The 522,277-nt window shown below is 44.2% G+C and overlaps 12 protein-coding genes and 1 long non-coding RNA gene across 37 annotated transcripts; 3 read left to right on the top strand and 10 right to left on the bottom strand.

Moving 5' to 3' along the window:
* Positions 1–1,657: 1,657 nt before the first annotated feature.
* On the bottom strand, positions 1,658–74,437 carry MAPK8IP3 (mitogen-activated protein kinase 8 interacting protein 3). The gene is made up of 32 exons (XM_058157867.1): positions 74,120–74,437; positions 65,371–65,491; positions 64,507–64,577; positions 64,291–64,382; positions 53,370–53,511; positions 48,981–49,227; positions 47,565–47,664; positions 47,005–47,123; positions 44,201–44,212; positions 37,632–37,649; positions 34,075–34,132; positions 32,931–33,083; positions 31,000–31,081; positions 28,845–28,975; positions 27,877–27,933; positions 26,461–26,631; positions 25,399–25,525; positions 22,870–22,965; positions 21,393–21,557; positions 20,538–20,703; positions 18,294–18,479; positions 15,778–15,964; positions 15,046–15,168; positions 13,836–13,916; positions 12,952–13,019; positions 11,955–12,103; positions 10,363–10,534; positions 9,527–9,640; positions 8,884–8,922; positions 7,862–8,044; positions 6,166–6,309; positions 1,658–4,351 (listed from the first exon to the last, which is right to left on the bottom strand). The coding sequence occupies exons 1-32, from the start codon at positions 74,435–74,437 to the stop codon at positions 4,230–4,232; spliced, it is 4,014 nt and encodes a 1,337-aa protein (XP_058013850.1). The 3' UTR covers positions 1,658–4,229.
* A 12,537-nt stretch (positions 74,438–86,974) lies between these two features.
* Positions 86,975–109,043, top strand: LOC131185080 (major facilitator superfamily domain-containing protein 1-like). Of its 2 annotated transcripts, XM_058157181.1 has the most exons (15): positions 86,975–87,055; positions 90,307–90,407; positions 91,020–91,144; positions 91,244–91,299; positions 92,882–93,025; positions 95,847–96,005; positions 97,023–97,138; positions 97,832–97,932; positions 100,427–100,538; positions 102,064–102,201; positions 104,721–104,860; positions 106,223–106,334; positions 106,445–106,717; positions 106,922–107,064; positions 107,140–109,043. In XM_058157181.1, exons 1-13 carry the CDS (start codon positions 87,031–87,033, stop codon positions 106,556–106,558), a joined length of 1,443 nt encoding a protein of 480 aa, XP_058013164.1. In that variant the 5' UTR covers positions 86,975–87,030; the 3' UTR covers positions 106,559–106,717; positions 106,922–107,064; positions 107,140–109,043. The 2 variants fall into 2 exon arrangements, with proteins under 2 accessions (XP_058013164.1, XP_058013162.1); XM_058157179.1 differs by having other exon boundaries at positions 106,922–109,043.
* Positions 109,026–125,979, bottom strand: JPT2 (Jupiter microtubule associated homolog 2). The gene is made up of 5 exons (XM_058157182.1): positions 125,825–125,979; positions 116,693–116,838; positions 114,671–114,813; positions 114,200–114,251; positions 109,026–113,588 (listed from the first exon to the last, which is right to left on the bottom strand). The coding sequence occupies exons 1-5, from the start codon at positions 125,866–125,868 to the stop codon at positions 113,407–113,409; spliced, it is 567 nt and encodes a 188-aa protein (XP_058013165.1). The 5' UTR covers positions 125,869–125,979; the 3' UTR covers positions 109,026–113,406.
* Positions 125,980–129,215: 3,236 nt separating this feature from the next.
* CRAMP1 (cramped chromatin regulator homolog 1) lies at positions 129,216–184,432 on the bottom strand. Of its 4 annotated transcripts, XR_009152134.1 has the most exons (22): positions 181,683–181,813; positions 180,636–181,054; positions 167,614–167,807; positions 165,256–165,409; positions 163,244–163,327; positions 161,565–161,613; positions 160,241–160,326; positions 157,361–157,484; positions 156,411–156,492; positions 152,188–153,480; positions 150,548–150,722; positions 148,647–148,828; positions 147,496–147,570; positions 145,513–145,594; positions 144,414–144,518; positions 141,990–142,168; positions 140,460–140,540; positions 137,268–137,502; positions 136,210–136,374; positions 135,496–135,641; positions 133,627–134,076; positions 129,216–131,645 (listed from the first exon to the last, which is right to left on the bottom strand). XR_009152134.1 is itself a non-coding variant. In XM_058157920.1 (21 exons), exons 2-21 carry the CDS (start codon positions 181,051–181,053, stop codon positions 133,912–133,914), a joined length of 4,074 nt encoding a protein of 1,357 aa, XP_058013903.1. In that variant the 5' UTR covers position 181,054; positions 184,274–184,432; the 3' UTR covers positions 129,216–133,911. The 4 variants fall into 4 exon arrangements, 3 of the variants coding, with proteins under 3 accessions (XP_058013903.1, XP_058013902.1, XP_058013901.1); XM_058157920.1 differs by lacking the exon at positions 181,683–181,813 and adding an exon at positions 184,274–184,432 and having other exon boundaries at positions 129,216–134,076; XM_058157919.1 differs by having other exon boundaries at positions 129,216–134,076; positions 181,730–181,827.
* A 1,745-nt stretch (positions 184,433–186,177) lies between these two features.
* On the top strand, positions 186,178–294,461 carry IFT140 (intraflagellar transport 140). 2 transcript variants are annotated; one of them, XM_058157922.1, is made up of 30 exons: positions 186,178–186,393; positions 188,397–188,553; positions 189,431–189,652; positions 195,799–195,920; positions 202,264–202,406; positions 204,490–204,662; positions 204,943–205,034; positions 206,769–206,875; positions 209,547–209,695; positions 212,649–212,852; positions 213,874–213,946; positions 215,311–215,402; positions 217,717–217,844; positions 218,611–218,728; positions 220,409–220,539; positions 223,199–223,349; positions 224,816–224,947; positions 227,526–227,722; positions 275,528–275,705; positions 279,984–280,174; positions 281,995–282,090; positions 283,034–283,166; positions 284,163–284,306; positions 285,254–285,382; positions 286,264–286,446; positions 288,362–288,568; positions 290,028–290,240; positions 291,104–291,270; positions 291,942–292,083; positions 294,046–294,461. In XM_058157922.1, exons 2-30 carry the CDS (start codon positions 188,407–188,409, stop codon positions 294,244–294,246), a joined length of 4,365 nt encoding a protein of 1,454 aa, XP_058013905.1. In that variant the 5' UTR covers positions 186,178–186,393; positions 188,397–188,406; the 3' UTR covers positions 294,247–294,461. The 2 variants fall into 2 exon arrangements, with proteins under 2 accessions (XP_058013905.1, XP_058013904.1); XM_058157921.1 differs by lacking the exons at positions 186,178–186,393; positions 188,397–188,553; positions 189,431–189,652; positions 195,799–195,920 and adding an exon at positions 200,280–200,396.
* Positions 230,784–328,598, bottom strand: LOC131185416 (transmembrane protein 204-like). 6 transcript variants are annotated; one of them, XM_058157923.1, is made up of 22 exons: positions 328,517–328,598; positions 326,199–326,545; positions 325,269–325,546; positions 324,263–324,331; positions 323,610–323,757; positions 322,536–322,638; positions 320,673–320,741; positions 320,252–320,393; positions 319,210–319,346; positions 316,843–316,931; positions 316,459–316,569; positions 315,902–315,990; positions 313,505–313,596; positions 310,029–310,145; positions 308,992–309,063; positions 308,448–308,612; positions 305,869–305,960; positions 304,616–304,715; positions 303,722–303,786; positions 301,860–301,975; positions 249,173–249,328; positions 230,784–233,560 (listed from the first exon to the last, which is right to left on the bottom strand). In XM_058157923.1, exons 2-22 carry the CDS (start codon positions 326,528–326,530, stop codon positions 233,316–233,318), a joined length of 2,787 nt encoding a protein of 928 aa, XP_058013906.1. In that variant the 5' UTR covers positions 326,531–326,545; positions 328,517–328,598; the 3' UTR covers positions 230,784–233,315. The 6 variants fall into 6 exon arrangements, with proteins under 6 accessions (XP_058013906.1, XP_058013907.1, XP_058013912.1 ...); XM_058157926.1 differs by lacking the exons at positions 230,784–233,560; positions 249,173–249,328 and adding an exon at positions 263,969–264,925; XM_058157928.1 differs by lacking the exons at positions 230,784–233,560; positions 249,173–249,328 and adding an exon at positions 295,223–295,865 and having other exon boundaries at positions 301,783–301,975.
* A 2,412-nt stretch (positions 328,599–331,010) lies between these two features.
* On the bottom strand, positions 331,011–343,170 carry RNPS1 (RNA binding protein with serine rich domain 1). 3 transcript variants are annotated; one of them, XM_058157256.1, is made up of 8 exons: positions 343,043–343,170; positions 340,412–340,586; positions 339,368–339,523; positions 338,010–338,201; positions 335,526–335,628; positions 334,843–334,996; positions 333,245–333,386; positions 331,011–331,844 (listed from the first exon to the last, which is right to left on the bottom strand). In XM_058157256.1, exons 2-8 carry the CDS (start codon positions 340,480–340,482, stop codon positions 331,739–331,741), a joined length of 924 nt encoding a protein of 307 aa, XP_058013239.1. In that variant the 5' UTR covers positions 340,483–340,586; positions 343,043–343,170; the 3' UTR covers positions 331,011–331,738. The 3 variants fall into 3 exon arrangements, with proteins under 3 accessions (XP_058013239.1, XP_058013240.1, XP_058013241.1); XM_058157257.1 differs by lacking the exon at positions 343,043–343,170 and adding an exon at positions 342,834–342,850; XM_058157258.1 differs by lacking the exon at positions 340,412–340,586 and having other exon boundaries at positions 343,043–343,120.
* Positions 343,171–343,478: 308 nt separating this feature from the next.
* LOC131185116 (uncharacterized) lies at positions 343,479–379,613 on the bottom strand. 4 transcript variants are annotated; one of them, XM_058157252.1, is made up of 14 exons: positions 378,533–379,613; positions 370,541–371,460; positions 369,194–369,434; positions 367,455–367,612; positions 362,333–362,434; positions 360,742–360,942; positions 359,090–359,649; positions 356,553–356,853; positions 355,453–355,642; positions 353,135–353,265; positions 351,774–351,884; positions 350,049–350,246; positions 349,098–349,191; positions 343,479–346,847 (listed from the first exon to the last, which is right to left on the bottom strand). In XM_058157252.1, exons 2-14 carry the CDS (start codon positions 371,409–371,411, stop codon positions 346,787–346,789), a joined length of 3,219 nt encoding a protein of 1,072 aa, XP_058013235.1. In that variant the 5' UTR covers positions 371,412–371,460; positions 378,533–379,613; the 3' UTR covers positions 343,479–346,786. The 4 variants fall into 4 exon arrangements, with proteins under 4 accessions (XP_058013235.1, XP_058013236.1, XP_058013238.1 ...); XM_058157253.1 differs by lacking the exon at positions 378,533–379,613 and adding an exon at positions 377,857–377,936; XM_058157255.1 differs by lacking the exon at positions 378,533–379,613 and adding an exon at positions 377,485–377,490.
* Positions 379,614–405,403: 25,790 nt separating this feature from the next.
* On the bottom strand, positions 405,404–425,022 carry C14H8orf33 (chromosome 14 C8orf33 homolog). 5 transcript variants are annotated; one of them, XM_058157643.1, is made up of 10 exons: positions 424,387–425,022; positions 423,149–423,175; positions 422,114–422,178; positions 421,745–421,835; positions 420,592–420,729; positions 416,845–417,360; positions 415,003–415,173; positions 411,829–411,912; positions 408,609–408,755; positions 405,404–406,946 (listed from the first exon to the last, which is right to left on the bottom strand). In XM_058157643.1, the coding sequence occupies exons 3-10, from the start codon at positions 422,120–422,122 to the stop codon at positions 406,738–406,740; spliced, it is 1,365 nt and encodes a 454-aa protein (XP_058013626.1). In that variant the 5' UTR covers positions 422,123–422,178; positions 423,149–423,175; positions 424,387–425,022; the 3' UTR covers positions 405,404–406,737. The 5 variants fall into 5 exon arrangements, with proteins under 5 accessions (XP_058013626.1, XP_058013627.1, XP_058013625.1 ...); XM_058157644.1 differs by having other exon boundaries at positions 424,403–425,022; XM_058157642.1 differs by lacking the exon at positions 424,387–425,022 and adding an exon at positions 424,087–424,380.
* Positions 425,023–426,324: 1,302 nt separating this feature from the next.
* AMDHD2 (amidohydrolase domain containing 2) lies at positions 426,325–446,923 on the bottom strand. Of its 2 annotated transcripts, none has more exons than XM_058157824.1 (12): positions 446,786–446,923; positions 443,174–443,280; positions 440,097–440,233; positions 438,445–438,584; positions 435,766–435,820; positions 434,614–434,826; positions 432,709–432,797; positions 431,941–432,085; positions 431,011–431,118; positions 430,751–430,819; positions 428,729–428,830; positions 426,325–427,446 (listed from the first exon to the last, which is right to left on the bottom strand). In XM_058157824.1, the coding sequence occupies exons 2-12, from the start codon at positions 443,254–443,256 to the stop codon at positions 427,358–427,360; spliced, it is 1,230 nt and encodes a 409-aa protein (XP_058013807.1). In that variant the 5' UTR covers positions 443,257–443,280; positions 446,786–446,923; the 3' UTR covers positions 426,325–427,357. The 2 variants fall into 2 exon arrangements, with proteins under 2 accessions (XP_058013807.1, XP_058013808.1); XM_058157825.1 differs by having other exon boundaries at positions 427,395–427,522.
* A 6,819-nt stretch (positions 446,924–453,742) lies between these two features.
* On the bottom strand, positions 453,743–469,997 carry ATP6V0C (ATPase H+ transporting V0 subunit c). Its single transcript, XM_058157097.1, has 3 exons — positions 469,573–469,997; positions 457,595–457,778; positions 453,743–454,700 (listed from the first exon to the last, which is right to left on the bottom strand). Exons 1-3 carry the CDS (start codon positions 469,649–469,651, stop codon positions 454,493–454,495), a joined length of 471 nt encoding a protein of 156 aa, XP_058013080.1. The 5' UTR covers positions 469,652–469,997; the 3' UTR covers positions 453,743–454,492.
* A 5,542-nt stretch (positions 469,998–475,539) lies between these two features.
* LOC131185037 (uncharacterized) lies at positions 475,540–480,956 on the top strand. Its single transcript, XR_009152081.1, has 3 exons — positions 475,540–475,859; positions 478,765–478,866; positions 479,003–480,956. It is a non-coding gene; the product is annotated as an uncharacterized LOC131185037 (long non-coding RNA).
* A 13,960-nt stretch (positions 480,957–494,916) lies between these two features.
* Positions 494,917–517,316, bottom strand: TBC1D24 (TBC1 domain family member 24). Of its 5 annotated transcripts, none has more exons than XM_058157092.1 (8): positions 517,187–517,316; positions 506,733–507,773; positions 505,743–505,760; positions 501,096–501,254; positions 499,422–499,485; positions 498,143–498,238; positions 497,803–498,037; positions 494,917–497,084 (listed from the first exon to the last, which is right to left on the bottom strand). In XM_058157092.1, the coding sequence occupies exons 2-8, from the start codon at positions 507,695–507,697 to the stop codon at positions 496,930–496,932; spliced, it is 1,692 nt and encodes a 563-aa protein (XP_058013075.1). In that variant the 5' UTR covers positions 507,698–507,773; positions 517,187–517,316; the 3' UTR covers positions 494,917–496,929. The 5 variants fall into 5 exon arrangements, with proteins under 5 accessions (XP_058013075.1, XP_058013078.1, XP_058013076.1 ...); XM_058157095.1 differs by having other exon boundaries at positions 505,743–505,757; XM_058157093.1 differs by having other exon boundaries at positions 517,100–517,207.
* Positions 517,317–522,277: the final 4,961 nt, after the last annotated feature.

Below are 522,277 nucleotides of genomic sequence, written 5' to 3'. Positions count from 1 at the left end.
TTTGTAGCTCAGCACTGAACGATGGTGCTCTCTGAGCTTGCTGGTTGACTTGCAGACGTTTCATTACCCAAGTAGGTCACATCATCAGTGCCAGAAGGGAGCAGGGTTTGCTCTCTCTTTATGTACAAGTGGCATGCCTTGTCAGTGTTGGTGAGAGGGGTTTCCCCCCCCTTGGTAGCTCTTTGATTAGGCCGTTTACTATTTAGATGTCTATGAAGATTCCCAGTCTTTCAGGTCATGGTTGTCCCAAAGGTGCTTTTTCAGGAGGCAACTGGACTTTCTTGGTTTTTCTTTGAAGATGTTTCGCTTCTCATCCAAGGAGCTTCTTCAGCGCTGACTGGATGGTGGGAAATGGAAGGATTTACATACATGGAAGCTGTCCGCAAGGAATATAAATTCTTCCGTTCTCCCACCATCCAGTCAGAGCTGAAGAAGCCTCTTGGATGAGAAGCAAAACTTCTTTGAAAGACAAAACGAGAAAGTCCAGTTGTCTCTTGAAAAAGCACCTTTGGGACTGTTTACTATTTACTTTGATTAATTTACCTACTTTACCAGAACACCTCCTTGCCAGCAATCAACACCCAGATAAACTGAGATTAAAACAAGGATTAAAGCCAAACCAAAGATCAATCTGTAATCAATACTGCAATGAAGAAACTTATCAACTCAGACAAACAAACAATAAACAGCAACCTAACCCAGGAACTTGCAAGGAAGAAAAACATCCCTACCGATAGGGCAAGCCATTAGTACAGTACATAAAAAAGAGAACAAACCCCACCCCCTTCTGGCACTGATGATGGTATCTAGTTGGGTCATGAGATGTCTGCAAGAAAACAACTCGTCTTAGAGAGCACTAAGGACTCTATGATGTGTACCCGAGCCAGGGGTGGGATTCAGCCGGTTTGGACCAGTTTAGGTGAACCGGATGTTAATTTTAATTTGGTTCACTGAACCGGTAGTTGCAAGGACTGGCTCGCCCCGTCCCTCCCCTCCTAGGAGTCTCCACATGGCCCGTTTTGGATGTCAGGTAAGTGCAGCACATGCGTGGAGGCTCTGGGAGGGCGAAAAACAGGCCACCTGAAAGTTCCAGAAGGCTGGAAATGGGCCCGGAGGGCTTCTGGAGCCCGGGGGAGGCTGTTTTCACCCTCCCAGAGGCTCAAGGAAAGCTTCTGGAGCCTGGGGAGGGTGAAAAATTGGCCCCCCGGAAGTTCTGGAAATCTGGAAACAGGCCCATTTCTGGCCTCCGGAGGGTCTCCGGAGCCCAGGAGAGGCCATTTTTGCCCCCCTGGAGGCTCGAGGGAAGCCTCCGGAGGGCGAATCCCCCCCCCTGCTGTGGTGCAGGAGACCGAGTAGGCCACGCCCCCATGGCCACGCCCACCCATCAGTTGGGCAGCGAACCGATTGCTAAAATTTTTCAATCCCACCCCTGCTTGGACCTCTCAATACACCCTTGATAACATCATTTTTCCCACTGTTGCGTATTCCAGTAAGAGCCGGAGGCCTCTCTCTCTCCTCGGCATGTGGGAGACTTCCCTCTTTCTCAGGGGTTCAGCAAGGCGCTCACACCCGTGACGATAATAACATTTTTATTACATACAGAACAGATATGATTTTCAGTTTGTTTGGTAGCACGGAAGGGAGAAAGCCACGGGAGAGGTTTGGTTTTCATTAACAGCCGTCTCTTTACATCTTCAAACAAAACAGCAGAGTTTACAGCCTTCAAGACACGTTGTTGTTTTAAAAAAATCCTTTTATAACGTACAAGTCAACTTTACATACATCACAGTGGAATTGCAGCAGGAAAGGTCGCTCTTTTTAGGTCCCTCCGTCAGCGTTTCTCCAGGCTGGCTGACAAGCCCCTAAAAAAAGGAGCACATTCTTTGGGCGCTGTTTTCCTTCAGTGTCTCCTCCACGCCATTCCCACGCGTGTGCTTCTTTTCAACACGCTCCCAACTGCAAAAAGGCTTTGGGAGCAGATGCAGCAGACAAGCAAGGTTAGGACTAGTAAATGGCCAGAAAAATGAGCGAGGCCGGAGGCTTCATCAAACTTTAAAAAGAAAAAAAGAAAAAAGAAACACAACCTCGGTTTCAAATGTCGGTCAGGTCAGGATATGCTCTCGTGCCTTTGCTATTTGTTTCTGCTTATTTATTTTTCTTTGCAGAGTTTCTTAACTTCGGCCACTTTTAAAGAAGTATCAGCCTCAACGCCCAGAATTCTCCATGATTTTTCCAAAATTTCTTTTAAAGTAGCCGAGAAACATTGTCGTAGGGTACCCAGCCTAAGTGCGCCCTCTCTCTTTCTTTCTTTATATATTCGTTTGTTTGTTTATTCTCCCCTTGGGGAAAAATGCAGTGCTCTGTAGCTTTACCCAGAAGCAAATCCCATCGAACTAAGGAACAGCTTACTTTCTGAGACATGAACAGCATTGCGGCTTCAATCAACAATTTTCATTTTTAATCGTGGAGCCAATTTTGTTGGCTTGGTGGGTTTGCCATGCCGTATCGACCTTCCTGAACTTGCTACCCTTCGTGTTCGAGGTACAACTTTTTCTGAATTCCCTTTCAGGCCAGGTGGGTTTAAGAGTTTTGGGGAAAGGTAGCCCTGATATGTCTCAGTAGCACCTGGCGAACCACAGCTGATCTCCAAAAGCCAAGCAAGTCAGATTGGCATAGGAGACCACCAACTAACTAACCCCAGGGTTGTAGGCCAGACTGGATGGTTGAAACAAGGAGAAGAAGCCAACACGGATGTGTCGATGAAGACCTTAGAAGCTGACCTTAACTCACTGGGGGAATTGCCTTTATAGACCCAGCTGGAAGGCAGCCAGTTGGGAAAGGCTAGAAAAGGATACTTAAGATGATCTGGGATGGTCCTGGGATCTGATCCAAGTTCATCAGCCTTTGAAACACTTCCAAACAATGTATCCTTACAGAAGATAAAAGTTCATCTCCTTAACAGCTTTTTCGGACCTCATCAGACTCGTAACCCTGTCTTCATCTGCCTCAGATTTCTTTTGCTACTTCTACAAGTCCTAGTCTAAGAAGGAAGGACTTCTAAGAACCTTCAGCTGTCCTTCACTTCCCCTCTTCCCTACTTCTTTCTCCTGGACAATTGGCCTCTCTCTCTGCACATTCTACCCTTACATTCTCTGACCCATTTGTCTCTCATGTTGGGTTGATTTCTCCTAGTTTCTACCCTGATTTTTTCTCTTTCCAAGATAGATAACCGGAAAGATTTTGTGATTTATATTCCTGCAGCTCCCAGCAGAGCACACACCCCACCCAATATATCAAAGGTGGTTTCGCCCTCCAAAATATCCATCCAATGCAGCTCTGGAATATTTCAAGGAGGAAGAAGTTCAGACTTTTCTGGCTTGCTGTAGGCAAGGTCCCAAACGCTCATCTGGTAAACCCTTATTATCTTTACTGCACCTCTATCCTTCTGCATCTTCAAAGAGCCCAGAACGGTTTCCAGACTGGTGCCTAGACCGCGGTGAACCCATCAGTGCCCAATTTAAAATAGATTTAGTGATAGGAACTCACCCTGTGCCCAGAGTCCATATTCTAAGATACAGCGCCAACCGCTGACATGTGGCTATCATTCCCAAACATACCTGTAAACCTTCCTGGGGTACAGATTTTAAGATACTTTAGCCAAGTTCAGATCGCTCCCAAATCCGTGCCTGGACCTCACAGAATTAAATGTGAAGGAAGAAAGGACGAGGGATGTTGGTTGCTCTCAAAAACATCTCGCTCCTACTGGCTTTGGAGACCAATCCCAGCTGTCGACACAAGTTTCCATGGTGGCAAAGGGAGTAAGCCAGTTAAGCAGTTCATAGGTACTTTTCTCCATGCAGGTAGGAAGGAAGAGAAGGAAGAGAAGGAGGGGGCTGTCTTGGAAAAGTTGTCCAATCCTTCTGAGCCAAGGGTGTGGTCTTCCTTTGCGTCTTGACTTCTGATGCAACAGACTCCATCCCAAAATTCCCTCCCACCGGAAAGCCAACGGTAACCCAGCCAATCTAGAAAGTCCCACCATCTCAAGACCATCACTGTAAACCTGGAGAGGGAGGGAGCCACTGCATGGCACAGGAATGGTTGTCGTTATCTGGGATCGGACAGGCCAGCGGTAGGAATTATGCAAAAGTTCTGTATGTACATATTGGCATTCGGGAAGTGGGTGTCAGTGGAAGGGAGAAAATTATACTGGCAGGAAGAGGAAAAGAGGCTCATTCCGGGATGTAGGACACCTGCCAGACGATGATGTGACTTCGTTCAGCCTTGGAGAGGATTGGCTTCACCTGGGCAACATCGCCTGCGTTTTCTTCGGTCTCGTCGTCTTCTCCGTCGCCTTTAGAAGGAAGAGGAACAAAAGAATAGCGATTTCATTGAGGACCGCATCAGGGTTGTGCTTGACCTCTGGGGGTGGTGAGGGCGTGGCCAGGGTGGGCGTGGGCAGCATGACACGTTGGGGGAGCGACTGTGTTGGCCCAAGTGCTCTGCCAGCGAAAACGGACTCCCAAGCTCCGTTTTCGGCTGCGGCGGCCTCCTGCAACTCTCTGCCCATGAAAACGGCGCTCAGAAGGGCTGCATGCAGCGCTCCCAAGCTCCGTTTTCGGGGCCTGTCTGTCGCTCTTTCCAGGGTGGCACTGTGGGCCAGATCTAAGCACCCCATGGGCCAGATTGGGGCTGCGGACCATGAGTTTGACACCCCCTGGAATAGAGCGTCAAGGAGTTCCGTTCTCAGAAAAATTTACCAGTCGATCAAATGCCAACTCTGTTGAGATCTTAGATTTACACAAGGGAGGTTTTTACTATCAAGGAATGTATGTTTGCATAGTAGAGGTAGTCCTCAACTTACGGTCATTTAGTGACCGTTCAAAGTCACAATGGGATTGAAAGAAGTGACTTATGACCATTTTTCACACTTGTGACCGTTGCAGCATCCCCAGGTCACCTAAATCAAAATTGAGACGCTTGGCAACTGACTCATATTTACAACGGTTGCTACGTCCCGGGGTCACGTGATCCCCTTTTGCAACCTTCTGACAAGCCAAGTCCATGGGAAAAGCCATATCCCCTTAACAACCGTGTGACTAACTTAACTGCAGCGATTCACTTAACAACGGTGACAAGAAAGGTCGTAAAGCAGGGCAAAATTCACTTTAACCAATGCTTCACTTAACAACATTAAAGCTTGGGCTCAATTGTGATCGTAGGTCGAGAACTACCTGTAAATGAATTCTTTAATTTCAACCCTAATAATACAAGGGTCATCAATAGATTCAAACTCAATGTAATTCGCTCTAATCTTAATTGTAGGAAATATGATTTTTGCAATAGAGCAGTAAATGTCTGGAACACTCTACCTGATCCTGTTGTTAGTCTCTCTAATCCCCAGAGCTTTTACCATAAACTGTCTATCGTGGACCTTTCATGTTTCTTAAGAGGTCCCTAAGGGGGCGTGCATAAGCGCACCAGCGTGCCTACCGTCCCTGTCCTACTGTTCCCAATTATATGTAATCGTTCTATGTGTTTATGGCTAGGTTTTGCCAATTTATAGCCTTTTATTTGTGCCAAAAAATTTTCATGTGTCCATGTCTGAATCTACTTCATTACTGGTTTTATTTGTTGACAAAATAAATAAATAAATATTATTGTTGTTGTTGTTATTTATAATTTATTATAATTTATTATTCTTATTGTACAATTTATTGACAGAGATGCCAGAGTCAAAGAAAAAGAACTAGAAAAAATAATGAAATATTGCGACCTGGCCATCAAAACTACACGGCTATGGATGAAACATGTAACAGTGATACCCACTGTCATCGGGGCACTTGGTACCATGTCCAAGAATTTTATAAGATACATCAACAAATTGTAGCTTCCCGCAATAACACCAGCGGAATTGCAAAAAACTGCACTACTTGGAACATCGTACATCTTAAGAAGGTACTTGGTTGATACCTAGGACGCTGGCAGCAACCCGTATCAACCATCAGCACCAGTCGATGGTATTTGTGATGTATTTTTGAATGTTTAATTGACTGAGTTTCATGTTTAATGAATAAAGATGATAATAATAACAACAATAACAACAACAATTCACTGGGCCATTATCCACAGCTGCAACAAGAGATACGGATGCACTGCGAAACTCACCAATCCGGAAGTCAATGTATCCTTCACCCCCGCTTAACACGAGGACATTTTTCAGCTTCTGTCCTTCCTCCTCGACGGTATCTGTGCTGGGGTTCTCTGAAGGACTATCCAGGACGCTCCCATTCAATGTGGCAAGGACATTTCCTAGAAGGTAAAAGGTAAAGGTAAAGAAGGTTCCCCTCACACATCTGTGCTAGTCGTTCCCGACTCTAGGGGGTGGTACTCATCTCCGTTACAAAGCCGAAGAGCCAGCGCTGTCCGAAGACGTCTCCGTGGTCATGTGGCCGGCATGACTGAACACCAAAGGCACACGGAACGCTGTTCCCTTCCCACCAAAGGTGGTCCCTATTTTTCAACTTGCATTTTTTTAACGTGCTTTCGAACTGTTAGGTTGGCAGAAGCTGGAACGAGTCACGGGAGCTCACCCCGTTAGGTGGTGCTAGGGATTCGAACTGCCGACCTTTCGATCGACAAGCTCAGCGTCTTAGCCACTGAGCCACCGCATCCCTTTTTCCTAGAAGGACGTAGAGCTAATTAGCAGCACCTTTTGAGAAGAAGACAAGGCTTTGGAAGAGCAGCTTGAAGCAAAACGAAACAGGATTGACATGGAAATGTTTTTTAAATCAGGTACTTATGTGGCAGCCTGTGAAATTGCAACTGTGCAAGGCTAAATTATGGTAATTATTTGTTCCTTCCCTGCCAGTTCTTCCTTATTAAGCTGAAATGCTTCTACAGTGTGGCAGTTTTGTGGAGATCCCTATCGTGCCATCTAATCACAAGTCTGTCTCTTCTCCACTGTTCTCACAATAGCGGGAGTAACACCATAATATGAAAATTGCGACTCTTAATCAAAAAGACCACTCATTGTCATAGATACAATGATTCAAACCTAGCGGTAAATACAGCATTTATCAACTGCTAAGTTCCTCTTTTTTTTTTCTTTTTTTTTTGCAATCAATATTTATTTAGTCAATGGTCAGGAAAGTTTAGAAGAACAAAACCAAGAGAGTGAAGCAAATAACTATAATAATATACTAACAGCCAGCAAAGTAAATCACACAATATAACCTTCTCTATTACTATGTCAATACCGTTGTTACCCAAGTGAAAAATCTAAAACATTAGTAAGTATAAAATAAAAATAAAAACTATTTGTTTCTCAGCATTTTGGCTAAGATCAAGTGCAGTATCTGGTCCCTCTTTTGCAGGACACGTATGTCAAGTTGACAGATATGTATTAGTGTAGAAATCTTTCAGATGAGGAGAATAGAATAGAATAGAATAGAATAGAATAGAATAGAATAGAATAGAATAGAATAGAATAGTTGGAAGAGACCTTGGAGGTCTTCTAGTCCAACCCCCTGCCCAGGCAGGAAACCCTACACCACTTCAGACAAATGGTTATCCAATATTTTCTTAAAAATTTCCAGTGTTGGAGCATTTAGAACTTCTGGAGGCAAGTTATTCCATTGATGAATTGTTCTAACTGTCAGGAAATTCCTCCTTAGTTCTAAGTTGCTTCTCTCCTTGATTAGTTTCCACCCATTGCTTCTTGTCCTGCCCTCAGGTGCTTTGGAGAATAGTGACTTTCCAGAAAGTGGCAAATATTTTGGACCTGTATAAATGGAACACAAACTGCTTGGGGAAAATTGGTGTTGCAGTTATACACGCAAAGACCGAGAGAGGCGCTACTGACCAGGCACGGAGACAAAGAACTTGACTGCATCGCGGTGTCCATGGAAACAAAGCTGGGCTTGCGCCATAGAACAATATGGGATAAAGCTACTAGTGGACTTGTCACTGCTGTCATCTCCACCGTAGACATGGATGACACCTCCAGGGCGGTTCCCCTCTCCAGATGTTGGTGAGGTCTTGTTGGCTGAGACCAAAGGAAGAGGAATGGAAGTCAACAAGCAAGGTGGAAGAAGATGGATGGTTGCTCCCCATTGCAGGTGTTAAAACTGATTTATTCATAACTTCCTTTCACAGGGCATCTGGGAAATGTTTTTTTTTTTATTCAAAAAGTTTTACAGAAAAAAAAAATTCCCCCTTTCCCCCCACCTCCCCTCCCCCCTCCCTTCACAACCCCCCCCCCCCGACTTCCCGGAACAAGCACAAGGTATAGTTAAAAATAAAACAAACATATGCTAAAAAAATTTCGGCCCAACTTAATTATACCCCTACAATCATCAATTCCTAACTTCCCCCGAAAACAATCAAAAATAATACATCATAATCATTCAAAAACAGTCTGATAACTCTTAGTCTGATATCTACTTTGAATATAGTCAATCCATTTTTCCCATTCCTTTAAGTATCTTTCTTGCGTATTGTCTTTCAAAAAGGCTGATATCTTCGCCATCTCAGCCAAATTGGCAACTTTCAATATCCATTCTTCTATTGTAGGTACTTCTTTTTTCTTCCAGTATTGTCCTATTAATAATCTTGCTGCTGGGCATCTGGGAAATGTTATGGACAATCTCCTAATCTTACACTTTCAGGCAGTGTGGACTATTATAATCATCCCCAATCATATCACCCACTGATTCACTCCCACTATTTCACCTGTTCCATTTCCCGGCAATTTCTGAGTGAAAGGAGAGTGGGATGAATAAATGGCCCAAAGGAGACAAGTTAGCATATGAATCAAGGGGCGGAAAAATGAGTGGAAAGCTTAAACATCCAAACTTAAGAATCCCTTGTTGGTTTAGTACTTACCCCTGAGCCCAAGAAGTTGACCTCGGTGAAGGACTACAGCTAAGGCAGAGGAGAAAGCGAGGAGAGAGATAAAGAATGGATTGGGGGTGGGGGAGAGAAAAAAGTGGTTATTGAGAGAATAGCTAAAGGAGAATCTTGGCAGAAACACTTATCATTTTAATGTACCGTATTTTTTGGACTATAAGACGCTCTGGACTATAAGACGCACCTAGCTTTTGGGGAGGAAAACAAGAAAAAAAAAATCTGGCTCTGCCATACAGCATCCATTCGGTATTCATCTGACCCGTTCGCTGATGCCCATTCGCTGCCAACACCCATTCACCACCACTGGCCATTTGCCGCAGCCTGTTCGCCGCCGCAACCTGTTCGCCAACCCAGCTTGTTCGCCACTACGGCCCATTTGCCACTGCTGCAGCCCGTTCTAGAACAGCTGATCGGCCCATACCAACCCCCTCCCCACCCGCCGCAATATTCACTGTATAAGACAGACAGACATTTCCACCTACTTTTTTTGGGGTGGGGGGGAAGATGTGGTAAATAATTTCTTTTTTCACAGGGGGAATGAAAAGCATTAGAGAAAATGCTGACGTTTCTTCATACAACAGAGGAAATAATTGAAAATATGCAAATGTCAACCACTTACTCTCGGTCAAAGGGATAGAAATGACCACGCCGTTGCCCGTGCCGACCCACAGGCGATTGCCAGCGATGAGTAAAGCTGTGATCCGTACAAAGGAGAAACCCAGTTTTCCAGTCCCTGAAAAAAAGAGCAACATGTCATTGGTTGGAATTGTGCAAGCAAGCCTGAAAGTTTAAGAAAGATCTGCAAACATTAGCTAGCTACTGGAAGACATGACCAGACTGAGCTGGAAAGCGGGGTTAAAAACGTCATTAGCCTGGAATCCTTACGTAGCCACACGAGAATGATGTTCGACTCCCGGTGAGTCCCACTGACTCTTATGACTGTAATCTGTATGACTGTAACTTTGTTGCTGGCAATCCTTATGATTTATATTGATATATTGACCATCATTTGTGTTGTAAATGTTGTACCTTGATGAAGATATCTTTTCTTTGATGTACACTGAGAGCATATGCACCAAGACAAATTCCTTGTGTGTCCAATCACACTTGGCCAATAAAAAATTCTATTCTATTCTATTCTATTCTATTCTATTCTATTCTATTCTATTCTATTCTATTCTATTCTATTCTATTCTATTCTTATCTACCGCTAATTTGTCCTAACCATTAGTAGGTCAGATTCTTGTGTAGAGATAGCATGGAATAAACTTTTAATGCTTTGAACTCAACTCTTGTTCCAGCTTAATTGGAAGCTATTTAACCAAGCTCGCTGGGGACTACAAGGGCCATAGAAGGACACTATTGTGGGAGGCAGTGCTAGGCGCACAGAGCAGCAAGGAAAAAGAACTAAAAGGGTTCGAAAGGAGGGATGCTCCCAATGCCATTTCACTTTACCTAACATTTTGCTGACATAGGGCTCAATATCCACATCCTGTAGGTGTTGATGAGTGTGGGCATGATAGAGCCGCAGAGTGGAGTCCAGACGGATGGAAACCCAAACTCCATCTCCAATCCAGGCCAGCTGCCGGATCTGACTCTCCCGGCGAGGGTGAGCATCAAAGGACTTCTGGAAAACCATCAAGGAAAGAAGCTTTGATTTTGTGACAGTTACAAACCTAACTTTCTTCAGTTTCCTATGTGTCCAATAGCACAGGGATCTCCAACCTTGGCAACTTTAAAGACTTGTGGACTTCAACTCCCAGAATTCCTCAGCCAGCTTTGGAGGCTCAGCAGCTTTGCTGGCTGAGGAACTCTGGGAATTGAAGTCCACAAGTCTTAAAGTTGCCAGGATTGGAGACCTCTGCACTAGCACATCACAACCTCAAATATCAGCCACGATATCCCAAAATTATAGCTTGTCCAATAAGAATCTCAATTGACTTGCTTAAAAGTAACTTGCATTAAGTTATCTACTAATCCATAAGCAAGTTTCCGCCCGTCCCCCACCAAGAAAGAGCTATTGTTGACTTCTGACTGGGACAAGGGTGGCACACTCCAAAGAAGTCAAAAATTCAGCCAGGTCAGGACAAAAATCTCACTTCAATTTATATTTAAATTTCATTAAAAGTGAAAGAAATGACATCAGTTTTTCTATTTGTTTGAGATGTTTGCTTTCCTGGCCCATGAAAAATTACAGTTTGATGACAACTCTAGGAAGAGTTCAGGAGGGGGGGGGGCAGAGACACCAAAATCTTATAGGATGCAGTTGAACCCCTGTAGGCTCCCGTTTTCAAGTGGTGTGGTCCATAAAAGCTTATGCGAAAGTAAAAGTCTCTTACTTTTATTCAGTCTCTACTTCTCTACAGTGATCACAACTTCTGGCTGATTCATGTGCCCTTATTTGTCAAAGTAAATTGAGCTTTTAATATCCCACGAAAAAGCAGAGAGCAGGAAGGGGCTTCCTAAGGATAACCGTAGAACCAGTGGTGAAATCCAATTTTTTTTTTACTACCGGTTTTGTGGGCGTGGCTTGGTGGGCATGGCTGGGGAAGGATACTGCAAAATCCCCATTCCCTCCCCACTCCAGGGGAAGGATACTGCAAAATCCCCATTCCGTCCCCACTTCTGTGGGAAGGATATTGCAAAATCCCCATTGCCTCCCCACTCTAAGGGAAGGATACTGCAAAATCCCCATTCCGTCTGCACTTCTGTGGGAAGGATATTGCAAAATCCCCATTCCCTCCCCACTCTAAGGGAAGGATACTGCAAAATCCCCATTCCGTCCCCACTTCTGTGGGAAGGATATTTCAAAATCCCCATTCCATCCCCGCTCCAGGGGAAGGATACTGCAAAATCCCCATTCCGTCCCCACTTCTGTGGGAAGGATATTGCAAAATCCCCATTCCCTCCCCACTCTGGGGCCAGCCAGAGGTAGTATTTGCCGGTTCTCCGAACTACTCAAAATTTCCGCTACCGGTTCTCCAGAACCTGTCAGAACCTGCTGGATTTCACCCCTGCGTAGAAACCTGATGAGATACTCCTGGTACCTCGATCTGCATTGTCTTTGGCTGGATGACATGAATTTTGTTCTTATAGCCACACCACACTCTGTCGTATACCACAGCCATGCAGCGAATGGAATGATGGGTGTGGCCTAGATCCATGAGATGGTAGTTGCTGAGATCCCACTGACCGTCTAGAGAAAAATGGAAAGAGGAAGGGAGAGGAGAAGAGACAAGCTGTCTTGAGATTGGAATCCTCTTGAGGAATCAGGCCCTTCTTTGTTAAGAATTACAGAACCACTGAATTGAACAGGTCCATCCATTTGGGTGACTGGATCCAAGCTTGATTAAAGCGCCTCTAATACATGCTTCTCCACCCAGGTTCAGCACAGGAAGTAATTGGTTCTACAATCAAGTCGCCCAGATCAGGCGTCTGAAACCTTAAACACTCGAAGAGCCATCTGGACCCGTTTCCCACAGAAAAGAAAACACCATAAAACTCTTCCCGTGCCTGACTATTTCTTGAGCGGCCACAAAACTAGCATATGTAGTTGAAATAAATGTTCTGTTTTCTTCTGAAACTTTTCTTTTCCTGGATTTATCCATGGTTGGCCTACTGGGCGTTGAAAAGCTCACATTGGCGGTTGTGATGCATATTTTGAGTGACGGAGCCACAGCAGAGGGGTGAAAGAGCCACATGTGGCTCCAGAGCTGCAGGTTGCTGACCTTTGGCCCAGACAGTATGAACATTTTTTAATAGAGCTGAATTGGAATTTGTTTTCTTAAGGCCATTATTCCAGGCCCTGAACTCTGGAAGTATAATCCGATCCAGACCTAATTTAATATTTGAAGGGAATATACATATCCCAAATTTCTATGGAACATACCAAAATGTTTCCTGTCTGCTAGATTCTGCCAGCTGCAGTGTTAAGTGGCCATGAGACAAGTTAATTTTTAGAAGTGCACCCCGAAACCACAGTAATTAATCCTAGTTAATTACTTTTTCAGCAACTGGATATCATTGATAGCAACCGACCCTTACCTTCTCCCCGATGGAATATGGCAAGGGTTCCATCTGCAAGAGCCACAAGAACTCGCCCTTTCACATGCCTAAAATAGACAGAGGAAAGAGGAACATAATTGTTGAAGTTACATGGAGGTTCTGTACAATGTTTTTAAAGCTGGACAGAATGATGTGCATTTGAGAATTCTGCAGTATGACAATCATAAAAATTTAGCATCCTAAATATCTTACTATAAAGGTAAAAGTTCCCCTCACACATATGTGCTAGCCATTCCTGACTCTAGGGGGCGGTGCTCATCTCTGTTTCAAAGCCGAAGAGCCAGCGCTGTCTGAAGACGTCTCCACGGTCATGTGGCTGGCATCACTAAATGCCAAAGGTGCCCGGAACGCTGTTCCCTTCCCACCAAAGGTGGTCCCTATTTTTCTATTTGCATTCTTTACGTGCTTTCAAACTGCTAGGTTGGCAAAAGCTGGGACAAGTCACGGGAGCTCACCCCATTACGCGGCACTAGGCATTCGAACCGCTGAACTGCCGACCTTTCGATTGACAAGCTCAGTGTCTTAGCCACTGAGCCACCGCGTCCCTTCTTACAGTGAAAAATAACAGCAAAGTTTGCAATATTAGTAATGTAGGGTTTCATTTAGCATTTTTGAGCTTGGAGGTGCTATGTAAGAAACCACCCAGAGTCAGTCATGTGAGCCAGAGAGTGTAGAAATTTGATAGACAGGAGAGAGGGAGTTGGAAAGGGAGTCAGGGGGAGAGAAAGAGAGGGAAAGACAGAGACTTTTAATGCAAACATGCAAGTTCTGATTCTTTTCATTTTTATTTTCACAAGAAATATCATACGTAATTCCATACATATTTATCCATAAAACCCCCCAAATTCATCTTGTCTACTTACACCAAACTTAGTACTGAATCCTTCAACTTGATGGAATGTAGGCACTTCTTCCAGTTTGACACTGCTGAGTGTACATACAACCTGGCAGGAGGGAATATTAGACAGGATTAGGTTGGCCATGCAGGGACACCATCTGGATCAGGAGTCTCCAACCTTGGCAACTCTAAGACCTGTGGACTTCAACTCCCAGAATTGAAGCTGGCTGAGGAATTCTGGGAGTTGAAGTCCACATATCTTAAAGTTGCTAAGGTTGGAGACCCCTGATCTGGATTATCTTCTTGGGGTTCAGAAGCTAAACAGGCTCAGGTCTGGTTAGTACACCGATGGGAACTCCTTGACAAAATCCTTAGCTATAGGCCAGATCTGACACTAAAAAAAAAATTCTTAAGAGTGAGCCAATTGCAAGCTGCCAAAAAACTACAAAGATGATGAAATCGTCACAAATTGAATCCACTAGAAGGAGAGCTTGCTTTTTACCTAGTTAAGACCGGTGTTTTTCAAATTCAGCAACTTGTCCAGATGTCTGGACGACTCTTAGAATTCCCCAGCCAACATGAATTGAAGTCCATGCATCTTAAAGTCACCCAGTTGCAAGTGGTGAAATCCAAATTCTTTTTTTACTCCCGGTTCTTTGGGCATGGCTTGGTGGGTGTGGCTTGGTGGGTGTGGTAGGGGAAAGATACTGCAAAATAGCCATTCCCACCCCACTCTGGGGCCAGCCAGAGGTGGTATTTGCCAATTGCTCAAAATTTCCACTACCGGTTCTCCAGAACCTGTCACAACCTGCTAGATTTCACCCCTGCCCAGTTGGCTTTCATGCCTAAGGCAGGAACTAGAACTCAACATCCCCTGATGATTGGCCTAAAGTCACCCAGCCGTCTTTCATGCCTAAGGCGGGACTAGAACTCACAATCTCCTGGTGATTGGCCCAGAGTCACCCAGCTGGCTTTCATGGCTAAGGCGGGAACTAGAACTCAACATCCCCTGATGATTGGCCTAAAGTCATCCAGCTGTCTTTCATGCCTAAGGTGGGACTAGAACTCACAATCTCCTGGTATTGGCCCACCCAGCTGGCTTTCATGGCTAAGGTGGGACTTGAATTCACAATCTTTCTTTCTAGCCTTAACCACTAGACCGAAGTGGCCCTCCAACTGAGGTCTGATGGTGTTAGTAATAGATGGGCTGCGAAAGCAAAGCCTGAGATTCTTACCAGCCGTTCTGTGCTCCAAGCCACATGGTGGGGGCGGCACTGGTGGTAGCACCCACTGTATTGCCATTTGCCTCTTGATCCGGCACTGCCGCGCTTGGCTCCATTTTTGGATGGCCATTCTCACTGTTGGCAGAAAAAACATCCTTTTTAAGTGTCTGATGGTACAGGGGGGGAAAATGCTTTATACAGTAATCCTTGGCTTACGAACACAATTGAGACCACTGTTGCTAAGCAAGGTGAGTCATGCCCGATTTTATGACCTTTTTGCCAGGGTTGTTAAGTGAGTCATTGCAGTGGTTATGTGAATCAAGTGGTTGTTTAATGAATCTGGCCTCTCCCATTGATTTTGCTTGTAGAAACCGGGTGCAAATGTCGCGGATGGCTATCAAGTGACTCTGGGATGCTTCAACTGTCATAAATGCATGAAACAAACAGTTGTAAGATGAGGACTAGTTATATCTGGCCAAGCTTTGATCTTCTTTAACATGGCATTCTCTACTCTGCAACTGACTGTCCCTTTTCCATTTATTCTAATTGGTTGCTGAGTTTTCTGGGGCTTTCCAAGACAAGAACAATCAATGTTTCTGGCTAGGTGGCTCAGTGGCTAAGACCACTGAGCTTGTTGATCAGAAAAGTTCGGCAGTTCGAACCCCTAGTACAGGTGTCCTGTGTGAGCAGGGGGTTGGACTAGATGATCTCCAAGGCCCCTTCCAACTCTGTTGCTGTAACTACCTGTTCTGCCTTGCAGGTGCCTGAGCTGGTGTTGGATCAGTAAACACATGTTCTGTAAGGGGGCCAGTCCGGACTTGGGCTGGCTCCATTTCGCTCACGCCGTTCTCTGGCACCTCCGTGGCTTCCGTGGCCTCTTCGGTGGACTGGGACTGATCAATCCTACCGTTGCTTGTTGCAGCCACTTCATCTGAAGGCAAAATGGTGGCATTAAAGACGAAGAAAAAGATGAACAAAAAGAGCGGTTACCTTTAACAGCTATTGGTCCAGCTATTCACAGAGAAAACAGGCCCCAGCACCAAAAAAAAAAAAAAAAAACATCCTAGATTTTAAAAGGCAAAACCATTCAGGACTCCCGTAGGCAGGACTAAAATGCTCCTGGTTTGGACCGGATCGTCTGATCCGGTAGCGATGGTGGCAGGTGGTTCGGAGAACCGGTAGCAAAAATTCCTGCTCCCCCCCGCCCCAGCTGAGCTGTACGATCATCAGAAGTTTTTTGTTTGTTTTTTTACTTTTAAAAGCATTTTTGCTTTGGCCGAAAAAATACTTTTAAAAGTAAAAAAAAAAGCCTCTGATGAGTGCACGGCTCAGCTGGGATCGTCAGAACCCTTTAAAAGCATGTTTTCTACAAGCTCTTTGGCTGAAGAGGTTGTAGAAAAAATGCTTTTAAAAGGTTCTGGCGATCAGGCAACTCAGCTGGGATCGTCAGAACCCTTTAAAAGCTTTTTTCCCTCTGGCGATCCCAGCTGAGTTGCCTGATCATCACAGGCTTTTAAAAGCATTTTTTTTATTTTTAAAATGCTTTTAAAAGTAAAAAAAAAAAAAGTTGGCCACGCCCACCTAGTCACATTACCTCCCGCAAGCCAAGTAGTAACAAATTTTACATTTCACTCCTGCCCATAGGACATAAATTTTTTTTAAAAATTATATGGTTGGTCATGTAGCCAGCCAGATGTCTAGACTGGGTTTGGCGTTTTTATCCAACAACCTGATCAGATAAGCCAATGTTATTATCTGTCCACAACACTTGTGAAGTGACAGCTGCCAGTTCTTTAGCTGGTGTTGGCCTTTCTATGTAAGCATCACATTCCTCCCAAGGGGATGCTGTCATGTATTAATAGAATAGAATAGAATAGAATAGAATAGAATAGAATAGAATAGAATAGAATTTTTTTTTATTGGCCAAGTGTGATTGGACACACAAGGAATTTGTCTTGGTGCATATGCTCTCAGTGTACATAAAAGAAAAGATACCTTCATCAAGGTACAACATTTACAACACAAATGATGGTCAATATATCAATATAAATCATAAGGACTGCCAGCAACAAAGTTACAGTCATAAAGTCATAAGTGGAAGGAAATGGGTGATGGGAACTATGAGAAGATTAATAGTAGTGCAGATTTAGTAAATAGTTTGACAGTATTGATGGAATTATTTGTTTAGCAGAGTGATGGCCTTCGGGAAAAAACTGTCCTTGTGTCTAGTTGTTCTACGTATGCAGATCCAAGCGGTGTAGTCTTTTGCACTTGACAGGCGGGGATTTTGTATTATTATTAAAGCAATTTGGTAACTTGAAAGGAAAATGGAAGGCAATTTTAACTATCATTTAATGGGGTTTTTCGACCAAGAAAAGGAGCGTCATAACTGAATTCCGCTTGCCAGTTAGAAAGATATAAATCATCTCTATCAGCATATCGATAAGCGAAAAGCACAATCTACTGCCACCCAATATTTATCCTGAAGATTTCAATGGCCTTTTTCCCCTTCACTAAGATTATCCTGGTTAAAGCCAGACTCAGGGGTGGTTAACTTAAACCAGTGATGGTGAATCTTTTTGGCACCGAGTGCTCAAACTGGAATGCGGGTGTTTGTGCACAAGCTGGAGCGCCGGAAACTCGAACACCAGTTGGCTGGTTCGCATGCGCGCGCTGGCCAACTGGTCTTCAGGTTTCCAGCATGTGCATCAGCCAGCTGGTCTTTGCGTGCACCAGAGCACCAGAAACCTGAAGACCAGCTGGCTAGTGCGTGCATATCTGGTTTTTTGGCTGTTTTTGGCCTGAAAATGTCCTGTTTTTTGGCCATTTTTCAGACCGTTTTCCAGCACCTGCGAAGACCAGCTGGCCGGCGCACTAGAAACCAGAAGAGCAGCTGGCAACATCGTGTGTGCACACGGAGAGAGTCTGCATGCCACCTCTGGCACACGTGCCAAAGGTTCGCCATCACACGCTTAAACCCTGTGGAAGTTCAATTAGGTCATTTGGATCAAGTAATGTGCATAGTTTTCTCTGTTTTCTTTTTTTCCTTTTCATAGGCAGGACCCATTCATAATTTTATATATATGATAGTTCTGGACAGCAAGATTTTATTATTTACTGAACTATTTGGGTGATCTATTTTAATTCTGCACAGTGAAATTCAAGGTCATTCTAGTAAAAGAACCATAAACAGGCTTAATTAAGTAAAAGCAAGCGGAGGGGGGAAAAAAAACCTCTCCTTAAAACATTTGGAAACATACTTTGTCCTTTATCCAACACGGGGGTGTCTCCACGGGAGGAGCAATTGCTACTAGGGACATTGCAACGAGTTGCGCAGCCAACTAAAGTGATGCCTGCTAAGACTCCATCTGTTCCCGAAGATTCCTCAGGGTTCAAGTCCCTTTCTAGAAAGATTTCTCCAGGAGGATAGTCAGTATCACAGGCCGCTGCAAAGAGAGCAATAGCAATAGCACTTAGACTTTTATACCATGTCAACTCACAAAGCATCCCTGGCTTGATCTCGAGTTGCCATAGGCAAGGGGGGTGGGAAACCGGCAGAGCAACACGGCAACCAAAGACAGGAGCACATTCCAGACATATCTTTCTCAAGGCTGTCTCCCAGGGTTACCCACAGCGGCCCCGAGGGGAGTGATCTCTACAAGCCGCGAAATTGCTCCGTTGGCGAATGTGATTGATGACACATCCTGGGGGGGAGCAGGGAAAAAGGGTCATGACTGGGGCTGTAAATTACATGGGGTCAGAGTTGGCTTCATTTGGGAACGTGCCGACATGAAGCTCCTAATTTATTTATTTATTTATTTATTTATTATTTTAATTAATATACCGCCCTTCTCCCGAAGGACTCAGGGCAGTTTACAGCCAAGTAAAAACAAAAATACAAACATTAAAAACATTTAAAAAACATTTTAAAAAACTAATCAATAACTGGATTTCTTTTGAAGCTTGGCTCGAGGCTCATGATTTAATTAAGGCATCTGTGGGAACCAATGCTTTACAGCCCTCTCTAAGCAGTTTACAGAGTCAGCCTATTGGCCCCAACAATCTGGGTCCTCATTTTACCGACATCAGAAAGATGGAAGGCTGAGTCAATCTTGGTCAGAATCGAACTCCTGGCAGTGGGCAGAGTTAGCCTGCAATACTGCATTCTAACAACCACTGCACCACCATGGCTGTTATGATGGGAAATAGAAGGCTTCAAGGTCAGTGGGTCACATCCACGTGAAACAACTTCATTGGTATCTTAGACTAAACTGTGTTAAAAGCAACCTCCTTGATATCTTAAGTAATCTGGGCCACTGTGGACTTCAACTCCCAGAATTCCCCAGCCAGCAGAGGCAAGGTCAACGTGTCACATCCATGGAAAGCAATCTCAAAGGTATTTTAAGGCAAATACTGTGAACTTAGCCTTGCGTATTGCCACTTTTCCAGGCAAAATACCCATTCAATTTCCAAAAGATTAGGATGTATATTTGGAAACAAGGGAGAATGAAAGTTACTTCACATTCAGGTTTTTAAAAAAACATACCATCTCACTATGTCTAGCCAAACCAAATTTCAGGCTTGGTTACGATGTTAGCTACCAAAGTTTCTTTTTAAATTAAGTAACAATACAAAGAGTTTCCATTGAGAAGCTTCTGAACATCGCAAGACCTAGGTCACTAGACGGTTTTTTTCCCCCCAAAAGAAAGCTAACAGATACCGGACACCAAGTCCCAGCCTCCATATTAATTTCAGACTTGCCCATACAGGTCTGTATTGTGCTTTATGGAAGGAGGAGACTGGTTTTTTTATGACTGTTATAAAGTATCTTTGATTCTAGACTGCTTATATTATTCTAAATCTATTTTCTTACAAATTACAAGCTTTGAAAGCAACAACCGAACATTTATGGACCAACGTAGCATTATCCACGATAGGGAATGGCAAGCCTTTGTAAGCCTCCCGGAGTCGCCTTGTGGCAAGAGGATAAGATGCTCCGGACTATAAGATGCACCTACCTTTTTTAGTGAGGAAAACAAGAAAAAGAAACCTGCCTCTGCCTCCCAGCAATTTTGCCTCGTTGCAGCAAACAGCCTGCTTTACTTTCATTTTCAGCACAGCCTGATTAGCACAAGAAAAAAAAACCTGCTCCCAGCAATTTACCTCCTTGCAGCAAGCAGCAGAGGCCTGCGCAGCAATAGGCCGTGGCAATCCCTGCAGCCTGAAACAGCTGAGAGTCGGGAGGCCGATCCAACGGACAATCAACGTGCTAATTAGGCTGTGGTGAAGCTGAAATGGGCTGTTTCTTCTTGCTGCAAGGAGGTAAATTGCTGGGAGGCAGAGGCCAAAGGGTGCGGGCCAGTGGGTGGGCGGGGCTACACTCGGTGTGTAAGGCGCATCTAAATTTTCACCCCCTTTTAGGGTGGAAAAAGGTGCTTCTTATACTCCGAAAAATACGGTAAATTTATTTCTTTTAAAATGTCCCAAGATCTGTCTTCACTTGCCTGGAATGCTGGAGATGCAAAGAACATGGGCGTTGCAAACTGTGAAATGATCCACCACCGTTCCTGGTTGGTTGGCATCGATGATAACCACTTTGCTAGTCGATAAGGTGCTGGTGAGGATCCAGACTCTACTGGATGTGGCATCCATCTCATGCAGTTCTTTGGTCTGTGAGAAAGCAGAAGGACAATGGGCACATGGACGGGCGGAGGGCAAAGAGTGGGAAGTTGCACATTGCATCAGAACAACCCTTCCAGGTTAAAATACTTGCTGGACCATCATATCACGACATGATTTTGGACAGACTTCTATCCACTGGTGAAATTCAATTTTTTTACTACCAGTTCTGTGGGTGTGGTTTGGTGGGCGTGGCAGGGGAAGGTTACTGCAAAATCCCCATTCCCTCCCCACTCCAGGGGAAGGATATTGCAAAATCCCCATTCCCTCCCCACTCCAGGGGAAGGATATTGCAAAATCCCCATTCCCACCCCACTCTAGGGGAAGGATACTGTAAAATCTCCATTTCCTCCCGATCAGCTGGGATTCGAGAGGCAGAGAATAAATGGGGGTGTGGCCAGTCAGAATTTTTACTACCAGTTCTCCGAACTACTCAAAATTTCCGCTACCAGTTCTCCAGAACTGGTCAGAACCTGCTGAATACCACCTCTGGCTTAGAAATGAAGTGAACAGTATTGGTATGACTTAAAATGCAAGGTGACTTTATCTTTCAGGAAGATATCATCTTATGCGGAATCATCCAGCCCAGAAAAAATCTGTTTTATATATTATTATCCAGCCCTGGGGGGACGGACCCCTGAATGCCTACACATATGAACAGAGTCAGCTATATGCCCAACCTTTTTCTTTTCTGGAGACGTGTGATTACTCTTCGTATTCTCTCCTTCCGTCTCTCGATCGCAGGTTAGTGGGTCACATCCCGGATCAGGCTTTTGACCATTTGCAACATCCGGTTCCACCCCGGGCTTCCAACCGGTCAGATTCACACCAGCTGCACACCATAACTGTAAAGGGAAAGGAGAAAACACGGGAGATCAAATTCAGGCTTTCTTTCTGCATGGGTGGGCCAATAGGTCCATAGGTTGTGGGTTCATAACAACGATAGGGATACTGTCACAATGAAATGCTTGAAGAGGGGACATGATGGGGGGACACATGATAGCGGTATTTGAGTATATGAGAAGTTGCCACAAAGAGGAGGGGCCCAGCTATTCTCCAAAGCACCTGAGGGCAGGACAAGAAGCAATGGGTGGAAACTAATCAAGGAGAGAAGCAACCCAGAACTAAGAAGAAAATTCCTGACTGAACAATTAACCAGTGGAACAACTTGCCTCCAGAAGTTGTGAATGTTCCAACACTGGAAATTTTTAAGAAGAGATTGGACAGCCATTTGTCTGAAATTATATAGGGTTTCTTTCCTGAGCATGGGATTGAACTAGAAGACCTCCAAGGTCCTTCCAACTCTTGTTATTCTATTCTATGTACTTAATATTACAAAGGTGGGAATGCAGCGTAGGGGTGTTTGTATTCAAAAATAGGTATGGCTGCTTAAGACAAGGAGCCCGGTCTTGTCGAAAGGGTGCAGGATACCACCTCTTTAATGAAATATCACAAATTCCTCTATTTGCTTTGTGACAAAAAGTTTTCAAGCATCGAAAAGCTCTTCAGAGAAGATGGCATGCATGGATCTGCAACCGCGTGCAGTTTCAGGACAAAAGGAAGACCAAGAGAAAAGGAGAATGGAGAAACTTCTTTAATTCTACATGTCCTCCAGAGTGGAATAACTTGCCTTCACAAGTTATGGGTGCTCCATCGCTGAAGGCTTTTAAGAAGAGACTGGACAGCCACTTGTCTGGAATAGTACAGGGTCTCCTGCTTGAGCAAGGGCTTGGACTAGAGGACCTCCAAGACCCCTTCTAACTCTGTTATTCTGTGATTCTATTATTCTGGGTCAACCTCTTTTCCAAAGCACCAGAGGGCAGGACAAGAAACAATGGATGGAAACTAATCAAGGAGAGAAGCAAACAAAGGAGAAATTTCCCGACAGTGAGGATAATTAACCGGTGGAACAGGCTTGCCTTCAGAAGTTGTAAATGGTCCAACACTGGAGGTTTTTAAGAAGAGATTGGACAGTCACTTGTCTGAAGTGGCATAGGGTCTCCTGCTTGAGCAGGGGGTTGGACTAGAAGACCTCCAAGGTCCCTTCTGGTTTTATTTTGATTGATAGATAAAAGTGTGATTCAGCATTCAGTGACCTGCAGGGTGGAAATCTTCCCACTGTAAGACAGGGAAAAATTTGCCCACAGTTGACATTACCTTCATGGTAGGATCCTTCTCCACTAGGGGGCGACAGTAAACAGGCACAGGGACATTTTTCATCCGATTATCTTCTTGGCCACCATTGGGACTCAACTGTTGAGGATGAAGAATAGAATAGAATAGAATTCTTTATTGGCCAAGTGTGATTGGACACACAAGGAATTTGTCTTCAGTGCATAAGCTCTCAGTGTACATGAAAAATACATTCATCAAGAATCATAAGATACAACACTTAATGATAGTCATAGGGTACAAATAAGCAATCAAATCGTAGTAGGAAACAAACAAAAACAAATAAAAAGGAATAGAATAGAATAGAATAAAGAATAGAATTGAATAGAAATAGAGTAGAATAGAAAAGAAATAAGAGTAGAATAGAATATAATAGAAATAAGAGAACAGAATGGAATATAGCATAGAATAGAATAGAATAGAATAGAATAGAATAGAATAGAATAGAATAGAATAGAATAGAATAGAATAGAATAGAATAGAATAGAATAGGACAATCACACTTGGCCAAGGAATTCCTTGGACATAAGGAATTTATCTTCGGTGCATATGCTCTCAGTGTACATAAAAAATACATTCATCAAGAATCATAAGATACAACACTTAAGCGATAGTCACGGGATACTAAATAAGCAATCAAAATCATACTAGGAAACTAAATAAAACAATATAAATCGTAAAGATACAAGCAACAAGGTTATAATTATAAGCAGAAAAGGAGACAGACAATAGAAAGGATGAAAAGAATAATAGTAATACAGTCTTAGCAAATAGTTTGACAGTGTTGTGGGAATTAGTTGTTTAGCAGAGTGATGGCATGGTGGGGGGGAACTGTCCTTGTGTCTCTTCATTCATGGCACAGAGCTGTGTGCTTGTATGAAAAGAAAGTTGCCGGAGGTTTTGGGAAATGTTGAGTCTTGTCATCTTCAGGTGACAAGCTTAACCATATGAATTGTACTCTTTACTAGAGGAATAAATTGGAGAAAATTGACCATAGAAGGGAAAGTTGCTATTTTAAATATGCTTTCTCGTAAGTAAGCTCCACTGAAGGCAGTGGGATCCTGAGCAACCATTGGTAAGTATGCACTGTATATTGCTTAAAATGAGGAAATAATGGAACAAAACATTAGATTTTCATTGAAGTCCAAAGTGCTGCTGTTGTTGTTTGGCAGTAAAAGCAAGCTCTTCAGTTTTACCGTGTTTGAATACAAAATTTTGCTTTTAGAGCCCAAAAATACACAAATGCACACACTTATAAAATCAACCTATTTCAAGATGAATATTTTTTTCTTTTCATTGAATTTTATGGACGGTATATACAGCCTGTTAACGCAGAGCTGTGGTGGCACAGCGGTTAGAATGCAGTATTGCAGGCTAACTCTACTCACAGTCAGAAGTTTGATCCTGACCGGCTTGAGGTTGACTCAGCCTTCTTCCATCCTTATGAGGTTGGTAAAAGGAGGACCCAGATTGTTGGAGGCAACTTGCTGGCATTGTAAACCAGTAAGAGAGTGCTGTAAAGCAGGAGTCACCAACCTTTCAGACCTCAGGGATCACTAAATTCATAATTTTAAATCCCACAGACCATTAATATGATTTGCCTAATGATCAGCTGGGTGGGCGTGGCTAGGTGGTCATGTGACTGGGTGGGCATGGTCAACTTGATTACTCACATCAAGGGGCAACTTGCTGGCCTCTACCCTCCCCTCCCCTCCCAGCCACTCCTTGCCTCTCCACCAGGGTCCTTAGGGCTCCAGCAAGTTGGGGAGCTACTCCAACAGTTGTTGAAGCTAAGCAGCCACCATGAGTTGGCAAAACAGCTCACTTCAAATTGGATCTGACTGAGAAGAAGGCTCAGGAGAAGCACCTCATTGAGGACTAGGAGCATAGGATTTCCAAGTAGAGGGAAGACCTGCAGGAGTGCAAGGCCAGGTACCGGCCCCTGGAGGCTCAGCGGGCTGAGATGGTCAGCCAGTTCCAGGCCATGAGGCAGTCCCACTGGAATGAGGCCCTCTGGCTCTTCGCTACCAGCAGTGCTTCCCTCCAGCCTTTGCCCAAAGCCCCATACCAGGAGGCTGAAGCTGGAATTTCTGCCCCCCTCCGACCCACACAGAAAGACCCCGAAGGGGGAAGACCCTCTGCAGCAATACAAACGTTCACTGCACGTATCTGTCCCAGGGGCCGTAGTTTGAGGACCCCAGACTTAGTGCAATATAAAAAATGCAAATAATTTTTCTGCGGACCACCAAAATTTTCTCGCAGACCAACAGTGCTCCACGGACCATCAGTTGGTGACCGCTGCTGTAAAGCATTGTGGGGTCGTATATTAGTCTTAAGCGCTATTGCTGTTACAGTCATTGATAATGTACTGTTTTGAAGGTAAAGGATTGGGAACTCAACAAAAAGGAATCCGTGTGGAATGGGAACAACGTACTTCCTGCCCAGAAGAGCTCTGCTGACACATCTACCTCATTGTCACATCTTCCTGTCTCTTAGCCAAAGAAATATTATTACCTGTTTGTATTTGGCTGGCAGGCTCCACCCACACGCCTGTAAACGGCCATCATCATTCCTGACGTGTTCGCGGACTTGACGGTATTGCTCTCGCTTCTGCTCACGCCGTGCCGTCGATGTGCAGTCACTGAGGAGGGAAGACAAGAAGAGACCACGAGGACAAGGAAAGGCCCCTGTGATGACCCAGGGTGTGACACAAAGGCAACACAGCCAGACAACCGATATGAGTCCCTTTATTATCACCAACTGTGCCCCCAATGACCCTTTCAACTCTCCGGCCTGGCTCTGCATGCCACCTCTGGCACATGTGCATAGGTTCACCGTCACAGATCTATATCTTTCATTCATATTATTTAGGACTAGAGAAAATTTCCTCTCTTCTTTGCAAACCTATTCCACACCATCTGAATACAAGATTAGTAAGAGAAAGAAACTTTGTTTTCCCCATTTAAATGTTCTGTTCTGCATTTAAATCTAATAGGGGGAAGGGTGATATTTATTTGTTTAATAGCATAAAATAACCAAAATGAAAATCTCCAGCTGTGGGGCTTCTAGCTAACTGTGGGAACAGCCAAGTTCTGCTGACATCCTATCAGCATGAATTCTCAAAATCAGCAGGAGATAGGAAGAACCTTTTTCCGATTAAACAAACATTATTAAAAAGCCTAAGCTTTTATGAATTACGTGAACGTTTTGTTTTTTTAATTGCGAGTCATAAACGGGGCTATCGTGTTTTTCCCAAAATAAGACCCAACCGATTTTTCAGGATGCTCGTAATAAAAGCCCTACCCCAAATATAAGCCCCAGTTAAGATCGTCAGCCAGGCGGACATGTTTAGTACTGTATTTCCCAGAAAATAAGACCTAATCGGAAAATATTTGCTAATGAGTTTTTTGGAGCAAAAATTAATATAAAACCTGGTCTTATTTTTGGGGAAATACGGTATCAGACTCCTCCTGATTTTTTTTATTTTTTATTTTTGCTACTATAGTTTAACTCAGTTCTTCTACAAAAGCACACGCACTTCTAGTTTCTGATAAAGAAAATCAGAGCCAAACTTACTCATCTGGGAAAAACTCAAGAGTTCGGTTCCCGGCAGAGATTTGACACAGAGTGTGACTGCGACGCTGGCTTAACCCAGCTGCTGTGGGAGATTTGTAGTGGATATTAACTGATGGGTAGCTCCTTTTTGCTGGTGGAGGGCTGGAGGAGGAACTGAACAATCGGCTGAAGCTGGGGAGGGAAAGAAAATACAGACAGAATAAAGGCAAGGTGTGATGAATTTCAAATTCCTGCTCAAAACAGGCCTTGGGCAGTGTAGGTCTTCTCTGAGGCTCCTTAAGGAGGCTTCCCTGCTTGCTTGCTGAGGCATTTGAAGATGCTGTCTTAAATTAGCATGATGTTCTGACCCAGGCTTCCCCAAAAAGCACAAAGCAGAATCCTGGCTCTGACAAAAACCCTTTTATTAAACAAACAGTGAATTCCTCTCATTCACCTTCAGCAAAGTCTTTCAAGGGAGAATTTGCAGTCACAGACCTTATTTGACTTGGAGAGCTACCAGGCCGAAATCTTCAAAACTTGGCAAGGACTCTCGGAGAGTCACGAACCAATTAGGCGAACTAATTGTCTCCTGCAAACTCCACTCCCCTTTCGCTCCTCTTTTATTCCCTCTGGGCCTTACTCCCAAGTCGATCTTTGTTCTTTAGCTGTTCCTTTCCTCTGGCAATTCTGCGCATGTGCACACTGGGAACAGGCTGCAGCTGTTCGTCTGCCTCACTGATATCTGACTCCGAAGGCAGCTGATAACTGGCATCCGGCCCTGGCCCTCTCTCTGCCTCCATCGCAGAGCCCTCATCAGAACCTTCCCCAGACTCCAAGACTAGCCCAGGTTTTTCCCCAACCTCCTCACTGTCTGAAATTGCTGCCAGTTCCACTGGTTGCTGGCGGGCCACAACACAACGTGTATTTTAAATGCAAGCTAGGAAATAACCAGCCATGAAAACTGACCTGTGCGAATCTTTGGTTCATTAACTGTGTATTCTCACAATAAGCAGAAAGCCTAGCCCATGGTATCAAACAGATAAGATGGATTGGCATTTGACATCATTCCTGATCAGTCTTTATTATATTCCTACACGAAGGTTGTTTGAATCCTCCTTACATGGGTAAAGCCTGAGGCCACTCCCCAGTGCTATTCAGGGAGCCATTTGCCCCCCCTTTTTAAGGCTCCCTTTAGACCAGGGGTCTCCAACCTTGGCAACTTTAATCCTGGAGGACTTTGACTCCCAGAATACCCCAGCCAGCTTTGCTGGCTGGGGAATTCTGGGAGTCAAAGTCCTCCAGGATTAAAGTTGCCAAGGTTGGAGACCCCTGCTTTAATGTCATAAATGCCCAATACTAGGCTATACTATCCTGCAAGAATATCCTATACACCCAAATCTCTTTGCTGACGTCTCGTAAATAAGCTCCACTACTTACAATTGCCAAATGGTGGATTTTTTCTTCTCCTGAACGGAAGGATGTTCTCGGGAGGCTCTGCAGACAAACAGACAAACTAAATTATTACTGTTTTTTCTTTCTTTTTTTTTAAATGGCCACCGATCCCTTGCAAAATGTCTTCCTACTGGCCCTGTCCAAGGTTCTGAAACAGGATCGATAGCCCCACAACAAGGGAGTCAAACTCGATTTCATTGACAGCCACATCAGGGTTGTGTTTGACCTCTGGGGGAGGTGTGTGTGGGGCCAGCTTGACGTCACTCGGGGGGTGCCTGTGGCGGCCCGAGCACTGTACCTTCCTTAGCCATGGAAGCTCCGGACCCAGTCGTGATTGTAAGTACACTTTTGGCTGTTGTGGAACTCACTGCTTGTTTCAGGTACAAATCAGCGCAATGTGTATAGCAATAGCACTTAGTCATATATACCGCTTCACGGTGTTTTACAGCTCTCTCTTAAGCATTTTATCGAGTCAGCCTCTGTCCCCCAACAATCTGGGTCCTCATTTTATCGACCTCAGAAGGATGGAAGGCTGAGTCAACCTTGGTCAGGAGCGAACTTCTGGCAGTGGGCAGATTTAAGTCTGCAATGCTGCATTCTAACCACTGCGCACCATGGGAGAGAGGGAGGAAGGAAGGAAGGAAGGAAGGAAGGAAGGAAGGAAGGAAGGAAGGAAGGAAGGAAGGGCAATAGCCCTTAGACTTATATACCGCTTCACAGTGCTTTACAGCCCTCTCTAAGCAGTTTATCGAGTCAGCCTCTGTCCCCCAACAATCTAGGTCCTCATTTTATCGACCTCAGAAGGATGGAAGGCTGAGTCAATCTTGAACCGGTCAGGATCGAACTCCTGGCAGTTGGCAGAGTTAGCCTGCAATACTGCCATTAACAGTAAAAAAAACAACAAACCCACCCACCCACCTCTAATACCAGCAACCAGAGAGGCTCATACTCACCTGATCATTTCCGTCCACCTGACAGCCTCCTGCAGTTCCATCAACCTTTCTTTGTACTGGTTGCGCTCCATCAGAACGCGAGCCATCTCCACACGGGTGAAGCGCCGTCTCTGAGCAATAGGGATGTTGTCCTGCAGGGGGGAGGAGGAGGACTTCAACCCACGGGAAATGGAAGGGGAAGGAGATTAGTACAACACCAAAGAAGGAAGTTTTAAAAACATTCGTTCCCTTTGGGTTTTCTGTTAATCCACCCTCCCCTCCCTCCCAATAATGGATTATTACTGTATCTTTAGGTTCTGGAGAATTAGCTCCAAACCCATTCAGAGGAGAACTACCATTTATCTGGAGAAGCAGCAAAAGTTTAACTACAAAGCAGAAATGTTTACCTATGGGCAGCCATGTTTTATTTTAGAGACAAAAATGTTTCAGGAGACTTTGGCAGATTCTATTTCCTCCTCTAGAACAGGGGTCTCCAACCTTGGCCACTTTAAGACTTGAGGACTTCAACTCCCAGAGTTCCCCAGCCAGCAAAGCAAAGAATTCTAGGAGTTGAAGTCCACAAGTCTTGAAGTTGCTAAGGTTGGAGACCCCTGCTCTAGACCGCATCAATCAGGCTGCTTAAAAGTGGTCCAGCAGTTTTCTGGAAGAAAATTTTCCCGATCCCCAACCAGGAATGGCCAGCTCAACAAAAACTTAAGAAGAAACAGAATGTTCTCAAAATCCATGGAATGGAACATTTCAACCCAACCAACCTACTTAACAGATTTTTCTGCAGGCTAATATTAACCTCCAGGCTTAATTTCCTGTCTTCAGATATTAGTAAGGGTTAGTAGGTTCAAATTAAGTTAATTATGAACACTGAACAGCTTTAACACAGAGGAGGGATGCTTTGGGGAAAATTGGGATGAAATGCTGAAGGGAAGATTGTTTAAAGCAGTAAACAGGAGGATCGTAACTGTGATAGAAATAAGGACCTTAATTTCTATACAACTATTGCTAAGATGCATCTCAAATCCCCTCCTGTATCATGTGCTCATCCTTATCCACGCATTATATTCAGTTTTTAAAATATCTAAAAACAATTTCACAGATATTTTGGTCCCAGGATCAGGATGTGTATAGCATGGCTCTTTTATAAGTGCTTGCCATTTAGCACTAATTACGTCTGCTTATTCCGTAACACATGAAACATTGGAGAGAATTTTGCATCAGAAAAAAGAAAAAGGCATACACGGGGGTAAAAAAAATCACCACGTTAGAAAGAAGAAACATGCTGTTAGTACACAACATTAAAACCAGCCTTCTTAAGAGTATTCATAGGTTGTGTGAATTGGATGATTACATTATTTTGGATTTCAAAGGCCAAACAAGATGATACATGCAGTCTACAACTATTTCATACGTGTGGTTTTTTTTTTTAAAAAAAAAAGCCACGGACTCTTGTGCGTGAGACAGTATGAGACCAGAAAATGAAAGGAGGAGGAAGGATTACCGTATTTTTGGGACTATAAAACGCACCAAGATTTCAAAGAGGTAAATAAGAAAAAAAAAAAGTTTTTGCCTCCCCAACCCCCAGGAGCACTCTGCAGGCCTCCCATAGCCTCTGTGCGTCCTGTTTTTGGCCTCCCAAACACTCCCATGCGTTGGGTTTTTGCCCTCCCCAGCCCCCAGGAGCACTCTGCAGACCTCCCAAAGCCTCGGCAGGCCCCGCTTTTGTGAAAAATGGGCCCGTTTTTGGCGAAAACGGGACGCGCAGGGCGGGGTTTCGGGAGGCCAAAAATGGCTGTATTCGGTGTATAAGATGCACCAACGTTTCCACCCACTTTTGGGGGGGTGGGGAAAGTGTGTCTTATACTCTGAAAAGTACGGTAACTCTTAAAGCACCTCCCTGTAACAACTATTCAGCTTTTCTGGAATGAGTCAATACACTCAACCTATACAGTGAACGTCATTCAGGAATGACTGGTTGACGAGTTATCTATTCCCATAATCATGAGAATTACACTCCGCCAGCGTGACCATGGACATGGCAATGCTCTGATGTAAACGTGCAGTGATGTCATAATTTCAGGGTCACGATTCAAGGAAATGGAAAAGAAAGACCCTCCCTCCCCAAATCCCCTCTTTCCCTAGGCATTTTAATAATGTAATATACCAATTCTGTACAGAGATAGCTGCTTACATCCTCCACCTCTTCTTTGGGTTCTCGGCGGGCAACTATCACCTCCGATTTCACTCTGGGGAGTGGGGGGGAGAAGAATGAAATTTATGAAACATGTCCATAGGTTACACAAAGGCAGAACAGAATCGAGGAGTGGGGGAGGGGAAGGGGAAGGAGAGAAGAGGAAGGAGAAGAGGAAAGAAGAAATCAGAAAAGGAAGAAAGGAGGGAAGGGAAAGAGAGAAGAAGGAAAAGGAGGACTGTTGTAAAACAAGTGAGAAAGATTGGTAGAAGAGCAGCCCCAAATATATATAGATATAGTTACAGATTATTAATATGACAAGGTAAAGAGCATATATATGATTAACAATGGATAAAAGACTGTACGTTTATAATATGTTTATGTGGAATAAAATAAAAAACTTTTTTCTTTAAAAAAAAAAAGGCAGAAAAGGAAAAAAAACTTTGACTTTTCAATCATCAGATAGATTGGTTGGTTGGTTTCTTTCCTGTCCCCCCCAAGTCTAAGAAAAGTTAGTAGACATCTTTGCATCATCTCAGGGGCTGCCACAAAGAAGAGGGAGTCAAACTATTCTCCAAAGCACCTGAGGGTAGAATAAGAAGCAATGGGTGGAAACGAATCAAGGAGAGAAGCAACTTAGAACTAAGGAGAAATTTCCTGACAGTGAGAACAATTAATCAGTGGAACAACTTGCCTTCAGAAGTTGTGAATGCTCCAACACTGGAAGTTTCTAAGAAGAGGTTCGATAACCATTTGTCTGAAATGGTGTAGGGTTTCCTGCCTGGGCAGGAGGCTGGACTAGAATACCTCCAAGGTCCCTTCCAACTCTGTTATTATGAAATCTTGAGAACAGTCAGAAGACAGGAAGTGTCTCTTAGGAAACTAGATTTAATCCACAGGCTTTCTGACAGATAAACTAGCCACTAGAGTGGCTGCATGGCCACAAGACTTTAAAAACATTATGTGATTTCTGAGTCCCAGTTCGGTGGACTTGTATTTCTTAATTGCAATCACAACAATAGTATGAAGGGGGAATCAGATCTGGAAAATTAAATTAAAAATTGAAATTTATATGCTGCCCATCTCACTATCCATTGACTCTGGGCAGCTTACAACATTGTAAATAAAGCTACAATAAGTTGAAACATGAAATGTTTTAATTTTAAAAATGGACACAGGTGAACATTACAGTTTTTTTCCTTTTTCCTCTACAATATTAGAGGTTCTCCTTGTCCATTTTTAAATCTTGGTGTTTACATGTAGCTGTTCTGACTCAACTCCTCAAACACAACAAACCCCACTGAAATGAACTCAAAAGATTCCTTTAATTTGCCGGCAATCCCAGCAAAATGTTTCTCTCTTAACGCAGGCTAACAAGTCTGTCCGGCCAGAAGATGAATAGTTTTGTCTGCCACATCTATTCATTTCCGCCCCCCGCCTTTCATCCCCAGAGCTAGGGTGGGGCTTCGCTAGCAGTAGTGGCTCTTCCGTCCCAAGGATTGGCCCATAGATTTCCACTGCTCTCCTCTCCTCTGCCTTCTGCGCAACCGCGCATCAGGCACGGGACCCAGCTGTTCCTCATCTTCCACTTCCAGACCTGGAGGTTGTTGACTCTCCATCTGAGGGCTGATGGACGGCCCAGGCTCCGCCTCTGTCTCACTCTCTGACAGCTCCATTCCCGCTTCCCCCTCAGAGCTCTCAAGTTGCCTTGATGCTGGCCCTGACTCCCACAGCCTCCTACACATCTGATTCGGCTGGTGGAGGGGCCGGCGGCCAACAGGCCAAAACACTAGGTTTATGTGGTTAGGTTAGGACTACTCTCAGTTGCCTAATGCTGTATCTATTTCAGCCCTAGAGAAATTATCCCACTTGAGAAATGAATCCAAAAGTAGACAGCTACTTACTTTTTAAGCTCTTCCTCTAGTTCCTTGATGCGGGCTTCCATCTTAGTTTTTGCCTGCTTTGCTGCTTCCAGCTCTCCTTTCAACACCTCTTGTTCTCCTGTAAGCTGGTCCACTTTTGCAATTAAGTCATTCTTCACAATATTCAGAGCATTTCTGCAGCACGGCACGTCATCGAAAGAAACAGAAATATATTCAGCCTCAGTATATGGCTAGCAGCATAGGACACACTTTTGGGGGGGGAAAACCATAGATCGGTAGCATAAGGAACCATGGGATATCGTGGAGAGTCATAGATAAAGCATAAGGTATTTAAACTAAATCCTGCATTTTAATTAGTTGGGACTCGCTTTGTGCCAAGTTATCAATGCAACGAAAATAAACAGACTCCAGTCTTTCCTAACCAGGTCACTAAATTGTCAGCTATAATCCTTCCCAACCTGGCTATGGGTGTTGGGAGAACAAAGGCTGTGGTCTGGGCAGTTCCCCACCTCTGCCTTTGCAAATTGATTGGGTAGGTTGCAGGGGTGGGCTTCAAAAATTTTAGCAAGGGGTTCTCTGCCCGGTTGCTGGGTGGGCGTGGCCATGGTGGGCATGACCTAGCCAGCCTCCTGCACCACGGTGGGGGCGGGAGGCGTTTTTGCCCTCCCTGGGCTCCAGAGGCTTTCCTTGAGTTAATGGGAGGGCGAAAACGGCCTCCCCAGGCTCCAGAGGCCCTCTTGAGGCCGGAAATGGGCCCGTTTCTGGCCTTCCCAAACTTCCGGTTGGCCCGTTTTTTGCCCTCCCTGAGCTCCGCACATGACCTGCACTTACCTGCATCTAAAATGGGCCACGTGGGGACTTCTGGGAGGGACAGGGTGGGCGGGACCAGCCAGGAGTGGGATTTGGGGAGTTCCCTGAACTACACAGAATCTTAGCTAGAGGTTCTCCCAAACCCCTGCAAACCCCCAGCAGCCCACCCCTGGTAGGTTGGGTGAAAAAAGCTGCAAAACTGCAACGGGCAAAGATCTCAGCAGAACGAAGAAATCAAGGACAAGATAAACTGAACAAAACTGACACACGCAGCACCTCGTCAACTAGGAACTCATGCTAAACTCACAAGGAAGGATGGAAATTTTGATCTGGAGAAAGGAGAAAGGAGTCTTACTTGGTCTCCAGCAGCTGCGAATTCTCCATCAAGAGATTCCCCACTTCTTTGCCCATTCCTGGGGGGGGGGGAGGTGGAGAAAAAAATAAATAAAAATAAAAGCCATACAAATTTTGACACATACATTTTGGCAAAAGGAAAGAAAAGCTCTCTCCTTTTTGAAGAGATAGAACTTCCTTGTTCAAAAGCTTCTCGTTAGTTACAAAGAATAGCAGGAATGGCACCAGAAGATGTGTTCCATTCATCCCAAAACTTCCTTCAGATGTTAAGGTGGAAGATTATTGGGGGGGGGGGCGTTTGAGATGCTGGACCACAGATTTGCTGCCTATACTCTAAATCAGGGTCTCAACCTTGGCCACTTTAAGACTTGTGGACTTCAACTCCCAGAGTTCTGGGGGTTGAAGTCCACAAGTCTTAAAGTGGCCAAGGTTGGAGACCCCTGCTCTAAATAGCTGTTATTTTTTTTAAAAAAAGTCTAGCTAAGGACCAGTTCAAACTATACTGGCTTGATTTCATTCTGGATTAAAAGTATCATGGCTCTGCAAACGCAGAACGGGGCAGAGGTCAACACACTAAATTGGATCCATTTTCCGCCCAGAAACAAACTGAGCATCATTCACAATCTAAAGTATTTAACAGAATTGGTGCAAATTTTTTTTTTTTTTAAAAAGGAGAAAATGACTGTATAAGCTACTCTTCAAGGGAGGTTGATACGAAACAAGGAATAATAATAATGAAATTTTTCTTTGGAGCTTAACAGACGATGGCAACCCTTCGTTAATCATGGGATGGGAAGCTAAACATCCTTGGCCTGGTCTTTCTTTGGACAGAAAACCACTAAGGAATCAAGGACTATGAGCTAGGCTGGGAAGTCCTCCAAAAAAGCTCGCCGGGGGAAAAAAAAACCAGTGGCAAATCACCTTCATACTGTTGGCAAGAACAAGTAGCAATTTGTCTGTGAAGTTATCAAGAGCTGACATCAAGGGAACCTCAATTTGCCTTCTGCACAGGCCGCGACACCTTGCCTGAATTAAAAAAAAATACTAAATAGGATTGGTCCTGGTTTGGCTCTGGATCGGAAATACATGGAAGGGAATTTTGGGAGGTAGGCTAGACTGAGAAAACAAGAAAAGTTCCTAATAGTACAATCTCTTGTTTCCATGCTGTTCCCAAGAAATGTACATGAAGGTGGCCATGAAGTCCACCAAACCTATTCTCAACCTGAAGGAGACCTCATATTTCTGCTTCAGCATGTAATTGCTAAATTGGTCCTCTTATTACAAGGCGTTCAGGTTCCTGTAACCCATCTTTCACTTGGCTCTTTTTTTAACCTAATACTTCGTTGACATAAAACATTCATTCAGTCAGAGGACAACTGCCCAATTTATCAAGGCCATTGAAAGATCTGTATTCTCATTTATATTGAATCGCTTTTTCTAGAAATCTAGAGGCATCTACAGTACTGACAGAAGGAATTCCACAAGTGCATTCCAAACATGACAGTCTTTTTAGTTTTTGAGAATCTTTAAGGGTTTTTCACAAATAATATAACTTTTCTCTCCCAAGGGATTGAATAAACTGAGATGCTACCTCTGATCTAGATGGACTTCAAACTATGGAAGAGTGATCTGGCGGCCTTGGAACCACCTAAGCTTTATCTAAGATAAGTTATACCCAGAAAGGCTTCCTGCGTATGGTCCTACCCTTGCAGTCAATTCAACTGCATTGAAGTTTGTTCTTTATAGGGCAGATTTCACTTCAAAGCACTGAGAATTCAACAGAGAAGAAACAGGTTTCTTCTATCATAGAATGGAAACGGTACTACTTTGAATCATTTCGTCCCGATTCCAGATGTTAAAAGAAGAGGATCAGTAACATAGCCAACCTCAACCAGCATCCAAAGTCTCTTTTACTTCACACTGCGTAGGAAAAATAAACTTTTTTTTTTTAAAAAAATATGTGGGGTCTGTTTAGGTTGCTTTCATGGGACAAATACACACTCAGGACAAATGAAAAGTTAACAAGAGAATCATGGGAGCATACATAAGAAGTGAGAACACATCACAACACACCGGGGCAGTGCACAGACCTTCTTCCCACAATCAGATGGAGATGAGTTAGAGATGGCAGAGGGATGCCCACTTCCCAGGGAGAATGGAAAAGCAGCTGCAGTTGTGTTTGAGAGGACATGAAGAGATTAGTCCCTTTTGATGTTTCAGGCAGCCTTTGATGTACATATCTGCACACACATATGTGCTAGCTGTTCCCAACTCTAGGGGGAGGTGCTCACCTCCGTTTCTAAGCCGAAGAGCCAGCGCGGTCTGAAAATGTCTCTGTGGTTATGTGCCCAGCATGATTCAACGCCAAAGGTTCATGGAACGATGTTACCTTCCCACCAAAGGTGGTCCCTATTTTTCTACTTGCATTTTTTACGTGCTTTCGAACTGTTAGGTTGGCAGAAGCTGGGACAAGTAACAGGAACTCACCCCGTTACGTGGCACTAGGGATTCGAACCGCCGAACTGCTGACCTTTTGATTGACAAGCTCAGCGTCTTAGCTACTGAGTCACTGTGTCCTTTTTCATCCTAGCACTCCTTGAACATTCAGAGAGAAAAGGTGAGCAATGGGGAGCCCTGTAAGAACAGGGAACTTGGTCCATGCCACCCAATCCTGATATTTAATGCAGACTTTGAATGCAAGTTTCTTTAGATATGAACCTTCTCCAATTTAGAATAGAAAGATGAGCTTTTAATCAATAATATCGTTTAAACAAATAGGAGTCGGAAATCTCAGCTGCCGCACCAAGAATCATCTGGTCATCTCTGAGTAGATCCCTTAGAATGACTTGCCTGTATTTTTAATATTGTTTTTTGAAGAAAAAAAATCTACAATGAAGATGACCTGATGCTGTTTCAACTGGTGGTCGAAAGAAGCTATGATAGAACATCTCTACGTGCAGAAAATTAGCAATTCAGGAACAGCCTTTTTTCTACCACCCCCCACATTATTTTCTGAAATGTGTCATTTTTGAAAAGTTTGCAGCATGGAGTCAGAAAAACCGCCCAAAGCATCAGCACAACATGTCAAGGTAAACGAATCAGAAGGAAGTGGACTGCTTAGACCAGACCCTTTAAGACTTGTGGACTTCAATTCCCAGCTCTGGGAGTTGAAGTCCACAAGTCTTAAAGTTGTCAAGATTGGAGACCCCTGGCTTCCCATCAGCTTGCCTCAAAAGAAAGAAATGGGAGGGGGGAAGGACCCATTGTATGTATGGCCCCTTCTTGGAAGCTGCTTGAAACATCAAAGCGGATAACCACCTAAGTCCCAAGAAAAGAGGAGAGGACAATAATACATCCTAGATGATGGCAACTGAAGAAGATCTGCTTCTCAAAAAAAAAAAAAGCACCTTCATTACCATCACAGGGATCAATACAAAAAACATAAACCAAGTCCCCAAGGAACCCCAGGAAGACGACAAAAAAAAAAAAAGGATGAAGAGATGCCAAGTGAAAGGAAAGGGGAACACCCATAGGTTTTAAAACTGGCTTTCGCCTTACCAAAGAAATCATCCCGTACTATGAAAGTCATTGCATATGAGAGAAGAGGAAGGGAAGGAGCAAAGGATCCAGAGGGGGAAGAGATACAGAAGAGGAAAAAAAAAAGGAGGGGGGGAGAGGAAGGGGAGGGGAGGGCAGGGAGAGAGAGAAAAAGCAGCCATTAAATACAACTCAGCAAATGGTGATACCGTCTTTAACACGTATGTGTATGGGGAAAAAAATCATTTACATGATAGCAAGGCAATTCTTCACCGGTCTGATCCAGCTTTAGCAGAAGGACCTGGTTTTATTGAGTGAAACCAATCAAGTGACAACTCCTGAGGCCACCATTGTTCTCTCCACCTGAGTAACAACCACCTTTCAGTGCGTCAGATGCGGTAGTAGAACATACAGCCTAGAGAAGTTCCAGAAGGATATAACTTCTGGGTCGAAAGCTTGAAGGAGCACCCTCCCTCTTCTGATTTTGAAAGAACATCTGTCCCAAAACCTTCTCCTCCTTTGGTAAATCAACTGTTGTCTGCGGAGTCCTTGGTGCTCTCTGAACTTGGTTGTTTTCTTGCGGATGTTTCATTATCCAACTAGGTAACATCTTCCGTGTGAATGAATGAGTTTACCTAATTGGGTTGCCTAGTTCAGCTTAAGATGTTACTTAGTTGGGTGTCAGGCCAAGTGTTGTGGTCCGTCAGCAGCCTATGGAGCTGGCAACTGAGTCTGACAGCGATGAGGCTGAGGTGAGCCCAGGGCCATCAGGAAGTGAGGTGCGGACTCCAGAGCCTCCAGAGACTGATAGTAGTGAGGCAGAGGAACAGGAGGAGCCTGTTCCTAATGCACACATGAGAAGAGCTGCCAGAAGGCAAGAGCAGCTCAAGCAAAGAGGACGACTCGGGAGTAGGGCCAAGAGATGATTGGCTCCTCCCATAAGGCTTAAAACAGACCAGTAACAGTGTTTAATAATATAATAATAATAATAATAATAATAATATTTTAATTTGTATAATTTGTGTTTGGGCTTTGCCGGAAAACAACGTTGGTAGCTTCGTCTTCTGCTTCGTTTACGTATTGCATTTATTTTTGTGACTTCTGAACGTTTGCCAAGAAAGGCCTTTGGCAGTTTGCCTACTTGGACCAAGGTTTGCGATAGGACGGAGGAATTTGTGTTGGGAGGAATTTGTTTTAATTTGAGTTGAACTATGCTGAGAATGAAGTCATTCTCAGCTGTTCGAATAAAGTTTGTTTGTTTTTTCACGGACTGAGTTTCCTACTACCTACTTGGGCCTGGGTCACAACACCAAGGCCAAGAACTATGTGGAACAATTCAGCCCGAGTCAGAGGTGATATTCAGCTGGTTCGGACCAGTTCTGATGAACCGGTAGTGGAAATTTGTACTGATTCGCTGAACTGGCAAATACCACCTCTGGGTGGCCCCACTCCCACCCGCCCACTTGTTGCTTGCCCCGCCCACCACTGTCCTATATATGTTGTCTTTGCCACGCGGCCCAGCTAATCGCCTCGCCTCCTCACCTGCTCCGCTCACCAAAGGTAAACATGCCGCCCGCTCGCCATTCGCCTTGGGTTGGGGCCCAGGAAGGCACCATTCCCTGGGGCCCCAGAGCCTCTGCCTGCTCACCGTTCGCCTTGGCCAGGTCGGGGAACGCACCATTCCCCGACTCCAGCCTTGCCCCAGAGCCTCCGCAGAGTCCAGTTCTTTATCTGCTTACACACAGCAGACAGAATCTCGCCAAACTAAACCCTTACTACTCCTAGCGCAATGGATATGATTTAGGAGATTGTCTAGAGAATGGCTATTCTCTTCCTCTGTCTCCTATCCGTCTTCAGGCTGTGCTGCCTCTGGTCTCATACCCTTTCTAGAATGTGCTCCCTCCCACTTCCTTGGAAACTGCTGTTTTGTTGTAGTCCATCAACCCAGTTTTCCCTCATATTGGGTAATGAAATGTCTACAAGAAAAAAGAAAAACAAGCTCAGAGGGCACCGACGTCTCCCTAGTTCAACCTTGAGCTACAAATATTCTCTTCTAAAGAATTCTAAAGAAACCCAAAATCAAAATCATATGCCCTGGTTTTTTTGTGGGTTAGATCCAAATGTTCTTTCCTTTTGAGAAAACGAGGGGGGAAGGTTTTGGGAAGAGCTCCCTGCATTCAAGGAACAAGGAATTTGGGGATCTGTCTCATCATAGAATAGAATAGAATAGAATTTTTACTGGCCAAGTGTGATTGGACACACAAGGAATTTGTCTTGGTGCATATGCTCTCAGTGTACATAAAAGAAAAGATACGTTCATCATGGTATCCTTAAGTCCACCTCTCAGAACTGGAACTTAGCAGATGAAGAATGCTGTTGCTCTAGGACCCTGTTTTTAACGTTATAACAGCAAGAATCTTTTCTTCTATCGAACAAGATTTCTGTGCCTGTCCTAGGCAAGATACACAAGTAAGAAAACAAACAAACCAAAAAATTTGGGGGAAGGAACCATCGAAATCAAACAGTGCCTTTTCATAGGCTGCAACCAAATTAAAGATCTTCTTCGTTACTTATTCAGTCATTCTCAGAGGCAATGAAAGAGGATTAAAGAGGGCATAAAATATATTGGATTAAACCTTGGGGATGCTGGCTCACTTCCGTAGTATTAAAAACATAGAAACACCCAAACTCTAAGGAAGAGCTCGTCTTCTCTTGCAGGAGGAGGATGACGCGAGGAAAGTCCTAGCATTTTTACTCTCTCTGGAGAAAGTAGATGCTAGTATTTATACTTTCTTTCGAGAAGCAGAGGGATGTAAAACTGGAAGCAACTAAGAGAGCAAACCGGGGTCAGTAAACCTTTTTCTATTAAAGGTTGTTGCATTTGGGGGGTGGGGGGTGATGTCTCAGGGACCATGTTTCCAGAAGCTAGAAGAACAGTAATGGAAAGCACAGCTTCTTTCTCTCTCTCTGTCATGTCTCTTTCTTTTGTTTTTGTGGTTTTGTTTTGTTTTTTTGTCTCTCTACCACTCTCATCTCATCTATCCATTTTGATTTCTGGGAATTCACTTTCTTTTCCTCCGTTTCCTTATCTTCTTCTCCTTATGAGTTTTGGCCCATTTGAACCAGTCGTGGGATTCACTAGTTGTAACAACCGGTTCGCTTTGCACGCCCTCCGGAGGCCTGAAATGGGCCCGTTTCTGGACTTCCGGTAGGCCCGTTTTTCGCCCTTCCAAGGCACCAGAGGCTTTCCTTGGGCCTCCAGGAAGGTGAAAACAGCCTCCCCCAGGCAACGGAGGCCCCTTGGAGGCTAGAAACAGGCCTGGACTTCCGGTAGGCCCGTTTTTCGCCCTTCCAAGGCACCAGAGGCTTTCCTTGGGCCTCCAGGAAGGTGAAAACAGCCTCCCCCAGGCAACGGAGGCCCCTTGGAGGCTAGAAACAGGCCTGGACTTCCGGTAGGCCTGTTTTTCGCCTTCCCAGAGCCTCCGTGTGTGCCTTGCACTTACCTGGCATCCAAAATGGGCCATGTGGAGACTCCCTGGAGGGGCGGGGTGGGCAAGGTTAGCCAGTCCTTGGAACAACCAGTTCAACGAACCAAATTAAAATTTACATCTGGTTCACCGAACCGGACCGAACCGGCTGAATCCCACCCCTGAACCACAGAACCTGATCTTGACTGAGGCTAAATAACTCGAGAGCTGCAGGTAGCCTCTACTTGACAACCACCTCCCCATTTCAGAGATATAGTGAAAACATTGGGTTTCTCGGTGCTGCTTCTACCGCTATCTTTAGAATAAGAAAATAAATAAAACAAGAACTTTAACAATCTCACTGGATTAATCGAAACAAGCTTTCTGCTCAATACAGTACTTGACCAGATGATGATTTTATTGGATTTTGTAGGCCTCTTAAACAATCTGAAACACTGGTTTGCCAAATCTTGTCACAAGTATCTGCTGTTGCTTTTAAGATATGCTAGGTAAGAATGGCTTCATCGTTTAAGTAAAGTGCAGGGAATATTAATGGCAGGGGAACCGGTTGGTGTAAGAAACAAAATTTCCTTAAAGCAAGCTTTCCTTTATAAAAGGGGTCTCCAACCTTGGTCCCTTTAAGACTTGTGGACTTCAACGCCCAGAGTTCCTCAGCCAGCAAAGGTTGGAGACCTCTGCTTTATAATACTGTGTCAACTTTTATCAAAAGCTGCTGGAGTTAGATTGAGCAACTACCAAATCGATGTCCTTCTGTCATATAAGCTTAACTAAGTGGGACGAACGACTAAAAGATTTTGGCTTCCTCTGGCCGCTCCTCTAGATCAGTGTTTATGAATCTTGGCCAAAAATGAGTGGACTTCAATTCCCAGATTTGCCCAGCTGACAGGATGGCTATGGAATCCTGGGAATTGAAGTCCATACATCTTCAAGTTGCCATGGTTGAGAACACTAGTAGAGATGGCGCTGCTAAGGCAACAGAGTTCCATATCCAAGGGTCATTTTGTTCAGCAATCATACAATCTTGCCAAGGACCAATGCAGCCCCAAGTTATGGGCAGTCAATTACATACAAAATACATACAAGCAGGGTATGATGGCAATCTCCTTTCTCTACCGTTGCCTCTCCAAGGAACTGCTTTTCCAAAAGCGCCTGGTTTTTGATTCCAAAAGGAATGCAGAGCCCTCAAGATGAGTAGCTATTTGTCTAAAGTCATTGGGCATTCAAATGGACTCTAGGGACATTATAAGTCATACCAGGTGGTACCACCTAGTTGGTCTCGGTAGATTTTCAAAAACTAACTAAAAATGAATTCAGTTAGGGGTTTAGTTGAGAGACTACAAGGAAATTCCAGTGTGGTAGATCAGACTGGGAATTTGGGTGGGGGGGGAATAGCCAAGAAAGAAGCACCAAATTACTCTGCTGAATCCACGGGGGTCATCAAGAGTTAAGCGCCATCCGAGGAAACAATTTTTTAAAGCTAGTAGACCGGTGGTGAAATCTGAACCAGTTTGCTGCCGGTTCGCTGGCCACACATGTGTGGTGTGCGCCAAGTGCGCGCTGTGTATGGGTGCATGCACACTGCACACCAAATGCCCGCTGTGTGCGTGCACATACACCATACATGCCAAAAGGAGGCTTGGGAAGATAAGTAGAACAGCGAGGGGGGATCAGCTGTGCTGCATGATTTAGCTTTGCTAAACCGTGCAGCACAGCTGATGATTGGAAATACCGGTTTGGAGGAACTGGTAGCTTTTTTAACTACTGGTTCGGCTGAACCGGAGCAAACTGGTAGCATTTCACCCCTGCAGTGGACGTCAAAATGAACTCTAGCAAAGAAGGGGAAAGTATAACTGTTCAAGTGAATTAGTTCTTGATTATATGAGATCAAAGAAAAACAATCTCTTGCACGCTCCTCTAAAAGTCCCAGGATTATTGTTAACAATTGGAAAAAGGAGAACATCACGAACCAACTCATTGTCTAGTAGTTGTTCCCCCCCCCCACTTGTTGTTAGTTTATCAGAAGTAGCGCCAGATCCATCCAGTTAACACTAATTAAGACAGTAATTTCATTCTGGCAACCCCTAAATATTGCAGGACTATAATTCTCATAATCCTTGACTGCAGGCTAACCTGATTGGGGGATGAGGCCCAACTACAACACAGGGCTATACTTTAGAAACTGGTGACTTAAACACCATTCTCCCAAATGAGGGTTTGTTTGTTTTTAAAATCACCTAAAAATGGATGGATATTTAATTTCAGGCTTTGAGTCCTGACACGTCTTAATTAATAAAGAAAGTACAGTCTTCATCCCATATATCAGGATATCCCACCTTAAATCCCAAAGTAGATGGGATCAAGTAGACAGAGAGGATGGAGACTGCAGGAAGGAAATGGAAGCAAAAAAACAGAAAGTGGTCTCTTGTGTTCAGATACCTAACTGTGAGGAGCAAGCAATCATCATCATCTTCTTTTAACCACCCCACAATCCCTTGTGGGGTGGTGTCTGGGAAACTGAATGGAGCTAGGAGAGTGTTTACTAGCCAGATGCCCTTCCTGTCGCCAATGCAGTGTTTTGTTCAGTAGATATATTCTTATAGTGCCCAGAGAGAGAACTATCTGCCTCTATCTAGGATCGAACTCACAGCCTCCTGATTGTGAGGTGAGAGCTCCACCTCTAGGTCATCGCGCCACTCCTCAGGAGCAAGCAACCACAGCCTCTCATAAATACCCAGTCAGTACCTTTATTGTTTGCCACATGTTACTAGAATCTTTTCACACTGCTTGCCTTTCCCTGGGAATGATCAGATAAGGCTTAATGGGTCTTGGGGGAGGTCACGTTTATGCTGTATGTGGTTGTACAATGATTCCAAGCTAGGTCCTTGCTTGACTCCTCCTTCCAGCCTAGCTGGCAGGTTCCCAACATCCACTGTCCAAACTAATAAAAGTAGGGAAAGGTAGAACCAAGTTAACAAAAGGAACTTTGACAGGATTTATTACACGTGAATATCCTCTTCATTTGTTTTAAAATTCTAGAAAATTTTAAAAAAAAAGGAAAAGGAGAAAATAAACCAGGAATCTAAGGAGAGGAGAAATACACACCTGAAAATTCCCCTATGGGCCATGTCCCACGAAGCACAGAGAGAGGAAGGAATGGAGTGGGGGGGGAGGGAAAAAAAGTCAATCAATGTCTAAAACCAACAACAACAAAAAATAATTCTTGGATTTATTTTTTTTTAAAAAACAACTCCCTCCTCCCTCCCCAAAACCCCAAGACAATGATTCTGCCGTTTCCGTATCAAAAGGCATGAAATCATAGAGAAAAAGGTCCACCGTGACAGCATGAATTTACATGAGGGAAAAAAGCATGAGGGGCGTGAGAGGGGAAGGGTCGATGTTTCTGATGGAAATGTGGCTGAGGAGCTTGCGAGCCCCTCATTTAACCTTGCTTTTTCTCACAGTAGTATCTGGTTTTCATTAAGGAAGAACTTTCTCTTGCTTTCTTTGCCTTGTTCTCCTTCAACACAGCGAGGGATAAAAGAAAAACACCATCTTTTGAAACCAAAATCTCACTAAAACGCTTGTTTTAGTGTCCCACCAGCAGCTCCACCAAAACCTCAAGCAAACCTTTAGATGTCTACAAAGGATATTTGTCTTGTCCCACGGCTGGATATTTGTGTGTGTGTGTCCTTGAATGGTTTGGGTTCAGGTGTCACATTATCACATCTGATGTATTTTATTTGTTTCTACTGCCTCTCTATGGTGTGTGGAGGAGGGAAGAGAAGGGAACAAGTTATGGTTTGTTTGAGGGCAAGCGGCCTGTAACCATGGCTTGCTTATGGATTGCAACTGTAGCTTAGCATGGCATGCGAATGGAGAGTATGGTTTGTTGGTAGTTTAATGGTTTGTTCGTGGTTTCCTTTGGGCTTCAAACATCCTTCTAACTATCTTATAAGATGCCAAGTGAACCCAACAATTAAAGGAACCAACCAGGAATTGAACAAACAAGCTGTGAGTGAAGTGATGTGATGTGAAGACCTGGCTCTTCTCCCAAGAATTGGGCTAAATTGGGGGGATTTTGCTGGGAGGCTCTTTGGTCTGGCAAATCTTTGCTTTACAGATGGTTGTGAGCAGACTAGAATCATTATATAGATGGCCGTATAAGTCAAATAAAGATCTAAAGGCAACAATCGGTAAACTACGGTTTGTTTAATCACAGTTTCTTAAATAAATCCTAACTGGCTGGGATTAATCCAGAGGTGAGTTTCAGCAGGTTCTGACAGGTTCTGGAGAACCGGTAGTGGAAATTTTGAGTAGTTTGAAGAACTGGCAAATACCACCTTTGGCTAGCCTCAGAGTGGGGAGGGAATGGAGATTTTGCAGTATCCTTCTCCTGGAGTGGGAAGGGAATGGGGATTTTGCAGTATCCTTCTCCTAGAGTGGGAAGGGAATGGGGATTTTGCAGTATCCTTCTCCTAGAGTGGGAAGGGAATGGGGATTTTGCCGTATCCTTCCCCTGGAGTGGGAAGGGAATGGGGATTTTGCAGTATTCTTCTCCTAGAGTGGGGAGGGAATGGAGATTTTGCAGTATCCTTCTCCTGGAGTGGGAAGGGAATGGGGATTTTGCAGTATCCTTCTCCTAGAGTGGGAAGGGAATGGGGATTTTGCAGTATCCTTCTCCTAGAGTGGGAAGGGAATGGGGATTTTGCAGTATCCTTCTCCTGGAGTGGGAAGAGAATGGAGATTTTGCAGTCACCTTCCCCTGGAGTGGGAAGGGAATGGGGATTTTGCAGTCACCTTCCCCTGGAGTGGGAAGGGAATGGGGATTTTGCAGTCACCTTCCCCTGGAGTGGGAAGGGAATGGGGATTTTGCAGTAGCCTTCCCCTGGAGTGGGAAGGGAATGGGGATTTTGCAGTATCCTTCCCCTGGAGCGGGGTGGGAATGGAGATTTGGAGATCCCCTGCCACACTCACCAAGCCATGCCGTGCCCACCAAGCCACACCCACAGAACCGGAAGTTAAAAAAATTTGAAACCCACCACTGGATTAATCCATAAAACATTGCTCACAAAGGATAATGGCTGGGTACACCCAACATACTACAGGTATCTTCATTTAGCGGCCACAATTGGAACCAGAAACTTGATTGTTTAAATGAAGTGGTTGCTAAGTGAACCTGTGACTGTGCAAACGAACCTGTGACTGTGCAAACTATTTGCTTTGTTTTAAGCTCATTGATTAGCTATCTGCTCTATAGTTTATTTGCTTTACTAAATGCTTTTTAAAACCTTTGCTACAAATCTCTAACGTGCATAACTGGATAGGTTGCTGTTCCTTGCAAGTGGAGAAAAAGTGAGAACAAAACATTCCGATCAGAGAATCCAGCTTTTCAAAGAATACAGTGACATCTTTTAAGGGTATAGTAAGTTCTATGGTTAGGAAGAATAACTGCCTCCAAGGTGAGAGAATTGGATGGGCAAGATTCTTAATAGCCTGAGAGTAACGAAGGCATCATTACACCACAAAACTCTTTCCCAATCTCGAAACTAATGGAATAAATTAAGCAAATTAATTAGAAAATGCAGAACAAAAAAAAAAATTCATACGTGCTTTAAGAGGCTGCGTTTATATATACTGCAGAATTCTGCAGAATGCATAACCCTGATTAGTAAATTTTTGCCTTTTTCATATCCAAACTCTCCGGCATACGTTAGATAAATCCTAGAACTTGAAATTCAAATGCCACTGATTGGTTTCCCCCTTTCCTTTTCTCTAGATATTTAAATTATCCAGTTAAATATCTACTGACATGCGACAAATTTGTGTCAAAAACCTACTTCGAAGTATTGTTGTGAGGATAATCAAGGTAAGGATTTTAAAAGCCATGCCTTTGAAATAAGCGTTACCTAGCAGATCTGCTCCTTCATCCACGTCTCCAATAGCCTCTGAGCCCACTTCAGTAAGCTCGGTATACAGTGAATCGGTATTGATGCCGAACGCTTTATTCACTATCCCTTGTGTGGGGCTATTTAATAATAAGAAAAATTAGAAACACATTGCAGCAAGGAATATTTTCGTTTTCCTCTCTTAATCACAGAAAGCAGCGTTTCCACCCAAAATACGTTTTGTTTTTTTTAAAACCCTCATCCAGCAAAAGCATGTTCTACACAGGAAAGAAACCAGAAATTTGAAACCGACTGTTCAGCACAATATGTCTCAACCTTGGTAATTTGAAGATGTACAGACTTCAGCTCCCAGGATTCCCTAGCCAGAGGAATTCTGGGAGTTGAAGTCCACACGTTTAAAGTTGCCAAGTTTGAGAAATGCTGGTCTAGCAGGACAGCTACTCTTACAAGGAGTTGATTTAAATGACAATGAATAGAAATCAGACTAGCTTCATTAACTAGGGGGTCTGTTTCAATGATTCCCCACTATTACGTTTGCCCCCCCCCCAAAGCATTCTGACCTGTTCCCTGTGCGCTCCAGTCTAGGATCTTGGCACATGTCCAACTCTGGAGTAGAGTCAATATCTTGAAAATCCGACCCCTCGTCACTGCTTCCCATTCCTGTAACAAAGGCATGGGGAACCATGTATGCTCTGGAGCCAACAAAGCATTTGGACTAAACATGCGTCATTACTCTTCTCCTTCTCTTGAAAAACGCTGAGTAACACATGTCCCAAAGGGGCCTTTTTAAGAGGCACTGGACTTTCTTGCTTTTTGAGGATGGTTTCTCATCCAAGAAGCTTCTTCAGAAAACATCAGCACCAACTTCTTGATGAAAATCAGAGGTGAAGAAGCTTCTTGGATGAGAAGCGAAACGTCTTCAAAGAAAAACAAAGAAGTCCAGTTGCCTCTTGAGAAAGCACCTTTGGGACAACGTGCTTTCCAAGGCACGTTGGGACAATCCAAGGATGACCTGGATTGATGGAGAATCTCCATAGACATTTAGATGATGTAGATCAGGGGTCTCCAACCTGTCAAGCTGGCTGGGGAATTCTGGGAGTTGAAGTCCTCCAGGCTTAAAGTTGCCAAGTATGGAGACCCCTGACGTAGATGATGTCAAGTCCCTCCCCCTCTGTTGAGAGAGGGCTTTTCAATGAGTGCTACAAGACAGAGTTGAAGAAGTTTCTTGGATGAGACGTGAAACATTTTCAAAGAAAAACCAGAAAGTCCAGTTGCCTCTTGAAAAAAAAGCACCTTTGGGACAACCATGACCTGGATTGATGGAGAATTAGTAACACAACCTGTGTGTTAGGGCATCAGAAATATCACGCAGCCACAATCCAGGATGCATGCCTACCTTGTCTCTCTCACATACAGGTGGTCCTTGACTTACAACCATTCCTTTAGTGACCATTCAAACTTACAGCAACCACTGAAGGAAGTGACTTACGACCACTCCTCACACTTACAACTGTTTCAGAATCCCCACAGTCACGTGATCAACATTTGGGCACTTGGAAACGTGTATTTATGATGGTTACAATGTCTGGGGGACATGTGACCACCATGCACAACCAATAAAGGCCAAATGAATGCTTAACGAATGAATGCACGGATGCTTAATGACCACATGATTGTTGTGGTCACAACTGTAGTGATTCGCTTAACAACCCTGGCTAAAAAGGTGGTAAAATGGAGCGTAACTCAACTAGCAACTGCCTTGCTTAGCAGAGGAAAATCTGGTCCTCCATTGTGGTCATAAGTCAAGGACTACCTTCCTCAACTAAACTACGCGGACGAAATCATTAGCTCAAGTGTTTTGGTCCCTAGCTATTTAGGGCCCTTCAGATTAATTTCAGGATCACAGAACTAGCCAGGTAGATGATGAGAAGCTAAGAAGTTCAGGAAACGAGTTAAGCAGATACAATCAACTCTACCTATGCTCACGTTCCTTGTCTCCTGGACCACTTGAACTTCCATATTTCGGCTGTTCCGTTTCTCCCGCGACCGTTTGTTGTTTTTGGAAGTGACATAGTCGTTCATCGACTGAAGGCTCTCATTCAGGGGCGTCACAGCAGCCGAGGGTACCGAGGACGTGGGGGTATTCGATTTTGTTCCCGTGGTGCTGGGCGTGGCGGCTGCAGAGGACTGTCCGGATTCCGACATTTCATCAGGTGGACATTGCTGCGCAACGGGGTTTGAAGAGAGGGGAGAGAAGGGGGGGAAAAAAGGCAAGATATCCACACCAATCTTTTTTTTTCCCCTCCTGGTTCAATTGCTGCCTTTGGAGCGTTAAGAAGTATGAGCGTAAGACGCCAAGCAGCAGTAATGGAAACCACGAAATGAACAACAGTGTGACACAAAGTTTCATGGTTGAGGAATATCTTTGCCGTCAGGACTACAAGGTCTTGAAATGAATCCATTGGGGCCTGAATGTTGGCATTGCCAAAGCCAGCTGAGCAAGTGCCCAAAACTCTTCCTCTCCATCTGCAATTGTCCTTCCGCCCCGCGGGCTGCTAGAAGCGAGCTAGATTATTCTGGCTCCATCTCTATCCACTTGCAACGGGCTTCCAAAATTAAGTCAGTAACAGTGGTACCCAGAAGTAACGCCTTACAACTTTCTATTTAGAGACTTAAACCTCTAAATATGCTATAAAATCCATATCATATCCCGTAAATGGTAGGGTGCATAATTAATTACTGCCTCCTTTTAGTCAACTCCAAAAGAACTCCAATATATTAAACTGGAGATAAGCAATTCATTGTCCTCTACTTATTCTGAACAAATCCAACTAACCCTTGCCGTTAAATCAAAAGTTCATAACATTTGGTGGGCAGCAGGTTGCTTATGCTTCGACTACACACTGTAATAGCAATCAAGAACTCTAGCAGCTGAGACAGGTATGAATTCTGAGTCCAACAACATCACCAAGACAATGGACTCTCCATCAATTGGCCTCAAGCAACAGCTATTAGACCTTACAGGCCTAGGGTGTTATCCAGATGACTTAGAAAAAAAAATTTATCTCTACCATCACCACTTACAACCTGAGGGGGGGGGAATTCATTGTTGTGGAGAGAGCAGTGCAACTGGTTAGGAGCTGATCCACTACTGTTTGTTCTCAGAACACTGTTCTGATAAAATTAGTTATTAACCAGTTAGTTTTTCTTTTTCCTTTATTTAAATTGTCAATTTGTCTGATTCTTATTGAAAACATCTAGCCGGGTAAATCAAAAGAACCCAATGCGTTTAGATGGAACCTAAAGCAAGACCATCTATTGTCTATTTAACTTTTTGACTATATGACTATTTATGAAAGCCAATCTCTCCCTGAAAATGAGAAAAGATTCTTTTCAAAGGGTCAGTAAGGAACATCTTCAGGCATCAGAGATTGGCTTCCTGTTGTGGCTCACCAGCAGCCAGCGGGTCTGGCAGCAGATTTGGACAGTAAGGAGGTTGGGGAGGAACATGGGCCAGTGCTGGAGTCTGGAGAAGGCTCTGATGAGGGCTCTGCGTCAGAGGCAGGGAGGGGGCCAGGGCCGGATGCTAGCTATAAGCTGCCTTTGGAGTCAGACATCAATGAGGCAGACGAACAGCTGGAACCTGTTCCCAGTGTGCGCATGTGCAGAGTTGCCAGACGAAGGGAACAGCTAAAGAACAAGGGTCGACTTGGGAGTAAGGCCACAGGTGGATGATGAATGGCCCCTCCCAGAAGGAATAAAACAGGAGCGAAAGGGGAGTGGGCTTTTGCAGGAAACAATTCGTTCGGTCGGTCGTTTCAGGAGTGTGAAGATCTGTCCGTGAATCTCAGAGACTTTGTGCCAAGTCTTCCCTTGCACAGCACTGCAGTTTGGAAAATATTTACATGGCAGCTTTCCAAGCTAGATAAGGTCTGTAGTCATAAATTCACCTTTGAAAGACTGTTTGCCAGGCCTTTGCTGAAGGTGAATGAGAGGAATTCACTATTTGTTTAATAAAAGGGGTTTTGGCAGGACCAGGAATCTGCTTGGTGCTTTTGGGGGAAGCTGAGGTCAGAACACTTCCAGGATTGTGTATCATTATATAAAAGGACTACTGAATCGTAAGAGTCAACTGGAGCATTGTGGCCTGTCAGCCCCTGACAGAGAGAGAGAGAGAGAGAGAGAGAGAGATGAGGACAGCTGGGTCCAGTGCCTGACGCGTGGATGCACAGAAGGCAGAGGAGAGGAGAGCAGTGAAAATCTATGGGCTGATCCTTGGGACAGAAGAGACACCGCTGATAGCGAAGCCCCACCTTAGCTCTGGAGATAAAAGGCAGGGGGTGAAGATGAACTATTCATCTCCCAGCTGGACGGATTTGTTAGCCTGCGGTGAGAGAGAAACATTTTGCCGGGGCTGCTGGCGCTCCTAATAAAGGAATCATTGATTTAACTTCAGAGCATTAGTTGTGTTTGGGGAGCTGGGTCAGAAAATGGAGTCAAAACTCTAATTAACAATTAAAAGCCACACACACAGCCAGGAACCATATAAATACAATGCGTAGGACAGCCCAGTGCACATATTCTGGAGAGAGAGAGAGAGAGAGAAGTTCCCTGATGACGGGTTCCAGCACAAGCCTGAAAATTTGGAAGACTAAACCCTTGGTCCTAGTGACCGACCCAGACTGGATTTTGTAGCTTGATCCTGGGACACTGTGTTTACCTTCATTCAGCTAAATGTCACGCAGGCAACACCGACAGCAGCCCCATTAATTGTGCAGCCATCCTCAGGAGTCCAGAAAATGGATGTCACCTTTGCAAAACTTGGGGGCCAATCTCGGCAGGATTCGACAGTTGGTAAGACTTCCTGGAGCAGGAAGTTCATGGCTAACCTGGTCCTTTCCCTGTTGAATGCACGCAAATGGAGAAGCCACCTGCTACGGAGGTCTTCAAACTTGGCAGCTTTAAGACTTGTGGACTTCAACTCCCAGAATTCTCCAGCCAGCAAAGCTGGCTGGAGTATTCTGGGAGCTGAAGTCCACAAGTCTTAAAGCTGCCAAGTTTGGGGACCCCTGACCTACTACCTTTCTTCCAACAGGACAATGGTCTAGTATAAAATTTTGAATGAAAGAAAAGACAGCAAAATGGAGTCTTCCCTCCCTGGAGTTCCAGCACTTCCCATTTAGTGTTGTTTCAGCAGCAACCGGTTCAACATCTGGTTTGGGGGTAGATGTTTAATCGGAAGTGAAATAGCTTGAGCTAAATAAATATATTAAAGATCACATTCATATCAATGACAATGAAGACCAGGAAAAGATGACCGTTTAACCCTTTGCAGCCATTTATATCTCCAGGGAGGTAGGCGTTGTTTTGAAGTCACCTACATTGTATGATGGTGGGATTCAAAACAGTCCATCTGTGATTTAACACGAGAAGATCATTTAACTTAACAATAGTGAGTTTCCTGTGCAGAAAGTATTAATTTTCTTCAGAGTTCTAGGCTCACTGTGGTGATGGTCTGTTGGCATAAAGGTTTGCTTGACTACCACAAATGATAGAGAACGAAAGTTCTCACTGCAGTCTGTTGGTCAGAAAGAGATGAAGCCTACTATCCTATGTTGCTTCCAGGACTAAGGCTAATAAACTACATGTCAACTCGCAAAACATTTCTAGTCTGCTCTTGAGTTGTCACAGGCCGAAAGTGGGGGGAGATCTGTCAGAGCAGTTCAGCAGCCATGTTCACAAGCACATTCCACGCAGCGCTGTCCGAAGACGTCTCCGTGGTCATGTGGCCGGCATGACTAAATGCCAAAGGCGCACAAAACACTGTTCCCTTCCCGCCAAAGGTGGTCCCTATTTTTCTACTTGCATTTTTTACGTGCTTTCGAACTGCTAGGTTGGCAGAAGCTGGGACAAGTAACGGGAGCTCACCCTGTTACGCGGCACTAGGGATTCGAACCACTGAACTGGCAACCTTTCGATCAACAAATTCAGCGTCTTAGCCACTGAACCACTGCATCCCACCATTCCAAAATATGAAGGGTAGCAAATGAGCATGAAAAGACTTTCTGCATCTGGTCATAAAATATTTTGAGCACAAAGGTCCTTCTAACATTGTTAAATTGAACTTCCCAATGGACCCAACCTATATAATCAAAAGGAAGGAATGCTGGAAGATGTAGAAGGGCCATAAGTTGCCTCTTCCTGAACAGGTAGAAAAAGTTAAGCAAGCAAACGGGCTGGAAGGGGGGGAAATGGTCTAGGCTGCAAAGGGTTACAGACACAAAGGGTCCTTCTCCCCTGAATGGAAAACATAATTTGACAAGTAGGCAGGGAGGCTCTCATTTCCATGATAGTTGTAAAAAAACCTTGTAGACGGAGTTGGACTGCAGCTGACTGAGGTCACTCAGGTGCCAGTGGTCCACTGCGGGGGCAATCTTGGCCCCCACCTGCCCACGTACCATATCATCTGTGAGGGGGATGTTCAGAGAATTAGGACGCCTCTTCATGCTAGAATGAAAGACCAAGAGAAAAGAGAGGGGAAAGAGTCAGTGAAACAGGACAGGCTTGAACGCATGAAAAGCAACAAAAACTTTTTTTTTAAAAAAAATTGCCATAATAAATAGCATTCAGAATAACAGAGTTGGAAGGGACCTAGGAGGTCTTCTAGTCCAGGGGTCTCCAACCTTGACAACTTTAAGACTTGTGGACTTCAACTCCGAGAATTTCTCAGCCAGCAAAGCTGGGAGTTGAAGTCCAAAAGTCTTAAAGTTGTCAAGGTTGGAGACCCCTGGACTAGTCCGACACCCTGCTCAAGCAGAAGACTATGCTGAATAATGGTAAAGGTAAAGGTTCCCCTTGCACATATGTGCTGGTCATTCCCGACTCTAGGGGATGGTGCTCATCTCCATTTCAAAGCCAAAGAGCCAGCACTGTCCGAAGACGTCTCCGTGGTCATGTGGCCGCCATGACTCAACGCCAAAGGCGCACAGAACGCTGTGACCATCCCACCAAAGGTGGTCCCTCTTTTTCTACTTGCATTTTTTTACGTGCTTTTGAACTGCTAGGTTGGCAGAAGCTGGGACAAGTAACGGGCGCTCACCCCCGTTACGCGGCGCTAGGTATTCGAACCACTGAACTGCCGACTTTTCGATCGACAAACTCAGCGTCTTAGCCACTGAGCCACCGCGGTCCCTTAATGCTGAACGCAGTCTCTTGATGCTGAATAAAAGAGAATATTTGTAGCTTCAGGTTGAACTGTGGGGCCCTTGGTCTGTCTGGTTGTTGTTTTCTTGCAGATCTTTCATTACCCAATAGGTAACGTGATTGATGATAAGCCTGTTTCCTTCTAGCACTGATGAAGTTACCTAGCTGGATAATGAAATGCCTGCAAGAGAAAACAACCAAGCTAAGAGAGCACCGAGGTCCCAAGAATTAGAATTCAAGTGCTCTTTAGGATCCATTGTATGTAAACCTGTCTCTTAAGATGAATTTGGGCTGAAATGAATCACCCATGTTATTCCAGCTCGTAACAACAGGCTCTAAGGAGATGCTTCCGTATAATTCCTTAGTGCAATCTCTCTCAAGATCAGCCCTGAAAGTCAGTTGAAGCCCACCTCTCTTCCAGCTGCCAAGCAACACTGCCTTAGAGGCCTCAAGTAAACGATTTAACTGTCTCACAATGGCAGCCATTTTCCACTGAAAGAACAACATCCAAGTTAGTTGGGGAAATTACGGTATCTAGGCACTGAAATCTTCAGCACCAGCGCTTGGGGAACAAATACATTTCACAATCTTCTTGCCTAGCCACATTCCTGGTCACTAAGATAAGAATATTCCTTATTCCAAGTTTTCATGATTAGCGACGTTTGGCGAAGCATTTACATTTGCTGTTAGATGTCGAATAATTCTGGTTTCTACCACATTCTAATAGGCGTCATACTAGAATTATTATCTCCCATTGAAGTATTAACTAAGTTTAATCATGTTTAGCTTCCGGGCAAGTTGCTCAAAGTGTGTTGAGGGCTTGTGTTAACCCGTCAGATAGCAATAGCAAGTGCACTTAGACTTAAATACCGCTTTACAATGCTTTACAACCGTCTCTAAGCGGTTGACAGAGTCAGCCTCTTGCCCCCAACCATCTGGGTCCTCATTTTACCCACCTCGGAAGGATGGAAGGCTGAGTCAACCTTGAGCCTGGTGAGATTCGAACTGCCAAATTGCAGGCAGCCGGCAGTCAGCAGAAGTAGCCTGCAGTACTGCACTCTAACCACTGCACCACTGTGGCTGATGGGCGAACAAGAGGAAAACAAACTGGTGGACGTTGGGTTCAGATTCTACCGAAACTAGATGAAAATATATTTACTCCATCAACCATTTGTTTTTCTCTGGCATTCTCTCTTCACCAGATAGCTGTGAAGAGGGGCACAGCCACAGGTGGATCTTGCCAGCGATGGGCTTCTGGCAAAATGGGTTTCAAATCTTGCACATACCCTTAGGACCTAAAGTTGCTTGTCTTGCTCTAAAGGGCATGTGGGTTTTGCTGGTATTTTAAACAAGCTCCTTTTTCAGATTGTCTTGGAAATGTTAGGAGGTAGACATACGAAGCATGTCTCTGCTCTGCCACCGAATTATAGATCTTGTCAAGATCAAAAGAATTTATGAAAAGTAGCCCAGAATTTGTATTAATTAAATCATGACAAAAAGCACAGAACATTATATTCTTTCTCTGTACAATCTCAAGTATAGATTGGCTGTGGCAGATTGGCTAAAAGCACTGCATAATAATTTGGGAGAGTTATCAAGTAAGAGTCCAGAGCTTTGCTTTAGCCTTGAAATTATCTTTTGAGTTCAGTTACTCAAATAACATTCTATCTAAACCAGCTGAGTTGCTATGAAAATAAAAGAAGTCTGAGAAGATTATGCCCATGACTCAGACACTTTGAAATAGAAATAACATTAAAAAAAATACGATCAAAAGAACAAGGGACACTTAAGGTATAGCTTGATCCTTCTTGACTAGGTTAGGACAGATTGACAGATAGGAATGAAAGTCCGATAGTACAAATCTATCCAAGATTGGGTTTAGAATAACAGAGTTGGAAGGGACCTTGGAGGTCTTCTAGTCCAACCCCCTGCTTAGGCAGGAAACCCTACACCACTTCAGATAAATGGTTATCCAATCCTTTCTTTTTCCCTTGTTTTTCCCAATGGGGATGTGTTTCATCTTCCAGTTCTTGACATTTTCAAAGTTGAAAGTAGAAGGCAAAAATATAAATTCTCCAGTTCCTAGTTTAGTAAAACACAACTGATGTGTTCAAACAACAAGGAATTAATTCAGTGGTGAAATCCAATTTTTTTTATCAGTTCTGTGGGCGTGGTGTGGTGTGGCTTGGTGGGCGTGGCAGGGGAAGAATATTGCAAAATCCCCATTCCCTCCCCACTCCTGGGGGAAGGATATTGCAAAATCTCCATTCCCACCCCACTCTGGGACCAGCCAGAGGTGATATTTACCAGTTCTCCAAACTACTCAAAATTTCTGCTACCGGTTCTCAGGAACCTGTCAGAACCTGCAGGATTTCACCCCTGAATTAATTCCCCACGAAATCATATTATGCCCCAACATAAGAATGTGGTTAATACACAGCCAAAGTAAGGTGAAATACTAAATATCGAACATCAATTTTGTCTAATCTCTTTTGCTAACTAAGCCCCCCAAAAATTGCGAGGAGCAGCTGTATATGTGGAGGGAGTGATTTCCCGCCACAAAAGTGCTCCTTTCCAGAACTATCTCACCAATGTTTTCAGTTTTCTGAGGGAGGAAGAGATTTAGATACAATAATGAACTCCAGTTTCAACCAGGTTTTGATAAATATGTTCCTTTTCTTATCCTAAAGATAAGACTGGAGATGGTTGAAATGAGAGTCAAACTTCTCCTTGAGTGACTCAACATCGGCTGACTGAATGGGGATTGAATCCAGCTGAGAAGCAACTCAGAACTTCAAACTGTAAAACTGAAGGTTCTGGAAGAAGCAATAAGGGAAAAGGCTGATGAGACTCCCTTAAATTCCCCTGAGGAGAAGAAGTCATATTAAGGGGATCAACAGGAACAAATGTAATTATCTTGTGGGTGGTTAACAAAATCTCCAACCTGCTCTCTTCTCCAAAATTTTGCCACACAAGGACATGGACTTCTACCCTAGCAGGAAGTTAAGAAGGGATCTTAGAACTTTCTTAGAAAAATAAAAAAAAAATATCTTTCCCCTATATTTTATGATAAGGTAAAGGTAAAGGTTCCCCTTACACATATGTGCTAGTCGTTCCAAACTCTAGGGGGCGGTGCTCATCTCTGTTTCAAAGCTGAAGAGCCAGTGCTGTTCGAAGACGTCTCCGTGGTCATGTGGCCGGCATGACTCAACGCCAAAGGCGCACGGAACGCTCTTACCTTTCCACTAAAGGTGGTCCCTATTTTTCTAATTGCATTTTTACATGCTTTTGAACGGCTAGGTTGGCAGAAGCTGGGACAAGGAACGGGAACTCCCCGTTATGCGGCAGCACTAGGGATTCGAACCGCTGAACTGCCGACTTTTCAATCGTCAAACTCAGCGTCTTAGCTACTGAGCCACCACGTCCCTTATATTTTATGGTAGCCCCAGTTAATTTTTGTCTCTGGGCATCAAAACAACAGCCGCACCCCACCTCACCCAATAATGCTGAAAAGCTAAAAAAAAAAATACAACCTTTAAATTATATTTTATCCAATCCCATTTTATATTGTTTTTATCAGATTTTAGTAATGATTTGTGTCTGGAACTCTGCACTTTGATATGGCCCAAGGGCTAATCAATAAAATAAACTAAGATAAACTAAACTAAAAAACTAAAAAAAAAACCTCCTGTAAATATTATAAGATCACCCAATACTGCAAGAGTTGCGATCTTGCCAATCTAAAATGGTACCAGTTTACATGGCGCCTATTGTCGCTACTTCAAACATGGTGGTCTGAGCAGATATTGGGGCAAGTAGACCTCCCAACACTCTACACACAATGTATGGAGATGATAGGGGTGGCTACCAGGCCTGATTCACACTCTGAACTTGTGCCCAACTTGTGTGTTTTCCTCTGATCTTCAGAAAAGAGATTGTCCCGCTTCCATTTAGCAGCAGTACAGAACAGCAGACTATGACTGGTGATCGAAAGTTCCATGACGATGGCGAACATGTTGATGATGATGGTGATGATGATAAGAGAAAACTCAACCCCTTCCCCCAGCTTAGAAAGAGTCCACCAAATTACCTTTTTCTCCATGATGGGTGGTGACTGAAGTGACAAACAGAGAACAGCCAACACAAGAGAGGTAATGGCACAAGAAGCAAGACAAGAGAACAACCATTAGAGTGCGGAAGTCATGCAAGCATGCATTGACATGCTCAGGCAACATGCTCATTTGAACAGAGATCAACCCCGCTGCGCCTAGAGCCTCACGAGCACATTGTAAAGCAAGGATGGTGTTTATCATCTGTACAGTTATTATTACACAGTGTTGCTGGTCTCCTATCTCAAGAAAAGCAATGTTTCTTTATTGTACATCGTAAGACATCCTGCAAAGATCGGGAAATAGTCCTTTCAACGGTGATTCCACGATTTTATCATTCGAACAAGGGTCTCTGCATTCAAGGCAGAAGACGGCAATTGTAGAACATTTGCAAAATATAGTAAGCCAACATTTTATAGAATTCTTGTTTCGGAGTAGAATTCTTTGCAACGACCCAGGGATTAGAAGTCAAGAATACATCGTAGCTTTCAGCTGTAGCTTCTTCTTAGGAGTGGGGCAAATAGGAATTTGGGGAAGGGGACGGATGGACTTGACAGTATTGATACAGATAATAGTTGCACGTGAAAGACCTATGATTAGATTTCATAATGTATTTAGTTTACTTTTAAGGACAGAGCAGTAGTGAAATCCAATTTTGTTTTACTATCGGTTCTGTGGGTGTGGCTTGGTGGGCGTGGCAGGGGAAGGATACTGCAAAATCTCCATTCCCTCCCCACTCCTGAAGGACGGATATTGCAAAATCTCCATTCCCTCTCCACTCCTGGAGGAAGGATATTGCAAAATCCCCATTCCCTCCCCACTCCTGGGGAAGGATACTGCAAAATCCCCATTCCCTCTTCACTCCTGGGGGAAGGATATTGCAAAATCTCCATTCTCACCCCACTCAGGGGCCAGCCAGAGGTGGGATTTGCCAGTTCTCCGAACTGTTCAAAATTTCCACTACCAGTTTTCCAGAACCTGTCAGAACCTGCTGGATTTCACTTCAATGGAAGACTCACACTGGACATAACCCTTAATGCTTAACTCTTTTCATAATCTCAGGAATATATAAATATGTATTTCTCTCTGTGTGATTCCTTTTTCTTTTTTTTAATCCAAGTCTTAGATCATGAAAGCAGAGAGAGAAAGGATTAAACATCCCAAAATAAATCAGTTCCTTTGATGTTGAACTAAATACTCCTGAAGTTCTAATCAATGGTTTTCCAATGTAATATTTCATCTGGCTTATTGACAATTTTATGTATGTCTCCTTAAACTGTACAAGGAAACACATGGATAGATATACTGCTATGTTCTAATAAGAACTGCTGATTTCCTTCTAACGGTGACAACTGAGAAGAAAGAAGCAAGTTAAGTTTATGGTTGGCTTTTGATTGCCTTCATCTAAAACTTAGGAATTGTTTATTGAGAGTCGGGGTATACATTTCATTAGTAAATTCCCAAGATGGCTTACAAAATAACCAACATTTCAGTGGAAAACTCAAAACTTTAAAAACAGCAGGATTCAAAAGAACAGCAGAAAAGAGGAGTGGACGACTCTCAAATCTGGCTTCATATTATTTCATATTTTAGTGATCAGCATTCCACACATATTTGTTCCAGTAGTAACTATCACCATCTTCATGGAGTTAGGATAAGTTTCTCCTAGATCTGTGATGGCGAACCTATGGCACGCGTGCCCAAAGTGGCACACAAAGCCATGTCGCCCGGCACATGTGGCCTTGTCTGTTTGTCTGGCCACCTGATTGTCAGGTGTGCATGCACGCCAGAACCTGGAAGTTCAGCTTTTCTGGAGCGCGATCCCTTTGTTCACTTGGCAGTACCGAAAACCAGCCTGCACATGCGCTCTGGCGAGCCGATCACAGGGCGCGTATGTGCGCTAGAACCCAAAAGTTTGGGTTTTCCGGAGCGTGGCTCTATGAGCGTGCGTCCACACGAAACATTCGCCATCACTGTCCTAGACCATTCATACCACTAGCAAAATGCTTGGAGCCTTGGGCTATTCTCTGTCTCTATCTAATGCATCCTATACCTAGCTTCTCCCATACTCAATAAAATAAACAGTTTTTTGAAATCTCAGAAGTTGACTCTGTGCCATCCACAAGATCTGTGGATGAGTTCGAATTTCATAACCAGACCGGAAAAATATACGTTCTTATATCTCATTACACTCCAACGATATTTTCCTAAGGTTGGGTTTCCCAGCTACTTGAAGCTGGCTCGGGAATTCTGGGAGTTGAAGTTCGCACATCTTCAAATGGCCGAGATTGGGAAACACTGTCTTAAAGGATCCGCAGTCACCTACAGGGTGAACACAGGGGTGTCAAATTCAATTTCATTGAGGGCCAATCAGGGTTGTGTTTGACCTTGGGGGGGTCAGGGGGTGGGCATGGCCAGAGTGAGGGTGACCAGCTAAATGTCACTCGTGTCAGGGGCGCCTGTGGAGGCCCAAGTGCTCTGCCAGCGAAAACTGGTTCCCAAGTTCTGCTTTCGGCTGCAACGGCCTCCTACAACCCTCTGCCAGCAAAAATGGAGCTCAAGAGAGCTGCACGCAGCCCTCCCAAGCTCCATTTTCATTGGCAGAGGCACCGCAGGCTGGTCCTTCGCTGTTTCCAGGGTGGCCCTGCGGGCCAGCTCTAGGCACCCCGCCAGCAGTGAAATCCACTTACCTTCGCTACTGGTTCGGGAACGTGCGCATGCGCAGATGGTAAAAAAGGGACGTAATGCGCCGGCGCTTCCCACCACCAGCGCTACAGGTTTGGCAAACCGGATAAAACCCGGGGAGGGGGGATTTCACTGCTGCAGCCCGCAGGGCAGATCCAGCCCCCAGGCCTTGAGTTTGACACCCCTGCTGTAGAAAATCTGCCTGTCCGAATCAGTTGTTGTCATATTATTTTTGAGTTGCAAAAAAAGAAGGCAAGTGTCAACTTGCAAAGCATCCCTGGTTGAATTAGGGCATCAGTCCGAACCCTGACAACAAGCTTATCGATCTCATAGAAAGAAACTCCAATGGAAGCAAGTCACAAGGAATGACTGTTTGCGTGCTCCCATTATCGGATGGAAAAATGTTCTTATCCTCAATAAATTCAGGAGTTACGGAACATGTTCTGTGCTCCTAGACACGCTTCCATTCTAAAGGATACAGGATGTCCCCGTTTTCAAAAAAAAAGGAAGAAAAAACCCTCAGCACAATCGCAGCGCAAACCACATGCAGAGGTGAGATAAGCAATGGGGACTGTGGAATACAAGTACACAGCCAGATACAAGCCGAAGACAAAAGAGAGAGCACTGACTGAGATGAAGGAAAAAAGACTCCTGATATTTGGTTAGTGGGTCACAGTGGATTTACACAGGACACCAATCCCCACACCTTAAAGGTAAAAGTAAAGGCTCCCTTTGCACATATGTGCTAGTCGTTCCTGACTCTAGGGGGCGGTGCTCATCTCAAAGCCGAAGAGCCAGCGCTGTCCGAAGACGTCTCCGTGGTCATGTGGCCGGCATGACTCAACACCAAAGGTGCATGGAATGCTGTTCCCTTCCCACCAAAGGTGGTCCCTATTTTTCCACTTGGATTTTTTACATGCTTTCAAACTGCTCGGTTGGCAGAAGCTGGGACAAGTCACAGGAGCTCACTCCATTACGCAGCACCAGGGATTCGAACAGCTGAACTGCCGATCTTTCGACCGACAAGCTCAGCATCTTAGCCACTGAGCCCCCGCGGTCCCCACACCTTATAGGGATTTAATTAAACAGCGTTCTTTTCTCTTCCCCAGAAGCAAGTCTATTCACTCTGAAGATGGACAACTTGTCCAATGTTGAAGAAATTAATCCTCCTGTACTGCCTCCATGATCTCAATCTCTGTTCTGTCCCCATCTTTGTAATTTATAACCCCATTTCATGGTGGGTCTGTCCCTGCCTACGGCATAAGGCATCTGAAAGCAAGAGACTGCAGATAATAATCCTTATTTGGGCTCCATTCCCCACCGCAAGCTGTAAACTGTTACGACTGAATCAGAAAAGCTTTTGACCTCATACAGGTATTCCTCGACTTACAACAATTCATTTAGTGACCATTTGAAGTTACAATGGCACTGAAAAAAGTGACTTATGACCATTCTTCACCCTTATGACCATGGTCACGTGATCCAAATTCTTGGCAACTGGCTCATATTTATGACGGTTGCACTGTCCCAGGGTCATGTGATCCCCTTTATGACCTTCCGATAAACGAAGTCAATGGGGAAGAAAGGCCGTAAAATGGGGCAAAATTCACTTGACCACACCCTGCTTAGCAACAGAAATTTTGGGCTCAGTTGCAGTCATAAGTCAAGGACTACATGTACAAGTATAGCTCTTCAGCGAAGGAGCCCAGTCTTTTAAAAAATTTCTTGCTGGTATAAATGTGATAAGGTTAAAAAGTTTTGGCAACAATTGGAGAAAATGATATTTGAAATGATGGGGAAAGTAATAATATTGCGAGTGGAAACTATATTATTGTTGGTAATTAAGGAAATAGAATTAACAAAATATGAAAAAGAATTGATTAGAATTATGATTATAATAGGTAGAATTATAATAGCTAGATATTGGAAATTAGATGTGATTTTTAGAATAGAAGAGTGGAATTCTGAAATGTGGAAATTAGCCTTAAATGATAAACTGACATGTGATATTAAAATTAGAAGTGGTGTGTATAAAGAAGATATTTTCTGGAAGACTTGGAAACCATTTGTGGACTATGCGCTTGGAAAATTGGACGCTTCAGTACCTGTACCTCGAGAACGTGGATTTTGGCAATCATGAGGATATATCCGAAGACCCAAATCTTCCTTTTATGTATAGCACAAGGGTGTAATAATGTATTTTCTTTTTTGTTTGTTGAAAAAAATTTAAAAATAAAAATAATTAAAAAAAAAATTTTTTTTCTTGCAAGCCTAAAAAAAAGTACAGCTGCTTTAAGAGTTGCATTAACTTCAAGGGGATTTATTTAATCTCACGCTCCAAATTATTTTCAAAGCATGCATACATAGCCTCAGTTTATAGCTCTTAAACTAGAACAGGAAGACACAAATATAATTTCCAGCATTTCGGCCTTTGGACTCTACTTTAAAGTGTTAGTTTTTAATCTCAAAGAAGCCAGACTTCTTAAGAAGGATATAGTGAATTGGGAAAAAATAGTGGGGAGGGGGGGGGGGAAGAAACCATCTTAAAGGAATTTACATTTAAACTTTTAAAATCATTTTTTAAAAACTCTGCTGTGATACAAAATGCATTCATGTTCGCTACCCTTTGGTTTGAAATCGTGCTTCACAACATCTGGACGAAGTACTACATCCCTGGAGACGAAGGTCTAAACCAGCTTTTCAAGGACCATGCCAAAATGGTGGGTTTCAAAAAAATTTTTACTACCGGTTCTGTGGGCGTGGCTTGGTGGGTGTGGTGTGGCTTGGTGGGTGTGGCTTGGTGGGTGCAGCAGGGGAAGGATACTGTAAAATCTCCATTCCCTCCCCACTCCAGGGGAAGGTTACTGCAAAATCCCCATTTCCTCCCAATCAGCTGGGACTCAAGAAGCAGAGAACAGACAGGGTGGGGCCAATCAGAATTTTTACTACCGGTTCTCTGAACTACTCAAAATTTCCATTACCGGTTCTCCAGAATTGGTCAGAACCTGCTGAAACCCACCTCTGCCATGCCAACGGGGACAGTGAAACAAGCTGCGTAACACAACTAGAGGCATTTCAAGCATTTTTCCTTCACTCTCCCCATGCAGATCCCACCATCACCCTGTTCCCAAATGGCTGAGGCTCAAAGATGCAGCCTAGTTCATCATCTATCATCCCAAGATGCTCATTTCGGTTACGTGGAGGGAAAAACTATCTACGCAAGATCAGAACAGTCTTTTTGCTTTGAAATGCTACTTCCTTAGGGGCAAAGCCCAGGGGCACACCCTACCTTCTCCCAGATAGACCACTCTCATTTTGACTATTTCCAGCAACTTGCTGCATCTTGGATCTCTCAATGTGTTCCACATAGGTTTGGATCATCTGCCAAAGAAGGGGAAGAAAAAGAAAGACAGTACTTAATCCAGATTCCGTCATTTACTTTTAGACCTGTGCATTGTAACTAATAATAATCAGCTTTCATCCACTCCCAGTAAAGAGGAGCTACCTCTGTGTGCCGCTGGTGTAGAGCATTGTATTCTTTCTTCATTTCAGATTCACGCTCCTCCAACCTGGAAACTGTCCATTGTTTTAAAAAAAAGGAAAGAAAAGAAAGCGGGTTGAGGAGAAACGGATCACTCTGAGAAAGACGAGACTAACACGTTGTCAATGGAATGAGGATACATTTTCAAGCTTGCTCTAGTTTACTCCCACTGCTGTGTTATAACAATACAAATCAACAAAAAGAGTAGGCTGTGCCTCGATTTCCTGGTGGCTTAATTGATACAGCAGGTACTTTTCTGGCAGAGATCTTAGATTCAGTCTCTGAACTTTTAAAACCAAGCTTGAAAAAGCCACACCTTGAGCCTAGTCAGACCACTGGTCTATCTAATGAAGGGGTCGGCAACCTTAAACACTCAAAGAGCCACAAAGGTCCTAACCGGAAGCCCCCTGTTTGATTCTGGAGCCAACCGGAAGTCCACCTTCCTCCCCCCCCCCCCAATAGAGTCTCCTCCTAGTGCAGCGTCCTTTTTCCTCTACCTATCCAAAAGCCCTATCAATTGTGCAGCTGACTGGCAACAGGGAGCCACATCAGAGAGATGAAAGAGCCACATGCGGCTCCAGAGCCACGGGTTGCCGACCCCTGAATTCTAACGCAATGGCGTCTTTATAAAAATTTGGATTTGGTTCCCTATGCAAACTTATTTGGAGGGCCAGGAATTGAAGCAGAAACCTTTTACATTCCAGTAAATGCTTTACCTCTGAAGCCAACTAGTGTTTTGTCTATTTGGCAGTTCATGATAATTCAACCAAATTCAATAAAATATGTGTACGGCATGCAGTAGAATATGGCCAAATTCTGTATACTCACTCTGGTCCGCATAGTTCTTGGCCTTCAGCTCCAGCTGCCGTGTTTGAAATTCCAGGTGCTCCACCTGAACCTGTAACTCTTTCTTTTCCTGTTCCAGTGCATCTTCAAATTCAATAAATTTCTATTGAAGACAGAAAGAACAGAAACGGGTGATGTGAGCAGAGAAATTCTGACTTTTTACTACAAGATGTAATCCAAGGCTGTTCCTTCTTACAAACAGTGCAATTTTCCTATGAAAATGCATATTTTTAAAAACCATACAACAACTGTGTCACCTGAACAAATTAGTATTTTGGGGCCTTTATTAAAAAAATTGTTTTGGCTTTGCACAATTTTTTTTTGGTCTGAACTGTAACATTTGTCCTTTGTCTGCAGTCCTGGATTCAAACCTGAAAGCAAACACAACGATTGTAAAAGGTATTTACAATCTTTACACCATGCATAACTTTGGCCAATTCCCCATTATCGATCTGAAGCACTATCCACCACTCGTGTTGCTACAAAAGTCTCCATTATAAAACCAACTCTCTGCATCACCAATTCCCAATCTACCTTGGTTTCATCTGTTGAAACCCCCTGCTGAACCATGCTAGTGTCACTGGCTGGTTAGAATAGAATAGAATAGAATAGAATAGAATAGAATAGAATAGAATAGAATAGAATAGAATAGAATAGAATAGAATAGAATAGAATAACAGAGTTGGAAGGGACCTTGGAGGTCTTCCAGTCCAACCCCCTGCTTAGGCAGAAAACCCTATACCACTTCAAACAAATGGTTACCCAACATCCTCTTAAAAACTTCCAGTGTTGGAGCATTCACAACTTCTGGAGGCAAGTTGTTCCATGGATTAATTGTTCCAACTGTCAGGAAATTTCTCCTTAGTTCTAAGTTGCTTCTCTCCTTGATTAGTTTCCATCCATTGCTTTTTGTCCTGCCAGGTACTTTGGGGAATAGCTTGACTCCCTCTTCTTTGGGGCAGCCCCTGAGATATTGGAAGACTGTTGTCATGTCTCCCCTAGTCCTTCTTTTCATTAAACTAGACATACCTAGTTCCTGGAACCAATTCCTGGTTCCTCTTTGGCTCTACTATTTTCCCCCCTTATTTATTAAACAAATGTACATAGCCGCCCAACAAAATTTATAATGTCTTTTCAAAAAAAAACCATCAAATAATAAAAAAACCATTAAAAAAACCATTCCAGTTTCCGTGACAGCAACAACATAATCAAATCACCCACTGGATTGGCTCCATCTCCATTCATGGTCCCCAGATTCGCTGACAAAACCATGCTTTTATGGCCCTTTGAAAGAGCAACAAGGTGGGAGCCAACTGTAACTTCAGGGGAATAATGTTTCATAAAGAAGGGGCCACCACTGAGAAGGTCTTTTTTTGTGGCCCCAGCAGATGTACATCCCTAATCAATGGGACTCGTCACATGCAACTGCCTTCCCATCTTGGTGGGCGGAGTAGATGTATTACGGGAGAGGCAGTCCTACAAATAGCCTGGCCCAGCCATGAAATCCACTTACCTTCGCTACTGGTTCAAAACGGGACGTAATGACGTCCCGGTGGGTGGGCGGAGCTTCCCACCACCAGCACTACCAGTTCGTGCGAGCCGGATAGATCCGGCCGGATTTCACCACTAGCATGACCCCAAGTCATGTAGGGCTTTAAAATTGATAATTACCAGCCCCTTGAATTGTCAACTTTCTTAACATGATTTTACCTAGTGGGAAAACATTTACCCATCAGGATACTTGTCCTGTAATCTGGCAGAGTGCCACTGTTTTTTCTTCATTGTGTTTTCACAAGACAAAGTGATCAAAACTGATACATTTTGGGAAATAGATAATCAACAAAAACTCTGTTTAATATCCATCGTTGGTTTGCAGAAAGCTCCAATGAAGCACAGAGATGATAAGGCATATAGTCTATTGCATACTTCTATTCTCTGTCAATAAAATACTGAATTTTATTCTATTGTCCTTTCTTGAGCAGGAAACTTAAGAGAGAAGCTAGTTTTCAAATTAATTACGAGTACAGTAAAAAAACAACAACAGTGTATTCATGAGTTGTCTATGAGGCTCCTTAATAAAAATAGACCAATCCAGAAGTCTTGACTACCTGAATAATTCTAATTTTATGCTAGCAAAGAAGTGGAAATGAACCAATGTCTACAAACGTGATTATCATTCAAAGCCAAACATACTAAAATCTTTTATTATAGAAACTCAGCACCCTGGAGTTTATTTCTCTTCTGCCAATTTAAGTCATAAGCTGCAAATGTCCAGCTGGGGAAGGACGACAGCTCAGTGGAAACGGTATACACTTTGAAGATAGAATGCTCCAATACGTATTTGATTTTTTAAAAAAAGATTCTAGTAGCAGATGATGTGAAAATCCTTTGGCTAGGTCCCAGAGAACCATATTCCTGTTTAAACAATATGCTGCTAAATAGGCAAAAGGCCTAGACTCGTGTAATTTGATCTGTCTTAAACAACTGTCGGTGGCAATCGGTTTCACAAATTAACAAGTATTAATAAGGTTCCCCCCCCCTCTTTTCTATCAGGGTGTAATTTCTAAATGGAATATCTGGCATCTCTAGCTAGAGGGACCAAGATCTTTTTTGCATTGGTCATCTCAGAGGATGTTACTACTCAAACTAATAATTAATGTTATTTTAAGTAGACACATTAGAATAGGATAAATAGAATAGAATAGAATGGAGTGGAGTGGAGTGGAGTGGAGTGGAGTAGAGTAGAATTAGAATTAGAATAGCATAGCATAGCATAGCATAGCATAGCATAGCACAGCACAGCACAGCATAGCACAGAATAGAATAGAATAGAATAGAATAGAATAACAGAGTTGGAAGGGACCTTGAAGGTCTTCTAGTCCAACCCACTGCTTAGACAGGAAACCCTGCACCACTTCAGACAAATGGTTATCCAACATCTTAAAAACTTCCAATGTTGGAGCATTCACAACTTCTGGAGGCAAGTTGTTCCACTGATTAATTGTTCTAACTGTCAGGAAGTTGATTGTATGTAATACTAAGACCGGGTTCCCAAATGTTCTGGTTTGTTTAATCATAGTTTACTGAAATGTGTTCATTAAAGCCAAGTCAAAATCAAACAAATTATATCAAGATTTAAAATCTACTCTGACTACTGTAGAGGTGTCAAGAGTGAAACATTGCCAGCTACACGCTTCATTCATTTCAACTTGTCATTACAGTAAGGTGGGGGGGGGGAGAGATGTTGATTACAAATGGGTTAGTTGGAGAAACAAAACTTTTGCAGTCCTATGGAGGCTTGTCTGGAAACTTTTCAAGACATATTAACAGGTGTGAAGAGGAAGGCAGATGGTTCCCATAACAAGATAACTGGTTTACATGGGATCCTGGGGGGCTGGGCTGGGAAATTCATAGTCTAATACCTTGAACTGGTGCTAGAGAATTTCAGAGTGAGTTTTACCTCAACAATACCATGCTATATATTCAATAAACCAGTAAGGTTTTCATAAATGAAAGTGATCCTGGACTTTTATTTGGATACTGAAGCTCAACGTTGACAATAGGTCATATATGCTGATCCAGTTCTACAGAGAAATTATTGAATCTGTCATCTGCACCTCTATAACTATCTGCTTTGGTTTTGCAACCCAACAAGACAGACACAGACTTCTGAGGATAATTAGAGCTGCAGGAAAAACAATGGCTACCAACCTGCCTTCCATTGAGGATCTTTATACTGCACGAGTCAAAAAGAGGGCTGTGAAAATATTTACAGACCCCTCACATCCTGGACATCAACTCTTTCAACTCCTATTCTCAAAACGACGCTATAGAGCACTGCACACCAGAACAACTAGACACAAGGACAGTTTTTTCCCCGAATGCCATCACTCTGCTAAACAAATAATTCCTTCAACACTGTCAAACTATTTACTAAGTCTGCATTACTATTACTATTAATCTTCTCATCGTTCCTATCACCCATTTCCTCCCACTTATGACTGCAACTTGTTGCTTGTATGCTTACGATTTACATAGTTTCCTAGTATGATTTGATTGCTTATTTGTAGCCTATGACTATCGTTAAGTGTTGTACCTTATGATTCTTGACAAATGTATCTTTTCTTTTTATGTACACTGAGAACATATGCACCAAATACAAATTCCTTGTGTGTCCAATCACACTTGGCCAATATAGAATTCTATTCTATTCTATTCTATTCTATTCTATTCTATTCTATTCTATTCTATTCTATTCTATTCTATTCTATTCTATTCTATTCTATTTGTAATAGGGTTTCCCAACCTAAACAAGTTCCAGGTTGAATTGTATGGATTTCAACTCCCAGAATTCCCCAAGAAGCATATTTGGAACTTGCTTAGATTGGAAGACTCTAGTATACAGGTAAATGTACATATCTATAATTTTTTTTAATTTGCATTTATATCCCGCCCTTCTCTGAAGACTCAGGGCGGCTTACACTGTTAAGCAATAGTCTTCATCCATTTGTATATTATATACAAAGTCAACTTATTGCCCCCAACAATCTGGGTCCTCATTTTACCTACCTTATAAAGGATGGAAGGCTGAGTCAACCTTGGGCCTGGTGGGATTTGAACCTGCAGTAACTGCAACCAGCTGTGTTAATAACAGACAGTCTGAGCCACCAGAGGCCCTATGCACGAATTAACAGATTCTCTTTCCCTGTCAATGATTTCAGGAGTTTAATGTTTGTGATAGGTGTACACATGTTTATGTAGAGGGCAAAGGAAATGGATTTGAAGGATAAGAAGACAACCAAGCCAGATAGAAGTTTCCTGACCTTGGGCCAAGAAAGTAATTTGAGAAAACATCTCAGAGAAGCTCCTTCCTAGTTCTCACGAAGGAAAAAGGAGGGGTAAAGCACACTGTGTTGGTTTCTTTTCTGGTCTATCTAAATACTGACGTGTAGTTTGGGGGAAGGGAAAAGGAAAAATTCAATTAAGAAAGCAACAAAAATTCAGGACAATTTAATGTTTTTTTCTTGGGATTTTAGGGCGATACACCCTCATGTCACTTTTTTTATCACACCTTCACGTATTTCTTCTATCATTCTCATAACCATCAATCAGAAAATTGCAAAAACTCGCAAATAAAAACCTGTCCGGCAAACCACAGGTTTATATGTCCCACTATGCTATAGTTCATGTTAGTCGTGGTTTATTGCGTCATAATGGTTGCACAGGAGCAAGACGTTAAGCCATACATGATAGGTTTACATATTTCTAGTTCAGCGGTGGGTTTCAAAACATTTTACTACCGGTTCTGTGGGTGTGGCTTGGTGGGCGTGGCAGGGGAAGGATACTGCAAAATCTCCATTCCCTCCTGATCAGCTGGGACTCGGGAGGCAGAGAATAGATGGGGGTGCGGGGCCAGTCAGAATTTTTACTGACAGTTCTCCGAACTACTCAAAATTTCCGCTACCGTTTCTCCAGAACCGGTCAGAACTTGCTGAAACCCACCTCTGTTCTAGTTCACAAGTATGCTAAATCAAAACCAAAATACCCAGGTTATTTGTGCTGAGCCTAATATACGTTCCCAGCTAACATATAAACACAATGCAGCTCATTCTCTTTCAGTACTTCTGCAGTACTCATAATTTTCTAACAACCAACCATTTCTTCCTTACCCTTAAGATCTAGAGACCTGGCCCAGCCAAAATGCAGCAAATTTCTCTTATTGTTTCATCCAGGCTGCTATCTTAATATAGTTATTTGAAATCAGCACATCTTCAATAGCATAAGCCTACACACATGCCCATACAGAAGGTAAATCTGCCTGGATTTGATTTTGCCTGGATCGTGATTATAATATTTTGTGAGCTCACCCTACATAAAGCCAGATCACAGTCGTAAAAAAAAATGTACTGAAAGTTGTCGAGAATGAGAAATTGGATTTGTTTCTAATTTAGGCAAGATTAAAGGAACTGTATTAATGCACTTGTGATGCTTGTCAGAGTGTGTTAGCCACTTGCTAACACACAAGTGCTTTTACAGAAATGGGGATGTAATTATGTGGGAGCTCTCGTTTCTGTTCCAATGGACAGCTGCCCATCTCAGTCCTAGCCACACCATTGGTAGAAATACAATGGGGGACCAGGCCTCCCTGCTGACTTAATAGAAAGACGCATCCAAGAAAGACGAAGCTGGAAAAAACGGAAAAAGATTCATCCTGACAGCACCATCTTCGATGTTAAAACTCCTAGCCTCCCATCTCAGCAAGATATCGCTCAATAAAGCAACATTTCAACAATAATGAAATCGAAACCACATTTCTCGTCTACAAAACTGCGGGACAAAATTGGAAGAGATTAGAAGATAACCGTGGTATAGAAAAGCAATTCTCAGAAGCCCATCACCCTCCATGGCCAGACATGTTTATTGCCTAACCATGGTTTGGTTTGTAGAAAAAGAAATAATCTGTTAAAGATCACATGACCCACGAAGATTGAAACCCTTGCTTGCAACTAACAGTGTCTGAACCCAGTTAACATACTCAGCAGAGCACGTTAAATGAATCAGGTCACTGGGTGAAATGATTTTAGTTTGCAGCTCTATTTTGCCTTTTTTTTTTCTCAACAAGATAGATCGAATTCACAGAGCTGGATTCACAGAGCAGTTCAACTTTAATTTAGAGGAGCCAAGAAATCCTTGCAGATCAAATGCATCTGCTAAGTTATTCAGATGTACTTTCTGGCTACCTGCCACCACTGAAGAAGGCCCCTTTTGTGTTTGGTCCTTCCTATGTTTACAAATATATCTTTTTATTCCAGGCAATGATAGAAAGTATATTTTTGCTGGCATTTTTATCAGCTCCAAACATTCCTTTCACTAGGCCAGTGATGACGAACCTGTTCGGCACAGGGTGCCCAAACCGGAATGTGGGTGCATGCACAAGTATGTGCGCGCGCCGGAGCACCAGAAACCTGAAGACCGGCTGATTGGCGTGTGCATGTCTGTTTTTTGGCCCATTTTCTGGCCCGTTTTAAGGCCATTTTTCGGGCCATTTTCAGGTGCTCCAGTGCCTGCAAAGATCAGCTGGCCGGCGCACCAGAAACCAGGGCAGCTGATGACAGTGCATGTGCCCACAGAGAGGGCTCTGCATGCCACCTTTGGCACGCATGCCATCACGGCAGTAGGCTAAGAAAGGCATGGATGGTTACATCCAAATTCTAAACGGAAGAAAGAACAATCGCTAGGAAGCTAAACTTCTGAAAAGGAAAATCTAGAAAAGAGAAAAAAAGAGAGCATATTTTCAAAAAATTGGAACAGATAAAACGTATTTTTCAAAAGACTAGCTGGGTGACTTTCTGACGTCCTCTAAAGATAAATTATCAAGTTTTGAGACAGGAATTAATACAGGGGCAAGCCAATCTATTTGGTGGACTGCCAAAAGGAATGGAAAAGGCATTTGGATGAATGCCTCCGTAATATACCAGCGTTTCCCACATCTAGCAACCTCTAGTTTTGGGGTTTTTTTATCCCACCTTTATTATTATTTTTTTATAACTAACTCAAGGCGGTGAATATACCTAATACCTCTTCTTCCTTCTATTTTTCCCACAACAATTCTGTGAGGTTGGTTGGGCTGAGAGAGATCTGCCAGCCCAAGGTCACTCAGCCAACTTCATGACTAAAGTGGGACTAGAACTCACGGTCTCCAGGTGATTGGTCCAAAATCACCCGGCCAGCTTTCATACCTAAGGCAGGACTAGAATTCACCAACTCCTGGTGATTGGCCCAAAGTCACCTAACTGGTTTTCAAGAATAAGGCAGGACTTAGACGCAGGGTCTCCCAGTGATTGGCTCAAAATCACCCAGCCAGCTTTCATGCCTAAGGCAGCACTGGAACTCACCATCTCCTGGTTTCTAACCTGGTGCCTTAATTATTAGACCAAACAAGCTCTCAGATTGTTGGATGACAATTCCTACCATCTTGAGCAAAACAGCTCATCAAGGTTGAGGATGTTAGAATGAGAAGCAAAAAAACTTCTGAAAGATGATTGACCCGCGGGAGGCTAGGAAAAAGGGATGGCTGGCCCAGAGCTGTAATTTGATTGGATTGGGAGGGAAAGTGATGGGGGAAACAGAATTATTTCCCGTTAGGCCATTTATTCATAGGAAGCCAACCTCATGTCCCTTCCCCTCTTTCCCCCATAAATCAAGGAAGATTTCCAAGCCACCTTTCCCCTCTTTGCCCTCCAAGAAAGCCAATTCACAACCAATTCAAGCTCTGAGATGCCTCTTCCAATGCTTTTCTACTCCTGCTTTCATATTTATTTATTTTAATCCCCTCCCCCCCCCAAGAGAAACAGCAGTCAGAGCCTTCTTTCAGACACAGCCCCAGCCTGAAAACAGTTGAATAGCTGGAGCTCAGCCCCTGGCAGGGAGCTTCTGCCCCTCAACGCCCGTCCCCAAGGAATGGGTCCAAAGCTCCCAGCATCATAAATCAGCGCAATGTTGTTCCTGCCACACAGAAGAAGCTGCTACTCCTCTGATCAGTAAGGATGGGGAGGGAGGAAGGGAGGGGAAGGAGGGATGGATGTTCAACTGCAACGGAGGAGAAGCCCTGCTGCGGCTCTACTCGCGAGTCAGAGGGCCGGAGAGGCCTGGTAGCCTTCCCACCCCGAGCTCCGCGGCCAAGTCCGGGCCTCCGGCTCGCCCTCCGGGGGGCTCTGCCCGCCTGGCTCACCTCCTCGGCCTGCTTGCGCAGCGCCTTCTCCCGCTCGTACTGGGTGAGCAGCTGCTCGTTGTCTTCCCGCAGGAGCTCCAGCTCCACCTCGTGCTCCTGGTTGTCGGTCAGCACCGAGTCGAGGTTCTCCAGCACCGTCACCACCAGCGGCATCAGCTCTTTGACCACCTCCTCGTCGTAGCAGCGGATCAGGCGCTCGAACTCGCGGTAGATGCTGTTGGCCAGGCCCGAGACGCGCTCCGACATCACCGAGCCCGAGCAGTAGTCGTCCCCCGGGTAGCCGCCGACGCCGCCATCGTCCAGCTGGATCTCCAACATCTTGGCGGAGGCGCCGCCGCCGATGCGCGCTTCCCCTCCGCCGCCGCACCTGCTCGGCCCGCCGGCTTGCAAGAAGATGGACGGAGGCAGCAGCGGCGGCGGCGGTGATGCTGATGCTCCCCCTGCCTCGGCTTCGGTCTCCCCCCCGCTTCTCCGGCGATCGTTTGCTCGGCTCTGCCCACCCCCTCTCGCCCCTGCCCTGCGCCACTGGCCACTCCCGTCGCCCGCCTCTCCCTGGCGCTCCTGCCTTGCGCGCACAGGCGCAGCAGAGAGGCAGAGGCGGGCGGACGGGCAGGCGCCGGCTCTTCCCGGAGGGGAGCCCGAGAAGGGGGTCTCTCGGGAGCCCCCCCCCGCCTCTTTCATTCATGAAATCTCTGGACTGGAGCACATAATAGCATAATAGGGTTGGAACTCGGAAGGGACCTTGGAGGACATCTAGACCAACCCGCTGCCCGGGGTCTATTTCGGATTTTCTTTGGGCTTGATGGGGATGGATAGACGGGATCATAGGAAGCATAATGAGAGGAGAGGATTTTATGAATGGGTACAGACAAGAGGTAGAAATTAGATGAAGAAAGACTACCAATGTTTGTACTAAAAATAGAGAAGATCTGTAACTATAATCATCATCATGCTAACCAAAATGTAAATACGTCTATCTAAAAAGAAACTTAGTTAAAATTGTTTTTGGTTATTTCTATTCTTCCTAGTACAGGTTTTATTATATGAAAATAATAATAATAATAATAATAATAATAATAATAATAATAATAATAATAATAATAATAATAATAATAATAATAATAATAATAATGAATAATAGAAACTGCCTGTTCTCCAGGTCAAGGAAGCTTCCCTAGAAACTCCCTTCATTGTGATTCTTCCAACATCCCTGCAAGGTCGGCCAGGCAAAGGGAAAGTACCTGGGTCAACCTCGCGCCTGGCTTAAGATGACCTTGCAGCTGAAGTTTCCTGGTCCTTCTTCAATGCTGGGATCACTGGCACCTTACCTGTTCAAAATAAAGAAAGGCTTTTGGGGGGGACTATTGATATTGATAGATAATTGGAGGGAGGAAATTCTATTAACATAGGATACAATTATTTAAAAAAAAGGAAAATGTCTCTAATATTTTGACCTGGACTTTCAGAGCCTTGAAGAAAATCTTTGGATGCTGCTTCCAAATTTGTCCATTATTTTTGGGCCATCCCAAAAGAATCATTCTTCGTTTTGTGTGGATGAAAATGGAATGAAAGATCTCTTCTAAGAAGATGTTGGCATTAATTACCGGAACAAGCTCTTTTTCTTAGGACAATTTTTCTCAAATGTATACAATTAGTAATATATAGAATTAGTAATGGCATTTTTAATACAGTATATAATCTTTTCCGAGGCAATTTACAGCTTCAAAATGTTAAAAGATAAAGTATTTCCCCAAAGATAAACAGAATGACGTTTGTTCAAATGGTTTAAATATCTGACTGAGCCAAGTCTGTTTCCAGTTATGAAAATATAAAATACAAATCTGTATGGAATACAGATAAAATTCTTTGACACACACACCCAGTTTGATAAAGCCCACTAAACACTCTGATTTACACCACGATGTAAGATTGTGTTACTACATATGCCACTTCTTTAAAGCCTCCATCACACTACTAGGAGTAAATCCATTCATCCCTTATTTCCCATTCAATTACCTGGCTGATGGATGGAATATGCTTTCTATCTGATAATGCAACACAGTTTCCCCATCATAATAGTTATTACTGAGCTAAATGAAATACACTTAGGATGCATCATATGAAATAAAACTAAGAAATATCAGTCTGAAAGATAGACTAAAACCCATCTGCATATCCTAGGAGTAGGAATAATATTAAGACCACTATTACATTGGTTGTTCAAAGTTTCTTTTTCTATTAAAATATAAAACATATAGAAGAAAAAACACTTGTGGCTAATGCCCATGTCCACACATTATCTTTAATAAAGAAATATTCCATATAATAGACTTGGGGTCTGATTAGCTCAGTAAACTATCCCTTTACCAGTCTATGAGTAAAATTAAATTGCAGCTAAATGAAGTTATACTGGTTATTACAAACAATAATCTCGCTATTAGCTCCTCTGCGGCTTTGCTGCCCTATTCTATGATGTGAATGAAAATTAATCTTCCTGCTACTATCCATTTATTTTTATTCACTGAGGTGTTAAATACTGTGCCTTATTGATATCCTAGTAGTTTACTACTGTATTCTTGAATACAGTAACAGTAAACCTAGGTTTATCTAGCATGGTTTGATCCCGCAAAGAACTGCTTGTAGGTACAGTTGATTTTAAACTGTTCTAGTAATTGAAATGGGGCTTGCACAAGATAATATTCCTAAATCTGGTAGCACCTTTTCCAATTAACAATTTTTACTAAAAAGCATAAGCTTTCATGAGTTGCAGCTCACTTTAACAGATGTCATGGATATCTCACAAAAGCTTTTAATAAAAAATATTAATTGGAAAAGGTGCTACCCAAAGGCCTATGATTTTTGCCACCATATGGATGAATATGTCTTGCTGCTACAAAGATACATTCCTGATGGATTATGCTTCCTTTAAGCAAAACAATTTCCTTCCTAATGGCAATTTTTTTTTGCCATTAAGCAGTTGTTCCCGGTGCATTAGATTCAACCAAACCCTTCGGAGTAACTTCATTAGCAAGCATAATATATTAAATCATGCTCTTAAACAGCTAGAATGGCCTTGACAAAATATAATAAGGCTGCTACTTCTATATTTACAATTACATTTGTATACACAGCCCAAGTCCCAGAGACTCTGTGTAGTTGTATTTACAACAACCCACAATAACCATTTTGCTGATTTTACAATACTCTATAATAGCCTTCTTAGAACAGTTCTTTCTGCATGCTTCTTCAGTCTCTAATTCCTCCATTAGAATGCAACCTGGTCTCAAACTGACTGCCATTATGGTATGGTGAATTGCATTTTTATCTGTTAGCAGTTTTAAAGCATTTGCTCTCTCTTTCAACGATTCTGGTTTTGCTTTCTTTTCTGATGGTTTATGTCATCTTTGGGGGAGATACAGTATGTACCATTTGGGCTTTTGTTAATAGGAAGTCCCTGTGCATGACTCAAGAGCAAACAGTAAAAGATTCATCTGAGAGACTCCTATTACCATCTCAGCAAAGAACCAGAGTTGAAATTAACTGCATATCTAGAGGCATGTAATATAATCCTTCTCCCAACACATACACACACACACACCACTTCCCAAATGACTAATCAAATGAGGCATTAGGAGGATCCGACACTGGTTGTAAAGCATCTGGGTTCTGAAGAGACAGAAGGCAAAGAAGAGGGAGCCAAAAACACTCAAGGGAAACCCATTTTTCCCTGTTTATGAAAGAACTGTAAAATATTGTTCAAGGCTGTGGATGGATTTGTCAGGATCTCTGTAGAATGGAGTTTGGGATAGCTGATATCAAAATGTTTGGGTCTTTTTTTTTTAGTTGGGTTTTAAGCAGTTGCTCTTCCCACATGCACAAAATATATAAGGTAAAAAGAAATAAAAATGTCCAGAAATGCACACAAGCTTTGAAGAAAGCAAATGGAAAAAAAATTCTCTAAGAGGTTTGGGGAAACTGCTGGATATTTCTACCAACACAAGAAATTATCAACAGTAAGTATTTTGCTAACATATAATTGGTTATATAATTAGGTGTTTTAAAAGTGGCTACTTCGACTTTTAAGAATGATTATGGCTGTGCTGGAAGTTGAAAAATTAATTACTATGCTGCAATTATTCTATGCTTTATGCCATCCAGATGCATTAGGACTGCGATTCCCAGAATTTTCAGCCAGCAGATCCAATTATCCAATCCAGACCACTTGATCAATTACAGTTTTACTTGGCTCAGGGTTTTTACTCTGATCTGGCTCAATTCTATGGTGTCTTCAGCTTAGTCCTATCGCAGGGTCAGCCTGATAATTGAAATAAGAATAACAATTTTTTCCTTTGCCCATGGTTCTATAAAGAGATTTTCTTGGCCTTTCTGTTATAGAATGGTACACAATATGTACCTGCGGAAACTCCTTGGGAGATTCTTCAATAACCTCAAGCATGCAATTTATAACTCTTACAAGACACATTTCTGTGCCAATATTGTATTGTGCTAATTGCTAACATATTGAGTACAACTTTGATGCAATCAAGCTCTTCAGAAATTGTTTTTTGCTTACTTATTCTTTTTTCCTTTTTGCGAGTTTTGGCCTCTACTGATTTTCAACAAAATAAACCAGCTGACCGAGTAGAAAACATACCCTGTCCACTGTTAAAAAAACATAATTGGCAGCCTGAATACTGTATAACAGAACTGACCATCTAAGTCATTTCTATATGCCATCCAAAATGAATGTTTTAGCAGATAATTATATTACAGAAAAAATTATTATCTAAAAAGCAGCATGCATAAAATTAGTAACAGTCTGTCCCTGCCTGGAGGCTTATAATGTGAAAAACATAAAAAGATAATGGCAGAAAGAAGGAAAAAGGAAGTTTGGTGAGCTATTACAGCTAAATGACTTGTAAAGCTGATATGAGAAGAAACTGTTCTCAGATACCAAAAGGAACTGAACTCTCAGCTGCACCATCAGATTGTCTGGCTTCCAATTTTTCTCTGTCCTGCAACCACTTAGAATAACTGCTACTAGGCTAGACTGTGGAAGGAAAGTAAGAGTTTGATGGAATAAATCTCACTGCAGAGTAGATGGATGGATGCTTTCAACCTCTTCCTCTGTCGTGCACATTGGTGGAATTATATAACAGCACAGGGAGAGGGGATTATTTCTGAGAACTATACTGTTTCAGGTTAATAGCTAATGTTTAAAATTGCTGTCTAATCCAGCCATAAAATGCACCCATCTCTATAAAATGCTTTTGGATTTTCCAGCTCTACATATAAGAGTAACATGTTCTCTCCTATTTGCGAAACTTCTCTAAGATGAGACCTATGCAACTATTGTGCACTGCATTTCTTTTTTCTTTTGGCATGGACTATATTCCATTTTTTTTAGAAGTCACTTAGGAGATTTTATAATGGAGAGACAATGAGCCAGAAGAATGATTCAAATGCCTGGTGACAATTTGATTTGTTGTTTTTTTGTGGGGAAAGCATGATAGTCAAGCAACGGGAAAGGTAAAGTTTATTTTTTTCCTCTTAGGCCGCCAATTCCCAAGAGGTATCATCGTAGGAAAAGCTGAGTCATTACAATGCTCTCATCTTTCCATGCACATAATAGCCTGCACCGCAGAGGAATATCTTGTGTCCTGAATAATTGACATGGCCTGATAAGTATTCCTTGATAATTAATGTGAAATACATACTGTTCTACCTTAGAAGCCAGCAATATATCCTAAACTCTCATTCTTTAATGCCTATTGCTGGGTCTCTTCTCTCTACCACAATTTCACTGACTGCAGGAACAACAGTGGCAGTGACATAGAATGTAAAATAGCTAATTAAAGTATTATGCCTGTATTCACACAACAACCTGAATCTTGGTTCCTAGCATCCCTTCTACAGGAAAATTTTGAGCTGACATCTAAAAAGGACTATCAGATGCTAGATTTGCTTGTAAGATCTTCCAGCACATATTTTTCTTTCTTGGTAGTATTTTTCCCACAAATGCAGGGCCTGGGGTCCCCCCCCCGGGATCACTCTAGTGTTTGCAACTGGAATAGTGTCTTTCCACAAATATCCGTCTCTTGTTCTTGTAAACTTCTGATCTGTTCTTATTCTCTGCTCACCATCCAGCTACTTAGCTGGACAGCTCCACTCTGATTTCCTTTCTCTCTCTCTCTCTCTCTGCTGGACAGCTCCCTTGTCTCCTTATTGTTGGAAATCACAGGCTCACAGCACTACCTCTGTGGGAGGGACGTATTTGCTGGCAGGAATACCCTTTCCAGTTGATTTATGAAGATCAATACCATTCAGAAGTCGCGCTTTCCTTTTTTTACATGTAGCTGAGGTTTCAAAGAGCAGCAATACAGAAAACAGAAGAAACAAGGGATGTGGTATAATCTAGTTAGATTTCTCCCTGGCTCTGAGTTATCATGCGTGAAATGAAATGATTCCTCAGCCTGGCAGGGAGCTGCAGCATTTAATTGGACTTGAGACTGATTGAGGAAAAGAATGTACTATTTGCAGCTGTTCCTCCTTTTCCCTTAGGTCTTGCTTAGGCCATTTGGGCCCAGAAAATGGAAACTGAGTCATCACAATGAAGCAGCAAATAACCGATGCAGTAACTACCTCTAAAAGAAAGCCATATTGAATCAGAGAACATTTTGACTGATAAAAAGAAGATGACAAAATAAGAAAGTCTGGGGGAAAAGCAGTGACATATTTAACTTCTTATATGTCACATGTATGTGATTATACACACACGTAATTTTAATTTAAAAGGCTTGATTAGTTTGTACTGTATCTGGTATTCTACATCCTAGAAACATCGTTAGAATATTGCATGGTGAGTTTGCAACGTAATACACCATTACATTCTCTTTATATTCCAAAATATACAGAAGAAACAGGACAAAAGAAAGTTGTTTTTCATAGAAGCTCTTTGGTGCAAGGCCCAGCCAGTGATTTTACTTAAGTACTTCTTCCTTAACTATGTCCTTGAAGCTTTCCAAACGCTAGGAACATTGATTAAAAGAAACCTCTGAGGTTGTACAATTATATCAATAGCTGACTGGCACAGTGCATGTAGCTATGTAGAGGTAATTTTTCTACAATGCAAAGCTTTGCTACAGAGCATAGTTCAACCCTATTCTTTCTATACAAAAGCATCAGAGAAGATAACAGGCAGCGGAGATCAAACCATTTCTGAGGAATTACAGGGATTTTACAGAAATATAGAAAGAGTAAGAAAGATGAAACAGGAAGAGCATTGGAGATGGCACAAAAAAAAATGGTGTTCCGCCTTTTAAACAAAAAAATATATGCATGAATGTTTCTGCACTTGAAGGAACTGGAAAGAAATCAGACTGAAAAAGGTTGTTCGATATTAAGTAATAACACTGAATTCAATAAGTTATATTTTGTAATACGATTGTACTGCCAAGCAATAACTGCCTAGAATAGCTCTTCTATGCATTTCCTTACTTTTGTACAAGTTATAAACAGTTTTGAAATTTAAATAAGTTCTAGATACAGGTAGTCCTCAACGCATGACCACAACTGAGCCCAAAATTTATGTTGCTAAGTGAAACATTTGTTAAGTGAATTTTACTCCATTTTACTACCTTTCTTTCCACAGTCGTTAAACAAATCGCTGCACTATTAAGTTAGGAATACGGTTGTTAAGTGACTTTGGCTTCCCCATTGACTTTGCTTGTCAGAAGGTCGCAAAACGGGATCACGTGACCCCGGGACACTGTGACCATCATAAATATGAACCAGTTGCCAAGCATCCAAATTTTGACTACGTGACCATGGAGATGTCATAAGTGTGAAGAACGGTCATAAGTTACTTTTTTCAATGCTGTTGTAACTTTTTTTTTATTGAAAAAGTTTTAGAAAATGCTGTTGTAACTTTGAACGGCCACTAAATAAACTGTTGTAAGTCGAGGACTACATGTAGTGAGACTTCATGCTTTCCAACATAGATACCAAGATATAATGCCTCCAACATTTCAGAGGTGAAAATAAAGTTTGGCTCAAAAGATACTTCTCCTAGACCAAAGCTCCATTTTTTTTCCTGCTTTCTCCATCTTCTGGATGCTATAATCATTTGTCCTGCATCGCCATCTGCAAAGCCAAGAGGTTTATTGCTTTTTGAGAAAGCAAAAAGCAATAAGGTGGCCTGCTCCAAATGTACTTTATTATCTAACGTTCTTTTTCATGTCACATCTCCTGGACAGGTGAGGTTATAAAAATGACTTTATGGACAGCAATATCCCACTTACGATGCTTTTTTTTTTCTCAGTAAAGGAATCATATCATTCAAGCTGTTAGTGAAACATAGTTCTAAGGAAAATTTTAATGGCTATTGTCACTTCGGAGTTTTTTTTTTTATTTGCATTTATATCCCGCCCTTCTCCGAAGACTCAGGGCGGCTTACACTATGTTAGCAATAGTCTTCATCCTATTTGTATATTTATATACAAAGTCAACTTATTGCCCCCAACAATCTGGGTCCTCATTTTACCTACCTTATAAAGGATGGAAGGCTGAGTCAACCTTGGGCCTGGTGGGACTAGAACCTGCAATAATTGCAGGCAGCTGTGTTAGTAACAGACTGTGTTACCAGTCTGAGCCACAGAGGCACATTTTATTGTTATTCTCTGATTTTATTGTGATTTTTCTCCTCTGTCTGCCTTTATTACATGTATACACTTGGGTTTTTATATAATATTAAAATAATAAATTAATGTCTAATTATCGTGTATGTATCCAGATATGCAAGCAAAATGTTGGAGATGTAATTGTGATGACGCTACATATTTTCACATTTGGTGGACTTGTAAGGACATAAAGGCCTTTTGGATAAAAATTTGGTGGATTTTACAAAATGTTTTGAAAAAGAAGATAAAGTTCCTGCCGCAACTTTTCTTGTTGGGAATTATTACGGATTGTACAGTAATTGAGACTAAATTGATTTTAAATCTAATAACTGCAGCAAGATTACTAATAGGACAATATTGGAAGAAAAAAGAAGTACCTACAATAGAAGAATGGATATTGAAAGTTGCCAATTTGGCTGAGATGGCGAAGATATCAGCCTTTTTGAAAGACAATACGCAAGAAAGATACTTAAAGGAATGGAAAAAATGGATTGACTATATTCAACGTAGATATCAGACTAAGAGTTATCAGACTGCCTTTGAATGATTATGATGTATTATTTTTGATTGTTTTCGGGGGAAGTTAGGAATTGATGATTGTAGGGGTATAATTAAGTTGGGACGAAAATTTTTTAGCATATGTTTGTTTTATTTTTAACTATACCTTGTGCTCGTTCCGGGAAGTCGGGGGTTGTGAAGGAGGGGAGGAGGGGGGAAAGGGGAAAAAAATTTTTGTAAAACTTTTTGAATAAAATAAATAAATAAATAAATAAATTAATTAATGTCTAGCCCATTCCTGTCCAGATGATTCTGGCAGCCTCACGAAGTTGAAACAGAACAAAATTCTGTACAAAACAGGATAAATAAAAACAACTGTTTAGGAGTAAAGTCCTTCAATCGTGTTTCCAACAACAAAGGGCTTTGTCTATCCAACTCAAAGCCTGCAGAAAAAGCTATTTTTAAAGGTACTCTTAAAGATGGGCATCTGTAGGAGCCCTGCAAATCTCCAAGGGGATATTATTTTCAAAGGGCCAATGCAGAAAAACAACACTTCAAGGGCGTACTGCATAAAAATACAATCCATGTATATATGCTATATGTACAGAATTGTGAAGAAAACCCACTTCTGTTGCACCAGAGAGAAGCATCTTGTGGTATTACATGGTATTTTATTTGGTGTTTTATTTTATTTTATTTTATTTATTTTACTTGCACGCATTGAATATAATGCTTAATTCTTCCCTACTCAGAGAATTTAAAAAAAGAAGCACAAATCACAATAATGGTGTTTTAACGATGCACTACAGGTAATCCTCAACTCATGACCACAATTGAGTCCAAAATTTCTGTTGTTAAGCACGGCAGTTGTTAAGTGAGTTGAGCCCAATTTTTGGACCTTTTTTTTTGCCACAGTTGTTAAGTGAATCATGTGGTCATGAAGCAAATTTGGTATCTCCTATTGAATTTGCTTGTCAAGAAGCTGGGATCACATGACCCTGAGACAGTGCAACAGTCATAAGCACATGCCAGTTGCCAAGTGTTTGAATTTTGATCATGTGACCATGCAGATCCTGCAATGGTTGTTAAGTGTGAAAAACAGTCATAAGTCGAGGGTTATCTGTACTCAAAACAACATGAAAAGTATACAGATCTTGGGTTGCAATTTTCAGCATATTTATATGGAAGCAAATGCTACATAACAGTTTAATGAATTATGTGATATCAAGTTGATGGCACCTCTTACCAACCACACAGATAGATTTTCTCAAGGATCATCTGTCCCAGACTTGGTTTTCCAATAGTGCACCTATCACCAATTTAATTGTGCAAAATTACCTTGCTGGTGGTTGTCTTCTTTTTCCCTTTCCTTCTATCTTCCTTGGCATTACGTACTTCTACAAAGAGTAGGTGTTCAGATAAGATGTCCAAACTACAGTATATAACCTGAGCCTGGTTATTTATTCCTTGGGTGTAAGGACTGAAGGTTGACCGGTTTGATGATCCATTTGTTTGTTTTCTTGGCTGTCCATGGTATCCTCAAGAGTCTTCTCCAGCTACAAAATCCAAAAGCATCAATAAGACTTTAATCCTGATATACTGAACAGAGCAGGGAAAGCTTTGGATACTCTCAAGTCAAGAACAAGTGACCTCATGAACATTTCCATTCTGCTTTCCCTACAATATGGACATGATTTTGCATTGCTTTTTTTCCATGCTGTTTTATTTGTTTTAGTTTGTTTGTTTGTTTAGAATAGAAATAGGAATAGGAATAGGAATAGGAATAGGAATAGAATTTTTTTTATTGGCCAAGTGTGATTGGACACACAAGGAATTTGTCTTGGTGCATAAGGTCTCAGTGTACATAAAAAGAAAATATACATTCATAAAGAATCATAAGTTGCAACACTTAATGATAGTCATAGGGTACCAATAAGCAATCAGAAAGTTTACTTTGAAACATTAACCACGAGTGGTCTTAATGGCTTCCAAAGTCAACTAGTTACCATCATCTGCATTCCTTAACAAGCTTTGTTTATTGCGATTGGAGGACTTTCCTTTCTTTCCCTCTTTTTCTTTCTTTCTTTTTGTTTTGATGTAAAAAGATGTGGAGACTCTAGAAAGAATGCAGAGAAGAGCGACAAAGATGATTAGGGGGAGGCTAAAACATATGAAGAATGGTTGCAGGAACTGGGTATGTCTAGTTTAATGAAAAGAAGGACTAGGGGAGGCATGATAGCAGTCTTCCAATATCTCAGGGGCTGCCGCAAAGAAGAGGGAGTCAAGATATTCCCCAAAGCAGCTGAGGGCAGGTCAAGAAGCAATGGGTGGAAACTAATCAAGAAGAGAAGCAACCTGGAAATAAGGAGAAATTTCCTGACAGAACAATTAATCAGTGGAACAGCTTGCCTCCAGAAGCTGTGAATGCTCCAACACTGGACGTTTTTAAGAAGAGGTTGGATAACCATTTGTCTGAAGTGAAGAGTTTCCTGCCTAAGCAGGGGGTTGGACTAGAAGACCTCCAAGGTCCCTTCTAACTATTCTATTCTATTCTATTTTCATTTTTTCTGCCTCCAGTCTTCATGGTTTTCATTTCCATTTTATTTCTCTTCTTTTTTTTCCCACATGGGTAACACAATGGAAACACCCAATACTTTATTCAAATGCATTTCATTGACTTTGATGTTGGCCGAAGAGAAAGTAATTTGTGGATGTTTTGAAAAATATAATCAGGAAAAATGTTTTCAAATTAATATCAAGGAAAATGCAGTGAAAATATAATTTATTTATTAAATTTATACCTTGCCCATCTCACTATCCACTCTTACAACATGACAAGTTGTTTAGAAAATATGTGATGTTGAGCTTTCTTGAAGATACATTTAAAAGTTACTGTACAGGCTAAATGCGTCCTTGGAAAAAAAAAAGACTTGTTATTTAAAACTTAATTTATGAGTTCTTTCCTGAAAATAACTGTTTAGAACCTAATGGTACCGTTTGTCTATTAAAACACACTGCTTGATATTTTTTCTATTGGTGCAAGATACTGAAGGGGGAAAAAAAAGTCCTTAAAAAGTCTTTTTAGAAAGGAGTTTAGAAGCACCTGTTAGAAGGTTTGCAAAAAATACACATGGTGGGGACACATTTTAAATTAAAACCAGTGATTTTATGATTGGCCTTGGACGGATATAGTAAATGACCAAATATAATAATTATTTTGTGGGACGTTTTCTAGGAATAAAGGAAGGCTGAAAAGTCTTCCACATGCGGACTTCCACCTCCCTCGCGTTGCGAGAGACAAAATTACGCCGCCTCAGAAAAGGCGGGAACGGCCCACTCGAAGGGAGGCGGAGCTTCACGCTGAGGGGCGGAGCAGAGGAGCAGAGGAGCCTCCAAAAGCATCCAAAGGGGTTGTCAACGGCAGGGGCGGAGCTTGCAACTGCAGGGGCGGGAGGAGGCGGGGTTGGGAGGCTAAAGCTCCGGTTACAAAGACGAGAACGCGGAGAAGTGGAAGAGGGCGGAGTTTCACGTCACGAGACAGAAGGGCGGAGTTTCGTCGTCGGGAGGGCTGGGTAAGTAGGCGGGGCGAAACGTGGGCCAGCGAGGAACAAAAGAGCGCAGCCGAGGAGGAAAGGGGCGGGGCCTCGGTCCCGGGGGTGGCGGTGGGCGGGGCCTCGGGGGCGGGGCCAGTGCTGCCTCGGGAGAAGCGGTGTCGGCCAGCCGGGAATCGGAGCGATGGCGGAAGCGGCGGCCGAGAAAGGTGAGCCGGAGCAGGTGACTCCCCGTTCCCCGGCTCCGATGCAGCGGGGAACCGGCTGTCACGGGGCGCTTTCTTCGTGGCAGGCTGCCAGGCGCGCTCTGCGTATGCTCAGAGGACCCCTCTCCCCCCCCTTTTTTTTTTGCATTGAGGACTAGTCTGATGCTCAGATCTGTCCCAGTGAGAATTCTGCACGTGATTTCCTCGGGGTACGTGGGAAGGGGCTGGAGGAGATCCTGGGCAGGGTTAAAGCAGGAGAAGGGATGGCGGATTCCTAAAAAGAGGCGATGGGGTGTGGGGCAACTACCTCGCCATGGCTGGAAGGTGAACTCTGGTTGTGCCTGTTGTGGGTGTGCGATTGCACTGCTCATCTCAGTCTCTGTGCTCTGTGGCTCAGACTGCTAAGACAGTCTGTTATTTTCATTTCATTTCGTTTCATTTATTTGATTTTTATACCGCCCTTCTCCCGAAGGACTCAGGGCGGTGTACAGGCAAATAAAAAAACAGACAAGACAATATTCTATAAAATGCAAGATTAAAAAACTTATTATAATTTGCCTAAAAATTTAAAATATATAGAAATTAAAACCCCGTTTAAAATTAATAATAAAAACTATAAAATCCATAAAATTTAAGCCAGCCCCGCGCGAATAAAAAGATGTGTCTTCAGTTCGCGGCGAAAGGTCCGAAGGTCAGGTATTTGGCGTAAACCCGGGGGAAGTTCGTTCCAGAGTGTGGGAGCCCCCACAGAGAAGGACCTTCCCCTGGGGGCCGCCAGCCGGCATTGCTTGGCGGACGGCACCCTGAGAAGTCCCTCTCTGTGAGAGCGTACTTGTCGGTGGGAGGCAGCTGCTTGCAATTACTGCAGGTTCAAGTCCCACCAGGCCCAAGGTTGACTCAGCCTTCCATCCTTTATAAGGTAGGTAAAATGAGGACCCAGATTGTTGGGGGCAATACGTTGCCTTTGTATATAATATAGAAATGGATGAAGACTATTGCTTGACATAGTGTAAGCCGCCCTGAGTCTTCGGAGATGCAAATGCAAATTAAAAAAAAAAGTCTGAAAAGTGACCCTTGCAATTAAAATTATAAATATAAAAAGGTATTAAAAACGTCAGATGCAAAGACAAATAAGCAAAAAGGTCAGAAAAGGGCCCCGCATGAGAACATTTGGAAGGGAGCAGTGGCATTGCTTTGAGGTTGCGAGCATCCTGCTTTCGGGAAGAGGTTGGACTGCCATTCATCGGAAATGGTGTAGGGTCTGCTGCTTGCGGGGAGGGGGTTGGACTAGATGACCTACAAGGTCCCTTCCAGCTCTGTTAATCTAATCTAATCTAATCATGTGGCTGGATGGAGTCACCGAAGCAGTCGGCGTGAGTTTAAATGGACTCCGGAGGATGGTAGAGGACAGGAAGGCCTGGAGGAATGTTGTCCATGGAGTCGCAATGGGTCGGACACGACTTCACGACTAACAACAACAGAAATCATGTGGAACACGATGTGGGCTTAGGGGATCTTTGAGCTGGATGAAGCATGGGCTGGTGGGGTATTTGGGCCTTTGCATCCAGCAGTTCCCCGTGATTAAAACCTCAGATTGAGTGTCAGCTGCAATGCAAGATTTGGTTTATTTATTTGAATTTTTATGGATGGCAAGAATGAAGAAAGGTGTACGTTGAAAGTACAGGCGCCCCTCAATAATTTGCAACTGGGACCAGAATTTCCGTTGCTAAATGGGCCGTGGTGTGGCTCAGGCTGTAAGAAGCCTGTTATTAAAACACAGCTGCCTGCAATTACTGCAGGTTCTAGTCCTACCAGGTCCAAGGTTGACTCAGCCTTCCATCCTTTATAAGGTAGGTAAAATGAGGACCCAGATTGCTGGGGGCAATAAATTGACTTTGTAAATATACAAATAGAATGAGACTATTGCCTTACACACTGTAAGCCGGCCTGAGTCTTCAGAGAAGGGCGGAATATAAATGTAAATTAAAAAAAAACAAAAACAAGGGTTTTTTTAAGTGAGTTGCATCCAATTATTCAACCTTTTTGGCTACAGTTGTGAATCCCTGCAACGATTCACTGATTTTGCCCGTTGACTTTGTTCATCGGAAGCAGCTGGGATGGAGATCATGTGACCCTGGGACGCTGAAACTGTAATCAGTACATGCCAGTTGCCAAGTGCCCGAATTTTGATCATGTGACTGGGATGCTCTGGTGGTCATAAGTGCTAGGACCACCACTCATAAGTCAACTTTTTTCAGTGCCGTTGCAAGTTCCAATAGTCACTAAACGAATGGTCGTAAGTCAAGGATTACTTGTAGCGAAAATACAGTAGAGCAAATGTTTGCAATAAATGCCTTCCAAATTATATTGTAAATGTATTCCAACAATATAAAGCACTTCCTTGTGCTTTTCACTTAACATGAAAAAGTGGGCCTCAGTGCACTACATTCCAGTCTTTGGGAAATAAAACAAATTAAAACCATTGTGTGTGAGTGTGAACTAGTAGCGCAGTGTCTGGGCATTATATCAGTGGTTCAGATGCATAATGCCAACTGGAAATAAATTACCATTTTTTTTTACAGTAATTGCACATAGCTATTTATATTATTTATTTATTTATTTATTTATTTAGATTTTTATACCGCCCTTCTCCCGAAGGACTCAGGGCGGTGTACAGCCAAGTAAAAATACTATATAAACATTAAAAGAAATTAAAAAACATATTATAATGTGGCCGAAATATTAAAACAGTTTAAAATCTTAAAATATAAGTAACCCCAATAAAATTTCAATCCAGTCCCGCTTGAATAAATAGGTGCGTTTTAAAATAATAAAAATTATTTATTTATACTATTTATAATATATTTGTGTAAGGTGGCTCAGTGGCCAAGACGCTGAGCTTGTAGATCGAAAGGTTAGCAGTTCAGCGGTTCGAATCCCTAGTGCCGCCTAATGGGATGAGCTCCCGTGACTTGTCCCAGCTTCTGCCAACCTAGCAGTTCGAAAGCACGTAAAAAAATGCAAGTAGAAAAATCGGGACCACCTTTGGTGAGAAGGTAACAGCATTCCGTACGCCTTTGGCATTTAGTCATGCCAGCCACATGGCCACGGAGATATCTTTGAACAGCGCTGGCTCTTTGAAATAGAGATGAGCACTGCCCCCTAGAGTCGGGAACGACTAGCACATATGTGTGAGGAGAACCTTTACCTTTACCTTATTTTCTGCCATTCTAACACTTTATTTCCCTTTGCAGCTTATTACAGATTCCTCGTGCTTTTCTTCAACTGTCTCTTGACCTTTGGCTCCTACTTCTGTTTTGACATTCCCAGTGTCTTGCAAGAACAGTTTCAAGGGGTGAGTGTTCCCCACCCCACTTTTCTCTCTGACCCTGTTAGAAGTCAACTTGATTTCAGCCATGAAGCAAATAGATTAGAGGTGCAAAGTTTCCAAGCCTTTTTCGATTCAAATCTTTCCAAAGCTTCCAGAGATTAACACAAAACAAGTGTCGGCTGTTTCCATACCTGAGTTACCAAAGCCACATTTTTTATAGCTGATGTAGGAACCGCATTTCTTTTCCATATATAAGACCCAGGCCCTACTTAAGGATGTTTAGATATTGCTACATACTGGCTTCGCACATCGCACTAAGATATGGTTTTTAAACTACGCTTTATCAATAATTTGACTGGGCTGCCAAATCACACTAAGCCATAAATCTTGATCAGAAGAGCACAATAGCTGCGTAGTGCGCTCCTTCGTTGCCCATGAGCAAAATCTAACAACCAAAAACCACCTTGTGCAAGGAACGTACTCAATCCAGAGCTTTTGTCAGTAGATGGAGTTATCTTAATTATCTGGGGGAAAAAATATGCAGGTGGGCCTCACTAAATCAGGATGTATTTCAACTTGGCTCATTTGTAATTTCTGATATTGGTCATTTTGTTTTCGTTCTGATTTGTCCTCCAGAATCTAACCTGCCCCAACGGAACTCAACACAATGGCACCGAACATAACGCAACGACTGATTGCGTGGAAGGGCTTGGAATGACTCCTGAAGAGTACAATCTTCTCTATGCCATCTATGCCTGGACGTGAGTCAGCCTCTCTCTTTCTCTCACACAAACACACACAATACTATTTATCTCGCAATATTATTTATCTTATCTTTTTGTTGTTGTTGTTCTCTTTAGTAATGCACTGGTGGTGATTGTGGCTGGCTTCCTGATTGACAAACTGGGAAACCGCTGTAAGTTTTGGAGGAGCCGAACTATTTATTTAATTTCTATGCCCGCCCATAGATGACTGGGCGACTGTGCCGTTGTTTTCTTTGCCACTGGCCTGCCCGCTCTCACTCTCTCTGAGATCATCTGGGGGTTGAGGGGGGTGGGGGAAGCTGTTCTGTATGTTCCTTTGTCTTCTCAAATCCAGCTGGCTAAAGAAGACCTTTTCTGCTCTGTTCATACATTATGACGAATTGCCTTTCCTGGAAGGTTATTGGGATTTTTCTCTGTCCAAGATAAGTTTCGGGTTTCACAAGGAGCTTTTAAATGTAAAATAGAAAGGGGTTCGCTTTAGCCACGTCTATCTGGGTACATTGGCTTTTGAATGCTCAACAATCTATGAATGCTCAAAACATATAAAAGAACTCAGTTATGCCTTGGGATGTATTTTGAAAGTGAAGCTTTGTTTTGGATATTGAAATTCCACCTCCTTTTTTCTACCCCAGAGACTAAAAGAAAGCCGATTTGGAGTTGACAAATGATTTCCATTCTGTTCTTTTTAACACCAGCACTGATGATGTTACCTAGCTTGGGTAATGAAACGCCTGCAAGAAAACCACCAAGCTCAGAGAGCATCAAGCACCCCCTCATAACAACACTAACGCTGACCTAGCGTTAGAAGTTGGCAGGCTGTGTGATCTCAGACACCATACCCAGGGGTGGGCTTTAAAAGTTTTAGCCAGGGGTTCTCTGCCCGGTTGCTAGGTGGGTGTGGCCATAGTGGGCGTGGCCTAGTCAGCCTCCTGCACCATGGCAAGTGGTGGGGGGGGTGCGTTTTTGCCCTCCCTGGGCTCCAGAGGCTTTCCTAGAGCCTCCGGGAGGGCGAAAACAGCATTTACCTGCATCCAAAACTGGCTGTGTGGGGTGGGTGTGGGTGGGGGCATGGTGGGTGGCGCCACCCAGGAGTGGGATTTCGGGGTTCTCCGAACTGCACAGAATCTTAGCTAGAGGTTCTCCTGAACCCCTGCGAACCCCCAGAAGCCCACCCCTGACCATACGTTTAATTTTGGTTACTTCTATAGATGGCTGCAAAACATAGTTTTAAAACCTGTTGGCAGACATTTTTTACAGTAATTGCACATAGCTATTTATATTATTTATTTATATTATTGATAATATATTTATGTACGGGGACACGGTGGCTCAGTGGCTGAGCTTGTCGATCGAAAGGTCGGCAGTTCAGCGGTTCAAATCCCTAGTGCCACATAACGGGGGTGAGCTCCTGTGACTTGTCCCAGCTTCTGCCAACCTAGCAGTTTGAAAGCACGTGAAAAATGCAAGTAGAAAAAAAAGGGACCACCTTTGGTGGGAAGGGAACAGCGTTCCGTGCGCCTTTGGCGTTGAGTCATGCCAGCCACATGACCACGGAGACGTCTTCAGACAGCGCTGGCTCTTCGGCTTTGAAACGGAGATGAGCACCGCCCCCTAGAGTCAGGAACAACTAGCACATATGTGCGAGGGGAACATTTACCTTTACCTATAAAAGCCGCCTGTTTTGCCTGTATATTTTTTCCCACACCTTTCCCCCCACCCTCCTTCTCTCTATAGTTGGTGTCTTTGTTTTCTCGTTCCTGACTGTCTTGGGATCATCCATTTTTGCCCTGGGCTCCCACCTAAAAGGAACTCCGTACCTCTTGCCCCTGATGCTAACGGGCAGGTTGCTTTTTGGTTCTGGAAATGGATCGCTTACAAGTAAGGAACGAGCGCATTGTGCCGACGTGGTTAAATCTGGACTTTGCTGACAAGGTTCTAGGAACTCAGACGAAACTTTGAATGTCTAAACTTCTTCCCACTCTTTTTTTTTTCCTTTGGTAAGCAAGACGTAGCCATAACTGCTTTCTTTGGTTTGATCCTTGATACATACAACAGGAATCTTGATTTGAGTCAAGAGGAATTTGTATCTCTTACTAAAGCCTTCAAAAATTTTAGCAAGGAGTTCTCTGCCTGGTGGTTGGGTGGGTGTGGCCATGGTGGGCGTGGCCTAGTCGGCCTCCTGCACCACAGTGGGGAAGGGGCGTTTTTGCACTCCCCAGGCTCCAGAGGCTTTCTTTGAGGCTCCGGGAGGGCAAAAATGGCCTCCCCAGGCTCCGAAGGCCCTCTGGATGCCAGAAACTTCCGGCCTTCCCAAACTTCCAGTAGGCCCTTTTTTTGCCCTCTCCAAGCCTCCGCGCGCACCCTGCACTTACCTGCATCCAAAATGGGCCGCGTGGGAACTCCTGGGAGGGGTGGGGTGGGCGGGGCCAGCCAGGAGTGGGATTTGGGGGTTCTCCAAACTGCACGGAATCTTAGCTAGAGGTTCTCCTGAACCCCTGCGAACTCCCAGCAGCCCACCCCTGCTAAAGCCCCATCTTCTTTTTTAAAGTTTATCAAACCCCCAAATCAGATAAACAAGTCGGGGCTTAGTGTGACATCTGAACCGATGCTTATCTAGTTAATTGTTGAAAGAATTAACTCATTAAAAAAATGATCAGTGCCCGATTCCTGATTCAGACTTTTGCAAACACAAATTAGCTTTCCTCCAATTTGATTTAAAAGAACTTTAGTCTTATATGGGAGTGGTGGAAGCCTATAAATGTTTGCTTTTATCTCCAAAATCATGCCTTTTTTCAGTGGAAAAATGAAGTGGGTTTGTTTTAATTTATAAACTAAATGTATAGACAATTAAAATAGCAGTATTTAAACACCTGGCTGCGTTCAGAAGTAACATAGCAGAGAATGCAATATAAAACTAGTGTCCATTGAGATCTCTAAATGGTTGCTTTCTTGTCCAAATCTGGGAAAATAAATGAAGATTAGTGGGAGATGAAATAATAATGATAATGATGCCAAAAACCCCACTATTCTCATTCAGTGGTAGCACTCCGATAAAAGGCTCTTACGATGTCTTCAGTCTAAGGCTAAATGAATTTCTTGGCAAATACAGAAGCATAAAGAACATCATAATAGAGAGGAGAAATCATGCATTAATTGCAGGCAGAAAAGCAGTGGGAGTTACTCATCCACTCTTACGTACCAAACAAGTTCAGACTACATCTGAAAAGATAATTCTGATATCAGGCAAAAGGTGTACAAGAGGGCATTTTTATACTAAATAGCAGCTTGATTATGGGCCCTAGAGAGATATATCATCACTATGCTCTGGTAGGCAATTCACCAAGGCCTTCCATTCCAGGCAAGATGGGGGAATCTGGTTTAAGCCTGTGGATATTAATGCTGCATCTCGGGGGGGGGGGGGGGGGGAATTGTTGATTCAAAACGGAAGGGATGAGTATTTTGATAAGACGATTCAACATTTATTGGACACCCCCAACACCAGTGCACCCAATAAATCCAATGAATTCTAGGCGGCCAGTCCCAGTGGTCTCTATTAAAATTGACTAGCATGGGGTTTTTTTTGCTGTGTATTCTTTCTTCATAATATTTAGCTTTCTTTCTTTCTTTCTTTCTTTCTTTCTTTCTTTCTTTCTTTCTTTCTTTCTTTCTTTCTTTCTTTCTTTCCTTCCTTCCTTCCTTCCTTTCTTCCTTCCTTCCTTCCTTTCCTTTCCTTTCCTTTCCTTCCCTTTCTTTCTCTCTCTCTCTCTTTCCCTACCTCTTTCTCTTTTCTTTTTTCTCACATTCTTTCTATTTCCCTACCTTTCTCTTTCTTTTTTCTTTCTTTCTTTCCTTTCTTTCTCTCTCTCTTTCCCTACCTCTTTTTCTCTTTTCTTTTTTTCACTTTCTTTCTTTCTTTGTTTCCTACCTTTCTCTCTATTCCTTCCTTCCTTCCTTCCTTCCTTCCTTCCTTCCTTCCTTCCTTCCTTCCTTCCTTCCTCTTCCTCTTTTTGTTTCCCTTTCCTTTCCTTTTTCTTTTTTATACTTCAAAGGTGGTTGGTTACCACCTTTAAAGCGCTCCATGGTTATTTACGGGACCGTCTACTGCCGGCCTCGATCTCCCATCGCCCGGTGCACTCCCACAGAGAGGGACTCCTCAGGGTGCCGTCAGCCAAACAGTGTCGACTGGCGGCCCCCAGGGGGAGGGCCTTCTCTGTGGGGGCTCCGACCCTGTGGAACGAACTTCCCCTCGGACTTCGACAACTACCAGACCTTAGGACCTTTCGCCGCAAACTTAAAACCTATTTATTTCGTATGGCTGGACTAGCTTGATTTTTTATCTTTAAATTTTAATTGACTTTTGATGGGTTTTTAAAATTTAAATTTTTGTAATTTTATGGGGGTGTATGTTATTTTAATATTTGGGCAAATTTAAATCAGTTTTTTAAGGGTTGTTTTTACTATTGTGTATGTTTGTATTTTATCTGCCTGTTCACTGCCCTGAGTCCTTCGGGAGAAGGGCGGTATACAAATTAAAATATTCTATTCTATTCTATTCTAAGTGTCCTGCTTGCTTCCTTAAATGGAGGCACAGTTTTTTTTACAAAGTTCAGAAAAATACGCCCTCCTCTGCATTGCTCTGTCCCGAGACTTTGTATTACAGCCCGTTGAGTGACGCTGATCTCTCTTCTGCTTTTTTGAGTTGTGCAGAACCGCATCACCGCCTTTTGGTTCAAGGGGAAAGAGCTGGCGCTCGCCTTCGGGCTGACTCTCTCTTTCTCCCGTCTCGGCAGCGTCCTCAACTTCTTTTTCACCCAACAGTTTGAAAGCCATTTTGGGATCCAGTGGACCCTTTGGGGAGGTGAGTTTCTCTTGGAAGGACGATCTCTAGATTATGCCGCATGGCTCAACTCAATATTCTCAGTATATTTTAATGTAAACATGTGTATTAATAGTAGAACCACATGGATTGGATGATTGGAAAGAACAGGAGCAGTCATCATCATCATCATCATCATAATATCAGAGTTGGAAGGGACCTTGGAGGTCTTCTAGTCCAACCCCCTGCCCAGGCAGGAAACCCTACACCATTTCAGACAAATGGCTATCCAACATTTTCTTTAAAATTTCCAGTGTTGGAGCATTGACAACTTCTGCAGGCAAGTTGTTCCACTGATTAATTGTTCTAACTGTCAGGAAATTTCTCCTTAGTTCTAGGTTGCTTCTCTCCTTGATTAGTTTCCACCCATTGCTTCTTGTCCTGCCCTCAGGTGCTTTGGAGAATAGCTTGACTCCCTCTTCTTTGTGGCAGCCCCTGAGATATTGGAACACTGCTATCATGTCTCCCCTAGTCCTTCTTTTCATTAAACTAGACATACCCAGTTCCTGCAACCATTCTTCCTATGTTTTAGCCTCCAGTCCCCTAATCAGATTTACTCTATATGTTTAAATGATTGTGACTGGTATTAGAAGGGTACATTGAAACACTGAATAATGAAAGAACAAAGGATGCAACTTTAATATAAATAGCCTCATTAAAAGAGCAATTGTTTCCCTCCGAAGATGTCACAGGTCACATTGTTCAATTAAAGTAGTTGGCGGGCTGCTTGGTCACTTCTGTCCTCCTTCAACCGCCACCAGTTGGGATGATCTTGGTTCCCACGAGAAAGCTTTTTGTTTTGACCGCTACCCAGTCTATCTACTTCCCCCTCCCTTCCCCCCTTTCAGAGTTTGTGGCAACTATGAGGCAGCAAAAGATGGCTTCTGCCGGGTTCACTTCAGAGTTGACACAAAGGTTGCCAGATCTAAAGAGTTTCATGCCAACCGTAAGGTCCAACGTTGATGGAGGTTCTAACCATTGGTTCTTCTCTGTTCACAGGAGCTTTGTTATGCGTCCTGGGCTTTATTTCAGCCATCACCGTTAGCGTGCTGGACAAAGTGGGCACGAAGCAGCTCGGCTTGGATGGAGTTCTCCAACAAGAATCCAAGAAAGTGGTAGGTAGGGTGGATCAGGCAACTTCTGCTTTCTTTTTATTGTCTTTTGGATGTGAGTCATTCATGACCCTGACAGTCCAGAGAGTAATTGTGGCAGGCCTGAAGGCCCAACGCAAAAGATGGTTTCTTGGCCTGATAGCTGCCTTTAGAGCAGTGGTTCTCAACCTTTATAGTGCTGCGACCCCTTTAATACAATTCCCCACGATGTGGCGACCCCAACCGTAAAATTATTTTCGTTTTGAATTTATCGCGCCTGAAGCCGTATTGGCTAGCGATCTGAACTGCTTGCGATTGCCTTGAGGACGGAGGCATTAAAGCAGAGACTCCTCCCCTATTAAGTTTATCGCGCCTGAAGCCAGATTAGGCTAGCGATTGGGAGTGATTGCAGCTGGCTTGAGAGGGAGACATCAGAGCAAAGATTTCTCTTTTTTTAATTGATCGCGCCTGAAGCCGAATTCGGCTAGCGATTTGAAGAGCCTGCAGCTGGCTTGTGGAGTCAACCATTGGAGCGCGATTCTTCGACTCGCAAGTATACTTCCCATATTTCCGATGGTCTTAGGCGACCCCTGGCAAATTGTCATTCGACCCCCAACGGGGTCCCGACCCACAGGTTGAGAACCGCTGCTTTAGAGAGACTAATCCTCAGAGCTGTGGTTGTAGGTAATTAACGTGCTGTTTGTTTTTAACTTCCAGAAAGTTCAAGATATCCGGCACTTACCCCTTCGCTACTGGCTTTTGGTCCTTACTATAATGTTCTTCTACAATGGGATCTTCCCTTTTGTGGCTGATGCAAGGTAAACCTTTTCGTTTTGATTGACAAATAGATGGGAAAGCACCTTATCAGGAAGAGCAGTTCAATTTCCTTAAAGAGGGTGGGTTCTCCAGGTGTAGAGATCTTCAGATGGAGATTGGACAGTGTCTTGCAGATATTGCTGTGCCAGTTCTCAGCCTATTTGCCCCCAACAATCTGGGTCCTCATTTTACTGACCTCAGAAGGATGGAAGGCGGAGTCAACCTTGAAACGGTCAGAATCGAACTGCTGGCAGTTGGCAGAATTACTACTGGGCTCCTTATATAGCTGCTGAGAGAAGTTTTAAAACAAAGCTAACTTGATTAAGCTATGATTTCCACCCAGATTGCAATAAGAAGCAGTCAGTTGGGAGGTGATCCCTCGGATTTCCAAGATGTTCTTGACCGATGAATCATTTCAACGCATGCTTTAATGCCACTGGATTCAAGTCCGGTGACATGAATTTTAAGTAAAGGTCAGTCAAAGGAACTACCGTATTTTTCAGAGTATAAGACGCTCTGGACCAGAGGTCTCCAACCTTGGCAACTTTAAGCCTGGAGGACTTCAACTCTCAAAATTCTGGGAGTTGAATTCTGGGAGTTGAAGTCCACCAGGCTTAAAGTTGCCAAAGTTGGAGACCCCTGCTCTGGACTATAAGAGGCACCTTCCTTTTTTGGGGGAGGAAAACAAGGGAAAAAAATATCTACCTTTATCTCCCAGCATCCATCCAATATTCATCTAGGCCATTCACCGCGGCCCATTTGCCACCGCCCGTTTGCTGCCACCGCCCGTTCGCCATCACCCATATGCCACCGCCGTGGCCTATTTGCTGTGGTCTATTTGCCGCGGCCTGTTCACCGATGTGGACTGTTCGGTGCAGCCCATTTGCTGCCGCCTATCCCAGCTGCCTGGAACCAGCCAAAAATGCAGCGTGCGGAGGCCAAAAACAGCCGAAAGATGGGGGCCAGTGGGTGGGCGGGGCTTTGGCAACATTCGGTGTATAAGACGCACTGCAATTTTCAACCACTTTTGGGGTGTGTGTGTGGAAAGTGCATTCTTATACTCTGAAAAGTACAGTAATGAGAATAGTTCTGGAGAGAACGAACAGGGTCTGAAGGACACTTGATTCTGGGGAGCGCCCCACCCTACAAAGCTTCCACCAACCAGCTTCCTGTGCAGTCCTTGGACCCAAAAATGCTAGCTGTGGCTTTTCGGTCTGTTGTTGCAGCTTCTTCCGAAGAAGGAGCTGATTGTCTTAGGGACGTTTTCCTTGACGCTTTCAAATTTGTGCGATCTCGACAAGTTCTCCTGCTTGATTCTTTTATATCAGCAAAAGAGAAATATTGATTTGGGGTGGGGGGAAGAGATAGGAAAGATGAGATTTAGATGTTAACCGTGGACGACGTGGAATATCCAAATCTTGCATCTGGGTTTGTGCAGATGTGAAGTTAGGAGCCAGGAATCGCCTGGTGGAGATTTTCTATACTTGTTTAAGATCAAGCAAGGATGGGGTCATAGAATGGTCCTTTCCAACACTGTGTGAAAAATAATTATTGAATACTCAGTGAATACTTTCCCCCCCAAGTTTTTTATTTTTTACAAACATATCAAATCAATGCGTGAACGGTGTGGCACCTGGGTACCATACATTCTAATACAAATAAAACTAGTAAAATTAATCATAGTTGTTACATTCAATCAAGAATAATACACAATTAAGTTGCAATCTGTCATTATTCAATTATTCCATATTTCCTCCTATTACTTTTATTTTATTATATAAAGGTGTATACACTAATATTCCCCTTTCTCTTATTTCTGTCGCTTATTCTAACTTAAAACGTCTTCTTTCTATCCTACCTAACTTCTAGTCGTGTCACCTACCTAAAAAAATAGAAAAGAGAGAGAAAAAAGAAGAACAACAAGAAGAAAGAGAAATTATATATCCATCGTCTCTTGCCCGCTTCAATACTTTAATTGATATGCTTTTTTTTGACTTGCCTCCCCAATTCCTCTCTTAAATCTTTATCTCTGTCTGTATCTGCTTCTTGGCTATTCGATCTAGGTATGTCTCCCACTTCTACCCTCTTCCTATACTCCCTAGCAATACTCAGTGAATTAATTAATCATCAAGCTAGTGCTGCCTTTGGACGAATAGGTAAGTTTGGAAGCAAGGGCTAGGATCAGGTTGGGAAATTTCTCTAGGTTCACAGTGAAAACACCGTATTAGTTGTGTCTTTCCACCTGGGTGGTGGGGCGTATGAGGTTCTCAGGTTGCTTGGAAAATTGTCTTCTAGACTTTGGCTTCGCTTGCCAAGGCAGAATCTTAGAACTAAACCATGTCACCGAAGGCTATTAAAAACACTAATCTAGAAGAGCTGACTTGTTTGTACAAGGATGATGTTTTTCCCATCTGCACATCAGTGTCAAAATAATCTGATCTGGAATCCTAATAGGTTTCTCTTTCCCCTGTCCCCTTTCCCTTTCTCTTTTTCTAGTAAGTTTATCCAAGATAAGTATCCTGGCTACAGTCAACAGGCAGCTGCTTATATAGCTGGAGCGGTTTATGACAGCTCTCTCGTGCTCTCGGCGGCTGTTGGCATACTCATCGTAAGTTTTGAAGGATGATTTTTAAAACCTGAGGGTAGAAACGGGGGCAATACCTTGATGGGGCGTCTGCCTGGGTTAGTGTTTGTAGAGCGAGGGAACGCAACCCATAAAATCGTTCCCAAATGGAAACAAAGAAGCCTGGGGAAAAAAATATACAACGCAACAAGGTGTGCAGCTTTTTCTGGGTTGAAGGCGGCATTGAGTTTTTGCTAGCGGCCGTGTTCCAAAACGAGATTGCGACATGGACAAAAACAATTGTTGTTTCCCCCCCCCAACCCCTCTCTCTGGTTAGCCCCAATGTAATTAACCTCCAAGTCATCAAATCATCATTGGAAAAAAATATTTGGGGAATGGTATAATTGATTCGAAGGGACGTGGTGGCTCAGTGGCTAAGACACTGAGCTTATTGATCGAAAGGTTGGCAGTTCAGCGGTTCGAATCCCTAGTGCTGCCGCATAGCGGAGTGAGCTCCTGTTCCTTGTTCCAGCTTCTGCCAGCCTAGCAGTTCAAAAGCACGTAAAAAATGCAAGTAGAAAAATCAGGACTACCTTTGGTGGGAAGGGAACAGCGTTCCGTGCGCCTTTGGCTTTGAGTCATGCCAGCCACATGACCACGGAAACGTCTTCGGACAGCGCTGGCTCTTCAGCTTTGAAACAGAGATGAGCACCGCCCCCTAGAGTCGGGAACGACTAGCACATATGTGCCGGGGAATCTTTACCTTTAATAATTCATTCCTTGAAGTTCTGCTTTTACATGGTAGGGTTTTTTGGGGGGTGGGTAGCAGTTTGTGGTTTTGAAAAATAGAATAACAGAGTTGGAAGGGACCTTGGAGGTCTTCTAATCCAACCCCGTTTAGGCAAGGGAACAATACCATTTCAGACAAATAGTTATCCAATCTCTTCTTAAAAACTTCCAGTGTTGGAGCATTTATAACTTCTGGAGGCAAGTTGATCCACTGATTCATTGTTCTAACAAAATGTGAATTACCTTTTTAAAGCTAGATTCGTGCGTGGCCCCAATAAGCCGGGATAGCTCAGGCAGTAGAGAAGCCTGTTATTAGAACACAGAGCCTGCAATTACTGCAGGTTCGAGCCCGGCCCAAGGTAGACTCAGCCTTCCACCCTTTATAAGGTAGGTAAAATGAGGACCCAGGTTGTTGGGGGGGCAATAAGTTGACTTTGTAAAAAAAAAAAAATACAAATAGAATGAGACTATTGCCTTATACATTGTAAGCCGCCCTGAGTCTTCGGAGAAGGGCGGGGTATAAATGTAAACAACAACAAAAAAAAAGCTGGATGCATTGATATTACCCTATGATATTTGTGTGCATGCGTTGGCAAGATTTCAAAAGTGGTTGATCCTTGACTTCTTCCTAGAGCTGAGAGCGACTGGCTCAAAGTCACCCAGCTGTTTGGTGCCTAAGGCAAGACTAGAACTCACGTTCTCCCAGTTTCTAGCTTGGCGCCTTGAGCTTCCACCAAACTTGAGCGTCTCATTTCTCTTTTTCTGCTTTTTTCCCCCCCAGGATTATATTGGGCTGAGGGGTGTGTTTGCTGTCGGTTGTGCGGTGCTAACATTGCCCGTATTTGCTCTCTTGGCCTTCACATTCGTTCCCCCACTAGTCTCCACCATCTGGTTAGGAATCACCTATTCCTTTGCAGCCGTAAGTTTTCAGAACTCAAAATGTGTTGATCCTCTTCTGATGTCTACTCAACTTTTAAGCCATGGGGAAGTTTCTGGTATTGACCTAACTCAGTGGTGGGATTCAATTTTTTTTTTACGACCGGTTCTATGGGCATGGCTTGGTGGGCATGGCAGGATGATACTGTAAAATCCCCATTTCCTCCCGATCAGGTGGGACTTGGGAGGCAGAGAATAGATGTGGGCCTCTGGTGGCTCAGACTGCTAAGACAGTCTGTTATTCACACAGCTGCCTGCAATTACTGCAGGTTCAAGCCCCACCAGGCTGAAGGTTGACTCAGCCTTCCATCCTTTATAAGGTAGGTAAAATGAGGACCCAGATTGTTGAGGGCAATAAGTTGACTTTGTATATAATATACAAATGGATGAAAACTATTGCTTAACATAGCGTAAGCCGCCCTGAGTCTTCGGAGAAGGGCGGGATAGAAATGCAAATAAAAAAAAAATGTGTGCAGGGCCAGTCAGAGGTGGTATTTACCGGTTCGCCGAACTATTCAAAATTTCCGCTACCGGTTCTCCAGAACTGGTCAGAACCTGCTGAAACCCACCTCTGACTTAACTTTGTCACATGTTGTTGGGTTCTTCTTTAGAAAGAGAAAGGCAGGGGTAAAATGCTACCGGTTCGCTCGGATTTGGGCGAACTGGTAGCATAAAAATGCTTTAAAATGTAAAAAAAAAGGTTCCAACGATCACAGCTGTGCTGCGCGATCTTCGGAACCTTTTTTGACTTTTTTAAAGCCTTTTTTACTACCTATTCACCCAAACTGGTAATATAGTAAAAAATACTTTAAAAAAGTAAAGAAAAGGTTCTGATTGCGTGACACAGCTTGTCAATCAGCTGTGCCGCGCGATCGTCGGAACCTTTTTTTTTTTTACTACCAGTTCAGGCGAATAGGTAATAAAAATGCTTTAAAAAGTAAAAAAAAAACCAATAACACAAAGATGGCCATGCCCACCCACCAAGCCACGCCCATAGAACTCATAGCAAAAAAATTTGCATTTCACCACTGGAGAAAGGTTAGAAGGAGGCGAGGAGAGTGTCAGAGCAGAAGAATTATCTGGCAAGCCAATTTAAGCGGGATTTTGATTTTGCCGAGTCTCACATTCCACTGCTGGCTTCAACAGTTTTAGAATCAGAGGTCACGGAGCACATAGAATCTAATTTCTGCTCGTTGCAGGAATCCAACTTTAAGTGTCTGGTAGGTTAAACGCTCCTGAGAAATGAGTTGGCTCCTGTTACTGGGAAGAGAATGAGTCCATCTAAGCCAGGGGTTTCCAATCTTGGCAACTTTAAGACTTGTGGACTTCAACTCCCAGAGTTCCTCAGCCAGCTGGCTGAAGAGCTCTGGGGGTTGAAGTCCACAAGTCTTTAAGTTGCCAAGGTTGAAGACCCCGGATCTAAGCAGCCTAATCTGTGGCATCACATTGTGATTATCAGTACACAGAGGTTTTAGAAGAAGGTTGGGATCTCATGATCACTTAGGAATTGTCAATAAGAACTCCTGTTAATTCTGGACTCAGAATAGGAATAGGAATAGGAATAGAATAGAATTCTTTATTCGCCAAGTGTGCTTGGACACACAAGGAATTTGTCTTTGGTGCATATGGTCTCAGTGTACCTAAGGAGAATAAAAGACATTCATCAAGAATAAAAAGATACAACCCTTAGTGATAGTCAAGGTTACTAATAAGCTATCAAATCGTACTAGGAAACAAATTATTTATTATTATTTATTTATTTTATTAGATTTTTATACCGCCCTTCTCCCGAAGGACTCAGGGCGGTGTACAGCCGAAATAAAATACAGAGTATATACAATTAAAAGAAATTAAAAGAAACTATTAATAAATGGCCGATAATTTAAAAATTTACAAATATTTAAAATCTCTAAAACCCCAATTTAAAATCAACTATTTATGCCAGTCCTGCTTGAGTGAATAAGTATGTTTTTAGCTCACGACGAAAGGTCCGAAGATCAGGCACTTGACGTAAGCCAGGGGGGAGTTCGTTCCAGAGCGTCGGTGCTCCCACAGAGAAGGCCCTACCCCTGGGAGCCGCCAGCCGACATTGTTTGGCGGACGGCACCCTGAGAAGGCCCTCTCTGTGAGAGCGTACGGGTCGATGGGAGGCATACGGTAACAGCAGGCGGTCTCGTAAGTAATAAAATAAAAACAATATAAATTGAAAGATAGAAGCAACATGGTTATAGTCATAAGTGGGAAGAGATAGATACTGGTAAGTTAACACGTTTATCTCAGCGTTTCTCAACCTTAGTAATCTTAAAATTACTAAGATTGGCTAGGGAATTCTGGCAGTTGAAGTCCCCCACATTTTCAAGCTCTTAAGGTTGAGAAACATTGCTTTATCCGATTGTTTCCTCTGAGATGAAGCTGCTATGAAGTTTTGATTATTTCTTCCTGCAAAAGTGGTTTTTCTGACACGGTTTCTCCGGTCTGTCTTTTCAACCGTCTTTTGCCCAGGCCAGCATGTGGCCTTCAATCCCACTTGTGGTTCCTCAAGCAACATTGGGAACAGCTATGGGGCTGGCGACATCCGTGCAAATGATCGGTATTGGCCTCTCTAATGTGATCGTGGGACGGATCTTGGGAACAAAGTCCAGGTAACAATAACTGTCTTTCTGCTGAAGAGTTTATGCCTTCAAAATCAAGAAAAAGTGTCATTCCGAACGGCTTCCATAAATTGCTTGATGATGGAATAACCAAGTACAGGTAGTCCTTGATTTACAACCACAGCCGAGTCCAACATTTGTGTTGCTAAGTGAGACATTAAGTAATTTTTGCCCCATTTTACAACCCTTTTTGTCACCGTTGTCAAGTGAATTACTGCAGTTGTTAGTAACACGGTCAGTAAGTGAACTTGGCTTCCCCGTTGACTTTGCTCGTCAGAAGGTCACAAAAATGGATCACATTACCCCAGGACATTGCAACCGTCATAAATATGAGTTGCCAAACATCTGCATTTTGATCATGTGACTGCAGGGAGAGTGCCATGGTCAAAAGTGTGGAAAAGCGGTCATACCGTACTTTTCAGAGTATAAGAGGCTTCGGATTATAAGACGCACCGACCTTTTTTGTTGGGGAAAACAAGAAAAAGAAATCTGTCTCCCAGCAATTTTGCCTCGTTGCAGCATAACAGCCTGCTTTACTTTCATTTTCGTTTTCAGCATAGCTTGATTAGCACAAGAAAAAAGAAATCTGCTCACAGCAATTTACCTCCTTGCAGCAAGCAGCAGAGGCCCGCGCAGCAATAGACCATGGCAATCCCTGCAGCTGAAACAGCTGAGTGTCGGGGACAATCAACCTGTACTAATTAGGCTGTGCCGAAGCCGAAATGGGCTGTTTCTCCTTGCTGCAAGGAGGTAAATTGCTGGGAGGCAGAGGCCAAAGGGTGGGGGCCAGTGGGTGGGAAGGGCTACATTCGCTGTATAAGACGCTCCCAAATTTTCACCCCCTTTTAGGTGGGAAAAAGGTGCGTCTTATATGCCAGAAAATATGGTAAGTCACTTTATTTGAAGTTGTAACTTCAGATGAATTGTTGTAAGTCGAGGACTACCTGTATCTCAGCGGTGTCAAAAGTTCAATTTCATTGAGGGCCGCATCAAGGCTGTGGTCAGCCTGACACCACTCCCCAAACTGCTGGCATGTTTCTTTTTTATATTGGGTAGACCGGGCTGAAGCCACGCTGGCCCAATGTTTGGTCTTTGCATTGGTTAGACCGGGACAAAGCCACACTGGCCCAATGTTTGGTCTTTGCATTGGGTAGACTGAGCCAAATTCACACTGGCTGGCTCCTTACATTTTCCAAGACGGCTCCGTGGGCTGGATCCAGCCCGCGGGCCTTGTGTTTGACACCCCTGCTGTATCTCATGGAACTGAGGCAATATGATGCAAATGCTTGGACTTGTTCCTCCTGCTCCTTATTCAGGCTGGTAATGTTCTCTTTTTAAAAAATCCTTTGCCAGTGAACTGAAGATCCCCTTATGGCGCTGGCAACAGATGATGATCTTCATGCTGGCCAACACCGTTGCTTGCATTGGGACCTCTGTCTGCCTTAACATAGTAGATAAGAAGCAGGTAAGAATCCACCTTGGCTGGTTAACAAGGGGGGATCCGTTACCCTGCCTGGACTATGTGCATAAAAGGTTCGATTTTCACCAAACTTTCCCTATTCTATGAATTCCCAGGGTGGCACGTTGAACCGCTCGACCAAGCGCTCGCCAACCGAGGCAGTGGCCCAACCGCCTGTTGACGCAGCTCCCCTTCTCAATGAGGCGGAAGAACCACTATCTGTCAACTAAAGAAGAGGCCTTGGGGACATGGGATATAACACAGATGAGCCTCATTCTTCCACGTGTCCCCCTTTTTTTTCTCCTTTCTTTGGGGGTTTAATAAGGGAATTTAAAGACCAGGGTATGAATCTGGTGTATAGGAATAGCTGCTTTTCAAGTAGCTGCTAGGTCAGTGGTTCCCAACCTTTTCTTGTTTGAGGCACAACCTTTTCTTGTTTGAGGCACCCTTGGAAAGCCTTTCAAAAGTTCCCGGCACCCTTATAAGGAAATAGATATTTAAAATCTCCGTAGCTCAAAAGTTCCCGGCACCCTCAAAAGATCTCACGGCACCCCTTAGTGCCGCGGCACACTGGTTGGGAACCACTGTGCTAGGTGCTATATGTTAACTGAAAATCTTACACTATAATTCTACAGCTGCCATGAGTGCCGAGATCTTTTAATGCCAATTTTGAGTTATTTAGTCATTAAGAGGTCTTCTTTATTTTGGGAAATTTTCTGCTGAAGGGATTGAAAAGGTTTTTTTCTGTAGATTTTAAATTGGATGAAAAATTCTTTATTTTGGGAAATTTTCTGCTGAAGGGATTGAAAAGGTTTTTTTCTGTAGATTTTAAATTGGATGAAAGGCAGGAATGTAAATTATTCTGTGCAAGCAATTGTATATAGAAACCTTGCACTCATTTTTTTTTAAAAGTCCTCTTGCACTGTTAAAAACCAATTATGATTTTCATCCTTGTAGCACCCACCAGTGTTATCAAAATCCTTTATAATTTTCCTTTTCTAAAATCATGAGGTTTTTTTAAGTCAAGGTCTGTTTCAATTATATTGGTTTCTTTTTAAAATCTATTCTGGAAGTATTGAAAATCCTAACATATTCAGGAACTGAGGCATTATAGTATATTCCCAGATATTTCAGTTTCCATTTCTCCTTTCTTGACTTCTTCCGAAGAAGGGTTCCAGTAGCTCCTCCCTGACCATTTGGGGATATAAAGACTAATATGAACGATTATTGATTTGACTGCATAATGGATATTGAATATTCTGAATCTCTTTAGCACAATGTCCTTAACTAGTAATTGTGGCTATATAAGTTGGTAATTTGTCAAGAGGCCTGTTTAACTTTTCTCTATATAGAAACATAATACCCATTAAGATAATCTATTAACACTGCTAACTATATTCACTTCAGAGTTAACCACTCTGGATAGGCCAAACCCATCCCAGAGGCATTTGATGCTTTGAGCCAGCAGTAAGTAACATGATCCAGTTATGAGTTAGCTTTTGGCTCTGCTGTCCCTCAAGTGGTTAGCTGGCCTTAGACTTGCACTGCAATTAGAAAATATAACAAGCCCGTGCCAATAACTTTTCCCAGCTATCTAGATATCTAGCAATATGTATCTAGAAAATTATTGATGAGATTCAACCACTTGGCAGGAAAATCTCCAGAATTTGGAAGAGAGTATTGCAGGCAGGTTGTAGACAGGCCTCCCTGAACATAGACGGGTGGGTTTCTGTATAAATACACAACAGCATTCCTGACCTCCTTCCTTCTATCATCTCCTGGTCAAATTGCAAGCTCATTTTTAGCCCAACTAGACAACCCATGGCCCAGCAGGACATCTTCTCAAGAGATATTTCCTGACCAGGTATCCTAATGTCTTCAAAATCGAATTCAAGATACATTCAGAGATGCAACTGCCTTGAAAATATCTCATGTGGAATTGTATAGCACAAACACACACCAATGCGGAAAACGTTTTATGACATTTTGCATTATGTCACAAACGGTTTTGGGAGGATTCTTATGTCATAACATGTTTTATAACGTTTGCCAAATTTCAATCCTGTGATTGAATTTGGGACAGATTCTGTAAAGTTGGCCCATTTAAGGCACCTTGGTTGAAAACGTTTTGCCCAATGGTGCATTAGGTCAAAGATTACAGGAATGAGATCTCTATGGAGACCCTCAGTCACCCAAGGTCATGGTTGTCCCAAAGAGGCAACCAGACTCTCTTGGTTTTTCCCTCAAAGTGTTTCACTTCTCATCAAGAACTTCTCATTCAGTTCTTCTCAAGAACTGAAGAAGCGAAACGTCTTCAGGGAAAAACAAAGTCCAGTTGCCTCTTGAAAAAGCACCTTTACTACAGGACCAGAGTTTTAATAATATATAGGTGCAAAACTTGGCTTAGATCTCCTACCTCCGCTTGTAGTAGAAGAAAAGTGACCTGCTACTCTAGGGAAGGTCACTTGGAATGCTAGAGATTTAGAACAGAAAGTACGATAGGTACATTTTTGTGACGGTCACTCACAAGAGGCCTCTTTGTAACATTAGAGCCAATCACGGTTACAAGCATCCCATCTACTCCTCTGAAATGATCTGTGTGCCACTTTTGCTGGTCCTTTTAAATGAACCATTGGGTTACGGCTTACCTAACTTTTCTTGGAATGCCTCTGTAGCCCAACTCGCATGAAAATAAAGATGACTAAATTTTTTTTATTGTCAAATGATATAAAGAACAACGGACACAAGCTTTATTTGTCTAATAGCAACACTCTTCACATTTGGATACTAGAGGGGGGGAAAAAAGGGATAGTGGTTATGTTACAAAGGGATTGAATTATTTTTTAAAAATGCAGATGTACTAGACAGCCTTGACTGATGAGAGAACCAATGGCACAGAAATGGATTCAATCAAGCTGATTATTATTTCCCTGAACACTATTACAAAGAAAGACTTAAAGGCATTTCAGTAGAACAAAAACATTTTTGTATTTATGACAGGAAATTCTGGGGAAATTCTTCTCATTCCTCGGTACAGATTGTCAATTTCACAAAAGGAACTGCTTGCATCTTCCCGAAAGTCTTAGGAATGAGTGGGTTGCCTATGGAAGCTTAACAGTCAGTTCAAGGGTTGAATGTCAAGGTTGCATAGCTAATGATTGTGCCATCTTGCAGTGGCTATTAGCACAAATAAAAGGAATTTTATAAACCTTGCTTCTGTTTTGCCCCCTAACAATCACATTCTTTACAATTCATGTAATATATACTGTGTGCTAGTTTGGTTACAGTAAAATCTCTTGATTACCAGTCACTTGGGAAGAAATGACTGGATTTCAGGAGAGGCACCTGGGGCTTAGACGATCTTAGTTTGTACATGTAAAACTCATGAGGCTATAAGGGGATTAAAAAAAGATTTGAAGAATCCATCAGCTCGACTCTAATGGACTAACAAAATACAGTTGTTTATTAAACAGCACGATTCAACATATTTGAGTTATTCTTAACTCCTAATGTAGGTTTTTTTTAAAAAAGAAAAATACCCTTTCTGGATACACAGTGTAATCCTCGAAGCCACCTCTCGAAAAAAATGATAGGCACAAAGTTAAATCAATCAGAACTTAAGGCTTAGCTGGAAAAAAAGGCTAACAGAGAAGCACTGGTGAAAACACCCCTTTGAGATTTTGCAATCCCAAGTAATCCACATGTAGCAATGACCTATGCAAATGGTATCCAAAGCTGACGTTGGCCAATTGTTCTCATTCGCTCGTTTCATTACAAAGCTAAGCAGTGTTTTCATTCTGTTTGTTTGTTTTTTTCCTCCATCTCCCTAGTATTGAAAGGGTGGTTATTTACTATAGCAAACCGTGTGAGAGAACTTGGCAAGAAATATTAAACCAGCGCTGAGTTTCAAGCACGGTTTGACTGTTTAGTTCAGAGTTTATCAAAATGCTGAACTGTTTCAGCTTCTGGTACAGAGCACCTCAGAAATATTTTGCAATGAACTTGTGATATTGCTGATAGATCAAGTTACTCTACAAAGGCCACTGGTTTTCTGATATGCTTGATGAATTCCAGCAGAAAATTTACATTTGACATTGAGAAATTTGGACTACTCATTACACCGTCTAGACCAGGGGTGTCCAACTTTTAAGACTCATGGACTTCAACTATCGGAATTCCCCAGCCAGCTGGGAGTTGAAACCCACAAGAAGTCTCAAAATTGCCAAAGTTGGACACCCCTGGTCTAGAAAGAATTCATCCCAAAATACAGACTTTCCCCTTCTGTCTCTTCACGAACTCACACTGCAATTATGGGAAACGGTGCAAGGTGACATCCACCCAACCTTGTACATTGCAAACGTCCTGGAAGCAAGAGTGATGAGGAGAGACCAGTAGGGGTCTTGAGTCAGGTCTAATAGTCAGCTAAGTTAGTCCTTACTTCCAGCTTGTGCCTGGAGATGTTAGCTAACCATTAAATATAAAATGTAGCAGGACTAACACTACATTTTCTCTCGATTCTATAATACAGCATAACCATCATAGCCAAGTTTCTAATTCTGCCAAAGACAATTTCGCAATAGACACGTGTATGGAAGCAGCCATCCTGCTCCTTCAAGTCCTCCCTTTCTTGGCAGTCATCTAATTTGCAACTCCCTCTTGCTTCTGTCCTCTTCAGCAAGATATTACATTTAATACACACCTCAGAAAATCTTCCAGAATAAGCCAATGGCTGCCATTTTGCCCATGCCTCTTTGGGATTTGTTACCCTGAGCTGCATCTGCATAGCAAAAAAGCAGACATGATGTCAGTAGGACACAGGCTGAAAAGACCCCCAGCCAAACAGGTGAATATGATAAGGGAGGAGAAACAAGGAAGATAATTCTTGATTTTATTTCCTAATTTTGCCTTCCCCTAATGGGGATTTAAACAATGAATGCTGGAATCTATTTTGGGATTGATCTTTTTCATAGCTTCTTGTCAGCATGAATAACAAATCCATTCTAGGGCGACTATGCTTGCTTTTGAAAGTCCTTTGAATTATGGAACAAGGTTATTTGAGTGTTAAGTATGGATCGGGGCTGCTTTATGGTGGAGTCAACTCATTTTTGTTCCAATGTGAAACAGATAACTGGAACATTACAAAAATAGGCAGTTTTCTCATGATACTTAAAAAGATTATGTCCACAGGGATGAGACCATACGATCGTAAGAAATGTTAGGGAAGGACAGCTGTGATTGGGGATAGAAGAGCATTACTTGTAAATCAAACTAAAAGAAATTTGACATTCCAGTTATCCAGACATCATACTCTCTACCACTGAGAGTTGTGTTTGAATGCTTCCTGCTGAGGTTAAAAATGGAATAAGTGGGTATACGTGCGAGAACTAAGACTGACCCTTTCCTAATGGCACTAAGCTGTTAGAGATAGACCTTAAGGGTCATCCTTAGGTCATCCTAAGAATCGGGTTAAAAATTCACAGGACGTTGATATTCACAGTTTAAGGGCTATAGCAATGTAAGGGTGTTTAAATACTCTCTTGCTAGTTAAAAGGCACAAGATGTTAGTGTTCAGTTGATAAACCTGGAAGCTCCCCGGTTTCCAATAACTATAGAATAAGTGACCTCTTACAGAAACGGTGTTTTGTTTTTTTTTCAAAGAAAGCTTTCATACTTACATTCTTCCAAGAAAGGACTTTCGATCACTTGGTTTTCAAGCTTTCTATTGTTAGAAGAACATTTTGGGCGTTTGGGGAGTGGTGTTCAGCAGGGGGTCTCCAATCTTGGTAACTTTACGATTTGTGGATTTCCATCTCCCAGAATTCCTCAGGCAGCATGGTTGGCTGAGGAATTCCGGGAATTGAAGCCCACACAAGTCTTAAAAGTGGCCAAGGTTGGAGACCCCCTGGTGTTCAGAATCTGGGAGGCCCCATGAATTGGCACTATGCAGTATTTGAAGTGGGCATAGGTGGGAAGGAGGTGCTGAGGAGGAGATAAAAGAGGTGAACATATAAGATGAAGAATTATTCCTGGAAAGCACAGGAAGGTGAATATGTGAGTTATGAGACCGTTGTAGTTAAGGTACTGTCCATTACTCTGGCCCCACCTCTTTTGTCACTGCCTGCCCTACAAGAACTGATGGGCCCCACAGTCTGATTTTTTCCCCCTATTTGCAGAGGGAGTGGAAGGGGTGAGCCCAAGGACTTGACAAACAAAACAGGCAGTGTCTAAGCAACATCTCAGGTAGCTAAAGGTAACTGAGGCTGCCTCTGCATGGAAAGACCTAGCTAAGGGGAGAGACAAGTCGCTAAAGGCAACCAAAGAGCAACAAGGAGAACAGACTAAAAGTCGGCATAAAATTAGAACCTTTCTGCAAACAGCAGCAGTTCGTGGCCTAATAAAAGTTACAATCTTTCAGAGGTTAGTGACGAAGGAGAGAGTTAGTCACTAACTTCTGAACTGCCTCCTTGGAGAGGATTCAGGCTCTAATTTTAAACTTATGTGGTTTGGCTTCGTTCTCTCAACACACTTTTTTTTTATGTGCTACTCACTATGAAGTTATACCCAACTGGTCAAAAGAGGAGTGCCACAAAGCCAAAGCTTCTAAAACTCTTCCAGAAAGGGATTTGTGCATGATTCATTTCAACTACAATTTATCTCGAAAACTGATTTGCTCCTTTCACTTTTCTACAAGATGACAATCAAGGGACGACTCTCTTTTCCAGGGCATAGTGGAGCAGTCTCTCTTCTTGACAAACACAGAGAAAAATTTGCTTGAGGCTGTGTTGCCTAGCTGGCGGATCAAAAATTGGTATTACACCTTAATTGGAATGTGTTTTGCAATCCATCTCAGGGAGTCTTCCTTAACTGTGTTCAGAATGCAGAAGGAAGGAAGGAAGCTCAGGGCTCATCCCTGTCTTACAAACGAACACCCGAAAGGCTTATGACGATGGTTGACATGGACTAAATAAGCCAAACTGCTAAGCCCCTCCCTCCTTCAAGCACTAAAAAATTAGCCTTTTGGTTCTGGTAATGAAAGCTTAAGACATTGGGGAAGGGGTGTGTGAGAAAGTGGCCTTCCCTAATAGAACGCAATGCTAGATTTGCCTCCCGGCGGGTTGAGGACTTTGTTGTGAGAACGCGGCCGTGGTCCCAGCCTGGGTTCGTGATCATCTATCTTGGGCCCAGGTTCTTTGGTGATCTCCTTCGGCAGGTCCTTCTTCTCACTCAACTCTTCTCTCTGTGGTCTTTGGTCTTCTGGAACTGTGCAAGATGATACGTGGCAGGTTAGAATATGATGGTCTGGTTTTGGTTTTATTCCAACTGTGTTGGCAGCGCTTGGATTTTGCATGCAAGGTTCCCAAGCATGGTGCGGTGTTAGATTAACTTACTACTCCCAGTTAGTCTTCTATTACTTCATCTGAAGATGTTAGCTAGTTCAGCTTATGCAAGGCTTCCCCACACATCATCACTTGGAAGAATGGGGGGGAGGGGGGGGGCAATCTGAAACTCTTAACATTTGAGGCATGGCCTGTCACATGTACATTGTTAGGATCATAAGGGGAAATCTCTCAGAAGGACAATAGAGTGGATCTCTCTCTCTCTCTAGAGCCAACCTTGGCAACTTTGAGACTTCTGAACTTCAACTCCCAGAATTCCCCAGCCAGTCATGCTTGGGAAACTTGTATGCAAAACTTAAGCTAGCTGGGGAATTCTGGGAGTGGAAGTCTGCAGGTCTTAAAGCTACCAATCTTGGACACCCCTACTGTAAAGAATATAGTACTAAAAGCTATAATGTGATTTTCAAAAGCTGATGTGATATAAAAGATAAAACAACGGAGCTGACCGAATTTGAGAAGCCATGCTCCAATTACCTTTTGTTTCCCGTGGTGAATCTCCTCTATCCTTAAATAGAAAGGTGTGATCCTGGATAAGAAGAAAGAAAAGGGTTCTAGATATTAACCAATACTTTGAAAAGGCTGTTTTTCATGAGAATCCTTTCGAGCTGTAAAAAACAACAACAACAAGTCTGGCAATCCAGCTTTACAAAGCAAGGCTTCTAAGGATGTGCAAACTCTGCATCAGTCCTGCATGAGACAGAAAAATCTTTATAGAGATTTTGTTTTGTGTTAACGCCAACGTTTCCCTTATAGTCAATTTTAATGCTAGATTATTTATATTGCTTGTCCAATCGAGATAGCATTAGTTTCGTAAGAAGTTTTTGTTGCTCAAGAGGTACGTATTCAACAGCTTCCTTTGTACAAACACAATTGCTTTGCCTACCTTGATTATTGTAATTTGGGCTCCTCCCCCACTTTTTTTAATGGAAGCTGTAAGCGAGTTACCTTGGGCTTATTCGGATGTGCTTTGATTGCGCTGACAGGTGACGGGGTCCCAAAGATATTGCTTGTTTTTCCTCCAGGTGGGTTTATAAATTGCCGGGATGCATTAGGTTTATGATCCTCAAAAATGCCGCTGTCCTTCCCACCTGCAAGACAACAATAACTGAGGAAGTTTGCAGGAATTGCTCTTCCTCTCCGATTCTCCAGGACAGGAGGAAACAAGCAGCAAACCCTAAGGTTAGGATGTTGAGGCCCTCCAGGAACCAGACATGCTTGTACAGATTTGGATAAGGGTTTCCTTTCTGAAATCCTGTTGATTTTCCTTTCTGCTTCTTAATATTCCTTTATTACACCCTTTGATCAGCATTACAAGTACAAAAAAAAAATGTTACAGAAAACTCTTTCTTGAAGAAATTATCATGTAAAAACAACACGTCTAAGCCAGAGATTTGCACCAATGTATGGCTCCATAAGTGTGTTTTACAATCTAGAATGTAAATGAAGCGTTAACATCCTTTAAAAGTTAATGTAAGTTGGATTTATCTATATCTGTACTTAACCGTTAAATTCTGAAATAACTGTACAAATAAACTATAAATATTATATTTTATATACATTAAGAGAAAGCCTGTCTTGAGATTCCCTAAAAGGGCCCTGTAGGAAGCCAGAGAGGTAGTCCTCAACTTACCACCATTCATTTAGTGAGCATTCAAAGTTACAATGGCACTGAAAAAAGTGACTTATGATTGTTTGTCACACTTATGACCATTGCAGTCATGTGATCCCCTTGCGGAACCTTCTGACAAGCAAAGTCAATGGAGAATCCAGATTCACTTAACGACCGTGTTGCTAACTTAATAAATGCAATGATTCACTTAACAACTTTGGCAAGAAAAATCGTAAAATGGGGCAAACTCAACAAGTATTTCACTTAGCAACATAAATTCTGGGCTCAAGTGTGGTCATAACTCTACGTTACCTACAGGCAAGAATTTCTACCTTCAAAGAACCACAAGCACAAACTCTCTGAGGATAAGGACTCCCTCCTTCCAAATAATACAATTCTCCTTTGAAGGATGTAGAAAGCAGAAAACAAAAGTTAATGTAGAGGCAAGGAACTGCCATGTCAAACAGATGTAATGCCAAATCACTCCAGGTAAATCTATCTAATTCCATTTGCCAATGAAATTATCATACTTGCAACTAGGGGTGTCCGCACATGTAAAAAATGTGGGAGCATTGACTGCCTGGTTGTAGTTACTATCTTGTCTTTACTCCTTCTTTGCTACACGTACCAGCAACTCCGAAGTATTAACATTTAGTCATTTAAAAAAAAATCTTACACTTTATGCACGTTCCCAAGGATGTGATCAGCGCTGTTTAAAAATTGTAACATGCTGTTGTTACAAAAGAACAAGATGTTGTTAGGGATCAAGTTGTTTACTTGTTTCAAAATCTCATTCACAAGTCAACTTGCAAAACACTCCACTTATGCACAGTAATAAACTTGTTCTTTTTATGAATATTTAACTCTGAAATTGTCAGTAAATTATGTCAAGTAGTGAACGACGGGTGTTCTTCTTAAAGCAGGACAATGGCTGGGACTATATAATCCGTTCACTGCAAATGAAATGTCGCGGATGAGTACAGAGTGATTTGTATAAAATAGGTAAGTTTGAATGAATATTATTTAGTCAAAGGTAGCTTAGAGCAATGACCATAATAGAAATAGCCATAGCACTTAAATACGCTTCATAGTGCTTTGTAGCCCTCTCTAAGTAGTGTACAGAGTCAGCCTCTTGCCCCCAACAATCAGGTCCTTCCACCTTGAAGGATGGAAGGCTGAGTCATCGAGCCGGTCAGGATCAAACTCCTGGCAGTGGGCAGACTCAGCCTGCAATATTGCATTCTAACCACTGCGCCACCACGGCTCTTCAAATGATAAATGATAGTTATCTAGTTTCATGAACTTATCAAACCTGTCACTCTGATTCTCAGTATTTTCAAAAAGTGTATGGTTCTTACCTGGGGGATTTGTTCTCTTTGGGAAATTCATAGGTTCTTCAGCTGCTGCAAATATGTTAGAGGCCATTTTCTGTGACTTGGAAGAAGAGGACACTTCTGCACTTCCAAAGAGATCGCTGGAGGGTCCACCTGGTGGCTGCAGCACCCTATTTTGCAGAAGATAATCCACAATCAACCATGATTATAAAAGATAGTCTGTACAAAGAAGTAGGCAGTGGGGGGCTAAGGTTCAGATATCACACTGGCTTCCATTTAATATAATTCTGTGAATTGTGGGATCATTTAATTTGGAAACCATGGTTTGGGTGCATGGAATGATGTGCAAACCCTGGTCAGCACCTGAGTAATCAAGGATCTTCTTTATCTGGAAGTCTTCAATTCCTCTAAAATATTTCTTTTGAAGGAAGTAGCCACAAGAGTTTCTGCAATACTTTTGAACTATTTTCAAAATTAACATTCGTTTAAATCCATGTGAAGAATTCTGATTATCAGAATTATTTGTACAATACTGGCAAATAATGCTCTTAGTGCAAATTTTTCCTACGAGAACTGTATGTATACTTCCTCCCTGCTCCCCGCCCCCCCACCCCGCTTCACCAAGGGATTCTTGCAAAGTAGGATCAACAATTGGCTTGGTTCTTCTTGCTGGCAATTTTCCTTTCCTTTTGGTTGCTGGGTGAGGCCACAACCACACCCAATCCCAAGCTGAGGAAGGCTGAACGCTGAGCTCAATTTATCCCTCAGGAACTTGTTCACACCCTTTCATGAATATGTGAAAACTACAGTATTTGAATAAACTTTTTTTAAAAAGATTATAGATTTGTATTATTGCCTAGCATAAAAACTGCTCTTTATTGTTCTCTGAAGGATTAAACCAGGGTTGCCCAACTTTGGCAACTTTTAAGACTTGTGGACTTCAACTCCCAGAATTCCCCAGCCAACATTCTGGGAGTTGAAGACCACAAGCCTTAAAGTTGCCATAGTTGGAACAACTCTGCATTAAACTATTTTAGTAGTGCATTTTATATCTGTTAAAGTCTATTAGTCTAATCAATTCTCTCCAAATTGACAGTCCTAAAATGTGCCAAAGTTTATCCAAAAAAAATTTCACCCTCATTTAACATGTTTGGAAGTTTATGGTTTGAGGTGGACTCACTGACACTAATAAGGGTGGCCCAGAAACATTAAAAAAAACAACCAAGTTTGGAGCTGGCAATTAGAAAAAGGTGGGGCTCATCACCAGCAACAAATGCAAAGGGACACATGAAGGACTGTATCACAGAAAATTATTAACCTTTATCCTTTGTTTGGGACACCTTAGCATACATTGTTAGACTACTTCAGTCAATGGAGGCTCACTTTCAAAGTAAAAATCAACTTGCCTACAAAGTTACAGGCTGCATTATTTAAGAACACAGCTTTGGTGGTAACCAGATAACTGAACAACACACACCCTGAAGGATTACAGTGCTATACGATACAGTGTAAAAAGCAAGGACACCTAAAACTAACTAATACAATTCAGGAATATGTTCAGAAATCTCAATCATTGTTTGTTGAGTAGATTATGTTCTAAAAAGGAAAGGAGATAAAATGTTTCATTGGTAATACCATTTTTGCCAAAGGGGGGGTAAAAATGCAGTTATAACCTGTTGCAGATACTATTATAATCCATGCCAGATGTTTACCATGCTTATTTCTTAAAGCAAATTTCCTTTACAATCAAACTGCTTGGATAAGAAAAAGAAATGAAGATAATAACTCCACTAAGGAATTACAGCTATTTTCTTTCAACATGCCATAGTGGAAAAGAGCCTGAAGTGTTATATGTGCATCCAAAGGAAATTACAGAAGTAGCCCAATCATTCAGACAGAGTTTGGCATTACTTCACGCAATTTACATGCAACCCATATTTTCACAGGCAGCTCATTTACCTCAAATTTAATTCAAAAAATACATTTATGTAATTGCTATTTCCAGAGCTCATCCCATGCTCTAGCCCTGAGGTATCCAGCCCTGGCAACTTTTGATTTGTGGACTTTTAACTCCCAAAACTCCCTAGCCAGGGAATTCTGGAAACTGAAGTTTGCAAGTCTTAAAGTTGCCAAGGTTGGACACTGGGGCTCTAAGTCTGATGCCTGGGGGGAAAAACAAGAGATTCTCGAAAGCTTGTTAAAGATAAGCAAGGTCAGGATCATGTGAATCGGAAGGGGATTCTTGTTTCAGTGCCTGGAGGCTAAAAAAGAAAAAACAAAACGGGACAGAATTCTTGAAAAGTTGGATCCTGCTTATCCAGAGACCACTGTGTACTTTGCCCACTCCTCTTGCCAAATGTACAGAGAGTGGGACATTTGCCCCTTAGGAAAGATTTCACAATCTTGGCTCCCCTTAGACAGCAGCTAGATTGGCACTAGATTGGCAAATGGAGACTGTCACTAATGGGGTTTCTGCCCAGATTTGGGTCCTATGCCATTTATGGCCTTTTCAGGAAGATAATGCCCTAGCAATACACCTCCATTACTTTGAAAGCTACTTAGAAGTGATGCTATAGAAACAATGGCTTACTAACAGCTATCATCCATTTCACGTAACCTCAATGCTGCTCTGAAGCCACAGACTTCTAAATACAGTTCTATGTTCTAGCTTTAACTTACAGAGCCCTGTATGACATGACCCTAAACCAGCTGCAGGACCATCAGTATAAGGCCAGCCCAGAGGATGGGAGTGAAGTGTTGAGGTTCCCTCCCCCCAAAACACTTCAAGAGTTTCACCTGGAGGAAACTGTCTATCTGGACCCGTTCCAGTCCGGCTTCCGGCCCGGTTACAGCACTGAGACGGCTTTGGTCGCGTTGGTGGATGATCTCTGGAGGGCCAGGGATAGGGATAGGGGTTATTCCTCTGCCCTGGTCCTATTAGACCTCTCAGTGGCTTTCGATACCATCGACCATGGTATCCTGCTGCGCCGGTTGGGGGGATTGGGAGTGGGAGGCACCGTTTATCGGTGGTTCTCCTCCTATCTCTCCGACCGTCGCAGACGGTGTTGACGGGCAGAGGTCACCCCGCGCGCCTCACTTGTGGGGTGCCGCAGGGCCGATTCTCTCGCCTTTGTTCAACATCTATATGAAGCCGCTGGGTGAGATCATCAGTGGCTTCGTGTGAGGTACCAGCTGTACGCTGATGACACCCAGCTGTATTTTTCCACACCGGCCACCCCAATGAAGCCATCAAGTGCTGTCCCGTGTCTGGAAGCCGACGGGTCTGGATGGGGAGGAACAGGCTCAAGCTCAATCCTCCAAGACGGAGTGGCTGTGGATGCCGGCATCCCGCACAGTCAGCTGAGTCCGCGGCTGACTGTCGGGAGCGAGTCATTGGCCCCGATGGAGAGGGTGCGCATTTGGGCGTTCTCCTGGATGAACGGCTGTCTTTTGAAGACCATTTGACGGCCGCCTCCAGGAGAGCTTTCCACCAGGTTCGCTTGGTGCGCCAATTGCGCCTTTCTAGACCGGGATGCCTTGTGCACAGTCACCACGCCTTGTGACGCCTCGCCTGGACTACTGCAATGCTCTCACATGGGGCTCCCTTGAGGGGCATCCGGAGGCTACAGTTAGTCCAGAATGCAGCTGCGCTGGTGATTGAGGGAGCCCTCGTGGCTCCCGAGTGACACCTATCCTGCGCCGGCTGCACTGGCTACCTGTGGCCTTCCGGTGCGCTTCAAGGTGTTGGTGAATGTCTTTAAAGCGCCCATGGCATAGGGCCGATACTTACGGGACCGCCTGCTGCTACCGAATACCTCTCACCGACCCGTGCGCTCTCACAGAGAGGGCTCCTCAGGGTGCCGTCGGTAGCGACAGTGTCGCCTGGCGACACCCAGGGAAGGGCCTTCTCTGTGGGGGCTCCCGCCCTCTGGAACGAACTCCCCCCAGGACTTCGTCAACTTCCGGACCTCCGAACCTTTCGCCGCGAGCTTAAAACCTACTTATTCATCTGCGCTGGACTGGGTTAGTGTTTTAATGGGTTTTAATGGGTTTTTAGCTCTAAATTTTAATCCTGGCCAATTTTAATAAGTTTTTTAATTGTATTTTAATTTGTATTTATTGTATTGTATTTTTACCTGGCTGTGAACCGCCCTGAGTCCTTCGGGAGAAGGGCGGTATACAAATTTAAATAATAAATAAATAAATAAATAAAGAGTACTTGGAGATCCAGCCGTTCCAAGGCTGATCGGACACTAGTTAGGTATTTTTCAAAGACCTACCTAGTGGCACTGAGGGTGGTGAAGCGTTCTTACGCTTCCTCCCTCATTGCGTCGGCAGATAACCGCCCGGCCGCCCTGTTTCGGGTGACCCGTTCCCTCCTACACCAGGGGGGACGGGATGACCCCTTGCAGGGACGTGCCGAGGAGTTTAGTGGTTATCTATACGATAAAATCGCTCAGCTTCGGGATAGTTTGGACCAAGATTGCGATGATCCGGATGAGATGACTGAGACGCGTCTTGTTGATGTTGTTTGGGATGGGTTTGATTCTGTGGCTCTCGAGGACGTGGACAGGTTGCTAGGGAGGTTACATGCCACTACATGTTTACTGGACCCATGCCCCTCCTGGTTGGTGCTGGCCACTCAGGAGGTGACACGAGGCTGGCTCCGGGGAATTATAAATGCTTCTTTGTTGGAGGGGGTCTTTCCCGCCGCCTTGAAAGAGGCGGTGGTGAGACCCCTCCTCAAGAAGCCTTCCCTGGACCCAGCTATTTTGGGTAATTACCGTCCAGTCTCCAACCTTCGCTTTGTGGCGAAGGTTGTAGAGAGTGTGGTGGCGTGGCAGCTCCCCCAGTACCTGGATGAAGCTGTCTATCTAGACCCGTTCCAGTCCAGCTTCCGGTCTGGGTATAGCACGGAGACAGCTTTGGTCGCGTTGGTGGATGACCTCTGGAGGGTCAGGGATAGGGGTTGTTCCTCTGCCCTGGTCCTGTTAGATCTCTCATCGGCTTTTGATACCATCGACCATGGTATCCTGCTGCGCCGGTTGGAGGGGTTGGGAGTGGGAGGCACCGTTTATCGGTGGTTCTCCTCCTACCTCTCTGACCGGTCGCAGACGGTGTTGACAGGGGGGCAGAGATCGACCGCGAGGCGCCTCACTTGTGGGGTGCCTCAGGGGTCGATTCTCTCGCCTCTCCTGTTCAACATCTATATGAAGCCGTTGTGCGAGGTCATCAGTGGCTTTGGGGTGAGTTACCAACTGTACGCTGATGATACTCAGCTGTACTTTTCCACCCCAGGCCACCCCAACGAAGCTGTCGAAGTGCTGTCCCGTTGCCTGGAAGCCGTACGGGTCTGGATGGGGAGAAACAGACTCAGACTCAATCCATCCAAGACGGAGTGGCTGTGGATGCCGGCACCCCGGTACAGTCAGCTGCAACCGCGGCTGACTGTTGGGGGCGAGTCATTGGCCCCAACAGAAAGGGTACGCAACTTGGCCGTTCTCCTGGATGGACGGCTGTCGTTTCAAGATCATTTGGCGGCCGTCTCCAGGAGAGCTTTTTACCAGGTTCGCCTGGTCCGCCAGTTGCGCCCCTTTCTTGACCGGGATGCCTTATGCACGGTCACTCATGCTCTCGTCACTTCTCGTCTGGATTATTGCAATGCTCTCTACATGGGGCTACCCCTGAAGTGCACTCGGAGACTCCAGTTAGTCCAGAATGCAGCTGCGCGGGTGATTGAGGGAGCATCACGTTGCTCCCGGGTAACACCACTCCTGCGCAGTCTGCACTGGCTACCTGTGGTCTTTCGGGTGCGCTTCAAGGTGCTGGTTACCACCTTTAAAGCGCTCCATGGCTTAGGGCCCGGGTACTTACGGGACCGCCTGCTGTTACCTCATGCCTCCCACCGACCCGTGCGCTCTCACAGAGAGGGTCTTCTCAGGGTGCCATCCGCCAAGCAATGTCGGCTGGCGGCCCCCAGGGGAAGGGCCTTCTCTGTGGGAGCACCTACTCTCTGGAACGAACTTCCCCCCGGTTTACGCCAATTACCCGACCTTCGGACCTTTCGCCGGGAATTGAAAACCTATCTATTTATCCAAGCGGGACTGGCCTGAATTTTAAATTTTTAATTTTTTTTCAATTTTAATAATTTTATTGGGTATTTTAATATGGTCAATTTGACGGTTTTAATTTCGGCCTTTATTGAATAAGTTTTTTAATTGTTATTTTAAGTTTGTATATTTAACTGTTTTAATGTAGGCTGTACACCGCCCTGAGTCCTTCGGGAGAAGGGCGGTATAAAAGTTTAAATAATAAATAAATAAATAATAAGATAAGAGAGGAAATTAAGGTGCATTGCTTTCATGATGCTCCATTATGCTTCATTTTTATTTCCAGAGATGCAAATGGTTCACTGTTACATGCTGGAATGCAGTTCACATTGACTTTTTTAAAGGATTTAGATACCAGAGTTGAAGTAATGCTCTGGCACTAGAGAAGAATTGTTTTGTGGTGTTTACTGTTGCCTTTATGTACTTTATTTGTTGCAAACCACTCCCAGTTGTTTGGAGCTAGTGGTCTAAACATGAAATACTGAATAAATACAATATTGGCTGTTTTAAGTTATGACCTACATAGTTAAAAAAAAGGATTGAATTTCAACTTTTATCCCGAGTTACTGCTTCATAAAAACAAAAAAAGCCCACTGCACATGGCCTGAAAGAGCAATTCCTTGGCAGTTTTAGAGAAAAGATTTTACGCCTCAGGCAAGACACGAAACTGCAGAGATGCAGAATTACAGCAAAGATCTCCCGTCTCACAACCCACACCCACTTTGTAACAAAGCAAGCAAATGCAATTGAGCCTTCTTGGAATTTTATACCACACAGCATGGTTGGGTGGCACCTGATTCCCTTTGGCAATCAAAAATTTATGCTGAAGTATTGCAACTCCAAAACTAGTAATCAGGCAGAAGGTTCAAAAGAACAACAACCAAACCCCTCTTGCTCATTTGAAATCCTATTCAGATTCGTTTTCATAATCCCTCAAGGCAAAGGCAGCTGCTGCTCAACATGTGCCCGTTAAAAAGTAGTTCCTGGAACATGCAGAATATTGTTCTAATGACATAGCCAAATTCAATGGAAATTGCTACAGGTCTATTTATTCAATTCCAGAAATGCTGTTTAGCAGATTATACAAACCCTGAAAACCCCTGAAAGCAAACACCGGCAATAAAATCGTAGAACATAACAACCAGCGTGTCACCACCCAGACAAATCGATTTTGCAGCGGAGCATTTTTATAATTTGGGAAGATAATCCCAAGGTGAGCTCTAGACCCACTTTAGGCACAGAAGCTGGGTGACTTTGAGCCCGTAGTGCTTTCTCAGCCCAACCCATTTTACAAGATTGCTGTGGGGGAAAACAGGAAGAGGAAGGAATCTTATGTATCTTGGCTGCCTTGAGTTACTTATAACCGGCCAGAATCACTTAGGCAAGACAGGTGAAGTAGATACTTAATAAATGAAATAAAGATAAGAATCAAACAAATAAACAAACTGGGCTGGATGCCATAAATAAGATGTAATAAATAACCACTTAGTTCAGCAGGACTGGGAACCTTCTGGCCAGAACATCTTTCACAGAATGTTTCCCACCAGCAGCCTTACAGAATAACAAAACTGGAAGGAACCTTAGAGGTCTTCTAGTCCAACCCCTTTGCTCAACCCCTGTACCATTCCAAACAAAGGGCTGTGCAATCCCTTCTTAAAAACCTCTAATATAATACTTCTGGAGGCAAGTTGTTCCACTGGTTAATTATTCTATCAGGAAATTTCTCCTTCATTCTAAGTTGCTTCTCTCCTTGATTAGTTTCCACCCATTGCTTCTTGTCCTGCCCCCAGGTGCTTTGGAGAATCCTTCTTCTTTGTGGCAGCCCCTGAGGTATTGGAAGACTGCTATCATGTCTCCCCTAGTCCTTCTTTTCATTAAACTAGGCATACCCAGTTCCTGCAGCCATTCGTCATATGTTTTAGCCTCCAGTCCCCTAATCAGCTTTGTTGCTCTTCTCTTCACTCTTTCTAGAGTCTCAACATCCTTTTTACATTAGGGCGACCCAAACTGGCTGCAATGATTCCAGGTGTGGCCTTACCAAGGCATTATAAATGAATAGATAGACAGATAGATATAGATACAGCAATAAAAAGATAAATAGAGACAGAGAGAGATATATAGAGACAGCAATAAAGAGATAGATATAGATACAGCAATAAAAAGATAAATAGAGACAGAGAGAGATATATAGAGACAGCAATAAAGAGATAGATATAGATACAGCGATAAAAAGATAAATATATAGAGAGAGATATAGAGACAGCAATAGATAGACAGATAGATAGATATTTTATATTATATATTTTGCTCCAGGCAAGGCAGACACAATAAGATGCTGCCCACCCCACCCTTCGTGTTGCAGGGTTCCTTTTTTTTGGGGGGGGGAGGAGGGAGACGACCACTGCCTCGAGGACCCCCACAAAGGACAGACAACGCCCCCTCCCATCCCACCCCACCCAAGACCACCGGGGGGGGGGCTCCAGCCGACAGGTCGACCCCCCTCCCCGCGCCCTCAGGCGAGCCGAGTCGCTTCTCCGCTGCCGGCATCAAGAGAGAAAGGGGGGGGGTTCTCCTCGCGACCTCCCCGGCGACGCCCCAGGCGGGGATTCACCCTTCCCCCATTTCCAGGGGAGACCCAAACCAGGTGCCCCTCCCCCCACGGGACGCCCCGTGGAATCTGGTCCCTGGCTGGGTGGCTTGCGTGGAAACGGGAAGCGGGGGTGGGGAGGAAATCCTCCACGCCCGGGTTTTCACGCGTCGTGTGAAGGCGACCTGAGGGTTTCGCTAAGCCGGGGGAAGGGGGGAGGGGCTGGGGGGGAAGAAAACCTCCGCCTCTTCACCTCCCTTCAAGGCGGCGTCCACGTGTTCCTCGACGCGCGCCCGGCAAGAGGCGTCGAGGTGCGGCGGCATGGGTCGGAGGGTAAAGTCTCAAGGCTGGGGATGCTGGGATTTGGAGTCCCCGCCTCACAGCGCGGTGGCCCGGAGCTTTCTGAGGTAAAAAAAAAAAAAAGACAACAGCAACCGCACCCACCGCGGCCGGCCTCACCTGGAGCTGGGTCTAGCCGGGTCGGACTCGGGCCCTTGGAACATGGTGGCCGGCAGAGCGGAGCGAGAGCGAGCGACCGCCACCGAAGCTTCTCCGTTACCCGCCCAGCCGCGCGACTCGCCTCAGTCTCTCCCGCGTCTCTCCTGGCCGGACGCTCGGCCCCGCCCTTCGAAGCCCATTGGCCGAGGGCGGCGCCGTTCCACCCGGCCTCGGCCAACCGTGGAAGGAAGGCCCGCCCCCCTCCTGGGAGCGCGAGACGGAGGACGCGGGTTTGAGGGATTGAGGTGGCGGGAGCCGAAAGGGGCGGGGCGCCCGCTTTGGGAGGGGGGAAGGGGCGGGGCGCTCCGAGGAATTCGGGCGCTCATTGGATGACGGGGGAAGAAGGAAAAAAAAGGAAACGACTCGGAAGCTTTTTTTTTTTTTAAATTTAAAGGGACGCCCCACGTGTTTCCCAAACGCTCTTTTTTAACCTGGTTCCCGCAGGGTCCGAGTTCGCATGAACGCTTTCTACTGTCTCCATTCATCCGTACCCATTTATTAGGTTCATATTTATATTTACACCTATACCTGTTATCTTTTACATGTTTGACAAACTGAATAAAATAAAATAATAAAAACTGCGCCAAACTTAGCCTCCAGGGGAATTTTTACGAAGTCCAATATGAATAATAAATGCAGGCATCTGGTCTTTAACCTTGTTTAAGTAGGTTCGTGTGGCCATCAGTTGGAAGAAGGAGGAGGAGCGGTGGAAAAGGATTGGCTGAACTAGTATTGGGGAAATGATTGATCTTCCTTGGTAGAGATTAACCAATTTAATCTTTGACAAATCCAGAGATTTATTTGATCTGGGCCCAGCTGGATTGCTTCTGATGAAATGTGGCGTGCTCAATTCATGCAGGGTTTCTTGGTGTCATCCAGTGTGTTTATAGTTGTTTACTGGTACTAACCAAAACTATTTGGCATAATTCAATGACGTATGCAGGTAGTCTTCGATTTCCAACAGTTCATTTAGTGGACTGTTCAAAGTTACATCACTGAAAAAGTGACTTCTGGCTGTTTTTCACACTATGGCTGCAGCATCCCCATGGTCATGTGATCAAAATTCAGAGGCTTGGCAAGTGGTCATGTGATCGCTTTTTGTGACCTTCTGACAAGCAAATTCAAGGAGGAAACCACATTCACTTAACAATTGTGCTAATTAGATAGCTGCAGCGATTCACTTAACAAACCTGGCAAGAACAGCCGTAAAATGGGTCAAAACTCACTTAACACATTTCTCACCTAACGGCATAAAATGTCTGGCTCAGTTGTGGTTGCAAGTTGAGGACTAACTGTAGTTCAGGTATGCTGTACTTGGGTGGTTGTGTGAACGCAATACAAGATGTGTTGATCTAGATCCAAATATCAGCTTCAAGCTGACTCATAATAAAACTCATCAGAGTAGTAAAATGTATTTTAGAATCATTCTAACAGCCAGATGGCTGGAGGGGTGTTGTTAAAAAAAAAAAAAAAAGCCACAACCTTTTTCAATCTTGACTTTTTTTTGACCTTGGTATTTTTGTCTGTTCTCTATCTTAGCTTGGACAGCCTTCTCATATCTGGAAAACAAATCGGGGTGGGCTGATGGGGGTTCACAGGGGTTCGGGAGAACCTCTAGCTAAGATTCTATGCAGTTCAGAGAACCCCCCCCCCAAATCCCACTCCTGGCTGGCCCCGCCCATCCCACCTCTCCCAAGTCCTCGGGGAGGCAAAAAACGGGCCTATCAGAAGTTTGGGAAGGCCAGAAACCGGCTCGTTTCCAGCCTCCAGAGAACCCCTGGAGCCTGGGGAGGCCATTTTCGCCCTCCCAGGGGCTCCAGGAGAACCTCTGGAGCCCAGGAAGGGCAAAAACACCCCCTCCCTGTGGTGCAGGCCCACCATGCCCATGCCCATGCCCATGCAGCAACCGGGCAGAGAACCCCTTGCTAAAATTTTTGAAGCCCAACCCTGAAACAAATCCATAGTTTTCAAGGATGAGCATGTGAGACATTGATCTACAATTTAAAGCATCACTCAATTATGTTGCTTGCAGGGCGCAGTTCTTATCAGGAGACACTTTAGAGCAGGGGTCCCCAACCTTTCAGACCTCAGGGACCACTAAATTCATAATTTTAAATCCTGCGGACCACTAATATGGTTTGCCTAATGACCGGCTGAGTGGGCATGGCTAGTTAGTCATATGACTGGGTGGGCATGGCCAACTCCTCGCCTCCCAGCCCGGGCTCCTTAGGGCCCGGACAGGAAACAGTCGGCGGAGCTAAGCAGCCACGAGAAAGAGTTGGCAAAAAGGCTCAGTTCAAATTGGATCTGATTGAGAAGAAGGCTCAGTAGAAGCACCTCACTGAGGACTATGAACATAGGCTTTCCAAGCAGAGGGAAGACCTGCGGGAGTGCAAGGCCAGGTACTGGCGCCTAGAGGTTCAGTGGGCTGAGATGGTCAGCCAGTTCCAGGCATGAGGCAGTCCCACTGGAACAAGGCCCTCCGACTCTTCACCACCAGCGGCACTTCCCTCCAGCCTTCACCCAAAGCCCCGCACTAGGAGGCCAAAGACCCCAAGTCAGAATTTCTGCCCCCCTCTGACCCACACAAAAAGACCCCGAAGGGGGAGACTCTGCAGCAACACAAATGTTCATTGCACATATCCATCCCAGGGGCCGTAGTTTGAGGACCCCTGATTTAGTGCAATATGAAAAATGCAAATAATTTTTCTGCGGACCACCAACATTTTCTTGCGGACCACCAGTGGTCCACAGACCACCAGTTGGGGACCGCTGCTTTGGAGGGCTGTTATGTTCCAGCCTTTGGCAAACTGGTCATTTCTAGATGCATGAACACATTTACATCTAGAATTCTCGGCAATGGCTACATTGGGTAGGGCAGAGGTATCCAGCCTTGGCAACTTTTAAGACTCGTGGACTTCAATTCCCAGAATTCTGGGAGTTAAAGTCTACAAATCTGCTGAGAGGCCAGGTTTGAGAAGGATGATCAGCAACATTCAAAGCTGAGTAGTTTTGCTTTCTATTCAAAAGTCAGTGGCAGCAATTCAGGGCCATTTTTAATTATAGGTAGCAGCAGAACTAATTCACTTTTGGGGGAGGGGTCATTAAAATAATTTCCATGGAATGCAGGCACTCATCAAAACAAGAAATAAAAAGGCTGCATATTAATGCCTCAGATGTTAAAATGTTCCAGAGCATTTCTATACTCAATTTCACCCAATGTAATGGAATACCGATTTTTCACAGAGCCTCAAAAGAAATTCCCAACAGCTTCTAATGCCTCTGAACTCTAACTATAGAAAACGTGGGAGAAGAAAAAGGATGATCAAATATTTGTCAGAGACACACAAATTAGACCAAGGATTAGTAAGTGTTTATGGACAATCATAAAAACAACTTTACAACTCGAATCAGAAATTGAAAACAGAGGAAGTGTATATTATATTAAATAACCCAAACACCTTTTTTTCCTTTTTTTTTCTCCAAAAATTGATAAAGAATAAATAATATAATTTACAATATGGTACAAAAAAATAATCAGTTAAGGACAGGCATTCTTGCTTTATACAGACGCTATATATATATATGCATATTATCTGAAAAACAAATTCACATTTTAAAACGAGACAAAAAACTTTTTTAAAAAAAAAAGATGATATGGCTTAACTATTATTAAAAGAAACAGCAACATCGTCCACTGCCAAATGCACAAGCTCAAAAGCCAGTTGTCACATTTTGGCAACTAGTGATAACTCATTGCTGTAGTGCTTGCAAATATTTTCATTATTTAGCATTTACAGGTCCACATGGAAAGCTTTAAAAAGGGCTGGGTTAACTCAAAAAAAGTGCCGTTTCTTCCTTAAAAATTCAGCCGTCTACACGCGTACGTGTACTGAGGGTTTATATATGTTTATTTAAAAACAACTCCAAATCCCAAATGCAATACTAAAATAAAACCCCCCACCGCTGGTCAAGTCAAAGACAAGCCATCCTTATGAGTATAATTGAAATCAAACTGGCTAAGAAAGCATAAAGTTAACAATCAAAGAGAGGGTTACATAATGCCAGTCTAGAACACCTTTGTGTAAAGAAGGGTGGGGGGGGAAGTGTGAAAATTAGGAGGCGGTTCACAACGAAACGTTGTGTAGAGGAAACTCCCCGTGAACTGCATATCCCCGCTGATCAAAAGCAAAATATAAGTCAACGCTTGAATGATTTGGCCAATTTCAATGCAATGCCACAAGCAAGGCCATCAACTACTGTCCAATCCAGGCACTCCAAAAATGGGCAGATACAATGCCTAAGCCACATTCTTAAAAACTTCACATAGGAGCAAAACGTTTCCGATTCCTAGTGCCCTGTCTGGTAGGCCTACGAGAAAAGCTTATATCCACTGCATACATTCTCTTTTGTAAATACACGCATCAACTTATCCATCTGATTGCAAAAGAAAAAGGAACATTTGACACCAAAAGCTTTTTGGGAACCAAACGCACAAATGAAAACCAGGCGACCCACAAGCTTTTCCCGCCTAAGCAGGAGGTTGGACTAGAAGACCTCCAAGGTCCCTTCCAACTCCGTTATTCTTATTCCTTTCAATCCCTCCAGCCAAAAATAAAGGCATAAGCAGCAGCCATGCCTTCAAATTCCCTAGAAATTGCACAGAAGTTCTTCGTAATGAATTTGATTTTCTTCTGCATCCCAAAAGGCCAGAGTAAAAGCTTAGAATTGTCTCCTGCACTTATCCAATCGGGATCTCTCTTTGACAGCAGCCATAAGGCCAGTGGCTTTCCAAGAACTAAAAATGACTTATATAAATAAGCACTGTAGTAAAACGGATGGAGTGGAGATCACTGGAATTTTCCTTTTCATTTTTAGTCCTAAATGCAGAGCTGTCCTCCTCGCTCTCGACTTCGGATGTTAACATGCAAGACATAAAAGGCCGCAAAAAAGGATTTTTATTTTTGTGGATAAAACCCCTAAAGAAGCAAGAAAGGAGACAAGATTTTTTTTTTCAAGGACGTTCAAGGGTTGCGTGCAGAGAATTTCAGAAGTAACTAAACTGATATGTAGATACTGCTTTAATACTGTCAAGTATTGGGAAAAGGAGCACAAAAGCTGCATTTGTGAATGCTTACTTACTTCTGGTTGTTTCAGGCAACCAAAACAATATTAAAAAATCTGCTGAGCTGACGTCTAGCTGTAATAGTTCTTACAACATCCTATGTTTTCATGGCTGGAGAAACCTGCTGGCAGAAGGGACACTCATCACCGTACCTGCAAGGCAGGTGAATAATCTAGACAAGACATAAAACAAAGGGCCCTGCGAGATTGAGTTTAAAATATCCATGTCAACTAGCCCAATAGTGAAGACGAAAGAATTGCTAAGGGAAAAATCCACATACAAGCTTTCAACCACAGCACAAGCTGCACAATGATCAGTGGAAGCCTAGAGTTTACTTTATTTGAACAAAACGTGCCGAATAAAAAACGTTTTTTTCTGCGGGACGCAGAACTGCAAAGAGCTGAAGGATACCGAGGACAAAAATAGAGTGTATCGGACAGGAGTCTGGCAAGAAAACCGCACCTGGGTGCAATAAAGAGGATTCTGGCAGGGTGGGATCTAGGCTAAATTGCTAAAACGCCTCCTAAATCACAAGATGCCGCCTGGAGGTGTCCAGATATCATGATGCTAAAAGGAGGGAATCTCTATTTGACTGCCAGAACTCCGTGGATAGCGATTATGTCCCTTGATTATCAGAACTGCATAGGATGTTTTGGCCTGAAATAACAAAAAAAAAAAGAGTACATTTAGCTATCAATTATGGTTGAATACTTGAAAGGGCTACTACTTTTGAAGGAGCAGTGACATCGGATGATTTAAGTTAGAAGTCTACATGATCTCAGCAGTTTTCTGTTCAGCTTAATTTAACGAAGGGCAGGGGGACTCGGTCGCAAATACGCCGAAGCTAGGAGAGGCCATCCAGTTCTGCGGCAAAGACAAAGGCAAGAAACTTGGGAGCGATGCTAAAAGAGGATTAAGGGATAAATCCCAGGGACAGAGGGCGCCTCTCCTGATCCAGCACCAATTTTTGGTCCCTCTGACATCGGTTTGGGCTAAAAAAGGAACCGAGACCTTGTGGACCAGGTCTGAAGTCATACTGCCTGTCAAATGTCTGAAGAAAAACGAGACAGCCACAGGAGAGGCTTGTTAAAAAAAAAGGGGCTGCTTGCAGGTAAATAGCATTTCAGAAGGGAATGATGTTTAGAAATGCGGGAGGTGAACAACTAAGGGGGACTGTATCGTCTGGAATAATCAGTAAAGAAGAGGGACGAGATGGTTCTTGGCGACCGCAAAAGTAAAATTAAGTGATCGCTGCCTGCCATTCAAGCTCTGAAGGCTCAGAAGCCAAGATCTGCAGACCTCAGGAAGGGCATTTTGTGACTGTAGATGGGAGAGGCCCCTGCGTCAAACTGCTATTTGCCTTAGAAACCTACAGGAAGTAAGAGAATTTGACCCATTTCTTTCATCTAAAGGACGTCATCAAAACATTCCCCAACTGCAACCGGAAATCTGTGCAAGAGATTTGTTCTCCAAAATGCGGTAGCACAAACAATAATCAAAGAGGGCTTTTTTTAAAAAAAGGAAAGATAAACGTGTCAAGCTTGACTCCTGATATCTAAAAGAGATATAAACATGATTTTTGGGGGGAGGCAACAAAATGGAAGTGCGTTATCATGATCTTCTTCGGGGAGTGTTGCTGACATCCCGGTCTCTAGTCTATGGGCCTGATTTTGCTAAGAGGTCTCTCATCTACCGTGTTTCTCCGAAAATAAGACCGGGTCTTATATTAATTTTTGCTCCAAAAGAGGCATTAGGGCTTATTTTCTGGTTAGGTCTTATTTTGAGGAGGAAATACGGTACTAAATGCATCCATCTGGCTGTCAATCTTAACTGGGGCTTATTTTGGGGGTAGGGCTTATATTACAAGCATCCTGAAAAATCATGCTAGGACTTATTTTCCAGTTGGGTCTTATTTTCAGGAGAAACAATTTTGGGGAAACAGGGTAATAACTACCAAGAACCCCCTGAACTGCAGACTAGACTGGGAAGTCAGAACCTCATCCCCCCAAAAAGACAAAGGAAACCACTTGTAATGTTGCCAAAGAGACCACAAGGACATTTCCATGGCCATCAACCAATGATTGTGCTCATCTCAAAGGAATTTGACTTTGAACGTATCTAGAAAAGATCAGAGGAGTCTTCTGTTGAAGATGTGTGGACTTCAACTCCCAGAATCCCCCAGCCAGCATGCTAGGAAAAATGGAAGTCCTTGGGCGATAGCTGTCTTTTTAAAAAAAAAAAAAAACACGGGGAAGAAGGTTAAAAAGAAGCAGGATAGGTCCTGTGTGTTCCTAAGGTTTCCTCTGACCCTATTCTAATTTTTTAAAAAATGGAACAGGAACAGGGTGTTTTTCCCCCCTTCCTGTGTCCTGCTGGAATGTTAACGAATATAAAGAAACGATGAAAGAATGATGTTCAAAGCCTTGTGGAATTCAACTGCTGTTGTGACAAGAAAGCGCCAGGAATACCAGCTCAAACTGACTTGCCAACAAGACGACCGTGACAGATCAGGAGAGGAAGGTTTTGTTTTTTTTAAAGGAAAATTTAATAAAAACACACCACCCCCCAACTTTCAGCTTATTTGTGGATACCCCGACAACATCGAAGGATGTAGTTTGTGGGATTTTCTTGCTCAGACCTTAAAAACCCGGAGCTGCCTTGTAAACTTTGCTGGTCACCAGCTTGCGTGCGTTATTTCCTATAATACTGCTCCACACTGTCTTGTTCCCAGCCTATTGCACTTTCCAGGAACCGTAGAAGGTCGAAGAGAAAACTTCTCTCTTCTTCTCAGGCATGCTCCCGCCAGGACAACGAAAAATAAAAAAAATAAAAAATAAACCCAATCTGCTGCATAGCTATGACGTCATTCCTCCGCGTTATGGCCAATTCAAACGGTGCCCACCAGCCCGCTGGTGGGATGCGTTCACTGAGAGAGGTCGCCAATGGGGGGGCCGCCACTCCCTCCGTCAAAGAGAATCTCTCGGCGGGTCGGCTCCGGGATCGAGAGCTCCTGGGCAAGGTCGTTGAACCGAGATATGTAATCGATGCTGTTCTCGTTCATCATGCAGGCCAACTGGGAATCTACCACCTACCAAGAGAAGGGAAGGGGAAGGAAAGAGGCGATTGGCTGCTTGGTCTTCCAGCTTTCTTCTGGCCGTAGCTGAGTTTAGAATACGCTCAAAGGCACACGAGTTATCAGGAGTGTGCACTGTGCGACTTTGCTAGCCAATAGCTGCACAACATTTGGGGGCGGGAGGGGGGGGAGAGGAAGGATTGCTGGGGTGGAGTAGCGATGAAAAATATCACCTGTATGGGCTTTGTCTCTCTCTGTCTCCTTCCTTCCTTCTAGAGTCCTTCCTTCCTTCCTTGTTTGCGCCACTTCCTTCCTTCCTTCCTCCCTCCTTCCTGCTAGACTCCTTTCTTCCTTGTTGGCTTTCCTTCCTTCCTTCCTTCCAGATTCTTTCCTTTGCTCCACCTTCCTTCCTCCCTCCCTCCTTCCTGCTAGATCAGTGATTCCCGGGAGCCTAAAAAGATTGGGAACCTCTGTGCTAGATTCTTCCTTCCTTCCTTCCTTCCTCCCTCCCTCCTTCCTGCTAGATTCCTTCCTTCTTCCCTTCTGCTAGACTCCTTCCTTCCTTCTTTGCTCCCTTCCTTACTTCCTTCTATATTCTTTCCTTGTTTCATCCACCTACCTTCCTTCCTTCCTTCCTTCCTTCCTTCCTTCCTTCCTTCCTTCCTTCCTTCCTTCCTTCCTTCCTCCCTTTTAGATTCTTTCCTTCCTTGTTTGCTCCACCTCCTTCCTTCCTTCCTTCCTTCTAGATTCTTTCCTTGTTTCCTCCACCTCCTTCCTTCCTTCCCTGTTTGCTCCATCTCCTTCCTTCCTCCCTCCCTCCTTCCTGCTAGATTCCTTCCTTCTTCCTTCTGCTAGACTCCTTCCTTCCTTCTTTGCTCCTTCCTTACTTCCTTCTATATTCTTTCCTTGTTTCATCCACCTTCCTTCCTTCCTTCCTTCCTTCCTTCCTTCCTTCCTTCCTTCCTTCCTTCCTTCCTCCCTTTTAGATTCTTTCCTTCCTTGTTTGCTCCACCTCCTTCCTTCCTTCCTTCTAGATTCTTTCCTTGTTTCCTCCACCTCCTTCCTTCCTTCCCTATTTGCTCCATCTCCTTCCTTCCTCCCTCCCTCCTTCCTGCTAGATTCCTTCCTTCCTTCCTTCCTTCCTTCCTTCCTTCCTTCCTTCCTTGTTCCACCTCCTTCCTCCCCCCCTCCCTAATATTCCCACCTCCTATTTTGCACCACAACCACCCTTCAGGGGATTGGTTCTCTGAGAGACTGGCCCAAAGTCAACCAGCCAGCTTTTCTGCCAAAGCCAGACCTGGAACTCATGGTCTCCTTCCTTCTTAGGCACCTTCACCAGCATCCCAAACTCACTCTCTTTCTCTTACTCTCTGCCATCCCCCCCCAGCCAAATCTCTGTACCATCCCACCCAGAAAAAGGTTGTTGTGTCGTACCTCAGCGACATCAGCCATGGACCGAGAGACAAAAGAATCCCGTGAATTCCCATCCAGCAGACTGGGTCCCAACAAGGAGGTGCTGCTTGGATTGCCCACTGAGGTGGGCAGCATTTTCCGGCCCTTCTCCGGAGAAAGGAAACTGGCTGTAAAAACAGATGGATGAAGAGGTCAGGCAGCGATCTCTGTCTTCTGCATCCAAGGTAGAAAGTCCAGGGATGTCCTCAGAAAAAGGCCCCCTTTTTTGGCAAGTGGCAGCAATCAACTTGTGCCCATTGTAACAGGTTGTTTTCCCCCAGCTGGGATCAAAGCACCACAGATAGTCCTTGACTTACAACCGTTCAATTAGCAACTGTTCAAAAGTGATAAGCCGCGGTGGCGCAGTGGTTAGAATACGCTACCGCAGGCCAGTCGGAAATGTAAAATTTGTTACTACTACTTCTGTGGGCCTGGCTTGGTGGGGGGGGGGTTGTTAATGTGACTGGGTGGGTGTGGCCAACATTTTTTTTTTTACTTTTAAAAGCATTATTTGTACAACCTCTTCAAGAGGTTGTACAAAAAATGCTTTTAAAAGCCTCTGATGATCCCAGCTGAGCCGCGCAATCATCAGAGGCTTTTTTTTTTTTACTTTTAAAAGCATTTATTTGGCTGAAGAAAAAAATGCTTTTAAAAGTAAAAAAAAAAACCCCGAGAGATTTCGTGGGCTGTACTCACAAAATAAGCTGCTGAGCGAAGAGTCGGTGGAGTCGTTGGGATACCACTGTGGATCATGGCTGGGCGAAGCGATCCAGCTCTGCTGGGGGCTGCAGGATGGGGACGGAAGACTTTTGGAATTATCACTGCCGTTCAGCTTGGCTGGGGACAGGGAAACATTCTCACCTGTAAATAGAACATTTTGTACTGAAAGGTGTAAGATATGCAACCGTTCTTTTTGGAAAGTCACAAGTTCCCCACTCTTGCTTTCAAAAAACACCCGTGCACTTGAGCATTGCTGAACTATACCTATGGCAATTTTTTGAACAGCTAACCTTTGACATCTCATTCATTCATTCAATGCCACCTCTTTTTCTCTCTTCCGTATAGGCCAGAGCTAATTGCTATTTCATTCATTCATTCATTCATTCATTCATTCAATGCCTCCTCTCTTTCTCCCTTACTGTATTGGCCGGAACAAATTGCTTTTCTTTCTTTTTTCTTTCTTTCTTTCTCTCTCTCTTTCATTCATTCATTTTATGCCTTCTCTCTTTCTCCCTTACTGTATTGGCCAGAGCAAACTGCCTTTCTTTCTTTCTCTCTCTCTCTCTCTCTCTCATTCATTTTATGCCTCCTCTCTTTCTCCCTTACTGTATTGGCCAGAACAAATTGCCATCTATCTATCTATCTATCTATCTATCTATCTATCTATCTATCTATCTATCTATCTATCTATCTATCTATCTATCTATCCATCCATCCATCCATCCATCTATCTATCTATCATCTATCTATCCTCTTTTTCTTTCCTTCCTTCCTTCCTTCCTTCCTTCCTTCCTTCCTTCCTCTCTCTTTCTCATTCATTTTATGCCTTTTCTCTTTCTCACTTACCATATTGGCCAGAGCTAATTGCTATCTATCTATCTATCTATCTATCTATCTATCTATCTATCTATCTATCTATCTATCTATCTATCTATCTATCATCTTTCTTTCTTTCTTTCTTTCCTTCCTTCCTTCCTTCCCTCCCTCTCTCTCTCTTTCTCATTCATTTTATGCCTCTTCTCTTTCTCACTTACCATATTGGCCAGAGCTAATGGCTATTTCAATGATGGAGTCACTGATTTGAGTAGCCGGTTCTCCCTGAGACAAAACATCCTCGGGGGGCCCAGGAAGAGAGATGTCGAGGAGAGCAGAGACATTGGGAGGAGACAGACGGGTGCTGGAGGTCTCAGAAGAGGGAAGCGGAGAGGAAGAAAGACCATTCTGGAGAGACGTTTTAGGCAGCTCTGGCAGGGAGAGGACCGGTGTTCCCTGTGGTAACAAGTAAACGGTAATAGAAATAACAGTAACATCAACAAGTTGTTTTCTAAAGCTTTTATTTCCATGCAGAAGACCAAGAACCTTGTTAAGTTCTTGCAACCGTACGTCCTTGCTTGAATACAGAAAGCCGCCTTACATTAGAGGCAACCATCTAGAATAGAATAGAATAGAATAGAATAGAATAGAATAGAATAGAATAGAATAGAATAGAATAGAATAGAATAGAATAGAATAGAATAACAGAATTGGAAGGGATCTTGGAGGTCTTCTAGTCCAACCCCCTGCTTAGGCAGGAAACCCTGCACCACTTCAGACAAATGGTTATCCAACCTCTTCTTAAAAACGTCCAGTGTTGGAGCATTCACAACTTCTGGAGGCAAGCTGTTCCACTGATTAATTGTTCTGACTGTCAGGAAATTTCTCCTTAGTTCCAGGTTGCTTCTCTCCTTGATTAGTTTCCACCCATTGCTTCTTGTCCTGCCCTCAGGTGCTTTGGAGAATAGCTTGACTCCCTCTTTCTTGGGGCAGCCCCTGAGATATCGGAACACTGCTATCATGTCTCCCCTGGTCCTTCTTTTTATTAAACTAGACATACCCAGTTCCTGCAACCGTTCTTCATGTTTTAGCCTCCAGCCCCCTAATCCTCTTTGTTGCTCTTCTCTGCACTATTTCTAGTCTCCACATCTTTTTTACATCGTGGTGACCAAAACTGAATGCAGGATTCCAAGTGTGGCCTTACCAAGGCATTATAAAGTGGTCGTAACACTTCATGTGATCTTGATTCTATCCCTCTGTTGATGCAGCCTAGAACTGTGTTGACTTTTTTGGCAGCTGCTGCTGCTCACTGCTGGCTCATCTATTCCATCTATAGTTCGGTATCATCTCCCTGAAGATGGCAGTGGTTGAAAGTTTTGCTTACAATCCACCCATCTATATTCCTCCTTTCAGCCCCCAAGAAATTGATGATTTCTCCTTTTAAAAGGTAAACGTTTCCCTCGCACATATAAGTGCTAGTCCTTCCCGACTCTAGGGGGTGCGGCTCATCTCCGTTTCAAAGTCGAAGAGCCAGCGCTGTCCGAAGACGTCTCCGTGGTCATGTGGCCGGCATGACTCAACGCCAAAGGCGCACGAAACGCTGTGCCCTTCCCACCAAAGGTGGTCCCTATTTTTTCTACTTGCATTTTTAGGTGCTTTTGAAACTGCTAGGTTGGCAGAAGCTGGGACAAGTAATGGGAACTCACCCCATTACGCGGCACTACGGATTCAAACCGCTGAACTGCCAACCTTTCGATCGACAAGCTCAGTGTCTTAGCCACTGAGCCACCACATCTCATATACATTCTCCTTTTACAGATGACCTATAACCAAGTTCACAGCTCTCCCTAAAGGTGGGATCTGGAGAACATTATCTAGCAAGGTTAAAATCAGATTCCCCCAAGGTTCAAGCTCACCGCTATGTTTATACAAGTATCTTGTTTAATACGCATTATCCAATGAAACATTTATTTCAACAGCCTCCAGCGGAACTGTGGCTGATAATTCAGGGCAACGAAGCCCATAAATATGAAACGCATCCATATTAGATGCCGGACTATTCATTTGGACAGAAGATAAAACATGGGTGCTTTTCAGATTGATGGGCTTTATTGATCTGAATTCTCAGCAATTACGTCTGCTGGATGGGCAATTCTAGAAGCGGATCCAAATGCTGGGAAGTTGCATACATGGCAAAAACTTAAGCCCCAGATTACAGGATGCCAGCAAATTCGCAACAAGAGGGTATTTCTCCCCCCCCCCACTTCGTTTGCAGTTCACAATTGCCTTCTTGCAATCTTTGTGCTTCACATTTTGATCTAGCAAGCAAGATCTTTTTTTTTGTTGCTTCTTTGTAACGATGAGCATATCAGTGTTTACGGGGACTAGCCTATGTCACGTACTCATAGACTGTCGAGAAAAAAAAAAAGTTTGGGTATCTCATAACAGGCTTTAAAAGTTCTCACAACATTCAGATGAGTGCCTCACCAATCTTAGAATAGAACAGAGTTGGAAGGGACCTCGGAGGTAGGGGTGAAATGTAAATTTTTTTTACCACCGGTTTTGTGGGTGTGGCTCGGTGGGCGGAATGTGACTGGGTGGGCATGGCCCAACTTTTTTTTTTAGACTTTTAAAAGCATTTTTTTTACAACCTCTTCAGCTGAAGAGCTTGTAAAAAAAAGGCTTTGAAAGGTTTCTGACAATCCCAGCTGAGCCCCGCGATCATCAGAAGCTTTTTTTTTTTTTTTAAAGCATTTTTTTGGGCAGAAGAAAAAATGCTTTTAAAAGTAAAAAAAAAAAACTTCTAATGATCACGCGCCTCAGCTGGGCATATGGGTGGGGGGAGGGTTTTTTGCTACCAGTTCTCTGAACCACCCACCGCCATCACTACCTGATTGGGCAACCAGCTCCGAACCGGGAGCATTTCACCCCTGCTTGGAGGTCTTCTAGTCCAGCCCCCTGCTCAACCAGGAGAACCGATACCATTTCAGACAAGTGGCCGTCCATACTCTTCTTAAAAGCATCCAGTGATGGAACACCCGCAACTTCTGAAGGCAAAACTGTTCCACTGGTTAATTGTCCTCCCTGTTAGGAAGTTTCTCCTTAATTCCAGGTTGCTTCACTCTTTGGTTAGTTTCCAACCATTATTTCTTGTCCTGCCCTCCGGTGCTTTGGAAGAGTAATTTGACCCACCTCTTCTTTGTGGCAGCCCCTCAGATACTGCTATCGTGTCATCTTCTTTATTTAGGGATGAAAGAGTTTCCAAAATGACTATTCTAAAATAACTCTGTCTAAAACTAGACTGTAAGCAGCTACCGATTGCGCAGACAGCCTTCTTAATCAGAACTGCAGCATTAGTATCTACCGTATTAAGTTCTGAAGTGTTCAGTAATTATTAGTTAAATATACTTTACCTGGAATCCATCAGGAATGGCTTCCTGCTCAGGCTGGGATGGTAGACCAAGGAAAGGAACCTGACATTCATGGTTTGAACCCTGGAATCAAGAAAGACTGCCTGAGCCACACAGCGGGAAGAGAGGCACTGAAATTATGGAACGTTAATGCTTTATCATATCATGCCTGCCCTGCTACTGTCAAGGAGTTTCCAAAGAAAAAAAGGGGATATAAATCTAACCAATAAATGGTAATTGAAAAAGGGAAGATACAGAATAGAAATTCAGCAGATTTGGACAGTGAGGTGGTTGGGGAGGAACATGGGCCAGTCCTGGAGTCTGGGGAAGGGTGTGATGAGGCCTCTGTGTCAAAGGCAGGGAGGGGGCCAGAGCTGCATGCCAGTTATCAGCTGCCTTTGAAGTCAGACATCAGAGAGGCAGAAGAACAGCTGGATCCTGCTCCCAATGTACACATGCGCAAAGTTGCCAGACGAAGGGAACAGCTAAAGAACAAGGTTCGACTTGGAAGTAAGGCCACAGGTGGATAATGAAGGGCCACTCCCAGAAGGAGTAAAAGAGGAGCGAAAGGGGAGTGGAGTTTGCAGGAGACAATTTGTTCATTCCTGCATTCTCGCCAAGTATTGCAGTGTCTGAAAGATATCGGCCTGGCCACTCTCCAAGCCTGATAAGGGTCGGTAATTGTGAGCTAACTTGAAAGACTGTAGGAGGGGAAAGACTTTGCTGGAGAGGAATTCACTATAAATTGGGATGAGGACTCGGCTTCGTGGTTTGGGGAAGCCTAGGTCAGAACATAGCATCTCCATTAGCTATCATGGCTAGCTGGCCTGGGAGTCCTTCTCTTTTGTTACAGAGGGCAGGAACAACTATCCTGCCAGCTAGAACAAATCATTAATGTCTAAGATAGTAGATGCAGTGTCAGTCTGGACTGGGATAGAGAGGCCATTTCTGGAAAGCTGGGGCTGTGACGTAGGGTAAGGACGCAGAGTAAGGCAGGTCAAGGTTTTTAAGGAGTTTTGCTTGCCTGGAGGAGTCTAAAGGAATGGAATATAGAGAGGGATGGATTTCCAAAAGGGAGGGGGGTGCATTCCAGAGGAATAGGAGGCAAAACTCAGCCGAGATATTATGTGTGAGAGAAAGAGAGTGAAGACAGCTCCTCCTCGTTAGTTCCAAGAATGCAGGGAGTTAGTCTGCTTCAGTTTGGCAAGATTCCGTCTGTAAGTCAAGAGCAATAAAATCTGCTCAGAAGAATCACAATGAGTCTTTCTCGGTTTTTGGAACCTGGTGTCTAATTGGTGCATGTTGTGCCCAAAGGAACATCCTATTAGAACAGGGGGGTGGGCAACTATGGTAACTTAAATGGCTTGTGGACTTCAACTCCCAGAATTTCTCAGCCAGCCATGCTGGCTTAGGAATTCTGGGAGTTGAAGTCCACAGGTCGTAAAGTTACCACAGATGCCCTAACCCTGTATTAGAACTGGATAAAGTTGGTTATAAAAGAAGAGAAACTTTATAGTAAAGCTGAAAACTGACCGCCACTGTTGCTATGGAGCCTCCATTCTGACGTGCCACGGTGGAGTCTTGACCTCCAACTACAGCGCTTACTGCCTCTGGCGAAAGTGGGGAAACGCTTGGCAAGCCTTCGGTCCCTAGAAGTGGCAACGGACTGCCGGGGATAATACCGGCTGATTTAGCCGCCAAATCAATCGCACCTTTGGACAGAAAACAGCAAATGTGAGAAAGGGCATTTTCCTGAAACCAAAGTTTTTAGCGGAACACTAAACTTGAGGTTCTGGCAATGTTACATCTACACCAGCAGGGAAAGCACTTCGTTTTAATAGCACCTTCTTATATTTTACATAGTTCACCTATTCAGTATAGCTAGTCCTTGTTTAGTGACCACAACTAAGAGCGGCAACTCAATCATTAAACAAAGAAGTCACTAAGTGAAACTACGACAGTGCTTAGGATCTTATTTCGGTTTTTCTTTGCTTACAGAGACCTGCGAAGGATGTAAATGCGAGAACTGGTGGCCAAGTTACTTTTTCACCATGGCGGTAACTCAAATGGTTGCTAAATAAGACAATGACCGAATGAGAACGACCACTCTCTCAAAAAGCTAAGATTTTTTCCATTGCTTCATTATCTCCACCTTATTTAAAACCTTAATCTCCCATTGTCCTGATATCACTTGAATCATTAAATCAGGTCAATAGGATCTTTTCCAAAAGGATTTAGAGACCTGGGTAAACATAATGAGCGCTTCAAAAACTAATCATGGGGGGAAAGACAGAAACGGTTACTTCAGAACTAGTAATAACGGGGAGACGCAGATAAGGGAGGTTCAAAAAGTCAGGGCCTCCCGAAGCACACCCATGCGTTATGAATTTTTTGGCAATGTCCATTTCACTCTCTGAATTCATGGAGAGCTAACCCTAACCCTAAATGGATTTGCCCACCAATGGGATTTTCCCATGTAATTTACCAGGGAACGTAGATAAAACAGGCTCAAAAAGTCAGCACCCTCCTAAGCATATCCATGCACTAAGTGTATATCTACAGACCCTCACATCCTGGATATAAATTGTTTCAACTTCTACTCTCAAAACAACATTATAGAGCCCTGCACACCAGAACAACAAGACATGAGGACGGTTTTTCCCCCCCAAATGCCATCATTCTGCTAAACAACTAATTCCCACAACACTGTCAAATTAACAACTAAGACTGTATTACTATTCTTCTTCTCATCTTTACCAGGATCTAACTCTTCCCATTTATGGCTATATCCAATGTTGCTTGTATCTTTATAACTTATATTGTTTTTATTGTTTCCTAGTACGATTTGATAGTTTATTAGTAATCTTGACTATCACTAAGTGCTGTATCTTATGATTCTTGATGAATATATTTTATTTTTTCTTTATGTACACTGAGAGCATATGCACCAAAGATAAATTCCTTGTGTGTCCAATCACACTTGGCCAATAAAGAATTCTATTCTATTCTATTCTATTCTATTCTATTCTATTCTATTCTATTCTATTCTATTCTATTCTATTCTATTCTATTCTATTCTATGCCTAAGTCTATTCCTATTCTATTCTATTCTATTCCTTATTCTATTCTATTCTATTCTATTTTTTTTTTGTTTACATTTATATCCCGCCTTTCTCCGAAGACTCAGGGCGGCTTACAGTGTATAAGGCAATAGTCTCATTCTATTTGTATATTTTTTTACAAAGTCAACTTATTGCCCCCCCAACAATCTGGGTCCTCATTTTACCTACCTTATAAAGGATGGAAGGCTGAGTCAACCTTGGGCCGGGCTTGAACCTGCAGTAATTGCAGGCTACTGTGTTCTAATAACAGGCTCTTAACAGCCTGAGCTATCCCGGCCCTTATATCCTATTCCTAAGTCTATTTCTAAGTCTATTTCTATTCCTATTCCTATTCCTATTCCTATTCCTATTCCTATTCCTATTCCTATTCCTATTCCTATCCTATCCTATCCTATCCTATCCTATCCTATCCTAGTCTATTCCTAAGTCTATTCTATTCTATTCTATTCTATTCTATTCTATTCTATTCTATTCTATTCTATTCTATTCTATTCTTTATTCTACTCTACTCTACTCTACTCTACAAATTCATTGGTGATGTCCATTTAGCTCTCCGAATTCATGGACAGCTAACCCACCCCCAATTGTGATTTTCCCATGTATTTTACTGGAAGACTTAGATAAGGTAGACTTGAAAAGTCAGTGCCCTTCTAAGTACACTGTATGAGCTACAAACTTGTTGGCGATGTCCATTTTGTTCTCCAAATTCATGGAGACCCAACCCTAACTCTAAGTGTATCTCCCCCCCCCCCACAAAAGTGGGATTTTCCCAAGGAAACCTAACTCTACCTCTACCTCCCTGTGCCTGGACTTTCTTTGGAAAAGAAAGACTTACTAGACAGACGGCTGGTGGCTTGAGCTGGAAGGATCTTGGGAACAATGGGGCGCGATACGGCAGCTTTAGTCAGCGACGACTGGATTGGCCGAAAAGATCCCCTTCCTAAAGAAGGAATACAATCAAAAACAGCAGGAATGGTTCAAAGCACACCAAATTTGAAAACAGCAACTACAAAAAGTCACTTGGGAGTTATATCCCACGTGGTACCCAGTTCTGAGTCTTTCTCCTAGAAAGAAAACTGAAGACATATGAGAGCATATGCACCAAGACAAATTCCTTATGCGTCCAATCACACTTGGCCAATAAAAATTTTTATTCTATTCCATTCTATCAGGAAGTCATGCAATGCAAATACAGTATGTGTAAAAGGATCCAAATAAATAAATAAATTAAGTCTTAATGGTTTTTGAGAAAAGCTGTAGAGGCCCTCAATAGAAAGCCTCTGGTGGCTCAACAGGCTAATGCAGCCTGTTATTAACAGCAGCTGCTTGCAATTATTGCAGGTTCAAGCCCCACCAGGCCCAAGGTTGACTCAGCCTTCCATCCTTTATAAGGTAGGTAAAATGAGGACCCAGATTGTTGGGGGCAATAAGTTGACTTTGTATATAATATACAAATGGAGGAAGACTATTGCTTAACACAGTGTAAGCCGCCCTGAGTCTTCGGAGAAGGGCGGGATATAAATTCAAATTTAAAAAAAAAAAGAATGGGCAACATAAGGATATAGCAAACAGAATTACAGGGTTGGAAAGGATCCTTGGAGGTCTTCTAGGCCAACCCTCTGCTCAAGCAAGAGACCCTTCAGCATCTATTGGTTGAATGCTTGTAGCTTTTCTCAGAAGTTTCAAAGGCAGAAAAAAAAGCAAAAAAAAAAAAAAAAAAAAAAGCAAGGCACAGAGCTCACAACCAAAGAACCTGTTGCTAAAATTCACCTCTGGAAACAGCTGATTGGGGGTATTCCGGGAGGCCGATCCACCTACCAATCATCTTTTTTCTTATTTTCCTACCCAAAAACTAAGGTGCATTTTATACTCCGGTGCATCTTATACTCTGAAAAATATGGTACTCAGATTATACACATGGCTGAGCAGCTCACCTGTTATGGAGGAGTTTGATAAGATGGAAAAGGAACAAACATGCTGGGAAGGATTTTCGGAAGGTCTAGGAAGCAGTGTCCTCTGCAAGAAGAAAATGAGATATAACTTTAAATAAAAATAAAAGATCCCCAATGGTGTCTAGATTGTATCTCCCTGGTCCATGTTCAATCATCATATGATCTCCAAATACATTCTGTACGACATTATATGTTGTCCTCAACTTACAACCATTTGTTTAGTTTACTGTTCGAAGTTACAAAGGTACTGAAAAATGAGACTTATGACCAGTTTTTACATCACTGTTGTAGCATCCCCATGGTTACACCGTCAAAATTCCGACACCTGGCAACCAGCATGCATTTATGACAACTGCACTGTCCCAGGGTCATGTGATCGCCATTTGTAACCTCTCCAGCTGTCTTCCGACATGCAAAGTCAGTGAGAAGAACCAGATTTGCTTAATGCTTGCTTAAATTATTCTCTTAACAATTGGGGGGGGGTGTAAAATAGGGCAAAACTCACTTAAAACTGCAGAAAAAACAATGGCTACCAACCTGCCTTCCATAGGGGACCTGTATACTGCACGAGTCAAAAAGAGTGCTGGGAAAATATTTACAGACTCTCTCACATCCTGGACATAAACTGTTTCAACTCCTATCCTCAAAACGACGCTATAGAGCACTGCACACCAGAACAACTAGACACAAGAACAGTTTTTTTCCCGAAGGCCATCACTCTGCTAAACAAATGATTTCCTCAACACTGTCAAACTATTCACTAAGTCTGCACTACTATTAATCTCATCGTTCCCATCACCCATCTCCTCCCACTTATGACTGTATGACTAATTTTGTTGCTTGTATCCTTACGATTTATATTGATATAGTTTCCTGATTGCTTATTTGTACCCTATGACTATCATTAAGTGTTGTACCTTATGATTCTTGACGAATGTATCTTTTCTTTTATGTACACTGAGAGCATATGCACCAAAGACAAATTCCTTGTGTCTAATCACACTTGGCCAATAAAGAATTCTATTCTATTCTATTCTATTCTATTCTATCCTATCCTATCCTATCCTATCCTAAAACTGCCTTATTTAGCAATGGAAATTTTGGGCTCTATTGTAAGTCGAGGACTATTTGCTGATATCTTATTGCATTCAGCTAAGTTAAAGGTTGGAGACGTTTGATTTGATATGGAGCAGAAGCAGGGGTGAAATGCTCCCGGTTCGGACTGGATCGCGTGATCTGATAGTGATCGTGGCTGGTGGTTTGGCGATCTGGTAGCGATGGCACAGCAAAGCTCCACCCACCCACCCGGGTGTCATTACTTCCTGGTTTTAACCAGGAAGTTTTTTACCTTCTGCGCATGCGCAGGTCTGCATGCGCATGTCTCACACACACACACACACACACACACACACACACGTGCACTTCCGAACCGGTAAGGAAGTTAAGTAATTTCACCCCTGAGCTGGGGTCTCCAACCTTGGCAACTTTACGACTTGTGCATGCTGGCTGAGGAATTCTGGGTGTTGAAGTCCACAAGTCGTAAAGCTGCCAAGGTTGGAGACCCCTGATATGGACAGCTATATTCTTTGCGGGGTTATGTGCTGAGGGCTATATGCTGGCAACAGATGGGAACTAAGACTTGTACAAAATTTCTCCTATTTCTTTTCTTCCCAGGAAAGATGGCTCAAAATTGCCCATCTTTTTAACAGAGTGTGGGAAAACCAAAAAAAATTCTTCTTAGGATACCCACTTGAGAATCAAATTTCTGTACCTTAAAAGAATTCTAAATGTGTATTCAAGTCTGATCCATTCTACATTACAAAGAGGGACACTTTAAGCAGGAGGAACCCATTACCTCTGTTCAAATGGACGGGGAGAAAACCCCCCCCGCCCCCCAAAATAAGCCAAATGAACCCATCTGTCAATCGAGTGAAGAATATATTTTAATTAGACGTTCTCTCTTACCTGTACAACTAGCGGCTTCCGCAGGTGTCTGCTGCGTAGTTTTCTTGGCTTTGGCAAGAAAAAATCGGATTGCATCTAAAGAGAAACAGTAGTTCATGATACAGGATTCTGCTACCCTAACTACTAGACCATTGATGCTTGGCTTGTTGCATGAAAGGAATTTCCAGCAGCTCTGGGCTATGGTGTCCCACACTGATATAGTCTCTCGTTTGTGGCAAAGACTCTATGGTTCTACATACAGTAGTGGCCAAAAATGTGTAGACCTTTTGGGGAAAGTGTATTTTCTAAAAGTAGCTAATAACACCACTTTTTCTTTGGAGTAGTACCATAAAATTATATATCAATGCAAAGATAATTGAATCAAAAATGTAATGCAATCACTTTTATGAAGGATTTGCTATTAGAATAGAAGTTACAGTAGAAAGAAGAAAAGTGAAATATGTAGAAAAAAATGAGATATACAAAAATGATCACCACAGAAAAAACGAGATATACAAAAATTATCACATCCGTTAATGCTTAGTTGGGTAACGTTTAGCATGAATTTCAGCCTTATAACGTCTTCCCATGGAGTGAACCAAGTCTTTTAGTTCTGAAGCTGTTCTAATGTGAAACCAAATTGAAGGATTGCTTCTATTCACTGGGTTTTATTGCTGGGTCGCTTCTGACTAACAAGTTTCTTCAGTCGGCTCCATAGATTTTCAATTGGGTGAAGGTCTGGGCTATTCCCAGGCCATTCCGGCAGTGGAATAGAATGATCTTGAAACTCCAAGAAAAGAAAAAGTGGTGTCATTAGCCATCAAACCTCAAAAATACACTTTTCCCAAAAAAGTCTATCCTTATGATTTATATTGATTCGATTGCTTATTTGTACCCTATGACTATCATTAAGTGTTGTACTTTATGATTCTTGATGGACGTATCTTTTCTTTTTATGCACACTGAGAACATACGCAACAAAGACAAAATTCCTTGTGTGTCCAATCACACTTGGCCAATAAAGAATTAATTAATTCTATCTGTCTAAAAGGCCATGAAATCTTAACATTGTGACTAAGACTGAGACCTGTTGCTTTAACTTTACTACCAGCTACGAGGGAGGCTGGGTTGGTTTTCTCTTTAATGCTACATTTACGTATTTTTAGACTCACACTGATGGTGTCCAAGCGCTGGCGGAAGCTCAGGTCTGCTTCTTTGTTTTGCAAGAAAAGCTTCCCGTGCCTGCTGTTTGGTGGGAGGGTTGTGGGAATGGCAAAGAGGCCGCCATCGGCATCAGGGTTGCTGGAACATGAAGAACTAGCCACCAAGAGGGGTTTAGAAGGATTTCGGAAACCTGACAGGGAAACAATAAAGTGTTGATTTACGGAGAAGGGCAGCCAGGGAAGATTTTTATTAGGAAAAGTCTTGGAACTTGGGATGCGGTGGCTCAGTGGGTAAAACGCTGAACTTGTTGATCAAAAGGTCAGCAGTTCAATGGTTCGAATCCCTAGCGCCACATAATGGGGTGAGCTCCCGTGACTTGTCCCAGCTTCTGCCAACCTAGCAGCTCGAAAACACGTAAAAAATGCAAGTAGAAAAATAGGGACCACCTTTGATGGGAAGGGAACAGCGTTCTGTGTGCCTTCAGCGTTGAGTCATACTGGCCACATGACCACGGAGATGTCTTTGAACAGCGCTGGCTCTTCGGCTTTGAAACAGAGATGAGCACCGCTCCCTAGAGTTGGGAATGACTAGCACGTATGTGCGAGAGGAACCTTTACCTTTACCTTGGAAGTACTTCCATAAACTTGTATGGATCTACAGGAAGGTGTGAATTACATCACAAGGAAACAGGGAAATGAATGAGTGCAACCTCCCTCCTGGAGGAGTGTTTCTCAGCTGCGGCAACTTGAAGATGAGTGAACTTCAATTCCTCCAATTCTGGAGGAATTCTGGGACTTGAAGTCCACACATCTTCAAGTTGCCAAGGTTGAGGAACACTGCTCTAGGACAGGGGTCTCCAACCTTGGCAACTTTAAGCCCGGTGGACTTCAACTCCCAGAATTCCCCAGCCAGCTTTGCTGGCTAGGGGATTCTGGGACTTGAAGTCCACACATCTTCAAGTTGCCAAGGTTGGAGACCCCTGCTCTAGGAGACACCCCCACCCCAAAAGGTGCTTTTCCAAAAGGCAACTGGACTTTCTTGCTATTTTTTTCTTCGAAAACATTTTGCTTTCTCATCCAAGAAGGTTTCTTCAGTTCTGTTCTCGGAGAACAGGACAAAATCTGTAGCTCACTGCAAGCTGTCGAATACCAAAGGACGGGACGATTCCCTCCAACGCCAAACTTGGAAATGGTTCTTGGACCACATTGCCCAACCGAATAATGAATCCAAGTGATCCCCAAATCTGGAATTTCCCAGGTACAGAATTTAGAAGGGGAAGGAGGGGCACAGCTATGTTAATACACATTTTAATGTGTATTTTAACTGTATTTTAAGGGGTTTTAAGCCGGTCTTTGACCGTTTTAGTTGATGGCCTTGTTAATATTTTTTAAATTCTTTTAAATTTGCTATTTATTTGTTGTATTTTAAGATGGCTGTACACCGCCCTGAGTCCTTCGGGAGAAGGGCGGTATAAAAATTTAATTATAAATAAATAAAATGTGGAGATTCTAATCTCCTAGGCATAAACTCTTTCTCTCTGTTGAAGCTGTTCTTATGCCTAGAATATTTTACATAGGTTGACCATTGTTTATTCCGATACCTTGTTTCCTCGAAAACAAGAGCCTGTCTTATATTTTTTGGAACCCTGAAATAAGCACTTGCCCTTATTTTCAGGTAGATCTTATTTTGGGGCGCGTGGAGCAAGATAGGGCTCCTCTTGCCGTCTTACCTGATTTCCAGCTCTGTCTCCCTAACCCTAACCAGAGGAAATGGCGGGGACCGGCTGCGCATGTGGTTAAATATTTGCGGGGGGGGGGGACTTATTTTAGCGCATGCGCTCAAAAAGCCCGATTGGCCTTATTATCCGGGGAGGTTTTCTTTTCCGGGAAACACTGTATGACTGACTCACCTGAGGAGTTGGGAGTGGCACTGGGGGAAAAGGTCTTCTTATGAAGCGCAGGTTGATTGCGAGCACAGCCTGGGCTCCTGGTGCTAATGGCAATAACCTTCCCGGGAGGGGTCAAAGCATGCTCCTCTTGAATGGGCTTGATGGGGGAGGTTGCAACGGAATTCATTTCGGGGATCTAGAAAGGAAGCAGTGAAGTCTCAATTGCAGATGCTTCAAACCACCATCATTGTCATCTTTGTCGCCATCTGGTGGCCTCTGGTGGCTCAGCAGACTGAGTCTGTCTTATTAACACAGCTGCTTGCAATTACTCCAAGTTCAAGTCCCACCAGGCCCAAGGTTGACTCAGCTTTCTATTCTTTATAAGGTAGGTAAAATGAGGACCCAGATTGTTGGGGGCAATAAAAGTTGACTTTGTAAATAATTGTTGTGCCTCGCCCACCCCCGTCTCCGCAGCCGGGCCCCTCCCATCTCCTGTCATCTGAGCCAGAGACTGATAGTGAAGAAGAATGGCCTGGCATGCCTCCAACCTCCAGCCCTGGCACCATGCCCAGACAGACTGAGCAAATAAACCTCCCCCCCCCCAGCGTGTGAGCAAGCAGCCAGCCACGAGCTAGAATTGCCGGCAGCTGACAAAACGTGGACAGATCCCCGCTTCTGGAGAATGGAGAGGCGACGTCAGCAAAAGGAAGGGAGGGGCAGGCCTGGATAAGTGCTGAGTCATGGAGCCACACCCCATGGCCTATATAAAGGATCTGCTTTCTGGCATTCCTTGAGTCAGGCAAAGTCTAATCTGGTTGCTGAAGTCACACCTTGGATTCCTGCCTGCCCTGAGAACTCTGACAGGACTTTGGCAAAGCTGCAGAGGCTTCGTGGCCACGCTTGATACAGACTTCCCAGACCCGGCCGTCAGAGGAGGAGTGGGACACAACAATAATATACAAATGGATGAAGACTATTGCTTAACACAGTGTAAGCCGCCCTGAGTCTTCGGAGAAGGGCGGGATATAAATTCAAATTAAAACAAAACAAAACATCCAAGGTTAAAGAGCAGGTATTCCAAAGAACATTCAGAGCTACCGGGGCAGGACAGGATAGTGGGTTAATTCACTCGTGGTCTAGCCAAGGGGTCCAGAAACATTTGCTTTAAGCCAAGGGCTGCAGAACCATGAGGCTGCCCCGCCCACATCGCCCCACCTACCCCCACTGGTCTTCTGGAGGCCGAGGCAGCGAAAAACGGGACACACGGAGGCCCCGGGAGGCCAAAACTGGATGTCTTTTTGGCCTCCCCAGCCGAGAGAGAAAGAGAGAGAGAAAGAGAGAGAGAGGGAGGGAGGGAGAGACAGACAGACAGACGTCCCTCACCCATCCCGAGACAACCACATCCCATCACTAACCTGCTTTCCACCTCCAGGAGCATAACAAATTAAAGTCTAATTTGTGTGTATTGTTTAATGGACTGCTAAATTGGCCACACCCACCCAGTCACATGACCACCTAGCCACAGCGAACCCCCCCCCCCGCCAACAGTCTGAGGGACCGTGAATTGGCCTCCTGTTTAAAAAGTTTGAGGACCCCTGACTTAAAGAGGGTGGCAACACGGTCCAATCTAGGGCGCCTAATGAGCCCGAACAGATTCTTACCGGTTTGGGGTTCACTTCAGAAGAGATGAGTTTCAAGAGGCAATTGAGGAGTTTCTGTTTGTGAAAAGCGGCCGACGGAGGAGCAGATTTCGGTTCGGCGATCGGCTCCCCGGCATCCTGAGTTTCCTGCCCCAAGACTGCCAGCCAATCGTATTCTAGCTGCAATTTGTTCGGCTTGCCCATCATGAGGTAGACTTCAGCCAAGGTAAGGCTTTCAGAGGTCCGCAGGCTCCATCCCTTCTCTCGCACTTGCTGCGCGAGGTGGCTGGGGTCATCCTTGAGCGGCTTCGCGGCCGTCTGTCCCTGAGCTGGAGGCGGCGGTGGAGGTGGCGGCGGTGGCGGCAGTGAGGCGGTGAGCTTCTCCTGAGAATCCTCCATTACTGCGTCAGGGAGCTCCTTCACACACGGTTCCGCTTGAAGTCCGGAGAAGCGGAAGGCCTGAGTTTCAGAAGTGGATGGACCGACACCGGGCAAGTCCACCCTGCCGCTCGCCAGCTGCTGTGTGGGACTGCAGTTGCCAGTCTCCGTGCCACCAGGGAAACCCCTCCCAGAAGGAGAGCTTCTCGCTAAGGCGACTACCTCTTTCCTATCCAGCTTCTCCGTGCAGAGACACTTCTCGGGGACGATCAGATCGTGGCAGGACTTCATGTAACGGGGAAAGGGATCGAGCAGGGAGAGTTCTTCTAAATCCGGCAGGAGATCGCCGCAACTGCACTTGGCGCCGCTGCTGGTGTCGACCGAGGCGGGCGAGGTAACGGCGGGCGCCGCCTCTCTGCTCTCGGTCACCGGAGTGGACTTCTCCAGGCTCCCGCTCGGGTCCTGAAGCCCAGCGGGCGGCTTGTTGAGATGGCTGGCGACGCCAAGGTCCAAGGGTGCTCCTTCGGCAAGCCCAGCTTCGGAGGAGCAATCTTCCGGGTTCGCGACGGGATCAAGGATCAACTGAGGAGTTCGAGTTGCTTCCACAGTGGTTTCGGCCTTGGCTACGCCCTTACTTTCTGCCCCCCGTGAGTATTTCACCTGCCCTCTGGCTGTCCCCTGACCGCTCTGTATACCCAGGATTTGGGCAGGGGGCAAGAGGTGGATATCCTTCGTGCTCTGCTTGCAGCGCCCCGATTCTTGCCAATGCACTGTGCAGAAAGCTTTGGAGTGTACCACGCGGGCAACCCCAGGCAGGGGCGTCAGCGTGCAGCTCTCCCCTGGGAAGAGGTGAAGTGTGGTTTTCTCTTCGGAACAGCTGCTGCTGGCTTCAGCATCTCTGCAATCTTGCAGCTGCCTCTCAACTAGTGTTTTCCTCTGCAAGCAAGGGGTTTAGGAAGATAGGTGTGGAGAAGCAAAAAGGGGCAGGCTGCTGGGGGTTCAGGAGAACCTCTAGCTAAGACTCTGTGCAGTTCGGAGAACCCCCAAATCCCACTCCTGGCTGGCCCGTTCCCTCCTACCCCTCCCACGTGGGGTCTCCACGTGGCCTGTTATGGATGCAGGTAAGTGCAGGGTTCGCACGGAGGCTCAGTGAGGGCAGAAAATGGGATTACCGGAAGTTCGGAAAGGTCAGAAATGGACTCCAGAGGGCCTCCGGAGGCTATTTTCGCTCTCCTGGAGGCTCGAGGAAAGCCTCCAGAGCCCGGGGAGTGCAAAAAATAACCCACCCCCCATCAGTGTGGTGCAGGAGGCCAACTAGGCCATGCCCAGCCAGCAACCGAGCAGAGAACGTGGCATCTTTTGGTTGCCCTGAAGAGAGGAAGGCTACTAGTGAGACTGCAAATGAAAAGAACTGGGGAAAGAAAACCCTTGTTCTAAATCAGGGGTAGTCAACCTTTTTATACCTACCGCCCACTTATGTATCTCTGTTAGTAGTAAAATTTTCTAACTGCCCACCGGTTCCACAGTAATGGTGATTTATAAAGAGTATCATTATCTGCGCATACCTCTTGCGCATCGTGGATTGGGTTTGGGGGGGGGGCGCCGGCTACCAGCTCTGCTTGTCTGTTACAGCTGGGTGGTGTAGGAGGGAGATGCGCGAGCTATTCTGGGACGAGGCTCTTTTGTTTGCGGTTGCACTATAGCGCCATTTAGTTTCACTTACATAATGTGAACTAAACTTATGCACGGGCGATACAAATAGTATATTTTCAGAAATTTAAATTGTCACGGGGAATTTTATGAAAACCTAATGAAAATGTTTTTGAATAATGCTATGAAAATTTTTTTAAAAGTCAATTAAATAAAAAAAAAGGAAAGTGCTTCAGTATCGGACAAAACCCCTACCGCCCACCGTGAAAGCTGGAACGCCCACTAGTGGGCGGTAGGGACCAGGTTGATTACTACTGTTCTAAATGGAAGAGACGGCTTAGTGAACATGTGTGGGCAATCGGGTTTATCTGTCAACTAAATACGTAAGACCGAAGCTGCCTAGCAAGAAGCTGGGACCTATATTTTTAGGTCCGCTCCCAATAGTGGCCTCTGGTGGCTCAACAGACTAATGCAGTCTGTTATTAACAGCAACTGCTTGCAATTACTGCAGGTTCAAGTCCCACCAGGCCCAAGGTTGACTCAGCCTTCCATCCTTTATAAGGTAGGTAAAATGAGGACCCAGATTGTTGGGGGCAATAAGTTGACTTTGTATATAATATACAAATGGATGAAGACTATTGCTTGACATAGTGTAAGCCGCCCTGAGTCTTCGGAGAAGGGCGGGATATAAATGCAAATTAAACAAAAATAGTGAAACTAATTAACCCAATGACAGTTCAGCTTAACCTGCCCCACATTCTAGGGAAAGTGCATCCTGTTTTCCACTAGTAGTTTGCTGAAGCCAGAAGTAGGGTCCAGGTTAAGGCCGCAGGCTCAGGCACCTCTCAAACCTATCTTTAGTACAAGGGGAAATCCACTACGAAGTAAAAATAAATCTTAGGCTCTAGGTTGTATTGCAATATTTAATGCATTGGAAAGAATATCCTTTGTCTGAAGCCACTTGGGTTAAAAGTTGGGAAGGACTAGTAAAGCAACTCCATGATAGAATCCCTGAGAAGCCAAAGGGTCCCCCCTGGGGGAGGGAGAGGTGATTAGTATGCTAAATTTAACCCCTATGTTACTCTTAATGCAGGACACACTTTTTTGATGGGGGTGGGGGTTGGGGGTGGGCTGGCCTGTCAGGCCTGGAAGCCATCTTTTGCGCTGGGCTTTCAGGCCTGCCACATTTACTACTGTAGGAAACTGGCAGGGGGGATTGTATGGAGCAGAGGTGATATGTAGTCATAACAACGTTCCTTTCTCAGAGAGTCAAGGACATCTTGCCCTGCATCTGGATGGCTGGCACTGGGAGGCATCTCCAGTTGAGATGGTGCTTTGATTGTATAATGTGATGGACTTGTGGGGGTTGGGCAGGGACTTGGACTTTCTTTTGGGTGGGGAAAACCCGGAAGCTTTCAGATTCGGGTTTTTCCGGATGTGCCAATAGGACATCTCTAATAAAATGGAACTTTGAGGAAACTCAAGCCTCAGAGTTTTCTCTCGTTGTGGATGTTACTTGGAACCCTGACATTACATTAGTACAGGTAGTCCTCGACTTACACCAGTCCGTTCAGTGACCGTTCAAAGTTACAACAGCACTGGAAAAAAGTGAACTATGACTGTTTTTCAAACTTACGACCATTGCAGCATCTCTATGGTCATGTGATCAAAATTCAGACACTCGGTCACAGGCTCATATTTATGACGGTCGCAGTGTCCTGGAGTCATGCAGATCCCCTTTTGCGACCTTCTGACGCGCGAAGTCAACAGGGAAGACATTCACCCAACAACCGCGTTACTAACTTTAACAGCTGCGGTGATTCACCTAGCGACTGTGGCAAGAAAGGTCATAAAACGGGGGCAAAACTCACTTAACAAAACAGAAATGTTTGGCTCAATGGTGGTTGTAAGTTGAGATTACCTGTAATGTTAAAAATGCCAACTCTTGAAACAAGGAAGTAACTAATTACCAAAAAAGACAGGCTGAGGTACTTCTGAGCAGTTTCCTTCATTGTTCCTCAACGACAGACAAATCTTGCCAAACTAAAACCAACTACTTGCACTGTTAAACATATACTCTGGGAATTATTAGGCAGGAGCTGTCTTCATCTGTTTTCTAACTGTGATCTCTTGCTCCTTTGGAATGCAGCCCTTCCCTCCCTGGAATCAAGACTACATTCCATCCCATTACCTTTAACGCATTAGAGAAAGGATACGATACGCACTTCGTGGAGAGCCCATTTCTGTTTCAGGAACTCAATGAGGCTGGATACCTTCCGATGAAGCTCCACGATCATTCTGTCAAGTCACGGAAGAAAGAATAGAAGAATCAGAAAATGAGGGATATTGTTAGCAAGGGAACTAAGCAAGGGTGGGCTTCAGATCCTTTTGTTGTGTCTCGCCCGCTTTCCCTGCAGCTGGGCCCGTCTTATCTGCTTCCGAACGCTGAGGAATGTCCTAACATGCCTCCCGGCCCCAGCCCTGGCTCCATGCCCAGACAGGCTGAGGAGGAAGAAGTACCTCCAGCCTCCAGCTCTGCCTCCATGCCCAGGCAAACGGAGCAACTAGACCCCTCCCCCTCCCCCACAGCATGTGAGCCTGAGGAAGGTCAATTACCAACAGCTGCAGACTGGAGTGACCCTCGCTTCAGAAGAATTGATAGGCGGCGGCGACAGAAGGAAGGGAGGGGAAGCCTGGATAAGTGCTGAGTCATGGAGCCACACCCCATGGCCTATATAAAGGATCTGCTTTCTGGCATTCTCTGAGTCAGGCAAAGTCTAACATATCTTGCTGAAGTCACTTTCTGGTCTCCTGCCTGCCTTGAGAACTTTGCTAGGACTTTGGCATAGCTGCAGAGGCACGCCTGATACGGATTTCCCTGACCCGGTCGTCAGCGGAGGAGTGGGACACGACATCTTTAGCAACGGGTTCGCTGCCCCATTGCTGGGTGGGCACGGCCATGGTGGGCATGGCCTAGTCGGCCACTTGCACCACAGCGGGAGGAGGGGGCGTTTTCCACCCTCCCCAGGCTCTGGAGGCTTCTGCTGGGGTCCCGAGGCCCTCCAGAGGCTGGAAACAGACAGCCACTTTATTTTGCTTGTTGCCGTGAATCCAATTTCAAGGCCCCTATGGGCTCTACCCATTCACCTCCCACAGCCAGCCTTACCTGAGTCGTGGGTTCTGGGCCAGACTCTGCACACGGGCCCAGGCATGGTTATTCCGTGGCTGCAGCTCCACAGGGACCTTCAGGGGAAGACGCACGGGCTTCTGATCTTCCTCATCACTTATTCCTATAGGACAGAACGGATGCTTGAAATCCTTACCTGCTAGCCCAGTTAAGCAAAATACACGGGGAAATCACACACCCAGAGGGCAATCTATAGGTAATCCTTGACTTACGACCACAACGGAGCCCAAAATTTCTATTGCTAAGCCAGACAATTATTAACTGAGCTTTCCCTCGTTTTACGACCTTTCTTGCCACAGTTGTTAAGTGAATTGCTGCGGCTGTTGAAGTTAGTAACGTGATTGTTAAAAGTCAATCTGGCTTCCCCCACTGACTTTTGCTTGTCAGAAGGTGGCAAATGGGGATCTTGCACAACCCCAGGACACTGCCAGGAAACCTTGTGCTTCAAGGTTTTGGTAACTATCTTTAAAGCGCTCCATAGCTTAAGGCCGGGTTACCTACGGGACCGTCTGCTGCCACCGATTGCCTCCCACCGACCCGTGCGCTCTCACAGGGAGGGACTCCTTAGGGTGCCGTCCGCCAGGCAGTGCCGACTGGCGACACCCAGGGGAAGGGCCTTCTCTGTGGGGGCTCCCACCCTCTGGAACGAACTTCCCCCGGGACTCCGTCAACTTCCTGACCTTCGAACCTTTCGCCGCGAGCTTAAGACACATCTATTTATCTGCGCAGGACTGGACTAGAATTTTAATTTTAAATTTAGTTTTTAATGGGGTTTTATTATTTTAATCATATTTTAAATTCGGCCTTATTCAATAAGTTTTTTAATTGGTGTTTTATCTTGTTTTTATATTTGTGTTTTTATCAGGCTGTAAACCGCCCTGAGTCCCTCGGGAGATAGGGCGGTATAAAAATGTGATTAAATAAATAAATAAATAACTGCCAACCGCCATAAATATGAATCAGTTGCCAAGCAGTTGAATTTGGATCATTAAGCTACAGGGATGGCTGCAGCAATGGTCATTGGTGTGAAAACCAGTCGTAGGTCACATTTTTTCAGGGTCATCCCACTTTCAGACAGCCACTAAACAAATGGTTGTAAGTCAAGGAGAACCCGTTATCAGGGAATTAAATCGTTTTCTGATCTACTGGAAACACATTAAGCAGATCCTGAACAGTGTCCTTCTGATTCTGCAGCATCAGCTTAAGGAGAACAATTAAAATAGCAATAGCAATAGCACTATACCGCTTTATAATGCTTTACAGCCCTCTCAAAGCAGTTTACAAAGTCAGCCTATTGCCCCCAACAATCTGGGTCCTCATTTTACTGACCTCAGAAGGTAGGAAGGCTGAGTCAACCTTGAGCCTGGTGAGATTTGAACTGCCAAATTGCAGGCAGCCAGCAGGCAGGCAGAGGTAGCCTGCAATACTGTACTCTAACCACTGTGCCACTGTGGTGCTAGTAAGTAACCGAAGTCTTAAGACACTCTAATAGGATATACGTCTACCAATCATCAAAAACGGGTATTTGGGCTGAGAAACAAATAATCCCTCTAGACTTCAGGTAGAGGTCAAATGGAAAGTAACATCAGGTAACACAGCAAGGAAACCAAATTGCTATATTAATTACAAGTTTGAACTCACTGGGGTGGGGCTGAGGGAATGAAATGATCGGCTGGGAGCAACAGTGTAGGAGAAACATGCCCATATATGGTAACTTGAAAAGAGGGTTAGTGGAAGGTAGGAAAGAGATCAAACCATCATCCTTGACAAGCCACACCAGAGGTGAATACAGCTAGTCCTTGACTTATGACCACAAATGGGCCGGGAATTTCGGTTGTGAAGTCGCACCTGATTTAACGACCAGTTTTACGGTGGATGTTAAGCAAACCACACAGCTGTTAAGTGAATCCAACTTTCAAACCAAAATTGAGACACTTGGCAACTGGTTCATAATTATGACGGTTGCAGGTTCCCGGGGTCATGTGATCCCCATTTCGGCGACCTTCCGACAACCCAAGCCAAATGGAGGAAGCCAGATACTCTGCACACATGCGTTACTCATTTAACAAGTGCACTGATTCAACTTAACAACGGTGGCAAGCGAGGTCGTAAAAGGGGGCAAAACTCCCTGAACCATGTCTCACTGAGCTACAGAAATTTTGGGATCAGTTGTGGTCGTAATTCGAGGTTTGCCTGTAATAGAAATTTTACAAGGTGGATCATCGGACTGTTCAGACAGCTTCCCAAGACTTAAGAATAAATGCACGTCCAATTCACGTGTCAAATTTCTCTTGATGTTCCCAGTTTGCAATGGATGGCTGTGAAAATTGGACCATGAGGAAGGCTGAGCGCCAAAGAATTGAGGCCTTTGAACTCTGGTGCTAGAGAAGACTCCTGCGAGTTCCTTGGACTGCAAGGCAATCCAACCGGTCAGTACTAGAGGACATCAACCCTGACTGCTCTTTAGAAGGCCAGATCCTGAAGAGGAAACTCAAATACTGGCCACCTAATGAGAAGGAAGGACTCCCTGGAGAAGAGCCTAATGCTGGGAACGATGGAGGGCAAAAGAAGAAGGGGACGGCAGAGAACGAGGTGGCTGGATGGAGTCACCAGAGCAGTCGGCGTGAGCTTAAATGGACTCCAGAGGATGGTAGAGGACAGGAAGGCCTGAAGGAACGTTGTCCATGGGGTTGCGATGGGTCGGACATGACTTTGAACTAACAACAAAAACATGTTCCTTCCCACCATCTCAGCATCTGCCTTTTAACAGTGAACATCACACGGCTGATGGCACACAGGGCCTTCCTCCTCCCTGCCAGCTGCGCCAAGTGGCTTTCCTGCCCAGAGTTTACGACATACCATCTGGATCACAGAGCTTCTTCAGAGCCCTGCACATGGGTGCCTTGATACGAAGGTTCCTGCCTTTGTAGCGAACCGTTGTGGCTCTAAAAAGAATATTAAAAAGGGGTGAGATGCTTGAAGATTTATTTGATTTGATTTATTGATATCCCGCCTTTTATTACCGGTATTTTTACAAATAACTCAAGGGGAGGGAAACATATCCAACATACCCTCCTCCTCTTTTCTCCACAAGAAAAATAATCCTGTGAGGTGAATTGGGCTGAAGAGTGAGTGACAGGTCGAAAGCTGGTTTTCACGGCTAAGACGCGAGTAGAACACCCACTATTCTGGTGATGGGCCCAAAAACACTCAGCTGGTTTTCATGGCTAAGGCGTGACTAGAACTCACACTCTTTTGCTTTCTACCCTGGTGCCTTAACCACTAGACACCACTAGGAAAGTAGACAAAATCTTTGTGAATGGCACAATCTATTCCCTTCCAGTAGTGTTTGTCTTTATGGGGTCCAAATCAAGGGCAGGACCATTTTCTCACTGAAAATCTCAAGCAAGCATTCGGTCATTCTTGACAATCACATTAATGTAAATTACGTATTTAGATTAATGATCGTTACCCCACTCCACAAGATTTTAGGAAGCTTAGGTAAAGGTAAAGGTTCCACTCGCACATACGTGCGAGTCGTTCCCGACTCTAGGGGGCAGTGCTCATCTGTTTCAAAGCCAAAGAGCCAGCGCTGTCCGAAGACGTCTCCGTGATCATGTGGCCAGCATGACTCAACGCCAAAGGCGCACGGAACGTTGTTACCTTCCCTCCAAAGGTGATCCCTATTTTTCTACTTGCATTTTTTACGTGCTTTCAAACTGCTAGGTTGGCAGAAGCTGGGACAAATCACGGGAGCTTACCCCGTTACGCGGCACTAGGGATTCGAACCGCTGAACTGCCGACCTTTCGATCGACAAGCTCAGCGTCTTATCCAATGAGCCACCACTTACAACATGCAAAATATACTGGAATTAGTTCCATCAGTCTCTTGACAGAGTGCAAGGTAACAAACATCTGTTCTGAGCATTTTTAACGTGAAAGGAGGAGAGATGTAAAAGAAGCCAATCATCCAATCTGGGTCGGTCAATGAGGTTTTGTTTTCCGAGTTTTCGGACTCGCGCTCATCTTCAGGCAATTTCTCTCTCTTCCGGAAGTTTGGAAGACCAAATCTCTGGTCTCGGTGACCGATCCAGATTGGATCCTGCAACGTTATCCTGGGACACGTATCTTCGCCTTTATTCATGACAGATATCATGGTTGTTTTTTTAAAAAAATTACTCACCCAGCTTGGATAAGCTCATTGAGTTTAGCTGCGTTTTTGTCATCCATACCTTTAAAAAATATGAAAAAAAATACTGAATCACGGTCAGAATATCAAAAACGAAACATGACTGCACAAAATAATTAACAGGTTGAGGGCCATCTTTATCACTACAAAATTGTCATTCCTGGGGAGAATATTATTTTAATTAAAAATCAACCGAGCAAGATTCTTCGTGTTATTCTAGAAAAAATCATTTTAGGCATCAAACATCATACCATTTAATTGTATACAAAGGACTTTGCACAATTGTTAAAGAAAGTAAAGGAAAATGGGAGACAAGCTAAGCGACAGCCTAAATGTCTTGGAATAAAGGAAATATAAAAGATGTAGCATGGAGATCCACGTATCCACTAGAATTGGCCCAAGATATTCGCAAAATCAAACATGGACACAAACCATTTCTTGCAACAACTTCCTTCGACCCAAGACCAAGTTCCTCAAAGGAATCATTATCCAGCGAGAAATGTAAAAGGTTCTACATCAGGTTCTATCCTAATTGGACCAAAGAATAGAATAGAATAGAATAGAATAGAATAGAATAGAATAGAATAGAATAGAATAGAATGGAATAGAATGGAATAGAATAAGAGTGAATGGAATGGAATGGAATAGAATGGAATACAATAGAATAGAATAGGAGTGAATGGAATGGAACGGAACAAAGCAGAATAACGGAAGGGACCTCGGAGGTCTTCTAGTACAACCCCCTGCCTAGGCAGGAAACCCTACACCACTTCAAACAAACGGTTATCTAACCCCTTCTTAAAAATTTCCAGTGTTGGAGCATTCACAACTTCTGGAGGCAAGTTGTTTCACTGCTTAATTGTTCTCACTGTCAGGAAATTCCTCCTTAGTTCTACATTGCTTCTCTTCTTGGTAAGTTTCCACCCATTGCTTCTTGTCCTGCCCTCAGGTGCTTTGGAGAATAGCTTGACTCCCTCTTCTTTGTGGCAGCCCCTGAGATTTTGAAACACTGCTATCATGTCTCCCCTAGTTCTTCTTTTCATTAAAATAGACATGCCCAATTCCAGCAGGAATAAGGAAGGAATAAGCATTCCTTACTTCCAATGATTAAATAGGACAAGTCGTATTTGCTAATTCTGATCAGTGTGTGTGATAAAACCAAATGTTAAAAAAAAAAAAGAATTGTACGGTCACTTTAGACATAACAAGTTGGATACTGAGAGGATTGTGGTTTGTTTTGGTTTTTTTAAAGAAAGCTACTCAGAATGCATTTTGGTTTTCATTCCTAATCTGTAGTCGGATATGATCCCTGCTTTCAATTCTGCAGAAGTCATCCTGCGTAGTTCTTTAATCCTTCTGCTAAGGCAAGGACGAGCAGATTTCTCATTGTTTGTGAAACGACACCCACAAACAACAGATGCTTCCTGGCGTGTTTTCTGCTTCCTTCTACTCTGCACTGAAAGAGCAAAACTGCAGAGGATGCTCGGAAAATCTCTCCCACACAAAAGCCAAGAGAAATGGCACACTGCAGAACGATGTGCAAAATACTGTAGAGGGGAAAAAAAAATTAGAAACATCTGGGAAAATGGTTGGGAAGCGGGTTTTCCACGGCAGTGAAGCTTTCTATACTTTCTAATTTCATGCCACCGGAAAAAAAAACACAATATACTCACAGCCCCCAATCTTCTTTCTCAGCTCCCCATAACAAATTAAGCCATAAAGCTCAAGGGAGGATTTTTTCAGCCCTTGAGAAAACACTGCAAAAGGAAAGAAAAACACAGGTGCTCACGGAAAAGAATAAACCACCAAACTTGCACGTGATTGGATTAAACTAAGAGCATCCTCTTGTTTAAAAAGAATCTAGCAGACAAATACTGACATTTACTTCAACGTTACCTGATCCGGGTAGGTCCCCCTGCAATTAATATTAACTGTTCGATAAGGTGACACATTTCACAGCTGGTTGTAGGATGACACATTGCAAATATCTTTTGCAATATTCTGATTATTCAAGATATTGAAAATACTATGGTGCTTCTACTCTCATATTGTTTTTTTTTTTACTTTACACATTATATCAGAGGTCTTCAACCTTGGCAGCTTTAAGACCTGTGGACTTCAACTCCCAGAATTCTCCGGCCAGCATAGCATAGCAGGCTGGAGAATTCTGGGAGTTGAAGTCCACAGGTCTTAAAGCTGCCAAGGTTGAAGACCTCTGCATTATATGATAACTGAAGATGCGCAGCGGCTGACGAGGTTAGAACGCTGGGCTGATGATCGGCAGTTTCGCGTTCGAGAGCCCTTGCTGCCGCAGGGCGGGGTGAACCTCCCATCCCATGCTCCGGCTCCCACTGACCCAGAGGTTTGAAAGGTGACAGCGAATAGATAAATGGGTAGCACTTTGGTGAGCAACTTCATCGGGACGCATGAACTGCACGTCTCCCAGGCAACAGAGATGTCACCAGCAAATCCTTCACCATGGAAGCACTTACTAATACAAAGAGTCCTTGAGTTACAACAGTTCATTCAGAGACTGTTCAAAGTTACGACATTGAAAAAAGCAGCTTATGATCTTTTTTCACAGGTGCCCATTGCAGCATCCCTATGGACACGCTTTCAAAATTCAGATGCTTGACAGCTGACAACTCCCGTTTATGATGGTTAGTTGTTTACTGGTACTAACCAAAACATCTGGTATAACTCAATAAAGTATAGACAGACCTCGACTTCATTGAGTGAACGGTCAAAGTTAAACCATCAAAAAGTGACTTATGACCGTTTTTCACACTTATGACCACTGTAGCATTCCCCACGGTCACAGGATCAAAATTCAGGTGCTTGACAACTGACTCACAGCGTCCCGGAGTCACGTGATCCCCTTTTTGCGACCTTTTGGCCAATGGGGAAACCGGATTCACTTAAGTACCATGTTACTAATTTAAGAAGGGCAGTGATTCGCTTAACAACTGTGGTGAGAGAAGTCGTAAAACGGGGCAAATCAGATGGAGGCCCTATTCGTCTGAACAAGAATACTCTGGGCAAATCCTAAGCGTTCCTTACTACCACCTACCTACCTGTTGTGCCTCGTCCGCTTTCCCCGCAGCCGGGGCCTTCTTATCTGCTTCCGAACACGGAGGAATGTCCTAGCATGCCTCCCGGCCCCAGCCCTGGCTCCATGCCCAGACAGGCTGAGGAAGAAGAAGCGCCTCCAGCCCCGAGCTCTGGCTCCATGCCCAGGCAAACGGAGCAACTAGACCCCTCCCCCTCCCCCACAGCATGTGAGCCTGAGGAAGGTCAATTACCAACAGCTGCAGACTGGAGTGACCCTCGCTTCAGGAGAATTGATAGGCGGCGGCACAGAAGGAAGGGAGGGGCAGGCCTGGATAAGTGCTAAGTCATGGAGCCACACCCCATGGCCTATATAAAGGATCTGCTTTCTGGCATAGAGTCAGACAAAGTCTACCTTATCTTGCTGAAATCACTTTCTGGTCTCCTGCCTGCCTTGAGAACTTTGCTAGGACTTTGGCAGAGCTGCAGAGGCACGCCCGATTCGGATTTCCCTGACCCGGTCGTCAGCGGAGGAGTGGGACACGACACTACCGAGCTGTGTCCATCCAAAGATAAAACTACGTTAGCTTGTGGCATCGTTCAGAGAAGCCAAGCCAACCTCTCCGGGTGTGCTCACCATTATCAAAGTCAATGTATTTGGAAATCTTGTGCCAAGTGCGATAATAGAAGTGCCGGACTTGCTCCTTGTTCTTCACCATGCTGGCTGGCTTGCTTTTCTTCTTGTACTTCAGGGCAATATTGTTCTGAATCGCTTCAAAGTCCTTGCCGTGCTGAAAATAATAATAATAATAATAAAAAATGCAAATATTATAAGGTGAGAAGCGGGGCAGCAGGAATAACTGGATGACACACATCTCCCAGAGTTGGATCAAAATTTCGTGGTTTTTTTTTGGGGGGGGGGAAACGGGCGTGTTTCCCTATCATGCCTCCAGACAGTTTGATATCTAAATTTACATGCGATTTCCTGCAGAGTCGTCAAAATGGCTGTACAAGGTTTCTAGAATTTCGACATTTATTCCAGAATGGCTAGAGAAAATAGGTTTTTTTGTATGAATGCTAGCATTCAGAATACTACGAAACACACAGGTAGAAATCCATCCTTCTTACAATCGGTAGGGTCAGACAGACAAGAATTCTGGTGAATTTCTTCATACTATAACTTCCGGGAACCCAGACAATGCAGCTGCAAACATTGGTAGATTACAATTCATTCAAAATAAATACTCTCAAAACGCTGGGATGAGGCAAGTATTTCAGACTGCTTAGCTACATCAATGGGGTATACAGGTAGTCCTTGACTTACAACTGTTTGTTTAGCAGCCATTCGAAGTTACAATCACATTTTTTTAAAAAAAACCTTGTAACCAGTCCTTGCATTTACAATTGCTGCCGCATCCTCACCATCACACGGTCAAAATTTAGGCACTTGGCAACAGGCATGTACTTATGACTGCAGTTTTGGTTGCAGTGCCCTTGAGTCATGTGATCTCCACCTGCAACCTTCCCAGCCGGCTTCTCACAAACAAAGTCAACGGAGGAAGCCGTAGTTGCTCAACAGCTGCGTGATTCACTTAGCAACTGCTATGATTTACTTAAGGATCCTGGAAAAAAGGCCGCAAAGTTGGGCCGCAATTCATTTGAATGTAGAGCAAGACAAAATTCTGGTCTTGATGATGATCATAAATCGAGGATTAACCTGCCCAGTTTGATTACTTCCCATAACAGGAAAATCTTCAACGGGTTTTAAAGCTTGCCTTATTTAAAGACTGCTCCTGTGTCTTTGGAGCAGGATGTACAGGTAATCCTCGACTTACAACCACAATTGAACCTAACATTTCTGCTGTTAAGCGAGACACCTGTTAAGTGAGTTTCGCCCCATTTTACGACCTTTTTTTGCCGCACTTGTTAAGGGAATCGTCGCCGTTGCTCAGTTAGTAACCTAGCTGCAAAGTGGATCTGGCTTCCCCATTGACTTTGCTTGTCAGAAGGTCACAAAAAGGGGATTATCGAGCCGAGGTGGCGGTGCAGTGGTTAGGATGCAGTACTGCAGGCTACTTCTGCTGACTGCCGGCTGACTGCAGTTTGGCAGTTCGAATCCCACCAGGCTCAAGGTTGACTCAGCCTTCCATCCTTCCAAAGTGAGTAAAATGAGGGCCCAGATTGTTGGGGGCAATAGGCTGACTCTGTAAACCGCTTAGAGAGGGCTGGGAAGCACTGTGAAGCGGTATATAAGTCTAAGTGCTACTACTATTGCCCTTCCTTCCTTCCTTCCTTCCCTCCCTCCCTCTGGTTAGAATGCAGTATTGCAGGCTAATTCTGCCAGGAGTTTGATCCTGACCAGCTCAATGTTGGCTCAGCCTTCCATCCTTCCGAGGTGGATAAAATGAGGAGCCAGACCTGGGGGGGGGGGGGGGGCGGCAATATGCTGACAATATGCTTAGAGAGGGCTGAAAAGCACTGGGAAGCAGAATATAAGTCTAAGTGCTATTGCTATTATACAACCCAGGAGTGAAATGTAAAATTTGTCACTATTGGTTCTGTGGGCATGGTTTGGGGTGTGTGTGTGTGTGTAATGTGACTGGGTGGACGTGACCAACTTTTTTTTTTAACTTTTAAAAGCATTTTTTTCTGCAACCTCTTCAGTTGAGTAAAAAAAAATGCTTTTAAAAGGTTCTGGCGATCAGGCAACTCAGCCGGGATCATCAGGTCGAGCGATCCGGTCCGAACCGGAAGCATTTCACCCCGATACAAACCCCAGGACACTGCAACCGTCATCATTATGAACCGGTTGCCAAGCGTCCAAATTTTGGTCACGTGACCAAGGGGAATGCTGCATCGGCCGTTAAGTGTGAAAAAAAAACCCCGACCGTAAGTCAACTTTTTGCAGTGCCGTTGTAACCTCGAACGGTCACTAAGTGAACTGTCGTGAGTCGAGGACTAACTGTAGCAGCTCCCAGCATTTGAAAGCGCCCACCTCATAGAGGCCCTCGAAGAAGGTATTCTTGTCCTCCGTGCTCCAGGATTCCCACTGACGCCTCACTTTCTTGCCTTCCTCCTTTTCTCCGGTCGATGTGCTCAAGTTCCTTGAACTCGATTTTGAATTGCCAGCTGGGGTGTTGGACGGGATTCCTGAGGAGTTGCCAGATGACGTCCCACCATTATCTGCACCTTGAGGAGGGGGGGAAAAAAAAGAAAAGGTCAGCCCAACAAACCCCCACACTGTAGCACAGGTATTGTATGCTGGAGTCATTATTCGTTTTTGTTCTGTCCCCTCCCGGCCTCAGCCACGCGAACTGGCTAAACGAGCCAGTAATTGAGTTCATGGCTGTTATCAGTCCTGGCAGGGAATCTGCAGCTGCCTGCCAAAGTTTCCCTTATCTTGTGGTTGCCAGACAACCAAGAAGTCAGCAATCCAGGCCGAATGTTCAGCTCACTTCTCCACGAGTCAAATAGTTCAGCTCAATTTTTGCTCGTCACGGAGCAGAAGAGCAGCCAGGGCTGCTTTTATACTCTGTGGGGTGTGGCTCCGTGACTCAGCACTCTCTAGGCCTGCCCCACCCCTTCCTTTGTTGTAGCCGCCTCTCGTATCTCCGAAACCTGGGATCTAGCCAGGCCTGATTGTCATCAGCCGGGTCTGGAGGCATGGCCGGGGGGGGGGGGAGTCAGGGGACGGAGGCCTTGTTATCTCCTCCACCTGGCCTGCCTCTGGCTCCTGGAGCTGAGCCAGAGGAGCCGGTGCTCTAGAGGTAAGTCCTGATGGCCTTCCCCCTTACTTTCCAAGTTACTTTCTGGCAGGGGGCCCGGCTCGGGAGGCGCAGACACAACAGTTTTAGATGACTTTTCACAAGGCAGCCGGAAAGCAGGATATAAAACTCTTAAAAAGAATCTTAGCCTAAAAAATGCATGTATTTATGAGATGCATATCATCATCTTTTAATGACCCTATAATCCCTTACAGGGTGGAGTCTGGGCAACTGAATGGAGTTAGCAGAGTGTTTACTGGCCGGTAGCCCTTCATGTTGCCAATGCGGAGTTTTGTTCAGCAGATATATATTCTCATTGTGCCCAGAGAGAGAAATATCTGCCTCTAAGGTAAAGGTAAAGGTTCCTCTCGCACATACGTGCTAGTCGTTCCCGACTCTAGGGGGCGGTGTTCATCTCTGCTTCAAAGCCGAAAAAGAGCCAGCGCTGTCCGAAGACGTTTCCGTGGTCATGTGGCCGGCATGACTCAACGCCAAAGGCGCATGGATCGCTTTTCCCTTCCCACCAAAAGTGGTCCCTATTTTTCTACTTGCATTTTTACGTGTTTTCAAACTGCTAGGTTGGCAGAAGCTGGGACAAGTAACGGGAGCTCACCCCGTTATGCGGTGCTAGGGATTCGAACCGCTGAACTGCCGACCTGTCGATCGACAAGCTCAGCGTCTTAGCCATTGACAAGCTCAGCGTCTTAGCCACTGCATCCCCTTTGATCTACCTCTACCGAGGATCAAACTCACAGCCTCCTGATTGCAAGGCGAGAGCTCCGCCTCTAGGCCACCTGCACCACTCCTATTTATGAGGTGTATATCCCAGGATGAAATGTCACTTGTGTTGCTTTAAGGCAGTGCTTCTCAATTATTTTCTGTCATGCCCCCCTAGGAAGAAGAAAACATTTTTCGCGCCCCCCGCGTGACTGTAAATAGTATCATTATTTAAAAAAAATGAGGTCAAACGCGTGCCCCTTTACGGAGCCTCGCGCCCCCCCTGGGGGGCACGCCCCACTATTTGAGAAGCACTGCTTTAAGGGCATAATCCGAGATGCCACACCCACGCCCAGAGATGAAATGACGGTGGACTGCTGCTGTCGCTCTTTGATAGGGTGTGCCATCGCACAAACGTCATTTTGCATTAGCACAGGGTGGAGAAAGGATCGAGATGGGGTGTTTGAAGACTGAGGTCAAAACTTACTCCGGGAAGGAAGAAGGAAAGATTTGGGCCGCTGTGGAGGCTGCAAGGTGAAGCCAGGGTAATTAAAAGGTATCAGTGGCCCGTAATTAATTACATAGGAGATCAAGACTCATCTGCTGCGCTTATGGGAATGGCCTTTATAAGCCTGCCTTTGCCAGCAACACCAATGTAACTCTTGCTGAACGAGTCTACAGAAATGGGGTGTTGTAACTTGTTTGCTGAAAATTAACCAGGGTATTTTTTTTTTTTAGCAGACTTGTAGCCGACTTACACCGACAGGCACATACATGCAATTTTTTTTAAAAAAATACATGCAGCACGTTGAGCATCCTCAAGTATTCCAAAAGCTCCAATATAAATGAGTTCTTCTACCACCATTAAAATGGAATAAAACCGGTGAGACAGACAATCGAATATTATAGGTCACTAGGAGATAAAGTTAAAATGGATTCTGACAAAGTAAGCATGTTCTGCTAAAGAGATATCGAGACTACACATTTTTACATAATAAATTACATTATTTTTTTGGAGTTTAAGACACACCTTAGTTTTTGGGGAGGAAAATAAGAAAAAAGCGGATTGGCATTCGTTGGTTTTAAGCTCTGTGCCTTGCTTTTTTTTTCAGCCTCTGAAACTCCATTTCAGAAAAAACTTTTTTTTTTGCCTCTGAAAGTCTCCGAAACAGAGCTTCAGAAAAAAAGCCTCTGAAGCTCTGTTTCTGAGGCTTTTTTTTGAAGCTCTGTTTGGAGGCTTCTTTTCTGAAAGAATAAATATGTGCTTGTATTTTCATTCCTAGTCTAGCCCTAAGCTTCTACTTAAGACCTTTTCCTGGTTCAAACAACACATATTAACGTAGTTCACAGCAGAGTATTGTGTTAGATATAATTCACAGATCACAAGCGAGAAATGGTTATGTGTGATTATCTAGCTGATTTTTATCAGGGTCCCGATAATTTCTTTCTAGCTCAAATGAAGTCAAGCTTCCAGAGCTATTTTAGTCTACAGATATTAGTTAACATTGATTATTGATATAGAACCATCATCACGAAATGAGTAAGCATACAGGTAATCCTCAGTTTACGACCACAATTGAGGCCAAAATTTATGCTCCTAAGCAAGATAGTTGTTAATGAGTCTTGCCCCATTTTATGACCGTTCTTAGCGAGACGGTTAAGTGAATCACGGCACTTGTTAAGTTAGTCACATAGCTGCTAAGTGAATCTGGCTTCCACATTGACTGGTCAGAAGGTCGCAAAAGGGGATCACGTGACCCCGGGACACTGCAAACAGTCATAAACACATGCCAGTTGCCAAGCGTCTGAAGTCTGATCACATGACCATGGGGATGTTGCAACAGTCATAAGTGCGAAGAACGGTGATAAGCCTCTTTTTTTTAGTGCTGTTATAACTTTGGACGGTCACGAAACAAAACTGTTGTTAAGTCGAGGGGTACCAGTATTGTTTTGTTTTTGTTGTGTCTCCTTCCCCACTTCAGACCCATGAGCTGGCCTTGAGCCAGTGGATTCACGGCTCTTATCAGTCCTGGCAGAGAAATCGCAGCTGCCTGCCAAAGTTCAAACAAATGACTCACGTAGCAAGACTTTCAGCTCTTTTTGAAACGGTTCAGCTAAACTTTTGCTTCCCGTGGAGTGAGAGCAGTCCCAAAGCTCCTTATATATCCTGTGGAGCCCCACCCTTCCCTTTGATGACGCCGCCTCTCTAATCTTCTGAAGCGTGGGTCAATCCAAGCTTGATTATTATTATTATTATCAGCTGGGTCTGCAGGCGTAGCCTGGGGAAGAGAGGAATTGGGGGATGATGGCCTCATTACGTCCTCCGACTGGTCTGGTTCTGGCTCCTGGAGCCAGGCCAAAGGAATCGGTGCTCCTGAGGTAAGCCTTACCGGTCCTTCCCCCTCACTCTCGGAGTCACTTTTGGGCATGGGGCCAGGTTCGGGGGCTGGAGTCACAACAGTTTCTAGGGCTTTTGAGTCCACAACACAGCTGCTGAAAACCACTTCATGTTGGAGTAGGTATATGCTATGTTGCATTGTTTACTAGCGCTTAAATCACTTACCTAGTGATAACCTAATGGGTCAAAGCTAAAGAGAAATTCCCACGCATCCGTGCTGCCAAAACAGTGTGATCAACTGGCAGGGAGACTCCTCACGGAATGAAGTCAAACCAGTGACAAATCATTTACAGATATTACTACAGCTTTGGGGAGTCCCAGGGAGCATTGCAACAGCCTCTACCTGGAGGTATAGGAAGCAGCTCTGAAGTCATTCAGAGGGTAGACATGGCTCTTTCTCAACCTATTGATGTTAAAAAGGTAAAGGTAAAAGGTTCCCCTCGCACATATGTGCTAGTTGTTCCCGACTCTAGGGGGCGGTGCTCATCTCCATTTCAAAGCCGAAGAGCCAGCACTGTCCGAAGACGTCTCCATGGTCATGTGGCCGGCATGTCTCAACAGAGCACAAAGCACTGTTACCTTCCCACCAAAGGTGGTCTCTATTTTTCTACTTGAATTTTTTACGTGCTTTTGAACTGCTAGGTTGGCAGAAGCTGGGACAAGTAGCGGGAGCTCACCCTGTTACGCAGCGCTAGGGATTCGAACCACTGAACTGCCGACCTTTCAACTGACAAGCTCAGCATCTTAATCACTGAGCTACCGTGTCCCTACTATTGATGTTATTAACCTGCAAAGAATAGGCATATTAGGTGTACTTCTCTGCCTTATGGTATGTCTTACATTTGGCCTCCGGTGCTGAAGAATTTGCACAGGCTCTTCACTGGTTAGAAACGTCATGAGACAGCATCAAGAAAATACAATTGTCGATTTAAACTATAAAAGGTAACTGAATTGTTCCACACATTGATAGGTAAGATTTAGATCTCACAGTCCCAAAAAAAATGTAAGTTCCATTCTCTTTAAAGACCAAACCAGCATCCCACTTAAATCATGACAAAATAATTTGGCTAGCCCGATTTCTGATCGTGCTCCAAAAGTTTCTGACAATTTGAATGATTTACTTTCGACGCTCTTTAGCATCATTGCCTTTCTAACGTCTGAAAGTTGCCATGGACAATTTTGCCTGAGTATCTTCTATTCATTTAGCGCTTCCTGTGAAATTATAAAACTGTGTCTAATGTATGGCATATAGATACAGAGGTCTGACAAGTTGGTTGCAAAAATAAAAATAAAAAATTGGTACAATCTCAGTGGTGCCCATGAGGGCACGACTCAAGTGAATAATGGAAATATTATTATAAAATAAAGGGTATTTATTTGTAATAGCCATCTTGCCCCGGCCTATAAGCTAGTATGATTACCTTCTTTCCCCCAAAATAAGACTTCCCCAGATAATAAGTCCAATTGGGCTTTTGAATGCCTGCGCTAAAAATAAGCCCGCCCCAAAAATATTTAAACACATGTGCATCCAGTCCCCGCCATTTCCTCTGGTTAGGGTTAGGGAGACAGAGCTGGAAATCAGGTAAGACGGTAAGAGAAGCCCTGTCTTGCTCCATGTGCCCCAAAATAATAAGACCTCCCCGAAAATAAGGCCAAGTGCTTATTTCAGGGTTCAAAAAAATATAAGACAGGGTCTTATTTTCGGGGAAACACGGCATCAAAATAAATGATAGTCAACCTATGCAAAATATTCTAGGCATAAGAACAGCTTCAAAAGAGAGAAATAGTTTATGCCTAGGAGATTAGAATCTCTTGCAACTAAAAATAAGGGTCATCCATACAAGCACAGCATCCAACTACAGTAATAAAGAATTCTCCCCAACAGTCAAAATTTGGAAGAAAGTTCACAATTGGTTGGTTTCACACTTAACAGCTGCCTAATAGTTTGCATTCAGAATACACACTGTGCATTCATTAGAAGCAATTAATGAGGTTAATATTTGAAGGAATTAAATGGTGACGCTTTTACATCAGAGGATTTCTCCTCCTAGGTATGGTGAGTAATAAATATTAAACAGGTTTATTTTCTCTTTTTAGAGGTATTGAATCAATCCTGTAAGAAGGCACTCCTTCGTTCTGACTACAAAGTTATTTGTAAGATTTTCCTAGCCCACGTTTTAGACATTGTTCAGCAGCATCGAAGGAAAAGCAGAACACGGCAGGATCGGAATAGCCAGCGACAATTTAAAATTAAATACTAATTTTAACCAAGCATGTTGTTAATTCCTCTCCTGACACTTCTCTTGAACGTCCCCAGAAGACATTTCCATGGTTTTTAAAAGGAGGAGTCCCTAAAGAACAAAAATTTCCTCTACTAGCTAAACACAAAATGGACTCCAAGCCCACCAAAGCAAGCAAGGATTCCACATCAAAATCTTTCTGCAACATGCATGATACTCAGGCACTCGGAGGGTGCTAAAGCCTAGATCCTGCACAGTTTATGCCGTAATAAATCTGTCTCTCTGTAAAAGTGCCACAAGATGTTCTAGTGGTTTTTTTCTGTAACAAACTAACAAGAGCTTCAATAAGAAAATAAAACCTGTTCGAGACCATGAGGGTTGACAGCTAACAAAGGGCCAACATCTGGAAGAAGGGAAAAGCTTGACAAAGGCGGTTTTCTTTTCTTTTATTTACTACACCTCAACACGTACCAAATTCATATTACTTTTTAATTAAAAATACAAACCTTCGGTGCAGTTTCTTTTAAAGGTCTGCCAGCAATAATTTTTTTTTAAAAATGGTAAAAATGTCAACTACAAGACTGAAATAGTTGAAGGTATTTGAAAGCATCCGACTATTTACTTAAAAAACTTTATATACTCTTAATAAAAAACGGATGTGCCACATGAGGTGTATCAAACCGTGTATTGCTCCATGTGCCCCAAAATAATAAGACCTCCCCGAAAATAAGGCCAAGTGCTTATTTCAGGGTTCAAAAAAATATAAGACAGGGTCTTATTTTCGGGGAAACACGGCATCAAAATAAATGATAGTCAACCTATGCAAAATATTCTAGGCATAAGAACAGCTTCAAAAGAGAGAAATAGTTTATGCCTAGGAGATTAGAATCTCTTGCAACTAAAAATAAGGGTCATCCATACAAGCACAGCATCCAACTACAGTAATAAAGAATTCTCCCCAACAGTCAAAATTTGGAAGAAAGTTCACAATTGGTTGGTTTCACACTTAACAGCTGCCTAATAGTTTGCATTCAGAATACACACTGTGCATTCATTAGAAGCAATTAATGAGGTTAATATTTGAAGGAATTAAATGGTGACGCTTTTACATCAGAGGATTTCTCCTCCTAGGTATGGTGAGTAATAAATATTAAACAGGTTTATTTTCTCTTTTTAGAGGTATTGAATCAATCCTGTAAGAAGGCACTCCTTCGTTCTGACTACAAAGTTATTTGTAAGATTTTCCTAGCCCACGTTTTAGACATTGTTCAGCAGCATCGAAGGAAAAGCAGAACACGGCAGGATCGGAATAGCCAGCGACAATTTAAAATTAAATACTAATTTTAACCAAGCATGTTGTTAATTCCTCTCCTGACACTTCTCTTGAACGTCCCCAGAAGACATTTCCATGGTTTTTAAAAGGAGGAGTCCCTAAAGAACAAAAATTTCCTCTACTAGCTAAACACAAAATGGACTCCAAGCCCACCAAAGCAAGCAAGGATTCCACATCAAAATCTTTCTGCAACATGCATGATACTCAGGCACTCGGAGGGTGCTAAAGCCTAGATCCTGCACAGTTTATGCGGTAATAAATCTGTCTCTCTGTAAAAGTGCCACAAGATGTTCTAATGGTTTTTTTCTGCAACAAACTAACAAGAGCTTCAATAAGAAAATAAAACCTGTTCGAGACCATGAGGGTTGACAGCTAACAAAGGGCCAACATCTGGAAGAAGGGAAAAGCTTGACAAAGGCGGTTTTCTTTTCTTTTCTTTACTACACCTCAACACATACCAAATTCATATTACTTTTTAATTAAAAATACAAACCTTCGGTGCAGTTTCTTTTAAAGGTCTGCCAGCAATAATTTTTTTTTTAAAAATGGTAAAAATGTCAACTACAAGACTGAAATAGTTGAAGGTATTTGAAAGCATCCGACTATTTACTTAAAAAACTTTATATACTCTTAATAAAAAACGGATGTGCCACATGAGGTGTATCAAACCGTGTATTGGGTGTGTCATAAAATGTACCTTCCAATATACTGTACTATACACTTGCACAAATATCGGGTTGTTCCATTTAATGCCAGGCTTCACACATTGAATAAACCAGTTTATTGAATAAATCACAGTAGAGACATTCACACAACAAACCAAACCCAAATCAAGCAAACCACAACGTCGCTTAGTAGGATGAGCGAACCCGAACAAGAATTAATTTCTAAATAAACATACCTAAAATTGGGCAGACAATGCTCAATCCAGAATCAAATAGACAAGACCATTCACGTGGCCCATGATGGTTGCGATCACACAACACGCTGAGCCTCAGATTTTCCCCATCTTTCCCCCAAAGTGCCTTACAAATATGTAGACATTCTGCCTCAGGCTTCCCCTCCTAAATTAAAGAATGATACATGGATCTAGTCAATGTGGTTGACTTCTACTTGGATAGGATATGAAAAGCCCAGATGCTGGGTTAAGTAAGCCATGGTTCAGTTAATTGTAAGTATGAATGTTGTAGTTGGACCATAAGGAAGGCTGAGCGCCAAAGAATGGAGGCCTTTGAACTCTGGTGCTGGAGAAGACTCCTGCGAGTCCCTTGGACTGCAAGGCGATCCAACCGGTCGGTCCTAGAGGAGATCTACCCTGACTGCTCTTTAGAAGGCCAGATCCTGAAGAGGAAACTCAAATCCTTTGGCCACCCAATGAGAAGGAAGGACTCACTGGAGAAGAGCCTAATGCTGGGAACGACTGAGGGCAAAAGAAGAAGGGGACGGCAGAGAAGGAGGTGGCTGGATGGAGTCCCTGAAGCAGCTTAAGTAGACTCCAGAGGATGGTAGAGGACAGGAAGGCCTGGAGGAACGTTGTCCATGAGGTCGCGATGGGTCGGACATGACTTCACAATTAACAATATGAATGCTGTGCTAGCACAATCAGCTAGAAATGGAGCAATGCCAAGGTAATAATGATGATAATCATGCCATATATATAAAACCTTAGTAAATTGGGAATTTATATGCCTATAAAAAGGATAACAAGTCTTTTAGTAACTCTACCAACACCACACATTTTAAACAAGTGAAAACTATTACTTGTAAAGTCTTGAAACAGTCTTTGCAGGTACAGGAATGTCCTTAAAAACATACACCAGAAATATTAAAAAATGTATCTAGAAACTCTAGTCTATGTTAGACCTTGGCTCAAATTTCAACACTAGAAATGTTGGGGCAACAAATTACAATTTCTGCTATTTATCCTGTATGAATGAATTATGCAGAATTGCCAAATAGGGCTTCCATCCCTCCTTTGCCTCCAGAATGCTTCTCGTTCACGTCAACGTAAGATCTCAAATGTATTTTGGGAAATAATTCCCCTCTTTTATCACTCCCCTCAAAAATAAGCAGAGGGAACATATCCTTTACAACAAAGCGTTTAAACCAAAATTATTCCAGTTAACCAGCATGCAAGAAAAGAGTACCACTGAAATTTTACAGAGGAATAGGATGTTGGAAATGTTCAATTCCTTATCTCACCAAAATGGCCCACTGGTACACAGATACCAAGTAACCTTACTGTCATTAGCTTCACTTGAAATGATTTCTGATCCAATATTCGCTTGTGTACAAGTTACAGAAGTAATGGAAAGGGCATATTTATTGCATTCATTTCCTTCCATTTGTCTGGCAGTGGAAAGTGGGGTAGGTAGGATTTGGGTGTCTGTCATCTGCACCTCCATAACTGTCTGGTTCGGCTCTGCAACCAAAGACAGAGACAGACCTCAACGGATAGTTAGAACTGCAGAAAAAATGATGGCTATCAACCTGCCTTCCATTGAGGGCTTGTATGCTGCACAAGTCAAAAACAGGGCTGTGAAAATATCTACAGACCCCTCACATCCTGGACATAAATTGGTTCAATTCCTACCCTCAAAATGACGCCACAGAGCATTGCACACCAGAAAAACTAGACACAAAAACAGTTTTTCCCCGAACACCATCACTCTGCTAAACAAATAATTCCCTCAACACTGTCAATCTATTTACTAAGACTGTATTACTATTCTTCTTCTCTTCCTTAATAGTATTTATCTCTTCCACTTATTACTATATTAACAATTTATATTGTTTTTGTTTCCTAGTACGATTTGATAGCTTATTAGTAACCTTGACTATCACTAAAGGTTGTATCTTTTTATTCTTGATGAATGTCTTTTATTCTCCTTATGTACACTGAGAGCATATGCACCAAAGACAAATTCCTTGTGTCTCCAATCACACTTGGCCAATAAAGAATTCTATTCTATTATTCCCACAGCACATCTGTGAAGAAGATTGACAGGGTTTGACTGGCTCAAAGTCCCTGCTGATCTCTCAAGGGTCAAACAGGGACAGTCATTAAGTCTCCCAAATTATAGTTCAACTTCTTCACCAGGAACTTGAAATGAGATCAAAAGGCCATGCCTCCATTTATCTATTTTTCCCCATACCTCCTACACTCTACCAGATGTGTTTTCATTGTTAAATACTGGTCATTGCCTCCGTCAGTCTACAACTGAAATTCATAACGATTAAAGTAGCGTACTTCATTAACAGATTCACACATCAAAGGCATGTGGAAATATTAGCACTTTCCTGGCTGTTCTTGCAACTGCTGAAGCATGTTGTTTTGTTGAAAAAAAGTAAGACTCTTCCCCTCCCTTTCACCGCATTTATCTGAAGGATGTGAAACAAGCTCCAACTTCGTACAATTCCTAGCCATGCTGTTAAGAAAGTAAGGCTGCATTAACATACAGTTGTGCTATGGTAGAAGACAGTCCTAATGAACGATCTGCAAAAAAATAACCAAGTTCGGAGAGCACCCAGGACCTCCAAGTCCTCCTCCTCCTCCACTCCGCAAACCCCACTCTCTTCCAACAGTGATGATGTTACCTAGTTAGGTAATGAAAAGTCTGCAAGAAAACAATTCAGTTCAGAGAGCACTGAGGACTCTACAGGATGGTAGAATTTCCGTTCATTCCAAGACGAGTTCTGCAGAAATTTATTGAATCCAATTGTGCAGTACAGCTTGCAGAAAACTCAAGATTTAGGCGCCTGTTAGAAGGATTAGGTAGCAAATGAAAACTTTCCATCCAGCATTCTGGAAAAAATATCTGCACTCGTCTATACCTGGGTTTCCCACTTAGGATTCTATTCCCGCAATTCTCTGTAAAGGGCATGCTGGCTGGGGAATTCTGGGAATTGAAGTCCATGTCCATGTTGTCAAAAACAATATCTTTCCCTAACTTTAACTGTAAGAACTAGATCAATCTAGGATACTGAATATGACAAATGCTTCTCTTGAAATTAATAACTACATGTATGTCAATCTCAGATTGTCAAAAGGTACATCTAAGTGAAATGCTGCATTCCAAAAAGACAGATCCACATAAGGAAGTAGGCACTTCCTATAAACAGGTAAAGCAAAGGTACTCTGTGATATCTATTTCACTTTCACTAGATGTACATGTTTACACCAAGTGGTTATTAGCTATTCCGGCCATAGCATTAGGATAAAAGAATTTCAGGGAATAAGTGTGTGTGAGTATAAATGTTTATCGTAGCGCAAAAGGTAATAAAGTGGTATTTCTTTGCTAAAACAATGCTATAGTGTTGACAAGTTTAGTATATCATGTTAAAATATGATATATTTAACTGTCCTTCACGGAATAACTGACAACTGGATGGATTCACACAATCCAGTTTTGAGGATAAAACTCCACAAATCACTGCATTATGTATGAAACCACTCACCATATGTTATTCAAAAGTGATTAATGTCAAATCTGATGTGGCATCAAAATTTTCTGCCCTATTGCCAAAAATAACCAATAAAGGATTCTGTATTTTTGATTCCTAAAAAAATGTTCCAAAGTTGTAGAAACAAACCTTCCCTAATGACATCTCTATAGCTATTTATTTCTCCCATCGAATACACTAGTCCATCCGGGAAAACACTTTTTAATAAAAGGACCCAGTGAAGACCATTTTAAAGAAGTCCTAAGGATCCATAAATGCGACTGGTTAATAAAAGAAAACTGGAATAATTAAATCCATAGAAATGTCTTGCATATGCACCCTAATCGAACACTGATGCAAAAAAAAAAAATCCTAACTCAGTTGATTCTAGTTCAGAAATTTATACAATCCATCAGTTAAAGACAACAAAGAATGGATCAAGAGATTCGCAGTCTGGAGACACTGGATCCATTCAAACAGCCTCTCTTTTCGCGACTCGGAAAGCATCAAAAACAATATTCTGAAAACGGACAAGAAAATATGGACTCATTTGTTAACTAAGAACTGGACCATGCTCAGGGACGCCAGATGCTTCCAGATCCACAATGGAACTCAATCACCATGCAACGATCCAAAAGATCAGATGGAGGCTTTTAAAGGAGGCTGCTTCTAAGATGATCAAGGCTGATTAGCACAGTAATCAATCAATTAAATTATTGAGCCATTCAGACCCGAGAGTGGGCCAACTTAAACCTCGAGCATCCAAGGAATATTAAAAAACAAAGAAACCCAAATCACTTTAAGCAACAGGAACAGCACAACCAAGCAACATTTCCAATCTAAACGAATTTCGCAATTTGAATCCAAGACTTCTGGGTGGATTTGACCAGATCAATTTGGGGTGGGGGTGGGGAAAAAAAAAACCAAAACAGCCCAGCCTGATGAACGATGCTTCGAATCACCTGCACCCCCATAATACACACTCTGGGGGTCCACTCCCAAGCGCTGGTTCGCCCCGGATTCTCTCTGCGCATGAACCATCGGCGGTGACGGCCGACGTTCTGCACGTGTGACCCACGTCCAGGGTGACGAGGGTGGTGGTGGTCGGCGTGTATGACCCACCTTTTCCTTTTCCCGCGGGGGCCGCGCTTCCCCCGCTGCCGCCCATCCCGCCGACGGCCGCCACGCAGGACGCCTGGGGATCCTTCCTCAGCCTCTTGCTCTGCGGCCGGACGCTGGACCGGAGGAAGTGATGCTGGTCGTGGCCGGGGGCTGCCGGTGGTGGTGGTGGTGGTCCCGAAGAGGAGGAGGAGGAAGCCGGGGGCGAAGCCGGGACCCCCGAGGAGGGACCCCCGTTCGTGTCTCCTCGAGGGGTCCCCTCCTCCTCGCTTTTCTTTGCCCCGCATCCTCCTCTTTCTCCTCCTCCTCCTCCTTCGGGGCACCCCTCTTCCTCGCCGGCCGCTCCTCGCTTGCCCAGCTTCCTCAGGCCTTCCTCGGGGGCTCCAACGCCGCTGCTGTGGTCACCCAGCTTGACTGTCATCCTGGCAGGAAGGGAGGGGGGGAAAAAAACAACAACAAAATAAGAGGAGGATGAGGAAGAAAAAGAAGAGGGTGAGGCTGGCGGGCCCCAAAACAAACCCCCCCCCAATAGTGCTGCCTGCCAGCCAAGGCTCTCCCCCCCCAACTCCCCTCCCCTCGGGGGGGTCTCCCCACCCCCACGAGCCCCACCAGGCCGTCCCCCTCCTCCCCTCCCCGCTTTTTTTTCCCCCCTCCCCGCGGGGAGAAGTTTTCGCCGCAGACATTCGGGCTCAACATGGCCGCCGTTGTTTGCGACTCGATTCCCATCAGCTCGTCCCGGACCCGAGCGCGCCGAACCGAGGAGGGAGGGAAGGGGGAGGCCCGGCTTCGAAAGGGGGAGGACGACCCCCCCACACACACCTACGTGGGGGAGGAGGAGGAGGGGGGGAGGGTCCCGTATCCTGGACGGAGACCCCCGGCGCGGGCGGGCGGGCAAGCGGGCGGGCGATCCCCGGGAAGCGGCCCAAGTCGGGGGAAAGTGGCTGCTGGGCAGGAGGAGGAGGAGGAGAGGCCGGAGCGCGCGAGTGGGTGGGTAGGTGGGGGTCCGTCCGTCCCCCCCACCACGCGACCCCCACCCCCACCCCCGCCTACCCATGGTGCGGGTCTGCCGGGCCGGGGGGGCTCTTCCTTCTCCTCACCATGGAGCCGAGGCGAGGCGAGCTCCCGAAGGGGGGGCATTCATGATCCTCGCCGCCGCTGCTGCAGCAGCAACCCAGCAGCAGTTTTCCTCCTCCTCCTCCTCTCGTTTTGCCAGCGAGGGTGTGCGCGCCTGCCTTGTGCCTCTGGGTGTGTGTGAGTGTGTGTTTGTGTGCGAGTGTCTCCCTCCTTTTTCTCCCGGCCGTGGGGAGGGGGGGAGAGAAGTACCAAGATTCCCAACTCTTTTTTTTTCTTCCTTCTTTTGGCCGCTTTTCAAAAGGGGGGAAAAAAAAAAGGAAAGCCCCTCTTTTTTTTTTTCCCCATCCAAAAAAATGGGGAAAAAGCCACGCTGGCCCCCCCCTCTTTTTTTTTTTTTGCAAGGGAGGCGAACAAAAGAGGTGGGAGTGGGGAGGGTGGGTCTGGGGTGCAGGAGGCACACCCGTCTAGGAGGGCCAGCCTTCCCCCCCATCACTGCGTCTGTCTGCCTGCCTCCCACTCACTCAACTCATCCCCTTTAGTGAACTTAACTCGCTTCTTGCATTGGGAAGCTTTTATTGGTTGGGGGAGGGGGGTTTAATTTATTTATTTATTTATTTTTATTTATTTATTTCGATTTTTATACCTTTCGATTTTAATGGGAGTGGGGGGGAGGCTAGGCAGCTTAGGGTGGGTTAGGGGAGTTTTAGATTTAAAAAAACTGCAGAGGAGGTAGATATATAACGCTTTCCCCTTCCTTTCTCTATTGGGAATAAATGGCTGCCCAGCGTTTAGATGCCCAGGCTCCCTTGTGCCATTTTTTTTCAAATTGGTGGGTGGGTGGCATTTGCTTGCCGGGTTTTCATGGAAGGGGAAATGCATTCTTTTTTTTTTTTTTAGACAATTATATCCTTGGGTTATTGGTTTTTTTTAAAACAAACAAACAAACCAACTCTAACCTTCTAGGCACCAAGCCTGCAAACTGATATTAGCCACATAAATTAACCACCCCTTCCTCTTTTTTTTTAAATACATCCAGAAGACAACACTGGAAAAGATTCAGAGCAAAATATCTTTCAACTTCTATCTCACAGTTCATAGAAAAATCAGAGGTTTGGAAATATACCTTGAAAAATTAAGCACTCTTCAGGGTATATTGAGAATTTAAGTGGTCCTTATTTACCACCAAACACACATAAGGATATTTTCCATTAGAAATTACAACTCAACACCCATCAGCATAACAAGAACAGTAGTAGAAAGTTGCTTTTAGCCAAAAGATTCAGCACCTCCAAAGAATATAACCTTTCAAGAAAACAGTGCCTATACATTCCTTTCATAAGCTTCACTTGGGAGCACTTGAATACAGAATATTCTATTTTTTTTTAATGCCCATTTTCAAAACTGGATACCAAGATGGAAGCTCCATAACTTCATTGGAACTAAAAATGCCCAAAAGCATTAGAAGGCAAAACGTCCTTTAAAAAGATCACATTCTTGGTGCCCATTTTAAAAAAAATTCATTTTGGGGATAGGCTCAGTTCGTTTTAAGCCTTGAAAGAGTTTCAAAAATGGCCGCAGCACCAAAAAACAACACCCCCCCATCCAGCATGATAAATCAACAGATCCGCAGAACTGGCTACCCCGGTTTTCACAGAAGCAGAGAAACAAATCCATGGGTCATAAGCAAAGATCAGATTCTTAAAGAATCATCATTAATTTAATTAACGATTTAATATTGCTGTGAAGGTATCTTAGGGGAATGAATGGTGAAGCAAAGGCAGAGAGAACCACCCCAGATTTTGTAGAAGTGGCATTGTCAGCAGACAGGAGGCAACCGGCCCGTTTGAACACGCCCAACTGCACAATAACAATAATATTTTTTAAAAAATTTAATTTTATCTGATCCTTTCCCTTCCACTTTTCCCGCGGCTGCCAGATTTCCATCCCTGCCCGCATCCTCCCCACTCATTCCCTCCTCCCCTCACCAACACCTCTGCTCTGCCACCTTACTACGTCGGTCAATATTTACTCCCGCCACGGCTCTTATTCCCTCCCCTCTGATGACACTTTCCTCCCCCCCTTTTTTTTTGTTTAATCCAAACGCCCCTCTTCCTCCTTCGCTTTCCTCGGTGCAAGCTGACCACCCGTGCAAAACTGACCACCCGTGCAAGCTGCCTCGCCTTGATGAAGGTATCTCTTTTTTTTTCTTTTTATGCACACCGAGACAAATCCCTTGTGTGTCCCAGTCACCCTTGGCCAATGAAAAAATTATATTCAATTCTCTAACCCTTCCTCTCCTAGGAAGCCCCCAGCCCGGGGGGCGGGGGAGAAGGAAATCCCTATCAAACTCTTCTCTGCGCCCCGCCGGCGGGATTATCCAACCTTGCAAGGGTGAAAAAGTCAATCCCAGGAGCCGATTTAATGCATTGCACGCCCTTGATGGGGGTTTGCAATTGCAAACGCTGTTTGACAAGACCGGGCTGGACGGGCGAGGAGAGACCCCCGCCCCATTCACCCACCCACCCACCCCTTACCGGGTATGCAAAGCCACCGGGCCTTGGTCTTACCTGATGCATGGGAATCCTCCGGCACCGGCAGGGCAACCGATCCCGGCCAAGCCGCCCCTGTGCAACTCCTCGGCAAGGCGGGCGCCTTTGCAAAACGCCGCCCGCTGCTTGCTTGCCCGCGAGCTCCCCGGTTTGCTTCCGCTTCCTCGTTGCAGCCACGCGCCGCGCACACAGATGGGAGGGAGGGAGGGAGAGGCCGGTGCGCGAGCCCGGGGATCTCGACAAGCCACGCCTCCAAAGGGGCGGGGAGAAAGAAAGAAAGGAAAAGACAGGCAGAAGGGAAAGGGTGCGGGTTGGGGGTGGAGCAGGAAAGAGGTGTGGTTTTCCACCACCCGCCACCCCCAAACAAACGTTTTCATTGGTCGGCATCGAAAGGAAGGGGGGGGAGGTCGCGGAAGCGAAGGTTTGGCCAATCGGAGCGCCGCGCGCGACAGATGACACGGGACGGCCCAGCGCGCGAGGAGATGCGGAATGTATGTGTGCGAGAGAGAGAGAGAGATTGGAGGGCAGCCAAGTCGTGCCGGAAGTGGTGGAGATAAGAGCTACACAAGCTCCGTGGAAGGGATGGGCGGGGATTCAGAAGGGGGTGGGGATTTAGATCGCTGTTTGGGGATCGTTAATTGGCTGGTTCCTGTCGGATGGGCAAGGCAGGGGACCAATGCCGAAAGAGGCGGAAGGATTTTTTTTAAAAGGTTTTTTTTTCCCGCGAAAGTGTGCCCCAGCGATGTGATCGCGTATCTGTTCGCAATGAAAGCAAACTTTATTCCGTGAATTGCTATTATAAAAATCACATCTTCGAGACCACATATATTTATTTATTTATTTCATCCCTGGATGCTTTCAAGAAGAGACTGGACTGCTCTCTCTCAGAAAGGGTGTAGGGTCTCCTGCTGCTTGGGCTGGGCTTGGACTAGATGACCTATAAGCAGAGGTGGGTTTCAGCAGGTTCTGACCAGTTCTGGAGAACCGGTAGAGGAAATTTTGAGTAGTTCGGAGAATCGGTAGTAAAAATTCTGACTGGCCCCATCCCCATCTATTCTCTCCCTCCCAAGTCCAGCTGATCGGGAGGGAATGGGGATTTTGCAGTATCCTTCCCCCGGAGTGGGGAGGGAATGGAGATTTTACAGTATCTTTTCTCTGCCACGCCCACCAATCCATGCCACACCCACAGAATCGATAGTAAAAAAAATTTTTGAAACCCACCGCTGCCTACAAGGTCCCTTCCAACTCTGCACACCAGAACAACTAGACACAAGAACAGTTTTTTCCCGAAGGCCATCACTCTGCTAAACAAATAATTCCCTCAACACTGTCAGACTATTTACTGAATCTGCACTACTATTAATCGTTTCATAGTTCCCATCACCAATCTCTTTCCACTTATGACTGTATGACTATAACTTGTTGCTGGCAGTCCTTATGATTTATATTGATATATTGACCATCAATTGTGTTGTAAATGTTGTACCTTGATGAAGGTATCTTTTCTTTTATGTACACTGAGAGCATCTGCACCAAGACAAATTCCTTGTGTGTCCAGTCACACTTGGCCAATAAAATTCTATTCTATTCTATTCTATTCTCTATTTGTAAATCAAATACTGCCACTGCAAAGGCAGGGGTAGTGGGGCATTTCAGCACAGAAAAAAAAAAAGAACCACCTATCACGATTTGTTCTCAAAACAAGCCAAGAGACCGAATCGTCTTGACTTGTTTGGCAACAAAACCCGGGATGTGTATGTGCCTGTTGTTGTTTTTTTTAATTACTTGTTTGGGCAGAAAGTCCAAAACGAGAGGGGGGGGAAGAGAGAGGGACAGAGGGAGAGGGAGAGGAGAAAGAAAGGGAGAGAGAAGGAGAGGGCGGGGAGAAAAAGAGGGAGAGAGAATCAAGTTTTGCAAACCCCAAGAGCGCCTCTTCAACCGCCTTGCCGAAGAAGCGATGCGCGAAAGGGCTCGGCAATTTCCGCCCCCCCTCGGCTCTCTTCGCTTCCCCTTCGGGGATTTCCGTGGCGGGGGGGGCCGCTCGCCGTTGCCAAGGGCAACGCGAAGCCTCTCCTTTCCAGCGGCCGAGCGGGCCAGCAGGCCTCGATCGGATCCGGACCGGATCGGACCGAGACTAGGTAAGGCGGCCGAGTCCGGGATGACGGGAGGACTCGCCTTTGCTGCTTCCGAGGCCTTTTCCGAGCCGAGGGTGGGGGAACCAAAAAGAAAGCCCAGCTTCGGCCCAGGTCGCGCTCCGAGGGGGCTTTCTATATGTGCCCGCCTGCGTTTAGTGAAAGCATGGATAGGAGGCCACCAGGAGATCCCTGAGCTGCCGGATCGGGGAAACATCCCAGAAGAAAGCAAAGACGGCCGCGTCCATGAAATCTCTAGGAGTCGAGCTGGGCTTAACTGCTATACAGGAGATCCTCCAATGGGATGGGATCTTGGAGGGTGGGGGTCAGCAAGGGAGAACCCTTAATTAATCCCCCCTTCCTCGATCTTTATAATCTCTCCTGGCCCTTCCTAAGGTTTTTAAAAAGCTGTGATTTCTCAATCTTGGCCACTTGTGGATGGCTGGACTTTAACTCCCAGGATTCCTCAGCCTTGCAAGGCTTGCTGGGGAATTCTGGGAGTTGAAGTCCACCCGACAACTTCAAGCTCTCCAGGTTGTGACAGATATGGGGCAGGAGGACCTGGGCAGTGTTTGCGGTTGATGTATTTCCTAGTGATTGGGGGATATTGCTTGTGTTATCTACCCTATAAGAGAGACGGGCAGCATAAAAACATAATAAAACAAGTAAATAAAAATTGTTAGGTGTGCTTGTGTGTTATTTTTTATCTGCCGTTGATTTGGAAGAAATGCAAAGTGGAATCAGATTTAGTTAGTGTTTGGACAAGACACCACCAGGAAATCTCAGAGCTGTAGACTAGACTAGACCAGACTAGACCAGACCAGAATTAGGAATAGGAATAGGAATAGGAATAGGATAGGATAGGATAGAATAGAATAGAATAGAATAGAATAGAATAGAATAGAATAGAATAGAATAGAATAGAATAGAATAGAATAGAATAGAATAGAATAGAATTCTTTATTGGCCAAGTGTGATTGGACACACAAGGAATTTGTCTTGATGCGTACTCTCTCAGTGTACATAAAAGAAATGATACCTTCATCAAGAATCATAAGGTACAACACTTAATGATAGTCATAGGGTATAAATAAACAATCAGGAAACAATCAATATTAATATAAATCATAAGGATACAAGCAACAAAGTTACAGTCATACAGTCATAAGTGGGAGGAGATGGGTGATAGGAACGATGAGACGGGTAATCATAATGCAGACTTAGTGAATAATTTGACAGTGTTGAGGGAATTATTTGTTTAGCAGAGTGATGGCGTTCTGGAAAAAACTGTCCTTGTGTCTAGTTGTTCTGGTGTGCAGTGCTCTGTAGCGTCGTTTTGAAGGTAGGAGTTGAAACAGTTTATGTCCAGGATGTGAGGGGGTCTATAAATATTAGACCTAGACTGCGGAGTTGACTGATAAGAGATTAGTTGTTTTTAATGATATAGCAATAGACTTAGACTTATATACCACTTCACAGTGCTTTACAGCCCTCACTCAAAACAGTTTACAGTGTTTACATCTTGCCCCCAACAATCTGGGTCCTCATCTCCACCACCTCCTCCTTGCCTTTCAAATGCAAATATCTGCAACATTTAATTTAATTTAATGGATTTGATTTGATATGGCCACTCACTCCAGAGGACTCTGGACAAAAATGAACAGAGCTCTTATGATGGATCATGATTTGTCCAATTTGCTTGCTTGGAGTCTTAATTTCTCCCACATTTCAGTTGGAGCAAATTAGAGCACCCTTAACCTACATGTAGATGGTGGAAAGCAAGAATTTGCCCTCTGCATTTTTCCTTCTGCTCCTGGTGGGAGGACAGGGAAAGAAAACAAATACAAGTTATTAAATTAAGAGATAAATAACAGGTGGGATTAATTCCTTCCATGTGCAAAGAACAGTTCTTTTTTTTTATTTCTTCAGTAAACATATAATTTGCTTTTCGGTCTCATATTTGGCTCTTACTGTTCAGCTGGTTATACAATAAATATTTTGTCTCATAGGCATCTGACCATGGCGGTATACATTGATCATCGAATAGAAGCTCTTGAGTCCTGTGGACCCCACACCCACATAACGTGGCACCGTCTTCAGCCACTTTTAGCGGTTGCATCCATTAATGCCAACTCTGGCGGCAGTGTGGATATTTTTCAAGAACAGGCAAGTGTTCTAAAACGAGTGGTTGTCTTGGGCTAATCAAATGCCAGGAATCTGCATTAACTGCAAAATATATAAAATTCATATATAAAATTTATTTGGAGAGTCTGAGATGTATTGAAGGATAAGGTCAACAGTTCAGCGGTTTGAATCCCTAGCGCCACGTATCGGGGTGAGCTCCCAGCTTATGCTAACCTAGCACTTCAAAACCACGTAAAAAATGCAAGTAGAAAAATAGGGACCACCTTTGGTGGGAAGGTAACAGCGTTCCGTGCGCCTTTGGCATTTAATCATAGTGGCCACATGACCATGGAGACGTCTTCGGACAGCGCTGGCTCTTCAGCTTTGAAACGGAGATGAGCACCATATCTATATCTATATATAGATATAACAACTTGCCTTCTGAAGTTGTAAATGCTCCAACACTGGAAGTTTTTAAGAGGAGGTTGGATAACCATTTGTCTGAAGTGGTGTAGGGTTTCCTGCCTAAGCAGGGGATCGGACTAGAAGACCTCCAAGGTCCCTACCAACTCTGTTCTTCTGTTCTGTTCTGTTCTGTTCTGTTCTATTCCTATTCCTATTCCATTCTAATTCTTATTCCTATTCCCATTCCCATTCCCATTTCCATTTCCATTCCCATTCCCATCCCATTCCCTGTTCTATTCTATTCTGTTCTGTTCTGTTCTGTTCTGTTCTATTCTATATATGGAGAGGGGGGGAGGGAGGGAGGTGTATATATATATATTTGTTTTCTGAGGTTTTCGCGGGTGTTTGTATGTAGGTCTTTGGTTATTCGGGTTTTCTCCCACGTAAAATTGGAAGTGTCTTGTCTCTATATAAAAAATAATACTGTTCTGTCTTTCCTTTTTTTATCCTTCAGGGAGAGTATGTGGGTGATGCACACTTGGAAAAAAACTTTCGGGTCACGTATCTCAGTTGGCACCCCTCCAAACTGATTGTGGCCGTGGGTTGCGAGATGGGAGATGTGATAGTAGTGAATAAACAGGACAAGGAGCATCATGCTGTGCCCTCCAATCATAATGCTGATATTTCAGTCCTGAATTGGAGTACTAATGGGACACGTCTTGTTTCTGGAGATAAAGTAAGCAGCAAAATCAAAATGGCTTTTCAATAGCACATCAGTGCATAGTCCGTCTATTATTTGTTAACACAGATATGAAAATTTCCCTTGATGTGGATTTTTCGTTTAACTTATAAAGGGAGACAATGTCAATCACATTTTTCCAAGGCTTTTTATTCTATTTTGCCAACTTTCAAAGGACAAAACAAAATGATTGTAAACTGAAAATTGAATCATGTGACTTGAAGGATCCATTGCCAAGGTTATCTATATTTTAAAAATTCAGAAACATCCATTCTTTGGTTGTTTAGAACCTGTTTTCCCCTATGAACTTCAGAAATTTCTGATTGCTCTTTATTTCTACATGCGTTTGAAATTTTCAAATAGGGGAGAGCATTTTAATAGTGAACGTCGCCCAGGCAAAATTAGATTTTGGCATTGCTTTTACCCTACAGCAGTAATGTTGTTGTTGTTTAGTTTTTTTTTAAATGTAGCTTTTCTCTGCTTTCTTCTCTGTAAATCTATTTGACAATTAACTCAATTGGGATTTAGTTCCTGGTGACCCACTGTATCATGGCACAACATTAAGAGTTGACTTACACATACCTAGGGAAAAATACCTAGATTGAAGAGCCAAGAAGTAGATGCAGTCAGAGATAAAGATCCAAGAGAGGAATTGGGGAGGCAAGTCAAAAAAAAGCATAGCAATTAAAGTATTGAAGCAGGCAAGAGACTGTGGATAAATGATTTCTCTTTTTTTTAGGTAGGTGACATGATTAGAAGTTAGATAGGATAGAATAGAATAGAATAGAATAGAATTCTTTATTGGCCAAGTGTGATTGGACACACAAGGAATTTGTCTTGATGCATACCCTCTCAGTGTACATAAAAGAAATGATACCTTCATCAAGAATCATAAGGTACAATACTTAATGATAGTCATAGGGTATAAATAAACAATCAGGAAACAATCAATATTAATATAAATCATAAGGATACAAGCAACAAAGTTACAGTCATACAGTCATAAGTGGGAGGAGATGGGTGATAGGAACGATGAGACTGGTAATCATAATGCAGACTTAGTGAATTATTTGACAGTGTTGAGGGAATTATTTGTTTAGCAGAGTGATGGCGTTCTGGAAAAAACTGTCCTTGTGTCTAGTTGTTCTGGTGTGCAGTGCTCTGTAGCGTCGTTTTGAGGGTAGGAGTTGAAACAATATATGTCCAGGATGTGAGGGGGTCTATAAATATTAGACCTAGACTGCGGAGTTGACTGATAAGAGATTTTAGTTGTTTTTAATGATATAGCAATAGCACTTAGACTTATATATCACTTCACAGTGCTTTACAGCCCTCACTCAAAACAGTTTACAGTGTTTACATCTTGCCCCCAATAATCTGGGTCCTCATCTCCACCACCTCCTCCTTGCCTTTCAAATGCAAATATCTGCAACATTTAATTTAATTTAATGGATTTGATTTGATATGGCCACTCACTCCAGAGGACTCTGGACAAAAATGAACAGAGCTCTTATGATGGATCATGATTTGTCCAATTTGCTTGCTTGGAGTCTTAATTTCTCCCACATTTCAGTTGGAGCAAATTAGAGCACCCTTAACCTACATGTAGATGGTGGAAAGCAAGAATTTGCCCTCTGCATTTTTCCTTCTGCTCCTGGTGGGAGGACAGGGAAAGAAAACAAATACAAGTTATTAAATTAAGAGATAAATAACAGGTGGGATTAATTCCTTCCATGTGCAAAGAACAGTTCTTTTTTTTTATTTCTTCAGTAAACATATAATTTGCTTTTCGGTCTCATATTTGGCTCTTACTCTTCAGCTGGTTATACAATAAATATTTTGTCTCATAGGCATCTGACCATGGCGGTATACATTGATCATCGAATAGAAGCTCTTGAGTCCTGTGGACCCCACACCCACATAACGTGGCACCGTCTTCAGCCACTTTTAGCGGTTGCATCCATTAATGCCAACTCTGGCGGCAGTGTGGGTATTTTCAAGAACAGGCAAGTGTTCTAAAGCAGTGGTTGTCTTGGGCTAATCAAATGCCAGGAATCTGCATTACCTGCAAAATATATAAAATTCATATATAAAATTTATTTGGAGAGTCTGAGATGTATTGAAGGATAAGGTCAACAGTTCAGCGGTTTGAATCCCTAGCGCCACGTATCGGGGTGAGCTCCCAGCTTATGCTAACCTAGCACTTCAAAACCACGTAAAAAATGCAAGTAGAAAAATAGGGACCACCTTTGGTGGGAAGGTAACAGCGTTCCGTGCGCCTTTGGCATTTAATCATAGTGGCCACATGACCATGGAGACGTCTTCGGACAGCGCTGGCTCTTCAGCTTTGAAACGGAGATGAGCACCATATCTATATCTATATATAGATATAACAACTTGCCTTCTGAAGTTGTAAATGCTCCAATACTGGAAGTTTTTAAGAGGAGGTTGGATAACCATTTGTCTGAAGTGGTGTAGGGTTTCCTGCCTAAGCAGGGGATCGGACTAGAAGACCTCCAAGGTCCCTAACCAACTCTGTTCTTCTGTTCTGTTCTGTTCTGTTCTGTTCTGTTCTGTTCTATTCTTATTCCTATTCCTATTCCATTCTAATTCTATGTAATTAATTAGATTCTAATTATATTTCAACTTGCTGCAGAAGTTGTGAATGCTCCAACACTGGAAATTTTTAAGAAGATGTTGGATAACCATTTTTCTGAAGTGGTGTAGGATTTCCTGACTGGGTAGGAGGTTGGACTAGAAGACCTCCAAGGTCCCTTCCAACTCTGTTATTCTGTTCTCTTCGTTTTATTTGTATTAGAATGTATGACATCCAGGTGCCACACTGTTTACGCATTGATATGTTAGTAAAGAATAAAAAAAAAACGGGGGAAAACAAAAAGAGTCGACTTATAGATATGGTAGCCTCTGGTCCTTCAGGAGATGTAGCTTAAGCGCCAGGCTATCCTAGAGACTGAAGGAGAAACGCCAAATTTCTCATGCGCTTCCAAGTCCTATTGTATTTATTAGCCAGCTACCTTTCTGCTGGTGAGTTGGAAGGAACTTGAATGATTTGACCATCTATATGAGGGCCTCTGGTGGCTCAACAGACTAATGCAGTCTGTTATTAACACAGCTGCTTGCAATTACTGCAAGTTCATGTCCCACCAGGCCCAAGGTTGACTCAGCCTTCCATCCTTTATAAGGTAGGTAAAATGAGGACCCAGATTGTTGGGGGCAATAAAAGTTGACTTTGTATATAATATACAAATGGATGAGACTATTGCTTAACACAATGTAAGCCGCCCTGAGTCTTTGGAGAAGGGTGGGATATAAATTCAAATAATAATAATAATAAAATATATTCCAAAGGGTTGAATTCAGTGGTGGGATTCAACCAGTTCGCACCACTTCGGGAGAACCGGTTGTTAACTTTCTGAGCAGTGTGGTGAACTGGTTGTTGGAAGAAATCATTAGGGCAGAGAACCGGTTGTTAAATTACTTGAATCCCACCCCTGGTTGAATTGAGCCCTAGATGAGTATGGGAAATAGGAAAATGCTCTTCAGGTGAACAAAGCCATTTCCTTGACTGCTTCTAAAAGTTGGGAGCGGCTTAGATGAAACATAATTATCAAGCACAAGGTTGGTTTTTTTTTATTGTGGCGGAGCAGTTCGAGGTTTTAGTAGCCTATTCGTGATTGACAGCACAGCAACTACTGTCTGCCGTCTGCCAGGCAGGAAGAGCATGATGCGCATGTTGATGCCAAGGGCTGCAGGGCGTTGCGTCAGGATGCGACAGCTCTACAAATGTAACCCTTTCCATTTTCCTTCCTAGAACCCCGAACATTGATTGATGTTTACTTCAGGGCAAATTATGGCCTATACAGTTAGTCCTTGACTTAAAACCAGTGGTGAAATCCTATTTTTTTTATTACCGGTTCTGCGGGCGTGGCTTGGTGGGCATGGCTTGGGCGGGGCTTGGTGGGCGTGGCAGGGGAAGGATACTGCAAAATCTCCATTCCCACCCCACTCCGGGAGAAGGATATTGGAAAATCCCCATTCCCACCCCAATCCTGGGGGAAGGATACTGCAAAATCCCTATTCCCTCCTCACTCCTGGGGGAAGGATATTGCAAAATCTCCATTCCCACCCCACTCCTGGGGGAAGGATATTGCAAAATCTCCATTCCCATCCCACTCCCTGTTCTATTCTATTCTGTTCTGTTCTGTTCTGTTCTGTTCTATTCTATAAGGGGGAGGGAGGGAGGTGTATATATATTTTTTTTTTCTGAGGTTTTCGCGGGTGTTTGTATGTAGGTCTTTGGTTATTCGGGTTTTCTCCCACGTAAAATTGGAAGTGTCTTGTCTCTATATAAAAAATAATACTGTTCTGTCTTTCCTTTTTTTATTCTTCAGGGAGAGTATGTGGGTGATGCACACTTGGAAAAAAACTTTCGGGTCACGTATCTCAGTTGGCACCCCTCCAAACTGATTGTGGCCGTGGGTTGCGAGATGGGAGATGTGATAGTAGTGAATAAACAGGACAAGGAGCATCATGCTGTGCCCTCCAATCATAATGCTGATATTTCAGTCCTGAATTGGAGTACTAATGGGACACGTCTTGTTTCTGGAGATAAAGTAAGCAGCAAAATCAAAATGGCTTTTCAATAGCACATCAGTGCATAGTCCGTCTATTATTTGTTAACACAGATATGAAAATTTCCCTTGATGTGGATTTTTCGTTTAACTTATAAAGGAAGACAATGTCAATCACATTTTTCCAAGGCTTTTTATTCTATTTTGCCAACTTTCAAAGGACAAAACAAAATGATTGTAAACTGAAAATTGAATCATGTGACTTGAAGGATCCATTGCCAAGGTTATCTATATTTTAAAAATTCAGAAACATCCATTCTTTGGTTGTTTAGAACCTGTTTTCCCCTATGAACTTCAGAAATTTCTGATTGCTCTTTATTTCTACATGCGTTTGAAATTTTCAAATAGGGGAGAGCATTTTAATAGTGAACATCGCCCAGGCAAAATTAGATTTTGGCATTGCTTTTACCCTACAGCAGTAATGTTGGGTTTTTTGCTTTTTTTAAATGTAGCTTTTCTCTGCTTTCTTCTCTGTAAATCTATTTGACAATTAACTCAATTGGGATTTAGTTCCTGGTGACCCACTGTATCATGGCACAACATTAAGAGTTGACTTACACATACCTAGGGAAAAATACCTAGATTGAAGAGCCAAGAAGTAGATGCAGTCAGAGATAAAGATCCAAGAGAGAAATTGGGGAGACAAGTCAAAAAAAGCATAGCAATTAAAGTATTGAAGCAGGCAAGAGACTGTGGATAAATGATTTCTCTTTTTTGTCATTGTTCTGATTTGCCCACCCTTTTCTCTCTCTTCCTTTTTTTTTAGGTAGGTGACATGATTAGAAGTTAGATAGGATAGAAAGAAAACGTCTTTTAATAAAGGGTGACATGATTAAAAGTTAGAATAAGTGATAGAAATAAGAGAAGGGGGAATATTAGTGTAAACACTTGTATATAATAAAATAAAATACAAGAGCAAACAATAGATTTAAACTTAATGTTAACCGCTTCAATCTTGATTGCAGAAAATATGACTTCAGTAACAGAGTTATTAATACTTGGAACACACTACCTGACTCTGTGGTCTCTACTCAAAATCCCCAAATCTTTAACCAAAAACTGTCTATTGACTTCACCCAGTGGTGGGATTCAAGTCATTTAACAACCAGTTCTCTGCCCTAATGATTTCTTCCAACAACCAGTTTGCAAAACTGCTCAGAAAGTTAACAACCGGTTCTCCCGAAGTGGTGCGAACTGGCTGAATCCCACCACTGACTTCACCCCATTCCTAAGAGATCTATAAGGGGCGTGCATAAGAGCACAAACGTGCCTACCGTTCCTGTCCTACTCTTTCCTTTCATTATATCCAATTTATATAGTTATTACAAGCTTATACTTATATATATGCTTATATGTTATACAGTTGCTTCATGCTTATGCTTATGTATGCTGTTATGACAAATAAATAAATAAATAAAATAAAGCAAGACCACCAATTGCAGAACAAATGGTCCAGAAGAAAACATTAATCAAATAATCTCTCTTTTGTAGCTCGGGGTTCTTGTATTGTGGCGGATGGATCAGCGGGGTAGAGTCCAAGGCCCCCCTTTGTTAAAACACGAGTATGGAAAACATCTTAATTTCTGCATTTTTCGCCCACCTCCTCCCGGAGAGTAAGTATAAAACTTTGGCCAGAATTTCTGTCCATTGATACTAAGTTCTACTTGAACAAAAATTTGAAATTTCATCAAATTAGGGGTTAGTATCGGTGATGAATCAAGTGCCACATTCTTCCCTCTATTTCATGTTTTCTTTTAATCGTTCTTAGGATTACCGTATATACTCGAGTATAAGCCGAGTTTTTCAGCACGTTTTTTGTGCTGAAAAACGTCCCCTCGGCTTATACTCGGTCTCTGACTTATACTCGAGGTTTTGTTTTTTTTAAGCCCCTCGGCTTATACTCGAGTATATACGGCTTATACTCGAGTTTTTTTTCTTTTTCTTTTTTTCACATTTTACCGGACGGCGCGGGGAAGCCCTGCCGGTGCAGTGAGAGGGCGGGGCGGGGGAGCCGCCAGCCTTCTCAGCTGAGGGAGGGAGGGTTTCCCCAACCGGTAGGTGCCTCATTTCCCACCCTCGGCATACTGAGTCCCCAGTTTACCCCAGTTTTTGGGGTAAAATTGGGGACCTCGGCTTATACTCGGATCGGCTTATATTCGAGTATATACGGTATCTATTTTTATAGCCTCCTGCTCAGGTTGAAACCTTTTATTTTTTTCCATCCTGTTTCTCTCTGCCTTCCTAAACTGTCTAAAAAATGGTGCTGTTACTTTCAGCACAATGTTTGTTTAAAATCCAATGGATAATGTCAGGGTTCCAAGGAACACCCCCAACGAAATAAAGCTCTGAGGCTTGAGGTTCCTCAAAGTTCCAATTTATTAGAGATGTCATGTTGGCACAGCTGGGAAAACCCGAGACTGAAAACTTCCAGGTTTTCCACACCCAGTTGACAGTTCACAGCCCTGCCCCACACCCACAAGTTCATCACATTGTCCAATCAACTCTTCACACTCAATTGGATACAATCTTCAGGCAGTCTCTGTCTCTTCAGGCAGTCTCCATCAGACGCAGGATGTCCTTGAATACGGAATGTTGTTATGACTAACTTTCTACCGCTCCAACAACAACCCCTCCCCCCCAACTTCCTGGAACGAGCACAAGGTATAGTTAAAAATAAAACAAACATATGCTAAAAAAATTTCGTCCCAACTTAATTATACCCCTACAATCATCAATTCCTAACTTCCCCCGAAAACAATCAAAAATAATACATCATAATCATTCAAAAACAGTCTGATAACTCTTAGTCTGATATCTACTTTGAATATAGTCAATCCATTTTTTCCATTCCTTTAAGTATCTTTCTTGCGTATTGTCTTTCAAAAAGGCTGATATCTTCGCCATCTCAGCCAAATTGGCAACTTTCAATATCCATTCTTCTATTGTAGGTTCTACTTAATTCTAATTCTATGTAATTAATTAGATTCTAATTATATTTCAACTTGCTGCAGAAGTTGTGAATGCTCCAACACTGGAAATTTTTAAGAAGATGTTGGATAACCATTTTTCTGAAGTGGTGTAGGGTTTCCTGCCTAAGCAGGGGGTTGGACTAGAAGACCTCCAAGGTCCCTTCCCACTCTGTTATTCTGTTCTCTTCTGTTTTAGTTTTATTTGTATTAGAATGTATGACATCCAGGTGCCACACTGTTTACGCATTGATATGTTAGTAAAGAATAAAAAAAACGGGGGGAAACAAAAAGAGTCGACTTATAGATATGGTAGCCTCTGGTCCTTCAGGAGATGTAGCTTAAGCACCAGGCTATCCTAGAGACTGAAGGAGAAACGCCAAATCTCTCATGCGCTTCCAAGTCCTATTGTATTTATCAGCCAGCTACCTTTCTGCTGGTGAGTTGGAAGGAACTTGAATGATTTGACCATCTATATGAGGGCCTCTGGTGGCTCAACAGACTAATGCAGTCTGTTATTAACACAGCTGCTTGCAATTACTGCAAGTTCATGTCCCACCAGGCCCAAGGTTGATTCAGCCTTCCATCCTTTATAAGGTAGGTAAAATGAGGACCCAGATTGTTGGGGGCAATAAAAGTTGACTTTGTATATAATATACAAATGGATGAGACTATTGCTTAACACAATGTAAGCCGCCCTGAGTCTTCGGAGAAGGGCGGGATATAAATTCAAATAATAATAATAATAATAAAATATATTCCAAAGGGTTGAATTCAGTGGTGGGATTCAACCAGTTCGCACCACTTCGGGAGAACCGGTTGTTAACTTTCTGAGCAGTGTGGTGAACTGGTTGTTGGAAGAAATCATTAGGGCAGAGAACCGGTTGTTAAATTACTTGAATCCCACCACTGGTTGAATTGAGCCCTAGATGAGTATGGGAAATAGGAAAATGCTCTTCAGGTGAACAAAGCCATTTCCTTGACTGCTTCTAAAAGTTGGGAGCGGCTTAGATGAAACATAATTATCAAGCACAAGGTTTGTTTTTTTTATTGTGGCGGAGCAGTTCGAGGTTTTAGTAGCCTATTCGTGATTGACAGCACAGCAACTACTGTCTGCCGTCTGCCAGGCAGGAAGAGCATGATGCGCATGTTGATGCCAAGGGCTGCAGGGCGTTGCGTCAGGATGCGACAGATCTACAAATGTAACCCTTTCCATTTTCCTTCCTAGAACCCCGAACATTGATTGATGTTTACTTCAGGGCAAATTATGGCCTACAGTTAGTCCTTGACTTACGACAACAGCTGCGACCAGAATTTCCTTGCTAGGGATGGTGGATATTAAATAAGTCACCCCAGTGATGAAATCCATTTTTTTTACTACCGGTTCTGTGGGCATGGCTTGGTGGGCGTGGCTTGGTGGGCGTGGCTTGGTGGGCGTGGCAGGGAAAGGATACTGCAAAATCTCCATTCCCACCCCACTCCGGGAGAAGGATATTGGAAAATCCCCATTCCCACCCCAATCCTGGGGGAAGGATACTGCAAAATCCCTATTCCCTCCTCACTCCTGGGGGAAGGATATTGCAAAATCTCCATTCCCACCCCACTCCTGGGGGAAGGATATTGCAAAATCTCCATTCCCATCCCACTCCAGGGGAAGGATACTGCAAAATCCCCATTCCCTCCCCATTCTGGGGAAAGGATATTGCAAAATCCCCATTCCCTCCCCACTCTGGGACCAGCCAGAGGTGGTATTTGCCAGTTCCTTGAACTACTCAAAATTTCTGCTACTGGTTCTCCAGAACCCCTCAGAACCTGCTGGATTTCACCGCTGCTTACAACCCTTCATTTTGCGATCGTTTGAACTTATAACATCTTTTCTATAAAGATCATAAAAATTGGCATTTAGCATATTTTGGCTAGTTGTGCTTATGTATGGCCAATTATTGAGAACTTGCTTCTCCATATAAAGTGATCGATAAAGATATGAGTTCATCTCAAGATAACATAAGAGCTTACAAAACATTTGCTAGACCAATTCTTGAATACAGCTCGCCTGTCTGGAACCCATACCACATTTCAGACATCAATACAATTGAACGTGTCCAGAAATATTTTACAAGAAGAGTTCTCCACTCCTCGGAATACAACAAAATACCTTATGCCACCAGACTTGAAATCTTGGGTTTAGAAAACTTAGAACTCCACCGCCTTCGACAGGACCTATGTTTAACTCATAGAATCATCTATTGCAATGTCCTTCCTGTTGAAGATTACTTCAGCTTCAATCGCAACAATATTTATTTATTTATTATATATTTGTATACCACCCATCTCCCGAAAGACTCAGGGCGGTTCACAGTCAAAAAACAACAGAAAACATATAATACATATAAACAGCTAAAAGATAAAATAAAATACAAGAGCAAACAATAGATTTAAACTTAATGTTAACCGCTTCAATCTTGATTGCAGAAAATATGACTTCAGTAACAGAGTTATTAATACTTGGAACACACTACCTGACTCTGTGGTCTCTACTCAAAATCCCCAAATCTTTAACCAAAAACTGTCTACTATTGACTTTACTCAGTGGTGGGATTCAAGTCATTTAACAACCAGTTCTCTGCCCTAATGATTTCTTCCAACAACCAGTTTGCAAAACTGCTCAGAAAGTTAACAACCGGTTCTCCCGAAGTGGTGCGAACTGGCTGAATCCCACCACTGACTTCACCCCATTCCTAAGAGGTCTATAAGGGGCGTGCATAAGAGCACAAACGTGCCTACCGTTCCTGTCCTACTCTTTCCTTTCATTATATCCAATTTATATAGTTATTACAAGCTTATACTTATATATATGCTTATATGTTATACAGTTGCTTCATGCTTATGCTTATGTATGCTGTTATGACAAATAAATAAATAAATAAAATAAAGCAAGACCACCAATTGCAGAACAAATGGTCCAGAAGAAAACATTAATCAAATAATCTCTCTTTTGTAGCTCGGGGTTCTTGTATTGTGGCGGATGGATCAGCGGGGTAGAGTCCAAGGCCCCCCTTTGTTAAAACACGAGTATGGAAAACATCTTAATTTCTGCATTTTTCGCCCACCTCCTCCCGGAGAGTAAGTATAAAACTTTGGCCAGAATTTCTGTCCATTGATACTAAGTTCTACTTGAACAAAAATTTGAAATTTCATCAAATTAGGGGTTAGTATCGGTGATGAATCAAGTGCCACATTCTTCCCTCTATTTCATGTTTTCTTTTAATCGTTCTTAGGATTACCGTATATACTCGAGTATAAGCCGAGTTTTTCAGCACGTTTTTTGTGCTGAAAAACGTCCCCTCGGCTTATACTCGGGTCTATACGGCTTATACTCGAGGTTTTGTTTTTTTTAAGCCCCTCGGCTTATACTCGAGTATATACGGCTTATACTCGAGTTTTGTTTTTTTTTCTTTTTTTCACATTTTACGGAGGAAGCCCTGCCGGTGCAGTGAGAGGGCGGGGCGGGGGAGCCGCCAGCCTTCTCAGCTGAGGGAGGGAGGGTTTCCCCAACCGGTAGGTGCCTCATTTCCCACCCTCGGCTTATACTCGAGTCCCCAGTTTACCCCAGTTTTTGGGGTAAAATTGGGGACCTCGGCTTATACTCGGATCGGCTTATATTCGAGTATATACGGTATCTATTTTTATAGCCTCCTGCTCAGGTTGAAACCTTTTATTTTTTTCCATCCTGTTTCTCTCTGCCTTCCTAAACTGTCTAAAAAATGGTGCTGTTACTTTCAGCACAATGTTTGTTTAAAATCCAATGGATAATGTCAGGGTTCCAAGGAACACTCCCAACGAAATAAAGCTCTGAGGCTTGAGGTTCCTCAAAGTTCCAATTTATTAGAGATGTCATGTTGGCACAGCTGGGAAAACCCGAAACTGAAAGCTTCTAGGTTTTCCACACCCAGTTGACAGTTCACAGCCCTGCCTCACACCCACAAGTTCATCACATTGTCCAATCAACTCTTCACACTCAATTGGATATAGTCTTCAGGCAGTCTCCATCAGACGCAGGATGTCCTTGAATACGGAATGTTGTTATGACTAACTTTCTACCGCTCCAACAACAACCCCCTCCCAACTTCCCCAGCTAAAATATGTGGCAGTTAAGAAGCAAAAAAAAAAAATTGCCTTCCAAAACTGACAGATGCTTGCTGTTTCCTTTTGTGCTATGCCTTAAGTGCCTATTAGAAAAAAAAAACCTTTAATATTAGAAAACATCTAGGACCTACATATAGGATGGGGTGAGAAACTTCTTGCTGTTGAAGATATTTTTCTTTACAAGTAGTCCTTGACTTACGACAACAGCTGCGACCAGAATTTCCCTTGCTAGGGATGGTGGTTATTAAATAAGTCACCCCAGTGGTGAAATCCAATTTTTTCTACTATCGGTTCTGTGGGCGTGGCTTGGTGGGTGTGGCTTGTGGGTAAGGATACTGCAAAATCTCCATTCCCACCCCACTCTGGGGCCAGCCAGAGGTGGTATTTGCCGGTTCTCCGAACTACTCAAAATTTCCACTACCGGTTCTCCAGAACCTGCTGGATTTCACCCCTGAGTCACCCCCAATTTTATGACTATTTTTGCTGTGGTGGTTCAGCGAATCACTGCAATTGCTGAATCATGTCGTTAAGCGAATCCAGCTTCCCACGATGACTTGGTTTTTCAAAACCCAGCTGGGAAGGTTACAGATGGTGATCACAAGCCCGTCCCCGTCCCCATCCCTCCCCCGGGACACTGCAACCACTGTAAATACAAGCCAGTTGCCAAGCACTCAAATTTTGACCTTGTGACCTTAGGAAGGCTGTGACAGCCATAAGTGCGAGGATCTGTCAAAAGTCAGACTGTTATGGGTGATGGTAAGTTGAGGTCTGCCTGTAACAGGAAACTGTCGTCTTGGAGATCCAAAGGGTGCCAAAACTCAAATGTCTTGTTCTTAACCTGCAGAGATTTGGTCCAGCTGGCCAAAGCTGCAGTGAGCGGTGATGAGAAGGCCCTGGATATGTTTAACTGGAGAAAATCTGGAATGGGGATGTCTCTGAAAATGGGACCCCAGGAAGGCCTGTCCTTCTTCGTAAGCGTGATCGATGGTAAGAACATAGCAGGTTTTAAAAACAAGAATAACATAACATCAGAGTTGGAAGGGACCTTGGAGGCCTTCTAGTCCAACCCCCTGCCCAGGCAGGAAACCCTACACCATCTCAGTCAGATAGTTATCCAACATTTTCTTAAAAATTTCCAGTGTTGGAGCATTCACAACTTCTGAAGGCAAGTCGTTCCACTTATTAATTGTTCTAACTGTCAGGAAATTTCTCCTTAGTTCTAAGTTGCTTCTTTCTTTGATCAGTTTCCACCCATTGCTTCTTGCTCTACCCTCAGGTGCTTTGGAGAACAGCCCGACTCCCTCTTCTTTGTGGCAGCCCCTGAGATATTGGAAGACTGCTATCATGTCTCCCCTAGTCCTTCTTTTTGTTAAACTAGACATACCCAGTTCCTGCAACCGTTCTTCATATGTTTTATCCTCCAGTCCCCTAATCATCTTTGTTGCTCTTCTCTGCACTCTTTCTAGAGTCTCAACATCTTTTTTACATCGTGGCAACCAAAACTGGATGCCTTTTAGCCTATGTCCATGATGGCGAATCTATGGCCTGTGTGTCAGAGGTGGCACACAGAGCCCTCTCTGTGGGCACACTCACCGTCGCCAGCTGCTCTTCTGGTTCCGGGTGCCAGCCAGCTGGTCTTTGCAGGCGCCAGAGTGCCGGAAAATGGGCCGAAAACAGCCCGAAAATGGCCTGAAAAACGGCCCCCCAATGGCCAAAAAAACAGACATGTGCGCGCCGGCCAGCTGGTCCTTGAGTTTTCGGCGCTCTGGCGCACACACATGCACATACATGCACACACGTTCCAATTTGGGCGCTCGGTGCCGAAAATGTTCGCCATCACAGGCCTATGTGTTCCTGCCTCCTTTTTAGTCGTTATTTTTAGTCTTTTGGATTTTTTTTTATTTTTAATTTGTATTTATTTCTCGCCTTTCTTATTTTTTTTCAAATAAGACTCAAAGACGGTGAACATACCCAGCACACCTTCCTCCTCCTATTTCCCCCACAACAACAACCCTGTGAGGTGGGTTGGGCTGAGATAGAGGGACTGGCTCAAAGTCACCTAGCTGGCTTTCATGTCTAAGCCTGGACTAGAACTCATGGTCTCCTGAAGGGTACCCAGTTGGGCTTTCCTGGCTAAGGTCACAATCTCCCGTAACCGTCGTCTTCATAACATCTTATGACTGTAACTTTGTTGCTGGCAATCCTTATGATTTATATTGATATATTGACCATCATTTGTGTTGTAAATGTTGCACCTTGATGAACGTATCTTTTCTTTTATGTACACTGAGAGCATATGCACCAAGACAAATTCCTTGTGTGTCCAATCACACTTGGCCAATAAAAAATTCTATTCTATTCTATTCTATTATTGCTTCCATTAAGGTTCTTTCCATCGTTTTGAAAAAATGCATAGGTGGATTCCATTCTGAGATAATTTGAGATAATTTTTTTTCACCGTTAATCCCGAATTTGGGATGGTCTGAGCTTCATTAAGAGCCACGGTGGCGCAGTGCTTAGAATGCAGTATTGCTGGCTACTTCTGCTGATCACCGGCTGCCAGCAGTTTGGCAGTTTGAATCTCACCAGGCTCAAGGTTGTCTCACCCTTCCATCCTTCCGAGGTGGGTAAAATGAGGACCCAGATTGTTGGGGGCAAGAGGCTGACAGTTTCAACGGCTTAGACAGGGCTGTAAAAACACTGTGAAACAGGATATAAGTCTGAGTGCTATTGCCCTTCCTTCCTTCCTTCCTTCCTTCCTTCCTTCCTTCCTTCCTTCCTTCCTTCCTTCCTTCCTTCCTTCCTTCCTTCCTATGCAGTGGTTAGAATGCAGTATTGCAGGCTAACTCTGCTGACTGCCAGCAGTTCGATCCTGACTGGCTCAAGGTTGACTCAGCCTTACATCCTTCCAAGGTCAGAAAACGAGGACCCAGTTTGTTGGGGGCAATATGCTGTCTCTGTAAACCGCTTAGAGAGGGCTGGAAAGCACTGTGAAGCGGTATATAAGTCTAAATGCTATTGCTATTGCTATTAGATGGCCGCGTGAACTACCTAATTGTTTGCATTGCAGGAACTGTGCATTATGTGAGTGAAAGAGGAAAGACCAACCAAGCATTGATTATAGAAACATCAATCCAAAAAATGTTGTTCATGGAAAGAGACGTCTTAATAGTAATAACAGAGACTCTCCTCTTATCCCTTCACAAAATTTCTCCCGAAGGAGAAGCGGAAGAACTTCTGAAGGTAAGGTAGCGGGCTGTGTGTGACACATTACTTACGAAAAAGTTAATTGTTGTGGCTTTTGGCTGGTTTACAAGCTGCCTTGAGGACGCTGGCGCTCCACTTCATTACATATGCCTGAAAGTGAAGAATGAAAAATATTTGATGAGCAGACACGTGGAACTGCCTTTTAAAACGATCAGCCACTTTTATTTCAGTGTGCATGGCTTCCTTGGGCCATGATCTTTGAAAAAGGATTAATTAAACTCAATAACTTGGTGTGCTGAATGCTTTTTGTCGTCAGGTGAAGTTGAGCGGAAAAATGAATCATCCTGCTGATATCACTTTGATTGATCATAGCCTCCTTATCACAGCAACAAACGAACCACTTCTTAGGTAAGAAAAGGATTTGGTCTTTTGTGGTGCTGCCTGCTTCACCTATAACCTTAAATTATACCAAATGCAACATTAGATTTAAGAGCTTCAATTTCTTTCTCTCTCTCTCTCTCTCTCTCTCTCTCATTCATTCATTTTATGCCTCCTCTCTTTCTCCCTTACTGTATTGGCCAGAGCAAATTGCTTGCTTGCTTGCTTGCTTGCTTGCTTGCTTGCTTGCTTTCTCTTTCTTTCTTTCTTTCTTTCTTTTTCTTCTTCTTCTTCTTCTTCTAATTCTAATTCTAATTCTTTTCCTCCTCCTCCTCCTCCTCTTCCTCCGTCATCTTCTTCTTCTGCCATATCCATCATCGGTCGTTGGCGATCATGTTGGCGATCCTATTTTTATCAACAGCCGCTAAACTCAAAAGTGCTGTTGAGTTTTGTCCAAACCAGATTTTGAAGCCATGACATTCTTCTTCTGCCTGGACCTCATTGCTTTCAGTCTTTCCTTGGAGAATTAAGTGAAGTATGCCATATTTTTCTGGGCGTCGCATCACATCTCCGAAATATTCTAACTTTCGCTTTTTTTCCACAAACTTCTTTCTTACCGACCTGATAAAATATGGCTAAACTGGCTTGCTTAGTAGTTTCTTTTAAACCATGACTTCTGCCACAAATACAATCTCTCTCCCTCTGTGAGGAGATAGGCAGTTCCTAAATATGATGTACAGATGTATGTACCGTATTTTTCAGAGTATAAGACACTCCAGACTATTAAGATGCACCTACATTTTTTGGGGAGGAAAACAAGAAAAAAAACCCAGCCTCTGCCTCCTAGCAGTTTGCCTCCTTGCAGCAAACAGCCTGCTTTAGTTTCATTTTCGTTTCTAGCACAGCCTGATTAGCACAAGGAAAAAAAATCTGCCTCCCAGCAATTTACCTCCTTGCAGCGAACACCCCGCGGCAATAGGCAATGGCAGCCCCTGCAGCCTGAAACAGCTGGGGGTCGGGAGGCTGATCCAACCGACAATCAGCTGCTTGTGCTAATCAGACTGTGCTGAAGCTGAAATGGGCTGTTTGCTGCTTGCTGCAAGGAGGTAAATTGCTGGGAGGCAGAGGCCAAAGGTTGGGGGCCGGCTGGTGGGCGGGGCTACATTTGGTGTATAAGACGCACCCAAATTTTCACCCTCTTTTAGTGGGGGAAAGTGCGTCTTATACTCCGAAAAATACAGTATGTATGTATGTATGTATGTAAGTATGTATAAATAGATAAAATCACATTGTTGGTCACATTTTCCCAATTGAACCTATGCTTAAATCTGTCTGTATGTTGTGAAATTGAAGAATTTTCATCATGTCTTCCGACCGCTTGTTGATGTTCATGGATGCATTCTGAAAAATACTGTTATATGATTTCAAAGTCACAGAACTGTTACGAACAGCATTGAGCGAATAGACTCAAAGAACAAGAAATATCTGTCTCAATTAAAAGACTGTTATTTCTACCCTCCGGCTTCACCTCTTAAGCAGTCAGCCAGCTACTGGATGGTTACTGTTTTAGCCATTGCTACAATTAGTTTTTAGAGTAGCCGTAAGTGAATGGAAGAGTTTCTCACAGTTTTAGGGATAGATACAAGAAAAGGTGGCAAACAGCCAAGGCAAGGCAGAAAAACAAATATCGGCAGAAACACCTTTTGATTTTTTTTGTAAGCCATGCCCCTTATTAACTATATTTCTTGTACCTTTTCTCTGTAGGTTCTGGGACTTGGAACGTGGTGAGAATTATGTCCTTTCTCTGGATGAACAGCTAGGCTTTGAAATCGGAGAATGTGTCCATTGTGTCTCCTATTGCAATGCCAAAGGTATACATAATTTCAGGTTGCTTTGAACTTTAGCATCTTAATTATCCATTTTTTTAAAAAAATCGTATTTTTTTAAATCATTATTTTAAATCATTAAATTATATCCTTGAATTGTCCCGCTGCAAGTTGTCCCCTGGCTGTGGTGAGTTGGCCTCAGATGGCAAAGTTGGACTGAGATGCAGCTTGCATCTCAGTCTAGCTTTGGACTGAGATGCAAATTGGTCCATTACCTGTACCTGGAAAAACGATAAAGGTAAAGGTAAAGGTTCCCCTTGCACATATGTGCTAGTCGTTCCCGACTCTAGGGGGCGGTGCTCATCTCCGTTTCAAAGCCAAAGAGCCAGCGCTGTCCAAAGACGTCTCCGCGGTCATGTGGCCAGCATGACTCAACGCCAAAGGAGCACGGAACTCTGTTACCTTCCCACCAAAGGTGGTCCCTATTTTTCTACTTCCATTTTTTTATGTGCTTTCGAACTGCTAGGTTGGCAGAAGCTGGGACAAGTCACGGGAGCTCACCCCGTTACGCGGCACGAGGGATTCAAACTGCTGAACTGCCAATCTTTCGACAAGCTCAGTGTCTTAGCCACTAAGACACCGCGTCCCTGGAAAAAAGATACTAATAAATATAATATAATAATAAATTTATTAATTATATAATTTTATATATATATATATATATATATATATATATATATATATATATATATGTATATGTATATATATATATATGTGTTTTCTGAGGTTTTCACGGGTGTTTGTATATAGGTCTTTGGTTGTTCGGGTTTTCTCCCGTGTAAAATTGGAAGTGTCTTGGCGACGTTTCGACGAAGTCTCATTCGTCATCTTCAGGCTTCAGCTTCGTGCTTCTGGGAGCAATGTGTGATTGCAGCTGTTTCTTCCTTTTTAACTTTTTAAAAAACCCCACTAGCAGTTAAAAAGGAAGAAACAGCTGCAATCACACATTGCTCCCAGAAGCACGAAGCTGAAGCCTGAAGATGACGAATGAGACTTCGTCGAAACGTCGCCAAGACACTTCCAATTTTACGCGGGAGAAAACCCGAATAACCAAAGACCTACATATATATATATATATATGTATATATAATTTATATATTCATAGGAAACAATTATTTCAGCCATTGGAAATCAAACTTGAAGCTTTCCTTCTCCCCTAAGAGTTATTTCTCCCCTATGCTTTGTCTCTTTATGTTGCTCATACCGAAGTTTGATGACATGTTGGCTTTGGGCAGAAAGAGAATGAGAGCACTGATGACATTCTCTTTTTTTTGTTTGTTTAAATTATTTTATTAGATTACAGAGTAAAATACAAAAGCAAATAGGGAGACATGGGAAGGGAGGGAAAGAGGAGTGAAGGGATGGGGAAAAAGAAAAAAAAAGTGTTGAATTTCCGACTCCCTCTGTTGCAGTAAACTAAAGCATTGACATCAAACCACATATTTTTATTTTTTCCATAATACTATAAACTAGCCATTTCTATAAAAACAAATCCACCTAACTGGTAAAACTCCAAATCAAAATTTCATTTTTTCCCCCCACCTCAAGCACAAAGTCCAGAAGCGGTTTCCATGTGGCAGTTACTATTATTCTTCTCATCCTTCCTAGTACCTATCTCTTCCCACTTATGGCTATAACCATATTGCTTGTATCTTTACAATTTATATTTTATTGTTTCCTAGTATGATTTGATTGCTTATTAGAATAGAATAGAATAGAATAGAATAGAATAGAATAGAATAGAATAGAATAGAATAGAATAGAATAGAATAATTCTTTATTGGTGTGTGATTGGACATAGGGTACAAATAAGCAATCAGGAAACAATATCAATATAAATCGTAAGGATACAAGCAACAAAGTTACAGTCATACAGTCGTAAGTGGAAGGAGATGGGTGGTGGGAACAATGAGAAGATTAATAGTAGTGCAGATTTAGTAACTAGTTTGACAGTGTTGAAGGAATTATTTGTTTAGCAGAGTGATGGCGTTTGGGGAAAAAACTGTTCTATGTATCCCAGTATCCTATGACTATCACTAAGTGTTGTATCTTATGATTCTTGATGGATATATTTTATTTTTCCCTTTATGTACACTGAGAGCATATGCACCAAGACAAATTCCTTGTGTGTCCAGTCACACTTGGCCAATAAAAAATTCTATTCTATTCTATTCTATTCTATTCCATTCCATTCCATTCCATTCTCCTTATGTACACTGAGAACACCAGACAAATTCCTTGTGTGTCCAATCACACTTGGCCAATAAAGAATTCTATTCTATTCTATTCTATTCTATTCTATTCTATTCTATTCTATTCTATTCTATTCTATTCTATTCTATTCTATTCCTTTCACTCATATTCTATTCTATTCTATTCTATTCTATTCTATTCTATTCTATTCTATTCTATTCTATTCTATTCTATTCTATTCCTTTCACTCGTATTCTATTCTATTCCATTCCATTCCATTCTCCTTATGTACACTGAGAACACCAAAGACAAATTCCTTGTGTGTCCAATCACACTTGGCCAATAAAGAATTCTAATTCTTAAAAAAAAACACCCAAGAGCACTTATATTCTTTTCTTTAATCAAAACGGTCAGTCAACCCTGATGACGTCCTTGACCAGATTTAATATGGCCCATTCAACAGGTCTTCTAGCCGCTGGCACCAATAAAGGCCGAATAGCTATGTGGAGGAAAGTGCCCTTCATCAGCCAAACCACCTGGTCCCTGGAAGGCAAGGACAGATGGAAACTTCAGACCCCTACAGAGCTGGATGGTAATATCATGCAAATCGAGGTAAAATCACAAATAAGAGTTGATCCTTCCCTTTGGCTTGGCTTGGCTTGGCTTGGATGCAACACCAAGTGCCAAAGAAGGGGCAGTCCCACATCAGGGATACCCAGAGTTAGCTTTTGTGGCACAGGTGTGCCCCTCCCGTGTTTTCCTGAAAATAAGACCCTGTCTTCTATTTTTTTGAACCCTGAAATAAGTGCTTGGCCTTATTGCCATGCGCTCAAAAGCCCGATTGGGCTTATTATCAGGGGATGTCTTATTTTGGGAGAAATAGGGTAGATAGATACTGTAGATAGATAGATAGATACTGCAGATAGATAGATTAGATAGATAGATAAATAGATAGATAGATAGATAGATAGATAGATAGATAGATAGATAGATAGATAGATAGATACTGTAGATAGATAGATACTGTAGATGATAGATACTGCAGATAGATAGATAGATAGATAGATAGATACTGCAGATAGATGGATAGATGGAAAGAAAGATACTATAGATTGATAGATAGATAGATACCGTGTTTCCCCCAAAATAAGACCCTGTCTTCTATTTTTTTGAACCCTGAAATAAGCGCTTGACCTTATTGCCATGCACTCAAAAGCCCGATTGGGCTTATTATCAGGGGATGTCTTATTTTGGGGGAAATAGGGTAGATAGATACTGTAGATAGATAGATAGATACTGCAGATAGATAGATTAGATAGATAGATAGATAGATAGATAGATAGATAGATAGATAGATAGATAGATAGATAGATAGATGATACTCTAGATAGAGGATAGATGGATAGATGGAAAGAAAGATACTATAGATTGATAGATAATTTTCTTGGAGCCTGGGGAGAGCAAAATCGGCCTCCCCCACCTTCCCAGAGAAAATCAGCTGGCTGGTGCGCACATGCGCACTGGAGCTAAGCTAGGGTAACAACTCACATGCCCGCAGATGTGGCTTCGCGTGCCACCTGTGGCACGTGTGCCATAGTTCACCATCACAGGTGTAGGGTTTCCTACCTAAGCAGGGGGTTGGACTAGAAGACCTCCAAGGTCCCTTCCAACTCTGTTATTCTATTCTAAGATGGAAAAACATTTATGTCTAAGATTGGATGGGGGCCTCCCTCTGGAAGGGCCTCCTGTTGAAGATTCATTTCTACCCAACATTATCCACCTTCTGAATAAAAGAAAATAGAATTTTTCTTGGGGGCTTTGGAGAAGTTACGCCAGCGTTATACGACTGAGTTTTGAAAAGCCCTTCCCTAATTTTTGGTATTACGTCCCTTATTCATCTGAGCTCTTAAGACTCTGTTTGATTGCAATGGGATTTTAATTTGGTTCAGTAAATACATTTAAAAAAACCAATTTCTTCCAATCAAGTATAAGAACGAAAGGAAACTAGAGACTTGTTGGAAATGTGAGCAAATAGATAATGCCCTGTTGGGAACTCTGTTTGGAGTGTTTATTTGTATGCGGCGTTAATCTTTGGCAGATGAAAAGTACAGTCCTGTTTGCTTTTTAAGTTCAGCATACACTTAAATTAACAGACATAACAATGGTGGTTCTTGTTCTCTTGATCTATTATGGTGGACAAATCATAACAAATGATGCCAGCTGTGCAGGCTTCTTACATAAATAACCAAAGCAGAATGCATTTGATTCGGCCAGCTTGAACTGTACTGTTGCTGGATAGATTTTGGGCCTTGCCATCTCTACCTTCTAGGTATACTATGAGTTTTTGTTTCATCCCTCTTGGTCAGGGGTGAAATGCTCCCGGTTCGGACCAGATCATTCGATCTGGTAGCGATGGCGGCGGGTGGTTCGGAGAACCGGTAGCAAAAATCCTTGCGCCCCCCCCTCCCCCCGCCCAGCTGAGCTGCGCGATCATCAGAGGGTTTTTTGTTTTTGTTTTTACTTTTAAAAGGATTTTTCTTTGGCCGAAAAAATGCTTTTAAAAGTAAAAAAACCAGCCTCTCACGATCGCGCGGCCCAGCTGGGATCGTCCGAGGCTTTTAAAAGCATTTTTTCTACAACCTCTTTGGCGGAAGAGGTTGTAAAACAATTCTTTTAAAAGGTTCCTCTGATGATCCCAACTGAGTTGCCTGATTGTCAGAGGCTTTTTTTTTTCTTTTAAAGGCAAAAAAAAATGCTTTTAAAAGAAAAAAAAGCCTCTGACGATCAAGGAGAGAAGCAACTTAGAACTAAAGAGAAATTTCCTGACAGTGAGAACAATTAATCAGTGGAACAACTTGCCTCCAGAAGTTGTGAATACTCCAACACTGGAAGATTTTAAGAAGAGGTTGGATAACCATTTGTCTGAAGTGGTGTAGGGTTTCCTGCCTAAGCAGGGGTTGGACTAGAAGACCTCCAAGGTCCCTTCTCATATCTATCTATCTATCTATCTATCTATCTATCTATCTATCTATCTATCTATCTATCTATCTATCTATCTATCTATCTATCTATCTATCTATCATCTATCTTTGCTTAATTCACCAAATGTTATCCTCCTACCAGGTGCACTTCAAAATCACAATAACTCAAGCATTGGGAACTCTTAAGAAGTCATCCCAAAGGTGCTTTTTTCAGGAGGCAACTGGACTTTCTTGTTTTTTCTTTTGAAGACATTTCGCTTCTCCTCAAAGAAGCTTCTTCAGCTCTGACAGGGATAGTGGGGAATGGAAGGATTCCCATTCTTCAGAGCTGAAGAAGCTTCTTGGAGGAGAAGCGAAACAACTTCAAAAGAAAAAAACCAGAGAGTCCTGTTGCCTCTTGAAAAAAAAAAAGTACCTTTGGGACCTTGGATGATGGAGAATCTCTACAGACTCTTAAGAAGCTATTGATGCCTGTCTTCTTTTCATGGTTTCTTTCAAAGAGTTTGTGGCTCTGTACACCATGCATTTTCTCACTGAGCCAGCCGGCGAATGTCCTAATGTGTTTTTCTTCCTCGTATTTCAAGTGGAGTTCCAAAAAGAATCTGTTGGCTGTAAACTTGAACAACTCGGTAGCCATCCTGAGAGAGCAAGCCATGGCTTCGCACTTCCACCAACAAATGGCCGTGGTCCAGGTTTCCCCAAACTTGTTCAACATCACCAGCTTCAGCAGCAAAATGATGGATAACCTCCGTATCGATACGCATGTGAACGGAGTGTGCACAACCAAGGTATTTTCCATCGGGTTGATGTACAGTGGTACCTTGGTACTCAACTGCATTGAAACTCATCGAAATTGGTCCTCAGTGCATTTGGATGGGAAAATTTTGTCCCGGTACTCATCGTTTGATTGGTACTCGATGCACAAGCTAAAGCTTGTCATTGTCAGCTGCTTCGTGACTCGCTACATTATTCCTTATGGGCAAAAAATGGGTTTCGTACTCCTTGTTTCTGGTACTCACCGTACTTCCTGTAGCCAATGATGAATACCAAGGTACCAGTATCTTGGTTTTGGGGATGAGGATAGATAGAATTCTTTATTGGCCAAGTGTGATTGGACACACAAGGAATTTGTCTTTGGTGCATATGGTCTCAGTGTACATAAGGAGAATAAAATGCATTCATCAAGAATAAAAAGATACAACATTTAGTGATAGTCATAGGTTACTAATAAGCTATCAAATCATACTAGGAAACAAGTAAAAACAATATAAATTGAAAGATACAAGCACATGCTTAAAGTATTAAGTGGGAAGAGATAGATTCTAAGAAGGAAGAGAAGAATAATAGTAATACAGTCTTAGTAAATTATTTGACAGTGTTGAGGGAATTAGTTGTTAAACAGAGTGATGGCATTCGGGGGAAAAAAACTGTTCTTGTGTCTAGTTGTTCTGGTGTGCAGTGCCCTATAGCATCGTTTTGAGGGTAGAAGTTGAAACAATTTACTTTTAGGATGCGAGGGATCTATAAATATTTTCCCAGCCCTCTTTTTGACTCGTGCAGTCTACAGGCCCTCAATGGAAGGCAGGTTGGTAGCCATTGTTTTTCTGCAGTTCTAATTATCCTTGAAGTCAACTCCAGGAGCTGCTATTGTCTGTGAAAAATTCCTCTAGAAGCAAACACTTCTGAAAGAAAAGTTCCATACCCTATAGAAACTATATTGGTTGGCCCTAAAGGAGTAGTATCAAATTTTAAGATCTGGGTTAATTTGAAAAATGGATTTTTAGTGACCTTTTTGATCCCGCCTTTTAGGATGCTGTAGCATTCTGGAATGGAAAGCAAGTTTCTATCTATGAGCCCTCAGCTGCCACTTTACGGAATTCCGGTAGGTTGAATGGCTTTTAATGCAATTTTGTGTACATGTTAGGAAATAATATAGAACGCCAATAATTTGCTTTTTTATCGAAAGAGGCAAGAAAAGAGAAAATAGGCAGGTTTCCGTACTAAAATGTATTCAGAATGGATTGTGATTAATATGTGTGTGTATGTGCGTATACATACTTATACACATATTCAGACACACACACAAACACACACACACACACACATATATGGTGCAGACAAAACTCAATACCACTTTTTCGTGTGGCTGTTGATAAAAATAGGATCGCCAACCTGATTGCCAATATCAGATGACAGATATGGCACAAGGGTCGGCAACCTTAAACACTCAAAGAGCCATTTGGACCCGTTTCCCACAGAAAAGAAAACACCGGGAGCCACAAAACCTTTCCCCGTGCCTGACTATTTCCTGAGAGGCCACAGGACTAGCATATGTACTTGAATTAAAGATTCTGTTTTCTTCTGAAACTTTTCTTTTCTTGGATTTATCCATGGTTGGCCTACCAGGGGTTGAAAAACTCAATAAATCTCATGCCGGCGGGTATCACACACTGGTGGTTGTGATGCCTATTTTGAGCATCAGGGAGCCGCAGCAGATGAGTGAAAGAGCCACATGTGGCTCCAGAGCCGTGGGTTGCTGACCCCTGGTATATATATATATAGCATATATTTGTGCGTTCATGTACTGTATGTGTACAGTTATATATTTATTTTCTTTTGAGAATGGGCATCAGAATTTCATCATTTAATGTGTGCCAGTGTGTTCACTGAAAAAAAATGATAATGAAGGTGCTCCTATCTTAAAGAAAATATTGCTAATATTTTAGTGTCTTTTACCTGTATAACTGTAAGTTATACCAGCATTCTGCTATAACTTACAGCCTATTGCATGAAGCTCTTAGCCGTACAAATAAAAAGAGAGATTAAGGCTGTTGTAAGAATGTTCCTGCCAGGGTTCCAAGGAACACTCCCAATGAAATAAAGCTCTGAGGCTTGAGGTTCCTCAAAGTTCCAATTTATTAGAGATGTCATGTTGGCACAGCTGGGAAAACCCGAGACTGAAAGCTTCCAGGTTTTCCACACCCAGTTGACAGTTCACAGCCCTGCCCCCCACCCACAAGTTCATCACATTGTCCAATCAACTCTTCACATTCAATTGGATACAGTCTTCAGGCAGTCTACATCAGACGCAGGCAAAAGTCCTTGAGTATGGAATGTTGTTATGACTAACTTTCTATCGCTCCAACAACAACCCCCTCCCAACTTCCCCAGCTAAAATATGTGGCAGTTAAGAAGCAAAAAGAAAACTGTCTTTCCAAAACTGACAATTCCTTTGAATGGTTCCAGGTTCTTTCCTCTGTGATTCCCCTGTGCTGGCTATGCACGAAGAGAACCTTTATACTGTCGAACCAAATCGGGTTCAGGTTCGCACCTGGCAAGTAAGTGAGTTGGCATTACAGGGTGGCGGATTACAGCCCTCTGCTTGAGGCAATAGTTTGGGATTTATGGCTCTGTATTTGTGGTTTGAGTAAGACTCTTCTGCCCATACAGTCTGACCATTAGCAGTATACAGGAGTGGCCAAAATTGTGGAAACCTTTTGGGAAAAGTGTATTTTCTAAAACTAATTAATAACACCACTTTTTTTTTTTTGGAGTAGTGCCATAAAATTATATATCAATGGAAAGATAATTTAATCAAGAATGTAATGCAATAACTTTGATGAAGGATTTGCTATTAGAATAGCAGTTGCAGTATAAAAAAGAAACGTGAAACACGTAGAAAAAATGAGATATACGAAAACTATCACCATGTCAGTTAATACAGTTGGGTAACCTTTAGCATGAATGACGGCCTTACAAGGTCTTTCCATGGAGTGAACCAAGTCTTTGAGTTCTGCAGCTGTTATCATGTGAAACCAAGATTGAATGATGGCTTCTGTTAATTGGGTTTTATTGCTGGGTCGCTTCTGACTAACAAGTTTCTTTAGTCGGCTCCATAGATTTTCAATTGGGTGAAGGTCTGGGCTATTCCCAGGCCATTCCAGCAGTGGAATAGGATTAACTTGAAACACCAGAAAGAAAAAGTGGTGTTATTAGCCATCAAACCTCGAAAATACACTTTTCCCAAAAGGTTTCCACAATTGTGGCCACTAATGTACAGGTAACCCATGAAAGTAAATCCACACAACCAATTATAATAACCAAGAACGTGCGGGTGTAGAATCTGGTACCATATGCAGGTAGTTCTTGAGTTATGACCATTGCTGAGCTCAAGATTTCCGTTGCTAAGCAAGCAGCTGTTAAGTGAGTTTGCCCCATCTTACGACCTTCCTTGCCACAGTTGTTGTTCAGCGAATCACCTGCTCGCTGTGATTCTGTTACTGTTCGCTGTAACTAACATGGTTGTTAAGTGAATCTAGCCTCCCCATTGATTTTGCTTGTCAGAAGACAGCTGGGAAAGTTGCAGATGGCAGTCGGATGACCCTTGGAGGCTGCAACCGTCACAAATACAGGGGTTGCCAAGCATCCAAATTTTGATCACATGACCAAGGGGAATATTGCAATGGAGATAAGTGTGGGAGGATTGCCATGAGTCATTTTTTTTTCTTCAATTCCATTGTAGCCTTAAATAGGTGCTAAACGGGTGGGATTCAGCCGGTTCAAACTGGTTCGAGCGAACCAGATGTTAATTTTAATCTGGTTCGCCAAACCGGTTTTTCCAAGGACTGGCTGACCCTGGTCACCCTTCCCCTCCCCTCCTGGGGGTCTCCACACGGCCCATTTTGGATGCCAGATAAGTGCAGGGCATGTGCGGAGGCTCGGAGGGTGAAAACAGGCCTACTGGAAGTCCAGAAATGGGCCAGTTTCCAGCCTCCGGAGGGCCTCTGTTGCCCGGGCGAGGCCGTTTTCGCCCTCCTGGAGGCTCCAGGAAAGCGTCCAGAGCCCGGGGAGGGCGAAAATGCCACCCCGCCATGGTGCAGGAGGCCAAGTAGGCCACGCCCACATGGCCACGCCTACCTAGCAACCAGGCAATGAACCGGTTGCTGAAATTTTTCAATCCCATCCCTGGTGCTAAATCAGGGGTCCTCAACCCCTGTCCATGGACCAGAACTGGGCTGCGGCATGCCAGAAACAGTCATGCAAACAAGAGAAGTCCCCTCCATGGGATGCAAGCAGCACACAAAACCACGCCCCCTCCGGTCCATGGAAAAAAACCTTTCTCCACAGAACCCAAAAGGTTTGGGGGTCGTTGTGCTCAATGAATGGTTAAATGTTTGAGGACTATTTATGCAGCAGTCCCAAAGGTGCTTTTTCAGGAGGCAACTGGACTTTCTCGTTTTTTCTTGGAAGACGATTGGCTTCCTGTCCGAGAAGCTTCTTCAGCTCTGACAGGATACTGGGGAATGGAAGGATTTATACTCCTTGCAGGCAGCTAGTCATTTGCATCCTTTCAGAGGGTCGTTGAAACACTTGGAGGTTTATCTGTGTCCTCAGGGTCACCTGAGTTAGTGCTCCTGGTTCCTGTAGTCTGCCATTTTTTTTCCTCTGGAAATCCATTCCTACTCCCACACTATTCCAAGAGTGTTCATCCCAAATTGTATAGCTCAAAGTCTGTAGAGATTCTCAGTCATCCAGGTCATGGTTGTCCCAAAGGTGCTTTTTCAGGAGGCAACTAGACTTTCTGGTTTTTCCTTGGAAGAGGACGACCCACCCAGGCCTAGTTTGAACACCGCTACGTTTCTTCTCTCCCAGGGCACCGTGAAGCAGCTGCTCTCCTTCTCTGAATCGGAAGGCAATCCCTGCTTTCTGGACGTCTGCGGGAATTACCTGACGGTTGGGACCGACTTGTCTCACTTTAAGATCTTTGATCTTTCTCGCAGGTACGGACTTTTGTTATGAACTTTTCCATTTGTTCATTTTTATTTATTTTTTTTACAATTGGAATGCCATCTTTGATGATGTTGTGGCCCACCAGTGGCCAGCAGAGCTGGCAACAGATTCGGACAGTGAGGAGGTTGGGGAGGAACCTGGGCCAGTCCTGGAGTCTGGGGAAGGCTCGGACGAGAGCTCTGAGTTGGAGGCAGAGAGGGGACCAAGGCCATCTGGTAGTTCTTTGCTGCCTCCGGAGCCTCCGGAGTCTGACATCAGCAAGGCAGAAGAACAGCGTGAGCCTGTTCCTAGTATGCGCATGCCCAGAGCTGCCAGAAGACAGGAACAATTAAGAAAACAGGGTCGACTTGGGAGTAAGGCTTGAAGATGATTGGCTCCTCCCATAAGAAACAAAAGAGAAGTGAACAGGACATGAGCTTTTGCAGGAAGCAATTAGTTCATCTGGTCGGTAAAAGCTCTGTTTGACTCTGTGCTAAGTTTGGCCTTGCCCTGCATGTGGCAATTAGTTCTCTGGCAGCATTCCAAGGGAGATAAGGTGGGTGTTTGTAAACACTCCCATGAAAGACTGTTTGATAAGCCTTTCAGATTGGGAATGAAAATAATTCACAGCCCTTTGAATTAAAGAGGTCTGCCAGGACTAAGTTTGTGCTGTATACTTTCTAAGGAAGCCTAGGTCAGAACGGATGATCAGTTTCACAGGGAAAAGAAAACCCAAGACAGTTCATGTGACCTGTTCAGTCTCTCGTCTTCCCACAGAGAGGCGAAGGTACATTGCAATAGCAAGGCCTTGGCAGATCTCATGCCCGGCACTCTCGGGATTGCGTCCGTGAAGTGCAACACAAGCGGCAACAGAGTCAGCATTCTCCTGAGCAAGGTGAGTCGGAACAACCCCACTGTCAGGCCTGGAATCCATCTTGGGCCTTGGAGATTCAAGCCTGCCACATTTACTACTGTGGGAAATTGGGAGGGGGAATTTTAGGGAGCTAGGAAATATGTAGTCAAAATAACATTCCTTTCTTTGAGAGTCAAGGCCACCCTACCCTGCACCTGGAGAGGTGTGACTGGGAGGCATCTCCAGTTGGGATGATGCGTTGATTGGACAACGTGATGGACGTGTGGGTGCTGGGGCAGGGGCTTGGACTTTCTTTTGGGTGGGGAAAACCCGGAAGCTTGCATATTCGGGTTTTCCCAGATGTGCCAATACGACATCTCTAATAAAATGGTACTTTGAGGAAACTCATGCCTCAGAGTTTTCTTTCGTTAGCGGTGTTGCTTGGAACTGGGACACCCTCCTTTCACCTAAAGACCCAAAGGGAACTTGGTTAATATCACTCAATAATGCCTTGGTAAGACCGCACTTGGCATAGTGCATCCATTTTTGGTCGCCACGATATATAGGCAGATTCACTTAGCAACCATGGTACTCACTTAACAAACACAACAACTGTGGCAAGAAAAGTTGTAGAATGTGGCAAACTCCCTTAACAAATGTTTCACTTCACAATATTAATTTTAGACTCCATTGTGTTCGTAACTGGAGGACTACCTATAAAAAAGACATTGAGATTATAGAAAGAGTGCAGAGAAGAGCAACAAAGATGATTAGGGGACTGGAGGTTGAAACATATCAAGTACAGTTGCTGGAATTGGGTATGTCTAGTTTATTGAAAACAAGGACCAGGGGTGACATGATAGCAGTCTTCCAATATCTCAGGGGTTGCCCCAAAGAAGAGGGAGTCAAGCTATTCTCCAAAGCACCTGAAGGCAGGACAAGAAGCAATGGATAGAAATTAATCAAGGAGAGAAGCAACCTACAGTAGAACTAAGGAGAAATTTTCTGAGGATGAGAACAATTAACCAGTGGAACAACTTGCCTCCAGAAGATGCGAATGCTCCAACACTGGAAGTTTTTAAGAAGAGATTGGACAACCATTTGTCTGAAATGGTACAGAGTTTCCTGCCTGAGCAAAGGGTTGAACTAGAAGACCTCCAAGGTCCCTTCCGATGCTGATATTCTGTTATTCTGAAACATCAAACCACTAGGCCAAGTTAGGTGTAAGTCAGCCTTTCCCAATCTCAGCCATTTGAAGATGGAGAGACTTGAATTATCAGAATTCCCCAGCCGGCCAGGGAATTCTGGGAATTCAAGTCCACTCATCTTGAAGCAGCCAAGGTTGCAAAACACTGGTATTATGTAGCCAAGTCCTGTGCTCTCATTTCCCCCCCACCCCTTTATCTGCATTCGAGGAACTAGCACGCCAGATACACCCCAGTGTATAGTTCAAGCAGGTTTGACTTTTCCCATTTAAAAAAAAAAATCTGGACAGATTTTTAAAGATTTGGGGGAACCTAATTGGAGACTTTTGAAGGGGAGGCTCTTCTTTTAAGACATTTGTGAATTGCTGGAATTCAAGAAATGACTGGCTCCACATTAATAATATTGTGGAAAGTATTTGGGAATATTATCGCTTTTCTCTATTTAGTACTTTCTGGTTTTCTTGGCTATCATTCCTATCGCGAGTCAATCACCTCTCCTTTTTTTTAATTGTTATAGGCTGATGGCAGTTTCGACCCTAGGATTTGTTTCTACGACATTGAAATGGACACGGTCACCCTGTTTGATTTTGAGTCAGGACGACAAAGAGATGCTAAGGAAATGCTCTCCTTGGGCCAGGAGACTGAAGGGTGAGGTTTTATCTTTTTGACTTAGGTATTGTGGAATATAGATGAGTTAATAACATTGTCGAAAGTATTCGGGAATAGTATGCTGGAAAGCGGCTGGCAAAGAAGCCGCCGGCTGGCTGCAGGCCACCGAAAAGTGCCTTAGGTTGCAGAAAAAGTTGCTGCCGTCACCGCCATGTTCTTCGCGCATGTGCATCCCATTTGACTTGCAAGGCAATGGGATGCGCGGCGAACATGGGGAGCGAGGCGAGCAAGTGGCAACCGGAGGACCGGTTCAGGGGCGTGGCCAGCCAGCCATCGCTGCCAGTTCAGCGACCTTGGCCAAATTTCCGCCAACGGTCCCGCAAACCGGGGTGAACTGGCTGAATACCACCTCTGGAATGAGTGCATCCCTAAAATGGCTTTGCAAACTGTTCCTGAGCACCCATTTAAAAAAAAAAAAAATACCCGCAATTTTCGGAGTATAAGACTCACGTAGATTTCAAAAAGCTAAACCAGGAAAAAAAAAGTTTTGGCCTCCGCGCGTCCAGTTTTTGTCCTCCCTGGCCCCCAGAAGCACTCTGCAGGCCTCCCAAACCCTCTGCGCATCTCATTTTTGCCAAAAACAGGACAATTTTTGGCAAAAATGGGACACGCAGGGGGGTGTTCAGGAGGCCAAAAACAGGGACGTATTTGGTCTATAAGATGCACAGACGTTTCAACCCACTTTTTTTTAGGGGGGGGGAGAAGTGCATCCTACAGTCTGAAAAATACGGTATGTAATTTCTTAATGGAACATGAAAGATCCAGCAGGGGTCACTGTGAAATTAAAAGGTTTATCTTCACCCTCAAAGAAAGCATGAACATCTTGCAATCATTTTTTATGGAATATGTATCTGGTTTAGTAGAATACTTTCCTGCTGTGTTGTGGGTGCGTGCCAGACGCAAATCCACAGGAACCTTTATGTCATGTGGGTTGTTTTGTTATTATTCCTTTGCGATCTCAGAAGGGGTCTCTTTTTATAGGCCTGTTCTTTGGTGGGGGGAGGCGAGTCTCTCTTTTTTTCCCTCTTCTAGTGGAAGATGAATTTTTGAGAATGGTTCTCTTGTTTACTTCAACGTCATTGGCTTTGAAACATTTGCACCATTGTTCTGATCTTTGCAAGCCACCCTTAGAGTGCACACAATGGGACAAGGCAGCAGGAGGCCAGCTGGTCGTTGCAGGACCATGGAAAGCTCCACCTTTCTGGTCCTTGTATGCCTCCAGGGCCAAATGTCTTCTCCCAGACTCTTTTTGAAGCCTAGCCCGAGGCATGTTGATTGGTTATATTTATTTATTTACTAGTAGTAGCTGGATACCCGTGCTTCACTGATCGAGCTTGATACATTGACACTTAAAGCTTGAAAATTTATGTAGGATGTGTAACTCCTTAGCATCGGAGTGTGTTAATATAAGGCAACTGGCAGTTGGAACAGAGTTCTTTTCAGGTGGGGAGGGGGAGTAGAATGTCTAAGTCCTTAGCATTAGAGCATGTTAATATACTGGGTAAAAAATACTAATGATCTGATGGTCATTTCGAAAAATCCTGTCTTAGCGAGCACCTAGAAGCCAAGAGGAACATACGTGCCAAGTTTCAAGTTTGTAGGCTTTTACAGTTCTGGAGATTTTGTGATGAATGAGTGGCATTTGGCTTTTATAGATAGATAGATAGATTTCCCTGCATTATTATTCTAATAAACTACCCAAGGCAGCTAACATAGCCAATGCTTCTCCTGCCAACAAAGGAGAGAATGTTTGTAGCTCAGAGTTGAAATGAGGGCTCTTTGGTGCTCTCTTGAGTTTGATTGTTTTCCTGCAGATGTTTCATCACCCAAACTAGGTAACTGACGATGTTGCCTACTTTGGGTAATGAAACATCTGCAAGGAAACATCTTTCAAAGTTCTATTTACTAGGACAGGTGAACTGGCACATCTGGGAAAACAGCTGCCAAAAAAGCCAACACAGTTCTAGGTTACATTAAACAGAGGGATAGAATCAAGATCAGGTGAAGTGTTAAAACCCCTTTATAATGCCTTGGTAAGGCCACACTTGGAATCCTGCATCCAGTTTTGGTCGCCACGATGTAAAAAAGATGTTGAGATTCTAGAAAGAGTGCAGAGAACAGCAACCAAGAGGATTAGGGGACTGGAGGCTAAAACATAAGAAGAACGGTTGCAGGAACTGGGTATGTCTAGTTTCATGAAGAGAAGGACTAGGGGAGACAGGATAGCAGTCTTCCAATATCTCAGGGGCTCCCACATAGAAGAGGGAGTCAAGCGATTCTCCAAAGCACCTGAAAGCAGGACAAGAAACAATGGGTGGAAACTAATTAAGGAGAGAAGCAACTTAGAACTAAGGAGAAATTTCCTGACAGTTAGAACAATTAATCAGTGGAACAACTTGCCTACAGAAGTCGTATATGCCCCAACACTGGAAGTTTTTAAGAAGATGTTGGACAACCATTTGTCTGAAATGGTGTAGGGTTTGCTGCCTGGGCAGGGGGTTGGACTAGAAGACCTCCAAGGCCCCTTCGAGTTCTGTTATTATTGTCCACCTGCATTTGTAGGCTTAGATATATTGACATATGTTTTGCTGAAGGTTACTAGTTAGATTTACCCGTCCCAATTGTGTTGTCTGCCTAGGAAAATCACCTCTGAATATCCAGGACTGCGTAACCGAATCCCTACAAGTCACTTCTGGGATCAGAACGAGCCAAGGCTGTTCGTATGTGAAGCAGTTCTGGATCCTAATCAACAGACATTGGATAAGAAGCAAGAAGCATCAGAAAATTTGGTACGTTCGACTTTTATCTTCCTTTGAGATTTTGAGTGTTGAGCTGGTATTTGAACATTGTACTCGGCTGTTCTTCGTTGAAAGTCTTCAATCCGTTATTGTAGAAGGAACGCTATTCAAGATCGTTCAGGTCATTCTTCATTGGAAAAAAAAGAAAGCTAATGTCCACAAAATCCTGTTAGCAGCAATCATTTAAAATTAGATTGCGGGGAGTATAATATGCAGTGGTGAAATGCAATTTTTTTTTGCTACCGGTTCTGTGGGCGTGGCTTGCTGGGGATCTTGACTGGGTGGGCGTGGCCAAATTCTTTTCTTTTTTTTTCTTTGACAGCTGTGCGGCACGATTGTCAGAAACTTTTTTTTTTACTTTTTAAAGCATTTTTTTTTACTACCGGTTCACTCGAACGGTAGTTTTTATCACTACCGGTTCTCCCGAATCGCAGTGAACTGGTAGCGTTTCACCCCTGATAATATGACATAGGACCTTTTGATATGTCACATATTATACATTGGCCTGAATTCCTCCTTTTATTCTTGAATGCATTTCCAGGCTCTGCCAAAGGAATAATTCCTCTGTGCTGGAATGGAATGCCATTCCCTCATCTTTAGGTGACAGCATCTGCCTGTGAATAATGCTTCCGTTGTAACTTTGAACAGTCACTAAACGAATGGTTGTAAGTCGAGGACTATCTGTGGATGGAATTCAGATTTAATTTTTCCAAGAGTTTCTCCGTTGAATTACAAAGCATGCGATTCCTAAATGGCAAAGCTGTTGTGGCTCCAGCCTCCGAACCTGGCCCCATGCCCGAAAGTGACTCTGAGAGTGAGGGGAAAGGGCCGGTAAGGCTTACCTCAGGAGCATTGATTCCTTTGGCCCAGCTCCAGGAGCCAGAACCAGGCCAGTCGGAGGACGTAATGAGGCCAACATCCCCTGATTCCTCCCTTCCTCAGGCTACGCCTACAGACGCAGCTGATAACCATACCAATCAAGCTTGACTTCAGAAGGTTAGAGAGGCGGCGTCATCAAAGGGAAGGGTGGGGCAGGAGCCCCACCTCACAGGATATATAAGGAGCTTTGGGACTGCTCTCATTTCACGGGAAGCAAAAATTAGCTGAACCGTTTCAAAGAGAGCTGAAAGTCTTACTCTGAGAGTCATTTGTTTGAACTTTGGCAGGCAGCTGCGATTTCTCTGCCAGGACTGATAAGAGCCGTGAATCTACTGGCTGAAGGCCAGCTCGTTGCTCCAAAGTGGGGAAGGAGACAGAACAAAAGCTGCCCAGTTTTGCATTGTAGAACATTGCACGTTATGGTCTACCAAAGGAGAGGAAGCCTCTTAGCTCAGCCATCTGCAGCAGGGGTGCCTTCAGTTTCTTAAGTGCCAACTGAAAAGGGAAAAAAATAAAAACAAACCTACCGAAGGATATTGCACCATGAAGCCCAAATCATGCTCTATTTCCCCTTCCAGGTGGATGTGCTGGTAGTCTCTTTCTTCAGCACCGAAGAGCATGGCCTTCTGCTCCAAGACAGTTTTCAACTGCCATCAACTTACCAGTCTCTTCTAGGCATGGAGGTGCCACATTATTACTTCGCCAAAAAAGTGAGTTGCCAGAGTTTTCCTCTTCCTAAAGGAGAAAGATTCCCCCTAGGAGAAATCCCTAGGGGATGTTTTGATGGTTGGAAACACCGAGAGAAAAAGTAGCCATGATGACTGTTTTCAGACATAGTACCAGTAATACTAAAAAGCCACATGAGCGGGATGGGAAGGCAACACACCAATTCAGGCACGAACGCTTCATAAGTTGTATTATCAAGGTGCACCATTTAAAGATAGAGGTGTTAGGAGAAGAAGAGGTAGAGATTGGGGGCAGAGTCAAGAGAGGACTCAGCCTAGAATCTTTACGTTTCCACAAATGTTCCAAGGCCAGCCCGTCTTGAATTCCATTGACTCTTAACTAACGCTGGTTTAGGGCTGCCTGTTAGTTGACTAGATTCTTACGTATAGACTTGAGCTTAACTGGAACTTAACATACGGTCCTGTTTCTTGAGGCTCGTGACACATTTTCTAAAAGGACAATAGTGTAAAAAAAAAAATCACTTCCTAAGCCATAATTTAAGGATGAGTAGTCCTTTCTTCGGCTGGGGTTGCATTCTTTCGGGGTAATTTATAAGGTACCCTGTGAGCTAAAGCAAGCAGGAGTGGGCTTGCTATGATATGTGAGGTCCTTTAAACCCGGGGTCTCCAACTTTGGCAACTTTAAGCCTGGAGGACTTCAACCGTAGGGCCGTGGTGGCTCAGGCTGTAAGATAGCCTGTTATTAAAACACAACTGCCTGCAATTACTGCAGGTTCTAGTCCCACCAGGCCCAAGGTTGACTCAGCCTTCCATCCTTTATAAGGTAGGTAAAATGAGGACCCAGATTGTTGGGGGGGGGCAATAAGTTGACTTTGTAAATATACAAATAGAATGAGACTATTGCCTTACACACTGTAAGCCGCCCTGAGTCTTTGGAGAAGGGCGGGATATAAATGTAAATAAATAAATAAATAAATAAATAAATAAATAAAACTCCCAGAATTTCCCCCGCCAGCTTTGGTTTGCTGGAGGGGGAATTATGGGAGTTGAAGTCCACCAGGCTTAAAGTGCCAAGGTTGGAGACCCCTGCTTTAAACAACAACAACAACAACAACAACAACAACAACAACAAAATGATCAGTGTAATTCTGGTTTAACCTGTTGTAAAAACAGAGTTTGGTTTGTGAATTTTACTCTTGTATTCTGTTGCTGTTTCTTTGTTTTTTTTCAACATACATTTTTAACATATATTTTTTGCTGTTCCTCTCATTCTGTTTCTTTCTTCTTCTTTTTTTATTTCTGCTAACCAATAGTTGTTATTTTGGAGAGACTCTGTCTATAAACCTTATGTAAGTCATTTGTAACGCTATTTTTCTCTTTATTCATTAGTTTTGTTGCGCCAGGTTTTTCCACTTCGTTGTCCATGTTTATCCTTTGCTATTTTCTAAAAAAATAAAATTGGTGTCGTCGTCTGGGAAAAATGTTTCCTCAAATCATCATTTCATTTATAGTGAAAGTGTAGTGACAGTGCAGGGTTTTAGGGAAATGCTTTATGAAGACACATCGCACTGTTCTAAGTACTTAAACAGAAGGGTGGGGATTGGGTGGGCCTTGCTTAGAATAATGCCCCAGACAGCATGATACTTGGAAGAAAGAGCAGGCTCCAGTGAATTGAATAAGCTATTAAGTCATCCACAATGTTATTTTATTATGTGATAAGGATGAGCTAATGGTACTCAGAAATGCAGTAAGATAACATGTGGGGCTATGGCTTAAACAATTTATAATCATCATTAAGACTAAAGGAAGCAAATTAGGTATCAACAGCATCATTGCATTCTCGTGACATAATGCTGGTGTGTGTGTTTGTGTGTGTGTGTGAGAGAGAGAGAGAGTGAGTGATTCTTAGCACCCGTGTGGACTCCTGGTGGTTACCTAGACCAGGGGTCTCCAACCTTGGCAACTTTAAGCCTGGTGGACTTCAACTCCCAGAATTCCCCAGCCAGCATAGCTGGTTCTGGGAGTTGAAGTCCGTCAGGCTTAAAGTTGCCAAGGTTGGAGACCCCTGACCTAGACATATCCCTGCAGTTTTCTTGGAAAGATTTCAGAAGTGGTTTGTCATTTGCCTGCTTCCTAGGGCTGAGAGGGAAGGACTGGCTCAAGATCACCTAGCTGGCTTTGTGCCTAAGGCAGGACTAGAACTCAAAATCTCCCAGTTTGTAGCCAGGTGCCTTTACTAAGAACCAAACTGGCTCTTGCTGATACTGGCTGTGATACTTCCACGTGAACATCTCAGATCCTTCCTTACAACATTCTCTCTCTCTCCCCCCCTCTCCCTCTGTCTCTCCCTCCCTCCATCTCTTTGACTCTGCCTCTCTCTGTCTCTCTCTCTCTGTGTCCCTCTCTCTGTCTATTTCTCTCTCCCGCCCTCTTTCTGTCTCTGTCTCTCCCTCCCTTTCTCTCCCTCCCTCTTCCTCTTTCTCTGTCTCTCTCTCCCTCTCTCTTTCTGTCTCTCTCTCTCTCTCTCACACACACACACACAAACACACACATACGCCACAAATATTTTGTTTGCCATGTGTAATTAGTACTTTCTTTTCAGCCGGAAGCTGAGAAAAAGGATGAGGTAGAACCTGGCGGGGTCCCGCTGCATCAGATGGTGGCTAGAAGACCAATGAGAGATTTCATTGGGCTGGAAGAATGTGACAAGATGACCTGCGAAGCGATGCTTAACTTCAGCTTCTACCTGACCATTGGAGACATGGATGAGGCCTTCAAGTCTATCAAACTCATCAAAAGGTAGGATGGTTTTGGGTTTTCCCTTATTTCTCTTTTCCTCTGGTGTGATGATCCCTTGAGTACTGGAGAGAAGAGATCAGTTGATCTCAGATTGATGGTGTTCCTTGATCTTCGAATGGTGGTGTCACTGGAATTACTATAAAAGCTGCATTTATTTTGCCTTTTATGTCCTCGTTTCTGTGCCTTTTTGAGCTTTGCTTATTCTGAAACCCTAATTTTATCCCATAGTTTTGGTTCCATTAGGTCAGTGCTTCTCAAATAGTGGGGCGCGAGGCTCCGTAAAGGGGGGCGCGTTTGACCTCGGCAAACACTGTCATAACAAGCTAAGCCCCGTGTTTATGTCTCTGTATCCAATCAGAGAACAACGGGAGCATCTGATTGGCTGTCCAAAACCCTTGTGACACGAGCCTGTCGGAGCCATCTTTAGTGTGGGACGTCCGTCCACACTTACTTTGTTGCCCGACGGATGTGCGCCCAATTGATGTTCAAATGACTGACAATGACCTTCTCCTGTGAAACATAACGCTGCCCCAATTAATCAAACTTGCTAAAGAAATCGGGCTACCGCTGCTGACATTTGCATCGATAGTGAGCATTAAGCCAGTACATGTGACTGTGCATGCTCCTCCCTTTCAAGGAGAACAGACCCGATTGGATAGATATGATGCTCTATCCTGATTGGCCAAACCCGCCCGTGTGACTTTTTTTGCAGGTTAAAGTTTTTTTTAATAATGATACTATTTACAGTCGCGCGGGGGGCGCGAAAAATGTTTTCTTCTTCCTAGGGGGGCATGACAGAAAATAATTGAGAAGCACTGAATTAGGTAAACTAGACGAGGCAATCTTTATTCCACAGGAAATCTATCTATACTGAGAGATGATATAATAATAGAATTTGGCAAGTCCATTTGGGTTTTCTGTCTCTTCTTTTCTATATAGTAAGTCAAGGAGATATTTGTCTGAGCTGCTTCGGAATACGTTTTGCAGATCTTAAAGACTGTTTTGGTCCTCTTTGCCTAGATAACGGGACTAGTACATTTCTTTTTATTCGCCACCCGTAGCAAAATTATCCAAGAATTGCAAATAGACCTGATGCAGGAGATTTGACTAATGAAAGCTAATTGTTGGGATATTTGTTATATGAACAGCGAGGTTGTTCAATAATATTCGGCCAAAGATGCCCTGTTTCCCCGAAAATAAGACCCAACCGGAAAATAAGTCCTAGCATGATTTTTCAGGACGCTTGTAATGTAAGCCCTACCCCCAAAATAAGCCCCAGTTAAGATTGTCAGCCAAATGGGTGCATTTAGTACCGTATTTTCCCCAAAATAAAACCTAACCAGAAAATAAGCCCTAATGCATCTTTTGGAGCAAAAATTAATATAAGAACTAGGCTTATTTTCGGGGAAACACAGTATCAGAATTTTTAAAATTACAAGCTGGGACAGAATAACAGAGTTGGAAGGGACCTTGGAGGTCTTCTAGTCCAACCCTCTGCTCAAGCAGGAAACCTTTCACCACTTCAGACAAATGGTTATCCAACATCTTCTTAAAAACGTCCAGAGTTGGAGCGTTCAAAACTTCTGGAGGCAAGTTGTTCCACTGATTAACAGTTCTCCTTAGTTCTAAGTCGCTTCTCTCCTTGATTAGTTTCCGCCCATTGCTTTTTGTCTTGGCCTTATGTGCTTTGGAGAATAGGTTGATCCAAGCTATTGATTGATAATCAAGCTTCTTGTAGGTTGAAAGTCATGTCCTTGTGTACCGATTTTCATTTACACTGAAAAGCCATGTAACTAATTTTTAAGATAGCCTATTAACTCCCCCCCCCCATGAGTTTCCTGGAGTAGGGGCTGAACAGGTCTTTCTGTTCAAAATACAGTATATAAATATAAAACCTCCTTAGCTCTTTCCTTTTTCTTTTCCTTTAAAGGAAATCTACCGTTTTAACTTTATTTCGAACACCGTGAATTCAACTCTTAAAAGTGGAATCAGGGGCAGAACCATTTGTTTTTAATTTCACATTATAATGATGGTTATTGCAATATTAGCAGAAATAATACATCTTAAATATTCTAGTATTTAAATTCGTTTGGTAAATGGCAGTTAAGTAGAGCACATTTTTATGCTATAGAATTTTCCTAGAAAGCAGGCAGGTAAGTTGAAACGAAACCCAGTTTTTCATTAAAGGACAGTCTGTTTAGTCCTAGCAAGACAGCTTTCTAAATCTAAGAAAGGCTCAAAGCGTGCTTTGAACTCTGGAACATAACTGTACTACAGTGTGAATTTTCTCATCCTAATATGCATGTTTTACAGGACAGAATTTACTGAGGGGGGGTGTAGACTATACTGTAGCTAAAGAAATTTATAACAACATTAAGGTGCCCAAAGGATTATATTGGTAGCCATTTTACTAATTTCAATTGTATTTGTCCACATTTATTATCTAGGTATATTCAACAACACATAATGCTAAAGATGCCAAAATACTTTGTAAATGTTGCACAATATTCTTATATTATTTTTTTCTCTAATAGCAGGTTTTTGGTGCTCTAAACAGTTGGGTAACCTAAGGAGGAAAAATGCTACCCACGATTGTTTTAAAGAAATCAGTTGTTATATCCAGAATAGAAATAATTCCTCAAGAACTTCAGGCGGGCATATAAAATTTAAACTTTCCTATTCGTTTCGCTTTAAGTTAAATTGTTTATTAAGGCTTAGGTACTGAGCGGTATATCTGTTTATGTCTTTTATTTGGCGTCGTATTAAGTCATACTATGAAGCTCAAGAGCTAGCTTCATTATTCCCTTTCTGAAGAAGAAAATAAAAAGGATGGAAAGCGGAAAGCTAAAGCAAAGATTTGAAGCGGTTATATTACAAACGTCTCTAAGAAAGAGACATTAAATATTTTAGGTCAACAGCCTCATCATCCAATCCGTTTTTTTGCCTCCATCGTTACCTCTATCGTATCATTCGTTCACCGGTTAAATGTTCTATCAAACGTTACACCAAATATATTTGTGTGGATCGGGAATCTATTCCTCTGACAGCCATTTCTGATGGATTTCCCCCCCCCCCCATTCGATCGATAAAGAATAAATTCTTGCCTCCCATAAATTTAGTAAGCTGGTCTTCCCACTTCATTGAAGCCTTTTCTGAAGGGGCACTGGTTTGATGATTTTAGATTTCAGCACAGGTAGTCCTCGACTTACAACCGTTTGTTTAGTGACGGGTTCAAAGTGACAGTGGCACTGAAAAAATATGACTTATGACCGTTTTTCACACTTGCGGCCTTTGCAGAATTTCCCACGATCATGTGATCAAAATTCAGGCGCTTGGCAACTGGCTCCTATTTACGACGGTTATTGTGTCCCAAGGTCACAATAATCCCCTTTTGCGACCTCCTGACAAAGCAAAGACAATGGGGGAAGCTGGGTTCACTTAAAACCGGGTTACGAACTTATCACCTGCAATGATTCGCTTAACAACCATGGCAAGAAAGGTCATCAAATGGAGCAAAACTCACTCGACACATGTCTCACTGAACAACAGAAACGTTGAGCTCAATTGTGGTGGTCATAACTCAAGGAATACCTGTATCACTGTTTCCTGCCTAAGCGGGGGGTTAGACTAGAAGACCTCCAAGGTCCCTTCCAACTCTGTTATTCTATTCTATTCTACTTTGGTTTCAAGCACTCAGGCCAAAAAAAAAAAAAATATGCTACAATTAAGCACCAAATCTGAAAAAATGCCCGGCCATCAATTTTTGATTTAAATAATAGCTAATGCTGGAAAGATGATGGAAAGAGAACAATTATTCTCGCTTTGATGCAAATGTTCCAAAATTAAAGACAACTGGAGATAATTGTACTGTTTGGAAGGCTTGTCAGAAATTCCTTTTTACCAGGGCATGGAATATTTAAGATTTCAGGCTTATTAGTCTTTGAAGCCAATTTTGTAGAAACATTTCCATGCTGCTTAATTCTTGATAAAGAGGTTCATTCTAAAGCTGCCATCCTTCATCATATCTGCATTATCCACATCAAGAAGAGTTGGCTTTTCTGGCCAGATTCGATGCCTCTCAAATTTTGCATGTTTATATATATATGTGTGTGTGTGTGTGTGTGTGTGTGTGTGTGTGTGTGTGTGTGTGTGTGTATATACACACACACACACACACACATATATATACACATATCTCCTAGGGTGGCTCAGTAGCTAAGATGCTGAGCTTGTCAAGGTCGGCAGTTCAGCAGTTCAAATCCCTAGTGCCGCATAACGGGGTGAGCTTCCATTACTTGTCCCAGCTTCTGCCAACCTAGCAGTTCGAAAGCACTTAAAAAATGCCAGTAGAAAAATAGGAACCACCTTTGATGGGAAGGGAACAGCGTTCTGTGCGCCTTTGGCGTTGAGTCATGCCAGCCACATGACCACGGAGACGTCTTCGGACAGCACTGGCTTTTCGGCTTTGAAACAGATATGAGCACCGCCGCCTAGAGTCGGGAACGACTAGCACATATGTGCGAGGGGAACCTTTACTATATATGTGTGTGTGTGTGTGTTTGTACATAGCTACTCCATGTACAATGTGCCATACGCTAAATAATCGATTTGCATAATTTATTCTCTTTAAATTATATATTTAAAAAAACTCCCAATTGCACCAAATGGACAAAAAGAGAGAACAGCTGTCATTTCTTCTTTCAGACCACTCTTACAGCTGGTTCCAATGAAGGAACATTTAAATTTGAAAGAAGGGGTTGCCTTTTCCCGTTGCCAGATTCTCACAAAATCCATCAGAATATAGCTCCACACTCTTCTTCTTCTTCTTCTTTTTTTTGGCTAAAAATCCATCAAGATGGTTGAGCTGTTAATATCTTACACTGTACATTGGGATCAAGAAAAGCATTGCATAATGTAGCGAGTTAGACCAGAGGTCTTCAAAGTTGGCAGCTTTAAGACTTGTGGCTGGAGAATTCTGGGAGTTGAAGTCCACAAGTCTTAAAGCTGCCAACTTTGAAGACCTCTGAGTTAGACAGACAGACAGACAGACAGCTACAGACGAACATGGCGTGTCTAAGTAATACAGCTAGTCCTCAACTTGTAACCGTTCTATTTTTTTTGACCGTTCAAAGTGAAAAATGTGTTAACTTCGGGCCGTTTTTTTCACCCTCACAACCTTTGCAGCGTCCCCCATGATCCCATAATCAAAATTCAGAGGCTCGGCAACCGGTTCGAATGTATGACCATTGCTTTTGTTCGAAGGTCACGGGAACCCCTTTTGCGACAAGCCAAAGTCGAAGGGGGGAAGCCGGATTCACTTCTACAACCGAGTAACCGACTTTAAACAACTGTCGTAAAACGGGGCACAGCTCCCTTAGCCCACATCTCCCTTAACCACAGAAATTTGGGGCTCAGTTGTGATCATAAGTTGAGGACTCCCAGTAACGACGGACTTCTCTAAGTGGAGAGTGAAATTTGTGGTTTTAAATTACATCGTCTCTGTCTAAGAAAGCAGTCAGTTTTTGGTGGTTTTTTTGTTTTTCTTTTAAATCTGCCTGTGTGGTTGTATCTCCCTCATTCCGTCTCCATATTCTCAGCACGGGGACTCCACATAGTCATTCTCCAGCCCTCGCCGAAAGCGAGCAGTCAGCGTGCGGCTGATCACGATGACTCTGGGGGCCATGCAGTCCTCTCGCCGATGAAGGATGTTCCATATAAGGATGGCTGCCGCCAATGTGGCCAAGAGACATGCCCCAATGTTCAGATAGCAAGACCAGGACAGGCTGGTGTAGGGTCCAATACGGTAGAAAGTCACCAGGCCGATGACCAGAACAAAACCTGAAAGAAAACGAAATCGGAATCTCACGTTAAATCAGATTCCTGGGATGTCAAAATCCAGGAAGGACAAATCTTTTGCAGGAAGGATAATGTTGTGGCCGGAGGTGGGTTTCAGCAGGTTCTGACCAGTTCTGGAGAACCGGTTGCGGAAATTTTGAGTAGTTCGGAGAACTGGTAATAAAAATTCTGACTGGCCCCGCCCCCATCTATTCTCTGCCTCCCGAGTCTCAGCTGATCGGGAGGAAATGGAGATTTTGCAGTAACCTTCCCCTGCCACGCCCACCAAGCTACATCCACAGAACCGGTAGTAAAAAATTTTTTGAAACCCACCACTGGTTGTGGCATGAGGGACAGGACTAACTCATACAAACCCAGACACGTGTATCAGGGGTGAAATGCTTCCGGTTTGGACCGGATCGCCTGATCCGGTAGCAATGGCGGCGGGTGATTCGGCAAACCGGTAGCAAAAATCCCTGCCCACCCCCCCAGCTGAGCGGGTTTTTTTTTTTTACTTTTAAAAGCATTTTTTCTTCGGCCGAAAAAATGCTTTTAAAAGTTTTTTTAAAAAGCCTTTGATGATCGCGTGGCTCAGCTGGAATCGTCAGAACCCTTTAAAAGCATTTTAAAGAGTTGCCATTCTGTCGATAACGTGGGCTGATTTCTGCAAATTAGGCTATCCGAATTCATATCTGTACCTCTCTGTATTTCGGGGGTTTTTTTGGGGTTTTTTTGGTAAGCTTTCTTCGCCACTCCGGGAATGCACATTGCATGTTGCACATGATTTGAACCCTGTCATTGTAACAGACTACTTTCTCACCAAAGGATCTGATTGATCAACGTTAAATGACATAAGTCACAAAGAAGGTTTCTCACACAACACAAATCCTACCACCGGGATTTGCACCACCCCTGTGTCCGCGAGGCCCCAAATTTAAGTCTCGGGATGCTTTCAAGGAAGAATCCGCCATGGATATTTTTCAACGGGAAAACACATCCATAAAATTTCCCTGGGAAATTTCTTTTATCTGGAGATGGATTTCCTCCTGCGAAATGGCAGGAAAGAGTTGCGGTTTTAAAAGCGCGGCACTGTTTTGCTTTTCTTCACGCGGCCTTCTCCCACCGGGTCTCGAAGACCTGTACGAACATGAAGTATTATCCCACCAACCGCTTCCTCCTTCGTGTGTATCCTAAATATCCGGTTATTCAAGTTTCACCGTTGAGGAAACTGAGGTGAGGAGATTTGTCTAGCCGCCGCAGGAAATCGATCAAGGGGGTCAGAAGTAGAATCTGAAACTTCTGACCCCACAATGTTGTGTGAAGAAATCCCAGAACTGCCCTACTTTCCATGCAGGCAGGTGTCCACGGCTTCCGAGGTGTTTCTGGACAGGTCTCTTGCAAGGCCTCCCTCTCCCTCTGTGTCTCCTCCACCACCCTCCTCCTCCTCCTCCTCCTCCTCCTCGGTTTCATTAATGAACTATATGGATGGAAGTAATTTATAGGTTTAATTAGCCTAACGGAGAACAATATACAAAGAAGCAAATAAAGGTAAAGGTTCCCCTCGTACATACGTACTAGTCCTTCCCGACTCTAGGGGGCAGTGCTCATCTCCGTTTCAAAGCCGAAGAGCCAGCGCTGTCTGAAGACATCTCCGTGGTCATGTGGCTGGCACGACTCAACGCCAAAGGCCCACGGAACGCTGTTCCCTTCCCACCAAAGGTGGTCCCTATTTTTCTACTTGCATTTTTTACGTGCTTTCGAACTGCTAGGTTGACAGAAGCCGGGACAAGTCACGGGAGCTCACCCCATTACGCGGTGCTAGGGATTCGAACCGCTGAACGGCCGACCTTTCGATCGACAAGCTCAGCGTCTTACCCGCTAAGCCACCGCGTCCCCTCGAAAGAAGCAAATAGGCCTTGCATAATGAGGGAGGGGGAAAGTAATCCAGCTTTCCCTCCCCCCTTGTCTCATAAGCACTTCCTTAACCACCAGCACAACAGAAGGGAATTCACACAGACAAAAGGGCCCCTTTTGCAGAAGGAGGCTAGGATAAGCAAAAGGGCGGTAAACAGACATCAAGATCTGCAGATACCATTTCCGTCAGGATTGCGGGCAAGGACAGGTCAGTCCTGAATCGGACTGGCTGTCTCCACTCGGCTGTGCGTCCCCCCCTCCTTCGTGCATCCGTGGCATGGGCTTGCAAATCTTCTGTGATAAAAAAATAAGTCTATTCTTGGGCGCAAGACCGAATAAGATAAAAGCAGGCCAGCCCAAGTGTAATGATTAGACATAAGGAGAAGCCATCAGGACTGCTCCAGATACGCAGGGCTGTTTTCCTAGTTTTTGCAATCTGATGGCTTCGTGATCGTTGGATGTTTCTGGAAGGAAAATGCTAATAATCCAAAATAAAAATGCTTGTCGGGAATGTTAGTACGGCCAAAATATACAAACTAGGCTAGAAGATAGGTTAATAGAGCCGAAAGGGAGCTTTGAGGCCTTCTAGTCTAACCCCCCGCTCAAGCAGGAAACCCTATACCATTTCAGACCAATGGCTGTCCGGTCTCTTTTTGATATCCTTCCATTCCCCACCATCCAGTTGGAGTGGAAGAAGCTTCTTGGGCGAGAAGCGAAACGTCTTCCAAGAAAAACCAGAAAGTCCAGTTGCCTCTTGGGACAACCATGTCCTGGATGACTGAAAGTCTCTATAGCAGGGTTCTCCAACCTTGGTCCCTTTAAGATTTGTGGACTTCAACTTTCAGAGTCCCTCAGCCAGCAAAGCTATAGAGACTATAGAGACTGCTATAGAGACTCTCAGTCATCCAGGACAAAGCTGGCTGAGGAACTCTGGGAGTTGAAGTCCATAAGTCTTAAAGGGACCAAATTTGGAGACCCCTGCTCTATAGACCTCCAGTGTTGGAGCCCCACAGCTTCTGGAAGCATTAGGAAATTTCTCCTTAGTTCTAGGTTGCTTCTCTCCTTGACTAGTTTCCTTCCACTGCTTCTTGTCTTACCTATTGCTGCTTTGGAAAATAGTTTGACGCCCCTCAATTATTGGAACAGTGCTAACTGTAGAACTGCAGAAAAAAATAATTGCTACCAACCTGCCTTCCATTGAGGACCTGTCCGTGAAAATATTTACAGATCCCTCACATCCTGGACATAAACTATTTCAACTCCTACCCTCAAAACGACGCTATAGAGCACTGCACACCAGAACAACTAGACATAAGAACAGTTTTTTAGCTAAACAAATAATTCCCTCAACACTGTCAAACTATTTACTAAATCTGCACTACTATTAATCTTCTCATCGTTCCCATCACCAATCTCTTTCCACTTATGACTGTATAACTGTAACTTTTTGCTTGTAACCTTATGATTTATATTGATATTGATTGGTTCCTGATTGCTTATTTTTACCCCATGATTATCATTAAGTGTTGTATCAATAAGTGTTAAATTGTACCCTATGACCATCATTTGTGTTGTAAATGTTGTACCTGGATGAAGATATCTTTTCTTTTATGTACACTGAGAGCATATGCACCAAGACAAATTCCTTGTGTGTCCATTCACACTTGGCCAATAAAAATTCTATTCTATTCTATTCTATTCTATTCTATTCTATTCTATTCTATTCTATTCTATTCTATTAACTTATCACCCCTAGTCCTTCTAAGATAAAGGTTCCCCTCGCACATACAGTATGTGCTAGTCGTTCCCGATTCTAGGGGGCGGTGCTCATCTCCATTTCAAAGCCGAAGAGCCAGCGCTGTCCGAAGATGTCTCAGTGGTCATGTGGCTGGCAGGACTCAATGCCAAAGGCGCACAAAATACTGTTACCTTCCCACCAAAGGTGGTCCCTATTTTTCTATTTGCATTTTTTAAGTGCTTTTGAACTGCTAGGTTTGCAGAAGCTGGGACAAGTAACAGGAGCTCACCCCGTTACACGGCAGCACTAGGGATTCAAACCGCTGAACTGCCGACCTTTCGATTAACAAACTCAGCGTCTTAGCCACCGAGCATCCCACAAATACACCGCGAACCACAAATACAGGGCCCTAAATCCCAAACTATTTCCTCAAGCAGAGGGCCTGTAACCTGCCACCCTGTAATGCCAACTCGCTTATTTTCCAGGTGCGAACCTGAACCCGATTTGGTTCGATCGACAAAGTCAGCCAACGTCTTAGCCACCGAGCCACCGCATCCCAAGACTTCCTTGGGCCACTCAAAATAAAAATGCTTGTCGGGAATGTTAGTACGGCCAAAATATACAAACTAGGCTAGAAGATAGGTTAATAGAGCCGAAAGGGAGCTTTGAGGCCTTCTAGTCTAACCCCCCGCTCAAGCAGGAAACCCTATACCATTTCAGACCAATGGCTGTCCGGTCTCTTTTTGATATCCTTCCATTCCCCACCATCCAGTCGGAGCGGAAGAAGCTTCTTGGGTGACAATTGAAACGTCTTCCAAGAAAAACCAGAAAGTCCAGTTGCCTCTTGGGAAAAGCACTTTTGGGACAACCATGTCCTGGATGACTGAGAGTCTCTATAGCAGGGTTCTCCAACCTTGGTCCCGTTAAGACTTGTGGACTTCAACTTTCAGAGTCCCTCAGCCAACAAAGCTATAGAGACTATAGAGACTGCTATAGAGACTCTCAGTCATCCAGGACAAAGCTGGCTGAGGAACTCTGGGAGTTGAAGTCCATAAGTCTTAAAGGGACCAAATTTGGAGACCCCTGCTCTATAGACCTCCAGTGTTGGAGCCCCACAGCTTCTGGAAGCATTAGGAAATTTCTCCTTAGTTCTAGGTTGCTTCTCTCCTTGACTAGTTTCCTTCCACTGCTTCTTGTCTTGCCTATTGCTGCTTTGGAAAATAGTTTGACGCCCCTCAATTATTGGAACAGTGCTAACTGTAGAACTGCAGAAAAAAATAATTGCTACCAACCTGCCTTCCATTGAGGACCTGTCCGTGAAAATATTTACAGATCCCTCACATCCTGGACATAAACTATTTCAACTCCTACCCTCAAAACGACGCTATAGAGCACTGCACACCAGAACAACTAGACATAAGAACAGTTTTTTAGCTAAACAAATAATTCCCTCAACACTGTCAAACTATTTACTAAATCTGCACTACTATTAATCTTCTCATCGTTCCCATCACCAATCTCTTTCCACTTATGACTGTATAACTGTAACTTTTTGCTTGTAACCTTATGATTTATATTGATATTGATTGGTTCCTGATTGCTTATTTTTACCCCATGATTATCATTAAGTGTTGTATCAATAAGTGTTAAATTGTACCCTATGACCATCATTTGTGTTGTAAATATTGTACCTGGATGAAGGTATCTTTTCTTTTATGTACACTGAGAGCATATGCACCAAGACAAATTCCTTGTGTGTCCATTCACACTTGGCCAATAAAAATTCTATTCTATTCTATTCTATTCTATTCTATTCTATTCTATTCTATTCTATTCTATTCTATTCACTTATCACCCCTAGTCCTTCTAAGATAAAGGTAAAGGTTCCCCTTGCACATACACTATGTGCTAGTCGTTCCCGACTCTAGGGGGCGGTGCTCATCTCTGTTTCAAAGCCGAAGAGCCAGCGCTGTCCGAAGATGTCTCAGTGGTCATGTGGCTCAATGCCAAAGGCGCACAAAATACTGTTACCTTCCCACCAAAGGTGGTCCCTATTTTTCTACTTGCATTTTTTAAGTGCTTTTGAACTGCTAGGTTTGCAGAAGCTGGGACAAATAACAGGAGCTCACCCCGTTACACGGCAGCACTAGGGATTCAAACCGCTGAACTGCCGACCTTTCGATTGACAGCCACCTAGCATCCCACAAATACACCGTGAACCACAAATACAGGGCCCTAAATCCCAAACTATTTCCTCAAGCAGGCCTGTAACCTGCCACCCTGTAATGCCAACTCGCTTATTTTCCAGGTGCGAACCTGAACCCGATTTGGTTCAATCGACAAGGTCAGCCAACGTCTTAGCCACCGAGCCACCGCATCCCAAGACTTCCTTGGGCCACTCAAAATAAAAAATAAAATAAAATAAAAGCCACTGATGTTAGCAAGGCTGTTTCCCTTCACAGGACCTTTGGCTTGAACTTTAGCTCTGCACAATTAGTGAATGAATAATGTGGAAGGGAATTTTCAGGGTGGGAGGTTCTCTTCTGTCACTGCGCCTTGCATTGCCAGAATGTTTTTTGTTAAAGCAAAATAAGGAATGTTTAGGGGGCTGGGAGAAAGGAGCTCTGGAAACCATGGGCCTAATGAACACCAGAGCCCTTCTTTTTCTTTAAATGTCACTTATCTCTACTTTAAAACGGTCAAGGTTCCCCTCGCACATATGTGCTAGTCATTCCCGACTCTAGGGGGCGGTGCTCTTCTCCTTTTCAAAGCTGAAGAGCTAGCGCTGTCCGAAGACGTCTCCATGGTCATGTGGCCGGCATGACTCAACGCCAAAGGCGCACAGAACGCTGTTCCCTTCCCACTAAAGGGGGTCCCTATTTTTTCTACTTGCATTTTTTACGTACTTTCGAACTGCTAGGTTGGCAGAAGCTGGGACAAGTCACGGGAGCTCACCCTGTGACGCGGCACTAGGGATTCGAACCGCTGAACTGCCGACCTTTCGATCGACAAGCTCAGAGACTAAGCCAACTGAGCCACATCTCTACTTTAACGCAGACCAAACTTCCATCTCTTGACCTACAACTTTAAACATGCACGGACACATCTATGCATTTCATTTTCACTTACATGACTTTGATTTCTGAACTTTGGAATTCTTCAGAATGTGCCCAGTTATCCGTCAGTGTTATTCCTGCTTAACGAAGGCTCCGTTGGTTATTTTTGTGTATGTCTTTTTGTATATATATTTTTTCTCATCCTCTATTTAATGACCCATTGCAATACAAGTAACTGGATCTCACCAGAGGTGGGCTTCGCTTACCTTCCCTACCGGTTCGCGAATGTGAGACATGCTCACGGTCTTCCGCACATGCGCTTTGCTCACGCATTACATCTGGGTGGGTGGGCAGAGCCTCCCGCGGTTGCCACTACCGGTTCGCCCGAATTGGACAGAACCTGCTGAATCCCACCATTGGATCTCGTCCTTTAAACCTTATTTCCTGTAGTTCTGCAGGTTTATATTTTAACTTTTTTCTTTCTATTTCTTCCCCCCCCACCCTCAAATTATTATTGTTACGGTTCGTCACACAGTCAGCCAGATGTTTAAATTGGATTTGGCATTTTTGTCCAGCTATTCATGTCCTTTGCAATGATTGCAACTAGGCAGATGTTCTTTGATGGTGTTAAAAGTATTGCCTCTGGATTTAAGCTGTTCCAACTAAAGCTGCCTTTTGCAATTGACTGATGGTGTGTTTATCAATGCCAATAGTGTTCAAGGGATGCTCCAGAAGTTTTGGGATTGCACCCAAATTACTATTGCTACTATCTTTGTTTATTTTTGCCACAGTCCTTCTACTTCTATTTGCAGGTCTTTATATTTTGGGATTTTCTCCAGGTTTTTTTCCCCCCTCTTCGATCCTTTTGTTCTTATTTAAATTTACATATTGCCCAACTGGCAGTGACTCTAAAAGTAATAGATATAAGAAACTGCAGTATTTAATTGGCTTAATTAATTGACTTGCAACTAAATCTGGTTAATTAGACAGCAGCAGATCTATCTGCTGTCTAATTAACCAGATTTAGTTGCAAGTCAATTAATCAAGCCAATTAAATACTGCAATTTCTTATATCTATTACTTTTATATATATAACCATTTTTACTTTAAAAAGCATATTTTTATAAATAATACCAAACTGGTTTTTTTTTAGTAGCCACACACAAGCATGATGAAAATATCCATGATTTTTTTTTTAGTGCAAAGCTTGAAAAAAAGTTACAGAATTGCTTTTAAATATCCTAATTTCTAAAACTGCTAGAACAACAAAAAAAATTTTTGCACAAAATATTCACGGGCTCTTTAAAAAAAAACTGCGTTGATTTTTCAGTTAAAAATGATGGGGTTGGTGTTTATTTTTTAGTCTGCTATATACTGTTTATCCGGACTTGTTTTCTTATCCCTGACCAAACAAACCAGGATTGGGGAGTGGGTTGCTTTTCCGTTGAGGAAGGAAACGGATAACGGAGTTGAGGAAGAAATTTGGAAAGGACAGTGTCAGTCCTGACAGGCGAAGTAGAGAGACCTCACTTTGTGAGCTTGTACTTCAGATCTGTCCTGTTCGACTGGTCCTGGCAGAGAGCCAGATCTAGTGCTAAAGTGCAAATTCTAATCTTTGTTTCTGGCATGCTGTTTCCTCAGAATCAAACTTTTTTTTTCTTCAAATAAAATAAAACAAGACAGTGGCCGGAGATAAGCAACTCTAGGTTGCCAACAGGATCAAAGCTTGTTTGATGTTGCTTCTGTCCGTCATGAATCCTTTAAGAGCACAGAATTAGATTAACAGAATCGGAAGGGACCTTGTAGGTCATGTAGTCCAACCCCCTGCCTCTAAGCAGGAGGCCCTCCTACACCATTTATGCTTCCTGGGTAACATCCAGAAAATGGGTAAATTCACTTTCTTTTCACAGATTAACAGAATTGGACGGAATCTTGTACTGTAGAATTGGCTAGAAAAGTGTGAGATTTTATGGTGTGGAAAATTTCACCTCGATGTTCCAGTACCGCTCAAGTTAATAAAATCTTGCATAGCCATCTCTTGGGATATTCTTGTTAATGCAAGCAAACGGCACAAGTTTCTTAAATGGTGTTCGAAATTTTTTTTGCCGAAACTCAATTAACAGAGTTGGAAAGGACCTTGTAGGTCATCTAGTCCAACCCCCACCCCCTCCCAAGCAGGAGACCCTACACCATTTTGGACAGATGGCAGTCCAGTCTCGTGAAAGCTTCCAGTGATGAAGCTCCCACAACTTCCGAAGGCAACTTCTGTTCCATGGGTTGATTGCTCTCAATGTCAGAAAATGTCTCTTTATTTCCAGGTTGAAGCTCTCCTTCTTCCGTTTCCATCCGTTATTCCTTGTCTGGCTTTCAGGTGCCTTGGATTATAGGGCTGGAAGGGACCTCGGAGGTCTTCTAGTCTAACCCCTGCTCAAAGCAGGAGATCTTATGCTATCCTGCTCAAGTAGTTGTCCAGTCTATTTTTGAAAACCCCCACAAGCAAACACAAGCAAATAATAGATACAAACTCAAAGTGAACCGCTCCAAACTCGATTGCAGAAAATATGACTTCAGTAACAGAGTGGTCAATGCCTGGAATGCACTACCTGACTCTATAGTTTCTTCCCCAAACCCCCAAAACTTTAAGCTTAAACTGTCTACTGTTGACCTCACCCCATTCCTAAGAAGTCTTTAAGGGGCGTGCATAAGTGTACCTGTGTGCCGTCCCTGTCCTAATATTCCTTTTTACTTACTCTTTTCATGTATCCAAATTACGTTTATACTTTTTACCTATTATCTTATATACAATTGACAAAATAAATAAAAACAATAAAAACAGTTTGGAGGCAAGCTATTCCGTTGATTAACTGTTCTGATAGTTAGGAAATTTCTCCCTACTTCTAGGTTGGATATCTCCTGAAAACACACCCTCCAGAAGCAAACCTAGATGTTAGCTTAAAACTCTCTCAAAGCGCAAAACCGTTTTCAATTTCACCACCTTTCTTTTCCAAAGCAAACAGCTTTTTCCTGTAAGGTGTGCGGGGCTGTCAGTCCAGTCCTGGAACTACCAGGGCAATAGTACTTCCTTCCCTCTTCCCTTCCTCTCCGCTTCCTAAAGTTGTATTTTGTTAGGGTTCTGTTTTGTTTTGTTTTTCCCCCCCAAAAAAACGATGTACTACTTTCGAGGACAGACCCAGGTGGCTGAAGTCAAATTGAGGCAGGGCTGGGAGCCATCATGTCAGGGTTCGCTTGCCAAGGGTCAGAGTTTTGTTTGGGGTATTTGAGGTAGGTTTGGCTCAAACCTTCTGCTTTCTTGGTAACGTTTCTCCTCGTTTGGGATGCGACCAGGTGTAAGGTCTGCGGACGATGAAGCTAGAATGGAAATAAAGCTCTGGGCCAAATGAATATATGTACGTCATGTCGTTGGCTGTTCCCTCATCTGAGAGACTTGCTGTTATGACAACAACTCTATTTGTTGTTGCTGCGGTTAATTTTGGAATTATTTCTTTAAAAAAAATATCAAGTTTTCAGAGCCACTGGAATAGTTACAATAAATAGAATAGAATAGAATAGAATAGAATAGAATAGAATAGAATAGAATAGAATAGAATAGAATAGAATAGAATTAATAGAATAGAATATAATTAATAGAATAGAATAGAATAGAATAGAATAGAATAGAATAACAGAGTTGGAAGGGACCTTGGAGGTCTTCTAGTCCAACCCCCTGCCCAGGCGGGAAATCCTACACCACTTCAGACAAATGGTTATCCAACCTCTTCTTAAAAACTGCCAGTGTTGGAAAATTCACAATTTCAGAAGGCAAACTGTTCCACGGATTAATTGTTTGAGGTGGTATTTGCCGGTTCTCCGAACTATTCAAAATTTCCTCTACCGGTACTCCAGAACCTGTCAGAACCTGCTGGATTTCACCCTCTGCCTGCTTCAGGGAGTGCAAAGATACAAACGCAGCACCTATTGTGCAAGACAATCCCATCGTTTTCTGGACTCACAAAGCTGCGATTCTGGAAAACAAAGCTGCTTTACCAAGTTGTAGGCACGGGCTGTATTCGCAGCCTTAGCTCAAAGCCTGGCTACTTAGTGAAAACCTACCCTTTGCGTTTTAATCCATGTAAGATGCGGATAATATCGTGGGGTTTTTTTGGTTCCTTCATTCAGATAAAGCGCTAGTTAACACGTGAATATTTTCATTCTGTATCTCAACACAAAAGACCGATTTAAAAACCCCCACAGTCCCAAAGTAACATATGGAATATATTACTGGTGTTTATCTTCTTTGTTCGGTCCAAGAAACATTTCTTAGATGTGGATTTTTGAACCAGCATTCCAGGACTGGCCCCGTCAGAATGGAGAGAAAAGTTGCCAAAAATAGTTGAATTCGAAGGTCAGCATGCTGTACATATTGGAGACTGTGCTTGCTTTGCTTGGGTTTGGTATTTTTTACTCCAGGTTGTTGTTCAGTGGCTAACTCATGTCTGACTCTTCGTGACCCCATGGACCATGGCACACCAACGCCTCTTTTCCCCTGTTGTCCCCCCAAATTTCCCCCCCCCCCAAATTTGCCCCAAATCATAATCTTTGCATTGATGACACTATCTAATGGTCTCATCCTCTGCCTTCCTCTTCTCCTTTTGCTTTCCAACTTTCCCATCTTTTCCGACGAGTCCCAAAGATGCTTTTTTCTTCAAGAGGCAACTGAACTTCCTGGTTTTTCTTTGGAAGACGTTTCGCTTCTCATCCAAGGAGCTTCTTCAGCTCTGACTGGATGGTGGGGAATGGAAGGGTTTATACTGCTTGCAGGCAGCTAGTCATTTGCATCCTTTTAGAGGGTCATTGAAGCACTTGGCGGTTTATCTGTGTCCTCAGGGTCACCTGAGTTAGTGCTCCTGGTTCCTGTAGTGTGCCATTTTTCCCTCTGGAAATCCATTCCTACTCCCACACTATTCCAGGAGTGTTCATCCCAAATTGTATAGCTCAAAGTCTGTAGAGATTCTCAGCCATCCAGGTCACGGTTGTCCCAAAGGTGTTTTTTCAGGAGGCAACTAGACTTTCTGGTTTTTCTTTGAAGACGTTTCGCTTCTCATCCAAGGAGCTGCTTCAGCTCTGACTGGATGGTGGGGAATGGAAGGATTTATACTCCTTGCAGACAGCCGGTCATCTGCATTTGCAATATAAATCCTTCCATTCCCCACCATCCAGTCAGAGGTGCAAAAGCTTCTTGGATGAGAAGTGAAATGTCTTCAAAGAAAAACCAGAAAGTCCAGTTGCCTCTTGAGAAATAAAAACGCACAGCCTGGATGACTGAGAATCTGCATAGAACATCTCCTTTGAAAATGTTTTGCTTCTCATCCAAGTAGCTTCTTCAGCTCTGACTGGATCCTGACCGGATCCTTCCATTCCCCACCATCATCCAGTCAGAGCTGAAGAAGCTTCTTGGATGAGAAGCGAAACGTCTTCCAAGAAAAACCAGAAAGTCCAGTTGCCTCTTGAAAAAAAAAGCACCTTTGGGACAGTCATGACTTGGATGAATGAGGGTCTCCATGGACATTTGTCTTCCCTTCCCTTCGTTCTTCTGCTTTTCAGACCTCAAGCTCAATCCCAGGGCTCACCATAGTCGCTCTTCATAGCATTGCAATTCTAACTTCAGTTTCTCTCTCTCTCTCTGTCTCTCTCTTTCTCTCTCTCTTCTTTCTCTTTGTCTCTTTCTTTCTCTCCTTCTCTCTCTCTTTCACTCTCTTTCTCTGTCTCTCTCTCTCTGTCTCTCTTTCGCTTTCTGTCTCTCTCCCTCTTTCACTCTCTTTCTCTGTCTCTTTCTTTGTGTGTGTGTTTCTCTTTCTCTCTCTTTCACTCTTTCTCTGTCTCCCTCTCTGTCTCTCTTTCACTCTCTCTCTCTCTCTCTGTCTCTGTCTCACTCTCTTTCTCTCTCTCTCTCTTTCTCTCTCTCTCTCTCTCTCTCTTTCGCTCTCTGTCTCTCTCTCTCTTTCGTTCTCCTTCTCTGTCTCTCTCTCTCTCTCCCTCTTCCCTTTCCACTTTCCAGTGCTGAGGATTTCAAGGTTCAGCTTGCATAACAGGTAACAGCAGGCATTTCCTTCTCCTGTGTCGGGAAATCCTGGCGCCCTTCTGTCTCTCTCTGACTGTGTTTAAAACAGACTGTAGCCTAGGAAAAAAAATATATCCCTGGTCTAAAATTAGCAACCCTGATAGAAGAAAGCACACGGCCGCCCTCTTGTACTGTTTGTCAATGAAACAACAAATCTAAACCCAGCCAAAATGCATTTCCTCTCGGCGAAAAAAAAAAATCCAGAGGGAGCAGAGCTCGGACAGCGGGTGGGCAGAGCAATGGTGAGAGAAGCTCAGGCTGCTTTTGATGGGAAGGAGTGGGGAAATGGAGGCAGGATTTCTAGTAATATAGAAGAACAGAGTTGGAAAGGACCTTGTAGGTCATCTAGTCCAACCCCCTGCCCAAGCAGGAGACTCTACACCATTTCTGATAAATGGCAGTCCAGTCTCTTCTTGAAAGCCTCCAGGGACGAAGCTTCCACAACTTCCAAAGGCAACTTTGGTTCCATTGGTTGATAATTCTCACTGTCAGAAAACTCCTCCTTATTTCCAGGTTGAATCTCTCCTTGATCCGTTTCCATCCATTATTCCTTGTCCTGCCTTCAGGTGCTTTTGAAAATAGCTTGACCCCCTCCTCTCTGTGGCAGCCCCTCAAATATTGGAAGATTGCTATCATGTCTCCCCTGATCCTTTTCTTCACTACACTAGCCAGGCCCAGTTCCTGCAACCGTTTATCATAATATTTTAGCCTCCAAGCCCCTAATCCTCCCGGTTGCTCTTCTCTGCACTTTTTCTAGAGTCTCAACATCTTTTTTATACTGTGGGGACCAAAACTGGATGCAGTATTGTAGGTGTCTCAGAAATTTTTTTTTTTCAAAACAACCGGTTGTAAATCAAGGACTACCAGAGGTGGGGCAGGCCCAAACATCTCCAGGGCTTCTTTCTTTGACCTGAAATATATGGGGGCCCCCAGGTTGTTTACCAAGACACCTCTGCTCCATCCTCTTCTGGGAAGGCCGGAGGGAAGACCCCTCTTCTAATCCAACCTCCTGCTTAAGCAGGAGACCTTATAACCGTGATGGCGAACCTATGACACGCGTGCCACAGATGGCACCGGGAGCCATATCGGTAGGCACGTGAGTTCAGCTCCAGCGCGCATCAGCCAGCTAATTTTCAGGCCTTCTGGGCCCACCGGAAGTTGGCAAACGGGCCATTTGTGGCCTCCGGAGGGCTGGGGAAGGCTGTTTTCGCCCTCCCCAGGCTCCTAGAAAGGCTCTGGAGCCTTGGGAGAGTGAAAAATGGGCCTACCGGGTCCACTGTGCCATCACGTGCCAAAAACAGGGGGGAGTGCAGGGGAGTGGCGCGCGCATGTGTTTGGGGATAGGGTGCATAGCATTATGGGTGTGGGCACATGCGCACGTGACCCCCCCATGGTCCCCCCACTTTTGGCACACGATGGCAAAAAGGTTAGCCATCACTGCCTTATACCATTCCAGGCCAACCGTTGTCCAATCTCTTTTTTAAGAAAAAGCAGACCTGTGAGTAGCTCATGGCTCTGTGAATTTGACCCAGTATTCAAGTCAGTGTCAACTGGTTTTACCTTACAGGTAATCCTCAGCGTATGACCACAATCGAGCTCAAAATTTCCCTCGCTAAGCGAGACAGCTGCTAAGTGAGTTTGGGTCCCATTCGGCAACCTTTCTTGCCGCTGTTGTTAAGTGAATCACTACAACTGTTAACTAAGAAACACGGTTCTTAAGTGAGCCTCGCTCCCCTGTTGGCTTTGCTTGTCAGAAGGTCTCAACACGGGATCACACGACCCCGGTCGGGACACTGCAACCGTTGCAAATAGGACAGGGAAAGAGAGTGGGGGGGAGAGGTGGAGAGAGAGAGAGAGGGAGAGAGAGAAAGGAACAGAGAGAGAGAGAGGAGAGAATAGAGCAAAAAGAGAGAAAGAGAAAGAGAGAGAGAGAGAGAGAAAGAAAGAGAAAGAGAGAGAGAGAAGGAGAGAATAGAGCAGAGAGAGAAAGAGAGAAAGAGAAAGAGAGAAAGAGAAGTAGAGAATAGAGCAAAGAGAGAGAGAGAGAGAAGGAGAAAATAGAGCAAAAAGAGAGAAAGAGAGAGAGAGAAAGAGTAAGAGAGAAGGAGAGAATAGAGCAGAGAGAGAGAAGGAGAAAATAGAGCAAAAAGAGAGAGAGAAAGAGACAGAAAGAGAAAGAGTAAGAGAGAGGGAGAGAATAGAACAAAGAGAAAGAGAGAGAGAGAAGGAGAGAATAGAGCAAAGAGAGCAAAGAGAGAGAGAGAAGGAGAGACAGAGAGAGAGAGTAGCATCATATCATGATCGGTGCTCACAGCAACCTAGAAACATTTATTCATCTTGAAAAAAAGGGGAAATTCTGAAAATTCTGGGCGTTGAAGTCCACCAGTCTTAAAGCTGCCAAGTTTGAAGACCTCTGCTTTAGAGGAACTCCCATCATTCCACTGAAGTTCTCCCCACCCTCTATTTTTATTTTCGAATGGCGGGGGGGGGGGATCCAGTGGTGGGATTCAGCCAGTTCGCACCACCTCGGGAGAACCGGTTGTTAACTTTCTGAGCAGTTTGGCGAACCGGTTGTTGGAAGAAATCATTAGGGGAGAGAACCGGTTGTTCAATTATTCGAATCCCACCACTGCCCCCATCCTTTCTACATCCACCGCGGCTGCAGTTATGGAAGGGATTCCTGCCCACGTGTGCCAAGCTTCCACCTAATTGGAAAGGTTTTGAGCAGGGAGCCCTTTGGTTTCTCCCAGGCGGGGCTGTTTTCAGCTTTTGCAACCGGAGGTACTCACTGGCAAGCTGGAAGACGGCAGCGATGGCTTCTTCCCACCATTGGGTATCCTGGGAAATGATGGGCAGTTCTACCAATCCCAGCACGAAGAGGAGCTGGCCGGCTGTCAAGGCGACGGTGGCAATCAAATTGCAGGCACGCATCATATCGAATTGCACTGAAACAATTGAGAGAGAGAAACCCGTTGGTTAGCAGGAGTGGGACTTTCCCATTTTTTTAAAAAACTCAAAAGGGTGCTCTGAAAATCAAGATCTAGATACAGGTAGTCCTCGACTTACAACAGTTCATTTAGCGACCGCTCGACGTTACGACGACACCGAAAAAAAAGTGACTGACAGTCGTTTTTCACACTGAGGACCGTTGTGGCGTTCTCATTTCCATTCGGATGCTTGGCAACTGATTCACATTTATGACGGTCGCAGTGTCCGGGGTGTGTGTGTCACGTGATGCCCTTTGGCGACCTTCCGACGAACAAAGTCAACAGGATGGCCAGGTTCCCTTAGCAACCGTGTGACTAACTTAACGACTGCAGTGATTCAATTGACGATGGTGGCTCAAAAGGTGTGTAAAACGTGGGCAGAACTCATTTAAGAACTGTCTTGCTTAGTGATGGAAATTCTGGGCTAGAATGTGATCGTCGTAAGTGGAGGACCGCCTGAATGGTAAAACCAGTCGGCGCCTACATGATTGATGGGACAAATTCGAAGGACTATGCACTACCCACAGGTCTTTCAAATGTGCCCATCGGCAGCTCACAATGTGCCAACAACACCAGTTTGTATTGGTATCCTCTGACTTCCAACAAATGGAATGATTGACAGCAAGAAAAGCGGAGGGGACGTAATCAACGTCCAGAATACCACAAAGAAACTGGGATAAATAATTGGATTTATAAGTAAATCAGTACAAACAGCAGTACAAACATTTATAATGCCTTGGTAAGGCCACACTTGGAATCCTGCATTCGGTTTTGGTCGCCATGATGTAAGAAAAGATGTGGAGACTCTAGAAAGAGTGCAGAGAAGAGCAACAATGTGGATTAGGGGACTGGAGGCTAAAACATACAAAGAACGGTTGCAGGAACTGGGTGTGTCTTTAATGAAAAGAAGGACTAGGGGAGACATGATAGCAGTCTTCCAATATCTCAGGGGCTGCCCCAAAGAAGAGGGAGTCAAGCTATTCTCCAAAGCACTTGAAGACAGAGCAAGAAGCAATGGGTGGAAACTAATCAAGGAGAGAAGCAACCTGGAACTAAGGAGAAATTTCCTGACAGTGGGAACAATTAACCAGTGGAACAACTTGCCTCCAGAAGTTGTCAATGCTCCAACACTGGAAGTTTTTAAAAAGAGGTTGGACAACCATTTGTCTGAAGTGATGTAGGGTTTCCTGCCTAAGCAGGGGGCTGGACTAGAAGACCTCCAAGGTCTCTTCCAACTCTTGTTATTCTATTCTATTTAGGATATGAATAGAATCTCAGGTAACTTGGCCAGTGGGCTACTGAAGAATTCTAAGAGTGCCATAAATTATTCTCTCCCCATGAAGTGTTGTAGGAATTGAGGTGCTGGATTACTAAGGATAACCCAAGGATCGCTTATTAGTCGACCTCCATTTTTAAAAATTAGTATAAAGCTTAAAAACAAGGCTGCAATGACCAGAGCTCTATATTATCCCACTCTCCTTTCTAGGATAATCACGAATAAAATGTGAAAGCTGGGATTTAAATGAGGTGAGATATAAATTGACACTCCACCCCACCTCACCCTTTCCACATTCGGTTCTGTGTTTCTATTCTGAAATATTTCATAAATATTTATACTGCAAAATATAAATAAAAAAATCTCTCTCTGTCTGTGATGGATATTTAACAGAAGCTGTTGGATCCTGAAGAGTCGAACACGACAGAATAGCAGAATAAAAGGTTAGAAGGGACCTTGGAGGTCTTCTAGTCCAACCCCCTGCTTAGGCAGGAAACCCTACATCACTTCAGACAAATGGTTGTCCAACCTCTTCTTAAAAACCTCCAGTGATGGAGCACCCACGGCTTCTGGTGGCAAGTCGTTCCACTGATTAATTGTCCTCACTGTTAGGAAGTTTCTCCTTAATTCCAGATTGCTTCCCTCTTGGATTAGTTTCCATCCATTGCTTTCTGGTCCTGCCTTCTGGTTTTTTGGAGAATAATTTGACCCCCCTCCTCATTGTGGCAGCCCCTCAAATACTGGAAGACTGCTATCATGTCACCCCTGATCCTTCTTTTCTCTAGACTAGCCATGCCCAGTTCCTGCAACTGTTCTTCATATGTTTTAGCATTTCCCACAAGATATTGCAACCATCATAAATAGATGCCAGCTGAAACCGGGGTTCCCACTGGTGCCATTGGTGCCGGGGGGGGGGGGGATTCTGGGGCTGTCTGCCAGAAGTGGGTTTCAGCAGGTTCTGACCAGTTCTGGAGAACCGGTAGCAGAAATTTTGAGTAGTTCGGAGAACCGGTAGTAAAAATTCTGACTGGCCCCTGCCCCCATCTATTCTCTGCCTCCTGAGTCTCAGCTGATCGGGAGGAAATGGGGATTTTGCAGTAACCTTTTCTTGGATTGGGGAGGGAATGGAGATTTTACAGTATCCTTCCCCTGCCACGCCCACCAAGCCACACCCACAGAACCGGGTAGTAAAAAAAAATGTGAAGCCCACCACCGATGTCAGGAGGTGGGGAGAAGATCAGTTTGCACAAATTGCACGGATCGGTGGGTGGGGACAAGTTCCCCTGACATCCACCAGGGTGGAGACGACTTTTGCAACTGAACAACAACAACAACAACAACAACAACAACAACAACCGATCGCCTAGGCAGACTAGTCAGGCATTTGTTTTATTTTTTGGACTTCCTCAAAGCCCCAGTTTTTACTTTTGGGAATCATGTCTCTGCCTTGAGAAGCATGAACATGCAATCTCCGAAAGGATAATACTCGTGTTTATTTTGAAAAGGAGGCATTTGTAAGGCGAGCTTCCAGGCATTGTTCCAGAGGCTGGACAAACTCCTGTCTGAAATCTCACACGTGCGTTTCTGTTATCATCATTTCTATCCCTCATGTTTTCTCGCCGTTGGGGCTTCAGGGGGCTAAATTAAGAAATTGGAAGTGGACCGAGTGAATCTTCTATAACCAGAGGTGGGTTTCACATCGTTTTGCCACCGGTTCGCCGCACACCGAAAATATGAGTGTGCGTGCCTTTCGCGCATGCACGCAGCCTTCCGTGCATGTGCTTTGCTCCTGCATGCGGCTTGCACGCATGGACGCGGCTTAGAAAACGTGGCTAAATAGGGCATAGCGCTGGGGCGGGTGGGCAAGCCCAGCCACAGGTTGACACTACCGGTTCACCCGAACCGGCTGGAACCGGCTGAATACCACCACTGTCTATATAATGAATCATCTCTAATCCCTCATAACGAAGGAAGGGAATCGTCTCACGTAACCCTTCATTTGTTTTGAAACAAAATCATCGGTACACGGTTAAGTGTTTTCACAATCCGTTATGCATTATTGGAGTGATATTTCTTAATGGAAGCCTAGCTTGATTATCAATAGGTTGTTCTGAAGGGGGAATTCCATGGAAAAGATTGGAAACCTTTACCACCATCACCACCCACAGGAGCCAAATGACACGTGCAACTCTCCATGTGTGTGAGGCATGTCAGTTCAGTAAGGCAACTTCTGTTACAGCAGGAATGGCGGCAGCAGCCAAAAAAGCCAATCCTAGGTTGCCTTAACAGAGGAGTGGAATCAAGATCACATGAAGTGTTAGTTGTTGTTGTTAGTTGCGAAGTTGTGTCCGACCCATCGTGACCCCATGGACAATGTTCCTCCAGGCCTTCCTGTCCTCTATCATCCTCCGGAGTCTATTTAAGCTCATGCCGACTGCTTCAGTGACTCCATCCAGCCCCCTCGTTCTCTGCCGTCCCCTTCTTCTTTTGCCCTCCATCGTTCCCAGCATTAGGCTCTTCCCCAGAGAGTCCTTCCTTCTCCTTAGGTGGCCAAAGTCTTTGAGTTTCCTCTTCAGAATCTGGCCTTCTAAAGAGCAGTCAGGGTTGATCTCCTCTAGGACTGACTGGTTTTATTTATTTATTTATAATTACATTTCTATACCGCACCATCTCCCAGAGGACTCAGGGCGGTTTACAGCCAATTATTAAAATACCCACACCAATACAATATAAATATAATAAATAACAATATTTAAAAACCAATTAAGAACAAATATTTACCGGCCGAATCACTAAAAGACCGATTAAAACCCCTTAAAAATTTCGCTAAAATATGTCTTAGGCTAGTCCCGCTCGGTGAAATAGTAAAGTCTTCAGGTCACGTTTGAAGGCCCGGAGGTCGGGGAGTTGGTGTAATCCCGGAGGTAGCTCGTTCCATAGGGCTGGTGCCGCCACAGAGAAGGCCCTCCCCCTGGGGGCCGCCAACCTACATTGTTTGGTCGACGGCACCCTGAGGAGGCCCGCTCTGTGGGAGCGCACAGGTCGTTGGGAGGGAATTGGTGGCAGAAGGCGGTCTTGCAAATACCCCGGTCCTAAGCCATGGAGCGCTTTAAAGGTGTTATATGGGAGCAACGCGGTGCCCCCTCTTATCACCCGCGCGGCCGCATTCTGGACCAGCTGGAGCCTCTGGGTGCTCTTCAAGGGGAGCCCCATGTAGAGAGCATTGCAGTAGTCCAGGCGGGAAGTGACAAGGGCATGAGTTTATTAAGGCACTTAATAAAGCCTTAGTAACACCACGCTTAGATACGGCATCTAGTTTTGGTCACCATATTATAGAAAAGAAGTAGAGACTCTGCAAAGAGTGCAAAAAAGAGCAACAAAGATAATTAGGGGGCTGGAGGCTAAAGCATATGAAGAGTGGTTGCAGGAATTGAAAAAAAAGGACCAGAGGATGACATGATAGCAAAGTTCCAATATTTGAGGGGCTGCCACAGAGAAGAGGGGGTTCACCTATTTTCCAAAGCACCAGAAGGCGAGGCAAGAAACAATCGATGGAAACTAACCAAAGAGAGAACCAATCTAGGAGGAGAAATTTCCTGACAGTGAGAACAATCAATCGGAAGTTGTGGGTTCTCCATCACTGGAGGCTTTTAAGAAGAGGCTGGACAGCCCCTTGTCTGGAATGGTAGAAGGGTCTCCTGCTTGAGCAGCGGGTTGGACTAGAAGACCTCCGAGGTCCCTTCCAACTCTTATTCTCAACTGGATGGCTTAATCTCTCTGCTTCAAAAGCACTTAATGCCGCTTATATGGATATATCGAGGCTCTTACATGAGAGCAGTGGCAGCTGATTCCTAGGCCGAAATAGCTGTGGGGTCCTAAATCAGTCAGCCTGTTTTCCTGACCTAAATTGACTTTTCCCCACAAGAGGAAAGAGTATATGCGTGCAACGCTTGAGCACGAGCCAGGAATGTGTAAACGTGGAGATACACAAGAGTTATCAGATGTCAGTGTCCCATCAATTGAATGAATAACCTAATTTGCTGCATCAAATTCTTTGTCTCCGGAGGCTTGTGCAGATGCCTCTCGCTTTCAAATCTGAATATCGGGAAAGACAATCGCTATGCTGTTAAAAAAGATATTGGAGAGGCAGCGCAGTTTAGTGGCTAAGGCAGAGGTGGACTTCACATCATTTAACAGCCGGTTTGCCTAGTGCAGAACTGAAAATGTGCATTCGCACACTCATTTCGCTCACACGTGTGCCTTCCGCGCTTGTGCGCGGCTTTAAACACACAGCGGTTTCATGCACATGACTTCCAACACACCTTCTCGGGCAGCCGCAGTGAATAGAGTGGGCAAGGTGCAGCAATCAGCTGGCTGAATGGGCAGGGCAAGCGAGCCAGAGAGTGAGATATATAAGACGGGATAGAGCTGGGGCGGGTGCAGGGGTGAAATGCTCCCGGTTCAGACTGGATCGCCCAATCCGGTAGCGATGGCGGCAGGTGGTTCGGAGAACCGGTAGCAAAATCCCTGCCCCCCCACCCCCCCGCCACCCCAACTGAGCCGCGTGATCATCAGAGGTTTTTTTTAAAACTTTTAAATTTATTTTTTCTTCGGCCTAAAAAATGCTTTGAAAAGTCTCTGATGCTTGTGCAGCTCAGCCGGGATCATCAGAGCCTTTTCAAAGCATTTTTTCTACAACCTCTTCGGCTGAAGAGGTTGTTAAAAAAGATGCTTTGAAAAGGCTCCTCTGACGTTCCCAGCTGAGTTGCCTGATCATCAGAGGCTTTATTTTTCTTTTAAAGGCCAAAAAAAAATGTTTTTAAAAGAAAACAAAAGCCTCTAACGATCAAACAACTCAGCCGGGATCGTCAGAACCTTTTAAAAGCATTCTTTTACAACCTCTTCGGCCAAAGAAGTTGTAGAAAAAATGCTTTTAAAAGTAAAATAAAAAATAAAAAAGTTGACCACGCCCACCCAAACAAATTATCCTACCACCACCAAGCCACGCCCACAGAATCGGTAGTAACAAATTTTACATTTCACCACTGGGCGAGTGGGTGGGCCCAGTCGGTGGTCGGAACTACCATTTCGTCCGAACCGGCAGCAGCCCACCTTTGGGTTAAGGCTTTGGACCAAGAGCGGCAGGACCTAATTTTAATTCTCCCTCGGTCATAGAAGCTCACTGTTTTTTATTTATTTATTTATTTACATTTATATCCCGCCCGTCTCCGAAGACTCAGGGCGGCTTACAGCGTATAAGGCAATAGTCTCATTCTATTTGTATATTTTTACGAAGTCAACTTATTGCCCCCCCCCCAACAATCTGGGTCCTCATTTTACCTACCTTATAAAGGATGGAAGGCTGAGTCAACCTTGGACCTGGTGGGACTAGAACCTGCAGTAATTGCAGGCTGCTGTGTTCTAATAACAGGCTTCTTACAGCCTGAGCTATCACGGCCCTTTTTCAGCCTACCCTACCTCCAGAGTGGCTGTTGTGGGGAGAAACAAGAAGGGGCGACATGTACATTGCTTCGCACTTCTGAATAAAAGACTGGCCATAGTCTTCGGCTTACGACCACAAGTGAGCCCAAAAGTTCTGTGGCTAAGTGAGACAGCCGTTCAGCGATCTTTGCTCCATTGTTACAACCTTCTTTGCCACGGCTGTTGAGTGAATCATTGCAGTTGTTGAGATGGCAACACGGTTGTTAAGGGAGCCTGGCAATGACTTTGCTTGTCAGAAGGTCGCAAAAGGTGATCACACAAGCCTGGGACACCGCAAATGTCATAAATATGAACCAGTTGCCAAGCATCCAAATTCTGATCATGTGATCATGGGGATGCCGCAATGGTCATAAGTGTGAAAAACGGTCGTAAGTCTCTTTTTTTTCAGTGCCGTCCTAACTTCAAATAAACAAATGGTTGTAAGTTAAGGACTACCTTTAAGAAACAACAACTTAGACATCTTTCTTTTACGTTCTCCTTTTGAACAGACCCAACATCTTTTTCATTGAAATGACACACGGAAGTTATATTTTTAAAGTCTCAAATAGGTCCCGTAAGGAATATCTGAAATTAGGTTGGGATTTCGGCAGGAGTCAGACGTGATCCTAAAATCGTGGGGTTTTTTTTTAACCGTGGCTTATTGAATAAAACGGAACCGAACTGGCTTCGCCCAATAGTTAAACCAGAAGCCAAGCTTAAAAAGCAAAAATGGGTGACTTCACACGACACTCTAAGCCAAAGGCCATCACTCTGCTAAAGAAATAATTCCCTCAACACTGTCAAACTATTTACTAAATCTGCACTACTATTAATCTTCTCATCGTTCCCATCACCCATCTCTTTCCATTTATGACTGTATGACTATAACTTGTTGCTGGCAATCCTTATGATTTATATTGATATATTGACCATCATTTGTGTTGTAAATGTTGTACCTTGATGAAGGTATCTTTTCTTTTATGTACACTGAGAGCATATGCACCAAGACAAATTCCTTGTGTGTCCAATCACACTTGGCCAATAAAATTTTCTATTCTATTCTATTCTATTCTATTCTATTCTATTCTATTCTATTCTATTCTATTCTATTCTATTCTATTCTATTCTAAGATAAAACAAGCCACGTCATGGCCTCGGATTCAGCCATGGTGAAGCCGGTTTTAAGAAGAGCCTGGCTAGGTGGCTCAGTGGCTAAGACACTGAGCTCGTCAATCACAAAGGTCGGCAGTTCAGCGGTTTGAATCCCTAGTACAGGTCTCCTGCAGGACTAGATGACCTCCAAGGTCCCTTCCAACTCTGTTACTGTTAAAGCCCTCTGGTGGCTCAGGCTGCTAAAGACAGTCTGTTATTAACACAGCTGCTTGCAGTTACTGCAGGTTCTAGTCCCACCAGGCCCAAGGTTGACTCAGCCTTCCATCCTTTATAAGGTAGGTAAAATGAGGACCTAGATTGTTGGGGCAATAAGTTGACTTTGTATATAATATACAAATGGATGAAGACTATTGCTTGACATAGTGTAAGCCGCCCTGAGTCTTCGGAGAAGGGCGGGATATAAATGCAAATTAAAAAAAAAAGAAAAAGAGCCCAAGATGAGCTGCTGGGGAAAAAAAATTGGCCTCATCCAAAGTTTGATGAGGAGAAAGTTGTTGTTTTTTCCCTTTTTGGTCTAAGAAGACATGAACCTCCAAGAACTCTATAAAGTTTTGGAGAATTCCTCTGGAGGGTGTTTTTATTTTTGGCCTGGCTTTTTTCCAAAGCCTCTGAGACGCGATTAATAAATCCCAGCATTTATCTGGTCTGCTGCCTCTGTAAACATTTCTTTCTTTCCCATTCCCACACAGAGCAGGCTGTGCCTTTGGCCTGGCTCCCCCTCTTCTCCCCTCCCCTCCCCCCCCCATCCATCACTTCATCTGGGAAACGTACTTCTGTAAATCATATAATTCAACTGGACAGGTGTTTATATTTAGCACTCCCTGCAGATCACGTAGCCCCCTCTTTGCTCCGGACCACTCCCCTCTTCTTGAATGCTTTTGACCCAAAGAGCTATAATAAGGCCAGCCTTGCCTTGCTCCTCCTCCTCGCCCAGTCTGTAGGAAACCAGCTTTCCATCTCCTGCTTCTTTCCTGTGTCTTTTGAAAGAAACTTTCACGCCCTTGGCTCCTGGACGCTTTTTAAAAAAAAATCGTGCAGCGGTTGCTTTCAAAATTATCCCCAGTACCAGTAGTCCTCGAACTATGACCACAAGCGAACCCATTGAGTTTATGCTTGCTAAGTGAAACATTTCTTCAGTGCGTTTTGCCCTATGTCCCTAATGGTGAACCTATGGCACGTGTGCCACAGGTAGCACGGGGAGCCCTCTCTGCGGGCATGCCAGCCGTTGCCCCAGCCCAGCTCCACGGCATATGTCGCCACCAGTAGCCTCACACCGACCAGTGCGCTCTCACAGGAGAGGGCCTCCTTCGGATACCGTCAGCCAAACAATGTCGGCTGGCGACCTCCAGGGGGAGGGCCTTCTCTGTGGGGGCTCCAGCCCTCTGGAACGAGCTGCCTCCGGGGCTTCGTCAACTCCCCGACCTCCGGACCTTCCGCCGCGAGCTGAAGACGTTGCTGTTTCGACGTGCAGGACTAGCTTGAACATAGTTTTAAATCGGGGTTTTAAATGGGGTTTTAATTGTATTTTAAAAAAATTTAGGCCATTCATCGAATTAGTTTTTTATACTGTTTTTTAATTTGTATTATATGTATTTTGGTTTTTATTGGCTGTGAACCGCCCTGAGTCCTTTGGGAGAAGGGCGGTATACAAATATAATAAATAAAATAAATAAATAAAATAAATAAATAAATATGTGTACATGCCTCCCGCCAGGAGTGCTGGTTGGTGCAGGAGGCTTTCCAGGTCCAAATCGGGGCACAGGGGGCGGGGGGGGGGGCTCGCCTCACTACTGTCACCCTCTGGAGGTTCCAGAGTCCGCACCTCACTCCCCGATGGCTCTGGCCCCCACCTCTGCCTCCGATGCAGAGCCCTCATCCGGGCCTTCCCCAGCCTCCAGGAGTGGCCCACGCTCTTCCTCAGCCTCATCCCTCTCCGACTCGGTTGCCAGCTCCGCAGGCTGCTGGCGGACCACAACACAAGATTGGATAAACCATTTACGAAATAACTGGCCAAAATTGGAGAAAAAGAAGCATTTCCCTCCACCGTGACATACTGGAGACTCAGTGTTCTGGAGAGTTTCAATTCAAGCGCCTTGGCTGCAGATCCGAGATAGGTGGGTGAATGGAAGCCTCCATGCACATCACGTTTGAAATTCACTATCTCAAAATGTGACGTGTCCTCTAGCTTGAGAAGGAGAACAGTCGATTTTGTGAAGATAAGAGCCGTCCCGTCTAGAGGCAATAAGCCACCGAAATACTGGTTCTTGCAGAGCAGCAATGGAGAAAAGGGTGTCATTTCTCCCCCACCTCCCAATTTCTGTGAAGCCTGATGGGATGCAGAATAAGGGATGGAATTGACTCTTTAACAAAGTTCTAACAGGATCCATTTTCCTTTTCCTTCCCGCCATCAACCGCAGACGCTGAACAAAACTATTCTTCCCCCTAGCTAAGTGTCTTCCTATTCTCTTTAATTTGCTGTGATAGGAAACAGCTTTCTCTGGTTGTAGCTAATCCCTTTATTTATAAAAAAAAATCATTCACTAAAGGCACACAGATGCTTCTCAAACAATAGTGGCAATTCTTGAGTAGAATGCTTGAGTTGAGAGGATGGCCCTGTGCCAATCTAATGGGGCCAAAAATCAGGATTAAAGGAATTTTTCCAGCCACGAGAACTGCTCAAAAAACTACAAAAATACTGATGACTTTCTCTCTCTCTCTCTCTCTCTCTCTCCCACCCCCTCTTTCTCTCTGTCTGTGTCTCTCTCTGTCTCTCTGTGTGTCTTTCTGTCTCTGTCTCTCTCTGACTTTCTGTGTGTCTCTGTCTCTTTCTGTCTCTGTCTCTTTCTGTCTCTGTGTGTCTCTCTCTTTCTCTGTCTCTCTCTCTGTCTCTCTCTCTCTCTGTCTCTCTCTCTGTGTGTCTCTGTCTCTCTGTGTGTCTTTCTGTCTCTCTCTATGTCTCTCTCTGCCTTTCTGTGTGTCTCTGTCTCTTTCTGTCTCTGTGTGTCTCTCTCTCTGTCTCTCTCTCTGTGTCTCTCTCTCTCTCTCTCTCTCTGTGTCTCTGTCTCTCTGAGTTCTTACGTGAATTTTGCCCCATTTTAAGATCTTTCTTGCCATAGATGTTAAGTGAATCACTAAAGTTGTTAAGTTAGTAACACGGTTATTAAGTGAATCTAGCTTCCCCATGAACTTTGCTCGTCAGAAGGTCGCAAAAGGGGAATCACATGATCTTGGGACGCTGCAACAGTCCTAAGTACATGCCAGTTGCCAAGACATCTAGATTCCCACAGCTTCATCCTGGCTACTCTTAAAGCAAGTCTCTTGATGTTTATGGAGATTCTTCCGTCATCCAGGCCATGGTTGTCCCAAAGGTGCTTTTTTTCAGGACTTTCTTGGTTTATTTTTGAAGATGTTTCGCTTCTCAGAGCTGAAGAAGCTTCTTGGATGAGAAGCGAAACGTCTTCAAAGAAAAACCAAGAAAGTCCAGTTGCCTCTTGGTAAAAAAAGCACCTTTGGGACAAGTTGTTTTGCAACCAACAGGTTTCCATAACATTTTTTTTCTTCTGAGCCAGTTCATTCTTTCAAGGTGGATCAATGAAGGAACTTTTTTGTTGTTGTTGAAAGAATAGATCTCTGGTGCCAGTGACCAACCCAAATTCAATCTCACATCTTTATCCTGGGCCACGTATATTTGCCTTCGTTCTTCTGAAACTATTTTGTAAGATCAAGAATAGCAGCATTAAAGTGGAATGTAAGTGGAATGTAAGTGAGATCTTGCCAGGCTGTATTTTTTTTAAGAGTCCCTGCAGTTAATTTTGGGTACGGTCTTTTGCATTTTAATAAGGCCCTCGTTCTTTGCTGAATGTTTCGTGGCTTAATGTATTTATGAAATGCCTAATTAAAAGCAAAAGTGGACCTGAGTATTTAAGAAATGCCTAATTAAAAGCAAAAGATTTCCAGTGAGTGAGGAGTTGATATCCCACCCAAAAAAAGGGGGGAATCCATGAAGATTTGTGGTTTTTCTTCTGATCACTGCATCCTGCTTGTCTTGAGAGAGTATGTGAACTATACTGATTGACAAATTTTCTGAATATACAGTTGCAAATGCATACACAATTTTTGTAAATATAAAGATGTGGAGACTCTAGAAAGAGTGCAGAGAAGAACAACAAAGTGGATTAGGGGACTGGAGGCTAAAACATATGAAGAACGGTTGCAGGAACTGGGTATGTCTAGTTTAATGAAAAAAAGGACCAGGGGAGACATGATAGCAGTCTTCCAATATCTCAGGGGCTGCCACAAAGAAGAGGGAGCCGAGCTATTCTCCAAAATACCTGAAGGCCAAACAAGGAACATTGGATGGAAATTAATCAAGGAGAGAAGTAACTTAGAACTAAGAAGAAAATTCCTGACAGTTAGAACAACTAACCAGTGGAAGAACTTGCCTCCAGAGGTTGCAAATGTTCCAACACTGGAAATTTTTAAGAAGATGGACAACCATTTGTCTGAAGTGGTGTAGGGTCTCCTGCCTAAGCAGGGGGTTGGACTAGAAGACCTCCAAGGTCCCTTCCAACTCTGTTATTCTAAACATTCTACCTTACTTTTCTTCTGTTTGCTGGATTTGCATTATCCGGATAACTAGCCAAAATGTCTAGGCACAGTGGCAGCCTCATTTTCTCCCTGCCACTTGGAGAGGCGCACCCCAAATATCAAACACTATCACATAACTCATTTTCTTCACATTTTGCACGACTATTTTATATTCCGAAATGAATTCTGACCCAGATGAGCACCAGGAGGAGGATTGTCTTCGGATTCGAGAGCTGTATGGCCAAGAGCTGAATCGGAACTATGTAAAACAAAGCAAAACAAAAAAAACCGCATAACAGAGAATTCCATCTCTGAAACAGATTTGGCCATGATATTCTGGAGGAAGAAATCCTGGAAGGATCTACTACTTCCTAGATTTGGAAAAGTCTGTTTCGGAAACAGCTGGAATGCCAGTGGTGTGGGGAAATTCCCAGCTAGTTCCCAAGCAGCAGATAACATGGATGTCTTAAAATTTTTGGGGAAGCATAGTTCACAAGGAACAGACGACAAAGGATGAAATGGACTAAACTTCCTATAATTCCTCTTTCAATTAACTTCCCTAGAAATTTTCTCACACCTTGCCAAGTATTGCCACCTAGTGAACTGGAAATAGCACAACAGAAGGTCAAACTTCCCGTGTCATGAAACTGAGTATAGTTGTTCTCTAGTTTCCTTTTTTTTTTTTAAGAATTAATGTACAGTTGAGAAGTCTGTAGCCTGCAGCAGATTTACAAAAGGGGGAGGAGGAAGAGTTTCATAACTGTCATTTGTTCTCTGTCATTCCCCCCCCCCCCTGCAAAAATGACCCCTTTTATCATCTCACCATTTTGCAAGGAGAGGTCTTTAATCACGTTTGCTTTTTAACCAAGAATCTGTTTGGACTGGGGGTATGAACTGGAAAGATCACACAGAGACCTTTTCACCTTGTCTCCGTGGTACTCATCTTAACAGTGCCAGATTTGGATCGCAAGCCTAAAAGGAAACAACAGCTTAACCTCACAGAAATGAAGGATTAGGGAATCATCTTGCCTGCTGTTTCTCAACCTTGTCCACTTTTAAGTTGCGCTGGACTTCAGCTCCCAGAATTCCCAAGCAGAGCATGCTTGGGGAATTCTGGGAGCTGAGGTTCACATATCTTAAGAGTTAACGAGGCTGAGAAATAATCTCTAGTCCAATCCTTGGACCAGTGCAGGAATCGGCTACCACATTAAATCCTCTGTTAAAGCTGTTACGGGTGGCTTCAAGTCAAAAGAGATACTGGCCTTGCTGGTAAACTAGTTTTTTTTTAATCTACAACCTTGAATTCGGCTTTTACTCTGCCGCTTGTATTTTCTGCGCCTTTCTGTATCTCTTATAGCCCAAATGTGTTATTTTTCTGTATGAAGAGAGAGCAAAGCCTCTAGTCCTCAGCCCTTTCCCAGACTGAGTCCCAATGGAGCCAATATTTCACAGGCCGCCGTTTAATTTTTTCAGCTGCCGCTTACCTTAGCAAAGTTTTCTGCGTAACAGACCGGACATCTTTGGAGATGCTTCATCATCCGGGTCACGATTGTCTCAAAAGGTGCTTTTCCAAAAGGCAACTGGACTTTCTTGGTGGGTTTTTTCCCCCCCCTTGAAAACCTTTCAAAAAGCTGCTTCTTCAGTTCTTCAGAAAGAAAATGTTTTCAAGGGGAAACACACACCCCCTTAAGAAAGTCCAGGTGTCTCTTGGAAAGGCGACCTACGTGACATGCATCGCAGATCCTTTTTTAAGACCGAGCCAAGAGGGACAACGAGAAACGAGACTTACGTTTGACAGTGTTTCGAGACTCCTGGAAACCAGCTGGCTCTGAACCCCAGCCCAAGGCTTCGCATTCGTGCTGCTCCACCCCTTGCCCGTGCTTGGCACCTGCGCCCGCACCTCCTTTCCCCTTCTCCGCCAGCCAGCACATCTTCCACAGCCCCACGCTGCGTTTACGCCCATCCTCCAAGGTCTGATACACCCAGTTGGGAGTAAAGGCAGCCGCGTTGTTGAGAATGAGGGACACCAGAGCGACCAGCACGGCTGTGGCGACCAGTTTCTGGACTGTCATATCTGAGGGTCAACCCAGCAGCCGGCAGCCACTCTCGGTAGAAGATCCAAGCGTCTCTCTCTCTCCCCCCACCCTACTCCTGATCAGCTGCAGTACATTGAATACGCTCCGTCGGGTGGAAGGCAGGAGCGTTGACGTTAGATATGACTAGAGTACATCCCCATTCATTCTCAAAAGTCAGCTGCTGGGAAGGTCTTGGCTCCCCAAAGAGCCACCAAGGAGACAGGACAACTCCATCCGAAGCAAAGGCAAGAGCCAGGGGTCCAGATTGCTGGTCTTCCCTCAGGGAGCGCTTTATCCGCCTTCCTCCCCTTTGAGCAGGACCAGGCTGGTGTAGAGTCGAACGTCGAGGAGGCGCATTCTTTCCGACACTCCCAACTGGCAAAGGGTCGACGTAGGCAGTGTCTTCTACGCCAACTGAGTCGTGTTGGAAAGCCCCCCACCACCACAAAAAAATTGCCCCTTAAAGGCTGTCCCGTCCCTTCAGCCTTCTGGAGCACGTCCGTGAGAAGAAGCCGGGACCTGCATAAGAAGCGTCCAGAGACCTCAGTTCTGCTGCCACCTGAATTTCAGAAGGGCTCCAAGAGGGCCCTCGGCTTCAGCGCTTTGCTCCCAAGCAAATCCCAGTAAGAAAAGAGAAAAAAAAACAACCACCACCAAACCACGATTGCATCCCCAAGGAGCTCCTGCAAGGCTGGGAGTCTGTATTCCCAGGGACTCTCTTCCAACCGCTGGCTGCTCTTCCCTTGATGACGGAGCCCCGCAAACTGCCCCGAAGCAGGAAAACAGAATCCTTTGCTGCAAGGAAGTTTGGTTTCCCCCCCCCTCCCCTCTCCTATCTCTCCATGAAAAAGGAAACGGTTGTTTGTGCGGCCAGTTTTTTGGTGAAAAACCTCAGGGCGTAGCCGACTGCAGAGCGACAAGAGCCACTGCCCGCGGCCGTCCGATGTGAACAGGATGTGTTTCCTGAAAGGAAAAGTCAAAGACAGACTTCTAAAGTCCCCGTTTCTTTCTCTCTCCCCTCCCCTCCCTCCCCACTCCCATCCCTCCCACCTCATTCCATGGCTGTCCTCCTCTTTCTCCCCTCCCCTGCTTCCCAGAAAGAAGATATTACCATTCGGTAATATTCTTATTTGGAAGAATCGGTATTATGACAGTGGGACTCTCAAGGATATCGCGGAAGGAAATAGATCCTGGGGTGTGTGTGTTTCCTTGGTGCTCTCTAAGCTTGGTGGTTTTCTTGCAGGCAGGCATTTCATTACCCCAAACTAGTGCTACAACAGGGTAGGCAAAGAGGAGGAAGGAGAGAAGAAAGTGGAAGAGACCTGTAGGGTCCTTGGTGCTCTCTGAACTTGGTTGTTTTCTTGCAGACGTTTCATGACCCAACTAGGTAACATCATCAGTGTTACAAGGGAGAGGGGTTTGTGCAGCAGAGGAGGAGGAGGAGGAGGAGGAGGACTGTGGGATCCTTGGTGCCTTCTGAGTTTAGTTGTTTTCTAGCAACTAGGTAACATCATCAGTATTAGAAGAGAGTAGGGTTTGCAGAGGGGAGGAGGAGGAACAGGAAGAGGAAAAGGGCTGTAGGGTCCTTGGTGCTCTCTGAGCTTGGTGGGTTTTTTTTGCAGATGTTTCCTGACCCAACTAGGTAACATCATCAGTGCTACAACAGGGTAGGTTTTGCAAAGAGGAGGAAGGAGAGAAGGAGGAGGAGGTGGAGGAAGAGAACTGTGGGTCCTTGGTGCTCTCTGACTTTGGTTGCTTCCTTGCAGATGTTTCATTATCCAGACTAGGTAACCTCATCAAAAAACAGATAGATCCTCCAAAATAGATCCCGCTCTGTTATTAATCCCTTTGGTTTGGGATTCAACAGTTCGGTCTCAATCCATCAAATCTAATTTGGGAGATTGAAGCACAAGAAATATGCTTCGGCCATTTATGTAATATGCTTGGTTTTAAGTTTCTGTTTTAATGTTTATATTGTGGGTTTTTTATTATCTGGCTGTACACCGCCCTGAGTCCTTCGGGAGAGTATAAAAATCTAATAAAATAAATAAATAAATGTGGCCGTCTTGCCAGGCGCGCTCTTAGTTCAGTGCTAAGAACAGGGTAAGAGAATATTTTTGCTTTTGCTTACTCCCAACAAAAATAATCAGAAATGTTTTTATTTTTCTGCCCAATGATGCAACGGTTCGTTGGATGAGATGGAAGGATCCTGTAGGATTATATTTCCAGGAAAAAAATTAGCATTTCGTAAGGATATATATATGTTATTTGAATGCTTATTAGTAACCTATGGCTATCACTAAGTGTTGTATCTTATGATTCTTGATGTATTTTATTTTTCTTTATGTACACTGAGAGCATATGCACCAAAGGCAAATTCCTTGTGTGTCCAATCACACACTTGGCCTATAAAGAATTCTGTTCCGTTCTATTCTATTCCGTTCCATTCCATTCTTATTTCTATCCTATCCTATCCTATCCTATCCTATCCTATCCTATCCTATCCTATCCTATCCTATCCTATCCTATCCTATCCTATCCTACTCTATTCTTAAAGTCACCCAATTGGCTTTCATTCCCATTGGGAGGACTAGAATTCATTGTCTCCCAGATTCTAGGAGCATTTGAGTGATTTAGAATAGAATAGAATAGAATAGAATAGAATAGAATAGAATAGAATAGAATAGAATAGAATAGAACAGAACCGTGACACGCAGCGCCCTCTCTGCTGGCACGCGAGCCATTGCCCCAATTCAGCTCCGTTGTGCATGTGTGCATGCTTTCTGCCGGCCAACTGATCTTTGGGTCTCTGCCGCGTATGTGTAGGATGTGTGCGGGGGTGGGGGCGCATGCAGGGGGTTGCACATGCATGCCTGGGGGTGAGTGCATTTTGGGGATTCAGGCGGGTCCGGGCGTGTTTTGGGCAGTCGGTCTGGAAAATGTTAGCCATCACTGGAATGGAATGGAATAGAGAATAAGGAAGGAATAGAATAGAATAGAATAGAATAGAATAGAACAGAACAGAACAGAACAGAACAGAACAGAACAGAACAGAATAAGAATAAAAGGAATGGAATGGAATGGAATGGAATGGAATGGAATGGAATGGAATAGAATAGAATAGAATAAGAGTGAAAGGAATAGAATAGAATAGAATAGAATAGAATAGAATAGAATAGAATAGAATAGAATAGAATAGAACAGAATAAGAATAAAAGGAATGGAATGGAATGGAATGGAATAGAATAGAATAGAATAGAATAAGAGTGAAAGGAATAGAATAGAATAGAATAGAATAGAATAGAATAGAATAGAATAGAATAGAATAGAATAGAAAAGAATAGAAAAGAATAGAAAAGAAAAAAAGAAAAGAAAAGAAAAGAAAAGAAAAGAAAAGAAAAGAAAAGAATTATTTATTGGCCAAGTGTGATTGGACACACAAGGAATTTGTCTTGGTGCAGATGCTCTCAGTGTACATAAAAGAAAAGATACCTTCATCAAGAATCATAAGGTACAACACTTAATGATAGTCATAGGCTACAAATAAGCAATCGGGAAACAATATCGATAAAAATTGTAATGATAGAAGCAACAAAGTTACACTCATGCAATCACAAGTGGGAGGAGATGGGTGATAGGAACGATGAGACTAGTAATAGTAGTGCAGACTTATTGAATAGTTTGACAGTGTTGAGGGAATTATTTGTTTAGCAGAGTGATGGCGTTTGGGGGAAAAACTGTCCTTGTGTCTAGTTGTTCTGGTGTGCAGTGCTCTGTAGCGTCGTTTTGAGGGTAGGAGTTGAAACAATTTATATCCAGGCTGCGAGGGGTCTGTAGATATTTTCACAGCCCTCTTTTTGACCCGTGCAGTAATATGTATAACCACGAGATATCAATGAATACATTTCAAAAGACAAAAGTTGACGATTTGGAGAAGCAGCAGTCTTGCAAAGGCTCCCTGGGCATAATTTCTAGCTCTTATTTAGGCAAAGACCTGACAGTTAAGGTCTTGTCTCTGACACTCTTCTTCATTTGTCAATTTCTGGGAATGGTGGGATGGGGGGTTGGGAATAATGCTTAGGCCTCCGGGAATTTTTTTTTTTTTAAAGAGCTCAGAAAACCTTGAAGTCCAGCGAAGAGCTCTTCACTATATCTTCCACCCCGCTGGTGTTCTGACAGGATGAGCCTTTTCCTTCTCTTGTTCCTGTCTTCCCCTTGAGGGAAACAGGTGGGTTTGGGGCAAAGTTGTTTTGCTCTGTTTCGCTTTATAGAAAACTTTTAGTTCTCTTTGCACGTGAGACAATTATTATTATTTTATTTACACAAAATGACAGTATACACAGCAAATGAGATAACTATGCTGGGTTTCGTATCACAGATCACTAGTCGAACACTTCCCAAGCGTTTTGGACTGCGTGATGTATCGGCGAATTATGCGAGCAGATTCCAGTAAGGTGGCCTTCTGCAGCTGACCAATGGTGATCTTGTCAATGCCAATTGCTTTTAAGTGCTTGCCTAGGTCTTTAGGCACAGCTCCCAGTGTGCCGAGTACATTATTCTCCAAATTATTCTCCAATAATTATTCTCCAAATAATAACAAATTTGGAGAATAAAAATAAATAAATAATAATAATAATAATAATGACAGTATACACAGCAAACGAGATAATTATGCTGGATTTCGTATCACAGATCACTAGTCGAACACTTTCCAAGCGTTTAGGACTGTGTGATGTATCGGCGAATTATGCGAGCAGTTCCCAGTAAGGTGGCCTTCTGCAGCTGACCAATGGTGATCTTGTCAGCGCCAATTGCTTTCAAGTGCTCGCCTAGGTCTTTAGGCACAGCTCCCAGTGTGCCGAGTACCACTGGAACCAGCTGCACTGGTTTATGCCAGAGTTTCTGCAATTCGATTCTCAAATCTTGATATCTGGTGACTTTTTCAAGTTGTTTCTCATCGATTCTGCTGTCACCAGGTATGGCAATGTCGACGATCCACCCTTTTTTCTTTTCCACAATCGTGATATCCGGGGTATTGTGTTCCAAAACTTTTTATCAGTCTGTATTCGGAAATCCCACGGTAGTTTTGCATGCTCATTTTCAGTCACTTTTTCAGGCTTATGATCCCACCAGTTCTTTGCTACAGGCAGATGGTAGTTGTGACACAAGTTCCAGTGGACCATCTGAGTAACTGTGTTGTGACGTTGTTTGTAGTCAGTCTGAGCTATTGTCTTACAACAGCTCAATATGTGGTGATGATGATGATGATAATGATGATTTTCTAAGTTGAAACCTGAGCCCTGAAAATTAAGTTACCCGTTCAGGTCACAAGAGTCCTCTGTCCTTGACTTACAGCCATTCATTTAGGTTCTGAGTTACAGCAGCACTGTGGCGGGGGAAGCGACTTTTTACACACTTACAACTGTTGCCGTTTCCCCACAATATACGTGATCAAAGCTCAGGTGCTTGGCAACCAGCGTATATTTATGATGGTTGCAAGTGTCCCAAGGTCCCACACCAAGAAGACTAAGGACCAATCCTTAGGGAAATCTAGAAGTGGCCTTAGGTCAAGGTCAAGGTTCCCCTCGCATGTATGTGCTAGTCGTTCCCGACTCTAGGGGGCAGTGCTCATCTCCATTTCAAAGCCGAAGAGCCAGCGCTGTTCAAAGACGTCTCCGTGGTCATGTGGCTGGCATGACTTAATGCCAAAGGTGCACGGAATGCCGTTCCCTTCCCACCAAGGTGGTCCCTATTTTTCTCCTTGCATTTTTTACATCCTTTCGAACTGCTAGGTTGGCAGAAGCTGGGACAAATCACGGGAGCTCACCCTGTTACGTGGTACTAGGGATTCGAACCGCTGAACTGCCGACCTTTCTGATCGACAAGCTCAGTGTCTGAGCCACTGTGTCCCCTTACTGCCCTACTTTTTGTGAAGTAAACTTCACAAAAGTTTCACTTCCACTTCTTTCCAGATGTGTTAAAACTCCATTCTCAAAATTCCTGGCCAGCATAGTGAAGATAATGAGATCGTGCCTTTGGCCAGGAATTCCAGAAGGTGGAAGCTGAACAGGTTAGGGCAGAGTTTTTCTCAAGCTTTGGCAGCTTGAAGATGGCTGGACTTCAACTCCCAGAATTCCCTTGCCAGCATGGCGGTCACATGACCATGGGATACTGCAACTGTCGTAAATATGTACTGGATTGCCAAGTGCCCCAGTTTTGGTCACGTGACCGCAGAGATGCTGCAACGGTCATAATTGTGAGGACTGGTTGCAAGTCATTTTTTTTCAGCGCCGTCGTAACTTTAAAAGTTTGCTAAACGAATGGTCATATGTTTTGTCTTAAAAAGTTTTATTTTGACATTCTTATCCAATAACATATCCAATAACATATTTAATGTACCCTCATATACAATTAATCGGATCTGCCTGGTCACCACCCCCTTCCTTTTCCTTTTACTCTCCTTCTTTACCTTCTTCTACTTTCCATAACCATCCTCCCCCTCTCTTATCTACATCCTCTCCTCTTTCCTCCCTATTCCTTTCTTCTCCCTCTTCCCCTCTTCCTTCCTTCCTTTCCTCCTCCTCCTCCTCTTCTCTTTCCTCCTTCTCTTCTACTCCTTCTTTCCCTTCATTCTAAAGTAGTAACCAGGCAGGTCCGATCTTACATTAATTATACATCTTCAATCATCTTTGTACATTAACTATCAATCCATTTTCTACCCCTCCCTCCCTTCCTTCCTCCCCCACCCCCAGGACTTCCGAGAACCGAGTACAGGGTATAAAACTAACAACAAAAATTAAAATCTAGCACAAATCATAATCCATAGTCGTTCCTTAAAACCTCCACTCCCCTTCCAAAGACAAAGAAGATACTTTTCTTCCACTCCATTATATATCAGACCATTCCACTCCTAGAATTCTCAAAGTTTCCAATTGAGTTAGTGTTTATTCTTGAATAAAGTACGTAGTTTTAATATCCAACCTTCATCAATCAATATCAAAACAACGTTCCATCTTCCAATATTCACCAAGGTTTCTTCTAAAATGTCTTTCTTCCTTAGCAATCTCTCAAAAATAGTTCATATTTCCAACTTAGTTTCTTTAATTTTTCTGTCCAACCTTCAGGGGTAAGCAATAGTCCATCTTTTCACATCTTTAACATTTATATATACAACAAATAATATTACAAATATCCAAAGTGTCAATTGTAATAATTAAAATCTTCACTTTACCTTACTTATGTCAAATAACATTGTTAAAATTACACCTATATCATCCACAATATATCTATTATAACAATTACATTCTAATTAACATTACATCCATCTCTTAAATATAATATTTAATCCAAGTTCCTAAATTTTACTATCTATCCTCCAAAATTAAACAATATTCCATCTTCCTATTCCTTTATACCTTTAATATATCATATAGTACCCCTAAAATTACACATTTATATCCACAATAAGTCATTTACAAAAATTAACCATAATCATATTTAATAAAGTTAAACATTCTCCCTCCCCTTCTTCTATCTTACACATTTTCAACCATCTATTCACCATTCAACTTAACATCTGTTAACAAAGAATTCCCAATCTTTAATACATTAGTATAAAAATCTCGTGCTTTACAAATTGTATTGAGAAAATACTTTTCTTCCTTTATAATTCAGTGTTAAACCTGCTGGAACCTCCCATCTAAAATATATCTGATGTTTCTTAAGCTCATCCACCAGAAAGGCAAATTCTTTTCTCTTTCTTAACATTTTAGGAGGAATTTCCTTCATCATTATTATATCTTGTCCTAATATTTGAAATTTATTTTTATAAAATGCTTGCAAAATTCCATACCTAATCCTCTTATTTGTAAAATAAATAACCACATCTCTCGGTAAACACTTCTGCCTTGCCCACCAGGAATTAACACGATAAATTTTTTCAATATTAACTTCAAAATCTTCTGGTTCCATTCCCTCTATCTGGGCAAAGGCCTGAATAAAATCTTCTTCAAATTTTCCTCTTTAAATTCTCTTAAACCCTTACCCTTATAGCATATTCCATTAATTTATATTGTAATATAACCCTTTCTTCCTCTGCCTTATCAGCCTTAACCTGAATATCATCTATTTTATTTTCTAAATTCAAATTAATTTGAACTTCATCTATTTTCCTTTGCAAATCTAAATTAATTTGGTTAAATTCATTCAGTCTTTCTTCTGTCTGTGTACTAGATAACAATAATGGAGTAATTGATTCCTTTAATTTTTTCATCTCCTTACTCTGCTCTTCCACCAAATCTTTAAAATCCAGTATTTCTTTCTCCATTTCATTAAATTTTGATCTATTTCTGAAAGATGAGCCCATAAGCTCCTGTAAAATTTCCTTAGACTGTCTTTAATATCTTCTTTCAATTTCCGTACCTGAAGTGAAGATATTTCCAATAATTTAGAAGTGGTTAAATCTCTTTGCTTAAAAGCCATTTTTAAACTAAGTAATATCAAGAAGAAGAAGAAGAAGAAAAAAAGGGGAGGAATAAAAGAAAAAAACCCAATAAATTTTTCTTCTTAAACACTGTAAAAAAGATAATAAAAGAAATAGATTTTTTTAAAAAGAATTCCATTTAGAAAAAAATCTTGTTATTTTCTTCTTAGAGGTTCCACACCAGCAATTGTAATCAGCATTTCCTTAGCTTTCACTTTCAAAAAACAAAACGCCATCTTTCTTCATCTCCACTCTTCAAATAACTTCTCTGTCAGGGAGTTAAAATCATCTTACAAACAAATGCCAGCCCTCCTGCTTTCGATTCTTTCCGTGTTGACAATTTATCAGTAATCCTCTTCAGTCACGGAGATGGACGCTGCGTTTTGCTCTGCTTTTGCAGAGGCGTTCTGGACTCTGGAGCTTTTTTTGAACTATCGAAGGAGCGTTTCCCATCAAACCACCAGAAATCATTCTGGGGCTTTTCTTGGGGGCTCAAACTTCAGTTCAAATGCTCATCTCCCCCTCTTTGCCCGAGGGCAGAGATTTACGAGCTGTTGACAGAAGATTAGCACTGTCTAAACAGCTCTCACAGAATCACAAAGAACGGGCGGACTGAAATCGCCGCCATTAACACAGCGGAGCCAAACCGGAAGCCACGAATGGTCATATGTTGACTACCTGAAAAAGACCCCTCTTTTTCTCTTCAGTGATCAGGAAAGAAACATCAGCTGCTCACCCTAGAATAAAATGTTTGTACGCTCAGTCTAAAGTGGCAAGTTTTGGTTCATTGTAGATGTAACTTCAGAAGAACCCCAGAAAACCGGAGAACCTCCAACTCCAGCCCTGGAGTTGCTTATCAGTGACGTGAACGCGGACAATCCTGACTCTCAAGAAGACACGGAATAGGTTGAGCTATTCTACCCAGGACAATTCTGGGAGTTAACATCCACCCATCTTCAAGCTGCCAAAACTTGAGAGAAACACTGCTTTGTTGTTGTTAGTCGCAAAGTCATGTCCAACCCATTGCGACCCCATGGACAACGTTCCTCCAGGCCTTCCTGTCCTCTACCATCCTCTGGAGTCCATTTAAGCTCACGCTGACTGCTTCTGTTGTGTCTCGCTCGCTTTCCCCGCAGCCGGGTCCCTCTTATCTCCTGCCAAACGCTGAGAAATGTCCTGGCATGCCTCCAGGCCCCAGCCCTGGCACCATGCCCAGACAGGCCAAGCAAGACGAAGGGCCTGACGTGCCTCCAGCCCCCAGCCCTGGCTCCATGCCCAGGCAAACGGAGCAACTAGACCCCTCCCCCTCCCCCACAGCACGTGAGCCTGAGGAATGTGAATTGCCAACAGCTGGAGCCTGGAGAGATCCTCGCTTCAGGAGAATTGATAGGCGGCGTCAGCAAAAGGAAGGGAGGGGCAGGCCTGGATAAGTGCTGAGTCATGGAGCCACACCCCATGGCCTATATAAAGGATCTGCTTTCTGGCATTCTCTGAGTCAGGCAAAGTCTAGCTTGGATTGCTGAAGTCACTTCCTGGTCTCCTGCCTGCCTTGAGAACTTTGCTAGGACTTTGGCAGAGCTGCAGAGGCACGCCTGATACGGACTTCCCCGACCCGGCCGTCAACGGAGGAGTGGGACACGACAGCTTCAGTGACTCCACCCACCTCGTTCTCTGCCATCCCCTTCTTCTTTTGCCCTCAATCTTTCCCAGCATTAGGCTCTTCTCCAGTGAGTCCTTCCTTCTCATTAGGTGGCCAAAGTATTTCAGTTTCCTCTTCAGGATCTGGCCTTCTAAAGAGCAGTCAGGGTTGATCTCCTCTAGGATTGACCGGTTGAATCGCCTTGCAGTCCAAGGGACTCGCAGGAGTCCTCTCCAGCACCATAATTCAAAGGCCTCCATTCTTTGGCGCTCAGCCTTCCTTATGGTCCAGCTTTCACAGCCATCCATTGCAACTGGGAAAACCAGAGCCTTGACTATGCACACGTTTGTTGGCAGGGTGATGGCTCTGCTTTTTAGTACGCTGTCTAGATTTGCCATAGTTTTCCTCCCCAGGAGCAAGCGTCTTTTAATTTCTTGGCTGTAGTCCCCACACTGCTTTAGTGGATTCCAAACTGGGGAAGTCCTCTTTATGCATCGGGTGCTTACATATGCCATTTTTCGGATCGATTTTGCGGTTCAAGATGCAGAATTCATACGGCAAGAGGGTCAGTGCACTCTTCTTTAAATGCAGAACAAAAGACAGCCATGTGCGCCCTTCCTCCACTGCATCTGGTATTCATTAGACAGCAAGCTGGAGTTGATGAAGGACAGATGTGAGGTAGAGTTCCAAAGATAAACTCAGGAAATTCTCCCAGTTTGATATAGGGGGAAGGGTTGGACAGTTTATGCCTTTACATCTCTCTCTCTCTCTCTCTCTCTCTCTCTCTCTCTCTCTCTCTCTCTCTCTCAAAAGCACCAAACGTAATATCTGAGTGAACACAATCATCCTTTGATGAGCCTGGGTAATGAAAAGAATGCCTGTTGAAGATCAAAAAAAAGTTCAGAAGTTGGATTCAGCCTTGGTCCTACTTAGAACAGACTCAACTGAAGCTAGCCTGGCTAACTTAGATCCGTTGAGTCAATACTACGTCTCTGACCCTATGCCTTGGTTTGGACATCCCTCTAAGCCAGGGGTCTCCAAATTTGGCAACTACGAGGCTTGTGGACTACAACTCCCACAATTCCTCAGCCAGTCACGCTGTCCACAAGTCTTAAAAGTTGCCAAGTTTGAAGACCGCTGCTCTGAGCGAAGGTTTCTAAAGAGGTCTCCTCTAGAAGGGCCAGTTCACACCTCCATGTTCTTGAAGGTCTTCATAGCTTGACTTGAACTGTGTGCCGTCTTCTTGCCTTCTGTAGCAAAGCTGTCTGGGAGAACATGGCCCACCTTTGCCTGAAGCTCCAAAGGCCAGGTACACATCAGTCTTAAGCCATGGTTTCTAAAGAGGTCTCTCGTCTCCTGCAGAAGGGCCAGCTCACACTTCCGTGTCCATGAAGGTCTTCAAAATCTTGACTGGGACCATGTCCCTTCTTCTTGTATTCTGCAGCGAAGCCGTCTGGGAGAACATGGCCCGCATGTGCGTGAAGACCCAAAGGCTGGATGTGGCCAAAGTCTGCTTGGGGAACATGGGCCATGCGCGGGGAGCCAAGGCATTGCGGGAGGCTGAACGAGAACCGGAGCAGGAAGCCAGGGTGGCCATGTTAGCCGTCCAGTTGGGCATGCTGGTGAGTGAAAAGGCTTTTGCTCGGATTATTTCTTTACTTGATTGATTGATTAACTTGATCTGCCGCCCATCTCACTATCCAAGGTGTCTCCAGGCAGCTTACGAACCAGGTAGTCCTCAACTTACAACTTCATTTAGTGACTGGCGTTCCAAAGGCACTGAAGAGACTTACGACCGTTATCACGGGAGCCACTCGTTGCTCCCATGTAACACCACTACTACGCAGTCTGCACTGGCTTCCTGTGGTCTTTCGGGTGCGCTTTAAGATTTTGGTTACCACCTTTAAAGCGCTCCATGGCTTAGGGCCCGGGTACTTACGGGACCGCCTGCTGTTACCTTATGCCTCCCACCGACCCGTACGCTCACACAGAGAGGGTCTTCTCAGGGTGCCGTCCGCCAAACAATGTCGGCTGGCGGCCCCCAGGGGAAGATCCTTCTCTGTGGGGGCTCCCACTCTCTGGAACGAACTTCCCCCTGGCTTACGCCAAGTGCCTGATCTTCGGACCTTTCGCCGTGAGCTGAAAACACACTTATTCATTCAAGCGGGACTGGTCTAAAAGTTTTATTAAATTTTAATCGGGGTTTTATTAGTTTAGGGTTTTTAGTTTTTTAATTTTAAATGTCGGCCACTTTGTAATTTGCTCTATTTTAAATTTACTGTTTTAATTGTATATATAGTGGGGTTTTTATCTTTTGGGTGTACACCGCCCTGAGTCCTTCGAGAGAAGGGCGGTATAAAAATCTAATAAAATAAATAAATACAAATAAATAAATCACATTTTATGACCGTTGCAGCAACCGCACGGTCCCCTCAATCAAAATTTGGACCCTTGACAACTGAAATAAGTTTGGCTTTTGCGTCCATTTGCTTAAATGACCGTTCACAGTGACGACGACACGTCGAAAAAAAAGAGGCTCGCGGAGGTTTTTCACTCTTAACAACGGTTGCAGCCTCTCTGTGGTCCTGGGATCGAAATTCAGACGGGATGCTTGGCAAGTGGCTCAGAGTTATGACGGTTGCCGGGCAGCCAGATTCACATAACAGCCGTGTTACTTACTTAACAACTGCTGGGATCCACTTAACAACTGTGGCAAGAAAGGTCGTAAAATGGGACCAAATGCACTTTAAAAATGATCTCGCTTAGCCACAGAAGTGTTGGGGCTCAATTGCGGTTGTTAATCAAGGAGCACCTGTATTTTTTGCCAGTATAACCTGGGCTTATTAAAGAGATTGGATAACCATTTGTCTGAAGTGCTGTAAAGCTGGGGTCTCCAACTTTGGCAACTGTAAGCCTGGTGGACTTTGACTTCCAGGATTCCCCACCCGGCAAAGCTGGCTGGGAAATTCTGGGAGTTGAAGTCCTCCAGGCTTACAGTTGCCAAGGTTGGAGACCGCTGGTGTAGGGTATCCTGCTTAAGCAGGGAGTTGGACAGGAAGACTTCCAAGGTCCCTTCCAACTTTTCTGTTCTGTTCTGTTCCATTCCGTTCCTTTCACTCTTATTCTATTCTATTCTATTCTATTCCATTCCATTCCATTCCATTCCATTCCTTTCACTCTTATTCTATTCTATTCTATTCTATTCTATTCTATTCTATTCTATTCTATTCTATTCTATTCTATTCCTTTCACTCTTATTCTATTCTATTCTATTCTATTCTATTCCATTCCATTCCATTCCTTTTACTCTTATTCTATTCTATTCTATTCTATTCCATTCCTTTCACTCTTATTCTATTCTATTCTATTCTATTCCATTCCATTCCATTCCATTCACTCTTTCTATTCTATTCTATTCTATTCTATTCTATTCTATTCTATTCTATTCCATTCCATTCCTTTCACTCTTATTCTATTCTATTCTATTCTATTCTATTCTATTCTATTCTATTCTATTCTATTCCATTCCATTCCATTCCTTTCACTCTTATTCTATTCTATTCTATTCCATTCTATTCTATTCCATTCCTTTCACTCTTATTCTATTCTATTCCATTCCATTCCATTCCATTCCATTCCATTCACTCTTATTCTATTCTATTCTATTCTATTCTATTCTATTCTATTCTATTCTATTCTATTCTATTCTATTCTATTCCATTCCTTTCACTCTTATTCTCTTCTCTTCTCTTCTATTTTATTCTATTCTATTCTATTCCCTTCACTTCCATTCCATTCCCTTCCTTTCCCTTCACTCCTATTCTATTCTATTCCATTCCATTCCATTCCATTCACTCTCCTCTCCTCTCCCCTCCCCTCCCCTATCTTATCCTATCCTATCCTAATTTATTTCATTTTCTGTTAGTTGGACTGACCCTCATGTCAAATGCACCCTGCACTCAGTGGCTTTTATCTCACTCTGATTATTATCCCTGTCCACTTTTTACGAGCCAAGATCCGAAGCCTTTTGCTTCAGCGTCAAAACATCCAAAATCTCCTTCACAGGCGACCGCATTTCCAAGCCCCAATTTTTTTTTCCTGTTAGGAAATGGCTTCCGAGATAGCAGGGCCTTGAATTCAGTTGGCCGGCGTGGAGCCGTTTCCTAGAGCATCAGGAAAAGCAGGAGCTGGCCGTGTGGACGGGCCCCTTGTTCTTGAAGTGACCTGCGGGTCGGATGGCTTAGTGGTTTTTTTCCCTTGCTTTTCTTTAAACATCCTGTTACAGTCATAATGATTCTATTTTGAGCATGTAGGTCTCTGGTCAGCTCCTCCTCGGATTCCTCTTGTAATTAACCCCCTGCTATAGTGTGGTGCTAAAGACACGGTAGCTCAGTGGCTAAGATGCTGAGCTGGTCGATCGAAAGGTCGGCAGTTCAGCGGTTCGAATCCCTCGTGCCACGTAACGGGGTGAGCTCTTGTGACTTGCCCCAGCTTCTGCCAACCTAGCAGTTCGAAAGCATGTAAAAAATGCAAGTAGAAAAAATAGGGAGCAGCACCTTTGGTGGGAAGGGAACAGCGTTCCGTGCGCCTTTGGCGTTGAGTCCTGCCGGCCACATGACCACAGAGACGTCTTCGGACAGCGCTGGCTCTTTGGCTTAAAAACGGAGATGAGCACCGCCCCCTAGAGTCGGGAACGACTAGCACATATGTGCGAGGGGAACCTTTACCTTAAAGTGTCAGAATGCAGAGTTTGCAAAAAAGGCCTTACTCCTCTTCCCTTCAAAGAGAGTATTTGGGGCTCAGGATCGAAATGAGGGGTCCTTGGTGCTCTCTGAGCTCGGTTGCTTCCTTGCAGATGTCTCATGACCCTAAGTAGGTAACGGCATCAGTGCTAGGATAGATTAGATGAGCTTTATTGATTAGCCTATAGGCCATATCAAAGTACAAGGTTCAAACCCATATTACCAATAAAAAGTAGGTAACGGCATCAATGCTAGTAAGGGAGTGGAGCTTGCTCTCAAACCCCATTCCCGTCTCACACTGATAGTATTAGCTAGTTTGGTAACGAAACATCTGCAAGAAAACAACCAAGCTCAGAGAGTAACAAGGACCCCTTATTCCTCTTCATTATAGTAGGATCTCAGAGAATGTTTTCAACACAGGCAGTCCTCGACTTACAACCACAACTGAACCCAACATTTCTGTTAAGTCGGACGTTTAAGTGGAATTTTGCTCCATTTTACGACTTTTCTTGCCTCAGTTGTTAAGTGAGCCACTGCAGTTCATAGATTAAGTAACCGGGTTGTTCAGTGAACATGGCTTCCCCACTGCGTCTGCTTGTCAGAAGGTCACAAAAGGGGATCGCGTGACCCCCCGGGACACAGCAACGGTCATAAATATGAAGCAGTTGCCAAGCGTCTGGATTTTGATCACGTGATCATGGGGATGCTATGAAAAATGGCCCTAAGTCACTTTTTTCAGTGGCACTATAATTTTGAACGGTCATTAAACGAACTGTTGTAAGTCAAGGACTACCTGTACATATGAAAGAAGAATCGTATAATGATGATAATAAAGATGATGACGATGATGATGATGATGATCATCAGAGGTGGGTTTCAGCAGGTTCTGACCATTTCTGGAGAACCGGTAGCGGAAATTTTGAGTAGTTCGGAGAACCGGCAAATACCACCTCTGGCTGGCCCCGCCCCCATCTATTCTCTGCCTCCCAAGTCCCAGCTGATCGGGAGGAAATGGGGATTTTGCAGTAACCTTCCCCTGCCACACCCACCAAGCCACGCCCACAGAACCAGTAGTAAAAAAATTTGAATCCCACTACTGATAATGATGACAATACAAGCAGCATCCCTCCCTTACCAGCTTTCTGGTCTCTGTTCCAGGAAGACGGTGAGCAGTTATACAAGCAGTGCCAACGATACGACCTCCTGAACAAATTCTACCAAGCTTCGGACCAGTGGCAGAAAGCCATTGAGATAGCCGAGACCCAGGACCGAGTGCACCTGCGCACGACGTACTACAATTACGCCAAGCACCTGGAAGCCATAGCGGAGCGCAACTTTGCCATCACCTAGTAAGTGTTAGTAGCCTGCCATATGCCAGAGCTTGTCCAGATCTGACTCAAGACTCGATCACACCCATTCTGTGATGAGTGAGGGGTCCTTGATGCCCTCTGAGCTTGCTTGTTTTCTTGGAGACGTTTCATTACCCAACTAGGTAACATCATCAGTGCTACAAGGGAGTGGGGTTTGCAAAGAGGAGGAAGGAGAAGGAAGTGGAGGAGAACTGCAAAGTCCTTAGTGCTCTCTGAGCTTGGTGGGGTTTTTTTTGCAGTCATTTCATTACCCAAACTAGGTAACCTCATGAAAAAATAGATAGATCCTCCAAAATAGATCCCATTCTGTTACCGTTTCCCCGAAAATAAGACCTCCCCGGATAATAAGCCCAGTCGGGCTTTTGAGCACATGCGCTAAAAATAAGCCCTCCCTGAAAATATTTAAACACTTGCGTAGCCGGTCCCTGCCATTTCCTCTGGTTAGGGCTAGGGAGACAGAGCTGGAAATCAGGTAAGATGGCAAGAGGAAGACTGGCTACCTGTGGTCTTTCGGATGCGCTTCAAGGTGTTGGTTACCACCTTTAAAGCGCTCCATGGCTTAGGGCCCGGGTACTTACGGGACCGCCTGCTGTTACCCTATGCCTCCCACCCACCCGTATGCTCACACAGAGAGGGTCTTCTCAGGGTACCGTCCGCCAAGCAATGCCGGCTGGCGGCCCCCAGGGGAAGGGCCTTCTCTGTAGGAGCACCTACCCTCTGGAACGAACTTCCCCCTGGTTTGCGTCAATTACCTGACCTTCGGACCTTTTGCCGTGAATTGAAAACGTACTTGTTCATCCAAGCGGGACTGGCTTAATTCTTAATTTTTAAATTTTGAATGTTTTGAATTTTAATAATTTTAAATTGGGTATTCTGTTTTATTGGGTCAAATTTGATGGTTTTTAAATTTTTCGGCCATTATAGAATATGTTATTTTAATCTGTAGTTTTAAAATTGTATATTGTATTGTTTTAATCTGGCTGTACACCGCCCTGAGTCCTTCGGGAGAAGGGCGGTATAAAAATCTAAATAATAAATAATAAATAAATAAATAAATAAATAAATAAATAAATAAGAGGAGCCCCGTCTTGCTCCACGTGCCCCAAAATAAGACGACCTTCTTGAAAATAAGGCCAAGCGCTTATTTCGGGGTTCAAAAAAATATAAGACAGGGTCTTATTTTTGGGGAAACACGGTATGAATCCCTTTGGTTTGGGATTCAAGGCTGGGGTCTCTGAGAGGGTTGAAGCACAAGAAATATGTGGCTCTCTCGGGAATGGAGGGTGAGCAGGAACCAGTTGGGAATAGAGGAGGAGGAGGACTGTGGGGCCCTTGGCGCTCTCTGAGCCTGCTTGTTTTCTTTACCTAAATAGGTAACATCATCAGTGTTAGGAGGGAGTGGGGTTGAGGAGGAGCAGGAGGAGGAGGAGGAAAAAGACTACAGAATCCTTGATGCTCTCTGAGCTTGGCTGTTTCCTTGCAGATGTTTCATTACCCAACTAGGTAACATCATCAGTGCTAGTAGGGAGTGCTGTTTGCTGTCAATTTAACCACTGAAGCGCTTGTACGTATGATGAACGCTCTGTTCTTATGAGATCTCACAAATCCAAGGAGGTCGAATTGTAAATAGTCTCCCTTCATTGTAAATATTCTTCATTCATTGTAAATAGTCTCCCTTCATTGTAAATATTCTTCATTCATCGTAAATACTCATCCTGAAACTAAACTAAACAGTTGGGGTTCCCCCCCCCTCCACCCGTCATCATGGCTTTCTGGCCTGTTTTTTCCCCCCCGCACAGCTATGAGAAGTCTGACACTCATAAGTTTGAAGTGCCTCGTATGCTTTCAGAGGATTTGCAAGCCTTGGAGTCTTACGTCAACAGGATGAAAGATAAGTGAGTGCCCTCTTACCCACTTCCAAGGGCCCAGCCTCTTGGCCAATCCTCTTTGAGAAGCTGATTCTGCTCCTAACAGATCATCCTTGACTTACGGCCACTATTCGGCCCCACATTTCTGTGGCTAAACGAGACAGCTGTTAAGTGACTTCTATCCCGTTCTACCCCCTTTCCTGCCACCGTCGTTAAGCGGATCACGGCGGCTGTTAAATTAGCATCACGGTTAAGGGAACCTGGCTTTGGCCCTCCGGTGGTTTTCGCCAAAGGGGACCACGTGACCCTGGGCTGCTGCAACCATAAATCTCACCCAGTTGCCGAGCATCCAAATTTTTGGCGAGCGTAGGGATGCTGCAGCGGTTGTGAAGTGTGAAAAAAACGGAAGAAAAAGTCACTTTTCCCTGTGCTGTTGTAACTTTTGCTGTTGCAAGGGCCTCTGGTGGCTCAACAGACTAAGCAGTCTGTTATTAACACAGCTGCTTGCAATTACTGCAAGTTCAAGTCCCACCAGGCCCAAGGTTGACTCAGCCTTCCATCCTTTATAAGGTAGGTAAAATGAGGACCCAGATTGTTGGGGGCAATAAAAGTTGACTTTGTATATAAATATACAAATGGATGAAGACTATTGCTTGACATTGTGTAAGCCGCCCTGAGTCTTCGGAGAAGGGCTGGATATAAATTCTAAAAAAAAAACAAAAAACTTTGTTGTAACGGTCACTAAATGAACAGCTGTAAGTCAAGGACTACCTGGGTTTGCCAGGAGGTTGAGCTAGAACTGCTAACTCCCTGTCTTTCCTCCCCGCATGCAAGATTTGCTCCCGCTGCCTCTGAATAGCTCAACCCTTTGCGAAAATGTCATCCATCTGGATTCAGATTGATTGATTGGTTGGTTGGTTGATGGGTTGATATCCACCCTCTCTCCTACCCCTTGTTTTTCCTCCGCCAGAGGTTTGTGGAAATGGTGGGCTCAATATCTAGAAGGCCAGGCCGACTTAGAAGCGGCTTTCAAATATTATGAGCTGGCGCAGGATTATTTTTCCATGGTCCGAATCCATTGCTTCCTGGGGAACATCCAGAAGGTAAGTTCGCTTTCTTTTAACAGATTAACAAAGTTGGAAGGTCATCTTGTAGATCATCTAGTTGAGTGATGGCAAACCTTTTTGGCACTGAGTGCCTAAACCAGAACATGCATGCATCATGTATGTACATGTGCCAAAGCGCTGGAAACCCAAAGACTGGGCTGGCCGGTGCGCACATGCCTGTTTTTAGGCTGTTTTTCAGGCCGTTTTCAGGTTGTTTTCCAGGCAATTTTTCAGCCCGATTTTCGGGCTGAAAACAGCTTGAAAACATCCAAAAAAAAAAACAGCCCAGAAAATGCCCTGGTTTTGCTGTTTAGGACTGTTTTTCGGGCCGTCTGCAGGCTGTTTTCCAGCACTCCAGCACTCTAGCACTCTAGCACCTGGCATACATGTGTACTGGAAACCAGAAGTGCAGCTGGTGATGGAGCGCATGCCCACAGAGAGGGCACTGTGTGTCACCTCCGGCCACATGCCATAGGTTCGCCATCACAGATCTAGTCCAACCCCCACCCCCAAGCAGGAGTATATCATTTCTGACAGATGACAGTCCAGTCTCTAAAGCTTCCAGTGATGAAGCTCACACAAACTTCCAAAGGCAACTTCTGTTCCATGGGTTGATTGTTCTCACTGTCAGGAAATTGCTCCTTATTTCCAGGTTGAATCTCTCCTTGATCAGTTTCCATCCATTATGCCTTGTCTGGCCTTCGGGTGCCTTGGAAAACAGCTTGACCCCTTCACCCTCAGAGTTCCAAAGGTGCTTTTTTCCAAGAGGCAGCTGGACTTCCTTCAGTTCTGAAGAAGCTTCTTGGATGGGAGGCGAAATGTCTTCAAAGGGGGGGGGGGAAACCAAGAAAGTCCAGTTGCCTCTTGAAAAAAAAAAAGCACTTCTGGAACAACCTGAATGATGGAGACTCTCCGTAGATGTTCCTTCAAAGGTACCAGTGCGTGGTTTAAAGCGGAGAAAGCATTGGGGTTTATGTCTTTTTTTCCCTTCAGGCTGCCGAAATAGCAAACACCACTGGCAATTGGGCAGCTTCTTATCACGTTGCCCGTCAGTACGAGAGCCACGAGGACATCAAGCAGGCGGTGCACTTCTACACCCGTGCTCAAGCGTTCAATAACGCCATCCGCTTGTGTAAGGTACGGGCAGCTTTCAAAGGATCCCTCAGCTGCTGAGGTTACGATTGTTGACTTTCTGAGTTGTGCCGACTTGGCATTCTCCATCAAAAGGTGGGAGGTTTCCACCCCCTGGATGAGGCTAAAGACCTTTCAGACCAGGGCTGGGCTGCTGGGGGTTCGCAGGGGTTCGGGAGCTAAGATTCTGTGCAGTTCGGAGAACCCCCAAATCCCATTCCTGGCTGGCCACGCCCACCCTCCCCTGCCCCTCCCAGGAGTCCCCACGCAGCCCGTTTTGTGTGCAGGGCATGCGGGGAAGCTCGGGGAGGGCAAAAAATGGGCCTACTGGAAGTAGGGCCTCTGGAGCCTGGGGAGGCTGTTTTTGCCCTCCCAGAGGCTCAAGGAAAGCCCCCGGAGCCCGGGGAAGGCAAAAACGCCCCCACCTGTGGTGCAGGAGGCGGACTAGGCCACGCCCACCATGGCCACGCCCACCCAGCAACCGGGCAGAGAACCCCTTGCTAAAATTGTTGAAGCCCACCTCTGCTTCAGACGTTTCTCAGAAGATGCCACCAGAACCCAACACAATAGCTGGGATGGCCACAGCTTTGTTCTTTTTTGTCGAAGTGACAAATCCCACCCCAAGTTCTGCCAGGGTTGGGACGTCTCTAGAAAAGGGATGGGACTTTTTTTTATCATCTGACTCTCAATTACAGGCAGTCCTCATTCAGCGCCGGGCTTCTTAAGCAACTGTTTGCTAGGACACTGATTAAAAAGGTGACATTCCTCACACGTATGACCGTTGCGGGTTTGTAAAGCGAAGGAAAGCCGAGGGAAGACCGTAATCCCGGTCGCAGTTTTAGAAGAAAACCATTGGGAAGAGCAAGCGCAAATCTCTGCTGCCTTTAACCACAAAAGGCCTGAAAGTGAGATTTATTTGTTTGTTTGTTTGTTTGTTTGTTTGTTTAAACCAGGAAAACCAGCTGGATGACCAGTTAATGAACCTGGCTCTTCTCAGTTCCCCAGAAGACATGATAGAAGCTGCCCGCTACTATGAAGGAAGAAGAGATCAAATGGACCAAGCTGTGACACTCTACCACAAGGTATCCCTTCAGCCCAGGGAGGGTAACAGAGTACAGAATCTAACAGAGTTGGAAAGGGACTTTGGAGGTCTTCTAGTCCAACCCCCTGCTCGAGCAGGAAACCCTATTCCATTTTCAGACAAAGAATTGTCCAGTCTCTTCTTCAAAACCTCCTGTGATGGAGCACCTACAACTTCTGCAGGGAACTTGTTCCCCCGATTAATTGTTCTCTCAGGAAATTTCTTCTTAGTTTCAAGTTGCTTCTCTCCTTGATTGGTTTCCACCCATTGCTGCTTGTCCTGCCCTCAGGTGCTTTGGGGAATAGATTGACTCCCTCTTCTTTGTGGCAGCCCCTGAGATATTGGAAGACTGCTATCATGTCCCCTCCTAGTCCTTCTCTTCATTAAACTAGACAAACCCAATTCCTGAAATCGTTCTTTGTATGTTTTAGTCTCCAGCCCCCTAATCTCTTTGTTGCTCTTTTCTGCACTCTTTCTAGTCTAGAGAATTAGTTTCCATCCATTGCTTCTTATCCCTCAGGTGCTTTGGAGAATAGCTTGACTCCCTCTTCTTTGGGGCATCCCCTGAGATATTGGAAGACTCTTACCACGTCAATGCAAATCCTTCTCTTAGTTAGACAAGGCGTACCCAATTCCAGCAACCATTAATCATAGGATTGAGCCTTCAATCCCCTAATCGTCTTTGTTGCTCTTCTCTGCACTCTTTCTAGAGTCTCCACATCTTTTTTGTTTTGTTTTGTTTTGTATCATGGTGACCAGAACTGGACAGGGCAGTGATTGAAACTAAAACAAATCCTGTATCACCATGAAAGAACCTTCTCGAAGGAAGATAAGAGGCTGCTAAAAACTCAAAATCTCTCCTTTTTTCCCCCTCCTTGACAGGCTGGACACTTGTCCAAGGCTCTGGAGCTGGCCTTTGCCACTGAGCAATTTGCAGCCTTGCAACTGGTTGCAGAAGATTTGGATGAGAAGTCCGACCCGACCCTCCTGGCTCGCTGCTCCGATTTTTTCATTGAGCATTCTCAGTACGAGAAGGCCGTTAAGCTGTTGCTAGCTGCCAAAAAGGTAATGTCGAAATAAGGCACGAGGGTCTGTCCTGCGAATTGAAAAACTTGTGCTATGGTTTTACTCCATCCAGATATGGATGGATGGATGGAGATAGAGAGAGAGAGAGAGAAAGACAGAGACAGAGACAGAGAGGGAGACAGAGAGGGAGAGACCGTAGACAGATACTGTAGATAGATGGATGGATGGATGGATGGATGGAGAGAGAGACAGAGACAGAGATAGAGAGAGGGAGAGAGACCGTAGAAAATACTGTAGATGGATGGATGGATGGAGAGAGAGAGAGAGAGAGGGTAGATAGATACTGTAGATAGATGGATGGATGAATAGATGGATGGATAGAAAGAGACATAGATACTGTAGATAGTTGGAGAGAGGGAGAGAGAGATATGGATGGATGGATGGATCAATAGATGTAGAAACCCGTAGAGAGAAAATAAATAAATATATATATAAATATATATATATATATATATATATATATATATATATATATATATATATATATATATATATATATATATATATACACACACACACACACACACACACACACTCACACATCTACATCTACATCTACAGCTATATATGTTTTCTGAGGTTTTCATGGGTGTTTTTATGTAGGTCTTTGATTGTTCGGGTTTTCTCCCATGTAAAATTGGAAGTGTCTTGGCGACGTTTCGACGAAGTCTCATTCGTCATCTTCAGGCTGGTGTTTACTGCTTTGTGCTTCTAGGAGCAATGTTCCTAGAATTCCTAGCAATGTGTGTGTGTGTGTGTATACCAAGAACGTTTTTTTTTCTTTTCTTTTTTCCACCTTCCACTTTCTGTCATCCCTCGGGTGTGTTGTTTTATGCCAGTTTTTAATGCCACAAATCCTGCACCAATTAAGAGATTTGGGTTCTTCTTTCAGTCCTGTCTCAACCTCCAAGGGGGCAGTAGAAATCACCACTTTTCAAGGGTGGCCTGCACCAAATAAGCTCATCCTTGGAAGTTGGTGAGCATATTCAAGGTGTCCTTCTCCCACTGGAGATCTTACCAAGGCTGGGCGTGAAGCGTCCGGGGAATCAGGGAGTCAGGCAGTTCAAATGCATATAAAGGTTTATTGCAAGTTTAGGTTCTCTACAAGAAACTTGACCAACTAGCGGTCAAGGGAAATGAGTGGGAGATAAGGAAGGCATTCAAGGTGGGCTGGACTCAGAACTCTTGTGGGCGCGCGGAGACTCATGACTGATGATGTGTTTGACCCCTCCCTCAGGCTCAGCCTGGTCATCTCCTATGTGGGGTAACTTGATTCCCTCCTCCCACCAGATGTTTAGCTGAGTTGGCTCTTGCCTCCCTGTTCTGTCCTAGGCTTCCCAAGAGCATGAAGCAGACTCCTTGTCCTGACAAAAAACCCCTTTTTATTAAGTTACTGTGAATTCTTCTCATTCACATCCAGCAAAGATTTTCAAGGGAGAATTTACAGTCACAGACCTTATCTGGCTTGGAGAGCTGCCAGGCCGATATCTTCAAAACTTGGCAAGGAGTCACGAACCAATTAAGCAAACAAATTGTCTGCTGCAAATTCCACTCCCCTTTCGCTCCTCTTTTATTCCCTCTGGGAGGGGCCATTCATCGTCCACCAGTGGCCTTACTCCCGAGTCGACCCTTGTTCTTTAGCTGTTCCCTTCGTCAGGCAACTCTGCACATGCGCACACTGGGAACGGGCTCCAGCTGTTTGTCTGCCTCACTGATGTCAGACTCCGAAGGCAGCTGATAACTGGCATACGGCCCTGGCCCTCTCTCTGCCTCCGATGCAGAGCCCTCATCAGAGCCTTCTCCAGACTCCAGGACTGGCGCAGGTTCCTCCCCAACCCCCTCACTGTCCGACTCTGCTGCCAGCCACAACACCTCCCTTCTATCTGTGTCCCAGTACCAGGATGCCTTGCAGCTTTGCCTGATGCAGAACCTGACCATCACCGAAGAGATGGCGGAGATGATGACCGTTTCAAAGGATTCCAAGGAACTTTCCGAAGATTCCCGGCGCGAACTCCTGGAGCAGATCGCCGACTGCTGCATGAGGCAGGGCAATTACCACATGGCCACCAAGAAATATACCCAAGCAGGAAACAAGCTGAAGGTAAGAAGGCGGGAGAAGGAGGGGCCTCAGCTCGTTTAATGGTCCTCGACCTACGACTGCAATTGAGCCCAAAATTTCCATGGTTAAGCAAAGTGAGGCTGCGTCAGTGACTTGTGCCCTGTGTCATGTGTCATTGACCTTTTTTTTTTTTTTTGTTTACATTTATACCCCGCCCTTCTCCGAAGACTCAGGGCAGCTTACAATGTATAAGGCAATAGTCTCATTCTATTTGTATATTTTTTTACAAAGTCAACTTATTGCCCCCCCAACAATCTGGGTCCTCATTTTACCTATCTTATAAAGGGTGGAAGGCTGAGTCAACCTTGGGCCGGGCTCGAACCTGCAGTAATTGCAGGCTCTGTGTTCTAATAACAGGCTGCAGTTGTTGCAGTTCTTTGCTGCAGTTGTTGCTGAATCATTGCCATTGTTAAGTGACTCACGTGGCTAAGTGAATCCTTCTTCCCCAATTGACTTTCTTTGTCTGACGTTGACTGGGAAGTTTACAAACGGTGATCCCTTGACCCCGGAACAGGGCAACTGTCATAAGTACACGCCAGTTGCCAAGCACCTGAAGGTTGTTCACGGGGGCCGCTGCAACAAGTGTGAAAGGCAGTCGTTAAGTGCCTTTGTGTCGTAACTTCGAATGGTCACTGAACGAATGGTTGTAAGCCGAGAACAATCTGTAATGCTGGCCTTGAGTAGCTGCTTCTAGGGACAATCAGATTCCTCCGAGAAAAACATTGTTCCTAGCCTAAGAACGGTGACTTCAATCCATGCTGGGATGACCCGTTCTTGGGTGTCCTAGGTTTTCGCAGATTTAATTCTACAGTCTACAAGAGTCATCTGCAGATTGCTCAGAACATTCTAGAAGGCGGAACTTGTCGCACTGCAGGATATTGATACAGGGGGTAGTCAATGATTAGACCCAGTTCAGCCGTCATCTCAGAGCATGTCTCAAAGAGGCCCCTGCTAGAGGTCTTTATTGGATGGATGTTGTCATCATCAGAGTAATAAAGTAGGAAGGGTCCTTGGAGGTCTTCTAGTCCACCCCCTTGCTGAAGCAGGAGACCCCATGCCATTTCTGACAAATGGCTGTCCAATCTCTTCTTAAAACCTCCAGTGATGGAGCATCCACAACTTCTGAAGACAAGCCGTTCCGTTCACTGCTTGTTCATACTCATTTATATATGGTGTTTTGACTTTTTGAATGATATCAGAGCCATAGCTTATACGTGCTCTTTAACAAACCTTGTTTTAAACGAACTGCTTTATTGGGGGTTGAAAGATGTAGCGCCTTATAAACTTAACTGAAACACTCCATATCTCTTGGGGTCTTTGCATCCTACCTTCTTGCTTGCATACGCTGGTGAACAAGTGGCCTCAACTCTACCCCCTTATGCTAGTCTGCGACCATAATGAAGATTGGATTTGATGCAACTCTACCCTTTTCGTTGTGTAGGCCATGAGGGCTCTGCTGAAATCTGGCGATACCGAAAAGATTGTGTTCTTTGCCGGTGTCTCGAGACAAAGGGAGATTTACATCATGGCCGCCAATTACTTGCAGACTCTGGACTGCCGCAAAGATCCAGATATTATGAAGAACATCATCAGCTTCTACACCAAAGGAAGAGCGCTGGATCTCTTGGCTGGCTTTTATGACGCCTGTGCTCAGGTGGGTGGGGAATCCTGCCTCAGATCCTCCATGCCAAACCTTCCCAACTTGGTCCATTAGGAAAGAAAGACTCCTGGCCCATGATTAGCCAAAAGTATGCTTTACTAAAGCCAAGGTGGTTACCGAAGAGGCAAAGCTGGATCTGAGATTTTCACGTGCAAAAGATACAATTAACTTTCCCTTGTTCCTGGCCAAATGCCTAGTTATCAATCCATCGGGTGTTAATAAATTGCCTAGGACAGTCCCTGTCTTGCTGTCTCCACATTCTTTTAGTGTGACTTTGAGACGGCTGGTACGTCCCACCGGATGTGCTGCTTGGTTTTGATTCTTCGGAGTTTCCTCCCTCTACACTGCTCCCCCCGCCCCCCATTACTGATGTCAGGCTGTCAGCTTGCGAGGCTTAGCTTAGCAGAACAGCAACCATGGCACTCCATTTCAGTTCCTCAGCAGTAACAGCAGAAGAAAGAGGGGACGCAGTAGCTCAGTGGCTAAGACACTGAGCTTGTCAATCGAAAGCCGGCAGTTCAGCGGTAATGAACCCAAGTGCCGCATAATGGGGTGAACTCCCGTGACTTGTCCCAGCTTCTGCCAACCTAGTAGTTCGAAAGCATGTAAAAAATGCAAGCAGAAAAATAGGGACCACCTTTGGTGGGAAAGGAACAGCATTCCGTGCGCCTTTGGCGTTGAGTCATGGCGGCCACATGACCATGGAGAAGTCCTCGGACAGCGCTGGCTCTTTGGCTTTGAAACGGAGATGAGCACCGCCCCCTAGAGTCGGGAACGACTAGCACGTATGTGCGAGGGGAACCTTTACCTTTACCCTTTAACAGCAAAAGAGCCCATTCCTCTTTCCTTCCTTGCAGGTGGAAGTGGATGAATTCCAGAATTACGAGAAGGCCTTGGGAGCCCTGACCGAGGCGTACAAGTGTATGTCCAAGGCCAAGACCCGGAGCCCAGTTGAGCAAGAGAACAAGCTGGCACACCTACAGAGCAAGATGACACTGGTGAAGAGATTTATTCAAGCCCGAAGGTGAGAGGGAGCCCTGAGATTTTTTCAGCAGCGTTTCTCAATCTTGGCAACTTTAAGATGGGTGGATTTCAACTCCCAGAATTCCCCAGCCAGCAACACTGTTTTATAGTACAGGTAGTCCTCAGCTGAAGGCCACAATCTTAAAAATCTCCAATGATGGAGCACCTGCAACTTCTGGAAGGAAGCTGTTCCGCTGATTTAATTGTTCTGTCAGGAAATTTCTCCTCAGTTTTAAGTTGCTTCTCTCCTTGATCAGTTTCCACCCATCACTTCTTGTCCTGCCTTCAGGTGCTTTGGAGAATAGCTTGACTCCTTCTTCTTTGTGGCAGCCCCTGAGATATTGGAGCACTGCTATCATGTTCTTCTTTTCATTGAACTAGACATACCCAATTCCAGCAAACATTCTTTATATGTTTTAACTTCCAATCCAGGGATGAATTCCAAAATTTTTCCCTACCGGTTCTGTGGGTATGGCAGGGGAAGGATATTGGAAAACCTCCATTCCCACCCCATTCTGGGGCCAGCCAGAGGTGGTATTTGCAGTTTTTCCGAACTACTCAAAATTTCCACTACCGGTTCTCCAGATCCTGTTAGAACCTGCTGGATTTCACCCCCTGCTCCAGTCCCCTAATCGTCTTTGTTGCTGGTGTATTTCCCCCCCCCCTCCTAAGGCTTTACTCCGAGGACCCCAAAGAGGCCATCAGACAGTGTGAACTGCTCCTGGGAGAACCTGATCTTGACACCACCATCCGCCTGGGGGACGTTCTGGGATTCCTGGTGGAGCATCATTTGCAGATGCAAGAATTCCAGATGGTGAGTGTCTCCAGAGCCCACAAGCCACTTAAACAATTCTTATTCAGCAGCACCCACAGCCGTGTCCATTGCTGTGGAACTGTACAGCTTCTGATACTGGCAGAACGTCCTAGTAATTAAATGCTTCTCTGTGTTATAAATTGTTAAAATATTCCTAAATTATTCATTTTACTGTTTATGCCCGGCGTCAGTTTGGGCAGTACATTTTAATGATTTGCTTGAAATTTTGAGTGGTCGAAAAGTATATACTGTTATTCTATAATAGCCTTTGAATCGAATTGGATCGGATCTATAGTAGCCCTTGAATTGGGACTGTAATTGAGCCCATAGTTTTGTTATGCTGTTAAGAGAATCATCTGATCACACCCAATTTTACGATTCTTATGGCAGTCGTTAAGTGAGCCCCTTATTCGCTAAGGGGCGTTTTTAGCGTAAGTAAAAAAAAAAAAAAAAGCACACGTTGTAAGTCAGTTGTGTGACTACGGGGTGCTGGAAAAGGCTTTTAACGTGGCCCAGTTGCTGAACACTCAGAAATTCAGTCATGTGATGTAATGTGACGGACACCAGAAGTTTAAATCTGGATCGTAAGTCGCTTTTTCAAGGCCCATTGTAACTTCGGTCGCTAAGCAACCTGTACTTCTAATTTTCTCTTATGTAAAGGTAGAGAGATTTCAGATAGCATACAAGAGAGCTCCTATTTGCCTTTTGCAGATTTTTTTTTTTTTTAATTTCTAAATCTCCAGGTTGAGTCTCTTATCCATCCTGGATAACTGTCCGTCGTTGGCGACAGGACCTGGGGACGATGTATAAACACAGTCACTCGGGCCTTGCTGTGCTACCATTCGACAGTATTCCGGTACCTCTTCTCCCCACCTGGATGGATTGGGAGAGAGGAAGTCAGAGGAAACAATTATGTAGGGCCATCTGGAGAAGAGATGATTCACGCGCTTCCAGGAGGAAGCGCCCACCTGGCCCACTTTCAAGCAGGGAAGCCAGAATTACAGGCCAAAAGGAACTGCTCTTCTCAAACCCCCAGGTGCTCTCTAGCGTTTGAGCGGAGAAGAGGCAGCGTTAAAATATGCAGCAAATTCAGTGTACAGCTATGTGCTTTTTTTTTTTTTTTTTTTTTTGCTATCTGTAGGAATAATTTGTAGAAAAACTGCTACAATGAAATGGCACCTCTTTCACATTCCCATGGCTATCCTGGATTATGGACTGTTGTCGTTAGTTGCGAAATCATGTTCGACCCATCGCGAGTGTTTCAAGAGTGATACCCATTGTCATCGGGGCACTTGGTGCCATGTCCAAGAATTTTATAAGATACATCAACAAATTGCAGCTTCCTGCAATAACACCAGCGGAACTGCAAAAAACTGCGCTACTCGGAACATTGTATATTTTAAGAAGGTACTTGGTTGATACGTAGGACGCTGGCAGTAACCCATATCAACCATCAGCACCAGTCAATGGTATTTGTCATGCATTTTTGAATGTCCAGTTGACTGAGTTTCATGTTTAATGAATAAAAGAGATAATAATAACAACAACAACAACAACAATAATAAAAAAAAATACTTAGTTGATACCTAGGATGCTGGAAGCAACCCGTATCAACAATTAGCAGCAGTCAGTGGTATTTGTCATGCATTTTTGAATGTCCAGTTGACTGAGTTTCATGTTTAATGAATAAAAGAGATAACAACAACAACAATAATAAGAAGAAGAAGATACTTAGCTGATACCTAGGACACTGGCAGCAACCCGTATCAACCATTAGAACCAATCACTCGTATTTGTGACGTATTTTTAAATGTCCAGTTGACTGAGTTTCATGTTTTATGAATAAAAGAGATAATAATAATAAGTAAGTTGGCCAAGGCAACTCCAGCCACTTAAGTTTTCTGGGTTGGGCTCAGATCATAGAACAACTTGTGAATGCCATCGCTTCTTTTTTCCCATCAGGCCTATCGGTACCTGGAGGAAATGCGTAAGAAAATCCCCTGCGTGAATCTCAACTACTACGTGAACCAGCAGACGGTCGAGGCAGTGCACCGAGGGCTGGGCATCCCCCTCAGCCGAAATGCCGCTCCGGAGAGAGTTCGCCACAACAGCGTGGAGGACAAAGAGATTGAAGAAGTGGCCGACGAGGCAGAGCCCTCCTGAAGGGCTCCACGGGGACTTTGGGGGCACAGCGCCCGCCTTTTCGGGTATGGTAAGGAGAAAGACAAATGGACTCATCAGCCTCGCTCTGTAATCCTAGTGATCCAATCGATCCTTGGAATCTGGGAGGTGTTCGGCACTCCCAAAGCCACAAAGGTCTTTACATCCCTTTTAAAATATTCCGAGATGGTTTCGAAGGTATCTTCTTCATATTCGTATTAAATATTTTAGATACACGACTCACTTGTGTCTTTTTGTGTGGCCTTAAATCTGAAGAACAAGAGGTTGGGAATGGCCAGAAGAGTAATACAAAATGGCAAGCGTCAACTTAAGTCCAAGCAATCTTAAAAGGCTCCAGTCTGGGTCGGTCCACCGGGACCAGAGATTTAGTCTTCCGAGCTTTCGGACTCGTGTTTGGAGCCCATCCTTGGGGAACGTCTCTCTAACGGAACGTGTGCTTTGGGCTATTCCATGTGTAGTATTTATGGGGTACCTGGTTAGGTGTGGCTTCTTATTGGTTGATTGGGGTGTCGATGACTGGCTATTGGCTCTTGTTTCTTTGTGCTGCCGATTCCTTGGCTCCTACATAGGTAAAGGTAAATGTTCCCCTCACACATATGTGCTAGTCGTTCCTGACTCCAAAGGGCGGTTCTCATCTCTGTTTCAAAGCTGAAGAGGCCAGCGCTGTCCAAAGACATCTCCGTGTTCATGTGGCCGGCATGACTAAATGCCAAAGGCGCCCAGAACGCTGTTATCTTCCCACCAAAGGTGGCCCCTATTTTTCTACCTGCATTTTTTACGTGTTTTCGAACTGCTAGGTTTGTCAGAAGCTGGGACAAGTCACGGGAGCTCACCCCGTTATGCGGCACTAGGGATTCAAACTGCTGAACTGCCAACGTTTTGATCCACAAGCTCAGCGTCTTAGCTACCGCGTCCCTAGTGGCTCCTACATAAGCTGGTGGTAAATCAGCACTCCTGTTGATTGACAAGGGGACCGTTTCGCAGGCTTAAATCATTTCCCTGGCTATTTTTGTACCTGCTCAGCCAACAATCTGAGTAGCTGCGAAATTGAACGCATGTCCTAAAAGGCTTTCCTGTTAAGATGGCTGAATTTGTCAAGAGGGTCCCACTTTCTTTGGCCGCAGAATGGACCCTTTAGAAAAAAAACAGAGCCTGTCCCAGCTCAGAATGGTTTTTAATAAACTTTCCCCCTTCATTTGGCTTGGGAAATACACTGTCCAGCTCCCCCTACATCAACACCCAAGGCAGGCACCATCAATTCCTACTCGGAAGCAAATGTGCTTTTTGTTTTCCTCTGTGAAAATGTCCCGCAGTTCTAAAACTTTGCTTTGGACTTTCAGTAAATTTAGCCAAGACTAGGACTAAATTTACATGTCGGTTAGCAACAGCATCCGTCAGCTATAAGTGCCACACTAAGCCAAGATGTCTCTGCCTTTCCAGCTCGGTGCCCTTTGTCCCTTTCTCCTTAAAAGCCAGGGGACATTTGCAGCCGCCAGCTTTTTAGAGAGCACCTTCAAGCTTTTTTTTCAAGTTTTCCATCAGCAGCAGATTCTGCAGCGCTAAATGTCTGCAGTCGCCATCTGGGTCCTTCTCCGCGACATCTATATATATATATAAAAAAAAAAAAAAATAGGAAGAGACAGAGAAGAGAGAAAAACCGACTTGAGGAAATTCCTGTACAGCATTAGTTGAACCGTCAAGCGGAAGAACAATAAACGGAAGTTAAGCTGGATATGAAAAAGGGTTTTAAATGTGCTTGAGACCGCATTTTATTTAGCAACTTTTATTACATTGTGTTCTTCCACTTCACAACCGTGCTTTCTTGGCACGAAGATCAAAAAATTTCTTTTTTTTTTTTTACACACAACAGATAGTCCTCGACTTACGACCACAATTGAGCCAAACATTTCTGTTGTTGAGTCAGACATTTGCTAAGTGAGTTTCGCCCCGTTTTATGACCTTTCTTGTGAATCACTGCAGCTGATTACTTAATAACCCAGTTTGGATCTGGTTTCCCCACTGACTTTGCTTGTCAGAAGGTCGCAAACGGGGATCACTTGACCCCGGGACACAGCAACGGTCATAAATGTGAGTCAGTTGCCAAGCCTCTGAATTTTGATCACATGATCATGGGGAATGCTGGAAAGGCCATAAGCGTGAAAAACGGTCACAGGTCACATTTTTCAGTGCCGTTGTAAACTCTGAAACGGTCACTAAACGAACTGTTGTAAGTCGAGGACTAGCTGTATTCTCCCTAGCCATGTGGCTAAGTAAATATTGAGGATGTCCTGTTTTTCAGAAACATGATTTTAATCAGAAATATAAATACTTATCGTTGGTTCTCCCATAAATATTTGGGTTTTTTTGCAAAATATTAGTTAGTATATTGATTGGGGCATCCTTCCATCCTTTATAGTTCATATTTCTTAATCGCCATCTCCCTCCAAGATTCTCTTGGAAGACATTCAAGAGGTGAACGGTGGTTTTGATCACCCAGAGGTGCCTTTTTTTAAATATACATCAAGAACCTCAAAACAGCTTTCCACAACCTCAGCAGAGCTTCTTCAGCTATGAAAATTTTATGTACACTGAGAGCATATGCACCAAGACAAATTCCTTGTGTGTCCAATCACACTTGGCCAATAAAAAATTCTATTCTATTCTATTCTATTCTATTCTATTCTATTCTATTCTATTCTATTCTATTCTATTCTATTCTAAAGAGATGGACTCCTTTGTATGATGGGGGCATAAATACCGTGTTTCTCCAAAAATAAGACCCTGTCTTATATTTTTTTGAACCCCGAAATAAGTGCTTGGCCTTATTTTCGGGGAGGTCTTATTATTTTGGGGCGCATGGAGCAAGATGGGGCTCCTGTTGCCGTCTTACCTGATTTCCAGCTCTGCATTTAAATATTTTTTGGGGGGGGGGACTTATTTTAGCGCATGCGCTCAAAATAATTGGGGTTTATTATCAGGGGCGATTGGGTTTATTATCAGGGGGTGTCTTATTTTCGGGGAAACAGTAGTCTTTGGATATACAAACCAAAATACCAAAAAAACACAAAAGCCCCACAAAACCCCATATATTATACAGCACTTAATCCAGTCCTTTTCTCTCCCCCGCCCCCCCCTCCCCCGAGATCAAAATATGGGGAACGGAGTTCCCACTGCCTTTCCCCACAATTGTAATGATTAAAAACTAGGAGAGATTCCTCCAATTTTGAAAGAGGAAGCACGTGGAAAATTTTAGAGTGTAATCCATGAAACTTTAAACAAAATACAGGGGGGGAAAATACCCCACTTCTTTTCAGGTTAAACTCCAGTTCAGCCCATGTTCATGAGATGGCCTCACTTATTTTATTTCATTGCTACAAGAGACGGTTGGCACCTCTCTCAATCTTGAGTTTATAGGCCATATCTAAGACAGCTGAAGCTTGGTGCTTTGAATGCTATGCAGAAAACCTAAGAGAAATCAAGAGGATGGAGGTCTATGGAGATTCTCAGTCCTCCAGGTCATGATTGTCCCAAAGGTGTTTTTTTTTCCAGGAGGCAACTGGACTTTCTGGTTTTTCTTTGAAGGCGTTTCGCTTCTCGTCCAAGAAGCTTCTTCAGCTCTGACTGGATGGTGAGGAATGGAAGGATTTATATTCCTTGCAGGCAGCTGGTCATCTGCATTCTCTGTAAGGAATATAAATCCTTCCATTCCCCACCATCATCCAATCAGAGCTGAAGAAGCTTCTTGGACGAGAAGCGAAACGTCTTCCAAGAAAAACCAGAAAGTCCAGTTGCCTCTTGAAAAAAAGGCACCTTTGGGACAAGATGATTGAGGTCTCTCTACTCTTCACTTGCAAGTGATGCATGGATGTAGAAGCCACCATGAAACACATCTTAATCTGCTTGAGTTCTCCCCTAGACAGCTGTTGGTAGGAGGGGGAGGAGCAGCTCTGTGTGTGCGTGTGTGTGTGTATGCGTTTGTGTATATGCGTGCAGCCTGGCATCTTTGTTCCTGATCCGCTTGCAAAATGGAAATCAGGATATGAGACCAGCAAAGTCCCAAAAAGTGTGAGGATATCCTGTGCGCATAAGTTGAGCGCTCGACTCCCGCTACCAGGTCAGGCTGGGTACATGACTCACTCCCGCAGCTCTGCTCTGTTGCTAAAGTGGGCAGGAGACTTTTGAGAACCGGGGCTAAGGGCACATTAAAGGCCACCATCTACAAGCGCCCCCCCCCAAATTAAACCAAAGTGCTAAATAAATGTTTTTTTTTCAATGCTAGGGACCAGCTTGGGCCTCAACTGAAGGGCACATTAGCTCTGCTCTATTTTCTGCCTCCTGTGTTTGCAGTCAACCCTGAAGTTGGCCCTACTGTGGCCATTTTCTTTTTGTAACTTTTCTTAGGGCAAGCAGGGGTGTCAAATTCGATTTCACCGAGGGCTGCATCAGGGTTGTGTTTGCCCTGGGGGGGGCAGGGTGGTGTAGCCAGGATGGGCATGGCCAGTTCAACGTCACTCATTTTGGGAGGTGCCTGTGGTGGCCTGAAAGATCTGCCAAAAAAAATGGGCTCCCGAGCTCCGTTTTAGGCTGCGACGGCCTCCTGCAGCACTCTGCCAGTGAAAATGGAGCTTGTGAGGGCTACCTGCAGCCCTCTTGAGCTCCGTTTTTGGCTGCGACAGCCTCCTGCAGCCCTCTGTCAGCAAAAACAGAGCTTGGGAGGGCCACGTGTAGCCCAGCTATCTCTATTCCCCCCTCCTTTGCATTCCCACAGCTCCAACTAACATGCTCCAAAATGGCTTCAGGGTTGAAGGCAAGAGGCCCTACTTATGAATCTTAACACTCCCCGCAAGACAAAACTCCTTCCAACCAGATCATCTAAATGCCCCGTTTTTGCCCCGAGTTCTGACTGGCCCAAATGCAACTCTTGCTCCTTTTCAGCTCAGACACAGTTAAGATATTGCTGACTCGGCGTGGTCGGCCCAGAGGAGGAGGAAAGCCCCTTGTCGTGTCATGGGAAAGGAGGACTCTCGGTGGCCTCTTCCCTTTTAAGGGCACAGGACATGGGCTCCCGAGGCAGGGATCAAAGGACCGGCTTTGTCAAACGTTACTTCCTCTCCGTCCATCCCCCCACCCCCACCCCGTGGGAAGCCGTCTTGCTTCCTGCTGATTCCTGGCATCTCACCCTTCATGAGTGAGAGGTGGTTGAGGCCCCGTGCTTGGTGACCTCCTGGGCACACGGAAGATCCCATCGTCCATTCCTTCCCTGCTCTGGAGCGCCAGGAGAAACCAGCCCAACTGTTGTGACCCAGGCCCAAGTAGGTAGTAGTAAATGTAAACAGTTCAAAAACAAACAGACTTTATTAGAACAGCTGAGTATTAAACTCATTCTCAGCGGCGTCCAAACTAAATCAAAGCAAATTTTTCATAACACAACTCTTCAGTCTTATCACCAACCCTGGTCTAATTAGGCAAACTGCCAAAGGCTTTTCTTGGCAAAAGTTCAAAAGCAGAAAGAAATGCAGCAAGACAAAGAGCCAGTTTACCAACGTTGTTTTCGGCAAAGAGTCCAAACGCCTTAAGCCTTATGGGAGGGGCCAATCATCTCTTGGCCTTACTCCCGAGTCGTCCTCTTTGCTTGAGCTGCTCTTGCCTTCTGGCAGTTCTTCGCATGCGTGCATTAGGAACAGGCTCCTCCTGTTCCTCTGCCTCACTACTGTCAGCCTCTGGAGGCTCCGGAGTCCGCACCTCACTCCCCGATGGTCCTGGCCCCACCTCTGCCTCCGACGCAGAGCCCTCATCTGGGCCTTCCCCAGCCTCCAGGACTGGCCCATTTTCTTCCTCAGCCTCATCGCTGTCTGACTCGGTTGCCAGCTCCGCAGGCTGCTGGCGGACCACAACACTAGCTGGATGTGCTAAACTTGCTATCCATTCCAAGAAAAGAGGCTTCTACACAGCACCAAACTGGCCCTCCCAACTGTGGGTTCAACAAATTACCACAAGATCAAACTTATGTTTATGGCGAAGGTAGCCTTGCTATTTGGGGGCAAAATGGCTCCTTTTGCAAAGACCGACGGCTGTGCTCTGTAAGAGAAGCTCAAGATACTTTGCCTCTCCATGAGACCACAGCCATTGCAGGAAGATCTTCTCCACTACATACAGATAGTCCTCGGCCATTTGGTGCCCCTTCCAAGTTACAACGGAACTGGAAACAGGAACTTTCAACCATTTTTTCACACTTAACGACCGATGCAGCATCTCCACGGCCACGTGTTTTACATTCGGGTGCTTGACAGCTGACTCACACATTTACGACGGTTGCCGTGTCCCCGGGTGTGTGTGTGTGTCATGTGGTCCCCTTTTGTGACTTTTCTGACAAGCGAAATCCAGATTCACTTAACAACGGTGTTACTAATTTAACAACCACAGCAATTCACCTAACAACAGTGGCGAGAAAAGTAAAACGGGGCAAAACTCACTGAACGAATGTCTCAACTTAGCCCCAGAAACGTTGGGCTCAATTGCAGTCGTAAGTCAAGGACTACCTGGACCAGCCAAGCTGGTTGAATCTCCTCTCTACCGATCTTCTGGCAGATGGCGGAGTTTCTAATTCTGTCAAAAAAGTTCTCCCAGACGGATCTCCTTCCTGCCTTGCAGTTTAATGGCTAACTCTACTGCCGTCTCCGGCTCCCTTTTCAACAGCATTGTTTAAGAAAAAGATTAGCTGAGATACTTTTAAGAAGTGGTGTCGTGTCCCACCCCCCCACTCCGACGAGGGAGGACGAGTCACAACAAGTGCATTCAAACTCCAGTTTTTCATCCTTGGTTGCGACTGCATTTGCACACCCCAACTGCTTTGGTCAGGCTGAGGACCTGCATACTGCACGAGTCAAAAAGAGGGCTGTGAAAATATCTACAGACCCCTCGCATCCTGGACATAAATTGGTTCAACTCCTACCCTCAAAACAACGCTATAGAGCACTGCACACCAGAACAACTAGGCACAAGGACAGTTTTTTCCCCGAACGCCATCACTCTGCTAAACAACTAATTCCCTCAACACTGTCAAACTATTCACTAAGGCTGCACTACTATTAATCTTCCCATCGTTCCCATCATCCATCTCCTCCCACTTATGACTGTACGACTGTAACTTGTTGCTGTATCCTTACAATTGATATTGATTCGATTGCTTATTTGTACCCTATGACTATCATCAAGTGATGTACCTTATGATTCTTGATGAGCGTATCTTTTCTTTTATGTACACTGAGAGCATATGTACCAAAGACAAATTCCTTGTGTCTCTAATCACACTTGGCCAATAAAGAATTCTGTCTGTCTGTCTATCCATCTCTATCTGTTTATCTGTCCATCTGTCTATCCATCCATCCATCCATCCATCCTTTCATCCATCCATCTATCATCTATCCATCCATCCATCTATCTTAGCAATGCCATTGATCACAATGATTTTTCTCTAGCAGTTGTGTCAGGTTGACACTAAAAATGAGGCTCGCCTACCTAAAGCTTCAACGAACACACCAAAAACTCTGTAACACTCTCCTTTCCAATGGCCCGTTTTCCCAGCTTCTTCTCACCTGCCAGCCACGCTTGAGTCTCTAGAACTTCCTCTGTCATGTCATCCAGAAGGTACTCAGCAGGTACACTGAGGAGTATGGAGGAGACCGAAGACAGAAGGCCATGCCGTACATATCTGCAGAAGGAAGAAATGCCCTGGTGAATACATGCAGGAATAGAAATAGCAATAGCACTTAGACTTATATACCACTTTATAGTCCTTTTACAACCCTCACTAAGCGGTTTTCAGAATCAGCCTCTTGCCCCCAACCATCTGGCTCCTCATTTTACCCATCTCGGAAGGATGAGTCACCCCTGAGCCTGGTGAGATTCGTACTGCCAAATTGCAGGCAGCCAGCCGTCAGCAGAAGGAGCCTGCAGTACTGGGCCACTGTGGCTCATTTTCCTATGCAATGGACAGGAATCTGTTTTGCAGCTCTGCTCATTTTATATTGCTGTTGAGAACGCCAGCCCAGTGCCTTGATGTCTATCTTGCATTCTGGAGAACCCAGCTTTCGACCTCTGTGTCGAAATCCCCATTTTTAACTGTCTTACAGAGAAGGAAATATTACAACGCCCAGAAGTTACAATAAAGCAGCTTTCCCAAGTGATACACCCATTATCAAAAATCCTGAACAAAAAAAGGAACAGGGGTTCCAAAGAAATTAGTCTACGTTCTTTTGACTTTTATGGATGGAAACTAATCAAGGAGAGAACCAACCTAGAACGAAGGAGAAATTTACTGAGAGTGAGGACAATTAATCAGTATAATGAGCTGCCACCAGAAGTTATGGGTGCTCCATTACTGGAGGCTTTTAAGAAGAGACTGGACAGCCATTCATCTTGAAATGGTATAGGGCAAGTCTTAAAAGAGCCAAGTTTGCAGACCCCTGGTATGGGGTTTCCTGCTTGAAGTTAGACTAGAAAACCTCCAAGGTCCCTTCCATAAAGCTGGTTACCACCTTTAAAGCGCTCCATGGCTTAGGACCGGGATACTTACGGGACCATCTTCTGCTACCACATGCCTCCCACCGACCGGTGCGCTCCCATAGGGAGGGCCTCCTCAGGGTGCCGTCAGCCAAACAATGTCGGCTGGCGGCCCCCAGGGTGAGAGCCTTCTCTGTGGGGGCACCTACCCTCTGGAATGAGCTTCCCCCAGGACTTCGACAACTTCCTGACCTCCGGACCTTTCGCTGCGAGCTGAAGGCGTATTTATTCTTCCGAGCAGGACTGGCATAAAATGGGTTTTTAAATTGGATTTTAAATGGGGTTTTATATTATATTATGTATTTTATAAATTTATTGGCCATATCGAATACCGTATATACTCGAGTATAAGCCGAGTTTTTCAGCACATTTTTTGTGCTGAAAAACGTCCCCTCGGCTTATACTCGGGTCTATACGGCTTATACTCAAGTTTTTTTTTTTTTAAGCCCCTCGGCTTATACTCGAGTATATACGGCTTATACTCGAGTTGTTTTTTTTTCTTTTTTTCACATTTTACCGGACTGGAGGCCTGCCGGGGGAAGGGGGGGGCGGGGCGGGGGGGCCGCCAGCCCTCTCAGCTGAGGAGGAGGTTTCCCCAACCGGTAGGTGCCTCATTTCCCACCCTCGGCTTATACTCGAGTCCCCAGTTTACCCCAGTTTTTGGGGTAAAATTGGGGACCTCGGCTTATACTCGGATCGGCTTATATTCGAGTATATACGGTAAGTTTTTTAATAGTGATTTTATTGTATTGTATGGTACTGTATTTTAGCTGGCTGTTCATCTAGGCCCCAGTGTTTCTGCTAGCTGGGGAATTCTGGGAGTTGACATCCACCCATCTTTAAGAAGTTCCCCCGAAGTTGAGAAACACAGATTTAGGTGTTCACAAAAACTTACGTGTCAGTGTGGAAACGCAGAGCCCAAACAAACTCCAGCAATGCCTTTCCCATTGCAGGCGTTACCTGCCAAAGAGAGAGAGAGAGAGAAAGAGAGAGAGAGAGAGAGAGAGAGAGAGAGAGAGAGAGAAACACAGAAGACAATCCAGGTGAGCAAGAAAGAGAAGGAGAATCTCAAATTGATGCAAATTTTATGACCTGAGCAAAGCTCGTAAAATCATCTGCTACAATGTCCTACCTGTCAATGACTACTTCAGCTTCAACCACAACAATACACGAGCACACAACAGATACAAACTTAAAGTGAACCGCTTCAAACTCGATTGCAGAAAATATGACTTCAGCAACAGAATGGTCAATGCCTGGAATGCACTACCTGACTCTGTGGCTTCTTCCCCAAACCCCCAAAACTTTAACCTTAGACTGGCCACTGTTGACCTCACCCCATTCCTAAGAAGTCTGGAAAGGGCGTGCATAAGAGTACCAGCAGGTCTACCGTCCCTGTCCTGATATTCCCTTTAATTGTATTCACTTTATGTATTCAAGTCATGCTTATGCTTATATATATTATCTAATATGTACTCAACAAAATAAATAAATAAAATAAAATAAAATAAATAATGGAAACGGAGATGAGCTTGAGTCATCAGGCCTTCTGAGATAGGAAAACCAAAGAATGATAAAAGTTAAGACGAAGGAAAGGCTTCAGCTGCTATTTAATCATACAGCAGTTGAGATGGGCCATTTCTGCTCTACCTAAGGACTTGGTTTCAGGCAATAGGTGTGCCCCAAAGATGTGCCCACGCTCTTAAGTTTCCCATGCCTCCAATGGCAGAGGAAGTAGAGGCCACTAAGGGCTTTCAGACCCCATGTGAACGCTCTCCGTTCTTCTCACCGCGGCATGGACAGCGAAGTACATGAGAATCGCCAATGTGTGCACTAGTCGTCCAAGGACCAGGTGATCATCCCCCAAAAGGTCAAAGGTGGTCAGAGGCCTGGAGAGCAGAGAGAAAGCAAATGTTTTGATTGGCTTAGCAAGCCATGGGTTGGGCAACTGTTCCACCTCGAATTGTTTCGAAACTGAAGGTAATATAAAGGTGGGGAACAAAGATGATTAGGGGACTGGAGGCTAAAACATACGAAGAACGGTTGCAGGAACTGGGTATGTCTAGTTTAATGAAAAGAAGAACCAGGGGAGACAGGAGCGCAGGCTTCCAATATCTCAGGGGCTGCCCCAAAGAAGAGGGAGTCAAGCTATTCTCCAAAGCACCTGAGGGCAGGACAAGAAGCAATGGGTGGAAACTAATCAAGGAAAGAAGCAACCTAGAACTAAGGAGAAATTTCCTGACAGTCAGAACAATTAATCAGTGGAACAACTTGCCTGGAGAAGTTGTAAATGCTCCAACACTGGAAGTTTTAAAGAAGATGTTGGATGACCATTTGTCTGTAGTGGTTTAGGGTTTCCTGCCTAAGCAGGGGGTTGGACTAGAAGACCTCCAAGGTCCCTTCCAACTCTGTTATTGTTATTATTATTATTATTGTTATAACTATAGCCCCTTTATGACTCTTGGACTTCAATTCCCAGAATTTCTGAGCGAGCCAGCATGGCGGAGCACCGAAAACCGGAAGAGCATCTGAGCTTCCGGTTTCAGGTGTGCGCATGCACGCCGGTCACACAGTCTTCTTACTTCTGGCATACAAAGACCAGCTGGCCAGTGCGCATGAGCACACCGGAAACCGGAAGCTCAGCTTCCCAGTGTGCACATGTGCTCCAGGGAGCTGTTGTTCCGATTTCTGGCGCTCCCATGAGCCCTAACACCAGCTGGCCGGCGCACATGTGTGCACCAGAACCCGAAAGAGCACAGGTGATGACTGACATGCCTGGAGAGATGGCTCTGTGTGCCACTTCCAGCACGCATGCCATAAGTTCGCCATCATGGAGCTATGGGAATCACACAATTTGTTGTAGAGGTTGTGCAATGCGTCAGAATTACAGAAGCACGCGCACACACAACAGTTCTGGCTTGTGGCCCCTTAAAACAGCTGCAGAACTTCCCTGGATTGTATATGATCTGCCACTCATTAAAGCAGCTGCATCCCTAAGAGGAAATCTATTCCAAGAGGACCTGGAGATTGAGATAGTCTCACCTGTCAAAGTTCCGAAGAAGCGGGAAGAAGAAATGACCAGCGATTGGAGCAAACTGGTTAGGCGTGCCCAAATGTTCTGCTTGGGACCGGCCCTGTTATCGGACAAAGAATAAGGGTTGGATACGAGACAACAAGAGACGCTATGACAATAGGACATGTGGAGTTTTCCCTCCCAAAATAGACCCATAGAAGAGTTTCTTTGCTTTGCAAGAGATTGTTTGGCATTCAGTCAATGCCCTATAAGCATGGGAAACAGGAAAAGAGGTTGAAAAACCCGTATTTTTTTTTTTTTTTAAAAATCCATTTGTAAAGCTGCCCATCTTAACAATTTACTCTGGGTGGTGAACAGTAGAAAACGGAATAAAAACAAAAATATCCTGAGGACAAAAAATATGTAGCAGCCAAGAAAAACAACACAGTAAACAGCACTAGGAGAAAGGTCCTTTCTTGGTGGCCCTAGACCAGGCCCCGAACGAGGTCTTCGGGGCCCTAGGAAAGGTCAGGGACTAACCCTTACCTACTACGATCAAACATTCCCACTGCTCATCAAGTCACCCTTTGGGTCCCGATTCTTAAGTCACTTGGACTCCAATATGTAGAATAACTAACTTGGCATCCAGGAAGTGCTGAATAAGCTCCCATCATTCCACTAGTTTGGAAGAACGAAGGCCGAGGACATCCGACTAGCCATTTGCTGAATAAAAGGAACTGCGACTGAGACAGTATCAGGCCCAAGCCCACAGACGGCACAATAAAATCCAATCAAGTTCAATCTTTTATTTGCTTCCACCTAATAGACAGACTCTTGCCAGAGTAAAGCGATGACTTTCTAACCTAACGGATCAGGGGTGGGCTTCAAAAATTTTAGCCAGGGGTTCTCCGCCTGGTTGCTGGGTGGGCGTGGCCATGGTGAGGGTGGCCTAGTCGGCCTCCTAAAACCACAGGGGGGGGGGTCCAGAGGTTTTCCTCGAGCCTCCGGGAGGGCAAAAAGGGCCTCCCCAGACTCCGGAGGCCCTCTGGAGGCCTGAAATGGGCCCAAACTTCCAGCAGGCCCATTTTTCACTCTCCACAAGCCTCCGCGCGTGCCCTGCACTTACCTGCATCCAAAAAGGGCCACGTGGGGACTCCTGGGAGAGGCGGGCTGGGTTGGGTGGGGCCACTCAGGAGTGGGATTTGGGGGTTCTCCGAACTGCACAGAATCTTTGCTAGAGGTTCTCCCGAACCCCTGCGAATACATCCATTACACCCTGTAATGGATATATCCTAAAAAAAATTCTAGGGTGTGGCTACTCTAAACCTCTACCTCCTTCCCCCATTCAGCTCAGGACTATCCAATCGCTTATTTGTACCCTATGACTATTATTAAGTGTTGTAAGTGTGTACCTTGATGAAGGTATCTTTTTTTTTGTGTACACTGAGAGCATATGCACCAAGACAAATTCCTTGTGTGTCCAATCACACCCGGCCAATAAATAATTCTATTCTATTCTATTCTATTCTATTCTATTCTATTCTATTCTATTCTATTCTATATTCTATTCTATTCTACTCTTTTGGGCCTTTCTGTGGAATGTGCTGCCACCTCCTTGGGAAACTGTGGAGCTGCTGAGATTCTCCACCTCCTTCTGCAGGTTTACATTTCATCACATGGGGAATGGTTTGGAAACAGTGGTGAAATGTAAAATTACTACCGGTTACTACTGGTTCTGTGGGCGTGGCTTGGTGGTGGGAATAATGTGACTGGGTGGGCGTGGCCAACTTTTTTTTTTACTTTTAAAAGCATTTTTTCTACAACCTCTTCCGCTGAAAAGATTGTAGAAAAAATGCTTTTAAAAGGCTCCTGACAATCCCAGCTGAGCTGCGTGATCATCAGAGGGTTTTTTTTACTTTTAAAAGCATTTTTTCGGCCGAAGAAAAAATGCTTTTAAAAGTAAAAAAAAAACACCTCTCTAATAATTGTGTGGCTCAGCTGGGCATGGTGGGGGGGCAGGGATTTTTGCTACCAGTTCTCCAAACCATCTGCCGCCATCGCTACCAGATCTGGCGATCCGGTCCGAGCCGGGAGCATTTCACCCCTGGTTGGAAGTAGAGAGAAGTTCTACACGGTAGGATTTCAGAATAAAGAGAGATGCTCCTCAATCAGGGCCTCTGGTGGCTCAGCAGACTAAGTCTGTCTATTATTAACACAGCTGCTTGCAATTACTGCAAGTTCAAGTCCCACCAGGCCCAAGGTTGACTCAGCCTTCCATCCTTTATAAGGTAGGTAAAATGAGGACCCAGATTGTTGGGGGCAATAAAAAGTTGACTTTGTATATAATATACAAATGGATGAAGACTATTACTTAACACAATGTAAGCCGCCCTGAGTCTTCAGAGAAGGGCGGGATATAAATTCAAATAAAAATAAAAAATAAATCAGAAATAAGTACCACCCATAAGCGGTGTTTGACTCCAGTGCCATTTTTTACGGCCTTCGGTCCTGCTGAACAGAGGCCAAGCGGTTCGCTCTGGGCGGTTGTGGGATGCTTAAGAGATTGCTGTGGTTAATAGTTCAACTCAAGTGGATTTTCCTGGCTCACCTTTGCAAACCTTCGGGTCTTGCTTCTGATCCTCTCATCCACCACTTTCTTCCAGTCTGGAGAAGAAGAGTTCTGAGAGATGATTTGGATACTGGGGTGACTGGTATTTGGTTTCGAGGGAGATGAAGCTGGCCGAGACAGTTCCTGGGCAGACACGGCCAACACCTGGATGGAGAAACCAGAGGCCATGAGGTGGAAAGATGGCTACAACAAGCATCTTAAAGCTGTCCAGGTTGAGAAAAACTGAATTAAACCATCCCTGGCAGGTAACTATCAGCCTCTCCAAAAATTGAGAATTCACCACCTCCACAGGTGGACCATTTCCTTGTTGTACAGATCTTCCCATTAGAAATTTTACTCTTCCAATTCCATTTGAAATTGTTTTTTAGTAACAATTTGTGTCTGGAACGCTGTACTTTGATACGGCCCAAGGACTAATCAATAAAGTAAAGTAGTAGAAGTAGAACTTTACCCCCCCTTATATTTACACGAAATTTAAAGTAACTCCAACTTAAAAGAGTTTCTGAAAGCAGGAGTCACCTACATCCAGGATGTCCATCCGTTGACGCAGACTGTAATTCAGGGAGTAGAATTCTGAAGTTAGATATTTGGCCACCTGGGAAACAAGGAGACAAAACCATTTCTTCAGATGTTTTTCATGACTTCTGCGTTTTTCAATTCTCCCTTTATTTATTTTCATGAGTGACAAGGTAGGTACAAAAGACAGGGCAAAGAATTCCAGTAGCAACCATAAAGATGCTTTATGTCTCACATCTTCCTAGAAAGACTCATGAGCTCTGCCCTTCTAGCACTGACTTTCTCCTGCTCTGGAGTATAGGAAGAGGAACCCTGTACCCTTCCAGATGTTGAACTGAACTTCCTTGTGTGAAGTAAGCTAGTTCTCCACAACCCCCATGGAGAGCCAAAAATTCTGCACCCTTTTCCCCAGCTTCTTAGCTAAGCTCATGTTGTGGTCCTTCAGCAGCCTACAGAGCTGGCAACCGAGTCGGACAGCGATGAGGCTGAGGTGAGGCCAGGGCCATCAGGAAGTAAGGTGTGGACTCCAGAGCCTCCAGAGCCTGATAGTAGTGAGGCAGAGGAACAGAAAGAGCCTGTTCCTAATGCACGCATGAGAAGAGCTGCCAGAAGGCAAGAGCAGCTCAAGCAAAGAGGACAACTCGGGAGTAGGGCCAAGAGATGATTGGCCCCTCCCATAAGGCTTAAAACAGACCAGCAACGGCGTTTCAGCTTTGCCGGAAAACAACGTTTTAGCTGCGTCTTCTGCTCATCTTCTGCTTCGTCTACATCTTTGTTTTTGTGGCTTCTGGACGTTTGCCAGGAAGGGCCTTTGGCAGTTTGCCTAATTGGACTAAGGTTTGTTAGATAACTGAGGAATTTGTGTTGGGAGGCATCTGTTTTACTTTGAGTTGAATGACGCTGGGAATGAAGTACTTCCCAGCTGTTCGAATAAAGTTTGTTTTTCCATGGACTAAGTTTATTACTACCTACTTGGGCCTGGGTCACAACAGCTCACTACAAGGTGGCGAATCCTTTCAACAAACTGTCAACACAAGGACTTACCCGGATGGGGTCTGCGATAGTAAGAGCCACCAAGGCACCTTGCCGAAGCCCCGCAAACCCTTCAATGTAGCTCTTCTCTTCCAAGTGGAGCAAGACTTTGGCCAGTTCCACGCTCATCTGTGCAAAAGGAACACAATCCCGAATTTACTATGGAATTTACCCTATGCGTTCAATTTAATTCAGGGTAAATTCATAATCCTGAACTGGCTATAGCAGTGATGGCTAAACTTTTACATCACCGCATGCTGACCTGCGTGCAAAACCATCGTGCCTGGACCGCGCAGCCTTGCTGGTCTTCGCGCGCGCGTGGGAGTGTGAAAACCCAGAAGAGCAGCATTCCATCGCGCATGCGCGAGCCAGCACCCACACTTCCGGTTTACGGCACCGACGCACGCCTGATGAACAGCTATCCATCGCGCATGAGTGCAACGTAAACCTGGAAGTTTGGATGCCGGCACGCGCATGCGCGATGGAAAACTGCTCTTCTGGGTTTCGGCACTCCTGCGCATGCGAAGCCCGGCTGACCGGCATGCGTGTGTGTGCACAGGAACACGGAAGATGAGCCAGCAAAGCTACACATCCCTCGCGGGATGGTTCTGCATGCCGCTTCCGACATGCGTCCCCTAGGTTTGCCAACATGGAGCTACAGAATGCTGGGGGCCAGAAGACAACTTTATGCAGCTCTGCTGAGTCTGGCGGGCGCTGCAATCTGAAGAAACAGCAATTTCCCCTTTCCATGTGAATACCTGGCTTACGTTCTACAAGGCAAACTCAGAAGCCTGCTCTAAAGTAATTATTTTGGTCATCAAGAGGCACGTGCAAATCCCAAAACAGCACCCTAGGCCTGTCTCTTCCGGGTTAAACCAAAGAAACCACAGACATGTTGAATAAACCATGATTTATCCTCCAGACAGGTATAGAGAGATTCCTTCCCACACTTCAAAGAAAGGAAGGACTTCTCTCTTTTTTTCTCTTTAACCATCCTTTGGCTCAATCTTCAAACCTACATTTTAACCAGGGGTGGGATTCAGGCGGTTCGGACTGGTTCGGGCGAACCGGTAGCTCTGACAATCAGCTGAGAACAAACTGGTTCACTCCGTTGGTCAGCTGGGCCCACCCGCCCCTGCGCTAGACCGACCTAGGTTTCCTTGGTTTGAAGCCCAGCTGATAGGTAGGGCAGAGCTGATTGCCTCAGCTGTTTTACTCACTGGGGCTGCAGAAGAAAGTAAGTTTTAGCGCTGTTTTCAAAGGCACTGCGTGCGTGCGGAGCATGTGTTTGGTGCGTGCGCGCGCTCAGCGAACCGGTTGTTACACTGGTCGAATCCCACCACTGATTTTAATCGAGGTGGTTTCAAGTGACCTGTAAGTAAGACTAATTTTTTGGGATTGAACCAGGGGTAGTCAACCTTTTTATACCTACCGCCCACTTTTGTATCTCTGTTAGTAGTAACATTTTCTAACCGCCCACCGGTTCCACAGTAATGCGCTGTGTATCGTCGTCTGCGCATGCCTCTTGCGCATTGTGGATTGGGTTTGGGGGGAGGGCGCCAGCTACCAGCTCTGCTTGTCTGTTACAGCTGGGTGGTGTGGGGGGAGATGCGCGAACTATTCTGGGACGAGGCTCTTTTGTTTGCGGTCGCACTAGAGCGCCATTTATTTTCATTTACGTAATGTGAACTAAACTTATGCGCGGGCGATACAAATAGTATATTTTCAAAAATTTAAATTGTCATGGGGAATTTTATGAAAACCTAATGAAAATGTTTTTAAATAATGCTATGAAATTTTTTTTAAAAGTCAATTAAATTTAAAAAAAAGGAAAGTGCTTCAGTATCGGACAAAACCCCTACTGCCCACCATGAAAGCTGGAATGCCCACTAGTGGGCGGTAGGGACCAGGTTGACTACCACTGGGTTGAACAAACCAATAAGTTATGATTGATGAAAATGTAGGAGGGAAAAAAATTCCAATTTTCTTTTTGGCACCTTGAGATTCACTTCCCACATTGCTTCTCCGCCTCCATAAGCCACGGTTTATTAGGAAGCCTGAAGCGAGTCAAAAGTCTTGAAAAGGCTTTCATGAAAAGACTGAGTGACGTTAAGCCTTAACTTGCATATAGATATCATTTCGTGTCATTTTTCCTTCCCCTTCTCTTCAATCGTGTCTCATAGGCAGCCAGGATATGTTCTTGAACTATTCTTGGCAAGATATCAGAAGCGGCTTGCCACTGCTTCCATCCTAGGGCTGGGAGAGAGGGACTGGCCTAATGTCGTGTCCCACTCCTCCGCTGACGGCCGGGTCAGGGAAATCCGAATCAGGCATGCCTCTGCATTTCATTCATTCATTTCATTTCATTTATTTGATTTTTATACCGCCCTTCTCCCGAAGGACTCAGGGCGGTGTACAGGCAAATAAAAACAGACAAGACAATAATCTATAAAATGCAAAATTAAAAAACTTATTATAATTTGCCTAAAAATTTTAAAATATATAGAAATTAAAACCCCGTTTAAAATTAATAATAAAACTATACAATCCATAAAATTTAAGCCAGCCCCGCGCGAATAAAAAGATGCGTCTTCAGTTCGCGGCGAAAGGTCCGAAGGTCGGGTATTTGGCGTAAACCCGGGGGAAGTTCGTTCCAGAGTGTGGGAGCCCCCACAGAGAAGGACCTTCCCCTGGGGGCTGCCAGCCGACATTGCTTGGCGGACGGCACCCTGAGAAGTCCCTCTCTGTGAGAGCGTACGGGTCGGTGGGAGGCATATGGTGCAGCTCTGCCAAAGTCCTAGCAAAGTCCTCAGGGCAGGCGGGAGACCAGAAAGTGACTTCAGCAAGATATGTTTAGACTTTGCCTGACTCAGAGAATGCCAGAAAGCAGATCCTTTATATAGGCCATGGGGTGTGGCTCCATGACTCAGCACTCATTAAGGCCTGCCCCTCCCTTCCTTCTGTTGCCTCCGCCTATCAAGTCTTCTGACACGAGGGTCACTCCAGTCTGCAGCTGTTGGCAATTGACCTTCCTCAGGCTCACATGCTGTGGAGGAGGGGGAGGGGTCTAGTTGCTCCGTTTGCCTGGGCATGGAGCCAGGGCTGGGGGCTGGGGGTATTTCTTCTTCTTCAGCCTGTCTGGGCATGGAGCCAGGGCTGGGGCCGGGAGGCATACTAGGACATTCTTCAGCGTTCGGAAGCAGATAAGCAGACCCCAGTTGAGGTGAGAGCGGGCAAGACACAACACCTAAGGCCACCCAGCTGGCTTTGTGCCTAAAGCGGGACTAGAACTCACAGCTTCCCAGTTTCTAGCCTGATGTCTTAATTACAACACCAAACTGCTTCTCTTCATGTGATTTAACTATTGCTATAAAATCATTATGGCAAAAATTCCCAAGAACCCCAGCTGGCTTCTTCCAAATCCAAACTGCAAAGAGGCACACATAGCATTTACCTCTTTTTTTTTTTTTTTTCATTCAAGCATTTACCTCTTGAGCGGTGGCTGTGTCCCTCCGGATTAGCGTTTCCAGGACGCCCAAAGCGGCTTCGTATTTTTCGGCATTTTCCGATCCCGTCAAAACTGAAGAAACACAAGAGGACCGTCTTAAAACATCAAGGAGGCTACAAGGACAACTGGCTCTGTCGAATTCCAGATTAAAGGGGGGGGAAATGGCTTATTTATCAGAAGAAACTTCCTACTGTCCTTATAGGGTGGTTGTAACACAAGAGTTCGCCCTCTGGCTTGCAATTTAAGCCGCACCGAAAAAGGATTTAGCAAAGAGAAGGAAGAAAGGGCGTTTTGTTTGTCATTGCAAAACGCTTATGATGACCAACTACCCTGCCAAAGAGCCTGTGCAACGAGGGAGTTTATTGATCAGATACATCAGTGTTCCTCAACCTTGGCAACTTTAAAATACATGGCCTTCAATTCCCAGAATTCCCCATCCAGCATTTTAGAATTGCTACAGTTGAGAAACACTGGAGAAAGAAAGAAAAAAAATAAAGAAAGAGAGAGAGAGAGAGAGGAAGGAAGGAAGGAAGGAAGGAAGGAAGGAAGGAAGGAAGGAAGGAAGGAAGGAAGGAAGGAAGGAAGGAATGAATCCAAACAATTCAAGGAAAGGAGCTGCCATTCCCTGGTCCAGCTTCCTCAATTTGAATGCTTTCTAATTCCCACAATTCTGACCAACTCTGGATGGGGAATTCTGGGAACTGAAGTCCATCATCTGGAAGGCATTGTGTCCACCCATTCTTTATCTCAACGGTGCTTTTTTTTTTTTTTCAAGAGGCAACTGGACTTTCTGGTTTTTCTCTGAAGACGTTTCGCTTCTCATCCAAGGAGCTTCTTCAGCTCTGACTGGATGGTGGAGAATGGAAGGACTGATATTCCTTGTAGAGAATGCAAATGACCGGCTGTCTGCAAGGAATATAAATCCTTCCGTACCCCACCATCCAGTCAGAGCTGAAGAAGCTTCTTGGATGAGAAGCAAAACATCTTCAAAGAAAAACCAGAAAGTCTAGTTGCCTCCTGAAAAAGCACCTTTGGGACAACCATGACCTGGATGGCTGAGAATCTCTACAGACTTTTAGCTATACAATTTGGGATGAACACTCTTGGAATAGTGTGGGAGTAGGAATGGATTTCCAGAGGAAAAAATGGCAGACTACAGGAACCAGGAGCTCTAATTCAGGTGACCCTGAGGACACAGATAAACCGCCAAGTGCTTCAATGACCCTCTAAAAGGATGCAAATGACTAGCTGCCTGCAAGCAGTATAAACCCTTCCATTCCCCACCATCATCCAGTCAGAGCTGAAGAAGCTCCTTGGATGAGAAGTGAAATGTCTTCCAAAGAAAAACCAGGAAGTCCAGTTGCCTCTTGAAAAAAAAAAAGCACCTTTGGGACAACCAAGACCTTGGATGACAGAGAATTTCCATAGACACACAGTAGAAACCTTTAAATTTCTAGGTTCTACCATATCGCAAGATCTAAAATGAACAGCTAACATCAAAAACATCATCAAAAAAGGACAACGAAAAATGTTCTTTCTGCGCCAACTCAGTAAGCTCAAACTGCCCAAGGAGCTGCTGATGCAGTTCTACAGAGGAATTATTGAGTCTGTCATTTGCACCTCTATAACTGTCTGGTTCGGTTCTGCAACCCAACAAGAAAGACACAGACTTCAGAGGATCATTAGAACTGCAGAAAAAATAATTGCTACCAACCTGCCTTCCACTGAGAACTTGTATACTGCACGAATCAAGAAGAGGGCCGTGAAAATATTTACAGACCCCTCGCATCCTGGACATAAACTGTTTCAACTCCTACCCTCAAAACGACGCTATAGAGCACTGCACACCAGAACAACAAGACACAAGAACAGTTTTTCCCGAAGGCCATCACTCTGCTAAACAAATAATTCCCTCAACACTGTCAAACTATTCACTGTCTGCACTAGTATTAATCTTCTCATCATTCCCATCACCAATCTCTTTCCATTTATGACTGTATGACTGTAACTTTGTTGCTTGTATCCTTACGATTTATATTGATATATTGACCATAATTTGTGTTGTAAATGTTGTACCTTGATGAACGTATCTTTTCTTTTATGTACACTGAGAGCATATGCAGCAAGACAAATTCCTTGTGTGTCCAATCACACTTGGCCAATAAAAAATTCTATTCTATTCTATTCTATTCTTTACGTTTAAGGTGCAAGATCTGACTGTACAACTACTTTATTCAGGGGATGACAAACCCAGCAAGCTGTAAATCGGTCCGTTCCCCCAAATCTGAGCCCTGTGATGGACAGAGATAAAGCAGTTCTCATCAGCCAGGTGAAAAGAATCCCGGCACCTCCCTCCGTTCCTTTCTTCTTCTCTTACTTTCAAAACAGTCCCTGATGTAGGTGGGGGCTCTGGTTGTCTTCAGCTCTTTATCCTGCGACATGTCATAAGGGACGAGGTCGTCATCGCTGCAAAAGGAATCCAGAAGATTCGTCACCGTCTCTCAAGTCATACACACGGCCAGCAACCATTTTGCCCTTGACTTACGACGGCAGCTGAGCCCCAAGTTTCTGTTCTCTAAGCGAGAACATTTGCTAAATGAGATTCGAACTGCCAAATTGCAGGCAGCCGGCAATCAGCAGAAGTAGCCTTCAGTAGGGCACTCTAACCAGGGGTGAAATGCTCCCGATTCGGCGGGGGGTGGTTCGGAGAACCGGTAGCAAAAATCCCTGCCCTCCCCATGCCCAGCTGAGCCGTGCCATCATTAGAGGTTTTTTTTTTTTACTTTTAAAAGCATTTTTTCTTCGGCCAAAAGAAGGCAAGAGAATCCCACCTCTGGGCATAACTCACTTAACAGCTGGCCTTGCTTAGCAATGGAATTTCGGGTCCCATTGTGGCCATACGTTGAGGACCGCCAGTGTCATTCTTTAGCCTACCTATCAAGCTCTGAATCGACTCCCTTTTCGGGGTCTTCAGAGGCATCCAGGTCTGGTGGTCTCACACTGGAATGTAGAACCACGCTGGAGGTCACGTTGGGTGTGCTCTCCCTGTAATGGGGGGAAAAGTGTTTTTAAATGTTATTCTTTTGGTTTACCAAATGCAGACACCGCCCATCTCAATATCTAAAGCAGAGGTCTTCAAACTTGGCAGCTTTAAGACTTGCGGATTTCAACTCCCAGAATTCTCCAGCCTTTTATGAAGTCATCAGGACTCAAGCTGACAATATGGAACCTTGACTTCTGCTCCGCCAAAGTCACCAGGACAAAAAAATAAAATGAAATAAAATATGTGAATCTCCAAGGAATGAAGCTAAACCTTACCCAGGGTCTGGGGGCTCGGAGTCTGACGTCTCTTCCAGTCTTTGGGTTAGCAAGGATTTCAGTTCCTTAATCTCATCGTCTTCTTCATACTGAAACATTCGACATGTTAACCATTCAAATTTGTTAAAGAAATTACCGTATTTTTCAGAGTATACCACACACTTCCCCTCCCCCCCCCCCAAGAGAAGGTGAACATTTGGGTGCGTCTTATACACCAAACGTAGCCATGCTCACCAGCCGGTCCCCCACCCTTTGGCCTCTGTCTCCCAGCAATTTACCTCCTTGCAACAAGCAGCAACAGCCCGTTTCAGCTTTAGCACAACCTAATTAGCACAAGTTGATTGTCGGTTGGATTGGCTTCCCGACCCTCAGCTGTTTCAGGCTGCAGGGGCTGCCATTGCCTATTGACGCACCGTGTTTGCTGCAAGGAGGTAAATTGCTGGGAGGCAGATTTTTTTTTTTCTTGTGCTAATCAGGCTGTGTTGAAAACGAAAATGAAACTAAAGCAGGCTGTTTGCTACAATGAGGCAAATTGCTGGGAAGCAGAGCCTGATTTTTTTTTTTCTTGTTTTCCTCCCCAAAAAACATAGGTGCGACTTATAGTCCAGAGTGTCTTATACTCCGAAAAATATGGTCGTCTAGAACCCAGATTATTTTCTGGGGAAAGGACCAGCACAAGTCCTGATTCAGAATCCTGGATTTGATGCTTTGTTGCAGAAGATGGCCGTTGAGCATACAGCTGAAAGATTATACAGGTAATCCTCGATTTACGACCACGTAATTGAGCCCAACACTTCTGCTTTAAGTGAGACATTTGTTCAGTGAGTTTTGCCCCGTTTTACCACTTTTCTTGTCTCAGTTAAGTGAATCCTTGCAGTTGATAAATTAGTAACCCAGTTGTTACGTGAACCTGTCTTCCCCATTGACTTTGCTCATCAGAGAGTTGCAAAAGGGGGGGTCACATGACCAGGGGGTGGTGCACAGCAACGGTCATGAATATGAGTCAGTTGCCAAGCAACTGAATTTTGATTGCACGATCATGGGTGAGGCTGTAAAAGTCGCAAGTGTGAGAAATGCTCGTAAGCCGCTTTTTTTCAGCGCCGTTGTAACTTTGAATGGTCACTAAATGGACCGTTGTAAGTCGAGGACTACCTGTAGTTAATAGAAACAGGGAACCACTCCCCTCTGGTAAGAAAGCTCCCCGTGGACAGAGAACTCGGCCCCATTTTGCAGCCCGTTGTCATTCTGCCACGACAGACCATAGTCATCAAAATGGCAAGAGGGGTCTTCAGCCATCAATAAATTAACCATCCGACACATTATCTATCATATGTGGTGGACATGCGTAGAAGCAAAAGAATATTGGCTAAAAATATCCAATGTGGTTGGAAAAGATGATAAAGCGGCACATTGACTTAAAACCAGAAATATTTCTGTTGGGGATTTTAATGCATATTAACCGCAGCTAGAATTGTATTTGCACAAAACTGGAAAAGCGGAGAGATCCCTACTGATGAGAATGTGATTAGGAAAACATTAGAATGGGCAGAAATGAATAGATTAATGCTTGCTATAAAAAAGAAACAATATTATATGACATGGGAGTTATTTTATGAACGGTTGGAAAATAAAAATAGAAGTTAGAAATAAATGGAGATCAGTGAAATATAGAAAACACGTTAAAATGGAGAAGCAAACAATATAATTCTTACTAATATGACTGTTAAGGTTATTATATTTAATATTATTATTATAATATTCATATTAGAAGATATGTTACGAGGGAGAAATGAATAGATGTATTATGCTCATTATTATTATTGTAAGATTAGAGAATCAATATCAATGTAATGAATGCTGTGGTAAATTTTGATTTTGATTGCAGATATATTTGTACCCAGATGACACGCTGTTTAATGGAAGATGGAATGCTTAAGTTAATTAATAAATAAATAGACAAATAAACAAGTAAACAAACAAACAAACTGACCATCCCTAAAGTACAGTTTTGAAAGAAGCCGTAGTTACGATCAAGGTATCTCCTCTGCCACAGTCTGATCCTGGCTTAACCTAATAAATTGGATTCCCAAGTTCTGATACAATAGGGAACTGCCACTTGCTTAAAAGTGGAAGCCAAGTTTTCTGATTTTGCTCAGGAGACCCCGCCCAGCTCTAGGTTCACAGCTGACTCATGGCTTCACAAGGCCTCCATCCCAGCCAGAAATCTCTCAACAACGCCCGTGGGAAAGATCAAGAAGCAGAGGGGGGAGAAAACCTTCCTTCCACACATTTAAGATTGGGGTTTCGTCTAGTGTCCTGTTTTTTTGGCAACAAAATCATTACAGCAAAATCACTCTAGCTGCTTGCCTGAAACACCAAAGCGGGCCCTTCTGGTGTTATCTTAGAGCTGACACCTTCTGCTACGACCATACCCATCCGCCGGATCCGGGGCAAATTACTGTCCAGGTGGCATTTCATTCCCTCCATCAGGATGTTAAGGAGCTCTGGAAAGGCAAAGCCAGAACAAATGGAACAAGTTCAGAAAAGATCAACATATTCATAAAAGGTCTGAGTACGAATTTCAGCACCTCCTACTGTTGTGGCCCGCCAGTAGAGCTGGCAGCGGATTCGGAGAGTGAGGAGACTGGGGAGGAACATGGGCCAGTCCTGGAGTCTGGGGAAGGTTCTGACAAAGGCTCTGCGTCAGAGGCAGAGAGGGGGCCAGGGCCAGATGCTAGTTACCAGCTGCCTTCGGAGTCAGACATCAGTGAGGCAGACAAACAACTGGAGCCTGTTCCCAGCGTGCGCATGTGCAGAGTTGCCAGACGAAGGGAACAGCTAAAGAGCAAGGGTCGCCTTGGGAGTAAGGCCACAGGTGGAAGGTGGATGGTGAATGGCCCCTCCCATAGGGAATAAAAGAGAAGTGAAAGGGGAGTGGAGTTTGCAGGAGACATTTGGTTCACTTAATTGGTTCGTGACTCTCTGAGACTCCTTGCCAAGTTTTGACGGTATCGGCCTGGCAGCTCCCCAAGCCAGATAAGGTTCGTGACTGTAAATTCTCCCTTGAAAGGCTTTGCTGGATGTGAATGAGAGGAATTTACAGTAACCTAATAAAATGGGGTTTTTGTCGGGACAAGGAGTCTGCTTCACGCTCTTGGGGAAGCCTAGGTCAGAGCACCTACCAAGTCCTTGCTTTATGGACCTTTTCCCTGTCCATTCTCTGAAGCCTCCTACTCACATTTTGGCTAAAGAAGTTTGGGGAAGAGGGATAAAGAAGAACGGAGGGATTGAGAAGGAGGGGCTGCCGATGGCTCTAATAAGGAAGCAGCTCTTGAAGACCCCGAGACCAGAGAAAGGAGCCAATTCTGCCCACCTTCCTTTCTCCAAAGTCCTCTTCTGCCTCTTTTACCTTGTCGGCTGGTCGAGAGGTCGTCTTCTTTCAGGTGAGACAGACAAAGGAGGATGGCCTTGCTGATGTACAGTTGCTGCTCAGTTGGGGAGTGTTTCATGGCACTGCTGCTACTCCACGTCTCCAGCAGCTCTCTCAGAACCTGCATCAGAAGCTCAGCATCAGAATCTCACACTTTATGCGCATGTGCGGGGGAGGGGGCGCGTGCCCACGCCTGGGGTATGCAGGGGAACGCACATCGCATTATAGGTGACGGCACACATTATAGGTGACGGAACACACACATGCTGTTGTCACACGAAGAGAAAAAGGTTAGCCATCCCTGCTGTAGACCTTGAAGCGAGCACAAGGACTGCTCCATCCAACCCTCCGCCATATTGAGGGCCCACCAATTATCCCTTCCATTCAATGCACTGCTTACTTTGGTCAGTAAGGAACGGCGTGTGGGGTCCAGGGCAAGGTAGCCAAGGAGAGTCTGCAGCACCTTGGTCTGGAATCAAATCAGAGAGTTTACGCACTGACAAACCCCAGAAACCATTCCCCTCGCTAGCAGGGTTGAAGGCGCACGGAAGTAACCGTTATAGGTAGTCCTCGACTTGCCACACATTTAGTGACTGTGGAAGTCGCAGTGGCACTGAAAAAGTGATTTATGACCTTGCACACTTATAACAGTCACAACATCCCCATGGTCACGTGGTCAAAATTTGGCTGCTTGGCAACGGGCATGTATTTACCGCCGTGACTGCACCATCCTAGGGTCACGTGATCGCCATATGAGCCCTGGTGGTGCAGTGGTTAGAGTGCAGTACTGCAGGCTACTTCTGTTGACTTTGACTGCAGTTTGAATCTCACCAGGCTCAAGGTTGAGTCCTATTGTCTGTCTGTCCTTCCTTCCTTCCTTCCTTCCTTCCTTCCTTCCTTCCTTCCTTCCTTCCTTTCCTTCCTTCCTTCCTCCCTCTCTCCCTCTCTCCGTTCCATGGTGTACAGTGGTTAGAAAGCAGTATTGCAGGCTAACTCTGCCGACTTCCAGCAGTTCGATCCTGACTGGCTCAAGGTTGACTCATCCTTCCGTTTTTCCGAGGTGGGTAAAATGAAGACTCAAATTGTTGGGGGCAATAGGCTGACTCTCTAAACTGCTTAAAGACGGCTGTAAAAGCACTGGGAAGCGGTATATAAGTCTAAGTGCTATTGGTATCCATTTCTATGTCTGTCTGTCTATTATCTCTCTCCCTGCCCCTCCTTCCCGTGGTGGCGCAGTGGTCAGAATGCAGTATTGCAGGCTAATTCTGCCGACTGCCAGCAGTTAGATCCTTCCCCGATTTCTGCCTTAAAGATTTCACTAGCACGGCACACTGAAAATAAATCCACAATCCCAAAATGCATTGAGGTTTGCTTTAGAGGCAGATTTCATGGAAGAACATAACCCCCGTATCTCCTAACAGGAACAAATTCAAAAGGAAATCAATAGCAAATATTTCCTATTTAAAGGGAGAATCGTGAAGTGTGTATTTCTAACAAAAAGAGCCATGGTGATGCAATGGTTAGAATGCAGTACTGCAGGCTACTTCTGCCGGCTGCCAGCAGTTTGGCAGTTCGAATGACACCAGGCTCAAGGTTGACTCAGCCTTCCATCCTTCGGAGGTGGGTAAAATGAGGACCCAGATTGTTGGAGACAATAGGCCAACTCTGTAAACCGCTGGGGGGGGGCTGGAAAGCACTGTGGAGCGGTATATAAGTCTAAGTGCTTTTGCTATTAACGGTTTGGTGATTTATAACCCACTCAAGCCCTGAAACTTTCTGGACAGATGATCAAGTTGCAAACGAAGCTCTGATCCATCCGAAATTATGATTCCCTGCTTTTTCCCAATGCTCAGGCCGTTCCTCAACTTAAGTGCTATTAAGTGTTATTTGTGATCTTCCCAGGCTGGCTTCTGAGAAGCAAAGCCAATGGGGAAATCTGGGTTCGCTTAACGACCATGTCATTCACTTAACGCAACGATTCATTTAACAACAATGCCCCCCCCCCCAAAAAAAACACCAGGTTGTAAAATCAGGCAGAATTCACTGAATTGGTCTAAGATGTGGTCATAAGTCGAGGACTACCAGTATCACAGAGACTTCTGATAAAAGAACTAAATCTGGTATCCGTGCACTCTCTTTATAATAGGACTGTGAACTTGACTGTCGTGTTTTAATTTTTGCTTGGAAAGGAATAAGACCTCAATCTTTTCAAAGGCGGATAACTTCATCTCATCTCACTTAATTCCCCCACTGAGAAACTCACCGGAAAGCTGTACTGAAGCAGCAACAATTTTTGCGTGATCACAAACTGGGCCTTCTTGTTTTTAACCACCAAATTCCCCAGCAATCGTGACAACATGACGGGCCTAGCAAGGCAGACAAACACAATGACAGTGAGTAAAATTCAGTTACGATAATACTGGGCTGTTAATACTGAAGAATGCTATTATGTCTAAATGCAAACCCTCAATTAAATCCCCCTCCTACTTTCCCACACATGAGAAGGTGGCAGCTTGCAAGCTGTTGTGTCTGCGCCCCCCGAGCCGGGCCCCCTGCCAGAAAGTGACTTGGAAAGTGAGGGGGACGGGCCATCAGGACTTACCTCGGGAGCACCGGCTTCCCTGGCTCAGCTCCAGGAGCCAGAGGCAGGCCAGGTGGAAGAGATAACGAGGCCTCCGTCCCCTGACTCTTCCCTCCCCAGGCCACGCCTCCAGACCCGGCTGATGGCAATCAGGCCTGGCTGGACCCTAGGTTTCGTAGGCAGGAGAGGCGGGAACAACAGAAGCAGGGGTGGGGCAGGCCTAGGAAGTGCTGTGCCCCACAGGATATAAAAGCAGCAAGGGCTGCTATACCTCTTCGTAGCAAGCAAATCAATGCTTAACTAGAGCTGAAGTACTGTTTGTTCCTGGTTGACTCATCGGCATCAAGAGAGATAACAGAGACACATGGCAGACGCTCGCAAGTTTGCTGCCAGAGCTGATAGTGCCGGCTAATTAAGTCATCGCTCAGACTGAGGCGAGGGGGACAGAACAGAAGCTTCCAGCCTAATATGCAGTGGTGAAATCCAAATTTTTTTACTACCGGTTCTGTGGGTGTGGTTTGGTGGGCGTGGCAGGGGAAGAATATTGCAAAATCTTCATTCCCACCCCACTCTGGGGCCAGCCAGAGCCGGCATTTACTGGTTCTCCGAACTACTCAAAATTTCCGCTACCGGTTCTCCAGAACCTGTCAGAACTTGCTGGATTTCACCCCTGTACTAGATCCAGGTGTTGCCACAACAAGAAAAAGACTAATGGTTCATGTGTCATAGCAGCAACCTTCTCCCAGTAACTCTTACCCTGGGACTGCCTGGACCAAGCCACAGACCACTGCTTCCATCCAGCGATCGGGCACGCTCTCAAACAGTCGCCAGCAGATTCTCTGCCAGATACAATCGGACTGAGTGCGACTGGTTAGGTGAGGCACCAAGACGTCCAAGATTTCTCCTGCGTTAAGAAACAGCAAAACCATGTACTTTTGAGATTGGAAAAAGCGAGACGGTGCTAGTGAAACAAGTTGTCCTCGCTCTTTTTCAGTAGGAAGGTTTTAAAAACGCCGTCAAGTCAAAAAGCAACCCCAGTGTGCTTTGATATTTTTGTTCACATCCCATTCGTGTTAGGGAGGCACCGTTTAAAGCGGTTTTGGGTTGAAAAGGATTAGCTGGTGACATCACTGTCACCCGGGGATGCCCGCTGTTTTGAGATAGCAGTGGTGAAATTCAGATTTTTATACTACCGGTTCTGTGGGCGTGGCACGGGAAGGTTATTGCAAAATCTCCATTCCCACCCCACTCCAGGAGAAGGATACTGCAAAATCCCTATTCCCTCCCCACTCCTGGGGGAAGGATACTGGAAAATCTCCATTCCCACCCCACTCCTGGGGAAAGATTTCACTCAACCTGAGCAGCAGAAAAACAGCAATATCACATGGATAACTATATACAGTACTCACTCTGTCTTCCATGCACACAGACTTTTCCTAACACCTGGGATACAAAGGAGATCGAACAATCCAAGCCATCTGGAAATACATAAAAAGCACAACAGTGAAGATCCATTTCTGTCCCGAAAATCCTTTTCTTAATCGGTGCTCAGTCTTGCTTTATATTTCTCCAAGCCAGCCAAAACACACTTGATGACAAAACATTATCAAGGCCGATGATTCTCAAGCTGAGCAACTTTAAGATGTGTGGACGTCAACTCTCAGAATTCCGGTGAGCATGGTGTCTGAGGAATTCTGGGAGTTGAAATCCACGTATCTTAAAGTTGCCAAGGTTGAAAGACACTGGTCTAAGTAATGACAGGCTGAAGTGCTGTTATTTCTTTATGTCTGGGAGATCAGTTTGCCCGCTTATAGACTTTGGAATACCATATTTTTCCGAGTATAAGACGCACCTTAGTTTTTGGGGAGGAAAACAAGAAAAAAGCTGATTGGCAGGTGAATGGGCCTCCCGGAATACCCCCAATCAGCTGTTCCCAGAGGTGAACTAACAAAACAGGTTCATTGGTTGTGAGCTCTATGTCTTGCTTTTTTTTTCTACCTCTGAAAGCCTCCAAAACAGCTTCAGAAAAAAAGCCTCTCAAGCTCTGTTTTGGGGCTTCTTTTCTGAAGCTTCTTTTCTGATGCTTTTTTCGGCCTCTGAAACCTCCGTTTGAGAAGCTGGGCAGGGCTACATTCAGAGTATAAGACGCACCCAGATTTTCACCCTCTTTTTGGGGGGAAAATACAATAAGTTCTATTTTCAATCACAGCATATAGTTTATATGAATTCTTTTAGAAGAAAACACCTTATCATTTAAAAAACCATTTTCTCCTATAATTGTATTTATTTTTGCTCAAACATTCATGCATCCTCATTTTTGCTCATGCATCCTTCTCTCCCGTTCACTAGTTCGCAGCAGCACAGTTTTCTGCCTATTCACCCCCTAGATATTTTAATTGGTCTGTCTATGCTTACCTCGTAGCGAGCCAGAAATTCTTTCCATCACCTGGACAATTTCCATGCCAAGCAATGGAAAATAATTTTGAGGGTAGAAAACGGGTCGGTTGCCTCCCTGGAGTTTGTTCCCTAAGTGATCAGGTAAACATACAACTTTGCTGAGAATCATTTCGCGCAGAACAGGGGAACCAGTTTCCGTGTGTTGCTTGCAGATTTCCCATATTAAAGCAGAGAGTCTGGACTGCTGCAAGAACTGCTCTAGGGTATCAACTGCTTTATTTAGACGAAAACTTGACCTGCAGGGAGAAGTACTGGCCATAATAACTTACTGGCAACTTTTATTTGGTTAGCCCTCTAGCGCAGTGATGGCTAACCTTTTCCAAACTGAGTGCCCAAAGCGAAAATGCACGCAAATGCGCACGCATCTGAAACAAAAATGCAATGCGTGCATGGCCCGTACATGCGTCCTGCTCCCGCTCAGGCGTGCGTGGCCCCCAATGGACCCTGCCCATGCACATGTACATGCATCCTGCCCCCATGTATGCACCCCACCTCCACTGTATGTGCAAGTGGTCCCCCACATGCAACCTGCCCCCTGCACATGCGCGGCAGAGATCCGAAGACCAGCTGGCCAGCGGGAGACACGTGTGCATGCGTGGCAGAGCTGAGCTGGGGCGACGGCTCATGTGCTCAGAGAGGGCACTGCATGCCACCTCTGGCGCGCGTGCCATAGGTTCACCATCATGGCTCTAGGGCATGCAAACTTGGCTCTTTTAAGACTTGTGGACTTCAACTCCCAGAGTCCCTCAGCCAACAAAGCTGGCTGAGGAACTCTGGGAGTTGAAGTCCACAAGTCTTAAAAGAGCCAAGTTTGCAGATCCCTGCTCTAGGGAAAGAAAGCAGCTTTTGAAACAATGATATAATTATAGACGAAGAGATTGTACTTACTCTGCAGAAATTATAGCATCTAGTAGAACCATAAAAGATTGATCTGCTGGTCCATCAATGAAGAAGCTAGCCCACAATTCTTTGGCTTCCTCTGACGGAAATTGCTCTGGCCAATCAGGACTCAGGTTGCTGAGCAGACACTGAACAAAGGCAGTAAAATGACTGCGGGTAAATTCTTCCTTCTCTTTTATGGAGGGTGGATTTTCAGATTGATCAAGATACCTCCTGATTGTCCACAAAGTCTTCTGGATCTGGGCACTATCTCTGGAAGAATATAGGGTGCTAATTGCTTCTTTAACTGTAAGACGAACGTCGTGCAAATCAGGATCCATTTCTCTTGGCTGCTTCTAGGGGGGAAAAAAAGAGCAATTTGATAAACCATTTAGAAGATAATAGGAGCACATGTGCGGCTAGAACAATCTTGAATTGAACACACTCAAAACTGTAGAAATGACAGTAGATTTTAGGCTAAACCATCCTATGCTATCTCGTCTTACAATACTAGACAACACAGTACCAACAGTAGAGACCTTCAAATTTCTAGGTTCTATCATATCTCAAGACTTAAAATGGACACCTAACATCAAAAACGTCATCAAAAAAGCCCAACAATGAATGTTCTTTTTGCGCCAACTCAGCAAGCTCAAACTGCCCAAGGAGCTGCTGATCCAGTTCTACAGAGGAATTATTCAGTCTGTCATTTGCACCTCCATAACTGTCTGGTTTGGTTCTGCAACCCAACAAGACAGACACAGACTTCAGAGGATAATTAGAACTGCAGAAAAAACAATGGCTACCAACCTGCCTTCCATTGAGAACCTGTATACTGCATGAGTCAAAAAAAGGGCTGTGAATCCTGGACATAAACTGTTTCAACTCCTACCCCCAAAATGACGCTATAGAGCACTGCACACCAGAACCACTAGACACAAGAACAGTTTTTTCCCGAAGGCCATCACTCTGCTAAACAAATAATTCCCTCAACACTGTCAAACTATTCACTAAGTCTGCAGTAGTATTAATCTTCTCATGGTTCCCATCACCAATCTCTTTCCATTTATGACTGTATGACTGTAACTTTGTTGCTTGTATCCTTACAATTTATATTGATATTGTTTCCTGATTGCTTATTTGTACCCTATGACTATCATTAAGTGTTGTACCTTATGATTCTTGATGAAGGTATCTTTTCTTTTATGTACACTGAAAGCATATGCACCAAAGACAAATTCCTTGTGTGTCCAATCACACTTGGCCAATAAAAATTCAATTCAATTCAATTATTTCTATTCTATTCTATTCTATTCTATTCTATTCTATTCTATTCTATTCTATTCTATTCTATTCTATTCTATTCTAAGCAATGCAAAATTTAGAACTGTAAGCAATGCATTTAAGGAGCAATGCAAAACGTACCACTTCAAGTAATACATGTGTACACGTGTGAACCCTTCGCCTTCGACAAGACCTAAGTTTAACTCACAGAATCATCTATTGTAATGTCCTTCCTGTCAAAGACTACTTCAGCTTTAATTGCAATAATACAAGAGCAACCAATAGATTTAAACTTAATGTCAACCGCTTTAATCTAGATTGCAAAAAATATGACTTCTGTAACATAATCACCAGTGCTCGGAACACATTACCTGACTCTGTGGTCTCTTCTCATAATCCCAAAAGCTTCAACCAAAAACTCTCTACTATTGACCTCACCCCATTCCTAAGAGGACCATAAGGGGCGTGCATAAGCGCACAAATGTGCCCACGGTTCCTGTCCTATTGTTTTTTCTTACATATATATGCTTATACTTCCTTATATTTCCTCATATATATGTTTATATACTATATAATCATTTTGTGTGATGCTTGTGTATATTGTGACAAAAATAAATAAACAAACAAACAAACTAAAAAACCTGTCCTATTGTTTTTCTTTTCTTCTTCCTATATATATATATATATATATATATATATATATATATATATATATATATATATATATATATATATATATATATATATATATATATATATATATATATATATCCTTATACCTCCTTACATTTACTCATATATGTGTTTATATACAATATAATCTTTTTGTATGATACCTACATATATTGTTGTGACAAAATAAATAAATAAACAAACAAACAAACCCCACCAGGGGTGTTTTACTAACTCCAGAACGTCTGAACACAGACACAAGCTAGCCCTGCCAGTGTAGGATATAATATTCCATACAATATATATATATATAACATAATATATATTCATTTATATTCAAAGGGGTTTATTATATTTGGTTTATCACTCACTTTTGAGCCCCCTTAAACGACGCCGACCCGAGTTCTGCGAACGCGGCTCCGGAAGAAAACAGAGGGCGCTCTAGGATTTCTCCTCTCGGTGCCAACTTCGTAGGGCCATGAGGCGGTTGGCATCAGCATAGGTTCCCTCGTGACAGGAAGTTAAGAATCGAGCGCCACTCTAGCTCCCGGCTTTCTAAAACTCTCTCACCGCCCTCGCGTGCCTGACGAATTAGTTCGCTCCACGACTGGTTCAAACTGGCGCGCGAGGCCGCCCTTCACCCCGCCCACCGCCCGTCTTAAAGAGACAGTAACAAAAGGACAGCTCCTCAATACCATAGTATTCTCCAATGAGTTTGCATTCAGAACGTTTGCAATAAGTAAGAAATGCATTTAAAGGTTCCAATCCTTCGGGGAAGAAAAATGTAGCCTGTCAAATTTACCATTTATTTTTGGCCAATCTCTTCTGATTCCAATTCTTTTGGAGCACCAACATGTTCCTTGTCTGCTGTTTATTTTGCAATGAACTGAAGCATGGTAGCAATCGGTATTTGTCCTTGATTTTATGAGTTCCTGCATTCACACGATTGCCTGCATTTGTAAACTTTAAAATAGTGAACGGTTTGAAATGCAGTTTGCAACCTATATCAGCCATAGTTCTCGGTCTCTACATCAGGGGTCCCCAAACCCCCACTCCCCACCCCATGGACCAGCACAGCAAAACTATGCCCCCCCACCCAGTCCATGGAAAAACCTTTATCCATGGAACCAGTCACTGGTGCTCAAAAGATTGCGGGCCACTGCTCTACATGAAACAGTTGACACTTAAAAGATCTGGGCATCTGAATTACTCCTGTTAACTCTTAATGGTATTTATTACTTTCATTTTGGACCATAAGAAAGGCTGAGTGCTAAAGAATTGAGGCCTTTGAACTCTGGTGCTGGAGAAGACTCCTGCGAGTCCCTTGGACTGCAAGGCGATCCAACTGGTCAGTCCTAGAGATCAACCCTGACTGCTCTTTAGAAGGCCAGATCCTGAAGAAGAAACTCAAATACTTTGGCCACCTAATGAGAAGGAAGGACACACTGGATAAGAGCCTAATGCTGGGAACGATTGAGGGCAAAAGAAGGAGAAAAAAAAAAGCAGAGAACGAGATGGCTGGATGGAGTCACTGAAGCAGTCGGGGTGAGCTTAAGTGGACTCCAGGGGATGGTAGACGACAGGAAGGCCTGGAGGAACATTGTCCATGGGATCGCGATGGGTCGGACAGGACTTCGCAACTAAGAGTAACACAAGTTTCATTAGTCTGGATCTGGTCTAATCATGACGGAGAATGAAGTAAAAGTGTATGTGGGTGTATCTGTTAACCATATAGCAGAATGTATAGTATGCATTGATTTCCAGCACATCCTTAGAAGAGTGGATTTGAGGTCCCATTAAAAAAAAACACACCAATGGGTTGATAACCACTCTAGTGTGACTCTCTCTGAACATCTTGAAGATAACATCCCCTTCAAAATTACTGCAATGGTAATTCTGCTCAATACACAGATTTACTCAACACTGCATTTCCAGTTACTATCCAAGTCTCTGATTTGATATTAACTGCCCTTTATGTACAGTTAATTATTAACAGAGATTGCAAGATCCAACTACGGTATGTAAAAACTATCCATGGCAGTGTTTCTTAATTCTGGGAGTTGGAAGTCCAGACATCTTAAAGCTGCCCAGGTTGAGAAATGCTGCTTTTATGGAGTAAAAATATTAAATATCTTCGCCCCAATATAGTCCATCCATGCACGCTGGAATAACGTTAGAGCACTGCACACCAGAACAAATAGACACAAGGATAGTTTTTTCCTGAAGGCCATCACTCTGCTAAACAAATAATTCCCACAACACTGTCAAACTATTTACTAAATCCGCATTACTATTAATCTTCTCATCGTTCCTATCATCCATCTCCTCCCACTTATGACTGACTGTATGACTGTAACCTTGCTGCTGGTATCCTTACGATTTATATTGTTTCCTAATATGATTTGATTCCTTATTTGTACCCTATGACTATCATTAAGTGTTGTACCTTATGATTCTTGACTAACGTATCTTTTGTTGTATGTACACTGAGAGCATATGCACCAAAAACAAATTCCTTGTGTGTCCAATCACACTTGGCCAATGAAGAATTCTATTCTATTCTATTCTATTCTATTCTATTCTATTCTATTCTATTCTATTCTATTCTATTCTATTCCTATTCCTATTCCTATTCCTATTCCTATTCCTATTCTACTCTACTCTATTCATTTTAGCTGCGAGTTGTAGTCCCAACTGACCGAGAAGACACCAGGTTATGGAAACCTAACCTAGACACTCTGGAGTCTGGATAGCATTTTTTGATTCTTGTTAGCAGTACCCAGCATTTATTGTAAACTTATTTGCTAAAATATTAAACCAAGATGACTACAGTAATTTTCAATGAGCAATAATTCATTCACACCCTAAACCTTACTGGTTTATTTGTCATTCTACACAAGTACAAACACAACATGACAACAAGATGCCACCAAGTTATACAAAAATCAAACTTTATAGTAATGACTGTACAACAGGCTCTCCGGCCTTTTCAGAAACTGAACCTCGGTTATTCCAATCACAAAATCGTTGCTCCCACCCACCTTCCAAACAAGAGATCAGGAAAATACAATTTTTCAGCTCGTGTGTTTTGCACATCTTCTAAAAAGCAAAAGATTTACAGCGTTCTTGGCAGGAACTGGGATTTTTTTTTTCTGTGTCACTAATAAAGAGTTTAATTTAAGGGGTATTTTCAGTTTGTCACAGATACAATAATCAATACGGCCAAGATGTAATTTTGGGCTGGCGAGAGGATTAGAGGGGGTATAAAAATTTACTGATTTAGTAAAAGGGAACAAAGACATTTTGACATTGAGATATATGTCCAAGCCATTTTGGCATGTCTGAGAAGCAGCCAATTTTCTTGGAATTATACAGATTTATATCTAAAATAACAAATTATCTTTGAAAATGTCAAAAGCAAAAGAACATCTCCACCCTATCCAATTCAAGATTCTTAGCTGGTTTTTATCATTTCTCAACCGTCCCTTTTCTTTATTCAGATTCCATTTTTTTTTCTTACAAAAGAGAGACCATTTTAAATGGGTGCACTTTTAACTTAAAAAAAAGACAACAGAGCTGCCTAGTCCTGCATTTTATCGAGAAGAGTTGGAACTGGATCGACTGCGGTGACGCCTCCGACCTGGAGACCTGGATCTGGACCGCCTGCGAACTGGGGATCTGCGCCTGGGAGACCTGGATCTGAAAGGAAACAGATTGATGGAAAGGCTTCAGATGAAGAAGAGCCGCATCTACTTAGTACAGTATAATCAGCACAGATTACAGATTCACAGAGTTGGAAGGGACCTTGTAGGACATCTAGTCCAACCCCCCGCCCAAGCAGGAGACCCTACACCATCTCTGACAGATGGCAGTCCAATCTCTTCTTGAAAGCTTCCAGGGATGAAGCTCCCACAACTTCTGAAGGCAACTTCTTTTCCATGGGTTGGTTGGTTCTCAGATTCAGAAAATTTCTCCTTATTTACAGGTTGAATTTCTCCTTGCTCAGTTTCCATCCATTATTCCTTGTCTGGCCTTCAGGTGCTTTGGAAAATAGCTTGATCCCTTCCTCTCTGTGGCAGCCCCTCAAATACTGGAAGACTGCTATCATGTCTCCCCTGGTCCTTCTCTTCACTAGACTAGCCAGGCCCAGTTCCTGTAATCATTCATTGTGTTTGTCTCCAGTCCCCCTAATCATCCTGGTTACTCTTCTCTGCACTTTTTCTAGAGTCTCAACATCTTTTTTATAGTGTGACCAAAACTGGATGCGGTATTCTAGGTGTGGTCTTACTAAGGCTTTATAGAGTGGTATTAGTACCTCACTTGATCTTGATTGTATCCTGTTAATGCAACATAGGATTGCATTGGCTCTTTTGGCTGCCACCACACAGTTAGCTCATATTTAGCTGGTTGTCCACTAAGACTCCAAAATCCCTCTCACTTTACTGCTATTAAGCCTGGTTTCACCTAGTTTATATGTGTACTTTTGGTTTTCCTTACGTAAGTGTATTCAATTCAAAGATGTTTTCGTAGTCTATTTTATTTATTATCTGCCTTTTTCTGAATGGGAAACTCAAGTTTCTTGGGTGCATTTGGAAGGATCTAGGACAGGTCGCCCCCTATAATAAAACTGAAGTTTTATTTGGTGACCACAATAACGGCTCTCAAAGAAAGATTTCAAGAAGCCTTCTGACAATTGAAAATTTTAGCAAACCAGTTGCGACAAGTTACATACACTTCCACTACAAAAATAACTGCTTCGGCGAAGGTGCGTGAGCAGAAAAGAAAGACACCTATCCGATTAACCACAATAGCCCTGACCTTACTGTGAAGGGATTCAGAAGGAATGCCAAGAGCCATTAAGGGGAGACCGTGAGAAGAGATTACACATCCAGAAGTTGACGGCAGTGCGAGAAGAAAAAAAATTCAAATAACCCTGTATGGATTCCGTTTAGTGCAAGATGAGAAAGGAAGAAATTGTGACAACTTTTTAAAGATATCATTGCACCCTGTAACCATAGAGTGGCATTTCTGGAGTGTCTATGTCTTGATCCATAAGCATGAAAGGCCTGGCATCCATATCACTGATTAAGGCAACCTACCTTCTCCTCATGCGCGGTGGCGAGCGGCGCCACATAGGGGGCGGTAGCAACATCCTTCTGGGAGGGGTAAAACGCCTCGGAATAGGTCTTGGACGAGGAGCTAAAACAGCTGTGGCGGTAATCTCCTGCCCATCGATTTGACCTGTTTGTATCACAGAAGAAAGAATACTGAGTGCTGGTAGCCACCAAACCTCTCTATTTTCTAACTTTTCTAATTCCGCCTGCTTAAAATGCCAGCTGACAATTGTTCTTGTAGCACACACGGAGAGGGAGACAAATGCAGGGAGTTGGGCGCCGGCGGATGGACACTCACTTAAAAGGAAGTCAATAGGAAGAACATGTCAATGAGATGAAAGTTGCCCAACCGTTAGCAATGTTACCTTTGTTAAGAGTGTTTCTCAGCCTTGGCAACTTGAAGAGGTGTGCATTTCAACTACCCAGAATTCCCCAGCCAGCCATCTGAAGTCCACAGGAGTCCCCTTTCCACCCACCCACCCCAGATTTTCCTTGATGCTCGATCTGGAACCCTCTTAATTCCAGACACCTACCCAGGGGTGGGCTTCAAAAATTTTAGCAAGGTCAAGAAAATTAAGGCCTTTTGGATAAGAATTTGGTGGATTATTCTAAATGTCCTGAAGAAGATAAAGTTCCTGCCGCAATTTTTCCTTTTGGGAATTATAACGGATTGTACAGTGACTGAGATTAAATTGATTTTGAACATAATAACAGCAGCAAGGTTGTTGATTGGACAATATTGGAAGAAAAAAGAGTTACCTACAATAGAAGAATGGATATTGAAAGTTACTAACTTGGCTGAGATGGCTAAAATCTCAGCCTTTTTGAAAGACAATACGCAGGAAAGATATTTAATTGAATGGAAAAAATGGATTGTTTATTTACAAAACAGATATCAGATTAAGAGATATCAGATTGCCTTTGAATAATTAGGATGTATTATTTTATGTAATGGGGGGGGTTAGGAAATGAAAAGACTTGGATGAGGTTAATTGGATTAGAAGAGAAAATTTTATTCTATGTTTGGTTTATGTATAACAATACCTTCTGATTGACCGGGAAGCCGGGGGAAGGGAGGGAAGGGGTCTTGAGGGAGGGAGGGAGGGAAAAAAGGGGGGAAAATGTTTTTGTTTGTTAAAACTTTTTCAATAAAAAAAAAAAATAGCAAGGCGTTCTCTGCCCGGTTGCTGGGTGGGTGTGACCATGGTGGGTGTGGGCTGGTCGGACTCCTGCACCACGGCAGTGCGTTTGTGCATTTTTGCCCTCCCTGGGCTCCAGAGGGTTTTCTCGAGCCTCTGGGAGGACGAAAACAGCCTCCCCAGGCTCCGGAGGCCAGAAACTGGCCCATTTCTGGCCTTCTCGAATTTCCAGTACGCCCGTTTTTCACTTTTCCTGAGCCTTCACGCACACCCTGTACTTACCTGCATCCAAAATGGACTGCGTGAGGACTCCTGAGAGGGGAGGAGTTGGGTGGGCAAGACCAGCCAAAAGTGGGATTTGGGGGTTCTCCGAACTACACAGAATCTTAGCTCAAGGTTCTCCTGAACCCCTGCAAACCCCCAGCAGCCCACCCCTACACCTACCTCCATCCATGTGTTTCAATGCTTTTTCAGCATCATCTGGATTCTCAAACTCTACATAGGCATAGCCTCTGGAAAGGTGAGGGTTGAGCCTATCAGCTGGCATATCAATCATCTTGATCTTTCCGTAAGTAGAAAATATTTCCATGATGTGATCCTTAAAGGGAAAAGAATTCCTGGCATCACTATATATTTCCCATTATCTTTAGCTTTCTAAAAGAATATTGAAAAAGAAACAGCTACGCCTTTAACTGAGATGTATACATATCAGCCAAATCCATGCAGAGGGATTTCTGTTTGAGGTTTGCTTTCTTATCTTTACCTAAAATATATTCCTGTATACATTTAGAGGTAAAATAATACAGAAATACTACCGGAAATAGAAGCAAGGGTTTAATACAGAGAGCTCCATTGACAGGCGCAATTAGGTTCACTATTAGAAAAGCATCGGACAGCATTGGGTATGTGAAGTGGGAGAAAGCCTCTCTTAAAACTATGGAGAACCAACGGAATAGGTAACAGTGGAGTAGGCCGGAGTTATTCCTCTTGAAACGATACTCGTGTTTTCATGAGTTTTTTTACAATTTGACTCCAAATTCCCAAATTAATGACGACTTTTGATTCTGCTCCTTCAGGGTCTTATTTTCCTTCTTTTTGAATCCAGTTAAGTGCTGGATTGCAATTACCTTTGTGACATTTCTGGTAAGCCTCCCGACGTGAACTTTGGTGGGCTTAGGGGAGGGGCTCCTCCTCTTCCGTTCTTTTTCATCTCTCTTGGGTGGTTTAGACCTTTGAGAAAACAGAGATCATTATCCAATGAGCAACCTTGTAGTAAAAGCCAATGGCTGGTTACCATTTAAATGGCATTGTCAGGCCTGGAAACCATACTAGACTTTAGGGTTCCAGACGCTGCCACATTTTTCCCCTGAGGGGAAGAAGGGGGGTTGAGGGGTATGGTAACATTCTTCAAGCGGTCAAGGTCGGATGGTGTTCACATCTGCAGGAAGAGTGGCGAGAAGATATTCGAATGAACTGGGAGAACGTGGGACCATGTGACCAGCAAAGGGGTCAGGGGGGTGGGACTCTTGGGGTTTGTATAACTGGGAAAAGAATCCGGAAGTTCAGTTTTGGAATTGCACTCATCGTGTGCCAGTTTCCTCATGCTAGTAAAGAACTCTGAAAGACAATGGCTTCTGAGTTTTTTTACTAGCATGAGGAAACTGACAGGCATGCTATTTAGAATATAGAATAGAATAGAATATTTTTATTTATAGACTGCCCTTCTCCCAAAGGACTCAGGGCGGTGTACAGCCAAGAATAAAATACAGAAAGAAAACAACAATACAAAACTAAAAACAACCCTTAAAAAATCTATTTGATATGGCTACTTATAGATAAAATATTACCCTCTAAAATTTACAAAAAATTTAAAACCCATAAAATCAATTTGATAATTTAAAATTTAAGCGAGTCCAGCAAGACGAAATAAGTAGGTTTTAAGTTTAAGTTAAACAACAGCGTGTCTGAATGATGTACGTTTCAATGTTGGATCTTCAGACATGATAGGAAGACAGCTGTGTTAAATCTATGGTAGCAAAAAAACATCAGCAGTTTGGTAGCATCTCTTCTGATTAATAAATCACTCCTGGACTACGTCAAGTGCCTGATCTTCGGACTTTTCGCCGTGAGCTGAAAACGCACTTATTTATTCAAGCGGGACTGGCATAATATTTTTAAATATTTTTTAATATTTTAAATTTTAACTGGGGTTTTATTATTATATGGTTTATAATTTTAAACTTTTAAATGTTGGCCATTTTTTCTAATATGCTCGATTTTAAATTGTCGTTTTAATTGTACATTTTTGTGTTTTTTATCTTTTGGCTGTACACCGCCCTGAGTCCTTTGGGAGAAGGGCGGTATAAAAATTTAATAAATAATAAAATAATAATAATAATAAATCTTATTAAACGGCACCAGTTTTCATGAGCTGCAGCTCTTATCATCAGATGCAATTAGGTGTAGGATTTAAAATGGGGAAAGAAGTGGGAAAGAGAGCAGATCAGTTGATTATGCAAATTCATGTGATTACCAGTACCTTATCAATTAACAATTGCAATGTGATTAAAAAAACCATTGTGTTTACATCTGCATAAATCAAACTATCATCCCCTCCCTGCCTACCTCACCCCAGTTTAAACCCTACATCAGTCTGGCCACACTGCATCTGATAAAAGAAGTTACATCTTTTGAAAGCCTTTGCCTTTTAATCAAATATGTTAAATCATAAAAGGTGCTAACAAATTCCTGATTTTTAGGTCTTTGAAAAAGTTAATTAAAAAAAAATACATGGCATTTAAAGGGAAAGGTTCCCCTCGTACATATGTGCTAGTCGTTCCCGACTCTAGGGGGCGGTGCTCATCTCAGTTTCAAAGCCGTAGAGCCAGCGCTGTCCAAAGACGTCTCCGTGGTCATGTGGCCGGCATGACTCAATGCCAAAGGCACAGGGAATGCTGTTCCCTTCCCACCAAAGGTGGTCCCTATTTTTCTACTTGCATTTTTCACTTGCTTTCGAACTGCTAGGTTGGCAGAAGCTGGGACAAGTAACGGGAGCTCAACCCGTTATGCAGCACTAGGGATTCGAACCGCTGAACTGCCAACCTTTCAATCAACAAGCTCAGCATTTTAGCCACTGAACCACCGCATCCCTAACATGTTTCTAACATGGCATTTACATTCTACTAGATCATGTAAGGAATTCGGGGTGTTCAAACACAAAACTGAGCCACAATGAGAGTTTTGTCTACAATGTTCCGCATTATACCGCTTTGTTGGTGACTTGACACTTCAGGTGAACGTAATCAATTATTATTTTCAACAATTACACATACAAAGATTTAAACATCACCTCCAAGAATTAATAGACTATCCAAGATCAATGTTGTCATTATTATTATTGCTAATATTCGTATCACTATTAAAATAATGGGGGGGGGTGTCTATGAATAATCTGACACTCTTCATAAAAGGATCAATGAACCAAAGAGTCTGGGAACCTCTGATTTAAAGCCATGGGTGAAAATTAGTCCCCAACTCCCACGACTTTAAGCCTCTTTGTCCAAGTCCAGATTGATCACATCCCTCACCCTCCGCAGGGAATCCCCACTCACTTGGAACGGGACCGTCTCCGATTGTCATGTCTACGCCGGGAAGGGCTCGGAGAGCCTGAAGAACTGCTAGAGCTGGAGCTACGGGAAGTGCTAGAGCTCCCCGAACGGCTTGACGCAGAAGAGGAACTGGAGCCACTGCTGGATCCAGTGCTGGAACTTGACCCTGAACTGGAGGTGGAACTGGACCGAGACCTGACAGAAGACAAGCAGCAAAACGTATCACCAGAACTGAGCAGAATCAACTCCCGGGATCTAGAATGCTTGAAAGGAGCCCTCATAAACCCCACACGCACACATATCAAAGAAAGAGGAATTGAATTTTTTTTTTTAAAGGATCATTTCTATCAAAACCTTACAGCAAGGGCCTCTGGTGACTCAACAGACTAAGTCTGTCTGTTATTAACACAGCTGCTTGCAATTACTGCAAGTTCAAGTCCCACCAGGCCCAAGGTTGTCTCAGCCTTCCATCCTTTATAAGGTAGGTAAAATGAGGACCCAGATTGTTGTGGGGGCAATAAAAGTTGACTTTGTATATAATATACAAATGGATGAAGACTATTGCTTAACACAGTGTAAGCCGCCCTGAGTCTTCGGAGAAGGGCGGGATATAAATTCAAAATAAAAAAAAATAAAAAGAATGGGAGGCTAAGACCAGATGAGTAGAAGACCCACCCTGGTTCACTATCTCCAAAATCCCTCATCCCACCGTGAATGGAAATACATAACATGACAATTTACCGTATTTTTCGGACTATAAGACACTCCAGACTATAAGACGCACCTAGCTTCTGGGGAGGAAAACAAGAAAAAAAAAATCTGCCTCCCAGCATCCATTCGGTATTCAACTGGCTCGTTCGCCGCAGCCCGTTTGCCACAGTCGCGACCCATTTGCCGCCACCACCACAGCCCATTCCAGAACAGCCGATCCACGCCGCACCAACCCCCCTCCGCCCGCCGCAATATTCGCTGTATAAGATGCACAGACATTTCCACCCACTTTTGGGGGGGAGGGGGGAAGTGCGTCCTATACTCTGAAAAATACAGTAGTTGGTTGATTTCTGCAGCTATCCATCTCAACAAGTGACTCTGTGCAGTTTACACCATAAAACATATTCGAATAGTACCAAGTAAATACGTACGGCACTAAGTAAAACTGTTACTTTCCATGTTAATACAGACAGGAAATGGGCCCCCTCACATCCTTGGGATCCCATATCCAGTTAGGGGATCAGCTTGAAACTCTGAAACTCTGCCTGCCCCACCAGAACTCCTCAGGAAGTGAGTTTCTAGCTCCCGGGAACCAATGATGACGTGACCCTCCATTCACACTTTTTCAAGGATGCTCGGATTCCACTTACCTGGTGCTGCTGCTGCCGCTGGAGGCGCTGTGCCTTTTGCGGGTTTTGTCACGCCCGCGGTCCTTGTCGCCGGACTCCTTTGTGGCTGGTTTGTCCTTGGACCGGTCCTTGGATTTTTCTTCGGTCCGGTCTTTGCGCTTGGACGGAGAGGGTGCCCTTTGACAGAAAGGCCAGAGTTATCTTCCAACCTCAGTGGCCAAACAAAAGCATGATCATCTCCTTTTAAGGCCGCCATAGTCCCTTGCGGGATGGAGTCTGGTGAACTGAATGGAGCTGAGTGTTTACTAGCCGGATGCCCTTCCTATCACCAATGCGGAGTTTTGTTTAGCACATATATTCTCATCACGCCCAGAGAGAGAAATAGCTGCCTCCATCTAGGATCGAACTCACAGCCTCCTGATTGTGAGGCGAGCGCTCCACCTCTAGGCCACCGCACCACAACGAAAGCATGACAAAATTTCCCAGCCTCTATAGAGCAGGTTTAAAGAAAGGCAGAGCGCAAAGAAGCATTTCTATAATTACAGATAGTCCTCGACCGTTCTTTTAGTGACCGTTCAAAGTTACAGTGAAAAATTTGGGGGCGGGAAAGGGGAGGGACTTATGACCCTTTTTCACACTTAGGTCCATTGTGGCATCCTCAGGGTCACACGGTCAAAATTTGGACAGCTTAGCAACTGACTCCTATTTATGACAGTTGCAACGTCTCAGGATAAGGTGAACATATCTCTTGTGACCCTTCTCACAAGCAAAAGTCAGCGAGGAAGCCACTCGACAACGGTGTTACTAACTTAACAATTGCAGTGATTCGCTTAACCACCGTGGCAAGAAAGGCCGTAAAATGGGGCAAAACTCACTTAACTGCCTCGCTTAAGCAACAGAAGTGTTGGGCTCAGCTGTGGTCGTTAAGTCGAGTACTGTCTGTACGCATGCTCTCCTACTAGGAAAGTCCTAGTAGGCTGCGAAGCTCTCTCCCCCTCCCTCCCATCCCCCTCCCCTCCAGCTCCTGGGAGAATTTAGGCTCTTGAAAATTCAGACAGTGGTTACCTAGTGCTGGACTTTTTATTATTTTCTTTGATGGCTAGCAAACTCTTCTTTTTCATTCCTGACAGTTCCATTTTCCCCTTCCGAGTCCCAAAGCAGCTCTGCGGGGGGCCTCACTTATCTGAAAGCTTACTTCTAACGGATCCCTAAGCGAGTGCAAGAAGCTCCAGAGAGCAGCCTAGTGACAAGATAAAAGCATTGAGAGACAATTAACATATAGGCAGAAGTGGAGGAGGAAAAAATCCTACTTGATAAGAACGGCAGGTAATACGAAGCAAATATTTTATGCAAAGCCCTGTAGTCCCCAAAGCACTAGGTGGACGTAACAGCAAATTACACCTGGCTGAAAATGGCACCTGCTGAACATCTAAACCAGTGTCTCCAATCTGAGTAGTTTTAATCTGTGTGGACTGGAGAATTCTGGGAGCTGGTTGGCTGGAGAATTCTGGGAGCTGAAGTCCACACAAATTAAACTTGCTCAGATGAGAAACACTGATCTACATTGCATTTTACAAGATAACTGTATTTGAATATCTTAGAAGGCCCTCTAATACTAAACAAAGAAAGAACGCAGGTTTTTCGCCACCATCGTAAACAGGTTTTCCTGTCTAGAGATTTCACAGAACTGTATCTTTAAATTGGGGGAGGGGGGGCACATGAAAGGTTCCTCGAAGACTACGTAATTTTTGGCATTCTGGCATCTCCTGGGCAACAGTGTTGTCACCTGCCAATCCTTTCAACCCAGAAGTCTGTAAAGGTTCTCCATCATCCAGGTCATGGTTGCCCCAAAGGTGCTTTTTCAGGAGGCAACTGGACTTTCTTGGTTTTTTTTTTCCTTTGAAGTCATTTCGCTTCTCATCCAAGAAGCTTCTTCAGCTCTGACAGGATAGCAGGGAATGGAACATCAATGAGGAATATAAATCCTTCCCTTCCCCACCATCCAGTCAGAGCTGAAGAAGCTTCTTGGTTTCGAAGTGAAATGTCTTCAAAAGAAAAAGAAAACCAAGAAAAGTCCAGTTGCCTCCTGAAAAAGCACCTATGGGATTTCAACCCAGAAGCATTCTTTGGTTAGCTTTGTAGGAGCTTCTGATACAAATACAGATGGGATCTTTAAATATGAAATTAAATTAAAAATTAAATAGAAATATAAATAAAATTAAGCATGAATAAAATTGTGGGGGGGCAAAGCTTCCAGACTTACAGCCCCTACTTGGGATAAATGTGATCCAACCAAGAATGATTTGTGGTTAATGGCTTCATTTTACATGTGAGCCAGGCCAGGTTGTTCAACAAATCATCGGTAAAACAATTCTGCACTGTGTTCTAGCTGTTATAGATGCCATTGCTTTTCAATAGCTTTTAATCTTCAGTATAAAGTAGATAGCAGCATGCTAAAAGATATACTCGTATATTGTATAGGTGATAATTGTATTTGCATATATTTCTACTTAAATATATGCAAGCATTTCTCCAGCAAACCTGACTGGGGTCAGGCTTTTGCAAAGAGAAAGAACTGCTAAATTTGTACTACTAGTATCGGGGCCACAACAAGCATTATGAGATTATTTTGACTATTTAGATACTGAAATATGTTTGTTTGGAATGCTATAAGCACTCATTTCATCTGGAAGGCATACATTAAGAGTCTGTTATGATACCCTATTGGCGTATAAACAAACCTGCAATTTAATTATTTTTTAAGAGATGGAACAAGGTATTTTCTTATTGCAGGATTAAAAAACCACCCAGATCACATTTGCTTTATCTCACTGCTACTCTCTCTATCCTAGCTTTATTTTTCAACCCGTGTATCAAACGCTCCGCCACTATCTCTATTTCCCTTAACTGTGGAAGGAATACAAGTCCCAAAACGAAGCACTTCCGTAAGATTTTATTCTGAATCCCAGATTATCTATCCCATACCCATCTGGCCTTTTAGGAAAGTTGGCGGACCAGTTGGATCTTGCACCCAATGCAAGACCTGAGTTTGATTACCCCGGCGTATCATTTTATATCTCCGTATCATTCACGCCGCCTTATTATTGCAGGCAACCCGGAAAACCACGCAGAATCCAACTGGATTGAAGGGGCGCATAATGCAACTTTAAAAAAATAAATCGAAGCGGGGGCATAGAACAGCGTCTCCCTGCTTCAAAAAAAAAGTGGAATAAATCAGATTTCTTTCTTTCTTTCTTGCAATAGGAACAGGAAACCATGCAAAACCTTACAGGGCACCGTTTGCCTTGCAAGTGGTGCAAGAAATTACTTTGGAGATCTACAATGGATCATTGGGGAATCCAGCCCCTTTCCCTCTCCCCCACCCCCGAAAAAAGAGGGGAGCAGCTCTTTCAGGGCCCCCCCCAGGAACTTGCTTTGAGCAAGAGGCCAAAAGGGGGCGGGGCCAGCTCGTTTCTACGTCACCCACCCGCACGCCGCCCCGTCCTCCGGATTCAGAGGAGCCTCCCCTCCCCACTTTCCGTCCCGGGCCTCCCGCGCTCCCGAAGCGGGCTGACTCTCCTCCACCAGGCCGACCCTGCTGAGAAGCCCCTCGGCGGCTCGGCGAACCGCTTCCCGGCGCCCTCACGGCCGTCCCCGAGCCAGATGGCGACGGATTAGCGCCTCTCCGCTACTTACATCCTCAGAGATCGCCAGTTGCTCCTCCGTCGCGCTCGCGGTGACGTCGTTTGCCGCCTTCCGCTAGAGCTGGGCGCAGGCGGATGGCGTCAAGACGGCGACAAGGGAGAGGGAGCTGGAATCCTTAGACGCCTCTGTCTCCAAGGTTACGGCTCCTCCCATTTGGTTTTTTTTTTTAAAGGGCCAGACCCGCGAATTTTGCTGTTGGCGGGAACGCCAAGAAAGCTAGATTTGCAGGCACGAGTGGATGCAAAACCACGAGATCAATCAGTGTGTTATTAGAGATGGAGACGCTTTGAGAGCTGTATGCAACGAAATTTCATTTTAATGTATGCCAACTAGTGTACATTCAAATTGACAATAAAGTTATTCTAAGTTGCAAAAAAACAACAACAGCCACCCAATACCCTCCACTTTTTTTTCTTTTTGCAAACAACCGAACGTCGCCCAATGGGGGTTGAACCACAACTGTGATCAACTCCCATGGTTTGGAGTCATGGGAGTTGTAATACATAGCACGTGCCATCTTTTCGGGGAGAGGGTGGATCAAATTGGGAAATGAAAGGGTTTAGCACCGCAGCAGTTCTAGATTTTGCAGAAAACCATGCTAGCTTACAGTAGGTTCCAGATGTTTTGGGAGACTGCTAAGACTGCAGGTTCCAGGTGTTGCAGAAGACTGCTAGCATCCAGGAAAGTTCCAGATGTAGCAGAAGACCATGCCAGCATCACAGCAGATTCCAGATGTGGCAGATCATATGGTACTGGCACCACAGCATTTTCCAGATGAACCCAGCTGGCTTCATGCCTAAAGCAGGACTAGAACTCACTATCACCTGGTTTTTAGCCTGGTGCTTTAACCACTACCCAAAATGGCTTATTCACATACGATTGTTATATGTGAATAAGTATACTACTTTGTGATGAAGCATGTTGTGTGAACCCCACACTCCTTTATTTACTGGTCATAAGTCACTTTTTTTCAGTGCCATAGTAACCTTGAATGGTGGCTAAACAAATGTTGTAAGTCGAGAAGTAGCTGTAGTGCAAGGATGAATATTATCTCTTCCTTAAAAGAGTCAGCCACACATATGTGCATCTAGTTGACAGCTGCCTAGTGCTGAAGGTCTCACTTGTTTAGCATAACTAGGGTGGCAAAGCTAAGGTATTCCCCCATTTGTATAGGAGCCCTGCTTTAATTGTGACAGGGACAGCTGAAGGCCAAGCCATCTATCTCCAACAAAAGTTGAAAAAGTGAGAGGGGGAACTCCTCTAAACTTATTGTCAGAAAAAGAAACTTTAGATCTCTTGATAGGTCTCAGCAATGAAAAAATCAGCTGCATTTGGACTCCCAACTTTTTATTTTATTTATTTTTCTGTCCATTCATAATGCCACCCGGTCATTCTGACTCCCTGTGGCTCACAACAGAATAAAATACAATCAACCATAAACAAGATAAATACTGGTAAATTTCCAGCCTAAGGACAGCAAAAACAAACATCATAAGATCTCGGTGATCAGAGGACAAAGAAGAGCAAATAAGCAATTAAACATTTATTTCATAACTTCCTGAATGCCAGAACTGGAAAAACCAAGAAGACAGTGTGATTTTTAAAAAATGGAAAAAATGTAGGATGGTGGTAGGCAGAACTAGGGCTCCAATCGCCCGAGCTGAGACCATCTCTAGCATCATTAAGTCACTGAGCCAATGCTGCTGTCAAGGTCTTCTTTCTTATTTCTGCAGCAGGGGTCTCCAAACCTTACAACTTGGCAAACCTGGCAACAACCCGCCCCTCTCTCCCCATCCTGCCTGAGGAACTCTGGGGGTTGAAGTCCACAAGTCTTCAAGTTGCCGAGTTTGGAGACCCCTGTTCTACAATAATATTGTATACGGATGGGATGAGCAAAAAATATTGTACATGGTTGGTTAATTTAATTAGCAATTGCTGCAATGTTAGAGGATCAGCAGAGGGCAGTAGCTGATTAAAAGTCGATCCAAAAAAAATTTGCAGCTTTTACAAAGCCTGTTAAATCAAGTGTGCCTGAAAGCAAATGTCACACCTACCCGTTAGACTAAGTCTCATTACCGAACTAAGTAACATCATCAATGCTACAAGGGCAAACCCTTCTAGCATTGATGCTGTTATCTAGCTGGGTAATGAAACAGCTGCAAGAATACAGTCAAGTTCAGGGAGCACTAAGGACCCCCTATTCACATCTGCAGAGGTGTGAGAAGCTGGCTCTGAGACAGCACATTTCAGAGGATACTGAATTTGGGCTTTCCCCCAGGGACCTTCACGATTTATACCACCTTCTGTTTGTGTCATTGCTTTGGGTTTTAATTTTTGCTGTGGCCTTCTGGCGGCGAGCAAGAAATTCAAGGCTACAGAGTTGGTACAGCTACACAAGCAAGGTGAAACTACAAACGACGGTTTATATACAAATTCCTGAGTTTCCTTCTGGGGAAAGTGGAGTGTTTAGACAAGGGTGACCTCTTTTTTTTTAATTTCTTTTCCTTTGGCTTAGGTACTGACTTCTCTGGCTTAGAAAATGGGAGGTGAGCATAGGGAGGTGAGCATAGGGGTCCAGTTACCTTCTTGCCCGCAGCTTTAAAATGTCAACTGAACCGACGGCTTTGCGAAAATGTTTGTTTTCAACTGATCTTTCCTGTTTCCTGAACTAGGAAATGAACCTGAGACTTTCTCTGCCTGGAAAGCAGGCACCTTCCCCTGAAAAAGGTCCCCTTTCACAAACACACTTGAGGCGTTCATTGTCAGTGGCACCACACATCACAACCAGTGGTGGGTTTCAAATTTTTTTACTACCAGTTCTGTGGGTGTTGCTTGGTGGCTGTGGCATGGCTTGGTGGGCATGGCTTGGTGGGCGTGGCAGGGGAAGGATACCATTCCCATCCCACTCCAGGAAAAAGATACTATAAAATCTCCATTCCCTCCCTAATCCAGGGGAAGTTTACTGCAAAATCCCCATTTCCTCCCGATCAGCTGGGACTTGGGAGGCAGAGAATAGATGTGGATGGGGCCAGTAAGAGGTAGTATTTACCGGTTCTCCGAACTACTCAAAATTTCCGCTACCAGTTCTCCAGAACTGGTCAGAACCTGCTGAAACCCACCTGATTACAACTAAGACAGTCCATTCCTTAGGAGCAGCGAAGTCACTTTAGATCTAATTGACAATCCATGTAGGTGAGGTAACTTGAGCAATTCTCCGTCTACTCCTTTCCACTCTGAGAAAAAAATTCTGTATTTATTAGAACGGAATCCAAGGCTTTCTTGCTTCTCTGTTGTTGTTTTTCTCTCTCTCTCTTCTTTTTTCCCTCTCTCTCTTTCTCTCTTTTCTTTTTTTCTTTCTCTCTCTCTTTCTCTCTCTCTTCCCCTTTCTCTTTCTCTGATTGTGATGAGCAAAGCACTTTGCCCCCACTGACAAATTAGGGGGAGGAAGTAATCGCTTTGGCTACACATTTATTATTATATTTTTTATGGTGGGTGGGGAAAATATCTTGTTCCACCCCACCAATTTTTCACCCAGCCTGGCAGTGAGAGATGCTTGTAGAAACAAAGGGGTAGGTTTTCTCACGCACAGAAAAACATCATTCTCAAAATAAATACTCCAGGAATTTGATCTGTTTACACTGCGGTCAGCTGGCTGGAACGTTCTGAGATTTACCTCTTCATTACAGTAGATCCATAAATAGCCTTTTTTTTTTATGGAGGCACTTCCTGGTAGAATCAGATGTCTGAAATAATCTCGCAGCGATCGTTCAGTTCAATGTTGTTGTAATTTTGCGGTCTGAAAAACCCAGAAGGAAATAGGTTAGGAGAGTAGCCCGACTTTTATTTGCTTAATGAGACGGGGAGAGGATTGAAGCAGGCTGCTTCTGCTCTGCTTATCATAACAGAAAGCACAGAGATAGAATCACAGAATAACATAAGGGACCTTGGAGGTCTTCTAGTCCACCCCCTGCTCAGGCAGCAAACCCTATTCCATTTCAGACAAATGGTTGTCCAACATCTTCTTAAAAACTTCCAGTGTTGTAGCATTCACACTTCTGGAGGCAAGTTGTTCCACTGATTAATTGTTCTAACTGTCAGGAAATTTCTCCTTAGTTCTAAGTTGCTTCTCTCCTTAATTAGTTTCCACCCATTGTTTCTTGTCCTGCCTTCAGGTGCTTTGGAGAATAGCTTGACCCTGTCTTCTTTGTGGCAGCCCCTAAGATATTGGAACACTGCTATCATGTAACCCTTAGTCCTTCTTTTCATGGCAATTGCAATAGCACTTAGACTTATATACCACCCAAAAGCAGGTTACAGAACTCATTCAGCGGTTTACAAAGTCATCATTTTCCCACCAACAATCTGGGTCTTCATTTTACCAACCTCAGAAGGATGGAAGCCTGAGTCAACTTTGAGCTGGTCAAGATCGAACTGCTGGCAATGGGCAGAGTTTGCCTGCAATACTGCCTTCTAATCACTGTGCCAGCAGGGGTCCTAACCAGAGATGGTTAAGAAGTCTAACCATCATCCTAGAACAGTCTTTTAAGTTTAAGATTGTCTGGACTTCAATTCCCAGAATCCCCCAGGGAATTGATGAGCACATACAATACCTTCAAGTTGCCAAGGTTGAAAAAATACACTCTCTTAGAACAAAACATTCATATTGGTAGTCCTCAACTTATAACCATTCGTTTAGTGACTATCCAAAGTTACAATGGGATTGGAAAAAAAATGACTGATGACCATTGTAGCCTCCCTATGGTCATATGATCAAAATTTGGGCACTTGGCAACTGGCATATATTTATGACGTCTGCACTGTCCCGGGTTCAAGCGATCACTATTGGTAACCTTCCCAGCCAGCTTCCGACAAGAAAAGTCAATGGGGGAAGCCGGATCTGTTTAACGACCGCACGGTTCACTTAACGACTGCAGTGATTTGCTGAACAGCTGTGTCAAAAAAGATGGCAAAATGGCCAAACTCGCTTAACAACCGCCTTGCTTAGCAATGGAAATGTTGTGGTTGTAAGTCAAGAACTGCCTGTATAGATGCCAGGGGCATAATTGGAACTGATCTCTGCGTTCTGTTTTTTAATGCATGAAGTCACCAGCTGTCCTCAGTCCTCAGTAACAGAGTTAAGGAAGCTGAGCACATTTTAGTTCAAAGCAAGCAGGGACATGTTGAAATCTGAAATCTGCCTTTTAAGAATGCAAAAACACACAAAAAAAATATGTGGTTAATCAATGGCTTAGCTTATATTTGGCCTGGTTACTCAACAAATCATAGTAAAATAAACAATTCTATGTTCCAGCCGCTATAGATGCCCTTACTTTTCTATAGCTTTTAATCTTCAGCATAAAGTACATAGCAGCATGCTAGAAAGATATGCTCTCTATACAATAGCATGTTGTATAGGTGATAATTATATTTGCATATATTTCTTCTTAGAAATATGCAAGCATTTCCCCATCAAACCTGATAGAGGTTATACTTTTGGAAAGAGAAAGAACTGCTAATGCATATTTTAATGTTTGTAAATTTTTAGATATTGGGGCCACAATAGGCAAAAACACACACAAGAAAAGTTAGCAAAAGCATCAAGGAAGCTGGAACCAAAAAAGGGAGGCCAAAAACTTTTTTTGTTATTGTTTTCCTCTTCTAAATTTAGGTCCATCTTTATAGTCAGGTGCATCTTATAGTTGGAAAAATACGGTACATGCCTCTTGTGAAGCATCTGAATTTTGATCATGTGATCATGGGGATGCAATGGTTGTAAGTGTGAAAAACGGTCATAAATCACTTTTTCAATGCTATTATACCGAGTCCCAACAGTTATTAAAGGAATGGTTGTATGTCAAGGAATACCTGTATTACCCAGTCCATTAAATGGGTACCGGATTGGGCAAAGATACCCCTACAGGATGATGGAGTCAGGTTCCTACTGGATCAATGTTGTTAGGTTCTAGGAACCAAACCATCTTTTGGTTCCTAGATTTGGCTTTAGCACAAATCCCAAAAGCAGCTTTCTTTTCTTTTCTTTTTTTACCTTTTTATACAATAGACAATTCCACCAATCAACAGCGCTATGAGCAAAATGGAACCCAAGACCAAAAAAGCAATTTCCCAGCCTTGAAATGAAGCTGTGGAAAAAAAGAGGAAAATATATTATTATTAGTTCCTAAAATTATTTGTACGCAAACAACACACGGTTTATTTAGAAATGGACTTTTTATATGCAATAAACAAAAAGAGGGAAAAGGTATTATTAATATAAGGGCTAACTCATCCAGACTTCCTTTTAATGGTTTATGGAATCAATGTCAACTGTCCGACTAGTGTGCCCAAAACAAGAAAATACTCTTGGGAGCTTTGAATCCCCCAAAGTAAAACTGATAATCAGTCATAACACCGAAGTTCCAATAAATTGGAACGTTTTTTGGTATACATACTGAGCTCTTCAGAATATTGCTTGGTGTGACTAACTCATTTCTGAAGGAATAATTTTGGTACAGAATAAAATGCCATGTATTTTAACAGTCACGAGGTTTCTAAATCTAGCTTATCTAAATTGCATGACAGTTTATTTTCAATTCAGAGCATTGCAAAAAAAAAAAAAAGACCATTCATAATTTGATCCTCGGGATTTTTCTCTATAAAATTTACACCGAAAAAAATCCATAAAAATAAATGATTAATTAGGATTGTAGCCACCAAATTTTTGGTCCCTACTAGAGGTGGTGGTTCAGAACAGTTCGGGTCCCCTGTCCCCACCTACCCAGATGCAATCCTGTCCTATACCATTGTGTTTTTGATGCTGCATGCATGTGTGGATGGCACGCACAAGCAAATTGCTGTGTTGTTTGACGTCGCACACATGTGTGGACAGCACGTGCAAGCAAATTGCTGTGTTTTGTGATGCGCGAACATTTCAGGTGCTGGGCGAACCGGTGGTAAAATTATGCGAAACCCACCTCTAGTCACTACCTGGCTAGCTCACCTTTAGATATTGGTACCACTTCACTAGAAGATGCGCAGGGTGCATTAGTTCTGAGGAATATCCCATCCACAGAAAATGGATGGGAATTTAAGGAGAATTTCTGTTGCCATTGGATAAGGAGCTCCCGCTCTTCCAGTGATGTGGCCAGCATCCGACCGGACAGTTTCAATGTGGTATCAGAGCAGGTGAAATTCAGTTCTGCAGAAAAGGCAAGAAAGATGGATAGCTAGTCAGGTTTGAAAGATCAGACTCACACGTGATGGCCCAATTAAACTGATGTAGTGTGTGATGGCTCAGTGGTTAAAGATGCTGAGCTTGTCAGCTGGAAGGCTGATAGACTGGGTTCAACACCCAAGCACCGCACAATGGGATGAGTTACAATTACTTGTCCCAGTTCCTGCCCACCTAGCAGTTCTAAAGCATGCAAAAGCGAGTAAATAAATAGGTACCACTTCATGGGAAAGTAGCGCGTTTCCCCAAAAATAAGATCTGATTTTATATTAATTTTTGCTCCAAAAGACCCATAAGGGCTTATTTTCTGGTTAGGTCTTATTTTGGGGAAAATATGGTACTAAATGCACCCATCTGGCTGACAATCTTAACTGGGGCTTATTTTGGGGGTAGGGCTTATATTATGAGCATCTTGAAAAATTAGCTAGGACTTATTTTCCGGTTAGGTCTTATTTTCAGGGGAAACAGCGTAACAGCTTTCCATGTACCTTTGGTGTGTAGTCATGTTGGCCACATGACCACCAAAACATCTTCAGACAACGCTGGCCGCCTTGGCTAGGAAACAGAGATGACCACTGTGCCCTAGAATTAGACACGTCTGGAAAGGGGAAACCTTTATCTTGATTGCCAAATTGCTACACAATTTAAAAGTGAATGAAAAACACTGGCAATATAGTCATTCCCCATACAGAGAATAATTTCTCCTTTCTCATTAAAAATTACACAATGTGATAATGGGCAATTTTTATAGGAGCTCTGGGCACACCGCAATTTAGTCTGTTTAGGGAGACCAGTTTCTGCATCCCTGCTTAAAACCAAAAACTGTTAGATAGTAGCTGATCATTTGGCTTTTCTGGCAGGGAACGATGGACACAAATATATATTAAAATCTGGGCCACCACAGAGTCCCCATCTTCGACATGACCTGAGTTTAACTCATAGAATCATCTGTTACAATGTCCTTCCTGTTGAAGACTATTTCAGCTTCAATCGCAACAATACACGAGCACACAATAGATTTAAGCTTAATGTGAACCGCTCCAATCTTGATTGCAGAAAATATGACTTCAGTAACAGAGTTGTTAATGCCTGGAATGCACTACCTGACTCTGTGGTCTCTTCCCAAAATCCCCAAAGCTTTAACCAAAGACTATCTACTATTGACCTCACCCCATTCCTAAGAGGTCTGTAAGGGGCGTGCATAAGAGCACCAGCGTGCCTACCGTTCCTGTCCTAATGTTGCCTTTGATTGTATCCAATTCGTATAGTTATTTCATGCTTATGCTTATATATACTGTTGTGAATAATAAATAAGTAAATAAATAAATAAAATCTTAGCTCGAAAAATTCACAAACAGAGGTGCAGATTGAAAGCAATAAGGTTATTTACACTAGCTGTGACTTTTCCGGCATGAATGTATTATCCCTGGAGGATCAAGAAGCAATATCAATCAATATTCCACTATTTTTAAAACAGTTGTGTCGGACACAAACCTTGCAGAGCGCACAGAGAGAGAGCACACAAACAGCTGTCTTCCATGGATCTCACTAGCATCTGCTGGAAGTGAGCTTGCAGCTGTGGATTTTGAAGCCAGAAGGAACAGTCTACCAAGAGAAGAGCAGCCATCTTAAGCACCTGATTCTGGTGCAACATACAACATTTATACATAAAAATAAAGAACAATGTAAAAACCATACATTAAACACGTATTTAAAAAACAATCTTGGTGTAGCGGTGAGAGCACCAAGCTAGAGAATGGGAGATCATGAGTCCTAATCCCACTTTGGTCATGAAATTGGGCAACTCTGAGCCAGTCAGTGTTCCTCAACTCCAAGAAGCAGGCAGGGGGTGAAATCCAGCAGGTTCTGACAGGTTCTGGAGAACCGGTAGCGGAAATTTTGAGTAGTTTGGAGAACCAGCAAATGCCACCTCTGGCTGGCCCCAGAGTGAGGTGGGAATGGGGATTTTGCAGTATCCTTCTCCCAGGAGTGGAGAGGGAATGGGGATTTTCCAGTATCCTTCTCCCAGCAGTGGGGAGGGAATAGGAATTTTGAAGTATCCTTCTCCCAGGAGTGGAGAGGGAATGGGGATTTTCCAGTATCCTTCTCCCAGGAGTGGAGAGGAATGGGATTTTCCAGTATCCTTCTCCCAGCAGTGGGGAGGGAATAGGAATTTTGAAGTATCCTTCTCCCAGGAGTGGAGAGGGAATGGGGATTTTCCAGTATCCTTCTCCCAGGAGTGGAGAGGGAATGGGGATTTTTCAGTATCCTTCTCCTAGGAGTGGAGAGGGAATGGGAATTTTCCAGTATCCTTCGCCCAGGAGTGGAGAGGGAATGGGGATTTTCCAGTATCCTTCTCCCAGCAGTGGGGAGGAAATAGGAATTTTGAAGTATCCTTCTCCCAGGAGTGGAGAGGGAATGGGGATTTTCCAGTATCCTTCTCCCAGGAGTGGGGAGGGAATGGGAATTTTGAAGGATCCTTCCCTTGCCACGCCCACCAAGCCACACCACGCCCACTAAGCCATGCCCACAGAACCGGTAGTAAAAAAATTTTGGATTTCATCACTGAGAAGGCAGCAAGGGACAATGCGTTCTGATTTCGAGGCCTTTTTTGGCCCATTTTTTCAAAAGCCTTGAAAACAGGCTGAAAAAAGCCTCAAAAATTGACCAAGTAAAGCCTCGAAAATGGGGCAATAAAAGCCCCGAAAATGGGCTGAAAAAAAGCCTTAAAAATGGGCTGAAAAAAGCCTCAAAAACAAGCTGACAATGGGGCGTGCAGAGGCCAAAAACATTTTTTGTTGTTTTCCTCTTCTAAATTTAGGTATGTCTTATAATCTGACAAATACGGTACTTACTGAGTGTCCATAGGCACATCCCAAGATCCAAGGACAGAGACTCTTGAGGACAGCTGTTCTCCAAGCCTGGGGTGGGGTTGGAGAAGAGAAAGGTTTCTTTGCAAAAAGGGCAGTAACTCAATGACCAGATTCTGCAAAAACGCAAACACAAAACATTTGTAGCAAGGAAAACATTACATGTAGACCAAACATTTACAGGCAGATATCACAAGGATGGTTCTAGGAAACAATTTCAATAGTTGCAGTTAAGACACTAGGCTTATAGACCGGAAGGTTGGCAGTTCGAGACCCAAGCACCGTGTGATCGAGTGACCCCCTATTCTGGCCCAGCTCCTGCCCACCTAGCAGTTCGAAAGCAAGCAAATGCGAGTAGATAAACAGGTACCATTTCAGTGGGACAATAACAGTATTCCGTGCACCTCAGAATATATACCGTATTTTTCAAAGTATAAGACGCACTTTTTCCCCCCTAAAAGAGGGTGAAAATTTGGGTGTGTCTTAGACACCGAATGTAGCCAAAAACGCGAGGCACGGAGGAGTCGATGGTCTGTGGCAATCCCTGCAGCCTGGAACAGCTGATTGTGGATATTCCGGGAGGCCGATCCACCCGCCAATCAGCTGCTCTTGCTGAATAAGGCTGCAATAATTGCTGAAGCTGACTTGGCTGTTTGCTATTTGCTGCAAGGACGTGTCAGAGTTTGCAGCAGCAATCACATCCAGAAAGCACCCACAAGTAACTGATTCAGCAGGATTCAATAACTTCTCTTTATATACACACATGAAGTAAATATACAATACCAAATGCAGGCTTTCCAACATGGTAGTAAATACAAGCTAAACACAAGCCGAGGAGAGGAGTTTCAGTTTCAGTTTTCATTTCAGAGATCAGCACAGCATGCAGCTTTAATCAGTGGTGGGTTTCAATTTTTTTTTCTACCGGTTCTGTGGGTGTGGGTTTGTGGGCGTGGCATGGGTTGGTGGGTGTGGTTTGGTGGGCATGGTCAGGGGAAGGATGCTGTAAAATTTCCATTCCCTCCCCACTCCAGGGGAAGGATACTGCAAAATCTCCATTCCCTCCCCACTCCAGGGGAAGGATACTGCAAAATCCCCATTTCCTCCCGATCAGCTGGGACTTCGGAGGCAGAGAATAGATGGGGGCGGGGCCAGTCAGAGTTTTTACTACCGATTCTCCAAACTACTCAAAATTTCCACTATCAGTCCTCCAGAACTGATCAGAACCTGCTGAAACCCACCTCTGGCTTTAGCACAGAACAGTTGAGCTAAGCCACACCCAGGCTTCTTTCTGTATCCTTGTTGCTCACACAGCAAATACTGTTTCAGTTTCCAAACAACCCTCAACTCTCTCACACACTGACAGGACACTAGCCAGATGAATATCCATAGATGCTAGTAGGCAGAGGCAGAATTTTTTAATATATTTTCCTTCCCAAAAACTTTTCAGAGTATTAGAAGCTCTGGAGTACAAAACCTTATATTCCAGAGCTTCTTATACTCTGAAAAGTATGGTTGTTGTGCTGGCCACATGACCCCGGAAATTTCTTCAGACAATGCTGATTCCCTTGGCTAGGAAACAGAGATGAGTACCACCTGTACAATTGGACACAACTGGATTGGGGATAATGTTTATCTTAACTTTACCTTTAACGGCATGTGAGAATGATCTTGGGAGGAGGAGGAAGAGCCGCAGACAATAGTTGCATAAGAGGCAACCAGCCCACAAAAGAAATGTGGGCGTGGCAAAATCTCAGAAGGGACCGTCCCTAGTTTTTACAGAAAGAAATACAGAATAGGAGTAGAAGTAACAAGGCTCTGTAGCAGGGGTGAAATGCTCCCACTTCGGACTGGATCGTGTAGTCCGGTAGCGATGGGGGCAGGTAGTTCGGAGAACCGGTAGCAAAAATCCCTGCCCAGCCTCACTGTTCCTCTTCTCTGTCCCTGAAGCTCTCAGTGGTGATATAGCTGAAACAGCCTGGCACTTCAGCGCTGTAGGCAGCTAGTAGACCGGGGCCTCTATTTTTAAAGAAGGTAGACCGGTGCCTGCCAAAAAAAGACACTTGGTAGACCAGTGCCTCTCAGTAAAAGGCAATTGGTAGACGGGGCCCTCTATTTTTAAATAAGGTAGACCAGTGCCTCCCAAGTTTTGTATACTTTATTATTTTTATTATTTATTATTATTGACCATACCCATTCAGTCACCTGACCACCAAGCCACACCCGCCAATTAAGCCACGCCCACAGAACCGGTAGGGAAAATTTTTAGATTTCACCCCTGCTCTGTAGGTATACAAGATGCTCACCTTTCTCTTTTCCCAGGCATAGAGGGTATTTGAAAGACCGCCCCAGGGTTCCACGTCAAACTGTCTTCTAGTTTCTCGGCAATATTTAGAGTGCCATATGGAAGTTGTGCTTTACGGCTGAATAGGGCTACAGTTAAGGTCTCCTGCTTCGGGAATGGGTGATTCCAGAGAGTGGGCATCACCAACTGCTCTGGAAAGAAATGGGATAAAGTTTAATGAAGGACCCGCATTTAAAAAAAAAAAAAAGCAGTAAAGTATTTATTTAAAAAAATGTACATAACCGCCCAATTCACTCTTAAGTGACTCCAGGCAGCTTACAAAGATTAAAAACTCATATATAAATACATATATCAATCTCATAAAGTTAAAGGTTCCCCTTGCACATATGTGCTAGTCATTCCCGACTCTAGGGGGCGGTGCTCATCTCCGTTTCAAAGCCGAAGAGCCAGTGCTGTCTGAAGGCACTGGTCATGTGGCCAGCATGACTCAACGCCAATTGAAGACAGTGATAAACCTCCAAGTGGCCTCAATGACCCTCTAAAAGGACGCAAATGATCTTTGCTGTCTGCAAGGAATATAAATCCTTCCATTCCCCACCATCCTGTCAGAGCTGAGGAAGCTTCTTGGATGAGAAGCGAAATGTCTTCAAAAAACAACAAGAAGAAGAAAGCAGTTGCCTCCTGAAAAAGCACCTTTGGGATAATCATGACCTGGAGGACTGAGAATCTCTACAGACTTTTAACTATACAATTTGGGATGAACACCCTTTGAATGGTGTGGGAGTAGGAATGGATTTCCAGAGGGGGAAAATAAATGCAGACTACAGGAACCAGGAGCACCAACTCAGATGACTCTGAGAACACAGATAAACCTCCAAGTGGCCTCAACGACCCTCTAAAAGGATGCAAATGAACTTGTTGTTCGCAAGGAATATAAATCCTTCCAGTCCCCCACCATCCTCTCAGAGCTGAAGAAGCTTCTTGGATGAGAAGCTGAAACGTCTTCAAAAGCAAAACCAGAAAGTCCAGTTGCCTTTTGGAAAAAAATAAGCACCTTTTGGGTCTTCTGGGAAGAGCTTATTATTATGTCCAGCAACCTACCCTGAGTCTGATCCCTTTGCGACGCTTGTCCTGGCATGACGACAAAAAGACCCTCGCTTCCAAATCTGCCTTGCAGGTGGATGCTGTTGTAAGGCCGGTTACGGTTTCCGAAGAAATGCAAGGTGTATTTGGTCAAGCTGTCCCCGGGCTTCCCTTTCAGCTCAATGAACTTGTATAGAAGTGAGTCGTTGGCCAGGCCCACTTCGTTGATGATGGCCGAAGATTTGTGGATCACCTCTCTGGTGACATTCAAGTTGAAGGACACGCAAGAGTTTTCCCGAAGAGGCGTTATTTCGGTCACCTGGGAGGTGGGCAGAAGAAAGGTACCCAGAAAGTAGATGAATGTTTGTTTCTTCTAAAGTTCATTTTTACATTTCTAACAGCTTCCCTCCCCCAACTAGCCACTCTGTAGAGTTATTTTCGGAACGTAGTCCTGCAGAAAAATATCCAAGGGCAGGGATTTATTTTTATTTAATTATCCACCCGTTTCAAGGTCAGCCAACTCTTTGGAAACTCCTGAGAGTTTAGAGATAAAAAGAGAAACAATAATATAGAAAAAGAAATTGTGACTGGGCAGAAGAACAAAACACCTGATTGTAAACCAAGCGTAACTAAAACGGGCCTGGAAACCATGCCGTTCCAAGCCTAGGAGAACCAACAGGTTTTTATAGCTTCCTGAACATCGTACAAGCGGGAGATGCATGAATAACATTGGGGAGGGTTTTTCCTACTGGTTAAAGCACCAGGCTAGAAAGCAGGAGACTGTGAGTTCAAATCCCACCTTAGTCATGAAAGCCAGCTGACCAGTTTTGGGCTAATCACCAGGATACAGTGAGTTCTAGTCTTGCCTTAGGCAGGAAAGCCAAGTGGGTGACTTTGGACCAATCACCAGGAGATTATGAGTTCTAGTTCTACTTTAGCCTTGAAAACCAGCTGGGTGACTTTGGTCCAGTCCCTCTCTCTTAGCCCAGCCCTCCTCAGAGTTGTTGCGGGGGAAAATAGGAAAGAGGAAGATGTGTTTGGATATCTTCACTGCCTTGGGTTGTTTGTAAAAAATAATAAAAGCAAGATATAAATAAATAAACATGACTAGATGAGACCAACATGTCCACCTGCTCCAAGATCTTCCTTTAATCGGTGGTCAGCCAGATGTTTCTGAGAAATTCACTCATGCGTCCCTTTTAATCTAATTCTCAGGTTCAGTGGCACATTATTTCCGAATGCCAACACAATCAAAACCCTACTGGAATAAACTCAAAGTCTAATTCAGCCCACATCCTGTTTGCTTCCGGAAAACCCCATTAGGAGGATCTACCCTCAATAACCTCTAAGCTCGTCCTATCCTCCCTCAGCTGTGGTTCAAGTTGATGATTCTGCTAGAACGGTGATGCAGAAGAGCTGGAGTTGGGAAGGGTTGTCAGATATCATGTGGCTGCAGCTAACCCCTCCATGGACTGCTCAATGTGGTTTGCAGTCAGGGGTCTCCAACCTTGCCCACTTTAAGACTTGTGGACCAACTCCCAGAATTCCCCAGCCAGGCATGAAGTTAAAGTCCACAAATCTTAAAGTTGCCAGGTTTGGAGATCCCCAGTCAGTGGTGAAATCCAATTTTTATTTACTACCGGTTCTGTGGGCGTGGCTTGGTGGGTGTGGTGTGGCTTGGTGAGCGTGGCATGGGAAGGATACTGCAAAATCTCCATTCCCACCCCACTCCAGAGGGAGGATATTGCAAAATCTCCATTCCCACCCCACTCTGGGGCCAGCCTGAGGAAGTATTTGCCAGTTCTCTGAACTACTAAAAATGTCCGCTATCAGTTCTCTGAACTGCTCAAAATTTCTGCTACCGGTTCTCCAGAACCTGTCAGAACCTGTTGGATTTCACCCCATCCCCAATTTACATCATAGCAATAGCCCTTAAGACTTATATACCGCTTCACAGAGCTTTACAGCCCTCTCTAAAGGGTTTACGGAGCCTCTTGCCCCCAACAATCTGGGTCCTCATTTTATCGACCTCGAAAGGATGGAAGGCTGAGTCAATCTTGAGCCGATCAGGATCAAACTGCTGACAGTGGGTAGAGTTAGCCTGCAATACTGCATTCTAACTACTGCACCACCAGGGCTCCTAATAGCAATAGCACTTAGACTTACTGCTTCACAGTGCTTTACAGCCCTCTCTAACCGGTTTACAGAGTCAGCCTCTTGCCCCCAACAATCTGGGTCCTCATTTTACCCACTTCGGACGGATAGAAGGCTGAGTCAACCTTGAGACCCGGTGAGATTCGATCTGCCAAATTGCAGGCAGCCGGCAGTCAGCAGAAGTAGCCTGCAGCAGTGCTGCACTCTAACCACTGCTCCTCATAACATACATCATAACCTATATCATTACCCCAGTCAATTATGGTTGACTCACTAAAGCAAATTAGGGCTCGGTGCGTTAGATCAACATAACCAAGATGGAGTTAAAAAAACAAACAAACAGAAACGGACTCTTGGCTGATCTCTGTGGCAGCTCTTACTCAGCACTTCAGCCATTTTACCTGGAAACTCTTAGGATCTCTGGGCTTCAGGCTGAGACATCGGCTGATGGACTCGTCTTCGGTGCTATGAGAATCATTTTCATGGATAACATGCTGCCCAGGAGTGAGAAGAGCCACGAGCTTGTCAGCTTTTTCCGCACCCCGGGCTCTGTACACCACAGCATCAACCAGCCCATCGACGGTCACCTGCATGTTGTTTTTATAGACAGGGTTGGCGTTGCGGTAGAGCCCCACGGCGTCTACGCCATTTTGGATGGTGTTATTTGGCAAAAGAAGCGAGGGCACGGGGGTGACTCCACCACTCCCTACAAGGAAGTAGCCCCACTCGTCGGTTGAGTAGCCTGTCAGGTTCAAGACTTGGTAAGCTAAGTTATTCTTGCCGTTGTACAGAACGAGCCAGTAATTCTCGAGTGCAAACGGTGCTTGTCCTGGGTAGAACAGCTCAATGAATTCCGTGTCTTCTCGAGAGCCAGGATTGTCCGCGTTCACTTCGTTGATAAGCAACTCCAGGGCTGGAGTTGGAGGTTCTCCGGTTGTCCGTGGTTCTTCTGAAGTTACATCTACAATGAACCAAAGCTTGTCACTTTAGACTGAAGGTACAAACATTTTATTCTAGGGTGAGCAGCTGATGTTTCTTTCCTGATCACTGAAGAGAAAAAGGGGGTTACAAGCAGTCAACATATGACCATTCATTGAGCAAGAATCCAAAATTATGACGGCCCTGCAAAAAAATAAATTACAACCAATCCTCACAATTATGACCGTTGCAGCAGTCTTGCAGTCACGTGATCAAAACTGGGGCACTTATTTATTTATTTATTTTATTTATTTATTTGCTTAGATTTTTATACCGCCCTTCTCCCGAAGGACTCAGGGCGGTGTACAGCCAAAAGATAAAAACCCAATGTATATACAATTAAAACAAAATTTTTTAAAACAGAGCATATTACAAAATGGCCGACATATAAAAATTTAAAATTTAAAAAACCCTAAAATAATAATAAAACCCCAATTAAAACCCCAATTAAAATTTAAAACTATTAAGCTAGTCCCGCTTGAATAAATAAGTGTGTTTTTAGCTCAATCCAGTACATACTTGGCAATCCAGTACATATTTACGACAGTTGCTCTCTTCGCTGGCACACGCCGTCGTCCACGCATGCACAAAGCCTTCTGCACATGCACAGAGGCTTAAAATCATCGCAAAAAAGCAAGGTCATGACATCTGCGCCAGTGGTGGGTTGCTCCCGGTTCTGTCCGGTTCTTGCGAACCGGTAGTAAAAGCAGCGGAAGGCTCTGCCCACCCACCCACATGCTCCCATTGCAAACCGGTAGTAAAGGTGAGTAGAACCCACCCCTGCTCCACGCAGGTGGGCAGAGCCTCCCGCAGCTGCTGTTACTGGTTCGCCCAAGCTGGATAGAACTGTCTGAATTTCACCCCTGATGCTTGCAGGGGAATTCTGGGAGTTGAAGTCCACCCACCTTCAAGCTGCCAAAGATTGAGAAACCCTAATTTATCTTAAGGCCAAGCAACTCTTGCGTCCTACAAAATGGTGAATGGTGAATGCTTGTGCTCTGGGGCCAGGGAGGGGGAGCTAAAAATCCCGGAAGTTGCACTCCGTCGTGTTCTCCCCTCCATTGCACTACTGTACCTGGAGGTGTCTCTGTCCCATCTGCATTGCTCGAACAAGCCTTAATCGCTATGCTGTGGTTCGGCTTTCCAAAACCAAACAGTTCTTCACTCTTCTCCAAGTTTGAGAGGGCCTGCAACTCAAGGTCCAGCTGCTGTGTTGACCGGGCACTCAAGAAGGCAGTGAAAATCAATTCTCTGCCTTCACAGGTTAAAACGGGATCTGTGCGGAGAGAAGTGGAAGGAAAATACCATGGTTGGCCTCAAGCTGTACAAATTTCTTTCCCAAATACTTTCATTACCTACTTCCGTGATGGCGAACCTATGCCACGCATGGCCAAAGCGGCACACGGAGCCATGTCGCCTGGCACATGTGGCGTCATCCGTTCCTTTTCCGGGTTTCCAGCGCACATGTGCATGCGACAATCATCTGGCCTTTGGGCTTGCGTCAGAGGGCCTTTGGTGGCTCAGGCTGGTAAGACAGTCTGTTATTAACACAGCTGCTTGCAATTACTGCAGGTTCAAGTCCCACCAGGCCCAAGGTTGACTCAGCCTTCCATCCTTTATAAGGTAGGTAAAATGAGGACCCAGATTGTTGGGGGCAATAAGTTGACTTTGTATATAAATATACAAATAGAATGAAGACTATTGCTAGCATAGTGTAAGCCGCCCTGAGTCTTCGGAGAAGGGCGGGATATAAATGCAAATAAAAAAAAAAAAAAGAGCTGGTCTTCCATTTTCCAGCATGAGCATGTGTGCTGGCCAGCTGATTGGCGCGTGTGCATGGGTGGCAGTAACCTCAAGACTCGCTGGCCAGTGCACATGTGCGCGCCCGAAACCGGGAGTGCATTTTGCAGCGCGCGCTTGCCAGCTGATCGGCGCATGCGCGGCAGTAATCTGAAGACTTGCCTACACTAAAGGAGAAGAAACCCGAAGAAACCACAGGTACATTCTCTGGCGCACACATGCGCAAGTGAAATGCTACCTTTTCTGCACTTGGTTCTGTGAGTGAGACTATTGCCTTATACATTGTAAGCCGCCCTGAGTCTTCGGAGAAGGGCGGGGTATAAATGTTAAAAAAAAAAAAAAAAAAGTGTGCGCACACACTCCCTTTTCGGCTTTCGGTGCCGAAAAGATTTGCAACCACTGAACTATTTTAATATTAGCATCGATCTGAATCTCTTTTTAAATTTCATGTCTTTTTTTACAGTTTGTTACCTATCTTCAACACACGCTAGAAGATCAGGGAGTAAATCAAACCATAATACAACTAATAAACACAAAAGGCTGTTTCATCAACGGAACTATTATATTCAGACTATTCCTTTACACAATTTAATGAACCAGCCAACTGATCTTCTTTTTCTGCCACAGATTAAGAAAATGAAAGGTTTTCTCCATCGAAATTTTCTTCCTTTGTTTTCAGTCGTGGTGTTAGGACATTTCCCACTCATTTGTTACATTATCCAGTGATGTCTTAGTCTCCTTTGTGAGCTTGGTAAGGATCTTACAGGAGGGTTTTTGTAAAAACATGGAACCATTGTCTTTGTTAGTTTCTTTTTTTAAACCACAGGGGCTGAAACACTCCGAGAGAAATGTACCACGCAGCTTACCTTTGAAATATGCTGGGGAAAAACTGCAGTTGCATCGTTTCTCCAGGGACTGGGCCAAAACTCTCTGTATCGTCCTTTCGTCCTGTGGTTTTTGTTGGCAGCCTTAACGTACAAAAGGCACCAAAGAAAGATAAATGGAAGAGAGACAGAGAAGATATAAGGTTTGTATCTCCCATTGGGTTTGCTTAATGCATTTACACCCTCCGTCTCAGGGGCAAAGGATCAGTACCATACATTACATATTGATGTGAAGATTTTCAACTGCGGACCTTCTTGCCCTGCGAGATTCCCCTCTCTCGCAGGTCTGGCCCTCCACACTATCGAGGGCACATCTCGAGGACGGGTTTTGGAACCCTGAGAGTTGGCATGCGAAATCTAGGAGGCTTAGGGGATTTTTAATGAACTGTTTTAATCGTTTTTTACCAGGGAGTTTTAAGGGGAATTTTAAGGGGGGGAGGGAAACTGACGGGTTTGGTTCTGGGGTGGATGGGCCCATCAGGAAGGGGCTAGGTCCACCATGTGTTCGCGGCGGTAACTTAATAGGTCCTGGGGTTATGGCGAGGGGTGTCGTTCCAGTTTGTCAGGGTCGAGCTATTACTACGGTAAGTGGGAGAGGCAGATATGACGGAAGGGGGGGGCCACATCAGGTTTCGGGGGCTCGCCCTCGCTGTTTACGAGCGATTGCGTGCTCCGGCCCCCCAGAAATTTCCCGTGACCCGAGTGGCCAGGATAATCGGGACCTGGGCCTCCGGCTGATGTTATGTAATGCCAGGTCCGGTTAATAAAGCACGCCTGATTTGAGATCTTATTCAGCAAGGCAGGTCGGACGTTATGGGCGTTACGGAGACCTGGTTGGGCACCGAAGGGGGGGTTCCCCTAGTGGAGATGTGCCCACCAGGCTTCCGAGCATTCCATCAGCCGAGGGCCCAGGGTAGGGGTGGAGGGGTGGCGGTTATCATCAAGGAGAGTCTGGAGCCGAGGGAGACCACTGTGCCTCAGATAGCTGGGTGTGAATCCCTCTTCGTGAAGTGGGGTCGTAGAACTCAGGTGGGCTTGTTGATCACGTACCTGGCTCCTTGCTGCGTGACTACAGCCCTGCCTGAGCTGTTGGAGTTGCTGGCCGGGTTGGCAGTTGAGACCCCCAGACTGCTGGTCATGGGGGATTTCAATTTGCCATCAGCCGGCGTAGCATCCTCGACAGCTCAGGAGTTCATGGCTTCCATGACGGCCATGGACCTGATTCAGTTAATTGACGGCCCTACCCACGTCGGGGGAGGTACCCTAGACCTGATTTTTATCTCTGGCCAGTGGTTTAATGATCTGGTTTTAAATGATTTAGTTGTGGAACCTTTGTCATGGTCAGATCATTTTCTCCTTCGCCTAGACTTTCTGACCGCTACCCACCATCGCAGGGAGACGGAACCAATGCGTTGGTTCCGTCCCAGGCGCCTGATGGACCCGGAGAGGTTCCTGACGGAGCTTGGGCCGTTCCCCGAACACCTGTCCCACGACTCGACTGAAGAGCTAGTTGCGGCCTGGGAACGGGCCGCGGCTGGAGCTTTGGACCGTGTCGTGCCTTTGCGGCCTCTGACCCGGCGTCGGTCTCAACCAGCTCCTTGGTTCTCCGAGGAGCTGAGGGAGATGAAGCGCCGGAGAAGACGCCTAGAGAGTGCCTGGAGATCCAGCCGCTCTGAGGCTGACGGACACTAGTTAGGTCCTATAGTAGGACCTACCTAGTGGCAATGAGGGCTGCGCGTCCCCACGCTTCCTCCTCATTGCGCCGGCAGATAACCGCCCGGCCGCCCTGTTTGGGTGACCGCTCGCTCCTCCAACAGGAGGGGCGGGAGGACCCCCTACAAGGGCGTGCCGAGGAGTTTAACGGTTATCTATACGACAAAATCGTTCAGCTTCGGGACGGATTGGATCAAAATTGGGTAGATCCAGGCGAGGGTTCCGAGGCCCGTCTTGTTGAGGTGGTTTGGGATGACTTTGATCCTGTGACTCCCGAGGACATGGACAGGTTGCTGGGCAGGCTGAACGCCACCACATGTTTACTGGATCCGTGCCCCTCCTGGTTAGTACTGGCTACTCAGGAGGTGACACGAGGCTGGCTCCAGGGGATTACAAATGCTTCTCTGCGGGAGGGGGTCTTTCCCGCGGCCTTGAAAGAGGCTGTGGTGAGACCCCTCCTCAAGAAGCCTTCCCTGGACCCAGCTGTTTTAGCGAACTACCGGCCAGTCTCCAATCTTCGCCACGGCGAAGGTTGTAGAGAGTGTGGTGGCATGTCAGCTACCCCAGTACCTGGATGAAGCTGTCTATCTAGACCTGCTCCAGTCCGGCTTCCGCCCGGATACAGTACGGAGACAGCTTTGGTCGCTGGTGGATGATCTCTGGAGGGCCAGGGATAGGGGTTATTCCTCTGCCCTGGTCCTATTAGACCTCTCAGCGGCTTTTGATACCATCGACCATGGTATCCTGCTGCGCCGGTTGGAGGGTTGGGAGTGGAGGCACCGTTTATCGGTGGTTCTCCTCCTACCTCTCTGATCGGACGCAGACGGTGTTGACAGGGGGCAGAGATCGACTCAAGGTGCCTCATGTGGGTGCCGCAGGGGTCGATTCTCTCACCCTCCTGTTCAACATCTATATGAAGCCGCTGGGTGAGATCATCAGTGGCTTTGGGGTGAGATACCAACTGTACGCTGATGACACCCAGCTGTACTTTTCCACCCCGGCCACCCCAGTGAAGCTGTCAAGTGTTGTCCCGGTGTCTGGAAGCCGACGGGTCTGGATGGGGAGGAACAGGCTCAAACTTAATCCCTCCAAGACGGAGTGGCTGTGGATGCCGGCACTCGGTACAGTCAGCTGCAGATGCGGCTGTCTGTCGGGGTGAATCATTGGCCCGATGGAGAAGGTGCGCAACTTGGGCGTGCTCCTGGATGGCGGTTGTCCTTTGAAGACCATTTGGCGACCGTCTCCAGGAGAGCATTTTATCAGGTTCGCCTGATCCGCCAGTTGCGCCCTTCCTGGACCGGGATGCCTTATGCACAGTCACTCATGCCCTTGTTACCTCTCGCCTGGACTACTGCAATGCTCTCACATGGGGCTCCCTTGAAGAGCACCCGGAGACTTCAGCTAGTTCAGAATGCGGCTGCGGGTTATTGAGGAGCGGTTCGGAGCTCCCACATAACACCTATCCTGCGCAGACTGCACTGGCTACCTGTTGTTTTCGGGTGCGCTTCAAGGTATTGGTTACCACCTTTAAAGCGCCCATGGCTTAGGACCGGCTATCTACGGGACCGCCTACTGCCGGCTTCTATCTCCCATCGTCCGCACGCTCCCACAGAGAGGGACTCCTCAGGGTGCCGTCAGCCAAACAGTGTCGACTGGCGGCCCCAGGGGAGGGCCTTCTCTGTGGGAGCTCCGACCCTGTGGAACGAACTTCCCTCGGACTTCGACAATTACCTGACCTTAGGACCTTTCACGAACTTAAAACTTATTTATTTCATATGGCTGGACTAGCCTGATTTTTATTTTTATTGGATGGGTTTTTAAAATTGTGTTATTTTACAGGGGAGTATGTTTTTTAACGTTTTGGGCATTTAAATTAGTTTTTTAAGGGTTGTTTTTAAATTATTGTGTGTATTTATATTTTATCTGCCTGTTCACCGCCCTGAGTCCTTCGGGAGAAGGGCGGTATACAAATTAAAATATTATTATTATTATTATTATTATTATTAAATTGCAGTGAACAGAATCTGCATTAACAGAATCTTGCAAGTCTGAAAATTAGAATAGAATAGAATAGAATAGAATAGAATAGAATAGAATAGAATAGAATTAGTGGAGTGGAGTGGAGTGGAGTGGAATGGAATGGAATGGAATGGAATAGAATAGAATAGAATAGAATAGAATAGAATAGAATAGAATAGAATAGAATAGAATAATAGAATTAAAAGGAATGGAATGGAATGGAATGGAATGGAATGGAATAGAATAGAATAGAATAGAATAGAATAGAATAGAATAGAATAGAATAGAATAGAATAGAATAGAATTAGTGGAGTGGAGTGGAGTGGAGTGGAGTGGAGTGGAGTGGAATGGAATAGAATAGAATAGAATAGAATAGAATAGAATAGAATAGAATAGAATAGAATAGAATAGAATAGAATAGAATAATAGAATTAAAAGGAATGGAATGGAATGGAATAGAATAGAATAGAATAGAATAGAATAGAATAGAATAGAATAGAATAGAATAGAATAGAATAGAATAGAATAGAATAGAATAGAATAGAATTAGTGGAGTGGAGTGGAATGGAATGGAATAGAATAGAATAGAATAGAATAGAATAGAATAGAATAGAATAGAATAGAATAGAATAGAATAGAATAGAATAGAATAGAATAGAATTGAATTGAATTGAATTGAATTGAATTAGTGGAGTGGAGTGGAGTGGAGTGGAGTGGAATGGAATGGAATGGAATGGAATGGAATGGAATGGAATGGAATGGAATGGAATGGAATGGAATGGAATAGAAGTAAAAGGAATGGAATGGAATGGAATAGAATAGAATAGAATAGAATAGAATAGAATAGAATAGAATAGAATAGAATAGAATAGAATTAATAAAGTGGAGTGGAGTGGAGTGGAGTGGAGTGGAGTGGAGTGAAGTGGAATGGAATGGAATGGAATGGAATGGAATAGAATAGAATAGAATAGAATAGAATAGAATAGAATAGAATAGAATAGAATAGAATAGAATAAGAATGAATGGAATGGAATGGAATGGAATGGAATAGAAAAGAATAGAATAACTTTATGGTCACTTTGAATGTCACTTTGAATGTCACTTTAATTTCTCTTCTAAATCTTCCACGGTCTCTTTTACAGCCTGAGAAACTAGGGAGGGTCCTTTCTGAACCCCTCGCCCCATCCCTTATCCAGCTGAGGACTATGCTGTCTCTTATCTGATTTTTCCCTTGGCAGCATCTCTTGGCTTCTTCCCACCCACCCCAGCCCCCAGCCCCGAGGTCTTTCCCACAAACTTATTACAGTACGTTTGGTGCAATCCCATGCTTCAATTCACCAGTTTCCCCCACTGTCCCCCAGGTAGCGCTTACCTGCTACTTGAAAACAAAGAGAAACTTTTTGGCTAAAACGTATCTTCGGGCAGTCGTTGAACTGCAAAGGTGTGGGATTGGCGAGGGCGTAGGAGGAAGAATCGCGGGAGACAAAGCAACAGAGGCATCGGCTGACAGATGCACCATCGGCCCGGGATCTGATGAAAATGATCAGAGGGGAAGAGAAAGGTCCATAATTAATCCAAAGGGAAAAGCCGGAAGAGAAGCTAGCCTGGTTGTGGCCATTTTCTTTGCTGTAGCTTTTTCTATAGGGATTTCTCTTTACATGGCTTCAGGCTTGTAAGCCTGGAGTTTAGGGGTGGGGCGGGGGTGGGTGGGCTGCACAGATAACTGGGATGTTGTAGCCAAAATAAAATTCTTTCCCCTGGGAACCAAAGGACATTGCCACAGGTGTTTGGAAGGTGGAGACTGAAGACGACCAATGATTAGATTGTATGCTTTTTGGATCATGTGTCTCTGGGGAGAAGTTGCATACTTTTACTTTTAAGATAAAGGTTCCCCTCGCACATATGTGCTAGACGTTCCCGACTCTAGGGGACGGTGCTCATCTCCATTTCAAAGCCGAAGAACCAGCGCTGTCCCAAGATGTCTCTGTGGTCATGTGGCCGGCATGACTCAATGCCAAAGGCGCACAGAACGCTGTTACCTTCCCACCAAAGGTGGTCCCTATTTTTCTACTTGCATTTTTTACATGCTTCCGAACTACTAGGTTGGCATAAGCCGGGACAAGTAACGGGAGCTCACTCTGTTACGCGGCACTAGGGATTTGAACCGCTGAACTGCCGACCTTTCGATCGACAAGCTCAGCGCCTTAGCCACTGAACCACCGCGTCCCTTTTACTTTTACTTTTAATTGACTGTAACCCCAAAATGCAATGCAAACGCCCCCCGCGTAGGTCCCCCCCTCCCATGCATTCACCCCATTTTGGCTTCCAGGTTGGTGCAGGAGGCCTTCCAGGCCAAAATGGGGTGCGGGTGGGGCACGCATGCAACCACACAAACCCCCAAAATGCAATGCTAGCGCCCCTTGCACATGTGCCCTGCCTCTCCGCACATGCGCGCGGCCATCTCCCACATGCACCCCGCCCCCTGCGCATATGCAGCAGAGACCCGAAAACCAGCTGGCCGGCAGAAGATGTGCACACATGCACAATGTAGCTGGGCTGGTGTGCGCCCAGAGGGGGCTCTGCATGCCCTAGAGTCATGATGGCAAACCTATGGCACGTGTGCCCGAGGTGGCACACAGAGCCCCCCCTGGGGGCACTCATGCCATCGCCAGTTGCTCTTCTGGTTTCCATTTTTGGGCCGTTTTCAGGGCCATTTTCCAGGCGTTTTTGGTCCAGAAAACAACCTGAAAAATGCCCTGTTTTTTGGGCCGTTTTCAGGGCCAAAAAACAGCCAGGAAAACAGCCAAAAAACAGACATGTGTGCGCCGGCTAGCTGGTCTTCAGGTTTCCGGCACTCCGGCACATGCACATGCATTCCGGTTTGGGCCCTTGGTGCTGAAAAGGTTCACCATCACTGCCCTACAGATTTTCCTGATTGTTGCTGCTTTGCCGTACATGCATATTTTAGCTCCACCAAAGATTAGTTTCCACCTTTCTTTGTGCCCCTCGTTTTCTAAAAGACCTAAAATTTGGGCATCTGTTCCGGCATGACCCAGGTTTTTCTTCTGCAAGGGTTCACAGAACGTTCTGGCTCGCATCCCGCTTCCTTACTGTTCGCTCACGTAGAAGGGAGGCTTCCCAGGGGTCAAGGTGTCCGGCAGCGCCGAATCCGACGGTTCCGCTGTTGTGTACACCAAGGCATCCAGAAGGGGTGGTGTCGACGGGGCGCTGGAGCCCACCACAAAGTTTCTGATGGTCCCGCCGTACAGGGCAACAGCATTGGTGCCTGCTTTGAGAAGGGGAGTGCTGGAATTCTGGAGGAAAGTGAAGTTCTGAAAGTGAGCTGCGCCCCCTAAAAGAAAGAGAAAACCTTAATGTAGCCTTTTTAAAGGAAGCCTGTATAGGTACGGGCAGTCCTCGACTTACGACCACGATGGCATTTCTGTTGTTAAGCGAGACATTCGTTAAGTGAATTTTGCCCCATCTTTTACAACTTTTTCTTCCCACGGTTGTTAAGGGAATCACAGCAGTTGTTAGACACACGGTGTCACTCCATCTCCCCAGAGTCTTCACGCCGCCTGGGTTCGGGTCAGCGTTTGGGGCTCAGGACCCCCGATAGCATGCCGGTATCCAGGGACCTGGTATGTTGTTTTAAAGCAGATTCGGGTTAATGTCAGGGTTCCAAGTAACACCTGCAAACGAAAGAAAACTCCGAGGCTTGAGTTTCCTCAAAGTTCCATTTTATTAGAGATGTCATATTGGCACATCCAGAAAAACCCGAATCTGAAAGTGTCAAGGTTTTCCCCACCCAAAAGAAAGTCCAAGTCCCTGCCCAGCATCCACATGTCCATCACATGGTCCAATCCAAGCACCATCCCAACTGAACAGGGCTCCCAGTTCTAGCCTCCCAGGTGCAGGGCGAGATGGCCTTGACTTTCTGAGAAAGGGATGTTATTGTGACTACATATCATCCTTGCTCCGCACAATCCCCCCTCCCAGTTTCCCACAGTAGTAAATGTGGCAGGCAAAATCCCCATTCCCTCCCCACTCTTGGGGGAAGGATATTGTAAAATCCCCATTCCCTCCCCACTCCTGGAGGAAGGAGATTGTAAAATCTCCATTCCCTCCCGACTCCTGGGGGAAGGATATTGCAAAATCTCCATTCCCACCCCACTCCTGGGGGAAGGATATTGCAAAATCTCCATTCCCACCCCACTCTGGGACCAGCCAGAAGTGGCATTTGCTGGTTCTCTGAACTGCTCAAAATTTCCGCTACCAGTTCTCCAGGACTTTTCAGAACCTGCTGAATTTCACCCTGAGATAGTCCTCAACTTACAACCACTTTGGGAGAGGGGGGCAGAATATCCTAATGTGATATATGAGATAGCCAGTGGCAACTGATCATGGTGGCTATGTCAGAAACTGGACAAACATATATATAGAAGTCTCTAGCCCTACCTGGAATTTTGGACAGTCCCGAACCCAACAGAAGTAACCCATCAGGAGATGTTTCACCCTTGACCTCCATGATCGAGTAGATCTTTTGGGTGCTTCCTTTTACCAGGACCATCACCAGGTCCTTCACCTCTACAGAAGGGGGACCTTGGAGCTCCACAAACTCAGCGTCTCCAGGAGAGGATGCCAACTTGACCTCATTGATCAGCACAACAGAGGCATTCAACTGTGAGAAAGGGATGCAGTGGTTATCTGCGCCTGGGGTTGGTGCCCCCAGTTGGAAGAACCTCTGAGAATCCATCCCTTGGCACCTCTCCAGAGACTCATCATCCGTGGTCCGGAATGAAGGGTCCTCCAAGAAAGGTTCCGTGCCAGGGGTCAGAACACGAACCAACTCATCTGCTTTGTCCCTTTTGTTAGATTTATGAACCAAAGCATCCACCAGGCCTTCGTTGTCTACCGGCATGCCTACGTACAAATCCGATCTCCCAAAATAAAGAGCAATTGCATCCGGTCCATTCTGGATTGTGCCCTTCGAGAGGATTATAGCTGGCCTTGGGACAAGGTTGCCAGATCCAACCAGGAGAAAACCCTGGTCATCTGTGGAAAAACCACCAAGATCCAAGACTTTGTAGGCTATGTTTCCCTTCCCGTTGTAGAGGACTACATGATATCCGTTCAAAGCAACTCTTTGTCCGCTGACATGATAGAGTTCCAAATACTCCATGGTGTCGTCTCCTGGATTATCTGCATTGACCTCATTAATCAGGAGGCTCAGCTTTTTCTTCTGGTCCTCAATGATGCTCTGTGAATTCCCTTCACGTAACCAGAAGCAAAGAAGAAGCACAGATGCACAGATCCAACCAGATTCCATGACGGCAGTTCTCCAGGAGCCTAATAATCTGATCCACTTTCCAAGAGGTCTGGATAAAACAGAAGAGGAAAAATAGCTGGGTAAAAAAGCAAGCAGGATTCAAAGCGATAAAATTATTCCACCATCACAACGAAAGACGATGAACGCGCAAAGATCCAGACACCTCAGATCCAAGCAAGAATGACAAGGAAGCGCAGTGCTTTTCTGCAGTTATATTTTCCCTTTTATAATCTTATATTTTCTGTTAGCCGGAAAAAACAAAAGAAATTAAAAAGCTTTACTTTCCTTGTAAATTACTGCCAACCTGGCCATAACCAGGATGATTCAAGGCAATAGCAAATATACCCTTATCTTAGGAAAGAAACGTACCTTGGAAACGGTAACAAATATTGCATACCAATAAAGTATAATACATATAATCAAGGCTATGGTTTTCCCAGTTGCAATGTATGGCTATGAAAGTTGGACCATAAGGAAGGCTGAGCGCCAAAGAATTGAGCCTTTGAGCTCTGTTGCTGGAGAAGACTCCTGTGAGTCCCTTGGACTGCAAGGCGATCCAACCGGTCGGTCCTAGAGGAGATCAACCCTGACTGCTCTTTAGAAGGCCAGATCCTGAAGAGGAAAGTCAAATACTTTGGCCACCTAACGAGAAGGAAGGACTCCCTGGAGAAGAGCCTAATAATGGTGGGAACGATGGAGGGCAAAAGAAGAAGGGGACGTCAGAGAACGAGGTGGCTGGATGGTACAAAAGTAGGCAATAGATATAAAAAGGTTGACTACCCCTGTACTAAATTTAACCAAGTCCTGTCCTTACAGCTGATTGGTATCGTATCATTAATCTTATACTTTATGGGGACTATTTATAAGGTTATCTTAGACTATTATGAGTCAATATCGGTATAATGCTGAAAAATTAATCCATGATTTTTTATTGCCTCAGGTTATCTGTTACATTTCCATTCATTTAACAAAGCACAATAAACTCAGTCAGTTTAGCTGGCCATACAGACTTCTCTTCCACATGATGTCAAAATATTTACTTAACCTCTCGCCTGGATTATTGCAATGCTCTCTACATGGGGCTCCCCTTGAGATGCATTCGGAGGCTTCAGTTGGTCCAGAACGCAGCTGCGCGGGTGATAGAGGGAGTTCCATGTAGCTCCCATGTAACACCTCTCCTGCGCAGACTGCACTGGCTACCTGTTGCCTTTCGGGTGCATTTCAAGGTTTTGGTTACCACCTTCAAAGCGCTCCATGGCTTGGGGCCTGGGTACTTACGGGACCGCCTGCTGTTACCCCATGCCTCCCACCGACCCATACGCTCACACAGAGAGGGACTTCTCAGGGTGCCGTCCGCCAAGCAATGTCGGCTGGCAGCCCCCAGGGGAAGATCTTTCTCTGTGGGGGCTCCTACTCTCTGGAACGAGCTTCCCCCTGGTTTACACCAAATACCTGAGCTTCGGACCTTTCGCCGCAAATTGAAAACACATCTGTTCATTCGCGCGGGGCTGGCTTAAGGCTTTTCTTTTAAATTGTCTAGATTTTTAAATTTTAAATTCTATTTATGTTTTAAATGGGGGTTTTTAGGTTTTAAATATTTTAATTTTTCGGCCAACTGTATAATAAGTTACTTAATTCATTTTTAATTGTACATGGTTTATGTTTTATCTTGGCTGTACACCGCCCTGAGTCCTTCGGGAGAAGGGTGGTCTAGAAATCTAATAAATAATAATAATAATAATAATAATAACCATGGTTGGTAAAAAGCCATAATTGGCGAGACCACACCCGCGAAGCCATACACCGTCATTCCCAAACCTAATTCAAGGAGAGGAGCAACCTAGACCCAAGGAGAAATTTACTGACAGTTAGAACAATTAACAACTTGCCTCCAGAATGCTGTAAATGCTCCAACACTGGAAGTTTTTAAGAAGGGATTGGACAACCATTGGTCTTGAAATGGTATTGGGTTTCCTGCCTGAGCAGGGGGTTGGACTAGAAGACCTCCAAGGTCCCTTCCAACTCCGTTACAGGTTGCCATAAAGAGGAAGGGTAAACTTATTTCCCAAAGCACCAGAGGGCAGGACAAGAAAGAATGGATGGAAACTGATCAAGGAGAGAAGCAATCTGAAATAAAGGAGAAACTTCCTAACAGTGAGAACAATTAACCAGTGGAACAGAAGTTGCCTTCGGAAGTTGTGGTTGCTTCATCACTGGAAGTATCTCAGAGGAGACTGGACAGTCACTTGTCTGAAATAGTAAAGGATCTCCTGCTTGAACAGGGGACTGGACCAGTGGTGGGTTTCAAAACTTTTTACTACCGGTTCTGTGGGGGTGGCTTGGTGGGGGTGGCATGGCTTGGTGGGCGTGGCAGGGGAAGGATACTGCAAAATCCCCATTTCCTCCCAATCAGCTGGGACTTATAATAATAACAGAGTTGGAAGGGACCCTGGAGGTCTTCTAGTCCAACCCCCTGGCCATGTAGGAAACCCTACACCATTTCAAACAAATAGTTATCCAATCTCTTCTTAAAAATTTCCAGTGTTGGAGCATTTACAACTTCTGCAGGCAAGTTATTTCACTGATTAATTGTTCTAACTGTCAGGAAATTTCTCCTTACTTCTAAGTTGCTTCTCTCCTTGATTAGTTTCCACCCATTGCTTCTTGTCCTGCCTTCAGGTGCTTTGGAGAATAGCTTGACTCCCTCTTCTTTGTGGCAACCCCTGAGATATTGGAACACTGCTATCATGTCTCCCCTAGTCCTTCTTTTCATTAAACTAGACACACCGAGTTCCTGCAACCATTCTTCATATGTTTTGGGAGGCAGAGAATAGATGGGGGCGGGCCAGTCAGAATTTTTATTACCGGTTCTCCGAACTACTCAAAATTTCTGCTACCGGTTCTCCAGAACTGGTCAGAACCTGCTGAAACCCACCTCTGGACTGGACTAGAAGACCTCCAAGGTCCCTTCCAACTCTGTTATTCTATTCTACTCTAATTCCACAAAGACTTTTACAGTGAGGAATGGGATAAAATAACTTGATTTTGTGGTTGCTGACGTTTAAACAGTTTTACTATTAGAAAATGAATGAGTTGCACACCAGAAAAACGTAGGTGAGTTTCCTACTGCTTGTTTTTTTTTTTTTTAAATTACTATAGAAACTGTGGTTTACACCCAAAAGATTGTATCTTGTAGAAGCATCTTCCAGTTTGACCACAGCTTGGATAAACTCATATCCTGTTATTGGTGTGAATAGCTTTTAAATTAAGAATGTTGTTTATGTACAAATGGGTCACAGAGGAAGAACACTTTACAAAACGCAATTCTGGCAGCTTGTCGCATTAAAACTCGTCGCTGCTAAAACTTTCCACCAAAGTTTTCAGAAATCTTAACTGCTATGAAGCCTTCTTTTTCTCCACAAAGTACACACTTCAGCTTCCTGAAGTGTATCCCTGGGTGTGATTTTCTTAAGAGCTTCGGTTTCTGTTTCCTTTGGGTGTTTTCAAAATGAGAAAAGCATCTGAGTTATTGAGGAGGAAGTTTGCGTTTTGAGTTTTATTCTGTCTTGGATAACCTTTGTTTTCGCCACACTTTGCCCTGTCGAAACCACGGGAACAGTACGGTATTTACCTACCTGTCAAGTTAATTGGAAGATGGGAAAAACCACAATATTAATAACAAAAGCAGATCTTCCATAATACCAGAAATATGCTGTAGGTCTTCATCTCCTGAAACAGCAAAGAACAGAACCTAAAGAAGCACTGCTAGGCTGGGCAGAGTGTCAGGGTTCCAAGGAACACCCCCAATGAAATAAAGCTCTGAGGCTTGAGGTTCCTCAAAGTTCCAATTTATTAGAGATGTCATGTTGGCACAGCTGGGAAAACCCGAAACTGAAAGCTTCCAGGTTTTCCACACCCAGTTGACAGTTCACAGCCCTGCCCCACAACCGCAAGTTCATCACATTGTCCAATCAACTCTTCACACTCAATTGGATACAGTCTTCAGGCAGTCTACATCAGACACAGGCAAAAGTCCTTGAATACGGAATGTTGTTATGACTAACTTTCTACCGCTCCAACAACAACCCCCTCCCAACTTCCCCAGCTAAAATATGTGGCAGTTAAGAAGCAAAAAGAAAATTGCCTTCCAAAACTGACACAGAGATTACTTCGCGCTAACACAGAAGAGTGATTATCATATTGCGGAAAAGGGTCAGCCTAGAACGGTGATGGCTAACCTTTTCCGGACCAAGTGCACAAAGCATGCCTGAACCCCCAAAATGCAATGCAAGTGCACCCCCTGTGCCCCACCCCATCCCTGCGCCCCCATGAATGCCTTCCACCCCCGCGCATGTGAGGCAGAGACCCAAAGAGCAGCTGGCTGGCGGGAGTCACACACGCATGCGCAATGGAGCTGAACTGGGGCGATGGCTTGCATGCCATCAGAGAGGGTGCTGCGTGCCACCTCTGGCACATGGCCACAGGTTCGCCATCCTAGGCCTAGAAGGTATAGTTCACATCTGCATTTAGTTACCAACCTACCACCACTACAATCAAGTAGAGTAGAGTACAGCACAGTACAGTACAGTACAATAGAGTATAGTTGAGAACAGTAGAGTAACAACATATAATAGAACAGAACAGAATTCTTTGCTAAAAGAATTTAGCATCACTCTGCTAAACAAATAATTCCCTCAACACTGTCAAACTATTTACTAAATCTGCACTACTATTAATCTTCTCATCGTTCCCATCACCAATCTCTTTCCATTTATGACTGTATGACTATAACTTGTTGCTGGCAATCCTTATGATTTATATTGATATATTGACCATCAATTGTGTTGTAAATGTTGTACCTTGATGAAGGTATCTTTTCTTTTATGTACACTGAGAGCATATGCACCAAGACAAATTCCTTGTGTGTCCAATCACACTTGGCCAATAAAAAATTCTATTCTATTCTATTCTATTTATTGGCCAAGTGTGATTCACACACAAGAAATTTATCTCTAGTATGCATCAACTCTCAGTGTACATACAAGCAACAAAGTGATAGGTCATATAGCCAGAGATCATAGTTACAATCATTAATCCTAAAATACAAAAACAAGTGATGAATCCTAGATAGCAGTAGGAGAAGGTAGTAGGAAAGATCAGAAGACGAGAAAGATGAGAAGATGAGAAGAATAACAGCAAGGTATCCTACTACATGGGTAAATATATTTAGGCCTAAAACAGTGCTGTAGGAATTAGGTGTTCAGGGGAATATATCTGCTTCTAACCTGTACTTGGTTACCAACTTACCACCACTACAGTCTGCACTGCTGATCTTAAGTAATCCTGTAGGATAGGATAGGATAGGATAGGATAGGATAGGATGGGATGGGATGGGATGGGATGGGATGGGATGGGATGGGACTGCATGGCAATCTAAATAAAAAAATAAATAAATGGCACGGCACAGCACAGCACAGAGCACAGAACAAGGTTATCAATCTACCTCAGCGGTTTTCAACCTGTGGGTCGGGACCCCGTTGGGGGTCGAATGACGATTTGCCAGGGGTCGCCTAAGACCATCGGAAATATGGGAAGTATACTTTCGAGTTGAAGAATCGCGCTCCAATGGTTGACTTCACAAGCCAGCTGCAGGCTCTTCAAATCGCTAGCCAAATTCGGCTTCAGGCGCCATGAATTAAAAAAGAGAGAAATCTTTGCTCTGATGTCTCCCTCTCAAGCCAGCTGCAATCACTCCCAATCGCTAGCCTAATCTGGCTTCAGGCGCCATAAACTTAATAGGGGAGGAGTCTCCGCTTTAATGCCTCCATCCTCAAGGCAATCGCAAGCAGTTCAGATCGCTAGCCAATACGGCTTCAGGCGCGATAAATTCAAAACGAAAATAATTTTACGGTTGGGGGTCGCCACATCGTAGGGAATTGTATTAAAGGGGTTGCAGCACTATAAAGGTTGAGAACCACTGATCTACCTGAACCAAAAAATTTAAAAAAGTGAAAATCTAAAGTTCACATTTTCTTTAGTTCTTACATCAAGAGAAAAACAACTGGGCCATTACCTCCCATCCAAGTTGGCCAGCTATGAAACAGGAGGTTTTTTTTCTGCAGCATCCCCAAGCTTAACTATGGTTTGCTTAAATCAGTCCCCAGTGGCCTGGGTTCGCCCAGCACTCCGGCCCACAACCAGAGCTGGCATTTCAGAAGTGAAAGCCCCAGCCGAGCTGGTTAACTCAACGGCATCATCAGCCGCCCGGCGGGTGAAAAAAAGAAATGTCAACATCTTCCGTCTGTCCATCCCTCCCGTTCCCCCACCACCCCCGGTTCCCGCAGCCCAGCCCAGCCCCGCCGCTCGGCTTCCCTTCCCTTCTCCAGAAGTGGAGCTCAGTCAAGCCGAAGCCAGTCCAGGAGAGAGCGAGAGAGCGAGAGCTTACTTGGGGGTTCAAAGAGGAGATCGCCCCGCCGCGCCGCGCGCAAGACCGCGAGTGCAAAGGCTGGTCGGAGGAAGCTCTTTGGAAAGAGGAAACGTGCAAGGAAAAAAAAAGGAAGGAAGAGAGAAAGACCTTTCCTTTCCTGTCCTGTCCTTTCCTTTCCTTTCCTCCTTCTATCTTCCTTTCCTTTCCTTTCTTTTCCTTTCCTTTCCTTTCCTCCTTCTATCTTCCTTCCCTTCCCTTCCCTTCCCCCTTCTCTTCCTTTATTTTTCTCTTTTCCCTTCCCTTCATCCCTTCTTCCTTTACTTCTCCTTCCTTCCTTCCTTCCTTCCTTCCTTCCTTCCTTCCTTCCTTCCTTCCTTCCTTCCTTCCTTCCTATCTACTTATCTGCCCATCTATTATTTGTCTGCCTGTCCGTCCGTCCATCTATCTATCTATCTATCTATCTATCTATCTATCTATCTATCTATCTATCTATCTATCTATCTATCTATCTATAATAGTAGAATAGTAGAATAGTAGAATAGAATTTTATTGGCCAAGTGTGATTGGACACACAAGGAATTTGTCTTGGTACATATGCTCTCAGTGTACATAAAAAGAAAAGATACGTTCATCAAGGTACAACATTTACAACACATCCATCCATCCATCCATCCCTTTCCCCTTCCCTTCTTACCTTTCTTGTTCGAAAGACACACACAAAAAGGAGAAAAGCGCGCAACCAACGAAAGAAGAACCGGCTGCCACCCTTTATCCGGGGCAAGGAAGGGTGCCCAGGCGTCGCAAGGCGCATCTCGCTCAGGTTTCCAATGCGCGTCCTGCCCGCCTCCGATCCGCCTCCGGCCAGCTCATCCCACTCGCGGGCTGGCAGTTCCACGCCGCGGAGCTTCCACGCCAAGCAGGGTCCGAGAAAAGCTCCAGAGTTGCCTGCCTGCCTATCTACCTACCTCGCAGCCCGCCCTCGGGGCTCTTGAGGGTCTCCAGCTGCAAACGCCAAGAGCCGGGCGCTTTGGTGGGGGGAGAAAGGAGGCGCCTTGATCCCCTCTTTTTCAAAATCCGGGGCTGGATGGGAGGGCTTAGTCGAGATTTCCCCTTAAGGGTTAAAAATCACAGGTGTTTTTTTTTTTAATTCTTTCTTTCCTAGCTTGGGCTTGGTAATGAAAATCCATTTTCTGCATGTTTCATTCTGCCTGTGGAGGAAGTCAGTGGGAAATGCCTGGTTCCCCCTGCAAACACGCGGATTCCTATTGAATGTACTTTATCACCCGTAGATCGGGGCTGGAAATAGCAATAGGTGCCCATTAGGGGGCAGCAAAGAGCAGGCAGCCCCCTAGAGGTGATTGGGAGCAGTGGCCAAAATTGGGGAAACCTTTTGGGAAAAGTGTCTTTTTGAGGTTTGATGGCTAATAACACCACTTTTTTTCCCTTGGAGTTTCAAGATCATCCTATTCCACTGCTCGAATGGCCTGGGAATAGCCCAGACCTTCACCCAATTGAAAATCTATGGAGCCGACTAAAGAAATTTGCTAGTCAGAAGTGACCCAGCAATAAAACCCAGTTCATAGAAGCCATCATTCAATCTTGATTTCACGTTATAACAGCTGCAGAACTAAAACACTTGGTTCACTCCCTGAAAAGATGCTGTGAGGCCATAATGCATGTGAAAGGTTACCCAACTAAGTATTAACTGACACGGGATAATTTTTGTATGTCTCGTTTTTTCTACGTGTTTCATTTTTTTATATATATACTGTAACTGCTATTCTAATAGCAAATCCTTCATCAAAGTTATTGCATTACATTCTTGATTAAATAATATTTCTATTGATATATAATTTTATGGTATTACTCCAAAAAAAAAAAAAGTTGTGTTATTAGCTAGTTTTAGGGAATACACTTTTTCCAAAAGGTTTCCACAATTTTAATCACTACTGTTTGTTAAAATTTGAAGAAGGGATTGAAAACCAATAGGAGCTGATATGTAGAATAAAGAGAAGAGGAGGAGAAAAAGAAGGAAACAAGAATAAAACAAAGCTAGAAGTGCAGAAGAAATTTTCTTTTACAGCACTTATAAAGTATCCTCCCCTAAATATTTTAGAAATTCATAGGAGGGAGTATGCGTAGCTCAGGGTTGAACTGTGGCATCCTTGGTGCTCTCAGAACTTGATGGTTTTTTTGCAGATGTTTCATTATCAAACTAGGGAATCTCATCAGTGCTGCAGGGGATAATAACAGAAAGCAACCCTCCCACCTTTATAGCACTGATGAGGTTACCTAGTTTGATAATGAAACATCTACAAGAAAGTCACCAAAATCTGAGAGCGGCAAGAGTAGGAAATGACCAGGCTAAATCTGAGGGAGGGGTCAAACGTGTCATTAGTCTTGAGTCCCTTTGTAACCACAAGAGATCTAAATCCATCCCACCAGAGGTGGGATTCACTTACCTTCCTTACCGATTCACAAATGTGAGAGCACACGCCTCTGCACATGCACACAGCCTTCTGCACATGTGCAGTAGTCATGCATTACGTCCGGGCGGGTGGGAGGAGCTTCCCGCAGTCGCCGCTACTGGTTTGCGCGATCCGGACAGAACCGGCTGAATACCTCCACTGCCTCCCACCTTGAATTCCATTGACTCTTATCTATCTTCTATTTGCTTTGACCATTAACAGTTCAGATTCTTGTAGAGAGTGTAAGCATGCAATAAACCTTCATGTGCATTTGAAGTGCCTGGACTCCTGATTTGCCACGCTTGACACCCAAGGAATCCACAATATTTGAGAAATATTTGTGGGTTCGAAATTGATGAAAAAGAATGTTGCGGCGCAAAAAAAAATTAATCCAAAAATAATTTTTAGGTGGAAGGGTTCTCAATAAAGGAATCTCGATTTAATGACTGCAAATTCTACTTCCTATTCATAAATCACCACCTGTCCATTCCAAGTCATGATTTTGCATTTGTTTCATGGGCAATAAAAGAGCACAAAGAATTCCCTAAAGTCCCAAAGAGCTGAGCTCAACTCAGGGAAATTTTTCCTGAATTGGTGGAGCTCAGCATTTTAGTGGCTGGGTTCACACAACCCTCTCGGCGCAGAAGTTATTGCCTACGTTGGGGTGAACCTTGCCAACATAGGTTTACAACCAGGAGTGGGTTCTACTTACCTTTACTACTGGTTCACAATGGGATCGCGCACGCATGCACAGATCGCCTATGACAACATCCAGGTCGGTGGGCGGAGCCTCCCGCCGGTTTTTACTACCGGTTCTATAGAACCGGTCCGAACCGGGGGCAACCCACCACTGTTTGCAACAATTTTGTTGTTTTACAAAAACCATCTGGGCTTATTTTTTTCAACCTCCGCCCCAATGTCGGCTTCTTCAAAAAGATATCAGGGTTACTGAGGGGTGGGGCTGCTGGGGGTTCGCAGGGGTTCAGGAGAACCTCTAGCTAAGATTCTGTGCAGTTTGGAGAACCCCCAAATCCCTCTTCCTTCCTTCCTTCCTTCCTTCCTTCCTTCCTTCCTTCCTTCCTTCCTTCCTTCCTTCCTTCCTTCCTTCCTTCCTTTCTCTCTTTGTTACTCACTTTCTTTCTTTCTTTCTCTCTCTTTCCTTTCCTTTCTTCTTTCCTCTCTTCTCTCTTCTTCCTTCATCTTCTTTCCCTTCCCTGCCTTGCCCCTTTCTCTTTCTCTCTCTCTCTCTCTCCCACACACACACACACACACACACACACAGAGCGGAAGGCTTCAAGAAGCTGGAGCAAAGAAGGCTGAGTCAGGCACTTTGCTTGGCATAACACTTTTAATCAGGGCAGCAAGGAAATGCTACTAAACAGATTTTCAAGGAGCTGCTGGGGAGGGAGGGAAAGAGGGAGGGAGCAGAAAGACCAGCTGAGCTCCTGCAGAAACCCAGCACAGAAGCTTCAAAGAAGTGGGGGGTGGGGTGGGGAGGATGAATGGGAAAAGTGACATCTCAAAGCCCTCACTGGGTTGCAATCGAGTGTAAATCTTCCAACCGTTGCTGCCACCACCACCATCGCATTCTCCCCATTCCGATCTTTTTCCAAAACCCTTGTGAGAGGCAGAGGGAAGGATTTCTCTTGGGGGTGAGGGAAGCACCCCACCATGCAGGAGACACTGTTGGGGGGGGACCCAGGAGTTCAGTCTGCAGCTGTGGAAACAGAAGAGTGAAACTGCACATCGGACATTAATACAATCGAGAGAGTCCAGAGGTATTTCACGAGAAGAGTCCTCCACTCCTCTACTCACAATAGAATTCCTTATGCCATCAGTCTTGAAATTTTGACAACTTAGACAACTTGTATGACCTAAGGATAGCTCATAAAACTATCTGCTACAATGTCCTACCTGTCAATGGCTACTTCAGCTTCAACCACAACAATACACGAGCAAATAATTGATACAAACTCAAGGTAAACCGCTCCAAACTTGATTGAAGAAAATACGACTTCAGCAACAGAGTGGTCAATGCCTGGAATGCACTACCTGACTCGGTGGTTTCTTCCCCAAACCTCAAAATTTTAAGCTTAGACTGTCTACTGTGGACCTCACCCCATTCCTAAGAGGTCTGTAAGGGGGCGTGCATAAGCGCATCAGCGTGCCTACTGTCCCTGTCCTACTGTCCCCATTTATTCGTATCCTTATCTGAGGTGGGTTTCAGCAGGTTCTGACCAGTTCTGGAGAACCGGTAGCAGAAATTTTGAGTAGTTCAGAGAACCAGTAGTAAAAATTCTGACTGGCTCCACCCCAATCTATTCCCTGCCTCCCAAGTCCCCGCTGATTGGGAGGAAATGGGAATTTTGCAGTATCCTTCCCCTGCCTTGCCCACCAAGCCATGCCCACCAAGCCACACCCACAGAACTGGTAGTAAAACAATTTGAAACCCATCACTGATCCTTATCCTGAATTCATAATACAAGAGCAAACAGTAGATTTAAACTTAATGTTAACCACTTCAATCTTGATTGCAGAAAATATGACTTCTGTAATAGAGTTGTTAATGCCCGGAATGGACTACCTGACTCTGTGGTCTCTTCCCAAAATCCCCAGAAACTATCTACTATTGACCTCACCCCATTCCTAAGAGGTCCGTAAGGGGCGTGCATAAGAGCACAAACGTGCCTATTGTTCCTGTCCTATTGTTTTCTTTCATTATATCCAATTAATATAGTTATTGCATGCTTATGCTTATATATATATAGAATAGAATAGAATTTTTATTGACCAAGTGTGATTGAACACACAAGGAATTTGTCTTGGTGAATATGCTCTCAGTGTACATAAAAGAAAAGATACGTTCATCAAGGTACAACATTTACAACACAAATGATGGTCAATATATCAATATAAATCATAAGGACTGCCAGCAACAAAGTTTCAGTCATACAGTAATAAGTGGAAAGAGATTGGTGATGGGAACGATGAGAAGATTAATAGTAGTGCAGATTTAGTAAATAGTTTGACAGTGTTGAGGGAATTAATTGTTTAGCAGAGTGATGGCCTTTGGGAAAAAACTGTTCTTGTGTCTAGTTGCTTATATATTATATAGTTTATATATTATAAATTTATAGTATAATAAATATATATTATAAATTTATAGTATAACTTATAGTTTATATATTATATAGTTACTTTCCTGCTTATGCTTATATATACTGTTGTGACAAAATAAATAAATAAAAATAAATAATCATGTTTATACATATCTGTTATCTAATACATGCTTGACAAATAAAATAAATGAACAAAATAAAAAAAATCAATAAAATAAAAATAAAGAGGGAATCGAAGGAGGCGTTGAAGGAGAGCTCTCATCAACTTAGAAAAACTTAGAAGGGCAAGACAGAAAAAAAATTCCCCTTTAGGGAAAAAAAAACAGGAAGTCTTTTTGTCTGTTAAGGAAGTAGGCGTGAAAGTCTACTGTTCCAGCTGAGAGAGGAAAAAGCAGAATAATCTTTGGAGATTGAATGAATGGGAAGTGATAACACGTCAGGCTTGTGAGAATGGCCACTGGGGGTTTTAACAGAATAACAGAGTTGGAAGGGACCTTGGAGGTCTTCTAGTCCAACCCCCTGCTGAGGCAGGAAACCCTAGACCATTGCAGACAAAATGATTGTCCAATTTCTTCTTAAAAACCTACAGAGTTTGAGAGCTCACGACTTCTGGAGGCAAGTCATTCCACTCGTTCTAACTGTGAGGGAAGTTTCTCCATAGTTCTAGGTTGCTTCTCTCCTTGATTAGTTTCCACCAGCGATGAAATCCAATTTTTTTTACTACTGTTCTCTGGGCGTGACTTGGTGGGCATGGCGGGGGAAGGATACTGCAAAATCCCCATTCCACCTCACTCCTGGGGGAAGGATATTGCAAAATCCCCATTCCCTCCCTACTCTGAGGCCAGCCAGAGGTGGTATTTGGCAGTTCTCCAAACAATTCAAAATTTCTGCTACCGGTTCTTCGAACTACTCACGAAGCCATGCCCACACAACCAGTAGTAAAAAAATTTGAATCCTACCACTGCCTACAAGGTCCCTTCCAACTCTGTTAATCTGTTAATAAAAACCCAAATATGGTCAAGGACTACCCATAGTTTGGGAAAAGTTCAGAAGAACCTGGGATCAGAACAACTCATGGGTTATGTTTGTCCATAGAATTTGACTTGGTGAGCCCTGTATTTATGCTCGTAGGTCTTTGGGCCATCTTCTCCTTGGGAACCAAAGAGAGGACCCGAAAGTGTTTTTTTCAAAAGGCAACTGGACTTCATTTGTTTATTTTTTATTTATTTTATTTATTTATTTATTTATTTATTTATTTATTAATCATATTTATATACCGCCCTATCTCCCGAAGGACTCAGGGCGGTTCACAGGCACTTAAAAAACACATAAATACAGAATAAAAACAGTTTAAAAAACTTATTATAAAGCCCGTTAATTAAAATGTACAAATAAAACCTAATTAAAACCCATAAATTTAAAATCTAGCTCAGTCCTGCACAATTAAATAAATATGTTTTAAGCCCGCGGCGGAAGGTCCGAAGGTCCGGAAGCTGACGGAGTCCGGGGTAGTTCGTTCAAAGGGTGGGAGCCCCACAGAAGGCCCTTCCTGGGCGTCGCCAGGCAACATTGCCTCGCTGACGGCACCCTGAGGAGACCCTCTCTGTGAGGCGCAGGTCGGTGAGAGGTATTCGGTAGCAGAAGGCGGTCCCGTAAATAACCCGGCCCAATGCCATGGGCGCTTTAAAGGTGGTCACCAAAACCTTGAAGCGCACCGGAAGGCCACAGGTAGCCAGTGCAGTCTGCGCAGGATGGGTGTTATCACGGGAGCCACGAGGGCTCCATCTATCACCAGCGCAGCCGCATTCTGGACTAACTGCAGCCTCCGGATGCCCTTCAAGGAGCCCCATGTGAGAGCATTGCAGTAATCCAGGCGAGGCGTCACGAGTGCGTGGTGACCGTGCATAGGGCATCCCGGTCCAGAAAGGCGCAACTGGCGTACCAAGGCGAACCTGGTAGAACGCTCTCCTGGAGGCGGCCGTCAAATGGTCTTCTAGAGACAGCCGTTTGTCCAGGAGGCGCCTAAGTTGCGGACCCTCTCCATCGGGGCCAATGACTCGCCACCGATGGTCAGCCGGATTAAGCTGACTGTACCGGGATGCGGCATCCACAGCCACTCTGTCTTGGCGGGATTGAGCTTGAGCCTGTTTCTCCCCATCCAGACCCGTCGGCCTCCAGACACGGGACAGCACTTGATAACCGTTGGGGTGGTCCGGTGTAAAAGTACAGCTGGGTGTCATCCGCATACAGCTGGTACTTCACACGAAACCACTGATGATCTCACCCAGCGGCTTCATGTAGATGTTAAACAGAAGGCGAGAGGATCGACCCCTGCGGCACCCACAAGTGAGGCGCCTCGGGCCGACCTCTGCCCCCTGTCAGCACAGACTGCGACCGGTCGGAGAGATGGGAGAGAACCACCGATAAGCGGTGCCTCCACTCCCAATCCTCCAACCGCGCAGCAGGATACCATGGTCGATGGTATCGAAAGCCGCTGAGAGGTCTAATAGGACCAGGGCAGAGGGCAACCCCTATCCCTGGCCCTCCAGAGATCATCCACCAACGCGACCAAAGCCGTCTCCGTGCTGTAACCGGGCCGGAAACCGGACTGGAGCAGGTCTAGATAGACAGCTTCATCCAGATGCAAGGAAACTGATATGCCACCATACTCTCTACAACCTTCGCGGGCGAAGGTTGGAACAGACGATAATTACCTAAAACAGCGGGTCAGGAAGGCTTCTTGAGGAGGGCCTCACCACCGCCTCTTTCAAGGCGGCCAGAAAGACACCCTCCACCAAAGAAGCGATCGTAATCGCCTGGAGCCAGCCTCGTGTGACCTCCCGGTGGCCAGCACCAGCCAGGAGGTGCACGGGTCCAGTAAACATGTGGTGGCATTCAACCTACCCAGCAACCTGTCCATGTCCTCAGGAGCCACAGGGTCAAACTCATCCCAAACAATATCGCCAAGACCACCCTCGAGCATCTCACCCGCATCACGCAATCTTGGTCCAACCCATCCCGAGCTGAGCGATTTTATCGTATAGATAACCGTTAAACTCCTCAGCACGTCCCTGCAGCGGGTCATCCCGCTCCCCTGGTGTGGGAGGCGAGTCACCCAAACAGGGCGGCTGGGCGGTTATCTGCCGATGCAATGAGGAGGCGTAGCTACGCCTCGCTTCCCTCAATGCCACTAGGTAAGTCCTAGTATAGGACTTCACTAGTGTCGATCAGCTTCGAGCGGCTAGACCTCCAGGAACTCTCTAGGCGTCTTCTCCGGCGCTTCATCCTCTCAGCTCCTCGGAGAACCAAGGGCGGTTGGGACCTGCGCCGGGTCAGAGGCCGCAAAGGCACGACACGGTCTAAGGCCCCGCGCGGCCCGTTCCCAGGCCGCACAAGTTCCTCAGCCGAGCCGTGAGCCAGACCCTCAGGAAGCGGCCCAAGCTCCGTCCGGAACCCATCAGGGTCCATCAGGCGCCTGGGGCGGAACCAGCGTGTCGGCTCCGCCTCCCTGCGGTGGTGAATGGCGGTCAGAAAGTCCAGGCGAAGAAGAGAGTGATCTGACCATGACAAAGGTTCGATGACTATTTCCTTTAAGTCCAGATCTCTCAACCACTGACCAGAGAGAAAAATCAGGTCCAGAGTGCCACCCCCAATGTGAGTAGGACCATCAACTACTTGGGTCAGATCCAAGGCCGTCATGGAAGCCATGAACTCCCGAGCTGCCGTCGATGATGAGCCAGAAGATGGCAAGTTAAAGTCCCCCATGACTAAGAGTCTGGGGGTCTCAACTGCCACCCCAGCCAGCATCTCCAGCAGCTCGGGTAGGGCAGCTGTCACGCAGCAAGGAGCCAGGTACGTGATCAGCAAGCCCATCTGACACCTACGACCCCATCTCACAAAGAGGGATTCACACCCGGCAATCTGAGGTACAGTGGTCTCCCTCGGCTCTAGACTCTCTCTAATCACAACCGCCACCCCCCCACCCCTACCCTGGGCCCTCGGCTGATGGAATGCACGGAAACCCGGCATTGTGTTTACTTATTTGTAAACACAACAGTATATATAAGTATAAGCATGAAATAACCATACGAATTGGATACAATCAAAGGAAACAATAGGACAGGAACGGTAGGCACGCTGGTGCTCTTATGCACGCCCCTTACAGACCTCTTAGGAATGGGGTGAGGTCAACAGTAGACAGTCTTTGGTTAAAGCTTTGGGGATTTTGGGAAGAGACCACAGAGTCAGGTAGTGCATTCCAGGCATTAACAACTCTGTTACTGAAGTCATATTTTCTGCAATCAAGATTGGAGCGGTTCACATTAAGCTTAAATCTATTGTGTGCTTGTGTAATGTTGCGATTGAAGCTGAAGTAGTCTTCGGCAGGAAGGACATTGTAGCGGATGATTTTATGAGTTATATTCAGGTCATGCCGAAGGCTTGAAGGGGTTTCGTTTCTCATCCAAGAAGCTTCTTCAGTTCTGAACTGAATCGAAGAAGCTTCTCAGATGAGAAGCAAAACCTCTTCAATGAAAAAAAAAACACAAAGGAAAGTCCAATTGCCTTTTGGAAAAAGCACTTTTAGGACAACCATGACCCGGATGACTGAGAACCTCCGTAGATAAAGAGATAGAAAGACCTCTGCCTTGGATAAAAACCAGTGTCTCCAGATTAGAAAAGTATGGTTTCTAACCATTTCTGGTGATGAGCAAAGAGATCATCAGATGTCCTGGGTGTGTCAAACCACCATGCTCTTGCAATTTAAACCAAATCATATGAAATTGTGCCGTTTCTTTTCTGAGGCAACAGCGGTAGAAATCTTGCAAAATTTGCAGATCTTGTGAAATGCTAACAACTTCAGAGATTTCTACATACATTCATTGCCAAGTGAAATCACATGCCTCATGTTTCTTAAAAAGAAGAAACAACCGAAGGAATATTAACACAGAAGATCCTCTATGTTCAAGTCCCTGTCGTGTCCCACTCCTCCGCTGACGGCCGGGTCAGGGAAATCCGAATCAGGCATGCCTCTGTAGCTCTGCCCAAAGTCCTAGCAAAGTCCTCAGGGCAGGCAGGAGACCAGAAAGTGACTTCAGCAAGATATGTTTAGACTTTGCCTGACTCAGAGAATGCCAGAAAGCAGGTCCTTTATATAGGCCATGGGGTGTGGCTCCATGACTCAGCACTTATCCAGGCCTGCTTCTCCCTTCCTTCTGTCGCCGCCACCTATCAAGTCTTCTGACGCGAGGGTCACTCCAGTCTGCAGCTGTTGGCAATTGACCTCCCTCAGGCTCACATGCTGTGGAGGAGGGGGAGGGGTCTAGTTGCTCCGTTTGCCTGGGCATGGAGCCAGAGCTGGGGGCTGGAGGTACTTCTTCCTCCTCAGCCTGTCTGGGAATGGAGCCAGGGCTGGGGCCGGGAGGCATACTAGGACATTCCTCCGTGTTCGGAAGCAGATAAGAAGGCCCCGGCTGTGGTGAGATCGGACGAGACACAACAGTCCCATCTCGGCCAGATGTTATCCTTTTTATTGTTGCGTTTATCTTCCTTTTGGCATACAGGTAGTCCTCCACTTACAACGGTTCATTTAGTGACTGTTCGAAGTTATAACATTGCAGGAAAAAGTGACTTATGACCAGGGGTGAAATCCAGCAGGTTCTGACAGATTCTGGAGAACCGGTAGTAGAAATTTTGAGTAGTTTGGAGAACTGGCAAATACAACCTCTGGCTGGCCCCAGAATGGGGTGGGAATGGAGATTTTGCAATATCCTTCCCCCAGGAGTGGGGGTGGGAATGGAGATTTTGCAGTATCCTTCCTTTGCCAAACCCACCAAGTCATGCCCACAAAACTGGTAGTAATAAAATTTGGATTTCACCACTGCTTATGACTGTTTTCGACCCTTACGACCATTGCAACATACCCAGGGTGCCATGATCAGAATTTAGATGCTTGCCAACTGACTCATATTTATGACGGTCATAGTGTTCCGGGGTCATGTGTGATCTCCTTCTGCGACCTTCTGACAACCATGGGGAAGCCAAATGCACTTAACATACTTTTTTCACTGCTGTTCTAAACTCTGAACAGTCACTAAAGGAATGGTTGTAAGTCGAGGACTACCTGGGCTGGTTGTCAAGCATTGTGTTTGTCAAAGATCTGAATTCTGATCATGCGAGTATGGGGATGCTAGGGTGGTCATAAGCGCAGGACCGGTTGTAAATCACTTTTTCTTGTGCAGTTGTAACTTTGTACATGTCGTGTCCCACTCCTCCGCTGACGGCCGGGTCAGGGAAATCCGAATCAGGCGTGCCTCTGCAGCTCTGCCAAAGTCCTAGCAAAGTCCTCAGGGCAGGCAGGAGACCAGAAAGTGACTTCAGCAAGATATGTTTAGACTTTGCCTGACTCAGAGAATGCCAGAAAGCAGGTCCTTTATATAGGCCAGGGGGTGTGGCTCCATGACTCAGCACTTATCCAGGCCTGCCCCTCCCTTCCTTCTGTTGCCTCCGTCTATCAAGTCTTCTGACGCGAGGATCACTCCAGTCTGCAGCTGTTGGCAATTGACCTCCCTCAGGCTCACATGCTGTGGAGGAGGGGGAGGGGTCTAGTTGCTCCGTTTGCCTGGGCATGGAGCCAGAGCTGGGGGCTGGAGATACTTCCTCCTCTTCAGCCTGTCTGGGCATGGAGCCAGGGCTGGGGCCGGGAGGCATACTAGAACATTCCTCCGTGTTCGGAAGCAGATAAGAAGGCCCTGGCTGAGGTGAGATTGGACGAGACACAACAGTACGGTTGCTAAGCAAACTTTGTAACTCAAGGACTACCTGTAGGAAGGAAACCTGAGGGGGCAGGGTGGGAAGCATGAAAAAGTATAATGGAAAATACCTTTGAGAAAATCGCTGTTTTGGGGGTTTTGCGCATAAAAATTGAGTAACGAATAAAGCTGAGGTTTGACGTTAATGCCTTATTCCATTGCACCAAAGGGAGTCAGAAGTCAATGCCTTTCTTTTTTCTTTTTTCTCCCTGTTTTTCCCTGCTCTTCTCTTCACTTTTACTTTTGTATTTTCTTTGTATGCTATATTGTAAAATTAATAAGGCATTAGATATCAGAGAGCATCTTACAAAAGGTAGAAAAACCTACTCACCAGTCACTCTAAGTCTAGAATTTGCCGGTGGTTCCAAATCTGCAAGGGAAAAAGAAGGAAAAAAAAATAGGAAAGAAAATGAAACAAGAAATTCTTACTGGATGCTGGATTAATTAGGCTGTCCAATCTCGTCTTAAAAACTCAAGCAAAGAGGACGACTCGGGAGTAGGGACAAGAGATGATTGGCCCCTCCCATAAGGCTTAAAAGACCAGCAATGGCGTTTGGGCTTTGCCGGAAAACAACGTTGGTAGCTTCGTCTTCTTCTTCATGTACGTCTTGCATTTATTTCTGTGACTTCTGAACGTTTGTCAAGAAAGGCCTTTGGCTGTTTGCCTAATTGGATCAAGGTTTGCAATAGGACGGAGGAATTTGTGTTGGGAGGAATTTGCTTTAATTTAGTTGAACTACGCTGGGAATGAAGTAATTCTCAGCTGTTCAAATAAAGTTTGTCTGCTTTTTCACTGACTGAGTTTCCTACTACCTACTGGGGCCTGGGTCACAACAGAGATTGAGAAACACTGGAGTAATATCCTGCAATAATCCTCCAAGCCATTTGGCCAGATTGCGGTTATAGACATACGGTTGGTCGCTCTAATAAACCAGGATCCTTCCTGTGATTCTTCTGCTCCCTATTGTCCTTACCAATGACTTTCCTCAAGATGCCGCTTGGGAAATGGCGGCTGTGGTCGTCTCCTCACATACACTTCGGTGTCAGCAGTCTCCTGCACTGCTTGCTCTGCAAGGCAATGGAGAAAAAAAAAATCCTAAATAAAAGAGGTTAATTCACACTCGGCCATCTCAGGAAACCCAAGATCTACAGGTTAACATTCTACATTCCTAAGTGCTAACCTGCTCAGAAAGAAGAAAAGTGCTTGCAAAGCGTGGGATTTATTTATTTATTTTACATAAAGGCATAAAAAACATTTCACATGCATGTATTCCAAAAATATTTTGCATGAGAACCAGTTTGGTGTTGCAGTTAAGGACCCAGCTAGCAACCAGGAGATGGTGAGTTCCAGTCCTGTTTTAGGCATGAAAGCCAGCTGGGTGACTTTGAGCCAATCACCAGGAGACGGTGAGTTCTAGTCCTGTTTTAGGCATGAAAACCGGCTTGTTTGGTGACTTTGAGCCAATCACCAGGAGATGGTGAGTTCTAGGCCTGCCTTAGGCATAAAAGCCAGCTGGGTGACTTTGGAACAATCACCAGGAAATGGTGAGTTCTAGTTCTGATTTAGCCATGAAAGCTAGCTGGGTGACTTTGGACCAATCACCAGGAGATGGTGAGTTCTAGTCCTGCCTTACTGGATGACTTCAGGTCCATCCCTTTCTCTCTTTCAGCCCAACCCACCTCACAGGGTGTGGAGAAAATAGGAGGAGGAATTAGGCAGGTTCAATGCTTTGAGTTACTTATGAAGTAATAACAGAGGGATAAGCATCTAATCAACAAATACAATAAATATAGCTTTAATCTTTGGATCACTGGCTCAATGAGCCCCTTTATAATTCCACCATCATCAAAAGATAAATGAAGGTAACCCAGATGGGCAGAAGATGGAGGGGCTTTGGAGGGGGCTTCCATAAAGTGCTATCAGTGCTCAGTGAACACGGATGAACTGATCCAGGGTTGGTATCCTTCCATTTCCCCCAGTTACTAAACTACTCCATGTTATTCCAGTTCAATGTTTTTTTTTTAGCTATAGTCTGTTCACATTTATTGGAATAACACTATCTATAGTCTGTTGTTCATTATTTATTAGAATAACATCATAGAAAGACTTTAGAAATCTCTTTCTCAGGTCTTTTCCATTATGTTACTCCAACAAATACCGCATTCCTTCTATTATGAGGCACAGTCAAGACTCCCGTCCCAAAACAATGATGGGAAAGTTTACACATTTTTTTAAGAAAACAAAACGGTCATTTTTTTTTTCAGGAAGTGGCAGACAAAAGTTCAACCAGAGCGAAAAATTAATGATTGTGGAATGTTTACATCCTCCTCAAAATTGATGGATCTAGAGGGGAGGGGGATGAGCTGAGGGCATTGTTGAGAATGGCCTTGAGATTAAGAAGGGGCCAAAATATCACTGGTTATTTACACCAGATCAGCATTATCAGATGGTACTGCATAGGTAGATTTAAATTCTGGTTAATCCTGTAAATCATTTAAAGGGAGAATTGTTGCATCCAGCAAATCATAATAAGAAGGTAGCTCAAGTTGTGCACGCTTGCTGTGTGTTTAAGGACTTGCAGAGTCTCACAAACACACCTTGTTTCTTTCTTTTTAATTTTTTTAAATTTTAAATACAAATAATACAAACATAGTACCTGTACGTATACATCTAAATGCAAAAAAAAGAAAGAAAGAAAAAGAAAGAAAGGCAAAAAATACAAATATTACAGTGCATATACCCCGAGATCATTTTTTTTCTTATATTTCTTCTTCTATAACAAATAAAAGATATACAATATATTCCAATTGTGCCATTATCCACTCCAAAACAACATATATTCTTGAGTAGGTTTATTCCCTTTGCCTTCTACCAACACTGATTTTATAAAATCCACACACACCCCCATTTCATTATAATAGTTTGCTTTAATCATCGTTTTTTAAAATTTAATTTCTGTTGTTAATTCATGGTCGCCATGCTCCAAATTTCATTTCTTTGACTATCACTCACTCTTCTTTCACCCATTTCTTTGACTATCCCAATTTCGTCCCCAATACTTAGCCATCACTATTCTAGCTGCCATTATCAAATTTATAATCAATTCTTTTTTTGTTTCATTTATATCCAGTGGTGGGATTCAGCCAGTTCGCATCACTTCGGGAGAACCGATTGTTAACTTTCTGAGCAATTTGGTGAACTGGTTATTGGAAGAAATCATTAGGGCAGAGAACCGGTTGTTAAATTATTTGAATCCCATCACTGTTTATATCCCGTTTTTCCACCAGCAACAGTAATGCAATTCTCGGCGACATATCTAAATTTACATTCAAAAGCGCTCTAATTTCTCTAAACACCATGTCCCAAAAATATGGGACATGGTGTTTAGAAAAACGCACCTTGTTTTAATAACCCACTCCTGAATCCAGGATGGGAGATCTGTTTAATACATAAATACATTTTTTTTCCTCAACCAGAAGGAGTTTCCAGATGTGATGGCTTCCCCATAACATAATCCACCATTGGCTATGCAGTTGAAATCCCACACAACTGGAAAACTAGGGGGAAAAAATTGCACAAAGTTTCTTGTGCGGATTGATCTGGAAGTTTGGGACAGTCACCATATCTATGAAAATATGAGAACAGAGCTTTAGACCACCAGCAAGCATTTTATGGACCCAAGTTGTTCCTAAATCTTTTCAGTGTTTAAGTCAAAAAATAACAATGCAATTTACTAGTGATTTAAAATAAGAAAATATAATAATCTATCTGCCAAACTTAAAAACTGGACAAGAGGACTGAAAATGATGGCTAAATCTTGCAGTGACAGGAATACCACACTATCATGTTCCTTTGTCTCTTGCAGGTTGAATTCTGCATTTTTAATATGGGGATCAGACCACAAACATATTGGCTATCCATATTATACACAAATTAACTGCTGGATGAATTCCGTTCCCAAAAATTGAGGAGAAAGTAATTAATATAACCAACCAACATGTGAATCTCTTTCCTCAATTCCAGTGATCTTGCGCCTTGCCTTGGATTCTAAGTCCCATCTTCCTAGCCACAAGTGGCTGAGGGGAATGGTATTATATAGTCCAAAAATAGGAGGGAGCCAAACCAGGCAAAAGATAGATTCTCTAGACATGCAAACACGCTCAATGATTCTTTGACCACCCATGAAATTTGGGATGCCAACAAGGACTCACCAATCTCATCCTGGATATTCTGCTGAGCAGTATGATGAGCTCTCTCCTGTTTAACAAACAGAGAAGATGGGAAAGAGAGAAGAAAGACAGACATGAGTTGGAAGCTTTAGAACATAGAATCATAGATCTGGAAGGGACCTTGGAGGTCTTCTAGTCCAGGAATCTCCAACCTTGGCAACTTTAAGACTGGTGGACTTCAACTCACAGAGTTCCTCAGCCAGCAAAGCTGTCTTCAAGTTGCCAAGGTTGGAGATCCCTGTTTTAGTCCAACTGCCTGCTGAAGGCAGGAACCAAGTTACGCCATTCCAGTCAAATGGCCGTCCAGTCTCTTTTGAAAAACTTCCAATTGATGGAGCAGCACCCACAACTCCAAGAGACAAGCTATTCCATTGATTAATCGTTCTTATTGTCAGAAAATTTCTCCTTATTTTTAAGTTGGATCTCTCCACAACAAGCTTCCCTCCATATTTTTTGTCCTGCCATCTCTAAACGAGGCTGCCAACAGGGTGAAAATTTCAACCAGCACAATTAGCAACGGAAATATTGTTCATCAGAGTCCCATATTTCTGCAGGGCGTCAAGTTTGGGGAAAACTGGTTTATGTCTTCTGAGATGGCTAGTGTTTTTTCTTCTTCTTCTTCCAATCATGGCTTTAGGTGAAATCTGAACGGAACCTCTTCAGATTTCACCTTCCCAGTTGAAGGTTTTTTTAAAAAAATATATATTTATACATTTTTTCTTAAATATACATAAGAGCTTAATGTATAGGGTATTTTCTGGGTCTATTTGCTTATACACAGCAGTGGGATTCACTGGTTGTAACAACCGGTTCATTTCGTATGCCCTCTGGAGGCCGGAAATGGGCCTGTTTCCGGACTTCCGGTAGGCCCATTTTTCACCCTTTCCAGGCTCTGTAGGCTTTCCCGGTGCCTCCAGGAGGGGAAAAATGGCCTCCCCTGGGCACTGGAGGCCCTCCAGAGGCCAGAAACAGCCTCATTTTCGGACTTCCGGTACTTGTAGTAGGCCCATTTTTCTTGCTCCCCACGCTCCAGAGGTTTTCCTGGAACCTCCAGAAGGGCAAAAATGGCCTCCCCTGGGCACTGGAGGCCCTCTGGAGGCTGGAAACAGGCCCGTTTTTGGACTTCCGGTAGGCCTGTTTTTCGCCTTCCCAGAGCCTCTGTGCACACCTGGCATCCAAAATGGGCTGCATGGAGATTCTGGGAGGGGCGCAACTTGGTGGGTGGGTCAGCTAGTCTTTGGAACAACCGGTTTGCCGAACCAGATTAAAATTAACATCCGGTTCGCTCGAACCGGTCTTAAACTGGCTGAATCCCACTCCTGCTTATACAACATAGTAAAATGGTATCATAATATAATTATAATAGTATTAATCACAATAGTAGTAACATTTACTTGTTTATAATAATAATCTTTCATCAATTACTTATATATCTTTTCCCCTCTATTTTCTACCTCTTTCAGATCAGGGGTCTCCAACCTTGATCCCTTTAAGACTTGTGGACTTCAACTCCCAGAGTCCCTCAGCCAGCAAAGCTGGCTGAGGAACTCTGGGAGTTGAAGTCCACAAGTCTTAAAGGGACCAAAATTGGAGATCCCTGTTTTAGATAAAACCACTGGTTATCTAACCACTGATAAAAAGATCCCGTGTTGAAAAGTATTCTGCTTCTTCCTTATCATTTTATTTTTAGTGTCAATCTGTCCATCTCCGCACAATCTAGTATTTTTTAAAAATATTTTTCTTAAAAAATATGTTTTTAAAGTTAAAAGGAGAGGAAAATGCAAAAAAAAAAAAAAAAGGTGGTAAGCATTTTGGTTTCCCTAAAGCTTCTTTGGTGCTAAATACATTAGAGTGACTCCAGTTTGACCCGCTTCAGGCTGGGCCTTTTAAAGGCATGGCTGGTATGCTGGTTGAATATCGGATCTGTCTGCAGGAAGGCAGCCCAAGATTCCTGCAGAAGGTTAACTGAAATTTAATGCTAGCAAAGGAACTGCCGCCCCCTGCTAGACCAACTTCTTCATTTATGCTCTCCCATCTACCTATCATGAAGTTTTCAGGGAAATTGAGAAATTGAGCAAACCGAAACAGTCAGAATGGTAACTACTCCATGGAAAAAGTGGGTATAAAATACAGGATAGGATAGACACAGGTAGTTTTTGGATGAGCAAATAGAGGCAGTCAGAGCCGGAATACTGGAAGCAGAAGGAGTTATTAACTTGATGTGGACCATTTCTGCAAACATTATTATTACCCCATGGTGGCGCAGTGATCAGAATGCAATATTGCAGGCTACTTCTGCTGACTGCCGGCTGACTGCAATTTGGGAGTTTGAATCGCACCAGGCTCAGCCTTCCATTCTTCCAAGACCGGTACAATGGGGACCCAGATTGTTGGGGGACAATATGCTTGCTCTGTAAACTGCTTAGAGTAAAGCACTGTGAAGTGACATATAAGTCTAAGTCAGTGGTTCCCAACCAGTGTGCCGCGGCACTAAGGGGTGCCGTGAGATCTTTTGAGGGTGCCGGGAACTTTTGAGCTACGGAGATTTTAAATATCTATTTCCTTATAAGGGTGCCGGGAACTTTTGAAAGGCTTTCCAAGGGTGCCTCAAACAAGAAAAGGTTGTGCCTCAAACAAGAAAAGGTTGGGAACCACTGGTCTAAGTGCTACTGCGAAGGGAGGGAGGGAAGGAAGGAAGGAAGCTATGTTGGTGCAGTGGTTAAAGTGCTGTATTGCAGGCTAACTCTGCCCACAGCCAGGAAGTTCGATCCTGACCGGCTCAAGGTTAACTCAGCCTTCCATCTTTCCGGGGTGGGTAAAATGGGGCCCCCGATTGTTGGGGGAGGGCAAGTGGCTGACTCTGTAAACTGAGAGAGCACTGAACAGCACTGTAAAGTGGTATATAAGTGCTATTGCTATTGCTATTGCTAACTGACAAGTGAGGTTCTAGTTAGGGTAAAGGAGAGAGAAAATCTTCAGAGGGTTAAAGAAAGAACTCTAAATACACCTCTGTTTTCCTCTGGTTGGAAATATATCATCTGACGATGGGCTAATGATTATCGGTAATGAAACAATGCAAGAGACCAAAACAGGAACAATTTGGTAGTACAAACATTCAGTTAATAACATCCCCGGGATATGTGCTTCATGTTCATTTTTATTAAACCCTAGAAACATGATTTTTTTGATTAAAAAAAAATAATCCGTCTTAAGAGAACCTTTGCCTGTCCTATGGTTGAACTCTAAAATGCATCCATGACCTTGATTCAATATATAAATGCACTGGAGGTTTTTTAAAGAAGAGAATGGATGGCCATTTGCCTGAAATGCTATAGGGCAGGGGTCTCCGACCTTGGCAACTTTAAGCCTGGTGGACTTCAACTCCCAGAATTCCCCAGCCAGCAAAGCTGGCTGGGGAATTCTGGAAGTTGAAGTCCGCCAGGCTTAAAGTTGCCAAGGTCGGTGACCTCTGCTATAGGGTTTCCTGGTTGAGCAGTGGGTTGGACTAGAAGACCTCCAAGGACCCTGTTCCAATGATTTATGGAAGAGTTTAGATACCTTCAAGCTAAGATCTGGCATGTTTAACTATGGCTTGTGGAATAAGCCACATCAAGGTGGATTCATGGAACACACCAAGTCATAAACCCACAATTTACAAACCAGATTTGAGTCTAGAATGTATGGTTTCTTCTCTGCAGGCCACAGGGCCTTTAACCAGACCTAAGCAGGGTCTGTTCAGTGATTTAGTGGTCTTCCTTCTAGTGCCAAGAAAGACCAGAAGGTGTATTAAGGGGTCATGCTGAAACAGATATGAAGGGTGTGATAAATATTCCATGGCGGCCAACTCTATAATCTGGATGTCCATTTTAGGAGAACATGGCTTTAGGACCATTAAAGTTGGGCTGAACTTCAAATAGACTCTTCGGGATTTTTCTCACCAAGACAGGCAAGGATTTGTACTACATCAGCCAGCAGATTTGCAAATAACTAAATGGTTAGTTAATTAAATAGCAGGAAAACCTTCTGTCTTGTTAAATATATATGGATAAGTTATGAGATGCAGTTGTCTTAATGAATCTTCTTGCAGAGATGCAGGGCAGTTATAGGGTTTATATGTTGTGCTAAGAGGTAATTTACCTAATCATGGTTTGCTGGTTATATTCACACAACCTGCTAAGCCATTAAATCTGACACAACCCAGGTTAACCACACCCCATTCTGTAATCATTTAATATGCTATGCCCAAAGAAGAGGGGGTTGCCACAAAGAAGAGCGCATCTCAGTGGTGGGATTCAGCCAGTTCGCACCACTTCGGGAGAACCGGTTGTTAACTTTCTGAGCAGTTTGCTGAACTGGTTGTTGGAAGAAATCATTAGGGCAGAGAACCGGTTGTTAAAATATTTGAATCCCACCACTGGCGCATCTCCATAGCATCTGACTAGCATTCTGGGAGTTGAAGTCCACCAGGCTTAAAGTTGCCAAGGTTGGTGACCCCTTCTATAGGGTTTCAGGACAAGAAGCGATGGATGGAAATTAATCAAGGAGAGAAGCAATCTAGAACTAAGGAGAAATTTCCTGACAGTGGGAACAATTAATCAGTGGAACGACTGGCCTCCAGAAATTGCGAATGCTCCAACACTGGAAGTTTTTAAGAAGAGATTGGATAGCCGTTTGTCTGAAATGGTATACGGTTTCCTGCCTGAACTAGGGGTTGGACTAGAAGATCTCCAAGATCCCTTCCAACTCTGTTATTCTGTTTCTAAAAAAAACCTATACAATGGCTTAAGGATGAGGAGTCATAATACAAGCACCAAAGAGAGTATCTAGGTTTTTCACCATGTGCTGAACCACAAATAAACTCAACCCAAAATTTGCCTACTTGTAGTCAAGACCATATTTTTTTCCCCATGGTAACATAAGCAATCAGAAAACATGAATGAAACCACCTGAGTGCTTTGGAATTGTGATTTTGGGGGGGAAAATAGTTCACTGCCAAAAGAACAAATAATAAAAACCAAATTACTTGCAAAAAAAACCCTAAACAAGCCCTAGTATTGAAGCTAAAGCTTAACTATTTTGGACGATTGGGAAATTAAGAGTCCCTAGAGAAGACGTTGGTTCTTGCAAAAAAAATTTCAAGCACTTGGAAAAGCGGTCAGCAGAAGACACTAATGCCACCATCCTGACTTTACCAGATCTTGGGAAACGATGTCCTTCTTCAACTCATGAACATTCAAAAAAGCGGTTGAATAATGGAACAACAAAAATGCAAGCTGTGACCCAACAATCCATGTGTAGCAGAGGTGAGTTTCAGCAGCTTCTGAAGAACCTGAAGAACCCGGTAGTGGAAATTCTGAGTCGTTCAGAGAACCGGTAAATACCACCTCTGACTGGCCCCGCCCCCATCTATTCTCTGCCCCCGGAGTCCCAGCTGATTGGGAGGAAATGGGGATTTTGCAGTATCCTTCCCTGGAGTGGGGTGGAATTTTTTTTTTTAGTTTGAATTTATATCCCGCCCTTCTCCGAAGACTCAGGGCGGCTTACATTGTGTTAAGCAATAGTCTTCATCCATTTGTATATTATATACAAAGTCAACTTTTATTGCCCCCAACAATCTGGCTCCTCATTTTACCTACCTTATAAAGGATGGAAGGCTGAGTCAACCTTGGGCTTGGTGGGGCTTGAACTTGCAGTAATTGCAAGCAGCTGTGTTAATAACAGACAGACTTAGTCTGCTGAGCCACCAGAGGCAGATTTTGCAGTATCCTTCCCCTGCCACGCCCACCAATCCATGCCACGCCCACCAAGCCACACCCACAGAACCCGTAGCAAAAAAATGTGAAACCCACCACTGATGTGTAGCATGTTAGATTGGAGAAGATATCATCAGTCTGAATGACCATGGTGGTTATACACCTTGAAGGCTGAGGACCTCAAGAGATCCCACAAAACTGAACTCCGCCCCCCCCCCCGGTTACGTTTTATCTCATTTTACCTGGATTTTATTGTGGCTCACCTGATGCACTTTTCCTGAAGATTCTCTCGGGTGAACAGTGTGATCAGAATGAGGATGCTTCTTGTGGGTATCTGGGCTGAATAAAAGGCCTGTTAGCTTCTGCATGGAGGCTTCCAATTCTTCTTCTGTGTATTCTAGGGCTTTTCCGGCACTGCTGACAAACTGACTGTAGGAGGTTGAGGGCTTCTCGTCATCTCTGTTTTTCTTGATCCCGTCATCTGGCTTCTGCTTCATCAAAATAAGGACCAAGACAAGCAAAATCATGCACAGGCAAACCACCCAGAACTCTTCCATTCTAGTAGATTCAGGAACTCAACTTCAGCCGGAACTTTCAATATCGCTCCGCAATAAATAGCAGAATTGGTGCCGGGTTCAAGCAAGTTTTCACAGTTCTTCACTACTCCAATGAAGAGCACAATCTGTCCTGCCTGATATTTTGGGAAATTGGAATTGGAACTTCCTTGCTTAAAAGAACTTTCATCCGCCTTAGATGCTCTCCACCGGCAAACCCAACTGAATTTTAATCGTAAGCAAGTTGCAGAAAGGCTCCTTGTTTCTTAGATTCTGAGATGTTTCGTCAATGAATTTAAAAAAGGATTATTTCCATATTCTCATAAACGACCATTTGCTGTTGCTGCTTCCCTCGTTGCCGGTGAGTGCTAGGCGATTCTTCAGATCAGCGGAGATCAGTTTCCCGGCCAAAAATATCGATCAAGTTCAGGGATGGTTCTCGCAATTGTCCAAGGCTCCTTTGCTACGTCAAATAGGCAAGTTTAAATCATCTTCTTTTGTTTTGAAAATCCACGATCATAAGTTCCGATAATTGTGATCAGATCCAGAATATTCTTAATTTAGTTCATAAGACTTGTAAATCAATTAACCAAGGATGCTTATCCCCCCAAAAAAAATATTCTTTAAAAAAAAAAATCTGCAGACTTGCTAAATAAGATATAAGTTAAAGCTACTTTTTAAAAAGATTTGCCGGAAAAGAAGAATTGTAAGCACCACCAGTAATTAGAAAGTGCAGATCTTGAAATGTCTTGAATTTGTCTCCGAGGGTATTTGCTCGTCAGGAAGTAAGAGGTTAGTTGCTTTATATGGCGATTGAAGTCAAGCTCTTTCTCCTATGACCCTTCTTTTTCAGATCCTTCCACTTAGCTATTCCATAGGGATCTACTCAATGGGCCAATTAAAATATGGCACCCACCCCCACCTTTAGCCAATCCTGGAAGAGGGTCGTCACCATATATCATCCTGCATTGCAAAGTCGGTCTGAAGAGCCAAAAAATGAATGAGAGAAGGGCTGGCTGGTGGAGCCGAACCTCGCAAGCCAAACTTGAAAGCGGTTACAAGGGCATAGCTGAGTTCCTGCCAAACGGTTTTTGTTACTGCTGAGAAAATGCCAGAGCTATTAGAAGGAAAAGCGGTATCAAGATATCACCTATATCAGTGATGACTAACCTGTTCCGGACCGAGTGCCCAAAGCAGTGGTGGGTTTCAAAATTTTTTTACTACCGGTTCTATGGGTGTGGCTTGGTGGGCGTGGCATGGCTTGGTTGGACAGGCAGGGAAAGGATACTGTAAAATCTCCATTCCCACTCTACTCCAGGGGAAGGTTACTGGAAAATCCCCATTTCCTCCCAATTAGCTGGGAATTTGGAGGCAGAGAATAGATGGGGGGCGGGGCCGATCAGCATTTTTACTACCGGTTCTCCGAACTACTCAAAATTTCCACTCCTGGTTCTCCAGAACTGGTCAGAACCTGCTGAAACCCATCTCTGACCCAAAGTGTGCATGACTGAACCCCCAAAATGCAATGCACATTTGGTCCCCTGTGCATGCGCTCTGCCCCCGTGCATGTGCCACACCCCTACAAGCGCTCCACCCCCGCGCATGCATGTGGAGCCCCCCCCACACGCCCCGCCCCTGCGCATGCACAGCAGGGACCCGATGACCAGCTGGCCTGCAGAAGGTACTTGCATATGCGCGGCGGAGCTGAATTGGGGCAACAGCTTGCGTGCCCGCAGAGGGCATAGGGTGCTATAGGTTCGCCATCATGGACCTATCTCTTCTATTTTACCCTTGATTTGCTGACTGCTCAGCCACAGCTTTTAAATTAGTCTGTTCTTACAACCCAGTTTTTTTTTCTTATCACCTAAACCATGATGGCGAACCTATGGCACACGTACCAGAAGTGGCACGCAGAGCCCTCTCTGATGATATGCGAGCCGTCGCCCCAGTTTAGCTCCCCTGCGCATGCACAGCAGAGATTCAAAGACCAGCTGGCCGGCGGGAGGTATGTGCGCATGCGCAGGGGAGCTGAACTGGGGCGACAGCTCGCATGGGGATGGGGCGCATGCATTGGGGCCATTTGTGCATGCACATGGGGCGGGGGGGCATGCATGGGGACCACGCACACATTGCATCTTGGGGGTTCAAGCATGCGTGTGCGTGCTTTGGGCACTCAGTCTGGAAAAGGTTAGCCATTACTGACCTAAACATTGAAGAGATGCAGAAAAACCACCAAACTGCTTGGAAGCAGTTCAAGGTATAGGTAGTCCTCGGCTTACGACCGGGAGCATTTCACCCCTGCTGCGGCTGGGTTCATTCATCAGACTAAGTTGCTAACTACGGAATATGAATGATAATGGCTAGATTCATGCAATGTACCACTTGATTTGAGAATAGCTTTGCTCCAAGTCACCTTGATACCAGACACCCGAATTCTGATCACGTGAGCACGGGAAATGCTACAGCAGTCATAAGTGGGCCGTGATAGCTCAGGCTGTAAGAAGCCTGTTATTAGAACACAGCAGCCTGCAATTACTGCAGGTTCAAGCCCGGCCCGAGGTTGACTCAGCCTTCCATCCTTTATAAGGTAGGTAAAATGAGGACCCAGATTGTTGGGAGGGCAATAAGTTGACTTTGTAAATATACAAATAGAATGAGACTATTGCCTTATACACTGTAAGCCACCCTGAGTCTTCGGAAAAAGGCGGGATATAAATGTAAATAAATAAATTAAAAAAGTGTAAGGACTGGGTCACCTTTAGAAGCCATATTAGCCTCGGAAGCTTCCACATTTCAACCTTCTTGTGTGTGAGAAAGTAGGAAGGGGGATTTAGTAGAGGGAATGTATTTAGACAAAATAGCATTCTTCCTTTTGGTCAAGGTCAGGAAAATCCTGCATCTGGAGGAGAGGTCGGAGTGATGTCTCGAGATGGGACGGATGGTGATTGGAGCATGTGATGGACCGAGGAGTTAGGGGATGATTTTGGGGTTTTTGATTTACTGAGGGAAAACCCGGAACGCTCAGATTCGGGTTTTCCCAGATGTGCCATTATACCTACTCTAATAAATGGAACTTGCTTCGGAGTTTTTAATTGGAGTTGGGGTTTTCTGGAACGCTAAGTCACTGTTTTCAATGCCATTGTAACATGGAACAGCTGCTAAACGAACTTTGCAAATTGAAGACAATCTTTGCTCTAGAAGTGAGTTAAAAAAAAAAAAAGCAAAAGGCACAGCCTGGATCTGTTTATTTGAACTCTGACCCAATGGGAACAATACCTTGATCTGCTCAGCAGCCTTCTACGCTCCCTTGCTGAGAGAAAATCAAACAAAAACTCCAAAAGTTTGAGTCATGCACAGAGGCGGTTTGCACAGACAGTTGTCCTCCTTGATCTTAGCGTTGGTTGTGGGAACCTCTGGTGATCTTCTGCATCCTGAAAAATCACCCCATTGTTTCAAAATGATAAATGCAGTGGCCAGGATCCAAATGCTCCCACGAAGCATGCTAAATCACAATGGACGATCCTTCTTGATATCCAGATTTTATGAGAGTGGCTAAATTGTATACACGTTAGATCAGCTGCGCTTTTGAGCGTCAGTGTACAGGAATGAGTGGAGAAGCGCCAATTGTCTCCATGCCAGGAAAATCTGTTTCTGCGTAGAACAAGGGTCTGCAACCCATGGCTCTGGATAGCGGTGATGTTGTGGTCCACCAGCAGGCTGCAGAGCTGGTGGCGGAGTCCGACAGTGAGGAAGCTGGGGAGGAACATCCTGGAGTCAGGGGAAGGCCCGGATGAGGGCTCTGCGTTGGAGGCAGAGATGGGGCCGGGGCCATCTGGGAGCGATGCATGGACTCCGGAGCCTCCAGAGGCAGGCAGCAGAGAGGCAGAGGACCAGGAGGAGCCTATTCCTAGTGCATGCATCCGAAGAGCTGCCAGAAGGCAAGAGCAGCTAAAGCAAAAAGGACGACTCGGGAGTAAGGCCAGGAGAGGATTGGCCCCTCCCATAAGGCTTAAAAGAGCAGCAGGCAGCAAAGTTGCTACACTTGTTTCTAGTCCGCGTCTTGTTTCAGAATTTCATGGGGCTTTGCCAAGAAAAGTCTTTGGCAGGGTGCCAAAGAAGACAAAGCTTTGTGATAAGGCCGAAGGACTTTTTTCTGAAGGATTTGTTTTGGAATTAATTTGGACTGTTCTAATAAAATGTTTGTTTAGGACTGATTGTGTCTGGTAATAACTACTTGGGCCTAGGTCACAACAGGTGAAATGGCCTGAAGTCTGCTACTGGTTTGCTTCATGCGCACATGTGCAGTGCGCTTTAAATGCACACTTGTGCACCACAGGCACTACCGTGCAGCATTGAAAAGAAGGATTAAGAAACCTTTTCTGGTAAGTAGAACAGCAAGGTGGGGAGGAATAGCTATGCCACGAGATTTAGATTTGCTAGAAAGCAGGATTTTCTGCTTTCTAGCGAATATCAGAAATACTGGTTTGTCTGAACCGGTAGCTTGTATTACTACCAGTTCGGGTGAACCAGTCTGACCCTGTAGCATTTCACCCCGGCTCTGGAGCCACATGTGGCTCTTTCATCCCTCTCCTGCGGTTCTGTCGCTCAAAATATGTGTCACAACCGCCAAAATTGCTGGCAGGCAATTTATTGAGGTTTTCGACCCATCTTTTTTTTTTTCCGGAGTTCAAAATGTTTTTGTCGCATGCAGAAATATAAATCTGTTTGCTCTGTAGCAGTTCACTGATTTCATAAATGCAACACACTATAGTTTTTGTTTTTTTATACATAGCATAAAGGTAAAAAAAAATAATATATGCAGTCCTATCTTCATTTCAGATGTCAAAAGGGTTTTGTGGCTCCCGGTGTTTTCTTTTCTGTGGGAAGACGGGTCCCAATGGCTCTTTGCGTATTTAAGGTTGCCGACCCCTGGCATAGGAAGTTGGCAGATCAAGGTATTTGCCTAAAGGCAGAGAGACCAAACTTGGTTATGGCTTATGGTCAGCTGACAATCACCTTCGGGCATACATTTGGGCTTTTCTCTAAAGAATTTGAAGAATTTAAAGAATGGCCTGTGACGATGAACCTATGGCATGTGTGCCACAGGTGGCATATAGCGCCGTATTTGTGGGCATGTGATCGTTGCCTTAGCTCAGCTCCAGCACGCCTGCACGTACCGGCCAGCTGACTTTCGGGCCTTCCGGGACCACCGGAAGTCGGAAAACGAGCTGCTTCCGGCCTCCGGGGGTGGTGAGGGGAAGGCTGTTTTCGCCCTCCCCAGGCTCCAAGAAAGCCTCTGGAGCCTGAGGAGGGTGAAAAATGGGCCCACTAGTAAACGTTTTGCCAAAAGCGGGGGTAGCGCAGGGAGGGGGGGTCATGCACACATGCGTGAGGGGCGGGACGCGGGGGGCATTGAATTATGGGTGTGGGCACACATGCGTGTTTCCCCCGCTTTTGGCATGCGACGGCAAAAAGGTTCTCCATCACTGCAATAAACCATGATAATTTTCACACATGCGTGCCTCTCATCGGATTTTCCATCTCTTTGCCAGGTGTGTGTGAAGAGAAAGCAGATTTGCTACTATCTTGTTCACTTATTTACTTATTTATTAAATTTATATGCTGCCCATCTCACCTAGTGACCCTCTTAGCACTTAGGAGGTGACTTTCCTTAGCTCTCAATCACTTGTCCCATTTAAGAAAGCATTTGCATACGAAAAAATGCATCAAATCAGGTATTCCCCCCTGCGGCTTAAATTTTAGCGCTGAGTTCATAAACCCAGGCTTGTAAACCTGTATTTTATTAGTCTTTCTTCGTCAACTCAGAATTTTCCAATTGTGCATTTTTGCCCTTTTCACAGGCCATGCTTGCCATTCGAGTCCCACCCTCCTTACTGCTTCTCCCCCCCCCCAAAAAAGGAGCCTTTTCAAAATTAGTATCCTGCCTTCACCCAAAAAAAGTTTGCTTAGAAAAAGTTGAAGCAGAATTCTCCTTGCGATGGTCTGAATTTAAAAGAGGAAGGGTCTGTTGATCTGAGACAAGCTGGTGGTTGACAGCAAGAAGGTTCTGGAAGGTTCTGGAAGGCTCTGGCTCCTTCTGCAGACTTTCTGAACACCTGGCTTCTCTTCTTCCGAGTCTCTTCGTTCACTTCTGTGATGTGAGCAGCTTTTGAAGCTTAGAAGGGGGGAGTGGAAGGATAGAGATGAAAGATCAATGCAAACCCTTCGAAAGGCTGATATTTGCTAGGCTCTGCCTACCTTTTATTTTCCCTGAATTGTCTTGTTAGCTCAACTAGTTGGAATCTGTAAACTGAGAAAAAGCTGGAAAACATTTTTTTTTTCCAACTGGACTTTCTGTTTTTTCTCTGAAGATGTTTTGCTTCTCATCCAAGAAGCTTCTTCAGCTTCGCCAAGCGGCTGAAGAAGCTTCTTGGATGAGAAGCAAAACATCTTCAAAGAAAAACCAGAAAGTCCAGTTGCATTCTTGAAAAAAAGAAAAAGTACCTTTGGGACAACCATAGACCTGGATGACGGAGAATCTCCATTGATATTAAGCTACGAAACAGCCTCTACGTTTTCTTTGTATCTGGGAATATCGTAAGATTAAAAAGTTGACCTAATGAACCAGAGGTGGGTTTCAGCAGGTTCTGACCGGTTCTGGAGAACCAGTAGCAGAAAATTTGAGTAGTTCAAAGAACCAGTAGTAAAAATTCTGACTGGCCCGGCCCCCATCTATTCTCTGCCTCCCGAGTCCAAGCTGATAGGGAGGAAATGGGGATTTTGCAAGAACCTTCCCCTGGAGTGGGGAGGGAATGGAGATTTTGCAGTATCCTTCCCCTGCCACGCCCACCAAGCCAGGCCACACCTACAGAACCGGTAGTAAATTTTTTTGAATTCCACCACTGTAATGAACACCTAGTTCACCACACCAGAGTGCTCTATAATTTGATAGATATCGTCTCCCACATCCTAACCTTTATGAAGAGAGTCAATTACATAGATAAGATTGATCAAGATCTGGTTACATTCCTTCTCCAGCCAGTTTCGACTAGTGGTTAAGATAGTAGGCTAGAAAGTGAGTGATGCTGAGTTCTAGTCCTACCTTAGCCATGAAAAGCCAGCTGGGTGACTTTGAGACAATCACCAGGAAACTGTGAGTTCTAGTCCCGCCTTAGCCATGAAAGCCTGCTGGGTGACTTTGAGCCAATCACCAGGAGACTGTGAGTTCTAGTCCTGCCTTAGCCATGAAAGCCGGCTAGCCAATCACCAGGACACTGTGAATTCTAGTCCTGCCTTAGCCATGAAAGCCGGCTAGGTGACTTTGAGCCAATCACCAGGAGACTGTGAGTTCTAGTCCTGCCTTAGCCATGAAAGCCAGCTGGGTGACTCTAAGCCAATCACCAGGACACTGTGAGTTCTAGTCCTGCCTTAGCCATGAAAGCCAGCTGGGTGACTCTAAGCCAATCACCAGGACACTGTGAATTCTAGTCCTGCCTTAGCCATGAAAGCCTGCTGGGTGACTTTGAACCAATCACCAGGAGATAGTGAATTCTAGTCCCACTTTAGGCATCAAAGCCAGCTGGATGACCTTGGGCCAGTCCCTCTCTCTCTCATCCCAACCCACCTGACAGGGTTGTTGTTGTGAGGCAAATAGGAGGAGGAACGTGTGTTGGATATGTTCACCGCCTTGAGTTATTTAAAAATAATAATAAAGTGGGATACAAATAAACAAACAACTTATATTCCAATGCCGTTTCCAACTTGCAACCTACAAAATAATAAAATGCGGATTAAAAAAAACCCTAAAAAATAAATAAAAAGTCCCCCTTCTCTTTACCTGCTTGCAAGAGCTTCAGCTGCTTCTGCCTTTCCTCCTCCATTTTTGCTCGGTAGTCGCCGAACATCAGACGCATCACTTGGCGTTTCTTCGCCAGCACTGCTTTTTTGCTGCGCAAAGTTTTGATGGCGCGGAGAGCTTCCTCCGCTGGAAAGAATAGAACAGAATACAGAATAACAGAGATGGAAGGAACCTTGGAGATCTTCTAGTCCAACCCCCTGCTCAAGCAGGACAGCCTATACCATTTCTGACAAGTGGCTGTCCAGCCTCTTCTTAAAAGCCTCCCGTGATGGAGAACCCACAACTTCTGGAGGCAAGTCGTTCCACTGATTAATTGTTCTATTGGAACAGTCCTAACAGTGCCAAATCTCCCCTCCCCCACACCCCTTTAGTAGGAAGAGAGAAAAAAAATCTTAACAGAATAACAGAGTTGGAAGGGGCCTTGGAGGTCATCTAGTCCAACCCTCTCCCCCACCCACCCACCCGTCCAAGCAGGAGACCCTACATCATTTCTGACAGATGGCAGACCAGGCTCTTCTTGAAAGCTTCCAGTGATGAATAGAATTTAGAATAGAATTTTTTTTTTTTTTTATTGGCCAAGTGTGATTGGACACACAAGGAATTTGTCTTGGTGCATATGCTCTCAGTGTATATAAAAGAAAAGATACGTTCATCAAGGTACAACATTTACAACACAATTGATGGTCAATATATCAATATAAATCATAAGGATTGCCAGCAACAAGTTATAGTCATACAGTCATAAATGGAAAGAGATTGGTGATGGGAACTATGAGAAGATTAATAGTAGTGCAGATTCAGTAAATAGTTTGACAGTGTTGATGGAATTATTTGTTTAGCAGAGTGATGGCCTTCGGGAAAAAACTGTTCTTGTGTCTAGTTGTTCTGTTGTGCAGTGCTCTATAGCGTCGTTTTGAGGGTAGTAGTCGAAACAGTTTATGTCCAGGATGCGAGGGGTCTGTAAATATTTTCACGGCCCTCTTCTTGATTCGTGCAGTATACAGGTCCTCAATGGAAGGCAGGTTGGTAGCAATTATTTTTTCTGCAGTTCTAATTATCCTCTGAAGTTTGTGTTTTTCTTGTTGGGTTGCAGAACCGAACCAGACAGTTATAGAGGTGCAAATGACAGACTCAATAATTCCTCTGTAGAACTGAATCAGCAGCTCCTTGGGCAGTTTGAGCTTACTGAGTTGGCACAGAAAGAACATTCTTTGTTGTCCTTTTTTAATGATGTTTTTGATGTTAGCTGTCCATTTTAGATCTTGCGATATGATAGAACCTAGAAATTTGAAGTTCCCACAACTTCCAAAGGCAACTTCTGTTCCATGGGTTGATTGCTCTCACTGTCAGAAAATTTCTTCTTATTTCCAGGTGGAATCTCTCCTTGTTCAGTTGCCATCCATTATTCCTTGTCTGGCCTTTGGGTGCTTTGGAAAATAGCTGGACCCCCTTCCTCTCTGTAGCAGCCCCTCAAATATTGGAAGACTGCTATCACGTCTCCCCTGGTCCTTCTCTTCACTAGACTAGCCAGGCCCAGTTCCTGCAACTGTTCTTCATATGTTTTAGCCTCCAGTCCCCAAATCATCCTGGTTGCTCTTCTCTGCCCTTTTTCTAACATCTCAACATCTTTTTTATAATGTAGTGACCTACACACCATTTCTGACAGATGGCAGTCCATTCTCTTCTTGAAAGCTTCCAGTGATGAAGCTCCCACAACTTCTGAAGGCAACTTCTGTTCCACGGGTTGATTATTTTCACTGTCAGGAAATTTCTCCTTATTTCCAGGTTGAATCTCTCCTCGATCAGTTTCCATCCATTATTATTCCTTGTCTGGCCTTCGGGTGCTTTGGAAAATGGGTTGTTCCCCTCCTCTCTGTAGCAGCCCTTCAAATATTGGAAGACTGCTATCATGCCCACCCAGCTCAAATTACTTTACCCTTCACCCCAAAGGCGTGATCATTTGTCATTCCTCAAAGGGCACTCAAGGGTCAAAGACATGGATGATCTCAGTAGGACTTGCAGCAAAAATACATTTTCAGATGTCATGTAGTGACTGTCAATTCACTGAACGAACATGCGATTCACGTAAGAGCTGCGGTGACTTGCTTCACAACCATGGCAAAAAAGGTGGTAAAATCAGGTGGGACTCAACTTAACCACTGCCTTTCTTAGCCATGGAAATTCTGGTCGCAATTGCGGTCGTAAGTTGAGGACTGCCTGAATACAGGGTATTCATCAATCCATTTAGGGTGATGGAAAATTAAATACGACACACGCTTTTAAAACCTGCTAAATGGATAAATAAATGCAGGAGATCTATTTTCTCCCCAAGATAACATTCAGAAGGGAATAAGTTTGGTTAAGTTGTTGTTGGTCACTGCCTGCTTTGGTATCTCAATGTCATGGTATTATTGGAATATACCCTGCATTTTTAAATCTTCTTGACAGGATGTTGACAATCCTGGGTGGAACATCCTCAAAGTAATAAATGAACCAGGACTCTTCCATTGTACAATCAAGGTCAAGGAAAGGATGAGTGTAAGCATTTGGGAAAAACCACAATCCAAAAACAGGAAAGACTGCAGGAACAAGAGGTGCCTAGATAACAGAATAATGGAGTTGGAAGGTACCTTGGAGGTCTTCTAGTCTAATCCCCTGCTCAAAGAGGGCCGTGAAAATATTTGCAGACCCCTCACATCCTGGACATAAATTGTTTCAATTCCTACCCTCAAAACGACACTATAGAGCACTGCACACCAGAACAACTAGACACAAGGACAGTGTTTTCCCGAAGGCCATCACTCTGCTAGACAAATAATTCCCCCAACAGTGTCAAACTATTCACTAAGGCTGCATTACTGTTACTATTAATTTTCTCATCGTTCCCATCACCCATCTCCTCCCACTTATGATTGCATGACTGTAACTTTGTTGCTGGCAATCCTCATGATTTATATTGATATATTGACCATCAATTGTGTTGTAAATGTTGTACCTTGATGAAAGTATCTTTTCTTTTATGTACACTGAGAGCATATGCACCAAGACAAATTCCTTGTGTGTCCAGTCAAATTTGGCCAATAAAAAAAAAAATCTATTCTATTGTGACCTGTCCAAAGTTAGTTTGGAGTTGGAGAAGGGCGCCTAAGTTGAATTAAATATATAAGCAAACGATTTGATTTCAAGCAAGCTCACTCACTCTGTTTTGGGGAGGATTTTTGAGTCTTCAGGCCGAGTTCCAGCTGTTCCACACACCAGTCTACCTCCCTCTTCAATTGATCATCTGGCTGTTACATTCAGGGGGAGGGAAAACGAGAATTAGCTGAGCATGACACTGCAAGCTAACTACTTCTAGCACCTTGTTTCCCTAAGTTATCTCACAAGAGCTCTCTAATAGTAGTTCTCAACCTTAGCCAATTTAAGATGTTTTGACTTCAACTCCCAGAATTCCCCCAGCCAGTCTCTTTCCTTGGTAGCTACATTTCAGTTTAAGCGGCAAGAGGTACTGACCTGGTTCAGTCACCATGCTAAAACCATCATTTTTTAAAAACTTCATTATATTGTGTCAACGTACCTCTGGGTTCAAACTGCACGCAGAGATCTAAACTTGTTGTGGTCCGTCAGCAGCCTACGGAGCTGGCAATGGAGTCGGACAGCGATGAGGCTGAGGTGAGGCCAGGGCCATTGGGAAGTGAGGTGTGGACTCCAGAGCCTCCAGAGGCTGACAGTAGTGAGGCAGAGGAACAGGCGGAGCCTGTTCCTAATGCACGCATGAGAAGAGTTGCCAGAAGGCAAGAGCAGCTCAAGCAGAGAGGACGACTCAGGAGTAGGGCCAAGAGATGATTGGCCCCTCCCATAAGGATTAAAACAGACCAGCAAAGGCGTTTCAGCTTTGCCAGAAAACAACGTTGTAGCTGCGTCTTCTGCTTTGTCCTCTGCTTCGTGTACGCCTTTGTTTTTGTGGCTTCTGGACGTTTGCCAGGAAGAGCCTTTGGGCAGTTTGCCTAATTGGACCAAGGTTTGGGAGATAACTGAGGAATTTGTGTTGGGAGGCATTTGTTTTACTTTGAGTTGAACGACGCTGGGAATGAAGCATGAAGCGTAGTATGGGAATGTTTGTTCCATGGACTGAGTTTATTACTACCTACTTGGGCCTGGGTCACAACAAAACTTAAACCTTGGTTTGTAACGCACCATGGGCTGAGTTCACACAACCCATTCCTCTAAAACCAAAGAAAGCACATGAGGGTTTGATTTAGGGTGTATCCTGTGAATAGTGGGAATCAGTGGGTTAGTCCACCCATAATAGCGAACACTGCCCCTATTGATAAAACATAGTGGAAGTGTGCTACTACGTAGTATGTATGTTCGTGGCCAATGCCAAGCACTGAATTCAAACGGGGAAAAGAGACAGCACCCACACTGGAAGATTTGAAGACCTTCAAGCAACCTGCTTTGAAATGCAACCATAGTGGCACCCTGACTTTCCATCTTGACTGGTCTACAGGTAATCCTCAACTTACAACAGTTTGTTTAGCGACTGTTCAAAGTTACAGGGGCGCTGGGGGAAAAAGTGACATGACACGTTATTTTCACACTTACAACCTTTGCAGCATCCCCATGGTCACCTGATCAAAATTCACGCGTAATAAATAAAAGATAAAGGAGATCCAGAGTTATTATTCAACATGGAGTAGATTCTATCGATGGGTAGAGAAACACGAGGCAGAAGTTGGAATGCGAAAGAAAGAATCAGGTCAGGTGGACATGGAAAGAGATATTATTTTTAATATCGATATAGGAATGTAAGTATTTAGAATGATAAAGTTGACATACTAGAATATGATGGTCAGAAACTACTGTACAGCACTAGCACTGTTTAAAATACCGTGTTTTCCCGAAAATAAGAGCCTGTCTTATATTTTTTGAACCCCGAAAGAAGCGCTTGGTCTTATTTTCGGGGAGGTTTTATTATTTTGGGGCGCGTGGAGCAAGACGGGGCTCCTCTTGCTGTCTTATCTGATTTCCAGCTCTGTCTCCCTAACCCTAACCAAGGGAAATGGCGGGGACCAGCTGTGCGTGTGTTTTAATATTTTTTTTGGGGAGTGTGTGTGTGTATTTTTGGGGAGGGCTTATTTTGAGGGGTGTGTGGTTACTTTAGCGCATGCGCTCAAAAGCCCAATCTTTTGAGGTCATATTTCCGGGGAAACAGAGTAGTATATATGTTATTCTGGTTTTTTGTTTTTTTTTTACTTTTGTTTAAGTGGAATGCCAGGACAATTACACTGTATTCAATATATTCATATGAAAACAATAAAAATGTAAACAATAAAAATATTCAATATATTCATATGTAAACAATAAAAACGAAACAAAATCCACACTTTTGGCAACTGCCTCGTATTTATGACGGTTGCAGTCTCCTGGGGTCATGTGATCGTCTTCTGAAACCTTCTGATAAAGCAATGGGAAAGCCAGAGTCACTTAACAACCGGGTTGCTAACTTACCAACCGCAGCGATTCGCTTAACAACGGTGGCAAGGAAGGTCGTAAAATGGGGCAAAACTCACTTAAAGACATGTTACACTTAACAGAAATTCTGGACTCCTTTGTGGTCGTTAAGTTGAGGACTATCTGTAATGATAAATTACTGTAGAGCAGGGGTCTCCAACCTTGGTCCCTTTAAGACTTGTGGACTTCAACTCCCAGATTGCAAAGCTGGCTGAGGGACTGTCAGCCTCCACTCCAATCTTCGCATAATTTTTGTACAATTTATATTCAGTAGTTAGAATGTAAAATGCTTCTTTCTGTAATGTAAAATAGTTAAGGATATAAAATGTATCATTGCCCATACAGGGTAAGGGAAAGGGGCCTTTAAGAGTGTCGGCTGACATAATAGTGGGGGAGGGGTGATTAACGGCTGAATGTTAAGAGCGCGGGCTTTTCCAACAGATACTGCATTCCTGAGATGATTGACAGCTAGAGACCGGCGGAGGAAGATTACCACGGGGGGCCGAGAAGGAGCTGGTATTGGACCAGACCAGTCTGACCTCCTGAGGGAGGAGGGACAAATGGGGGGATATGAGATGTTAGCCATATTTTGTCTCAGATCCAACTTTGCACTGCTGCTATCAAGATTGTAATTAGTAAAAGTACTTTTCTTTATTTGCAAATGAAGTCAAGGTGTATTCTTTCCTAGTTATAATCAGAGGCAGCCTGACAGGGACTCTGGGAGTTGAAGTCCACAAGTCTTAAAGGGGCCAAGGTTGGAGACCCCTGCTCTAGAGACTTACTACTTCTACATCATTGATTACTACACTATCAGTCCTTAATTCACTCCTTGTCTTATCCCACCCTTCAACTTGGTCTTTACATGCCTGTAACATCTCGGCTTGTTCAGATGTTCCTTCACCACCAAGCTTGCTGTCTCCGCGTCCTTTGTCAACGTGGGAGACTTTTGACAGTGGGGGTTTCTTTTTCTTTCTTCTCTTAGGTGGTCCGCCAGCTGCCACAACCAATTTCTCTTCTGCAACCTCTGGCGAAGCTGTGTGCCAACGAATATTTTTTTTTAAAAAAACAAACTTTAATCCTTTGCTATTTTTAATCAATGACATTAGATTTATGCTACTTTGCATCTCTTTCACCTACCTGAAAATGGTTTACCAAGGGAGAGAAATATTTTTGATTCTGTAAAATCACTGTTGTATATTTAATGCATTACAGGTAGTCCTCGTTCAAGTGCCCGCTCGCTCAACAACTTACGATGGTATGGAACTAAGAGGACTTAGCAATAGCAATAGCGCTTAGACTTATACACCGCTTCACAGTGCTTTGCAGCCCTCTCTAAGGGGTTTATAGAGTCAGCCTATTGCCCCCAGCAATCTGGGTCCTCATTTCACAGATCTCGGAAGGATGGAAGGCTGAGACAACCTTGAGCCGGTCAGGATCGAACTGCTGGCAGTGGGCAGACTTAGGTTTGCAATGCTGCATTCTAACCACTGTGCACGATGGATGGATGGACGGATGGAAGGAAAGAGAAAATGAAGAGCCTTTATACACCACTTCACAGTGCTTTACAGCCCGCTCTAGGCGGTTTACAGAGTCAGCCTATTTCCCCCAACCATCTGGGTCCCCATTTTTTCCACCTCGCAAGGACGGCAGGCTGAGTCTACATCAGGGGTCTCCAACCTTGGTCCCTTTAAGACTTCTGGACTTCAACTCCCAGAGTTCCTCAGCCAGCTTTGCTGCCTGAGGGACTCTGGGAGTTGAAGTCCACAAGTCTTAAAGGGATCAAGGTTGGAGACCCCTGGTCTACATTGAACCGGACAGGATCGAACTGCCAAACTGCTGGCAGACAGCAGTCAGCAGGATTAGCTGCAGTACTGCATTCTAACCACTGCGCCACCGAGGCTCTTAGGATGAGTCCTCATAGGTTGCAGCCCACACAGCGCCTCCATTATCATGTGATCACGATTTGGGCACGGCAACCGGCTCACAATTACGGGGTCATCACATTCTGCGGTAATGTGCTCACCCTTCACGATCTTTGCTGCTGGCTTCCAACAAGCCAAGTCGCCAGGGAAGCCAAATGTGGATTATGCAGCCGCAACATGCTGCAAGTACGCAGGATTCATCTAACAACAGTGATGGGGACTGCCACAACTGCTGTCGTAAGCCAGTGTGGTCATGTGATGTTGCACTGTATTGCTTAGCAGTGGAGTTCTGGCTTCAAATTACCATAGTTAAATGAAAGCCTATCTATAGCAGCGATGGCGAACCTTTTCGGCACCGAGTGCCCAAATTGGAAAGTGTGTGCATGTGTGTGCATGAGTGCACGGTGAAGCACCAGAAAAACGAAGACCAGCTGGCCAATGCAGGCATGCCTGTTTTTTGGCTGTTTTTGACCGTTTTCAGGCTGTTATTTGAGCCGTTTTCAGGCCATTTACAGGCTGTTTTTCGGGTGTTTTTTGGGGGCAGTTTTTGGGCGGTTTTGCTGGCGACAGTGCGCGTGCCCACAGAGAGGGCTCTGCATGCCACCTCTGGCATGCATGCCACAGGTTCGACATCACAGATCTATAGTAAACTCTACAGTACAGAGAAAGAAGCCAGCTCTACTAACATACGAGTTAGTACTATAATCAGTCGTCAACTTGTATAAGATCAGTAAGTACACATCGCTTTCCAAGGCTTAATTTAAACTTAGTGGTCCCCGTACCTACTTCGGTGGCTTCCAATCTTGGCACCTCTTTTACAGGATGCCCTTCAGTGTGTCTGCTTACACAATCCTTCCCGTCGGTTCTATCAGGTTGTGAAGAGGCTGATCTCTCTGTTGTCACCGTCGTTTTTTTGGAGGAGAGGTCTCTCTCTGGAGCTGCTTCTGCTAAAGCTCCAGAGCCAGGATCAAAGGCATCACCTGAAGCATCTGGGATGGTGAAATTGAAAGCAAAGCCAGGCTGCTGTGTTCCAGTGGAGACGTCCAGCATCCTAGAGGGACCGTTACCAATAGACTGTTCTCTGGAGTCACCCAACCCATGTTCTTCTGCTGCGCTTCTATCCGTTTCTTCTGTGGTTCCTTCAGGCAGGACAAAGTTAAACTGAAAGCTATTATCTGACGATGCGAGCAATGAAGTCGACGCTGAGGAAGGACTGTCCAATTGCTGCTTCCTGTACACCACGCTGCCCAAAGGAAGGCTGTTCCCTTGTTGAATTTCTACCTGCATGGGCGTCACACCTAGAGGGCAGAAACAGAAACATGGGCACTCCCATTAAATTACCAAAGCACGCTCCACCCAATGCACCAAATCACACAATCTTTAAACATGTAAAAACTAGATTTTATGTGTCGTGTATATAATACTTGAAACATAAACGGAGCATTGAGGAATTTGGCTCGAGTTTACAGAGGTCCCCAAGCCTTACTAGAGGTATATCGTAGAGAAGAACAGGCTACCTTTGTAACAGCCTGTTAATAATGGTCTCACCTATTCCTGGTTGGTTGATGAATGCTATAGGTAGTCCTTACTTACGACTGGTCGCTTAGTGATCATTCAAAGTTATGACAGAACCAAAATAGGGAATTTACAACCTAGATTGTAAAATCCATTGAGGACCTGTATACTGCAAGAGTCAAAAAGAGGGCTGTGAAAATATCCACAGACCCCTCACATCCTGGACATAAACTGTTTTAACTTTGTCCCTCAAAACCACACTAAAGGGCACTGCACACTAGAACAACTAGACACAAGGACAGTTTTTTCCCAAATGCCATCACTGCTTAACAACTAATTCCCACAACACTGTCAAATAATTTACTAAGACTATATTATTATTATTATTCTCTTCCTTACTAGTATCTATCTCTTCCCGCATATGACTATAACCATGTTGCTTGTATCTTTCAATTTATATTGTTTTTCCTTCTTTCCTAGTACGATTTGATAGCTCATTAGTAACCTTGACTATCATTAAGTGTTCTATCTTTTTATTCTTGATGAATATATTTTATTCTCCTTATGTACACTGAGAGCATATACACCTAAGACAAATCCCTTGTGTGTCGAATCACACTTGGCCAATAAAGAATTCTATTCTATTCTATTCTGTTCTGTTCTGTTCTGTTCTGTTCTGTTCTATTCTATTCTTTCCTAATTCTATTCTATTCTATTCTATTCCATTCCATTCATTCTTTCCTAATTCTATTCTATTCTATTCTATTCTATTCTATTCTATTCTATTCTATTCTATTCTATTCTATTCCATTCCATTCCATTCCATTCCATTCCATTCCATTCCATTCCATTCCATTCCATTCTTTCCTAATTCCATTCCATTCCATTCCATTCGATCCCTATCTCTATCCCTAGCTGCTAGTGTAGTGGCTGGATCTCAGAGAAGACAGGGCTGGGTGTCAGTTAAGGCAAGTGCAGAATGGATACTTGATCAAAAGAAAAACTGAAGGGGCTCACTTTGACGGAAGCAATTTCCATCCATTTTTTTTCCCAGCAGTCTTGCCATTATCCCTCTTTGCTTCCTAACATTCTTTAAAGGAACTGGATTTTACACTCGTCTTTTGCAATTGGCCCCCTTTGCTTAACCTTGTCTGAGCTGGTACATTTCCAGTTGCTGAGCTTAAGATTCCTCCTCTCCTGCCAGCATGGCCACAGACAGCAAAAATGAAAGCTGTAAATCCCCATGTGGGGAAGGCCTCAAGTTACAGAAGGCTGCCCCAGCTGACTCTGCAACAGCTGCTAGCGGCTTCTAAATAGCATGATAAACTGGATGACAGTGTCTCGGTCTATGGGCATATATTCATTCTATAACTTGGGATCTTGGTTAGGGGCAATGTTGCTTGGATCTAGGACAAAGGTGAGCAGCTTTCAGACAGCCCCACCTTCTACCTGCAGAAAAAAACAATGACTACCAACCTGCCTTCCATTGAGGATCTGTATACTACAAGAGTCGAAAAGAGGATGTGAAAATATTTACAGACCCCTCACATCCTGGACATAAACTGTTTCAACTCCTACCCTCAAAACGACGCTATAGAGCACTGCACAGCAGAACAACTAGACACAAGGACAGTTTTCCCCCGAACACCATCACTCTGCTAAACAAATAATTCCCTCAACACTGTCAAACTATTCACTAAGTCTGCACTACTATTAATCTTCTCATCGTTCCTATCACTCATCTCCTCCCACTTATGCTTGCATGACTGTAACCTTGTTGCTTGTATCCTTGTGATTTATATTGTTTCCTAATATGATATGATTGCTTATTTGTACCCTATGACTATCATTAAGTGTTGTACCTTACGATTCTTGACAAATGTATCTTGTCTTTTTATGTATGCTGAGAGCACATGCACCAAAGACAAATTCTTCGTGTGTCCAATCACACTTGGCCAATAAAGAATTCTATTCTATTCTACCTGCAGAGATCCTGTACGAGTGATCTGTTCTCAAGCCAAACCTGTCTCTGCCCTCACAGATTAAAAAGAGGGAAGGAGAGCAAAAGAAAGCAAGACTTTTTTTTTAGGATCATTGATATGCAGAAGCCATGAAAAACCCATTCAGGTGGTGGCTGTAGCAGGAAAGAACCAAAAGATATGGGCCCTGAGGACACAAATAAACCTCTAGTGGCCTCAACAACTCTAAAAGAATGCAAACGACCGGCTGTCTGCAAGATATATAAATCCTTCCATTCCCCACCATCCAGTCAGAGCTGAAGAAGCTTCTTGGATGAGAAGCAAAACCTCTGTTGTGGCTCCAGCCCACCCCCTGGGCCTGGTCCCCTGCCAGAAAGTGACTCAGAGAGTGAGGGGGAAGGGCCGTCAGGGTTCCCCTCGGCAGGGCCAGCCTCTCTGGCTCAGCTCCAGGAGCCAGAGGCAGGCCAGGTGGAGGAGGTGACGAGGCCTCTGTCTCCTGCATCTCCCCCCGCCCAGGCAACGCTTCCAGACCCAGCTGTGGACAATCAGGCCTGGTTGGATCCCAGGTTTCGTAAACAAGCGAGGCGGGAACAACAGGAGGGGTGGGACAGGCCTAGAAAGTGCTGAGTCATGGAGCCACACCCCACAGGGTATAAAAGCAGGAGGGGTTGCTTCACTACTTCATGACGAACAAAACAAACTGGCTGGAGAACACTTGAGCTGAACTATTTGGCCTGAATAGCTGTTTGCTCCTGACTTCCTGGTTGCTCTGCGACGCCGAGAGATAAAGCAAACCTCGGCAGACGAATACTGGTTTGCTGCCAGAGCTAATAGTTGCTGTGGACTAATTGCTGGCTCATTAAGTCAGTATGCGGGCCTCCTGGACTGAGGTGGAGACAGAACAACTGGTCGTCTCCTGAAAAACTACCTTTGGGACAACCATGACCTGGATGACTCCATACAATTCTCCATACAGAATTGGGAGAAGTGGCATGAGTGAGTGACCGACCCGAAAGACAAGATCTCCCAGCTCACCAGCTTTTGCTGTTCTCTCGTTTTCTTCAGCCATTTTGAGACGGTAATCTCCAAAGACATGGTGCATCATTTGCCTCTTCTTCACAAGGGGAGCTTTACGGGAGCGCAATACTTTAAGGATGTGGCGTGTTTCATCGGCTGCTCTCGGAGACAAAGAATGTAAAAGTTACTCATGAAAGCATGGCGTTACAAGTAGTCCTTGAATTATGACCAGTCACTTAGCAACTGTTTGAAGTTACGACAGACTTCCTCAGAGTGAATTACAACCTCAGTTTTGAAGTCCCAATGGCTATCCCCTTTGTTCTGTCCCCCCTCGCCTCCGTCCGAGCGATGGCTTAATTAGCCGGCACTATCAGCTCTGGCAGCAAACTAGTGAGCGTCTGCCAAGTGTCTCTGTTATCTCCCTCAACGCCGATGAGTCACCCAGGAACAAACAGTACTTCAGCTCTTAGTTAATCAGTTGATTTGCCTGCTACAAAGAGGCACAGCAGCTCTTGCTGCTCTTATATCCTGTGGGGTGTGGTTCCATGACTCAGCACTTCCTAGGCCTGCCCCACCCCTGCTTCTGTTGTTCCCGCCACTCCTGCCTATGGAAACCTAGGGTCCAGCCAGGCCTGATTGCCATCATCTGGGTCTGGAGGCGTGGCCTGGGGGGGGAAGAGTCAGGAGACGGAGGCCTCGTTATCTCTTCCACCTGGCCTGCCTCTGGCTCCTGGAGCTGAGCCAGGGAAGCCGGTGCTCCCGAGGAAAGTCCTGATGGCCCTTCCCCCTCACTTTCCAAGTCACTTTCTGGCAGGAGGCCCGGCTCAGGGGGTGTAGACACAACACCCTTTGTGGTCATGTAATTGCATTTTGGACACTTGGCAACCAATCTACATTTATGGCCATTTGCATTGTCGGATTGTCATGGGACCATAATTTACAATTTTTTGCCAGAAAATGGCATTAATTTCCTGGGCCTGTGCTCTACAGCAGGGTTTCCCAACCTCAGCACCTTATGTAGGGGACTTCAACTTCCAGAATTCCCAAGTCAGCATACTGGGTACAGAATTCTGGGTGCTGAAGTCATGTATCTCAAAAATGCTGAGGTTGGGAAATACTGCACGGTTTCAAATGGATCCACTAGAAGAGGTTTTTATTATTTACAACCTACCTTGCTTTGGAGTTGGGTTAAGACGCAAAAGGCCAGTCTCCAGTTGAGTGATGCACCATTCCAGTTCATCCTGAAATGTTGGTTTGGGAGCCTGGATCAATGGGAAATGTACAAGCATGAAGGGCCAGTGTTTTTAAAAAAGTGGTTTGCACATGCCTGTGTGCAAAATCTAAATAACCTTAAAATCCCAGTAGTGTTGGTTGTAGCAAAACTACTGTGCTTGCTAATATTCCGTCCTAGATAGTAATTAAAACTGCGGTAATCTTAATGTTAGACAGTTAGCTATTTTTGACCCTTTTATAATGCTTTAATCTAAAGCAAATCAAAGCAGTTTACCGCATCTGTTGCCATATGGAATATACATCTTACCTCTTCCATTAAGAAAGTGTGCAATTGTTCACATAAAATCTCCAGGTATTTTTTCTCCCCTTCACCTAGTAATACAAGGTGACACAAGAACATTACCATATATTGTGTGGATATCTTTATAAAGTTATCTTCTTTGCAGATTTTTTTCTATTCCATTTTTCCTTTAGGTTAGTAATAACATTGCAGTATGTTATTATGACCAAAATAGTAAACTCTCAGGTTTTCAGATCAAGAATTCGTTAAAATTTGTTTTCTCATAAAACCAGCCCACTTCAGTGGAATACAGGATCTGAACTATATATATTTTATATGTTTTTTAGCGTATTGCGAATTGCCCAGCATCATTGGAGTCAAGTGGCATCAAACCAAACCAAATTATAAACAAAGAAATGACAGGACGGTCTAGAATGACTCTGCCAAGAGCATCAAATCATTGAAACAGCAGAAAACAAGCAGTAAGAAACAAAGGAATCTACCTGGCTCCAGATACTTTATTTAGAACAGAGGTCTTCAAACTCAGCAGCTTTAAGACTTGTGGACTTCAACTCCCAGAATTCTCTAGCCAGCTATGCTGTGCTATGTAGGCTGGAAAATTCTGGAAGTTGAAGTCCACAAGTCTTAAAGCAGCCAAGTTTGAGGACCCCCGATTTAGAAGATTGAGAATTTAGAGAGTCAATTTGGTACAGTGGTGAAAGTCTTGGCCTAGACACCAGGAGACTGTGACCAGTTGGGTGACTTTGTACCAATTCACCTCAAAGGATTATGGGGAAAATAGCAGCCTTGAGGTAACTAAAGTATATTTAAATCTACATATATAAATGTATTTATAAATATATTAAAATCTAATCATTTTAATATGTCTTTGGGTACAGTAAGTATTTATGTTTTTAATTGTATGCTGCCCAAAGTCTGTGACATGGCTAGTCTGTAAATTTGATAACTAATAATAAATTACATATACATACTTTTTTTTTTTGCAAGAGAATGATGCTTATTCTCAACACAAATACATTTTGCTACCAGGCAATGTCATACCTCTATTTCCAGTTCTTTTTCAGGTTGCTAAAAAATGCAAACAGAAAGTATTCCACTTTAAAATTAATCAGAGTTTGCAAACAAAATTCCTAACCACCACCATCTATAATAATAATAATAATAATAATAATAATAATAATAATAATAATAATAATAATAATAATAATAATAATAATAATAAGAAGAAGAAGAAGAAGAAGAAGAAGAAGAAGAAGAAGAAGAAGAAGAAGAAGAAGAAGAAGAAGAAGAAGAAGAAGAAGAAAGAAAGAAAGAACGAACTGGAAAAATCATGAAATATCACGACCTGGCCATCGAAACGACACGGCTATGGATGAAAAATGTCACAGTGATACCCACTGACATCAGGGTACTTGGTACCATGTCCAAGAATTTTATAAGATAAATCAACAAATCGCAGCTTCCTGCAATAACACCAGCGGAACTGCAAAAAACTGCGCTACTTGGAACATGGTATATCTTAAGAAGGCACTTGATTGATACCTAGGACGCTGGCAGCAACCCATATCAACCATTAGCACCAGTCAATGGTATTTGTGATGCATTTTTGAATGTTTAGTTGACTGAGTTTCATGTTTAATGAAGTAAATAATGTTTAATTCATGTTTAATAATACATAAAAGAGATGATAATAATAAAATTAGCATTAACATTATTAGCTCCAGTCAATAGTATTTGATACATTTTTAAATGTTCAGTTGACTGAGTTTCATGTTTAATAAATAAAGTAAATAATAATAATTTTAATTCATGTTTAATGTATAAAAGAGATGATAACAAAATTAGCATTATCATTAGCACCAGTCAATGGTATTTATGATACATTTTTAAATGTTCAGTTGACTGAGTTTCATGTTTAATGAATAAGGAATAATAATAATAGTAGTTAAAGTAGTAGTTAGTAGGAAGTCAAGACTGACCGTGGTAGGACGGAGAAGTAAAACATTAGTGGCTTCCTAATATTAACCTAATCTCAAATCATGCATCTGTTGCCCTAAAACAGAGAACCGGTCGGGCTCTTAATAATCTGCATTTGTTGGAAACTGAAATTAAAAGCACGCAAAGGCTTCCCGACTCCAGATCCGATGCCCGACCAGGCCGCGCTCCGTTGCCCCTCTCCCTTTAAATTTACACAGACTCCCCCAACCTCCCCTCCAATCCGGATCAATCCACTCGGAAAAACACGGAGACGCAGTTCCTGAAACTTAATGCAAATTTACTCCATTGAGATCCCACCGCATGACACCAGCAAGGCGGGCCCGGTCCGTCGCTGGACTGCTTCCCCCAGTCGCTCCGGAGCTCGGAAAATTCCGTTCCGCCCGGAAATCGTTCCTTCCTCTGATTGGCTGGGAGGTCAGCCGTTTTTCTCCCACCCGAAAGAACCGGATCTGTTTGTAAAACGGACTTGCAATATCGTTCCAAAGGTGCTGCTTTTTTCAGGAGGCAACTTGGATTATCTTGTTATTGTTTTTTTTTCCTTTTGAAGACATTTCGCTTCTCATCTAAGAAGTTTCTCCAGCTCTGACAGGAGCTGTATTATATTGTAACAGAGTTGTTAATGCTTGGAATACACTACCTAACTCTGTGGTCTCTTCTCAAACTCCCAAAAGCTTTAACCAAAAACTGTCTACCATAGACCTCACCCCATTCCTAAGAGGAGTATAAGAGACCTGCATAAGTGCACAAAAGTGCCTACCGTTCCTGTCCTATTGTTTCCTTTCATTGTATGTGCTTGTATATAATGCAGTGACAAAATAAAATAAAATAAAATAAAAAAAATAGTGAGGATATACTGTCCAGAGCCGAAGAAGCGTCAAAACTGAAGCAGCTTCTTGGATGAGAAGCGAAACGTCTTCAAAAGGAAAAAAAACAAGTCTTCAAAACAAAAAAAAAGTCCAGTTGCCTCCTGAAAAAGCACTTTTAGGACAACCGTGACTTGGATGACTGAGAAACTCTTGCAATTGGATTTCAGGGGGGTTTGGACTACAGTTCCCATGCTGCTCAACAGCCTGGGAATGTTTTGCTTAAGCTGCCCAAGTCTCCTCCAAGTATCTGGAGGCAAGCACTTGGGAGAGTTGGTTCTTGCATGCCGGTCATTTTTTCTTTAATTGTGAAAGGGTAGATTTTTGCATTCACTTCTGTCATAAAGTCCACAAGTCTTAAAGGGACCAAGGTTGGAGACCCCTGCTCTGAAGGACCAGGTTAGATACTGATCATCTTGTAGAAAAACTACCTATGTGGTCGCTTGGAGTTAAAAATTACTTGATGGCACTAATGAATCAATGAATCAATATCATCCCAGCAAATAGATTTGGTGAAAGTGATCATCCATCCACCACAATCTCCCTCTGCTGGAGGAAAAAACACACATGGTTATGGACTGAACATTTTATTCCCCTTTATAAAAGATACGCTTTTAAGAAACATTTCCAAAATAAAAGAATCAGATTAAAATTGGTAATTTTATTTATTTATTTATTTAGATTTTTAATTAGATAATAAAAATCTAATTAAAAGATTTTTAATTCGATAAATAAAAATCTAATTAAATTGGCTGGAAGGACAGTGGCTGAAAATTTAAATTCACAGCATGTCAAAAAGAAGAAAAAAAACCATGCCATGCCAGGAAGCCAAAGGCCCCATTTTGTAAAAGGAACAGCACTGAATATATCCTTCTTTTGCCAAAAATGGGTCGGACCACATCTCTCATCTTTCCCAGCCAACGGTGCTATTGAGTGACCACGGGTGTTGTGATCCATCGACTTGCAGTAGAACAAAGTAAAGATTGTCGGCATCCATACATTTGGCTCGCCGGTGTGTTCATCGCTAGGCATATTGTGAGAACTGAGGTCTGATAGAATATCTCTTCTCCAAATAATGCATCTAGTCGCCCTGACTTTACCCCAGTGGTCAAATGTAAAATTTGTCACTACCGGTTCTGTGGGCGTGGCTTGGTGGGGGAAATAATGTGACTGGGTGGGCGGGCCAACTTTTTTTTTTAACTTTTAAAAGCATTTTTTCTACAACCTTTGGTAAAAAAAAAATGCTTTTAAAAGGCTCCTCTGATGGTTCCAGCTGAGTTGCCTGATCATCAGAGGCTTTTCTTTTCTTTTAAAAGCATTTTTTGTGCCTTTAAAAGAAAAAAAAAGCCTCTGACGATCAGGCAACACAGCTGGGATCATCAGAGGAGCCTTTTAAAAGCATTTTTTTAGCCGAAGAAACCTCTGATGATCGCGCGGCTCAGCTGTGCGTGGGGGGGGGGTGGGCAGGGATTTTTGCTACCGGTTCTCTGAACCACCCACTGCCATTGCTAACAGATTGGGAGATCCGGCCCGAACTGGGAGCATTTCACCCCTGCTTTACCCCAAATTAAAGGATTACAGGGTTGTCGTACAAATGGAGTTTTTTATGTATATATTCTGTATGTATTTCTCTCGGATGGGATTTGGGAGGTTTTAAAAAATATTGAACTTATTTTAGAGGGTTCATGAATTTGGAATAGTACAAGGTCTCCTGCTTGAGCAGAAGGGTTGGGTCAGAAGACCTCGAAAGTCCCTTTCAACTCTTATTCTATATTCTCCACCTTTCCAGCTCAAAATGAAATAAAACCACACTACAGATTTCAGCGATTGTGGTCAGGAAGGGCTCCCAGGCTGTCAAACGAATGATTTCTGCAGGATGCACATTTTGCCTTAGGGTTTAATGTCACCCCAGATTTTCAGCTCAGCTGCTTAGACAAATCCAGTCAGCTGTGACAGTGCTGCATAGAGTTGGCTTTAAATGGGAACAAAGCAGATGACACCTTCCCAAAGCATCATCCAGATATTAAAAGAGGTTGCGCTGAAAGACAAAGAATGAGGCACTCTGGGGGAAAAAAATGGCTGCTGCTCCGCAGTAGCAGTACATGTCTTGATGAACAGTGAGGAAAGTCCCTGCCAAGCTCCGGAAGTAATCCCACCACATGCCTGTGGGACAGCTACCTGGATCAAGTCAAGAAGAAAAGTTCTACCATCCCCCAAAGGAAGGAGGGCAGCCGATGCTACAGTCCGAGCAGGACTTTTCGAAGAGAGTCTGTGGAGGAAAAAATGAGGCAAACCCAGAAGGCTTTAGGGGGAAATGGAGCTGTGGGGGCCACTCCGAGTCCCCCTCTGCCTTCAGTCCGAAGCGCTGCCCATCCAGCTCTGCGCAACTTCAGATGATGAAGTTGCTTTGTCTCCAGACCTCTTCGCCGGCAATATAAGTGGCCCGTATGTGGAGAGTCTCGTCCAGCAGCACAAAATCTGTAGGAAGAGGAAAATGATGCCTCTCACCCCAAGCCTGGTTGATAGGAATTTGAGGATCCAACTCATTCAGGCGCTACAATATAGGAGAGATGGACATAACTCTTTCAGCCAACCCCAACCGAAATTCACACTATTGGTTAACCTACACCTCCCATAATTCTTCATTCGCCAGAGAAGGATGAGGTAGATGGGCCTCTCTCCAAGGAGAGAATTCCCTGAGTACTACAGGCAGGAAGATTGCAATCTTTGCAACGCACCTAACGTCTAAAGGGTGGAAGGTAGAACAAGAACAGGGCTCTCCAACCTTGGCAACTTTTAAGACTTGTGGATTTCAACTCCCAGAATCCCTCAGCCAGCTTTGCTGGCTGAGGAACTCTGGGGGTTGAAGTCCACAAAGTTGCCAAGGTTGGAGACCCCTGAACAAGAAGATAAGAGGTTTGTGGTTTGGATTCCCACCATCTAGAACTTCTGAAGTAGTGGTGAAGGTGTTCCTGGACCAGGATCAAAGAGAATGAGATCCAATCAAATTCTCTGGGAGACTTTAGCCCAGCCTCTTATTTTTAGCTCAACCTCTCTGACAGGATTCTCAATAGATTCCATGTTAATGTTGTGGCCTGCCAGCGACCAGCAGAGCTGGTGGCAGACTCGGACAATCAGAAGGTTGGGGAGGAACATGGGCCAGTTCTGGAGTTTGGGGAAGGCTCTGATATGAGTGCTCTGTGTTGGAGGCAGAGATGGGGCCAGGGCCGTCGGGCAGTTATCAGCTAGCTTCGGAGTCGGAGATAAGTGGGCCTGAAGAACAGCTGGAGCCTGTTCCCGATGTGCACATGTGCAGAGCTGCCAGGAGAAGGGAACAGTTAAGGAACAAGGGCCGACTTGGGAGTAAAGGCACAGGTGGATGGTGAATTGCCCCTCCCATAGGGAATAAAGAGGAGCGACAGGGGAGGGGACTTTGTAGGAGACAATTGGTTCATTTCATTAGTGTGAAGATCTGTTTGTGACTCTCAAAGACTCCTTGCCAAGTATTTTCTTGTGCAGCATTGGAAGATATCGGCCTGGCAGCTCTCCATGCCTGATACGGTCTGTGGTTGTAAATTCACCCATAAAGACTGTTTTCTGGGACTTTGCTGGATATGAATGAGAGGAATTCACATGAGCTTAATAAAAAGGGTTTTTGTCGGGACAAGGAGTCTGCTTCGTGCTTTTGGGAAGCCTAAGTCAGAACAGTGGAGCTGGAAACAGTGCGATCCAAATTCAGTCCTTATCAGAGTAAAACTACCTGCGTCGGTATCGTAATCCAAGGTTCCCTTTTGATCCTCGATATTTAAGAGCTGAGCAGGATGGAGAGAGGCAGCCTCCAGGGCTGTTTCTAATGAACAGGCTGCAAAATAGAAACGGGGGTCACTTTTTTAGTTAGAATCCACAAAAGGAAAAGGTTCTTTGCTTGGGAGAATGAAACCCTTGTCCCAGCGGTGAAGTCCAAATTTTTTTACTACCGGATCTGTAGGTGTGGCTTGGTGGGCGTGGTGTGGCTTGGTGAGTGTGGCAGGAGAAGGATACTGAAAAATTTCCATTCCCACCCCACTCCAGGGGAAGGATATTGCAAAATCTCCATTCCCACACCACTCTGGGGCCAGCCAGAGATGGTACTCAAAATTTCCGCTACCGGTTCTCCAGAACCTGTCAGAATCTGCTGGATTTCAGACCTGCCTTGTCCATTCTATACCACTTCTGAATAGACAGGAGAATCTGTGTCTCTACGCCAGTGTTTCTGTCAGAGTATGTTATGGACTGAAACAGGCAATGGATCAGCCAATGGGGACTGTTTGGTAACTGAAACATAATATTTGTTGTATGGGGCCATAAGAGATAGTTTGGAGCCCGGGCGTGGCTTAACTGTTCTGTATATAAGCTTGGAAGGGACGCGGTGGCTCAGTGGCTAAGACGCTGAGCTTGTTGATCAGAAAGGTTGGCAGTTCAGCGGTTCGAATCCCTAATGCCACGTAATGGGGTGAGCTCCTGTTATTTGTCCCAGCTTCTGCCAACCTAGCAGTTCGAAAGCACGTAAAAAAATGCAAGTAGAAAAATAGGGACCACCTTTGGTGGGAAGGTAACAGCATTCCGTGCGCCTTTGGCATTGAGTCATGCCAGCCACATGACCACGGAGACATCTTCAGAGAGCGTTAGCTCTTCGGCTTTGAAACGGAGATGAGTACCGCCCCCTAGAGTTGGGAACAACTAGCACATATGCGCGAGGGGAACCTTGACCTTTATATGAGCATGAGGGCACTAGCTTCTCTCTCCTCCATTTTGTACTGTGTTTGTCCTTGCTATTTCTCTTCTCTACAACATGAAAAAACCTATAAGGCTATTGTATGCCTTATGTGTTGGCATTGTATATAAATAAGTTTTTTATATGTAAATTGAATCCTGCTTAATAGTCTGCTTGTGTGTGTGCTGCAACAAACTCTAACAGTTTCTCAACCAGGAGAATTTGAAAACGTGTAGACTTCAACCCCAGAATTACCCAGCCAGGGAATTCCCATGTGGGAATTGAACCTTCACTTGTGGACCTCATGTTTTGTGCCTGACACTGAGTCATTGTGAGGGTCACCCTTGGAGGGGTTACAAATAAATCCCCAACAGATCTGGCTCCCTGGGAGATGGTAACCCTGTGTCCTAGTTGTTGTGGTCCTCCAGCAGCCTGCAGAGCTGGCAGCGGAGTTGGACAGTGAGGAGGCTGGGGAGGACCATGGGCCAGCCCTGGAATTAGGGGAAGGCCTGGACGAGGGCTCTGTGTCGGAGGCAGAAATGGGGCCAGGGCCATCTGGGAGCGATGCACGGACTCCGGAGCCTCCAGAAGCAGACAGCAGAGAGGCAGAGGAACAGGAGGAGCCTGCTCCTAGTGCACGCATGCAAAGAGCTGCCAGAAGGCAAGGGCAGCTGAAGCAAAAAGGATGACTCGGGAGTAAGGCTAGATGATGATTGGCCACTCCCATAAGGCTTAAAAGAGCAGCAATGAGCCATTGGGTTCTTTGTAGAAAAGCAACGTTGATTCTATTGCTTCTTGTCAGCATCTCTTTGTGGGGGTTTTGCCAAGAAAAGCCTTTGGCAGGTTGCCAAAGACAACAAAGGTTGGTGATAAGGCCAAAGGACTGTTTACGAAGAATTTGTTTTGGACTAAGCTGAGATGGAATTAATTCTCAGCTGTTTTAATAAAATGTTTGTTTAGGACTGAATTGTGTTTGGTAATCACTATTTGGGCCTCGGTTACAACACTAGTAACCCAGACTCTCCTTACCAGTGGCATCCGTGAAATGTCGGATACAGGTGTCCATGGTGGAGATGCTTCCACTCAGCGTTTTGGTACCTGGAAAGAGGAGGAGGAAGAGAAAGATGATCAGCCTGACATCTAAAGACAGTTGGATAGGGGATGATGGGAACTGTAGTCCATCTCACAGGTTTGCAGAGACCTTCTGGGTCTTGGGGAAGAGTTTAGGGAAAAATCAGCCCACCTGTTTTGAATGGCTAATTGAGATTTCAGCCTCGGAGTGCCCTTACCTGCAATGTAGGCATTTGCACCTTCTACCTCTACCACCAGCTGGCCCAGAGTGTGTCTGCCAGGGGGAAGTCCCATCGCTGGGATGGCATCTGTCACCAGGATCAGACCTGCGGAGGGATAATTTGAGCCTGTTCATTCCACCTGAAAATAACTTCAGTGTTGCACCAAGCCAACATATGGTTAATTAGGTTTTCAGGTACCTCAATTGTTGTGACTCCAGCCCCCGAACCTGGCCCCATGCCCGAAAGTGACTCCGAGAGTGAGGGGGAAGGGCCGGTAAGGCTTACCTCGGGAGCACCAATTCCTTTGGCCCGGCTCCAGGAGCCAGCACCAGACCAGTCGGAGGACGTAATGAGGCCGTCATCCCCTGATTCCTCCCTTCCCCAGGCTATGCCTTCAGACCCAGCTGATAATAATAATAATCAAGCTTGGCTTCAAAGGGAAGGGTGGGGCAGGAGCCCCACCCCACAGGATATATAAGGAGCTTTGGGACTGCTCTCACTCCACAGGAAGCAAAGGTTTAGCTGAACCGTTTCAAAAAGAGCTGAAAGTCTTGCTACGTGAGTCATTTGTTTGAACTTTGGCAGGCAGCTGCGATTTCTCTGCCAGGACTGATAAGAGCCGTGAATCCACTGGCTGAAGGCCAGCTCGTGGGTCTGAAGTGGGGAAGGAGACAGAACATCAATGAAGGGACCAAGCGGCCATTTGCAGCTCATGTAGGATAAACACGGTCACAGAAGCATCTTCAAACCAACGTTAAAAGAAACCATGACTTAACTTTGAGTCAACCAAATCGTATTCTCTCTTTGATGTTCTCCATCTTTAGATCAAAGCCCTCCCACAGACAATATTGGGCCAAGCTAAGTTAAACAAAAAAAAAAATGCCCCTTGCTCATCTCAGGGGAATTGTCCCCCTTGTGGAGACAGACCTTGAGGATGGGCCCGGTGTGCGATCCTTAGAGCAGCAGGATTTGTGTGGATCCCGTCTGAGATCATGCCGTAAAACACTTGCTGACCGGGAGGAATCTTGTCACTTGTGAGAAGTCCCACAATTCCAGGGTCTCGGTGGTGGAACTGCACAAGAGATGTCAGGACACAAGACGGTTAAGTCCATGGATTAGGAACAAGGACTACAGCAGGGGTCTCCAACCGTGGCAACTTTAAGACTTGGTGGGCGGAGCTGACGTCATGACGACACGACGGGCGATCGGGTAGCTCCCAGATCGCCCTCGATATCTCCCTCGCTGGACAGTCCCCTTGGGACCTCACCATCCCATAGAGACGGTGATTGAGAACGGCACATCCTGACAATCACAAAGTCCCTGGTTGATCCAGGAAAAGCCCTTTTTTCCGGCGGAGAAGCTGCTGAAGTTGGGACAGCTCCGGAGCGGAAGAGAGTGAAAACAGTGTGCCGGTGGAGTGAGAGATGACCTCTAAGCTGGTTGAGGGAATCTGGGATTTGAAGTCCACAAGTCTTAAAGTTGCCAAGGTTGGAGACCCCTGGACTACAGAACCCACTCTTCCATTTCTTGGCTGGACCACACAATTGGAGCGGTCTTCCTAAGAGGAGGACTCACAATTCCCCTGGAATAGTGGGGGGCTTTCCAAACCTTAGGGGGTTAATTCACCGAAAAAAGTAAAGTATAACCAGTTTGGTTAAGATGGTGGAAGTGGAAACTTGCCTAGGTACTACTCACAGGTAGCATGGCATTGAAGAGGTGAGTAATGAAAGTAGCTCCCTGACCAACAGCCTCCTCAGCCTGAGATAGATTAGCCACAGAGTGACCTAGAAAAAAAGAAATGGAGAGAACTCTACATCATGTTCCTGTCAAGGTTCCAAGTAATACATTCCCCTTCAGTAAGAACTCAAGAGGGCAGGCATATTCCTCAAAGAACATTTTATCGGGACATATCCAATTGGCACAGATTTGGTGGAAAACCAGCTCTAAGTTCTAAATAAAATTTTGTCACTCCCCCAGAGAGTCTGCAATCACATGGTCCAATCAGTATGTAGTCAGGGGTGGGCTTCAAAAATTTTAGCAAGGGGTTCTCTGCCCAGTTGCTGGGTGGGTGTGGCATGGTGGGTGAGGCCTAGTCGGCCTCCCGCACCACGACAAGGGTGGGGTGGGGCTTTTTGCCCTCCCCGGACTCCGGAGGTTTTCCTTGAGCCTCCGGGAGGGCAAAAACGGCCTCCCCAGGCTCTGGAGACCCTCAAGTTTCAGGTTTTCCCGAACTTCCAGTAGGCCCATTTTTTGCCCTCTCTGAGCCTCCGCACGCATCCTGCACTTACCTGTATCCAAAACTGATGTGTGGGGACTCCTGGGAGGGGCAGGGTGGGCGGGGCCAGCCAGGAGTGGAATTTGGGGGTTCTCCGAACTGCACGGAATCTTAGCTAGAGGTTCTCCCCGAATAGCTAGCAGCCCACCCCTGCATGTAGTCCAGTTGCTAGGTGACCTCAGTCTCCACTTTTCGAACACCTGCACAAACGTCCTTGATTCCCAGGGGAAAGAATTTTACTTGGGCCCCAATTATCTCTACACACACACACACACACCCCTGGCCCCTTCGCTCCAGACTTGAAGCAATGAGAAGAGAAACCTCCCTAGAGGAAAGTTACAAAGTTAGACCAGCAGCTTCAGGTTGACCGTTCCTTTGGGCCTTTTTCTGGTGTACAGAACGATTCAGAAGAAAGCTTTTCAAACTTTCAACGCATGCTGGCTAGGAAATTTGAGAGAATGTGCAGCCCTTTTACTAGTTTTGCCCTACTGGGTGACCTGCTGTGTCTAGCAGGACCCATCTTGACCTGACATTTAATGGAGGGAATAAAACAGATCCACTTTCGGGATTACTATTTTCAAACGAAACATTTCCCTTCTGGCCACACGGGATATTTTCAGTGGTGGGATTCAGCCGGTTCTAGCGAACCAGTAATGGTGATTGTGATAAGCCCCGCCCACCCACGTGGATGTAATGCCATCCTATTTAGCCACCTTTTGGAGGCCGTGTGCATGCGTGGAAGGCGCATGATCAAAGAGGCTGAGCATGTGTGGAAGATGGCGCGTGCAAGCATTTGTGAACCGGTAGGGATGGTAAGTGAATCCCACCTCTGGATATTGTTATTTTTTTTATTTATTTATTTATATTTATATCCCGCCCTTCTCCGAAGACTCAGGGCGGCTTACAGTGTGTAAGGCAATAGTCTCATTCTATTCGTATATTTACAAAGTCAACTTATTGCCCCCCCAACAATCTGGGTCCTCATTTTACCTACCTTATAAAGGATGGAAGGCTGAGTCAACCTTGGGCCTGGTGGGACTAGAACCTGCAGTAATTGCAGGCAGCTGTGTTTTAATAACAGGCTTCTTACAGCCTGAGCCACACTGCGGCCCCTTGTACACTACGGTAGTGTGACAATGTCATTGTGCCTAGATTAAGAAAACAGAAATAAAGGGAGGTCTTCTAGGCCAACCCCATGCTCAACTAGCCGACCATCATCTTCATGACCTTGTGAATGCCTTTGCTTCCCACGCCATGGTGTCCAAAACAAACTGGACTTCTGCCTCTTAAATCTCAATCCTTCAGCATCCAAGGACAAGGTTTACCCAGTGATACGCAGATGCCTCTCTTGGTCAGATCCCGGATGACTTCACTGCTGCGTTTCATTTCAGGGGCTAAGGTGACAATCCGGACGCAATCCAGGCTCCCATACATGGTGAGCAAATCCTGAAAGGCTCCCGATTCAAAAGTACAGAGGTAATTTTCTGGGTGAGCCCCCTTCTTCTCTTTGCTGATGAATGGACCCTCCAGATGAATCCCTGCCGAAGGGGAAAGAAAATGACATCCAAAGCTCTGGAACAAGATGAGGCAAGCTTGTCTGGACCCCTGAAGATTATAACATGGGTGCTACGACAAACTCCAACTGAAGTGAAGATCTGTAGCAAATTTCCAAAACTCCAAGCCCTTAGCCATGATGATCTAGAGCAGTGATGGCTAAGCTTTTTGCTTAGCAAAAGCGGGAGGAGCGGGAGGGGGTCGCGCACATGTGTGCCCACACCCATAATTCAATGCCCCCTGCACCCCCGTGCATGCGTACATGACCCCCCCTGTGCTACCCCATGCACAACTCCCTGTGCCCCGTTTTGGGCCTAGCAGGCTACCTGAAGCCTCCAGAGGCTGGAAATGGCCTGTTTGGACCGTTTTTTGTCCTCCCCAGGCTCCAGAGGCTTTCTTGGAGCCTGGGGAGGGCAAAAACGGCCTCTCCCACTCCCCTCAAGGCTGGAAACGACCCGTTTCCTGACTTCTGGTGGGTCCAATAGGCCCGTTTTTCATCCTCCCCAGGCTCCAGAGGCTTTCTTGGAGCCTGGAGAGGGCAAAAATGGTCTCCCCCTCCCCCGGAGGTCGAAAATGCCCTCCAAAAGCCTCCGCGTAAGCCCTGTACTTACTTGGCATCCAAAACAGGCTGCGTGGAGACTCCTGGGAGGGGAGGGGCAGTGTGGGTGGGGCCAGTCGAAAATCAGCCGGCCGGCGGGCACATGTGTGCTGGAGCTGAGCTAGGACAATGGCTTGCGTGCCCGCAGATACGGCTCCACATATCACCTGTGGCATGCGTGCCATAGGTACGCCATCACGGATCTAGAGTCCTTGAAGGTGTTGACCCTCAGAAAGGCACCAGATTAGAGAAAGGTGCAAAAGATCTTTATCTTTCTTACCCCATCAAAGGACACAACTATTAACGATGAATGATTCTTATTCACCTAGGACACCAGCTCCGTGAGGCCCTCCGTTTTGTACACGGATCTGAGGTAGAACCTAGTAGGAGAGAACACAATGGGGCCATTGTGGCTGAATCACACATATAATCTGCCTATAAAATGTTGTCTTCTTCCTTTGATCAATTCACTTATTCACCAACATTGTACTATTGAACGAGATCAAAAAGAACCAGTGGGAAACATGGAGTAGGTCCCTCTTGACTCCCCTAAGAAAAGGAAGGAGACAGGATAAAAGGAACCCGGCTGTTTTAGGTAATTATCGTCCGGTCTCCAACCTTCGCTTCGCGGCGAAGGTTGTAGAGAGTATGGTGGCATATCAGTTTCCCTTACACCTGGATGAAACTGTCTATCTAGACCCGTTCCAGTCCGGTTTCCGGCCCGGTTACAGCACTGAGACGGCTTTGGTCACGTTGGTGGATGATCTCTGGAGGGCCAGGGATAGGGGTTGTTCCTCTGCCCTGGTCCTATTAGACCTCTCAGCGGCTTTCGATACCATCGACCATGGTATCCTGCTGCGCCGGTTGGGGGGATTGGGAGTGGGAGGCACCGTTTATCGGTGGTTCTCCTCCTATCTCTCCGACCGGTCGCAGACGGTGTTGACAGGGGGGCAGAGGTCGGCTCCGAGGCGCCTCACTTGTGGGGTGCCGCAGGGGTCGATCCTCTCGCCCCTTCTGTTCAACATCTATATGAAGCCGCTGGGTGAGATCATCAGTGGCTTCGGTGTGAGGTACCAGCTGTACGCTGATGACACCCAGCTGTACTTTTCCACACCGGGCCACCCCAACGGCTATCAAGTGCTGTCCCGGTGCCTGGAAGCCGACGGGTCTGGATGGGGAGAAACAGGCTCAAGCTCAATCCTCCAAGACAGAGTGGCTGTGGATGCCGGCATCCCGCACAGTCAGCTGAGTCCACGGCTGACTGTTGGGGCGAGTCATTGGCCCCGATGGAGAGGGTGCGAACTTGGGTGTCCTCCTGGATGAACGGCTGTCTTTTGAAGATCATTTGACGGCCGTCTCCAGGAGAGCTTTTACCAGGTTCGCCTGGTGCGCCAGTTGCGCCTTTCTAGACCGGGATGCCCTATGCACGGTCACCACGCCTCGTGACGCCTCGCCTGGATTACTGCAATGCTCTCACATGGGGCTCCCTTGAAGGGCATCCGAGACTGCAGTTAGTTCAGAATGCGGCTGCGCGGGTTATAGAGGGAGCCCCTCGTGGCTCCCGTATGACACCTATCCTGCGCAGGCTGCACTGGCTACCTGTGGCCTTCCGGGTGCGCTTCAAGGTTTTGGTAACCACCTTTAAAGCGCTCCATGGCATAGGGCCGGGTTACTTACGGGACCGCCTACTGCTACCGAATGCCTCTCACCGACCCGTGCGCTCTCACAGAGAGGGACTCCTCAGGGTGCCGTCAGCTAGGCAGTGCCGTCTGGCGACGCCCAGGGGAAGGGCCTTCTCTGTGGGGGCTCCCACCCTCTGGAACGAACTCCCCCCAGGACTTCGTCAACTTCCAGACCTCCGAACCTTCCGTCGCGAGCTTAAAACACATTTATTCATCTGTGCAGGACTGGACTAGATTTTAAATGTATAGGGGTTTTAAACTGGTTTTAATATTTATATTATTTTAATAATTTGGCTTTTAGAATAAGTTTTTTAATTGGTTATCTTAATTTGTATATAAATGTCTTTTATTTGCCTGTGAACCGCCCTGAGTCCTTCGGGAGATAGGGCGGTATACAAATACGAATAAATAAAATAAATAATAAATAAATAAATAAATAAAGTGGGGAAAGCCGAATCAGAATTAACCAGGATTAATCATGGGCGTCAAAAGGTAAACGTTCCCCTGGCAAATATGTGCTAGTCGTTCCTGACTCTAGGGGGCGATGCTCATCTCCATTTCAAAGCTGAAGAGCCAGCGCTGTCCGAAGACGTCTCCGTGGTCATGTGGCCGGCATGACTCAACGCCAAAGGCGCAGGGAACGCTGTTCCCTTCCCACCAAAGGTGGTCCCTATTTTTCTACTTACATTTTTTTTTTACGTGCTTTCGAACTGCTAGGTAGGCAGAAGCTGGGACAAGTGACGGGAGCTCACCCCGTAACGAGTCCCTAGGGATTCGAACGACAAGCTCGGCATCTTAGCCACTGAGTCACCGCGTCCCTTAATCAGGGGTGTAGATAACACTAAAAAAACCTCAAGTTCTATTGTAGTATACGATCTTGTATGAATCAAGTCCATAGTCATCTTACTAAACTTAGATCTCTGATTATTTTGATAATCATTTCTATTCTAGTTGGCTCACAGAGCATTATTTCTGCAACTCCAAACAGACCACAGGTAACAGAACCCTAACCATACGCAACTAAGGCAGTAGAATGATCTGGTTCAATGATTGGACTTACATCCCATAAAGCCATTGCTTGCTTGATCTGGATTTACTGCCTAATCTAAAATTAATTCTTTACTAGACAGAGTTAAGACCTCATCTTTTCTGCAGCCGCTCAATGTGTTGCACAAAGCACCTGTTCTGTTTTTTTTTCTCCCAACTTGTTAATTTCATGCAGCAACCTAAACTATCAACCTTGGTTGACAAACTGTAGAGGCCAGGTTTACACAATTCCCTCAAAACAAAACAATCCATGTTACAGTTTTGGACCTCCTCACCTTGTGATAGACCGAGGATGGTGAGGTCACCATAGTTGGGCAAAATGAAGTTACTCCGCTGGACAGTATCTTCTGGCCAACCAGCAAAATTCCTGCTTGCGGATCATCCGTTGCCAAGGAAAAATCTACTCCAAAACCTCCTGAGAAGACAAAAGGAGAGATGCCCACCCTTGTTCTTTAGGTTGTCCAGTGACTTGCCTCTGTACAAATCATATTTATACACCTGGATATCTCAAGACCTAAAATGGACACCTAACATCAAAAACGTCATCAAAAGAGCACAACAAAGAATATTCTTTCTGTGCCAACTCAGGAAGATCAAACTGCCCAAGGAGCTGCTGATCCAGTTCTACAGAGGAATTATTGAGTCTGTCATCGGCACCTCTATAACTGTCTGGTTTGGTTCTGCAACCCAACAAGACAGACACAGACTTCAACGGATAGTTAGAATTGCAGAAAAAACAATTGCTACCCACCTGCCTTCCATTGAGGACCTGTATACTGCACGAGACAAAAAGAGGGCTGTGAAAATATCTACAGACCCCTCGCATTCTGGACATAAACTGTTTCAACTCCTACCCTCAAAATGACGCTACAGAGCACTGCACACCAGAACAACTAGACACAAGAACAGTTTTTCCCGAAGGCCATCACTCTGCTAAAGAAATAATTCCCTCAACACTGTCAACCTATTTACTAAATCTGCACTATTAATCTTCTCATCATTCCCATCACCAATCTCTTTCCACTTATGACTGTATGACTATAACTTTGTTGCTTGTATCCTTATGATTTATATTGTTTCCTAGTATGATTTGATTGCTTATTTGTACCCTATGACTATCATTAAGTGTTGTACCTTATGATTCTTGACGAATGTATTTTGTCTTTTTATGTACACTGAGATCATATGCACCAAGACAAATTCCTTGTGTGTCCAATCACACTTGGCCAATAAAGAATTCTATTCTATTCTATTCTATTCTATTCTATTCTATTCTATTCTATTCTATTCTATTCTATTCTATTCTATTCTATTCTATTCTAGGGATTAACGTATCTCCGGCTTCCCAATGGCAATCCATCTTTAGAAATGTAATAGTCCTTTCCCTATCCATTCTGACTGAGGCTGGCTACAGCATAATTCTCCGATTGCTTGCAAGTATCTTGAACTATATCTTCCATTAGCCAGGTTGGCTACAGCTGTTGAGAGCTGTGGACTATAAACATCTCCTTGAGAGATGTCACCTTGCTGTGAGATGGGTGGCAAATAAATTTAATACATAAATACATCTCCCTTTCTTTCCAGTCCGATTTTATAGCAAAGCTAGAAAGATTCTAACATGATCCGAGCAAATAAAATGGGCAACCAAATGTTTTTGTAGCAGATGATCGGGCTGAGCTGAAGGAGAGGTCAAATGCATCATTGGTCTCAAATCCTTTGGTGCCCAAAAGAGATCTACGTCCAGCCCCTCTTGGATTCTGTTGACTCTAATATATTGCCAATTTGCTTTGACTGCTTTAGAATACAATAAATCTATATATTTATTTGAACTGTCTGGACTCCTGATTTCCTGTGCTGGACAATTTCTATATCTTTTGGACTGGGGCCCTTGGTTTTCTCCTAAGCAGCAGCAGTTGCAATGCCTTACCGTTGATTTGTACATCAATGAAGCCCGGTGCCAAGATGCTGCCTTTACAGTTCAGTTGGACATCTGCAGACTTTTTCTCATCAAAGAATACCTTCTCTGGGTTTAAGATCTTCCCGGCTCTTACCCATAGATCCTCTCTGAAAACAGAAGGGGCTAGTCATCCAATTCTTCGAGATAAAAAATCCTCTTGATCTCTCCTTTCACCAATCAACAAGTATTATCGGTTCCTTTCTACCTGGAGGACATTAATCTTAGAAGAGAATATTTGTAGCTCATGGTTGAAATGGGGAATCCCTGGTTTCTCCGACTTTTTGGTGGTTTTTTTTTTTTTGTAGACATTTAATTACCAAACTAGGTAACATCATCACTGTTAGATGGTATTGAGATGTATTCTCTGTTTATATACAAGCCCCCTTTAGCACTGATGTTACTTAGGCAATGAAAACAGTCAGACTCAGAGAGCATCAAGAGCCCCAGTGTTGTGACTCGTCCTCCCTCCTCTCCTCAGCCGGGCCCCTTCCGTCTCCAACCGGGCCTTTTATCAGACTCCGAGTCTGATAATAAAGATGAATGGTCTGTCATGACTCCAGCCCCCGGCCCTAGCCCCATGCCCGGAGAGGATTCAAGGAGTGGGAGGACAAGCCCGATAAACCTCACTCATACAGTGGCTATGGCAAACCTCCTTCCCAGGCTGAAGGTAATCAACAACTGGCAGATGACCTGAATGAGTTTTACTGCAGGTTTGAAAGGAAACTACAGCCACCTATCTCCACAACCCCCATCTCAGACACACCAACAACAGCCAAGCCTCCTACAACTGACCCCATTTCATTGGGTTCACAACCCCTAGTGATCACAGAAAAGGAAGTGCAGGACCTATTTCACAGACAAAAGCCAGGAAAAGCTCCAGGTCCAGACAAGATAACTCCTTCTTGCTTAAAAGTCTGTGCTGACCAATTGGCCCCCATCTTCACCCATATTTTCAATAAATCACTAGAGATGTGCTATGTTCCTTCTTGCTTCAAATGCTCTACCATCATCCCAGTGCCAAAGAAGCCCACCATCAAGGAACTGAATGACTACAGACCAGTTGCTCTAACATCTGTAGTCATGAAAACCTTTGAAAGGCTAGTGCTTTCCTACCTGAAAACCATCACGAATCCGCTCTTAGACCCCTTGCAATTTGCATACCGAGCAAATAGATCAACAGATGATGCTGTTAATATGGCTCTGCACTACATCCTACAACATCTTGAGTCTCCAAAGACCTATGCAAGGATCCTTTTTGTAGACTTTAGTTCAGCATTCAATACCATCATTCCAGACATTCTTCTAACTAAGCTAAACCAGCTACAGGTACCGGAACAGACTTGTAAGTGGATCACAAGCTTCCTAACAAACAGGAAGCAGCAGGTGAAGCTAAGCAAGATCACATCAAATACCTGTACAATTAGCACAGGGCCCCCCCAAGGCTGTGTGCTCTCCCACTTCTTCTCTCTGTATACCAATGACTGCATCTCCAATGATCCATTTGTTAAGCTACTGAAGTTCGCAGATGACACAACAGTGATTGGTCTCATTCGAGACAATGACGAATCCATATAGACGAGAGGTCGAACGACTAGCCTTGTGGTGCAACCAAAACAATCTGGAACTGAACACACTCAAAACCGTAGAAATGGTGGTAGACTTTAGGAAAACCCTTCCATACTTCCACCTCTCACAATACTTGACAACACAGTATCAACAGTAGAAACCTTCAAATTTCTGGGTTCTATCATATCGCAAGATCTCAAATGGACAGCTAACATCAAAACATCATTAAAAAAGGACAACAAAGAATGTTCTTTCTGCGCCAACTCAGTAAGCTCAAACTGCCCAAGGAGCTGCTGATCCAATTCTACAGAGGAATTATTGAGTCTGTCATTTGCACCTCTATAACTGTCTGGTTCAGTTCTGCAACCCAACAAGATAAACATAGACTGCAGAAGATAATTAGAACTGCAGAAAAAATAATTGCTACCAACCTGCCTTCCATTGAGGACCTGTATACTGCACGAATCAAGAAGAGGGCCGTGAAAATATTTGCAGATCCCTCGCATCCTGGACATAAACTGTTTCAACTCCTACCCTCAAAACGACGCTATAGAGCACTGCACACCAGAACAACTAGACACAAGAACAGTTTTTTCCTGAAGGCCATCACTCTGCTAAACAAATAATTCCCTCAACACTGTCAGACTATTTACTGAATCTGCACTACTATTAATCGTTTCATAGTTCCCATCACCAATCTCTTTCCACTTATGACTGTATGACTATAACTTGTTGCTGGCAATCCTTATGATTTATATTGATATATTGATCATCAATTGTGTTGTAAATGTTGTACCTTGATGAACGTATCTTTTCTTTTATGTACACTGAGAGCATATGCACCAAGACAAATTCCTTGTGTGTCCAATCACACTTGGCCAATAAAATTCTATTCTATTCTATTCTATTCTATTCTACAGCGTGTGTTCCTTTGGCTCAGCCTTCAGAGCACAAAGCCAGCCAGGTGGTAGAATTACCCAGGCCTACTCCCTCTGACCCCTCCCTTTTCCCAGACGCTGACAGCAGATCCAGCTGAAGACAATTCAGAGTAGGTGGACCCTCGCTTCCGGAGATCTGAGGGGCGACGCCAGCAGAAGGAGGGGTGGGGTAGGCCTGGATAAATGCTGAGTCATGGCGCCACACCCCACAGCCTATATAAAGGGCCTGCTTTTGGCATTCCAACCTTGAGTCAAGCAAAGTCTTATCTAGTTTGCTGATATCGGACCCTATCGCTGAAGTCACAACTTGGACTCCTGCCTGCCCTGATAAACCTCGAAGGAGCTTGGCAAGCTGCAGAGGCTTCGTTGTCAAGTTTGTTACGGACTTCCTTGACTCGTTCGTCGGAGTGGGGAGTGGAACACGACACCCACCGAATATTCTTTGGGATAGCTATCTTACCCATTTCCATTGGAAGCGTAACATTCCATGCTTATATCTAAATCAGTAAAACAAGACAGAAGCCTAGAAGGGAGTCCTTATACCTTTGCAAGACATGATCCTTCAAAATCCGGCAGTTGGTAAATTGGAGGATTGGTGCATCCACAGTGGATTTATGGCATGGCATCCTTCAAGCCCACGTGTGCGGCAACTATAAGAGCATGGAGAGAGGACGAAGGAAGTCATATTTAAGCTAACCGTGTTTCCCCGAAAATAAGACCCTGTCTTATATTTTTTTTGAAGCCCGAAATAAGCGCTTGGCCTTATTTTCAGGGAGGTCTTATTATTTTGGGGCGCGTGGAACAAGACGGGGCTCCTCTTGCCGTCTTGCCTGATTTCCAGCTCTGTCTCCCTAACCCTAACTAGAGGAAATGGCAGGGACCGGCTACGCAAATGTTTAAATATTTTCGGGGAGGGCTTATTTTCAGGGGAGGGCTTCTTTTAGCGCCTGCGCTCAAAATCCCAATTGGGCTTATTATCCGGGGAAGTCTTATTTTAGGGGAAACGGGGTATATTCATCTATTATATAAGCCTGGATTTGTTTAGTCATAATTTATTGAATCAGAAAACGAACTGCTGCACGGGTTAAAAGCAATACTAGAATATGATCTATTAAAGCCCCTTTGCATTTTATTTTATTTATTCGATTTTTTTTTAATCCTGCTTTTATCACTTTATAAGTAACTCAAGGCGGCAAACCTTGAAACATAAAGAGCTAATAGTTATTTTACAGGTTGCAGCAAGATCTTGGAAGGCAGAAAAGATTTGAACATTTCAATGTGATAGAATGCAAACGTGTGGAAAAATGCTTCACATTAATGGGAAAAAATGATTCCTCCTCTCCCTCCAAGATCTCATATCCTAACAATAGAAAAGATTTGTATTTCCCTTGATTTAAAATTATTTCCTCTGGTTTAAACCTATTAATTATCCACACTCAAGGGATTTTGATTGTCTATTCCCCAGTTCCTGGACATCAGGTAATCAAATTCAATAAGGTTACATGTATTTTACTTCTATATATTATTAAGGTAAAGGTGCCCCTCACACATATGTGCTAGTCATTCCCGACTCTAGGGGGCGGTGCTCATCTCCATTTCAAAGCCGAAGAGCCAGCGCTGTCCGAAGACGTCTCCGTGGTCATGTGGCCGGCATGACTCAAGACCAAAGGCGCAAGGAACGCTGTTCCTTTCCCACCAAAGGTGGTCCCTATTTTTCTACTTGCATTTTTTACCTGCTTTTGAACTGCTAGGTTGGCAGAAGCTGGGACAAGTCATGGGAGCTCACCACGTTACGTGGCACTAGGGATTCGAACCGTGAACTGCCGACCTTTTGATCGACAACCTCAGGTCTTAGCTTCCCTTTATATATTATTATTATTTTATTCTTCTTTTTATAATATTTATATATAACTTTTATGCTTGTTTGTACATTGCCCCAGTTACTCTGCCAGGGAGATGGGCGGTTCTTAAATATGATATATAAATAAATGATATAAATATATAGCTCACTATTCTGTCCATTAATACATTTAAATAAAAGAAACAAAGCCAGGGTTTAACACAGTGTTTGTTATTTTATTGATTTATTGAATTTATTTGCTGGCCATCTTGTAACAAAACGACTCTGGGCGGCTTTTAAGAGGTGTGCACTTTTTAGTAACCTGAACCATAGCATGCATTAAATTCATCATCACCCTCTTTTAATGACCCCATAATCCCTTGTGGGATGGAGTCTGGGCAACTGAATGGAGGCGAGTGTTTACTGGCCGGCTGCCAGTAAACACTTGCCTGTCGCCAATGCGGAGTTATATTCAGCAGATATAATCGCCTTGTGCCCAGAGAGAAGAAATATCTGCCTCAACCAGGGGTGGGTTCCACTTGCCTTTGCTACCGGTTCACTCTCATGAACCCTTCTGTGCATGCGCAGACCATCTGTGATGATGCCCGGGTGGGTGGGCGGAGCCTCCCACCGCCGCCACCGGTTTTCCCGAACCGAGGCAGACCGGTAGTAACCCACCACTGGCCTCAACCTAGGATCGAACTCACAGCCTCCTGATTGTGAGGCAAGAACTCTACTTCTAGGCCACCGCACCACACATAGCATGCATTAAATGGCTGTGTAAAAATCCCCAAGACTGAGCTTGCTTGGCGTAATCAGCCCACCGACCCACAACCCAGATTTCAATTTTAGGGTTCCCTCTCCTCCATAGAGAATGTTTTTATCAGCACCTAAAGAGCAAAAGACACAGGTTGCTGTCCCCTTCCTAGGCACTGTTGGTGGCTCAACGTTGCCCTACTAGAGGATGCAAAGTTAAGGACCTGCTCTCGCTGCCCCCTCCCCTCTTTTCCCAGCAAACCTGATGCGGCAGTTTAGGATGGCGAAATTTTGCAAAAATCACCCCCCCAAACCCCAGAGCTCTGAGTTTGGCTGCATTGATCGAGGCTTCTCTTTCGTGGAGGCAGCTTGGAATCGAAAATGACTGGATGGCCAATCAATCAATCAACCAATCAATCAATCAACCCCACCAATCAATCAATCAGCCAACCAACCAACCAACCAAATCAATCATCAATCAATCAACCAACCATCCAATCCAATCCTGTTTATGTTCATACTTATACTTGCTACCTTGTACATGTTTGACAAAAATTTAAAAAAACAAATCAAATCAACCAATCAAATCAATCAACCAACTCAATCAACCCCAGCAATCAATCATCCATCCATCCAACCAACCAAATCAATCAAGCATCCAATCCAATTTATGTTCATACTTATACTTGCTACCTTGTACAAGTTTGACAAATAAAAATAAATTAAATAAATAAATCAAATCAACCAATCAATCAAATCAACCAACCAACCATCCAATCCAATCCTGTTTATGTTCATACTTATACTTGCTACCTTGCACATGTTTGACAAATAAAAATTAAAAAAAATAAATCAAATCAACCATTCAAATCAATCAACCAACCAACTCAATCAACCCCACCAATCAATCAGCCATCCATCCAACCAACCAATCAAATCAATCATCAACCGTCCAATCCAATCCTGTTCATGTTCATACTTATACTTGCTACCTTGTACATGTTTGACAAAGAAATAAAAATTAAAAGAAAATCAAGTCAACCAACCAACTCAATCAACCCCACCAATCCATCAGCTATCCAACCAACCAACCAATCAATCAATCAATCATCAATCAGCCAACCAACCAATCCAATGCTGTTTATGTTCATTCTTATACTTGCTACCTTGTACACGTTTGACAAATAAAAAATTAAATCAATCAAATCAACCAATCAAATCGATCAACCCACCAACCAATCGCCCTTTTGCCATTTTTTTAAACCGGTCTGCCCGCCTTTCCTTTGGCCAGCCCGCCGCGATCGCTTCTTCCTCTCCTCCTGAGCAAAGCAGCCATCCACCCAGCGGCCCCTCTGGGATCCTGTCTCGGGGAGTGGAGGGGGCACTGAAACCGCCTGTCCATCATTGCAGAGGGAGGAGCCCTCCCCCGCCCCGGTCCCCAAAGCCACCCGGGGGGTGTGAAGCGCTTCTCCAGGGGTGAAGCGAGGAGCCATCGGCCGCTGGCCCCACTTCCCCGCCTCCCGCCCCGCAGCGCGGAGGAGCAGCCGCCTCGAGCTCACCGGGCTCCCGCCGAGCCTTTTTCCAGCCCGTCGCCAACTTCTCCCCTTTAGGGCCGGCCGCGAGTTTCCCGGTCAGGTGACAACGCGCTCACGTCAGCTGACAAGGAATGAGGGAGGGGGGACCCGATCGCTCCCCCCTCGGGAGGATCACGTGAGCGGCGGCGGGGAGCCGCCATGATGGGAAGGGAAGGAGGAGGAGGAGGGAGGCCGGGAGCGGCTTCGTGGGCCGCGGCCGCCATCTTGGTGAGGTCGTAGCAATGCGGAGCCGGCGGCGGGGAGTGTTGTGGGCGGGGGGGGGGGAGGGAAGCGATGCGCCAAGGCTTGGCGGGTGGACTACAAAGCCCATCATCTGGGATGGGGGTGGAGGGCACGGAGGCTGCAAAACGGTGGCTTTTTTAAGGGAATGTCTCTGGCAGATTGTAATGGTTTTTAATGAGTGTGTGTGTGTGTGTTTTATCTAAAACAGGGATCTCCAACCTTGGTCCCTTTTAAGACTTGTGGACTTCAACTCCCAGAGTTCCTCAGCCAGCTTTGCTGGCTGAGGGACTCTGGGAGTTGAAGTCCACAAGTCTTAAAGGGACCAAGGTTGGAGACTCCTGTTTTAATGGGTTTTGGGGGGGGGGGATTACAGGTAGTCCTTGACTTGCAGCCGTTCGTTTAGTGACCGTCCAAAGTTGGCGATGGCACAGGGAAAAAAGCGACAAAGGAGCATCTCGGTCACGTGATCGAGATTCAGAGGCTTTGCCACCGATCCACATTTATGACGGTCCCTGGGATCCCCTTTTGCAACCTCACAGGCAAAAAGCCAATGGGGGAGACCAGATTCACTGAACAACCACGTAATGAACTTTAACAACTGCAGTGATTCACTTAGCAACAGTGGCTAAGGGAAGTTGCAAAATGGGGTTAAAATTCATTTAAGTATCTCGCTTAAGCAACGGAAGAGCTCAATTATGGGCGTAAGTTGAGGACCACCTGTATTCTATGTTGTTGTTTTTTTCCAATGCTTTCCCATCATTTTAGAATAGAATAGAATAGAATAGAATAGAATTTTATTGGCCAAGTGTGATTGGACACACAAGGAATTTGTCTTGGTGCATACGCTCTCAGTGTACATAAAAGAAAAGATACGTTCATCAAGGTACAACATTTACAACACAATTGATGATCAATATATCAATATAAATCATAAGGATTGCCAGCAACAAGTTATAGTCATACAGTCATAAGTGGAAAGAGATTGGTGATGGGAACTATGAAACGATTAATAGTAGTGCAGATTCAGTAAATAGTCTGACAGTGTTGAGGGAATTATTTGTTTAGCAGAGTGATGGCCTTCGGGAAAAAACTGTTCTTGTGTCTAGTTGTTCTGGTGTGCAGTGCTCTATAGCGTCGTTTTGAGGGTAGGAGTTGAAACAGTTTATGTTCAGGATGCGAGTGATCTGCAAATATTTTCACGGCCCTCTTCTTGATTCGTGCAGTATACAGGTCCTCAATGGAAGGCAGGTTGGTAGCAATTATTTTTTCTGCAGTTCTAATTATCCTCTGAAGTCTGTGTTTTTCTTGTTGGGTTGCAGAACTGAACCAGACAGTTATAGAGGTGCAAATGACAGACTCAATAATTCCTCTGTAGAATTGGATCAGCAGCTCCTTGGGCAGTTTGAGCTTACTGAGTTGGCGCAGAAAGAACATTCTTTGTTGTCCTTTTTAATGATGTTTCTGAAGTTTGCTGTCCATTTGAGATCTTGCGATATGATAGAACCCAGAAATTTGAAGGTTTCTACTGTTGATACTGTGTTGTCAAGTATTGTGAGAGGTGGAAGTATGGAAGGGTTTTTCCTAAAGTCTACCACCATTTCTACGGTTTTGAGTGTGTTCAGTTCCAGATTGTTTTGGTTGCACCACAAGGCTAGTCGTTCGACCTCTCGTCTATATGCGGATTCGTCATTGTCTCGAATGAGACCAATCACTGTTGTGTCATCTGCGAACTTCAGTAGCTTAACAAATGGATCATTGGAGATGCAGTCATTGGTATACAGAGAGAAGTGGGGAGAGCACACAGCCTTGGGGGGGCCCTGTGCTAATTGTACAGGTATTTGATGTGATCTTGCTTAGCTTCACCTGCTGCTTCCTGTTTGTTAGGAAGCTTGTGATCCACTTACAAGTCTGTTCCGGTACCTGTAGCTGGTTTAGCTTAGTTAGAAGAATGTCTGGAATGATGGTATTGAATGCTGAACTAAAGTCTACAAAAAGGACCCTTGCATAGGTCTTTGGAGACTCAAGATGTTGTAGGATGTAGTGCAGAGCCATATTAACAGCATCATCTGTTGATCTATTTGCTTGGTATGCAAATTGCAAGGGGTCTAAAAGCGGATTCGTGATGGTTTTCAGGTAGGAAAGCACTAGCCTTTCAAAGGTTTTCATGACTACAGATGTTAGAGCAACTGGTCTGTAGTCATTCAGTTCCTTGATGGTGGGCTTCTTCGGCACTGAGATGATGGTAGAGCGTTTGAAGCAAGAAGGAACATAGCACATCTCTAGTGATTTATTGAAAATATGGGTGAAGATGGGGGCCAATTGGTCAGCACAGACTTTTAGTGGTTACCTTTTGGGCTATTTTGTTGTGTGGTTAAATATGTGCTGCGAACATAGCTTGTTCCATTTTACGGATGATGTTCAGCTTTGCCTGGGGACCAGGTTATATTTTAATAAATGACACTCTTAAGAAAAGCTGTTGGATTATTATTTTATTAAATGGGGCCCATAGGCATAAATGCTTATGGTCGTCTGCCTTCATGCTCTCCAATCCTTGAGGTGCAAGAAAAAGTGGAAAGAATTAGGAACTGGTTCAAGGACAATGACTGTCAAAAGCCAAATACAGGCTGGCTTTTGAGCTGTAGCATATGCTTCTGATGTTCCTTGCATCTTGTCCCAGATGCAGCTGTCAGTCTGCAGATTTTATCGATTAATTCACATCCTTATACTTAAAAAATGTACGCGTCATCCATTTCCTTCCCCAATAATACTGGGCAGTTTTAAAAGCTGCGATTTAAAAATCCATAAAGACATTTTTTTTTAGTTCCTCCTTAACTGTATAAGGAGAGGGGTTATTTTAATTTGGCATACTGTAATATGAAATGAGGGACGCGGTGGCCGAGTGGCTAAGACACTGAGCTTGTCGATCGAAAGGTCAGCAGTTCGAATCCCTAACACCACGTAACGGAGTGAGCTTCTGTTACTTGTCCCAGCTTTTGCCAACCTAGCAGTTCGAAAGTACGTAAAAAATGCAAGTAGAAAAATAGGAATCATTTTTGGTGGGAACAACGTTCCGTGTGCCTTTGGCATGGAGTCATGCCGGCCACATGACCACGGAGACGTCTTTGGACAGCACTGGCTCTTCGGCTTTGAAACAGAGATGAGCACCACCCCCTAGAGTCGGGAACAACTAGCACACATGTGCGAGGGGAACCTTTGCCTTTAATATGAACTACATTATGCAACATGCATTTGTTGAAACAGGTTGTGTTGCTTTTATTGTCATTTTGGTGAAGACCCTGCAAGATGTATGGTTCTGACAGTTAAGAATCTATTCCTAGCAATTAAAGTGCAGAATAGGTACTGAAAAGTGTGGGTTTTTTTCTTAAGTGTTGCTGTTTTCTACATCATGTCTTGATTCACAGGTAACACTAAGTCTTAACAGACGTGTTCACACATCACACTAAAGCAAGATTAGTAAGATTGCAGTATTTCTTCCAACAGGAAGGATGAATTCAGCCCAAGTATCCTGGAATTGAAATGTGGACTTTTATAATGCTCAGTAGAAAGTGTAGCATGTTAACAACGTGAAATTATCTTGTTTTGTGTTGTTTCATGGTGGCCGAGTTTAATATGTGCACGCACAGTTCGGAGAACTCCTAAAATGCTTTTTGAAGTACACACGTATCCATTTCATTTCTTCCCTCCCTGAGGTGGTGGAGAAAAGTAGAACAGAGAACGCACAAATAGAAAAATGATATGTGGATCAATCAATTCAGTGGCATGAAACTAGACACGTTGGGGATGGGGGAGGTGGGAAAGGAAGGAAGAGATAAGAGAGAACACAGCCCTGTGTGGGTTTTAATAACATCTTAATTTATTCTTCGGGACCAAATGTCCAATTTAATGCCAGGCAGTTCCATCACAACACAGATTTTGTAGGGTTTTGTTTTTTTTTGAAATGAGAAAACAACTACAAAGCATCAAAGGCGCATAACAATAATACAGGCAAGAGTTTCCCGCTGCAGCATTGCGTCAGTTTGAGAATGACTAGCAAAAAACAACTGGCTCCGAGTTGGTTTGAGAAAAGCTCGGCCCCATCCTCAAAAGGGTTTCCTAATCACAGACCTGCATATTAATCAAAACTTCTGACATCCTTGTGACGAAGGCAGCAAGGACAGGAACCACGATTGGCTCGGGAAGAGAGAAGCTGCAAACCGAGCAGCATGCTAATCGGGTTTGGAGCCTCAACGGCAACAATTTCCCTTCCTTTTTTCTCTTTTGCTTCAGCAGAGTGTTTTTGAGGGAAATGAAACCATACCGACCCATCTCCGTTTCTCTTGCAAAGCAAACGGGGAGGAAAAAAAAAATCCTCCGAATTACCTGTCTGTAATTTGCTTGAAAGGGTTGTTGGGATGATGACTCAGATGGTTTCCTACGGGCGGAAGATTTATTATCATTACTTGCCATTTTCACAGAAAAACGTACTAAGCGAAAAGCAGAAAGGGGTGAATCTCTGCTTCGGGATTCTTGTTTTCCAAAAGCAAAAAGCGCAGGATTTCTCTTTGCTTTATGCTAAACTCCCCCAGCTGTTAGCAAACACATCCTTGCCTGCCTGCCTGCCGAACCCAGCTAGGACAAGCAGATCATGAGATCATGCAAGCCAATCTCTTGGCCGGACTCCAAGTCACGAGGCCCAACGTGAATCATTGAGCAACAAGGAACAGATCTGGATGTCCACTGATAGGACTGTTGATTTTTGTTTTGCCTTATCCTCGGGGGCTTTCTCGCATTAAGACTAAGAATGCGCATCCCAGGATAAATGGATGTCGGGAAAACACCACCAAACTCAGCAAAAACCACATCAAAATAAGGAACTAGATCTAGGGGAGTGGAGCAGAAGTATGAAAGCGAGGCTGACTTGTGACTCGACACACATCCTCTCAAACCTAAAATGGGCCTCTGGCAGTAGGAACACCAAGACGTGTGTTAGAATATGTCTCTCATTTACCTGCAATAGGTAAATGCTGTGAATTGTGTCCCAGATGGATCTCGGAAGGAGATCTCTGGGATTGAACTCCCTGTGGAAGATGAGGCGCTAAGAGAAAAGACTAGGTTAAGTTTCCTTCCCAAGCATTTTAGGTGACCTCGTCCATGATTTTTATTTCTTCTTCTCTTGTTTTGTTCCCCTTTCTCCTTCCTTCCCCTTCTTCTCTGCAGGGCTGACTCACTCTGCAGCAAGACACATTCTGGTGTAAAATGAAAAGTGGAAGATCCGTTCAAAGCCTCCACCCACCCCCTCCTGCAGATCTCTCTGCCCCAAGCCTTTTTTTTTTTAATGAAAAAAAAAAAAAAAGACAAAGAGTCACAGAAATGGGATGAAGGAATAAATCTCCAGCTGCAGCCCCCCCCCCCTTTCAAGTGTTTCTTTGGCCAGTCGAGGATGGTGCTCAATCTATTTCCATCCCTGAAGCTTGCGAAGCCGAGGGAAAACCGTGAATGAGTCACTGGGTTGTCCGTGACCTGAAAATCTAGGAAATACCAGGAATATACATAATGCAGGGATCTGATTCCTCCTTTGTGGGCTGCGTGGCTGGCCCGACTGGGGAAAGAGGGAACTGCATAGGATTCTCACAGGAGACGTCAGGCCTCACCGGAGCATTATGGCTCCTGCCTTGAGCATCACTCTTCCCGTTCTTTATTTTGGTGCATGATTTTTATTATTTATTTGTATCTTATTTGTTTTACAAATAATTCAAGGCGGCGAACATGTTTTCCTCCTTCTGTTTTCCCCACAACAGCCCTGTGAGGCAAGCTGGGCTGAGAAGAGGCACTGGCCCAAGAGCATTCGGCTGGGTTTCATACCTAAGGTGAGACTAGAATTCACGTGTCTCCTGGTTTCTAGCCTGGCACCCTCACCACTATCTCAAAACTGGCTCGTATAGCCTTATGAAATGCTATTTTTTTTTTCCTGGAAGTATAATCCCCCTAAAAGGATCTCTGCCTCTTTCTATCTCATCCAACAGACAAATTCCTGCACAAGTGTGCAGAAAACAATAATTATTTTTGTTGCGGTAAGCAAAAGGAGAAAAAAAAAGCACTGTCCACGATGTTAACACTGAATTAAGTGTGTACCTGGCAAGAGAGCTATGTATTTCTTGTGTTTCAACAGTTTTCCAAATTAAATTTGATGGGCTTGAGAGCCAACCCTTTATATATAATTGGCTCACCCTATTTGTACTGACACTGACCAGGTGTATAGACACAGAGCAAACCCCACTCCCTTCTAGCACTGATGATGTTATCTAGTTGGGTAATAAAATGTCTGTAAGAACACCACTAACCTTAGCACCAAGGAGCCCATATTAAAAGCATTAAGAGGCTCGGCTTCATCAGCTTTTTTATTTCCTAGTTTGGTTTTCAGAACCTATTTTAGCCATACGAAGGATTTACTCTGACGGCTGGGTTTGTTCAATACCGCCAACTCCAAATTAACCGAATTAATGGGCCGAATTCACATAATCTGTTCATGCCCCGATATGTTCAAGGCTAAAACTAACCACGTTTCCCCTAGTTCTGACATTTATGACTGACCAGTTTCATTAAAAGGTGGTGGAAGGCTGTGATGAATGGTACAGGGGTTTGGAAACCCCCTCCCCCCGCCTCTCAAGGCAACTCACAAGACACACCGTGCGACCATGATACAGTGGAGGAATTTTTTTTTTTTTATTACCTGGAAACGTATTACTGCAAAATCCAACACTGGCTGCACAACTTTTGGATGCCAGAGAAGAGCATACAGCTTTTACTACTTGGGAACACAGGAGTGTCTCAGACGTTTTTTGCTGTTATCTGTATAAACACAAACAGTCTCACACTCCGATACCAGGACACGACAGCAATCGTTGAGAATCAAATTACATCCAAGGATTTCTCTGCACTTAACAGTTAACCCCACAGTGTAGTAATCTATCTATGCATGAGATTAATATATATATATATATATTTTACGTGTGTGTGTGTGTGTGTAGAGAGAGAGCGAGAGAGAGCATGGAAAATTGAAAACTCTTGTTCCATTATGTATGAACATGTCAAGTCTTATAAATAAAACATCCAATGGAGAGAGAGAGAGAGAGAAGGGGGGGGAAGTTACCATTTTCTAGTTTATATTTATACATAAAGGACTCTAATGGCAAAAATGGATGGAAAACAGCAAAGGAGCTTCCCCCCCCCCACAAGCCTCGCGGGAAAAGGCTTGTGGCAGGCCCTCGTTGCTTTTCATATCAAAGTACACAGAGGACAGACAAGTCACATACATTGCGCAAAATTTACAAGAGATCAACTACCAAACTGATGACAACTGTACACATTGTGGAGAGACCATATATTTTTTTTTTTTCAAATTCTGGAACTTTTAAGTTTGTTTTGTTTTCCATCGCGCTCTGCGGGCCGTTACCCTTTTGTGGAAAGGATGAGGCCAACGATGAGGCCGTACAGCCCCAAGACTTCGGCGAAGATCAAGATCAGGATCATGCCCACAAATAACCTCGGCTGCTGCGCCGTCCCCCGGACGCCTGCGTCGCCCACGATGCCAATGGCAAACCCGGCGGCCAAACCGCTGAGGCCTACGCTTAGTCCAGCGCCCAGCTGAAGGAAGCTCCTGGAAGGGAAGGGAAAGGAAGACAAGCTGAAGGGCACATTGGAAACCACCCGCTTCAATCAGGGAAGACTGGCTGCTTTCTGGAGAAGAGGAAGACACTGACTTCTGCTCTGGAAGTCAACTTCCTCTCTCCCAAGACCTTGGTAGAGCAGCCTCCAGCCGCAGAAGACCTGGTTGAAAAGAGGACCCAGCTCGGAACGCCTTTTTTTAAAAGCTGGTGTTCTGACCCAAGCTTCCCAAGAGCATGATGCAAACCCCTTGTCCCGACAAACCCCGCTTTTTTTATTAATTTACTGTGAATTCTTCTCATTCACATTCAGCAAAGTCTATCAAGGGTGAATTTACAGTCACGGACCTTATCTGGCTTGGAGGGCTGCTAGGCCGGTATCTTCAAAACTTGGCAAGGAGTCACGATAAGCGAACTAATTGTCTCCTGCAAATTCCACTCCCTTTTTGCTTCTCTTTTATTCCCCATGGGAGGGGCCATTCATCATCCACCTGTGGCCTTATGACCATTGTTCTTTAGCTGTTCCCTTCGTTTGGCAACTCTCCATATGCGCACACTGGGAAAAGGCTCCAGCTGTTCATCTGCCTCACTGATGTCCGAATGCAGCTGATAACTGGCATCTGGCTCTCTCTCTGCCTCCCACGCATCAGAGCCTTCCCCAGACTGCAGGACTCGCCCATGTTCCTCCCCAAAATCCTTACTGTCTGAATCTTCTGCCAGCTCTGCTGGCAGGCCACTACAACTGGGCTGTTTTCACCAAGGCCAGCCTAAAACCTCCCTGCAGAGTGGGCTCATGTTTACTCTCCTGTGACAATAAAGTGCTGGTAATTAAAAGCATCTCAGAGCTACATTAACTGTGCTCAGCAGAACCCAGGGCACTAAATATATGCTGATGCAGCGCTCCCAATTATGAAGAATTACATGGCAAGATGACTGACAGAATATTCAAAACCCCTTAAGGAGCAAACAATAAAGCAAATCACATTTCGGAGATTGCCACAGCAGGGCACATCTCATAAATGTTAGGACTCTCTGCTGACTTATGTATTTACATGGTAGTTCCTCGGCAAACTAGTTGCCAATGCATTGCTACTTTGGATTTACTTCTGGTACAACAGATGCAATTGTACCTGAGCCTCTGCACACAAACACTGAGTTCTTACAATGTGTAGCAATGGTTTGTTCAAAGAAGCCAACTTTAGGCTTACAAAGAAAGTCATGAACTAACTTAGCCACATTATGGTTTTGCATCTAAGGGAGGTGGGCGGTTGAAAAATGTGAAACAAATAAATATTGGGTGGACCTCTGATGGGCTCTCCGAGGCAACAAGAATGATAGTGACATATGGAGCTGTGGTGGCGCAGTGGTTAGAACGCAGTATTGCAGGCTAACTCTGCCAACTGCCAGCAGTTTGATTTTCACTGGCTCAAGCCTTGACTCAAGCCTTCCATCCGTCCGAGGTGGGTAAAATGAGGACCCAGATTGCTGGGACCAATATGCTGACTGTAGACTGCTTAAGAGAGGGCTTTAAAGTACTGTGAAGCAGTATGTAAATCTAAGTGCTACTGATATCTCATATTCAACAAGTTTTATGCCACTGGCCAAGTCTCATTTTGTCAGGAATAAAACGTTTTGTTCCTTCAAGTTCTTGGCAAGCTATTCTTAGCTTTCCTCTAATGATGCTACCAACCATCCGGCCTTGCATCCATGTACTTTTTTTCCCCTCAACCTTTCTAATTAATCTTCGCTTTTCTAAGACTGAAAGCTACCGTAAGCAATATAGTTATTCCTGAACGGACAGACATGAGTGGGTTTCCCTTGTCAAGTACAGCCCCTCATGAAAATTTAAAGCTGATTGTGTTTCAGCCCATTTTAAGCACACCTGGAAACTTCTGGGCATGTCTAACATAGCAGCAGGAGGATTAGTTTACCAATGTGTTTCAATTAAGCATCAATGAATAATTAAAAGATTTGCATTGGATATCAGTTCTTTTGTTTTAAAGAATTTTGCTTCATGAATGAAAGAAACAAGGAAAGACAATAGAGTCAGACTCAAGTCAGGAGTCAGTTCTGGAAATAAATTCAGGTTTTGATATCCCAAAAGGTGATGAAGAGTCTTTCTAGTGGGATGGGGCCTTCGTCACGTTGCACAATTTTAGGAACACAACACCCAATGCCGGACTGGTAGTCCTCGACTTATAACCACAATTGGGACTAGAAAATTCCAGTTGCTAAGCAAGGCTGTTAAGCGAATTTGGTTTTTCCCAGTGATTATGCTGATCGGAAGCTGCTTGGGAAGGTCACCAATGGGGACCACATGACCCCGGGACATTGCAACCATCATAAATACATGCTGGTTGCCAAGCACCCAATGCTGATCACATGCCTGTGGGGAGATTGCAGCCGTGCAAGGACCAATTATAGGTCACTTTTTTCTGGCTTGGAACAGTTGCTAAACAAATGGTCACAAGCTGAGGACTACCTGAAGATATGGCACTGGGAATCTACAAGCTTCCAGATGTGGATTACAATATTTTTCGGAGTATAAGACGCACCTTACTTTTTTGGGGGGAAAATAAGAAAAAAGCTGATGGATCGACCTCCCAGAATACCCCCAATCAACTGTTCCCAGAGGTGAATTTTAGCAAAAGGTTCATTGGTTGTCAGCTCTGTGCCTTGCTGTTTTTTCTGCCTCTGAAAGCCTCCAAAACAGAGCTTCAGAAAAAAGCCCCATAAGCTGTTTCAGAGGCTTTTTTTCTGAAGCTTCGTTTATGATGCTTTTTTCAGCCTCTGAAACCTCCATGTGAGAGGCTGGGCGGGGCTACATTCGGAGTATCACCCCTGCCGCAAGGGACCTTTGCAGCCCTGCCTTCGCCGAGAAACTTACTTGAATAGCGACATGTCATACGCGACAGAGCTGGAAATCAGGACCGCCACTACCAAGCCATAGATTGCTATGATACCCGCCATGACCACAGGGATGATGGACTTCATGATCAGCTCTGGCCTCATGACCGACATGGCAGCTATGCCTGTGCCGCTCTTCGCTGTGCCGTAGGCGGCGCCCAAGGCTGCAAGAGAGAAAAGGCAGAGGTTGAGTCCTACAAAAGGCCCAACTTTTGTCATGCAACGTACAGGCTTACCCTCTAGCCACGAAGGCATTTGCTCAGGTAAGAGCCTCTCTAAGTGTCCCTTTTTTAAAACCATGCCAGGTCATTTATGCTTGAAATTCCTTCCTTCCATCCATCCATCCATCCATCCATCCATCCATCCATCTTTTATGACCATCCATCTCTATCAATGACTCTGGGCAACTAGACATTGATCCTAAGGACTGCATATATTATCACCTTCTAGGTAACAAGCTTAGTCCAGTAAATATTCCTTTACTGTTTGATAGTGGTACGGATGCAACTTTTGTTCCTTTTGTTTTACAAAGGTTAAGAGTTTGCCATGAGCAAGGTGGGAAGGATTTTGTCACACAGGGAGGCGAAGCTGGGAATTTTTTTTGATCCTGGGAAATGTTAGGAATTTCTTTGATATTAAATATACATTTTAAACACTTAGACCCCAATTTTCCCATTTCCAAAAGCAAGAAACCATATTACTATTTAGAAATTCTGGTCGGGGCTGCAAAAATGATCCTGCCCTTGCTTCATTCACTGAGAAGCAGCATAAATTTGAAATATGTTATTAGGTTGAACTTTCCCTTTCTTTTTCAATACAAACAAAATGGAAAGCAATTTCTGCACCTGGGAAAGATGCAAAAATTTGCTTGCTTATATAACCAACTCAACCAGCTGAGCTTGTTCTCTCCACCTTCAATGAGTCAAAGTCTACCCAAGCACAAGCCAAGATGGACTTATTTGTCCCAGTCTCATTTAGCAATAGTAATTAGACTTATAGACTGCTTCATAGTGCTTTACAGCCCTCTCTAAGCGGTTTAGAGTCAGCATATTGGCCCCAACCTGGATCCTCATTTTACTGACCTCAGAAAGATGGAAGAATGAGACTACCTCAGGCCAGTCAGAATTGAACTGTGGCAATGGGCAGAGTTAGCCTGCAATATGGTGGCACCACCATTTAAAGAAAAAGCATGTGATCGAATACCATCCTTCACTGTGGCTCTCAAAATGCCAGTTTCGATTCTGAAGGCTGGAATGGGGCGATCACAAACAAGAAAGGCATAAGAGGTAGAACTGGGAGAGCAGAAAGCTGTCTTTCTGCTGTTGCCCAGGCTGGTTTAGCAGTGAGCAAAATTAACAAGGATTCTGGCTTTCCCTCAAAATTTGAGAACAGATACTATCATGACAAATATTTGCTCCTGGGAGAAAAATAACTCAAGCAGATACTTAGCAGGGCACTTTGAGGTTTGCTAGTAAAGATGTTGTGTGTCACTTTGTCTCCTTCATCCCTTCCTTGCAGTTAAATTCTTCACTAAAGACAGTAATAGAAATGAGCTGAATCCTTGCTGACAGTGGCCATGGGACACCCTGCAGGAGGACATTTTGCTTGTAAGCATGCCAGGACCACAAGTGTGCAAAAACCTAGGATCGGGGACTGTACAATGGCCACCCTCCTAAATTAGGCATACACTATTCCTTGACTCTTTGTTCACTCTCTTAGTACCCTAACTAACTACACTGCGGATTCTCTGCAGGTGAGGCTGTGTGCTACAGAAAGCAGGGACGTAAACAAACTTCTAAAGGCACAGGATTCTATTCATGCTTCTTTTCTAGAAATTTATTGCAGAACACGGTCTGTTATCTTTGCTTTGCTGCGTCAACAGTCCCAGAACAGACCAAAGTCCTCTCACAATGGAAAGTTCTCTTATTGATATCTCTAGTCCTTGACCTAGCCACGAGTAGGTTTACACCTTCCAAGGACAGGGCTACTCTTTGTGAAAATCAAAGCCCCATCAGAAAAGGTGAAATTTTAAGCAAAATTGCGTCTAACGCAACTATTCTGGAAACATAATGAGAAATGACTGTGTGGGCCTATTTTTTGAGAGTCTGCGTTTGCAGGCTGGCTCACAGGTTAAAGTGATGTTTCATTTCTGTTTTCACATACTAAAAAAAGTAGGTAAGCGATGCACACATACTTGCTCGGCACAGTTCTAAATACGGGATTGATCATTTTCGAAGCCTGCAGGCCATCTTAGCCCCTATCACCCGATACCCGAGGATTCGCAACAAGCTAGTTAAGAGTTTGTACCTGTTTGCCCAGCAAAACCAGGTGACCTGCACTTGCTAAACCAGTTCTTTCTTGACCATGTAGCTGCTCAGATAAATCATATATGTAATTGCTACAACCAGGTCCATGGCTACAAGAGATACTGGACAGTTGAGACTGTCTCCTTGTTTCTGTGAGCATCACATGGAACTCACATGGAACTGTGAGCATCACATGGAATCCTTTTTGATTCCAAACTGAAAGCAAGAACTACATTTCCAGCTTAACTGAATCGGTATTTGTTTTTATAGAAGGCCAAGTACACACAAATAATTTTAATCGTTCCTTTCTCAGGAACTATCATGGGGGTAGCCATCTGTTGATGCCTTGTCTAAATAAATGCCAAATGAATAGTTATGGATCAAGGGACTAAAAATTGATCACTTTAATCCAACGGAGACTTCCAAGAAAATCCCCTGTATCCATCTTTCACAAGCACCATAAAATACTTTTAAAGGGTGGCAGGGATCAGTTTTCACTTCCTATGAATGACTCTTGGGCACACATAGTATCCTCAAGTATTCCCCCAAATAAAAATGTCACTAGAGGGTTGGTATTGCCACTTTACATTCCTTCTTTTTCAATAGGCACTGCAGGAAACACATGGAGGGTATCTTTTGTACTTTTAACTATAGTTTTAAATGTGGCCTAATGGAATAAGTTTTTTAAATGTTGTTTTAACATGTATTTATTTTATACTTTATGTTTTATAGGGCTGTAAACCGCCCTGAGTCCTTCGGGAGATAGGGCGGTATAGAAATTTGAATAATAAATAAATAATATAAAATCCTAGGGAACTGAGATCTAACCTCACTGGTGATTATTATACCCAGCTTATGAGATAAAAATATATCTTAACCCTAACTCAAACAAGTAACTACTTGCTGCTAATTCAAAACTTAAAAACTCATCACTGGGTATCAACTTGTAACAAAAAGAAGTGAAGTCCAAGACATTTGATATATAGCACATATGAGCATTCCGTTTAAGTCCCAATGAAGCTTGCAAATTCTTGCATCACTGTTGTGAAAAATTCACATAACCCGATTCTAGATCTTATTACAATTTGACAACTTTCTTAAAAACTATTCCCCCCCTTGATGCATTGTATTTTGTGAAACAGTCATTGTTAGTTTGCAGACCCCTGATTTAGCCAATGAGATTTGGTTGATTACAGTGGGATCAACACAAAAAGTGATTTATTTTTTTTTAAAAGGGTGGCTGAGGTCCAGAGAGCCACTTGTAAGTTCTCCTCAAAAGTTTTAGTATGCCTGGTAAGATTTGGCTTTTTCAGCCTATGAATAAAATGTTATTCCATATCACAAATTCGCATTGGTGTACACAGTGGCCAAGCCCTCTTTAAGCATGAGGAACTACAAATAGATCTATCAACTAGTGACATTTAAATCTCAGTGATATTGACAGCCATTCATCTGAATGATTAGGATTATCTGCTATAACGATGAACCCCGTAATTCACCTGTCAGATAGAAAAGGAATAGTTTTATATTCATTTCTTAAATTATAGGTAAACTGTTTGTTGACTACTCTCAATAAAGGCCAATTGCAGCAACTAGGAGAAAGATATGTCAAAGGTTTTAGCTGCACTTCAAGCATTCGCTTGGCAAATATAGGAAACTTAGAGCACAACTTAATTTCCACTTCCCAATTTCAGATGTAAAGCAGCAGTGCCTAAATGGCACCTGCCAGCTTTGCGGGCTGCTAAATAAAACATACAGTAAATTAATACATAGGGAAGGTGAGGGGGCGGGGAGAGTTCCTGTTGAATTGATAGAGGGAAAATTTAGTTTTGGAGGTTGATTGAGACTCGTAACATACAATGCTTTCGAATCATGAAAGAAAACTATTTTGCCAAGCTCCAGAAAGCTATGATCTGACCGAGGGACCACAATTTCACACAAGAGGGCAAGGCGATCTCAAATCTTTGTGTCAAGTCACTAGAGAGTATATTTCACAAGTGATACTCCAGCAGAGATCAAGTTTGTGCTACTTGTGAAGTTCTCACAGGCTACCTGAAGAAATTAGTATCTCCTGGTTGAGCAGGAGCGAAAGAGGACCTTCAACAAGACTCCATCCTTAACATTATAGGGAGACAGTATCAGGGTGAATAAAAATCGATTTTTTTAATAAATCCAAAAAACCCGGATTTTTTAAATTTAAATCTGATTTTTTAAAAAATTAAATGTGATTTTTTTTATTTTTATCAAATTTATTTTAATGAAATGCTTTTGAAGTAAAAATCTATCTAAAGATAGTTTTCTATTTAAGATACGTTCATAATCTAGTTTATTCAGCATAAAATGGAGCTTAGTTATTAGCATGAGGCTGTATATTCTGCAATATTCGGACTGCTGTTGAGTCAACAGCAGGTCAGAGGAGGAGCCGCTGCGGGACAGTTGCTCTTTAAAAATTATGATTTAAATTGACTTGATTTAAATCAAATCTGCCCTGATCAAAAAATAACCTATTTACCGGTACTTTCATAGGAAACCTGTCATGGCTGAGCCTGTTCTTGTTCAATGGCACAAGGTGGAATGCAAAAAGCAATTTGTTCCCCAGTTGTCACATAAACAGACTGTGAATCAGAAAGCCACAGGTAGTTTTAAGAATGGATACCTTAAGCACACACCTGATTCTCCAATCCCACAGGTAAGTGCAGCACATGTCCCATCCTAGCTGCATTTATTCATTCTGTTCAAATTCTAAAGAAGGACATTACATAAAGTATCCATTTTTATACTTTTTAGCCCCTTTGAAACTGGTGATTCAGTAACAATACATTTTGCCAAATGTTGCTATGCAGCACTTTTTTAATTTGCGTATTAATCTGGGAAGTGCTACTTTAGACAGCACCCAAAATTGAGGATTAAATGAACTGTGGTCTGTCTACATGCTAGTCTACCAGTTATGGCAGGATTTCAAATGTTCCTCTCTCTAAATTGGTGTGAGCAGGAATTGGAAAGAAGGGGAAAAAACTGCTTATTCGAAAACTGCTGCTTAAGCTGTTTGTATTTTTTTTAACTATGGTGTGAAAGAAAAATAGAAAAGCGTCAACAGAAAATATAAAGCAGGAAAACAACTAAACCTTGTTGTAATGAAGATTTTAAAAAGATACTTTCCCATCAGTTCAGTCTTTGCACAATTTTTTTAAAAAAAAACCAATACAGTACCATGCTCTGCGTTCTTGGAACAATACTGGTTTCGTTAGAATGGCTGACAAGCATGAAAGATGTAGAGAAGACTTTCAGTCATTATGGTGACTCTGCTTAAGAGTACAGAAAATTAAGACAATACGGCTTATTTCAGAAATGAATCAGGAGTTTTATCCTTTTCCATGATCCAGCAGTTTAGTCAGCATGTTCTTGCTCAGAAGCTGCCACAATATTTCCCATCAGGTTTGAGGGACACTCATTGGAAAAATATAGAAAACGGAACTGTAATGCCACCCTCTACCGAAAGTCAGTGGCCAAAAAATAAATTGGTTATCCGGCTTTATAATTCTCAAGATTCAAATATAAGCAAGCTTACTCTTTGGTCAGAGTTCACACAGAGAGATGGGCCTAACCCCAACACAACTGTGTTTATGGGCCCATATTCACCATCTTTAGCTTAAGCACATTCATGTAAGGTTATCCAATAGGCAAGCTACTTTGATACACAGGGAATCAAGAAATGGTACCATTAGGTTACTACTTATTGGTCTTTATTAGTGTCTTTGACCCCTTAGGTAGCATTTTTTTATCCAAGTACCATCCTATTTTTTAAAAAAAAAATGCCTCCAGGACTAATCAATCTGATATAGTAAAAAGTTAAATATAGTATATAAATACTTCTAAAATGTTAAAAGTTTCAGTGGAATCTGTGCTTCAACGTATTAACACAACTCTGCCTCCGAACTCTGTGGGAATGCTCAAACGGAAGAGCAGTGACTATTTATAGCCAGTGATAGGCTTCATACAGCATGTTAAGTGAACACGGTTCTTGAGCATTATTCCTAAATATTCCTAAATATCAGTCTGAAAGGAAATCTTGATTGAATCCCCCTCCCCCTCCCCTTTGAAGCAAGGTTTCCTTCATAGGATTGGGCAATTCAAACTACAGAGACCATCTTTATCTGCTCAAATACAGAATTCCTGCACTTTATGATTGCGCCCCACCCAGACTATCCACAATGCTAACTAGAATTGCAGGCTATTATTGGGGGAAGAGGGGTTAACACCCAACCCATATTTCCAGGAATATATATTTTTTGGCTTCTAGTAGCATTATATTAAATATTAATTCTTTTTTGCCACATATACAATTTAAAACTATTTAGAATTCTTTTTGGGATCGTAAGACTGCTGCTTAATAAATACGTCTTAGTTCTAAAAGCAAAGGGCACCCATGCTGTTGTTCTTGGCAGCTATTTTTCCAAAAATGGTACTTTGAACCAAATGATAATGATGTCAGAATAGAGGAATTTATCTGACTAGATATGTATTTAATAGAATAGGGTCTACTGGGTTTTATTGAATTTCTCAGCCATCAGATTCCTAAAGATTCTTAAGAGAACAATTTGGCATGAATAAGCTGCATGTTATCCAGATGGTTTCAGCAACCATCTGCCCATAGCTACCTGTTTCTAAGACATCGTTCTGAAGAAATGTTGAATCTACAGTTAAATCAGGCCTTTTGAAACTCAGGAAGATAGTGGGTGTGTCATAAATTCCCTTAAGGTATAACTCTTTTAAACAAGGTTTGTGGATTGGACCATAAACTGGTTGAATTCATGCATTTTTTAAAAGAAGTATTTCCCTGGCTAGATACATGCCTTGAATCACCATGAAGTAGACCACATGATGGCCTAATGCAGAATATAGACCTAGTCAATCTACTGATAAGCTGACATAATAAGCCAAAACAGAAAACAGCAGCTTTGCACTGGCAGTTCACGTACAGAAATGGCACTAATAATCACAAAATTTTGCAGATAAGAGGCCTTAGGATGAACCTAATTTCCCAATATCCAATGTTCTAAAGAAGAAAGACAAGCCACCACGATAGCTAAAGATGATTCCAGGTTATATGAATTATCCCAGGCACATGTACTTACCAAACTTGTCTTTCTATACAGAAAGTCACTTTAATCATAACTGCTAAAACTGATGACACAATCACTATTTTGTGATAGAGGACAATTCTAATACCTACCCTAAAATAAGCAAATTGCAATTAAAACCAAAGGACCAAATGCAAAAGTACTCTTGTTCATATGAGATGGACCAACCAAATCTGTGACTCCCAATTCCCTCACTCTTGTCAATTTTTTATTCTACACACTGCCCTGTCATAAATCATGGTCTGTCAACCAAAATGCTTGGGTTCGTACAACAAAGGTGAAACCAAATGCGTCATCTTTGGCTTAGCAGAGGTGTTCAAACTTGGCAATTTTTAAGATTTGTGGACCTCCAAAGTCTTAAAGTTGCCAAGTTTGGAGACCCCCTGACTCAGCATGATATGTAACTTCAATTGTCATGCCATTTCAAGAAACAATTGTGACAGGGATTATGGCCATTTTACTCCTTGGAAATTTGTCACCATTTCCTTCTGCAATGAGAAACATTTTAGTTAGAGCCAAGTTGCAAGGAAAAATTAAATTACTCTGTGGCATTTGACCATCCTTGCTATAATCTAATGAAAGGTGGGGAGAGAGGGAATATGACATTATCCCTTGAGGCTAGAGATCAATTTTGACTGATCGCCTGAAGGTCATTAGTGAAGCAGTGAGCCCTCACAAGATTAGCCAGCAGTGACTAGAATGGTTTCTATGAGATGTTTACTATCATCAGAAATTAGTGTGTATAGGACCGAGATGAGGGTGTTTATACAACACGACTTCTGCATCCACCCTGCTTGCACAGAACAAGGCTTGGATCTGCTAGCAGCAAACTAGGCTCCAATGAGTCATTAAGGCCTATAATAGACAACCACCTATTCTCTTCCTTATGGCCCTCCAAGGGAGAACTCAATGCCATTTTTACCCACCTTATTCACATCTCAAGATTCTCCTACTGGGATGCCTGCCGCAAACAGATTAACTTCTGGCCTGTCAGTGTGAAGTGATTAGGAAGATGAGCATCCAGTACTTGGAAATACTAAGAGTTGCCCAACACAATCAGAAAAAGCTTACAACAGTAGATACAACGGACGTCAGGTAGTCCTTGCTTTGACTTACAACAGTTCGTTTAGTGACTGTTTGAAATTACAATGGCACTGAAAATTGACTTATGACCATTTTTCATACTTACAACCGGTGCAGGTCAAAATGTGGATGCTTGACAACTGGCTCATATTTATGCCAGCTGCAGTGTCCTGGGGTCATGTGATCACCTTTTGCGACCTTCTAACAAGCAAATTCAATGGGGAGGAGCCAGATTCGCTTAACAACCGTGTTGCTAACTTAACTGCAGTGATTCGCGTAAACGTGTGACAGGAAAGGCTGTAAAGGTTGTAAAAAAGGGCAAAATTCACTCAACAACCAACCTGCTTAACAGAAATTTTTGGCTTAATTGTGGTCGTAAGTCAAGGACTAGCTACACTCCATTGTGCATTGCGTTGTACGCATACAACTATCTCCTTAGAGTCCACCTTCCACTACAGTAAAAAAAAATAAAAAGTATTTAGTATTTCTGCACTGGGGATTTTCTGAGGGTGGAGGGGCAGCACCAAAGTAGCAGACAGATGTTCTAGTCTTTAGAAATGGCATCAGAATGAATAGCCTGTCTGGACCCTTGGGGCAGGGCCAATGGTTTCAGTTCAAGGATGCAAGCTGCTGCTATCAACTCATTAATGATAATCCATAAACTGCAAAAGTCAACCTGATGTTTCACTGCTTTGCAAATTATTTCCGTTAACTATTAAGTCGCATGAAAAAGGAAAAGGACATAAGGAAGTTGCATGGCATAAATAGACCTGGAAGCTTAAAGCTTGCTCTTTTTTCACCCTTGCTCATTTCTTTTTTCAATTGCTACAAGGAAATCAATTAAGCTGGTTGGAACAGCAGTAGCAAACACAAAAAGGCCCCATGGTTTCAATGAAGGCAGCTCAAATTCTCATTTCTATCCAGTCACAATGCCTTAGTCAGGATGCCTCAGGCTAGCCACTCTCACAACTAATTTATCCTCACAACACCCCTACAGAGGAAAGAAAAAAAATATTTAAGGATGATTCAAATGCATGTTAAGCTTTGCAGGGAAACATTCTCCTGAGAAGTTGTCAATTGAATTTTATCTTAAATGTAACCAAAAAAGGAAAATGACAAGCTAGGCACAATTTGTATAGTACCTTCAGAATGAAAATGAAAGTTCAATTAAATCTCAGGGCAAATATATTTCACAAGACTGCCATATTTGTAAATATAACTATTTGTTTTAAGGGAGCTGTCTGAATTGTGTATTAACAATACTGACAAACTGGCATAATGTGGTTTGAGCCATGCATCAACCCAGCCAATTCTAGTTTAATAAAGCCAAGGTTAAACTGCCTTAGCAGGATAGGTGAAGACAGCCACTGGGAGGTTTCTTTATCTGAAGCAATAATTTAAAACCGTGTCCACCAATCCCAGTGTTATAACACAGCACACGATTGTAATATTGTTTTAATTTTAGTCAGTCTTCAAGGAAATTTAAAGGTTGTGTACCAACAGTTGCAACATTCCTATCATCCTAAAAAGATATGGGTCAAAGATGTGGCTCCATGTCTTATTCTGGATGAGCCCCAGTTCTGTACAATGAAGTGAGCATAAAAGATAGAACTGAGGCTGCAGAAGTAAGGCCACTAGTTTCATTTTATCAGCGGCTTAGGACTCTTTATTTCATCAAGCAGCCACAAAAATCAAGACTGAATTTCACAGTATTCATTCTTCCAATACCTGCAAGCTTCAGTCACAGACAATTCTTAAGGAATGGGATAGCTCTCACAAGCCTGGCGGCCTACTTTGGGCTATCTCCGTTCTGAAAAGCCAGCCTTCAGATAAGCTCACAATGAAGGAAGGGGAGATACTGCTAGGAAAAACCCTCCTCTTTGCAGCTCTCCTCCTTAATTTGGAAATGCGTTTTCTTGGCCCCATTGGCATCTCCCAGTCTTCCTAAGATCTCAGGAAGGCCAGGTGAGCTGCACAGGACAGTAATGCTCAAGAGAAGAGGTCAAGGGTATATTGCAAGCTTAGCCAAATTCATGGATGTGGGGAAGGCAGCAGAGGTTTCTAAACCTCCCACAGTCACATGGCTGGTCAGGGTTCCTCCATCAGCTGGTGTTATGACATCACCCCCATTCCTCCCCCCCCCTTTCCCATCACCTTTTCCCAAAGCAGCCTATCTCCTTTTCTTCCATCTCCCCCTTTCCCCTCCCTCCAAATTCCCCAGATGAGCCAACCAGACCAGAAAGAGTAAAAAGGACCCCTTCTCAAAATACCTCTTCCCTCCCATCCCCCCCAAGGCAGGAAAATTGGTGTGTTAACAGAAGCAGCAGGCAAGGCTGGTCTGGCTCCAGCCAGACTGGGGTTCCACCCTTCACCTGGGCAAGAACATCTCTGCAGCCAACTTGAGGCCAGCCGGCTGCTTAAATCTTTTTTTTTGGGGGGGGGAGGGAAGGGAGAGAGAAAAACTGGAGCAAAAGACAAGATTCCTTTCCTCTTTTTTTTTATACTGGAGGAAAAAAAGCAAGCAGATGTCACAAGGTGGTGGTGGTGGGGGCAAGCTTCTTAAAAAATGAGATCAATCGTTAAAGGGCATCATCCACCCTCCAAAAAGCCCAAGGCACCCAAATTCCCCTGGGGTGTGTGTGTGTGTGTGTGTTTGGAAACCTGCCTGTCTTTTCCCCTCCAGGAAAGGATCCCCTGCAGGAAAGGGTGGGGGCTTCCAAAGCCAGGGTGGTGGGAGAGGAATCTACTGGATCCTTCCAAGCAGGGTGGGGCTTCCCAAGCAGCAAAGAGAGAGAGAGAGAGGGGGAGAGAGAGAGAGAGAGAAAAGACGACATCGCCCAAAAGCCACTTTTGCCCTTCCCCAATGCGCCAACCTCGCCACCCAGGAACGGCGGGGGTGGCATTTCCCGACAATGGCACAAGACGAGTCTTCTTTTTTTTTTGGGGAAAGGGGGGGGGAGAAAGGATTCTCTCTCTCTCTCTCTCTTTTTTAAATCAAAGCAGCCTTGCCCAGGGTGGCCGCCGGTACTCCAGCTCCCATCATCCCCAGCCTGGCAGGCTGCCACTCATTCCCCACCACCACCAGCTGGGGCAAAAAAAAAAGGGGGGCTCCTGTCGCCCCCTCCCCAAACGGGTTTTTTCTTCTTTAAAAATAGCATTATTTCCCTCTTACACCCCCCTCCCGCGACGACCCCCAATTTGGAGACCCTCTCCAATTCAAAGAGATGGAAGCGGCACCCCCTTATAGAGCCCGGCGGGTCGTGCGAGGGCAAGGCGTGGAGGGGCGCCGACCCCCCCCATGGCAGCAGCCCCCCCCCCCCACCCAAACCGGTGGTCCTTCCTCCTTCCCCTCCCCCACCCCGGTGGTCCTTCCTCCTTCCCCTCCCCCACCGCGGTGCTCCCGGGAGGGGGGGGGGATGGTGTCTCACCGCTGAAGATCATGGCGGCTGGGGCGCCCAGGCCGGCGAAGAAAGGGGAGGACTCGGGGCCGGCCGGAGCAGCGACCATGGCGGAGCCGGGTGAGGGGCGAGGAAGAAGAGGACGACGGTGGTGGCTGTTGTTGCTGCTGCTGCTGCTGAGGCGGCGGCGCGGTCAGGGAACCCGTGAGGGGAGTGAGGTGTTGGGTGGGTGGGGGGCGGGTTGCTGACGTTTCTCTCGGCTTCTCTTCCCGCCCTCGCTGCGCCGCCCGGGAGAACGAGGCAAAGATGGCGGGGACGGGGCGGCGTCAGCGGCCTTGGCGGCGGGGTGTCGACACGACGGCGGTCCCTGAAACGGACGGTTCTCCCCGCTGCGCCCGCCGCGGCTGCCTCTAAATACTCAGCCGCCGCAGAACAAAATGGCGGAGGAGCCCTGCGTCACGTGGCTCGCCGCTGGCTCCGCCCCTCCTCCTCCTCCTCCTCCTTCTTCTACTGCTTTTTTTCCTTCCCTTCCGCTACTCGGCTGGTCGCTTTTTTTTTTTTTAACATGGGATATACCAAAATGAGGCGACGGGGGGGGAAATCAAGAATAGGTCTTTGGGAAACGGGGACAGCCGCTCTGAAAGCTCAGGTGGCGGTTTTTAGGATATAATATATATTCTATAAATGAAGAAAGAGGTTTTATTGGGCTGCTCTCCGAATGATGGAATGGTACGCGGACGCTAGTTGGCTTTCTAAGCTCCCCTTCGCTGCGTCGTGGGTGGTTTCGCCCCGTCAAGGCTCATCGGATCTAGGGCTGAACGCGTATTTTTTTTTCCTGACGAGCGTGATTCAGCGCTGATTAGCATAAAGGGCGGGGCCACCGAGAGAAGGGGCGGGCCTCTTTTTCCTGTTCCTCTTTTCTGGATTTTGCAAAGCTGGCTGGATAATCCGGATATATCAATCAGGATTTAATCGGCAATAGATCAAGATTAGCATGGGTATGATTCATTTCTCTTGGAGCCAACTACGGGAGGAAGATTCTGCAAGCTGGATTCCTGGCATCCTGTTACCTTCCAGATGTTATTTGGGCTGCAGTTCCCAGAAACCCTCCAGCCTGAACATCTGGGTTAGAGAAAGACTAATTTGAAAAAAATTAAACCCATTTACTGTGTCAGAAGCACAGGGTGGGGCTTTGCTTCATTATATTTCCAAATGAACAATGCAACAAAACGTGAGGCCCTAAAATACTTCCAGACAGGTTGCAATTCTGCAGAAAATATTTATTTTTTATTTTATTTATTTATTTGTCAATCATATATAAGATAACAGGGAAAAGTATAAACATAATTTGGATACGTGAAAAGAGTAAGTAAAAAGGAATATTAGGACAGGGATGGTAGGCACGCAGGTGCACTTATGCATGCCCCTAAGAGACCTGTATATGGCAGTCTTTAAATAAATTTGTTGTTGTTAGTTACGAAGTCGTGTCTGACCCATCGCGACTCCATGGACAACGTTCCTCCAAGCCTTCCTGTCCTCTACCATCCTCTGGAGTCCATTTAAGCTTAAGCCGACTGCTTCAGTAACTCCATCCAGCCACCTCGTTCTCTGCCGTCCCCTTCTTCTTTTGCCCTCAATCCTTCCCAGCATGAGGCTCTTCTCCAGGGAGTCCTTCCTTCTCATTAGGTGGCCAAAGGATTTGAGTTTCCTCTTCAAGATCTGGCCTTCTAAAGAGCAGTCAGAGTTGATCTCCTCTAGGACTGACCGGTTGGATCGCCTTGCAGTCCAAGGGACTCGCAGGAGTCTTCTCCAGCACCAGAGTTCAAAGACCTCAATTCTTTGACGCTCAGCCTTCCTTATGGTCCAATATTCACAGTCATCCATTGCAACTGTGAAAACCATCGCCTTGACTATATGTACTTTTGTTGGCAGGGTGATGTGTCTGCTTTTTAGTACGCTGTCTAGATTTGCCATAGTTTTCTTCCCCAGGAGCAAGCGTCTTTTAATTTCTTGGCTGCAGTCCCCATCTGTGGTGATCTTGGAGCCCAGGAAAATAAAATCTGTCACTACCTCCCTTTCTTCCCCATCTAAATTTCCCCATAAACTTCCCCATTTAAATAAATAGAGCATGTCAAAGAAGGTCCCTGATTTGCAACGGTTTAATGATGGTTTGACCTTGGAAAAAGTGACTTATGACCGATTCTTCAAGTTAGGGATGTTGCACCACCTCACAGTCACGTGTCGCAATTCAGCTACTTGCAACCCAAATTGCATTTTACTGTATATTTTATAGCTGTATATATGCAGCACCAAATTGGTGCTGTATATTTTTAAAGTTTGCTAGGAGATTACAGTTGCTAACTAAACTATTCTTATAGCAATGGCATTCGGTTTCCAGCCTTCTTGGGATTTACATTGCACAGTCAAAATCTGTGCACAGGAGGATACAGGTAGCTAGCCAGAAGCAGTTTGGTGGAGGTTGATGCAGTTTCAAAGCCTATTAAACTTGGATATGTGTAAATAAAAACAGATTTAGAAAATAACACCAGAAGTGTGTTTTTTGTTCCTATATGGTGGGTTACTATAGAGCAAGTATTGACCGAACGGGTCAATATTTAAAAAATATTTACAATATTTTTATTTTTAATATTATTTAAAAAAACAAAGGCTGGCAACTACGTGGGTAAATCAGCACGAGGATTGCAAAAATCCAGATGATCAATAAATAAGAGCGAAAAATTGAATTTGGACTCTCCTTGCTGATGGCTTGCCAAATTTTGGTTCCTCAAATATGATAGTGATTAATTGTTTCAGAACTGTGCCACTTCAAGTCTCTACCAGTGTATCAATCTCAACGACTAGAAGAGGGGCCGACTTCAACTCCCAGAATTCCCCAGCCAACATACTGAGGGGGAATGAAAAAGCGGGATGGCCAGGGAGTTTTGGGAACTGAAGTCCATAAATATTAAAGCAACCTGGCTAGGGAAATCTAGGAATTTCAGTCCATGCCTCTTATACAGGGCTGGGCAATTCATTTTCTCCAGGGGTCCCATCAGCAACTGGGATTATTGTGAAGGGCTGAATCAGTAGTGCTGTGAAGTTGTGTAGGCATAAACACATGCACATATGTAATTTTTTAAAAAGTTGCTTTCAAAAATAAAAGCAAACCTTGCATGCTGGACAAGGACGGCCAAAGGATGAGATGTCTCTTAGGCTGGTGGCAAAGCTGGCTGAGGAATTCTGAGAGTTGAAGTCCAGAAGTCTTAAAAGTTGCCAAGGTTGGAGAGCCCTGTTGTTTGATAGCATGCTGGCTGGGGAATTCTGCGAACGGAAGTCCACAGATGTTAAAGCCTGCTGGCTAGGGAATTGTGGGAGTTTGAAGTCCAGACCTCTTAAAGTTGCCAAGTGTTGAGAAACACTTAAAACCACAGTGTAGCATTACTATTTGCATCGAAATTAATTAAGATACCCTTTTGTGGCTGATTTGTCTTGCAGTTCAGATTTGGTTCTTAGCAACTCAGTGTTCTAATTCCCCAGTTCCCTGAATTGGCTTTACGATAAAACCGAAAGAGATGATCAATAAAAAACAAACAAACCCAGAAGAGATGCCTTCCCTGCTTTTATTTGGCTCGCCTTCTGCATCTCCCTTTCCCGTTTTGTATCAGCCACAGATTTTTCCCTGGCTGTGGGGCGGCGAGAGCTCCCAACTATTCTTAATCCGTCCCTGAAAGCAGGCAAGCTGCTATTAATATTTTAATAGGTTTTTTTAGATTTTTAAATTTTTGAAATTTTAAATTTTATATTGATTTTAATTGGTTTTGGTAATCAGGCTGGTTAGAATAAGTTTTTTATTTGTGTTTTAATCTGTATTTATATGTCCTTTTTATATGCCTGTTAACCGCCCTGAGTCCCTCGGGAGATAGGGCGGTATACAAATGTGATCAATAAATAAATAAATAAATAAATAAATATCGAGCGGATGACAATGGTGACCATTCTGTAATGTAATCGGTGGATCATTCGGACGCAATGCAAGAGAGAGATAGACTGTGCCAAATACCAGCGGGGGGGGGGGGGAACTTCTCTTGGATGGTTTAATGTGGTTTTAAAGGACAATGTTGACACGAGGGGCTTGCAAAACAATGCTTTCGAACCATTGCCCCCGCTTCCTTTACGTGTGCTAAATGTAAGTTTTAACATGGACATATGTTACGTCTCTGTCATGACCTGGATTGTCCTCATTACGTAGATTAAGGTTTCTTCAATCTTACCCATTTTAAAGAGGCATGGACTTCAATCCCCAGAATTCCCAAGGATACTGGCCACGGAATTCTGGGAGTTGAAGTCCGCACACCTTAAAATGGCCGAGATTGAGAAATACTGCTGTCCTTCATAATAGAAGGAAGCAGCATCTTAAATCATATTTCTTTCTAGACAACCAAACAACGATTTGGAAATAAGGAATAAACAAGAGGCTGGGAAATCTCAGAATTGTCCACAATCGCTCTTTGCTTTCTTTCCAGGCGGATTGAAGGGCATTTAAAGGTTATCGGAAGTTTTCCTGCAGGAAAAGAAGACATGGATGTGCGGAGACAAGATTTTCTGCAAACTGTCTTGCAGAGATATGGATTTTTTTAAAAAAAGAGCCAAGCCCTAGATTTCTTCAAGACAGAAAGTTACCAGTAGTTCTCAAAGTGCAAAGATCTACTCCTTTTTATTGCTCCATTTGGGGTAAGACTGGTATTTCAGTCAAAGACTGACGTAATGTAGAGTGCAGAAGTTAGATAAAAGACTAGATATGTTATTGGCACAATTCTTTTTTCTTTTTTACTCCTCTCAATTGTTTTTCAGGTTTAACGCTACTGAATGTCGATTGTTTTAATGCACGGCCATATTCCATCGCTCGGAAGTTTTGATGTAGGGCACCCAAAGTTGTTTAGATTGGGCTGTTCTATAGGGTCCGTCAAATAAATACATGAATGAAATCATGAAGGAGAAAAACCAAGAATAATTGGCTAAAATGTCAATGGAAATAGGTTGTTTTGGAACCTATGTCATGCGCCGTCCCGATTTTTTCAAGTAAACTTTCAAACTTGTGAATCTTCTGCCAACATAAAGCACAATTTATTTATTTATGTCCCGCCCTTATGATATTTTTTTTTTACAAACAACTCAAGGCAGCAAGGATATCCAACATACTCTCCTCCTTCTATTTTCCCCTCAATAGCAGCCCTATGAGGTGAGTTGGGCTGAGAGAGATTGAGTCACCCAGCCAACTTTCATGCCTATAGATCAAGACCAGGAAATGATGGGATTTTGGCTTAAATGTTAACAAATCCTAGAAGGCAGAATTCAAATACCAAGACTTTCTTTAGTAGAAACTGTGGATTTCTTTCGATATTCAGATACTCATGACTCCTTAGTCATACCCTGGTGGTTCTGGGCAAAGAGCTTGACAATGTCTAAGGGATATTCAAGTATACTATCTTGATCAACCTTGGAGGCTTATCTCTTTAAAACAAAGAAACAAATGAATGGATTAGAGCAAGATTTCCTGATCTACACTCCTTCAAATGCATGGGAAAATCCAGTGCAGTGTTTCTACAGTTGGCTTTAAAAACAACCCCAGATATGGACACTAGAGCAATCTGAAATGGGGGCAAATCTGATGTAATACTAAAACATCTGGAATTGCCATATGTTTCTATGTGCAGCAGTTTAAAAGTATGTTAAAAGATTGAGATTGTTTTCTATTAATATTGCGTGGATCCCTTCTTTCCTCAGTTCCAGTTCATTATCATCATCAAGGTTTCATTTAATTTTTGTTTTTACTGGATATTCACGATGTTATGGTTCATCGCAAGGCCAGCCAGATGTTCAGATTAGATTTGGAGTTTTTCTTATTTTGATGGTTGCTTGCGCAGTCGGCCAGATAATTAGACTAGATTTGGCATTTTTGTCCACCTACCCGAGTCCCAAGGACCTGGTATAGGCAGATGTGGCTGTTTGAGGGTGTTAAAGGTATCATTGCAAGATGTTTATTTTATTTATTTATTTATTTATTTTATTTTCATCAAGCATGTATTTTATGACAGATACAAGTGTAAACATAATTACAAATGTAAAGGGTTCCTTTTTTTTAATTGACCGGCAGTGATTTTGTCAACGATTTTTATGTTCTCCTCCATTCATGACAGATGACACCAAGCTGGCAGGAATAGCCAACACTCCAGAAGATAGGCTCAAGTTACAGAAAGATCTTGACAGACTTGAACATTGGGCGCTATCTAACAAAATGAAATTCAACAGTGAAAAAAGTAAGGTTCTACATTTAGGCCCAAAAAACAAAATGCACCAGTACCGTATATGTGGCACCTTGCTCAATAGTAGTACCTGTGAGAGGGATCTTGGAGTCCTAGTGGATAACCATTTAGATATGAGCCAGCAGTGTGCAGCAGCTGTTAAAAAAGCCAACACAGTTCTGGGCTGCATAAACAGAGGGATAGAATCAAGATCACGTGAAGTGTTAGTGCCACTTTATAATGCCTTGGTAAGGCCACACTTGGAATATTGCATCCAGTTTTGGTCGCCACGATGTAAAAAAGATGTTGAGACTCTAGAAAGAGTGCAGAGAAGAGTAACAAAGATGATTAGGGGACTGGAGGCTAAAACATATGAAGAACGGTTGCAGGAACTCGGTATGTCTAGTTTAATGAAAAGAAGGACCAGGGGAGACATGATAGCTGTGTTCCAATATCTCAGGGGCTGCCACAAAGAAGAGGGAGTCGGGCTGTTCTCCAAAGCACCTGAGGGTAGAACAAGAAGCAATGGGTGGAAACTGATCAAAGAAAGAAGCAACTTAGAACTAAGGAGAAATTTCCTGACAGTTAGAACAATTAATAAGTGGAACGAATTGCCTTCAGAAGTTGTGAATGCTCCAACACTGGAAATTTTTAAGAAAATGTTGGATAACCATCTGACTGAGATGGTGTAGGGTTTCCTGCCTGGGCAGGGGGTTGGACTAGAAGGCCTCCAAGGTCCCTTCCAACTCTGTTGTTATGTTATGTCATGTTATATTTGATCAGGGCTGCCAAGTTGCCCAATTGTTTTTGTTAAGAGCATAGCGAATGGTAGAAGTCAAACCTCTTGCTGGAATTGCAGCACAATTCAATTGCTGATGTTGATTCATTGAAAGGGGAGGGCCGGGAGAGAATGAAGGATAAGAATTTGGTGAAAAGAACTGTGCAGTGCCACACTTTTTTTTTTTTTGCATGTCGCATTTGTCGGCTCTGATTTCTCAGCAGCAAATGGACGGCACAGCTCATCTTTCTGGCTGCTTCCTCATTCCGCTACTCAAAGATTTGGTTTTTCTGAAATCACATGATCGCTCCTTGAATAAATTCAAATCAGGGCCGGCAGCAGGGGTGAAATCCAGCAGGTTCTGACAGGTTCTGGAGAATCGGTAGCAGAAATTTTGAGCAGTTCGGAGAACTAGTAGCAGAAATTTTGAGTATTTCAGAGAACTGGCAAATACCACCTCTGGCTGGCCCCAGAATGGGGTGGGAATGGAGATTTTGCAGTATCTTTTCCCCAGGAGTGGGGAGGGAATGGGGATTTTGCAGTATCCTTCCCCTGGAGTGGGATGGGAATGGAGACTTTGCAGTATCCTTCCCCTGCCATGCCCACCAAGCCACGCCCACAGAACCGGTAGTAAAAAAAAAAATTGGATTTCACCACTGGCCAGCAGGCTTCCCTCTTTATAAATTCCCTCCCTATAATTTGGGCCCTGAGCTTTTTTCTGCAAATCTTCTTTTCCCTTATTTAGTCTTAACCTTGGAGTCCTAGCAAACACTTAAATATGAGCCAGCAGTGTGCCGCAGTTGCCAAAAAAAGCCAACACAGTCCTAGCCTGCATCAACAGAGGGATAGAATCAAGATCACGTGAAGTGTTAACACCGTTTTATAAGGCCTTGGTAAGGCCACACTTGGAATCCTGCACCCAGTTTTGGTCGCCACGCTATAAAAAAAGATGTTGAGCTGAGAGAACAATTTTCATGGGTGAGGCTGGATTTTGGATCTGGATGTCTCCAGTCCTTCCCCAACCCCTGAACCTCTACATCATATTGGTTGTCCAGAAGCAATCCCGGATCAGTGTGTTTGTTGGAGCTTCTTACAGCGAGGAACAAACAACACCAACGTTTACAGTAGAAACATTGAATAGGACATTCCAAGGAAGTTGACCTGGGTGGCAACGCGGCATCCAGCACTCATCCAGGAGATCACTGTGGCACAAGGCACGGACTGTGTTCTTCCATCAGGGCTGGTCAGAGTTGATAGGGTAAACACTGGACATACCCATCCCTCTAGGTGGCTCAGTGGCTAAGACGCTGAGCTTGTCAGTCGGAAAGGTCGGCAGTTCGGCGGTTCGAATCCCTTGTATAGGTCTCCTGCATGAGCTAAGGACCACCTGTATTTCACCAGAGTTTATTTGTATCGAGACATGTTTTTCTGGATTTCTAATTTTTTTTTTTTGTCTCTCCAAAAGAGCAGGGCAGAGAAATGAGGGCAAGGCAAGCTAAATTAGCAATCCCAGAGAAATCGGCGTCAGCAAAACTAGTGAGGAATCTCTGGAAACCAGCTCTCAACTCTCTTGAGACTCCTGTGCTGGATTGGGAGTTAGGACACCCTCAGGGGTGGGCTGCTGGGGGTTCGCAGGGGTTCGGGAGAACCTCAAGCTAAGATTCTGTGCAGTTCGGAGAACCCCCAAATCCCACTCTTGGCTGGCCCTGCCCACCCAGCCCCTCCCCTCCCAGGAGTCCCCACGTGGCCCGTTTTGGATGCAGGTAAGTGCAGTGCGTGTGTGGAGGCTCAGGGAGGGTGAAAAACGGGCCTACTGAAAGTTCGGAAAGGCCGAAAACGGGCCCATTTCCAGCCTCCAGAGTCTGGGGTGGCCGTTTTCGCCCTCCCGAAGGCTCGAGAAAAGCCTCTGGAGCTTGGGGAGGGCAAAAATGCCCCCCCCGCCATGGTGCAGGAGGCTGACTAGGCCAGCCCACCATGGCCATGCCCACCCAGCAATCAGGCAGAGAACCCCTGGCTAAAATTTTTGAAGCCCACCCCCGGACCCCCTCCCTAGAATCCTAACAAAGGTTTTACAACAGGCATGGAAATAGTGGAATTCGTCCTCAGCGGGGTAGGAGATATCTGAATATGTCTCTTTTCTAGACTTTGGCTGCGGATAGCTTTAGAATATCCATAAGCTGTCAGTCGTTGCCATGGTTATTTGCTGATGTGAATCCAGCAGGCACTCTTCTGAATTTCTCAGAGGTGAGTGTCTACCTGTTGATTACTTAACCGCTTAAAGGTGACAAATACATTTAATAAAAAATAAAAATAAAATCAGGCGTGATTCATTTAACAATAATCTTGCTTACCTGTTGTGCCTCGTCTGCTTTCTCCGCAGCTGGGCCCGTCTTATCTGCTTCCGAACGCTGAGGAATGTCCTAGCATGCTTCCTGGCCCCAGCCCTGGCTCCATGCCCAGACAGGCCGAGGAGGAAGAAATGCCTCCAGCCCCCAGCTCTGGCTCCATGCCCAGGCAAACGGAGCAACTAGACCCCTTCCCCTCCCCCATAGCATGTGAGACTGAGGAAGGGCAATTACCAACAGCTGCAGACTGGAGTGACCCTCGCTTCAGGAGAATTGATAGGCGGCGGCAACAGAAGGAAGGGAGGGGCAGGCCTGGATAAGTGCTGAGTCATGGAGCCACACCCCATGGCCTATATAAAGGATCTGCTTTCTGGCATTCTCTGAGTCAGGCAAAGTCTACCTTATCTTGCTGAAGTCACTTTCTGGTCTCCTGCCTGCCTTGAGAACTTTGCTAGGACTTTGGCAGAACTGCAGAGGCACGCCTGATTCGGATTTCCCTGACCCGGCCGTCAGCGGAGGAATGGGACACGACACTTACCAACAGAAATTCTGGTTCCCATTGTGTGTCGTACGTTGAGGACTATCTGGCTCCTCTTTGACGTCAACTTCAAAAGAAGATGCTGGCCTGGGTTAAAACCGAAGTAGTATTATAACCCAGGGACACTCTCAGATATTCACAGCTCTGCTAAATCACGTCAGATTTACTTTTTTCCACACTAAGAATGACACTCATCCATTCTCAACTCAAAGATTTAACCTCAAAAAAAAACACTATAGATCCGTGATGGTGAACCTATGGCACACAGAGCCCTCTCTGTGGGCACCCTCGCTGTCACCAGCTGCTCTTCTCAGGGGTGAAATCCAGCAGGTTCTGACAGGTTCTGGAGAACCGGTAGCAGAAATTTTGAGCAGTTCGGAGAACCGGCAAATACCACCTCTGGCTGGTCCCAGAATGGGGAGGGAATGGGGATTTTGCAATATCCTTCCCCCAGGAATGGGGAAGGAATGGGGATTTTGCAGTATCCTTCCCCCAGGGAGTGGGCAGGGAATGGGGATTTTACAATATCCTTCTCCTGAAGAGTGGGGTGGGAATGGGGAATTTGCAATGCCCTTCCCCTAGGAGTAGGGAGAGAATGGGGATTTTGCAGGATCCTTCCCCTGCCACGCCCACCCAGCCACACCATGCCCACCAAGCTACGCCCACAGAACCAGTAGTAAAAAAATTTGGATTTCACCATTGGCTCTTCTGGTTTCCAGCATGCACACGCCATTTTCTGGTCCATTTTTTGGGGGTTTTTTCGGGCTCTTTTCAGCCTGAAAAACATCCTGAAAAAGTCCTGAAAACGCCCCCCAAAACAGCCAAATAACAGGCATGCGCACCCCGGCCAGCTGGTCTTCGAGTTTCCGGTGTTCCGGCGTGTGCAAAGACCAGCTGGCCAACGTGCATGCCTTTGCCAGAAACCTGAACACCAGTTGGTCTGCACGCACATGTGCGCTGGCCAGCTGCTCTTCAGATTTCCAGGTTTCCGGTCCTCCGGCACATGCGCCTGCACGGGCATTCCGGTTTGGGCACTCGATGCCGAAAAGATTTGCCATCACTGCTATAGATATTTCGGGCCAAGGATCTCCTGAAAGTCTGTTGGTACATGCAGGTCTCAAAGAAGAAAGGCTGGGTGAAAATTTCGACACACAATCACACTAAGGCAGCAGTTCTCAACCTGTGGGTCGTGACCCCATTGGGGGTCAAATGACGATTTTCCAGGGGTCGCCTAAGACCATCGGAAATATGGGTAGTATACTTGCGATTCGAAGAAGTTGACTCCACAAGCCAGCTGCAGGCTCTTCAAATCGCTAGCCTAATCTGGCTTCAGGCGCGATAAACTTAATAGGGGAGGAGTCTCTGCTTTAATGCCTCCGTCCTCAAGGCAATCGCAAGCAGTTCAGATCGCTAGCCAAGACGGCTTCAGGCGCGATAAATTCAAAAAAACAGTTTGTCGCTTTTTTCCCCCTTCTGCGGCTGCTGAGGCGCGCTGAGATCCTCAGGGGTCGCCACATCGTGGGAAATTGTGTTAAAGGGGTCGCAGCACTATAAAGGTTGAGAACCACTGCGCTAAGGAAACCGAAAGGCAGAAGCTTCTTCCTTTATGTAGGGTTTATGGTTACGTTTTTCTGGTCTTCAAAAAAAAAAAGGGGAAGTTTGAAAGCTTCTGAGATTGCTGCCGCCTAAGCCTACGATGTGGAAAGCCGTTAAGCCGATTTTGCTGTACAGACAGTCCTTGAATGACGACTCCCAGTGGAACTCCACATTTCTGTCGCTGAGCGAGACAGTTGTTAAGCGAGCTTTGCCTCATTTTACGACTTTTCTTGCCACCGTGGTTAAGTGAATCATGCGAAGTGAAGTTGGCTTCCCCATTGACTTTGTTGCAAGGCAGCAAAAGGTGATCGCGTGACTCCAGGACACTGCGACAGTCCCAAATATGAGTCGCCTCCCAAGCATCCACATTTTGATCATGTGACCATGGAGATGCCCCAACGGTCGTAAGCCTGACCTAAAAGTCATAAGTCACTTTCTTCCAGTGCGTCGCAACTTTGAATAGTCACTAAATGAACTGTTGTGAAAGTCAAGGACTCCTTGCATTCTGCTCTTCCTTTATACCTGCCTTCTTTTTGCAACGTTCAAGGAGAAATTGGTTTCCCACTAAGATCAGGATTCATTTATAATAGGATAAAAAGAGTTGGAAGGGACCTTGGAGGTCTTCTAGCTCAACCCCCTGGTTAGGCAGGAAACCATGACAGAATGGTCAATCGGAGGTTCCCTCTCCTAATTCTATTCTGTTCTGTTCTGTTCTATTCTTAATTCTATTCTATTCTGTTCTATTCTATTCTATTCTATTCTATTCTATTCTATTCTATTCTATTCTATTCTATTCTCTGCAGTTTTTCCAAAGACTTTTTTTTGCAATGCGATGACCAAATCTGGATGCAGTATTTTAGGTGGAATGTGATAGCAGTGCTATAGTAGTGTGAATAAGCTTTGGAAACCGCAAATAGAGCTGCGTATTCCTTTCCTGCCAGTGTAAAAAAAAAACTGTGCCTCATTCTTTCACCTGCCTTCCCCTCCGTCAGAACCAGTCAAGATCACATGAAGAAGGCTTGGATAACCAGAAATGGCTCATCCTTGGTTACTAATTTCTAGAGGAGGAAGATGGAAGTTAATGATTATTCTACTCTAGGCTGGCTATTTTTCAGTCCAATGTACCTTCACCTGCTAACAGGTAATCCTTGAGTGGGTGACCACAATTGAGCCCAAAATTTCTGTTGCTAAGCGAGGCAGTTGTTGTGAGTTTTGCCCCGTTTTATGATCTTTCTCATGATAGTTGTTAAGTGAATCACTGCAGTGAATAAGTTAGTAATACGGTTGTTAAATGAATCCGGCTTTGGGAGATGACCAGGCTGAGCCTGAGGGAGGGGTCAAATGTGTGTCATAAGTCATGAGACTATGTGTGCCTGCAAGAGATGTTAGTCCAGCCTACCTTGAATGTCTTTCTTATCTCCCGCTCATTTCCCTTGACTGGCTAGTTGGCCAGATTCTCGTGGACAGCTCAAGCACCCAATAAATCTTTATCCTCATTTGAACTGCCTGAATCTCCTGATTTCCTCTCCCCACACACCCCCGGTTTTGATACCGGCTTCCCCATTGATTTTGCTTGTCAGAAGGTTGCAAAAGGTGATCTCATGACCTCAGGACATTGGAACCGTCATAAACAGGAGTCAGTTGCCAAGCATGTGAATTTTGAACACGTGACCATGGGGCTGCTGCCACGGATATGTGAAAAACGGTCATAAGCAGGGGTGCTATTCAGCAGGTTCTGACAGGTTCTGGAGAACCGATAGCGGACATTTTGAGTAGTTTGGAGAACCGGCAAATGCCAGCTCTGGCTGGCCTCAGAGTGGGGCGAGAACGGAGATTTTGCAGTATCCTTCCCCTGGAGTGGGGTGGAAATGGGGATTTTGCAATATCCTTCCCCTGGAGTAGGGTGGGAATGGGGATTTTGCAGTAACCTTCCCCTGGAGTGGGGAGGGAATGAGGATTTTGCAGTAACCTTCCCCTGGAGTGGGGAGGGAATGAGGATTTTGCAGTATCCTTCCCCTGGAATGGGGTGGGAATGGGGATTTTGCAGTATCCTTCCCCAGGAGTGGGGCGGGAATGGGGATTTTGCAGTATCCTTCCCCAGGAGTGGGGTGGGAATGGAGATTTTGCAGTATCCTTCCCCAGCCACACCCGCCAAGCCACACCACGCCCACAGAACCGGTAGTAAAAAAAATTGAATTCCACCACTGGTCATAAGTCACTTTTTTCAGCGCCGTTGTAACTTCGAATGGTCACTAAACGAACTGTTGTGAGTTGCGGATTACCCGGCTGGGCCTTTCAGATGCTCCATTTTAACTCCCATATTTTCTATGGGGTTGCTTTGGACTCACAAATGTTCAACATTGCATGAACCGCTGAGTCTTGAGTGAGACTGCTTCATGGGTGCCTCAAGAGTTCTTTTCTTAGAAAGAAGAATTACCTACAATTGAAGAATGGACACTCAAAGTATCAAATCTGGCAGAAATGGCAAAAATCTCTGCTTACTTGAAAGACAAGAAAAATATATTTTAGAATGGAAAATGTGGATTGATTATATTCAAAATAAGTATCAGATAAAAAAATATCGAATAGCATATGAGTAAATTTAGGAAATATTTTGTATTAGATATATTTCTGAAGGAGAGGGGAATTGAGAGTGTGATTAAGTGTGGAGTGACTAGAGATTACAATTTAGGAATTATTTTAGATTATGATTGTTAGTTTTGATACCCTGCATTTTGTTCTGGGAAGTCGGGGTGGGGGGTAAGGGGAGGGAATTGGGGGTTGAGGGTAGAGATGGAGTGATGGTTAATGTACAGGGATTATTGAAGATGTATAAATATAATTAATGTAGGGTCGGGTCTGCCCAGTTACCATTTTAGAACGGTGGGGAGGGAGAAAAGAGAGAGTAGGAGGTAGGAAAGAGGAGAAGAGGGCGGAAGAGGGGTAGAAGAGGGAGAAGGAAGGTGTAGGGTGGAGGGAGGAGAGGATGTAGATAAGAGAAGGAGAGGAAGGTTAGGAAAGTAAAAGAAGGTAGAAGAGGGAAGAGTGTTAAAAAGGGGGGGGGTGACTGGGCAAGCCCGACTAATTGTATATAACTGTACATTGGATGAGTTGTTTGACATGATTGTAAAAATAAAACTTTTTTATGAAAAAAAAAAGAGTTCTTTTCTTAATTTCGCATTCATTTCGAATCTGTGGTCATTGTCTTCTGGCGCATAGACATTCGATTGAAGTGTTTGGAAAGAAACGAAAAGCAAAATCATCACATTCAATCCGATCCTGATGAAGTTTTCTTGGCAACAATTCCGAAGTGGGTGTTTGTTTGTTTTTTATTCCATTCTTCTGGAACGGTTGTTTAAACACCCGGCTGGAATTTTCACGCCGCTTTGTTAGATGCATTTGAAAGTTTCATTCAGAAGCAAATTCTTATTGAGGCCTTCAGGAGGAGAAATCACATAAATATGGATTTTTAAAAAGACTGTCTCTTGATGCTGTCGGGATCAGGCCTCGGGTTGTTTTGGGTTCCTCTTCATTTGTGGACATGGAAAGCAAATACCCGCCCATTGCAAGCAATCTCTGGTTGAATCTGGCTTTGACATATCAGCTGCGGTACACCATGCTCTCCTTTTCTGCTTGTTTGGATGATTTTGCTGAGTGGCTTTCCTGATAATAGTTTGGCCTTAATCTTGAAATGCATCTGGAAAAAAAACTGTTGAAAATGTTGGCAAAATAGTTTGCAGCCAATATATTTTGTTGGAAAACTAATCTGGTTAAAGCAGGGGTCAGCAACCTGCGGCTCGGGAGCCGCATATGGCTCTTTCACCCCTCTGCTGTGGCTCCCTGTCACTCAAAATATGCGCCACAGCTGCCAAAGTGCGACACCCACCGGCATGCAATTTATTGAACTTTTTCACCCCCCCGATAGGCCAACCATGGATAAATCCAAGAAAAAAAAAAGTTTAAGAAGAAAACAGAACATTTAATTCAACTGCATATGCTAGTTTTGGGGCCGCTCAAGAAATAGTCAGGCACGGGAAAGTTTTTGTGGCTCCCGGTGTTCTCTTTTCAGTGGGAAACAGGTCCTAATGGCTCTTTGAGTGTTTAAGGTTGCAGTTGGGTTAGAGGCTCTTTTCAACTAGCTTTTGTAAATTACTTCCCACTGTACTTGTCTCCTACTTTATTAAATAATTCAATTTATTGAGTTGCCCATGCAGCATACAACTCACGGTGACATAATTGCAGTAGAAGCCATAATTACAGGTAATCTGCAACGTATGACCACAGGTAATCAATTCAGTTTATTACAGTCATAGACCAGAGACCATAACAAATAAAAACACCCAGTAAACATACAATTAAAAATTCTAGGATAAAATAATTGCGCCCAAAATTTCCATTGCTAAGCAAGACCATCGTTAAGTGAGTTTTGCCCTATTTTACGACATTTCTTGTCACAGTTGTGAAGTGACTGATTTGCAGTTGCTAAGTTATTAACAAAGTTGTGAGGTAAATCCAGCTTCCCATTTGCTGGTCCGAAGGTCGAAAGAGGTGATCTATTCTATTCTATTCTATTCTATTCTATTCTATTCTATTCTATTCTATTCTATTCTATTCTATTCTATGATTCTGGAACAGTGAGGACCGTCATAAATATAAAGCAGTTGCCAAGAATCCGAATTTCGATCATGGGGATGCTGCAATGGTTGTTAAGTGTGAAAAATGGCCATAAGTCACTTTTTTCAGTGCTGTTACAACTTCGGTCACTAACGTGACTGGTTGTAATGGTCACTAGATGAATGGTTGTATGCAAGGGTGGGATTTGAAATTTTAGGAACTGGTTCTCTGCCCGGTTGCTGGGTGGGTGTGGCCATGATGGGAGTGGCTACTCAGCCTCCTGCACCATGGGCGGGGGGGGGCATTTTCACCCTTCCCAGGTTCCAGAGGCTTTTCTTGAGCCTCTGGGAAGATGAAAACAGCCTCTTCCAGGCTCCAGAGACCCTCCAGAGGCTGGAAACGGGGCCATTTTCAGATTTCGGGAACTTCTGGAACTTCCGGAACTTCCAGGAGGCCCATTTTTCACCTTCCCAGAGTCTCTGCGTGGGCACTGCACTTGCCTGGCATCCAAAACGGTTTGCGTGGAGACTCCTGCGAGGGGCAGGGTGGGGTAGGTGGGGCCAGCCAGTCCTTGCAACTACCGGTTCAGCGAACCAGATGTAAAATTAGCATCTGGTTTACCCGAACCAATACGAGCTGGCTGCATCCCACCCCTGGTTGTATGTCAAGGAGTACCGGTATTAATATTTTGGTGATTGTCTCGCTAGTTGTAATCCTGATGGACAAGACCTGTTGCCTTGCTGTCTGTGGAGGACAAATCTGATATTCAGCCGAGCAGGTTCTTGTTGGGAGTTTTGGGTCAACACAGCTAAGCCACCAGGCCAACAGAAGGATGTAGCAGGGAGTGTGACAGTCTAGGTTTTCCACATAACTTTTTGCTCACTGTGTGGCATCTAATGCCCAATGCAGCTGCGTGGGTGATTGAGGGAGCCACACATTGCTCCCAGGTAACACCGCTCCTGCGCAGTCTGCACTGGCTACCTGTGGTCTTTCGGGTGCGCTTCAAGGTATTGGTTACCACCTTTAAAGCGCTCCATGGCTTAGGGCCCGGGTACTTACGGGACCGCCTGCTGTTACCTTATGCCTCCCATCGACCCGTACGCTCACACAGAGAGGGTCTTCTCAGGGTGCCGTCCGCCAAACAATGTCGGCTGGCGGCCCCCAGGGGAAGATCCTTCTCTGTTGGGGTTCCCACTCTCTGGAACGAACTTCCCCCTGGTTTGCGTCAATTACCTGACCTTCGGACCTTTCGCCGTGAATTGAAAACGTATTTGTTTATCCAAGCGGGACTGGCTTGATTTTTTAAATTTCTGAATTTTAATAATTTTAACTGGGGTATTTTATTATGGGTCTAATTCGACGGTTTTAATTTTCGGCCATTTATAAAATATGTATTTTAATTGTTGTTTTAATTTGTACACTGTATTGTTTTAAATTTGGCTGTACACCGCCCTGAGTCCTTTGGGAGAAGGGTGGTATAAAAATCTAAGTAATAAAATAAAATAAATAAGATAGCTGCCTTGCTCTGTCTTATGAGACCCCACCTATATTGCCCAGCTTGTTACTGTTGTTGTTGTGGTCCGCCAGCAGCCTGCGGAGCTGGAAACGGAGTCGGACAGTGATGAGGCCAAAGTGAGGCCAGGGTCATCGGGGAGTGAGGTTTCTTGCCTGGGCAGGGAGTTGGACTAGAAGGCCTCCAAGGTAAGATTCTACATTTAGGCAAAAAAACCAAAATGCACCAGTACCGTATATGTGATACCTTGCTCAATAGTAGTACCTGTGAGAGGGATCTTGGAGTCCTAGTGGACAACCATTTAGATATGAGCCAGCAGTGTGCAGCAGCTGCTAAAAAAGCCAACACTGTTCTAGGCTGCATCAACAGAGGAATAGAATCAAGATCACGTGAAGTGTTAGTGCCACTTTATAATGCCTTGGTAAGGCCACACTTGGAATATTGCATCCAGTTTTGGTCGCCACGATGTAAAAAAGATGTTGAGACTCTAGAAAGAGTGCAGAGAAGAGCAACAAAGATGATTAGGGGACTGGAGGCTAAATCATATGAAGAACGGTTGCAGGAACTAGTTTAATGAAAAGAAGGACTAGGGGAGACATGATAGCAGTGTTCCAATATCTCAGAGGTTGCCACAAAGAAGAGAGAGTTGGGCTGTTCTCCAAAGCACCTGAGGGTAGAACAAGAAGCAATGGGTGGAAACTGATCAAAGAAAGAAGCAACTTAGAACTAAGGAGAAATTTCCTGACAGTTAGAACAATTAATAAGTGGAACGACTTGCCTGCAGAAGTTGTGAATGCTCCAACACTGGAAATTTTTAAGAAAATGTTGGATAACCATCTGACTGAAGTGGTATAGGGTTTCCTGCCTGGGCAGAGGGTTGGACTAGAAGGCCTCCAAGGTCCCTTCCAACTCTGATGTTATGTTATGTTATGTCCCTTCCAACTCTGTTATTATTATTAGTGTTAACCTCCAAGGTCCCTTCCAACTCTGGTATTCGGTTATTTTTCTTGTTTCCTTTTAGCAGCGGAGCTTCTCCAAGAACCCAACTTTCTCAGAATCTTTCCTTACCAGTAGCCTCTGCCGTCTCTAGTCATTCCATGATTCATCACGCGAGGAGTTTCCACAGAGTCTTTTTCCTGCTTGTGGTTTTTACTTCCCCATATTTTTTTTCTTCTTCTTTGACTTTCTGGCAGGGTGTTTCCAAGATAGGTCTGTTGCAATCAAGGGCACAACCGCCACCCATTTTGCTAAGGAAGAAGGCTTTGCATGACTTCTTAAAACAGGGGTGTCCAAACTTGGTCCCTTTAAGACTTGTGGACTTCAACTCCCAGAGTCCCTCAGCCAGCAAAGCTGGCTGAGGAACTCTGGGAGTTGAAGTCCACAAGTCTTAAAGGGACCAAGTTTGGACACCCCTGTCTTAAAACAATGCCTTTTGAATCCCACAGTAAGAAGCGAGAGCCTAAATTCCTTTATCTGTTATTGATAGATCAATAGATCGATAAGGTAGATAATGATAGATGATAGACAGACAGACAGACAGATAGATAGAACAGAACAGAACAGAACAGAACAGAACAGAACAGAACAGAATAGAATAGAATAGAATAGAATAGAATTTTATTGGCCAAGTGTGATTGGACACACAAGGAATTTGTCTTGGTGCATATGCTCTCAGTGTACATAAAAGAAAAGATACGTTCATCAAGGTACAACATTTACAACACAAATGATGGTCAATATATCAATATAAATAATAAGGATTGCCAGCAACAAGTTATAGTCATACAGTCATAAGTGGAAAGAGATTGGTGATGGGAACTATGAGACGATTAATAGTAGTGCAGATTCAGTAAATAGTTTGACAGTGTTGATGGAATTATTTGTTTAGCAGAGTGATGGCATTCGGGAAAAAACTGTTCTTGTGTCTAGTTGTTCTGGTGTGCAGTGCTCTATAGCGTCATTTTGACGGTAGGAGTTGAAACAGTTTATGTCCAGGATGCGAGGGGTCTGTAAATATTTTCACAGCCCTCTTCATGATTTGTGCAGTATACAGGTCCTCAATGGAAGGCAGGTTGGTAGCAATTATTTTTTCTGCAGTTCCAATTATCCTCTAAAGTCTGTGTTTTTCTTGTTGGGTTGCAGATTGATTAGACAGATGATAGATAGATAGATAGATAGAGGGGTCTCAAGGTTCAGGCAATCCTCTAGCCCAGTGTCAGCGAACCTTTGGCATTCCCGTGTGCCGGCCTGTGTGCCGGAAGTGGCACGCGAAACCATCCCGCGATGAATGCGGCTCCTCTTCCACATTCCTGTGCTCAAATGCATATCAGTCAGCTGGCCTTTGCGCACATGGGAGTGGTGATACCCGGAAGAGAGGCGTTCCATTGTGCATGCGCGAGCCAGCACCCAAACACCTAATGAACAGCTGGCCATCACGCATGCGTGTGACGTCAACCCGGAAGGTCAGGTGCTGGCCTGTGCATGTGTGTCAGAACGCCACTTTTCTGGGGTGGGATGGTTTCACGTGCCACTTCCGGCACACGTGCCAGAGGTTCGCAGACACTGCTCTAGCCAAACATTGCTGGGGTTCAGCGAACCCCCAAATCTCACCCCTGGCTGGCCACACCCATGCCACCCCTCCCCTCCCGGGAATCTCCATGCGGCCAGTTCATCATTCCAGGTAAGTGCAGGGGCCCCACAGAGGATCTGGGAGGGCAAAAAATGGGCCTACCAGAGGTTCTGGAAGCCTAGAAACGGGCCTGTTTCCAGCCTCTGGAGAGTCTCCGGACCTTAGGGGAAACTGTTTTTGCCCTCCCAGAGGCTCGAGGAAAGCCTCCGGAGCCTGGGGAGGGTAACAAGTGCTCCTCCCTGCCGTGGTGCAGGCGGCTGACTAGGCCACGCCCATCATGGCCACGCCCATCCAGCAACAGGGCAGCGAAGCTGTTGCTAAAGGATCTGAAGCCCACCCCTGGATAGATGGATGGATAGATAGATAGATATATAGATAGATAGATGGATGGATGGATGGATAGAGAAACAGACAGGCTGACAAACAGATATAGATTTGAGATCAATACTCTAAAGCTTATTAAGTTCTTAATAAAAATATTCAATTTCTATTAATATTCCATTCTTTAAGGCAGGGGTCTCCAACCTTGGTCCCTTTAAGACTTGTGGGCTTCAATTCCCAGAGTCCCTCAGCCAGCAAAGCTGGGAGTGTAAGTCCAAAAGTCTTAAAGGGACCAAGGTTGGAGACCCCTGCTTTAAGGTGACAATATATGGAGTGTTTTTCTAAATAAAATGAACAGATTCCACTGAAGGCTCAGAAATCTTTGTAATCAGGAGCGACTTAACTATATCTTTTCTGATTTTCCATCTATCCAAGTCATCGGAGTGATGTGCCCTCAAGTTCTCATATCTTTCGCCTTCATTCGTATTAGTGTGCTTAAAAATAAGTACAAAGGTGATGATTAAGGATCTCCGTTAGTATCAATTTCAATTACACATGTTTTTCCATGAGTCATGTGAATAGTCAAGCTTCTATGTTTGAGAGGTTCCCCCTCTCAAAAATAGAAGCAAAACAAGATAGGTGAGTACATCTTTATTTTTGAAATTGGACTAGAAAGCAATATTATCTTGATAGAAAAGTCCTTTTTCATAAACACACTACAAGTTGTAAGGCTTTATATGGAAACCATGTGTTGGAAACAGCGGTGAAATCAATTTTTTTTTTACTACCAGTTCTGGGGGTGTGGCTTGATGGGCGTGACAGGGGAAGGATACTGCAAAATTCCCATTCCCCCCCCCCACTCCTGGGGGAAAGATATTGTCAAAATCTCCATCCTCACCCAACTCTGGTGCCAGCCAAAGGTGGTATTTGCCGGTTCTCCGAACTACTCAAAATTTCCGCTACCGGTTCGCCAGAACGTGTCAGAACCTGCTGGATTTCACCCCTGGTTGGAAAACAACAAAATAACAGAGTTGGAAGGGACCTTGGAGGTCTTCTAGTTCAGGGGTCTCCAACCTTGGTCCCTTTAAGACTTGTGGACTTCAACTCCCAGAGCTCCTCAGCCAGCTTTGCTGGCTGAGGGACTCTGGGAGTTGAAGTCCACAAGTCTTAAAGGGACCAAGGTTGGAGACCCCTGTTCTAGTTCAACTCATAGGAGGAGTCCTATACCGTTCTGGACAAATGGCCATCCAACCTCTTCTTAACAACTTCCAGTGATGGAAAACCCAAACTCCTGGAGGCAAGATGTTGCACCAATTAATTGTTCCCACCGTCGGGAAATTTCTCCTTAATTCTAGGTTGGATCTTTGCAGAGATACGTTTTTGAAGACTGCTTAGAGATCTATACCTGAGAAGCGTAGCAACATTATATTATTATACAATTATATATATAATATGATACATACTCTAAAATTCAGAATGATGGAATTGGGACCTTAAAGAACATCTAGCCCCATCTCGGCAAGGTAGAGTCTCCTGCTTGAGGAGGGGGTTGGACTAGAAGACCTCCAAGGTGCCTTCCAGCTCTATTCTGATTGAGCTGTATTATCACCAGTCCTGTGATGCGTTTGGCAAATAATTTGTTCTGCCTGCTCAGCTAGATCGTATATGAAGTGACCACTGACATCTAGAGGACTAAATGGGCACTGACTGTCATTCCTTTTTAAAGAAATGTATTGTACACTTGAAAACCATCAATTTAGCCCTCCCATAGTTGCAATTTATGAAACAGCATAGAGATTGCTAGAGATCCTAGAAATCGAAGCCCTAATACATGAAGGGTATCAGTTTCGGAAAATATTATTGACTATGCAATAATATTTAGCAAAGCAGGAAAAACACCTCCAACGATATTTCCAAGAAAAGAGTTTGGTGTTGTAACCCAGGCCTAAGTACGTAGTAGGAAACTCAGTCCGTGAAAAAACAAACTTTATTCGAACAGCTGAGAATTCCTTCATTCCCAGCCTAGTTCAACTAAATTAAAGCAAATTCCTTCCAACACCAATTCCTCAGTTCTATTGCAAACCTTGGTCCAATTAGGCAAACTCCCAAAGGCCTTTCTTGGCAAAACCTGGCAAAGAAGTCACAAAACTAAATACAAGACATAGATGAAGCAAAAGATGCAGGTACCAACGTTGTTTTCTGGCAAAGCCCAAACACCGTTACCCGTCTGTTTTAAGCCTTATGGGAGGGGCCAATCATCTCTTGGCCCTACTCCCAAGTCGTCCTCTTTGCTTGAGCTGCTCTTGCCTTCTGGCAGCTCTTCTCATGTGTGCATTAGGAACAGGCTCCTCCTGTTCCTCTGCCTCACTACTGTCAGTCTCTGGAGGCTCTGGAGTCCGCACCTCCCTTCCCGATGGCCCTGGCTCCACCTCAGCCTCATCGCTGTCCGACTCCGTTGCCAGCTCCGCAGGCTGCTGGCGGTCCACAACATTTGGACTTTTCATGTACAGGTAAGTCCTCGACTTACCACCTTTTTATTTAGCAATCCGTTCAAAGTTACAATGCTGCTTGAAAGAAGGGACTTACGACTAGTCCTCGCCCTTAAAACTCCCATGGCGTCTTAACAGTCATGTGTTCAAAATTTGGGAGCTTGGCAACCGGAATGCATCTACAAAGGTTGCAGAATTCCGAGGTCACCTCATTGCCGTTTGCAAACCTTCCCAGCTGGATTCTGACAAGCAAAGTACATGGAGGAATCTGGATTTGCTTAGCAAGCATATGATTCACTTAACTGCCGTGATTTGTTAAACAGCCGTAGCCCCCCCCAAAAAATGTCGTAAGTTGGGCACAACTCCCTTTAACAATCACCTTACTTACCGTATTTTCGGAGTATACCTTCCCCCCCCCCCAAAAAAAGAGGGTGAAAATCTGGGTGCTTCTTATACTCCGAATGTAGCCCCATCCAGCTTCTCAAACGGAGGTTTCAGAGGCTGAAAAAAGCATCAGAAACGAAGCTTCAGAAAAGCAGCCCCCAAATAGAGCGTCAGAAAAAAAGCCTCCAAACAGAGCTTTAGAGGCTTTTTTTCTGAAGCTCTGTTTCAGAGGCTTTCAGAGGCAGAAAAAAAATGTTTTTTCTGAAATGGAATTTCAGTAATTTAAGAGGCAGAAAAAAAAGCAACAAAACAAAACAAAACACAAGACACAGAGCTCACAAAGAACCTGTTGCTAAAATTCACCTCTGGGAACAGCTGATTGGGGGTATTCCGGAAGGCCGATCCACCTGCCAATCAGCTTTTTTCTTATTTTCCTCCCCAAAAACTAAGGTGCATCTTATACTCTGGCGCGTCTTATACTCCGAAAAATACGGTAGTTGCGGAAATTCTGGTCTCAATTCTGGTAGACGGGCTACCTGTGATCAAATATGATTTGAAAGAAACTTTGCAATGACCTTTCCCTTAGGGTTTATCTGGACAGCAACCAATGAAATGCCCTAATTAAATAATAAGCCTCGAGCCAAGCTTCGAAAGAAATCCAGTTATTTATTAAGAGCTTCATGTCGGCACTTTCCAAGTGAAGTCAACTCTGACCCCACTTAATTTACATCCCGTCTCTGACCCTGTTTCCCCCCTCCCCCTCAAGGTGTGTCATCAGTCACATTCGCCAACAAAGCAATTTTGAGGATTGTAGAGATCACTCCCCTCAGGCCACTGTGGGTAACCAGGGAGATGGCCTTGACAGAGAGATGGCTGGAATGTGCTTTTGTTTTGATTGAAGTGCTCCTTTGCTGCAGCTGCAAGGTTTGTTTTCCCATCCCCATGCCTATGGCAACTCGAGAGCAGCCCACGGATGCTTTGTGAGTTGACAAGATGCTTAAGAATCAAGCCATGAGGTTATGAAAGATCCCCCCCCATCCCCGCCCAAATCTCAGGATCTCAGCACCCTTAGGGAATAACCGTTTCCCTAAGGAGCAACCTTAGATGCAGAAAAAACTCAACAGCAGGCCCCAAGAATTATGGCTTAGGACCGGGGTATTTACGGGATCGCCTTCTGCCACTGTTTGCCTCCCACCGACCCGTGCGCTCCCACAGGGAGGGCCTCCTCAGGGTGCCGTCAGCCAAACAATGTTGGCTGGCGGCTCCCAGGGGGAGGGCCTTCTCTGTGGCGGCCCCTACCCTTTGGAACGAGCTTCCCCCAGGACTTCGTCAACTTCCTGATCTCCAGACCTTCCGCCGCGAGCTGAAGACGTATCTATTCTTCCGCACAGGACCGGCATAGAATTAGTTTTATCATTTGTATTTTAATTGGGGTTTTATGGTTTTATGTATTTTAATTATGGGCCAAATTTAATAAGTTTTTTATTACTGTTTTTACTTGTATTGTACCTATTTATTGTCGATTTTTATTTGGCTGTGAACCGCCCTGAGTCCTTCGGGAGAAGGGCGGTATACAAATTAAATTATTATTATTATTATTATTATTATTATTATTATTATTATTATTATTATTATTATTATTATTATTATTATTATGAAGCTGCTTTGAAGAATGAAGTCATATTCAGTTTATTTTTTATTTTTTTACAATAAAATCAATCGGATTTCTGGACAGTTACAGAGTCACACACCTTATACAGACCTAGACCAGGACAACTGGACGAAGGGGAGATATAAATTAGGAAGTGGGGAAAGCTACGGGGGAAAGTCACAAATGTCTCTGGAGGGGAAGAAAAAAAAAAGAACCCCACCATCGGAAATAAAATCTGCACGTTCACACACATTCAGTACACCCATCTTGAAAATCAAGATGCACAGCACCAAAACAAAGATAGATAGAGAAAGAGAGAGAGAGGCAATCATGTTACTGAAAAAAATTGCAGGCCTGGATAACTCAACCAGTCCTAATTAATGGAGAAATTAAGAGAAACGGCTGGTTTGTATACCAATCAACCTAACACTGCTTTGGAAATACTGTTTCTCTAAGCACAAATGCAGAAGGATACTCTAGAGCAGGGGTCTCCAACCTTGGCAACTTTAAGCCTGGAGGACTTCAACTCCCAGAATTCCCCAGCTAGCATGGGTTGCTGGAGAGCTGGAGCCTCAAGAAGATTCCATGTAGGAGATGACCAGGCTGAGCCTGAGGGAGGGGTCAAACGCGTCGTAAGTCATGAGATCCTGCCGCACACCCGCAAGAGATCTGAGCCCAGCCCACCTTGAATGACTCCCTTATCTCCCACTCATTACCCATAACTGCCAGTTAGTTAGAGTCCTGTAGAGCAGCAAAGCTGGCTGGGGAATTCTGGGAGTTGAAGTCCTCCAGGCTTAAAGTTGCCAAGGTTGGAAACCCCTGCTCTAGAGAAAGATCAAGTCATAGCTCTGGACCAAGGCTGGTGGGGTTATTTCTGTGCGCAATGTATATTGCATTGGACTTCAGTGGCATGAAGCTATTATCTAAAATAAGTATATTACTGATATGCGGTACCAGGAATGTAAACAGAAAAATATGAGGAGGGTTGGGGGTTCCCCTTAACATCTACAGATCAGCGTGTCACTGCAGAATGAAAATTAGGACTTCAGAAAGGTTTTTCACCCCACGTATTTCCCCAGTAAACAGCCGGGACAGCAACCAGGTACAACAGACTTACATTTACACACACACACACAAAAAGCAGGGGTTAAATAGATTTAAGGGAGTAAGTCCCTGAAAATAATGGGTTGGATCTGAAGGTGGCTTGTGTGCTATGCAATAAAATCTCTCCGTCTACTGTAGCTCTGTGAGGATCAGGGAATTCCTAGTAGGGTGTAATACACAGAGGGTGAGAATGAGGGAAAAGTGAAAGAAATCAGTATCATAATCCATTGATTATATACAGTCCACTTTGGATGGAAGCTCATATCTATAAGGAACGAGACTTGCTGGGTTGAATCAGTGCAGTGGTGAAATCCTCCGTGGTTTGCCACCGGTTCGCTGCCCGCGCTGTGGGTTCATGCGCAGTGCACGCCAAATGCATGCTGCGTGTGGAAAAAGGAGGCTTAAGAAGGGAAGTAGAGGGGAACAGCGAGGGGGGGGAACAGCTATGCCGCGCGATTTTAATTTCCTAGAAAACAGAATAAATCGCGCGGCACAGCTGATCGTCGGAAATACCAGTTCGCCTGAACCGGTAGCTTTTTTTACTACAGGTTCGGGAGAACTGGTAGCTTTTTTAACTACCGATTCACCTGAACTGGTAGCTTTTTAAACTACTGGCTCACCCGAACCGGTAGCTTTTTTTATTACCGGTTTGCCTGAACTGGTAACTTTTATTACTACCAGTCACCTGAATCAGTGCGAACCGGTAGCATTTCACCCCTGAATCAGTGGCTCATCCACATCTGTCAAGATCAGAAAAAAAAAATCCCCACACTTGAATGTCTCAAGTGATGACAATGCTGATAAGAGTTATGGATCAACTGAGGGGTGTGTGTGTTAAAATCCCCCCTTCCCACCAAAAATATCAGGGTGTGCTTCGAACCCAACACAGCAGAAAGAGGCTAATCATTTAGACTACACGGAATCACGTACAAAAACACGGCGACTAAACAACTAGGCCCCAGATTTAGCCGAGAGCTTCCAATTTTTAGCTTTTTACAAAGTACAAAGGAGCTTAATTTTTGAGGGGCTTCAGAGGATAGCTTGGTTCCTGGAAACTGGAAATGGGCACGGAAACTTGAGAAATACTTCATGGGCTAGCTAATGTTGAAAGAGGGCAACCTTCTCAGCTGTTCATAGTGTCCTTGAACCCCCAAACCTCCATGATAGCTATCTGAAAATTTTCAGAGCACAACGGTTGATTGTTGAAAGTATTGCAGTGACCCGTCCTTCCGTGATTCAAGTCTGCGTCAAGATAGAGGGCTTGGCCATCGCCACCACCTGCAAAGAAGAGGGTCGTCGTGTCATTTTGGAACGTCTACGTCTTGATGCTATAGCACAATACGGTTGTTATATTACAGATAGTCTGTTCTGACCTAAGCTTCCCCAAATCCCGAAGCAGACTCCTTGTCCCGACAAAAAACCCTTTTTATTAAGTTACTGTGAATTCTTTCTCATTCACATCCAGCCAAGTCTTTCAAGGGAGAATTTACAGTCGCAGACCTTATCTGGCTTGGGGAGCTGCCAGGCCGATATCTTCAAAAGTTGGCCAGGAGTCTCGGAGAGTCACGAACCAATTAAGTGAACTCCGGCAAACTCCACTCCCCTTTTGCTCCTCTTTTATTCCCTCTGGGAGGGGCCATTCATCGTCCACCTGTGGCCTTACTCCCAAGTCGACCCTTGTTCTTTAGCTGTTCCCTTCCTCTGGCAGCTCTGTACTTGCGCACACTGGGAACAGGCTCCAGCTGTTCGTCTGCCTCACTGATGTCAGACTCCGAAGGCAGCTGATAACTGGCATAAGACACACCCAAATTTTCACCCTCTTTTAGGGGGAAAAAAGTGTCTTATACTCCGACATTTTTGTAATTTTGTCTGTTCACAAACGAAAGTGTTAAAGCAACCACACCGCGCTAACAGAGAGCACAGAATGTAAGACTCATTTCTCTCTAGAAAATACAAACCACAGTTTTGAGAGGAAGCTGGAAAAGTGGAAACCTACCTACGATGATGCATTCAGTGCTACCAGCCATAAACATGGACGCTGCTTTGGAAGGCAGGTTGAAATGCCGGGTCGAAAGGAAAGGGGAAAGGCGACTGGAAGGATCCGGGGGGAGATTGGTTGAAGAAGGGGAGTCAGAAACGACTGAAGAATTGTTTTCTTGTTCAGAGCCGGTCATAACGAGTTCTGGGTGTTTGATTATAACCCACTCGTATCGTTCCACTTCGGGCACCAGCTGGAAAAGGGGAGGACATGAAATGAAAAAAAAAATGCGAGTGTGCTTAAGCCAGAAGGCTGAAGGCTTGAAGTCATTTGCAAGAAAGTCACAATGGTTTCTTACCCTGAATACAAAACATTCTCCTGTCCCAAAGAAACTTAGCTTGCCTCCTCCTCGTTTGCGTTCATGCCAGTCGGTCGACAAATAAGCCCCACAGACCTGGGAGGGGGGCACAGTAAAAAAGACACTGTTTTAGGAAACGGATATGCACCTCTATAACTGCTTGGTTTGGTTCTGCAACCCAACAAGACAGACACAGACTTCAGAGGATCATTAGAACTGCAGAAAAAACAATGGCTGCCAACCTGCCTTCCACTGAGGACCTGCATACTGCACGAGTCAAAAAGAGGGCTGTGAAAATATTTACAGACCCCTCGCATCCTGGACATAAATTGTTTCAACTCCTACCCTCAAAACGACGCTCTATAGCACTGCACACCAGAACAACTAGACACAAGACAGTTTTTCCCCGAACACCATCACTCTGCTAAACAAATAATTCCCACACCACTGTCAAACTATTTCCTAAGTCTGCACTACTATTAATCTTCTCATCGTTCCCATCACCCATCTCCTTCCGCTTATGACTGTAACTTTGTTGCTTGTATCCTTACAACTTATACTGACTGTTTCCTAGTATGACTTGACTGCTTATTTGTACCCTATTGCTATCATTAAGTGTTGTATCTTATGATTCTTAACGAATGTATCTTTTCTTTTTATGTACATTGAGAGCCTATGCGCCAAAGACAAATTCCTTGTGTGTCCAATCACACTTGGCCAATAAAAAAATCTAATCTAATCTAATCTAATCTATTTTGAGAAAGTCAATATAGCTGTAGTGGAATGTAATCTGGATTCCCAGCAAGGAGGGGCTGCTCTCCTCCAGAGGGCAAAGTATCAGTGGAGCTTGGAATATCTGGTAGGCAGGAAGGGAACAAGGACTGACCTCCACCCCAGCAGTTCAGTGATACAGATAATTGCTTTAGTCTGGCAAGATTCTGTCTGTAGGTGAAGTACAATAGAGGAAACTACTTTTGCATAATGCCACGTGTTGTTCTTGGGCCTGACAATAGCTGCTGTTTCAGTTGTCACCTCAACTCTGGCAGATTTAAAAGCCAAGTGTGTTAAATATCTGAATGTGCCTCCAATGAATCTTCGGTGGAAGTGCAACAAATAGGAGCATCAAACAAGTCAAGGGGTCTTTTGTTGAAAAGAAAGTGACAATGGAGATTTCTGCTTTTAGTTAGGGGAAGAAAATCTTAAAGACATTGCTTTACTCAAGCTTATGAGATTCACCAAGAGAGCCTCTAACCGGGCTGTTCTTTATCCTCTCACTTACCTCTTGCATAGTCGTTTTAATCAAAAGGAGAGTCGGTTCATGTCCCTCACAATGTGGGTAAAAGCTAATGTACAAACATGGATATAAAAAGATGTCTTTATGAAACATCCATTCAACTTCTACTGAAACACTAATTTATCTTCTACTAATTGAATACACTCCCCTAGGATCTGACAGCGTCACAGACGTATAGTATATTTACGAAGCAGGGATATTACGGATGGTGAAGATGCCAGTCCTCCACTTGGGAGTTGAGAGTTCAATCCCAGGTAGCGGCAGATGTTTCTCTTTAAGGCCCAATGAGAAAATATCTGCTGCGAACCTCACATAGGTGTCAGGAAGGGCATCCGGCCAGTAAATGCTCAGCTCCATCCAGTTGCCCTGATTCTACCCCAAATTAAGGGATTTCAGGGTCGTAAAAGAGCGTTACATATAACTATATATTTATTGATAGATAGAAAGAAAGACAGACAGAATAAAAATATAATCAATGTTTGAACCTTCAGATAAATTTAATCCAATAGGAACTAAAAAGTTCCATCCATCAAAACAAGCATTGTACTTGACGTGAGGGCATGTACACAACTAATCAAGTTACAGTAATTGTACAACTATCATATAGGTATTATAAAAAGAATGCAGGTTTAAAGTCATTCACTGCTTAATTTTATACCCTTTAAAGGCATGAAAGAAGTGATAATCGTTTTGACAACCCTCATCTTATTCTTAAGCAAACTTCACAAGCTAGTAGATTCAAAGAGAGGCAGAAAATGTCCCAAGACACTTGGTGAGCTTCAGAGTTGGGAAGAACTTTGAGTCAGGCTTTCCAGTCCTCACCCAACTTTTTAAAATCATCCTGTTGCCAAGTTGGTAGGACCAAGCTGGGGACTGATTGTCCCAGAGAAAATACACCTGGTTGCTAAAGGTTTACACCAGGGTGAAATCCAGCAGGTTCTGACAGGTTCTGGAGAACCGGTAGCAGAAATTTTGAGTAGTTCGGAGAACCGGCAGATACCACCTCTGGCTGGCCCCAGAGTGGGGAGGGAATGGGGATTTTGCAATATCCTTCTCCCAGGAGTGGGGTGGGAATGGGGATTTTGCAGTATCCTTCCCCTGGAATGGGGTGGGAATGGGGATTTTGCAATATCCTTCCCCTGGAGTGGGGTGGGAATGGGGATTTTGCAGTATCCTTCTCCCAGGAGTGAGGTAGGAATGGGGATTTTGCAGTATCCTTCCCCTGCCACGCCCACCAAGCCACGCCCACAGAACCGGTAGTAAAAAAATTTGAATTTCACCATTGGCTTACACTGATTTGATGGCGCACCATCAATGCAGGGACAACATAGGGCCTCTGGTGGCTCAGCAGACTAAGTCTGTCTGTTATTAACACAGCTGCTTGCAATTACTGCAAGTTCAAGTCCCACCAGGCCCAAGGTTGACTCAGCCTTCCATCCTTTATAAGGTAGGTAAAATGAGGACCCAGATTGTTGGGGGCAATAAAAGTTGACTGTGTATATAATATAAAAATGAATGAAGACTATTGCTTAACACAGTGTAAGCCGCCCTGAGTCTTCGGAGAAGGGCGGGATATAAATTCAAATAAAAAAAACCCATCAATAACTTTTTCCTACTACAAATCCTTTTTTTTTTTTAAATGATGGAGTTAGTTGCTACCTGTTTAGGCTGAAGCCATGCTCTGAGGTGGTAAACAGAAGTAGAGGTTGACAAAGGGCAAAGCGCTCGGGAATCCATGACCAGATGTCTCTCATCTTCTTCACATCGACAATTTCAGACTTGAAGTTCTCAGCGTGAACAGCCAGGTGGATATTCCGCCTGGGGAAAACAACCACCACCACCACCACAAAAACAGGTTAAGAAAAGGCAACTGGCTTAAGCCGATTCTACCTCTTTCAAGTGTTAAAATAGGAAGAGAATTATTACTAAAAGATAATACCGCGTTTCCGTGAAAATAAGACCCTGTTTTATATTTTTTTGAACCCTGAAATAAGCGCTTGGCCTCATTGCCATGCGCTCAAAAACCCGATTGGGCTTATTATCAGGGGATGTCTTATTTGGGGGGGAAACAGGATAGCAGCAGCCCTAGCACTTAGATATATATAGCAATAGCAATAGCAATAGCACTTAGACTTATATACCGCTTCACAATGCTTTGCAGCCCTCTCTATGCGGTTTACAGAGTCAGCCTCTTATCCCCAACCATCTGGGTCCTCATTTTACGGACCTCGGATGAAGGATGAAAGGCTGAGTCAACCTTGAGCCAGTCAGGATTGAACTGCTGGCAATCGGCAGAGTTAGCCTGCAATACTGCATTGTAACCACTGCGCACAAGGAAGGAAGGAAGGAGGAAAGGAAGGAAGAAGAAAGGAAGGGCAATAGCCCTTAGACTTATATATCGCTTCACAGTGCTATACAGCCCACTCTAAGCGGTTTACAGAGTCAACCTATTTACCCCCAACAATTTTGGGCCCTTCCTTGGTATAGGGCCTCCTGTTTGGGCAGGGGGGTTGTGTCGTGTCCCATTCCTCCACTGACGGCCGGGTCAGGGAAATCCGAATCAGGCGTGCCTCTGCAGCTCTGCCAAAGTCCTAGCAAAGTCCTCAAGGCAGGCAGGAGACCAGAAAGTGACTTCAGCAAGATATGTTAGACTTTGCCTGACTCAGAGACTGCCAGAAAGCAGATCCTTTATATAGGCCATGGGGTGTGGCTCCATGACTCAGCACTTATCCAGGCCTGCCCCTCCCTTCCTTCTGTTGCCTCCGCCTATCAAGTCTTCTGACGCGAGGGTCACTCCAATCGGCAGCTGTTGGTAATTGACCTCCCTCAGGCTCACATGCTGTGGGGGAGGGGTCTAGTTGCTCCGTTTGCCTGGGCATGGAGCCAGGGCTGGGGCCGGAGGTGCTTCCTCCTCCTCAGCCTGTCTGGGCATGGAGCCAGGGCTGGGGCCGGGAGGTGCTTCCTCCTCCTCAGCCTGTCTGGGCATGGAGACAGGGCTAAGCAGATAAGAAGGCAAGACACAACAGGTTGGACTAGATGACTTACAACTGTGACTTACAACCGTGATGGCAAACCTATGGCATGCGTGCCACAGATGGCACGTGGCGCCATATCGTTGGAAGCGCAAGCATTGCCCTAGCTCAGCTCCGACGCGCATCTGCATGCCAGCCACCTGATTTTCGTGACCTCCAGTCCATCAGAAGTCGGGAAACGGGCCATTTCTGGCCTCTGGAGGGCCTCCAGGGGGGTGCAGAAGGCTGTTTTCGCCCTCCCCAGGCTCCAAGAAAGCCTCTGGAGCCTGGGGAGGGCGAAAAACAGGCCTACCGGGCCCATGGTGCCATTGTGTGCCAAAAGCGGGGATTGCGCAGGTGGTGTGTGTATCTCGCATGCATGCATAGGGGTGGGTGGGCACATTGAATTATGGGTGTGGACACTCCTCCCGCTTTTGGCACGCAAAGGCAAAAAGGTTAGCCATCATTGACCTACAAGATCCCTTCCGACTCTTGTTATTCTGTGATTGTTGTGACCCAGGTTCCTGGACCCGGACTCCTGGACTCGGATGATTCAGAAAGTGAGGGAGAAGACCTGGCAAGCCCTGCTTCTCTTGAGCCCTCTCCCTCCCTGGCACCCACTCAAAGGGAGGAGGAGGGGCCGGCAAGGCCTGATTCTCTGGAGCCTTCTTCTGATTTGGCAACGCCCCAAGAACAGTTTTGGAGTGATGCAAGACTGCGCAGACGTGACCGGCGCGTGCAGCAGAAGCAGCGTTGGGATAAAGCCAAGTAATAATTGTCATGCAGTGACACCTGCAGAGACTATAAATAGGAGGCGGGACTTCCTGGTTTTTTGTCTTGGACAAAGCAATGAATTTGCGCGGGCAAACTGTATCAATGGAGGGAAGAATATATTCGTGAGTAATTCTGGCCTTATCTATAATTTGCTCGTTATCTCCAGAAACTTGGCAGGCCCGTGGGTAGACGTGGCCAGGACATCTATCTATGTAAATAAAAGGAGAAAAGGAGGCCTCTGACTGACTCTTTGCTGGGAGTATTGGGGTGATTGATTTGACAGCAGCAAGTAAAGGCAGCCTTGAATTTTACCGCACCACCACCAACGCACATACGCTTACTGTTGCCATCACCTTAGTGCAGCCACAGCTATTTGGAAGCCAAATCAAGTTAGAGTAGCGCGCCGAAGATTCAAACGTTCAAACCTACCTTTGGGGATGAACTACTGCAAAGCACGGCAGCAGAGACGGAATTGACAGAAAAGAAGGCACGAGAAGGGAGACAAAAGAAAAAAAAAGAAGTCAAGAAAAAACCAGCAGTTTCATACATCCCCACCAAGTGCATGGAAAAAGCCTACAGAGAAACACAGAATAAGATCTGAGCAGACCAAGAGTGAAATAAAGGACAGTTGAACACATTTTCTTGGTGTTTTTTTTTTTTTTAAAGTCGGTTCTCAATTCAATGGTTTTTAAATTTTCTAGGTTACATTTCGTTTCTAAGGAATCTCCCTCCCCACATTTACGACTTCTAAGTTCATTTATCTACGGAGGTTCTCAGTCAAGGTGCTTTTCAAAGGGTCAGGAAATCCGAATCAGGCGTGCCTCTGCAGCTCTGCCAAAGTCCTAGCAAAGTCCTCAAGGCAGGCAGGAGACCAGAAAGTGACTTCAGCAAGATATGTTAGACTTTGCCTGACTCAGAGACTGCCAGAAAGCAGATCCTTTATATAGGCCATGGGGTGTGGCTCCATGACTCAGCACTTATCCAGGCCTGCCCTCCTTCCTTCTGTTGCCTCCGCCTATCAAGTCTTCTGACGCGAGGTCACTCAATCGGCAGCTGTTGGTAATTGACCTCCTCAGGCTCACATGCTGTGGGGAGGGGTCTAGTTGTCTGCTTGCCTGGGCATGGAGCCAGGGCTGGGGCCGGAGGTGCTTCCTCCTCCTCAGCCTGTCTGGGCATGGAGCCAGGGCTGGGGCCGGGAGGTGCTTCCTCCTCCTCAGCCTGTCTGGGCATGGAGACAGGGCTGGGGCCGGGAGGCATACTAGGACATTCCTCAGCGTTCGGAAGCAGATAAGAAGGCCCCGGCTGCGGTGAGAGCGGGCAAGACACAACAGGTTGGACTAGATGACTTACAACCGTGACTTACAACTATGATGGCGAACCTATGGCACATGTGCCACAGATGGCACGTGGCGCCATATCAGTGGACACGCAAGCATTGCCCTAGCTCAGCTCCGGCGCGCATCTGCATGCCAGCCACCTGATTTTCGTGACCTCCAGAAAGGTCAGAAGTCGGAAACGGGCCATTTCTGGCCTCTGGAGGGCCTCCAGGGGGGTGCAGAAGGCCGTTTTCGCCCTCTCCAGGCTCTAAGAAAGCCTCTGGAGCCTGGGGAAGGCAAAAAACAGGCCTACTGGGCCCATGGTGCCATTGTGTGCCAAAAGCGGGGGTTGCGCAGGTGGTGTGTGTATCTCGCATGCATGCATAGGGGTGGGTGGGCACATTGAATTATGGGTGTGGACACTCCTCCCGCTTTTGGCATGCAAAGGCAAAAAGGTTAGCCATCATTGAACCTACAAGATCCCTTCCGACTCTTGTTATTCTGTGATTGTTGTGACCCAGGTTCCTGGACCCGGACTCCTGGACTCGGATGATTCAGAAAGTGAGGGAGAAGACCTGGCAAGCCCTGCTTCTCTTGAGCCCTCTCCCTCCCTGGCACCCACTCAAAGGGAGGAGGAGGGGCCGGCAAGGCCTGATTCTCTGGAGCCTTCTTCTGATTTGGCAACGCCCCAAGAACAGTTTTGGAGTGATGCAAGACTGCGCAGACGTGACTGGCGCGCGCACAGAAGCAGCGTTGGGATAAAGCCAAGTAATAATTGTCATGCAGTGACATCTGCAGAGACTATAAACAGGAGGCGGGACTTCCTGGTTTTTTGTCTTGGACAAAGCAATGAATTTGCGCGGGCAAACTGTATCAATGGAGGGAAGAATATATTCGTGAGTAATTCTGGCCTTATCTATAATTTGCTCGTTATCTCCAGAAACTTGGCAGGCCCGTGGGTAGACGTGGCCAGGACATCTATCTATGTAAATAAAAGGAGAAAAGGAGGCCTCTGACTGACTCTTTGCTGGGAGTATTGGGGTGATTGATTTGACAGCAGCAAGTAAAGGCAGCCTTGAATTTTACCGCACCACCACCAATGCACATACGCTTACTGTTGCCATCACCTTAGTGCAGCCACAGCTATTTGGAAGCCAAATCAAGTTAGAGTAGCGGCGCACGAAGATTCAAACGTTCAAACCTACCTTTTGGGGGATGCACTACTGCAAAGCAACGCAGCAGAGACGGAATTGACAGAAAAGAAGGCACGAGAAGGGAGACAAAAGAAAAAAAAAGGAGAAGTCAAGAAAAAAACCAGCAGTTTCATACATCCCCACCAAGTGCATGGAAAAAGCCTACAGAGAAACACAGAATAAGATCTGAGCAGACCAAGAGTGAAATAAAGGACAGTTGAACACATTTTCTTGGTATTGTTTTTTTTTTTTAAGTCAGTTCTCAATTCAATGGTTCTTAAATTTTCTAGGTTACATTTCGTTTCTAAGGAATCTCCCTCCCCACATTTACGACTTCTAAGTTCATTTATCTACGGAGGTTCTCAGTCAAGGTGCTTTTTCAAAAGGACACTGGACTTTTCTTGAAGATGTTTCACATCTTATCTCTAAGAAGCTTCTTCAGAATTGAAGGAAAACAAAGCAAGTCCAGTTTTTTGTATTTTTTTAAGAAAGGACTTTTGGGTCTAATTCATTTATTTTTAACTTACTTTTCCTGACTAACTTGCCTCAAAAGTTCACTTATCCATTCAACAAATCCCTTTTATCTTGGTTTTCCCCAGACGCAGGGATTTTAAAGACAAAGCATCGGCAATACATTATAATAGACCCTGTTTCCCCCAAAATAAGACATCTGATATTAAGCCCAATCGGGCTTTTGAGCGCATGCGCTTAAATAAGCCACCCCCCCTTGAAAATAAGCCCTCCCCGAAAATATTTAAATGCATGCGTAGCCGGTCCCCACTATTTCCTCTGGTTTCCTCCACGCGCCCCAAAATAATAAGACCTCCCCGAAAATAAGGCCAATTGCGTATTTTGGGGTTGAAAGAAAAATATAAGACAGGGGTCTTATATTCGGGGAAACACGGTATATTATTTATATTTTCCACAATGGTTGAAACTGATATGCACAGATATACTTGATTTTATGGCAGTTTTCATTCCCCATTAATGAAATGTCACTACCTTTTCTGCTTCACCGTTATGCCTTTCTGCTGCAGGGCCTTCTCGTTGGCCATTTGAAGAAGCCGAATCTCTTTCCGCGAGAAGAGACGGATTGCAAAGGCTTTCTCCAGCAGCTTCTCCGGGGAGACCCACTTTGCGATGTCTCTCACGAACACTCGGATGTCCTGCTGAACGTTTTCCGACTCCCGGGTCTGCCCGACTCTGAATTTGTGAAAGAATTTGAGGACAGCCAAGACAACCCGGTAGAGCACCTTGTAACCTTCTACCAGGAAGACGTCGAAGACCCGGGCGAAGTATACGAAGGGCAGTTCCCCGAAGAGCCACCGGTACCAATCCGAGTAGACTTCTAGCACATCTTCCGAGATGGCCACGATAAGTTTATGAGCTGCCTGGCAGTACTTATTAGCCAGGTCCCCGAAGGTCATGCAAGACGACTCAAAAGCCAAGAAGGTCTGATCGATGAAGCGCTTGGACGGGTCATTGCAGGCCAGGATACGGCAAACTTTCTCAAAGCACTCGGCTTCGTCCCTGCTGTAGTGAAGGAGGAGGGCCACTACAGAAGGCAGGGCCGGGCAGAATGAGATGTCTGGGAATTGGCTTCCAATGCAGGAGATGATTTTCCTGACGGCCCCGATGCCTTCAGCGTTCAGGCAGTACGTGGGAACCAGGCTATTATCTACGAATTCCGGAAGGGGAAGGGTGTTGCTGTTTCGCTTGCCAAGGATTTTCCCCACAATGTCTCGGTAGACGTGGGCATCTGGTGTCACCGTGCGACAAGGGATAGAGCTGATCAATTTATCATATACTTTGGCTCTTAAAGAGTGGCTCTTGGCCCAGTAACCTTGGCGAGCCAGTTGTTTCAGCATTTCGGTGTGAAATTCGGTGCTGGTCAGTTCCTTTTCATCATCAGCCTGGATGGTAGCATCCATCTTGTCCCAATCTATAAACCTACTGTATTCACCCATGGTTGCCAAGGCGGTCTTAAAGAAAAGACATAAGTGATTTCTTTTTAGCAGTCCCTTGGAAAGTTTACCCTGCCTCCTGCAAGAGAACAAAAGAGTTATTTAAATTTGGAAATGTCAGGTTGCCCTTTTGTGGCTAATTGTATAAAAGGGAGGGCACGTTACCTGTTGGGAGACGGGCTTTTTCGTTTTAAATGGAATTATGTAGGCAACAGCTTATATTTAACGTGCACAGTGTCAGGGTTCCCAGTAACATACCCAACGCAATCAAACCTCTGAGGTTTAGGTGTTCCTCAAAGTACAATTTTATCAGTCATGTCACAGCAATAGCAATAGCACTTAAGACTTATATACCGCTTCACAGTGCTTTACAGCCCTCTCTAAGTGGTTTACAGAGTCAGCCTATTTTCCCCCAATAATCTGGATCCTCATTTTACCCACCTCGGAAGAATGGAAGACTGAATCAACCTTGAGCCTGGTGAGATTCGATCTTCTGGCAGTGGGCAGAGGGAAGGAAAGAAAGAAGGAAGGAAGAAAAGAAGGAAGGAAGGACAGCAATCCCTTCACAGTACTTTACAGCCCTCTCTAAGTTGTTTACAGAGTCAGCCTATTTGCCCCCAACAATCTGGGTCCTCATTTTACCCATCTTGGAAGGATGGAAGACTGAGTCAACCTTGAGCCTGGTGAGATTCGATCCCGCCAAACTGCTGGCAGCTGGCGATCAGCAGAAGTAGCCTGCAGTACTGCACTCTAACCACTGCGCCATTGCGGCTCCTCACATTGGCACATCTGTTGAAAACCCAACTCTGAAGTCCCGGGGTTTTCTCCACCCAAATTAAAAGTCAAAGTTCTTTCCCCCAGTCCACATGTCCAATGCATGGTTCAATCCGGCCATAGCCCCAACTCCAGTTGGTTCCAGTCCGTGCCTCTCCAGCACCTGGTGAGAACCTCCTTGGTTCCCAGGAGAAAAAGTCCCCAGCTATCTCTATTCACACCTCCCGTTCCCACAGCTCCAACCAATGTGGTTGTGGCAGCCCTGAAGATGCTCCAAAATGGCTTCGGGGTTGACACACAACTAATTCGCTCGTAACCCAATGCTTTCTCCAAAGGAAGACATGAAAAGCTAAGAGACAATCTCGGAATGCAATAATCGCCCACAGAATAAATATGGAAGATGATGATAGATTATAAATGGCAGTCAATTGCCATCTCACACATATAACAAAAGTTTTAAGATATTGTTTTCCGATAATAGAAATAGAATTTTCTAGAAGACCACACATTCCTAGATCTTCCTACACGGCTTTGTAACTGCAAACCCGCAGATCTTAAAAAAAAAATAATCTCACTAATTATAATCTAACGGTAATGAATAGTAATTTATAGCACTTTAAATTAATAAACCAAAAGATTCTTTTTCCCTTCAAAAAGCATACATAAAAGACAGTGTGTGCACAGCATGGCTACTATTTTGAGACAACCCAGGACACAGAGGTTTTGTCATTACAAACAGTGGTTTATATACAAGACCTCTCTATATAGACATTCACGTGGTACCAGGCAAGCAATCAATCTTCAACTCTACAGGGAGAACTACAATCCAGATAGAACACAAGGAGGAGAGAGACGCCCTCTAATGGCCTCCCGTATATAGACAGCTTCTTAAAGTGGCAGTAACCCTGCTGACTCATCCTCAGTTCATCATCTTGATTTACAGCCTTACAACGGCTGGTCCAGAGGTAGGTTTCAGCAGGTTCTGACCAGTTCTGGAGAACCGGTAGCGGACATTTTGAGTAGTTCGGAGAACTGGTAAATATCACCTCTGCCTGTCCTTGCCCCCATCTATTCTCTGCCTCCCGAGTCCCAGCTGATCAGGAGGAAATGGGGATTTTGCAGTAACCTTCCCCTGGATTGGGGTGGGAATGGAGATTTTACAGTATCCTTCCCCTGCTATGCCCACCAAGCCACGCCCACAGAACAGGTAGTAAACAAAATTTAAACCCACCACTGGGCTGGTCAGCTTTAAATCTTCATTACCCTGACAAAGACTACTCAATATACAATTTTAAGATCTCAACCTGAGCAATTTCTAGATATGCAGCTCTCAATTCCCAGTTTATTTTATTATTTATTTTATTATTCAAATTTTTATACCGCCCTATCTCCCAAAGGACTCAAGGCGGTTTACAGCCTAATAAAAACATAGTAAATACAAATTAAAAACAACATTTAAAAAACTTATTAAATTAGGCCAAATTTAAAACTGTCGTTAAAATAGTACAAAACCCCATTTAAAAACTAAATTTAAAACTAAAAACCCTAGGCCAGCCCTGCACAAATAAATAGATGTGTCTTAAGCTCGCGGCGGAAGGTTCGAAGGTCAGAAAGTTGGCGAAGTCTTGGGGGAAGCTCGTTCCAGAGGGTGGGGGCCCCCACAGAGAAAGCCCTTCCCCTGGGTGTCGCCAGTCGGCACTGCCTGGCGGACGGCACCCTAAGGAGTCCCTCTCTGTGAGAGCGTACGGGTCGGTGGGAGGCAATCGGTGGCAGTAGGCGGTCCCGTAAATAACCCGGCCCTATGCCATGAAGCGCTTTAAAGATGGTAACCAAAACCTTGAAGCGCACCCGAAAGGCCACAGGTAGCCAGTGCAGCCTGCGCAGGAGTGGTGTCACATGGGAGCCACGAGGGGCTCCCTCTATCACCCGCGCAGCTGCATTCTGAACCAACTGAAGCCTCCGGATGCTCTTCAAGGGGAGCCCCATGTAGAGAGCGTTGCAGTAATCCAAGCGAGATGTCACGAGCGCATGAGTGACCGTGCATAGGGCATCCCGGTCTAGGAAGGGGCGCAACTGGCGGACCAGGCGAACCTGGTAAAAAGCTCTCCTGGAGACGGCCGTCAAATGATCTTCAAAAGACAGCCGTCCATCCAGGAGAACGCCCAAGTTGCGCACCCTTTCCATCGGGGCCAATAACTCGCCCCCAACAGTCAGCCGCAGCTGCAACTGATTGTACAGGGGTGCCGGCATCCACAGCCAGTCCGTCTTGGAGGGATTGAGCTTGAGCCTGTTTCTCCCCATCCAGACCCATACGGCTTCCAGACACCGGGACAGCACTTCGATAGTTTGAGCCAGTTTGCCCGAACCGGTAGTAAAAAATGCTACTGGTTCACTGAACCAGTAGTAAAATAATGTTAAAAAAAGTTCCGACAATCAGCTGAGTGATGCGATCATTGGAACTTTAAAAAAAAAACTTTTTAAGCATTTTTTTATTACCGGTTTGGGCAAATAGGTGATAAAAATATGCTTTAAAAAAGTAAAAAAAAAAAGGCTCAGACGATCACACAGCACAGCTGTGATCGCCCGAGCCTTTACTTTTTAAAAGCATTTTTTACTACCTATTCTCCCAAACCGGTAGTAAAAAAATGCTTTAAAAAGGTTAAAAAAAAGGTTCCCAAGATGACAGCTGTGCTGCGCAATCTTTGGAACCTTTTTAAAAACTTTTTTAAAGCATTTTTACTACTGGTTTGGGCAAATAGGTACTAAAAAATGCTTAAAATTTTTTTAAAAAGGTTCCGACGATTGTGTGGCACAGCTGTGATTGTCGGAACCTTTTTTTTAAACTTTTTTAAAGAATTTTTTATTACCTATTCGCCCGAACTGGTAGTAAAAAATGCTTTAAAAAAGTTTTAAAAAAGGTTCCCAAGATCGCGTGCCACAGCTGATTCTCTCCCCCGCTGTTCTACTTATCTTGCCAAGTCTCCTTTTGGTGCAAATTGTGCATGCATGGCCAGTGTGCATTTGGTGTGAACTGCGCATGTGTACGTACAGTGCATGCTTGGCGCGCAGCATCTATACGCAGCCAGCAAACCGGTTCGGATTTCACCACTGAAAAGGATGTATTACTACTATTAACCACAATGCCACAGGACCTGTGAACAATTTGAAGAAGCTCAAAGAGGGCAGCAAGAACTGGATAAAATTGTACATGGAACAGAGCTAAAATTAATCAGTAAAATATATGAATACCTACTGCGATATAAAATGGAAGACGAGGTGGCTAAAGAAACAATGATCAAATGGGTAAAAAACTTCGGATACAATATAGAATTGGAGAAATGGGAAAAAATGTGGAAAACAAATATAAAAACGACAATGTCAGCGGCTGTTGTGTCTGCGCCCCCCGAGCCGGGCCTCCTGCGAGAAAGTGACTTGGAAAGTGAGGGGGAAGGGCCATCAGGATTTACCTCGGGAGCACCGGCTTCCCTGGCTCAGCTCCAGGAGCCAGAGGCAAGCCAGGGGGAAGAGATAACAAGGCCTCCATCCCCTGACTCTTTCCCCCCCCTGGCCACGCCTCCAGACCTGGCTGATGGCAATCAGGCCTGGCTGGACCCTAGGTTTCGTAGGCAGGAGAGGTAGGAACAACAGTAGCAGGGGTGGGGCAGGCCTAGGAAGTGCTGAGTCATGGAGCCACACCCCACAGGATATAAAGGCAGCAAGAGCTGCTGTGCCTCTTCGTAGCAGGCAAATTAACTGCTTAACTAAGAGCTGAAGTACTGTTTGACTCATTGGCGTCGAGGGAGATAACAGAGACACTTAGCATACGCTCGCTATTTTGCTGCCAGAGCTGATAGTGCCGGCTAATTAAGCCATCGCTCGGACGGAGGCAAAGGGGGACAGAACATTGGTATTTAAGGAAAACCAGCTGAAAATGTTTTATAGATGGCACCTTCCACCTGCAAGGCTTGCTAAGATGTACCCGAATAGCTCCGCACTATGTTGGAAGTGTAAAAAGATATACGGAACGTATTACCATACATGGTGGACATGCCCAACAGCAAAAAAATTCTGGGTTAAAATTAAAAAGTGGCTGGAAGAAATAACTAATCAATATATAGACTGGAGACCAGAGACCTTCCTGTTGGGAATATTCAACACGCAATATAGTAAAGAAATAAGATACCTAATGCTACATATAATAACAGCTGCCAGAATAGCCTATGCACAGAAATGGAAAAACGAGAATACTCCAACCGAGGAGGAGGTGATAAACAAAATCTTGGAATGTGCTGAAATGGACAAACTATCAAAGGAGTTAAAAGAAAAAGAAGAGTCGGAATATTATATAGTATGGAACAAATTGTATAATTGGTTAGAGACTAGAAATACTAGATGATGAAAAAAGGTGAAAAGCTTATATATACATGTATATAAAGTGGCAATGCATGAAAGAAAATAAATAGAAGGATAGACATGATAGAAGACAAAAAGAAACAAAAGAGAACGGGTCGAAAAGGAAAAGTACAATTAAAAGAAAAAGAAAGGGGGAATAAGGATGTAAATATGAGAAGAACAAGGAAACGAAGCTGATGTGAAGAAGGAATATATGCTTTATGTCGATGTATGTCATGTATTGTTATTCTTTTTTGTTTAAAATAAAATGAAAAAATAAAAAAAAATTTTTTTGAAGAAGCCTGGTAGATGACAATTACAGATAAGAGGGTAAGAGGTCTCCAAATACAATGCTGCTTTCCCTACCCCATAACTGAATAACAGTTCTTGTCCAGAAATACAAGGTCACTATGACCCACATAAAACTGACATGTTTGGGTTCTCAAAATGTTTTCTAATCAGAGACTAAATGGGAGCTATACAAATACAGTCTGTTATACAAAGCTAAATTAGTTTTTTGTTCATTGTGTTCAAACAACATTGAATTTGGTTTTATGGCGCTCGAGAGGCAATACTGTTAAGTGTTTCACTATTTTAACGAGAGAGAGAAATTGTGAAGAAATAAGATAAGAAATAGTATTTCTTCCATAGAGAAAGATTGTACCGTGCTATAAACATGCAATTATTAAAACAGCTTTGCTGGAAAGTGGCTGACACAAAGCTGGATGTTAGTACATTATCACTGTTATTTATCCTGTTTTTTCCCCCCCCAGCACCTTTTTATATATTTGGCAGGTGAGGGATAGGAGAACAGGGCTTATGCAATTGGTACGTGCCTGAGACCAGTGGTGAAATGTAAAATTTGTTACTACCGGTTCTGTGGGCGTGGCTTGGGGGTAATGTGACTGGATGGGCGTGGCCAACATTTTTTTACTTTTAAAAGCATTTTTTTTACTTTTAAAAGCATTTTTTTTACTTTTAAAAGCATTTTTCAGCCGAAGAGGTTGTAGAAAAAATGCTTTTAAAAGGCTCCTCTGACAATCCCAGCTGAGTTGCCTGATCGACAGAGGCTTTTAAAAGCATTTTTTAACAACCTCTTCGGCCGAAGAGGTTGTAGAAAAAATGCTTTTAAAAGGCTCTGACAATCCCGCGCGATCATCAGAGGCTTTTTAAAAATTTTTTAAAAGCATTTTTTCAGCCGAAGAAAAAATGCTTTTAAAAGTAAAAAAAAAAAACCTCTGATGATCGTGCGGCTCAGCTGGGCACGGGGGGGGGGGGGAGGAATTTTTGCTACCACCCACCGCCATCGCTTCCGGATCAGGCGATCCGATCCAAACCGGGAGCATTTCATCCCTGCCTGAGACCAATTCTACAATTATTTTATTTATTTATTTATTTATTGAATTTATAAATAAATATGCCGCCTATTCTCCCATGGCAACTCAAGGCGGCTTACAGAATATGAAACCACATTTAAAACAATAAAAATAATCAAATAAATTAATACAATAAAATCACGACCCCCTCCACCATCCCCGCCCCGGCAACAGCAGATCACATGAGACATTTAATGGGGTCCAGGTCTTCAGCGCCTTCTGGAAGGTCCATTCTAATCTCTGGAGAGATAATGTTCTAGAGAGAGGGAGCCACCACAGAGAAGGCCCTTCTGGGTCCCACCAGGTGTATCTCCCTCAGGGATGGGACCCGTAACATTCCCTGCCTCTCCGTTCTGGTGGGTCAGGTAGATGTGACCGGCAAGAGACGGTCCCTCAGATAATTACAACCGGTCCTCACACTTATGACCATTGCAACATTCTCACAATCATGTTGTCAAAATTCAAGCACTTGGCAATTGGCACGCATTTATGAGAGTTGCATTGTTTAGGGATCAGGAGATTGAAATTTGAGATCTTCCTAGTCAGCTACCGACAAACAAAGTCAACTGGGAAGGCAGGTTTGCTTAATGACTTATGTAATTCATTTAATAACTGTAGTGATTCACTTAATGACCATGGAGGCCATAAAATCAGGCCCGACTCACCTGACAACTGGAAATTCAGATCCTGGTTATGGTCCTCAGCAGTGGTGGGTTTCAAATTTTTTTTACTACCAGTACTGTGAGCATGGCTTGGTGGACATGGCAGGGGAAGGATACTGTAAAATCTCCATTCCCACCCCAATCCAGGTGAAGGTTACTGCAAAATCCCCATTTCCTCCAGATCAGCTGGGACTTGGGAGGCAGAGAATAGATGGGGCCAATCAGAATTTTTACTACCAGTTCTCCGAACTACTCAAAATTTCCGCTACTGGTTCTTCAGAACTGGTCAGAACCTGCTGAAACCCACCTCTGGTCCTAAGTCAAGAACTAGAAATAAAAATCTATAACTAGGTTATAATAACCTATAAATGGAAAATGGAAACAACTGCAGTCTAACAAAGCCTTTTTAAAAATCATATAATTACGAAACCCAAACATTGCTCTCTTTCTTACCCATCACTAAAAAAGATCAAATGAACCTATAAACTTGAATCCTTATAATCCCCTTGAAATTACACTTTTCTCAGCTATTAAATTGAATCTATGGCATTCAACTGAGAAAGGCCAACCAAATTTGGTTAAAAAATCAGTAGTATCAATGTTTATTTTCTTTCTTTATAGAGAAGAAAAAATAGGCTTTTAAGCATCTTGCTTGCTGAATGGTTATTAAAAAAATTCAACAACTTGCAACTAACTAAGGTGTTTCCTCAGAAAAAAGGACAAATGAAAACGTAGCCAGGATGACTGAATATCTAACTCTCAGATTAAAAATCTAAGAAAACAAATTTTGGGGTGTCTGGAAATTTAAAAACTTACCTTAAAGAATGTGAAACTTCTAGCTGCAGTTAAACTGCTGCATCCGAGTTTATTTTATATGGTTTTGATATCAATATAGCCTTTCCCTCTCTCTAAATGGCTTTTCAATCCAAAGTCATGAGAAAATGATAGCTTAATTGGTTACTCGTGGTTAAAATCAGTTCAATTATTATCTCATGAATTTCTTGAAAAAATCTGGAAGAAAATATCACCCACGCTGAAGCTCTACAGCACATACTAACATTTACTGCCCCAAGGCATAATTACTTTTATGAAGCACCAATTAAAACACTATAAAAATGATAAACAAGGGCAGTTTTCTTTTGTTTATTTAACCTGTCGGAAATTGGCCGTTTCAAGTGTACCAATTTGGTGCATTTGAACTTGGCATCACACAATGATATATGTGTGTGTGTGTGTGTGTGTGTGTGTGTGTTTAACATCTAGTCCTTTGTGTTTATGCCACAACAGCTCTGTAACTATGATAGTTTAGATTGTTTGAAGTATCAACAACTAGTCCAGCAGACAAGAGGTAGCAACAATCGTTTTAGATTGCTCATGTTTTGAAATACATCTTCCCTTTAGTACTTACAACGCTCATGCTAAAAAGCATAAATCCATTCTACTTCTCATATGATTAGATTTATTATTAAATTTATATGAGACTACAATGCTCTTCCTGGATGATGCGAAACTAATCAGGGTGCAAGGCAGGAAAACCCCAAAAGGCAACACTTTGTGTTCCATCCATTCTTACACACATTCATTCTGTCGTCCTAATAAATTTGGTGGGTGGACAACAGCGCCGGGTGCACTGTTGGAAAGACCCCCCCCCCAAAGACTAGATTAATTAGTGATCATGCAGAAAATCTATTTATGCACTGGTTTAAAGTTGACACTGCATTGATGGGACAGCATCAACCCATCAGCTGTTGCGTGCAAACCGTCAAGATCATCAGGGTAGGATCCCAAACATGGGCAGGTAACTGGATGGTGATGCAGTTATTTTATTTTATTTTTATTTATTGATTTTCGTCAAGCGTGCGTTTTATGACAGATACCAGTGTAAAGATGATTATAAATACATGGAAAGGGTATGAATTAAAAAAAAACATTAGGACAGGGGCGGTAGGCACCGCTGGTGCGCTTATGCAGGTGTGTAGGCAGGTATGCACTCTGATTATGCTCAGGGGCACTCTCGTCTTGCAGGGAACCATGGGACGAGCGGGGTGGAGGAGAATAACGAGGAGGGGGCCTGAAAAGAAACCCAGGTTTCTCCCCCCCCCGCAGCACCTTGCCCCCCCTCCATCCTCAAACCAAGCCCCTTTTTTTTCAACAAACCCCCTTCCCCACTGCCTTTCCTGCGTGAAAAGGCAGCCCCTTACCTCCACCTCGCCTCCTTTTCCGCAATAAGCCCACGTGCACGCGCCTTTCTCTCCCTTTCCCCCCGCGGGAGCGCGCTTCCGTCTCACCTGTAGCCTCCGCGCTCCAGGTAACCAGGCGCGGACCCACCTGGACAGCCGGCGCAGGCGCAGTTGATAGCCTCCGATCTCGCCCCCTCTACCCTTCTCCGCGCAAGCGCTTCCCGTAACTAATGCTCCGGGTCTGTGGCGCGCATGCGTAGTGAGGGACTCCAAGGCCGGTGCTCTTTTTGTGTGTGTGTGAGGAGGGGCTGCTGTCACGCTTCTGCGCGTGCGTACTGGGCTAATTCGCATCTTCATTGAAGGAGGATGGGAGTGCAAAGTGACTTTTTTTTAAAAAAATATTCTAGAAATTAATCAGAATTTATTAATTAATTAGGGAGAGCTAGCTAATCTTTCTGTGAACGAGTCACTGTCAAGAATCAGGAAAGCCTACGGAGAAGGATATGAGAAACATAAGGTGGAAAAAGTAGAAAATTTAGCTGTGTCTCCTGCAAAATTTCTGTTTCCAGGTGAAGGGATTGGAAACATTTGCAGGAAAGGAAGGAAAGAAAGAAGCAAGCAAGGAGAGAGGGGGGGAAAGAAAGAAGAAAAGGAAGGAAGGAAGAAAGAAAGAAAGAAGGAAGGAAGAAAAAAGGAAAGAAAGAAGAGAGGAAGGAAGGAAAAAAGAAAGAAGGAAAGGAAAGGAAGGAAGAAAAAAGGAAAGAAAGAAAAGAGGAAGGAAGGGAGAAGGGAAAGAGAAGAAAAGGAAGGAGGAAGAAAGAAAGAAAGGAAAAAAGGAAAGAAAGAAAAGAGGAAGGAAGGAAAAAAGAAGGAAAGAAAAGAAAAAAGAAAAGAGGAAAGAAAGAAAAGAGGAAGGAAGAGAGAAGGGAAAGAAAGAAGAAAAGAAAGGAAGGAAGGACTAAAGGAAAGAAGAAGGAAGGAAGGAAGGAAGAAAAAAGAAAAGGGAAAGAAAGGAAAAGAGAAGAACAGGTAGGAAGGAGGGAAAAAAGAAAGCAATAAGGAAAGAAAAGGAAGAAAGAAAAAGGAAAGAAGGAAGAAAAGAGGAAAGAAAGAAAGGAAGGGAAGAAGGAAAAGAAAGAAAAGGAAAGAAGAAAGAAAGAAAAAACGGAGGAAGGAAGGAAGGGTTTTTTTTTTGATCTGCAAAGTCTCCATCTTCCCATTTATTGGGCAACTGAGATGAATGGCAAGAAGGAGAAATGGAATGTATCAACATCCAATGCACTGAGAAAAAAGACATTTATCTTCATATGAATGCCCTGGACTTCTTGAAGGGCCAAAAAAAGGCCCTTCTCCATTCAGTCACACCCAAAATGCCCTTAGATTAGAATGCCAACATTGACAGGGCCCGCTGAAGTACTTTTATTACTTTAAACTGCACAAGCGCTGCACCCGTGTTCTTTGCCCAAGGCAGAACCTTCCTGTACCCTTAAATCACCTGCCGATTGAGCAGGCGGGCAGGATCTGTTTTCTCCCAGCAACTTCAGGGTGCTCTCCAAATCACGAGAGATTTCTTAACAACTGATCTTGGAAAGAAAGGATTCTTGATTCAGGGCAGAGCTGCTGTACCGACACCTAATAAAAATCAAAACAGGATCAATTTCCTTGGAAAAAAATAATTTTTTGTTGGTCTTTTATGGCACCCTTTACCTTGAGCAATGAGAACTGGTGGAAAGGTATGGTATCTTCTCCTGGGTTGTTAAACAAGCGAGTGGCTGCCACAAAGAAGAGGGAGTCAAGCTCTTCTCCGAAGCAGTGCTGGGGATGTGTCGCAAACACACGTCTTCTCCACCATAACGATGTTATATAACAATTGTGGCAAACCCTTTGCACTGCTTAGTCATTTCCCTTTTAGCATTGAATATGCAATGGGCCACACAGTTTAGGTGTTGTGCCTCGCTCGCCCCCCTCGCCGCAGCCAGGCCCCTCTCATCTCCTGCCAGACACTGATAGTACAGAAGAATGTCCTGGCATGCCTCCAGCCCCCAGTCCTGGCACCATGCCCGGACAGTCCGAGCAAGACAAATGGCCTGACATACCTCCAGCCCCCAGTCCTGGCACCATGCCCGGACAAACGGAGCAGCTGGGCCCCTCCCCCACAGCATGTGAGCCTGGGGAATGTGAAGCCAGTCACGAGCTGGAATTACCAACAGCTGGAGGCTGGAGAGATCCACGCTTCCGGAGAATGGAGAGGCGACATCAGCAAAAGGAAGGGAGGGGCAGGCCTGGATAAGTGCTGAGTCATGGAGCCACACCCCATGGCCTATATAAAGGATCTGCTTTCTGGCATTCTCTGAGTCAGACAAAGTCTAATCTGGATTGCTGAAGTCACACCTTGGATTCCTGCCTGCCCTGAGGACTCTGATAGGACTTTGGCAGAGCTGCAGAGGCACGCTTGATACGGACTTCCCCGACCCGGCCGTCAGAGGAGGAGTGGGACACGACATTAGGGATTGCAACTATCGTATAGTCCAGGGGTCAGCAACCTATAGCTCTGGAGCTGCATGTGGCTCTTTCACCCCTCTGCTGCGGCTCCCTGTCACTCAAAATATGCGTCACAACCGCCAATGTGCAACACCCACCAGCATGCGATTTATTGAGATTTTCATCCCCCCAGTAGGCCAACCGTGGATAAATCCAAGAAAAGAAAAGTTTCAGAAGAAAATAGAACGTTTAATTCAACTACAAATGCTAGTTTTGTGGCCGCTCAAGAAATAGTCAGGCACGGGAAAGGTTTTGTGGCTCCTGGTGTTTTCTTTTCTGTGGGAAATGGGTCCAAATGGCTCTTTGAGTGTTTAAGGTTGCAGACCCCTGGTATAGTCAGATCACGTATAATTGACACTGGATTTTATTAGAGATTTTAGTTGTTATTTATTATTTTATGCTAAAAAAATTTTAAGTGTATATATACTGAGTGCTTTTATTTGTTTTGGTCTCTGGTCTAAGTGCCTGATCTTCGGACTTTTCGCCGTGAGCTGAAAACGCACCTATTTATTCAAGCAGGACTGGCTTAAAAGTTTTATTAAATTTTAATTGGGGTTATTTATATTTTAAGGTTTGTTAAATTGTTTTTAAATTTCGGCCACCCTGTAATATGTTTTGTTTTAATCTTGTTTTAATGTGTATATTTTGGATTTTTATTTGGCGGTACACCGCCCTGAGTCCTTCGGGAGAAGGGCGGTATAAAAATAGAATAAAATAAAAAAATAAATAAAAAGACTGTAATAAAAAAATTGTTGTTGTTCACTAAATGGACTGTGGTAACTCGAGGACTGTTTGTATGTGGAAAGAAAAAGATGCAAATTTATGTCTGTTTTTTTCTGGTTGTTAAAAACCTTGGACAAGGTCTGCCTGGAATTTCACCTGTCAAGAAACGCAACCCCTTTTCCTAAAAAAATAACTCACGTTTCACCAATAAAATCACGATACCGTAACTTTTTGGCAGTGTTATCTGAATTGGCCAGCTGTAGGCAAGATGTCGGGAAGAAGTACCAGCTGGAATTGGTATTCCCCCTTTCTCTGATCTCCACCCCCCTTCTCATCTTTCCCGTAGGGCTGCAGCTTATCTCGTTGACATTTATTCATTAGTGCGGGTTTTGCACTCGCCTCCAAAGGAAATTCCTTGCCTCTCTTGAAATTCCCTGTTCCTATACCTTTGCACCTGAAACAGTCCCTGGCACCTGGCTCCTTTATTTATTTATTTATTTTACAAACAAGTTTTATTAAAAAATTTCTTTCCTCATACATATTTTATGAACAGAGTGTTGACCGGGTCACCTCTTATACATAATCCTAATCATAGTTATAATGTATTTTAATCTTCCCCTTTTTTTCCAATATTCATCTTTTTTGTATAATCCTTTATCACAAAATCGTTTTTCACCATATCTTGTTATTTCAACTTCTGCCGTGTTATTCTCTTTCCATAATTCTTTATCATTTTCAATTTTACATATAGATAACACACTTTACGCCATATATATATATATATATATATATATATATATATATATATATATATATATATATATATATATATATATATGTTTTCTGAGGTTTTCACGGTGTTTGTATATAGGTCTTTGGTTGTTCAGGTTTTCTCCGTAAATTGGAAATGTCTTGGCAACGTTTCGAAGTCTCATTCGTCATCTTCAGGCTTCAGCTCAGGCTTCTGGGAGCAATGTGTGATCGCAGCTGTTTCTTCCTTTAACTGCTAGTGGGGTTTGAACTGATTGGGTGGGAGCTTGGCTGTGCTCTGATTGGATGGAGGTTTTTTTGTGCTCTGATTGGCTGGGGGTGTGTCCTGTTTGGGTGGGGGCTTGGTTGTGCTCAATTTAGTCTGTGTTGCAGGGGGATTTGAGCTGGTGAGCTGCATAGCTGTTGTTTGGCTTTGTGGTGGTGCTACATCTTCATAGTGGGTGTCAGTCTGCTGCATGTATGGATTGGAGGGGTTTGAAATGGCTAATGTTGCAGCTGTGGTCTGGCTTCTGGTCCTTGGTCGTGCTTCATGATCAGTGTGGGTTTGGGTCTGTTTTCTGGGTGGATGTGCAGTGGTGACATCCTGTGTGGACCTCGTGAGTGTGGGTCTGGTGTCATTCCTCGTGTTAGGGACTCGTTTGTCAATAAGGGCGGGTTTCCAAATGGCTGGTAGGCGGGAAGTATCATCTCGTTTGTTCATGCTGTGTGGGCGTTTTTCTATCTCAATGGCTTCTCTGATTATTCTGTTGTTAAAATGTTCAGTTTTGGCGATAGTTCTGGTCTTTTTAAAGTCAATATCATGTCCTGTGACTTTAAAGTGTTGGACCAGGGAAGAAGTTGGTTCCTCTTTTTTGACTGAGTTCACAAGCCAATCAGAGCACAAAAAAACCCCCAGCCAATCAGAGCACAGCCAAACTCCCACCCAATCAGTTCAAACCCCCACTAGCAGTTAAAAGGAAGAAACAGCTGCGATCACACATTGCTCCCAGAAGCACGAAGCTGAAGCCTGAAGATGACGAATGAGACTTCGTCGCCAAGACACTTCAATTTTACATATAGATAACACACTTTACGCCATATATATATTTGGGACACACCCCCAGCCAATCAGCCCCCACCCAAACAGGACACACCCCCAGCCAATCAGAGCACAACCCCCCCCAT

The sequence above is a fragment of the Ahaetulla prasina genome, chromosome 14 (assembly GCF_028640845.1).
Source record: "Ahaetulla prasina isolate Xishuangbanna chromosome 14, ASM2864084v1, whole genome shotgun sequence".
NCBI classification, from domain to species: Eukaryota; Metazoa; Chordata; class Lepidosauria; order Squamata; family Colubridae; genus Ahaetulla; species Ahaetulla prasina.
This window is presented reverse-complemented; position numbering and strand designations above follow the sequence as displayed.

Coding starts and splice junctions, on each gene's coding strand:
- LOC131185416 (XM_058157923.1), bottom strand. CDS start 326,530: ATGGATCCTGATTTGCACGACGTTCGTCTTACAGTTAAAGAAGCAATT. Junction 309,064..310,028: donor CTATCGCAGACCCCATCCGG/GTAAGTCCTTGT, acceptor CTTGTTTCCCAG/GTGGCCAAATATCTAACTTC. Junction 304,716..305,868: donor CTTCTTCGGAACTTTGACAG/GTGAGACTATCT, acceptor TCTGCTCTCCAG/GCCTCTGACCACCTTTGACC.
- JPT2 (XM_058157182.1), bottom strand. CDS start 125,868: ATGTTCCAAGGGCCCGAGTCCGACCCGGCTAGACCCAGCTCCAG. Junction 116,839..125,824: donor CCGGCTAGACCCAGCTCCAG/GTGAGGCCGGCC, acceptor TCTGCAAAATAG/GGTGCTGCAGCCACCAGGTG. Junction 114,252..114,670: donor CACATCCGAATAAGCCCAAG/GTAACTCGCTTA, acceptor CTTCTTATCCAG/GATCACACCTTTCTATTTAA.
- ATP6V0C (XM_058157097.1), bottom strand. CDS start 469,651: ATGGTCGCTGCTCCGGCCGGCCCCGAGTCCTCCCCTTTCTTCGCCGGC. Junction 457,779..469,572: donor AGCCGCCATGATCTTCAGCG/GTGAGACACCAT, acceptor TCTCTCTTGCAG/CCTTGGGCGCCGCCTACGGC. Junction 454,701..457,594: donor TATGACATGTCGCTATTCAA/GTAAGTTTCTCG, acceptor CTTCCCTTCCAG/GAGCTTCCTTCAGCTGGGCG.
- C14H8orf33 (XM_058157643.1), bottom strand. Junction 415,174..416,844: donor ATTGGAAGCCACCGAAGTAG/GTACGGGGACCA, acceptor GTTGGCACACAG/CTTCGCCAGAGGTTGCAGAA. Junction 406,947..408,608: donor GCTGAAGCTCTTGCAAGCAG/GTAAAGAGAAGG, acceptor CCCCCTTCTAAG/CTTCAAAAGCTGCTCACATC.
- TBC1D24 (XM_058157092.1), bottom strand. CDS start 507,697: ATGGGTGAATACAGTAGGTTTATAGATTGGGACAAGATGGATGCTACC. Junction 498,239..499,421: donor TTAAAACGACTATGCAAGAG/GTAAGTGAGAGG, acceptor CCCCCCTCCCAG/GTCTGTGGGGCTTATTTGTC. Junction 498,038..498,142: donor GAGAATGTTTTGTATTCAGG/GTAAGAAACCAT, acceptor CCCCTTTTCCAG/CTGGTGCCCGAAGTGGAACG.
- IFT140 (XM_058157922.1), top strand. CDS start 188,407: ATGGCGGTATACATTGATCATCGAATAGAAGCTCTTGAGTCCTGTGGA. Junction 227,723..275,527: donor TCTATCAAACTCATCAAAAG/GTAGGATGGTTT, acceptor TGTATTCTGCAG/CGAAGCCGTCTGGGAGAACA. Junction 282,091..283,033: donor GTCAACAGGATGAAAGATAA/GTGAGTGCCCTC, acceptor TTCCTCCGCCAG/AGGTTTGTGGAAATGGTGGG.
- LOC131185116 (XM_058157252.1), bottom strand. CDS start 371,411: ATGGAATCTGGTTGGATCTGTGCATCTGTGCTTCTTCTTTGCTTCTGG. Junction 356,854..359,089: donor GAGATCCTAAGAGTTTCCAG/GTAAAATGGCTG, acceptor CCCACCTCCCAG/GTGACCGAAATAACGCCTCT. Junction 349,192..350,048: donor AGTGGTACCAATATCTAAAG/GTGAGCTAGCCA, acceptor TTTTTTCCACAG/CTTCATTTCAAGGCTGGGAA.
- AMDHD2 (XM_058157824.1), bottom strand. CDS start 443,256: ATGCCATGCCATAAATCCACTGTGGATGCACCAATCCTCCAATTTACC. Junction 440,234..443,173: donor AAGGATCATGTCTTGCAAAG/GTATAAGGACTC, acceptor TTCTGTTTTCAG/AGAGGATCTATGGGTAAGAG. Junction 427,447..428,728: donor GGATTACGATACCGACGCAG/GTAGTTTTACTC, acceptor CTCTTCCTACAG/ATTTTGTGCTGCTGGACGAG.
- RNPS1 (XM_058157256.1), bottom strand. CDS start 340,482: ATGGAACTGTCAGGAATGAAAAAGAAGAGTTTGCTAGCCATCAAAGAA. Junction 338,202..339,367: donor AGCGGCAGCAGCAGCACCAG/GTAAGTGGAATC, acceptor GTCTTCTGTCAG/GTCTCGGTCCAGTTCCACCT. Junction 333,387..334,842: donor ATTGAAACACATGGATGGAG/GTAGGTGTAGGG, acceptor TGATACAAACAG/GTCAAATCGATGGGCAGGAG.
- LOC131185080 (XM_058157181.1), top strand. CDS start 87,031: ATGGCGGAAGCGGCGGCCGAGAAAG. Junction 90,408..91,019: donor TGCAAGAACAGTTTCAAGGG/GTGAGTGTTCCC, acceptor TTTGTCCTCCAG/AATCTAACCTGCCCCAACGG. Junction 106,335..106,444: donor ACATAGTAGATAAGAAGCAG/GTAAGAATCCAC, acceptor ATGAATTCCCAG/GGTGGCACGTTGAACCGCTC.
- MAPK8IP3 (XM_058157867.1), bottom strand. CDS start 74,437: ATGTTGGAGATCCAGCTGGACGATGGCGGCGTCGGCGGCTACCCGGGG. Junction 33,084..34,074: donor TCGCAGCTGCTGGAGACCAA/GTAAGACTCCTT, acceptor GCCGTGCTGCAG/AAATGCTCTGAATATTGTGA. Junction 8,923..9,526: donor TTCTATCCCTTTGACCGAGA/GTAAGTGGTTGA, acceptor CCTCTGCCTTAG/CTGTAGTCCTTCACCGAGGT.
- CRAMP1 (XM_058157918.1), bottom strand. CDS start 181,732: ATGGTGAGGAGAAGGAAGAGCCCCCCCGGCCCGGCAGACCCGCACCAT. Junction 161,614..163,243: donor GAGAAAGAAGATTGGGGGCT/GTGAGTATATTG, acceptor TATTTTTTAAAG/GTATGGATGACAAAAACGCA. Junction 136,375..137,267: donor CATTAGCTCTGGCCAATATG/GTAAGTGAGAAA, acceptor TTCTATTTACAG/GTGAGAATGTTTCCCTGTCC.